This window comes from Oryzias latipes, chromosome 18 (genome assembly GCF_053564925.1).
Source record: "Oryzias latipes strain Hd-rR chromosome 18, Olatipes_Hd-rR_3.1".
Lineage (NCBI taxonomy): Eukaryota > Metazoa > Chordata > Actinopteri > Beloniformes > Adrianichthyidae > Oryzias > Oryzias latipes.
In genome coordinates, this window is record NC_136254.1 from 36940001 (window position 1) to 37382500 (window position 442500).

Genomic DNA, 442500 nt, shown 5'->3' on the forward strand with positions numbered 1-442500 from the left:
CTGGGGTTTTCCTCACATCGTGCAGCCCTGATCAGAACCAAACTCCTCGTGGTTCTGCAGCAGCCGGTACCAGAACACAGGCAGGAGGTGTGGTTCTCAGGGAGTCTTGGTTCTGAACCAGTTTCCAGGATGAAGGAGGAGCCCAGCAGGAACAGAGTGAAACCTTTATTGACACTACAATCTGGACAGGAACAGACGGACTGAGCGCGCTCAGTGCGTGGAGAACTTGGGCAGCTGGTCTCCCAGGATGACACGCCTCTCCACGCCGTCCTCAGAGATGGTGGCCAGCCGGACCACGCCCCCGCTCGACCCGTCCCTCTCCATGGCCAGAGTGAGCGCTGTGAGGCAGACAGACGGGTGAGACTGCAGCTGATGCACGTGGCCCGGTGGGCGGAGCCTGGCGTACCTTTGGTGGTGAGGTCCAGACACTGGTCCTTGCTCAGTCCAGGTTTGTAGTTGGAGTCCATGAAGCCGTAGATGTAGGAGCTGCCGCTGCCCCCCACTGACACGGGCTGCCTCACCAGCATGCCTCCTATGGGAACGCAGTACACCTACACAGGAGGGGGCGGAGTCAGTCACAGAAACAGCAGCAGCTCAAGTGAGGATCTGGATTCACCTGTCCCCCCTTCCTGCGGTCCCAGCCCGCCACCAGAATCCCGGCCATCAGCTCCTCCCGGTACCGGTAACAGCTGGCTCTGAACAGGTGAGCGGCCGTCTCCACCAGGGGGGGCTCGTCCAGCTCAATGCTGAAGGGGCGGAGCAACCGATGAGCCACAACAAACCACAGGAACAAAAGCTGTCAATCAAAGTCAGTTACCTGTGGAAGCCCAGCTGGTAGGAAACCACCTCAGCGATGGCCTGAGTGTCTGCAGCCGAGCCCGATCTGAACACACACAAAGACACACACACACACACAAACACACAGGTTGTGTTGTCAGAAAGAGACATGTGCAACATCTTGCTGTTGAACATGTCTGCTGTTGGGAACGTCTCCACCCAGTCCAGATATGCCCATGTGAACATCAAACAGACCCCTAACTGAACTCATTCAGCAATAGCCGTGTTTCCATGGGCAAAAGTAATCGGAAAGAACGCCTGATCGTAAAGAAAATGCGTCATGTAAACGCGCCGTTCGGAATACTCTGCCCCCATCAGACTCATTCGGATCAGAATTTCTTTCCGATGGAGATAGGTGGGTTATACCGATCGTTTATCCGATCGTGGAGCATGTAAACGGTCATTCCGATCGTGTGTCACTACTGCTCTGGTTTACGTCACGCATAGACGGTGTTTGGCTGAGAGAAAGCTCATACAGGACCGTCCAGCTCTGCGGACGCCCCGTGAAAAGCGCCGCTCCGCTCTCGCCCCGCTGGCTCTCCCCTCTCTTACACCCCTTACGAAGGGAATGCGGGGAAGGGGCGCTTCGTACCCCCCGACGCTCACTCGGTCCACTGGCACCCGAGTGAGCAGAGGAGCTGGATTAATAATTTTGTGTCCGAGGGGGGAGGATGCTTTTTTACGTGTGCGTTTTGTTATGTGTGGGAGAATCCAGACTGCGAGCCGCCCCGCCGCTCTGGGTTAGCGGCTGCAGGACTCAGGAGGAACCGTTTTGAAAAGAGCTCGGGCCGCTAGCTCACAGAGTGGCTTTGGGGCGGTCTGTGTGAACTTTTCAGAGCAGAAATAAATGTTGCGTGGTGTCACGTGGATTTGTGTTTCCAGTTGTGTCCCGACAAAATAAAGGCTGATGTTATTTCCATATATTTACGTGCAGCTAATATGCAGATTGCTGCGTTTCTCGCACGGTCCTGGATTTAGTGTCCATCAGGCTAATGTTGTTAGCCCGTGTTAGCCTGTCCTCAGCCTTTTCCAGCTCTGTTTCATTCATAAAACAGCACTGATCCCACGGATTAAATATAACGATGAGCGAACAGGCGCTTCATAATATTCATGACATTAATAAAAGCACGTTTGGAAGATCGTCTCGTATTATGGAGCTGCTGCTCATGCTGTCTGTCTGTGGCAGTGGTTTGTTTACAACGGGACCTAGTTCCTCATCCGGGTGATTTTACACTACTGAGCATGCCCAGATGATTCATTCTGAATGAGCGTGTGAGCCATGGGAACGTTTGTTCTAATCGGAAAAAGGTTTTCTGTGCCCATGTGCACGGGTGAATTTTAACCCGACCATTGATCCCATCAAGATATTCTGCACATGTAACCACGGCTAGTGTAACACCTGCATCTTTCTGGGTCTGATTCCACTCCAGCTCCAGAAACAAACACACAACTGGTATGGACTGATAATGAATTAAGAATCTATTTTATGTTGAATGCTGGTTATAAATATAATTTATGAGCATTTAGATGTGTTTGACATGTTAAATTGAAATTCTGAGTTAAGTCTTTAAGGTTTTTAACCCATCATGTTGATCTAATATCAGAGAGCTACCTGTCAAAAACACACTGGGGCAAAGCAAAGTCGATGTGACTGAGGTGATTCCATGGTCTATGGGGGGGACAGGAGCTGGGGGAGACCAAAGGACTCCACACTGGTCTCAGCAGAACTCACCTGCAGCAGTAGATCCGGTCGTGGATCCGGGTCAGTTTGTCCGTCACTCTGTTGGCAATGTACGCTCTGACACACAAACACACACAGGTGAGCAGACGGACAGGTCGGCGCTGAAGCCCCTCCCCCCCGAGGAGCCCTTACCCTGTGGTGGTGCGAGAGTCGGCTCCGACCACAACTCCTCCGTCGTACTCCACCGCCATGATGGTGGTCTGCAACACAGGAGACAGGTGAGGTCAGAGCGCAGTGGTTTTGATGGAACACCTGGCCAGGTGAGACTGCAGGTCAACCAAAGGTCAGACCACAGGAACGTCTGCCACCACCAGACGCCACGGATCCGTCTGGATGAAAGGCAAAGCTGATTCTGGGACTGGACTGAAACATGAATGGGAACCAAAATGGGAGCCTTACGGGAAATGTAAAGGAGAACGTTAGAATGTTAAAGGGAACATTCATGGGAATGTAAAAGGGAAACGTTAGGGGAACGTTTAGTGAATGTTAAGGGGAACGTCAAGGGAAATGTTAAGGGGAACGTTAAGGAGAACATTAAAAGATGTAAGGGGAATGTTAAGGGGAACATTAAGGAAATGTAAAAGAAAAGTAAAGGGGAACGTTAGAAGGAATGTTAAAGGGGACATTAATAGGATTGTGAAAGGGAATGAAAAGGGGGATGATAAGGGGAACTTTAAGGGATTGAAAGGGGAACGTCAAGGTAAATGTTAAGGGGAACGTTAAGGAGAACGTTCAAGGGATGTAAGGGGGACGTTAAGGGTAATGTTAAGGGAAACGTTAAGGGTAATGTAAAAGGGAATGTAAAAGGGAAACGTTAAGAGGAATGTAAAAGGGAAACGTTAAGGGGAATGTAAAAGGGAAACGTTAAGGGGAATGTAAAAGGGAAACGTTAAGGGGAATGTAAAAGGGAAACGTTAAGGGGAATGTAAAAGGGAAACGTTAAGGGGAATGTAAAAGGGAAACGTTAAGGGGAATGTAAAAGGGAAACGTTAAGAGGAATGTAAAAGGGAAACGTTAAGGGGAATGTAAAAGGGAAACGTTAAGGGGAATGTAAAAGGGAAACGTTAAGGGGAGTGTAAAAGGGAAACGTTAAGGGGAGTGTAAAAGGGAAACGTTAAGGGGAGTGTAAAAGGGAAACATTAAGGGGAATGTAAAAGGGAAACGTTAAGGGGAATGTAAAAGGGAAACGTTAAGGGGAATGTAAAAGGGAAACGTTAAGGGGAACGTTTAGTGAATTTAAAGGGGAACATTAGGGGGGACGTTAAGGGTAATGAAAAGGGGAATGTAAAGGGAAATGTTAAGGGGAATGTAAAGGGAAACATTAAGGGGAATGTAAAAGGGAAACGTTAAGGGGAATGTAAAAGGGAAACGTTAAGGGGAAAGGTTAAGGGGAATGTAAAAGGGAAACATTAAGGGGAATGTAAAAGGGAAACGTTAAGGGGAATGTAAAAGGGAAACGTTAAGGGGAATGTAAAAGGGAAACATTAAGGGGAATGTAAAAGGGAAACGTTAAGGGGAATGTAAAAGGGAAACGTTAAGGGGAATGTAAAAGGGAAACGTTAAGGGGAATGTAAAAGGGAAACGTTAAGGGGAATGTAAAAGGGAAACGTTAAGGGGAACGTTTAGTGAATTTAAAGGGGAACATTAGGGGGGACGTTAAGGGTAATGAAAAGGGGAATGTAAAGGGAAACGTTAAGGGGAATGTAAAGGGAAACGTTAAGGGGAATGTAAAAGGGAAACGTTAAAGGGAAAGGTTAAGGGGAATGTAAAAGGAAAACGTTCAGGGAAACGTTAAGGGGGAATGTAAAAGGGAAACGTTAAGGGGGAATGTAAAAAGGAAACGTTAAGGGGAATGTAAAAGGGAAACGTTAAGGGGAATGTAAAAGGGAAACGTTAAGGGGAATGTAAAAGGGAAACGTTAAAGGGAAACGTTAAGGGGAATGTAAAAGGGAAACGTTAAGGGGAATGTAAAAGGGAAACGTTAAGGGGAATGTAAAAGGGAAACGTTAAGGGGAATGTAAAAGGGAAACGTTAAGGGGAATGTAAAAGGGAAACGTTAAGGGGAATGTAAAAGGGAAACGTTAAAGGGAATGTAAAAGGGAAACGTTAAGGGGGAATGTAAAAGGGAAACGTTAAGGGGAATGTAAAAGGGAAACGTTAAGGGGAATGTAAAAGGGAAACGTTAAAGGGAAACGTTAAGGGGAATGTAAAAGGGAAACGTTAAGGGGAATGTAAAAGGGAAATGTTAAGGGGAATGCAAAAGGGAAACGTTAAGGGGAACGTTTAGTGAATTTAAAGGGGAACATTAGGGGGGACGTTAAGGGTAATGTTAAGGGTGATGAAAATGGGAATGTAAAGGGAAACGTTAAGGGGAATGTAAAAGGGAAACGTTAAGGGGAATGTAAAAGGGAAACGTTAAAGGGAATGTAAAAGGGAAACGTTAAGGGGGAATGTAAAAGGGAAACGTTAAGGGGAATGTAAAAGGGAAACGTTAAGGGGAATGTAAAAGGGAAACGTTAAAGGGAATGTAAAAGGGAAATGTTTAGTGAATTTAAAGGGGAACATTAGGGGAAACATTAAAGGGAATGTAAAGGGGAATGTAAAAGGGAAATGTTAAAGGGAAACGTTAAGGGGAATGTAAAGGGGAATGTAAAAGGGAAACGTTAAGGGGAATGTAAAAGGGAAACGTTAAGGGGAACGTTTAGTGAATTTAAAGGGGAACATTAGGGGAAACATTAAAGGGAATGTAAAGGGGAACGTAAAAAGGAAACGTTAAGGGGAATGTAAAGGGGAATGTAAAAGGGAAACGTTAAGGGTAATGTAAAAGGGAAACGTTAAAGGGAAAGGTTAAGGGGAATGTAAAGGGGAAACATTAAGGGGAACGTTTAGTGAATTTAAAGGGGAACATTAGGGGAAACATTAAAGGGAATGTAAAGGGGAATGTAAAAGGGAAACGTTAAAGGGAATCTAAAAGGGAAACGTTAGGGGAACGTTTAGTGAATTTAAAGGGGAACATTAGGGGAAACATTAAAGGGAATGTAAAGGTTAATGTTAAGGGGAATGTAAAGGGGAATGTTAAAGGGATGTAAGGGGGACGTTAAGGGGAATGTAAAGGGGAACGTTGAGGGGAATATAAAGTGGAATGTTAGGTGAATGTTAAGGGGGACATTAGAGGGGACACAAAGGTGAAAGTTAAGGGAAAACTAAAGGGGAACGCTAAGGGAAACTTAAAGAAGGGAACGTTAGAGGGAACATTAATGGGTAATGTAAAGGGGAATTTTAGGGGAACGTTAAGGGAATGTAAAGGGGAACATCAAGGGAAATGTTAGAGAGAACGTGAAGGACAACTTTAAGAGGAACTTTAAGGGACATAAAGGGGAACACTAAGGGGAAAATTAGAAATTAACGTTAAGAGTAATGTAAAGGGGAAAGTTAAGGGAAACGTTAGAGGGAACATTAAATGGAATGTTAAAGGGAATATTAAGGGGAATGTAAAAGGGAATGTTAGATGAACGTTAAGGGAAACCTAAAGGGGAACACTAAGGGAAACAGAAGGTAAGGTTAAAACAGAAAGAGGGAACATTAAAGGTAATGTAGGAGAGACTGTTAGGGGATCGTTAAGGGAACGTAAAGGGGAACGTTAAGGGCAACTTTAAGAGGAACTTTAAGGGGACATAAAGGTGAACGTTAAGGGAAACATAATGGGGAACACCAAGGGAAACCTTAGAAGGGTACATTAAGGGGAATTTTAGAGGGAAACGTTAAGGGAACGTTTATAGAGTGTAAAGGGGAACGTTAAGGGAACTTTTACGTCAAAAACAGCAGTTGATCAGAACCTGCAGCACAGAAACATCCAATGTTTTCCATAGAACTTCAGGATTGTTCTAAACTGTTTTTCTGATCTCCCGTAGAACAAGAAGTCTAACCCCTCAACACCGGATACGTCAGCGGTGACGGCTAAATACCAAAGGGTCTTTGACTGTTTGTCACTCTTCACCGTTAACTCAATCAACGTGAAGCAGTGGACCGTTAATATAACACACCTGTGGTAAAGTGTTGGACAACGACACAAAAGCACCGTCCTTCACAACACAATCAGCTGATTCACATCAGCTTTTTCTTTCTTCAGAACTCGTTGAATGTTCCTTCTGGGATGTTTCTGTGTTGTCGATTCCTCCTCACCTGCTGAATCAGACGCTACACAAACCAAACGAGACTGAAGACTTTGTTGAGCTAAAGTCAGCTGTGGAGGTAGAAGCCCCGCCCCTTTACACACCAATCATGAAAGCAGTGTATGGAGGACATGTGTGTCTGTGTGTGTGTGAGTAATATGTGTGAGTAATGTGCGTTTGTGTGTGGGTAATGTGTGTGTGTGTGATGTATGTGTGTCTGTGTAAATGTATGTATGTGTGTGTGAATGTTTGTGTGTAAATGCATGTGTGTGAGAATCCGTGTGTGTGAATGTGTGGGAGTAATGTGTGTGTGTGTGTGTGTGTGGAGGATGATGATGTGCTGCAGCTCATAATGACTGCCTCCTGCTGTGGGGTTTGTGTTTCCATGGTTACAGTTGGACCTGATTCCGTCAGTGTTCTGAGCTTCAGCCGGGTCGGCTGTGGGTTTCAAAGGTTTACATGAAAGAATCTCAGAGGAATAAGAATTTATTACGGAGGTCCAAATGAAGAGTTCTTTACAACAAACAGAACCAGCATTCATAAAAGAAACAATAAAACTGCAGAGAACAACAGAATAAAAATGCGTCCACACCAGAACCTCCAGACTGATGGTTGAAGGCTGAGCTTCACGCTGATGAGCTACAATTATTTCCTTCTCTGAGGCAGTGAGACTAGAAAACCATAAATAAAATGCCTGGAAGAGCCTGGAGAGTGAAAATAAGTAGCAGTAACACAGTACCAGCAGAAAACCAGACCACGGCTCGGAACTGGTTCCGAATCAGTTCAGAACCCACATGAAACAGAGGACGGGAATGTTTGAGTAAATTTTAGGCTAATGTTAGCCGCCATTAGCACCAGGAGAACTGCTGTCTCATTCAAGCGCGGACACCGTGATTAAACTACTCAAACCGGGACAAAACCAAAACCATTCCGAACCGATCCGAACACTCAGCGTCCGAACTTACTCCGGTGCTGACTTCCTGGCGGCTCCATTCCGGAACCAGATCACTATTGGAAGAAACGTTCTGGCTGAAAATCGGCATCATGGACGCTGCCGCCATGTCTCCTGTGTTTGGAGTCAGGACCCGCGCAGCTGCCCGATAATAAGCCTGCGTTTATTAATTTCAGATGAACCTTTGATGTCAAACCAAGTAAGTATTGTCTATTTTTTGGTTATTTTTCATGTATACTACGTGAAAACATTAAAAGCATCATAATTAAATTTCATAAAGTAAAAAAAAGACAAGAAAGATCTAACGGAACTGTTGACATAAATGTGGTATTATGCAGCTTTAATGCCAACCCAGAAATTCATTTACATCCGAAATCTATAACATAAAAGGCAAATATTAAAACGTTTTCGTACAGGAAAAATATTTTTTAAAATCCCTTCTGGTTTAAAAACTACGTCTGTTTTTTTAACCATTTTTATTCGGTGTCATTGAGTGTATGATTGGGTGTTTTCAGAGACGCTTTCAAGTAAAGTGTTTCAATATTCTCGTTTATTGTTTTTACTAATTTCGTGGAACATTTTTAAACAGGCAGGCCAACGGGCACCTAAGTAACAGGTCTTGTTGGAGACGGGAAGTGAAGGTAAACATGTCCGCGGTTCAAAGATTTGAAGGTTTATCTCTTTTTGTTTATTCTGACACCGAAAGCGCGCGTCAAACATAAAAATTAAGCTTTAAATTCAATGATTTTAAGGTTCGTGGACCACAGAAGAACATTCCTCCTGTCCGAGCTGAACCGCATTCATTTAAGTAAAACATCATTTGGCAAACATAACATTCTCGGCAAATTGAATGAACACAAACCGGAATTAGCTCGGTTTCAGTGCCGGTTAGCCGGTCTCCGGTTCGGCGCGCTCACTAACATCCTTTTCCTGTAATCTGCTGCAGATGACGGTTCATAACATCTACATTTTCGACCGAAACGGAAACTGCCTCTTTTATAATGAGTGGAACCGGAAGAAGCAGGCGGGGATCTCCAAGGAGGAGGTGGGGAGTCAACAAACAAACAAACAAACAAACAAACAAACAAACAAACAGGGGGGCTGCCTCTGACGTCAGCTGTGTGTTTGCAGGAGTTCAAGCTGATGTACGGGATGCTGTTCTCCATCCGCTCCTTCGTCAGCAAGATGTCTCCTCTGGACATGTATCCTTTCAGCACCTGTCCGTCCGTCCGTCCTCCTTGACCGTCTGTCCTCCTGAACCCTCTGTCTGTCTGTCTGCCTGTCCTCCTGTCTGTCTGTCCTCCTGAACCATCTGTCTGTCCTCCTTGACCGTCTGTCCTCAGGAAGGACGGCTTCCTGTCCTTCCAGACCAGCAAGTACCGCCTTCACTACCTGGAGACACCCAGCGGGCTGAAGCTGGTCTTGAACACGGACCTGTCAGTCAACAGCGCCAGAGAGACGCTGCAGCACATCTACAGCAACGTAAGAACCAGACTGCAGCCCAGAACCTCCACTGAGGAGGAGGAGGAAGAGGAGGAGGAGGAGGAGGAGACTCCCAGAATCCTCCTGGATCTGTAGAACGTTCATGCAGACTCCAGGGGCCTGTTTCAGAAAGGAGGTTCAACCAACTCTGAGGTTGAACTTGAACTTGAACTCTGAGTTGGTCAATCGGGAGATTAACAACTCTGAGTTTTCTGTTTCAGAGAAGCTGATCAGAGTTAGATCAATCAACTCTGAGTGGACTGATTCGGAGGTGAGCGTGCGCACCGCGACTATAAGAAGCCATTATCAATGGAGCGCAGATATCACGAGTCACCATGGCAACCGTGAAAAAAAGAGGTCTGCGTATTTTTCTCCAGCTGAACTTGACGTGCTGCTGCAGAGTTACAGTGAATATGAGCAGATATTCCGGAAGAAAAGCAACACCGCTGCATCTGCAAAACAGAGACAGTTAGCGTGGAAAACATAGCTGCTCAAGTTAATGCCTAAGTTTGCTTTTAAATCATTGTTATAAAATATTGGCTGTAATAACTTTCTAAATAGTGTAAGGTGTGAAATAAAAAATGGTGATATTTAGGTGTACTTTTGAAGTGTTATTCCTGGTGTAAATGCAGGAAATGCTGCATAGTGTACAGAACCAATCTGGGGGGAAATGCCTTTAACGTCTGTAATGTTTAGAGGACTTTTTTGTTAACCTTCCCCTCTTGCAAACGTTGGTCAGTTTAATATTAATACATGCAATTGTGTTTTTAAAAGTGAACTTTTGTCTACCATTGTATTGATCAAGTGGTATAGGTTTATATGGGATTAAGAAAGTAAGCAGTACTAGCAAATTGTGTTTCCTAAAAGTAATTGTTACATTAATCTAATTCAATGTCCCTGATTTCATTTTCATGTAGATGCAATCCTGCAGGAATTAAAAGAACATGGCAGCAGCTAAAAATGAAGTATAAAAACATAATTCAATCAGGTCAAATGTGAGCATGTCATGGATGTAGGCTTTGTTGACAATATTTGACATATGAAACATCTACATAGCAATACATATCTAATGTTGTTTTCATGGTATATATGTAATTAACTGCAACGACAAACGGTAACGCTCAAACAAAAACGTATGGGGAAATGACACAAAATCGAGTCTAGGTCTCAAAATCCTCGCACGACGTAAATGTAATTCTCTAGGAATTGATGCAGCCTCCTCGTCTATTGGGTCCTCCAGAAAAGGACAAGCCATTCTTGTCACTTGTCTCTGTGTGACGGAAATGTGGGCAATGAAGGTTAAAGCGAAATATACCGCTTCGTCTTTAAAAAGGGGAGGGGACCGGCAGAAACTTTGAGTTTGGAGAATAAAACCTGCTCCCGACCAGGTTAGGTTCACAGCATAAGTAACCATGGACACTGACTCCGAGTAGAAGTTACCTCTCTTTCAGAAACGGGTTTGACTTACTCTGCTTTCTCTGGTTTGACAAACCTCCCATTCTGAAACGGAAAACCCAGGGTTTCCCTGATTTCAGGGTTAACGCACTCAGAGTTTACACTTAACCTCCTTTCTGGAACAGGCCCCTGGCTGTCTCACCAGAGGAACTCGTGTTCATGTCCCTCAGAGAGGAAGATGAGCTGATCATCTTCATCACAGATTGGTGTTTTCCTCTTCTTGTTTCTCCTCCTTCACCTCCTCACTGTAACCATTACAGAGAAATGCTCCTCGGAGCTGCAGACTCAAGAGACTCTTATTTTGAAAGGGATTCCCACTTCCTGGTGTGAGTCTGCAGCTGTGAGGGAGGGGTCATGTTTCTGTTTTTGTAATTGTGTGTGCGTGTTTGTGTGTGTGTGTGCGTCTCAGCTGTACGTGGAGCTGGTGGTGAAGAACCCCGCCTGCTCGCTGGCGCCCCCCCTGGACAGCGAGCTGTTCTGCAGCCGTCTGGACGCCTTCGTCAGGTCTCTGGCCTTCTTCAGCCCCCGAGCCGCCTGATCAGCTGATCACAACCATGGATTTTGTTTTTGGACGTCTGAATAAACGATGAAGACTAGTCTGAGCCTCTTCTTTGACTGGATGATGAAGATGAGTCAGACAGCAGTGATGTAATCTGATTACCTCAGATTAATAATCCAGCAGTGGTTCTGTAGAACACGGGTTCTCTCTCCTTTCCTGCTCCCTCTAGGTGGGGGGCTACAGGGAATGAGCTCCATCTCACCTCCTCCTCCTCCTCCATCCACGGTCCTCCTCTTTGGTCTTTCCTGGTGTCTCCATCATCATCATCACCGTTCTTCCTCTCATCACTTCTGCTTCCAGAACCTCCATGAACTGATCCTCTGGACTCACGGATCCATTCTGGTTCCAAACAGAACCTCAGGAAGCCTCTCAGAGGTTCTGCTAAACTGTCCGGCGCCTCAGGAGGGGGGGGGGGGGGGTTCTCTGCTGGTCCTGTTTTTGGTGACGACGTGGAACTCTTGAGTTCTACTGGAGACTGTTGGGTGGAGGAGGACACGCTCACTCACGATGAAGCAGGGGGGGGGGGCTGTGGGTGGGGCTGTCCCCCCACCTGAGCTGAAGTCACTGAAGAGGTCCACCTGAGTACCTGAAGCAGTCTGGACTGGACCACTGGACTGGCAGACTGGGGGGGGGCTGGTTCCTGTTTTCAAGAGGGTGCTCCAACCAGTCTGAATCCCACTCCTCAGCCCCCCCTTGGTAAAGTCTATGCCACGGTTCTGGAGAGGAGAGTCCGTCTGATGTTAGAACCTCAGAACCAGGACCAACAGTTCCCGTCCTGGTCCTGGATCAGCTCTACAGCCTCTGTAGGGGACTGGGGGGTTGGGTCTGGTTTGGGGACCTCTGGATTTCCTCTCTGCTCTTTGCAGATGATGCTGTCCTGTTGGCTTCATCAGAGCACCCAGCATGCATTGGGGCAGTTTGTGACGGACAGCACCGCCAAGTCTGAGGTTCTGACCGACTAAGTCTGCCCTCTGGGTGGGGGGAGGGTTCCTGCCCCCGGTTTAGGTATCCAGGTATCCTAGGGTCCTGTTCATGAAAGATGAGGAAGATGCCCCCCCCCCACACACACACACAGCAGACACACACACACACAGCAGACACACACACACACAGCAGACACACACACAGCAGACAGACACACACACACAGCAGACACACACACAGCAGACACACACACAGCAGACAGACACACAGCAGACAGACACGCACACACACACACACAGCAGACACACACACACACAGCAGACAGACACGCACACACACACACACACAGCAGACACACACACACACAGCAGACACACACACACACAGCAGACACACACACAGCAGACAGACACGCACACACACACAGCAGACACACACACACACAGCAGACACACACACACACAGCAGACACACACACACACAGCAGACACACACACAGCAGACAGACACACACACACACACAGCAGACACACACACACACAGCAGACACACACACACACACAGCAGACACACACACACACAGCAGACACACACACAGCAGACAGACACACACACACACACAGCAGACACACACACACACAGCAGACACACACAGCAGACACACACACAGCAGACAGACACAGCAGACACACACACAGCAGACAGACATGCACACACACACACACAGCAGACACACACACACACAGCAGACACACACACAGCAGACAGACACGCACACACACACAGCAGACACACACACACACAGCAGACACACACACACACAGCAGACACACACACACACAGCAGACACACACACAGCAGACAGACACACACACACACACAGCAGACACACACACACACAGCAGACACGCACACACACACACACAGCAGACACACACACAGCAGACAGACATGCACACACACACACACAGCAGACACACACACACACACAGCAGACACACACACACACAGCAGACACACACACACACAGCAGACACACACACACAGCAGAGACACACACAGCAGAGACACACACAGCAGACACACACACACAGCAGAGACACACACAGCAGACACACACACACAGCAGACACACACAGACAGAGACGTGCCAACATCAGGTCTCAGATTATGCAGATAATCTCTGACATAATCCATCATAATCCTGGTAAACATTCTGCCAACACACCGCTGACCCGTGTTCACGGACGTTCTCTGCTCTCCGTCTTCCACCAGTCTCATGCCATCAAAGAGCAGCACCTTTACCTGGTTGTCACGGTAACAAACTGGCAGAAACTGTTTGGACTGGTTTGGTGGGTGAGCAGAACTTAGCAGAGCGTGCTGTGAGTCCGGGGTCACCGTGGCGTGACCAGCTGTTCCTGAACATCTGCCGCTGGAGTTTGGCGCCTAAATCCAGCCGTCTGTCGGTCACCGGCCCCCTGCGCTCTGATTGGTTGGATTAGACCAACAAGATTAGGGCGAGCACTGCTGCATACGGCAGAAGAAGGTGGACGGTCGCCGTGGACACCAGAAGTCAGACTAGACAGGTATGTGGGAGCTCCAGGTGAGGGGGCGGAGTCTGGGTCAGAGGTGACAGGTGCAGGAGGACCAGGTTCTCCTTTCAGGAGGGCCAGGTTCTCCTAGTCTGGATGGTTCTGAGCTACAGAGGACCTGAGGGAAAGGGACTGCAGGCTAAAGAGCGGAGGATCTGAAGGTCTGGTCCTGGACTGACACGGATTAGTCCAGATGGTCCAGATGGTCCATGTGGTCCAGATGGTCCAGGTGGTCAAGGTGGTCCAGGTGGTTCAGGTGGTTCAGGTGGTCCAGGTGGTCCAGGTGGTTCAGGTGGTTCAGGTGGTCCAGGTGGTTCAGGTGGTTCAGGTGGTCCAGTTGGTTCAGGTGGTTCAGGTGGTCCAGGTGGTTCAGGTGGTCCAGGTGGTCCAGGTGGTCCAGGTGGTCCAGGTGGTCCAGTTACTCTTTCATAAATGGAACAATCAGGACAGACCGTTGAGCAGAGACAATCTGACAGACAGAGACATCCTCAGGAAAAGCTGCCTTCAGGCGTGTCGTTAGACTGACATGGATCATAGGATCCACATCTGTACAGAAAGTCTTCCTGGTGGACCATCTGACCCCACTCAGTCCACCTCCCATCCTGGGCTGCAGTGACCTCAGACCCCCATCAGAGGGCGACAAGGGTCAGTCCATGCATCAATTTAAAAAATGTGGTTCAGGACAACACAGACATTTTCTGAAGCATGGGGAAACATCTGAACCTCCAATAATCTGAAGGTTTTCACAGACCTGCAGCCTCCCTCTCTAGAAGCCCCGCCCCTTTAGGGAGAGACAGGAAGTACAGAGTCGCTGGAAACAGAATGAATGATGGGAAAATGGTCATGGCCCACAGGTGAGGTCAGGGGTGAAGCTGCAGCTGGCAGCAGAAGGTGGGGCTTCAAGGACCATCAGCAGCTTCTCAGAACAGGTACAGGTGAGGCTGACGTGACTCCGCCCTCTCCGCTGTCTCCTCAGTGGGAGCCATGTTTGTAGGACGCGCCTCTGCAGCCGGAGCGGCCGGACCGTCAGCCGGACCTGCAGGAAAGAGCGGGAAGTTCAGCGTGGAGGAGCTCTATGGATTCACAAAGAAGCCCAAGGTGAACAGAGGGAATTCTGGGAAACCGGAGAAGAGGGACGGCAGGAAAGAGGCCAAGGAAAAAGAGGAGTCTGTGCTGGCCTCCCACATCCTGGACGCCGCCAGGAGGCTGATGGAGAGGAGGCGGCTGGAGATCTACCTGAAAGAGTGTGGCGTCACCATGGAGCAGAGAAGCATGACCTACAGGTGAGAGGCCGGCAGACAGGTGAGAGGTCGGCATACAGGTGAGAGGCCGGCATAAAGGTGAGAGGCCGGCAGACAGGTGAGAGGCCGGCAGATAGGGGAGAGATCGGCATAAAGGTGAGAGGCCGGCAGACAGGTGAGAGGCCGGCGGACAGGTGAGAGGCCAGCAGACAGGTGAGAGGCCGGCAGACAGGTGAGAGGCCGGGAGACCGGTGAGAGGCCGGGAGACAGGTGAGAGGACGGCAGACAGGTGAGAGGACGGCAGACAGGTGAGAGGTCGGCATAAAGGTGAGAGGCCGGCAGACAGGTGAGAGGTCGGCATAAAGCTGAGAGGCCGGCAGACAGGTGAGAGGCCGGGAGACAGGTGAGAGACCGGCAGACAGGTGAGAGGCCGGGAGACCAGTGAGAGGCCGGGAGACAGGTGAGAGGACGGCAGACAAGTGAGAGGACGGCAGACAGGTGAGAGGACGGCAGACAGGTGAGAGGACGGCAGATAGGTGAGAGGCCGGCAGACAGGTGAGAGGCCGGCAGACAGGTGAGAGGCCGGGAGACCGGTGAGAGGCCGGGAGACAGGTGAGAGGACGGCAGACAGGTGAGAGGACGGCAGACAGGTGAGACGACGGCAGACAGGTGAGAGGACGGCAGACAGGTGAGAGAACGGCAGACAAGTTAGAGGCCGGCAGACGGGTGAGAGGCCGGCAGACGGGTGAGAGGCCGGGAGACGGGTGAGAGGCCGGTAGACGGGTGAGAGGCCGGGAGACGGGTGAGAAGGCGGGAGACGGGTGAGAGGCCGGCAGACAGGTGAGAAGCCGGGATACCGGTGAGAGGCCGGGAGACAGGTGAGAGGCCGGCAGACAAGTGAGAGGCCGGCAGACAGGTGAGAGGCCGGCGGACAGGTGAGAGGCCGGCAGACAGGTGAGAGGCCGGCAGACTGGTGTGAGGCCGGCAGACAGGTGAGAAGCCGGGAGACAAGTGAGAGGCCGGCAGACAGGTGAGAGGCCGGGAGACAGGTGAGAAGCCGGGAGACAAGTGAGAGGCCGGCAGACAGGTGAGAGGCCGGCAGACAGGTGAGAGGCCGGGAGACAGGTGAGAAGCCGGGAGACAGGTGAGAGGCTGGGAAACAGGTGAGAGGCCGGCAGACAGGGAGAAGCCGGGAGACAAGTGAGAGGCCGGCAGACAGGTGAGAGGCCGGCAGACAGGTGAGAGGCCGGCAGACAGGTGTGAGGCCGGCAGACAGGTGAGAAGCCGGGAGACAAGTGAGAGGCCGGCAGACAGGTGAGAGGCCGGCAGACAGGTGAGAGGCCGGGAGACAGGTGAGAAGCCGGGAGACAGGTGAGAGGCTGGGAAACAGGTGAGAGGCCGGCAGACAGGGAGAAGCCGGGAGACAGGTGAGAAGCCGGGAGACAGGTGAGAGGCCAGCAGACAGGTGAGAGGCCGGGAGACAGGTGAGAAGCCGGGAGACAGGTGAGAGGCTGGGAAACAGGTGAGAGGCCGGCAGACAGGGAGAAGCCGGGAGACAGGTGAGAAGCCGGGAGACAGGTGAGAGGCCGACAGACAGGTGAGAGGCCGGGAGACAGGTGAGAAGCCGGGAGACAGGTGAGAGGCCGGCAGACAGGTGAGAGGCTGAATCCAGCCTGAGACGTTCCGTTCATTGATCTCCTCAGAACCACAGGTTCTGCTAGAGAACCTTTCAGAACGCTAAAACCATTTCTGTTTATGGAGGATGAAGAGTTTGGACCGCTGAGTCTTCATCAGTAGGTTCAGCATCATCATGTCACCATCAGCTGTGTGTGGTGGGCGTGGCCTGTCAGTGGTCCCAGTCAATCCCTCCCTCTGGAGGTGTGGCTGGATCCTAACCAAGAGAACAGGTCACATGATCAGCAGCCTGGTAGCGTGTGCTGTGGCGTGTAAACGGCGTGCAGCCAGACTAGCACACACAGCAGCAGCGTGCACGATGGCGTGCACAGTAGTGATAATGACAGCAGTTCCTGCTCCTCTTCAGACGCACTTTGAGCTCCTGGTCCCCCCCAGGGTCTCCTCTGAAAGGCCCCCTCCTCCCCCGCTCCTCTTCATCAGCCTGCAGGAGGAAGAGGAGGCTTCGTCCTGCAGCCGTGCATTAGTGCACAAAGCAGCTCTGCATCAGCGAGCACGGCTGTCACTATTTTTACCCGCCAGAACAATCGCTCAGCTCTGAGCTGCAGGTGAGGAGGCGGAGCTTATGAGGCACCATGCCATAACACAGAGAAAGGGGGGGGGGGGGTCAGCTCTGGAGCCTCAAGTTTCACTCATTAACTTTGCAGAAAGTCATTCATCACAGCTTGCACACCGCCCGGACGTGCACGCTCTCTGATGTTCACAGGGCTATGGTGAGCATGCTCCTATGACGTGCACGTCTCTCTGACGTGCACGTCAGAGAGACGTGCACACTCTTCATCAGAGAACCTCCTGCAGAGACCCAGAGGAGGATTCTAAAGTCAGCATGATCGGCTTCATTTTTGTCTCAAGTTACAGTTTCATCCAAAGTTATAGTTTTATTTAAAGTTACAGTAGCATTCAAAGTTCCAATTACATTCAAAGTTACAGTTACATTCATAGTTACAGTTACATTGGAAGTTACAATTACATTCAAAGCTACAATTACATTCAAAGTCCCAATTACATTCAAAGTTCCAATTACATTCAAAGTTCCAATTACATTCAAAGTTACAGTTACACTCAAATTTACAGTTACACTGGAAGTTCCAATTACATTTAAAGTTCCAATTACATTCAAAGTTCCAATTGCATTCAAAGTTACAGTTACATTCAAAGTTATAGTTACATTCAAAGTTACAGTTACACTGGAAGTTAGAATTACATTCAAAGTTCCAGTTACATTCAAAGTTACAGTTACACTCAAATTTACAGTTACACTGGAAGTTCCAATTACATTTAAAGTTCCAATTGCATTCAAAGTTACAGTTACATTCAAAGTTACAGTTACATTCAAAGTTACAGTTACACTCGAATTTACAGTTACACTGGAAGTTCCAATTACATTCAAAGTTCCAATTGCATTCAAAGTTACAGTTACATTCAAAGTTACAGTTACACTCGAATTTACAGTTACACTGGAAGTTCCAATTGCATTCAAAGTTACAGTTACATTCAAAGTGACAGTTACACTGGAAGTTACAGTTACATTCAAAGGGACAGTTACACTGGAAGTTACAGTCTCATCGTCTGCATCATGTGACGTGAAACATTCCTTCAGGAACAGGAAGTGGAAGCTGGCAGATGAGAGTCATGGAGGACCGTCTTCCTGGAACGTCATGTTCTCATTTCTGAAGAAGTGGGGGGTGGGGGGTGGAGTGAAGCCTTTGAAGCTTTGAGGCTTCGTTTAGAAGCAGAAGCTGTAGACCTGAATGCAGCGCCGTTCTCTGGATGGACTGGTTCCTCATCTGGATCTGTCCCACAAAGAGGAACGCGCTGCCGCCTTCAGCTGACTCTCCCTGGGTGGGGTGGGGGGGTGGGGGTGGGGGTTGCTCAGTGGCGTGCTCAGTGGCGTGCTCAGCGGCGTGGTCGCTGAGGCGTTTCAACCTCTGCCGCTTCTCTAATCCACATCAACCACTGGCCCGGGGCGACCCACCGACCCCCCCGCACTGAAGTGGCCCTGCATCAAGGAGGGCCTGCTGGGGGAGGGACGCCGAGGCGGGGGGAGGGGGGGTCATCATGTGATCAACCACATTTCTAAGAGAAAAAACACAAAAGCAACACAAAGCATCACATGACCGTAGGAAACCCCCCCCCCCCCCACTACAGGAATCACTGGGGGGGGGGGGGGGGGGGGCTGTAGAGTCAGGAAGTTCCTCTGCAGTTCCTCTGGTGGCCTCAGGCAGCACTGTTGAGCAGCTGCTTGTGGTTTGTTGTGTTGTTGTTTTGTGAGTCTGTGTGGAGGTTGTGGATCCTCTGACGTTCCTGAGCAGAAAAGATTTAGAACGTTTCCAGATCCTTTATGAACCAAAGTGGAGATTTAGAGTCTGTGGTGGTCTGGTTTGGATCCACTGACATGCTCTTCCTCTGAGGGTTACAGCGTGTGTGTCTTCGTGTGTCGTTGTGCACGTGGAGGTTGTTCGTTCTGTCAGGCTGCCCTCTCTCTACTCATTGTTGTGTGGCTCTGAATGGGAGGGGCTTGCTGGCCGTTCTGGTCTGTCAGCTGGAGGGGGAGGGGCTTGCAGCCGTCATGGTCTGTCAGCAGAGCGGTCCAGAGGAGCAGCGCTCTCCTCTCAGGGAGTTTGTCTGGCTCCTCTGACCTGGTGGGACGCTCTTCATCTCCTCCTCCTCCTCCTCCGGGATGGTGTGACCTGCAGGAGAGTGGACGCCTCAAACTTCTTCCACTCATGTCTTCTGTTGCCATGGTGAAGGGCGACCTTGGCGGCGGCGTGAGTCTCTGAGAGCAGACGTCCAGATTGACAGCGTGATCTTGTAGACGCCGACATGCAGGTGTCCATCGCATGTAACATGGGCGGGGGTGGCGGTGGAGGCGGGGCCAGTGAGCATCAGCTGAAGGAGCGGCGAGCAGCCAACAGCGCCACCTGCCAGGTGAAGGTAAGGGTGGAGCCGACAGCCAGGCACACCCTGCTTGGCCACGCCCACATGAAGGAGGCTCTTGGTCGTCATAGCAACATGAAGTACAGGTGAGGCAGTGAAATGCTGGGACAGGTAGACGTGGGATCAGAAGCTTTGATGCAGAGGGCTGCGGGGGGGGGGGGGGGGGGGGGGTTACCTGATCAGGTAACGCAGCGTGAAATATTGATGATGTAACCACAGCTACGGTCCAGCTGTTGATGCTGGTTCCTGAACGCCATACGCCGCCAACGCTCAGGATGTGGTCATCAGCATGAACACCTGATGATGATGAGGATGAAGGTCATGATGAAGATATTGCAGATGATGATGAAGATGGTCATGATGAAGTTGATGGTAGTGATGAAGATGGTCATGATGAAGCTGATGGTAGTGATGGTGATAATGTGGACCAATCAGGAAGTAGTCAATATTAACACGTGAGGTGATGATGATGATGATGAAGATGTGGTCTTGGTATCCCACCTGGATCTCAGTTTCAAGCATTAGCATTAGCATTTCTAGAAGTCTAGACAGACCTGATGACAACAACCAATCAGGAGGGGTCAGCTGTTTTATGGGTGGGGCCAGTTCTTTTATGGGTGGGGCCAGTTGTTGAGGGAGGGGCAGCTATTGTGGGAGGGGTCAGCTGTTTTCTGGGAGGGGCCAGTTTTTCTCTGGGGGGGGCAGTTGTTGTGGGAGGGGCCAGCTGTTTCCTGGGAGGGGCCAGTTGTTTTCTGGGAAGGGCCAGTTGTTGTGGGAGGGGCCAGCTGTTTTCTGGGAGGAGCTCATATCTGCCAATGTCTCATGAGGGGGAGGAATGGAGGATTGTTAGTTTCGACCCCCCCCCACCATGATGATTGATGATTGATGGGTGATTGATGGGTGTTGGCAGTTTTGTAAATGGTGTTTGCTTATTTAGCACTTCAAAGGCCCAGAGGGCTTTACAGTCCCAGTCCCATCTACTCACACTCACACACACAAACACACACACACACACACACACACACACTGCAACCCGTCCCAAATATCAACACTTTTCCTAAGAAGGAGCTGAGAAACCTGCAGACATATTGGGTGCCTGTGGTACAGTGGTCGACCTCTGATCGGAAGTTTGCTGTACGATTCCCGCCTTGCACGCCCGTGTGTCGAAGTGTCCTTGAGCAAGACGCTGAACCCCACCTTCCCTCTGGTGGGAGGTTGGCGCCAGTGATCAGCAGTGTGCGTCTGTGTGTGTGTGTATCTGCGTGTGTATGTGTTTGTGTAGGTGTGTGTATCTGCGTGTGTATGTGTTTGTGTAGGTGTGTGTGTCTGCGTGTGTATGTGTTTGTGTGTGTGTAGGTGTGTGTTTGTGTAGGTGTGTGTGTCTGTCAGGTTCTTGTGGGACAGACTCACTAAAGCTGTTCTGCATGCAGTCATCTGATGTTCTGCAGTTCTCTCTGAGTTCTCTGAGGTCCAAAAGTGTCACAGTGCTGAATCTGTGGATCATCACTGATGTTTGTGAGAAGCAGAAACTGTTTCCCTAAAATCTGTATGTTGGTTCTGGACCGGTCCACTCATGAAACCATCACTCGTTCACAGGAACCTGGGGAAATCTGGACTTAGAGTGTCCTGCTTAGGCCTCGGTGAGAACACGCCGTCACATCCAGACGTGTTCCACCTGCAGAACCACAATCACAATGTTCATGTGTTGACAGGAACCTGGGTGACCTTTGGCTCCCAGATGTCTGACGAGGTAACCACTGCACCTGTGTTTGTGTGTACGTGTCTATGTGTGTTTGTGTGTACGTGTCTGTGTGCATGTGTGTGTGTGTGCTTGTGTATGTGTGGTGATGTGTGTGTTAGTGTGCATGCGTGTTTGTGTTAGTTTACCTGTCCATGTGTGGTCCTGTCCCTCTAACCACAGATGAACGCTGCTGCACGCGCTCAGTGGGTCTGTCTGCTTGCAGATGGCGGAGAGCGTGATGACGCTGGCGTTTGACAGCGGCGTGAACCTGTTTGACACCGCTGAGGTGTACGCGGCGGGCAGGTACACACATGTGTGGTCTTTGTTGTGAGGAAAATGAAACGTTGGTCTCAAAGTTTTGAATCTTTCTGTCAAAATTCCTGGAAACATTTTTAAAGATATTTAGTTAATGTTTTAGGATTTAGAACATTTGTTACAGAGAACTCTCAGAATCTGCTTAATTAATTCAGTGTTCCATTGATGCTCTATTGATGTTCTATTGATGTTCCATTCATGTTCCATTGATGTTCTCTTGATGTTCCATTCATGTTCTAATGATGTTCTAGTGATGTTCCATTCATGTTCCATTGATGTTCTAATGATGTTCTAGTGATATTCTATTTATGTTCCATTGATGCTCTATTGATGTTCCATTGATGTTCTATTGATGTTCCATTCATGTTCCATTGATGTTCTAATGATGTTCTAGTGATGTTCTATTCATGTTCCATTGATGTTCTATTGATGTTCCATTCATGTTCCATTGATGTTCTAGTGATGTTCCATTAATGTTCTATTGATGTTCCATTGATGCTCTAATGATGCTCCATTAATGTTCCATTGATGTTCTATTGATGTTCCATTCATGTTCCATTGATGTTCTATTGATGTTCCATTGATGTTCTATTGATGTTCCATTCATGTTCCATTGATGTTCTAATGATGTTCTAGTGATATTCTATTGATGTTCCATTGAAGCTCTATTGATGTTCCATTGATGTTCTATTGATGTTCCATTCATGTTCCATTGATGTTCTAATGATGTTCTAGTGATGTTCTATTCATATTCCATTGATGTTCTATTGATGTTCCATTCATGTTCCATTGATGTTCTAGCGATGTTCCATTAATGTTCTATTGATGTTCTAGTGATGTTCTATTGATGTTCCATTGATGCTCTAATGATGTTCTATTGATGTTCCATTCATGTTCCATTGATGTTCTATTGATGTTCCATTCATGTTCCATTGATGTTCTATTGATGTTCTAGTGATGTTCTATTGATGTTCCATTGATGCTCTATTGATGTTCCATTAATGTTCTATTGATGTTCCATTCATGTTCCATTGATGTTCTATTGATGTTCCATTCATGTTCCATTGATGTTCTATTGATGTTCCATTGATGCTCTATTGATGTTCCATTAATGTTCTATTGATGTTCCATTCATGTTCCATTGATATTCTATTGATGTTCTATTGATGTTTTAGTGATGTTCTATTGATGTTTTAGTGATGCTCTATTGATGTTCCATTAATGTTCTATTGATGTTCCATTCATGTTCCATTGATGTTCTATTGATGTTCCATTCATGTTCCATTGATGTTCTATTGATGTTCCATTCATGTTCCATTGATGTTCTTTTGATGTTCCATTCATGTTCCATTGATGTTCTTTTGATGTTCTATTGATGTTCCATTGATGCTCTAATGATGTTCCATTAATGTTCCATTGATGTTCTATTGATATTCAATTGATGTTCTAGTGATGTTCTATTGATGTTCCATTGATGTTCCATTGATGTTCTATTGATGTTCTAGTGATGTTCTATTGATGTTCCATTGATGTTCCATTGACGTTCTATTGATGTTCCAGAAATGTTCCATTCATGTTCTATTGATGTTCCATTGATGCTCTAATGATGCTCCATTAATGTTCCATTGATGTTCTATTGATGTTCCATTCATGTTCCATTGATGTTCTATTGATGTTCCATTCATGTTCCATTGATGTTCCATTGATGCTCTATTTATGTTCCATTAATGTTCTATTGATGTTCCATTCATGTTCCATTGATGTTCTATTGATGTTCCATTCATGTTCCATTGATGTTCTATTGATGTTCCATTCATGTTCCATTGATGTTCTATTGATGTTCCATTGATGTTCCATTGATGTTCTATTGATGTTCCATTAATGTTCCATTAATGTTCCATTAATGTTCTATTGATGTTCTAGTGATGTTCTATTGATGTTCGATTGATGCTCTATTGATGTTCCATTAATGTTCTAATGATGTTCTATTGATGTTCCATTCATGTTCCATTGATGTTCTATTGATGTTCCATTCATGTTCCAATGATGTTCTCTTGATGTTCCATTCATGTTATAATGATGTTCTAGTGATGTGCGAATGATATTCTATTGATGTTCCATTGATGCTCTATTGATGTTCCATTGATGTTCTATTGATGTTCCATTAATGTTCCATTGATGTTCTATTGATGTTCTAGTGATGTTCTATTGATGTTCCATTGATGCTCTATTGATGTTCCATTAATGTTCTATTGATGTTCCATTCATGTTCCATTGGTGTTCTATTGATGTTTTAGTGATGTTCTATTGATGTTCCATTGATGCTCTATTGATGTTCCATTAATGTTCTATTGATGTTCCATTCATGTTCCATTGATGTTCTATTGATGTTCTAGTGATGTTCTATTGATGTTCCATTGATGCTCTATTGATGTTCCATTAATGTTCTATTGATGTTCCATTCATGTTCCATTGATGTTCTATTGATGTTCCATTCATGTTCCATTGATGTTCTATTGATGTTCCATTCATGTTCCATTGATGTTCTATTGATGTTCCATTCATGTTCCATTCATGTTCTATTGATGTTCCATCAATGTTCCATTGATGTTCTATTGATGTTCTAGTGATGTACTATTGATGTTCCATTTATGCTCTATTGATGTTCCATTAATGTTCTATTGATGTTCCATTCATGTTCCATTGATGTTCTATTGATGTTCCATTCATGTTCCATTGATGTTCTATTGATGTTCCATTCATGTTCCATTGATGTTCTTTTGATGTTCCATTCATGTTCCATTGATGTTCTTTTGATGTTCTATTGATGTTCCATTGATGCTCTAATGATGTTCCATTAATGTTCCATTGATGTTCTATTGATATTCAATTGATGTTCTAGTGATGTTCTATTGATGTTCCATTGATGTTCCATTGATGTTCTATTGATGTTCTAGTGATGTTCTATTGATGTTCCATTGATGTTCCATTGACGTTCTATTGATGTTCCAGAAATGTTCCATTCATGTTCTATTGATGTTCCATTGATGCTCTAATGATGCTCCATTAATGTTCCATTGATGTTCTATTGATGTTCCATTCATGTTCCATTGATGTTCTATTGATGTTCCATTCATGTTCCATTGATGTTCCATTGATGCTCTATTTAATTCAATTCAATTCAATTTTATTTGTATAGCCCAAAATCACAACAACAGTCGTCTCGATGGGCTTCGAAGTAAAACATGAAATCAAAAGGATCACGAATACAAAGAGTTCAATAGAAAAATACTAAAATGAACTAACAAACTGACTAAGCTATACTGGCATCCCTGCCCTTAGACCCCCCTTCGCGGTAAGGAAAAACTCCCAAAAAAACCGGATTCCGGAAAAAACGAAGAAACCTCAGGGGTGCCCACATGAAGGAGGGATCCTCCCCCAGGACGGACAGGCGATTTACCAGAACTCTTAGAGAAGAATTAACTTATCTAAATCTACAACTACATATATAAAGTCCAGCAGACGAGCTTCATCCAGCCGTGGTTATCGGGACAGTCAAAGGCGCGAGTCGAGCCGGAGACAGGAACCACAGCCAGGTGTAGGAGCAGGAGCAGAGGCGAGGTACTCGGTCAGGTACAGAGCAGAGACGAGCCAGAGATGAGCCAGAGGCAGGATCCACAGCCAGGTGTAGGAGCAGGAGCAAAGGAGAGGTAAACGGTCAGGAACTGGAGCACGGATGAGCCAACTGGAGTCTGGAAGCACTCCCACTCCCCAGGAGGGGAGAGGAAAAGAGGGACAATACATGAATCGCACTGCACCAAACAGAGGCATGGAGAACTAAATGATAAATAATGATCAAGAATAGAGGAGAGGAAGGGTAGAAGTAAAAAAGGAAAGAGGACAGAACCCCAGTGTACCATAGTTACCCCAGCTTCAACTTCTAGCAGCCTTTTAAAAGAAATAGTTATTATTAAGTTTAATTTAAACAAACTAACATTAAGTTAAATAATCTCTGAATACTAACTAGTCTGACAATAAGCCTGTCCAAAGAGGAATGTTTTCAGTCTAACTTTGAATGTAATTTATGTTCCATTAATGTTCTATTGATGTTCCATTCATGTTCCATTGATGTTCTATTGATGTTCCATTCATGTTCCATTGATGTTCTATTGATGTTCCATTCATGTTCCATTGATGTTCTATTGATGTTCCATTGATGTTCCATTGATGTTCTATTGATGTTCCATTAATGTTCCATTAATGTTCTATTGATGTTCTAGTGATGTTCTATTGATGTTCCATTGATGCTCTATTGATGTTCCATTAATGTTCTATTGATGTTCCATTCATGTTCTAATGATGTTCTATTGATGTTCCATTCATGTTCCATTGATGTTCTATTGATGTTCCATTCATGTTCCAATGATGTTCTCTTGATGTTCCATTCATGTTATAATGATGTTCTAGTGATGTGCGAATGATATTCTATTGATGTTCCATTGATGCTCTATTGATGTTCCATTGATGTTCTATTGATGTTCCATTAATGTTCCATTGATGTTCTATTGATGTTCTAGTGATGTTCTATTGATGTTCCATTGATGCTCTATTGATGTTCCATTAATGTTCTATTGATGTTCCATTCATGTTCCATTGGTGTTCTATTGATGTTCTAGTGATGTTCTATTGATGTTCCATTGATGCTCTATTGATGTTCCATTAATGTTCTATTGATGTTCCATTCATGTTCCATTGATGTTCTATTGATGTTCTAGTGATGTTCTATTGATGTTCCATTGATGCTCTATTGATGTTCCATTAATGTTCTATTGATGTTCCATTCATGTTCCATTGATGTTCTATTGATGTTCCATTCATGTTCCATTGATGTTCTATTGATGTTCCATTCATGTTCCATTGATGTTCTATTGATGTTCCATTCATGTTCCAATGATGTTCTCTTGATGTTCCATTCATGTTCTAATGATGTTCTAGTGATGTTCCATTCATGTTCCATTGATGTTCTAATGATGTTCTAGTGATATTCTATTTATATTCCATTGATGCTCTATTGATGTTCCATTGATGTTCTATTGATGTTCCATTCATGTTCCATTGATGTTCTAATGATGTTCTAGTGATGTTCTATTCATGTTCCATTGATGTTCTATTGATGTTCCATTCATGTTCCATTGATGTTCTAGTGATGTTCCATTAATGTTCTATTGATGTTCCATTGATGCTCTAATGATGCTCCATTAATGTTCCATTGATGTTCTATTGATGTTCCATTCATGTTCCATTGATGTTCTATTGATGTTCCATTGATGTTCTATTGATGTTCCATTCATGTTCCATTGATGTTCTAATGATGTTCTAGTGATATTCTATTGATGTTCCATTGAAGCTCTATTGATGTTCCATTGATGTTCTATTGATGTTCCATTCATGTTCCATTGATGTTCTAATGATGTTCTAGTGATGTTCTATTCATATTCCATTGATGTTCTATTGATGTTCCATTCATGTTCCATTGATGTTCTAGCGATGTTCCATTGATGTTCTAGTGATGTTCTATTGATGTTCCATTGATGCTCTAATGATGTTCTATTGATGTTCCATTCATGTTCCATTGATGTTCTATTGATGTTCCATTCATGTTCCATTGATGTTCTATCGATGTTCTAGTGATGTTTTATTGATGTTCCATTGATGCTCTATTGATGTTCCATTAATGTTCTATTGATGTTCCATTCATGTTCCATTGATGTTCTATTGATGTTCCATTCATGTTCCATTGATGTTCTATTGATGTTCCATTCATGTTCCATTCATGTTCTATTGATGTTCCATCAATGTTCCATTGATGTTCTATTGATGTTCTAGTGATGTACTATTGATGTTCCATTTATGCTCTATTGTTGTTCCATTAATGTTCTATTGATGTTCCATTGATGTTCCATTCATGTTCCATTGATGTTCTATTGATGTTCCATTAATGTTCCATTGATGTTCTATTGATGTTCTAGTGATGTTCTATTGATGTTCCATTGATGCTCTATTGATGTTCCATTAATGTTCTATTGATGTTCCATTCATGTTCCATTGATATTCTATTGATGTTCTATTGATGTTTTAGTGATGTTCTATTGATGTTCCATTGATGCTCTATTGATGTTCCATTAATGTTCTATTGATGTTCCATTCATGTTCCATTGATGTTCTATTGATGTTCTAGTGATGTTCTATTGATGTTCCATTGATGTTCTAGTGATGTTCTATTGATGTTCCATTGATGCTCTATTGATGTTCCATTAATGTTCTATTGATGTTCCATTCATGTTCTAATGATGTTCTATTGATGTTCCATTCATGTTCCATTGATGTTCTATTGATGTTCCATTCATGTTCCAATGATGTTCTCTTGATGTTCCATTCATGTTATAATGATGTTCTAGTGATGTTCGAATGATATTCTATTGATGTTCCATTGATGCTCTATTGATGTTCCATTGATGTTCTATTGATGTTCCATTCATGTTCCATTGATGTTCTCTTGATGTTCTAGGGATGTTTCATTGATGTTTTAATGATGTTCCATTAATGTTCCATTCATTTTCTTTTGATGTTCCATTAATGTTCCATTGATGTTCTATTGATATTCTATTGATGTTCCATTGATGTTTTAATGATGCTCCATTAATGTCCCATTGATGTTCTCTTGATGTTTTAGTGATGTTCCATTGATGTTTCATTAATGTTCCGTGTTTGTTCTCCGTGTTTGTTCCTCCCATCCTCTCTTGTTCCGTTACATTTGGAGATGAAGTTCACTCAAACATCTGCCAAGCTCAGTGTTCTTGTAGAGCCTTTAGATGAACAGTGGCATGTTCTGGATGGGTTCCTGCACAGACTTGAGCAGATAGAAATGTTCTCTGTCATGTTCTTGGTGAGGAACTCATGCACGTGCACCTCGGGCTGACGGCGGTTTGTGTTTCAGGGCGGAGACGACGCTGGGAAACATCCTGAGGAAGAAAGGTTGGAGGTAAGAACCAGCAGCCGTGATGCGTTCAGGTTCCAGGACGTTCTAGTTGTAGTGGATCTATGTTCTGATGGGACTGCAGTTTGCTTTCATCTTTTGGATTCAAACAAACATTTGATGAATAGTAATTATCATAAAATATGTAGGAGATCTCCACAGGAGAACTGTCATAGCAGCGCCCCCTGCAGGAGAGCAGGAGACACTACATTCTGTTTGACACAAACAATGATGATGATGATGATGTAGAGGAGTTATTTTTAGCAAAAATTTATCATTTAAATATTTTAGAAAATACTTTTGTAAATTGAACTCAATTTTCCAACAGTTCATCGGTTTCTAAGGTCTGCAGGTTCCCCGCCCTTCATCATCTCCTCTTCCTCTGTAGAGCCTCTCACTGCTGTGTGTCTATCTTCATCAGGAGGTCCAGTTACGTGGTGACCACCAAGATCTACTGGGGAGGACAGTGAGTGCTGCGTTCTGACGTTCTCTGTTCCTGTTCTGATGCCAGAATCCTGATTGACGCTCACACTCAGAAGAAACACTTCCATTAGGAAGTTCTTCTCTGCAGAGGTTCTGCTTCTGCTGGTTCCTCCAGAACCTCCTCTTAGAACCTTCAGTGTGTCTCAGGTTCTCTGTTAAACTGTCCTGATGGATGAAGTGGTTCTGCTGGTCATGGGATGAGGAGCAGATGGATGAAGGTAACTGTACTGACACCTGTGTGTTTGTGTTCCCACAGAGCAGAGACTGAGCGAGGGTTGTCACGGAAACACATCATTGAAGGTAAACAAACATGACTGGTATCTGCGCAGAAACCACACACCTGCAAAACACCTGTACAACACCTGCAAAACACCTGTACAACACCTGTACAACACCTGCAGAACACCTGCAAAACACCTGTACAACACCTGTAAAACACCTGTACAACACCTGTAAAACACCTGCAGAACACCTGCAAAACACCTGTACAACACCTGTAAAACACCTGCAGAACACCTGTACAACACCTGTAAAACACCTGTACAACACCTGCAAAACACCTGCAGAACACCTGCAAAACACCTGTACAACACCTGCAAAACACCTGTACAACACCTGTAAAACACCTGTACAACACCTGTAAAACACCTGCAGAACACCTGCAAAACACCTGTACAACACCTGCAAAACACCTGCAAAACACCTGTACAACACCTGTAAAACACCTGTACAACACCTGCAAAACACCTGCAGAACACCTGCAAAACACCTGTACAACACCTGCAAAACACCTGTACAACACCTGCAAAACACCTGTACAACACCTGTAAAACACCTGTACAACACCTGTAAAACACCTGCAGAACACCTGCAAAACACCTGTACAACACCTGCAAAACACCTGTACAACACCTGTAAAACACCTGTACAACACCTGCAAAACACCTGCAGAACACCTGCAAAACACCTGTACAACACCTGCAAAACACCTGTACAACACCTGTACAACACCTGCAGAACACCTGCAGAACACCTGCAAAACACCTGTACAACACCTGCAAAACACCTGCAAAACACCTGTACAACACCTGCAAAACACCTGTACAACAACTGTACAACACCTTCAAAACACCTGTACAACACCTGTACAACACCTGCAAAACACCTGTACAACACCTGCAAAACAACTGTACAACACCTGTACAACACCTGAAAAACACCTGTACAACACCTACAAAACACCTGTACAACACCTGCAAAACACCTGTACAACACCTGCAAAACAACTGTACAACACCTGCAAAAAACAAGCGCAAAACACCTGCAGAACACCTGCACAACAACAGCTAAACATTGTGAAACCACATGTACGCCTTTGCATTCCATCCATGCAGCAGCAGAGGGAGCCACCTTCTATTTTCAGCTGATGCAAACGTTTCTGCAGACGTTTTTCTCTGACCTAAAGGCCGTCAGCGTGACTTGGACCCCATAGCTGCTGTTTGTAAACAACAGGAGGAGGGGGCGGGGTCTGATACATGATGGTGGTTAGCAGCTGAACATCCAGACTTCCTTCTCTTCTTCTGATGGAGGGACATGTGAAGCAGAACTGCTGCTTTGCTGATGATCAGCTGGAAGTGCTCTTCATCGTCATCTGATTAACCATCATTCCTGCAGTTGGTGATGTGTAGAGATGAAGAGCATCCTGACGTCGTCTGCAGGGGGTCACAGCAGCTTTAGGAGGCTCAGTGGGAGTCAGTCAGGCTGGATTAGAACAAGCTGGTGTTCATCAATCATCGCCGCCTCACAGCTGCCGGCGGTTCTGGTGACTTAAACGGATCTAAATTTAACCTCCGTCAGGCCAGGACCACCGGACGCTGCAGACCAGCTGCTGTGACCGGACACCATCGTTGTAGCAGAGAGGGGGGATGATGTGTGTGAATGTGAGTGTGTGTGTGTGAATGTTTTTGTGTGTGTGTGTGTGTGTGAATGTGATTGATTGATTTTCTTTGATTTAGTGCTAGAGTCATATAACCCCACATGGGCTGATATGACACTGGAGAACAAGATACAGAAAAAAGAAAATAGAAACATCACAAAAATACAATAACAAACTCTACAAAGTGTCCATTCTTATTGTTCATGCCTTTAACACAAAAATTGCCAAACAAAAAATGTCATTTTCAAAAAGCCAACATAAAATGCTGTCTTCAGATAATCAAAACAACTTTCTTTTCTATCACCTCATACAAACAAAGTCTCTGTTTTTTGTACAAAGGACAATAAAACAGAGAATGAACCTCATCCTCCACCACTGGCAGCTCACAGTCTTTCCTCCTCAGGAACGCCTTAAAGCGCCCTACTTCCACCTGTAGGGGGAGCACTCCTGCTCTAAGTGGAGCACGTGAGGACCTTTGTCCTCTTTTTAAGTTATACATAACATATGGCTCAGAGGAAAATGTGTCCTTAATTTGCACATAAGTTCGTAATTTTTATCTATCTTATAGTTCAAACAATTAAAAAATAATGACTGTAGGTTCACAGAATGTTCAACAAATATCAGCTCTATCACAATCAAATATTTTAGGTGCAAGTCTCCCTGCAGGTAAAGTCACCAGCCGGTTCCATAATCTGAGAACTTCTGCTCTTTGTTTGATCACACAAGGTCCCCCCCATGCCCCCCCCCCCATGTCCCCCTCAATGGCGGCTTTAGTGGTGAACCTGTGTACACCCAGAAAATATCTCATTGCCCTGTTTTGAACCTTATCACACTTCTCACATCGTCCAATTTACTAAATGTGTCAAAACTCAACTCAGGACAGACCTTCATCTTATTTATCACTGCACTAAGCTCCTCCCAGCAGAATCTGATAACAGCTGCTTTCCTTCTGAGAACATCATATTTTTATGAAAAACAAAACCAAGATATTTATAGGTATCAGTAAACATGAGAGTAGTTTTACCAAAATAAAACAGAAAATTACTTTGAGGTACTAAAGGCTTTCTAAAATGAACCATTTGTGTTTTATCACTATTGATAGTGAGTCTCCATTTGTTACACCAGTCATTCATTGTATTTAACATTCCTTGTAATTGTATTTCCTCATCAGCAATCAAAATAATATCATCAGCATAAAGTAATATGCTCAAGTTCCAGTTATTGATATCAATACCTAAGTTAGTTTTCTTAATTTCTTGAGCTAAATCGTTGACATAGATAGAAAAAAGAGTTGGTGAAAGAACATCTCCTTATTTAACTCCAAATGGTAGAAAACCATCCTGTTTTTAGGTCATTCACCTGCACACAGGCTAATGGAGCCTTGTACAAAGCTTCAATTGCTTTATAAAATTGACCATTAATACCATACATAAGTAATTTATATTGAAGAAGATCTCTGTCTATCGAGTCAAATGCTTTTTTTAAATCCACAAAACAAACAAAGGTACTTTTACTTTCTTGCAGTCTAGCTCTCACCACCGAGGACAGAACATAAATATTGTCAATACACGCTCTATTTCTCCTGAATCCATTCTGCTCCTCTACAAGGACTTCGCTTGTTTCTAGGTATTCAGATAACCGATTATTTAAAATACTAGAAAACACTTTATACACGGTACTCAGGAGGCTAATGCCTCCATAGTTCAGAGGAACTCTTGGGTCTGCTTGAGGGGGTTTTGGAATCGGCTTGATGATCCATTTAGACCAAATAGATGGTATAAAGCCATCCTTAAAACAGAATCTAAAGAGACAATGTAGAGTATTTAACAATTTAGGACACCTAAGAACCTGGTTGGATAGTTCATCCACACCAGCAGCTTTATGAAGTTTAGTTTTCTGAAGGACTTTTAGAACTTCCTCAGTTGTAATATCCTGATTTATTTTGTCAGAGTAGTTCAGAGAAAGTTTTATACGACTGTCTCCAAGCAGTTTTTTGGATTTGGACATATTCAGAAAAAACTGGTCATCAACAGGTGGGAACAACTATTACAGGTAAACAAGTTTTCATGATCTGACTCTATCCTAGGCACTTTAACGTTGGGAGGTGGGTCATCTAGACCCACTAGACAGTGCTCTGAACCTTTTTTCTTCAATTATTTGTGATCTTCACTGGTGTCCATGGATTACATGAAATCTTTCCACCTTTATCCACCTTTGTCATGGTAGGGAGAACACCTCAATGGAAGGGGGGGGTCATCTAAGGGTTAACAGCTGCTCTGTTAGAAAGACAGATTCTCCAGAGTCTGTTAGAATCTCATGTGGAACCGTTCTTGTACTTTTAGGTCCAAGTTTATTGATTTCCTCCAAAATAGCTGTGACTTATTATTTTGCAAATGTAGTTGTAGCTGAAGAGCTTTACCCCTGAAACGTCTTTTAAATAATCTGAACTTTTCATCAAAACCACTCTGACAGTTTTTAGACACAGAAAGAAGCTCTCTCTCTTTTTTTCAGGACTATTTGTTTGAATTTTAAATCCTTTTTCTCTGTTAGACATCATTTTTCCCATAGACTCTACAGTTCATTGTTCCACTAAGGTTGTCTACTTTGACACATTCCTTCATTGCTTTTATAGTTTTGTTTTGCTCTATTTTTATCCATTTCTTTATATAAAACATTACTAAACCATTCATAACTGTGGTTCATGTGTCTGTCTACCTTCCCTCAGCTCCCTGTGAATGTGAATGTGAATGTGTATGTGTGTGTGTGAATGTGAATGTGTATGTGTGTGTGTGTGTGTGTTAGTGTGTGTGTGTGTATGTAAATGTGTGTGTGTGTGTTAGTGTGTGGGTGTGTGTGTGAATGTGTATGTGTGTGTGTGAATGTGTGTGTATGTAAATGTGTGTGGGTGTGTGTGTGTTAGTGTGTGTGTGTATGTAAATATGTGTGTGTTAGTGTGAGGGAACAGGTGTGTGCCTAGCTCAGGTGTGCAGTTGTGTGTTTTGGATCACATCTTCATGTCACTTTGATAACTTTGTGTTAAGTGAAGACAACAACACAAACTCACACTAGATCATCTGTTTCTGCCTTTAATGACTGAAAAGACTTTATGACTAAATCAGAATCCTCTGATGAAGACTAAGACCAAGGACCCGATTATCTCACCTGGATTGGCGTCATCGGGGCCCCACTCTGGAGCCAGGCCTGGGGTTGGGGCCCTTCCCAGGGGCCCCGGTCAGGCTCAGCCCAAAGAAGTGACGTAGGTCCACTCTCCCATGGGCCCACCACCCGTAGGAGACCTCCAAAGGGGCCGGTGCAATGTGGTTTGGGTGGCAGTCGAAGGCGGGTGCCTCGGCGGCCCAAACCTCGGTCATGGAACTTGGCTTTTGGGAAGTGGGACATTCTCTCTCTGGGAGGGAAAATGTGTTCATATGCACTGCAGCAGTGACTGGACCTCACCAAGATGGCGGTGCTCTGCTTACCATGAGGAACCACGTGATGTTTCCTCTAGCCATAGAACTCATTGGGTTTAGCTCCCGCCACGAGTGGGCGGAGCTACAGTCAAAGGTTTTTCTCGCCTCCTTATGACAGACAAAAGATGCTGAGAGATCCGGTGCTCTTATTTTGAAAAGCTCCTCCAAGCTTCGGCAAACTTCTCCTTGTTAAACCAGAACCTGTGTGAAGAACACAGAGCTGATGTTCTGGTGATTGTAGATGTTCTTATCACAGAACATTCAGGATTTACCGCAGAACAGCAGATGAAAACACGGATCTGGACTCCCTCACATCCGTCATGGTGGAGTCCTGACAGCTGCAGCGCTTCTCTTCCTGTCTTCTGTCCCTGAAGCTGAACTGGTTTTGATCATTGATGCAGTCATGGACCTGAGCAGGTTTCTGTGTGTGTGTGTGTGTGTGTGTGTGTTGCAGGTCTGCGCGGCTCCCTCTCCAGGCTGCAGCTGGATTACGTGGACATCGTCTTTGCTAACAGGAGTGACATCAATGCCCCCATGGAGGGTGAGAACACTGAGACCCCCCCAGACCTGTGCGGTAACAAGCGGTTTACCTGCTGACAGGTGTTGGGGTCGTCTGTAGCGGACAGGACGGCGCTTAGTGTCAGGCTTCTGACAGGTTGTGGGTCTGTTGTGTTGCAGAGATTGTGCGTGCGATGACCTTTGTGATCGATCAGGGTCTGGCCATGTACTGGGGAACGTCACGGTGGAACGTGGTGGAGATCATGGTAACACAAACGCACATCTGCAGCACAACGACAACACCAGGAGGACCTCACAGGCCTGCATGTCTCCTCTTCATGCCTCATCTGTGTGTCTCGTTTGCATCTCACCTGTACGCATCATCGTTGCGTCTACACCTGCCGGATGTGTCTCACCTGTGTCTCTCACCTGTGTCTCTCACCTCCCTCACCACCATCCATACCTTTCTCTCTGGTGTCTGTTTCCTCTGGATGCCTCAGCTGTGTGCATCACCTGTGCCCCCCCATCTCTCCTAATTATGTCTCACCTGTCCCACCTGTGTGTCCGTCAGGAGGCTTACTCCATTGCTCGGCAGTTCAACCTGATTCCCCCGGTGTGTGAGCAGGCGGAGTATCATTACTTCCAGAGGGAGAAGGTGGAGCTTCACCTGCCGGAACTCTACCACAAGATTGGTATTCATCACACCTGCATCACACCTGTATCACACCTGCACACACACCTGTACACACATGTATCACACCTGTCAACACACCTGTACACACATGTAACACACCTGTACACACACCTGTACACACACCTGTACACACATGTATCACACACACAGACCTTTTCAGTGCTGCTTCTTCCTTCACGAATGTGTTTTTTAGAATTTGCACCCAAAATGAAGTGCCCCTCTACCTCCTTCTCCTCCCACCTGTGCACAGGTGTTGGTGCCATGACCTGGTCTCCGTTGGCGTGCGGCCTGCTGACGGGAAAATACATTGATGGAGTTCCAGAGAGTTCCAGAGCAGCCATGAAGGTACGACTACCACTGACACTAAAGTGAGAAGTACACACTGAGAAGTACACACCTGGGTGTGTGAAGTGTGTTCTCTGCATTTGCCCCTCCCCCGGGGGGAGCTGCAGCCACGACCAGCCCCCCCCACCCAAACCCCTAATACTGAGTTTTTAGTTTGACTGTGCCGTGGATTTGAACTCATGACCTTCCAGTCTCAGACACTCCACCACAAGGCCGCTGAGCTGCATGTTATTGTGTGTTTTGTGTACCTGCAGGGCTACACCTGGCTGAAGGAGCGTCTCTATAGTGAGGAGGGCAGGAAGCAGCTGAGGAAAATCAAAGAGCTCCACCTTCTGGCCGACAGGCTGAACTGCACCGCCGCTCAGCTCGCCATAGGTACCATCATGGGGGGTGGGGGCCCCTGACGTCAGGTGACCTTTAGGTCTGATCATGGGGGGTGGGGGGCCCTGACGTCAGGTGACCTTTAGGTATGATCATTGGGGGTGGGGGGCCCTGAGGTCAGGTGACCTTTAGGTATGATCATTGGGGGTGGGGGGCCCTGAGGTCAGGTGACCTTTAGGTGTGATCATTGGGGGGTGGGGGGCCCTGACGTCAGGTGACCTTTAGGTATGATCATTGGGGGTGGGGGGCCCTGACGTCAGGTGACCTTTAGGTATGATCATGGGGGGGTGGGGGGCCCTGAGGTCAGGTGACCTTTAGGTGTGATCATTGGGGGGTGGGGGGCCCTGAGGTCAGGTGACCTTTAGGTGTGATCATTGGGGGTGGGGGGCCCTGAGGTCAGGTGACCTTTAGGTATGATCATGGGGGGGTGGGGGGCCCTGAGGTCAGGTGACCTTTAGGTATGATCATGGGGGGGTGGGGGGCCCTGAGGTCAGGTGACCTTTAGGTATGATCATTGGGGGTGGGGGGCCCTGAGGTCAGGTGACCTTTAGGTGTGATCATTGGGGGGTGGGGGGCCCTGACGTCAGGTGACCTTTAGGTATGATCATGGGGGGGTGGGGGGCCCTGAGGTCAGGTGACCTTTAGGTGTGATCATTGGGGGGTGGGGGGCCCTGAGGTCAGGTGACCTTTAGGTATGATCATTGGGGGTGGGGGGCCCTGAGGTCAGGTGACCTTTAGGTGTGATCATTGGGGGGTGGGGGGCCCTGAGGTCAGGTGACCTTTAGGTATGATAATTGGGGGTGGGGGGCCCTGAGGTCAGGTGACCTTTAGGTGTGATCATGGGGGGGTGGGGGGCCCTGAGGTCAGGTGACCTTTAGGTGTGATCATTGGGGGTGGGGGGCCCTGAGGTCAGGTGACCTTTAGGTGTGATCATTGGGGGTGGGGGGCCCTGAGGTCAGGTGACCTTTAGGTATGATCATGGGGGGGTGGGGGGCCCTGAGGTCAGGTGACCTTTAGGTGTGATCATGGGGGGGTGGGGGGCCCTGAGGTCAGGTGACCTTTAGGTATGATCATGGGGGGGTGGGGGGCCCTGAGGTCAGGTGACCTTTAGGTGTGATCATGGGGGGGTGGGGGGCCCTGAGGTCAGGTGACCTTTAGGTGTGATCATGGGGGGGTGGGGGGCCCTGAGGTCAGGTGACCTTTAGGTGTGATCATGGGGGGGTGGGGGGCCCTGAGGTCAGGTGACCTTTAGGTGTGATCATGGGGGGGTGGGGGGCCCTGAGGTCAGGTGACCTTTAGGTGTGATCATTGGGGGGTGGGGGGCCCTGAGGTCAGGTGACCTTTAGGTGTGATCATTGGGGGTGGGGGGCCCTGAGGTCAGGTGACCTTTAGGTATGATCATGGGGGGGTGGGGGGCCCTGAGGTCAGGTGACCTTTAGGTATGATCATGGGGGGGTGGGGGGCCCTGAGGTCAGGTGACCTTTAGGTATGATCATGGGGGGGTGGGGGGCCCTGAGGTCAGGTGACCTTTAGGTGTGATCATTGGGGGTGGGGGGCCCTGAGGTCAGGTGACCTTTAGGTGTGATCATTGGGGGGTGGGGGTCCCTGACGTCAGGTGACCTTTAGGTATGATCATGGGGGGTGGGGGGCCCTGAGGTCAGGTGACCTTTAGGTATGATCATGGGGGGTGGGGGCCCTGAGGTCAGGTGACCTTTAGGTGTGATCATTGGGGGTGGGGGGCCCTGAGGTCAGGTGACCTTTAGGTATGATCATGGGGGGTGGGGGGCCCTGAGGTCAGGTGACCTTTAGGTATGATCATGGGGGGGTGGGGGGCCCTGAGGTCAGGTGACCTTTAGGTATGATCATGGGGGGTGGGGGGCCCTGAGGTCAGGTGACCTTTAGGTATGATCATGGGGGGGTGGGGGCCCTGAGGTCAGGTGACCTTTAGGTATGATCATGGTATTGAAGGCGGAGCTGCAGTCCAGGAACAGTAACCGTAAGTGTTTAGTGTCCAGATGTTGCAGGGTGTATTGGGGGGGGGGTAGGGTCACCCTGTCTGCTGATCTGTTGGGGCAGGAGCCAAACTGATGGGGTTCATACGCGACCATATAGGGGTCACAGGTCGTTCATTGTTGTGATGTTTGAGGAGCACGATCACGGAGGACTGGAAGCCTCTGGAACAGTTTCCTGAGAGAGGAAGACGTTGAAGATGTTGAAGACGTCCGTGTCCACGTCTGCTGAAAGCAGAAGAACTCCAAATGCGAGACAGTCCTGGTGGTGGTGGAGAAGGAGAACGCTGGAGAGACACCGTCATGAGTTGAGGAGGAGCCAGAACCTCCACAGCAGCTGGAGGAGGAGCAAAGACAGAGATCCAGAGTCAGGAGAACCTGGAGTTCATCCACTGAACCACAGAGGAGACAGATCCACAGTCTGACAGCCAGAAAACACTGAACAGAGGACAGACTGGATCAGAACCAGGGACCGGAAACGGGTCACAGACCACAAAACCTGTGACCTGCTGGACCTGACCTGAGGAACCCTGAAGGGTCCAAGAAGGGAGGAACAGTCAGAGGAGAACCATCAGAACCCACTGGTGGAGAGGAACCAGGAGGAGAACATTACCAACACCACAGACATGACAGGTTCTCCGTTCGGGTTCTGCGTGTTGATGTGTGTGTTTGTGTGTTTTGCAGCCTGGTGTCTGCGCAGTGAGGGCGTCAGCTCGGTTCTGCTGGGGGTCTCCAACCCGGACCAGCTGCTGGAGAACCTGGGCGCTCTCAGAGTAACTGAAACTTCCAGCTCTGCTCTCTGATTGGTCCACTCTGGAGGGGGCGTTAACCATCCCACTCTCTTTCTCTAAGGTGCTGACACAGCTGACTCCGCCCCTCATCTCTGAGATGGATATGTTGCTAGGCAACAAACCACGAAGCACCAAGAAGGAAAGGAGTTGAAGAAAACTTTATTGAAACTGTCCAGTGAGACGACAGTCTGCTGTAGTCATGGAAACAGAGAAGCAGAGACATTCTCCTCAAATATTATGTTCATATTCCAACATGAAGCTTCATGAGTTTAATCAACAGTCATGAGCAAAACCAGGAAATAAATAATCAAACTAAAGTTTAATCCAAATGTTTGTTTTTATAATCGTGGATGAAATCTTCACTTTAGTAACAACAAACTTTTATTTTGAAGGTCTTTGAAGGTTTCCTGTTGAATTCACCCTCACTTATCCCACTTTCATCAATCTTTTCTATTTTAATCATTTATCCATCCCTCACTCGGGGTCATGGGGGCAGCAGTCTGAGCAGAGATGTCCAGACTTCCCTCACCCCGCCCACTTCCTTCAGCTCCTCTGGGGGGGTTGAGAGGTGTTCCCAGGCCAGCTGACAGAGCCTCCGCCCAGTGGGACATGAGGAACACCTCCCCAGGAGGCATCCAGACAAGATGCCCCAGCCACCTCAACTGGCTCCTCTGGATGTGGAGGAGCAGCGGTTCTACTCCGTGGTTGATTTAGCTCCTCCCCCTATCTCTAAGGGAGCGTCCAGCCCCCTATGGAGGAAGCTCATGTCAGCCGCTTGTATTCCTGGTTCTTTGGGTCATGACCCAGAGCTCATGACCATAGGTGAGTACTGGAACGTAGACCAACCGGTAAATTGAGAGCTTTGCTTTTTGGCTCAGCTCTCTCTTCACCACAACGGACCGATACACCGACCGTATAACTATGGACGCCGCTCTGATCCGCCTGTCAATCTCACGCTCCGGTCCTCCCTCACTCATGAACAAGACCCCCAGATATTTAAACTCGTCCACCTGGGGTAGGGAGACTCCACCCACCCAGAGATGGCAAACTACCTTTCTCTGGTCAAGAACCACGGCCTCAGATTTAGCGGTGCTGACCCATGATCATCCATCAGTCCGGTTCTCTGGGATTCTTGGTTCAGTCAGACAAGGCCGACCTGTAGTAAGGTCTATGACCGTCCTAGACCTGGTCCCAGACTGGTCCTAGACTGTCCTAGACCAAGTCCCAGACCTGTGACCTTCAGGATCCAGCATCAAACCGTCAACCTTCAGTCAGGGTTAAGGGTTAGAGCACCAACATTCCTCATGGATCAATAATCTTCCTGTAGAACTGTGACATCATCACCATGAGAGCTTCAACTGATTCATCAATCCTCTGATCAATGATCATAGCTGCAGTTCAACTAGAACCGTCACAGATTATTCAGGTTTGGTCAGAAGCGTTTCTGGGCCCAAACGTCATCAATCATTCAGACAAACGTTTGTTTACTCCACAAACGAGGATTGTGTTGTTGAAGATCTCACGTTCTAACAGAGGCCTTAAAGTAACCATCCCATAATATGTCCTGTTGTTTTCACTGCAGTGGTCTGTGGTCATTGTGAAACATGTTTACAGTCAGCTGGGGGCGGAGCCTCTTCACCACAGCTCCATCCATCTCTGTCAGACGAGTCGGTGGAAGGTCACCGTCCAAAAACCACATCGGACCACCGTCTACAGAACATTAGGGTGTTCAGGTCTGGACTCCAGACTGCCAGGACCAGAACCAGGATCAGGTCTGCTTTGATCTCACGCTCTGATAGGGATCTAGATCTGGTTCAGGATCTGCTACAGTTCTGGATCAGTTCTGGTCGTGTTTGAGTTTCCTTAACTGTTTACAGTCCGACAACAATGAGGCATAAATCAGAGCAGAACTGGTTCACTCAGTATGACTACACTGCTGTCACACACATGCACACGCACACACACACACGCGCACACACACACAGGTCAGCGTTCTTAGACCTGGACCCTAACCAGAACCACAGACGTGAGGTTCCGTCCCGTCAGAACATGTTCTGGTCTGTACCGGTTACTCTGGAACCATGAAGGTTCAAGGATCCTGATGAAGGAACACACACACACACACTAACCCACACGATGGTTTTGAGGGGCGGGTCATCTGTAGGAGGGGGGCGGGGCCAGAGGGAACCGTGGTGTCAGCCCCCTTCCTGTCAGAAACACAATAAGATCCACGGACGTTACCTCCAGACCTCCATCCCAGTCTGGACCAGGATGTGGACGTTCCTGATAATTGCAGGCCTGCTGGACCTGAGCCGGACCGCAGCTGTAAGATCAGAACCGAGATCAGTGGAGAGATGAGGGCTGTCTGTTTGTGAGTCCACATATGTGGGAATGTGTGTACCTGTGGGTGTGTTCCTGTGTGCGTGTACACAAGTGTATGTCTGTTTGTGTGTTCACATGTGTGGGAATGTGTGTACCTGTGGGTGTGTTCCTGTGTGCGTGTACACAAGTGTATGTCTGTTTGTGTGTTCACATGTGTGGGAATGTGTGTACCTGTGGGTGTGTTCCTGTGTGCGTGTACACAAGTGTATGTCTGTTTGTGTGTTCACATGTGTGGGAATGTGTGTACTTGTGTGTGTACATATGTGTGTGTACTTGTGTGTGTACATATGTGTGTGTACTTGTGTGTGTACATATGTGTGTGTGTGTACATATGTGTGTGTGTGTTATTGTGTGTGTGTACTTGTGTGTGTACATATGTGTGTGTACTTGTGTGTGTACATATGTGTGTGTACTTGTGTGTGTACATATGTGTGTGTGTGTTACTGTGTGTGTACATATGTGTGTGTACTCGTGTGTGTGTGTTATTGTGTATGTGTACATATGTGTGTGTTTGTTATTGTGTGTGTGTACATATGTGTGTGTACTTGTGTGTGTACATATGTGTGTGTACTTGTGTGTGTACATATGTGTGTGTGTGTACATATGTGTGTGTGTGTTATTGTGTGTGTGTGTTATTGTGTGTGTGTACTTGTGTGTGTACATATGTGTGTGTACTTGTGTGTGTACATATGTGTGTGTGTGTTACTGTGTGTGTACATATGTGTGTGTGTGTTATTGTGTGTGTGTACATATGTGTGTGTACTCGTGTGTGTGTGTTATTGTGTATGTGTACATATGTGTGTGTTTGTTATTGTGTGTGTGTACATATGTGTGTGTGTACTCGTGTGTGTACTTGTGTGTGTACATATGTGTGTGTGTGTGTACATATGTGTGTGTGTACTCGTGTGTGTGTGTGTGTGTGTACATATGTGTGTGTACTTGTGTGTGTACAGGTAACTGGCCGTCCCAGCAGCCCTCAGGTGTTCCTTCACCTGGACCAGGTGGATGCATCCACGGTGAGTCAGAGGATGATGTCCAATGATAACCTGCTCCATGAAGAGTGACGGGTCACTGAGGGGGCTGCCCCCGCCCACCCTGGCCCCACCCACCCTGGCCCCGCCCACCTCAGCAGTAGTCACAAAACCGTTTGACCCTTCTACCCACCTGTCCATCAATAAGACACGCCCCTAAACGTCTGCAGCGATTTCTACAGTCTGGTTCTTGGTGTTGGAACAGCAGCTGTTCTTCTGAAGAACCTGCAGCTTTGGCTCGGTTCCTTTTGGGTTCTGCAGGAACGTTCTGTGTTCCTGTGGTTCTGTCAGTTTACTTTGATCCTGATCTTTCTGGATCTTCAGTCCGGTTGATCCTCCTGGACCCTGAAGACCTGTTCTCTTGGTTCTGCAGGTCAGTCCTGCTCTTGACACGCCCCAGCAGATGGCATCCTCCTCTTCCTCATCCTCCTCCTCATCGTCAGAGTCCAGCCAAAGTTCAGAGGTCAGACAAAAACTCTTCATTTGTTTTCTAGACCAACACAGTCCACAGGTTCTGCTGAGGAACCATCTGGGTCAGAACACAGATGTTCTTCAGTGAACTGAACTCCTGGATCCGGGTTCTGGGTTCCTCTGAGAACTGCTGGTTCTGGACTGCAGGTCCTTCAGCTTCATAACTTTATCATTCTAGACCGTTTAGTTCTGACGGGTCCACATGGGTCCACATGGGTCCAGACAAGTCCTGACATGGAGATGATCTGACAGCAACCTCTAGTGGACTTTAAAGGAACTGCAGCTCTGACACAGACAGAAGTGTGTCCTAGTTGCGTGGTGTGTAGCGTCCAGCATCAGTGAGGATGCGCGGGTTCAAATCCAGGGGCTGGGTTCTGTCTGCATGTTCTCCTGGTTCATGTCTGGGGTTCAGAAACCCTGAAACATCCTTTAGGGGGCATGTGTGTGTGATCTATATGGGGTTCTGCAGATGCATGGAATGATGTCATCGCTGCATGTGACCAATGAGAGCAGAGCATCAAGTCTCACTGTTGACCTGATTTACAGGGATTTGAACCGCAGCAGCAGCTGGAGCCTCAGAACCCGGAGAACACGGTAGGACACACAGATCCTTGTGCACACACACGTGCATTGACGTGCACACACAGCCGTGCACACACGTGTCAGCAGTGGTGTCTCTGGACTGTCCTGATTATGATGGTTTCATCAGAACCTTTGAATCTGCAGATGGGAACAGATGCTAGAACCTCACTTAGAACCGCCCTCTGCTCCGTCACGTGACGCAGCGTTCACGCCGCCTCAGCAACGTGCGTTTCAGTGAGCCCCTTCAATAGGAGGTGTCCGTGAACACGCGAGTTTCAGCATGTTGTTCCACGTGGACACCTGCCTACATCTCAGAACAACCATCATGGACTGTGTGATCCTGTCATATGTTCTCCATCATTCTAGATCACATTCATATTTACTCATTCCTGACAAAACTCACATTTTTCAGGCCTTAGCCTTGACCTTTGACCTGTCGGAGGTTTGGTGGTGACGTCTGGACGGCCTTGTTTAATTCTCTGAAGAACGTCCGTTTAAAGACTGACCATGAAGCAGAAATGAATCCTCGCCGTTTGTGTCCGGCATGATTCTGACACCGAGTCTTTCTGGGAAAAGAGCTGAGAAAGAAAAACACTCACCAGATCCAAGCCAGGACGTTTCCAGGGGGGGGTTCAGCCACAGGAACACCACATACATGTAGCTCAGAGCGTCACTCATCCAGAACATGAGTCCGCTGATGACTGTGATGTCACTTCCTGCAGGCCCTGGAGCAGCTGGACTCGTCAGAGGAGGTGAGCGTCGTTTTAAATAAAGTTTTTCAGAGAATCTCACGGCTGCAGCAATGAAAACTCGTTTCTGCAGAGCTCAGAGCTCCGCCCACCCCCCAGTCTGAGGCACCACCAGCTGGTTTCCCTGGGAGAGGGAGGAGACACTGAAGGGGGCGGAGCTCAGAAGGTGACATCACACAACACGACTGACCTGTGACATCACAGTGGTCCTATTGACCTATTCTGACTCCTCCCCTTACCCTCATCAGCATCAGGAGAGCACGGAACTAGGAGGAGCCAACACATATGTGGGCGTGGAAAATGACCTGGGCGGAGTTGCAGCAGATGAGGGCGTGGCCTCTCAGGAGAAGCTGCTGGATGACAGTAGGGAGGATCACCTCCACCTGCATGACTACCACCATGAGGAGGCGGGGCTTGAGCTGGCGCTGTAGTCCATGCGGCGGTTCTCAAAGGACCGTCATGTAATTCTGCGTGTTGTTGCTTCTAGAAGTGTTTGTGTAACTGTGTGCAGAAACTTTAGTCTGTCCTGAAATAAAGGAACCTCATGACCGTAATGATGATGTCACTTCCTGGTTTTAGAGCCATGAGGAGGGGTCAGCAACCCAAAATGTTGAAAGAGCCAAATTGGACCAAAAAAACAAAAACAAACATGTCTGGAGCCGCAAAATATAAAAAGCCTTATTTAAGCCTTATAATGAAGGAAACACATGCAATGTGTATCCATATGCATCTATATTATCTATATTAGTTATATGTATCCATATTATCTATATTAGCCTGCTATCAAAATGACTAAGTTGCTACAAACACATAATCAGCATTAATGATTAAATGTTTATCTGCCCTGCAGTGCATTCTGGGAGAACGAGGCGTCACGTGACTGCTCTGTTGAAGTTTAACTTCATTATAATATCAATGAATTATGTTTCATTGCTTTGATAAAATCAAAGAATAAAGAAAGAAATCAGATTTTTGATGTCATTTTTTTTTTGAGGATTCGAACAGAAAACACTAAAATGGACGTGCGTGACGCTCCTCCCTCTGGGAACTAAACAGACAATAAAACACAGCCTGCTTTTATAAAAATAAAACAAGAGCTTTTTGAACAGGTAAAGTATAAAAAAATCAAATAAATATAGTTAAGTTTGATTTCCGTGCAAATGCCAAGCAGGTCAGTGAAGGGTTAAACAGCATCATCATCATCTTCTTCTCTTCTGACACCACAGCTGACCTCTGACCTGAGCATCATCACACAATGATGTCCCTAAGTGTCATTCCACATATATCCTGACAGGAATCAGACTCTAGAGAAGCAGCTCCTGTGTTCCTGAACATGACAGCGTTGTGTTGTTAGTCGTTCAGTGTGTCGTCTGTCTTCAGACATGACTGCTCAGCTTCTGTTGGATGCAGCTGTGGATGCAGGACTGCAGGCTGTCAGGCTCTGATGTGGTTCATGTTCAAACATCTGCTCTCACAGGTGAGTGGATCCACAGGTGGATCATCCCCCACATGCACCTGTCTCCAGGTTTCTCTGCTGTGGGGGGGCTTTCACCAAGCTGGTCTTTCTGGTGAGGGACGTCTTCAGGCTGGGCTGTCAGACGTTTGAATGTGGACCCGTCAATCTCTGTCAGCTGATCAGCCGTCAGCTCCACTCACTGCTGGAACTGTCTTCAGAGAGGGGGGGTTGATCTCAGGGGGGTGACAGGGACAGAGAGTCATTTTTGCGGGTAGTTCAGGTTTTTGCTTCCCAGGAATGTTTTCTCGTGTTCACAGACCACAAAGTGATGCTAAACCCCCCCAGACAGCCGTCAGACTTTGTGTAGCAGATCAGAACATCCCCTCTGGTTCAGTTCTGTGCAGTGATCGTGTTCACCATCTCAGTGACGAGCTGCATCACCGCCTCACCTCCATGGATGTTGGTGACACACTGACTCTGACGCAGTGGAACGTCCCAAACCCCCTTTTTGATGCTGGGCGCCCCATCTGTAGCCATGAAATCAGGGGTCACTGAAACACTGCAGCCCCCCCCCCCCCCCCCCCCCCCGTGTTTCAGTGGTATTACTAGGATCATTTCTTCTTACATTCCTGCATTACAGCTCAGTCTGTTGAATGTCGACCTCACCACAGGTAACTGAATGCTGGCGCTGAGTTCTTGTCCTTGATCTGCTGATGCTACCTGATGGTCCTTTCCTTCACCGTCTCAGCAGACAGGCACGTCTCTGATCTGCTGTGTTGTCTGACTTTAGTTTCTGAAGTAAATAGATGTTCTATGTTGATGAAAGAATCCATCTGTGACGCTTTTCCAGCCTTTCTTGTCTCCAGGTTGCAGCTAAATTTGCATCAGTGGAGTTTGGAGATGCATCCTCCTCTTCACTCTATTAGTGCGCTGCAGAGTAAAGCTCAGTTTCTCTCTTTCCCAGCTGGATGCAGGGCTGTGAATGCAGCACGTCTTCCTGCTAACGTCTGTCCTCATGACCCTTTAACCCCTTCTCTCTACCCAGCAAACATTCAGTCCTTCTGCTTTAGCCATGAATGCAAACATTCAGTCCAGAAACGCTGAACCCTCTGTTCTCCCCAGGTATTTTTATTTCCCCCCCATGGTCCCCCACACAGATGCTGTTTCTAAAAACAGCCAGCTGTGTAGCGGTCTGCCGCCCTGCTGGTAGAAACGTGTCTGAGGCGTCATGTTGAAATGTAATATTTATTCAACATTCTGACATGGAAACCTTCAGAATGTTTGTCCACAGAAACCGGGTTAAAACATCAAACACATATTTCTCTCCTCATCTTCTGACACTTTCAAACACTTCTGAAAATGCTCCAAGGAGCCGCAGGATGCCGGCCCCCGCCCTGAGGGACTGGACCTCCACAAACATGGGGGGCCGACCCTCTGAAGATGCTGCTCTGCTATGTGCAGGTGTTCCTGTGGATCAGCGTCTGACCTGCTTGGTTCAGCCAGCAGCTGTTCAAGCCCTGCAGACCACCTGGTTGAAGGTTCTGCAGTCAAGCAGGTTCAAATCCCGTTTGGGTCATTTATGTTCAGACCATGAGCCGCCTTGCCTCAGGTGTGGAGACCCTGTGACCTGTCCAGAGACCCCACCTCCACCCTGAAGGGATCCAGAGACGTCTGACTGCCCCGCGGATCAGAGGAAGGTTCTGGTTCAGTTCTGAAACTCTGGAAATGTTCTGTTTCACAGCTCCACCCCTTGACACTGAGAGGTTCTGACCCAGACGGGAGAAGGAGAGACGGCAAACACGGACCAGAACCGCCATCTTTATTCTGAGTGTGGTCACATGACCTGTCAGCTGATCGACCTGTGAACCAATGGCAGCAGAGCTGCACTGAGCACGCTCTCTGCAGTGATGTCATCAGACACACGCGTGGGCGTGGCCTCTGAGCTCATTTCCGCTGGGAAGGGCCTTTGTGGAACAGGTAGACGGGTCGCTTGTTATCTGGAACATCGAGAAGACAAATGACTGCAGGTGAATACAGGACCCTCAGTGCCCCGCCCTCCCCCTCAGTGCCCCGTCCTCCCCCTCACCTGTGTGCGTCAGCAGCCTGTAGGAGCTGAAGCCCACACTGTCCGTCAGGATGGAGGTGAAGTGTTCCGGTCTGACCCTCAGGCTCCTGAAGCGACGGAACGTGGCGTCCTGAAACACAGCGTGCACACTCGTGACGTGCACACTCGTGACGTGCACGGCTCACCTGGGGGCTGCAGGTAACCTTACCGTGACTCTTTTGCTGCGGCTGTAGCTGCTCCACGGCTGCGGCTCCAGGATCAACACTCCGCCCGGCGACAGGCTCTGATAGGTCCGTCTGAACAGCCTGACCACGCCCTCGTCACCTGAGTGCAGGTGCACCCACTTTGTGAGGCCCAGGCACATGATGACATCATACTGACCCCTCCCAGGCCACGCCTCCCGGCCTGCTATAAAGTCCCCCTGAGGGAGGAGTCACAGGTGGATGCAGCTGGAAACAACCAGATTCAGGGCGGAGCTTGTGGGGGCGGGACTCACCTGGATGAAGGTGACGTTGTGGGGAAACCTGGAGGAGGAGGATGAAGGCAGGAGGGAGGGGCCACAGATGGGCCCCCGACTCACCCTGAAGGAGAGCGGGAAGGGGGTGAGACCCTCCTCCTCTCCTGAGCGCTGGGCGACCACCGTGTCATGTGACAGGAAGTGTCTGATGTTTTGCTTGGCGGCGTGGACCAGATGTTGGTCTAGCTCCACCCCTAGGATGTGGGAGGGGTTAAACTTCCGTGCGACGGCCAGCGTGATGTGACCGGCGCCGCAGCCCACATCCAGCACAGTCTTATCTCTGAACCAATCAGCAGCCAGGAGGCGGAGACGAGGGTCCTCCTCCACACCCACACGTCCACAGCGGCCGCCGTAGAAACCGTAGTAACCATAGTAACGGCTGTGGTTGCCATACTGGTACCTGAACTTGTCCTTCACTGGTGGCTGGGCGGGGCGCTGGGCGGAGCCACACCTGAGGACCAGAGGTCACATGATCAGACAGTCACACCTTCTCTGACTCACCACGATGTGAGCCGTACCTGCCCGCTTTAGCTCCGTCCGCCAGCGGCGTCTGGAACTTGGTTATTGTGGTTGCCGTGGCGACATTTGGGTCTGAATGCACAGACGTGGTGCGGCGCCGTCTGCGCTGGCGGCTGTCTGCAGGGAGGCCCGGTTTGTGGGCGGAGCCTGGAGGAGGGTGGGTGTGTCTCCTGGAGGGTCTGGGTGATGGAGCCAGGTCTTCCCGGCAGGTGATGGCGGTGTTCAGCTCACAGGACAGGGGGGACGCGCACACACTGCCCCCCCTGGCGGTGGTCAGACCTGGTAGGTAACATGGGGGGGTCAAACTCTGAAAGGTCCCGCCGGGGTCGGACGCTGAACCGCCTGGAGCCTCACCTGATGCTGTGGGGGGGAACATGGCGCTCTTGTCAGCAGAAGCCCCGCCCCCTCCATGGTGTTTGTACCTGTGCTTCCTCTTGGACTTCGGGGGGGACAGCAGGACCCCCGCAGCCCCCCCCTCCTCACTCCCCCCCTTTAGGTTCAGGGGGTCTGTGATGTCTCTGGGGACCAGGATCTCCACGGGGTCCCGGCTCCGTGACGGCACCGGCGAGCACTTTGGAGTCTCCTGATTGGTCGCCCTGAGGAGAGAAGCATTTAAGGCATTTCCTTAAAATGTGCTGACAGCAGGGGGCGGAGCCAATGCTGGGTCACATGGTACCTGTTCACGTCTTCATTCAGCAGAGAGTTCAGGTTCAGCGGGTCGAAAATGTTCCCGCCCAGCAGGAAGTGACTTTGCAGCACAGGCTCCGCCTGGCTGTCGCTGTTGGCGCGCCGCCGTCGCTTGGCCACGCCCCTGAAACTGATGCCCATGGAGAAACGCCTCTTGGCGATCTGTTGAGTGGGGGGAGGAGGGATTGTGGCGGCTGCCTGAAGGCCATTTTTGGAGCAGACGGGGGGGCGGTTCTTTGTCAGCTGGGGGGGCTCTGGTAGGCTGGCGGGGGCGGGGCTTAGGTTCACTGGACCCTCAGGGCGTGGAACGGGTTCTTGGTCCAGAGACATTCTGACCCGCCTGACCGTCCAATCAGCAGTCTGCAGACAGAGGGGCGGGGCCATCAGCACCATGAAGCAGACAGACAGGTAGATCAGGTAAACCGTGGTGTCGCCGCCGGACGTAGCTCCACCCATTAGCGCCGTAGCTTTAGCTCAGGTGTTTACGTCAGTGACTACCGTGACTCTGAAACCGTTTGGGAACCTAACTGCAGCGGTTCTGAAGCAGAGGAAAGACATCACGTTACCGTGGTGACGCATGTACAGTCATGGTCAGACCGCAGACGCCGAGCGGAACGCCGTCAATAACGTCAACGGTTGAAGGGTTACGGTTGTGTGTAGTAGTGTGTGTGTTTTGGTGTTGCTGGTGAAATCACAGATGTTAAAGGGACCCTAACCAACTCTGGGGGCGGGGCAAACCACCAGTGTTTGTGGGACACGCCCACATCTGTCAAACTGGTTGTAGTTTTCTGGTTGTAATGTTTGTAACAGTGTTCAAATCTGTGAATAAAGCATGTGCAGTGCTTTACTGCAGGTGTGTTCCTGCAGAACGTTCCAAACATCTAAAGATCCGTTCTGATCTAAACGTGTTCCTGTGTTTGAATCTTCCAGCATTTTCCTCCTGATGGACGCCGTCTGTGGAGAAAATCCTGCTTTTCTGGGAGTTTCTCTGAGGCGTTTTGAATCAGCAGCAGATGAAAAACACAAAGCAGACAGTTCTTGTTGATGTGGGCAGGATAGTTGGTACTATGCAAGTCTGCCCCACTTCCCGTTATCCCCATGTTTACACTCTCCTGCTAGCTTACAGCCTCTCAAACCCCCAACATTAGCGGTGCAACAGCAATAGGACTGATATCAGATCTGTCCAGCCGTCCGGTTCTGATCCAGAATCCAGCTCAGATCAGGAAAACAGAGATGTTCATGGATCTGTTGGTCTGACAGTGGATCATCAGATAGGGGCGGAGCAGGAGGACTGATCTATTGCTATCAGATCTACGTCAAATCTTTTCAAACAGCATTTTTTCATCTGCTCTTGATTCACAACGATTGGAATAGAAATGTTCAGAAATCTTAATGTTCTCCTCCATCATGTGCAAATGCTGCAGGAACATCCAACAGTGTTAATCAGTCTGTAGAGCAGAGGTTTTGTTTGACACACGACCAACGTTCAGGTTCTACTGCAGCAGTGGAGAACATCAGTGGACCTGGACCTGTCCTTCAGGAGGCCTGAGGCTGCAGGTCCTCAACAGAACCCTGCTGGTTCTGACACCAGGAAGAACCACAAGGAAGGTACCAGAGGATGTGAAGACCATCCGGATCCATTTGACCTCAAACATCCATGATCCTTCAGGACGGATTCAGAAGGATCCACTTCATTTTTACTTTTTCTGTGTCAAAACTGTTGAATGTTTTAAAGTTCACACTAAAAATAATCATTTATCAGTTTATTTGGTTTACTGCTAAAATAACCACCATACTCATAACAATACTTACCGTATCCGCGCGCCAACAACGCAACGCACATCTTAGCTTCAAAATATTGTGCGTTAGCTCCGCCTCTTCCGGTCTCTCAGCCAATCCCAGGGAGAGGCTCCCTCAATAACTCTGCTCAGTAAAAAAAATACAAAAAAAAACAGCTAGCTCTTCAGCTAGCTTTCAGCAAACGCGAACATTTCAGGCGACCCAAACCCGCGGTAAACGCACCGTGCACGACCGTGAGCCCCCGGACGACTGTGCGTGAGCGTACCCCAGCGCGCACAGGTCAAAAGCTTGCGTGATGAATTCGCGTTCAGCTGCAGCTCATCGACACGACGGCTGCTAAATTCTAGCTCTTTAGCGAGCACTGCCCCGTTTTTGTAGGCCAGTCCAGACCACGTGACGGAAAACTCTACCGACCAACCGCTGTAGAGCAGGGCGGGGCTTCACAGCTCCTCTGACCAATCACAAGGGCAGAGTGACAACTGTTCCCGCTATTGGTTTTCAGCCAATGACGGCGGGGACTGACTGAGAGGACAGGTGGCCCAACATGTGCCTGACTAAAATCACGAGATTTAATCTCAGAATTCTGAGATTAAAGTCAGAATTCTGAGATTAAAGTCAGAATTCTGACTTTAAAGTCAGAATTGTGTATGACCTTTTTTTTTATTTCTCCATGGCCCTAATCCTCTTCCGTACAAACATATACACATAGCTACAAAAGAAAGGTAAAAAAGAGAATAACTTATAAATGAATAAATAAATAAAATAAAAAATAACATTAGAATTGTAGTTTACAATACTAGGGATTTGTCATACAGCATGTAATCTTCAATGAAAATAGACACTTTTATTGCATTTTTGTTTTTTATTAATTTCAAAGATTTAAAATATAAACTGATCTCTTTATGAAATGTATTGAATAATGGTTTGGTTTTAAAAAATCTGCTCTTATGAATGAAATATTTCCCAGATATGAATAAAGTCTTGAATGTCAAATCAAATAGATTATCACCAGAAACTCCTCCAAATAATATAATGTGCTTTTGTAAGTGAATAGAAATAGGGAAGGGAAACTTTGAGGAGCACCAAAAAAAGAAATCCTCCCAAAAACTGTAAACATACATACATTCAAGAACAGATGATCAAGTGTTTCTATATTTATATTACAAAAAGAACAGTTATTCTCTGGAAAACCTAAACGTATGTGTAACAGTTCTTTGCATGGATAGACTGCATTCATTATTTTAAAATGGATTTCTTTGTATTTTGGGAAAATTGGATATTTAATAAACTGAGATCTTAACTTGCTTTTTTCTTCTCTTGTGTAATGCTGTGACATAGAATGATTTTTGTCAGATGTTGGAAACAGTTCTCTAACAAATAAGGATCATATAAATGAGTTTGGAAGTTTTGAATTAAGCGGTCGACCATCAAACAACAGAGATGGAAGCTGGATTTGAACATTCTGAACCAGACTGGAGGACATTTGGACCAAAGTCTGAGGCTTTGACCACATTGTTGTATTATTTTCTATCATTCACTGGAAAAAGTTTCAGATGAGATGATGTTTCCATTGTCATTCATAATATGTAGTAATGACCAGATACCGTTATCATCCAATGTTTGTCAAATATGGATGTGTTCCTACATCAAATATCCCCACAGTTCCACATGGGAGTGTTGTGTGGACTACAGTTCAGTTTGAATAGGAGTTTCCATACAGGAACAGCAGCTGATGATAAGTAGCACGTTTAATAGGGAGTTTTCTGTCATCAAAATCACATTTTAGAAGCAACTCAATGCCCCCCAGATGAGAGAAGATGTTTGAGGGAATATGAAACCAAATATTTCTTTCATTTTGCAGAAAAGACCTAAGCCAATTCATTTTAAACATAGCATCCAAACGTTGAAAGTCTATGGCTTTAAGTCCACCTTCACTGTGATCCTGATTATTGATCATGAATGTGGGCGTGTCGTCTGCCAGCTGACTCATCAATAACTGTTCTCCAGGACATGGAGTTTACAGAAACCAGAGTTTTCTACAAGTATTGATAACATTTCTGTTGCTGTTATAAAAAGTAACGGTGAAAGTGGACAGCCTTGTTTAATTCCTTATTATTATTAGAAAATGCCATTTGGTGAAATAACTACACTGTTAGTATCATTATTATAGATTGTTTGAACAAAACTTATAAAATTAGGTCCAAATCCAAATAATTCTAAAGTCTGAAACATAAATTTGTGTTCAACCGTGTCAAAGGCTTTAAAGAAATCTGAAAATAAAATGAAGCCATCATCTTCAATTAACTGACTATAGTCAATCAGATCAATAACTACGCTGATATTATTGTGAATTGATCGTCTTTTAAAAACCCTGATTGTGTGTGAGATGATCTGATTCAGTCCTGTTTTTAATCTATGCAGAAATGTTTTATCATCTCTACTGAGGAGGGATGTTGGTCTGAAATGATCCCTCAGGATCAGGTTTAGGGATCAGGGTGATGACGTCCTGCTTCATGGTGGATGGAAGGATCATTTCCTTTATGACCAACAGAAACTGCTCTTCCTAAATGTCTGTAAAGGTTAACAGTAAGATTATGATGGTTTAGAAATGCTGAAGGAAATCTGTCAAGGTATTCATCTTCCACCGTATTAAAATCACCTCCAATGATGAGATTACTGCTAGGATATCTTTGGTTCTTTAACAGAGTTTGTAAAGTCTGAAAACAGGATTTGGTTTTGAAATCCTGGTTTGAAAATGATTCAGTAATATAGCGCCCCCTGCTGACCGGTTGGTGCCATGAGAAAAGAGGATTTGCTCTCCCCTGATTGGACCAAAACTTTCCATCATTCTCTTTGGAGTGAGTTTCTTCTAAACAACAACATTGAACTTTTTGGCTTTTGCAAAACAAAAAAAGTGATTTTCTTTTAACAGAATCCCTAATAGCCCTAGTATTTAGTGACATAAAAGACCACAAAGAACTTAAGGACATGAATAAAACACAAAAATTTAGGAAATTTAGGGGAAAAGAAGCTGGTGTCTTAAATTAAAGGTTAGCCACGCCCCCTAACTATTTACTAAATATGAAACTGAGAATTTTACCATTAGATGGTGATTTTCATGAAAATGTTTCACTGGAAAACAATAGAAATTGTTATGACTAATTATAGAAACATAGTGATTAAGACCTTTCACATCTTAGAAAAAATACTTTTTGTTAATAAAAAGGGTGAAATACTTAACTTAGATTTGCTCTATTATGTAAACAAAGTGACTTAAATGTTGAACCTGAGAACATGTCATGGCTACAGAACAATTTCGAACCCAGACGCTGGAACCCAGAAGAAACACAGAGGAGGACGAGCGTGACAGGTAAGTGGTTTAATCAACAGGCGACAGGAGGAACGGCAGAGGCTCGAGGTGTGTCCAGAGGAGAAGGCAGAATGCGGGTTTTGGGCTGAGGCTGATTCAGGCGACCACTTGTGGCTGTGGATTCCTGGGGGTGAGTAGAGAGAGATATTAGGCGCAGACTTGACGTAGCGAGAAAACATAGAACTAGGCGTGATGACCAAATATGCACCATCAGGGGCAACGGACTGGCGAAGAATACTGATCCTGGAGCTCCTTATGAAGGCAGGTGATGAGATGAGGTAAGTGGTCGCAGCTGGGCTGAATCAGGAACCAAGCGGAGAGGAGAGGGGGAGGAGACTGACAGAGGCACCATAACAGAATAATTAGAGTAAAAAAACAATTTCAATAAAGCACTATGAACTCATTAACACATAATAGGTATGTCACTTCCTTGTAAACATTTCCCTCCACAGTGACTCTAGTCCCGTTGATGGATCCCACATGGCCCCTGTAGTAGACGTTCCTCCCTTCTGCCCGGACCGGAAACGAGACCCGCCGTGGTGCGAAAGTGACAGAGAGTTACATCATGACGTTTCTGTTCTGAGACTGTTTTCCTGATGGAGCCTCAAGAAAACACAACTGTTTTATTAAAAAAACGTTATTTTGAACAATAGGTTAAAGAAAACACTATAATGTAACCTTTGGTCCATTCTTCTGCAACGCTGTTCAAACGGCATACTTCAATAGTAATGGTTCCATAAAACTCACCAGCAGAACTTCTAGATTCTTTCTAAAACGTGGGGTAAGGCAGGAATGTATCTGTTTCTTCTTTCAGTCCAACTCCTTAACCTACATAGCAAACTCACTCAGACCATTAAAAGGCTTAACTGTTGCAGACAGGGAAATATTCACAAGTCAATTAGCAGATACTGCTCTCTTTCTTCACACGTAGCTAAGGTAATCTACATTATCCAATCTTTTTCTAAAGCTTCTGGACTCTTAATCTAAACAAATGTGAAATTCTGCCTGTTAAAAACTGTTAACTTCTTTTCAAGGTATTCCTGTGAAAACGTCAGTAACATACCTTCAAATGACTAAAGATATGAAATCCAGATGTTCTGCAAATGTTTCTCCTTTAATAGATAAAAGATAAAACCTAGAAAACCCTAAACCAATGGCTGCAAAGAGATGGATCTCTGAAGGACAGAGTTCTGCTAAAAACAGGAGGGATTTCTGTTTGACCTCTGCAGCTCCATCTCTACAAGTTAATAACACAGTCTGCAATGCAATCTATAAAATATTGTCGTGCTGCGGTTTCCCGGTGATGGCGATTGCGCAACTCTTCAGGACGTGCGTGGGGAGGGAAATCACTGCACACGACAAGAACTCTTTGCTCGGAAACTTTTACTCGTCTTGAGCAGGTAAGTACAGATGATGATTTTCTTTACAGCAACAGGGTTGCAATATTTGCTCAGGCTCTTGCTCGGGCACAGAACAGCGGAGAGACCTGTCCATGCGATGAGCGTGAGCACCAACTGAAAACTCTTCACGTTACCCACAACTTAATCTTAACTCCAAGTATCGCGTTACTCCTTAACCAATAAGAATGGGCTGACAGGGGTTATCCTATGTTGAAGTAGCTGCCTTACACTACCCCCCCTTGGGAGTACTGAGTCCCTTCAGTACTAATGCCTAAAAATAATAAAATAATACAGAACTGAATTACCACTGGTCTGATGTAATCTGGAATTACTGAACACATCTCTGAATTGAACACGTTACTGAACACAACTTTTACATTCAAGGTTAACCAGACCCAAGACTTGAGTGGTTCCTGAACATCTACAACTTGTATCCTTTAATTATTCTCTAAATCTTTCTGGACGATTCACTATACGCCCCCTGGAGGTTTTGATAGTCCTCTCTTGGGTCTTCTGTTCCTCACGCAGAGTCTCTTTCTTCTCTTTATCCAACATGGCTTGTGGTTCCCCCTTTACTTGATCCTCTTCATAGTGTCCCGTTAGAAAATGCTCTGGTACCAGTGGCACCTCTTCTTCACTTATTTGTACTCCTGAATCTGTTTCACACTGCAGAACTTGACTCCGTCTACGCTTAACCCAGGCTGGAATGATGTCACCATTGTATGGTTTCAGACGATCGTGATGCATTATCTTGCTGCGCTTCAGCCCCTGAATCTCATAAAGAACAGGACCACGACATGCGGATACAATCATTGGTCCCTTCCATGGCGCTTGAAGCTTTGGGCTCAGACGTTTCTTTTTGGTGTCATCCTTTACATAAACCAGGTCTCCAACTTGGAATGCGTTTTCTCTTGCCCGAACATCATGCAGCTTCTTCTGACGTTCCTGTGCCATCCGGAGATGTTTTCTTGCAAGATTATGGGCATTTTTCATTCCTTCATCCAGGTGAGGAAGGAACTCCAGGGTTTCCATACGGTCAGATTTGAGTGCAGCGATGCCAGTTTGCGCATCTTGAGGCTGATGGACTTCTCTGCCAAGCATGAGTCTATTAGGTGTAAACCCAGTGGTAGCATGTTGAGAGCTACGATAGGCCGAAGTAAGCAGGGGTAAGTGCTCATCCCAGTTTTTCTGATTCTGGTCCACGTAACACCTTATCATCTGGAGCAGTGTTCGATTGAACCGTTCTACTTGGCCATTGGATGCGGGATGGTAAGGAGTTGTCCTCGTCTTGGTAATTTGCAGAAGTTTGCAAACATTCTGGAACAGCAAACTCTCAAATTTCCGGCCTTGATCTGTATGTAATTCCAGGGGTGCCCCAAAACGAGCAATGAAATCATACACCAGTTTCTTTGCTGTAGTTTCTGCACCTTGGTCTGGTACAGGAAACGCTTCAACCCACCGTGTGAATTGGTCAATAATGGTCAAAATGTACTTGTTTCCAGAGCTAGAGGCTGGAAATGGGCCAAGAATATCTAGATGCAGCCGATCGAGTGGGGCTCCTGCTTGATAATTTTGCAGTCTGGCCTTTATTGTGGAATGTGCTGACTTGCAGGCATTGCAATGCTGACATTTCTTCACAAATAGGTGGACATCTCCCCCCATTCCATACCAGTGATAGCTCTGGCGCACACGTTCCAGGGTTTTTGCCTCACCTAAGTGACCAGAATGAGGAGGGTTATGACAAGCCTGCAAAATGTCCCTCTGCATGGAAGCTGGGAGAAGTAACAGAAAGGTTGACTTCCCGGTTCCTGGTTTTTCCCAAACATAGTGCAGGACACCCTTGTACAACAGCACTTGAGGCCAACAGAGCCAAAACTTCCTCACGGCGGGGCTCTCCATCATCACTTCCTCCTTAGTAGGTAGTGTCTCTGACTCTTTCCACTTATGGAGGAGGGAGAGAACGGGATCGGCTTTTTGGAGTGCAGTGAGTTGTTCAGGTGTGACTGATTGTAACCAGTTAACTGCTGGAGTTTCCAACTCTGTACTGACCTGGTCTGTTGCAATTGGCTGTTCACAATTACTGCCATTAGACTCGACACACCTCACTGCTAAAGGTACAATGTCATCGACATCATCTTCAAACCTTTCCCACTGCTCCTGCAGTCTTTTGCAGTATTTACACCCATGACATGGCAAGTCGGACGCAGTCTTCCCAGCTTGATAACAGTTACATCGGTTGAAGTTCGTACTGACCTGTCTTGACATAGCATCGGCGTTTGAATGTCGAAAACCAGGCCTGTGTTCAATGTCAAAGTCATATTGGCTCATTTCCTCCAGCCAACGTGCCAGCTGGCCTTCAGGGTGCTTGAAGCGGAAAAGCCAGGCAAGGCTGCTGTGGTCTGTCCGCAGAAGGAACTTCTTGCCCAGTAGGTAGTGGCGAAACTGCCGTGTGTAGCGAACAATAGCAAGCAGCTCTCTTCTGGTGACACAGTATCTCTGTTGTGCTGGTGTGAGATGGTTGCTGGCACATGTCAAGACTCGCTCTTCTCCCCACTGGAGTTGTGATGGTACAGCTCCAATGCTATGATTTGATGCATCTGTATCAAGAATAAACTTGCCCTCAGCAATGGGGTAACAAAGCACTGGTGCAGTGGTCAGCTTCGCTTTTAACTGTGCAAATGCATCTTGATGCTTTTCTGTCCAAAGAAAGGGAACCCCCTTTTTTAAGAGGCAGTGACGGGGACTGGCTAACTCTGCAAAAGCTGGAACAAACTTTCGATAATAGTTACACAATCCAAGAAAAGCTTGTAGATCCTGTTGGTTCTGGGGTGGCTCCCAGAGCTGCACATCACTAACCAGCGCTGGGTTTGGCTGAACTCCTTGACCATTCACAATGTGGCCCAGGAAAAGCACCTCATCCTGAAGTAAATGGCACTTAGATGGTTTTAACTTGAGCCCATAGGTGTGTAGACATTTAAAAACTTGTACGAGCCTGTTCAGACTTTCATCTACCCCCCGACCGAGAACAATAATATCGTCCAGGTAGATCAGCAATGTTTCCCACTGGAGTCCACAGAGCACCAACTCCATTGCCCTCTGAAAAGTGCTTGGGGCATTACAGAGGCCAAATGGCATGCGTGTATATTCATATAGACCCCATCTAGTGATGAAAGCTGTCTTCTGACGATCTTTTCCATTCATGGCTATCTGCCAGTATCCGGACTGGAGATCAAGCGTTGAAAACACAGTGGCTCCTCCAAGCACATCCAGACACTCTTCAATCTTGGGTAAAGGATATGCATCTTTGGTGGTCAGGTTGTTGAGACGGCGGTAATCTACACACCATCGGACTCCTCCATCTTTTTTTCGTACCAAGACTACAGGGGAAGCCCATTCAGATGAAGATGGTGTTATGACTCCAGCTTTTAGCATAGCTTGAAGGTGTGCCTCCTCTTCACCTTGAAATCCAAGAGGTGTGCGCCTTACTGGTTGACGAACAGGCTTGGCAGATCCTGTATCAATCTTGTGTGTTACAGCAGACAGATAACCCAAGTCCGAGTCATTCTTGGCAAACAGAGATTGATATGTCAGCAGTAGTTGGATGAACTGTTGTTGTTGTTCCTCACTTAAGGTTTCACTGACAGCTGCTGCGAGGCCATGAAGATGTTCTGGGAGGTCGGAAGATGTGACTACCCTTCCCACAACAACTGATGAGCTCTTCCTTTCCATGTTTAGGTCAAGTTCTGCTTGATGCTCTCCTGCACATTCTAGCTCTGTATGATCAGCTTCAACCAGCAGTCCAAGACAAGCTCCTTTTGGTAGTGCTGATTTGCTAGTTGAAAAGTTGCAGAGCCTGACTGGCACTCTCTTTTTCATAGTTGTAAATACACCCCCTGAAGCTATAGCTTCAGTGATGCTCATTGGTTCCAATACTGCTGGTATTTCAGGTCTTGGGTCGTCAACTTCACCCCAAACTACACATTCAGATGATGGTGGTATGGTTGTAGTCTGACTCAGCATCACTCTGGTAACATAATAGTCTGTTCCATCCCCCCTCACTATTTTGGAGGGCACAAGCTCATTATCAATAAAGACTTTGCCACGTGCATGAATGACAACATCATGACACTTCATTAGATCCAGTCCTAGAAGAACAGAGTCCCGTATCGGGGCCACATGCACATCCCAGTCAATGGACTTGGATGCAATTTTGAAGTTAACATTTAGACCACGCTTTGCAACCATGCTGTCACCTACTCCTGCGGTTAGAAGGTTTGTTGTAGATAGTTTCTTCTCATTTTCTTTGGAAAAGTTCCTCAGAAATTATAGTTGTTTGAGCTCCTGTATCCACCACAGCTTGTGTTGGGATGCCATTCACTTTCACCGGAATCTGTAGGCTCTCCCCTTGGTTTTTGGTGCTGCCACCTGTAATCCATTTTGCTGTTGACTTGTGTCAGATGTCATTTCCAACCGTAAGCCTTTGTCAGAGTTTTTTTCACCCTGGTTATGTGAAGCAGGCGGGCTCTTTGACCTGATGCAGTCTCTTCTTAAGTGTCCTGACTCTCCACAGCTGAAACATGTGCCAGTGAGTCCACGTGTGGGACTGGGGGATTGGGACCGTATTCGACCAGGCTGCACTTGGTGGAGACTCAGTGATCTTTCAAACTGAACTTAGGAGTGAGTTGGTGATCTGGCTCTTTGATGTTCAGATTGAGTAGATTGGAGACGTTCAAGCTGTAACTGCAGGTTTCCTACAGTGTGAACCAAGTTCTTAACTTGATCTGTCAATGTTGCAAATTGAGCAGTAGTCACATATTGAGGGGACTGTACCCTGCGAGAAGTTGTTGGAAAGTCTTCACAGGTGTCTCCATCTTCAGCCCAAGAGACTCGCCTCGTTCGGTTCCTTATATCGGCCTCACGTCCAACAGTCGCTCGAAAATTATGCTCATGGGCCTCGACGCATTTTTGAGCTTCTGAAAGGGAGCAAGGGTCTCGATTCATTACTTCATAGGCCACCTTTTGGTTTCTCAGTCCTTTTAGAAAAGCATCAGTTGCCATCTGATCTTGAAGATCAAGGTCCACCCCTGGATAAGCCAAGGTGACCAAACGTCGGACCTCTTCTGCAAATTCAGCAGATGATTCTTTTCCTTGGCGAAGCTCTCCTAACTTTCTCCTCACTGTTGTGGGGGGGTCCTTTTTTCCAAAGCGCTGTGTAAGCTGTTCCACCAGGAGAATATAATCCTCTCTTGTTCTTTCAGGAAGGGAGCACACATAGCGTATTGCACTCCCTCTTAAACAGTCATGCAGCCAGTCCACCCTCTCAGCTGCACTCCATCCACATTTACGAGCTAGTCGCTCAAATGGGAGCAGAAACGAGTCCCAGTCATCATTCCCATCAAATGTGGCGAGCTTAGGTCTATACATTTCTTGTGAAGCATGATGACTGTTGTGGCTAGTGGTATTAAATCTTTGCTCATCACGGCTGGGTAATAAAGGATCAGCTCTATGCTCCAACTCCCTAGCATCTTGTCGTCTCATGTGATGCTCTTGCCTTGAGATTATTCTAGCAGGACCAGAACTGGAAGCACGTTGGTTAATAACATCCAGTTCTGCTGTAAAGGGACCACAGACTCGCTCTTTCTGTCTCACAGAGGGCTCTGGAGCCAAAGGTGCAACAACAGGTTCTGGTGGTTGCCTGCTTAAAGGGGGCAAACTTTCTCCATTTCTATTTGAAGTTGCAGGGGATGAAAAATCTTGCTGTGCATTAGGTATTCCCCCAGTAATGTGTGTTAAAACAGGTGCTAGCATCATCTGAAGGTGCTTTGTCTGCTGGTTTTGATTTTCTAACAATGCTTGTAACCATTTTGGTCTCAGACTCAGGTGTGCTTGCTGTAGCTCCTTGTAATTCCTCATCCATCTTGAAATACTTTTAATTCTTTGATGTTATTGTTTCTTTTTCATGAATGTGTTTAATTGGGAAACACTCCTCAATCGTCTATTCGATAATTCTGCAGCGTTTCCTCACAGACCACAAGGTTACCCAACTCCCAGAGCACTGACCTGATGTAATATGGCCTCTGGCCAAAAGGTGGCGCTAGTGACTGCGTTGCAGGCCGGACTCCGTGGTCAGTTTATAGCAGGTAAACTTTAGGCAGACTTTTCTCTTTCTTGTGAAGTTGGACCAGTCGGTTTTACTTTTAGGGCACAGAACAGCGGAGAGACCTGTCCATGCGATGAGCGTGAGCACCAACTGAAAACTCTTCACGTTACCCACAACTTAATCTTAACTCCAAGTATCGCCTTAACCAATAAGAATGGGCTGACAGGGGTTATCCTATGTTGAAGTAGCTGCCTTACAATATTATATAACTCTCTATGGAGAAATAAAACTCACTATATCAGAACATCTGTTAGTTTAAATACCTCTGATAAAGGCGGCTTAAATGGTATTGATTTTCATTCATTCATTCATCTTCTTGACCGTTTTTCCCTTTCGGGGTCACGGGGTTGCCGGAGCCTATCCCGGCCACTTGGGCGTAGGCAAGGGATACCCTGGACTGGTTGCCAGTCTGTCGCAGGGTAGTATTGATTTCACTGCAATAAATAATACACTCAAGGTAATCTGGATTATTTCAATAAACCCACATCTATCTGGAACTTTATTCCACATTCTGTATTTTCTAAATTCTGGAATAACTGTAATGTTTCTAAAAATAAAACTGTGTTTTAAGTCACTGGCTTAATAATGGTATCATTTTCCTCTGTCCACTATTCAAAGATTCTGGATTATTCTATAACTATGCAGTATAAAATACCAATAATCCAACGCCAACGCACTGGCAGTAGTGTTTGATGCCGATCCGTCTGGACTTTGCATGTTATTCAGGGGTTTCTACAGATCTCCTCTCCAGACAAGTGGTATCACTCCTGGAATCATCCAAGATCTAAGCACCCGACTCTGTTGGATGACATCATTACTAGGAAGTGTGATATGAAGGACTTTCGTAGCACCAGAGCTATGAGAGGAGCCGAGTGCTCTACTGATCATTTCATGAAAACCTAAAACCTCCACCTATGAAGAAGAAAGGATCAACCCCCCCAAGAAACTGAATGTAGTAAAGCTGAAGAAACAAAGTGAGAAGGACAACCTTGTAACTGTGATCACTGAAAATCCCTTAACACCACCAACTAGAAGAACAGTGGCACGCCTTTAAGAAAACAGCGTCAAGTGCGGCATCAGGCGGGCTTGGCAAACCAAGATAACATGCAGACTGGTTTGACGAATCCAACGAAGAAATTATGGAACTTATCAACAAGAAGAATATGCAGTTCCACAAGACACTAGCTCCTAGATGTACTAGAACAACAAAAAACAAATACAAGAGCGTAAAATCTGAGCTCCAAAAGAAACCGCGGCAAATGAAAAATGAATGATGGACCAAGAAAGCAGATGGAATCCAGAGCCTTGCAGACCGAAATGACTCCAAAGCCTTCTTTGCATCACTGAAGGAAGTTTATGGTCCGAAGGGTGCCAGCTTGGATCCAGTGAAGAGTATTGACGGCAGCGTGTTCCAGATAGACAAAAGCAAGATCATGGAGAGATGGAGAGAGCACTTCAGTCTTCTGCTGAATCCAGAGAACACCGCTGATGATGTTGCTGTCAGTAACATTCCACTACTACCGGTCAGGTATCACATGGATACACCACCAACCACAGAAGAGCTTGACAAGGCCTTTAAGAGAACAAAATGTGGGAAAGCTGCAGGACCAGATGGTATACCACCGGAGGTCTGGAAATATGGTGGACCAGCTTTGACAGAACATCTGTTGCAGTTATTCTGCAACATCTGGTCAACAACAGCAGAAGTCCTTCAAGATTTCAAGGATGCGACCATCGTGACTATCTGTAAAAGAAAAGGAGACCGTGCAGAATGTGGAAACCACAGGGGAATTTCACTTCTTTCAGTAGCGGGTAAGATACTTGCCCAAATTCTTCAATTTCAGTCAGTGTGGCTTCAGAGCCAACAGATCTACTCATGATATGATATTCACACTGCGACAACTGCAAGAAAAGTGTGCTGAACAACGCCAACCAGTAATTGTCACCTTTGTGGATTTCAGCAAGGCTTTTGACACGGTTCACAGAGAGACCCTATGGAAGCTAATGAGTCGTTACGGTTGCCCACAAACCTTTATTAGAGTGTTACGTAGTTTTCATGATGGTATGACTGCTAGCATTTGATGTGGTGATAGTTGTTCAGACGCATTCAGTGTGGGACATGGCGTGAAGCAAGGATGTGTTCCTGCACCAACTCTATTCACTATTTTCCTTACTGCAGTCCTACAAAGCATGCCAGAAGAACTTGGTGACTTCTTTATTAGAACCAGAAGCGATGGAGATCTTTTCAATCTTAGGCGCCTGAAAGCAAAGAACAAGACACGGGAACTACTGACACAGGAGTTGCTCTTTGCAGATGATTCAGCACTTGTAACTCAAAGTCTTCAGGCCATGCAAGAGCTACTGACAGCCTTTGCTGAAGCTTCCACAAGATTTGGACTAACAATCAACATCAAGAAAACAGAAGTCCTAATCCAAGACACCCATAATGCAAAGCTGAACCCATGAACAGTGCTCCTGAATGGTATTCCACTGGCTGAAGTAGACAAGTTGTCTTACCTGGGAAGTACTATCTCCAATAGTGGAAGTATAGTGTGAGGGCAGAACCCATTGCCCCACAGTTAAGTTCATTTGTTATATTTCTATGTTGAATAAATCATTTCTTTGTATTTCACACATTACAGGACAAAATTAAGTTAATGACTTCTGCACACATTTAGTTAATTTTGTTTTGAGTAATTCTATTCTTTTAAGTTCTGTCTGAGGCCTGATGCTGGGGCAAAGGCAGGAGCTGGGAACTACCTGATGATGTGGCAGTGGGAGGAGCTAAGGAAGTTCCTGATGACCTGGAAAGGGAGGAGCATGGACAACTCCTGAACACTTCCATGTGGAGAAGATGGAGGGGAAAGACAAAGTTTATTCTTTTGTAGGACTATTGTTTGCATTTATTGGAATATGTTAAGCTTGTTTTGAAGTACAAGTTTAGTTTCTTGGTTAAAGCGTTAAATTACTAGTAATTTACTACTTTAGTTAATATTTAGGTTTTAAATGTTTTGTATTTTTGAGAGTATTTAGAGATAGGGGGAGGAGCTCGGAGTAGAACCGCTTCTCCTCCACATTGAAAGTAGCCATTGAGGTGGCTCAGGCATCTAGTCCGGATGCCTCCTGGACGTCTCTCTGGAGAGGTGTTCAGCATGTCCCACTGGACGGAGGCCCCGGGGAAGACCCAGGACACTCTGGAGAGACCACATCTCTCGGCTGGCCTGGGAACGCCTCGGGGTACCCCCAGATTGGCTGGAGGAAGTGGCTGGGGCGAGGAAAGTCTGGGCATCTCTGCTTAGACTGCTTCCCCCGCGACCCAGACCTGGATAAGCGGAGGAAGATGGATGGATGGATGGATGGATGTATTTTTGATTCCCTCCCCATTGTGTCATTGGTCTGATCAGCCAGTATAAAATCTCCCTAATGTTTCCTGTTGGGGGGTCAGTTTTGGTTGAGTTGGTTTGAGCTTTTGTTATTGATTCTCTCAGATACATTTCTGTTAAGTTAACCTCATTTTAATCTGGGCCCATGTCATTTTTGTGTTGGGTAAAATAAAACCCCCTGATTTGAAGATCTTTTTTGTCCTGTGACTCAATCTCTGCCGAGCGGACCCTGACAATAGACACAGAAATATCAAAAAGAATTCAATCTGCAGCATCAGGCTTTGGAAAATTGAGAAGTCGTCTGTGGGACCAGAGAGGAATCCACCTGAAGATGAAAGTCTACAGAGCCATCATAATGCTGACACTTCTGTACAGCTCTGAAACTTGGACAGTCTACAAACGCCACATTAAGAGTCTTGATAAAGTACAGCAGAGACATCTCATGGAAAGATCATGTGTCAAACTTTGAGGTACTGGATAGGGCAGAAATGCAGAGAGTCACCACATGTCAACTAAGGTGGGCGGGGCATGTTACACGCATGGAAGACACCAGACTACCAAAGCTGTTTTCTTTGGAGAATTGAAAGAAGGATCAAGGAAAGTTTGAGCGCCGTGACTACGCTTTAAAGACGTATTCAAGAGACACCTGAAGAACATAAATGAATGTGACAACTGGAAGGAAAAGCTGAAGACGGTGTGACATGGAGGAGGGTGGTGACCGGCGCTGCTGCTGATGTCAGGGAACAAAATGTTCAGCTATCGTCAAAAAGAAGGCAGCGTAGACTAGAACCAGCACCTCCACCCGCTGAAGCCACCTACAGGTGTGACACCTGCAACAGGACAGTCAAGACAGCAATTGGGATGTCCTCCCACATACGCCATAGGCACAAGCTCCTCCCTGTGTCATTGACGTCATCGACAGACTGCTAAAGAAGAAGAAGAAGATCTGAGTTATTAAGTAATGACTTGTTCAGTTTCCAGTTACTGGGATTATTATGATCCTGAGAACAAACATTCAAAGTAACTAAGAATACGTTTATGATCCGTTTACATGGCTGCTTCTGTTTCTACATCTCTACAGGACTATCTATGGAGTTGCCATGGATACGATGACTCAGAGCGACTCGGACCAATCGCTGTCGACTGGTTACTTTATTTTTTTTCATGCTTTATTGACAAACAACACAATACAATAACAATGTGAATGTCTCAGGGGAAATTGCAATGTATAAATATTACAGAAAATATAAGAAATAAAACAAAAAGTATATAAATATATACACATACATATACAATATAAAACAAAAAGAATCATTACTTCAAAAATCTTTGTGGTTTAATAAATTTTAAATTTTTCAGAAATTAAATGAGTTGGAATTGCTTTTTGGTTTTGCAGATGTTTGATAATGGTACATTACTGATTGATTTCACTCAAAAACTGCTGGAAGTTAGGTTTGGAGTTTGACCATTTGGCTTTATGGATATGGAATTTTGCCAATAATAAAAACAATTGTGTAATGAAGATACAATCTTTGTCTACTTTGACATTAAGGTAACCCAGAACAATGTCTTTATCTAAAAATGTAACAGTTTGTTTAGTTATATTTCTAATATAGTTTCCCACTTCAATCCAAAACAGATTTGTATGTCTGCAGTCCACAAACAGATGATAAATAGTTTCCTTCTGAGTTCCACAGAATGAACAAGACAGGTCCATGTCCAACAAATCTACTCAAAGTTCTTTTGGTAGGATACATACAATGCAATATTTTGAAGGACACCTCTTTTATTTTGTTATTTAGACAGTATTTATTACTAATAGTCCAAGCATATGTCCAGTTTATGTCCACAAATTTGGACTCCCAATAAAACCTCCCAGCAGGTAAGGTTGTGGTATGTAAAAGATTTCTTATTTGTTTATTGGAAACTGAATTAACACAAATATCCACATCGTCCAAAAAAACTGTCTGGTGTTCTAAATCCCTTTAAACAGTTGAAGTAGACTGGTTGGAATGGCATCTAACACTATGGCATATCCTCTGGGTGGAACAGGAATACCCAATTTCTTCATACGTCAGAAGATGTCCATGAGGATTGAAAAGTTGTCTGATTAAAACAATATCATTATCATACCATCTAGGAAAAAAAGTGATTTATTCTTGTATTGTACATTACTGTTATTCCAAATAAAACAAGTTGTTGGAGAAAAATTATGCTTATAAAGGAGTTTCCAGGCCAGCAGGGCTTGTTTGTAAAAGTTTGAAAGTTTTGTGGGTCATTTTTCAATTTTATAATTACATTTTAGCAAGAATTTAAGGCCTCCCATTGTGTCAAATATATATTTGGGAAATGCATTCCAGATATTGTCTTCCTCTTTCAATAACTGACTTAACCACTTTATTTTAAAAGAGTTGTTTAAAGTTTCAAAGGTTAATACGTCCATGCCCCCATATTTTCTGGTTTTACATAAAACATTTTTCCTTAAGTAATGACATTTTTTCCTCCAAATCAAATCAAATAATGTTTTGTTTAATAGGTTACAGATGTGTTTTGGCATTTCTAAAGACAGAGACACACAGACAGATCTAGAGATTCGCTCAGCTTTAGAGAACAGAATTCTACCGTTCAGAGAAAGATCTCTCATTAACCACATGTTATATCTTTTGATCATTTGTTCAGTTATTGGCTTGAAATTAACTTCACTGCGATTTTTTTCATTTTTATCAATAATTCTACCAAGATATGTAAGCGAAGATTTAACTGGAACACCGTCTATTTCTGGTGAATCACAATCTTTTAGTGGAAACAGGACAGATTAGTTAAGGTTCATTTCTAATCCAGAGACTCCAGAAAAGTCCTTGATTCCTTTGATTGCATTTGTTATTTCATGTTTAGTGGCCAAAAACATTGTTGTGTCATCTGCTAGTTGAGAGAGTTTAGATTCTCTCCCCAAAGCTGTAATACCACCAAATGGACATTTTCAATATGAAGGGCCATAACCTGAGCAACTAGTAAAAGAGAAAAGGGCTGAGAGGACATCCCTGCAGGATTCCTCTGTTAATGTCACATCTGGGAGTTGGGCCATGTGCCAGTTTAATTCAGCTGTTGCATCCATTGTATAGAACCTCAATTGCTTTTAAAAATCTTTTTCCAAATCCAAATTCTTTAATAACTCGAATCATAAAACTGTGACTAATTGTGTGAAATGCATCGTTCATTTTGGTTTCCATCTCTCCAACCTTCTTCTCCAGCTCTTCACATTGCTGTTTCAGGCTCTCATTTAGTTTTTTCAAGTCCATGACCTCCTGATGGCAAACTCAAGCGACTTCTTCAAATTATCAATTTGGACAGTATTGTAATGCACAGCCTCGTCAGTTTTGTCTGCTCGTTCCTTAATTTTTTCGGTAACTGCTTTGATGATGGTGGACTGAAGCTCAGACAAAGTCGGCTCCGTTGCAGCGCTTTTCTCAGGATTATTTTACTTTTCTTCTCCTCTCACCTTCTTGGGGGGATGTTTCACAGGTGTATTTGGCATTGAAGAGCATTCTTCATCATCCTTCATGTGACAGGCATAGGAATGGTTCTCTCTGATGTGTCGTTTTTCCTCAGAAGCATCCACTTCCATATTTTCCAGAGAGCTGCTGCGGTTGAGAGAGCCGCGGATATCTTTTGATTTCTTCATCATTGTTAGTTTAGATTTTGAAATATTAATTTGAAAAAACTTCACGGAAAAACTTTTTGCTGTTGTTTCAAGGCAAAGGGTCGGCGAATAAAACAGTTTGTGCAGCGAATTCCAAGTTTTAAGAACTCAGAAGTTTCTTACATGCGGTCGCGGTCGCCATCTTCTGTCTTCTGGTTCCTAGGTGGCGGCGTTGGTATCAGGAAGCATCAGTGAGGATTTGGCCTGATTTTCTGCAGCTGGAGGTGAGGCGTTTTCTCTGGATGACGTCACATCATGATTGGTCTGGTGCTGGTACAGTCTACGGATCAGAATCCTGGTTTGCTTTGACACTCATGCCATGAAGGTGCTTGAGTTGACCTGAACCTGCATGCCTGTTTGCTCCTGAAGAAAACTTCAAACCATCATGTTTGTGTTCAAAGCTTTTCAGAGAAACAGACGGCTTCCAAAATCTGCTCCACCTTCAACCACAAAGAAAGGAAACATTAGGACATACAGTGGATAGAACTCCAAACCAGAACCCAGAACCCCGTTCCACATCTCCTCTAGCATTTTTTTAGTGAGGAAAAGGAGAAAATAGTACATGACAAACAATTCAAACACGTTGCTCCTGTGCACAGCATGGTTTCCTCCTGGAGGCTCATGTGTCACCAACCTCCCCCTCACCTGTATCCTGCCTGGCATCTAACAGTGATCAGACAGATGGCATCTATCTGCAGCCTGTCAGTCTGTCAATCATAAACTGCTGTCATGTCAGAGGCTCCAATGGTTTGGTTTCCATCTGTCAGACAGACAGTTGTAATGAACAGGAAAACCTCTGAATGGGTAACGGTAACATCTGGAGTACCCCAGGGCACTCTGCTAGCACCTTTACTGTTCTCAACGTTTATCAATGAGGTCATGACATCATCTGAATGTGTCATGTATGATGTGATGTCAGGTTGGACTGAACATCACCTCATCATTGGACTGGAAACATCATCCTGAAGTTTGCTGATGACACCGCTGTGATACGACGCATCACTGGTGGGGACGAAGCAGCCTACAGGAGGGGGGGCAGTCTGGTGACATGGTGTGAGGACAACAACCCCCCCCCCCCTCAACACAGACAAGATGAAGGAGATGATAGTGGACATGAGGAAGGGGAGGAGGAACCCTCATCAGCTGCTTCTTATCCAGGGTCTGGAAGTGGAGGGGGGGGGGGGGCAGCTTCAGATATCTGGGGGTCCACCTCAGCCAGGACCTCACCTGGACACTCAACACCTCACAGGTGAAGAAAGCTCATCAGCAGCTGTTCTTTCTGAGGAGGCTGAGGAGGTCCTGCATGTCCCCAAAGATCCTCAGCAGCTTCTCCAGCTGCATGGTTGAGTCCATCCTGACCAGCTGATCAGTGCGGTACGGCGGCTCTACCGCCACGGACCGCCAACGCCTGCAGAGAGCGGTGAAGAGATGATGGAAATGAAGCTAAATCCAGACATGTGAAATGGTTTCGTCACTCCTGACTGACAGAACAAGTGAAGCTCAATGGCACACTGTCTAAAGTGTTATGTTGTAACACGGGGATGCCACAGGGGGCAGTGAGGTCACCACTGCTCTTTACTTTTACACTAACAGTTACCAAAGCAGCCACAGCCAAAATAAAATGATAATGTTCTCTGATGACACAGTTATTATCAGTCTCCTTCCTGTTGCAGAGAACACTTCACTTTGATGAGGCCAAACGCTTCAATAAATGGTGTGAGGATCATAATTTACTTTTGAACACATCAAAACCAAAGAGATCACATTGATCCTAAATGTTACCTCACATAAACCTTTAGTAATTGGAAACAGTCAGACTGAAGCAGTAAAGTCCATCAAATGTTTGGGTGTCTGCATAGATAACCAGCTGAAATGGACCGTTCATGTAGATTATCTCAGTGGAAAACTGCCCCAAAGACTCTACTTTCTGAGAAGGCTGAGGCTGTTTGGTGTCATCACTAAGACACTCATCACCTTGTCCAATGCAGTACTGGAAAACCTAGTGAGACACGCAATGGCAGCATGGTTTGGGCACTAAGTGTTTATGATAAAAATAAACTTTACAAGCCACTCAATGTAGCCCCCATGATCTGTGGCTGTAGGGACCATCAGGTCACAGATGAGGAAACAACACTTAGGCTAGCAAGGAAAATAATAAAGGACCCCCCCGGTCACTTCCTGTTCCTGGAATTTGAGCTTTTACCTTCAGGCAGACGATTCAGAGCAGTTAAATACAAAACAATTGGATTCAGATCTCCATTCATTCCAGCAGCAGCTGAACAAGAACTGATCAGATGTCTCTGCAGAGGGAAATCTGTGTAGATCAGTTGTCTTAGAAATAACTGAATTGTTCTGTCACTTGTTAGGAGCTCATGTATTCATAATGTTGGGTTCTGGTCTCTAGTTTTAATAGTTGTGTATTTTTATGGAAATTTTTGTTTTGTAAATTGTTCATGGATTTTACAAAAAAGAACTTTTAGCGATGTGGTTTTAAGGGATCGAACAAAACATTTGACAATTTTTTACTCTTTTCTCTTCGTGTTCTCGACTGTGAGGGTCAGGCCTGGGGGGTGAATCTGTATACTCTGTTTTATTTATTTACTATTTTTTTTTTTTTTTTTTTTAACTTGTCCTGTCCAACAGCTGGGCAGACAGATGAGAGCTGAGGGCCTCTTGTGTTGGACATATTTTACTTTAACAAGAGGGGTTATTAATCTTCAGACAAACCAAAGGTATGTCTGAATAAACCCCTTTTGTAATTGAGGCCAAACTTTATTAATTTCAAACATGTTTGAAAATCTTTGGTGTTGGACCGGACGGAAAAGGAAAGAGGGGAAGAAGAGAGAGGGACATTAGAGAGAGGGGGGGTAGGGGGTGATAATAGGAGGGGAAGGGGGATAAGACCATGAAGCAGCATAGAGCAGACAGGTTTACTGGTTTTTAATCATTATGGTACGGTTCAAATGTAGTACAATAAGGGCGGAGCCTGTCCACACACACACTCAAGTGTTATAAACACCTGCTAGCTGCAAAAATGTCCACCTGTCGACATGTACACAAAACAGATAGTGTTCACACACGCATACTTATGCCTTAAAACCAACTAGTGTGAAATATTTCAGCCATTCAGTCATGCAAACTGTTAGTGCAAAGGTGAGCTAACACCTGTGCTCAGGTGAGTGTTTATGTTCTTCTAAAATGGATGGTGGAACGTGGAAAGAAGGAGGGAGAGTGCCCAGCCATCCCCACCCCAAAACCCCCACCGCAGCAGCAGCGGCAGCCGGAATCCCCCCAACGCCACACGGAAACCGGCAGGGAACAACCACCACCCGGGCGACCAAGCCCGACACCCAGGCCAGGGCCAGCAGGACCGCCGCAAGGCCCCCAGGGCCAGAGAGCAGGGAGGCACGGAGGGAAAGAGAGCGCCGCCCCAGCCCAACCAGGAGAACAGCCCCCCAGCCGCGCCGGGAGAACCCAACGCAGGGCCCCACTGGAGAAGGACGCCCACAGCCCCAGACGAGCACCCCACCACCACCCAGGAGTTCTGGGCATCCCCCCGCCCCAACCCCAGGTACGAGCCAGGACCCCCCAAGGGAGACCCGCTCCGCACTCCAGGCAGCCATCCACCCGGCCCACGGTTGGTCCAGGGAGGAGCAAGGCAGGGGCCCGCCGCCCCCGCCCAGGAGGGGGGAACCCCGGGGGAAAAAAAGAGGGCCCACAAGGGGTGTTGTAAATATGGCCCGACCAGGCTCGGCCACAGTTGGAAATTTGGCGGGGCCCAGCGCTCAGGAGCAAGGACCAGAACCCCCCCCCTGGGACACCAACAGCCCCGGCTCAGATGTAATGTGAACCCCCCCACCGCGCGGAGAGAGCACCGCCGGGCCCAGGGAGCCGGCACCCCGGGGACACGGCCGCCGTTGCATAGGGGCCCGTACCCCCCACCAGGGAAGAGGCAGGGGACAGATGGTCCTAGGTCCCACCTTCCTTGCAAAATGTGTGTGCGTGTATGTGTGTTTGAGAGGGTGTGTGTGTGCATGTGTGTGTGTTTATGTTGGGATGTATATATTGAGGGGGGAGGGGTGTGTGTACTAAGGGCGGTGCAGTTAAAATTGGCGGGTAGGGCACTAAGGGGACGCCTCCTGATTACTCACAGTGACGTCCCCTCACCCTCCCCACCAAGGGGCCCCTAAATGTCTAAGGTGTGGTTAAAATTGGCGGGTAGGGTGCTACAGGGACATCAGCTGCTTGCTGGCGGTGATGTCCAAGCACCCCCCCTACCAAGGGCCCTACATGTCTAAGGTGCAAATAAAACCGAAAGAGGGGGGGCCCACTCCATAAGGTAACCATAGGAGGGGGGCCACTGCCTAGTAAACCCCCCCCCCAAGGCTCATCGCAGGCTAAGCCCCCCACCCCCTCACCCTATTATGAGGTTATATGAGGAAGGGGGTAAGTTGGGGACAGCTGGTAGACTGTCACCCAGAGCGCCCGGGGGCCCCAAGAGGGTTGTCCCGTCCCGCCCCATAGCCAGGGAAGGGCTGATCCCAGCCCGAGGCGTAGATGGGAAGCCCATCCAGTGCCGCTGGGCCCCCCCCCGAGCAGCGCCCCCCGCCAACCCCACCCAGCACAGGCAAAGGGACCACCCCCCCAAGCCAAGCCAGACCACCACCCCACCCCCCCACCACGCGACCCCACAACGAAGCCCCAGAGGACCACGCAGCGCCCCAGCCCGCCCCACCCAGGCGCCGGACCCGACCCCCCGACCAACGGAGCCCCCACCACCCCCCGCCAGGCACCGGAGGCCCCGACCCCCACCCCGGCCCACGGCAGAAGGGCAAGGAGCAGCGACGACCAGCCCCCCCCATCCCCTAAGTCATGGAGTCAGCTATGGGAGACCAGAGAGACTGAATTCTTTCAAAGTTACTTGAACCTTGGGCTGACATTTTTTCCAAGCTGATATGATCAAACAGCAGATTTCTGTGTTGACTTATATTTATATTTTTCTTGCTTTTCCAATTTATTAAAATCGTTTTTTTAGCAATGCAATGAGTTATGAAAATGATAGAGCCTAATCCTCCTTCAACATCGATGGCACTCATGTCACCAAGCACACAAAGTGACGGTGAAGCTGTGATTGAAACCTTAAGCCAGACTGATAGATCGGCACATACCTGCTGCCAGAGAGCCTGGACAGGCGTGCAGGACCATAGTGCATGCATGTAATTGTCGGGTAGATTACTGTCACAGTGCTGACAAATGTCTGAGTTGCTGAGACCCATCTTGAACATCCTCTGTCCAGTGTAGTAAATTCTGTGAAGAGTTTTGAAATGTATTAGCTGCAGATTTGGACTTTTTGTCATTTTAAAGGTGTTTAGACAAAGTTCTGACCAAAAACTTTCATCTGTGCTGATGCTCAAATCCGCATCCCATGTTGTTGTTGGAAGGGCAATATTATTATCTAAATTACATAAAAGTTTGTATATTTTGGAGAGAGTTTTATTCATTGAGAAATTGATCAGAGTGGTAACTACATCTGGTAGCTTTAAATCGTTGTCTCTGTATTTAAACTTTTTAGTAATAATTGATTTAAGTTGCTGATATTCCAAGAAGTTATATATTCCATGTTTGTCTTGAAGTTCCTGGGGAGTTATGAATCTTCTATCAATAATTATGTGCTCTAGTTGTTTTATGCCCCCTGCTTGCCAAGCTGGGAAGTGGTTCATGTTTTTGTTTATGAGGATGTCTGGGTTGTTCCAGATGGGTGTCATTTTGCACGGTTGAATTGATGATTTCGATATTTTCAGAAATTCCCACCAGGCTGTTAAAGTGGCGTTTATATTAATACTTTTGAAACAATCCTGTTTTTTAACTATTTGGCTAATAAATGGTAGTTCTGACAGGTTGATCTTTCCACATAACGCCTGTTCCAAGTCTAACCATGAGTTGGTTTCTGGATTATCTTTTAACCATTTTACCATTTTAAGATGTATTGTAATCTATTTGCAAGAAAGTATTTGTGGAAATTAGGTAATTCTAATCCTCCACAGCTTTTTGCAGATTTTAAAGTTTTTAGACTAATTCTTGCAGGTTTATTGTTCCATAGAAAGCTTGATATGGATGAGTCTAATGTTTTGAACCATTTTAATGGCGGTTGTGTGGGAATCATTGAGAAGAGATAATTAACTTTGGGTAAGATTTTCATTTTTCCGTGGCTACCTTGCCCATAAGGGACAAAGGCAGGTTGGTCCAGCGTGTTAGATCGTCCTGTATGTTTTTCAGTAATGGGGTGTAGTTTAGCTGCACCAGTTCTGATAGTTTGGGGGAAAAATTGGTACTTAGATATTTGATATTTCCTGATTTGACTGGTATTGTGAGTCCTTGCTCCGCATTATTGTTCAGTGGTAATAAAACAGATTTATTCCAATTAATGGAATAGTCTGATATAGAAGAGAATTCATTAATGATTGTTGCCGTTTCATTTACAGAATGTAAATTACTTAAAAACAGTAATATGTCATCTGCATAGAGACTAATTTTATGATGGCTGTGTTTGGTTTTTATTCCTATAATGCTCTCATTCTGTCTTATTGCTGCAGCTAGAGGCCCAATAAATATAGCAAAAAGAGAAGGAGAGAGTGGGCAGCCCTGTCTGGTTCCTGTTCCAAGAAAAAACCTGTTTGAAGTCTGTTTATTAGTTCTAACTGATGCATTGGGGTTGTGATATAATATTTTGATCCAATTGATGAATGCTTCTCCAAAACCAAACTTATGGAGGGCAGCAATAAGGAACTTCCAGTTTACTCTATCAAAGGCTTTTTCAGCATCCAGCGTTAGTACCGTCATTTCCTGGTTTTCAATGGTGGCAAAGTCTATTATATTAACTAATCTACGGACATTATCATCCGAGTGTCTGCCTTTGATGAATCCAGTTTGGTCAAAGTCAATTATGTGAGGAGTGACTTTTTCTATTCTCTGTGCTAATGCTTTGCAGATAATTTTTACATCTGCATTGATTAGAGAAATGGGGCGATAGCTTGAAGGACTAGTGGGATCTTTGTCTGGTTTTAGAAGAAGGATTATGTTGGCTGAGTTCATGTTAGGTGGCATTGATTGGCTCTCATTAATAGATGTGACCGTTTTATAAAACGTTGGTGCCAGTTGTTCCCAGAATTCTTTATAAAACTCAGCAGGAAAGCCGTCAGGCCCTGGTGCTTTACCATTAGGCATAAGTAACAGAGCTTCATGAAGTTCAGACAACGAGAACGGAGAGTCTAAGTTTGTTATTTGATCCTCATTTAACCTGGGTAGGTTTACATTATTAAGAAATGAGTCAATACTTTGCTCTGACGGATTGATCTGTGGTGTGTACAAGTTTTTATAAAAGTTTTCAAATGCGTTATTAATCTTGACCGGGTCATGAGTGACATTTCCTGTTTGGTCCATAATAGAGGTGATTGATGATTTTTCTCTATTAATTTTAAGCTGATTAGCCAGAAATTTGCCAGATTTATTAGAGTTTTCAAATCTTTCAAGTCGTAGCCTTTGTATTTGAAATTGTGTTTGTTTATTAATGATGTCATTTAACTGCAGCTTTAAATTTTTCAGATCTCCCAGAATGTGTTCCTGTGCAGAAGCAGCATAAGCAGTCTCCAGGGTTTTGATTTTATTTTCTAATTCTAATAAATCTGCTTTCTCTTTGCGTTTTTTGTGCGTTGAATAAGAAATGATTTTCCCTCTCATGACTGCCTTTGCTGTTTCCCAAAGAAGGCACGGTGGGATGTCTGGAGTATTGTTGAATTCTAGGAAGGTTGCCCACTCTTTTTTAAAGAATTCAAGAAATTCCTGGTCTTTTAACAGAGACGTATTAAACCTCCAGGTTGTACCAGAGGGTGTCGATATTTCCCTAAAAATATTTACAGAAACTGGTGCATGATCACTGATAATAATCGGATGAATGTTGGAATCGGATGAATGTTTATTTATTTACTATGTAACCACTTTATGCTCTTTCATCACGTATGTGACGTGTGAATGAGGAAGGATGTTGTAACAGTTTACATCTCTGTGGCCCAGAACACATTTCTTCTTTGAGGACAAGAAAGTCTACCTTACCTTACCTCTGCAAGACCACCAGGACCCCTCTGGCCTCGCTGCAGAGCATCTACAGGATCCAGGAGAGCTGCCTCCATCATTCAGGACCCCACCCACCCACAACCAGGTCTGTTCACCCCCCCCCTCTGGACGGTGGTACAGGAGTGTGAAGTTCAGGACCACCAGACTCAGGAAGTCTTTCTGTCTCTCTGCCGTCAGACTCCGTATAACAGCAGACAGCCCTAACTGTTTCATTCCAGTTCCTGCTGGAGTTCAGGTTATCACATTCACACTTCAGACTTTGGTCTCTTCTCCTGGACGTCTCTACTGCTGACACTGAACGATGAAATCATGTCTATTATAAAATAAATAAATAAACATGAATAAACATGTATGACAATGACACAGACTCACAAGTTGACTCAAAATAATCATAAATACAAGTTTAAAGACCAGACTGCAGCCTGAGAACATGCTGGATGAGGATGATGAGGGTTAGAGGCCTTATTTCCAGATTATGACTGCATTTCCCAGCATGCACAGCAGGTTTGTGAAATCCCTAAAGAGGATTTATGTGGATCAGAGCCGACATGCCGCTGAAGAGGGAAGGTGAGACGCTGCTGTTGGTGACGCTGTCAACAACATGTTTGTTTGTGTGTCTACCTCTGTTTGTGTGTGTATGTGTGTTGGTGCCACTGTGCGTGTGTTTAAACACGCCTGTTTCTCTGTTTGGCTTGTTAAAGTGGTTGCATGCGGATCTGCTGGTTCTGGTGTATGTTGTGTGCTTTGTGAGGCTCACCTGTGCTCCTCCCCCTGGTTGATGGTTCTGATGACTCAGCAGAGCGGACCTCACTGACCCACAAACAGAACTTTAGCTTCTTTTGGTCGTAGAAGTGGGGGTTCTGCTGCCCCCTGCTGGAGGTTTCTGCACACGTTGGTCTTTGTTCTGATGGCAGAACCAGGAACATCAGAGCAGGAGAACAGCAGGTTCCTCCTGCAGCTCCTCACTGAGGGGGTGGGGGGAGGGGGGGGGACAAGACCTCCCATCTGCTGGTTAATCTGGTTAACGGAAACACTGGTTAACAGCGAGCTGCTGGTTATGAGCTGGTAACCCTTGTTCTATCCTAGGCACTTTAACGTTGGGAGTTGGGTCATCTAGACCCACTAGACAGAGCTCTGAACCTTTTTTCTTCAATGATTTGTGATCTTCACTGGTGTCCATGGATTACATGAAATCTTTCCACCTTTATCCACCTTTGTCATGGTAGGGGGAACACCTCAATGGAAGGGTGGGGGGGGGGGTCATAGGATAGCAGAAGGGTTACGAGGTTAGTGATGGTCTGGACCAGAACTCTGGTCCTACAGAATCAAGTGAGGAGGTTCTGTGGAACAGAACTTCTTCATGAAGACCTGATGTTCCAGTCCAGACTCTGTTCAGACATGCAGACTTTTGATGAAATAAGATTTAGAGTTTACAGCTAAAGCAGAGATTTAATGTGTAAAAAGCCGTTTTCTACCCGGCAACAATGACCAGTTTCATCTCACCTTTGACTGACAGCTTGTTCTGTGGTTCACCTCTCTAGACCCTTTGTAATAGCCTGTAGTAGTATTTAAATGCTCTGTAGTTCTCTCTGTAATTCTCTGTAGTACTTTGTGAAGTACTCTTTAAACCGCTTCATATTATGCTCTGTATTACATTGTGAAGCCCTCTAGTACACTGTGTAGTTCTCTGTAGTACTCTGTGAAGCCCTCTAGTACACTGTGTAGGTTTCTGTAGTACTCTGTGAAGCACTCTAGTACACTGTGTAGTTCTCTGTAGTACTCTGTGAAGCTCTCTAGTACACTGTGTAGTTCTCTGTAGTACTCTGTGAAGCCCTCTAGTACACAGTGTAGGTTTCTGTAGTACTCTGTGAAGCCCTCTAGTACACAGTGTAGGTTTCTGTAGTACTCTGTGAAGCCCTCTAGTACACTGTGTAGTTCTCTGTAGTACTCTGTGAAGCACTCTAGTACACTGTGTAGTTCTCTGTAGTACTCTGTGAAGCACTCTAGTACACTGTGTAGTTCTCTGTAGTACTCTGTGAAGCCCTCTAGTACACTGTGTAGTTCTCTGTGAAGCCTTCTAGTACACTGTGTAGTTCTCTGTAGTACTTTGGGAAGCCCTCTAGTACACTGTGTAGTTCTCTGTAGTACTCTGTGAAACCCTCTAGTACACTGTGTAGTTCTCTGTAGTACTCTGTGAAGCCCTCTAGTACACTGTGTAGTTCTCTGTGAAGCCTTCTAGTACACTGTGTAGTTCTCTGTAGTACTTTGGGAAGCCCTCTAGTACACTGTGTAGTTCTCTGTAGTACTCTGTGAAGCCCTCTAGTATACTGTGTAGTTCATTGTGGTACTCTGTGAAGCCCTCTAGTACACTGTGTAGTTCTCTGTAGTACTCTGTGAAGCCCTCTAGTACACTGTGTAGTGTTTGTAGTACTCTGTGAAGCCCTCTAGTACACTGTGTAGTTCTCTGTAGTACTCTGTGAAGCCCTCTAGTACACTGTGTAGTTCTCTGTAGTACTCTGTGAAGCCCTCTAGTATACTGTGTAGTTCTCTGTAGTACTCTGTGAAGCCCTCTAGTACACTGTGTAGTTCTCTGTAGTACTCTGTGAAGCCCTCTAGTATACTGTGTAGTTCATTGTGGTACTCTGTGAAGCCCTCTAGTACACTGTGTAGTTCTCTGTAGTACTCTGTGAAGCCCTCTAGTACACTGTGTAGTTCTCTGTAGTACACTGTGAAGCCCTCTAGTACACTGTGTAGTTCTCTGTAGTACTCTGGGAAGCCCTCTAGTACACTGTGTAGTTCTCTGTAGTACTCTGTGAAGCCCTCTAGTACACTGTGTAGTTCTCTGTAGTACTCTGTGAAGCCCTCTAGTATACTGTGTAGTTCATTGTGGTACTCTGTGAAGCCCTCTAGTACACTGTGTAGTTCTCTGTAGTACTCTGTGAAGCCCTCTAGTACACTGTGTAGTGTTTGTAGTACTCTGTGAAGCCCTCTAGTACACTGTGTAGTTCTCTGTAGTACTCTGTGAAGCCCTCTAGTATACTGTGTAGTTCTCTGTAGTACTCTGTGAAGCCCTCTAGTACACTGTGTAGTTCTCTGTAGTACTCTGTGAAGCCCTCTAGTATACTGTGTAGTTCATTGTGGTACTCTGTGAAGCCCTCTAGTACACAGTGTAGTTCTCTGTAGTACTCTGTGAAGCCCTCTAGTACACTGTGTAGTTCTCTGTAGTACTCTGTGAAGCCCTCTAGTACACTGTGTAGTTCTCTGTAGTACTCTGTGAAGCCCTCTAGTACACTGTGTAGTTCTCTGTAGTACTCTGTGAAGCCCTCTAGTATACTGTGTAGTTCTTTGTAGTACTCTGTGAAGCCCTCTAGTACACTGTGTAGGTTTCTGTAGTACTCTGTGAAGCACTCTAGTACACTGTGTAGTTCTCTGTAGTACTCTGTGAAGCTCTCTAGTACACTGTGTAGTTCTCTGTAGTACTCTGTGAAGCCCTCTAGTACACAGTGTAGGTTTCTGTAGTACTCTGTGAAGCCCTCTAGTACACAGTGTAGGTTTCTGTAGTACTCTGTGAAGCCCTCTAGTACACTGTGTAGTTCTCTGTAGTACTCTGTGAAGCACTCTAGTACACTGTGTAGTTCTCTGTAGTACTCTGTGAAGCACTCTAGTACACTGTGTAGTTCTCTGTAGTACTCTGTGAAGCCCTCTAGTACACTGTGTAGTTCTCTGTGAAGCTTTCTAGTACACTGTGTAGTTCTCTGTAGTACTTTGGGAAGCCCTCTAGTACACTGTGTAGTTCTCTGTAGTACTCTGTGAAACCCTCTAGTACACTGTGTAGTTCTCTGTAGTACTCTGTGAAGCCCTCTAGTACACTGTGTAGTTCTCTGTGAAGCCTTCTAGTACACTGTGTAGTTCTCTGTAGTACTCTGTGAAGCCCTCTAGTATACTGTGTAGTTCATTGTGGTACTCTGTGAAGCCCTCTAGTACACTGTGTAGTTCTCTGTAGTACTCTGTGAAGCCCTCTAGTACACTGTGTAGTGTTTGTAGTACTCTGTGAAGCCCTCTAGTACACTGTGTAGTTCTCTGTAGTACTCTGTGAAGCCCTCTAGTACACTGTGTAGTTCTCTGTAGTACTCTGTGAAGCCCTCTAGTATACTGTGTAGTTCTCTGTAGTACTCTGTGAAGCCCTCTAGTACACTGTGTAGTTCTCTGTAGTACTCTGTGAAGCCCTCTAGTATACTGTGTAGTTCATTGTGGTACTCTGTGAAGCCCTCTAGTACACAGTGTAGTTCTCTGTAGTACTCTGTGAAGCCCTCTAGTACACTGTGTAGTTCTCTGTAGTACTCTGTGAAGCCCTGTAGTACACTGTGTAGTTCTCTGTAGTACTCTGTGAAGCCCTCTAGTACACTGTGTAGTTCTCTGTAGTACTCTGTGAAGCCCTCTAGTATACTGTGTAGTTCTTTGTAGTACTCTGTGAAGCCCTCTAGTACACTGTGTAGGTTTCTGTAGTACTCTGTGAAGCACTCTAGTACACTGTGTAGTTCTCTGTAGTACTCTGTGAAGCTCTCTAGTACACTGTGTAGTTCTCTGTAGTACTCTGTGAAGCCCTCTAGTACACAGTGTAGGTTTCTGTAGTACTCTGTGAAGCCCTCTAGTACACAGTGTAGGTTTCTGTAGTACTCTGTGAAGCCCTCTAGTAAACTGTGTAGTTCTCTGTAGTACTCTGTGAAGCACTCTAGTACACTGTGTAGTTCTCTGTAGTACTCTGTGAAGCACTCTAGTACACTGTGTAGTTCTCTGTAGTACTCTGTGAAGCCCTCTAGTACACTGTGTAGTTCTCTGTGAAGCCTTCTAGTACACTGTGTAGTTCTCTGTAGTACTTTGGGAAGCCCTCTAGTACACTGTGTAGTTCTCTGTAGTACTCTGTGAAACCCTCTAGTACACTGTGTAGTTCTCTGTAGTACTCTGTGAAGCCCTCTAGTACACTGTGTAGTTCTCTGTGAAGCCTTCTAGTACACTGTGTAGTTCTCTGTAGTACTTTGGGAAGCCCTCTAGTACACTGTGTAGTTCTCTGTAGTACTCTGTGAAGCCCTCTAGTATACTGTGTAGTTCATTGTGGTACTCTGTGAAGCCCTCTAGTACACTGTGTAGTTCTCTGTAGTACTCTGTGAAGCCCTCTAGTACACTGTGTAGTGTTTGTAGTACTCTGTGAAGCCCTCTAGTACACTGTGTAGTTCTCTGTAGTACTCTGTGAAGCCCTCTAGTACACTGTGTAGTTCTCTGTAGTACTCTGTGAAGCCCTCTAGTATACTGTGTAGTTCTCTGTAGTACTCTGTGAAGCCCTCTAGTACACTGTGTAGTTCTCTGTAGTACTCTGTGAAGCCCTCTAGTATACTGTGTAGTTCATTGTGGTATTCTGTGAAGCCCTCTAGTACACTGTGTAGTTCTCTGTAGTACTCTGTGAAGCCCTCTAGTACACTGTGTAGTTCTCTGTAGTACTCTGTGAAGCCCTCTAGTACACTGTGTAGTTCTCTGTAGTACTCTGGGAAGCCCTCTAGTACACTGTGTAGTTCTCTGTAGTACTCTGTGAAGCCCTCTAGTACACTGTGTAGTTCTCTGTAGTACTCTGTGAAGCCCTCTAGTATACTGTGTAGTTCATTGTGGTACTCTGTGAAGCCCTCTAGTACACTGTGTAGTTCTCTGTAGTACTCTGTGAAGCCCTCTAGTACACTGTGTAGTGTTTGTAGTACTCTGTGAAGCCCTCTAGTACACTGTGTAGTTCTCTGTAGTACTCTGTGAAGCCCTCTAGTATACTGTGTAGTTCTCTGTAGTACTCTGTGAAGCCCTCTAGTACACTGTGTAGTTCTCTGTAGTACTCTGTGAAGCCCTCTAGTATACTGTGTAGTTCATTGTGGTATTCTGTGAAGCCCTCTAGTACACAGTGTAGTTCTCTGTAGTACTCTGTGAAGCCCTCTAGTACACTGTGTAGTTCTCTGTAGTACTCTGTGAAGCCCTCTAGTACACTGTGTAGTTCTCTGTAGTACTCTGTGAAGACCTCTAGTACACTGTGTAGTTCTCTGTAGTACTCTGTGAAGCCCTCTAGTATACTGTGTAGTTCTCTGTAGTACTCTGTGAAGCCCTCTAGTACACTGTGTAGTTCTTTGTAGTAGTACTCTGTGAAGCCCTCTAGTACACTGTGTAGTTCTTTGTAGTAGTACTCTGTGAAGCCCTCTAGTACACTGTGTAGTTCTTTGTAGTAGTACTCTGTGGAGCCCTCTAGTACACAGTGTAGTTCTCTGTAGTACTCTGTGAAGCCGTCTATTACACAGTGTAGTTCTCTGTAGTACTCTGTGAAGCCCCCTAGTACACTGTGTAGTTCTCTGTAGTACTCTGTGAAGCCCTCTAGTACACTTTGTAGTTCTCTGTAGTACTCTGGGAAGCCCTCTAGTACACTGTGTAGTTTTTGTAGTACTCTGTGAAGCCCTCTAGTACACTGTGTAGTTCTCTGTAGTACTCTGTGAAGCCCTCTAGTATACTGTGTAGTTCATTGTGGTACTCTGTGAAGCCCTCTAGTACACTGTGTAGTTCTCTGTAGTACTCTGTGAAGCCCTCTAGTATACTGTGTAGTTCTCTGTAGTACTCTGTGAAGCCCTCTAGTACACTGTGTAGTTCTCTGTAGTACTCTGTGAAGCCCTCTAGTATACTGTGTAGTTCATTGTGGTACTCTGTGAAGCCCTCTAGTACACTGTGTAGTTCTCTGTAGTACTCTGTGAAGCCCTCTAGTACACTGTGTAGTTCTTTGTAGTACTCTGTGAAGCCCTCTAGTATACTGTGTAGTTCTCTGTAGTACTCTGTGAAGCCCTCTAGTACACTGTGTAGTTCTTTGTAGTAGTACTCTGTGAAGCCCTCTAGTACACTGTGTAGTTCTTTATAGTAGTACTCTGTGAAGCCCTCTAGTACACTGTGTAGTTCTTTGTAGTAGTACTCTGTGAAGCCCTCTAGTACACTGTGTAGTTCTTTGTAGTAGTACTCTGTGAAGCCCTCTAGTATACTGTGTAGTTCTTTGTAGTAGTACTCTGTGAAGCCCTCTAGTACACTGTGTAGTTCTTTGTAGTAGTACTCTGTGAAGCCCTCTAGTACACTGTGTAGTCTTTTAAGTTCTCTTTAAACTGTGAAGTGCGTTAAACAGTGATAATGCACACTTTGAAGGCCATTAACCCGCTTATACCATGGTCATGGTCACTAAGAAATACATATTAACCAGTTTTTAGTCCTTAGTTCCTGTTTTTTTTCGATTTGGATCGCTTTTCTCATAAAAAGCGGACTATTTGTTGCGTGATGCTGCGCGACCACGCAACGTCGGACGGTTCAGGCTTGACTTTACTGAACCAACATGCCTAGTAAAAAAGCCCCAGGACCAGACAGCTACCCAAGAATTTTTTAGACAGTTCTGGCAAATTTTAGCTCTATTTTTCTCAGAAAGACAATAAAAATAAACCCTTGTTCTATCCTAGGTACTTTACCATTGGGAGTGGGGTCATCTAGACCCACTAGACAGTGCTCTGAACCGTTTTTCTTCAATGATTTGTGATCTTCACTGGTGTCCATGGGGGGGGGTTCATCTGTATGGGGGGGTTCATCTGTATGGGGGGGGGTCATCTGTAAGGGGGGGTCATTTGTAAGGGGCGGGTTCATCTACAGGGGGGGTTCATGGGGGCTGAGCCATGCTGGTTCAATGAAATCATAGTTTCAGTGTCTTCAGTGGCTAGAGAAGGACTCACTGCAAACACTCTGATGTCTGAGGAGAATCAGTCGTTCTGTCACAGTGAAAGAGCAGAAACACAAACATGTTGATCACATGACTTCTATGTTTCTGTTAAACTATTGTCATCCCTCATTCAAATATTACAACCAGGTTTTCCTCAGGTTCCCTGCTGGCATTCCTGATCTAGAACACTTGAACGTCGCTCACTGATTGGCTGATGGTTGTGGTTCCTCTGTTACAAACAAAAACACACAAACATCATCTGCAATGATGGATTCTCCTCAGAGGTCTTTAAAGTCCCACAGAAACTCTCCCATCAGCTGCTCATAGCAGACAAAGACTGACCTCACCAACCGCAGGAACCACAGGAACCACTGGAACCCCTAACACCTGTTCTGTCTCCTGCAGATACAGACCGTGCTCTGCAGGCCATGGAGGCCTGTCAGGCTGACGCCACTGAGGGGGTCAAAGGTTGCGCAGAGAAACTGCTCAACATCTTCCAGAGTGACCTGTTCCAGGCCCTGCTGGGTAACACACACACACCTGTAGACACCTGTACACACAGACACCTGCAGACACCTGTACACACACACACCTGTAGACACCTGTACAAACTCACAACTGTACACACCTGTACAGACACACACACCTGTACACACAAACACACACACACACACCTGTACACACACACACACCCACCTGTACACACACACACACACACACCTGTACACACACACACACATCTGTACACACCTGTACACACACACACGCCTGTAGACACCTGTACACACACACACCTGTACACACACACACACCTGTACACAAACACCCACCTGTACACACCTGTACAGCAGTCAGTGTTCTGACACGTTCCAGTTTTCCTGTGAAGACCTGCAGAACGTCTACAGGTCTACTGTGCATCCTAATCTGGTTTAACAGAGTCACCGGGGTGACACCACATGACTCTGCACAAAATCTCAGGATTACCGCCGTCATTTAGGCTATCTGCGCTCTGATTGGCTGGAAGCATCAGGTTCAGTGAGGTGAAGGTCCACCTGGATTTGAGGGGTCAGAGTCCGTCTCACTGAAACACCTGAAGGAGATATTCTAGTCTGGGAAACACCTCTGACATCAACGAGGCCTTTCCACCATCAGAACTGTTGGTGTGTGGATGTTCTGTCTGTGAACTCTAGAGATGGTTGTGGGTGCAAATCCCAGCAGATCAGCAGTTCCTGAATCCTCAGAGCAGCCGACTGGAACCAACAACCATCAAAGTCCCTTCAGTCAGCTTTGTTCTCCGTTCTGATGCTCTGCAGCAGATCCTCTGGGCCATGTAGACATGCTTTACGTTGCTGCCGTGTGATTGGCTGATTAGAGACCTGGGTTAACGAGCACCTGGACCACCTGGACAGGTGTTCCTGTCTAGACAGGTGACCAGTGAGGGTTTTCTACCGGCTGTGTTACACTCAGGTTTACTAAATGTTCTGTTCTCTGCTGCCTTTTCACACTGTCTGTGTTTTTGTTGTGTGCGTGTGTGTGTGTGCGTGTTTGTGTGCATATTTGTGTGCATGTGTGTTTGTGTGTGTGTGTGTGTTTGTATTTGTGTGTGTGTATGTTTGTGTGCATGTATGTGCATGTGTGTGTTTGTGGTTTGATGCATGTGTGTGTTTGTATGTGTGTTTGTATTGTGTGTGTGTATGTTTGTGTGCGTGTGTGCTTGTGTGTGTGTGTGTGCGTGTTTGTGTGCATATTTGTGTGCATGTGTGTTTGTGTGTGTGTGTTTGTATGTGTGTGTGTGTATGTTTGTGTGCATGTGTGTGTTTGTGGTTTGATGCATGTGTGTGTGTGTTTGTATGTGTGTGTGTTTGTATTTGTGTGTGTGTATGTTTGTGTGCATGTGTGCATGTGTGTTTGTGTGTGTGTTTGTGGGTGCATGCGTGTGTGTTTGTGGTTTGATGCATGTGTGTGTGTGTTTGTATTAGTGTGTGTTTGTATTTGTGTGTGTGTTTTTGTGTGTGCATGTATGTGCATGTGTGTGTTTGTGGTTTGATGCATGTGTGTGTGTGTTTGTATTAGTGTGTGTTTGTATTTGTGTGTGTGTGTGTGCATGTATGTGCATGTGTGTGTTTGTGGTTTGATGCTTGTGTGTGTGTGTGTGTGTGCAGACATCCAGGAGTTCTATGAGTTGGCGGTAAACGACCTCCAGCTGAGGAGCCGTCCTCACACACCTGGACAGGTAAGAACGCCCACGCTGCCGTCTTCCTCCCTCTCAGCTACAGCGCTCTGTTACTTAGCAACAGCTGCAGCAGCATCACCGGGGCAACAGCTGCATAACACCATAGCAACAAGAGCCCAACCCCCACCTCCTCCTGGCTCTCTCTCTCTCTCTTTGTCTCAGGGTCTCTCCACCTCATGCTTTCTCTATGTCTAGAGAATCAAGAGGGTGCCCCCCCCCCCCACGGAACCCACTAGTCTTATACTTCATCACTCATTCCCACCTCCACCCCCCCATCCTTCCGTCTGTGCAGACAGACAATGATGCACTAAAACTGGGGGAGCGGGCGTGCGAGGAAAGACAGACTGACTGCAGAGAGAGAGAGGGGTGATCGAGCATGTGGAAATGTGTGTGTGTGAGAGAGTGTGTGTGAGTGTGTGGGGGGGGATATGGACTGCCTCTGCATTGTCACCACCAAGGTAAGAGCAGCCAGTCTGCATGCATCCTCCACAACACACACACACACACACACCTCACCACAACACGTGTGTGTACAGGCATGTCCCTGATGGCATGTAGACCAGCATTTTCATGTCAGTGTGTGTGTGTGTGTGTGTTTTCATTCATCCCACCAGCTCAGTCTGTTCCCACACGTGCGTGTGTGTTAGCATGCGTGTTAGCATGGCTACCAGCAGCTCTGCAGCCATGTGCTAGCAGATGCTGATGGGGGGGGGGGGTCAGGTGTTGCTCTGTCACTCGTAGAGTCACCTGTCCTCACCTGTCCATCAGAGGTGGTTGCTGGTTGAGTGACCTGATTACAGACCTTGAGGATCTGAAGGTGATGTCAGCTCCGTTCTTCAGGTTCCTCAGGTCTGTAGATCAGTAGTTCTCTATGAAACGGAGGAGGCGGAGCTTGTTTGTGACCGTAGAGGGAGAAGCAGGTTGTTTACCTGTTGCTAATGCTAGCACCACACCTGTGGTGTTTTTCTGGAATGTTAGGATCAACCAAAGTCGTATCTGGACACGCAAATGCTCCTGAAACAGTAGAGCTGCCGGACCAAAGGCGGTTGACCTCAGTTGTGTAGCGACCTTTGGAGTCTGCAGCTGTGCAGGTTTCCTCCGTTAGATATCCTCTACTGTCACCGTCTGCTTTCTCAGCACCACAATCACTGTCAGTGATGGTGATAACACAATAACACAACTAAAACCCATCCTGGACAGTAAGTGTATTATCATGATGTGTTTGTGTGTGTGAGTGTGTATGTGGATGGATGGATGAATGGATGGATGGATGATGGATGGATGGATGGATGGATGGATGGATGATGGATGGATGGATGATGGATTATGGATGATGGATGATGGATGATGGATGGATGGATGATGGATGGATGGATGGATGGATGAATGGATGGATGGATGATGGATGGATGATGGATGCATGGATGGATGGATGGATGATGGATGGATGATGGATGCATGGATGGATGGATGGATGATGGATGGATGATGGATGCATGGATGGATGGATGGATGATGGATTATGGATGGATGGATTATGGATGGATGAATGGATGGATGAATGGATGGATGGATGATGGATGATGGATGGATGGATAGATGGATGATGGATGGATGGATGGATGATGGATGGATGGATGGATGATGGATGGATGGATGATGGATGGTGGATGGATGCATGGATGGATGGATGGATGATGGATTATGGATGGATGATGGATGGATGGATGGATGGATGATGGATGATGGATGGATCCATGGATATATGGATGGATGATGGATGGATGGGTGGATGGATAGATAATGGATTATGGATGGATGGATGGATGGATAATGGATGATGGATGAATGGATGAATGGATAATGGATGGATGGATGGATGGATGGATGGATAGATGGATGGATGCATGGATGGATGATGGATGGATAGATGGATGGATGGATGGATGGATAGATGGATGGATGGATCATGGATGTATAGATGGATGGATGCATGGATGGATGATGGATGGATAGATGGATGGATGGATGCATGGATGGATGATGGATGGATGATGGATGAATGGATGATGAATGGATGATGGATGGATGCATGGATGATGGATGGATGATGGATAATGGATGATGGATGGATGCATGGATATATGGATGGATGATGGATGGATAGATGGATGGATGGATGATGGATGGATGATGGATGAATGGATGATGGATGGATAATGGATGGATGATGGATGGATGGATGGATAGATGGATGATGGATGGATGGATGGATGGATAGATGGATGGATGGATGGATGATGGATGGATAGATGGATGGATGCATGGATGGATAGATGGATGGATGCATGGATGGATGATGGATGGATGGATGGATGATGGATGGATGATGGATGAATGGATGATGAATGGATGATGGATGGATGGATGGATGATGGATGTGATGGATGGATGGATGATGGATGGATGGATGGATGGATGGATGGATGGATGGATGGATGGATAGATGGATGATGGATGGATGGATGGATGGATGGATGGATGGATGGATAGATGTATGATGGATGGATGGATAGATGGATGGATGGATGGATGATGGATGGATAGATGGATGGATGCATGGATGAATGATGGATGGATGATGGATGGATGATGGATGAATGGATGATGAATGGATGATGGATGGATTATGGATGGATGGATTATGGATGGATGGATGGATGGATGGATGGATGGATGGATGGATGGATGGATGGATGGATAGATGGATGATGGATGGATGCATGGATGGATGGATGATGAATGGATGATGGATGGATTATGGATGGATGGATTATGGATGGATGGATGGATGGATAGATGGATGGATGGATGGATGGATGGATGGATGGATGGATCTTTACTGTCAACAACACTCATACCTAACTCATGATAGAAACTTATGACTAAAATTAATAAATAATACTTCATGTTACTAAGAAGTATTATTCTATTGTTATTCTGCTACTGAAAACAGGAAATAAAAATGAATTTGTTATCGAATAAAACAGCATGTGTCAGTAAAAAACCTGGAAACACGGTTGATAACTGTTAAAAAAGTTCAATCCAGAAATAATAATAAATCTGTAGAAATCGTCTCACAGGTCCATCAGTCTCAGAGAACATCCAGGTCTGTGTTGGTCACGTCTACATTGTTCAGTGCAGACGGTAAAAACTGGTCTGGGGTCTCTGTGGTCTAACCTTGGTTGAGCTGTAGCGTTTGCCTGAAGGTAACTGATCAAACAGGGCGAAGGGAGGGGCGTGTCTCTGATGTTCTTTGCTCTGTTGAGGCAGCGGGGGCTGTAGGGGTTTTCCAGGTTGGGGAGAGGGCGGCCAATAGTCTTCTGGCGGTGTTAAAAACCCACTGGAGAGCTTTGCTCTGAGCTGCTGTACGGCCGCTGACCAAAGTCTGTTAGAACAGTTTCTATAGCGGCAGGTTAGGGTCACTGAGGGGAATGGTCACCAGCATGTGGGGTCCAGTCCTGTGGGGGTCCAGTCCTGTGGAGGTCCAGTCCTGTGGGGTCCAGTACTGTGGGGGTCGAAACCTGTGGGGTTTAGTCCTGTGAGGTACCTGTCCTGTGTTGTCTAGATCTGTCAAGGTCCAGTCCTGTGGGGTCCAGTCCTTTGGGGGTCTAGACCTGTGGGGGACCAGTCCTGTGGGGTCTAGTCCAGTGGGGGTCTAGACCTGTGGGGGTCCAGTCCTGTGGAGGTCCAGTCCTGTGGGGTCCAGTCCTGTGGGGGTTTAGACCTGTAGGGGTCCAGTCCTTTGGAGGTACAGTCCTGTGGGGGTCTAGACCTGTGGGGGTCCAGTCCTGTGGGGTCCAGTCCTGTGGGGGTCCAGCCCTGTGGGGTCCAGAACTGTGGGGGTCTAAACCTGTGGGGTCTAGACCTGTGGGGGTCTAAACCTTTGGGGGTCCAGTCTTGTGGGGGTCTAGACCTGTGGGGGTCCAGTCCTGTGGGGGTCTAGACCTGTGGGGGCCTAGTCCCGTTGGGGTCCAGTACTGTGGGGGTCAAGATTTGTGGGGGTCCAGTCCTGTGGGGGTCTAGACCTGTGGGGGTCTTAACCTTTGGGGGTCCAGTCTTGTGGGGGTCTAGACCTGTGGGGGTCCAGTCCTAAGGGGGACCAGTCATGTGGGGTCCGGCCTGTGGGGGTCTAGACCTGTCTGGGTCCAGTCCTGTGGGGTCCAGTCCTTTGGGGGTCCAGTCATGTGGGATCCAGTCCTGTGGGGGTCTAAACCTGTGGGTTGCAGTCCTCTGGGGGCGTCTAGACCTTTGGGGGTCCAGTCCTGTGGGGGTCTAGACCTGTGGGGGTCCAGTGTAGGTGGGAGGGCCTCTGTTATGTAACCACAGACCAGCTTTTCAAAGCCGTCATGGCTGTTGGAGTGAGAGCCTCTGGTTTATAGTCCTCGCACGCATGAGTGTCCTTGGGAAAGACACTGAACCCCACCCTGCCTCTGGTGGTAGGCAGAACCATTGTGTGTGAATGTGTGTGTGACTGTGTGTGTGTGACTCTGTGTGTGAACATGTCTGTGACTGGAAAGCACTTGGGCCTTGTAGGTAGAAAAGCGCCATATAAAAAGCGCCATATAAGTATACGCCATTTACCATGTTACCATGGTAACTACCTCACTATTTCTCTTTTTTTCTCGTGTCATTCACCCCTCCTCTTCTTTTCTCTCTGCTGTTCGTCCCTCCATCCTTTTCCTCTACTCCTCTTCCCCGTACTCTCCTCCTTTCTTCGTTCTCTTCATGAGTCTCCAGGTTGCCTTGGTCTGCCTTCATCTTCATCTTCCTCTCTTCTCTTCATAAAGACAGATCTGGTTCCGTAGGACCTTTTCCTGGTCCTGAAAAAAGTTCTTGAGATGTTCTGGGTTCTTTAGTGGGTTCTATGTAGCAAAGAACAATCCTTTCATCGTCATGAAGGTCTATGGAGGAAGGCTGCAGGACCTCTGAGGAGGTTCTGGTCCAGAAGGTCTGTCTGTGATGGAGAACACACCTGACAGGTGACGTCTGCTCTCACCTGCAGAAGTACCGTTACCAAGACGATGAGACTCCGCCTGTGGATCCCAGCCCTGGTCACATGATCCAAGGACACGGCCCAGAGGACAGCCACGCCCACTTGGACGGATACACTCACCCTGCCGCACTCATGGTACGTGCACGCTCATGGTACATGCATACTCATGGCACGTGCACACTCCCAGTATGAGCACACTCATCGCAGGGTACCTGCACTCTGGTAGTACGCCAGAATCAGAAGCAGAAGTGCTTTAATGGTCCCACATGTGGGACATTTGTGCGTTACCATAGCAGTAAACATTAGAGAAAAAGGAATAATATAAAACCAAAAATGTAGCAGAAATGTAAACAAATAAGGCGGTATGGTTTAAAGACTATTTACAAACAGGTAACAATGTGCAAAATGTGCAAAAGTCATCTGCTACACTGTGAGGTATTGTAGAGTTGAATTGTGTTGGTAGGAAGGATTTCCGGTATCTGGCGGTTCTGGAGCGGAGCTGTCTGATCCTCCTGTGAAGGAGCTCTGCTGTTTGTCCAGAACCGGCTGGAGAGGATGCTCTGGTTTCCATGATGGATAAGATCTTCTTCAGTGACCTCCTCTCCATCACTGCTTCAAATGTTTGCAGCACAGACTGGTAGAAGATCCCCAGGATCTTGCTGCACACATTGAAAGACCTCAGCGTCCCGAGGAAGTACAGTCTGCTTTCTGTACACAGTAGTACTGCTGATCCTCCAGCTCAGTCTCTGTCCATAGTCCCTCCAGGTATTTATACTCCTCCACCTCCTCCACATCCCTGTCCAGGATGCAGAGGGGCTGCAGAACCGTCCCCTTCCTTCTGAAGTCCATCACCAAGGAAGGAAGGGGACGGTCCTGCAGCCTCTCTGCATCCTGGACAGTGTCCAGCCCCTCCTTTCAGGTTGTCACTGCGATTGTTTGTGTGAATGATGAATTTTGGGTTAAATCCAGTCGGTCAGGATCTGAATGAACCAGCTGGGATCTCCCAAAGTGTCGTTTAACGCCATCACGATGAAGACGTTCATCAGAAAACAAAGGTGTGAATTCAAGCTAGCGTTAGCTAGCAGGCTAACACGACAATCCAGTCTCAACAAATGTCTGTGACGGCGTCACACGCTCCACAGGAAGCTCGTGTGACGAGTCAGCAGTTATTTACCGTAACACAACAAGTTACATCACAGATGTTTTATAACAACAGAGACAATAAAGGCTTAGAGTCAGAGCAGGAACCCTGCTGTGGAACCTGGAACCATTTTCTATAAAGGTTATGCTGCATTCAGGCGCGGTGGGAGAAACGCACTGTTTAGCACAGTTTGTTATATAGGATTCTGAGGTTCTAGCAGATGATGGGGAGGTTCTAGTAGAAGATGCTGAGGTTCTAGCAGATGATATGGAGGTTCTAGTAGAAGATCCTGAGGTTCTAGCAGATGATATGGAGGTTCTAGTAAAAGATCCTGAGGTTCTAGCAGATGATGGGGAGATTCTAGTAGAAGATGCTGAGGTTCTAGCAGATGATATGGAGGTTCTAGTAGAGGAATCTGAGGTTCTAACAGATCATGGGGAGGTTCTAGTATAAAATGCTGAGGTTCTAGCAAATAATGGGGAGGTTCTAGTAGAAAATGCTGAGGTTCTAGCAGATAATGGGGAGGTTCTAGTAGAAAATGCTGAGGTTTTTAGCAGATGATACAGAGATTCTGGTAGAAGATTCTGAGGTTCTACGAGATGATGGGGAGGTTCTAGTAGAAAATGCTGAGGTTCTAGTAGATGATACAGAGATTCTAGTAGAAAATGCTGAGGTTCTAGCAGATGATGGGGAGGTTCTAGTAGAAGATTCTGAGGTTCTAGCAGATGATACAGAGATTCTAATAGAAAATGCTGAGGTTCTAGCAGATGATGGGGAGGTTCTAGTAGAAAATGCTGAGGTTCTAGCAGATGATACAGAGATTATAGTAGAAGAATCTGAGGTTCTAACAGATCATGGGGAGGTTCTAGTATAAAATGCTGAGGTTCTAGCAAATAATGGGGAGGTTCTAGTAGAAAATGCTGAGGTTCTAGCAGATGATACAGAGATTCTGGTAGAAGATTCTGAGGTTCTACGAGATGATGGGGAGGTTCTAGTAGAAAATTCTGAGGTTCTAGCAGATGATACATAGATTCTAGTAGAAGGTTCTGAGGTTCTAGCAGATGATACAGAGATTCCAGTAGAAGATTCTGAGGTTCAAACAGATGATGGGAAGTTCTAGTAGAAGATTCTGAGGTTCTAGCAAATTATGGGGCTGAGGTTCTAGCAGATGATACAGAGATTCCAGTAGAAGATTCTGAGGTTCAAACAGATGATGGGAAGTTCTAGTAGAAGATTCTGAGGTTCTAGCAAATTATGGGGCTGAGGTTCTAGCAGATGATACAGAGATTCTAGTAGAAGATTCTGAGGTTCTAGCAGATGATACAGAGATTCTGGTAGAAGATTCTGAGGTTCTACGAGATGATGGGGAGGTTCTAGTAGAAAATTCTGAGGTTCTAGGAGATGATACATAGGTTCTAGTAGAAGGTTCTGAGGTTCTAGCAGATGATACAGAGATTCCAGTAGAAGATTCTGAGGTTCAAACAGATGATGGGAAGTTCTAGTAGAAGATTCTGAGGTTCTAGCAAATTATGGGGCTGAGGTTCTAGTAGATGATACAGAGGTTCTAGTAGAAAATGCTGAGGTTGTAGCAGATGATTAGGAAGTTCTCATAGAAGATAAACCCTGCAGCTTCAGTTTTAATTACTCATTCACACCTTTATGTGCACGCAATCACAAGCACACGCTCACATGCACACACATATACATGCTCACACTCATACATGCACATGCTTACATGCAAACGCTCACGTGCACACTTGCAGGCGTGGGCTACTAGTGCCCACTCTGGATGCATCGCTCAGCCTTTTGCAGAGCTGTTGCCATGGTAACGGGTAAATGCAAGGAGGGGGAACTCAGGAGCAGCATGTGTGTGGGGAAGGGGGGGGGGGGGTTGCCATGGCGACAGTAAGAGCCTGAGTGTGTGTTTAGCTCTCTTACTGCATTTCTGCCTCGCTCGGTTGAGTGGATGACATCACAGGGGGGAGGGGATTCCTTCAGAGAGCGAGCGGTAGAGAGACACAGAGGCTGACAGGGAGAACGAGCAGTGCAGTGGAGCGTTCGAGGGGCGAGCGGGGGAGGATAAACAGCCTCTCTCTCCTCTCCGGCGTTCTGCTCTTCCTCCTCCTCTTCCTCGCTGAGCGAGAGCAGATGATGCTCGCTCGTCTTCCTTACCTGACCGTCTGAAGAGTCCTCCCCCCAAATTCCCATCGCCCCTCCATCTTTATGTAAGCGCCGCCGCAGACAGGAAGTGATGTTCGTGTCGGTGTGGTACGCCAAGAAGATGGGAAGAAGGTTCATCAACAACGTCCGCAGAGCCAAGAGACACCGGCAGAGAATGATGGTAGGACATGTCCAGACCGCTGATCACACCTGATTGGCTGTGGAGAGGAGGGGGCGGGGCCTCTGGGGTCAAGATGTTGCTGATCCGGCTGTGAAGATCTCTTGTTTGTCTGCTGGACTTCAGGATCCACATCTGTACCAGGAAAGGGTCCAGGTCTGAGACCATAACAGGTCTGAATGTCCAGGTCTGAGACCAGGACAGGTCTGAAAGTCCAGGTCTGGGACCTGCTATTGACCCGGTGTGGGTTCTAGATCCAGGTCTGGGACCAGCTACCGACCTGGTGTGGGTTCTAGATCCAGGTCTGGGACCTGCTACCGACCTGGTGTGGGTTCTAGATCCAGGTCTGGGACCAGCTACCGACCTGGTGTGGGTTCTAGATCCAGGTCTGGAACCTGCTACTGACCTGGTGTGGGTTCTAGATCCAGGTCTGGGACCTGCTTTCCATCCTGGTGAGGGTTCTAGATCCAGGTCTGGGACCTGCTACTGACCTGGTGTGGGTTCTAGATCCAGGTCTGGGACCTGCTTTCCATCCTGGTGAGGGTTCTAGATCCAGGTCTGGGACCTGCTACTGACCTGGTGTGGGTTCTAGATCCAGGTCTGGGACCTGCTTTCCATCCTGGTGAGGGTTCTAGATCCAGGTCTGGGACCTGCTACTGACCTGGTGTGGGTTCTAGATCTAGGTTTGGGACCTGCTATTGACCCGGTGTGGGTTCTAGATCCAGGTCTGGAACCTGCTACCGACCTGGTGTGGGTTCTAGATCCAGGTCTGGGACCAGCTATTGACCCGGTGTGGGTTCTAGATCCAGGTCTGGAACCTGCTACTGACCTGGTGTGGGTTCTAGATCCAGGTCTGGGACCTGCTTTCCATCCTGGTGAGGGTTCTAGATCCAGGTCTGGGACCTGCTACTGACCTGGTGTGGGTTCTAGATCTAGGTTTGGGACCAGCTTTCCATCCTGGTGTGGGTTCTAGATCCAGGTCTGGGACCTGCTATCGACCCGGTGTGGGTTCTAGATCCAGGTATCTGCCTTGGAGGTGGTGGTCAGGTGACAGCAGCTGAACATCTGCAGCGTGTTCATCTTCTACCTTCTTGGACACCACCATGTTCTTGAAGGTTCCTCCACCAGTCCCAGAACATCTGAGACTGAAAAGGTTTAGAAGAAGAACCGGGTTTCCAGAGGAACCGTGAAGGTCTGAATGGTTCCTTCTGCTGAAGATCAGATCCTCCAGAACTGAAGCTGCAGGATCTTCTTTGAGAACCTCAGGTTCTCCTCAGTGGTTCTGAACTCCTGGGTCACGGAAGGAGTGGATGTTTGATCTGATCAGTTCCTTCAGAATTTCTCTCAGAACCTCCAGGTTCCTCTGCAGATGTTTCACAGACGGAGAACATTCAGGTTCAGGTTTGTCTCTGAACCAGAAGAAACCAGTTCTGAGTTTGTAAAGGAGGATGAAGAGCGTCCTTCAGTCTGACAGGAGGTGATGAAGAGGCCTCTATGTGTTTGCTGGTGATGAAAATGAGTCTTCTTCAACAGCCTGAAGTCATTCTAAAAGTTGTTCTTATTTCAGAGAAGATGAGTTTCATCTTTCAGAAATATGCTTTTATTTTCTTAGGTTAGGCTCTTGTAGAACTTCCTCTTCCTGTCTCAAACTTCACTTCCTGTCTGAATGTAGATAGAATCAGATAGAATCTGGTTCTGGATAGAACAGTTCTGATGTGCAGCAGTCTGTGACTACTCTGGGCTGAGGAAGACGATGATGACGAAGATGAAGAGCAGCAGTAATGAATTCAGAGTGATCTCTCTCTCTCTCTCTCTCTCTCTTATGTAACAGAAGCTCTCTTTCCCACAAACACCAACAGCTGTCAGAGTTCTGGTCTGGGTTCTGATCTGGGTTAGGGTTTGGGTTCAGTTCTGAGTTCTGGTTGAGGTTACGGGTCTGGGTTGCGGTTCTGGATTCATCTGTAAATCACTGTGTAGTTTCCCCTCCTTAAGAACTGGTGGTTCTGGACTTGTGGTTCTGTATTCTGGTCATTTATCTGCATCAGTAGATTCAGAGAACATCTCTCTCTTGGTTCTCTCTCAGGGTTCTACAGTTCTACAGAACAAAGTTGGGGTCCGGTTCTGTACCTGCTCTCATTCTGGCTGTCAGAACTTTTCTGAGGAAATCAGAACAAATCCAAGTCCGTCCTGCTGAGAGTCAGAATCGAGAACGTCAGAGGACCCAAAGATAAAAACAGACACTGGGGGCAGAACCCAGAGTGTTTGAGATGATCCAAAGCTGAGAAAATTCAAACCCCCCCCCCTCCCCATGGACATGTGGGTTAGGATGGAAGAACAGACGATGAAGGAGTTTGCTAAAAGAACAAAACAGTCAGAACAGAGGAGAACACCGTGATGACATCACAGAATGATGGATGGATTCAAATGAGGTTCAAGGTTCCTCTGGAGGAACCCGCTGAGTAATCTGGAAGCAAGGAACCAGATCAGGAGACCTGATGGAGGAACGAAGGAGCCAGGAGGAGAGAGAGGACAGGAGTAGAGGAAGATGAGGTGTCAAAGGTCAAATAAAGGTCAGATGAGAACATTTATGGCAGGTGGACCACAGAGGTGGTAGAGGAGGCTCTTTCAGGTGAGTCAGAGGAACAGAGATGGAGGATGAGAAGCAGGTCAGGATGATGAAGAACAGAGATGGAAATGACGGAGATGGAAGGAGAACCTTGAAGATCTGAGGAAGGAGGAACATGTAAAGGAGGATAATGTGGAGCAGGAAGCAGCAACAATCAGTGAGGAAGAAGAGGATGAAGAGTGGAAAGGCAGGTGGTCCTGAGAACATTCCTGTCTGGAAGAGTTCAGGAGACGAGGAAGAAGAGTTTCTGACTGTTGAAGATGATGTTGGAGGAATGGAGGAGAAGAGTTCTGGTTCCATTTTGAAGAACGGTGACGTTCAGAGAAACTCCAGCAGGATGAAAATGAGGAGACGGTATGAGAGAGAGACGAGGAAGATGGAGGTCAGAGGAACTCCAGAGGAACTCCAGAGGAACGTGAGGTTCCAGGGAGCAGAGGTGGAGAAGCTGGAGGTTCCTAGGGTCTACAGTCCTCAGGTGGAGAGGTGGGTGAAACAGTCTGGAACGGGTGGAGGAAGGTTTCCTGTGTGACCAAAGGAACGGTGAGGAAGACTCTGGTGTCAGCAGCTCTGAAGCAGAGATGAAGATGAAGAGGTTCAACCACAGTCGAGTCTTTTCTTTCCGGGTATCTCCAGACCTCCTTCTTCAGAAGACGACCATCACTCCATCCTGGTGAAGTGATGAAGATGAGGTCCATGTTTGCAGCGATGAGTCCTGTTTCATCTCTTCATCCTCCCTGATGAAGTTCTGATGGTTCTGGAGGTTTCTCTCCTGGTGAAGGTTCTGTTCTCCAGATCTTTATGGAGTGGTGGCAGAAATATCACTCCATAGATCTTCATCCCAAAGTTTCATCTTTCGTTGTTCTCAGTAGTTCTGCTCCTCACTTCTTCACTTGATCCTCTCCAGAGTGGAGGATCAGGAAATGATTGACAGGGATCTGACCGCTGACATCATTTCCTGTTTGGGGGGGGGGGGGTCAGACATGACCCACCGTCTCTACAGGAAGTGATGTCATGACCACGATGATCTAAGAACAGAAATGGTTGCCATGGCTGCAACCAGTTACCCCGGTAACCGTTGTCTTCTCCTTGGGGCTCCAACAGCTGTTACCAAGGAGTTGTCATGGCAACGAGTGGAGAGATGCTGGAAGACGATTTGCTACTCAATGACCGAAAAACGTTTCTGTGTTTTTGTTCACAGATGAACGGATCAGAGGGAGAACTGGAATACGAGGAGATCACTCTGGAGAGGGTGAGGAAACACACACACACAGATACACATAGATAGACACACACTCACACATACATAGACACACATAGGTAGACACACATAGATAGGCACACACAAACACTGACACATGGATACACACACAAAGACACGCACACACACACTAACACATGGATACACACACACACACACACACACACTGACACATGGATACACACACACACACTAACACGTGGATACACACACAAAGACACACACACACTAACACATGGATACACACACAAAGACACACAAACCCATGGATACACACACACAGACACACACACTAACACGTTGGATACACACACACACACACACACTGACACATGAAAATATCATCATTTCATATCATCTTATTCATAGTTGATCTTAGTCAATATTGAATGATCTGATCATCTGACCTAAAGTGGATCCAGATCCTCTGACCTAAAGTGGATCCAGATCCTCTGTCCTAAAGTGGATCCAGATCCTCTGTCCTAAAGTGGATCCAGATCCTCTGACCAAAAGTGGATCCAGATCATCTGACCTAAAGTGGATCCAGATCCTCTGTCCTAAAGTGGATCCAGATCCTCTGTCCTAAAGTGGATCCAGATCCTCTGACCTAAAGTGGATCCAGATCCTCTGTCCTAAAGTGGATCCAGATCCTCTTCATCCAAACTTCCAGACAGAAATTCCTGCTACTGAACAGTTTTCCAGATTCTTGGATTTCTTCCAGATCATCAAGTTAAATGAAATCTGTGTCCAAACCAACCAGTAAACTAGAATCAATGTCAAATCCATTCACATGTTAGTTTCCTAAAGTTCACCACTGTTGTTTTTCCACATCCAAAGAATCCAAAGGGAACATTCTTAGAACATTCTAGACACTGGATGGTCACATGACTTTATTCACAGTCTGTCCACACATTGGACTGGAATGATGGAATATTTCTAGGACATAGTTTCAGCAGAGCGGCAGAAACATTAGCGGTGAATCACAAATAGTGATCAGTATCAGAACCATCCGTCATCCAGTTCTGATCCAGATTCCAGCTCAGACCAGGAAAACAAAGACCTTCATGGATCCATTGATCTGCAGGTGGATGATGGCATTTTCTTTTTTTTACTTTTTAATTTTACGTTTTGCACTTTTTAAAATACAAACAAATCAAGATAAGAAAAAACAATCAAGTAAAGAAATAAAATAGAATAAAATAAAATATACAAAAACAAAGCAATCAAGAAAATTTGAACAAGTGGGGTAAGACAAAAATTAGTTTTGAGCTTTAAGTTCTGAGGGGGGTGCATTCTGCTTCCATTTCCTCCATTGGAGTTAAAATTTATCAGCTTTCAAGCGTAAGTGAAATGTCATTTTTTCCATAGAACAGATCTCTTCCATAATGTCTGTCCATTGATCCAGTCTTGGTGGTTCACTTTTAAGCCAGTTTCTTGTTATGGCTTTTTTGCAGGCCATTATCATGACTTTCAAAAGGTACTCGTCCCCTGTTTGGATCACTCCTGTTGGTAACAGTCCTAGGTATAGTATCTGTGGGTCAGCGGGTATTTCATACCCTAGTATTTCCTGCAAAGCTTTAATGATGCTTTGCCAGAAGGGAACAGCTTTACTGCATGTCCAGAAGATGTGTGAGTGAATGGCGTTCACGCCTCCACAGAGCCTCCAGCATTGTTGTGGGGTCCTCAGCTGTTTGCTCTTTAAATGAGGACTGATAAAGAACCTTGTTATATTTTTCCACCCGAATTTTCTCCATTGTCTGGAACTTGTTGAGGTATGTTGTAGCTGACAGATGGAATACCTGTCATGAAAAGGCTTGACTTTCTCTGTGGGATCCCTCCTGGAGTCCCTCCTCCTCCATCCTGAGGTTCCCTGCGAGTGTCGCAGGTGTTTTGACTTTGTGTTAATTATGTTTGGGTCTACTTAAGCCATGTATGTTTTTGATTCTGTGCCGAAGCATCTTCTGTCTATACTCCAGTTTACACTTGTGGTTTTGGCATTAAAACCCTTCTCGTTTTGGAAACTGGTTCCGAGTCGTTCCTTCCTGCTATTGGGTTTTCCCCCTGGCTTCCCCCGTCACAATACCTGTAATTCTAACTCCCACTTCTGTTTTAAGTACAATGAATCAAAACCAGTACTTTTCATCAGACATTTATACAGTTTGGAAACCATTTTTGAAGGCAGTTTCTTATCAGCCCCAGACAGCATTTCTATCACATCACTGCCTTCCTGTGTAATTGAGCTTCATTGTGAAAGTTTCTTAGTTGAAAATACCTACATAAGTCTTTGTTTTCCAGTTCAAACTCTTCTTTGAGCTTTTCAAATGTTTTGAAACTGTTCCCTTCTGTTAATGTACATATTGCAGTCAATCCTCTAACTCTCCATTTCTTAAATGTATTGTCTAGCTGTCCGCCTTTGAATCCAGTAGAGTGTGAAGGCCATATAAGTAATTTGTGGTTGTTACCAACTTTGTATTTATTAACCACCTCCCACCAGGTTTTAATTACAAACTCCACTATGGGGTTCTGTTCTGTAGTTACTACTTGTATTTTTCCCCCCAGTCTTGCCTGGGGCGGGCAAGAACCATAGTCAAGCTCAATTTGTTTCCATTTAGAATAGTAATCTGCTGAACACCAATATATTATGCTTCTTAACTGGGTTGCCAGATAATATTCTTGGAGACTTGGTAACGCTAGTCCCCTCTTTGCTTTTTCCAACTGAAGTGTTTTCAGCCTTACCCTAGGTTTTTTCCCGTTCCAAATAAATCGAATTTATTGTTTGTTCCATTTAACAAATTGTTCATCTGGGATATGTACCGGTAATGCCAGACATACATAGAGCAGTCTGGGCAGCACATTCATTTTTACTACCTCTATTCTTGAGCTGAGATCCATGGTTAAGGTGGTCCATTTTGTTAGGTCCCTTCTTATTGTATCGCTGATTCTACTGTAATTAATGTCTTTCAATGTGTTTAGTTTTGTTGTCAAGTAAACTCCTAAGTATTTTATATTTTCTGAGTCCCATTGCAGTTTAAATTTCTGTCTGAGTGGTTCAGCTGGTTTGTAGTTTATGGGTAGTATTTGAGTCTTGGAGATAGTTAATTTATATCCTGATTTACCTCCGTAATCTTTTAGGATATCCATCAATAAATAAAGCAAATAGGGATGGGCTCAAACAGCATCCCTGTCTCGTTCCTCTTAACAGTTCAAAGCTATCAGTTAGGTTTCTACCCACTGGCTTATGGTACAGAGCTTGTAAATACATGATACATGTATTGTTAAAGCCCATTCTCCTCAGGACTGCAAAGAGGAAGTCCCAGCAGACCCTGTCGAAGGCTTTCCCAGCATCTAGGCTCATTAAAGCTGCTGGGATGTTGAGTTTATTGACCTCATTTATTACATGAATGATGTGTCGTATGTTGTCTTGTGTCTGTCTTCCCTTTATGAAACCAGTCTGGTCCTCGTCAATCAGGTCAGGGAGGAATTGTTCAAGTCTTTTACTAATTATTGATGTAAATATTTTATAATCAACATTTAAGATATAGATTGGGCGATAGCTCTCACAGTACTCCTTATTTTTCCCTTCTTTTGGTAGAACAGAGATGATTGCTTCTTTCCATGATGGGGGGGTTTGGCTTTTTTTCAGTGTCCAATTGAAGGATTCTAATAATATAGGAGCGAGTTCCTCTTTGAATGTTTTGTACCATTCATTTGGATAACCATCACCTCTGGGGCTTTTATTACTTTTCAGTTTCCCTATAGCTTTGTCGAGTTCTTCTCTGGTAATAGGTGAGGTTAAAGTTTTGTTTTGAATGGTTCCAATAGATGGTAGATCTAAGTTGGCCAGAAAGTCTGTGATTTCTTCTTCATTTACTGGTTCAGATTGGCTATACAGAGTTTTATAATAACCAAGAAATGTTTTTTGAATTTTGTCTGGTTCATAATGTATGACATTGGTGTATGAGTCTCTGATTTAGTGAATTTGATTTCTCATCTTCAGTGATTTTAGGCGTTTTGCTAGTATTTTGGTTGCCTTGGGGCCTGATTCATAGAAGGTTTGCTTTGTGAACCTTAATTTCTTTTCAATTTATCCTACTGTTAAGTCTGATCATTTATTTTTTATCTCTTTAATATTTTTGTCAGCTCTTCACTTTTGTCCCAATGTTGTTGCTTCTCGAGGCTCCTGAGTGTTCTAATTTAGTTTGTGTTAACCGTTTTTTTATTTAAATGGGACATCCTAGATATAATGTTCCCCCGCATAACAGCTTTAACGGTATCCCAAATTATTGTTGGTTCTATCTGGATATCCTTATTGATCAATATACACTCCTTAATTTATTTTTTTATCTCTTGCACTTCGTTTTCATTATTAAGGATGCCAACATTCATTTTCCACAGTGTTGTTCTTTGTTGGTTATCCAGATGCATAGTGAGGTAATGAAATTTTGGTCAGATATATCAGTTCAGGACTCTGTATCTGTCTATTTTATTCACTAGGAAGTAATCTATTCTTGAGTGTACTTTCTGAGCTGCTGAGTAGTGAGTGTAATCTTTCTCTGATGGGTGTAGTTCCCTCCACACGTCACACAGTCCGGTTTCTTTTATTAAAATGTTGAGATTTCTTGATTTAATGCTCTTGTGTTTCTTAAGGCTTGTTGTGTCCTTTGAATGGTCTAGAACTGTGTTCCAATCTCCTCCCCAAATCAAAGTTCCTTCACTTAGAGTAGTTACTTTGTCAAATAATAATTTAAAGAATTCCTGATTCCCTTCTGGGGGGGGCGTACACATTGACTAGTGTAACCAGGGTGTTGTTGATCTTTCCTTTAACAATGAAATATCTCCCGTCTTTGTCACTATCCTGTTGAACTTTTTGAAGTTGCCTGAATTTGATCTTAACGTGAGTACACCTCTCCTTCTGCTGTTTTTGTAGGAGCTGAAATAACAGTTTTCATACCCAAATTTACCAAATTTTTCATGCTCATTTTTTGTCAGATGTGTTTCTTGCATGAAGATCACCTGTGCTTTTTCCTTTTTCAGTTTTGTTAGCACTCTGCTTCTTTTTACAGGGTTGCCAAGGCCGTTCACATTTACTGAGACTATTCTATAGTTACCCAGTCCACTCGTTTATGTTGTTGAGAATATTTTTGAACCCCACAATAGAACAAAACAAGGTAACAAAGAAAAAAAAAGTTTTAGACTTAAGAACAAAGAACCTTCGAACGGTACCAACCCGGTACCCGTAACTTCCACACATTGGAGGGAGTGTCTTTCCCTCCTCGACCCCGCTGGGAGGTCCAGGGTTGTTCCTCCTTTGAGGAAGGGGCCCTGAAAAGGACTTGGAGAGCGACAAGTTCGTTCCCGTCCACATTGTCCAGCGTAGATGTCCTTACGTCTGCTTCCGGTGCCGCTCCTATATTCCAATGAATTGAAGAGGCCAGCCTTCTGATGATTCCGTGATGGATCAGTTTCCGTCGTTCCTTTAGAATTCCTTCAGCTTTTCCTTGGCTCTTTGTGACGTGGAGGGTCTGTTGTCCTGCTGGCGTTGACTCTGCTGCTGCCATCCCAAGATCTCCTGCAGGTGAAGCTCCGCCGTGTCCTCCTCCGTTGTCGTTCCCGATAGTTCCACTTCAATCCCTCGTTTGCGCAGCTCGAACCCAGCTGCACGTGCACTGCTGTAGGTTCAAACGCCATCCTGCCAATGAATCCGTATGCTGGTGTAGGGAGTTTGGAAGCGTATTCCTTTTCCCTTCAGAGCCTTCTTTATGGCTTGGTACTCCCTGCGCTTCATGGCAACCTCAGTGGCATAGTATAAATGATTTTGTCATTCAGCCTGATCCGCCCTTTTATCCACGCATCTTTCAATATTTGCTCTTTGGTTATGAATTCCTGGAAGTTAATGATTATAGGTCTTGGAGGTGCGTTGGGGCTTGACCTGGATGTGGGGGCTCGGTGGGCGCGCTGGATCTTAAAATCAAAGTCTGCTGGCAGGGAGAGCTCCTTTCTGAGGAGGTTTGTGATGAACTGGTGCATAGACTGCCCCTCTGCTCCCTCTTCCACTCCAAACAGTCTGATATTATTCCTTCTGGATCTAGATTCCAGATCCGTCAGGTTCTTTGTTGTTTGATGCAGTGAGTGAGCGCGTGGGTTAACTCCACCGCCATGTCCTTGACGTGCCCCACGGCGTCTCCGCCTCGTCAAGTCTCTCTGATATGCCGCACATTTCTTCGCTTAGACTGAGTTTGCTTCTCATCTCTTGACGTGAAGCATTAATGTCCTGTCGTATTCCTTCGTTGTCCTCTTTCATTTCAGTCTTAAGCGACTCGATGGTTTTCAATAAATCGCTCGGGGTTACGTTTGCTCCGGCGTTAGCTTGCTGCTCGGCGCTATTAGCTTTTGCCGTCCCGTTGTTTTTATCCTGTGATCTCAGCATTCTTTCGTTTTATCGGCCTCTTTTGTATTTATCCCCTCACTTATTTGTGCATTCGAGTTTATAAGTAATTGTTACTTACTAACTCTAAGTGAGTTTTGCAGAGCGGCTGCCGGACGCGTCCTGTCCCCTACGTCATCACACCGGAAGTCCGGATGTTTGGCATTTTAATCTTAATGTCCTTTCTAAACGTCCTCCATCATCAGAAACATGAGAACATGTTAAAAACACCAAAAGCACCGTTTTCATCAGAGGACGTCTCTAAATGTTCTGACGGCTCGTTTTGGAAGTGAACAGAGAGGATGTAGGGAACTCCTGTAATTATTCCCCCAAAGTTCTATACAGTAGTGAAATATGGTAATATTAAGGAGCAATACAATAAAAATCTACTGTTGTATGAATGAAAACTTTATTAATCCCAACAAGGAGAAACTCAGTTCCAGTACATCTCGATGAAGAAGGTCAGACAAACAGCAACACAGGATACACACACACATCTCGAGAGGTTACTGAGGTCAATGCAGCCGAGCGCCTTAGATGACCTGCGCCGGCGCACCTTTGTACAGCATGCAGATGAATCACGAAGAGGGCCGGGGGTTGGGTTTGGTGACAAAAAAAAGTCGTATCCCTACACTGCGTACAATGTGTTGATACAAGAAAAAAACTACACCGTTTAAACACAAATAGCACATATTCAGACAAGGACACAGTACATGAGGCTCGGGGGGGAAACGGTGGTGGACGGGAGTGGGGGGCCCCCATGAGTCTGTCCATCAGGTGCAGCTCCGTGAGCCAGGCACATCTTCCGGGCAGCTCACAGAGGAGGTAGGGAGGGGGTTGGGAAGCCGAGGACAAGCAGGGAGGGGGTGAGTTGCAGTTATCAACCCTCAAGAACAGCTGCTGTAGTCCACTCTGTAGAAGCGGCTTTGTTTTGGTGGAGCCAAGGACAGTTGTCCACAGCTCCTTCGGGGAGTCTGATTAGATAAAATACTTTTGGGCGCCAGCAGGTTGTTTGTACTGCCGGCAAAGTCCTTGACTGGCTCTTCGCTTTGTGTGAGGCAGAGATTGATCCGAATGAGAAGTGGGTGAATTTAGCCCAGTCTTCCCTCAAATCCGGGCAGAAACTTGCTCCAAGGTGGCATCCATCTTCCGCACAAGTTCAGGGGTCTCAAGCAATCTGCTTAAGTGGGCAAGACAAGCACAGAGCTTTTGATCCACTTGTGAAAGTTTCTCATTCTGAGTCTCTCCTCCCCGAAAAATCGTTCCCAGGAGCTTTGATTGATTGCCTCTCTCCATGTTCTGCTCCCAGACCGCCTGATAAATTAGAAATCCTCCGATCCCAATTAGGAGGAATCCAATTATCAGAAATCCAAATAGGTACACGTCCTCGACATCCTCCACAGACAGCTGGGCCGGGCACACCAGCCTCCACTTGCCCCATGGATCGATGGTGTATCCAGCCGCATGGGTGCCGTCCGGGCAGGAAGGGTCCGCTTTCCCGTTCCTTAGTGTGGTAAAAACTCTGTCGATCGAATTTAGAGACCAGCTGATCAGATCCATTTTCAGAGTGCAGAAAAGCAGCGACTTCAGAAGGGTGAAGAATGCAACTCTCGGGCAGACAGGACAAAAAAAAGCCTTGGGGAAGGGCTGACACAGGAGGAGCGAGAGGAAAACACGTCTGTCCTCGACGAGAGTCAGAAAGCACAGCCTTGTATCCTGATATAATATTTATTGATGATTGAAATACTTTTTGAGACTTTAGTTTGTATGTGTCTGATGTGAGGCTTCCAACTTAGTTTGTCATCCATAAAAACCCCTAAGAATTTGATTTCTGTAACACTTTCAATTAATACATTATTTATTTCAATTGAGAGCTCTTTATTTGTATTGTAGTTTCCAAAAAACATCACCTTGGTTTTATCTAAGTTCAAAGATAATTTGTTGTAATCCATCCATAATTTTATTTTATTTAACTCTGTTCACCACCTTTATAAGTTCCCTATGATTGTCTGTAGAATAGAATATGTTTGTGTCATCAGCAAATAATATGACTTTCATAAGCTTTGAAACATTGAATATATCATTTATGTAAATATTGAATAGCAGAGGGCCTAGAATTGATCCTTGTGGGACACCACAACTTATCTCTTTGGTTTCTGATGTATATTCATCAATCTTGACTTGTTTTCGTCCCGTCAAATAGCTTTTGACCCAAGTTAACGCTAGTCCTCGTATCCCAGACACTTCCAGATGTCCAGTAGGATGTCATGATTGAGAGTCAAATGCTTTTTTAAATTCCAGCTGCATATTTCTTTTTGTCCTCCACAGCATCAATGATAGCCAATGAGGTTGATCTGTTTTCTCTAAAACCAGATCGGTTTTCATTTATAATGTTATGTTTATCAATAAATGTAACTCATTTATCATTGAATATCTGTTCTAAATGTTTGGCCTGTAGTTTGTAAACAGGCGTTTGTCTCCGCCCGTAAATATGAATCACTTTTGTCATTGGGTTTGAGAAAGTTGTGTTTGTTTTAGTGTAACTTCTATTTCTGTTCAGTTCCTGGTGTTTGTTTCAGGAAATGTGTCTGGAGATGATTTGAATTGTTACCTGAATTTAATAAACCTGACGATACGCAGAGACATCTGGAACATCTGGATCATCGCTTCTTCAATTAACACATGGATGAATTCTTTTGTAACCCTTGTCCTTTTCTAGGGTCTTTAAATTTGGGAGTTGGGTCATCTAGACCCACTAGACCAGGGGTCGGGAACCTTTTTGGCCAAGAGAGCCATAAACGCCACATATTTTTAAATGTAATTTCGAAAGAGCCATACAATAATGTAGCGTCTCTTTCCCACACTGAGGCACGGAGACTTAACCTCTCTTAAGGTTCTTTATTCTGGTTACTGTAGACCACAACAAACGCCGTACAATTAATTCAGCAACTCCTGAATCTCTCGCGCTGAGACGAGAGAGAGAGCTTCTCCCAACTTTATATTCCCCTGCTCCCGCTCCAGCCCTCCCATTTCCCTTATTTGGCCCATAGCTGAACCCCATTGGTCCAAACTACCTAACAACAGGCTGAGCGACAGAACTGAGAGCCAATCAGATCTCTGCTTGATGCGTTCAATGAACTCCAGAACTTTTAAGGCGGCCCAACAGCCAAGTTAAACTCAGTCTGCGACAATATGTTTAAAACTAAATATACAAGTGAATGTGTGCATTTGATGTAATTTCAACATTTTTAAAGAACAATAAGTCTGTGGATTCTTTTTAATAACATTGTTATTCTGTTGCTAATAAATGATGAGTATTTCTCGTAGTAGTTTTGCTGATGGTCTAGTCTGGTTGATACGTGGTGAGTTTCTGCTTCATGCAGGCGTTGAGACTTTAAACGTCATCGTAGGTCTGAATGTTCTGTAGATGTGACAAAGACTGATCACATGCAGACGGGGAGCCAAACACACACTCACACGCTGCAGTGAGTGACAGGCAGCGGGTTTTACGTTTTTACAATCCCTGCAAGTTTCACCTGCTGCCGGTCCCCACAACCCCCACCCTCTGCTTTCTCCCTCACACATCCCGTCCCCGCAACTGCGCGCTCTTTCTCAGAGACGGGAGCGCGCAGTTTTAGCCACGGCAATTCACAGGTTTCCAGTTGGTACAAACTCTGTGAAATAATAGATAATAGTAAACTGAAAGTGCTTAGGGTAGAAGATGTTCATGATAGAGTGAGGTGGAAAAGGATGATTCGCTGTGGCGACCCCTGATGGGAAAAGCCGAAAGAGAAAGAAGAGTAAACTGAAAGTGCTGGCGCAGATTTCTCTCTCTAAGCACCGCTACTACTGCGGGCCTCTGGCATCGCATCGCGCCGAGGACTGGTCTAATGAAAAAAACAAAAAAAGTATAATTAAAGATTTGTCTGCGAGCCACATGTGACCATCAAAAGAGCCATATATGGCTCGCGAGCCATAGGTTCCCGACCCCTGCACTAGACAGAGCTCTGAACCTTTTTTCTTCAGTGATTTGTGATCTTGACTGGTGTCCATGGATGACATGAAATCTTTCCACCTTTATCCACCTTTGTCATGGTAGGGAGAACACCTCAATGGAAGGGGGGGGGTCATAGGATAGCACAAGGGTTAGCAGTAAACACAATAAAACACAACAAACACTGAAACATATAGAAAACTAAAGTCAAACACACACACACACACACACAGAGATGTGTGTTTTCCTAAAATAACTGATTCCATGATTAGAAAGTGCCCCCCCCCCGTAAACTTGAGTTATTTTTAGTTTTCTTCTTTTAGAATCTAAACAGCTGAAGCTTCACATGAGGAAGACTCTGGTCGCCTTCATCCTCACATCCTCATTTTCATGGGACACTGGTCCTCTCTGGGGGGGTTCTGAAGAGGGGGTCTCTGTGTCTCTGTGTCTTTCAGGGGAACTCTGGTCACTGATGGGGGGGTCTCTAATGGGGGCTCTCTGATGGGGGGGTCTCTGTGTCTTTCAGGGGAACTCTGGTCTCTGATGGGGGGCTCTCTGATGGGGGGGGTCTCTGTGTCTTTCAGGGGAACTCTGGTCTCTGATGGGGGGGGTCTCTAATGGGGGCTCTCTGATGGGGGGGTCTCTGTGTCTTTCAGGGGAACTCTGGTCTCTGATGGGGGGGGTCTCTAATGGGGGCTCTCTGATGGGGGGGGTCTCTGTGTCTTTCAGGGGAACTCTGGTCTCTGATGGGGGGGGTCTCTAATGGGGGCTCTCTGATGGGGGGGTCTCTGTGTCTTTCAGGGGAACTCTGGTCTCTGATGGGGGGGGTCTCTAATGGGGGCTCTCTGATGGGGGGGGTCTCTGTGTCTTTCAGGGGAACTCTGGTCTCTGATGGGGGGCTCTCTGATGGGGGGGGGGTCTCTGTGTCTTTCAGGGGAACTCTGGTCTGGGCTTTAGCATCGCAGGAGGAACCGATAACCCTCACATCGGCGATGACCCGTCCATCTTCATCACCAAGATCATCCCTGGAGGGGCGGCGGCTCAGGACGGCCGCCTCAGGTGAGCCCCGCCCAGCTGCTTCTGTTCTGAGGGGGGCGTGTCTGACTTTCTGCTCGTCTTCAGGGTGAACGACGGCATCGTGTTCGTCAACGACATGGACGTCCGTGAGGTCACGCACTCATTCGCCGTGGAGGCCCTGAAGGAGGCGGGGCCTGTGGTCAGGCTGTACGTCCTGAGGAGACGCTCGCCCAGTGAGCGCGTCACCCAGATCAAACTCATTAAGGGACCCAAAGGTACGGATGGAGAACAGGTTCCAGCAGCTCAGAGGTTTAGAGGTTTAGGAAAGGTTCTGACCGTCTTCTCTGGAAAATGAACGACCTTGGTGGCCTTTCAGGCAGACTACTCTAGCAGTGTTTTACTCGGTTACTCCCCTAAGTAATCAGTCAATCAACTCACCTGTTCAGCGTCCTATTTATGTCCAGGTGTGCAGTTTTTCCTTCTCTCCCTTTACGGCAGCGCTGTGTTTGTCCCCCCACCCTCCTCCCCGGCTTCCACCTGTGAGCTCCGTCAGGGGTAGTTATTACCCAAAAGTTTATGGAAATCTTGTCTCATGGAATTATACAGAGCTTTATGCCAAACTAAAAGAATGAGAAAATAAATATTTTACTGCATGAGTTGTCTGACTGAAATGTTGATGTTTGGTTAAAGATCAGAGGTCCAAACATCCTTATAGGACTGAAGAGAACTGGTTCTGGATCCTAATGATTCTTTTCCAATCAGAACAGGTCACTTAGATACTGAAGAACCAACACTGACCCGGTTCTGGTGGTTTTTGGACCTCTCCTAATACAGATGGAACCCACAGTCAAACCAGATCTGACTGAAAATCTCTTTCTCAGAGAGAAGATGCTGATCTCCTCTGGTTCTGTCATCAGAACCAGAACAGGGCTGTGTAAACTGGGCCTTGTCTTTGTTCTGGTCCAGGTCTGGGCTTCAGCATAGCAGGGGGTGTGGGGAACCAGCACGTTCCTGGAGACAACAGCATCTATGTCACCAAGATCATCGAGGGCGGAGCCGCGCACCGCGATGGACGCCTGCAGATCGGGGACAAAATCCTGGCGGTAGGTGGTGGTCGGTGCAAATCAGAACCGGGTCAGAACTGCAGACTCACTGAGCTCTGGACCTGCAGGTGAACCACATGTCTCTGGAGAACGTCCTGCATGAAGACGCAGTGTCAGCCCTGAAGAACACGGGGGAGGTGGTCTATCTGAAGGTGGCCACGCCCACCTCTCACTTCATCAACCAGGTGGAGCGGTACAGCCCCCCGGACCTGACCAGCTGTAGGTACCCTGAGGTTCCTGCCCTCTAGAACCATCTGTCAGAGAACTTTCACCCAGCTTCTGGTTCCTCAGCATACATGGAGCCAGACTACATGTGTGATTACCCACAAGTCCTGCCCCCTCCATCGCCACGCCGCTACTCCCCCATCTCCAGAGGCATGATGGGAGAGGACGACTACTCCCGGGAGCCCCGCAGAGTCTGCATCCAGCGCGGTTCCACCGGTCTGGGCTTCAACATCGTGGGGGGGGAGGACGGCGAGGGGATCTTCATCTCCTTCATCCTCGCTGGAGGACCTGCAGACCTGAGTGGAGACCTCCGCAAAGGAGACCAGATCCTGAGTGTGAGTACACCAGGCTCTGCAGGTTCTGCCTCTAGGACCAGGTTCCGCTGCAGCTCAGGTCTGTCAGAACAACGGTTCTGATCCAAGGGTTCCTAACCCAACGTGTTTTATCAACGACCAGCTTTGTCCAGAGTCATGGCAAAGGTGAGGCAAACACCAGATCCTGCAGGATGAAGGGGGGTCAATCACATCCAGAGACGATGGGTGGGTCCGTCAGATGGGCGGGTCCGTCAGATGGGCGGGTCCGTCAGATGGGCGGGTCTGCCAGATGGGCGGGTCCATCAGATGGGCGGGTCTGCCAGATGGGCGGGTCTGCCAGATGGGCGGGTCCGTCAGATGGGCGGGTCTGCCAGATGGGCGGGTCCATCACAAAGCCACAAAGATACGACATCATTGAACCATCAATCAAGCAGTGAAGAATGTTTGTGGACGTTCACACATCTATGAGGAGAACATATGAACCCCACACTCTTAAAGACAGGATGATGATGACGATGATGACGATGATGAAGATGAAGAAAGCTGCCTGATGAAGGGAACATTTTCTGCTATAAAGGAAGGAGGTGAAATCCAGAAACTGGTTCAGGTGGAGGTCATGAACGGTGACAGTTTTCCAGGAGGTTTATTCGGATGGAGGAAGACGACCACGATGAGTCAGGACCCAAGAAAAGTCCAGAGTCATCTGTAAGTTAAGACAGAATGAGTGGAGGTGGTTGCAGGTGTGTCAGGAGTTCCCACCTGTCACTCACCTGTAACGGGTGAGTGACAACCAGAAACAGCAGAGAAGACCTGCAGGCTGCATTAACATGATGTGACCAGCAGAGGGAGACAGAGGAACCAAACCAGGATTCTGGTTTTCCTGCAGATCCTCTGAGTCCACGAAGAAGCAGAACTACAGTCTGGTTGAGGGTTCAAAGACTCTGGGCCTGGGGGTGGGGGGCTGAGAGTCAGAGACACTTTACGTTGGTAAAATCTGCATCAAACTGATGATATCATCTCTGTGCCCTGAACCACAACCCCACCTGGTGTTTCACTGGTGTGGGTTCCAAGTAGAACATACTGCTGCTGAACGCATGTTTCTTCATCTCATCCTTCAGTCGGCCTCATCATCCTCATCATCTTCATCGTCTTCATCTTCATCGTCTTTATCTTCATCGTCTTCAGCCACGCCCTCCTGTCTTCTGTCATGTTGGAATGTGTTCTCCTGTTTTCTCCTTTTGATGGCCTTTAACCTCTGGACCATCACCTATGTTGTCATGGCAACTTCAGACATAAATAACCGTCTTATCTAGGACTCATAAACTTGTGTTCTTCTGAAGGATCAAAGGAACCTGAAGATGCTGGAACCTCCTCATCTTCAGGTTCTGTCAGGTCCAATGTCTTCTTTAGTTGTTCTCTTCCTGATTCTGGGTCATTCTGGATCCGGCAGGTCCTTCCAGACCTGCATGGTTCCTGGTTGGATCTGGTTTTTTGGATCACAGGGTGGTCTTAGATAGAAGTCTTTCTGGTCTAGGGACTGGTTTCAGGGCTGTCATTGGTAAAGATCTGGTCCTGGACTTTGAGGACCTGGCTCCACCATAGTTTTGGTTCCTGTAATGGTTCTGGCAGTCAGTTTGGGTTCAGGAAACTGACTTTGCTGGTCGTTGATGATGGTTCACCTTCCTCTGCAGGTGAACGGCGTGGACCTCAGGTACGCCACACACGAACAGGCCGCCGCCGCTCTGAAGAACGCCGGACAGACGGTGACCATCGTGTCTCAGTACAGACCTGAAGGTGAGACCAGCAGACCCCCCACCATGAGACCCTGACCGACTCCAGCTGCATCCATCAGTCATGTTACCATGACGACAGTGAGACTGACAGCCAGTGTTCAGCTGGTCTTTGGTCAGCTGGCCTTCAGACGATAACCACGGCGATCCCGCTTCCTGCAGAGTACAGCCGCTTTGAGGCCAAGATCCACGACCTGCGGGAGCAGATGATGAACAGCCAGTCCAGCAGCCTGAGGACCAGCAGGACCTTCTACATCAGGTAACCGAGGCCTTCAGCCGGCAGGTGGAGGACCCGCAGGTGTGGTTCCACCCTGACTGAGGCTCCGTGGCGGTCTGCAGGGCGCTCTTCGACTACGATAAGCAGTGGGACTGCGGCGTGCTGTCTCAGGCTCTGGACTTTAACTTCGGAGAGGTCCTGCACGTGATTGACAGCGGCGATGACGAGTGGTGGCAGGCCAGACGGGTCAACCAGCAGGGGGAGCTGGAGGAGCTCGGGTACATCCCGTCCAAACACAGGTCAGCGTCCCATGAGGTCTGGTCAGGTTGGAGGTTCAGCTGCTCTTCCTGTCAGTCTCAGGACCACCTTCTGTTTCAGAGTGGAGAGGAAGGAGTGGTCCCGCATGAAGAGCAAAGGTAAATGGAGGTGACGACCGCTGAACCACAGACCCGTCAGGATCTAAGTGAGTCACCTTCACTGTTTCTCCTTCAGGGCGAGAAGGTTTCGTGCACAGCTACGAGCTCGTCACGCAGATTGAAGGTCAGTCTCCTCTCACTGCTTTGGAACATTTGGAGGTTCTCCCCTTCAGCTTCAGTGGTTCCTCAGATGTTTGTGTCACCGTCAGACGTTCTAGAGCAGAGAATCTGTCCACTGTGTTCTCATCAAACAAATGTCTCCTCAGAATCAGAATCAGACCTGTTGTACGTACACCGTTGTAAATAAAGTTTTCTTTGTCTTCAGTGGACTACGCTCGGCCCGTCATCATCCTGGGACCGACCAAAGACCGTGTCAACGATGACCTGCTGTCCGACTTCCCAGACAAGTTCGGCTCCTGCGTTCCTCGTGAGTCTTCTCCCTCAGAGGTGGAAGAGAACGCCCCAAACAGGAAGTCATGTGTGTCTCCGCCCACAGACACCACCCGCCCCCGCAGGGACTACGAGATAGATGGGCGGGACTACCACTTTGTCTCCTCGCGGGAGCAGATGGAGCGTGACATCCAGTCGCACCGCTTCATTGAGGCGGGGCAGTACAACAACCACCTGTACGGGACGTCGGTGCAGAGCGTGCGGCAGGTGGCCGAGCAGGTGAGGAACCGGGGTTACCATGGAGACGGAGCCTACAGCATGGAAAACTCCTTTCTGTTCCTCGTTTACGGAACGGTTCACATGGAGACGTTGATCCTTCCAAGTCCAGGAAAAGGTCCAAACGTCTGCAGAGGACATCCGGTCTAAACGGTTCAGGGAGGGTTCTGTTTGGTCAAGAACATACATGAGTAAAAAAAAGAACATTTTTATAGCATAGATCTGAAAGGACCCTCCAACCCATCAGGCTGGGGGAGGGGCAGCTCCCAGCAGCACCATCATCCCTCCACATTTATCACAATTCCTGAGATACAACAAAACAACCATGGTGGAGGTCCAGGTCACTGAGCGGCTCTGGTGGACCTCCTTCACAATCAGACTGAGTTAGACTGAGGACGGGGGAGTCTCCTGACCTTCCTCACCAGAAGAACCATCAGTCTTGGAAGTGAACTCAGGCGGTGCTGCTACTGAGGAGAACAGAACCAAAAGACTGAAGGTTTGAAGGCCAGTCGTCCAGTCCAGCATTTCTCAGAGACAGATTTTAGTTTGTTCTGATGAAGATCTGGTTTTTCTATCCGTCCGTGTGGTTTGCTCAGAAGAACAGGACTGTATCATCTGCATAAAGTCATGTTTGACAGTACGGTCCAGGTTCTCCAGGACGGGTTTTCGTCTTACAGACTGTTAACCTGTCAGATCCAAACCCCCCGAGGTCATATGACCCGCTGATTTGACATAATCAAACTCATAATCAAAGGCACTATTCAAAAACATAAATAAACGATTATGAAATTCCTATTATCATGAACCATTTGGTTTTAAAGTAAAATACGGAGACTTCATGTTGGAACACGCCCCCTGGTGGTCAGTGTGGCGGTTTTCCATGTGAGTTTAAACCTGTTTGAGGGAGAAAATGAAAAAGGCCGTCCTCACATGTATCCTGGGACTAGAAGAGGCTCCAGAACTGATCCCAGAGGAACCCCTGAAGGAAGAGTTCCGACTCCTACCTGTGCTGTTCTCTGATGAAGCTGGTTTAGGTATGAAAAGCTGATCCCACAAACTCTGACATGTTTGGACGTCCTGCTCCTGAAGAGAGGCTGAACCTGTCCAGGTGAACTCACCTGATGACCTCACACCTGTGTCCACAGGGCAAACACTGCATCCTGGACGTGTCCGCCAACGCTGTGAGGAGGCTGCAGGCGTCTCTGCTCCACCCCATCTCCATCTTCATCCGCCCACGGTCTCTGGAGAACATCCTGTAAGTGCTTCATACCATCTCTGGAGCTCCGCCTCCTCCAGAGGAGGCTCCTCCTCCTCCAGAGGAGGCGGGGCCTGTCACTGACCAGAGGTTCTCTGCAGAGATCTGAACAAGCGTCTGTCCGAGGACCAGGCCAGGAAAGCTCTGGAGCGAGCCATCAAACTGGAACAGGACTTCCTGGAGTGCTTCACAGGTAAGACTCACCTGCTGCTGGAAAAGGGGTGGAGCTCCGTGCTGACTCTGCGTGTTTCCAGCCGTGGTTCAGGGCGACAGCTTCGATGAGATCTACCACCAGGTGAAGATGGTCATCGAGGAGCAGAGCGGGCCCTACATCTGGGTCCCCGCCCGCGAGCGACTCTGATCAGCTGACCAGCCCCGCCCCCTGCTGCCAGCGACATGACCACATGAAGATCAGACTTTGATCTTTGGTTTCAAACTTTCCACATGGATGCTGTAACCATGGAAACCAGGAGCAGTTTTCCAGACCGCTGAAGGACTTCCTGTGTTTTCAGGAAGTGGAACCTCAGAGGTCGTAGAGGTCAGCTGGTGGGAGGAGCCTGTTTATGTACCGATGGATCTATTTATTCAACCATTTATGACATCTGACCATGATGGTGTGTGTTAGTACATGAGAGGGTGTGTGTGTGTGTGTGTGTGCCTTAATGTGTTTGAGTGTGCCAGTGTGTATTCCTGGGTCTGTGTGAGTGGGTGTGTCTCTGTGTGCATAGTTGTGTCTGTTTGTGTGTGCGTGCGTGTGCATAGGTGTGTGTGTGTACATAGGTGTGTGTGTGCACAGACTTGTGTGGTTGTAAATACAATGATGGGGCTCAAACACACAGTCTGTTTAGGGCTCAAAGTCAAACTGGACTTCAGCTTCAATATGCTTTTTTACACTGCATTACCCACAATCCCTCATTTTTGATCACTTCTGTGATTACTATTCTTTTTCGCATCAACCTAAAGGAACATTTGGACTACGACTCCCATAATCCCCTTCTGTTGTTCCCGTCGGTGGGTCGGTCTCTACTCGATCCGTACCCCGCATGTGGGACACGCCTCACCTCTGCTGTGGCGTTTTTTTAAGTCCGTCTTTGGACGTTAATAAAAACCTCTGAAATGTTTGTAAACATTCTAATCAATGATAACAGGTCATGTGATCATCTGTTGTTTGAAGGCTCAGAGAAATGTGGGGAAATGTTAGCGGCTGCAGGAAGTGATGTCAGATTCACGCATGCGGGGAACTGATCTAGAATCTGACAGCAGGTTTTAATTTAACTTCAACTCCCACAATTCCCAGCTTCTAGTGAAAGAATAACATTTATGAAGTAAAGAAATGTACTTGAAGTGGAGCAACGACGACCCAAAACACACCTGGAGAGCAGGTGTGGGAGGGGCCTTCACTTCTATCAGATGACTCTTGTACCCACAATGCTTTGCTTCCTGTTCCTTTGAGGGCATCCAGATATCTCTCCTGGAAAAAAATACCGAAACGTTATTTTGACTCCAGAGATTATGGGGGACTCTCTCACACGTGCACTCTCACACGTGCACAGAATCACCTGACAGACACACTTCATCACCTATGAGTTGTGATATGTCTTTGACACATGCACACGCCTGTGACACGTGCACGCCTCTTTCTGAGGCCTGGCTGTGTACAAAGTAGTCAGATAGTTATGAATAATATAAAATTATTGATATATTGAATAAATTCTTTATAAAAGCTGCAGGTGTCTGTGTGGTTCTCTCTGTCGCCCTCTGCTGGACACACCTGTACCTACATGGTTCTGTCTGACAGATTCATCAAGTGAGCAGCTCAGATGTTCTGATCTTTTCTCCTGTGTGTTCTCATGAAAATATTATCCAGGTTTTCTCCATGTTTTTATAAACTGTCCTCTTCTCCTTCAGGGTCTCCACATCCAAAAGCTTCCTCCGTCTGTCTTCTTCATCAGTTGCCAAGAAATAGAAAAATGAAGTAATTAAAAATGAAGTGTCTTTCATGACGACAGAAAGAGTGAAACAGTAAAGCACATACATGATCACCTGCAGCTCAGTCAGAGTGCAGCACACCTGCTACTTTCTCATGTCTTTGAACTGGAAATTCATACATTTGATACTTTTTTTTAACCAAAGAAGTGTTAAAAATCCACACAGAAAAAAATAATCATAGAGTATTTGGACACTTAATAATTTTATTTTTAATTAAAAAAGTCTATTCATTTTCTTTCATGTATGCACTTTTAAGCTGTATTTTGGTACAGCTTCACCTGCCTCCACCAGCTGCACGTCACAGACTGAACCCCACGTTGCTCCTGGTGGTTCTGGTTGGCGCCAGTGTTCAACAGTGAAGCCGCCATCAGTGTGAATGAGACTGGAGGGAACTGGTAGTTCATAGAAGTATTTATACCATGGTCCAGGTGAAAACGTGATTCTGATTGGCTGCTGGGTGTGGATTCAAAAGTGATCATCCACAGTGATAATGCACGCCTAAAAAGTAGTTCCTGTCACGTAGCTTAAATGTTTTGTATCACTGCGCCGCCTTTAAAACAACCTTTATCTTCATCATCTGGACAGAAACAAGAGGAAGAGGAGAACTTTCCATGAAAAACCATCAAGACTGTCAGGGTTCTCTGACAAAAGAGAAGAACCACACAGGAGATGAGAGTTTCTGCAGAAGGAGGAACCATCTGTCACAGAGGACTTCTGCCTTCCAAGTGGATCCAGTCTGGTTTTATTTGTTTGCTGTATTTGATAACATGAAAGTGGGTCATTCAATCAGGGAGAACAGCATCATCATATTCTTGTATAATCAGCACCAAGTACGCCATTGTTTTCTCACTGAAGGCTCAGACAATCATATTATGGTGATAACAGCGTGTGAGCAGATGATAACTTAAACTCTATCAGTGATCATCAGCATAGATATCACTTTCCTTTGCCGCTGCAGTCGAGGTCAGTGGCGGCTCATTGCGTTGGTGTTATTGTAACGACGCGACACACCATGGAACAAACAGTCTGTTTGACAGACCAATAGTCTGCTTTTTATGAAAAAAGTCATCTAAACCGATAAGATAACAAAAACAAAGTACTAAAACCGGATTGAATATTTATTTTTTATGCAAACAAACACAATAAGTCATTCAGAAACACGGCGACGGATGAGAACAATACTTTGATTGACAGCAGATACATTAACATTTCTGCCACACCACTAGCGTTCATCATCATCTATCAAAGGAGATGTCGGCGTCTTCTTCAGACCGTGGAGCTGCGAGCTCCTTTCATGTGGGAGGGGCTACAGATGAAGCCATTTTGGGAATTGGTGGTTGGTAATTTTCCAGAGGAGCTGTGGATCCAACAATTCCACACGACACGCTTAACTTTTAATGAGCCGTGACACTGTGGGACCTCTGGTGGCGCTGCTGTACTGGAACCAAGACCGCCAGTTCCTCCCAAGAAGAGCATCGCCGTCCATATATGGTCACAAAAAATTGTTTCCATTGCAGTTTTATGAAATGTGTCCATTTGGATTTGCCTCAAAAACCACCTCATCTAAACGCAAACTTTATTTTTGATAAATGTGTTGTTTTTTACTCATTGTGTCCCAAATCCAGTTTGCTTAATGGAAACACAGCGAATGTGTAGTTGTGTGTGTTGTCCATCAGTGTGCCGTTGTGTATTGTTTATGGGTTTGTGCAGTTTTCTATTGTTTCTGGGTTTGTGTAGTTGTGTGTGTTGTTCATCAGTTTGCAGTTGTGTATTGTTTATGGGTTTGTGTAGTTGTGTGTGTTGTTTATCAGTGTGCAGTTGTGTATTGTTTATGGGTTTGTGCAGTTGTTTATCAGTGTGCCGTTGTGTATTGTTTATGGGTTTGTGCAGTTGTGTGTGTTGTTTATCAGTGTGCCGTTGTGTATTGTTTATGGGTTTGTGTAGTTGTGTGTATAGTTTATGGGTTTATGTAGTTGTGTGTTGTTTATCAGTGTGCAGTTGTGTATTGTTTATGGGTTTGTGTAGTTGTGTGTGTTGTTTATCAGTGTACCGTTGTGTATTGTTTATGGGTTTATGTAGTTGTGTGTTGTTCATCAGTTTGCAGTTGTGTATTGTTTATGGGTTTGTGTAGTTGTGTGTGTTGTTCATCAGTTTGCAGTTGTGTATTGTTTCTGGGTTTGTGTAGTTGTGTGTGTTGTTTATCAGTGTGCAGTTGTGTATTGTTTATGGGTTTGTGTAGTTGTGTGTGTTGTTTATCAGTGTGCCGTTGTGTATTGTTTATGGGTTGATGCAGTTGTGTGTTGTTCATCAGTTTGCAGTTGTGTATTGTTTATGGGTTTGTGTAGTTGTGTGTGTTGTTCATCAGTTTGCAGTTGTGTATTGTTTCTGGGTTTGTGTAGTTGTGTGTGTTGTTTATCAGTGTGCAGTTGTGTATTGTTTATGGGTTTGTGTAGTTGTGTGTGTTGTTTATCAGTGTGCCGTTGTGTATTTTTTATGGGTTTGTGTAGTTGTGTGTTGTTTATCAGTGTGCAGTTGTGTATTGTTTATGGTTTTGTGTAGTTGTGTGTGTTGTTCATCAGTTTGCAGTTGTGTATTGTTTATGGGTTTGTGTAGTTGTGTGTGTTGTTTATCAGTGTGCCGTTGTGTATTTTTTATGGGTTTGTGTAGTTGTGTGTTGTTTATCAGTGTGCAGTTGTGTATTGTTTATGGTTTTGTGTAGTTGTGTGTGTTGTTCATCAGTTTGCAGTTGTGTATTGTTTATGGGTTTGTGTAGTTGTGTGTATTGTTTATGGGTTTATGTAGTTGTGTGTTGTTTATCAGTGTGCAGTTGTGTATTGTTTATTGGTTTGTGTAGTTGTGTGTGTTGTTTATCAGTGTGCAGTTGTGTATTGTTTATGGGTTTGTGTAGTTGTGTGTGTTGTTCATCAGTTTGCAGTTGTGTATTCTTTCTGGGTTTGTGTAGTTGTGTGTGTTGTTTATCAGTGTGCAGTTGTGTATTGTTTATGGGTTTGTGTAGTTGTGTGTGTTGTTTATCAGTGTGCCGTTGTGTATTGTTTATGGGTTTGTGTAGTTGTGTGTGTTGTTTATCAGTGTGCAGTTGTGTATTGTTTATGGGTTTGTGTAGTTGTGTGTGTTGTTTATCAGTGTGCAGTTGTGTATTGTTTATGGGTTTGTGTAGTTGTGTGTATTGTTTATGGGTTTATGTAGTTGTGTGTGTTGTTTATCAGTGTGTAGTTGTGTGTTGTTTATGGGTTTGCGTAGTTGTGTGTGTTGTTTATCAGTGTGCAGTTGTGTATTGTTTATGGGTTTGTGTAGTTGTGTGTGTTGTTTATCAGTGTGCAGTTGTGTATTGTTTATGGGTTTGTGTAGTTGTGTGTGTTGTTCATCAGTTTGCAGTTGTGTATTGTTTATGGGTTTGTGTAGTTGTGTGTATTGTTTATGGGTTTATGTAGTTGTGTGTGTTGTTTATCAGTGTGCAGTTGTGTATTGTTTATGGGTTTGTGTAGTTGTGTGTGTTGTTTATCAGTGTGCAGTTGTGTATTGTTTATGGGTTTGTGTAGTTGTGTGTGTTGTTCATCAGTTTGCAGTTGTGTATTGTTTATGGGTTTGTGTAGTTGTGTGTATTGTTTATGGGTTTATGTAGTTGTGTGTGTTGTTTATCAGTGTGCAGTTGTGTATTGTTTATTAGATTTGTGTAGTTGTGTGTGTTGTTTATCAGTGTGCAGTTGTGTATTGTTTATGGGTTTGTGTAGTTGTGTGTGTTGTTCATCAGTTTGCAGTTGTGTATTGTTTATGGGTTTGTGTAGTTGTGTGTATTGTTTATGGGTTTATGTAGTTGTGTGTGTTGTTTATCAGTGTGCCGTTGTGTATTGTTTATGGGTTTGTGTAGTTGTGTGTGTTGTTTATCAGTGTGCCGTTGTGTATTGTTTATGGGTTTGTGTAGTTGTGTGTGTTGTTTATCAGTGTGCCGTTGTGTATTGTTTATGGGTTTGTGTAGTTGTGTGTATTGTTTATGGGTTTATGTCGTTATGTGTTGTTCATCAGTGTGCAGTTGTGTGTTGTTTATGGGTTTGCGTAGTTGTTGGTGTTGTGAATGGTCCACACGTTCCCCTTCAGGGCGTTGGCGGCGCCCTGCAGCGTCCAGGTGAACAGAGCTAGCTGGCGTCTGAAGCGGTTCTCGTCAAATCGTCCGGGGTCAGAGGTCAGCAGGGCCAAGTGCTCAGTGAGCGCGCTCAGAGTATGGTTTCCACGCCCATGGATCACATGACGGAATGGAGACTCCATTGTGGACACGTACTGAGACAGGAAGTGAGACTCCACCTGTGGACACAAAATGTTTCAAAACTACAAATTCATGAATTATACAGGCCCCGCCCCCCCCAACTGTATCTGACCCCCAAGAACTGAAGTCTAGAACCTTAAGGTTCCTCATGTTTTGGAGGCAGATCCAGTTACAGACTGGACCTCAGGATTTTCTTCCTGTTCATGTTTTCATTAAACTTTATTGAGGTGAACAGCTGACGACGTAAACTTTAGAAGACAGACGGAGGTTCTGCTTCATCAGGCTGTTCTGACCTAACAAAATAAAAGCATGAGTACTTCTTTGAAGAACTCTGGATTTTATCAGAAGTCAGAGGTCCTGCGTAGCAATCTGGGCTTCGGGCGTGGCCGTCCGGCAGTAGCATGATTTGCGCGGCTCGTTCAGAGTTTAAAAATCTGAAGAAAGACGACACGTCCTTCAACCAATCAGAGACTCAGATTTGGCATATTTTATGATCAATGTTAATGGGTGTTGCAGTACCATAGCCCACTGAACACACCCGCTTATCTAATATCTGAGCTTAGCAGGATCGGGCCTGGTTAGTACTTGGATGGGAGACAGCCTGGAAATACCAGGTACTGCAAAAACCTCTGCTGCCTTGTGGCTAAATTACTCCATCTAAAAAAAAGCTTCAGGAATAAACCTCATGGAAAAATCCAGAGGGTCCAGTGTTGTAATTCTTCTTTTACGAAGGATACGTATTATGAAGGTACTGTAGTACCTTCATAATACGTATCTTGCAGTACTTGTCCCTTCATATTGCAGGTGTTGCAATGCTTGTACCGTCATAATGCGAATGTTGTATTATTTTGACCTTCATATTGCAGGTGTTGCGGTACTTGTACCCTCATAATGCAGGTCGCTGTAGTACTTTTACCTTTATATTGCGGGTGTTGTAGTACTTATACCTTCATAATGCAGGTGTTGCAGTACTTGTACCATCATAATGCAGGTTTTGTAGTACTTGTACCTTCATTATGCGGTGTTGTTGTAGTTGCACCTTCATATTGCAGGTGTTGTAGTATTTGTACAGTCATAATGCAGGTGTTTTAGTAATTATACCTTGATAATGCGGGTGTTGTTGTAGTTGCACTTTCATATTGCAGGTGTTGTAGTATTTGTACCTTCATATTGCAGGTGTTGTAGTACTTATACAGTCATAATGCAGGTGTTGTAGTACTTGTACATTCCTTTTGCGTGCATTGCAGTACTTGTTCCTTCATAATGCAGTTGTTGTAGTATTTTTACCATCAAATGGCTTGTATTGCAGTACCTGTACCTTCATAATGTGGGATGTTGTAGTACCAGTACCTTCATAATGCGGGTTTTCTAGTACTTGTACCTTTAAATTGCAGGTGTTGTAGTACTTTTGCATTAGTTTTGCGTGTATTGCAGTATCTGTACCTTCAAAATGTGGGTGTTCTAGTACTTGTACAGTCATGATGCAGGTGTTGCAGTACCTGTACCTTCATAATGCGGGTGTTATAGTACCAGTAACTACATAATGCGGGTGTTGTAGTATTTGTTCCTTCATATTGAGTGTATTGCAGTACCTGTACCTTCATAATGTGGGAAGTTGTAGTACCAGTACCTTCATAATACGGGTGTTGAAGTACTTGTACCTTCACAATGTGGGTGTTGAAGTAATTGAACTTTCATAATGCGGGTGTTGTAATACTTGTACCTTCATAATGCGGTTGTTGTAGTTCTTGTACCTTCATAATGCGGTTGTTGTAGTAATTGTACCTTCATATTGCAGGTGTTGTAGTACTTTTGTATTCGTTTTGCGTGTATTGCAGTACCTGTACATTCATAATGTTGGTGTTCTAGTACTTGTACAGTCATGATGCAGGTGTTGTAATACCTGTACCTGCATAATTCAGGTGTTGTAGTACCAGTACCTTCATAATGTGGGTGTTGTAGTACCAGTACCTTCATAATGTGGGTGTTGTAGTACTTGTACCTTCATAATGCGGGTGTTGTAGTACTTGTACCTTCATAATGCGGGGGTTGTAGTATTTGTACCTTCATATTTCAGGTGTTGTAGTACTTGTACAGTCATAATGCAGGTGTTGTAGTAATTGTACCTTGATAATGCGGGTGTTGTAGTATTTGTACCTTCATATTGCAGGTGTTGTAGTACTTGTACAGTCATAATGCAGGTGTTGTGGTATTTGTACCTTCATATTGTGTGTATTGCAGTACCTGTACGTTCATAATGTGGGTGTTGTGGTATTTGTACCTTCATATTGTGTGTATTGCAGTACCAGTACCTTCATAATGCGGGTGTTGTAGAAGCGTGCTGTGGTAGGGTCATGCAGGTCGCTGTAGTCAATGGCCCTTTGCAGCGTCTCTGCGGCTCGACTGTAGTCTCCTCGAGCGCTGAACAGCCACTGGGGGGACACGCCCCTGGCCTGAACAGGTGACAGTCATGACATCAGAGGAGGGTAACAGGTGGAAGGATCCATCTGTACAGGTGAGCTACCTGCAGTTCAGCTGAGTGTTTGTTGAGCTGTGCACTGAACTGCAGCACTGCCTGTGCGTAGGAAGTGATGTGTAATGGCAGGATGTGGTCATGGGCCAACCTCAGCACCATCTCCCCCACCAACTCCCCCAAGACCCTCCCAGTGACCCCGAGACGACCCCCCAGCACTTCTTGCAGGCGGGAAACGTTATCCAGAGGTGTGTTGACAAAAGGGTACGCCCTCTCCTGGACACAAAGACAACAGCAGCTGTGAAGCTGTGACAGGACTCAGTCGCAAGACTCAGTCTCAGACAAATTTTATTATTTGAGAAGAATTCTTGTTTCACTGCAGTAAAAATGGAGCTGCTAAAATATTGTGAAAATCTACGTATAAAACATCAGATTTGAGAAAGAAGACAGTGGGGGAGAGGGGGGCAAAGATGGTTGATGTTGGGAAGATGAAGGGAGGCAGACATGGAGATGATATTACTTACAATACTTACAATAACTAACAATTTGAATGATTTGCTGTTATGAAATGTATTATTGTTAATGTTATGTTGCTCTGTGTTTTGATATGCTGGTACAAAAATGAAATTGTTTTAACTTATTTTATCATGTGAAGCTTTTAAGGTAAATATGATGAATTGGTCACTGTATTTTGTGAAATCAGTTTTGGTTTTTGTGAAATTGGTAAAATGTATGTATTTTTTGCGTATGGACCCCAGGAAGACTAGCGACCACTTTGTGGAAGCTAATGGGGCTCCGAATAAATAAATAAATAAATAAATAAATATTAATATGTAAACACAATAAAGTTTGCTGTTAATGACGACACACACTCTTAAGATGAAGAGATGGAGAAACTGCTGAAAATGACAAAAATGTGAAGGAATTTAGCAAGAATGAACTGAGAGCAAAAAGATTTGAACCAAAGTGTCTGAAGGGTGAAATCAATAATTCAATAATGAATAATCAATAATTCAATAGTATTTCTATAGCCCAATATTACAACACAGTTGTCTCAACGGGCTTCACATCAGCAATTATACAATCAGTTATAAAATACAACAGCTGACTGCTAAACTAAACTGAATTAAACTGGTATCTCTGCCCTTAGACCCCCCTTCTCTGTGAGGAAAAACTCCTAAAAAACGAGGAAACCTCAGGGGGGGCCACATGAAGGAGGGATCCTCCCCCAGGACGGACAGGCGATTTACCAGAACTCTTAGAGAAGAATTAACTTATCTAAATCTACAACTACATATATAAAGTCCAGCAGACGAGCTTCATCCAGGTGGAGCTGGGGGGGCCGCTAGGGGGCCCGGAGTCGAGCCATAGACAGGAACCACATCCAGGTGTAGGAGCAGGAGCAGAGACGAGGTAGACGGTCAGGAACAGGAGCACGGATGAAACAACTGCAATCTGGAATCAGGAGAAAGGACACATGAATCCCACTGCACTAAACATAAATGATAAATAAATGATGAAGAACAGAGGAGAGGAATGATACTCAGCAGCTGAATGTACTTTATTTTTTAAGGGATGAACTTGATGAGAAAGGTGTCACTCGCATAGCTCCAAGAACATAACATACATCAGTGAAAGTTAACAGGAACATGCATCTCATGGATGTGACTCCCTATTGTTACTGCATGTATGTTCAAGTGACTGTTAATTTACAACTTCCATTATTCTGGCAGAGCAGTCTGTTGCTATGTTGTTCCATTCCCTCTGTAATGCCTAAAGGAAATGTTGAGAAACCTTAGTTTTACACATTTGTTGAGTTCTTGACTTTTTGACTAATCCTAGTGACAATTCACAGGTAATTATTATTCCCAGGTTTGTCATGACGGATCCTGACACTGTCGTAAAAATCGACTTTGTTTATCTGTTGTTTATCTAGCATTAACCCTTGTTCTATCCTAGACATGTTAACATTGGGAGTGGGGTCATCTAGACCCACTAGACAGTGCTCTGAACCTTTTTTCTTCAATGATTTGTGATCTTCACTGGTGTCCATGGATTACAGGAAATCTTTCCACCTTTATCCACCTTTGTCATGGTAGGGAGAACACCTCAATGGAAGGGGGGGGGGGGTCATCAAAGATAGCACAAGGGCTACACTAGCACTGCCAGCACAGGAGAGCATTGTTTACAATGAATGGTGATAGGTTTTCATGCAACGTCTTACTTTCTAACATCCATTTACACTAGCAGCTGCTGTGGAGCTCCTCATCTGACTGTGCTGGCGTCCTCCGGTTACATAGAGTACCACGTTTGATAGTTTTCTAATACAATAAAAGATTTGAACAACTTACCTCCGTTACTGTTGTCAGAAGTCAGAACTCTGTCTCCCCCTCTGGTCCCCAGCGGGAAACCATCTCCAGAGCTCTGGACACATCTCCCAGCAACCCCAGCGTGTCCGTCCTGGATGTCTGACTCTGCACTGAGCCTCACTCAGTGTGAAGTATTGTTTATGCCACTCAGCCTTCATTACAGAGAATTCTATCTGCCCACAATGTGTTGAATAAAACATCAGATCAGAGAGAAAGTTCTCCTCTTACCGCTTGTTTTTGTCTAGATAAGATAGACGCCGGCACAGTGATGCAAAACATTTAAGCTATGTGACCGGAACATAGTTTTTAGCCGTGCATTATCACTTTTAAATTCACACCCAGCAGCCAATCAGAATCAAGTATTCACCCACGGGGCTGGGGGTCCAGGGCGCGTTTGCTGGGGGGGGCTGGGGGACGGCTGTTTGACCACCGGGGCACAGTCTACCAGCTGTCCCCAACTTACCCCCTTCCTAATATAATCTCATATTAGGGTGAGTGGTGGGGGGTTTAGCCTGCGTTGCGCCTTGGGGGGGGAGTTACCTGGCAGTGGTCCCCCTCCCATGGTTGCCGTATGGAATGGCCCCCCCTCTTTCGGTTTTATTTGCACCTTAGACATGTAGGGCCCTTGGTAGGGGGGGGTGCTTGGACGTCACTGCCAGCAAGCAGCAGATGTCCTCCTAGCACCCTACCCGCCAATTTTAACCGCACCTTAGACATTTAGGGCCCCTTGGTGGGGAGGGTGAGGGGACGTCACTGTGAGTAATCAGGAGATGTCCCCTCAGTGCCCTACCCGCCAATTTTAACTGCACCCCCCTTAGTACACACACCCCTCCCCCCTCAAAATAAACATTCCAACATAAACACACACACATGCACACACACACCCTCACTAACACACACACACACACACCCTCATTTCGCAAGGAAGGTGGGACGTAGGACCATCTGTCCCCTACCCCATCCCTGGTGGGGCGTGCGGGGCCCTTGGCAACGGCGGCCGTGTCCCCCGGGTGCCGGCTTCCTGGGCCCGGCGGAGCTCTCTCCAAGCAGGGGGCTCTGGTCCTTGCCGCCGGGTGCTGGGCCTCGCCAATTTCCATCTGTGGCCGAGCCTGGTTGGGCCATGTCTACAACAACCTTTGTGGGCCCCCTTCTCCCTGGGGTGCCCCCCTCCTGGGCAGGGGCGGCTGGCCCCTGCCTTGCACCTTTCTGGACCAACCGTGGGTCTGGTGGGTGGCCGCCTGAGCAGCAGTGGAAAGCACGCCCCCACATGCTCTAACCCCCCCTTCCAGAGAGGAGGGAGGGGATTCATGAAACATTATTTTCTTGCTTTTATTTATTTCTGCCAGTCCTGAATCAAAATGTTCTGTTTTGTGTAGAACATCTTTAGTTTTAAACTTCATTAATAAATGAATCTGTCAAGACTTAAAGAGTGATGTCAGTAGAGAATTATTTATGTTTGTGTGGATCATGAACATGAGTCTGATATCACAGACTGATTCAAACAGACTGAGTGTGCATGTGAGCATGCATGTGAGCGTGCACGTGTCCTCAGTAGATCTCACCTCAGAGAACCTGAGTTCCATGGCTGGAACTCCAGCGAAGGCGGTGAAGCTGTAAGCTCCACTGTTCAGGAAGAGAGGCTTCATTCTGAGGAAACAGATGCAGCACCTGAACATCTGGATGGTCTACAGAACCTGAACATGCGGATGGTCTACGGAACCTGAACATCTGGATGGTTTGTATAACCTGAAGATTCTAAAGATATGAGGTTCAACTCACATCCTCCAGCTGCCTCCTTCCTTTTCTGCATGACTGTAGATACTCTGTCCGACATGTCTGGGATGCTCCACCTACGACACGCACGCACACACACGCACACACGCACGCATCAATATTATGTGTTGAATCCATGACGAAAAGGTGAGTTTTGAGGTGTTTGGAAAACTGTGAGTGGGTCCATATTTTGTAGATCAGAGGGGGGGAGTTCCAGGGTTGTGGGGCAGAGCTGCTGAATGCTCTACCCCCCATGGTAATTAGTCGTGTTCGTGGAACAGACAGTCGAAGGGACGAAGAGGATCTGAGGGAGCGAGTGGGGGTAGCAACTGTTAGGAGCTCTGAGAGATACGGAGGGGCGAGGTTGTGGAGGGCTTTAAAGGTGAGGATGAGGATTTTGAAGGTGATCCAGTGAGGTTCTGGTAACCAATGAAGCTGCTGTAAGACAGGTGTTTCGTGGTGAATGGAGGGGGTTTGGGTTATTATTCCAGCAGAATAACAAGAAAACTCTTGGTTTCTTATAAAGAACAACAGGAAATTCAGTCTTATTGCAATTTAATCTAAGGAAATTTGCGGTGTACCAGGATTTGACTTCAGAAAGACAATTGGAGAAGGAAGAAGGTGGAAAAGTGGAGCCAGGTTTGGAGATGTAGAGCTGGGTGTCGTCCGCATATCAGTGAAAATGTATGTTGTTTTTCTGAAAAATGTGACTGAGGGGGAGGAGGTAGACGATGAAGAGCAGGGGCCCCAGGACACAGCCCTGGGGCACACCTGTGGTGATTGGAGTCACGGGAGAGGTGAATGATTGTAACCGGATGAACTGGGTGCGACCTGAGAGACATGAATGCAACAGCTTAGGGGTGGGTTGGTGATGCCAATGTTGGAAAGTCTGTCCAGAAGGCCGGGGTGGGAGATGGGGTCAAACGCTGCACAGTTCTGTGGGGGGGACGGAAACCAGACTGGAGCTGTTCAGATAGATTATTGCTGGAGAGATGAGCATGGAGTTGAGCAGCTACAGTTTTTTCAAGGATTTTTGAGATGAATGGGACGTTTGATATTGGGTTAAGTTGTTGAGGTTGGAGGGGTCTGAACCAGGTGTTTTTAGTCTGGGGGGACTACTGCTGATTTGAGAGCAGTGGGGACTGTTCCGGTCCTAAGGGAGGCGTGAATGATGCTGATGTATGTGTGTCTATGTGTATGTGTGTGTGTGTTTGTCAGTGTGTGACAGTGTGTGTGTATTTGTGTGTGTGTGTTGGTAAACATTTGTGTGTGTAATTGTGTACAGGTACCTGTCTGATGGCGGCGTCCAGCAGGTCGACCAGTAGGGGGCTGGTGTACGCCGACAGAACGTCATCACCTGCTCAGAGACAGACAGGTGAACCTTCATCCCTCTCTGTGATTGGTTAGAAAGCTGGATTCTGATTGGCTGAGAGCTCCAGGTTACCCATGATGGCCTGGTCCAGACTGAAGTAGGCGACGGCCTTCAGGTGCAGCATGGACAGGTAACCCTGTTCAGCGGGGTCACAGTCAGAACCGTTCTAACCTTTGAACCTTCATTCTGACCAACCTCCAGCCACTCGGTCGCTCCGACGCTCCCAAAGTCTCCTGCATCCCAGCTGACGAAGAGGAGGCTGCGTCTGGGACTGAAGCCTGAAAAACAGGGCGTTACCGACAGGCCTGCTGTCACTCACAACCTCACCTGTCCAGGTGATCCTACCCGTCTTTGTCATGGCTGAGAAGGTTCTGGCCATCTGCAGGAGGATGGCGGTTCCTACCCCGGACTTGACGGCTCCTGGTCCCAGAGAGTCCCTCTGAGCCCCCAGGATGATGTACTGGTCTGTGGGGAAGGGGGGGGTTACCTGTGCTGCAGACGAACCACCCCTCACCTGTCCATACCTGTCCAACCGTACCTGGCTCAACCCGCCCCTCCAGAGAGGAGAAGATGTTGTTCAGCAGGACGGGTCTCATGACGCCGTGGACCGAGACCCGGACCTGGCGCCCCAAACTGAAGTCAGGACCGAGCACACAGCCCACGTATGGTAACCGACCCCGCCAGGAGGGGGGGCAGGACCGGCCCACCAGCTGGCTGAAGCACACAGGTCTGTGAGGTCATAGCAACACCTGAGCGGTACCTGAGGAGGCGGAGCTTCACCTCAGCAGTCTGGCAGCCACAGCGGCGGTGATGGGGAGGGCCGGGATGAGGGGCAGGCCCGAGGACGGAATGGGGGGGAACTTGGTGTGATTTAGGGAGGGGAAGCCGGGGGTGAAGGGGTCACCTGAGCCCAGGTGCACCTGCAGAGAAGCTGTGATTGGTCAACAGCTCCGGGTCAGATGTCAAGCGTGCGTGTGCACGTACGTGCTCGGACACGGCCGTTTGGGAGTTCAGACCGAGACGGCGGGGGTCCTGGGGCAGGTCGGCTGGGTCAGGGTAGATCAAAGCCCCGCCTCCCCCGTTCCTCTGAGCCAACCAGACCTTTTCAGCAAAGCTGACTCCACCCCCGACACGCATCACCACCACACAGCCGGCGGCAGACACGCCCACACTCCTCAGCCACGCAAAGTCCTCCGGGCGTCCGTAGTTAGCGTAAACCAGCCCCCCCTTCAGAGACACAGATATGAGCCGGAGGGGGTCACCATGGAAACAGACTCCTGCTCAGGCTCCACCCACCGTGAAGTTCCCCGTGGCGCTGTAGGGACAGTAGTCCAGAGGGTTCAGAGGAAGTGGTTCTGAGACCAGACCAGCAGAGTCCAGCAGCTGCAGAGAACTCCTGTGAGACCTGCAAACACACAGGAGAGGGAGTCCACAGCGCCCCCCAGAGGTCAAGGGTCACACAGATGATCCTGCTTCAGACGAGCCCACAGCGCCCCCCAGAGGTCAGGGGTCACACAGATGATCCTGCTTCAGACGAGCCCACAGCGCCCCCCAGAGGTCAGGGGTCACACAGATGATCCTGCTTCAGACGAGCCCACAGCGCCCCCCAGAGGTCAGGGGTCACACAGATGACCCTGCTTCAGACGAGCCCACAGCGCCCCCCAGAGGTCAAGGGTCACACAGATGATCCTGCTTCAGACGAGCCCACAGCGCCCCCCAGAGGTCAGGGGTCACACAGATGACCCTGCTTCAGACGAGTCCACAGCGCCCCCCAGAGGTCAGGGGTCACACAGATGATCCTGCTTCAGACGAGTCCACAGCGCCCCCCAGAGGTCAGGGGTCACACAGATGATCCTGCTTCAGACGAGTCCACAGCGCCCCCCAGAGGTCAGGGGTCACACAGATGATCCTGCTTCAGACGAGTCCACAGCGCCCCCCAGAGGTCAGGGGTCACACAGATGATCCTGCTTCAGACGAGTCCACAGCGCCCCCCAGAGGTCAGGGGTCACACAGATGATCCTGCTTCAGACGAGTCCACAGCGCCCCCCAGAGGTCGGGGGTCACACAGATGATCCTGCTTCAGCAGAGCTCCAGGTACCTGTCTGAAGGCTGACCTACTTCCTCAGAGCCAGAACCTCTGTGGGTCGGGTCTCTCAGACCCTGTTCTGTCTGAACTGATGAAGACCTGATGAGACTGGTTCCTGATGATGGCAGACGTTCAGCCGGTTCCACACAGACCTGCAGTGGTCTCTGGAACCTCAACACGCGGATCATCTGAACCAGGATTTGACCTGACCGGGTCTGCAGGTGTGCACAGGTGAGCGTGTTCCTGTTCTCTGTTCTGAGTTACTTACAGGTGGAACTGAAGGCGGGGCTAATGGAACCCCTGTAATGCTCCTGGTCATGTGACACAGGTGTCTCCTGTGAAGGGGCGGGGCTCTCACCTGTCGGGGAACTGCAGCGTGGCGTACAGAGACTCGGTCCAGGTGTGGTCCATGTCCAGCTGCCTGAAGCTCTTCAGGATCTCAGAGGCCAGCAGGGTTCCTTCAGAGGAACCTGGAGGATGAGGCGCCGCGCTGACCCGACTGAGAACAAACACACCTGTGTCTGACTCAGCCAATGAGAGCTCAGAGTCTGAAGTTTCAGAGTAAAAGCTCGGGTAAAGGAAGGTTTTTATGTTGACAGGGCTTAGGAGGAAAAGACTGATGGAGAGATGAAAGGAGAAGTTTGGAGAACCGATGAACGAGGAACAAGTTAGAGAACACAGAGAAGAAGAGGAGGATGATGAGGAGCAGGAAGCAGCAACAACCAGTGAGGAAGATGAGGATGAAGAGTGGAATGACTACTGGTCCTGAGAACATACCTGTGGAGTTTCTGAGAAGAGGAAGAAGAGTCTAAAAATTAGTTCTTCATCAGTTAACTTTGTTTAATAAATGACGTGTCATCATTTTTAGGATTGTTTTCATTCCAGAACTCACATTTTTCTTTTTATTGTAAATATTCTAATTGCTGCTGACAGAAATCGGGTTCTGAGGTTCAAATGTAGCCATAATTCATTTTAGATACTAACATCTATGGCTCAGTTGACATTATTGAGACATAATTGCATCACTGCAACGTTTGTTTATAATGTTTATGTCTGAACAATTTTCAATAATAATGATAATAATGATCTCATTCTTTTATTTTGGTTTCTGGAGTCTTATTTAACCTATAGAAACATATATTTTTGTGAACATGTTACTCTGTTTGTTCAGCTTTGTTGTCACTAAAAGTAAATGGGATGTTAGAGATTTACTAACTCTAATTATTAGTTTCCTAAAATAATCCATCACTTTATTTATGTAAATGTTTAATGAATCCATCATGCAGACGAAGCTTTCAGTGTGTTTGTATTCTGATCAGAGGAGAGACGCTTCCTGCAGCAGAACTTCTACAGAAACCTTCAGTGATCTGGAACTAATCCTTGCTTTTATTTTGAAAATGGTTTCCATCCATTTCCTGTCCATTTCACACTAAAAGTCTAAATAAATAAAACAGATGAGAGAAAATAAAGCTTTAATATTTCTGCTGACTGGTGTAGTTTTGCTAGAGTCTGTCCTCTAACCAGACTGGTGAACTGGTTAACCTGGTTAAACTGGTTACCATGGTAACCCTGGTTAACTGACAACAGGAACATACCTGACAGTCTTGTGGATATCTTCATCTCTCAGAAACCTCCTCATCATTTCTCTCAGCTCACCGAGGTAAAGCCCCCCCCCTCCTTCTGGGGATGTGTTAGCTCCGCCCTCTTGGTCCCCCTCCCCTAGTCCCCCCACCTTAGAGCAGCGAAACCCCCCAGTGAGGATGGAGAAGGCCAGCAGGAACGCTGAGGGGGAGTCCTGAGGTCATGTGACTGAACTGGTCCAATCTTAGTGTGTTAGTGCACGTGTGTGTGCACGTGTGTGCATTTACCTGCAGTAAAGATAATGACTCCGCCCACACTCAGCAGTAAGCAGCCTCTCCTGTAACCATGGCGATAACTCAGCTGGAGACCTGACCCCTCCCCTTCCTCAAGAGTTTCAAATCTAAGCTCCTCCGTCAACGCCAACCCCTCTTCCTCCTCTTCCTCAGACGGTTCCTCAGAGCGCTGCAGAGACATCACAGAGAAAGTAACCATGCTAACTGCCCCCCAAGGGGCAGGGCTTGTCTCAGTTGTTACCCACCTGTGTGAGGTGAAAGGTCAGAGAGTCCATGCTGCTCTGCTGATTTTAGATCCTGTAAGGATTCTGATGAAGATGAAGAAGATTACTGTCAAAATTTGAAACGTTTTATTTGATAACTAGCCAGAGATGTTTTCTATGTTCCAGTAAAGAATGGATAAATGTGAAGAATAGTTAGAAACTGCCTTTAACTTTTATTACACTAATGGTTTAAACTTAATTCACTGAGCATGTATTGTCATCTCAAAATTATATTACATTTGAAGAAAGCACAGCCAAACTATTGTTCTAACAGTTTCTTCCCATACTCCCTCTTTTCTGTGCATGTTTTCTGCTGAGGAGGCCTCATACTTATCTTCACTTTAGCCTTGGAGCTCCTCTCCAGCAGTAACCTGTGGGCGTGATTTTCACACGAGGTCCATCGGACGATATTCTGAATATGCAAATGCAGGGTTTTTATACCAAAGCCCATCCCTGAGCTCGTTGGTTCGGACTTTGAATGTACCATGTTCATGTCTGTCCCCTTCGTGTTTGGACGAAGTAAAACCTCCACAAAAGATAAGTAACTGTCTCTGAGTCGTTATTCATTATTTCTGTGTGTAAGAAACTGACGGGGTACGAACTAAAATTGAATACAGTCCTTTCTAGAAAATCCAGGTTCTTCACAATAAAATAATAATAATAATGGATGGATCTGCTTTTCCAGACACTAACGTTCTTCCAGTGTGTCCATCATTCATTCATTCATTCATTCTTGCTGATGGTCTCTACTGATGGACCACAGCTGCCCTGGAGCAGACTGACAGAGGCGTGGCCGCCCCTCTAACCGTCACCGGGACATTCACACATAGTGGAGACACGCTGGAGGCAGTGGGGGGGGGGGGGGGGGGGGTGTGTCTTGCCCAAGGGCACAACGACAGTTGACTGGGGGGATCGAACCAGCGATCAGTGGTCGTCCTGCTCAACCACCTGAGCCACTGCCTCCCACAATAGAGGAGGAAGAAAAGTGGAACTTTTATTTTCCACAGTACTTTCATGAGTCATATTACAACAAGGCTTCACTGAAAGTAAAAAAAAAATACTTAATTGAAGAGAAAAAGCAATCATCAAAAATGGAAACACAGCTTGTAAACCAGTAATCAATCAAAACTGAAACACACTGTTGTTATCATCCCAGTCATACACAGAACTCCCTCCAGAGTCCACATGCTGTCAGACTTTTGAAGGTCACGATCAACTTTAAACAGTCAACATCCACACGACTCTTCAGAAGAGAAAAACATAAAGGAACGTCCGCACATCCATCAGAAGGAAGATTCTTCCTCGTTAACCAAATTGTAAGTTTAGCCGTTGCAAAACTTAAACTGAGAAAGGTGTGCATGTTCCCCATGGACCGTATACTTGGGACCAAAAACGAAAAACATTGGAAAGGAAAACCCCTCCCCGAGCCTGAGACACCAGGGGGGGGTATTCCAGGAAGCATGTTTAAACTAGCTTGACTTTAACCCTGAACTCTGGCTGAAATCCTCCTGAACTTGTTTACTCTGGGTATGTCGGTTCCAGAAGACCGGATATGAGTTGGCGTAATTACGCTCCTCTTGGTAACCCTGGGTTAATGCACGTGCACAGCAGGTACATAAAGACATTCTCAATAGATCACCGATTTACGGAGTCACCATGGAAACGCATGGAGAAAAAAAAAGAGAGCTATACTTCAGTGAGACGGAGTCTGAGATTAATGACAGCGTATGAAGGTTATACGTCCATCAAAAAAGTAAAACGGCTGCAAAAGAAAGAGTTTCTGCTTGGAGAAAAAGAACAGACAAAGTATTTATATCTTCATTGTAAGGCATATATATATAAAATGCCCCCCTCCCCCTTCCGTGGGTGGTTTCTCCTCCAAGCTGGGGTCCTCTACCAGAGGCCTGGGAGCTTGAGGGTCCTGCAGTATCTCAGCTGTTCCTGTTCTTTTCTGGACTGAGAGGTCTGAGGTCTTTCCAGGTATCTGTTGTAGCCACTCCTCCAGCTTGGGGGTTACTGCTTACACGCTCACTAGTCCTCGGCCTCCTTCCTTGCGGCTCAGGGTGCTGGATTTGGGATGGAACCCTCCATGCATGGTGAGGAGCTTTTGTGTTTCCGGCTGCATTTCTCGAGCCCGAATGACTTCCCAATGTCAGAACTGTATATCCTGGTGGTGTGGATCCAGGAGTCAATTGTGCAAGTGGCTTCCCATTGGCTTCAAGGGTGGTTTTCCACAGCTTCATTGAGTTTCCTATGAAGGCTCTTAGAGTCCTGTTGATGTTGTACAGCTCCAAGCATTCAGTGATCCATGTGTGTGGCATTGAGTCATAGGCCTTCTTGTAATCAATCCAGGCTGTGCACAGGTTGGTGTGTCGTGACCTGTAGTCTTGAGCGACTGTTCTGTCGACCAGGAGTTGGTGTTTGGTTCCTTTGGAGTCTCTACCAATGCCCTTCTGTGTGTTACTCATGTATTGATCCATGTGCCTATTTATCTTGGTTGCAATGATGCCTGACATGAGCTTCCATGTTGTGGAAGACAGATTATTGGTCGGTAGTTGGATGGGACTGCACCCTTTCAGGGATCCTTCTGGATCAGGATTGTTCGCCCTTCTGTTAGCCATTCGGGGTGAGTCCCATCTCTTAGCAGCTGGTTCATTTGTGCTGCCAGGCGCTCGTGGAGTGCGGTAAGCTTCTTCAGCCAGTAGGCATGTATCATGTCAGGGCCCGGTGCGGTCCAGTTCTTCATACCTGAGACTCTTTCTTGGATGTCTGCCACTGTGATGGTTACTGGATTCTGTTCAGGGAGGTTGCTATGTTCTTTTCTCAGAGAGACCAGCCACTGGGCATTGCTGTTATGTGCTGTCTCTTTCTCCCATATACTTTTCTAGTACTGTTCAGTTTCTAGCCTAGGGGGTCTGCTCAGCTGTTTTGACCCTGCCACTGAGCGTACACTTTTACTGAGCGTACACTTTTGCAGGTTGAGCTGCGAATAGCCTGTTTATTCGTCTGGCTTCATTTTCTCTTGTGTTTAGGCGGCTGCTCAAGGCTAAGAGCCTTTGTTTTTCAGTTTCCAGTGCTTCAGGTATGGGCATCTGGCTGTATCTCTTAGGTACTTGCTTTCTCATTGTACCTCTTTGAGCCTCTGTCAGTTTACTCACATTCTTCCGAGTTGCCTTGATTTTGGCCTCTAACCGTTGCTTCCATGGTGGGTACTGTTTTCTTCCATGGTTGCTCTTATAGCCAAGCATCTCAAGGATCACTGCTGCTGAAGTGTAAACCAGTTCATTGGTTTCTGTGATGGTTGTGGTAGGAATTTATGGAGTTATTTCAGTCTCAATAATCAGAAATGCACACAACTGGTTTTACAAATACACACTCTCCGATTCACAAATGTCATTTTATGCAAACGTGAAAAATAAATTCGGAAATACACACCCTGTGTTTCACAAACACACACATTGTGTTTCACAAATGCACACTAAATGTTTTACAAATGCACAATAAGTGTTTCTCACAAATGTGCACACTGTTTTTCTCAAAAACATCTTAGAAATTCACAATAAATGTATCAGAAATGCACAGTAAGTGCTTCACAAACGTGATTTTTAGTTACACATGTGATGTGAACTCACAGATCATTCGAATTGCAGACTGTGCATTCAAAATCCCGTTCTCGTTTGTGAATCTCCCCGTGTGTGTGACAGATTTTTCTACGGTGAATATTGAGACTCCTCTGACGGAGCGGGTCGACTAATGTCACCATTGGCTAGTGAATCTGTCAATCAAACTCATTGCAAAGCAGGCGGGTTCGCTTTTAGCCAATCAAATGGCCCCTTACACTCCTCACTTTCAAAGTGACGAGGGAGGGAGCTGTTCTGCACAGCAGTTGGGAGGACGCGGGCGGCAAACATGGCGGAGAGGTCTTCTGAACGGGATCAGTCTCAGCCCGTAAGTAATGCACTTATTTGATTATTATTCCCTCGTTGTACGTCCTGTAATGTTATTGAATACTAAGTTAGCCAAGTGACATGTGTGAATGCTTTATGAACACTTCAGCCGAGTCGTTTGCAGAGTACCCCCACCGCATATTAGCTTAGCTTAGCCTGTGCGGTCATATTTTTTATGAAAGCGGGGGAGGACTTATGATGGTTTTGTCAAGTTTTATACTTGGCATACCAGCTCTTCACACAACACGAGTAACTACAACCAACCAGGGGCCTCGAAACTAGCCGGCTTTCGACTCAAGTTGTGTCTGCCTGTGTGAGTGAAGTTCAAGCCGGTGTCGGTACAAGCTAGCGTCTGTAGCCAATGATCTGTAGGTTCTTAACATGATTCAGATAGAACTAAGGGGAAAAGCGTGCCGGATTTACAGCAGCAATGAAAGTTTAATAAAAAGTATTGTTTTGGAGACGGGGATGTTGTTAAACACTGATGCTATGCTAACTAGTAAGTTAGCTGTTCCGTGTGCTGCCTTTATGTAAACGCGATCCGGGTTAAAGTTAGACACAGCATTTTCACAACCCAGACTTTAAGACGGGGTGGATTGTGCAACAAAGTTAATTCATATGACATTCATGAAAACGGCATTTTTTATATATAACAGACGTGAATCCACTGTTGAATGAGAAGCCTCATTTAAGTTTCTAACGTTAGAACCCGTATTGTGATGACCAGCCCTGTGAGATTGTGTCAGATCAGAGTGACAGCAACACCAGAGCCGGGGGTGTTCGTGTCCCTGGGGGGTGGGTCCTGGTCCTTGCCCCTGAGCGCTGGGCCCCGCCAAACTTCCAACATGGCCGAGCCTGGTCGGGCCATATTTATAACATCCCTTGTGGGCCGCCCTTTTTTCCCCGGGGTTCCCCCCTCCTGGGCGGGGGCGGCGGGCCCCTGCCTTGCTCCTACCTGGACCAACCGTGGGCCGGGTGGGTGGCTGCCTGGAGTGCGGAGCGGGTCTCCCTTGGGGGGTCCTGGCTCGTACCTGGGGTCGGGGCGGGGGGATGCCCGGAACTCCTGGGTGGTGGTGGGGTGCTCGTCTGGGGCTGTGGGCGTCCCTCTCCGGTGGGGCCCTGCGTTGGGCTCTTCCGGCGCGGCGGGGGGCTGCTTTCCTGGCTGGGCTGGGGCGGCGCTCTCTTTCCCTCTGCGCCTCCCTGCTCTCTGGCTCTGGGGGCCTCGCGGCGGTCCTGCTGGCCCTGGCCTGGGTGGCGGTCTTGGTCGCCCGGGCGTCGGTTGTTCCCTGCCTGTTCCCGTGTGGCGTTGGGGGAATTCCGGCTGCCGCTGCTGCTGCGGCGGGGGTCTGGGTGTGGGGGTGGCTGGGCGCTCCTCCTCCTTCTTTTCACATTCCACCATCCATTTTAGAAGAATATAAACACTCACCTGAGCACAGGTGTTAGCTCACCTTTGCACTAATAGTTTGCATGATTGAATGAATGAAAGATTTCACACTAGTTGGTTTAAAGGCATAGGTATGCGTTCGTGAACACTATCTGTTTTGTGTGCATGTTGACATGTGGACATTTTTGCGGCTAGCAGGTGTGTTGATAATATTTTAGTGTGTGTGTGGACAGGCTCCGCCCTTTTTGTACTACATTTGAACCTTACCATAATGATTAACAACCAGTAAACTTGTTGCTGTATGCTGCTTCATGGTCTTACCCCCCTTCCCCTCCTATTATCACCCCCCTACCCCCCCTCTCTCTAACGTCCCTCTCTCTTCTTCCCCTCTTTCCTTTTCCGTCCGGTCCAACACCAAAGATCTTCAAACATGATTGAAATTAATAAAGTTTGGCCTCAATTACAAAAGGGGTTTATTCAGACATACCTTTGGTTTGTCTGAAGATGAATAACCCCTCTTGTTAAAGTAAAATATGTCCAACACAAGAGGCCCTCAGCTCTCATCTGTTTGCCTAGCTGTTGGACAGGACAAGTTAAAAAAAAAAAAAAAAAAAAGATCAGAGTGACAGCCACTAAAATCCCCCTATCTTTACTTCCAATGACGTAATGACAAGAATCCCAAACATTATGTTTTTAGGCTGTTTTGTAGTCGATAAGTAGTCACAGAAAGGGTGGATGGGAGAAATCAGCTGTCAACAGTGATTTGAGTAGACGTTACTGTAAATATTACACACAGGCTTCCTGTGATCAGTGTCTAGTCTCTGATTTTTTTTTTAACGCTGTTCTTTACTACAAGCTCAAGTTATCATAGCAAGAGTGTTTTAAAAAAATTCCCCTTTCTAATATTTGAAAATTATGTAATTTAATCTCAGACAGCTAAATGATCTAATCCATGTTTGTCATGTTTTTATTTATTCTCTAGGAATTACTGAAGCGTGACAGCGTGACAATCTTTTGTTCCTCAGGCAATACAACTCTCTGGCAGGGCATCTTACAAGTAATTTCTTTTAATTTTACCCACTGATTTTCCAATTATTTACCTTTTTTATCAATCTTTTTATTTTGTGATATTTCTATTTGTAATGCATGTGTGTTTATGTGTTTTTTTAAGATGGCCATTTTTAAAAAATTTCCTCAGGGATTATTAAATACCCTTCTATTTCATATTTTATCATCCTATTGTATTACTGTTTTATCAATTGGGAATTTAGCATTTTTGCCCCTGTAAATATCTGTCAGTTGAAAGTATTTGTACTTGTATTCCATAGATCTTGCACCTGAAGATGGCAGACAACAACTGTGCAGACACCCACTTGGCCTTCTTCAGTGACGCTGTGAACGTGTATGGCTTTCCTCTGAGGTATTCATGTTATTCATAAAGAAATCTTTTATTCACATATCAGGCAGGATAAGTACTTGGTTATTTGTACAAAAATAAAATAACTTTTTTTAGACTCCTCTCTGAAAACAAAGGCAACTCTAAAACTCTTTCCCGTCATGAATAACATTTTACCCCCCCCCCCCTCAGTCTCTCACCTCAATTTTTTCCCCAGTGATACATGTAACCCACTCCTGCAATTTATCTAACCTAGAAATTCTACTTATTGGCATCATACATAAGAACATTACATTTTAAATTGATGTGTACCGTATTGCCGATGCATTTGTAATTATGTGTTTGAGACATGATTTTCATGTTATTGTCAGGGTGAGAGGAGATCATGGAGGAGAACATGCGGGCATAGCCGAGTAAATGCTCACAGTACGTAGAACTGACACAAACAGCTTCATTGAAGCACACACAATCAACGGTGAGTTGAACCTAGTTTTAGACGCTTTAATATATAAATAAAAGTGAATGATGTATTAAAAATAAATCTGACAATATAATATTTCTTTTTGCTTTTTTCCAAATACAGGATTGAGCTCCTCTGGTGTGATGTCTTCGTGAGTGTTACTGGTTTATATTACAACATCCTGCACTCTCCTGAGGACCAAGACTTGCTCAATATCGGTAACATCACGTATTCTGCTGCCACTATATTTTCCTACCACGCATTCAGGCCAGTTTGGATGTCTTTAGTGACGCGTGGGACAGCCATCCAATCAGGACGGAGCAAAGCATGACACCAAATCAGCTGTGGCAGTTGGGCTTGACCCAGAACCCTGTTTCTGATCCCCGGGTAAATGCTTTATTTAATCTCACTGTACTGGACAACTGATTTGTGTGCAGTTTGACTAAAGTGGAAAGTATCAAGAAGAGTATCATGAAATCATAATGACTACAGTGAATTTTCATCGAAAATGAATGAAAAGGATTATTGTTGTGTGGTGCAAACAATTTCCCTAAATTGTTTGTTTGTAGGAAGAATAGCACATCTGCAAGTTCAAAATGCATCACAATGCATGGCCTTATGAGCCATCAGATGTACTAATGTCACTACTTTGTTAAGGTTCACTTATTTGCAAATTATAAACAGTTATGGAGACATGAGGTCTGCCTGCAAGCAACAATATAAGTTATTATTAGTCGGTCACTGTTCCTACATAATCTAAAACATTAAAAAAAACAGTGCTGTTCATAAACAGTATCGTTATTTTTATTTTTTGTCAGAGTATGCTGGTTCCAGAGATTGAATGGGAGGAGAGTGGATCCATGACTGAGCCTCATCCTGGGATCAATGTCCCGGTATGGGACAGTCCTCTTTTGGGTCCACAAATGTTGGAACTGCAAGACGACATCAATCCATTGTGGAATTCAGACCGTTTGGGAGTGGACCTACATCTTTACTGTCCAGTGTGTTTAGAACTTAATTTAGGCGACATAATTACATACAGAAGAAGAGAGACTGAGGGGAGGAAGACAAAGTTCAAATCAATACTGCTGTATTGTTCAAGGGACTTCATTGTATGTAAGGAAGTTATGAAAATTAGTTCCAGTTTAAATAAAATTCAAATCAGTAGAGATCCCACATTTGCTTAAATTTTGATGTTTTAATCTGTCCATGTTTTCTCTGAATTTTACTCTGCAATAAAGGGTGAATGTTTGCACTTTGTTGTTCTATGACCATCTTTTGTTGTGTAGTATTTAACCAGCTATAAAACCCAGAGAGATGAGGATCTTTTTTACAAGGGTGACCTGGCCAAGAGGTGTATATGTATATGGTTACAATATAAAATCAATGACATTTGAGTTATTAAAAAAATAAAATTAAGGTCCAGCAAAGTGACTTCGGGCTGAGCAGGTGTATTGGGTATCTGTGATTGACAGTGAGATGAACTTGAGGAAATGTAGTCCCACTGCGTGGTACGGAGCAAAGTGATGCCAGTTTCTCCACAGAACCTACTGTGGAAGTTAAAGATTTTTCTCCTCCACCTTCAGATGATCAAGACCGAAGGGAACCGTGTCTGAGTGTTGAAATGATGCTAGCATGAAAGCTAAGAGAAGGATAACGTACAAACAATCCCGAGTGAAACATTCATTTTAAATCTCATGACCAGTACAGAGTTCGATGGATTCAATGTCAACTGCATTCAACCACTGTTGCCTTGCTCCCAGGTCCACTGAAAAGTTGCACAAGCCAGTAAATTTTGACAACCGAAGGCAAATAAACCGACAAGCCATGCTAAGGCTAACACGCTAACGACCGACTGGTACAGAATCAAACATGGGCGGGGCTTTTGCCACCTGCAGAAAGCGTAGAGAAAGTGTAAGGGGCCATTCGATTGGCTAAAAGCGAACCCGCCTGCTTTGCCGATGAGTTTGATTGACAGATTCACTAGCCAATGGTGACATTAGTTGACCCGCTCCGTCAGATGAGTCTCAATATTCACCGTAGAAAAATCTGTCACACACACGGGGAGATTCACAAACGAGAACGGGATTTTGAATGCACAGTCTGCAATTCGAATGATCTGTGAGTTCACACCACATGTGTAACTAAAAATCATGTTTGTGAAGCACCTACTGTGTATTTCTGATACATTTATTGTGAATTTCTAAAATGTTTTTGTGAAAAACAGTGTGCACATTTGTGAGAAACACTTATTGTGCATTTGTAAAACATTTAGTGTGCATTTGTGAAACACAATGTGTGTGTTTGTGAAACACAGGGTGTGTATTTCCGAATTTATTTTTCACGTTTGCATAAAATGACATTTGTGAATCGGAGCGTGTGTATTTGTAAAACCGGTTGTGTGCATTTCTGATTATTGAGACTGAATTAACTCCATAGAAATCTCTCTCTAGCTTCCACAGTATCACTTTTGTGCTTTAAAAAATACACAAACACTGCACTGGAGTAGTCATCGGAAAAGGAAAGTGCATACCTATAACCTTCTCTGGACTCTGGGTTAATGGGCCCTGCCAAGTCAGTATGTACCAACTCTAATGCCAACTTTGCCCTTACATCAGACTTCCTGTTCCTACTTTGAATGAATTTACCTTGAACACACACTTCACATTGCATAGATTTAGGTACTTTACCCTTAATTGACATGCCATCAACAATACATTCCAACTTCTGAACATCATTATAATTGCAATGTCCAAAAATCTCATGCCACGTCTGAATGTCATGGCAACTCATAAATTGATCACAGTTATTGTTCTCAGGAACCGTAGGCAAATAGAACAGTCTATTGTCTTCATGAATAAGAAAACATGTACCGTCTTTGTACTTCAGGACGTCTTCTCCCTCCTTGAAGATTACTGTTGCTCCGTTGGAAGTTGCACCTCTCATGGAGAAGATGCCTTGGGGATAGGAGGGGATATATAGCGCCTCCTTCAGTGTGGCACAAATATGACCTCCCCCACTGTCAACCAGCCACGCCGCTGCTTCTCCTCTGCGCTCCGCAACCCCCTTGCACCTTGTCCCATCAGACAGTTCTACACAGTGCATTTCAGCCTGGAATTGATCGTCAAAGCTCTTAAACCTAGCAAGATCTGTAATGATATGCGATGTTGCACCAGTGTCCACCATTAACCCTTTTCTGGTGATGTCGCTCCCCGGCTGATAATCAGTTGTCACCAAGAAGGCAAAGGTGTTATCCGTCTCCTCGGATACTCCGCGTGCGTTGTCCTGTCGCTGCTGCTTCCGACCTCCTCGCCGTGTGTTGCTCTTGCCTTGCCTCTACCACTGCTGACCACGCTGACACTGTCTTGCCTTGTGTCCTCTCTGACCACAACGGAAACACTCAATGTCTCTGTTCTCTACATTTCGCATCCTTGCACCCGACAGGGCACTAGTTTTCCGTGCCTGGGCACCCATGACATTGTCCTTGGTCACAGCTGTACGCATGCTTTCAGTGTTCTCATAACTGCGCAATTTGATCTTAAAATCTGCAAAAGAGAGGGTCTCATCGCTTTGAGTGACAAAAATTGAAAAAGGCTTGAATGATTCTGGCAACCCCTTTAAGACCATTGCAACCAGTAGTCCATCACTCAAAACTTCTCTGGCGTTCCTCAGCGCTGTGATTGAAGTCTTAGCACGTATGACGTAATCAGTCACACTTTCACCACTTAACTTTTGCAGGGAAGTTAATTCAGTGTAGAGACTCACAATTCTGGGCTTCCCCTTGCCAGCATAATAGTCTTGCAATATCTTGAGAGCGCCACGGCCATCATCAGCGGCCTCTCGCATGACCAGAGACAAACTTTTGTCATCAAGGAATTGAATAAGTTCAGCATATGCTTCAGCATTTTTCGCTGCATCCTCAGCCAGTGTGTCTTCATCCCCATCTGTGGCAGGTTCATTTAGAATTGCATCCTTCAGTTCCTGTAACCGCAGATGTCCCAAAAACTTTGTCTCCCAGAGTTCATAATTCTTTTCATCTCCATCAAACACAAGACGAGACCAACGTGACCTTTCACTCAACCTTTCCTCATGGTGCTGGCACTCCAAAAGTTTGAAATGATAGCTCATCAAACTGTTTTGCTACTCACACCATGTCTGGGCATATATCAGCACATCTGGGCCCATAACCTGTTAAACGTGGCTTTCCAAAGGGGAGCAAAAGCACACACTGGGACACAGTCTGCAGTCAGAACATACAATCAATTGTTTATTGGTGTTTGTTTAAATAGGCAGGGACATGGCATGACCACAGGGAAAACACCTGAGAAGAATTCTCAATAATTGGGAGCACACCCATTGGACAATCAACCTGTTAACAACGGGAAAAAATGTGCGGCGTGCATAACTTATTAAAAAGAATTTATCATCATTGTCATCACAGGAGTAATTTGGTAGTGGTGCTATATAAACTCATCATCCTCTCCCTACCTCTCACTCATGGTGCAGAGACTAGAGCATAGTAGGACAAATAACTCGGCAAAACACAGTAAAACAGCTAAACAACTAAACACATTTGGTCAAAAACCCACACTTAAGCCCAAATCCGTCCAGACAGGCAAAGGGAATGATATCCCACAATCCCTTGCGGTGCCGCTCTAACAGCAGCACCAAAGTTACACCTACTTAATTGAATTAATTTAAATGAAAGTAAAATAATTGTCTGATAACTACGTGTTATTTTTAAACTGACTTAACAAAAAATAATTTATCTAAACTGAAGCAAATAACTGAGTTAGATCAAAGTAAAAGTTTCTCTTTCCAACATCCATATGTGGTCTTATCACCCTCTCATGGTGGAAAAAGTATTATCTGAGCTTCTTCATCCACTAAATCATCTTCAAATGGACACGCCATGCTGCTTCACCTCTCTGTAAACAAACTAACCTTCAACTAAACCTGCTCCAGACCAGGTTATGTTCAGAGCATGAGTTGCTATGGCAACCTGACCTACCCTGAAACATACCTCCATTTCTGGAACTGAAAGCTGAGATTATCAACTTCCTTAGCCTCAAACTTACTGTGGGAGCTAGCAGAACCTGCTTTCTGGAATACCCCCCTGGAGCTGTGCTGGGAGGACGCGCAAAAGAGGAGTTCTTCTTCTTCTTCTTGTGATTTATTGGTGGGAGGCACCAGCGTGAAGGTACATTACCGCCACCTACAAAAAAAAGAAGGTCAAGTCTTCACAGCCTTTAAATACTCCAGTCAGACAATTGGGCAGGCGCCATCTACAGAAGCCTCCAAGGGGAAAAAACCAATGGACTTATTTAAAGTTTAGTTGTTTTGCTGGTGTTGGTTATTATAAATTTTATTCTACTATTGATGATTTTCTTTACCACTAAGAGACGAACTTTTGTGTTTAGTCTTGTCTTTATAGTCTTTGTTAAAGGTTTGTGTAGTCATGTTAGTTTCCCCCCATGTTTCTCAGGTGGTCTGATCAGCCACTATATATGTTCCCTTGTTGTGTCTTTGGTTAGGTCAGTTTGTTTCTGTTACTTGGTCTGTTCAGTTGGTTAAGTTAAAGTTAAGTTTGTTGTCTGAGTTCATTATGTTTCTGTTGACCTCTTTTAAGGGCCCAGTTTGTAAATCTTTTTACATTTTATGAGAAAATTAAAACTTTCATTTTTGATAAACTTCTGTTGTCCTCTTTGGCCGCTCGATCCATCACATGTGGTGTCAGAAGTGGGATCAGCAATTGAGGACACAGAATTTTTTTTCTCCCCTTTTTTGACACCTGCAGTTTATTGTGGAGTATACCATGCATCGTGGAGGAAGAGTAGTGAGACCAGAGAACAAGGACATGAATAGGGGACTTGAGACCGTGAAGAGGAGGAACGTGGAGCTACAGGGGTTGCACCAGGTACTGACGGGTGAAGACACACATGAGCCAATATTGAGAAATCTGACTGATATTCTCCAGGCTTTCATGGGAAAACAGTAAGCCAGAGACCTGCAACTTCAGGAGGAAGCTAAACGGCAAGAACATCGTCTCAAAGCTCTGCAGCACCAGTTTCAGCTTCTTCAGATGGAGGTGCAGGCCCGTACTTCTCCTATCCCAGAACTCATGTAACCCCAGTAATAATAGAGCATTTTACAATGATATAAAAAGGTCAATAAATATTAATAAACAACATGATAAAAACAGCTAAAGGTTCTGAGGATAAAAATATAAATAGTATTCACATTAATAATTTATAGGTTTTATTACTATTTTTGTTTAAAAAGAGAAATTGTTTTTGTTGTCGATAAAGTTTAAAGTTTTTCAAGAGCCCCCCCAACCTGTGCGGTGCGTAGCGGAGAGAGAGGCCTGTTTAGGGCAGAGACAGCAAGCACGCGCAGCAGAGTAGCCATTAGCTGAAAAACTACGGTGAAAAACTAAAATAACGGTGCAAACCTGTTGTCTAGCCAGACCGGAAGAGGGGTGTGAGCCAAATAAGATTTTATACCATTACGAGACGAGTTTTGGTGAGTTTTGTTTTGTATTTTGCCTACTTTTTTGGCGACGACGCTGAAGTTGGCTTCCGATTCACAGCTTCCGATTCGCGAGGGCACTAAAGAAACATTCCGCTGCAGTTTTCGCACTAAGACCACCCTAAAACCGGGTCCTGTTCAAAAACCGCTGGACCTGGACTGCTCAAACCTGGATTAAATTATAATTTAGATACTAAAGAACACATTAAACACAGTTTCTGATTTGTGAAACCTTCTTCTGATTTGTGAAAATGTGAAATAGGTAGATTTTTATCCCATTTTACACACTTAGTCCACTTCAGACCAGGTCCTGTTCCAAAACCGCAGGACCTGGACTGCTCAAACCTGGATTAAATTATAATTTAGATAGTAAAGAACACGTTAAACCCAGTTGCTGATTTGTGAAACCTTCCTCTGATTTGTGAAAATGTGAAATAGATTGATTTTTATAGCATTTTACGCACGGAGTCTCAAAATCTGAACATACAAAAGAAACTGGGAAACAGATGTCAGATTGGACAAATAGTTATGGTCATGGTTAGCATGTACCCCTGACTTAAGTTTTGTTTTTTTGTTCAATATTTCTTGGTCTGTTTTCTGATTTACTTTAAAGTTCCTGTTATGGTGTTTTCCTTAAAGTTGTCCTTCCCTTGTCCCCATTATCCTTAAATTGCATAAAATTCGATGAAATGATACTTTTTCCCACAGTGGTGTTTGAACAGGACCCGTCCTGAAGTGGACTCAGTGCGTAAAATGCGATTAAAAATCAACCTATTTCACATTTTCACAAATCAGAGGAAGGTTTCACAAATCAGCAACTGGGTTTAACGTGTTCTTTACTATCTAAATTATAATTTAATCCAGGTTTGAGCAGTCCAGGTCCTGCGGTTTTGGAACAGGACCTGGTCTGAAGTGAACTAAGTGTGTAAAATGGGATAAAAATCAACCTATTTCACATTTTCACAAATCAGAGGAAGGTTTCACAAATCAGAAACTGTGTTTAATGTGTTCTTTACTATCTAAATTATAATTTAATCCAGGTTTGAGCAGTCCAGGTCCTGCGGTTTTGGAACAGGACCTGGTCTGAAGTGAACTAAGTGTGTAAAATGGGATAAAAATCAACCTATTTCACATTTTCACAAATCAGAGGAAGGTTTCACAAATCAGAAACTGTGTTTAATGTGTTCTTTACTATCTAAATTATAATTTAATCCAGGTTTGAGCAGTCCAGGTCCTGCGGTTTTTGAACAGGACCTGGTCTAAGGTGGACTCAGTGCGTAAAATGCGATAAAAAGCAATCTATTTCAGATTTTCACAAATCAGAGGAAGGTTTCACAAATCAGAAACTGTATTTAATGTATTCTTTAGTATCTAATGTATAATTTAATCCAGGTTTGAGCAGTCCAGGTCCAGTGGTTTTTGAACAGGACCTGGTCTAAGGTGGACTCAGTGCGTAAAATGCGATAAAAAGCAATCTATTTCAGATTTTCACAAATCAGAGGAAGGTTTCACAAATCAGAAACTGTATTTAATGTATTCTTTAGTATCTAATGTATAATTTAATCCAGGTTTGAGCAGTCCAGGTCCAGTGGTTTTTGAACAGGACCTGGTCTGAAGTGGACTCAGTGCGTAAAATGCGATAAAAAAAATCAACCTATTTCACATTTTCACAAATCAGAGGAAGGTTTCACAAATCAGAAACTGTATTTAATGTGTTCTTTAGTATCTAATGTATAATTTAATCCAGGTTTGAGCAGTCCAGGTCCAGTGGTTTTTGAACAGGACCCGGTTTTGGGTGATCTTAATGCGAAAAATGCAGCGGAATGTTTCTTTAGTGCCTTCGCGAATCGGAAGCTGTGAATCGGAAGCCAACTTCAGCGTCGTTTTGTGGCGTGGGTTTTGCCGTGATGAGGCGAGCCCAGTTGAGACCAATTTAAGTTGTGAAAAGACGACAAAACAGTACTTTTGAGTTATTTATAACTTTCTTTGACACTTCGAAACATGAATGTATTTTATTTGATGTATTTTGGGTATATTTTGTGTGAAAAGAAGCTAATTCTGCAAGTAGAGTTGGATGTATGAAAAAGAAAAAAGAGCAGCCGCCATTTTAAGTTTCTAAAGAGTCACGTAGCCTTCTAGTGCGGCTCCGCTTTCATTTTGGAGTGGTTTTTATTTTGCATATGGACTAAAATTATTTTTATGGCCTGTCCTGCAGGCCAGGTTTTTGAGTCCCCCCGAGAGTAATTGGGAGACTGTTCCGGACCGGATCGTTCTGGACTTCTCCTGATCCATGGATGGCGAGCCTACCCAAGGAGCACGATAATCCGGACTGCCTGTAGAGCATCACGTGGTCCTTTACTTTAACTCACTACTACAAAATCTCTGCCAAGGTCGCGGTAGGAGATTGAACACTAACTGTGGATCCAATACACTTTAAAGGAGCACTACCAAAAACTGGATACATCTGCTAACAAACTTTAAAGGATTTACTAAGCAATTGGACATTTAGAAAAACAGTTCTTTGTTTGCTTTGCATATTGAATTGTCTTTTGTTTGATATCTGATATTTTGTAACTTTAAAGGATACTTTTGGTGTAAATTTAAAGTGACAAAACTGATTTACAAAAAAGTGAAAAGGGTAAATATAGTGAACTCAAAAGAAAGCTTAAACTAAATTTAAGTTAAACAAATTTAGTTCTGTGACTAAAATCCCTTTAAACCAAATGACCGGTCATCTTTAAGTAAAATAGATTGAAACTGAAATTAACTTGAACAAAACCTTTTATTTGAACTTTAACAGAAAAAGTAAAGGAAAAAACAACATAAAGGGTGTTTAAGAGGTGTCTTAACATAACTTAAGAACCAAATTTGTATATTTATTGTTGTTTATCAATTGTTCAGTAAACTGCCGGCTTTTTCCATGCTACCTTTATATTGACTCTTGGCTCTTTTATTCAATACACACCACTCCGTGCGAACCTATATCTGCTCCAGTAGCCTGACTACCTCTGCCTAATAGCATAGGTGCTACACTCACTTCATCAGCACCTGATCCTCCAGATGTGTCAAACTTTGACAATCAACCTTCACCACCAACATCTGCCCCAGAATGTGAACCACCAGCACCTAGTCAGCCTCATTTTTCTAGAGAGCAATGGTTGGAAAAACTCTCAGAAAATGATGATGTTGAACATTTCCTCGTAACTTTTGAAAGAATGGCTACAGCTTGCAAGTGGTCCAGATCTGATTGGGCTTTCCGCCTTATTCCATTGGTCACTGGTAAGGCTAGGAGTGCTTATGTTGGCATGGATTTTGATGACTCAAAGTATTATGACAAAGTGAAAACTGCCAGTCTTACAGGCAACGGTTTTGCTCCTTGGAAGTTGGACCTGAGGAGACTCCCAAAGAGCTGTATGCCAGACTGAAAGAGCTGTATGACAAGTGGATTCAGCCTAAAAGTAAAAAAACAAAAGAAATGGCTGAAATAATAATCATGGAACAATATTTAAGAATGGTGTCACCTGAGCCTCAGATTTGGATAAAGGAACATGGTCCTAACTCGGCAGCTGAAGTGGCCTCCCTGGCAGAGGGAGAAAGAAAAAGCTTCCATGGAGCAACATTGCATGGCAGGCCTTCAAAGACTCTCGAAGGTCAGCAAACCATCAATACCACCAGAGGTCTGCCCCAGGTACGAATAGAACTCCTTTGGGGGAAGATAAACAGACCAGACCAGCAAAGCCTTCCAGTAAAACACAGATTTGTTATTTGTGTGGGCAGGAAGGACACATTAAACCATTATGTCCAAAAAATCCAGTGAAGCTCACTCAAATGTGCCTTGTTCCATACCAAAGGCTTCCACCAGAAACCCAAGAAGGTGAATCTATGTCATTGACCACAGTAAGAATTAATGGGAAGAGTCATAAGGCTCTTGTGGACACTGGCAGCACACACTCTCGTGCAGAGACGGCATGTACCAGCTAATATTATTTGTACCCGTGAGACCATCTCAATCTGCTGTGTGCATGGGAATAGGAAAATATACCCCACTGCTGAACTTTATATTGAAGTCCAAGGCCAGACATTTGTTAAATGTTGGTGTTGTGGATGATCTGCCTTTTCCAGCGGTCCTAGGTCATGACCTTCCTGTTCTTTTTGACTTGTTGGACACAAAAGGAAATAGCAATGTTGCAGTTACAAGGGCGCAGACTCAAGTTGAGGAGGAGCAATCCCAACTCCTCAGTGCTTTGCCGTTCTATGATGCTGAGCTAGAGACAAACCCGGGAAAGTCTCGCAAGCCACGTAGTCAACGGAGGCAAGAGAAATTTAAGCACACAGCTGTGAAGCCAACAACTGAAACAACTCCAGACAGTGCTTTGGGTTTTGAGTTGCCGAGTGACATCAGTAAAATGCAGCAGGATGATCCAACACTGTTGTTCTGTTTTCTGAAAGCTAAAGAATTGACTGAGTCTAAGAAAAGGAGGGAGTTTTTTCCGCATGATGGTGTTCTATATCATCAGCGTGGTCAAACAAAGCAGCTAGTGGTCCCTCAGAGTGTCCGAGATGTAATTCTCAACTTGGGCCACTCTATTCCCTGGGCTGGCCACTTGGGGAAGCACAAGACTACTGCTCGCATTGTTAAACACTTTTACTGGCCTGGTTTGCATGCAGACATTGACAAAAACTGTAAGAGTTGCCCTCAGTGCCAGAAGACATCCGTGAAAAGTTCAGCCTCTTCCAATTATTGGGACAACCTTTGAACGTTTGGGCATGGATATGGTTGAACCTGAGGAAAGAAGCAGAGCTGGAAATCCTTACACGCTGGTCATTACCAATTATGCTACAAAATACCCAGAAGTCTTTGCTTTGAAATGTGTCAAGGCAAAAGCTGTTGCATTCTCTCTGGTGCAGTTTTTCTCAAGAGTGGGTTTCCCTAAAGAAATCTTAACAGACCGGGGGACTAACTTTATGTCTACACTGCTTAAACAGGTTTACCAGCTCCTGGGCATAAAGAGTATTCCAACAACCCCCTGTCATCCACAGACGGACGGACTGACTGATCGGTTTAACCAAACACTCAAGCAGATGCTCCGTAAGTTTGTTAATGATACTGGTTCTGACTGGGATCAGTGGCTTCCCTACCTCCTTTTTGCCTACAGGGAGGTTCCTCAGGCCTCAACTGGGTTTTCCCCATTTGAACTTCTATATGGTTTTGAAGTAAGGGGACCTCTGACCTTGCTGAGGGAGACCTGGGGCAAAGATCAGGGGAGGGAGGGACCTGTTAATGTAGTTTCCTATGTCCTACAGATGAGAGGAAAACTGCAGAAGATGAGTGAGCTGGCTCAAGACCACATGGCTGATGCTCAGCGGTACCAGAAGACCTGGTATGACAGGAAAGCACGACACAAAAGCTTCCTCCCAGGTCAGAAGGTTCTTGTGATGCTCCCAACAAGCGACAGTAAACTGCTGGCCAAATGGCAAGGTCCTTTTGTGGTGCACAAAAAACTTGGAGCCACGACTTACCAGGTGTCTACTCCAGATCATGCACGTTCCAGCAGAGTGCTTCATGTGGATCTTTTAAAGGAATGGTTCCCAAGAGCTGAGGAGGAGGCCAAGGTAACAAGATGGCAGCACGCCGCTCACCAAGAGATTCTGGCGATCACGGCACTCAAGAAGGCCAAAAAGTCTCCCGATCTAACGCCACCGACAACCCGAATGCTGCAGGACGCTTCTCTGCAGAGACGCGCAGGGACAGCTGTTAGCCGAAAAAGGAGGGGCAGACGCGAGGAGACGGACGCCCCCACACCAGAATCAGAAAAATATCATAAGGTTAGGCTGGCTGCTTCGCCTATCGGACTTAGCTCTTAGCTCCTAGCATCACACCCGGATGTCAGCAATATCCCAAGATGCATTTCGACGCGGCAGAAGTAGCACAGCAAGATGGACGGAGAGCGTACCAGGATGTGAATGAAGGTTTTTTTTTATTTGAACTTTAAACAAACGCATACACATAGTGACAGCACAAAGAAGAGAGAAAAAACAAATAAAGGAAAAATAACATTAGAATTGTAGTTTACAATACTAGGGATTTGTCATACAGCATGTGATCTTCAATGAAAATAGACACTTTTATTGCATTTTTGTTTTTTATAAATTTCAGAGATTTAAAATATAAACTGATCTCTTTATGAAATGTATTGAATAATGGTTTGGTTTTTAAAATCTGCTCTTGTGAATGAAATATTTCCCAGATATGAATAAAGTATTGAATGTCAAATCAAATAGATTATCACCATAAACTATCCAAATAATATAATGTGCTTTTGTCACTGGAAAAAGTTTTAGATGAGATAATGTTTCCATTATCATTCATTATATGTAGTAATGACCAGATACCGTTATCATCCAATGTTTGTCAAATATGGATGTGTTCCTACATCAAATATCCCCACAGTTCCACATGGAGTGTTGTGTGGACTACAGTTCAGTTTGAATAGGAGTTTCCATACAGGAACAGCAGCTGATGATGAGTAGAAAGTTTAATAGGAAGTTTTCTGTCATCAAAATCTCATTTTAGGAGCAACTCAATGCCCCCCAGATGAGATAAGATGTTTGAGGGAATATGAAACCAAATATTTCTTTCATTTTGCAGAAAAGACCTAAGCCAATTCATTTGAATCATAGCATCCAAACGTTGAAAGTCTATGGCTTTAAGTCCACCTTCACTGTGATCCTGATTATTGATCATGAATGTGGGCGTGTCGTCTGCCAGCTGACTCATCAATAACTGTTCTCCAGGACATGGAGTTTACAGAAACCAGAGTTTTCTACAAGTATTGATAACATTTCTGTTGCTGTTATAAAAAGTAACGGTGAAAGTGGACAACCTTGTTTAATTCCTTTGTTGATTATTATAAAAATGCCATTTGGTAAAATAACTACACTGTTACTATCATTATCATAGATTGTTTGAACAAAACTTATGAAATTAGGTCCAAATCCAAATAATTCTAAAGTCTGAAACATAAATTTGTGTTCAACCGTGTCAAAGGCTTTAAAGAAATCTGAAAATAAAATGAAGCCATCATCTTCAATTAACTGACTAGTCTATCAGATCAATAACTAAGCTATTATTGTGAATTGATCGTCTTTTAAAAACCCTGATTGTGTGTGTGAGATGATCTGATTCAGTCCTGTTTTTAATCGGCCGTGGTGCAGCGGTAGGGCGGTCGTCCCATGATCGTAAGGTTGCAGGTTCGATTCCCGCCTTGCACGCCCATGAGTCGAAGTGTCCTTGGGCAAGACACTGAACCCCACCTTGCCTCTGGTGGTAGGCGGGCGCCTGTGTTTGGCAGCGGAGCGACCACCAGTGTGAGACTGTGTGTGTGAATGGGTCTGTGACTGTAAAGCGCTTTGTCCTTGTAGGAAGAAAGGCGCTATATAAGTATACGCCATTTAATCTAGATGCAGAAATGTTTTATCATCTCTACTGAGGAGGGATGTTGGTCTGAAATGATCCCTCAGGATCAGGTTTAGGGATCAGGGTGATGACGTCCTGCTTCATGGTGGATGGAAGGATCCTTTCCTTTATGACCAACAGAAACTGCTCTTCCTAAATGTCTGTAAAGGTTAACAGTAAGATTATAAGGATGGTTTAGAAATGCTGAAGGAAATCTGTCGAGGTATTCATCTTCCACCATGTTAAAATCACCTCCAATGATGAGATTACTGCTAGGATATCTTTGGTTCTTTAACAGAGTTTGTAAAGTCTGAAAACAGGATTTGGTTTTGTGCTGCAGAGTTATATTCATATACATTTCCCAGAATAACACATTTATCAAAGTAACCAGTGACCAGAACCATCTCGGTTTGTAACTAAAATGATTCAGTAATATAGCGCCCCCTGCTGACCGGTTGGTGCCATGAGAAAAGAGGATTTGATCTCCCCTGATTGGACCAAAACTTTCCATCATTCTCATTGGAGTGACTTTCTTCTTTTTTTTTTTTTTTTTTTTTTTCAACTTGTCCTGTCCAACAACTGGGCAGTCAGATGAGAGCTGAGGGCCTCTTGGGTTGGACATATTTTACTTTAACAAGAGGAGTTATTAATCTTCAGACAAACCAAAGGTATGCCTGAATAAACCCCTTTTGTAATTGAGGCCAACCTTTATTAATTTCAAACATGTCTGAAAATCTTTGGTGTTGGACCGGACGGAAAAGGAAAGAGGGGAAGAAGAGAGAGGGACGTTAGAGAGGGGGGGTGATAGAGAGAGGGGGGGTAGGGGGTGATAATAGGAGGGGAAGGGGGGTAAGACCATGAAGCAGCATAAAGCAACAAGTTTACTGGTTGTTAATCATTACGGTAAGGTTCAAATGTAGTACAAAAAGGGCGGAGCCTGTCCACACACACACTCAAATGTTATAAACACACCTGTTAGTTGCAAAAATCTCCACCTGTCAACATGTACACAAAACAGAAAGTGTTCACACACGCATACTTATGCCTTAAATCCAACTAATGTGAAATATTTCAGTCATTCAGTCATGCAAACTGTTAGTGCAAAGGTGAGCTAACACCTGTGCCCAGGTGAGTGTTTATGTTCTTCTAAAATGGATGGTGGAACGTGAAAAGAAGGAGGGAGAGTGCCCAGCCACCCCCACACCCAGACCCCCACCGCACCAGCAGCGGCAGCCGGAATCCCCCCAACGCCACACGGGAACCGACAGGGAACAACCGCCGCCCGGGCGACCAAGCCCGCCACCCAGGCCAGGGCCAGCAGGGCCGCCGCAAGGCCCCCAGAGCCAGAGAGCAGGGAGGCACGGAGGGAAAGAGAGCGCCGCCCCAGCCCGACCAGGAGAGCAGCCCCCCCGCCGCGCCGGGAGAACCCAACGCAGGGCCCCACCGGAGAAGGACGCCCACAGCCCCAGACGAGCACCCCACCACCACCCAGGAGTTCCGGGCATCCCCCCGCCCCAACCCCAGGTACGAGCCAGGACCCCCCAAGGGAGACCCGCTCCGCACTCCAGGCAGCCATCCGCCCGGCCCACGGTTGGTCCAGGGAAGAGCGAGGCAGGGGCCCGCCGCCCCCGCCCAGGAGGGGGGAACCCCGGGGAAAAAAGAGGGCCCACAAGGGGTGTTGTAAATATGGCCCGACCAGGCTCGGCCACAGTTGGAAATTTGGCGGGGCCCAGCACTCAGGAGCAAGGACCAGAACCCACCCCCCAGGGACCAGACACCCCCGGCTCAGATGTAATGTGAACCCCCCCACCGCGCGGAGAGAGCACCGCCGGGCCCAGGAAGCCGGCACCCCGGGGACACGGCCGCCGTTGCAAAGGGGCCCGTACCCCCCACCAGGGAAGAGGCAGGGGACAGATGGTCCTAGGTCCCACCTTCCTTGCAAAATGTGTGTGCGTGTATGTGTGTTTGAGAGAGTGTGTGTGTGCATGAGTGTGTTTATGTTGGGATGTATATATTGAGGGGGGGGGGTGTATGTACTAAGGGGGGTGCAGTTAAAATTGGCGGGTAGGGCACTAAGGGGACATCTCCTGATTACTCACAGTGACGTCCCCTCACCCAGCCCACCAAGGGGCCCTAAATGTCTAAGGTGCGGTTAAAATTGGCGGGTACGGTGCTAGGAGGACATCTGCTGCTTGCTGGCAGTGATGTCCAAGCACCCCCCCTACCAAGGGCCCTACATGTTTAAAGTGCAAATAAAACCGAAAGAGGGGGCCCACTCCATACGGCAACCATAGGAGGGGGGCCACTGCCTAGTAACCCCCCCCCCCAGGCTCATCGCAGGCTAAGCCCCCCACCCCCTCACCCTGTTATGAGGTTATATGAGGAAGGGGGTAAGTTGGGGACAGCTGATAGACTGTCCCCCGGTGGTCAAACAGCTGTCCCCCGCCCCCCCCCCAACAAGGGGGCCAGGCCCACCCAGCCCAGGGGCCCCACCCCCGGAGGCGCCGACACCCCAGGCCCAGCACCACCCCCCCCACACAGAGAGAGAGGAGCCAGAAAGCGTTGCCCCCCCCCCGGAGCAAGCCCAGGCCCCCACCCCCAAACGCCGGCCCTAGAAGAGCTCTGGTCAGGCCTCGACGGGACCGAGGCAGCCAACCGGCCGGGGAAACCGCCGATGGCCTCAGCGGAGACCCCGACCCGTCAACCCCCCCTGCCCCGTACCAATAGTGCCCCCCCCCCTCCCCCAGAATGCCCCCCCACAGGACAGGGCCGGCAAGACCCCCCACCCCACCCCCCAGACCCGGCAGCCGAAGCGGATGACACCCAGAGCGACCGGGGGCCCCGAGAGGGTTGTCCCGTCCCGCCCCAGAGCCAGGGAAGGGCCGATCCCAGCCCCAGGTGTAGATGGGGAGCCCATCCAGCGCCGCTGGGCCCCCCCCCCCCCCCCGAGCAGCGCCCCCCGCCAACCCCCCCCAGCACAGGCAAAGGGACCACCCCCCCAAGCCAAGCCAGAACAACACCCCACCCCCCCACCACGCACCCCCACACCCAAGCCCAGAGGACCACGCAGCGCCCCAGCCCGCCCCACCCAGGCGCCGGACCCGACCCCCCCGACCAACGGAGCCCCCACCACCCCCCGCCAGGCCCCGGAAGCCCCGACCCCCACCCCGGCCTACGGCAGAAGGGCAAGGAGCAGCGACGACCAGGCCCCCCCCACCCCCTAAGTCACGGAGTTAGCTATGGGAGACCAGAGAAACCAAATTCTTTCGAAGTTACTTGAACCTTGGGCTGACATTTTTTCCAAGCTGATATGATCAAGCAGCAGATTTCTGTGTTGAGTTATATTTATATTTTTCTTGCTTTTCCAATTTATTAAAATAGTTTTTTTAGCAATGCAAAGAGTTATGAAAATGATAGAGCCTAATCCTCCTTCTACATCGATGGCACTCATGTCACCAAGCACACAAAGTGACGGTGAAGCTGTGATTGAAACCTTAAGCCAGACTGATAGATCGGCACATACCTGCTGCCAGAGAGCCTGGACAGGCGTGCAGAACCACAGTGCATGCATGTAATTATCGGGTAGATTACTGTCACAGTGCTGACAAATGTCTGAGTTACTGAGACCCATCTTGAACATCCTCTGTCCAGTGTAGTAAATTCTGTGAAGAGTTTTGAAATGGATTAGCTGCAGATTTGGACTTTTTGTCATTTTAAAGGTGTTTAGACAAAGTTCTGACCAGAAGCTTTCATCTGTGCTGATGCTCAAATCTGCATCCCATTTTGTTGTCGGAAGTGAAATATTGTTATCTAAATTGCATAAAAGTTTGTATATTTTGGAGAGTTTTATTCATTGAGAAATTGATCAGAGTGGTAACTACATCTGGTAGCTTTAAATCGTTGTCTCTGTATTTAAACTTTTTAGTAATAATTGATTTAAGTTGCTGATATTCCAAGAAGTTATATATTCCATGTTTGTCTTGAAGTTCCTGGGGAGTTATGAATCTTCTATCAATAATTATGTGCTCTAGTTGTTTTATGCCCCCTGCTTGCCAAGCTGGGAAGTGGATAATTTTTTTGTTTATGAGGATGTCTGGGTTGTTCCAGATGGGTGTCATTTTGCACGGTTGAATTGATGATTTCGATATTTTCAGAAATTCCCACCAGGCTGTTAAAGTAGCATTTATATTAATACTTTTGAAACAATCCTGTTTTTTAACTATTTGGCTAATAAATGGAAGATCTGACAGGTTGATCTTTCCACATAACGCCTGTTCCAAGTCTAACCATGAGTTGGTTTCTGGATTATTTTTTAACCATTTTAAGATGTATTGTAATCTATTTGCAAGAAAGTAATTGTGGAAGTTAGGTAATTCTAATCCTCCACAGCTTTTTGCAGATTTTAAAGTTTTTAGACTAATTCTTGCAGGTTTATTGTTCCATAGAAAGCTTGATATGGATGAGTCTAATGTTTTGAACCATTTTAATGGCGGTTGTGTGGGAATCATTGAGAAGAGATAATTAACTTTGGGTAAGATTTTCATTTTTACCGTGGCTACCTTGCCCATAAGGGACAAAGGCAGGTTGGTCCAGCGTGTTAGATCGTCCTGTATGTTTTTCAGTAATGGGGTGTAGTTTAGCTGCACCAGTTCTGATATTTTGGGGGAAAAATAAATACCTAGATATTTTATATTGCCTGATTTGACTGGTATTGTGAGTCCTTGCTCCGCATTACTGTTCAGTGGTAATAAAACAGATTTATTCCAATTAATGGAATAGTCTGATATAGAAGAGAATTCATTAATGATTGTTGCCGTTTCATTTACAGAATGTATATTACTTAAAAACAGTAATATGTCATCTGCATATAGACTAATTTTATGATGGCTGTGTTTGGTTTTAATTCCTTTAATGCTCTCATTCTGTCTTATTGCTGCAGCTAGAGGCTCGATAAATATTGCAAAAAGAGAGGGGGAGAGTGGGCAACCCTGTCTAGTTCCTCTTCCAAGAAAAAACCTATTGGAAGTCTGTTTATTAGTTCTAACTGATGCATTGGGGTTGTGATATAATATTTTGATCCAATTGATGAATGATTCTCCAAACCCAAACTTATGGAGGGCAGCAATGAGGAACTTCCAATTTACTCTATCAAAGGCTTTTTCAGCATCCAGTGATAGTATAGTCATTTCCTGGTTTTTGATGGTGGCAAAGTCTATTATGTTAACGAGTCTGCGGACATTGTCATCCGAGTGTCTGCCTTTGATGAATCCAGTTTGATCAAAGTCAATTATGTGAGGAGTGGCTTTGTCATGATGCGGACGTGAGTTCAGAATGACCCAGATGCTGGAACCCGGAAGGAGGCTAGGACTCAATGGTAAGTTTCAAGTGGTTTAATCTGAAATAGGTCTTGACAGGTTTATCTCTAGTCAAAGAGCTAAGGCTAGCTGGAGAAATCTTGAGGAGGAATTTCCTTGAGGGAGTTCTGCGGCGTGGGCGAGGCTTGAACCATGGCGAGGAGAGGCGGCTGGCTGGAGGTTTCTTGAGGCGGATAGACAGCAGCGTAGGAGGACAGCGACCAGGTGAGGATCCAATAGGTTTAAGTCCTGAGGCAGAGCGAGAAAAAACACTATGAGCGTGAGGCAATGAGACGTGAGACATAAACATGAGCTGACCAGACTATGCACCATAGGAGGAACAACGAACTGGCACCGGCTGATGATCCAGGAGGAGCTTATGAAGGAAGGTGTAGATGAGGTGAGTGAATCCAGCTGGTCGCGTCCAACACAGGAAGGAGGGGGGAGGAGGGAGTAGCTGCCAGGCCATGACAGTACCCCCCCCTCAACGACCGCCACCAGGCGGTCCAGGGCGACGATCAGGATGGGCAGCATAGAAGTCGTCGATGAGGGTACGGTCCAGGACGAGCGAACGCGAGATCCACGAACGTTCCTCTGGACCATACCCCTCCCAATCCACCAAGAACTGGACCCCGCGACCCCGACGCCGAACGTCCAAGATCTTGGAGACAGTGAAGGCGGGGGCCCCATCGATGGTACGGGCGGGTGGCGGGGAAGCGGCCGGCGGGCACAAAGGGCTCTCGGAAACAGGCTTGATCTGTGACACATGGAATGTGGGGTGTATCTGCAGAGCCGCCGGCAGACGAAGTCGAACACAGGTCGGATTAATGACCCGGTCGATCGTATAAGGCCCAATGAACTTGGGCGACAGCTTGCGAGAGGACCCCTGGAGAGGGACATTACGGGAGGACAGCCACACCCTTTGACCTGGTTGGTATTCGGGACTCACCCCCCTGTGACGGTTGGCAATCTGGCGGTTATTCTCAGCGGTGCGGACGAGAGCGGCCTTGGTCTGCAGCCAGATCTCCTGACAGCGCTGCAGATGGAGCTGGATAGAGGGAACCGCCAGATCCAATTCCTGGGAAGGAAACAAGGGGGGTGAGTAGCCCAGCGAGGCTTCAAAAGGTGACCGTCCCGTGGCTGTAGAGGTGTGGGAATTATGGGCATATTCTGCCCAAATCAGATACTTGGACCAGTCAGCATGGTTCTGAGCTGCCAAGCATCTGAGGGCGGCCTCTAGCTCTTGGTTCGCCCGCTCCGCTTGACCGTTAGCCTGAGGATGGTACCCTGAAGTCAAACTGACCGTGGCCCCCAGGGCGGAGCAGAATGCTTTCCAAACTTGGGATGTAAACTGGGGGCCACGATCTGACACGATGTCACAAGGGATCCCATGATGTCGGAATACGTGGTTGACGAGGGCGTCGGCGGTCTCAGTGGCCGTGGGAAGTTGAGGGAGTGGAACAAACTGGGCGGCTTTGGAGAATCGGTCTATGACGGTTAGTATGACCGTATGGCCCTGTGAAGGTGGGAGTCCTGTGACAAAGTCCACAGCAATGTGGGACCAGGGACGGCTAGGGATGGGCAGCGGCAGCAGGAGACCAGAAGGAGGTCGGTTAGACGTCTTGGAGCGAGCGCAAGTACTACAAGCAGCTATGTACTCCTTGACGTCACGTTCCAAGGTGGGCCAGAAAAAGCGACGCTTAAGGAGTCGAATAGTCCGAAAAACCCCTCCGTGGCAGGCGAGACGTGAGGTGAGGACCTCGGACCTGAGGGAGTCTGGAACATAGAGGGTGCCAGGAGGGTTTGTGATACCGGCAGGGATCTCGCTCTGGGCCTGCTGGACCCTGTTCTCAATCTCCCACGTGAGATTGCCTATAAAACAGGACGTTGGTAGAATGGTGGAGACAGAGTTGTCGTCAGACCTGGAGTATTTGCGTGAGAGGGCGTCTGGCTTGACATTACGGCTGCCTGGACGATATGTGATGGCGAAGTCGAATCGATCAAAAAATAAGCACCACCTGGCTTGACGGGAGTTGAGCCGTTTTGCACTGCGTAAATATGCCAAGTTCTTGTGGTCTGTCCAAACTATAAATTGTTGTTCCGCCCCCTCCAGCCAGTGACGCCATTCTTCCAACGCGAGCTTGATGGCTAGCAACTCACGATTGCCCACATCTTAGTTCCGCTCAGCCGGACTTAGTTTGCGGGAAAAGAACGCACAGGGCTTAAGTTTCCCCGTGCCGTCCTCGCATTGGGACAAAACAGCGCCCACCCCCGAGTCAGAGGCGTCGACTTCCACAATGAATTGCTTAGCCACGTCGGGTTGGATGAGGATAGGTGCGGAAACAAACAGGGACTTTAAACGTTTGAAAGCGGCATCAGCGGCAGAGTTCCAGACAAAAGGGCGATTGATGGAGGTGAGTTGCGTGAGAGGGGCTGCAATACTGCTGTAATCACGAATGAAACGGCGATAGAAGTTGGAAAACCCCAGGAATTGTTGGAGCTTCTTGCGGGTTTGTGGAGTCTCCCACTGAGCGACAGCCTCGATCTTAGCGGGGTCAGGACGGATATTGCCAGCTTCGATAATATAACCCAAGAACGGGACGGAGGACACATGAAACGCACACTTCTCAGCCTTGACATACAACTGATTGGCGAGAAGCCGTTCTAGGACAAGACGGACATGATGTTCGTGTTGTGTTTCATTGGAGGAAAAAACAAGAATATCGTCAAGATACACGAAGACAAAACGATCAAGAAAGTCCCTGAGGACATCATTTACCAAACGCTGGAACACTGCGGGGGCGTTGGTAAGCCCAAACGGCATCACAAGGTACTCGAAATGGCCCAACGGGGTGTTGAAAGCCGTCTTCCACTCGTCACCTTCGCGCATGCGTACAAGGTGGTAAGCGTTCCTGAGATCAAGTTTCGAGAAGATTTTAGCATGTTGGACAGAGTCGAAAACAGATTCTAATAATGGTAGGGTGTATTTATCCTTGACCGTGATCTGATTCAACTCTCGAAAATCGATGCATGGTCGCAACGTCTTATCCTTCTTCTCCACAAAAAAAAACCCGGCAGCGACTGGGGAAGAGGAAGGACGTATGTGACCCAGGGAAAGAGCCTCCTGAATATAGGCCTCCATGGAGCTCTTTTCAGGACCGGAAAGATTGTACAATTTACTCTTTGGAAGAGGAGCTCCATTTAGCAATTCGATAGCGCAGTCGTATGGTCGATGTGGCGGTAAAGCACTAGCCCTAGATTTACTGAATACGGAACGTAGGTCATGATAACAGGAGGGTATGTTAGACAGATCTATTTCTTTATCGGGTCCTGAGTCAGGTAACTTGGTGAGGGGAACAGCAGACTGCAGGCAGTTTGCCATACAGAAAGTGCTCCAGTTGGAAATGCGAGACGAACTCCAGTCAATACTGGGATTGTGCTTCTGAAGCCAAGAAAACCCGAGAATTAACGGCGTCTGCGGACATTGAGTGATAAAGAAATTATGGTATTCCCTGTGGTTACCGGAGGTAATAACGAGAACCGGACCGGTGCGTTTGGTAATGCGTGAAAGTTGTTTTCCCCCCAGACCCGCAGCATTAACAGCGTTATCGAGGACTTCAACCGGGAGAGAGAGTTCATGAACGAGACTTTGATCCATTAAACTATGTTCGGCCCCAGAGTCAACAAGAGCTTTAAATTCAAAAACTTGGTTCTTATTGCAAATCTTGACAGGAACAAGTAAAAACTTGGAAACGTGAGAAGGTTCAGGGTCACCCCCCCGTGGCCCGTCCCTAAACGAGGGGCTTCTGGAGTCCAAACGAGCGGTGCATTGAGAGACCTGATGGCCCGCCTGACCACAGTAAAAACATAACCCCCCATCACGACGCTTCTTTCTCTCCTCTAGAGAGAGCTTGGAGTGGCCTATTTGCATGGGTTCATCAGTTTTGACGGGGGGCGAAGCTAGGCTCGCTGGAGCCGCCAGGGGTAAGTCGCGAACGGGATAGTCAAGGGATGGAGGTGGCTTACATTTCTGCTCAGCGAGGCGTTCCCGGAGGCGGATGTCCGACCTCAGGGCGGCCGTGACAAGTTCTTCGAAAGTGCCTGCTTCGGGCTGGGTGCAAAGATGATCCTTAATGCGCTCATTCAGTGACTGGTAAAAAATCCCCTTGAGTGCGGGATCTGGCCATCCAGCCTCGACAGCAAAAATCCGGAAGTCAATGAGATGTTCACTCACCGGACGGTTACCCTGCCTGAGACCTAGCAACCGTCGGGTGGCTTCCTCCTGCTTTCGAGGCCGGTCGAAGACGAGGCGGAACTCTCCCAGGAAGTGTTCGAAAGGGAGATGCGAGATAGGATGGGAGGCCAGGAAAGCTTGAGCCCATTGCAGCGCCTTACTACGGAGAGAGTTCATGATTAGTGAGATACGAGTGTGATCGGCTTGATAATACCTGGGGGCTTGTTGGAAAATCAGTTCACATTGCAGAAGGAACCCTCCGCAGGCAGAAACATCCCCGAAAAAAGGTTCCGGCTGTAGTCGAACATTTTCCGGGATGAGGGTGGAAGCGGATGTAGCGTTGTTGCCGGAAATAGGAGGCGGAGCAGAGACTGTGGGCCTTGAAGTTTGACCAGAAAATTCATTAAGAGTCCGAGTGATACCGTTTATGCGAGAAACCAGATCCTCTTGTACAGACGTAATACGAGTGAGTAAGTTAGACTGAAGTCCCAGAAAAATACCTTGTTGGGTAACTGCATGGCGGAGCCCTTCCGGGTCAGCTGGGTCAGAGGTTTGGCCAGTTCGTTCTGTCATGATGCGGACGTGAGTTCAGAATGACCCAGATGCTGGAACCCGGAAGGAGGCTAGGACTCAATGGTAAGTTTCAAGTGGTTTAATCTGAAATAGGTCTTGACAGGTTTATCTCTAGTCAAAGAGCTAAGGCTAGCTGGAGAAATCTTGAGGAGGAATTTCCTTGAGGGAGTTCTGCGGCGTGGGCGAGGCTTGAACCATGGCGAGGAGAGGCGGCTGGCTGGAGGTTTCTTGAGGCGGATAGACAGCAGCGTAGGAGGACAGCGACCAGGTGAGGATCCAATAGGTTTAAGTCCTGAGGCAGAGCGAGAAAAAACACTATGAGCGTGAGGCAATGAGACGTGAGACATAAACATGAGCTGACCAGACTATGCACCATAGGAGGAACAACGAACTGGCACCGGCTGATGATCCAGGAGGAGCTTATGAAGGAAGGTGTAGATGAGGTGAGTGAATCCAGCTGGTCGCGTCCAACACAGGAAGGAGGGGGGAGGAGGGAGTAGCTGCCAGGCCATGACAGGCTTTTTCTATTCTCTGTGCTTTGCAGATAATTTTTACATCTGCATTAATTAAAGAAATGGGGCGATAGCTTGAAGGACTCGTGGGGTCTTTGTCTGGTTTTAGAAGAAGGATAATGTTGGCAGAGTTCATGTTAGGTGGTAGAGATTGGCTTTCATTGATAAATTTTACCGTTTTATTAAACGTTGGTGCCAGTTGTTCCCAGAATTCTTTATAAAACTCTGCAGGAAAGCCGTCAGGCCCTGGTGCTTTACCATTAGGCATAAGTGACAGAGCTTCATGAAGCTCAGACAGCGAGAGCGGAGAGTCTAAATTTGTGATTTGATCTTCGTTTAACTTGGGCAGGTTTATATTGTTGAGAAATGAGTTGATGCTTTGTTCTGATGGATTGATCTGTGGAGTGTATAAGTTTTGATAAAAGTCTTTAAACGCATTATTAATTTTTACCGGGTCATGGGTGAAATTCCCTGTTTGGTCCATAATAGAAGTGATTGTTGATTTTTCTTTATTAATTTTAAGCTGATTAGCTAGAAATTTGCCAGATTTATTTGAGTTTTCATATCTTTCCAGTCGAAGCCTTTGTATCTGGAATTGTGTTTGTTTATTGATGATGTCATTTAACTGCAGCTTTAAATTTTTCAGGTCGCCCAGTATGTGTTCCTGTGCAGAAGCAGCATAAGCAGTCTCCAGAGTTTTTATTTTATTTTCTAATTCTAATAAATCTGCTTTCTCTTTGCGTTTTTATGCGTTGAATAAGAAATGATTTTCCCTCTCATGACTGCTTTTGCTGCTTCCCAAAGAATACTTGGTGATATTTCAGAAGTATTGTTGAATTCTAAGAAGGTTGCCCACTCTTTTTTAAAGAATTCAATAAATTCCTGGTCTTTTAACAGAGATCTATTAAACCTCCAGGTTGAACCCGAGGGTCTGGGTACTTCCCTTGAAATAGTAACAGAAACTGGTGCATGGTCACTGATAATAATTGGATGAATGTTGGAACTTTTAATTTCTTTCAAAAGGGAGTTACTGACTAATAAATAATCTAAACGAGAGTGTGAATGGTGAACTGGAGAAAAAAAGGTGAACCCCTTAGTGCTTGGATGACATGAGCGCCAAGCGTCGCAGAGACCCAGATCATTCATGTACTGCTTTAGAATACTTGCAGACTGCCATGTACGCTGGTTTGCTGCTGTGCTGAGTCTGTCAAGTTCAGGGTCCAAAACAAGGTTGACGTCTCCTCCTATAATGATTGTGGAGTCAGAGTGAGCTGAGAGTGAGGTGAAGAATCTGTGAAAGAAGGAAGAGTCGTCAACATTAGGACCATAGATACTGGCGATGCAAAAGTCCTTATTCTGAATGGATATATTAATAACTAGAAGGAGCTGCATTTCCAAAAGAAAATGCAGGGTTGAATGCTGTATTGCTGAATGAAAGCAGAAATATGATGAAAAAGCTGAACATTGTAAAAGTAGAATGTCTAAAATAGGTCAAACATTGTAGAAGGAGTTAAGCATGAAAGCTAAAAAATTGTTGAAAAAATGGCTGAAATGTCCTGGAAAATCCTGGAATATTTTGAAAAATTAAAGGACCAAAAGTCAAAGGTGAACATTGTAAAAGTAGATTGACCAAAACAGGTCAAAATTTGTAGATGGAGTTAAGCATGAAAGCTGAAATTGTTGAAAAAATGGATGTACTGTTGAAAATTTGAAGATGATGCTAAAATGGCTAAAAGTGCTAGCATCAGCATCATCAACTGACTCAAAAAACCACATTGTTTAAGAGTATCATATTGGTAAAAGCTACATGTTCTAAGTTGACAGAAAATCCACTTTTTTCAAAATGGCGGCTTTTCTATTAATTTTATCTCCATAGCAACCATTTTACGTGTGGGTCGCCTGGGGATGACGAACAAATCGACGTTAGTTTCAGACAAATCGGAAAAAGTAAACCTTTGGACGTCCTTAGCAACGAAGTTTGTTTGCTAACCACGCCCACATTCCTTATATGTCCAGATCCAGTGAATTTCAATATGTTCAGTTCCAGGCATGGATGACGTTTATTGCAATATTTTCTTCAGATTTTGTCAAAAAATGCCCACCAAACAGTAGGTTGTGTTGCCATCCCATAATAATTTCAAAACGTATGTTGAAGTCCAAAGCCTTGTGAGCATTTCAATGTTTGAACGGTGCCTCTAGCTGAAAGCTTGTTAAAGTTATAATGCTTGAAAGCAACAAAGGTTTTCAAGGATTCTCCATGTATTTAAATGAAGCAAAAATCTTGGAAAATCCTGGAAAATCTTGGAATATCTTGAAAAGTTCAAAGATTTGAAAGACTAAAAGTCGTAGCTGAAAGGAATAAGCTGAAAGGGTTGAACATTGTAATAGTAGAAGGATTAAGATACGTGAAAGTTTGAAGAAGTTTAAAATTGCCTCACATTTTGGCACAAAATGGCCGCCAAACTGTAGGTGGTGTTGCCATCCCATAATAATTTTGAGCCTTATGTTGAAGTCCAAAACCTTGTGAACATTTCAATATTTGAACGGTGTCTCTAGCCAAAAGAATGTTAAAGTTACAATTGTTTAAAGAAGCAAAGGTGTGGCCAATGGAGCAAAAAGATTGGAAAATCTGGGAATATCCGGGAATATCTGGAAAAGTTCAAAGATTTGAAGGACCAAAAGTCATAGCTGAAAGGAATAAGATGAAAGGGTTGAACATTGTAATAGTAGAATGGTAAAAATAGGTGAAAGTTTGAAGAAGTTTAAAATTGCCTCACATTTTGGCACAAAATGGCCGCCAAACTGTAGGTGGTGTTGCCATCCCATAATAATTTTTAAACCTTATGTTGAAGTCCAAAACCTTGTGAACATTTCAATATTTGAACGGTGTCTCTAGCCAAAAGAATGTTAAAGTTACAATTGTTTAAAGAAGCAGAGGTGTGGCCAATGGAGCAAAAAGATTGGAAAATTCAGGAATATCCGGGAATAAATGGAAAAGTTCAGGGATTTGAAGAACCAAAATGTCATAGCTAGAATAAGATGAAAGAGCTGAACATTTTCATAGTCGAACGGTTAAAATAGGTGAAAAATTGTAGAAGGAGTTTAACTGTGAACTTCTGAACGAAAAATTCTCCATGTATTTCAATGGAGCAAAAATTCCCGGAAAACCTGGAATATCTTAAAAAGTAAAAGGATTTGAAAAACCAAAAGTCATAGCACAAATAAGCAGAAAGAGCTGAACATTTTAAAAGTTGAATGGTTACAATCGGTTAGAAATTGTAGAAGGAGTTAAGCGGCGAAAAACGGCGGAAGATAGGTGTAAAGAATAACTAGAAGGAGCTGCATTTCCAGAAGAAAATGCAGGGTTGAATGCTGTACTGCTGAATGAAAGCTGAATTAGCTGAAGAAATGGCTGAACTGTACTGGAAGAACCATGAAAAGTTAAAGGTGCAAAAGTCCTAGCAGGAATAAGCTGAAAAAGTTGAACATTGTAATAGTAGAATGGCTGAAATAGGTCAAAATTTGTAGGACTTAAGCATGAAAGCTGAAATTGTTGAAAAAATGGCTTAATTGTTAAAAATTTGAAGATGTTGCTAAAATGGCTAAAAGTACTAGCATTGGAATCAGCATCATCAACTGACTCCAAAAAACACGTTGTTTGAGAGTATTATATTGGTAAAAGCTACATGTTCTAAGTTGATAGAAAATCCACTCTTTTCAAAATGGCGGCTTTTCTATTGATTTTATCTCCATAGCAACCATTTTATGTTTGGGTCGCCTGGAGATGAGGAACAAATCAACGTCGGTTTCAGATGAATCGGAAAAAGTAAATTTTTGGACGTCCTTAGCAACGAGCTTTGTTTGCTAACCACGCCCACATTCCTTATATGTCCAGATCCAGTGAATTTCAATATGTTCAGTTCCAGCCATGGATGAAGTTTATTGCAACATTTGCTTCAGATTTTGTCAAAAAATGCCCACCAAACAGTAGGTTGTGTTGCCATCCCATAATAATTTCAAAACGTATGTTGAAGTCCAAAGCCTTGTGAGCATTTCAATGTTTGAACGGTGCCTCTAGCTGAAAGCATGTTAAAGTTATAATGCTTGAAAGCAACAAAGGTTTTCAAGGATTCTCCATGTATTTAAATGAAGCAAAAATCTTGGAAAATCCTGGAAAATCTTGGAATATCTTGAAAAGTTCAAAGATTTGAAAGACTAAAAGTCGTAGCTGAAAGGAATAAGCTGAAAGGGTTGAACATTGTAATAGTAGAAGGATTAAAATACGTGAAAGTTTGAAGAAGTTTAAAATTGCCTCACATTTTGGCACAAAATGGCCGCCAAACTGTAGGTGGTGTTGCCATCCCATAATAATTTTTAAACCTTATGTTGAAGTCCAAAACCTTGTGAAAATTTCAATATTTGAACGGTGTCTCTAGCCAAAAGAATGTTAAAGTTACAATTGTTTAAAAAAGCAAAGGTGTGGCCAATGGAGCAAAAACATTGGAAAATCTGGGAATATCCGGGAATATCTGGAAAAGTTCTAAGATTTGAAGGACCAAAAGTCATAGCTGAAAGGAATAAGATGAAAGGGTTGAACATTGTAATAGTAGAATGGTAAAAATAGGTGAAAGTTTGAAGAAGTTTAAAATTGCCTCACATTTTGGCACAAAATGGCCGCCAAACTGTAGGTGGTGTTGCCATCCCATAATAATTTTTAAACCTTATGTTGAAGTCCAAAACCTTGTGAAAATTTCAATATTTGAACGGTGTCTCTAGCCAAAAGAATGTTAAAGTTACAATTGTTTAAAGAAGCAAAGGTGTGGCCAATGGAGCAAAAACATTGGAAAATCTGGGAATATCCGGGAATATCTGGAAAAGTTCTAAGATTTGAAGGACCAAAATGTCATAACTAGAATAAGATGAAAGAGCTGAACATTTTCATAGTCGAACAGTTAAAATAGGTGAAAAATTGTAGAAGGAGTTTAACTGTGAACTTCTGAACGAAAAATTCTCCATGTATTTCAATGGAGCAAAAATTCCCGGAAAACCTGGAATATCTTAAAAAGTAAAAGGATTTGAAAAACCAAAAGTCATAGCACAAGTAAGCAAAAAGAGCTGAACATTTTAAAAGTTGAATGGTTACAATCGGTTAAAAATTGTAGAAGGAGTTAAGCGGCGAAAAACGGCGGAAGATAGGCGTAAAGAATAACTAGAAGGAGCTGCATTTCCAGAAGAAAATGCAGGGTTGAATGCTGTATTGCTGAATGAAAGCAGAATTTGCTAAAGAAATGGCTGAACAGAGCTGGAAGAGCTCAACATTTTAAACGTAGAATGGTCAAAGTGGGTAAAAAACTGTATAAGAAGTTAAGCTATAAGATTTCCCATGTATTTTAATGAAGCAAAAATCCTCGAATATATTTAAAAGTTCAAAGATTTGAGAAAAAAAGTCATAGCAGGAATAAGCTAAAAAAGTTGAACATTGTAATAGTAGAATGGCTAAAATAGGTCAAAGTTTGTAGAAGGAGTTAAGCATGAAAGCTGAAATTGTTGAAAAAATGGCTGAACTTTTGAAAATTTGAAGATGTTGCTAAAATGGCCAAAAGTGCTAGCATTGGAATCAGCATCATCAACTGACTCCAAAAAACACATTGTTTGAGAGTATCATATTGGTCAAAGCTACATGTTCTAAGTTGATAGAAAATCCAGTCTTTTCAAAATGGCAGCTTTTCTATTGATTTTATCTCCATAGCAACCATTTTATGTTTGGGTCGCCTGGAGATGAGGAACAAATCAACGTCGGTTTCATATGAATCGGAAAAAGTAAACTTTTGGACGTCCTTAGCAACGAACTTTGTTTGCTAACCACGCCCACATTCCTTATATGTCCAGATCCAGTGAATTTCAATATGTTCAGTTCCAGCCATGGATGAAGTTTATTGCAATATTTTCTTCAGATTTTGTCAAAAAATGCCCACCAAACAGTAGGTAGTGTTGCCATCCCATAATAATTTCAAAACGTATGTTGAAGTCCAAAGCCTTGTGAGCATTTCAATGTTTGAACGGTGCCTCTAGCTGAAAGCATGTTAAAGTTATAATGCTTGAAAGCAACAAAGGTTTTCAAGGATTCTCCATGTATTTAAATGAAGCAAAAATCTTGGAAAATCCTGGAAAATCTTGGAATATCTTGAAAAGTTCAAAGATTTGAAAGACTAAAAGCCGTAGCTGAATGGAATAAGCTGAAAGGGTTGAACATTGTAATAGTAGAATGGTAAAAATAGGTGAAAGTTTGAAGAAGTTTAAAATTGCCTCACATTTTGGCACAAAATGGCCGCCAAACTGTAGGTGGTGTTGCCATCCCATAATAATTTTGAGCCTTATGTTGAAGTCCAAAGCCTTGTGAATATTTCAATATTTGAACGGTGTCTCTAGCCAAAAGAATGTTAAAGTTACAATTGTTTAAAAAAGCAAAGGTGTGGTCAATGGAGCAAAATAATTGGAAAATCCGGGAATATCCGGGAATATCTGGAAAAGTCCAAGGATTTGAAGAACAAAATGTCATAGCTAGAATAAGATGAAAGAGCTGAACATTTCCATAGTCGAACGGTTAAAATAGGTGAAAAATTGTAGAAGGAGTTTAACTGTGAACTTCTGCACGAAAAATTCTCCATGTATTTCAATGGAGCAAAAATTCCCGGAAAACCGGGAATATCTTAAAAAGTAAAAGGATTTGAAAAACCAAAAGTCATAGCACAAATAAGCAGAAAGAGCTGAACATTTTAAAAGTTGAATGGTTACAATCGGTTAAAAATTGTAGAAGGAGTTAAGCGGCGAAAAACGGCGGAAGATAGGCGTAAAGAATAATAAATAAAGAGAAACAGGAAAACAAAGGGTTGAATGCTTTACAGCATTCAACCAACTAGAAGGAGCTGCATTTCCAGAAGAAATGCAGGGTTGAATGCTGTACTGCTGAATGAAAGCTGAATTAGCTGAAGAAATGGCTGAACTGTACTGGAAGAACCATGAAAAGTTAAAGGTGCAAAAGTCCTAGCAGGAATAAGCTGAAAAAGTTGAACATTGTAATAGTAGAATGGTTGAAATAGGTCAAAATTTGTAGGACTTAAGCATGAAAGCTGAAATTGTTGAAAAAATGGCTGAATTGTTGAAAATTTGAAGATGTTGCTAAAATGGCTAAAAGTACTAGCATTGGAATCGGCATCATCAACTGACTCCAAAAAACACGTTGTTTGAGAGTATTATATTGGTAAAAGCTACATGTTATAAGTTGACAGAAAATCCACTTTTTTCAAAATGGCGGCTTTTCTATTGATTTTATCTCCATAGCAACCATTTTATGTTTGGGTCGCCTGGAGATGAGGAACAAATCAACGTCGGTTTCAGATGAATCGGAAAAAGTAAATTTTTGGACGTCCTTAGCAACGAGCTTTGTTTGCTAACCACGCCCACATTCCTTATATGTCCAGATCCAGTGAATTTCAATATGTTCAGTTCCAGCCATGGATGAAGTTTATTGCAACATTTGCTTCAGATTTTGTCAAAAAATGCCCAACAAACAGTAGGTTGTGTTGCCATCCCATAATAATTTCAAAACGTATGTTGAAGTCCAAAGCCTTGTGAGCATTTCAATGTTTGAACGGTGCCTCTAGCTGAAAGCTTGTTAAAGTTATAATGCTTGAAAGCAACAAAGGTTTTCAAGGATTCTCCATGTATTTAAATGAAGCAAAAATCTTGGAAAATCCTGGAAAATCTTGGAATATCTTGAAAAGTTCAAAGATTTGAAAGACTAAAAGTCGTAGCTGAAAGGAATAAGCTGAAAGGGTTGAACATCGTAATAGTAGAAGGATTAAAATACGTGAAAGTTTGAAGAAGTTTAAAATTGCCTCACATTTTGGCACAAAATGGCCGCCAAACTGTAGGTGGTGTTGCCATCCCATAATAATTTTGAACTTTATGTTGAAGTCCAAAACCTTGTGAACATTTCAATATTTGAACGGTGTCTCTATCCAAAAGAATGTTAAAGTTACAATTGTTTAAAGAAGCAAAGGTGTGGCCAATGGAGCAAAAACATTGGAAAATCTGGGAATATCCGGGAATATCTGGAAAAGTTCAAAGATTTGAAGGACCAAAAGTCATAGCTGAAAGGAATAAGCTGAAAGGGTTGAACATTGTAATAGGTGAAAGTTTGAAGAAGTTTAAAATTGCCTCACATTTTGGCACAAAATGGCCGCCAAACTGTAGGTGGTGTTGCCATCCCATAATAATTTTGAACCTTATGTTGAAGTCCAAAACCTTGTGAACATTTCAATATTTGAACGGTGTCTCTAGCCAAAAGAATGTTAAAGTTACAATTGTTTAAAGAAGCAAAGGTGTGGCCAATGGAGCAAAAAGATTGGAAAATCTGGGAATATCCAGGAATATCTGGAAAAGTTCAAGGATTTGAAGGACCAAAAGTCATAGCTGAAAGGAATAAGCTGAAAAGGTTGAACATTGTAATAGTAGAATGGTAAAAATAGGTGAAAGTTTGAAGAAGTTTAAAATTGCCTCACATTTTGGCACAAAATGGCCGCCAAACTGTAGGTGGTGTTGCCATCCCATAATAATTTTGAACCTTATGTTGAAGTCCAAAACCTTGTGAACATTTCAATATTTGAACTGTGTCTCTAGCCAAAAGAATGTTAAAGTTACAATTGTTTAAAGAAGCAAAGGTGTGGCCAATGGAGCAAAAAGATTGGAAAATCTGGGAATATCCGGGAATATCTGGAAAAGTTCAAAGATTTGAAGGACCAAAATGTCATAGCTAGAATAATATGAAAGAGCTGAACATTTTCATAGTGGAACGGTTAAAATAGGTGAAAAATTGTAGAAGGAGTTTAACTGTGAACTTCTGAACGAAAAATTCTCCATGTATTTCAATGGAGCAAAAATTCCCGGAAAACCTGGAATATCTTAAAAAGTAAAAGGATTTGAAAAACCAAAAGTCATAGCAGAAATAAGATGAAAGAGATGAACATTTTAATAGTAGAATGGTTAAAATAGGTTAAAAATTGTAGAAGTAGTTAAACGCCAAAAAACGGCGGAAGATACTATAAGAACTAGAAGGAGCTGCATTTCCAGAAGAAAATGCAGGGTTGAATGCTGTACTGCTGAATGAAAGCTGAATTAGCTGAAGAAATGGCTCAACTGTACTGGAAGAACCATGAAAAGTTAAAGGTGCAAAAGTCCTAGCAGGAATAAGCTGAAAAAGTTGAACATTGTAATAGTAGAATGGCTGAAATAGGTCAAAATTTGTAGGTCTTAAGCATGAAAGCTGAAATTGTTGAAAAAATGGCTGAATTGTTGAAAATTTGAAGATGTTGCTAAAATGGCTAAAAGTACTAGCATTGGAATCAGCATCATCAACTGACTCCAAAAAACACGTTGTTTGAGAGTATTATATTGGTAAAAGCTACATGTTCTAAGTTGATAGAAAATCCACTCTTTTCAAAATGGCGGCTTTTCTATTGATTTTATCTCCATAGCAACCATTTTATGTTTGGGTCGCCTGGAGATGAGGAACAAATCAACGTCGGTTTCAGATGAATCGGAAAAAGTAAATTTTTGGACGTCCTTAGCAACGAGCTTTGTTTGCTAACCACGCCCACATTCCTTATATGTCCAGATCCAGTGAATTTCAATATGTTCAGTTCCAGCCATGGATGAAGTTTATTGCAACATTTGCTTCAGATTTTGTCAAAAAATGCCCACCAAACAGTAGGTTGTGTTGCCATCCCATAATAATTTCAAAACGTATGTTGAAGTCCAAAGCCTTGTGAGCATTTCAATGTTTGAACGGTGCCTCTAGCTGAAAGCATGTTAAAGTTATAATGCTTGAAAGCAACAAAGGTTTTCAAGGATTCTCCATGTATTTAAATGAAGCAAAAATCTTGGAAAATCCTGTAAAATCTTGGAATATCTTGAAAAGTTCAAAGATTTGAAAGACTAAAAGTTGTAGCTGAAAGGAATAAGCTGAAAGGGTTGAACATTGTAATAGTAGAAGGATTAAAATACGTGAAAGTTTGAAGAAGTTTAAAATTGCCTCACATTTTGGCACAAAATGGCCGCCAAACTGTAGGTGGTGTTGCCATCCCATAATAATTTTGAACCTTATGTTGAAGTCCAAAACCTTGTGAACATTTCAATATTTGAACGGTGTCTCTAGCCAAAAGAATGTTAAAGTTACAATTGTTTAAAGAAGCAAAGGTGTGGCCAATGGAGCAAAAAGATTGGAAAATCTGGGAATATCCAGGAATATCTGGAAAAGTTCAAGGATTTGAAGGACCAAAAGTCATAGCTGAAAGGAATAAGATGAAAAGGTTGAACATTGTAATAGTATAATGGTAAAAATAGGTGAAAGTTTGAAGAAGTTTAAAATTGCCTCACATTTTGGCACAAAATGGCCGCCAAACTGTAGGTGGTGTTGCCATCCCATAATAATTTTGAACCTTATGTTGAAGTCCAAAACCTTGTGAACATTTAAATATTTGAACGGTGTCTCTAGCCAAAAGAATGTTAAAGTTACAATTGTTTAAAGAAGCAAAGGTGTGGCCAATGGAGCAAAAAGATTGGAAAATCCAGGAATATCCGGGAATAAATGGAAAAGTTCAGGGATTTGAAGGACCAAAATGTCATAGCTAGAATAAGATGAAAGAGCTGAACATTTTCATAGTCGAACGGTTAAAATAGGTGAAAAATTGTAGAAGGAGTTTAACTGTGAACTTCTGAACGAAAAATTCTCCATGTATTTCAATGGAGCAAAAATTCCCGGAAAACCTGGAATATCTTAAAAAGTAAAAGGATTTGAAAAACCAAAAGTCATAGCAGAAAAAAGGTAAAAGAGCTGAAAATTTTAAAAGTAGAATGGTTAAAATAGGTTAAAAATTGTAGAAGGAGTTAAACGCCAAAAAACGGCGGAAGATACTATAATAATAATAATAAATAAAGAGAAACAGGAAAACAAAGGGTTGAATGCTTTACAGCATTCAACCAACTAGAAGAGGCTGCATTTCCAGAAGAAAATGCAGGGTTGAATGCTGTATTGCTGAATGAAAGCTGAATTTGCTAAAGAAATGGCTGAACAAAGCTGGAAGAGCTCAACATTTTAAACGTAGAATGGTCAAAGTGGGTAAAAAACTGTATAAGAAGTTAAGCTATAAGATTTCCCATGTATTTTATTGAAGCAAAAATCCTCGAATATCTTTAAAAGTTCAAAGATTTGAGAAAAAAAGTCATAGCGGGAATAAGCTAAAAAAGTTGAACATTGTAATAGTAGAATGGCTAAAATAGGTCAAAATTTGTTGAAGGAGTTAAGCATGAAAGCTGAAATTGTTGAAAAAATGGCTGAACTTTTGAAAATTTGAAGATGTTGCTAAAATGGCTAAATGTGCTAGCATTGGAATCAGCATCATTAACTGACTCCAAAAAACACATTGTTTGAGAGTATCATATTGGTAAAAGCTACATGTTCTAAGTTGATAGAAAATCCAGTCTTTTCAAAATGGCGGCTTTTCTATTGATTTTATCTCCATAGCAACCATTTTATGTTTGGGTCGCCTGGAGATGAGGAAAAAATCAACGTCGGTTTCAGATGAATCGGAAAAAGTAAACTTTTGGAAGTCCTTAGCAACGAACTTTGTTTGCTAACCACGCCCACATTCCTTATATGTCCAGATCCAGTGAATTTCAATATGTTCAGTTCCAGCCATGGATGACGTTTTGTGCAATATTTTCTTCAGATTTTGTAAAAAAATGCCCACCAAACAGTAGGTTGTGTTGCCATCCCATAATAATTTCAAAACGTATGTTGAAGTCCAAAGTCTTGTGAGCATTTCAATGTTTGAACGGTGCCTCTAGCTGAAAGCTTGTTAAAGTTATAATGCTTGAAAGCAACAAAGGTTTTCAAGGATTCTCCATGTATTTAAATGAAGCAAAAATCTTGGAAAATCCTGGAAAATCTTGGAATATCTTGAAAAGTTCAAAGATTTGAAAGACTAAAAGTCGTAGCTGAAAGGAATAAGCTGAAAGGGTTGAACATTGTAATAGTAGAATGATTAAAATACGTGAAAGTTTGAAGAAGTTTAAAATTGCCTCACATTTTGGCACAAAATGGCCGCCAAACTGTAGGTGGTGTTGCCATCCCATAATAATTTTGAACTTTATGTTGAAGTCCAAAACCTTGTGAACATTTCAATATTTGAACGGTGTCTCTAGCCAAAAGAATGTGAAAGTTACAATTGTTTAAAGAAGCAAAGGTGTGGCCAATGGAGCAAAAACATTGGAAAATCTGGGAATATCCGGGAATATCTGGAAAAGTTCAAAGATTTGAAGGACCAAAAGTCGTAGCTGAAAGGAATAAGATGAAAGGGTTGAACATTGTAATAGTAGAATGGTAAAAATAGGTGAAAGTTTGAAGAAGTTTAAAATTGCCTCACATTTTGGCACAAAATGGCCGCCAAACTGTAGGTGGTGTTGCCATCCCATAATAATTTTGAACCTTATGTTGAAGTCCAAAACCTTGTGAACATTTCAATATTTGAACGGTGTCTCTAGCCAAAAGAATGTTAAAGTTACAATTGTTTAAAGAAGCAAAGGTGTGGCCAATGGAGCAAAAAGATTGGAAAATCTGGGAATATCCGGGAATATCTGGAAAAGTTCAAAGATTTGAAGGACCAAAATGTCATAGCTAGAATAAGATGAAAGAGCTGAACATTTTCATAGTCGAACGGTTAAAATAGGTGAAAAATTGTAGAAGGAGTTTAACTGTGAACTTCTGTACGAAAAATTCTCCATGTATTTCAATGGAGCAAAAATTCCTGGAAAACCTGGAATATCTTAAAAAGTAAAAGGATTTGAAAAACCAAAAGTCATAGCAGAAATAAGATGAAAGAGATGAACATTTTAAAAGTTGAATGGTTACAATCGGTTAAAAATTGTAGAAGGAGTTAAGCGGCGAAAAACGGCGGAAGATAGGCGTAAAGAATAACTAGAAGGAGCTGCATTTCCAGAAGAAAATGCAGGGTTGAATGCTGTATTGCTGAATGAAAGCAGAAATATTATGAAAAAGCTGAACATTGTAAAAGTAGAATGTCTAAAATAGGTCAAACATTGTAGAAGGAGTTAAGCATGAAAGCTAAAATTGTTGAAAAAATGGCTGAAATGTCCTGGAAAATCCTGGAATATTTTGAAAACTTAAGGGCCAAAAGTCAAAGGTGAACATTGTAAAAGTAGAATGACCAAAACGGGTCAAAATTTGTAGACGGTTTGTAGTTTGTAGAAGGAGTTAAGCATGAAAGTTGAAATTGTTGAAAAAATGGATGTACTGTTGAAAATTTGAAGATGATGCTAAAATGGCTAAAAGTGCTAGCATCAGCCTCATCAACTGACTCAAAAAATCACATTGTTTAAGAGTATAATGTTGGTAAAAGCTACATGTTCTAAGTTCACAGAAAATCCACTTTTTTCAAAATGGCGGCTTTTCTATTGATTTTATCTCCATAGCAACCATTTTATGTTTGGGTCGCCTGGGGATAACAAACAAATTGACGTCAGTTTCAGACAAATCGGAAAAAGTAAACCTCTGGACGTCCTTAGCAACGAAGTTTGTTTGCTAACCACGCCCACATTCCATAGATGTCCAGATCCAGTGAATTTCAATATGTTCAGTTCCAGCCATGGATGAAGTTTATTGCAATATTTGCTTCAGATTTTGTCATAAAATGGCCACCAAACAGTAAGTTGTGTCAACATCCCATAATGATTTCTAAACGTATTTTATAGTCCAAAGCCTTGTGATCATTTTAATGTTTGAACGGTGTCTCTAGCTACAAGTATGTTGAAGTTATAATGGTTGAAAGAAACAAAGGTTTGCAAGGATGTTTTTCAATGTATTTCAATGAAGCAAAAAATTCTGAAATATCCTAAAATATCTTAAAAAGTACAAGGATTTGAAAAACCAAAAGTCATAGCAGTAATAAGATGAAAGAGCTGAACATTTTAAAAGTTGAACGGTTAAAATAGGTTAAAAATTGTAGGAGGAGTTAAGTGCCGAAAAACGGCGGAAGATAGCATAAGAAGAAAAACAAATGTAACACTAGAAGGAGCTGCATTTCCAGAAGAAAATGCAGGGTTGAATGCTGTACTGCTGAATGAAAGCTGAATTTGCTGAAGAAATGGCTTAACTTTGCTTGAAAATCTTGAAAAACTAAAGGATCAAAAGTCATAGAAAGAATAAGCTGAAAAAGTTGAACATTGTAATAGTAGAATGGCTAAAATAGGTCAAAAATGTAGAAGGAGTTAAGCATGAAAGCTTAAGTTGATGAATAAATGGCTGAACTGTTGAAATTTTAAAGATGTTGCTAAAATGGCTAAAAGTGCTAGGATTGGAATCAGCATCATCAACTGACTCAAAAAACACATTGTTTGATAGTATCATATTGGTAAACGCTACATGTTCTAGGTTGATAAAAAATCCACTTTTTTCAAAATGGCGGCTTCTCTATTAATTTTATCTCCATAGCAACCATTTTATTTTTGGGTCATCGGGGGATGACAAACCAATCGATGTCAGTTTCAGACAAATCGGAAAAAGTAAACCTTTGGACGTCCTTAGCAACGAAGTTTGTTTGCTAACCACGCCCACATTCCTTATATGTCCAGATCCAGTGAATTTCAATATGTTCAGTTCCAGCCATGGATGAAGTTAACTGCAATATTTGCTTCAGATTGTGTCATAAAATGGCCACCAACAATAGGTTGTGTCGACATCCCATAATGATTACTAAACGTATTCTATAGTCCAAAGCCTTGTGATCATTTTAATGTTTGAACGGTGTCTGAAGCTACAAGTATGTTGAAGTTATATTTGTTTAAAGAAACAAAGGCTTCAGATTTGAAAAACACAAAATGGCTGACAAACAGTCTCCATCCCATAATGACTTCAAACCATGATGTTGTACTACAAAGCACAGATCATTTGACAGAAAAAGTGGAGTCACCTCCTCCAGTAAGGGGCATCCTGGCAAATGCTGAGCTTCAAAAGCTTCAATTCTGTCAACTATGCAAGTGCCATCGATGTCAGCACACTCATCCATATACAATGGAGAGATATATGGACAGTCAGCTTACTAGCTGAATGACACAGCATTATTTTTGTCATTTAATCACTAACGTGTATGGTAAAACAACATGATACTCACTTCTCGTAACAGCCACCTAACTCATGGTGTGGGAATCAACACTTCCCATGAGCCTTAGCGGCCGTGGGCGGGGCTAGGATTTTCAATGTGTTTCAATGAAGCAAAAAATCCTGAAATATCCTAAAATATCTTAAAAAGTACAAGGATTTGAAAATCCAAAAGTCATAGCAGTAATAATATGAAAGAGCTGAACATTTTAAAATTTGAACGGTTAAAATAGGTTAAGAATTGTAGAAGGAGTTAAGTGCCGAAAAACGGCGGAAGATAGCATAAGAGGAAAACAAATGTAACACTAGAAGGAGCTGCATTTCCAGAAGAAAATGCAGGGTTGAATGCTGTACTGCTGAATGAAAGCTGAATTAGCTGAAGAAATGGCTCAACTGTACTGGAAGAACCATGAAAAGTTAAAGGTGCAAAAGTCCTAGCAGGAATAAGCTGAAAAAGTTGAACATTGTAATAGTAGAATGGCTGAAATAGGTCAAAATTTGTAGGTCTTAAGCATGAAAGCTGAAATTGTTGAAAAAATGGCTGAATTGTTGAAAATTTGAAGATGTTGCTAAAATGGCTAAAAGTACTAGCATTGGAATCAGCATCATCAACTGACTCCAAAAAACACGTTGTTTGAGAGTATTATATTGGTAAAAGCTACATGTTCTAAGTTGATAGAATATCCACTCTTTTCAAAATGGCGGCTTTTCTATTGATTTTATCTCCATAGCAACCATTTTATGTTTGGGTCGCCTGGAGATGAGGAACAAATCAACGTCGGTTTCAAATGAATCGGAAAAAGTAAACTTTTGGACGTCCTTAGCAACAAGCTTTGTTTGCTAACCACGCCCACATTCCTTATATGTCCAGATCCCGTGAATTTCAATATGTTCAGTTCCAGCCATGGATGAAGTTTATTGCAACATTTGCTTCAGATTTTGTCAAAAAATGCCCACCAAACAGTAGGTTGTGTTGCCATCCCATAATAATTTCAAAACGTATGTTGAAGTCCAAAGCCTTGTGAGCATTTCAATGTTTGAACGGTGCCTCTAGCTGAAAGCATGTTAAAGTTATAATGCTTGAAAGCAACAAAGGTTTTCAAGGATTCTCCATGTATTTAAATGAAGCAAAAATCTTGGAAAATCCTGGAAAATCTTGGAATATCTTGAAAAGTTCAAAGATTTGAAAGACTAAAAGTTGTAGCTGAAAGGAATAAGCTGAAAGGGTTGAACATTGTAATAGTAGAAGGATTAAAATACGTGAAAGTTTGAAGAAGTTTAAAATTGCCTCACATTTTGGCACAAAATGGCCGCCAAACTGTAGGTGGTGTTGCCATCCCATAATAATTTTGAACCTTATGTTGAAGTCCAAAACCTTGTGAACATTTCAATATTTGAACGGTGTCTGTAGCCAAAAGAATGTTAAAGTTACAATTGTTTAAAGAAGAAAAGGTGTGGCCAATGGAGCAAAAACATTGGAAAATCTGGGAATATCCAGGAATATCTGGAAAAGTTCAAGGATTTGAAGGACCAAAAGTCATAGCTGAAAGGAATAAGCTGAAAGGGTTGAACATTGTAATAGTAGAATGGTAAAAATAGGTGAAAGTTTGAAGAAGTTTAAAATTGCCTCACATTTTGGCACAAAATGGCCGCCAAACTGTAGGTGGTGTTGCCATCCCATAATAATTTTGAACCTTATGTTGAAGTCCAAAACCTTGTGAACATTTCAATATTTGAACGGTGTCTCTAGCCAAAAGAATGTTAAAGTTACAATTGTTTAAAGTAGCAAAGGTGTGGCCAATGGAGCAAAAAGATTGGAAAATCTGGGAATATCCGGGAATATCTGGAAAAGTTCAAGGATTTGAAGGACCAAAAGTCATAGCTGAAAGGAATAAGCTGAAAGGGTTGAACATTGTAATAGTAGAATGGTAAAAATAGGTGAAAGTTTGAAGAAGTTTAAAATTGCCTCACATTTTGGCACAAAATGGCCGCCAAACTGTAGGTGGTGTTGCCATCCCATAATAATTTTGAGCCTTATGTTGAAGTCCAAAGCCTTGTGAACATTTCAATGTTTGAACGGTGTCTCTAGCCAAAAGAATGTTAAAGTTACAATTGTTTAAAGAAGCAAAGGTGTGGTCAATGGAGCAAAAACATTGGAAAATCCGGGAATATCTGGGAATATCTGGAAAAGTTCACGGATTTGAAGGACAAAATGTCATAGCTAGAATAAGATGAAAGAGCTGAACATTTTCATAGTCAAACGGTTAAAATAGGTGAAAAATTGTAGAAGGAGTTTAACTGTGAACTTCTGAACGAAAAATTCTCCATGTATTTCAATGGAGCAAAAATTCCCGGAAAACCTGGAATATCTTAAAAAGTAAAAGGATTTGAAAAACCAAAAGTCATAGCAGAAATAAGATGAAAGAGATGAACATTTTAAAAGTTGAATGGTTACAATCGGTTAAAAATTGTAGAAGGAGTTAAGCGGCGAAAAACGGCGGAAGATAGGCGTAAAGAATAATAAATAAAGAGAAACAGGAAAACAAAGGGTTGAATGCTTTACAGCATTCAACCAATAAATAAAGAGAAACAGGAAAACAAAGGGTTGAATGCTTTACAGCATTCAACCAATAAATAAAGAGAAACAGGAAAACAAAGGGTTGAATGCTTTACAGCATTCAACCAACTAGAAGGAGCTGCATTTCCAGAAGAAAATGCAGGGTTGAATGCTGTACTGCTGAATGAAAGCTGAATTAGCTGAAGAAATGGCTCAACTGTACTGGAAGAACCATGAAAAGTTAAAGGTGCAAAAGTCCTAGCAGGAATAAGCTGAAAAAGTTGAACATTGTAATAGTAGAATGGATAAAATAGGTCAAAATTTGTAGGACTTAAGCATGAAAGCAGAAATTGTTGAAAAAATGGCTGAATTGTTGAAAATTTGAAGATGTTGCTAAAATGGCTAAAAGTACTAGCATTGGAATCAGCATCATCAACTGACTCCAAAAAACACGTTGTTTGAGAGTATTATATTGGTAAAAGCTACATGTTCTAAGTTGATAGAAATTCCACTCTTTTCAAAATGGCGGCTTTTCTATTGATTTTATCTCCATAGCAACCAGTTTATGTTTGGGTCGCCTGGAGATGAGGAACAAATCAACGTCGGTTTCAGATGAATCGGAAAAAGTAAACTTTTGGACGTCCTTAGCAACGAGCTTTGTTTGCTAACCACTCCCACATTCCTTATATGTCCAGATCCAGTGAATTTCAATATGTTCAGTTCCAGCCATGGATGAAGTTTATTGCAACATTTGCTTCAGATTTTGTCAAAAAATGCCCACCAAACAGTAGGTTGTGTTGCCATCCCATAATAATTTCAAAACATATGTTGAAGTCCAAAGCCTTGTGAGCATTTCAATGTTTGAACGGTGCCTCTAGCTGAAAGCTTGTTAAAGTTATAATGCTTGAAAGCAACAAAGGTTTTCAAGGATTCTCCATGTATTTAAATGAAGCAAAAATCTTGGAAAATCCTGGAAAATCTTGGAATATCTTGAAAAGTTCAAAGATTTGAAAGACTAAAAGTCGTAGCTGAAAGGAATAAGCTGAAAGGGTTGAACATTGTAATAGTAGAAGGATTAAAATACGTGAAAGTTTGAAGAAGTTTAAAATTGCCTCACATTTTGGCACAAAATGGCTGCCAAACTGTAGGTGGTGTTGCCATCCCATAATAATTTTGAATTTTATGTTGAAGTCCAAAACCTTGTGAACATTTCAATATTTGAACGGTGTCTCTAGCCAAAAGAATGTTAAAGTTACAATTGTTTAAAGAAGCAAAGGTGTGGCCAATGGAGCAAAAAGATTGGAAAATCTGGGAATAACCGGGAATATGTGGAAAAGTTCAGGGATTTGAAGAACCAAAATGTCATAGCTAAAATAACATGAAAGAGCTGAACATTTTCATAGTCAAACGGTTAAAATAGGTGAAAAATTGTAGAAGGAGTTTAACTGTGAACTTCTGAACGAAAAATTCTCCATGTATTTCAATGGAGCAAAAATTCCCGGAAAACCTGGAATATCTTAAAAAGTAAAAGGATTTGAAAAACCAAAAGTCATAGCACAAATAAGCAGAAAGAGCTGAACATTTTAAAAGTTGAATGGTTACAATCGGTTAAAAATTGTAGAAGGAGTTAAGCGGCGAAAAACGGCGGAAGATAGGTGTAAAGAATAACTAGAAGGAGCTGCATTTCCAGAAGAAAATGCAGGGTTGAATGCTGTACTGCTGAATGAAAGCTGAATTAGCTGAAGAAATGACTGAACTGTACTGGAAGAACCATGAAAAGTTAAAGGTGCAAAAGTCCTAGCAGGAATAAGCTGAAAAAGTTGAACATTGTAAAAGTAGAATGGCTGAAATAGGTCAAAATTTGTAGGACTTAAGCATGAAAGCTGAAATTGTTGAAAAAATGGCTGAATTGTTGAAAATTTGAAGATGTTGCTAAAATGGCTAAAAGTACTAGCATTGGAATCAGCATCATCAACTGAATCCAAAAAACACGTTGTTTGAGAGTATTATATTGGTAAAAGCTACATGTTCTAAGTTGATAGAAAATCCACTCTTTTCAAAATGGCGGCTTTTCTATTGATTTTATCTCCATAGCAACCATTTTATGTTTCGGTCGCCTGGAGATGAGGAACAAATCAACGTCGGTTTCAGATGAATCGGAAAAAGTAAACTTTTGGACGTCCTTAGCAACGAGCTTTGTTTGCTAACCACGCCCACATTCCTTATATGTCCAGATCCAGTGAATTTCAATATGTTCAGTTCCAGCCATGGATGAAGTTTATTGCAACATTTGCTTCAGATTTTGTCAAAAAATGCCCACCAAACAGTAGGTTGTGTTGCCATCCCATAATAATTTCAAAACGTATGTTGAAGTCCAAAGCCTTGTGAGCATTTCAATGTTTGAACGGTGCCTCTAGCTGAAAGCTTGTTAAAGTTATAATGCTTGAAAGCAACAAAGGTTTTCAAGGATTCTCCATGTATTTAAATGAAGCAAAAATCTTGGAAAATCCTGGAAAATCTTGGAATATCTTGAAAAGTTCAAAGATTTGAAAGACTAAAAGTCGTAGCTGAAAGGAATAAGCTGAAAGGGTTGAACATTGTAATAGTAGAAGGATTAAAATACGTGAAAGTTTGAAGAAGTTTAAAATTGCCTCACATTTTGGCACAAAATGGCCGCCAAACTGTAGGTGGTGTTGCCATCCCATAATAATTTTGAACTTTATGTTGAAGTCCAAAACCTTGTGAACATTTCAATATTTGAACGGTGTCTCTAGCCAAAAGAATGTTAAAGTTACAATTGTTTAAAGAAGCAAAGATGTGGCCAATGGAGCAAAAAGATTGGAAAATCTGGGAATATCCGGGACTATCTGGAAAAGTTCAAAATTTTGAAGGACCAAAAGTCATAGCTGAAAGGAATAAGCTGAAAGGGTTGAACATTGTAATAGTAGAATGGTAAAAATAGGTGAAAGTTTGAAGAAGTTTAAAATTGCCTCACATTTTGGCACAAAATGGCCGCCAAACTGTAGGTGGTGTTGCCATCCCATAATAATTTTGAGCCTTATGTTGAAGTCCAAAACCTTGTGAACATTTCAATATTTGAACGGTGTCTCTAGCCAAAAGAATGTTAAAGTTACAATTGTTTAAAGAAGCAAAGGTGTGGCCAATGGAGCAAAAAGATTGGAAAATCTGGGAATATCCGGGAATATCTGGAAAAGTTCAAAGATTTGAAGGACCAAAATGTCATAGCTAGAATAAGATGAAAGAGCTGAACATTTTCATAGTCGAACGGTTAAAATAGGTGAAAAATTGTAGAAGGAGTTTAACTGTGAACTTCTGAACGAAAAATTCTCCATGTATTTCAATGGAGCAAAAATTCCCGGAAAACCTGGAATATCTTAAAAAGTAAAAGGATTTGAAAAACCAAAAGTCATAGCAGAAATAAGATGAAAGAGATGAACATTTTAAAAGTAGAATGGTTAAAATAGGTTAAAAATTGTAGAAGTAGTTAAACGCCAAAAAACGGCGGAAGATACTATAATAATAATAATAATAACTAGAAGGAGCTGCATTTCCAGAAGAAAATGCAGGGTTGAATGCTGTACTGCTGAATGAAAGCTAAATTTGCTGAAGAAATGTCTGAACTGTACTGGAAAAACCTTGAAAAGTTAAATGATCAAAAGTCCTAGTAGGAATAAGCTGAAAAAGGTGAACATTGTAATAGTAGAATGTCTAAAATAGGTCAAAATTTGTAGAAGGAGTTAAGCATTAAAGCTGAAATTGTTGAAAAAATGGCTGAACTGTTGAAAATTTGAAGATGTTGCTAAAATGGCTAAAAGTGCTAGCATTGAAATCAGCATCATCAACCGACTCAAAAAAACACATTGCTTGAGAGTATCATATTGGTAAAAGCTACATGTCTAAGTTGATAGAAAATCCACTTTTTTCAAAATGGCGGCTTTTCTATTAATTCTATCTCCATAGCAACCATTTTATGTTTGGGTCGCCTGGGGATGACGAACCAATCGACGTCAGTTTCAGACAAATCAGAAAAAGTAAACCTTTGGACGTCCATAGCAACGAAGTTTGTTTGCTAACCACGCCCACATTCCTTATATGTCCAGATCCAGTGAATTTCAATATGTTCAGTTCCAGCCATGGATGAAGTTAAATGCAATATTTGCTTCAGATTTGGTCAAAAAATGGCCACCAAACAGTAGGTTGTGTCGACATCCCATAATGATTTCTAAACCTATTTTATAGTCCAAAGCCTTGTGATCAATTTAACGTTCGAACGGTATCTCTAGCTAAAGGCATGTTGAAGTTACAAGGGTTGAAAGAACCAAAGGTTTTCAAGGATTCTCAATGTATTTAAATGGAGCGAAAATCTTGGAAAATCCTGGAAAATCTTGGAATATCTTGAAAAGTTCAAAGATTTGAAGGACCAAAAGTCATAGCTGAAAGGAATAAGCTGAAGGAGTTGAACATTGAAATAGTAGAATGATTGAAATAGGTGAAAGTTTGAAGAAGTTTAAAATTGCCTCACATTTTGGCAAAAAATGGCCGCCAAACTGTAGGTGGTGTTGCCATCCCATAATAATTTTGAGCCTTATATTGAAGTCCAAAACCTTGTGAACATTTCAATGTTTGAACGGTGTCTCTAGCCAAAAGAATGTTAAAGTTACAATTGTTTAAAGAAGCAAAGGTGTGGCCAATGGAGCAAAAAGATTGGAAAATGCGGGAATAACCGGGACTATCTGGAAAAGTTCAAAGATTTGAAGGACAAAATGTCATAGCTGGAATAAGATGAAAGAGCTGAACATTTTAATAGTTGAATGGTTAAAATAGGTGAAAAATTGTAGAAGAAGTTTAACTGTGAACTTCTGCACGAAAAATTCTCCATGTATTTCAATGGAGAAAAAATCATGGAAAATCCTGGAATATCTTAAAAAGTTCAAGGATTTGAAAAACCAAAAGTCATAGCAGTAATAAGCTGAAAGAGCTGAACAGTTTAATAGTTGAATGGTTAAAATAGGTTGAAAATTGTAGAAGGAGTTAAGTGCCGAAAAACAGCGGAAGATAGCGTAAGAGGAAAACAAAGGGTTGAATGCTATACAGCATTCAACCAATAAACTAGAAGGAGCTGCATTTCCAGAAGAAAATGCAGGGTTGAATGCTGTACTGCTGAATGAAAGCTGAATTAGCTGAAGAAATGGCTGAACTGTACTGGAAGAACCATGAAAAGTTAAAGGTGCAAAAGTCCTAGCAGGAATAAGATGAAAAAGTTGAACATTGTAATAGTAGAATGGCTGAAATAGGTCAAAATTTGTAGGACTTAAGCATTAAAGCTGAAATTGTTGAAAAAATGGCTGAATTGTTGAAAATTTGAAGATGTTGCTAAAATGGCTAAAAGTACTAGCATTGGAATCAGCATCATCAACTGACTCCAAAAAACACGTTGTTTGAGAGTATTATATTGGTAAAAGCTACATGTTCTAAGTTGATAGAAAATCCACTCTTTTCAAAATGGCGGCTTTTCTATTGATTTTATCTCCATAGCAACCATTTTATGTTTGGGTCGCCTGTAGATGAGGAACAAATCAACGTCGGTTTCAGATGAATCGGAAAAAGTAAACTTTTGGACGTCCTTAGCAACGAGCTTTGTTTGCTAACCACGCCCACATTCCTTATATGTCCAGATCCAGTGAATTTCAATATGTTCAGTTCCAGCCATGGATGAAGTTTATTGCAACATTTGCTTCAGATTTTGTCAAAAAATGCCCACCAAACAGTAGGTTGTGTTGCCATCCCATAATAATTTCAAAACGTATGTTGAAGTCCAAAGCCTTGTGAGCATTTCAATGTTTGAACGGTGCCTCTAGCTGAAAGCTTGTTAAAGTTATAATGCTTGAAAGCAACAAAGGTTTTCAAGGATTCTCCATGTATTTAAATGAAGCAAAAGTCTTGGAAAATCCTGGAAAATCTTGGAATATCTTGAAAAGTTCAAAGATTTGAAAGACTAAAAGTCGTAGCTGAAAGGAATAAGCTGAAAGGGTTGAACATTGTAATAGTAGAATGGTAAAAATAGGTGAAAGTTTGAAGAAGTTTAAAATTGCCTCACATTTTGGCACAAAATGGCCGCCAAACTGTAGGTGGTGTTGCCATCCCATAATAATTTTGAACTTTATGTTGAAGTCCAAAACCTTGTGAACATTTCAATATTTGAACGGTGTCTCTAGCCAAAAGAATGTTAAAGTTACAATTGTTTAAAGAAGCAAAGGTGTGGCCAATGGAGCAAAAACATTGGAAAATCTGGGAATATCCGGGAATATCTGGAAAAGTTCAAAGATTTGAAGGACCAAAAGTCATAGCTGAAAGGAATAAGATGAAAGGGTTGAACATTGTAATAGTAGAATGGTAAAAATAGGTGAAAGTTTGAAGTTTAAAATTGCCTCACATTTTGGCACAAAATGGCCGCCAAACTGTAGGTGGTGTTGCCATCCCATAATAATTTTGAACCTTATGTTGAAGTCCAAAACTTTGTGAACATTTCAATATTTGAACGGTGTCTCTAGCCAAAAGAATGTTAAAGTTACAATTGTTTAAAGAAGCAAAGGTGTGGCCAATGGAGCAAAAACATTGGAAAATCTGGGAATATCCGGGAATATCTGGAAAAGTTCAAAGATTTGAAGGACCAAAAGTCATAGCTGAAAGGAATAAGATGAAAGGGTTGAACATTGTAATAGTAGAATGGTAAAAATAGGTGAAAGTTTGAAGAAGTTTAAAATTGCCTCACATTTTGGCACAAAATGGCCGCCAAACTGTAGGTGGTGTTGCCATCCCATAATAATTTTTAAACCTTATGTTGAAGTCCAAAGCCTTTTGAACATTTAAATGTTTGAACGGTGTCTCTACCTGAAAGCATGTTGACGTTACAATGGTTTAAAGAAGCAAAGGTGTGGTCAATGGAGCAAAATAATTGGAAAATCCGGGAATATCCGGGAATATCTGGAAAAGTTCAAGGATTTGAAGAACAAAATGCCATAGCTAGAATAAGATGAAAGAGCTGAACATTTTCATAGTCGAACGGTTAAAATAGGTGAAAAATTGTAGAAGGAGTTTAACTGTGAACTTCTGCACGAAAAATTCTCCATGTATTTCAATGGAGCAAAAATTCCCGGAAAACCGGGAATATCTTAAAAAGTAAAAGGATTTGAAAAACCAAAAGTCATAGCACAAATAAGCAGAAAGAGCTGAACATTTTAAAAGTTGAATGGTTACAATCGGTTAAAAATTGTAGAAGGAGTTAAGCGGCGAAAAACGGCGGAAGATAGGCGTAAAGAATAATAAATAAAGAGAAACAGGAAAACAAAGGGTTGAATGCTTTACAGCATTCAACCAACTAGAAGGAGCTGCATTTCCAGAAGAAAATGCAGGGTTGAATGCTGTATTGCTGAATGAAAGCTTAATTTGTAAAAGAAATGGCTGAACTGAGCTGAAAGAGCTCAACATTTTAAAAGTAAAATGGTTAAAAAAGGTGAAAACCTGTAAAAAAGGTTAAGCACAAGAATTCCCTATGTATTTTAATGGAGCAAAAATCCTGCAAAATCTTGGAATATCTTAAAAATTTTAATGATTTGAATGACCAAAAGTAATATCTGTAATAAGTTGAAAGAGTTGAACATTTAAAAAGGTGAATGGTATAAAAATTTCAAGTGTCCGAACCGGGTGTCGATCCGGGAACCTCTTGCACCATAACTTTCCAATGCATTTTAATAGGGCAAAAATTCCCGGAAAAACTGGAATATCTTAAAAAGTACAAGGATTAGAAGTACCAAAAGTCATAGCAATAATAAGCTGAAAGAGATGAACATTTTAAAAGTTGAATGGTAAAAATAGGTTAAAAATTGTAGAAGTAGTTAAGTGTCAAAAAACGGCGGAAGATAGTATAAATAATAATAATAATAAACTAGAAGGAGCTGCATTTCCAGAAGAAAATGCAGGGTTGAATGCTGTATTGCTGAATGAAAGCAGAAATATGATGAAAAAGCGGAACATTGTAAAAGTAGAATGTCTAAAATAGGTCAAACATTGTAGAAGGAGTTAAGCATGAAAGCTAAAATTGTTGAAAAAATGGCTGAAATGTCTTGGAAAATCCTGGAATATTTTGAAAAGTTAAAGGACCAAAAGTCAAAGGGGAACATTGTAAAGGTAGAATGACCAAAATAGGTCAAAATTTGTAGACGGAGTTAAGCAGGAAAACTGAAATTGTGGAAAAAATGGATGTACTGTTGAAAATGATGAAGATGATGCTAAAATGGCTAAAAGTGCTAGCATCAGCATCATCAACTGACTCAAAAAAACACATTGTTTGAGAGTATCATATTGGTAAAAGTTACATGTTCTTAGTTGACAGAAAATCCACTTTTTTCAAAATGGCGGCTTTTCTATTAATTTTATCTCCATAGCAACCATTTTACTTGTGGGTCGCCTGGGGATGACGAACAGATTGACGTCAGTTTCAGACAAATCAGAAAAAGTAAACCTTTGGACGTCCTTAGCAACAAAGTTTTTCTTTGCTGACCACGCCCACATTCCTTATATGTCCAGATCCAGTGAATTTCAATATGTTCAGTTCCAGGCATGGATGAAGTTTATTGCAATATTTACTTCAGATTTTGACATAAAAAGGCCACCAACAGTAGTTTGTGTCGACATCCCATAATTATTTCTAAACGTATGTTGAAGTCCAAAGCCTTGTGAGCATTTCAATGTTTGAACGGTGCATGGTTAAAACAGGTGAAAGTTTGAAGAAGTTTAAAATTGCCTCACATTTTGGCACAAAATGGCCGCCAAACTGTAGGTGGTGTTGCCATCCCATAATAATTTTGAACTTTATGTTGAAGTCCAAAACCTTGTGAACATTTCAATATTTGAACGGTGTCTCTAGCCAAAAGAATGTTAAAGTTACAATTGTTTAAAGAAGCAAAGGTGTGGCCAATGGAGCAAAAAGATTGGAAAATCTGGGAATATCCGGGAATATCTGGAAAAAATCAAAGATTTGAAGGACAAAAGTCATAGCTGAAAGGAATAAGATGAAAGGGTTGAACATTGTAATAGTAGAATGGTAAAAATAGGTGAAAGTTTGAAGAAGTTTAAAATTGCCTCACATTTTGGCACAAAATGGCCGCCAAACTGTAGGTGGTGTTGCCATCCCATAATAATTTTTAAACCTTATGTTGAAGTCCAAAACCTTGTGAACATTTCAATATTTGAACAGTGTCTCTAGCCAAAAGAATGTTAAAGTTACAATTGTTTAAAGAAGCAAAGGTGTGGCCAATGGAGCAAAAAGATTGAAAAATCTGAGAATATCCGGGAATATCTGGAAAAGTTCAAGGATTTGAAGGACCAAAAGTCATAGCTGAAAGGAATAAGCTGAAAAGGTTGAACATTGTAATAGTAGAATGGTAAAAATAGGTGAAAGTTTGAAGAAGTTTAAAATTGCCTCACATTTTGGCACAAAATGGCCGCCAAACTGTAGGTGGTGTTGCCATCCCATAATAATTTTGAACCTTATGTTGAAGTCCAAAACCTTGTGAACATTTCAATATTTGAACGGTGTCTCTAGCCAAAAGAATGTTAAAGTTACAATTGTTTAAAGAAGCAAAGGTGTGACCAATGGAGCAAAAAGATTGGAAAATCTGGGAATATCTGGGAATATCTGGAAAAGTTCAAGGATTTGAAGGACCAAAAGTCATAGCTGAAAGGAATAAGATGAAAGGGTTGAACATTGTAATAGTAGAATGGTAAAAATACGTGAAAGTTTGAAGAAGTTTAAAATTGCCTCACATTTTGGCACAAAATGGCCGCCAAACTGTAGGTGGTGTTGCCATCCCATAATAATTTTGAGCCTTATGTTGAAGTCCAAAGCCTTGTGAACATTTAAATGTTTGAACGGTGTCTCTAGCCAAAAGAATGTTAAAGTTACAATTGTTTAAAGAAGCAAAGGTGTGGTCAATGGAGCAAAATAATTGGAAAATCCGGGAATATCCGGGAATATCTGGAAAAGTTCACGGATTTGAAGGACAAAATGTCATAGCTGGAATAAGATGAAAGAGCTGAACATTTTCATAGTCAAACGGTTAAAATAGGTGAAAAATTGTAGAAGGAGTTTAGCTGTGAACTTCTGAACGAAAAATTCTCCATGTATTTCAATGGAGCAAAAATTCCCGGAAAACCGGGAATATCTTAAAAAGTAAAAGGATTTGAAAAACCAAAAGTCATAGCACAAATAAGCAGAAAGAGCTGAACATTTTAAAAGTTGAATGGTTACAATCGGTTAAAAATTGTAGAAGGAGTTAAGCGGCGAAAAACGGCGGAAGATAGGCGTAAAGAATAATAAATAAAGAGAAACAGGAAAACAAAGGGTTGAATGCTTTACAGCATTCAACCAATAAAGAGAAACAGGAAAACAAAGGGTTGAATGCTTTACAGCATTCAACCAACTAGAAGGAGCTGCATTTCCAGAAGAAAATGCAGGGTTGAATGCTGTATTGCTGAATGAAAGCAGAAATATGATGAAAAAGCTGAACATTGTAAAAGTAGAATGTCTAAAATAGGTCAAACATTGTAGAAGGAGTTAAGCATGAAAGCTAAAAAATTGTTGAAAAAATGGCTGAAATGTCCTGGAAAATCCTGGAATATTTTGAAAAATTAAAGGACCAAAAATCAAAGGTAAACATTGTAAAAGTAGAATGACCAAAACAGGTCAAAATTTGTAGACGGAGTTAAGCATGAAAGCTGAAATTGTTGAAAAAATGGATGTACTGTTGAAAATTTGAAGATGATGCTAAAATGGCTAAAAGTGCTAGCATCAGCATCATCAACTGACTCAAAAAAACACATTGTTTAAGAGTGTCATGTTGGTAAAAGCTACATGTTCTAAGTGGACAGAAAATCCACTTTTTTCAAAATGGCGGCTTTTCTATTGATTTTATCTCCATAGCAACCATTTTATGTTTGGGTCGCCTGGGGATGACGAACAGATTGACGTCAGTTTCAGATGAATCGGAAAAACTAAACCTTTGGACGTCCTTAGCAACGAAGTTTGTTTGCTAACCACGCCCACATTCCATATATGTCCAGATCCAGTGAATTTCAATATGTTCAGTTCCAGCCATGGATGAAGTTTATTGCAATATTTGCTTCAGATTTTGTCATAAAATGGCCACCAAACAGTAGTTTGTGTCGACATCCCATAATGATTTCTAAGTGTATTTTATAGTCCAAAGCCTTGTGAGCATTTCAATGTTTGAACGGTGCCTCTAGCTGAAAGCATGTTAAAGTTATAATGCTTGAAAGCAACAAAGGTTTTCAAGGATTCTCCATGTATTTCAATGAAACAAAAATCTTGGAAAATCCTGGAAAATCTTGGAATATCTTGAAAAGTTCAAAGATTTGAAAGACTAAAAGTCGTAGCTGAATGGAATAAGCTGAAAGGGTTGAACATTGTAATAGTAGAAGGATTAAGATACGTGAAAGTTTGAAGAAGTTTAAAATTGCCTCACATTTTGGCACAAAATGGCCGCCAAACTGTAGGTGGTGTTGCCATCCCATAATAATTTTGAACCTTATGTTGAAGTCCAAAACCTTGTGAACATTTTATTATTTGAACGGTGTCTCTAGCCAAAAGAATGTTAAAGTTACAATTGTTTAAAGAAGCAAAGGTGTGGCCAATGGAGCAAAAAGATTGGAAAATCTGTGAATATCCGGGAATATCTAGAAAAGTTCAAAGATTTGAAGGACCAAAAGTCATAGCTGAAAGGAATAAGATGAAAGGGTTGAACATTGTAATAGTAGAATGGTAAAAATACGTGAAAGTTTGAAGAAGTTTAAAATTGCCTCACATTTTGGCACAAAATGGCCGCCAAACTGTAGGTGGTGTTGCCATCCCATAATAATTTTGAACCTTATGTTGAAGTCCAAAACCTTGTGAACATTTCAATATTTGAACGGTGTCTCTAGCCAAAAGAATGTTAAAGTTACAATTATTTAAAGAAGCAAAGGTGTGGCCAATGGAGCAAAAAGATTGGAAAATCTGGGAATATCCGGGAATATCTGGAAAAGTTCAAGGATTTGAAGGACCAAATGTCATAGCTGAAAGGAATAAGCTGAAAGAGTTGAACATTGTAATAGTAGAATGGTAAAAATAGGTGAAAGTTTGAAGAAGTATAAAATTGCCTCACATTTTGGCACAAAATGGCCGCCAAACTGTAGGTGGTGTTGCCATCCCATAATAATTTTGAGCCTTATGTTGAAGTCCAAAGCCTTTTGAACATTTAAATGTTTGAACGGTGTCTCTACCTGAAAGCATGTTGACGTTACAATGGTTTAAAGAAGCAAAGGTGTGGTCAATGGAGCAAAATAATTGGAAAATCCGGGAATATCCGGGAATATCTGGAAAAGTTCAAGGATTTGAAGAACAAAATGCCATAGCTAGAATAAGATGAAAGAGCTGAACATTTTCATAGTCGAACGGTTAAAATAGGTGAAAAATTGTAGAAGGAGTTTAACTGTGAACTTCTGCACGAAAAATTCTCCATGTATTTCAATGGAGCAAAAATTCCCGGAAAACCTGGAATATCTTAAAAAGTAAAAGGATTTGAAAAACCAAAAGTCATAGCACAAATAAGCACAGAGAGCTGAACATTTTAAAAGTTGAATGGTTACAATCGGTTAAAAATTGTAGAAGGAGTTAAGCGGCGAAAAACGGCGGAAGATAGGCGTAAAGAATAATAAACTAGAAGGAGCTGCATTTCCAAAAGAAAATGCAGGGTTGAATGCTGTATTGCTGAATGAAAGCAGAAATATGATGAAAAAGCTGAACATTGTAAAAGTAGAATGTCTAAAATAGGTCAAACATTGTAGAAGGAGTTAAGCATGAAAGCTAAAAAATTGTTGAAAAAATGGCTGAAATGTCCTGGAAAATCCTGGAATATTTTGAAAAATTAAAGGACCAAAAGTCAAAGGTGAACATTGTAAAAGTAGATTGACCAAAACAGGTCAAAATTTGTAGATGGAGTTAAGCATGAAAGCTGAAATTGTTGAAAAAATGGATGTACTGTTGAAAATTTGAAGATGCTAAAATGGCTAAAAGTGCTAGCATCAGCATCATCAACTGACTCAAAAAACCACATTGTTTAAGAGTATCATATTGGTAAAAGCTACATGTTCTAAGTTGACAGAAAATCCACTTTTTTCAAAATGGCGGCTTTCCTATTGATTTTATCTCCATAGCAACCATTTTATGTTTCGGTCGCCTGGGGATGTCAAAAAATGCCCACCAAACAGTAGGTTGTGTTGCCATCCCATAATAATTTCAAAATGTATGTTGAAGTCCAAAGCCTTGTGAGCATTTCAATGTTTGAACGGTGCCTCTAGCTGAAAGCATGTTAAAGTTATAATGCTTGAAAGCAACAAAGGTTTTCAAGGATTCTCCATGTATTTAAATGAAGCAAAAATCTTGGAAAATCCTGGAAAATCTTGGAATATCTTGAAAAGTTCAAAGATTTGAAAGACTAAAAGTCGTAGCTGAAAGGAATAAGCTGAAAGGGTTGAACATTGTAATAGTAGAAGGATTAAAATACGTGAAAGTTTGAAGAAGTTTAAAATTGCTTCACATTTTGGCACAAAATGGCCGCCAAACTGTAGGCGGTGTTGCCATCCCATAATAATTTTGAACCTTATGTTGAAGTCCAAAACCTTGTGAACATTTCAATATTTGAACGGTGTCTCTAGCCAAAAGAATGTTAAAGTTACAATTGTTTAAAGAAGCAAAGGTGTGGCCAATGGAGCAAAAACATTGGAAAATCTGGGAATATCCGGGAATATCTTGAAAAGTTCAAAGATTTGAAGGACCAAAAGTCATAGCTGAAAGGAATAAGATGAAAGGGTTGAACATTGTAATAGTAGAATGGTAAAAATAGGTGAAAGTTTGAAGAAGTTTAAAATTGCCTCACATTTTGGCACAAAATGGCCGCCAAACTGTAGGTGGTGTTGCCATCCCATAATAATTTTGAACCTTATGTTGAAGTCCAAAACCTTGTGAACATTTCAATATTTGAACGGTGTCTCTAGCCAAAAGAATGTTAAAGTTACAATTGTTTAAAGAAGCAAAGGTGTGGCCAATGGAGCAAAAACATTGGAAAATCTGGGAATATCCGGGAATATCTGGAAAAGTTCAAGGATTTGAAGGACCAAATGTCATAGCTGAAAGGAATAAGCTGAAAGAGTTGAACATTGTAATAGTAGAATGGTAAAAATAGGTGAAAGTTTGAAGAAGTATAAAATTGCCTCACATTTTGGCACAAAATGGCCGCCAAACTGTAGGTGGTGTTGCCATCCCATAATAATTTTGAGCCTTATGTTGAAGTCCAAAGCCTTTTGAACATTTAAATGTTTGAACGGTGTCTCTACCTGAAAGCATGTTGACGTTACAATGGTTTAAAGAAGCAAAGGTGTGGTCAATGGAGCAAAATAATTGGAAAATCCGGGAATATCCGGGAATATCTGGAAAAGTTCAAGGATTTGAAGAACAAAATGCCATAGCTAGAATAAGATGAAAGAGCTGAACATTTTCATAGTCGAACGGTTAAAATAGGTGAAAAATTGTAGAAGGAGTTTAACTGTGAACTTCTGCACGAAAAATTCTCCATGTATTTCAATGGAGCAAAAATTCCCGGAAAACCTGGAATATCTTAAAAAGTAAAAGGATTTGAAAAACCAAAAGTCATAGCACAAATAAGCACAAAGAGCTGAACATTTTAAAAGTTGAATGGTTACAATCGGTTAAAAATTGTAGAAGGAGTTAAGCGGCGAAAAACGGCGGAAGATAGGCGTAAAAAATAATAAATAAAGAGAAACAGGAAAACAAAGGGTTGAATGCTTTACAGCATTCAACCAATAAAGAGAAACAGGAAAACAAAGGGTTGAATGCTTTACAGCATTCAACCAACTAGAAGGAGCTGCATTTCCAGAAGAAAATGCAGGGTTGAATGCTGTAGTGCTGAATGAAAGCTGAATTAGCTGAAGAAATGGCTGAACTGTACTGGAAAAACCTTGAAAAGGTAAAGGTACAAAAGTCCTAGCAGGAATAAGCTGAAAAAGTTGAACATTGTAATAGTAGAATGGCTAAAATAGGTCAAAGTTTGTAGAAGGAGTTAAGCATTAAAGCTGAAATTGTTGAAAAAATGGATGTACTGTTGAAAATTTGAAGATGATGCTAATATGGCTAAAATTGCTAGCATCAGCATCATCAACTGACTCAAAAAACCAAATTGTTTAAGAGTATCATATTGGTAAAAGCTACATGTTCTAAGTTGACAGAAAATCCACTTTTTTCAAAATGGCGGCTTTTCTATTAATTTTATCTCCATAGCAACCATTTTAGGTTTGGGTCGGCATGGGATGACGAACAAATCGACGTCAGTTTCAGACAAATTGGAAAAAGTAAACCTTTGGACGTCCTTAGCAACGAAGTTTGTTGGCTAACCACGCCCACATTCCTTATATGTCCAGATCCAGTGAATTTCAATCTGTTCAGTTTCAGCCATGGATTAAGTTTATTGCAATATTTGCTTCAGATTTTGTCATAAAAAGGCCACCAACATTAGGTTGTGTCGACATCCCATAATGATTTCTAAACGTATTTTTTTGTCCAAAGCCTTGTGATCATTTTAATGTTTGAATGGTGTCTCTAGCTACAAGTATATTAAAGTTATATTCTTTTAAAGAAAGAAAAGCTTCAGATTTGACAAACACAATATGGCTGCCAATCATTCTCCATCCCACAATGACTTCAAACCTTGATGTTATAATCCAAAGCACCAATCATTTGATAGTTAAAGTAGAGTCACGTCCTGCAGAAGAAGACATTCTGGCAAATGCTGAGCCTCAAGATCAATTCTCTCAACTATGCATGCACCATTAGTCTTTGCACACACATCCATGTATAATGGAGAGATATATTGATCATTAGCTAGCTAGCTGAATGATACAGCATTATATTTTCATTAAACCACTAACTTATGTGGTGCAAAAACATGATAGTCACTTCTCGTAACAGCCACCTAACTCATGGTTTGGGAGTCAAGACTTTCCCATGAGCCTTCACTTTTGAAAAGTCGCAGGATTTGAAGGACCAAAGTGGTGGTAAAAAAAATTTTGGAGGTAAAAAAATTGTAAAAGCAGTTAAACAAGGCATGAAATTATTAAAAAATGGCTGAATTAATGAAAATTTGAAGATTTGAAGGAAAGGAATGAGCTGAACTGTTTCATACAATGGTTAAAGTAAGTAAAAACCTATAAAAGAAGTTTAGCACAAGGATTCTCTATGTATTTTAATGGAGCAAAAAATCCTGGAAAATCCTGGAATATCTTAAAAAGTTCAATGATTTGAATGACCAAAAGTAATATCTGTAATAAGTTGAAAGAGTTGAACATTTAAAAAGGTGAATGGTAGAAAGATTTCAAGTGTCCGAACTGGGTGTCGATCCGGGAACCTCTTGCACCATAACTTTCCAATGCATTTTAATAGGGCAAAAATTCCCGGAAAAACTGGAATATCTTAAAAAGTACAAGGATTAGAAGTACCAAAAGTCATAGCAAGAATAAGTTGAAAGAGTTGAACATTTAAAAAGGTGAATGGTATAAAAATTTCAAGTGTCCGAACTGGGTGTCGATCCGGGAACCTCTTGCACCATAACTTTCCAATGCATTTTAATAGGGCAAAAATTCCCGGAAAAACTGGAATATCTTAAAAAGTACAAGGATTAGAAGTACCAAAAGTCATAGCAAGAATAAGCTGAAAGAGCTGAACATTTCAAAAGTTGAATGGTAAAAATAGGTTAAAAAATGTAGAAGTAGTTAAGTGTCAAAAAACGGCGGAAGATAGTATAAATAATAATAATAATAAACTAGAAGGAGCTGCATTTCCAGAAGAAAATGCAGGGTTGAATGCTGTATTTCTGAATGAAAGTAGAAATATTATGAAAAAGCTGAACATTGTAAAAGTAGAATGTCTAAAATAGGTCAAACATTGTAGAAGGAGTTAAGCATTAAAGCTAAAATTGTTGAAAAAATGCCTGAAATGTCCTGGAAAATCCTGGAATATTTTGAAAACTTAAGGGCCAAAAGTCAAAGGTGAACATTGTAAAAGTAGAATGACCAAAACGGATCAAAATTTGTAGACGGAGTTAAGCATGAAAGTTGAAATTGTTGAAAAAATGGATGTACGGTTGAAAATTTGAAGATGATGCTAAAATGGCTAAAAGTGCTAGCATCAGCATCATCAACTGACTCAAAAAATCACATTGTTTAAGAGTGTCATGTTGGTAAAAGCTACATGTTCTAAGTTGACAGAAAATCCACTTTTTTCAAAATGGCGGCTTTTCTATTGATTTTATCTCCATAGCAACCATTTTATGTTTGGGTCGCCTGGAGATGAGGAACAAATCAACGTCGGTTTCAGATGAATCGGAAAAAGTAAACTTTTGGACGTCCTTAGCAACGAGCTTTGTTTGCTAACCACGCCCACATTCCTTATATGTCCAGATCCAGTGAATTTCAATATGTTCAGTTCCAGCCATGGATGAAGTTTATTGCAACATTTGCTTCAGATTTTGTCAAAAAATGGCCACCAAACAGTAGGTTGTGTTGCCATCCCATAATAATTTCAAAACGTATGTTGAAGTCCAAAGCCTTGTGAGCATTTCAATGTTTGAACGGTGCCTCTAGCTGAAAGCTTGTTAAAGTTATAATGCTTGAAAGCAACAAAGGTTTTCAAGGATTCTCCATGTATTTAAATGAAGCAAAAATTTTGGAAAATCCTGGAAAATCTTGGAATATCTTGAAAAATTCAAAGATTTGAAAGACTAAAAGTCATAGCTGAAAGGAATAAGCTGAAAGGGTTGAACATTGTAATAGTAGAAGGATTAAAATACGTGAAAGTTTGAAGAAGTTTAAAATTGCCTCACATTTTGGCACAAAATGGCCGCCAAACTGTAGGTGGTGTTGCCATCCCATAATAATTTTGAACCTTATGTTGAAGTCCAAAACCTTGTGAACATTTCAATATTTGAACGGTGTCTCTAGCCAAAAGAATGTTAAAGTTACAATTGTTTAAAGAAGCAAAGGTGTGGCCAATGGAGCAAAAACATTGGAAAATCTGGGAATATCCGGGAATATCTGGAAAAGTTCAAAGATTTGAAGGACAAAAAGTCATAGCTGAAAGGAATAAGATGAAAGGGTTGAACATTGTAATAGTAGAATGGTAAAAATAGGTGAAAGTTTGAAGAAGTTTAAAATTGCCTCACATTTTGGCACAAAATGGCCGCCAAACTGTAGGTGGTGTTGCCATCCCATAATAATTTTGAGCCTTATGTTGAAGTCCAAAACCTTGTGAACATTTCAATATTTGAACGGTGTCTCTAGCCAAAAGAATGTTAAAGTTACAATTGTTTAAAGAAGCAAAGGTGTGGCCAATGGAGCAAAAAGATTGGAAAATCCAGGAATATCCGGGAATAAATGGAAAAGTTCAGGGATTTGAAGGACCAAAATGTCATAGCTAGAATAAGATGAAAGAGCTGAACATTTTCATAGTCAAACGGTTAAAATAGGTGAAAAATTGTAGAAGGAGTTTAACTGTGAACTTCTGAACGAAAAATTCTCCATGTATTTCAATGGAGAAAAAAATTCCCGGAAAACCTGGAATATCTTAAAAAGTAAAAGGATTTGAAAAACCAAAAGTCATAGCAGGAATGAGCTGAAAGAGCTGAACATTTTAAAAGTTGAATGGTTACAATCGGTTAAAAATTGTAGAAGGAGTTAAGTGCCGAAAAACGGCGGAAGATAGGCGTAAAGAATAATAAATAAAGAGAAACAGGAAAACAAAGGGTTGAATGCTTTACAGCATTCAACCAACTAGAAGGAGCTGCATTTCCAGAAGAAAATGCAGGGTTGAATGCTGTAGTGCTGAATGAAAGCTGAATTAGCTGAAGAAATGGCTGAACTGTACTGGAAAAACCTTGAAAAGGTAAAGGTACAAAAGTCCTAGCAGGAATAAGCTGAAAAAGTTGAACATTGTAATAGTAGAATGGCTAAAATAGGTCAAAGTTTGTAGAAGGAGTTAAGCATTAAAGCTGAAATTGTTGAAAAAATGGATGTACTGTTGAAAATTTGAAGATGATGCTAATATGGCTAAAATTGCTAGCATCAGCATCATCAACTGACTCAAAAAACCAAATTGTTTAAGAGTATCATATTGGTAAAAGCTACATGTTCTAAGTTGACAGAAAATCCACTTTTTTCAAAATGGCGGCTTTTCTATTAATTTTATCTCCATAGCAACCATTTTAGGTTTGGGTCGGCATGGGATGACGAACAAATCGACGTCAGTTTCAGACAAATTGGAAAAAGTAAACCTTTGGACGTCCTTAGCAACGAAGTTTGTTGGCTAACCACGCCCACATTCCTTATATGTCCAGATCCAGTGAATTTCAATCTGTTCAGTTTCAGCCATGGATTAAGTTTATTGCAATATTTGCTTCAGATTTTGTCATAAAAAGGCCACCAACATTAGGTTGTGTCGACATCCCATAATGATTTCTAAACGTATTTTTTTGTCCAAAGCCTTGTGATCATTTTAATGTTTGAATGGTGTCTCTAGCTACAAGTATATTAAAGTTATATTCTTTTAAAGAAAGAAAAGCTTCAGATTTGACAAACACAATATGGCTGCCAATCATTCTCCATCCCACAATGACTTCAAACCTTGATGTTATAATCCAAAGCACCAATCATTTGATAGTTAAAGTAGAGTCACGTCCTGCAGAAGAAGACATTCTGGCAAATGCTGAGCCTCAAGATCAATTCTCTCAACTATGCATGCACCATTAGTCTTTGCACACACATCCATGTATAATGGAGAGATATATTGATCATTAGCTAGCTAGCTGAATGATACAGCATTATATTTTCATTAAACCACTAACTTATGTGGTGCAAAAACATGATAGTCACTTCTCGTAACAGCCACCTAACTCATGGTTTGGGAGTCAAGACTTTCCCATGAGCCTTCACTTTTGAAAAGTCGCAGGATTTGAAGGACCAAAGTGGTGGTAAAAAAAATTTTGGAGGTAAAAAAATTGTAAAAGCAGTTAAACAAGGCATGAAATTATTAAAAAATGGCTGAATTAATGAAAATTTGAAGATTTGAAGGAAAGGAATGAGCTGAACTGTTTCATACAATGGTTAAAGTAAGTAAAAACCTATAAAAGAAGTTTAGCACAAGGATTCTCTATGTATTTTAATGGAGCAAAAAATCCTGGAAAATCCTGGAATATCTTAAAAAGTTCAATGATTTGAATGACCAAAAGTAATATCTGTAATAAGTTGAAAGAGTTGAACATTTAAAAAGGTGAATGGTAGAAAGATTTCAAGTGTCCGAACTGGGTGTCGATCCGGGAACCTCTTGCACCATAACTTTCCAATGCATTTTAATAGGGCAAAAATTCCCGGAAAAACTGGAATATCTTAAAAAGTACAAGGATTAGAAGTACCAAAAGTCATAGCAAGAATAAGTTGAAAGAGTTGAACATTTAAAAAGGTGAATGGTATAAAAATTTCAAGTGTCCGAACTGGGTGTCGATCCGGGAACCTCTTGCACCATAACTTTCCAATGCATTTTAATAGGGCAAAAATTCCCGGAAAAACTGGAATATCTTAAAAAGTACAAGGATTAGAAGTACCAAAAGTCATAGCAAGAATAAGCTGAAAGAGCTGAACATTTCAAAAGTTGAATGGTAAAAATAGGTTAAAAAATGTAGAAGTAGTTAAGTGTCAAAAAACGGCGGAAGATAGTATAAATAATAATAATAATAAACTAGAAGGAGCTGCATTTCCAGAAGAAAATGCAGGGTTGAATGCTGTATTTCTGAATGAAAGTAGAAATATTATGAAAAAGCTGAACATTGTAAAAGTAGAATGTCTAAAATAGGTCAAACATTGTAGAAGGAGTTAAGCATTAAAGCTAAAATTGTTGAAAAAATGCCTGAAATGTCCTGGAAAATCCTGGAATATTTTGAAAACTTAAGGGCCAAAAGTCAAAGGTGAACATTGTAAAAGTAGAATGACCAAAACGGATCAAAATTTGTAGACGGAGTTAAGCATGAAAGTTGAAATTGTTGAAAAAATGGATGTACGGTTGAAAATTTGAAGATGATGCTAAAATGGCTAAAAGTGCTAGCATCAGCATCATCAACTGACTCAAAAAATCACATTGTTTAAGAGTGTCATGTTGGTAAAAGCTACATGTTCTAAGTTGACAGAAAATCCACTTTTTTCAAAATGGCGGCTTTTCTATTGATTTTATCTCCATAGCAACCATTTTATGTTTGGGTCGCCTGGAGATGAGGAACAAATCAACGTCGGTTTCAGATGAATCGGAAAAAGTAAACTTTTGGACGTCCTTAGCAACGAGCTTTGTTTGCTAACCACGCCCACATTCCTTATATGTCCAGATCCAGTGAATTTCAATATGTTCAGTTCCAGCCATGGATGAAGTTTATTGCAACATTTGCTTCAGATTTTGTCAAAAAATGGCCACCAAACAGTAGGTTGTGTTGCCATCCCATAATAATTTCAAAACGTATGTTGAAGTCCAAAGCCTTGTGAGCATTTCAATGTTTGAACGGTGCCTCTAGCTGAAAGCTTGTTAAAGTTATAATGCTTGAAAGCAACAAAGGTTTTCAAGGATTCTCCATGTATTTAAATGAAGCAAAAATTTTGGAAAATCCTGGAAAATCTTGGAATATCTTGAAAAATTCAAAGATTTGAAAGACTAAAAGTCATAGCTGAAAGGAATAAGCTGAAAGGGTTGAACATTGTAATAGTAGAAGGATTAAAATACGTGAAAGTTTGAAGAAGTTTAAAATTGCCTCACATTTTGGCACAAAATGGCCGCCAAACTGTAGGTGGTGTTGCCATCCCATAATAATTTTGAACCTTATGTTGAAGTCCAAAACCTTGTGAACATTTCAATATTTGAACGGTGTCTCTAGCCAAAAGAATGTTAAAGTTACAATTGTTTAAAGAAGCAAAGGTGTGGCCAATGGAGCAAAAACATTGGAAAATCTGGGAATATCCGGGAATATCTGGAAAAGTTCAAAGATTTGAAGGACAAAAAGTCATAGCTGAAAGGAATAAGATGAAAGGGTTGAACATTGTAATAGTAGAATGGTAAAAATAGGTGAAAGTTTGAAGAAGTTTAAAATTGCCTCACATTTTGGCACAAAATGGCCGCCAAACTGTAGGTGGTGTTGCCATCCCATAATAATTTTGAACCTTATGTTGAAGTCCAAAACCTTGTGAACATTTCAATATTTGAACGGTGTCTCTAGCCAAAAGAATGTTAAAGTTACAATTGTTTAAAGAAGCAAAGGTGTGGCCAATGGAGCAAAAAGATTGGAAAATCCAGGAATATCCGGGAATAAATGGAAAAGTTCAGGGATTTGAAGGACCAAAATGTCATAGCTAGAATAAGATGAAAGAGCTGAACATTTTCATAGTCGAACGGTTAAAATAGGTGAAAAATTGTAGAAGGAGTTTAACTGTGAACTTCTGAACGAAAAATTCTCCATGTATTTCAATGGAGCAAAAATTCCTGGAAAACCTGGAATATCTTAAAAAGTAAAAGGATTTGAAAAACCAAAAGTCATAGCAGGAATGAGCTGAAAGAGCTGAACATTTTAAAAGTTGAATGGTTACAATCGGTTAAAAATTGTAGAAGGAGTTAAGTGCCGAAAAACGGCGGAAGATAGCAGAAGAGGAAAACAAAGGGTTGAATGCTTTACAGCATTCAACCAATAAAGAGAAACAGGAAAACAAAGGGTTGAATGCTTTACAGCATTCAACCAATTACAAATCTGCCTTCTGGGTCAGTAACTGTATCCTTATGAGTAAATGTAACATTTTTATTAATCAAAACTGCAACCCCTCTTTGTTTGGAGTTGAAACTGGCAGAATACATAGCTGGATACTGGGAACAGCACAGGAGATGACCAGCTGATAAAGATAAATGGGTCTCCTGCAGCAGAGCTATATCTGCTTTAAGATCATTCAGGTGATTTAACACTTTGGCCCAGAACCAAGTCCACGCACATTCCAGCTAACGATGTTAAGACTGTTCATAGCTGTTCTAACCGGGAGAGTGCAAGGCTAAATAGTGCGTGTGCCCGTCCGTGTGCGCGTGCACGCTGTGCGTACCTGCTACACTGACAAGCGCTGTGCGTTGTGGGTGAACGTGTCTTAGCTGTGAGCTGCATGTTGCGTGCGTCCTGTGTGAGCCTAAGTGAGGTTTTTGCAGTTTATCAACGTGTGTGTGCGGGATCGCGTGTGCATGCTCTTATGCGCGCTAGTATGCGCGCGCGCCCGTTCCGTGCATAAATAAATACTCACCGTGGTTGCGTTGACTTTACCTGATTCACATATGAGGAGATGGGAAGGGGGGGGACAAGAGAAAAGAGAGAGGGAAAGAGAAAGAACAAAAAACAAAAACAACGAAACAACAACAGAAACATGAATGTGAGAGAAAGAAAAAACACTTTTCCTGAGAGGTGTGGATTATTGATGATCCGATTATTTCCTAGTTAAATAAGTTTGCGGGTTTCTTCTGGGCGGCGCAGGTGTCAGTGCGCCTCTGAAAGCCTTCAGCACAGCCAGGGTGTTACCTCTGGGTCCCGGAACAGCTTGCCGTTCACAAAAAGTTTATCAACGGCAACCACTGCACGGGCTCCAGCAGACAGGTGCTTCCTCCTCAGCGGGAAGAGGATTTTCCGCCGGCGGAGGATCTCGCCTGAAAACTGATCATTCACACTGTAATGTGTGTCTTTCAGCTCTCGCCCTCTGCTTTTTACCTGCTCCTTTTGTTTATAATGTTCAAATTTAGCAACAATAGGACGGGGACGCTGATTGTCCGGCCTCTTTCCTCCGAGCCGGTGAACCCTGTGGAAGGAGATCTTCTGGACCTCTTCCTTGGGGAGCTTCAGGTGGACCTCTATAAAGGACTTAACAATGTTCTCCGGGACTTCTCCTGCCTCTTCTGGAATCCCTGCGAACACTAGATTGTCCCTCATGCTCCTCGCCTGAAGATCCAGGAGGGTTTCCTTGATGGATCGGTTTTCCTCAGAGAGACGGGTGGTGTCGTTGTCCAGGATCTTGACGGTCTCTCTGAGGGCCTGGTTCTCCGCTGCGAGCTCCTGCACCTGCTGTTGGCTGAACTCCAGAGACTCTCGCAGACCTTGGAATTCCTTATGGAGGATCTCCAGCAGATTTAAACGGCAATCAAGGCTGGAGAGCTTTTTATCAATCGAATCCAGGATATCACTCATGTTGCTGCCTGGGGAGGAGGCAGCCCCCGGGGAGTCTTCGGGACGGTTGCGTTTGGTGGACGGAGTGGCGGTGTTGGATTTCCTCATGACGCAGGTATTGAAACACTTGTCGATGTAATTCTCCAGATCCTCCAGGTCATCCAGGCTGGCAAATGCTTGACAAACTTTTTCAGATTTTTATTTTTTAACTTTCTGGATTATTTAGATATGGCGGTGTAATGAGATAAATCAAAAATGTTTGTTCACAACTTACGCGCCGCCAAGTAAACTCACCACACTCCTCTCGTCGGCTCTCGCGATACTACAGCATCACGTGCCCAGGACTCCCAGTGGAGTGTGGAGTGAGTTTCTTCTAAACAACAACATTGAACTTTTTGGCTTTTGCAAAACAAAAAAGTGATTTTCTTTTAACAGAATCCCTAATAGCCCTAGTATTTAGTGACATAAAAGACCACACAGAACTTAAAGACAGAAATAAAAAAGAGAAAATTTAGGAGAAAAGAAGCTGGTGTCTTAAATTAAAGGTTAGCCACGCCCCCTAACTATTTACTAAATATGAAACTAAGAATTTGAACATTAGATGGTGATTTTCACTAAAATGTTTCACTGGAAAACAATAGAAATTGTTATTACTAATTATAAAAACATAGTGATTAAGACCTTTCACATCTTAGAAAAAATACTTTTTGTTAATAAAAAGGGAGAAATACTTAACTTAGATTTGCTCTAATTTGTAAACAACGTGACTTAAATGTTAAACCTTAGAATAACTAAAGTGAAAAAAACAAGTATGTCACCTCCTTGTAAACATTTCCCTCCACAGTGACTCTAGTCCCGTTGATGGATCCCACATGGCCCCTGTAATAGACGTTCCTCCCTTCTGCTCGGGCCCGCTCCATCTTGGGCCAGACGGCCGCTCGAGCTTCTCGGTCTGCTTTACTGAAGTCCTCCTTGAAGCGGATCCCCAGGTCTTTGCAGGTCTGCAGTTCTTGGTGATCTTCCAACCACATGTTCTCTGATGTTCTCGTCATCTTTTTCTTTCAGTCCATGAATTTTCAAGTTCCATCTTCGTTTGTATTTTTCCACATCTGCAACTTTTTCCTTCATTTCTAGGTTCTCTTTCACTATCCTTGGGATTTCTCTTTCCATGGTTGTGATCTTTGTCTTGCAGTCTTTTATTTCAGCCGCGTTCATCTCAACGAGCCGGGAGATGTTTGCCACCATTACAGTGTTTTCATGCAGCTGACTTCCAAAGTCTTCTATTTTGAACGTCAGTCTTTCAATTGCAGCCAAAACAGCATCATCAGATCTGGAAGTTGACTCCTGTCCCGCTTTCACCTTCAAAGGTGGTCCCGTAGATTTTGTGGGAGTAGTTATCTTTTAACACTATAAGCGACGTCCATCTGAGAATAGTCATGTTCGCACATCATGGCCGACGGCTGCATTGTTGTTTGCTTCGGACTTGTTTTCTTCATCGCCATTAGAGCAAAAAGATAAAATCACCAAGATGTTTCTTCCAAACAAAGACACAGTCAACACGTAACTGTTCTCCAGTCAAACCGTTCTCTCCCAGTTTTCAAATTCTGACATTTACCGTTCAAATCGGGTCAAAAGGTGAGAGACGTCCGCTCAGTCCGCAGGAACCCGGATGTGAATGAACCTGATTCCTGATGCTTTTGTGCTTTTTAAAAAAAATCTGATACCTCCTCCATGTCCTCAGAGACACACACAGACACACAGAGACACACACACGCACACAGACACACACACGCACACAGAGACACACACCCACACAGACACACACACGCACACAGACACACACACGCACACACACCCACACAAACACACACAGAGACACACACACCCACACAAACACACACAGACACACACAGAGACACACACACGCACACAAACACACACACGCACACAGACACACACACGCACACAGAGACACACACCCACACAGACACACACACGCACACAGACACACACACGCACACACACCCACACAAACACACACAGAGACACACACACCCACACAAACACACACAGACACACACAGAGACACACACACGCACACAGACACACACACGCACACAGACACACACACGCACACACACCCACACAAACACACACAGAGACACACACACAGACACACACACGCACACACACACACACACACACGCACACACCCACACAAACACACACCGACACACACACACACAGACACACACACACAGACACACACACAGACAGACACAGACACACACAGACACACACAGACACACACCGACAGAAATGTGAAGGTATCTGCTGTAGATCTACGACGTGAATTAATAACAGGATAAATGATCGGCTAGTTAGCATGTAGCCTGCTAGCCTTCTGATGTAAAGCCACTGCTAAAGAGTATGTTAATAAAAGACAAGTCCTGAATATTCTTTTTCCTATTTGACCCTAAACTACAATATCAGCTGTCTGTCTGTGTACCGACCAACCAGCTACCTGAATGCTGGCATGTCAAGCAAACAGCTCTGCGGCGGATCTAGTAGCTGTGTGTCCAGAGAATCGTATGACAAAGCAGCAGCCTAGGTGTCATAAATCTAATGATATTTTTCTTACATTCGCTGAGAAAAGAGCGGCTGGGTAGCTCGGTTGGTAAGGTGGGAAGCTACCATGCAGGAAACCAGGGTTCGATTCCCGGAGGGGAATGAGCAATGGCACTGGGGGCAATCACCATATCAATGGCGAGCAGTTAACATCACCCAGTGAGGGTCCTTAGGCAAGACCCTTAACACTACTGCCTCCCGAGCGCGGTTTCGGCTGCAGCTCACCGCTCCCCAAGGGGATGGGTCAAATGCGGAGAAAGAATTTCCCTTCATGGGATAAAATACAGTGTATAAAAAAATAAATAATAATAAATGGGTCATTCTTGTTTTTCCTTTTCCTTTCTTGAACAAATGTGGGTCACAGAGACACAGAAGTTACGGCTGAAAGCGGCTTTTTCAGCCGGATGGAGAGCATATCCGTATGAATGACGTGAATAATTATTGCGTTCAAACAAATTCATTATTTGGAGGGAACAATATACTATTTCACCAGCCCTGCTCTACATGATGGAACGAAGGAGCAGCTGGAAGGTCTCAAACACAGACCTGTGTCACATAGAACAGATCTGCTGAAAGTTCACAGGAACTTCACGCTCTTATTGTGAAAAACTGCAGCTCTTCAGAGTAAAGGAAGAAAAACCAGAAGATTGAAAGAAACTGAAAGTTTCTGGAAGGATTTCAAATATTTTTCAGTTTTCTGCTTTGATCTTCATGAAGTTCTCACCTGCAGGTCCAGTCCAGCACACCCAGAACCACAGAACCGTCCGGTACTCCTCCCTCTGCTGTGATTGGCTGATCAAAGTTCTGTTTGATCTGGTGACAAGTCAACACGCTGCCACCTTAACAGACTTTTTAAGGTGGAACCACAGTGTTTCCATGGATATGAGAAGTGCTGTGGACCAGGTTCTGGTTCTGACCCGGTTTGTGGGTGAAATTAGGCTCTAATAGAAAAAAAAAGAGTTTTTAAGGATAAAATGGAAATAAAAACATGATTTCAGTGAAAAACTGTAAATATTCAAAGTGTTTTTCAACCGTTGTGCCGCGGTGCAGTAGTAGTGTGTCGTCAGAGATGGTCAGGATTACCGTAGAAATGAATCATTTTCACTGCTGTAAAAAACATTTACCATCCAGGTTATCAGCTCTGTGTTCATCCAAACACTGAGTAGTTAAGAATATGAAAGATTCATTTATGTATTTGTTCCTTTCATTAAAATTATTGATATCCAAAATGTTTACATGTTTGTCTCACATATTGAACATTTTCATGATTGGAAAGGAGCAGAATTGAAGATTATAATTCTTGTAATTATCTGCTTCCTTTAAAACATTCATCTTATTTACATTTCTCACATCATCACCTGTGTTCAGATTTCACCAAACACAGTTAAAATACACAGTAAATACATTCCATTCATTTAATACATTCCAAACATTTCATTCAACAGTCAATTTTGTACGAACTAATTTGTTTAACTTTATACATCCGTTTAAATTGAATCATATTTTGACAACTTTTTAACTGATTCTTCTGAATTCCACATTTTTACCTCTGCTATAGACAAACACTTTAGCTTTAATGTTGTTAGAACAATCTGTTGTTTGAAATCAAATTTTCTCCTATGATTTTCATCTACTGTGGTAAAAATCACTCCCCGTCACTCCCTTTCCGCAGCGGCGCCGCGTTTTTCACCGGTTGTCCATGCTCGCTGTTCTCTGTCTGCGCTATGATGCTCTTCCCCCGTTCTTTTCGGATTGTGGGATCTCCGCTTTGTTGGATCTTGCGGGGGCGTCCATTTCCCCGCGTCTGCCTCTCCTTTTTCGGCTGCCGGCCCCGGTGCGTATTTGGAGCCGCGGTTCTCGCGTCTCCCGGCGCGTGTCTGCGGAGAGCGGCTTGCGGCGTTTGGGTCGTCAGTGAATATCGTTCGGGTGATGTATCAGCCTTATTGGGTGTTATGGTCACTGACATGTTTGGTGTGCGGCGTGTTTTTTTTTTTAGGTTTTTTATTCCAAACTTTATTGAATGTAAAAATGCAATACAAAACAATGTTGAACAGTGAACAACAACAACAAAGGAACAAGCCAGGGGGTTTATACATGTTATGCATATATATTGTAACGATCCAGCCAGACCGTCAGTTTAGTGGGCAAGCAGAAGCCAGACTGCTATTTAGATGGCTTCATTGGAGAGCTGTCCGTGTCCCATACACCGCACGACCCCGGACAGTCTCAGGTAGAAATAAGCAGGAAGAAAGGCAATGTTCCCTTTTGAGCATCAAACCCATTTATTCAAGCACACATACAGCTCAAACAGCATGGAGGGTCACTTCAGCTTCCAGCCCTCTGACTCAAGATTTCACCCTAAGCTCCCCATTTCCCATGAGCCTTAGGGGCTGAAGGCGGGGCTAACCCCCAGGTCGCTACAATATTGAAACTAATACACAGATCTAATGTTTTGATGGCGTTCTTATTATCAGAGTTTCTTATTGTCTTAATGTATTGTTTGAACTCATTAATAAAGATTGAGAAATGAGGGGTATGATTTGTTACTTTTGATTTATGAATGTGCCATTTGCATAAAAACAACAAAAGGTTAATGAGGTACAACTGTTCTTTTTTATGAGATGGACAGTGGGTGATGCCAAACATAATATTTTCTAAGTACAGGCGGAAGTCAGGGTCAATGTGGGCAGAAATGAAATGACAAACTTTAGACCAGAGAGTGGTGGAAAAGGGATATGACCAAAATAAATGTACAGCATCTTCAGGGTGTTCTTGACAAAAAGAGCAAGTAACATCAATAACTTCCTTGAACCTTTGTAGATATAGTTTGGTTGGATAGAATTTATGGATTAGTTTGAATGAGATTTCTTTCACTTTATTGGTTAAAAAGTATTTTGCTGGTAAATTCCAAATCTTTTTCCATTCTAAATGATAAACTAAGTTATTCCAAAAAGAAACTACGTAAGGAATGGAGACAACATCCTTCTGGGAGAGTGAGCGTTTACGGCGATTTGTGTTACGTGAAGAAGAAAAACAAATTCGTCCTATTTCTATTTTAGTCGGATCAATTGGCAATAAAGTTGGACTTTGCAAAGATGAACTTTTGAATAATGTAATAATACATTTAGGAATTGCTTTCAAAACAAAGTTAAATTCAGTTTTTGGTATTTTGATGGAGTATTTGAAGCAGAATTCTTCATGTGACATTAAATGTCGTTTGAATTAAACAGCTGATGAACCAAAAGGATGTTTTGATTAAACCATGATGGATAAAATAAAGATTTATGTCTATAAGTAATGTCTTTATTGTTCCATATGTAGTATCTGTGAGGAGAAAAATTGTGTTTGTAGATGAGTGACCAGGAAAGTAACATTTGTTTATGGAAGGAAGAAAGTGTGGGGCGTGTTGTTGTCTTCTGTGCTTCTGTGCTGTGTTTTCTTCCGGGTTGGTTTCCTACTCAGCGCGGTCATCGGTGACGTCACGCCCCATGGACCCTGGGACTTGCAGTTCTTTATCAAGTTACGGTGCGTTTCTTCAATCCCTGGTCAGGTTTCTGTTGTGTGGGCCATCATTCAGTGCTGGCTTTGTCGTGGTGGCTCTTTGTTTTGCTTCTTTTTTGTTGAAGCTGTGTGCGTTTGTTAGTTTAACCTGCATTTGGATTGGTCGGTTTATGGACATGTCTCTTCTGTGAGAGAGCCGGAAACGAGAAGAGCGTTCCCCTGGCGTTCTGGGAACTAAATTCTGCCCTGTTGTCTATGCGTGTGTGTCAGCTTGTGCGTGGCCCTGTCTTCTCAAACTCCCCGATGTTTTGCTGTGTTTTCTCTGGTTGTTTTAGGGATTTATCGTTTGTTTGTGGGGGTTCGTGATGGGCTCTTCCCAGTACCCCATTTTTTCTGTTTTGAGTAGGCCCTAAGTGGCCACTCGGACGTTCAGGTTTGACGCGATTGTGTGGGAACTGTCGGCGCTCGGTTCCTCCATTTTTAATTTTGCAGCAGCAGTCTTTTCCTTGTGGTCCTTCTGGTTTTCGTTTGCACTGACGTGCCTCTATATGCCTCCCAGTGGTGTCTATTGGCGTTCAGCTGGCGCGAAGTGTTTGTCGGTCTACCTCTCAGCTGTCGTGGCTGTCCTTATGATTCGACTGTTTATATGAAGTCCTGTGCTGGATTTGGTGTGGGATATGGGATCCCCCTCATTTTTGCGTGTTATTGATGATTTCTCGGTGGTCAATTTTCCTCTGTATCCTTGGTCTTTTGCATCTCTGTGGCTAAAATTCATTTTCGAATCTGGGTTTCCACGTTGTCTATGATGTATGGTCTTCCACCCGTCCGGATTTATTTCTTCCCAGATCTGGACGGTTTGTTGATGCATGCCGCTCCCCATTATGTCATCTCTCGCTCTGTGCAGCGTGTCGTTTATTCATTCTTGGGTTGAATGACTGTGTTTTATCAATGATTGGGCTACCTGAAATTTGCTGTGGCCTTGGTCCCACGGTCATCCGTTCATCTTGTGTTCTGTTCCGGGTAGTTCGATCCTGGGCCCCAGGTTCCTGTTCTGGATATTCATGTCTTGCGTTTGGTTTCCTTCTCGATGCTTGGCGTGTTTTTGTTATGATGTTGACTGTCGTGTCTTCAGTCATCCTCCACTTGTTCTTCTGAGGCTGCGCCCTCTGGTGTTGGGGGGAAATATTTATGAAGAGTGGTTTGTGTTTGTCCGGCCGCCAGAATCCACAGCTCTAATGGTTTTAAGGGAATGTGTGGTTATGAGAGAATTCAGCCATGGAGATTATTATACGGCTGTTTAAATAGTGTGATAGTCTTATGTGTCGTCTGTTGACTTGGTTGGTGTTTAAATATCACCATGAGCAATTTTAACCCTGACTGTACAAACTATTCACTTACGCTCTCAAGATTAGTTTAAGAGTTAAATCTTGTGTCAACAAGCCAGTCTTCTATCTGCCCAGCTTAAGCAGATGACATTCGGCTAGATGCTTCTCCATTTAGAGACGTGTTGTACTCCGCCTCTAAATGCTTACGGTTCAGTCTAGCTTAAATACTTTCAAAACCTACGGTCCCTCGTGGATCTCAAGTTCTTCTTTCACAGTCTCCAGACGCCCTTGGCTAATTAAAATTTCAGCTGTCTGTGCTTTGTTGTCCACCTATTTGAGAACCACTAATTTCGAATACAAGAATCAAATCCAGCCGAGCTGCAATCCATTGCTACGTGGGATGTGACCTTCCTCATCCACAAATCTCCTTGGTTACCCTTCCCATCGCCTGCTCCTCGATGACCTTCTGAAGGTGCGTCCCTCTGGAACTGTCAAAGGTTACTCTCTTACCATTGGTGTATACAAAATTGGTGTTAAGATTTCGTGCAGATCTATAATTCACTATCAATTCACCGTTGGAATTTGTGATTCTGGTGGTTTCTACAGTGTGATGAATCTACAATGGAGTTTTCCTTAACTATCTACTAAATTTCACTTCTCAGATTTGTTCTTTAAAAGCACTGTTATTCCATTTATCTCAAGCATGTTGAAACTGATCAGTTTCTAGATCATTGCCGAGACTAATACAGCTTTTTCGTCATCTATGCATCGCATCCTGAGCCTGCGAACCCCTACTCCTCGGTCTGCTTCTCCGTTTTCTGGCAAATGAGGTCACCCCTGCATTCCTTGATCTGGTGCTGCAACGATGACTGCTCGACGTTCCTATTGCTGCACTGAAAGTGACGGGGCGGTGGGCTTCCTGTGTTCCAATGACACTTCTTGACTTGAATCAATCAATATGTCAGCAGCAGAATGAATGTAATTAGTGGATTGTGGATGTTAAAAGAAAAAGAAAGTATTTGCCAGGTGGAAGCCTCAAAATTAGGATGTTCTAAGTTTGTATTATAGTATGAGATGGAGATCGTAATTGGCTTCTTAGCCCATTTATGTATGTAGTATTCCAATGAGGCATAGTAATTATGGCCTTGAACTCGTTCTTAATATTTAGTTGGAACTTCGACTAAATGAATGTTTCTTGAGCGCATATAATTGGTATGCAAAATGGAAGAAAACTTCATGGCCGTAAAGCTGCACTGTAAACCCGGATAGTCCAATGAGATCAAAAGTTTTATAATCACTGAACTCAAAAGTAACAAACAAGTTGAGTCAGCTTAAAACCTATAAGCCGATTCAACTTTTGCCACAGTTATATCTTTACTGGACTAAAACATTTTGAGTAAATGAAACCTTGGAGTCAAAACTTATGAGTAATGAGACGTGATGACGTCATAACGTACGCCCATGAACGTGAACTCAGCCACAGAATCTTCAAGATGGCAGAGGTCTGATGCGAGTGTCAGCTGGCCCAAGTTGATAACGCACATACGTCTAGGTAAGTCGTATTATTTTATTTTTTATCATATTTTATGACTTTCGCCTCTGTATTATATATTTGTTGTTTCTTTTGATGTTCCTTCTTATATATCCTTTGTATTCATGACGTGCTCCACGAGTTTGTATGTATCTTCGAATAATATTTGTTCTGAATTAAACAATTATGTATGTTTTGCAGTATCATGTCATCAGAGAATTATTGCTTGTGGTTAAAAGAAGTTGTTGGGGCAAAGTTACAAGTTTTACGTTTACCGAGTTGGTTGGCGCACATTTTAAATGATCTAACCGTTACTAGCTAACCGTTAGTACTAGCTAACCGCTAGCTCTGGCAGAGCGGCTGCCACAGCCACATATGATATACGAGTCAGTGGGAATTGCCTTTTTTTTCTACTACTTTTTACCACAGGCTCTGTGATTTGGTAATCGTTATGTTTTTGTGTAACTTGTATTTCACGTAGTAACCTAATAAATGCAAATGTGGGCTAAGCTAGCTGCCTTACGCTAACATGTTCTCGTATCTTCTTTAGTGAACCGGCAGTGCGATTGAAATAAGAGTGGAGGTAAGTTTTGATTGTAAATAACATGGCTGCAATATTTAAGACACGAGCAGCTCCCAGTCCCACGAATCCTCCGGCTATGGAGAACATTTGACCTTATTGACAAATTAAATTAATTATACATAAGTAAAAATGTCCAAGCTACCTTAATGTTATGTAGCAGTTATAACTTTGTCCTGAATTGGGCTCGAGTTAAAATACTAAATGTATCATATAGTTTGCTTAAGACTCAAAAAACGGTTTTTTGGCCCATGGTTGGGTTGTGATTTGTGTTTCACAATGTCAAATATTTTAATATAACTGTTTTGTCTCTTCCTAAAACATCCTCTGAAATATGTCATTCTAGCTAATGCACAAATATTAAAAAAATATTAATATGCATCCTAGATTACATATTGTGGACAGAGTATTGAGGCTATTGTAAAATGCAGCAGTTTTTCCAAGCTACCAGTAGCTTGAAAAAGCTTTAAATTGTGTTTAACATTTTAATTTTTTTTTTTTTGTAGATGTGAGCTGAGTTTCATTGCATCAAAAATGTCAACCTGCGAAAACAGTTTTATTTTGACCTGGACAGACAGACGCCACGGATGCTGATCTTTTTGAGACAGAAGGCAGCACGAACCGGAAGGCTCTGTGCGACATTCTGCACCTCTATGATAAACAGGTGAGGTGTAACTGCATGGCATGATCAACATTATGCATTAGTATAGCTAAAAGAAGGGGCTGACTTGGATCGGTTCATATTAAAACCCTCCGGTCGTGTTCGCATTCAGCCCCCTACTTTAGTGTTCCCGGTCAAAATTGACCGGTCTGTTTTAACTGGTCTTAAATTAGCACACAAAAAAAATTTCACCACCAATTTTTTTATTAAACATTCTTTAGTTGAGAACAACATTTAAAAGTAGTGTCTAACGACAATTTGTAGATGTAAACATTAAATAACATCAGTGAAAATACAATTGGGCACTGAAAATGAACTACAAAATGAACATATAATACAAAAAATAAATGGAAAACCAAACACCAAACTCAACAGGGTGTGTGTGGGTATGTGTGTGTGTGTGTGTGTGTGTTTGTGTGTGTATACATGCACATGAGTGGCATGTGACACTCAGGTCAGAGTGGGCCTTGCAAACATAAGCATTACATTTGCAGCATGTCAGGCTCGTTTTGATGTCTCTAGGGGCACAGAGGCCACAACGCTTCCTTTTCTGGCAACACTCCAGCTAAAATCAACAGACCTATGTAGGCTTGGAGGTCTACCAGGTCGATTTCTCTCCAGGTGTCCCCAAACACACGCTTCCCCTCCAGATTTGTCATCTCAAGTATAATTCCCTCAATGGACTCTGGTAAAAAGAGTTGGAAGCTGGACTTGATGTCATCCACACGAGATGCTGCATAACGCGTTGGTCCTGGTGTCATCTTTATGATGTTTTCCACTCTCGCTCTACCTCCTCGGTCCTGGGGGGATGATGACCAGAGCAAGTGTCCACTTTTGGACTGAAATGTTTCCTCAGGTGCCTGTTCTTCAGGTGCCTTTCCCTCTCCATCTGTTGACTGGTCAGTCTCCTCAGAGTCTGGTTCAAAATCTGTGATGTCTTCCAATTCCGAGACATCCTCCTCTATCTCTGGTTCAATTTCAGTGCCCTCTTCATCATGCCCAAGAACCTGGACCAGAACCTCTTCCACAGAAAAACGCTTCAGTCGTCTACTCATTGTGCTCAGAGTAAAAGGAATGCAAGGCAAACATCGAGCTATATATAGTATGGGGTTGTGTAAAAATGATACATTGATTAGTCTGGAAGGTGTGGTTCACGTGTGATAGGTACAGAAACGTGGGAAAGAAATGGGTTCACATAAAAGACACCTGTCTAGTCTGTGTAAACATATGATACATTGTATCATTAGGAAGTTGGTTCACGTGAGAGGATCGGCACATAAGCAGAAAGACATGTGTACCCACAAAAGAAATTGTGTGTGTGTGTGTGTGTGGGGGGGGGTGGGTGTGTGTGTGTGTGTGAGAGTGTGTGTGTGTGTGTGTGTGTGTGTGTGTGTGTGTGTGAGAGAGTGTGTGAGTGAGCTGGGGCAGTGTGTATGGGGATGTTTTCTGTATGTTGAATGAATTTACTCTGGATACCCATTCATTTCCTATGACGGTCACTTTTGACCGGGAACACCACAGGTGTAACAAGGTTGATTAAAACACTCAAAATTGAATGAAATAGGTGATCATCACTTTTATATGTTCAAGTACACAGTGTGAAGGATATCATAAGGTCTTGAGGTAATCAGATGTAAAACATAATATTTATGAGTATTATAAGTTGTAAAACGGTCAGATTTGACCCGAACACGACAGGAGGGGACTGAGCGTCTCTAATTCAGTGAATGACTGTAAATGTTTACTTCACTGGAGTTAAAAATATCAACGTTGATCCCAATGCATTTGTAAATATGAATGTAATGTCACCTTATGTTTTGTGTATTTTTTGAAATAACTGTACAATTTTAAGATTATTAAAAAGACTAAATGAACTGATCTGAGCCAGACCAAAGGGTGCAGTCATTTGAAATATGTTTGCCATATTAATTTGTATTTGTCTCTGTGCAGCAAGAGCAGACTGCTGATGTCAAACGTATTCCTGTCCTGTACTGGCTTCCCATGTACAAACGTGAGGAGGACCCACAGTTCTTCAAAGTTTGGAATGTAAGTACTTTATGATGGATAATGTTTTATTCACTAAATAGTACCAGTGACAGTGTGCTGGTTAATACTCCAGCTGTGTGGGTAATACAACTTAATCAGAAAGTCATGCCAAAGCAATGTTATGTGGCAAAGCACATGGTCTCCTAAAATATTGTACTTCAGCTCATCTGTGCTCCTGTACCTGACCGTGGACCTCGCCTCTGGCTCGTCTCTGGCCCACAGGCGTCCTCTATTTCATCTGGATGACGCCAATCTGCTGGACTTTAAAAATGCAGTTGTTGAACTAGAAAATGTAATTCTTCTCTAAGAGTTCTGGTACATCGCCTGTCCGTCCTGGGGGAGGAGTCTTTGTTTTATTTTTTATAAAGGAGTTTTCCTTACTGTGTAAGAGGGTCTAATGGCAGGGATGCCCAGTTTAGTTTAGTCTGTTTAGTTTAGTTTAGTTTAGCCAATACCTAATGTAGTATGATTTCATGTTCTTGTACAATTGCCGGTATGAAGCCCATGGAGACGACTTTTGTTGTGACATAGGACTATATAAACTAAATTGAACTGAATCTTTGCTCTTAAGTTGCATTGGCAAGAAGGTGACATTCTTTCCAGCAGGTTGTGTCATTGTTATGGAGATGTTCTGTGCTGTAGTTGAAAAACTGCCCCATAACAAAGACACAACCTGGTGGAGAGTAACGAGTGCTAACTGAGAGCATGACATCAGGAAAGAGTTCCAGAGGGTGAATGCTAGGTAAGCAGCTGGGTCGGATGGAATTCCTGGACGTGTCCTGAAAGGTACTGACCATCCCGCACAAGCTGAGAGTTATGTTGGTGAAACTGGTTAGGTGGAGGGAGGGGTGGGGTTTGGGTGAATAAATGTGATCCTGTTTTCAGATTGTCATGTGACAAAAGCTTTTGTTTATTTTTTTGTGTACAGTGGCTTATGGAATCATGAGGACTCTTACAGTAGTCTTATTTTGATTTCATTTGATTTTGTATTATTTTGATTTCATTTGATTTCGTATTATATAAGCCCTGTTCTTCCAGATCCTTTTCAAGCAATAAATCAAGCTCTACATGACTTTAGTTAAAGATCACTGTATTGAATTAAGCAAATGTGATTTAAGTGACGTTTTTGTTTTATTTTCTGTCTTTTTAATCTATACATTTCATCATTTCTGTAAGGAGTTTCATAAATATGTGTAAATTATTTATTGCTTTGAAATCATTCATTTAAATCAACTTTAATAATTTTCTTGATGTGTCATTTCTGACCTTCTCTTAAAATGTAATTTTCAGGTTGTATTTCTTGCGTAAAGTTTTCTTCCCTCAAATGATCAATTCTTTCTTTAATACTACACTGTTTTTTTTCCTTTGCAGATTAAAGAGTCACCAGAGCCAGACATCAGCAGCACCTCTGTTGGGACTCTGACCGTCAGCAACAACAATACAGTTCAGTGCATTTCTGTCCGCTCAGTACTGCAGTTGTAGTGGAAGATGAGCTTGTGGTAGGTGACATTCCCAAATGGGTATTTTTTTGAGCGCTAATGTTTGTAGGGAAAGGGCAGCCTAAGAAAATACAGTTTTATGTGGGAAAAGTGTAAAAAAAAAAAAAAAAGGCTGATAAACAATTTTTGCTTTTCTTGAAATGTAAGAATGTTCTTTTTTATAAAGTTGTATAAGGAAATGGTGTAAAAAAGATTAGTGCTCATTTTTTGCTTTTCTTGAAGACTGATTTTGTTTTTTGTTTTTTATGGCTTGTGCACTTTTTCTTAACACAAATTGTGCAGTGTTTTACATTTTCTAGTACCACAAGTTGTTCAAATGTACTTGTGTAAGGTGGTTTAAAAATAAACTTGCATTTACAATTCTGCCTCAGTTTTTCTTTTGTAAGAATGGCCCTGACTAAGAAGGATAAAAAAGACTAGTTTAGACTTCAAATGATTAATTTTGAGTTGAGCTATATTAAAGTTTTTTAGCTAATTAACTAATGTACTAAGGTTCAATAAAAACAAAATATTCTAGTTCAGTAAAGTAAGAATCTTTAAGTTAGTTAAATAAAAAGTTATAGTTTAATTTTGGTTAAATTGTTTTATTTTATTCATCTCAAAGATTTTAAGTTCAAATAACTTATACTTTTTAAGTAAGTCAACTTAAACATTATGTTATCTGTTTCCTCAAAAATTTTGAGTTCACTGAACTTATTCGGGTTTACAGTGTGGTCGTAGCACTGTCGTTGGAAGCTCCGAAATAATGGATGTTACTAAGCTCGTATAAATAGCATGCCAAATGGAAAGCTATGGCATTGAGCCCGTCATAGTTTTGATGGAAACTTCGAATACTGGATGTTACTTAAGCATGTCATAGGATGCCATCGGTAGCATGGGATTGGATGTTAAGTCAGTGTCATCATACGGGTTGGTCATGGTGGTTCAAATTAGTTCCTTACAGCGTTTTGTGGACGTGGGCTCTACGTTCTAAAAAAAATCAAGTGTGAGTAATTCTTATGTTGGCTCCCCTTCATTCTTCCCTCTCTTTTTCAGATAGTATGCTCCCCCGGTGAATGGGAGTGGCCCAACGGTCAATGATACCCGGTAAACACATAGCAGATACACTAGATAGCATGTTCCCTTCGTGGAGCGGTTCTCGAACAGGAGCGGCTCCCTGAGTTCAGCAGCGCAGGTCTGCCGTGGACACACCATATCGGGACCTGCTGACTTCCTGGGCCGGAGCTTCCTCAGCTCCCCCCTCACTTGGTCAGCTGTGAAACAGGGGAAAGGCTGTGAGGAGGGTAGATGGGTTGGGGGGCTGTTCAGCTCCCGTGGAGGAGAAGGTGCAGGTTGGGGGGTGTAGTGCAGGAGAGGTGAGAGTGGGAGGGTGTGGAGAAGTGGTTGCTGCGGCAGCTGGTGGGGAGAAAACAAGAGGCCTGCGATCATTAGAAGATTGGTGAACAGAAGTGTTGGGGCCCCTGCTGTCATCTCTGTGGACCGACTCTATGTGAACAGCTCCACTGCGACCCAAACGTCACTCCCTGGCTCTTCTAAACCAGATACGTATCCACACCCTTTACACTCTCTGCACAGGTGTTAGTTTATGCTTATATGTGACACACTGGGCAGAACTCACAGGGCATGAAGGTTTCCACTTTAGGTAAAATCACCACCAGTCTCCTCAGCAGCTTCAAGCCTGTTTATGATAGGTTTGTTCTGTTTCTACCCTCCCTGTTTCCTTATTTATCCCCCCCTCTGCACTCCTTTCCCTTTTTTCTTTTTTCACACACTATTCCCTCCCCCTCACCTAAGCTGCCACATAACTCAGCCACTTTACAATAGGGTTAGGGTTAGAGTCCCCTCTTACTAAAGAAGAGCTACATAAAGCATTAACCAACATGCCTAGTAAAAAAGCCCCAGGACCAAACGGCTTCCCAGCAGAATTTATAAAGAGTTTTGGCAAATCTTAGCTCCCATTTTTCTCAGAATGACAATAGAAATTAAGGACAATTATCTACCTACAAATATGAATATAGCTGGAGGTCCAGTACCGGATTCTGGAGGGTTCTGAACGATCTGAACGTTTCCCACAGTTCCATGCTCTTCTCATGGCTGATCACCTGGATCTGGCCTCTCAGCCAATCAGAACAAAGGATGTTTGGAGGCCCCGCCCCTCTCTCCAGGTGCCACAGTTAAGTTTCATAAAGCAGCTGTGGATGCTTTTATTCTGGCGGGGTTTGATAAACTGAAGAGACCAAACAGGAAGTAGATGTGAAAAACGACCAACGATGAAGGAGAGAAATCTGGAAAAGACCTTCATCAGATCACTCCTTCATCTTCATCTGTTCTTCCAGATGTTTCTGTCAATTCAATTCAACTTTATTTGTAGCCCAAATTCACAACAGTCGTCTCACTGCCCTTTGACCCCCCCCCCCTTCTGTGTGAAAACCCCTAAAAAAACGGATTCTGGAAAAAACAAAGCTGTGAAGCTCAGCACTTCCTTCATCATCATCTTCAGACACGTGAACTGTTTTTGTTTTAATAAAGTTTATTTGAATAACTTTCCAGATTAACCCTTCTGCCATCCTAGGTACTTTAACATTGGGAGTTGGGTCATCTAGACCCACTAGACAGAGCTCTGAACCTTTTTTCTTCAATGATTTGTGATCTTCACTGGTGTCCATGGATTACATGAAATCTTTCCACCTTTATCCACCTTTGTCATGGTAGGGAGAACACCTCAATGGAAGGGGGGGGTCATCTGGACCCCATAGGATAGCACAAGGGTTAAAGATATGAAGAACAGCAGAGAATCATCCAGACCACAACACCTGATTAAAGAAAATAATGACAGACTGGATCCAGAACCACAGTCCTCCCACAGAACCCAGAAAGAAGTGAGATGTTCTGGATCAGGTTCTACTGGGTCCACAAGTGGACCCATCTGTCTGCAGGAACAGAAGAACCTCAGCTGCTGGGAACCAGAATACGACCTGAAACCAGAACCACAGACACTCAGGAACCCACTATGGACAGAACCAGACTGGACCGGTTTGAACTGGACCCACCTCTGGCCTTCCTCTTGTAGTAGATGAATCCAGCCAGAGACAAGACCAGACCCAGAATCAGCCCAGAAGCCCCGATGGCCACTTTGTTCCTCTCTGACTCTGGCATGGACGGGTCTGAGGACAGACAGGTAAGAGAGACAGGTGATACAGACAAACAAGACAGGTGAGACAGAGACAGACAGGTGAGACACACAGACAGGTGAGACAGGTATTCACCCCACTCTGTGACCAGAGGATCCTTCAGGCTGGCGTGTTCCACCTTACAGGAGATTTTCTCTCCAGACCTGCAGACAGACATCAGACTGGATCAGAACCTCCTCTAGAACCGTTAGAACCATAGATCCTGATCCATTCTAGTGTTTTGATTAAACCCTTTTTTGTCTCACACTGAGGACCAGAACTGCAATGAAAGGTTCTGACCCTAAAGGTTCTGGGTCCTGAAGGACATGTTTACACAGGAAGTGAACCTGCAGTCAGAGGACGGCCGCTCTACCTCAGCTCCACTACAGTCTCTGGAATCCCTGACTCTCTAACGATCCTCCAGAGTCCAGTTCTGGACTCACTTCCTGGTTCTGGTTGTGGACTGACCTGGGCGTGTACTCCAGGTGGGAGTGGATCTGGTAGTACCAGTCCCCATCCTCCATCTCAGCGGTGGAGGTGACGTCAGAGGAGACCTCCTCCTTGCCTCGGAGCCAGCTGACCCTGATGGTCTTGGGGTAGAAGTCGTAGACGCTGCAGACCAGCATGGCGGGATGGTGACCACCAGAGGGCGCCAGAGACTGGACTCTGACTCTGGGTTGGACTGAAACAAGGAGGGTTTTAGGACCATGATTCCAGACTGTTTCAGTAAATCATCCTGTAATGTCACAGATTCACCAGCAGAGGGAGCTGCTGATCCACCTGTTCCTCACAGGAACCTGAACAGAAACTGATTTCTGGCAGAACTTCTGCTCCAGAAAATCTCCAGTCTGAACAGAACCGTTCTAGTTCCATGATGGACGCTACACGCGTGACACATGCATGTGGAGCTGCATGGATGTGACACACGTGTGTCAGACACTTTAGAACCAGAATCAAAGGATTCAGTTTCTGTTCACATAAAAAGAACTAAAGTTTTATTCAAATCTTTAAACTTTATTGACATCCAGAGAACAGAAACGAGCCATTTGTGTCTGATCTCTTTACAGATCTGAGTCTAGTAGATCTGTTCTCCTGTGAGAACATCACAGGTGGAACATGAATGATGGAGAACAAACTGAAGAACCTGATAAGGAGTTTGAAATTTTCAGAGGAAAAACAAGTTGAAGCAGAAAATCTTCATGTTTTTCATCAGAAACAGATTTTTATCACATCACAAGTTTTTTTAAAAAATTAGATTAATGTTTTATTTTTGTTTCTTTAAATCTTTAAAACGTTTGTAGTCAAATCATCAAACACCTGTAGTTTATTTGTATTTTTCATTTTGAACAGAAATAAACAAAGTTGTTCAGTAAAACTTCCTGAAAGCAGACAGACCATAATATGCAAAGCTGTTTCCATAGAAACCGAAAGTTCCCTTTGATGTTTTAGTTTGAAGTGAAACAGAAACATTCAGTTTATTAAATCCTGAAAATGTAAAACTGTGACTCACCGGATTTAGACAGCATGTTTTTGTACCAGTTATCAATGTTGTGTTTGCAGTAGGTTTCCTTCTGAGCTTTCCTGGCGCTCAGTTCTGAAGTATCTTTGTTCGCGCGTTCTGCTGTCTTCACTCCATACTCCGTGTATCCAACATATTTCCCCAAACTGCTGCTGAACCTGGTGAACTCTTTTTTGTTGTAATACATGGAGTAAATGTACTCGATGTCTTTCAGATCAGTGGAGTTAAAGACACAACGATCCACGTCGTACCGTAAAAATGCATCTGAGGAAGAAACAGAAACAACCATCAGAGGATAATTGATTATTGATCATCAATCACAGTATTGATCATCACTGACGTTACCTGCAGAGCACATTGTGAGGAAGAGGAGGCAGAGAGATGAAGAGTCCATGTCTGTGTTTGCTGTCAGACTGACGACTCGGACGGAGAACTGGCTATAAACTCCACGGGTCACGTGACCGCCCTGTCAGCTGTTACCAGGCAGACTTCACAGGAACAGGATCGGATCTCATGGAAACTCAGCAGAACTCTTCCTCACAGGTTCTGGTTCTTCCTCAGACGGTTCTTCTCGTCCAGAACCTCACAGCTTTTCTCCTGAACAGTAGAACTTTCATTCATGAGAACGTTGCTGCAGCTCCTCCTACAACGAGCAGAAAACCTTCATCCAGACCTTTAGGCTCCACATGGACCTGTGGTCAGCTGTGCACGTACGTGTGCACGTGTGTTCCTGTCCTCCGTCCTCACTAATGGGGAACAAGACGTCAGCTGAAGGTTGGAGGAGGAAGTTCTCAGAACACACAGAATCTGATCCTCACCGAGCCTCATGAAGCTTCATGAAGCTTCATGACTAAACTCTCTCACTGTCAGGACTGCATTCCCTCTGGTTTCAGGTCTAACCTGCTTTTTTAGTTCTGGTTCTGATCTTCTGGTTCTCCTTTGGTTCAGTTTTACAGTTCTGGTTACTTTAGAGCAGAAGATCCTTTTGGGTCCAGATCCATCATTTAATGAACCAGAACCACTTGGAGAAGAACCTGGACTCTGTTTTGTTGTTTTGTTAGAAAATCCGGTTCCAAGCAGAGAAGTCCAGAAGTTCTGTCTGATCAGATGATTGATCCAGAATGATGAAGATTCTGACCTCCCATGATGTCCTGCAGCATTATGGGATGTTCCTGGAAGAAGAAGATTCTAGAAACTGGACTCACAAGAGATCTAGTCTTCTTCTAGACGACCCAAAGGTTCCTCTAAGCAGAACCAAAGTTCTCCAGTTCCCTGACTGCTGTGAGGAAACCAAAACCTTTCAGAATAAAATACTTGGATCTGTTCCTGTGAAACCGGACCTGTTCCAGAACCTGCAGGGAAATGTTCTGATCCGGTTTGTTCTATGAGTTTGTTTCACTGCCATCACAGGAACTTAACAGTTTCAGTGAACAGTCTCTGAGAGAGAATGATAGAAAACGTTTGATTTATTGTCAAAATGTTTTATCACTACAATAAATTAAACTCATGTTCTTAACCAGACAGTTAACTGAACCAGAACCATCTGGTTTCTGCCCAAAGGCAATGTTCTTAAAGTAGAACCAGAAATAAGTCATCAGGATTTGATTTGATCCTGGATGTCTTTAACCCTTGTGCTATCCTGTGGGGTCCAGATGACCCCCACCCTTCCATTGAGGTGTTCTCCCTACCATGACAAAGGTGGATAAAGGTGGAAAGATTTCATGGAATCCATGGACACCAGTGAAGATCACAAATCATTGAAGAAAAAAGGTTCAGAGCTCTGTCTAGTGGGTCTAGATGACCCCACTCCCAATGGTAAAGTGCCTAGGATAGACCAAGTGTTAATCAAATCCATTTATGTACTGAGACTGAATTAACTCCATTTAGAACTCACAGAATTCCTGTAGAATTATTCATTTGAAAGTAATTTGTGTCATCAATATAAATACAACAGGGTTGTAATCTGATTACAAATATTCACAAGTTGCATTTAATACATGATTTTCCTATCATTTATTTTTCTAAACAGTGAAGTGAGATAGATGGTCAGTAAAAAACTGGACATTTTTGGCTCTTTGGGGGTCAAAGGTCACAGGCCTCTGGTCCAACAGAACCACAGGAATCTGCAGCCATGAGGAGAACCCTGAGACCTCCAGGTCCAGACTGAACCTCCTCAAAGAGACGACCAGAACCTGATTTCACATTAAGTGTTTGGACCAGAACCAGAACCAGAGATGAACCAGGACAGAAGTGGGTTTTAAATAGAGATTTAATTACAGGAACATCATCGGTTTATGGAGGAAATCAACAGAACAGACTTTCAAAATAAAACAGGAAGTCAGAAAATCAGAGAACCTTTATTACAGAAACAGTTGTTGGTTCAAATCCCCGCTATCACCCCCCCCCCCATCTCCAGCCACGATGACATCATCAGCATCCTCCAATCAGCTGCACTCGTTTCCTTTGATGAGGAAGAAGGTTCCTGCAGCCACGCCCAGCAGGCCCACCGCCAGACCCACTCCACAGAAGACGGCGGGTCCCACGCCGGGCTGGGTCTTCTCCACATCTGCAGAGAGGAAGAGGAAGATGAGGGCGGAGCCTAAAGCTGCAGCTGCCGCTCTGAAGCTCTCCTCACCCCAGATCTTGGTTTGGACCTCCGTCAGAGCCGGATGTTCCACCGAGCAGCTGTAGATGTCCCCCAGCTGAGGAACGAAGGGCAGCCTGGAGATCTGGGTGAAGGTCCCGTCACTGCTGGGGAAGGGGATGTTGATGCTGCCCGACACCCTCTCACCGTTCTTGGTCCAGGACACGTTCACCGGAGCCGGGTAGAACCCAGAGACGTGGCAGATCAGGGTGTTCTGCTCCCCCAGCTCCACCTCGTCTCTGCTGTAGACCACCACGTTGGAGGGGGGGTCTGAGGAGAAAGAGGAGGTCCCACTGAGACCAGGAGGATGGAAACAAGGTTCTCCTTCATGACAGGAGGAACCTCTAAAGTCTGCTGAGGAACCTCCTGCAGGTCTGGACCTCAGAGGTCAAAGGTCAAACATGCTGGAACCACAGAGGTTCTCCTGAACCGTCTGAGCATCAAAACAGAAGAAGATTCTTCTGATGAGGGTCATGTTCTGCAGGTTCTGATCCAGCAGAAGCAGAACTGAAGCAGGTTCTGTCTGCTGCTGTTCTGCTGGTTCCTGAAGTTCTGACAGAAACAGACGCTGGTTCCTCAGAGTTCTACTGCTTTTCCATGATGATGATGATGATGATGATGCAGGAAGGATGAAGAACTGACCCATCAGAACATTTAGGTCAGAACCGTGGAGAACTTGAATTCTGGATCAGAACTCTGACAGAAACATGAACTTCATGATCATCTTTGATCCTCTGATCAATAACCTGATCAGTGATCAATAACAGTGATTGATCATTGATGAAGGTTGAAGAACTTTGAAGGAAAGGTTCTGGGTTTACCTCGTTCCAGTGGAAGATCCTTCATGGCGATGCGACTAATCTTCAGGTTTGATCTGCAGATCTGTTGATTGGCCACAGCTTGTTCATATCCTCCTGGGTAACTGACATGATCCACAAATGGAGGCTGAGGCTCGACTCCCGTCTGCTTCTTGAAGTCTGCGTACCAAACCTCTTCTCCATCCAGAGCGTACATGTCCTCTCCATCAGAGTCTGAACAGCCGGTGATGGCTAAGTCCTCATGAAAAACTGAGAACAGAAGAACCTGATCAGCCTCTGTGTGTGTGTGAGTACACAGGTGTGTGTCAGTGTTGGGTAGTTTTTTGTAGCTGTTGTGCAGCAGTTGTGTGTCAGTGTTGTGCAGCAGCTGTGCTGTAGTTGTGTAGCAGTTGTGTAGTAGTTGTGCTGTAGTTGTGTAGTATTTGTGAAGTAGTTGTTGTGTAGCAGTTGTGCTGTAGTAGTCGTGTAGCAGTTGTGTAGTTGTCGTGTAGCAGTTGTGTAATAGTTGTGTAGCAGTTGTGTAGTAGTTGTGAAGCAGTTGTGTAGCAGTTGTGTAGTAGTCGTGTAGCAGTTGTGTAGTTGTCGTGTAGCAGTTGTGTAGTTGTCGTGTAGCAGTTGTGTAGTTGTCGTGCAGCAGTTGTGTAGTTGTCGTGAAGTACTTGTGTAGTTGTCGTGTAGCAGTTGTGTAGTTGTCGTGTAGCAGTTGTGTAGTTGTCGTGTAGCAGTTGTGTAGTTGTCGTGTAGCAGTTGTATATTCGTCGTGTAGCAGTTGTGTAGTTGTCGTGTAGCAGTTGTGTAGTTGTCGTGCAGCAGTTGTGTAGTTGTCGTGAAGTACTTGTGTAGTTGTCGTGTAGCAGTTGTGTAGTTGTCGTGTAGCAGTTGTGTAGTTGTCGTGTAGCAGTTGTGTAGTTGTTCTGACCTGCCGCCGTCCCGCTGAGGATCCCGCAGACGAAGAGCAGCAGCTTCATCTTCATCTCCTCTCAGACTCAGACTGAAGGGAACTTCTGCAGATCTCACCTCTAGCTCTGACTGCAGCCAATCACAGAGCAGAGCTGCAGTGACATCATCAGTATCCAGGAAGAGTCAGAGGCTGCAGAACAGAAAGTCTGAAGAGATTCCAGTTTGATCAGAGAAACTTTGAGGTTCTGGAAGGTTCTGGTCACAAAAAGTTCTTCACACAAACGGACTGAACGAGTACACTGAGTAATCAGAGTACTTTGATTACTCAGTGTCTTCTCAGATTGTTGAAGAACCCAGCTTGAATAAAAGTTTTTAAACGTAGAACTTGAAATTTTTATAAAAGAAAATTCACTTTTTCTGTCCATTTGCTGCTTTTTCCATCATTACCACATGTGTCTGTGTGTATTTGTGTGTGTGTGTATCTGTGTGTGTATCTGTGTGTTCTGCAGTATAAATATCCTGTTCTAAAGTCCAGTTTAACCAAAGTTGGTGTCGGTTCTGTTCGGGTTCTGAATCCAGACGTCATCAGATCAGCAGCTGTCAATCAGTACGGAGTCACGTTTGGGACAAAATCTGTGAGGATCAAACTGGTTTCAAAGTAATCCATTACTAGAGAAACAGTTACTTATGTGTCAGGATTACAAATATGAAATGTTCTTCAGTTTCTAATCATGAATTCTTTTTATTCAGAACATTTTCTGTTTTCCTTTTTCCATCAGAAGTTTCTGTTTCCAGCGTCAAAGGTTTGATTCTCTTTTTCTCAGGTCGTCCACTCACTCTTTTGCAAATCTGACACCTTTCTCACAGGTGGGAGGGGCTTCTGCAGGGCTTGTTATCATTGGCTGTTGGATTTTTTAGTTACAGTTTGTGAGCAAACAACTTAGAGCTGAAGGCCTCTTGTGTTGGACATATTTTACTCTAACAACAGGGGTGATGAATCTTCTGACACACCAACTGTCTGTCTGTGGCGTTCAGAAACGAGGAGGCTGCATCGCCCCCTGCTGGACGCCCCCTGCAGTGCTTTCTGTACCGAAACAGACCAGAATTTCCTGAACTCTGATGTTCTCTGTACCACCAGCTGCTGGAACCTTGGAGGAGAACCGCTGTTCTCTGAACAGTAGAGACTGTTGTTCCTCTAAAGGAAACGAGTGAAACTTAAATCTAGAACCACATTTCTGGATCAGGACAGACGGGTCGTTCTATGATAAAGAACAAGAACAAGTTCTGGTTCCTGAACCTTTATTCACTACCTCAGTTCTAGATCACCACAAACCTGTTTCTATGTTTAAAGTTCTGCAGAACCTGATCCAGATCATCTGTTCTGTGGACCAAAGGTCACATGACCCACTCAGGAGGAACAAACTGCTCTGCTGGTTTGGGGTCATGTGACCTTCAGCTGATCTCTGGAAAGTCCCAACTTTACGTCCAACAGCCAATCACAGAGCAGTTCCTGATGTATCATCAGTTACCAGGTAAGACAGCAGCAGTTCACTGGAAAGTACTCCGATTACTTTAGAGTCAGTAAAGTAACTGATTGCACAGGTTGATGAGCAACAGTGGAGCACCACATGGAACTGTACTTTCACCTTGTGTCGTCACACTCTACACTGCTGATGATGATGCATCTGCAGCTTGTCGTGTCCAGACGTGTCACTGCGTGGGTGAAGGGAGGGGATGAGAGCGAGAACAGGGAGCTGAACACCTCAAAGACCAAGGAGATGATCATTGACTTTAGTAGGAAGTCCTCCCACCAACCCGTGATCATCGATGGAGGAATTCAAATTCAACTTTATTTATACAGGGCTTTTCATGCTACACAGCATCTCAAAGTGCTTCCCAGAGAAAGAATAAGATAAAAAATATAGTAGTTAAAATAATAAACACAGTAAAAATAATACAAATTAAAAAAAAGAATTAATAAAAAACACCTAAAAACCCAACACATACACATCCCACCATTAAAATCTAAACAATTCAAATGAGTTAATAAAAACATGTGGAAAAGTAAAACTCTTTCAAAGCTTTACTAAAAAGATGTGTCTTAAGTTTTTTCTTAAAAACCTCCACAGTGGCTGAAGCCTCACGTCCTCAGGCTGTTCCACGGCGAGGCCCACGGCGCTGAAAGGAGGCCTCGCCGTGGCGTTTAGTTCTGACCTTTGGGACCACCAGCAGACCTGTGGACCTGAGGGCTCTGGGGGGGTCATAGACTAAAAGTAAATCAGATAAAAATGAGGGTCCTGTTCCATGTAGACTTTTATAAACTAATAAAAACCTTAAAATGGATCCTAAAGCTGACAAGGAGCCAGTGCAAAGACTTCAGAATTGGAGTCATGTGCTCCTTCTTTCTGGTTCTGGTTAAAAGGCGTTCAGCTGAGTTTGAACAAGCTGCAGCCGGTTTACAGTATTTCTCTTAGCACCAGAAAGAAGAGCGTTACAATAGTCTATCCTAGATGTTATAAAAGCATGGATTAATATTTCAGCACTGGCTTTGGAGAGGAAGGGGACCTCCATCATAGAAACACAGGAGAACATCTGGGACTGCACCAAAACATCAGAACCTGTGGATGTTCTAATCCAGTTCAGATTATTTCAGTAATCCAGATTATAACACAGTCTATGTGAATGACCTGTAGGATTATACAGGAGTTTTGGTGACATTTTAGAGGCAACAAACAGGAACATCTGAGTCTGGATGGAGAACAGGAGGAACCTCCATCAGTGAGATCTTCTCTGTGGTTCCTGAAGATCCAGAGTCTTTGATTTTACCAGTTAGTTCCTGTAAAGCCAAGATCGTCCTCTGATCCTCAAACATCTGCAGGTTCTTCTCTGGATCCAGATCCTCCAGCATCCAGAAGAACCCATGATGCTGCAGGTGATGGTCCAGCGTTAAACACTGATGGTTCCTCACTGCTCTGATCAGAACTTTCTGCACGTCCCAGACAATCTGGAGACGTCAGAAAAGAAGAACGTCTGAACATCAGAGATCCTCAGATGTTCCTCCTGATGGACATCGTGACTAAAGTGGTGAAAGTGTTATGAACATTTAAAACCAACGAGGAAAAATGGTTCAGAAAATGTCCAGATCAGAGTTCTGGTGGAACGGATGTTCAGATGGATGGAGAACCCTGCAGCTCCTCCAATCTCCTGTGGTTCTTCTGATCTCCTGTGGTTCCTCTGATCTCCTGTGGTTCCTCTGATCTCCTGTGGTTCCTCTGATCTCCTGTGGTTCCTCTGATCTCCTGTGGTTCCTCTGATCTCCTGTGGTTCCTTTGATCTCCTGTGGTTCCTCTGATCTCCTGTGGTTCCTTTGATCTCCTGTGGTTCCTCTGATCTCCTGTGGTTCCTCTGATCTCCTGTGGTTCCTCTGATCTCCTGTGGTTCCTCTGATCTCCTGTGGTTCCTTTGATCTCCTGTGGTTCCTCTGATCTCCTGTGGTTCCTTTGATCTCCTGTGGTTCCTCTGATCTCCTGTGGTTCCTCTGATCTCTTGTGGTTCCTTTGATCTCCTGTGGTTCCTCTGATCTCCTGTGGTTCCTTTGATCTCCTGTGGTTCCTTTGATCTCCTGTGGTTCCTCTGATCTCCTGTGGTTCCTTTGATCTCCTGTGGTTCCTCTGATCTCCTGTGGTTCCTCTGATCTCCTGTGGTTCCTCTGATCTCCTGTGGTTCCTTTGATCTCCTGTGGTTCCTCTGATCTCCTGTGGTTCCTCTGATCTCCTGTGGTTCCTTTGATCTCCTGTGGTTCCTCTGACCTCCTGCAGGTTCAGATCTGAGATCATCATGAAGATCTAAGATGCTGTCAGAAGAACCAATCAGAGAGCAGCTTTCATGACAGAGGAACAGATTTATTGACTGTAGGAGCAGTGATCTTCATCTTCATTGGGAGGAGCAGGTAATCACGGAGGTTCAGGTGGAGTGCAGGTGTAGACAGGTGAGCTGAAGGGGAGGAGTCAGTCTGGTGATGAAGTCTCTGTCTGCTCGACTGAAACGCCTTTGATCTGAGGAAGAACAGAGAACCAAGAAGATCCTGAAGATCAACCAACCCTCACTGGTGTCTGTTAGTGTGTGTGTGTGTGTGTTAGTGTGTGTGTGTGTGTGTTACCCTTTGTTCTTGTGGGGGCGTGTCTCCTGCAGGTCAGACAAACTGGTCGTCTCACAGCCTCACTGCTGCACATGCTCAGTAGGAAGAGGAGGAGGGGCTCCTCAGAGTGAGACACCTGACAGACACAAACACCTGAGTGAGGTCATCAAGCAGATCTCAGTCCAGAGCAGACTCTTGATCCCACACCATCACACTCCCACCTCCGTGTCTGACTCTAATGTCTCATTAAAGTTATTCTGGAGGCTTTTCTGAGTTTTTCTGATGATCAGGTTCAGTTTGGGCTGTAGAGCTACAGTGCTCAGCGGTGGAGCCATCAGTGTGTTTATGGGTGAAGTGTACTGTGACTAAAGACTTTGGGCCTCTAGAAGCTCGTAAACTATACAAGTTTACTCCATTTTTACAGCGTTTGTCTGCCGCCTACAGATGGAACAGGTTTGTTATAAAATGTCAAAAAGATGAAATTCTTTGTTCTTCAGTGAAACTCATGGATCACGTTGTGTCTCTTGTTGTTATTAGTTTAAAATGGTTTAATTATTTGTCTTATTTGGGACAGTAAGAACTAGGGATGGGAATAGAAGCCCCATGAAGCCTCATAGGGTTCATGTAATTGTGCGGGAAAAATGAACCACCCATTCAGGGCTTTGAAACCACACAGAAGAGCGACATCTGGTGGTGGACTGGATGTACATCCTTCAACTGAGCTCCTCGTAACACTTCAATGTCTGTTTACTTCAGAAACCAGCCGTCACAATTGTACATAAAGCCGGATATCTTGATCATAAAAACTATTTATTTCATCAATCTAGACTTTTGAATCTGTCTGACCTTGTTGGTTTTTACACGAACAGCTTCTATACAGAGTCAGTGGGAAATCGTTACCATCTAACATCCAAAAACAGTTCTTAGAAAATGAAGGAGGCTACAGACTGAGGGGATGTAGGAACTTCAAGATCAAACTGATCAGAACCACTAAGAAAAGTTTCTGTGTGTCGGTGTGTGGCACTAAACTCTGGAACGGTTTAAGAAATGAGCTAAAGAAATGTTCAAATATTCAAGAAAATGTATAAAGAAACTCTGATTCCAGGACATGAAGATAAGAGGATTTAAGGATCAACAGGTGTTTGAATAATTCCAAATCCATGTGTGAACTTGACTGTGGTGAAATAATCAAAGATCTTTTAATTACAACCACTGAATATTACATTGTAATGTGCAATAATGATTACTGAAATGTTTAAATTACAATCAATAACTATTGATTTTATTTACTTGATCTGCAATGTGTAGCAATAATTACTGGTTTATCGTGATCATGTGTTCTAATGATCAATGATTATGGTAAATGGCGTGTACTTAAAAAGTGTTTTTCCACCTCCTTCAAGGCCCAAAGTGCTTTACAGTCACACACACATTCATTCGCACATTCAACATTACAAAAACTGTAAAACTATCAAATGAATGAACTCAGTGGGGGGGGGGGGGGGGGTATATAAGTTCACTTCTTCCCGCTCCTTTTCAAGCAATAAATCAAACTTACTTGACTTTAGTTAATGATCACTGTATTTAATTAAGCAAATGTGGTTTAATTGACGTTTTTGTTTTATTTTCTGTCTTTAAACTATGCATTTCATTATTTCTGTACTGAGTTTGATAAATATGTGTAAATTCTTTATTGCTTTGACTACAATGCTTGAAATCAATCAAATCAAATCAAATGTGGAAATGATGATGAAAAAACATAAAACAACACAAATGATGTTTTCTGTGAGAAGTGCTTGACACAGCAAAACACACATCACATGAAAAAAGAAACACAAATTGTAAAGTGCTGGTTTCTAACCCAGGTTTCCAGGATTCAGACGCTGTGATTATTCCACTGATTCCACCTATCTCTACTAATACAATCACCCCTTACCATCATTAGTATTTTCCTCAGAAACAATGTTCATAATGTGTTGTTTTATTAGGAGAAACCGAGTTGAAATGATCCTGAGCCACAGTTCGTTTTTTACAAAGAGTCATGGTAAAATGCAATGAACTGACGCTGACTCCAAAACAGGGGAAGCTATGGAACTGGTCTGGAAACGTTCAGGATTCATTTGTGTTTCTAGAAAATAGCGCCCCCAACTGTTCAAACACAAGTGACATCTGAAACGTGGTTCCACCAAACGAAGCATTTGGCGCGTCATACGTCATCCACCACCTGATCTGGGCTAGCTGACACAGGTGTTGTAGAATGACTATGTGTGTGTGTGTGTGTGTGTGTCAGTGCGCTGCATGTGTAGGAGGGAGGAGCAAACACACACATGTGTGTTGGGGGTGTGTGTTGATTCTTCTGCTTTCCAGCTGCACGCAGGTTTCACCTGTGCTCTCTGGTACAGACATCTTCTCAGAATATTCTATATTGTCCAGTAATAAACAGACTGCAGACACTTTGTCACCTTTCTGTAGCCGTGAGGCCTGACACCCATGAAGAACGCGGGGCAGGAGGCTCCGCCTTTGTGTATACAGACACGTAACATTACGCTGCAAAAAATAGTTCCCAGACAAAACATGTAGTGATTTTCATGGAAATCTAACAGTTCATGTTTGGTGTTACGGAGTGAAGGAGAACAGTAATACCCCCCCCCCCACACACACACACACACACAAAATCCTCCAGCGGGCAGGCGGCCGTGTCGCGCACTTAAGAACGCACACAGCTTGTAAAGGAAATGAATACAATGGAAATAATTAGAACGCAGTAAATTTGTTGTATTTCTTCACGAGACGGAAACTTCTGTTGCAGCATCAATGAGGATGTGTGTGTGCTGCTGAACCACACATGTAAGTAGAGGGAGAGAGAGGCGGGGGCCGGGGAGAGAAGGAGAACAGTAATGAAAGGTTTCCCCAGAAACCCTTGAAGTCTGAACACAGGACTAGAAAAAGTAAATTATCAGTAAAGATAAATGTGTTTAATGTGTTTATTATAGTTCTAATCACAAACCAAATGCAGAACAGAAAAACAAACATGCGGTGATGCGGTTATCGTCACACCCCTAGATGGCCACCATGTCCCAACAAGGCTGTGACGTCAGCAAGGAGGTGGGGGCGTCATGGTTTGGGCTGCAGCTGCTCAGCCCTTTTATGTTCCCTAAAGGTGTAAAGATGACCTCTGAAGAAAGTAGGCGGAGCTTCTAACAAACGACCTTCTCCCGTTGTACAAACAAGAAGAACCGTGCTTTAACCAAATCATCTTCATGCATGAATATGCTCCATCCTATGAGGCAGGAACACTTCTGCATCATTGGCCGCTCTGGCAGAAGAGGAGATCAACTGATGGTGAACCTTTGGAGGGTCCTCAAGACAAAAATATCTGAGGGTGGAGGGCAGTTCACATCCAATCAGAAGCTCTGGGAGGCTATTCTGACTTCCTGTAGAGAAATCCCAGCAGAAACTCTCCAAAGACTCACAACTTCAACACACCAATTGGCTTAAGTGGACACTCAGTGGGCTGGCTCACTATGCAGCCAGCTGCCCTGTGGCTAACTGGCTATCGGCGGAGCGACCGGGCGATGCTAGCCGCTGCTCAGTGGACAGCACTGAAGGCCCAAATGGGCAGTAACAGGTGGGGCCACCAGGGAAGCTGTGGACAAACCCATTTGGGGGCCACATTTTCTGCCTGCTTTTAAACCACATGGGGCCCACTTGACCTTGGAGGCTGGGTTAAAGGTGACCTTCTTTAAAGGTAGATTCCCAACACTGGTCTGGACTAAACTTCACCTGTTGGAAGGAGGTACAGGTGAGCAGGTGTGTGTTAGCCCCTAACTCTGAATAAAATCCAAATCCTAGTTCTGATGGCTTCCAGGTGAAGACGTTCAAACACGAACTTGTCATCTTCACCTGCTAAGCTAAGGTACTCACCAGGCTCCGCCCCCGAGGGAGAACTCTCAGGTGACCTCTGACCTTCAGGCACCTTTGGAGCCCCTCCCACAGGAAATCAGCCAATCCCAGCAGAGTCTGAACCACGACACCAGAGAACCAAACGTGAGCCTCTCCGGTACCGTCGTCAATCACCACCCTGATCAATAAAAAGAGAAACAATCAAACCAAATCAATCCAAACAGACCTGATCAATCGATGAATGAATGTGTTTAATAGGGACAGACATAAACACAGACACACAGATAAGCAGTCGTCCCGAACATAAACATAATGCTTATAAAGGAAGTTAATTAGCAACATTTGTCCCTAGATGGACTTTTAGGACATAAGAACTATAATGAAATGAATTTAAGAGAATGACAGTTTAAACATGGAGACACACCAGACGGACAGAAATCAGAACCATTTAACCCAATCAAACCTGTTCAGTTCTGCTGCTACAACCAGGTTTGTTTTAATAAAAAGGCTCAAACTGGACAAACGTCTGATCAGCAGGAAGTGAATCCAGAGTCCAGTTCCTTATAGGTAGAGCAGATGGAGGTGGGAAACTAAAGTCCTTAAAGGTTTAGCTGCCAGTTCATTAAGACACTTTAAAATCATTTAAAAAGCTCAAATGACTAGAATTGTAGAATATCTGTATTTGAATCAAATGTGGCAGAGATGGAATTAAACTGGTCAAATTTAAACTCTTTAGAGCTCGATTAGAAAGACTACAAAGACTCTCCAGAGGTAAAGAGCAGTTTTCTGAGTTTGTGATAGACAGTAGCTCCAGAAATCAACGGAGAAAAGATCATTTAGAAACATCTAATCACACTCAAAGGTCAGGATTGTTAGCTTAAAGCAGCTCATGTCTGACCATTTTACACGTTTAGTTTTAAAGCTTACATTGGAATCCAAAGTTATTTTCTTCTGGAACTTGATCTGATTGTCATTTACAGAAACACAGAGTTGGTAGTGGACGTTGTGATGGAGAAGGACATGAACTTTGTTTGTGCTTAGAGTCAAACACCAGCCTTCCAGCCAAGTGGATGTTTGTTAAGCTGCTGGTTAGCTTTTCACTGACTGTGCAGCTGTTTTTACCAGAAACATAGACACCTGAGTCATCAGCATACATCTGTAAATGATGTCACCACACAATTCTGGAAGATTATCGATGTACAGACTGAAAAGAACCAGGGATGGACCCCAGTCTGAACTTTATGGAAGTATTGTTTAAAGTTATTAATAATAACACATTGTTCACGATTCTGTAGAAAAAGCCTTGAGATGAGGATCCGATGATTCACACCATCAAATGTGGTTTTTTAGGTTGAGGAAATAATCATCTACAACGTCTCCTCCATCAAGTGATTATTTTATCTGCTCCAGCAGCAAATATGCAGCTGTTTCCATTCAGTGGTTAACCTGAAGCCCCATTGAAGACGATGTAGCAGATTTTTAGTTTCCAGATGGTTTAAAAACTGATCAGAGATTATTTTCTCTAAAACTTTAGACATTACAGGTAAAACACTAACTGGTCTGTCGTTGGAGATTTCTTTTGCATCCATCCATATATTAAAAACCAAAAAACAAATACGCCCCCCCCCCCCTTCCGTGGGGGGTTTCTCCTCCAAGCTGGGGTCCTCTACCAGAGGCCTGGGAGCTTGAGGGTCCTGCAGTATCTTAGCTGTTCCTGTTCTTTTCTGGACTGAGAGGTCTGAGGTCTTTCCAGGTATCTGTGGTAGCCACTCCTCCAGCTTGGGGGTTACTGCCCCCAGTGCTCCAAATACCATATACACCTTGGGTCTTGTCTGGTGTGGTAGATCTACACCTTGGGTCTTGTCTGGTGTGGTAGATCTACACCTTGGGTCTTGTCTGGTGTGGTATATCTACACCTTGGGTCTTGTCTGGTGTGGTAGATCTACACCTTGGGTCTTGTCTGGTGTGGTAGATCTACACCTTGGGTCTCGTCTGGTGTGGTAGATCTACACCTTGGGTCTCGTCTGGTGTGGTAGATCTACACCTTGGGTCTCGTCTGGTGTGGTAGATCTACACCTTGGGTCTCGTCTGGTGTGGTAGATCTGAGCCTTGGGTCTCGTCTGGTGTGGTAGATCTACACCTTGGGTCTTGTCTGGTGTGGTAGATCTACACCTTGGGTCTTGTCTGGTGTGGTAGATCTGAGCCTTGGGTCTTGTCTGGTGTGGTAGATCTGAGCCTTGGGTCTTGTCTGGTGTGGTAGATCTACACCTTGGGTCTTGTCTGGTGTGGTAGATCTGAGCCTTGGGTCTTGTCTGGTGTGGTAGATCTGAGCCTTGGGTCTTGTCTGGTGTGGTAGATCTACACCTTGGGTCTTGTCTGGTGTGGTAGATCTACACCTTGGGTCTTGTCTGGTGTGGTAGATCTACACCTTGGGTCTTGTCTGGTGTGGTAGATCTACACCTTGGGTCTTGTCTGGTGTGGTAGATCTACACCTTGGGTCTTGTCTGGTGTGGTAGATCTACACCTTGGGTCTTGTCTGGTGTGGTAGATCTACACCTTGGGTCTTGTCTGGTGTGGTAGATCTGAGCCTTGGGTCTTGTCTGGTGTGGTAGATCTGAGCCTTGGGTCTTGTCTGGTGTGGTAGATCTACACCTTGGGTCTTGTCTGGTGTGGTAGATCTACACCTTGGGTCTTGTCTGGTGTGGTAGATCTACACCTTGGGTCTTGTCTTGTGTGGTGGATCTACACCTTGGGTCTTGTCTGGTGTGGTAGATCTGAGCCTTGGGTCTTGTCTGGTGTGGTAGATCTACACCTTGGGTCTTGTCTGGTGTGGTAGATCTACACCTTGGGTCTTGTCTGGTGTGGTAGATCTACACCTTGGGTCTTGTCTGGTGTGGTAGATCTGAGCCTTGGGTCTTGTCTGGTGTGGTGGATCTACACCTTGGGTCTTGTCTGGTGTGGTGGATCTACACCTTGGGTCTTGTCTGGTGTGGTAGATCTGAGCCTTGGGTCTTGTCTGGTGTGGTAGATCTGCACCTTGGGTCTCGTCTGGTGTGGTAGATCTGAGCCTTGGGTCTTGTCTGGTGTGGTAGATCTACACCTTGGGTCTTGTCTGGTGTGGTAGATCTACACCTTGGGTCTTGTCTGGTGTGGTAGATCTACACCTTGGGTCTTGTCTGGTGTGGTGGATCTACACCTTGGGTCTTGTCTGGTGTGGTAGATCTGAGCCTTGGGTCTTGTCTGGTGTGGTAGATCTACACCTTGGGTCTTGTCTGGTGTGGTAGATCTACACCTTGGGTCTTGTCTGGTGTGGTAGATCTACACCTTGGGTCTTGTCTGGTGTGGTAGATCTGAGCATTGGGTCTTGTCTGGTGTGGTAGATCTACACCTTGGGTCTTGTCTGGTGTGGTAGATCTACACCTTGGGTCTTGTCTGGTGTGGTATATCTGAGCCTTGGGTCTTGTCTGGTGTGGTAGATGTACACCTTGGGTCTTGTCTGGTGTGGTGGATCTACACCTTGGGTCTTGTCTGGTGTGGTGGATCTACACCTTGGGTCTTGTCTGGTGTGGTAGATCTACACCTTGGGTCTTGTCTGGTGTGGTAGATCTACACCTTGGGTCTTGTCTGGTGTGGTAGATCTACACCTTGGGTCTTGTCTGGTGTGGTAGATCTGAGCCTTGGGTCTTGTCTGGTGTGGTAGATCTACACCTTGGGTCTTGTCTGGTGTGGTGGATCTACACCTTGGGTCTTGTCTGGTGTGGTGGATCTACACCTTGGGTCTTGTCTGGTGTGGTGGATCTACACCTTGGGTCTTGTCTGGTGTGGTAGATCTACACCTTGGGTCTTGTCTGGTGTGGTAGATCTACACCTTGGGTCTTGTCTGGTGTGGTAGATCTACACCTTGGGTCTTGTCTGGTGTGGTAGATCTGAGCCTTGGGTCTTGTCTGGTGTGGTAGATCTACACCTTGGGTCTTGTCTGGTGTGGTAGATCTACACCTTGGGTCTTGTCTTGTGTGGTGGATCTACACCTTGGGTCTTGTCTGGTGTGGTAGATCTGAGCCTTGGGTCTTGTCTGGTGTGGTAGATCTACACCTTGGGTCTTGTCTGGTGTGGTAGATCTACACCTTGGGTCTTGTCTGGTGTGGTAGATCTACACCTTGGGTCTTGTCTGGTGTGGTAGATCTACACCTTGGGTTTTGTCTGGTGTGGTAGATCTACACCTTGGGTCTTGTCTGGTGTGGTAGATCTGAGCCTTGGGTCTTGTCTGGTGTGGTAGATCTGAGCCTTGGGTCTTGTCTGGTGTGGTAGATCTGAGCCTTGGGTCTTGTCTGGTGTGGTAGATCTACACCTTGGGTCTTGTCTGGTGTGGTAGATCTAAACCTTGGGTATTGTCTTGTGTGGTGGATCTACACCTTGGGTCTTGTCTGGTGTGGTAGATCTGAGCCTTGGGTCTTGTCTGGTGTGGTAGATCTACACCTTGGGTCTTGTCTGGTGTGGTAGATCTACACCTTGGGTCTTGTCTGGTGTGGTAGATCTGAGCCTTGGGTCTTGTCTGGTGTGGTAGATCTACACCTTGGGTCTTGTCTGGTGTGGTAGATCTACACCTTGGGTCTTGTCTGGTGTGGTGGATCTACACCTTGGGTCTTGTCTGGTGTGGTAGATCTACACCTTGGGTCTTGTCTGGTGTGGTGGATCTACACCTTGGGTCTTGTCTGGTGTGGTAGATCTGAGCCTTGGGTCTTGTCTGGTGTGGTAGATCTACACCTTGGGTCTTGTCTGGTGTGGTAGATCTACACCTTGGGTCTTGTCTGGTGTGGTAGATCTACACCTTGGGTCTTGTCTGGTGTGGTAGATCTGAGCCTTGGGTCTTGTCTGGTGTGGTAGATCTACACCTTGGGTCTTGTCTGGTGTGGTAGATCTACACCTTGGGTCTTGTCTGGTGTGGTATATCTGAGCCTTGGGTCTTGTCTGGTGTGGTAGATGTACACCTTGGGTCTTGTCTGGTGTGGTGGATCTACACCTTGGGTCTTGTCTGGTGTGGTAGATCTGAGCCTTGGGTCTTGTCTGGTGTGGTAGATCTACACCTTGGGTCTTGTCTGGTGTGGTAGATCTACACCTTGGGTTTTGTCTGGTGTGGTATATCTGAGCCTTGGGTCTTGTCTGGTGTGGTAGATCTACACCTTGGGTATTGTCTGGTGTGGTAGATCTACACCTTGGGTCTTGTCTGGTGTGGTAGATGTACACCTTGGGTCTTGTCTGGTGTGGTAGATCTGAGCCTTGGGTCTTGTCTGGTGTGGTAGATCTACACCTTGGGTCTTGTCTGGTGTGGTGGATCTACACCTTGGGTCTTGTCTGGTGTGGTGGATCTACACCTTGGGTCTTGTCTGGTGTGGTAGATCTACACCTTGGGTCTTGTCTGGTGTGGTAGATCTACACCTTGGGTCTTGTCTGGTGTGGTAGATCTACACCTTGGGTCTTGTCTGGTGTGGTAGATCTACACCTTGGGTCTTGTCTGGTGTGGTAGATCTGAGCCTTGGGTCTTGTCTGGTGTGGTAGATCTGAGCCTTGGGTCTTGTCTGGTGTGGTAGATCTGAGCCTTGGGTCTTGTCTGGTGTGGTAGATCTACACCTTGGGTCTTGTCTGGTGTGGTAGATCTACACCTTGGGTCTTGTCTTGTGTGGTGGATCTACACCTTGGGTCTTGTCTGGTGTGGTAGATCTGAGCCTTGGGTCTTGTCTGGTGTGGTAGATCTACACCTTGGGTCTTGTCTGGTGTGGTAGATCTACACCTTGGGTCTTGTCTGGTGTGGTATATCTACACCTTGGGTCTTGTCTGGTGTGGTAGATCTGAGCCTTGGGTCTTGTCTGGTGTGGTGGATCTACACCTTGGGTCTTGTCTGGTGTGGTGGATCTACACCTTGGGTCTTGTCTGGTGTGGTAGATCTGAGCCTTGGGTCTTGTCTGGTGTGGTAGATCTGCACCTTGGGTCTCGTCTGGTGTGGTAGATCTGAGCCTTGGGTCTTGTCTGGTGTGGTAGATCTACACCTTGGGTCTTGTCTGGTGTGGTAGATCTACACCTTGGGTCTTGTCTGGTGTGGTAGATCTACACCTTGGGTCTTGTCTGGTGTGGTAGATCTGAGCCTTGGGTCTTGTCTGGTGTGGTAGATCTACACCTTGGGTCTTGTCTGGTGTGGTGGATCTACACCTTGGGTCTTGTCTGGTGTGGTAGATCTACACCTTGGGTCTTGTCTGGTGTGGTGGATCTACACCTTGGGTCTTGTCTGGTGTGGTAGATCTGAGCCTTGGGTCTTGTCTGGTGTGGTAGATCTACACCTTGGGTCTTGTCTGGTGTGGTAGATCTACACCTTGGGTCTTGTCTGGTGTGGTAGATCTGAGCCTTGGGTCTTGTCTGGTGTGGTAGATCTACACCTTGGGTCTTGTCTGGTGTGGTAGATCTGAGCCTTGGGTCTTGTCTGGTGTGGTAGATCTACACCTTGGGTCTTGTCTGGTGTGGTAGATCTACACCTTGGGTCTTGTCTGGTGTGGTAGATCTGAGCCTTGGGTCTTGTCTGGTGTGGTAGATCTACACCTTGGGTCTTGTCTGGTGTGGTGGATCTACACCCTGGGTCTTGTCTGGTGTGGTAGATCTGAGCCTTGGGTCTTGTCTGGTGTGGTAGATCTACACCTTGGGTCTTGTCTGGTGTGGTAGATCTACACCTTGGGTCTTGTCTGGTGTGGTGAATCTACACCTTGGGTCTTGTCTGGTGTGGTAGATCTACACCTTGGGTCTTGTCTGGTGTGGTGGATCTACACCTTGGGTCTTGTCTGGTGTGGTGGATCTACACCTTGGGTCTTGTCTGGTGTGGTAGATCTGAGCCTTGGGTCTTGTCTGGTGTGGTAGATCTGAGCCTTGGGTCTTGTCTGGTATGGTAGATCTGAGCCTTGGGTCTTGTCTGGTGTGGTAGATCTACACCTTGGGTCTTGTCTGGTGTGGTAGATCTGAGCCTTGGGTCTCGTCTGGTGTGGTAGATCTGAGCCTTGGGTCTTGTCTGGTGTGGTAGATCTGAGCCTTGGGTCTTGTCTGGTGTGGTAGATCTACACCTTGGGTCTTGTCTGGTGTTGTGGATCTACACCTTGGGTCTTGTCTGGTGTGGTAGATCTGAGCCTTGGGTCTTGTCTGGTGTGGTAGATCTGAGCCTTGGGTCTTGTCTGGTGTGGTAGATCTGAGCCTTGGGTCTTGTCTGGTGTGGTAGATCTACACCTTGGGTCTTGTCTGGTGTGGTGGATCTACACCTTGGGTCTTGTCTGGTGTGGTAGATCTGAGCCTTGGGTCTTGTCTGGTGTGGTAGATCTCAGCCTTGGGTCTTGTCTGGTGTGGTAGATCTACACCTTGGGTCTTGTCTGGTGTGGTAGATCTGAGCCTTGGGTCTCGTCTGGTGTGGTAGATCTGAGCCTTGGGTCTTGTCTGGTGTGGTAGATCTACACCTTGGGTCTTGTCTGGTGTGGTAGATCTACACCTTGGGTCTTGTCTGTTGTGGTAGATCTGAGCCTTGGGTCTTGTCTGGTGTGGTAGATTTACATCTTGGGTCTTGTCTGGTGTGGTAGATCTACACCTTGGGTCTTGTCTGTTGTGGTAGATCTGAGCCTTGGGTCTTGTCTGGTGTTGTAGATCTGAGCCTTGGGTCTTGTCTGGTGTGGTAGATCTGAGCTTTGGGTCTTGTCTGGTGTGGTAGATCTACACCTTGGGTCTTGTCTGGTGTGGTAGATCTACACCTTGGGTCTTGTCTGTTGTGGTAGATCTGAGCATTGGGTCTTGTCTGGTGTTGTAGATCTACATCTTGGGTCTTGTCTGGTGTGGTAGATCTACACCTTGGGTCTTGTCTGGTGTGGTGGATCTACACCTTGGGTCTTGTCTGGTATGGTAGATCTGAGCCTTGGGTCTCGTCTGGTGTGGTAGATCTGAGCCTTGGGTCTTGTCTGGTGTGGTGGATCTACACCTTGGGTCTTGTCTGGTATGGTAGATCTGAGTCTTGGGTCTTGTCTGGTGTGGTGGATCTACACCTTAGGTCTTGTCTGGTGTGGTGGATCTACACCTTGGGTCTTGTCTGGTATGGTAGATCTGAGCCTTGGGTCTCGTCTGGTGTGGTAGATCTGAGCCTTGGGTCTTGTCTGGTGTGGTGGATCTACACCTTGGGTCTTGTCTGGTATGGTAGATCTGAGTCTTGGGTCTTGTCTGGTGTGGTGGATCTACACCTTGGGTCTTGTCTGGTGTGGTGGATCTACACCTTGGGTCTTGTCTGGTATGGTAGATCTGAGCCTTGGGTCTCGTCTGGTGTGGTAGATCTGAGCCTTGGGTCTTGTCTGGTGTGGTAGATCTGAGCCTTGGGTCTTGTCTGGTGTGGTGGATCTACACCTTGGGTCTTGTCTGGTATGGTAGATCTGAGTCTTGGGTCTTGTCTGGTGTGGTGGATCTACACCTTGGGTCTTGTCTGGTGTGGTGGATCTACACCTTGGGTCTTGTCTGGTATGGTAGATCTGAGTCTTGGGTCTTGTCTGGTGTGGTGGATCTACACCTTGGGTCTTGTCTGGTGTGGTGGATCTACACCTTGGGTCTTGTCTGGTATGGTAGATCTGAGCCTTGGGTCTCGTCTGGTGTGGTAGATCTGAGCCTTGGGTCTTGTCTGGTGTGGTAGATCTGAGCCTTGGGTCTTGTCTGGTGTGGTGGATCTGAGTCTTGGGTCTTGTCTGGTGTGGTGGATCTACACCTTGGGTCTTGTCTGGTGTGGTGGATCTACACCTTGGGTCTTGTCTGGTGTGGTGGATCTACACCTTGGGTCTTGTCTGGTGTGGTAGATCTGAGCCTTGGGTCTTGTCTGGTGTGGTAGATCTACACCTTGGGTCTTGTCTGGTGTGGTGGATCTACACCTTGGGTCTTGTCTGGTGTGGTGGAGAAGAAGGAAGAAGAAGGAAAGTGGAATGATGGTCGTTTAGAATGTTTCAAAAGCTTCAACTTGTTCATAAAGGAGACGATTTGTGTCAGATCAGGAAGTTTTTCATTTTCCCGGCGATACGTTTTGTTCTTTTTTGCCATGAACTATTTTACTGCTTCCAAAAGCTCAGAATAATAAATACAGTGACTTTCATTCCGTTCAGGAAAGGAAGAATCTTCCTGTTCTTCGCAGCTCCCATGTTGACTTATTTTTTCCGGCATTGGGCGTAACCCTCGCAAATGTTTGGCGGTCACATATGTGTCTGGAGCAGCATCAAACACACACACTGCCAAATTACTTTTATTAGTATTTATTTTTAATACCCTCTGATGGTTTGAGTGTAGTTTAAGAGGGAAAAAACTATGAAATGAGGCACTGAATATAGAAAATATGATGAGACTCAAAGAGCCGCACGCTCATTGGCCACGCATGCGGCTCTCGAGTAGCGTAGCGTGTTCGCCACCCCTGATATATATATTTTTTATTTTATTTTAATTTTCCACAATGTGTCAAAGCAACAAATCACCTCACAGTACAGAATGTGGAAAAAATGGCCATCCCCAAAGCAGCTGCTTATTATTAGGGGTCCAGCATTTTATACAAGCATAAAAGTAGAAGATGAGTGGCGGAAGGAAAAGAAAAGGAAATAATTACATAAATAAAATACAATAATAGTATGGGAAAATGATGGTAGTTGGTGGAAAGTGTTGGACAATAGGGACAATGAATTTGAAGAACATAAGCTCAGGCGTGTGGCCATATAAGTGTCAACAGAGAGAAATCACACACGCTAATAGGTGGCTTTGGTCGGAGCAGCATTTGTACATTATGTTGAAAGTAATAGCACTTTCAGTTTCCTTTTAAACATGTATATTGTGGCGGGGGGCGCTAGCGAGCAGGCAATGGAGTAGGTCGCATGTTTAGCGTGCTCTGCATAAATTAGCAAAAAAGAGCCATAATACTCTAAAAAGTGCCAAGAAAACTCGTGCATCTTAGCAACCTATCTTCTTTCCTCATCGCCTGGATTTTATTCTGTAAACTGAGATGGCAAGTAGTCTCCGCAAATATAAATATACGAGCAAAGCTGCCGCGGCTGCCTCTGCTAGCAAAACGTGCTCAGACTCAGCTAGCTCCACACTTAGCACACCACCTGAAGAGCTAGGAGCACCAATGGAGCCGTGTGAACTGTCTGAGACGGGACTTCTAGATCTGAAGAGCGACATACTGGCCTCGATCAAATCAGAAATCACCCAGCTCTTCCAGACAGAGCTCGCAAAAGTGATAGCGAAGGAGTTCGGGGAGGTGAAAATGGAGATGCAAGCGGTCCGAACAGAGTTGGCCAACAACACCGCCACAGTGAGGTCAGAGTTGAAAGCAATTCAATCTATTGTGTCAGAGATGGAGCGAGGACTTTCAGGGTGTTCAGATGACATAACAACTCTACAAAAATCTGTCCAGCAGCTGGAAAAAAACGTGTCGATCCTCCAAGAAAAGTGTGTGGATATGGAAGGACGCATGCGGAGATCAAACATTTGCATATTAAATGTACCCGAGGAAGTTCCGACCACACCCGATTCAATCTCCAAACTACTCAAAGAGGTGTTGAAGATCGATAAAGAAGTGCTGATTGACAGATGCCACCGCGCTCTACAGACGAGACAAGCAGATGGGAAAGCCAGAGCGATCATCGCCAAGATGCACTACGATCAGGATTACACTGAGATCTTCCGCCGTGCCCGAGCTGCGGGTCCTCTCCTCTACAAAGGTGCCACCGTCCTCATTTTTCCCGATTATCCACCGAGTGTAGCCAGCGCCAGGGCGGCCTTCAATGAGGTAAAAAAGCTTCTGCGTGGACGGGAAAACGTGCGTTGTGGGCTGCTTCACCCGGCACAGCTGCGGATTACACACAATGGAATTGAAAAACGATTTAAGGATGCAGCACAAGCCATGACGTATGTGAAGGGAAATATTCTTTGAGGAGTGATTATTTTTTACTATTTTCTCTTCTTTTTTTTCTCTCAATTTTTTACTCATCTACGTTATTCCTGTGGGGGTTTTTTTTGTCACACCGGGAGACTGACGGAAATGCTCATCTGTCACACACAAATCATACTTCCACTCTATATGACCACTAAAAGGATGGTAATCTGAATAAATAGGTAAACTATGATCGGAATGAGCCATTCCTTTTCCTCCCTTTTTTATTATTTAATTTTTTAATTTAATATTTTTATTTTTGTGTGTGACCTCTTCACCTGCACCATTTACATGGACATTTAATCTGAGTGTCAGATGTTAAAAGGCTTTTTGGTATTTCTACTCTTAAATATTTTTGCAGAGCAAACTGGACGCTAGAGTTCTAACAAGCACATAATGTGTGGATTTTGTTGTCAGAGGGTTGTTTATGATCACCATGTTCTTGTTGGTGATGGGTGGGGTGGGTTACCTGTTGCACCTAAAGTTATTTTATTTTCATCTGTTGCATCTATTTCTGTTCAAGTGATGAGATCTCATGTCTAACAGGTTGTATTTACTTGCCCAGATTAATGCCTTAAAAATACTGTTTTTCATAGCCAATGGCTAGTCAGTTATTCAATAATCAGTATGGCTGTTGCCCAGTTAATTTTGTTAGCTGGAATGTCAAATCACTAAATCATCCATTAAAACGTAGGAAGGTGCTCTCACATTTGGAGCAGTTGAATACTGACATTGCCTTCCTCCAAGAAACTCATCTTAACACCTTTGATCACTCCAGACTTAGAGGGGGATGGGTGGGACATATTTTTCATTCTACCTTTCATTTTAAATCCAGAGGTACAGCCATTCTTATTAAAAAATCAATTTCTTTTAACATGACAAAAGTAGAAGCTGACCCTTCTGGAAGATATATAATAGTAGTGGGAAGATTGAATAATACTCCTGTTATACTGGCAAACATATATGCTCCTAATTGGGACAATGGTGTTTTTTTTACTGAAATTTTTTCCCGAATACCAAACATAGATTCGCACCATCTCATCCTCGGAGGTGATATAAATTGTGTACTAACTCCTTCCCTTGACCGTAAGATATGGAATGTTTGATGTCTGGAGATTCCGGAATCCCAATAGCAGAAATTACTCTTTCTACTCACCAGTACATAAAACCTTCTCACGAATTGATTATTTTTCCTTGATAGCAACCTACTTTCTCTAGTCAATAAGTGTGAATATCAAGCAATAGTTATATCTGACCATGCACCATTGTTAATGACATTGAAAATGCCAAGTCCAGGTAATAAATATCGACCATGGAGATTTAATACTCTACTGCTTTCAGATAGAGAGTTTGTTAAATTTATTTCAAAGGAAATAAAGGAATATATCACACGTAATAGCACCCCTGGAATGTCCTCTAGCTTAATTTGGGAATCATTAAAAGCATACCTTAGAGGCCAAATTCTATCTTATAGTGCTAGAACGAAAATACTTCTAACTGAAAAGATTAAGAGGATTGAAAATGATATTCTCCGGCACCACCCACCCCACCGTGTGGGGTGGGTGGTGCCGGGCCTGGGGTGTCGGCGCCTCCGGGGGTGGGGCCCCTGGGCTGGGTGGCCCTGGCCCCTTTGCTGGGGGGGGGGGGGGGGGCTGGGGGACGGCTGTTTGACCACCGGGGGACAGTCTACCAGCTGTCCCCAACTTACCCCCTTCCTCATATAACCTCATATTAGGGTGAAGGGGTGGGGGGTCTAGCCTGCGATGCGCCTTGGGAGGGGGGCTACTTGGCAGAAGCCCCCCTCCTATGATTGACGTATGGAGTGGGCCCCCCCTCTTTCGGTTTTATTTGCACCTTAGACATGTAGGGTCCTTGGTAGGGGGGGTGCTTGGACATCACTGCAAGCAAGCAGCAGATGTCCTCCTGGCACCCTACCCGCCAATTTTAACCGCACCTTAGACATTTATGGCCCCTTGGTGGGGAGGGTGAGGGGACATCACTGTGAGTAATCAGGAGGCGTCCCCTTAGTGCCCTACTCGCCAATTTTAACTGCACCCCCCTTAGTACACACACCCCTCCCCCCTCAATATATACATTCCAACATAAACACACACACATGCACACAAACACCCTCTCAACACATATACACACACACACATTTTACAAGGAAGGTGGGACCTAGGTCCATCTGTCCCCTACCCCTTCCCTGGTGGGGGGTGCGGGCCCCTTGGCGATGGCGGCCGTGTCCCTTGGGTGCCGGCTCCCTGGGCCTGGCGGCGCTCTCTCCGCACGGTGGGGGGGTTCATATTACACCTGAGCCGGGGGTGTTCGTGTCCCTGGGGGGTGGGTCCTGGTCCTTGCCCCTGAGCGCTGGGCCCCGCCAAACTTCCAACATGGCCGAGCCTGGTCGGGCCATATTTATAACATCCCTTGTGGGCCGCCCTTTTTTCCCCGGGGTTCCCCCCTCCTGGGCGGGGGCGGCGGGCCCCTGCCTTGCTCCTACCTGGACCAACCGTGGGCCGGGTGGGTGGCTGCCTGGAGTGCGGAGCGGGTCTCCCTTGGGGGGTCCTGGCTCGTACCTGGGGTTGGGGCGGGGGGATGCCCGGAACTCCTGGGTGGTGGTGGGGTGCTCATCTGGGGCTGTGGGTGTCCTTCTCCGGTGGGGCCCTGCGTTGGGCTCTTCCGGCGCGGCAGGGGGGCTGCTTTCCTGGCTGGGCTGGGGCGGCGCTCTCTTTCCCTCCGCGCCTCCCTGCTCTCTGGCTCTGGGGGCCTTGCGGCGGTCCTGCTGGCCCTGGCCTGGGTGTCGGGCTTGGTCGCCCGGGCGGCGGTTGTTCCCTGCCTGTTCCCGTGTGGCGTTGGGGGGATTCCAGCTGCCGCTGCGGCGGGGGTCTGGGTGTGGCTGGGCGCTCCTCCTCCTTCTTTTCACATTCCACCATCCATTTTAGAAGAACATAAACACTCACCTGAGCACAGGTGTTAGCTCACCTTTGCACTAATAGTTTGCATGATTGAATGAATGAAAGATTTCACACTAGTTGGTTTAAAGGCATAGGTATGCGTTCGTGAACACTATCTGTTTTGTGTACATGTCGACAGGTGGACATTTTTGCAGCTAGCAGGTGTGTTGATAACATTGGAATGTGTGTGGACAGGCTCCGCCCTTTTTGTACTACATTTGTACCGTACCGTAAACCTGTCTGCTCTATGCTGCTTCATGGTCTTACCCCCCCTCTCACTATCACCCCCCCCCCCCCCCCGACATCCCTCCCTCTTCTTCCCTTTTCCGTCCGGTCCAACACCAAAGATTTTCAATCATGGTTGAAATTAAAAAAGTTTGGCCTCAATTCCAAAAGGGGTTTATTCAGACATACCTTTGGTTTGTCTGAAGATTAATAACCCCTCTTGTTAAAGTAAAATATGTCCAACACAAGAGGCCCTCAGCTCTCATCTGCCTGCCTAGCTGTTGGACAGGACAAGTTAAAAAAAAGAAAAAAAAAAAAAAAAAGAAAATGATATTCTCCAATTAGATGATATGCTAGCTAACTCCCCTTCATCTGACCTGTTCAAAAAGCGCCTAGCTCTTCAGACCGAATATAATCTGTCGACTACACGGCAGATTGAAAATCTTTGAAATAAATGTCAATATAAATCATATGAACATGGGGAAAAGATAGGTAAAACACTCGCCCATCAGCTTCGTCATCAGCAAGTGGCTCAGGCTATTATAGCCATCAACACTGAACAGAATGTGAAGTTAACTGACCCTTTAGAGATCAATCAAAGGTTTCATACATATTATACACAGTTATACACCTCAGAATCTAAAAAGGTTCAAGTACTTTTTGACAAGTTTTTTAGCAAGCTTAATCTGCCAAGAGTAGATGAGGAAGTATCTCAAAATCTGGAGAGACCTTTGAAAACAGAAGATATTCAGAAGTCCATAAATTCTATGCAAAGCGGGAAATCACCAGGGGCCTCATTTCTAAAACTTTGCGTAGGATTTGCGTCAGAAGTGGCGTACGGATGAAACATAGGACGTGCGTACGCACAGAAATATTGGGATTTATAAAACCGTGCTCACGCACATCCTACGCATCTTTCCCTTAATAAATCACAACCAATTCTAAATGCAGCGCAGCTTTTGCGGCCTCATGACACGCCCATTATTGCCCATAAATAGTCCGTGAAACGCCCACAAATGAATATTCATTGATTGGGAAACCATGGCAAACACAGAGAGGAAATCAAAAAAACGTAACTTCACTCAATGTGAAGTAGAAGTTATCGTTGGCGAGGTGGAAAAGAGGAGAAAAGTGTTGTTTGGAGGTCACAGTGAGCGGCAAACGGTGGCAGACGCCGTAAATGCTGCAGCCTCACATCCTCGGACCGTGGCCGAAATAAAAAAGAAATGAAAGAAACGGTCGGACATCAAAGTCGAGGCAAAAAGACGTCTAGCGCCACATCGCCAGAGTGTGTCTGCCACGGGTGGGGGACAGGGGACACCGGAGCTGACCCCTCTTGATGAGAGACTGGCGACTATTATTTGGGGAATCCCTTTAGTGGAGTGATGACCGAGGCGGAGGGGGACAGACGTGCCAGACGCACCGGCTGACACGGGTAAAAGAAATAATTCAAATGAATGCAGTCAAGTCACATGTATGCAGTCCACACAATTACAGTTTATTAATATAGAACAATTTTATTTTAGCTGCTGGGTTTTCCAGCGGGGCCAGTGGATGCTGCAGCTGAGCAGCCGTCTGGACCCAGCGTCTCCACGGCAACGGCTCTCAACCTCCAGCAGTGGACGTGTCCTCACCGATGCAGTCCTTTAAATGCAGAGGGAAGTCAGTAGTTCAATCAGAGAGGTGGCCAAGGAGTTGGGCGAAATCAAGACTGACTGAAATGAACTGCACGATGAGGGAATTCTTGAATAAATAATATTTTCCACACCTCTTGTTGTTCTTTACAAGCGATGCATCACTTCCAAACGCTGGCGCACAGCAGCAGCGTTTGGCTCAAATGCGTGGGGATGAGGTTCAGGGTGGGGGCCAACACAGCAATAAGCGTCCAGGGGGTAGAGGCACGTTTTTAAGCTGTGCCACATTGTGTAGCACAGCACATGCCAGCACGATTTGGCACACACTGTCACTTTCACGTGTTTCTTCCATCTGCTGACGGTGTCGCCGTTTCTCATTTCACCCGTTTTTGTGCGTACGCCTGGGTCATAAATCTCAACTACTGCGTAGAGAGTGGCGTACGCCTTCTTTTGTGCATACGCAACCTTTATAAATGAGGCCCCAGGACCAGATGGCTTCCCAAGTGAATTTTTCAAAACCTTTGCAAAAGATTTGTCCCCTATATTACTTTCAGTCTATGATGACTCCTCCCTCTCAGGTTCTCTCCCAGAGACTATGAGACAGGCTGTTATCTCTTTGATACATAAAAAAGGTAAAAGTCACTTAGAGTGCAGTTCTTACCGGCCTATCTCGTTATTAAATGTAGATAGTAAAATCTTTGCTAAGATACTAGCACATCGCTTGGAATCTGTTTTGCCCTCTATCGTATCTGATGATCAAACAGGGTTTATCAAAGATCGTCATTCTTTTCATAATGTTCGAAGACTCTTAAATATTCTTCATCATCCCTCTCCACCAGATACATCAGAAATAGTTCTCTCGCTTGATGCTGAGAAAGCGTTCGACCGTGTGGAGTGGGACTACCTTTTTTATACACTTAAAAAATTTGGCTTTGGCCCAAGGTTTATCTCATGGATATGTGTTCTCTACTCTTCCCCAGTCGCAGCAATTCGTACCAATAATAATCTTTCACCTTTTTTTAAGCTGGGACGTGGAACAAGGCAAGGATGGTCTTTATCACCTTTATTATTTGCTTTGATCATTGAACCTCTAGCAATTACTCTTCGAGGTGATGATTCTATTAAAGGTGTTCAGAGAGGAGATTCTGAACACAAAGTGTCTCTGTACGCGGATGACACATTACTATATATATCTGATCCCCTATACAGCCTTCCTCATTTACTCACACTTTTGCATGAGTTTGGAAAAATATCAGGTTATAAAATAAATATGCACAAAAGTGAACTGATGCCCATAAATCCTGTTGCACTAAAAGATGTGTCAAATTCCATACCATTTAAATTAAGCCAGCATAAATTCAAGTATCTAGGGATTTGGATCACAAGCAATTATAAACATATGTACAACACAAACTTTATTCCATTGTTAGATAGTTTAAAACAAGACCTGCAACGCTGGCAATCTTCTCCAATATATTTAGGAGGCAGAATTAATGTTGTTAAAATGAACATCCTACCTACGTTTCTATATCTTTTTTCAGTCTATACCTTTATTTTTAACAAAAACATTCTTTTCTAACCTAGACAAACTGATTTCATCATATATATGGAATGGGAAGACTGCCCGCATTCGCAAAAATATTTTACAATACCACAAAGATTATGGGGGAATGTCACTTCCCAATTTCCAATACTATTACTGGGCTGCTAATATCCGCACATTGCTTTATTGGCTAGAGATATCGATTCATAAGGATCTTAAATGGTTAAATTTTGAACGAATGTCATGTCAATCTGCCTCTTTACACTCTCTACTTTGTTCAACAATACCACTGTCACAAACTCTCGACAAAATTTCACAGAACCCAGTAGTTAAACGTTCACTTAAAATCTGGGCACAATTTAGGAGAAGCCTGCACCTTAAAAATATGTCAATTTATGCCCCAGTTATGAAAAATATTATGTTTCTCCCTTCCATAACTGATAACTCTTTTACATATTGGTCCGCAAATGGTCTGAGAACCCTGAAGGATCTGTTCATCGAAGGTCAATTTGTTTCATTTCAGAGACTAAAAAGTGAATTTAGAATTCCTGATGTTCACTTCTTCAGATACCTTCAACTTAGAAGTTTTCTATCTACCACATTCACCCATTTCCCCTCGCGACCACCAGACTCACTTCTTGAAAACATCTTGACCTTTAATCCACAGTCAAAAGGAATCATCAGCAAAATATACACAGCAATCAACTCATCAAACACAGATCCACTGACTCATACCAAAAGAAAGTGGGAAGAAGATTTGGCTACGGACCTATCAGAGGATGTATGGCAGACTGCTCTTCAGAATATATTTTCATCCTCAATATGCTTAAGACAAAGGGTTATACAATTCAAGGTGGTTCACAGACTGCATTGGTCCAAAGTAAAGTTAGCTAGAATCAAACCAGACCGTGATGCTAATTGTGATCGTTGTGATAGGGAACCAGGTACACTTTCGCATATGATTGGTTTTGTCCGACACTAAGGGCCTTCTGGCACAACATTTTTCAACTTCTCTCTGACGCATTGGGGACACACATGGCTCCTGAGGCCTCAATTGCGATATTTGGTGTATCAGAGTTCTGTCTGCGGCTTCCAAGTAAATCCAAAAGTGTAATTGCTTTCACTACACTTCTGGCCAGAAGGCTAATCCTCCTACACTGGAAAAACAAACAACCCCCTACTTGTAGGAAATATCTTGTTGATCTTATGTGCCATCTTACAGTAGAAAAAATCAGATATTCAATGAAGGGTTGAACTGCAGGGTTTTTTAATGTCTGGCAGCCAGTTCTGAGCAAGATCAAAGATATTGATCCATCGCTCTTTCTGAGGGGTAACACTGTTACTCCATTCAGCAAAATCCTTTTTTATTGTATTTAATTCTTTTTCTTTTAGGGTGCAACATGGTGGGTTTGTTTGTTTGTTTGTTTGGGGTATTAAGGAACAAAAAAAAGTTTGAATGTCTTTTACACTGTATATGTTGCTGAATACTCAAATAAAAAGAAACTTTGTTTAAAAAAAACATGTATATTGTAGCAGACTGTTTAACATCATTGTCTAAAATATTCCACGTTTGTGGACCTCTAGTACAGACAGAGAAGCTTGTGCATTGTAACTTTCTGTTTTTGCCCTTTAGCATATGCTTTCCCCTGGTGTCATGGTGATAAGAGGGCGAGGAAAGTGGTATGAGGTCACACAAATGACTATTTAGTTTATGAACAACACTGTACATTGTGCATGCGTTATGATACGTGTTGAGTTCCGGTAACTTAAGGAGGCTGTATCTGTGAAAGAGTGGATCTGTAGGAGAATTTGGCGTTGACCCGGTTATTGCTCTTATTGCTGTTTTTTGTGTAATCAGGAGTTTTGTCGTGTAGGTAGCGTATGTGTTATTCCATATGATGTTACAGTTTCAAACAGGGATCTGTACAATGTTAGCAATGCATCTGATGGGATGCATCCAAATAGTCCAAAATGGACTTGCTTTTTTCCGTAACTCTGGCATACTTATTAATTTTTGGGAAAAATGATGAGGAGAAAAGAGTAGTAATAAAGTCATTGTTAGTTTTATTGTCCTTGGATAAATCTATATTTAAGTCACCCATAATAAGACAATTTATATTCCTTAGGTTTATGTGGAGAAGAATGTTTTCAAGTTTGTCTCTAAATGTGTCATAATCTGAGTCTGGTGGGCGATATATTACTCCAATAACAATCCTTGTGGCATTGTTATGTTTTAGTTCTAGAAAGATTGAGTCAGAAAAACCATCATCCAGTATAATGTCTGTTCGTTCCCTTACTGAATATGAGGAGCTCACATATAGACAAACTCCTCCTCCAGGTTTACCAGCTCTATTTTTGCAAAACAGTGTATATCCATCTAGGTTGTAAAGATCTAAATATGCATCTTCATTGATCCAGGTTTCACTGCAGCCTACTATGTCAAAATTGTGGCCTATTGATGCCAGCAGTGAAACTAGGTCATCATGATGTTTTTTGATACTACGTATGTTTAGATGCAAGGAGGAAAAGGTAAAGCTACTTTTGGTTTTTATTAAATCCTCTGGATTATAATATTAACAGTGTAAGTTTCTCAGTTTTGCACCCAGATAGTTCTGTTCAAAATGGTCTTCTTCAAGACTACAATCTACTTCTATCAACCCCATACAGTTTGAGAAGAACATGATGTCCAGATTGCAGGTAGAAGACTCTGTAGAGACACTTTCCCAAGTTCCAGCACCAAAAAAAAACATAATAAACAAAAAATAAGTAAAAACATAAGAAACATAGACATTACCATAGTCATTTAAGTAAACTCAAGTCAAATTTCTGTCTCCAGAAGAGTGCAAATCATTCCATACCCATAACGAACATTAGTCATTGATGACTGCGATGTTTACTCACCAGATCATTATTGAGGTTGGAGTAGGAGTACAGTACCTCATTTATGGGCAATTTTTAGAAATAGTTCAGCCTCTTTCGAGTCTCTGAAAGTCTTTTTAGTTCCGTTGATTGTGAAGGACAGTGTTGCTGGATAAGCCATCTGGAAGCGTATATTCCTCTGGATGAGGTTCGCGCGGAGTTGAATGCTCTTCTGGCGATACGAACGCTTTGTGGAATATCGGGAACAATCTTAAGGTACGAATCCTCTTACGGTATTTTCCCCCGTCGTTTTGCCTCAGTCAGAATCATCCTGACGTCTCTCGTGTGCTGAAGTCTGATGAACACCTGGCGCGGGCGTCCATCTGCAGGCGTTCCAAAGCGGTCGATAGCAACAGAGTTTACCTGCAATTTCAGGAGTTTAGGAATAAACTCCTCAAAAAACAGAGTCGGGTCACTTCCTTCAGTGGACTTTTTGAGTTTTAACAGTCTGACGTTGTCACGTCTTGACCGGCCTTCTAGGTCCATCACTTTGCTGGTCAGCTCCTTGTTTGTTTTTTAAAGCTCATCCAGCTTCCTTTTTATCGGAGCGATGTCGTCCTCCAGCCCAGAGATCCGTGTCTCTGACTCGGTCTGGCGAGCTTTGAGCGAGTCAGTTGTAGCCACAACATCATCAAGGCGTTTAATTATGTTGTCCAGCTTGGCATCCAGAATGGATTCGAACTTGTCGAATGACTCTTTGACGGACATTAGAGTGCGCTGTCCTTCCTCTGCAACAGCTGTGGAGATCATTTTTAGCAGAGCCTCCGGGGAAAACTCCAAACTTGCAGGGGAGTCGAGCTTTGTCAAAGCAGCTAGCATTAGCTCTTGTTTCATGGGACATGCTAGATGTTGTTGAAGCTGTGCCATCTTCACGGTCAGCTCGAGGTTGTTTTGCTGGTTTAGGCATTTCAGCGACTCCTTTTATTCTTTTAACCTTTAGTTCTGTAACGCAGTTTGAGAGTGGGTCTCTGTTCAAAATAGACTTCAGGGGGAGACAGTTTGACGTGACCTACTCCTCCGTCACCATCTTCAACCTTTTTACAGGAACATGTGTGCAGAATATGAACTGTAAACCCCAAGGTCAAAATGGGAAACACCTCTGAAGGTGATAGAGAATGAGAGGGCAAAGATCCTGTGGGACTTCCAGATCCAGACTGATAGGATGGTAATGGAGAACCAACCAGACATTGTAGTGGTGGATAAAGAACAGAGGAAAGCCGTTGTGGTGGATGTGGCAGTGCCAAGCGATGGGAACATCAGGAAGAAGGAACATGAGAAACTGGAGAAATACCAGGGACTCAGAGAAGAACTGGAGAAAGCCTGGAAAGTGAAGGTGACAGTGGTGCAGTGGCGTACAGACAGAGGCTCTGAATGATTGACAGTTCTTACTTTGCTCTGGACTGGAACACGGCAGAAGAGGATCCACACCGAGAACTGCAGGACTGAAACAAAGACAGATTTATGGATCCTGAACGCAACATTTAATATTTACATGAGAGACCTGAAGGGGGCGCTGCAGGAAAACAAACATACAGCTTTATAAACATTTAAACACGTCTGACCTTCACTTGAGACACCCCCACATTGAAATAAACGAATGAAAGGTGCTAAGAAAAAAAAATAAAATAAAAAAAATAAAATAAAAATGGTCAAGTGCTCTGGGGAAGTGCAAAGTGTAAAGAAGGAGAAAGTGACTTTTGATTGATTGACATGGCAATGGGGAGGGGACCAAAAGGTCTGAAAGGAGCTGGACGGGAGGAGCAGAGGGGAGAAAGGAATGCCGGCGTCAGACGCTGAAAGTCTGCTGCAGCATCAGACATTGATACCTCTTCATCACCTGCCTACTTTGGAAGGACAGTGGGACAGACTTTGCTTTGTTCCTCGTCCTGTCAGAACGGTTTTGGGAGGATCGGATTTCCTGGAGGTTGTTCTGGACGCGAGGAGCGCACCTAAGAACGCCATCGTTGTATGACGCCTGGAAGCGGTTAGAACGACCCTTATTGTTTTTGATGTGTACATATTTTCAAGTCATGGTACCTTGTGAAGATTGGAACTTCATTTTTTTGATGGATTGATTTTTGAACGGATTATCCTAATATATTTTTGTCTACTTCAGCTCAGGAGCAGACTGTGAAAGATTGTCTCTGGGACTTTTCAATTGGATTTTGGGAAAACGGGAATTTCCCGAAGTAATTGACAGACTGCTTTGTATTCTGTTTTCTTCTTTGTTTAGTTGACAAAAGTCTATCAAAGAGAATTTTCATTTTTTTGAATAATAATAGGAGCATTATGGTTCACTTGCAGGTATTGTCGTTTTTTTTGTTGGTTGTCTTGACATAGTGAGTAACCTCCTTGGTAATGTAACCATCCACATGAACTGTTTATGTTCTTGAGCGTTAAACACTGACATTTGTTATCATAAACCATTTTGTGGTCACACAAAAATGGGTAGTTCCTCTAGGTTACTACCTGTATGCAGTCACCTGTATGGAGTCACCTGTATGGAGTCACCTGTATGGAGTCACCTGTATGCAGTCACGTGTATGGAGTCACCTGTGTGGAGTCACCTGTGTGGTGTCACCTGTATGGAGTCACCTGTATGGAGTCACCTGTGTGGAGTCACCTGTATGGTGTCACCTGTATGGAGTCACCTGTATGGAGTCACCTGTGTGGAGTCACCTGTATGGAGTCACCTGTGTGGAGTCACCTGTGTGGAGTCACCTGTATGGAGTCACCTGTGTGCAGTGACCTGTGTGCAGTCACCTGTGTGCAGTCACCTGTATGCAATCACCTGTGTGCAGTCACCTGTGTGCAGTCACCTGTATGCAGTCACCTGTGTGCAGTCACCAGTGTGCAGTCACCTGTGTGCAGTCACCTGTGTGCAGTCACCTGTATGCAGTCACCTGTATGCAGTCACGTGTATGCAGTCACCTGTATGCAGTCACCTGTGTGCAGTCACCTGTATGGAGTCACCTGTGTGGAGTCACCTGTGTGGAGTCACCTGTATGGAGTCACCTGTGTGGAGTCACCTGTGTGGAGTCACCTGTATGGAGTCACCTGTGTGCAGTCACCTGTGTGGAGTCACCTGTATGGAGTCACCTGTGTGGAGTCACCTGTGTGGAGTCACCTGTGTGGAGTCACCTGTGTGGAGTCACCTGTGTGGAGTCACCTGTATGGAGTCACCTGTATGGAGTCACCTGTGTGGAGTCACCTGTGTGGAGTCACCTGTATGGAGTCACCTGTGTGCAGTCACCTGTATGCAGTCACCTGTGTGCAGTCACCTGTGTGGAGTCACCTGTGTGGAGTCACCTGTATGGAGTCACCTGTGTGCAGTCACCTGTGTGCAGTCACCTGTGTGGAGTCACCTGTATGGAGTCACCTGTGTGGAGTCACCTGTGTGGAGTCACCTGTATGGAGTCACCTGTATGGAGTCACCTGTATAGAGTCACCTTTATGGAGTCACCTGTATGGAGTCACCTGTGTGGAGTCACCTGTATGGAGTCACCTGTATGGAGTCACCTGTGTGGAGTCACCTGTATGGAGTCACCTGTGTGCAGTCACCTGTGTGGAGTCACCTGTATGGAGTCACCTGTATGGAGTCACCTGTGTGGAGTCACCTGTGTGCAGTCAACTGTATGCAGTCACCTGTATGCAGTCACGTGTATGCAGTCACCTGTATAGAGTCACCTGTATGCAGTCACCTGTGTGCAGTCACCTGTGTGCAGTCACCTGTGTGCAGTCACCTGCATGGAGTCACCTGCATGGAGTCACCTGCATACAGTCACCTGCGTGGAGTCACCTGTGTGCAGTCACCTGTATGCAGTCACCTGTGTGCAGTCACCTGTGTGCTATCACCTGTGTGCAGTCACCTGTATGGAGTCACCTGTGTGCAGTCACCTGTGTGCAGTCACCTGTGTGCAGTCACCTGTATGCAGTCACCTGTGTATGGAGTCCCCTGTATGCAGTCACCTGTATGGAGTCACCTGTGTGGAGTCACCTGTATGGTGTCACCTGTATGGAGTCACCTGTGTGGAGTCACCTGTGTGGAGTCACCTGTATGGTGTCACCTGTATGGAGTCACCTGTATGGAGTCACCTGTGTGGAGTCACCTGTATGGAGTCACCTGTGTGGAGTCACCTGTGTGGAGTCACCTGTATGGAGTCACCTGTGTGCAGTGACCTGTGTGCAGTCACCTGTGTGCAGTCACCTGTGTGCAATCACCTGTGTGCAGTCACCTGTGTGCAGTCACCTGTATGGAGTCACCTGTATGGAGTCACCTGTATGGAGTCACCTGTATGCAGTCACCTGTATGCAGTCACCTGTGTGCAGTCACCTGTATGGAGTCACCTGTGTGGAGTCACCTGTGTGGAGTCACCTGTGTGGAGTCACCTGTGTGGAGTCACCTGTGTGGAGTCACCTGTATGGAGTCACCTGTGTGCAGTCACCTGTATGGAGTCACCTGTATGGAGTCACCTGTATGGAGTCACCTGTGTGGGGTCACCTGTGTGGAGTCACCTGTATGGAGTCACCTGTATGGAGTCACCTGTGTGGAGTCACCTGTATGGAGTCACCTGTGTGCAGTCACCTGTGTGCAGTCACCTGTATGCAGTCACCTGTGTGCAGTCACCTGTGTGGAGTCACCTGTGTGGAGTCACCTGTATGGAGTCACCTGTGTGCAGTCACCTGTGTGCAGTCACCTGTGTGGAGTCACCAGTGTGCAGTCACCTGTATGCAGTCACCTGTATGCAGTCACGTGTATGGAGTCACCTGTGTGGAGTCACCTGTATGGAGTCACCTGTGTGGAGTCACCTGTGTGGAGTCACCTGTATGGAGTCACCTGTATGGAGTCACCTGTATGGAGTCACCTGTGTGGAGTCACCTGTATGGAGTCACCTGTGTGGAGTCACCTGTATGGAGTCACCTGTGTGCAATCACCTGTGTGGAGTCACCTGTATGGAGTCACCTGTATGGAGTCACCTGTGTGGAGTCACCTGTGTGCAGTCAACTGTATGCAGTCACCTGTATGGAGTCACCTGTATGCAGTCACCTGTATGCAGTCACCTTTATGGAGTCACCTGTATGGAGTCACCTTTGTGGAGTCACCAGTGTGCAGTCACCTGTATGGAGTCACATGTATGGAGTCACCTGTATGCAGTCACCTGTATGCAGTCACCTGTATGCAGTCACCTGTATGCAGTCACCTGTATGGAGTCACCTGTATGCAGTCACCTGTGTGCAGTCACCTGTATGGAGTCACCTGTGTGCAGTCACCTGTATGGAGTCACCTGTGTGGAGTCACCTGTGTGCAGTCACCTGTATGGAGTCACCTGTGTGCAGTCACCTGTATGCAGTCACCTGTGTGCAGTCACCTGTATGCAGTCACCTGTGTATGGAGTCCCCTGTATGCAGTCACCTGTATGGAGTCACCTGTATGCAGTCACCTGTATGGAGTCACCTGTATGCAGTCACCTGTATGCAGTCACCTTTATGGAGTCACCTGTATGGAGTCACCTTTGTGGAGTCACCAGTGTGCAGTCACCTGTATGGAGTCACATGTATGGAGTCACCTGTATGCAGTCACCTGTATGCAGTCACCTGTATGGAGTCACCTGTATGCAGTCACCTGTGTGCAGTCACCTGTATGGAGTCACCTGTGTGCAGTCACCTGTATGGAGTCACCTGTGTGGAGTCACCTGTGTGGAGTCACCTGTATGGAGTCACCTGTGTGCAGTCACCTGTATGCAGTCACCTGTATGGAGTCACCTGTATGCAGTCACCTGTGTGCAGTCACCTGTATGCAGTCACCTGTATGCAGTCACCTGTGTGCAGTCACCTGTATGCAGTCACCTGTATGGAGTCACCTGTATGCAGTCACCTGTGTGCAGTCACCTGTATGGAGTCACCTGTGTGCAGTCACCTGTATGGAGTCACCTGTGTGGAGTCACCTGTGTGGAGTCACCTGTATGGAGTCACCTGTGTGCAGTCACCTGTGTGCAGTCACCTGTGTGCAGTCACCAGTGTGCAGTCACCAGTGTGCAGTCACCTGTATGCAGTCACCTGTATGCAGTCACCTGTATGCAGTCACGTGTATGGAGTCACCTGTATGCAGTCACCTGTATGGAGTCACCTGTATGCAGTCACCTGTTTGGAGTCACCTGTTTGGAGTCACCTGTATGGAGTCACCTGTATGGAGTCACCTGTATGGAGTCACCTGTGTGGAGTCACCTGTATGGAGTCACCTGTGTGGAGTCACCTGTATGGAGTCACCTGTGTGCAGTCACCTGTATGGAGTCACCTGTATGCAGTCACCTGTATGCAGTCACCTTTATGGAGTCACCTGTATGGAGTCACCTGTATGGAGTCACCTGTGTGGAGTCACCTGTATGGAGTCACCTGTATGCAGTCACCTGTATGGAGTCACCTGTATGCAGTCACCTGTGTGCAGTCACCTGTATGCAGTCACGTGTATGGAGTCACCTGTGTGGAGTCACCTGTATGCAGTCACCTGTGTGCAGTCACCTGTATGCAGTCACGTGTATGGAGTCACCTGTGTGGAGTCACCTGTATGGTGTCACCTGTATGGAGTCACCTGTATGGAGTCACCTGTGTGGAGTCACCTGTGTGGAGTCACCTGTATGGTGTCACCTGTATGGAGTCACCTGTATGGAGTCACCTGTGTGGAGTCACCTGTGTGGAGTCACCTGTATGGTGTCACCTGTATGGAGTCACCTGTATGGAGTCACCTGTGTGGAGTCATCTGTGTGGAGTCACCTGTATGGAGTCACCTGTGTGCAGTCACCTGTGTGCAGTCACCTGTGTGCAATCACCTGTGTGCAGTCACCTGTGTGCAGTCACCTGTGTGCAGTCACCTGTGTGCAATCACCTGTGTGCAGTCACCTGTATGGAGTCACCTGTATGGAGTCACCTGTATGCAGTCACCTGTATGCAGTCACCTGTATGCAGTCACCTGTGTGCAGTCACCAGTGTGCAGTCACCTGTGTGCAGTCACCTGTGTGCAGTCACCTGTGTGCAGTCACCTGTATGCAGTCACCTGTATGCAGTCACGTGTATGCAGTCACCTGTATGGAGTCACCTGTATGGAGTCACCTGTATGCAGTCACCTGTATGCAGTCACCTGTATGCAGTCACCTGTGTGCAGTCACCAGTGTGCAGTCACCTGTGTGCAGTCACCTGTGTGCAGTCACCTGTGTGCAGTCACCTGTATGCAGTCACCTGTATGCAGTCACCTGTATGCAGTCACGTGTATGCAGTCACCTGTATGGAGTCACCTGTATGCAGTCACCTGTGTGCAGTCACCTGTATGGAGTCACCTGTGTGGAGTCACCTGTGTGGAGTCACCTGTATGGAGTCACCTGTGTGCAGTCACCTGTGTGGAGTCACCTGTGTGCAGTCACCTGTATGCAGTCACCTGTGTGCAGTCACCTGTGTGCTATCATCTGTGTGCAGTCACCTGTATGGAGTCACCTGTGTGCAGTCACCTGTATGCAGTCACCTGTGTGCAGTCACCTGTATGCAGTCACCTGTGTATGGAGTCCCCTGTATGCAGTCACCTGTATGGAGTCCCCTGTATGCAGTCACCTGTATGGAGTCACCTGTATGCAGTCACCTGTATGGAGTCACCTGTATGCAGTCACCTGTATGCAGTCACCTTTATGGAGTCACCTGTATGGAGTCACCTTTGTGGAGTCACCAGTGTGCAGTGACCTGTATGGAGTCACCTGTATGGAGTCACCTGTATGCAGTCACCTGTATGCAGTCACCTGTATGCAGTCACCTGTATGCAGTCACCTGTATGGAGTCACCTGTATGCAGTCACCTGTGTGCAGTCACCTGTATGGAGTCACCTGTGTGCAGTCACCTGTATGGAGTCACCTGTGTGGAGTCACCTGTGTGGAGTCACCTGTGTGGAGTCACCTGTGTGCAGTCACGTGTGTGCAGTCACCTGTATGCAGTCACCTGTATGGAGTCACCTGTATGCAGTCACCTGTATGCAGTCACCTGTGTGCAGTCACCTGTATGCAGTCACCTGTATGCAGTCACCTGTGTGCAGTCACCTGTATGCAGTCACCTGTATGGAGTCACCTGTATGCAGTCACCTGTATGGAGTCACCTGTATGCAGTCACCTGTTTGGAGTCACCTGTATGGAGTCACCTGTGTATGGAGTCCCCTGTATGCAGTAACCTGTATAGAGTCACCTGTATGCAGTCACCTGTATGCAGTCACCTGTGTGAAGTCACCTGTTTGGAGTCACCTGTGTGCAGTCACCTGTGTGCAGTCACCTGCATGGAGTCACCTGCATACAGTCACCTGCATACAGTCACCTGTGTGGAGTCACCTGTGTGCAGTCACCTGTGTGCAGTCACCTGTATGCAGTCACCTGTATGCAGTCACCTGTATGCAGTCACCTGTATGGAGTCACCTGTATGCAGTCACCTGTATGGAGTCACCTGTATGGAGTCACCTGTATGGAGTCACCTGTGTGCAGTCACCTGTGTGCAGTCACCTGTGTGCAGTCACCTGTGTGGAGTCACCTGTGTGGAGTCACCTGTATGGAGTCACCTGTGTGCAGTCACCTGTGTGGAGTCACCTGTGTGGAGTCACCTGTATGGAGTCACCTGTGTGCAGTCACCTGTGTGCAGTCACCTGTATGCAGTCACCTGTATGCAGTCACGTGTATGGAGTCACCTGTATGCAGTCACCTGTATGGAGTCACCTGTATGCAGTCACCTGTATGCAGTCACCTGTATGCAGTCACGTGTATGGAGTCACCTGTATGCAGTCACCTGTATGGAGTCACCTGTATGGAGTCACCTGTATGGAGTCACCTGTATGCAGTCACCTGTTTGGAGTCACCTGTTTGGAGTCACCTGTATGGAGTCACCTGTATGGAGTCACCTGTATGGAGTCACCTGTGTGGAGTCACCTGTATGGAGTCACCTGTGTGCAGTCACCTGTATGGAGTCACCTGTATGCAGTCACCTGTATGCAGTCACCTTTATGGAGTCACCTGTATGGAGTCACCTGTGTGGAGTCACCTGTGTGGAGTCACCTGTATGGAGTCACCTGTATGCAGTCACCTGTATGGAGTCACCTGTATGCAGTCACCTGTGTGCAGTCACCTGTATGCAGTCACGTGTATGGAGTCACCTGTTTGGAGTCACCTGTATGGAGTCACCTGTATGGAGTCACCTGTGTGCAGTCACCTGTATGGAGTCACCTGTATGCAGTCACCTGTATGCAGTCACCTTTATGGAGTCACCTGTATGGAGTCACCTGTGTGGAGTCACCTGTGTGGAGTCACCTGTATGGAGTCACCTGTATGCAGTCACCTGTATGGAGTCACCTGTATGCAGTCACCTGTGTGCAGTCACCTGTATGCAGTCACGTGTATGGAGTCACCTGTGTGGAGTCACCTGTATGGTGTCACCTGTATGGAGTCACCTGTATGGAGTCACCTGTATGGAGTCACCTGTGTGGAGTCACCTGTATGGTGTCACCTGTATGGAGTCACCTGTATGGAGTCACCTGTATGAAGTCACCTGTGTGGAGTCACCTGTATGGAGTCACCTGTGTGGAGTCATCTGTGTGGAGTCACCTGTATGGAGTCACCTGTGTGCAGTGACCTGTGTGCAGTCACCTGTGTGCAGTCACCTGTATGCAATCACCTGTGTGCAGTCACCTGTGTGCAGTCACCTGTGTGCAGTCACCTGTGTGCAGTCACCTGTATGCAATCACCTGTGTGCAGTCACCTGTGTGCAGTCACCTGTATGGAGTCACCTGTATGGAGTCACCTGTATGGAGTCACCTGTATGCAGTCACGTGTATGGAGTCACCTGTGTGGAGTCACCTGTATGGTGTCACCTGTATGGAGTCACCTGTATGGAGTCACCTGTGTGGAGTCACCTGTATGGTGTCACCTGTATGGAGTCACCTGTATGGAGTCACCTGTGTGGAGTCACCTGTATGGAGTCACCTGTGTGGAGTCACCTGTGTGGAGTCACCTGTATGGAGTCACCTGTGTGCAGTGACCTGTGTGCAGTCACCTGTGTGCAGTCACCTGTATGCAATCACCTGTGTGCAGTCACCTGTGTGCAGTCACCTGTATGCAGTCACCTGTGTGCAGTCACCAGTGTGCAGTCACCTGTGTGCAGTCACCTGTGTGCAGTCACCTGTATGCAGTCACCTGTATGCAGTCACGTGTATGCAGTCACGTGTATGCAGTCACCTGTGTGCAGTCACCTGTATGGAGTCACCTGTGTGGAGTCACCTGTGTGGAGTCACTTGTATGGAGTCACCTGTGTGGAGTCACCTGTGTGGAGTCACCTGTATGGAGTCACCTGTGTGCAGTCACCTGTGTGGAGTCACCTGTGTGGAGTCACCTGTGTGGAGTCACCTGTGTGGAGTCACCTGTGTGGAGTCACCTGTGTGGAGTCACCTGTATGGAGTCACCTGTATGGAGTCACCTGTGTGGAGTCACCTATATGGAGTCACCTGTGTGCAGTCACCTGTATGCAGTCACCTGTGTGCAGTCACCTGTGTGGAGTCACCTGTGTGGAGTCACCTGTATGGAGTCACCTGTGTGCAGTCACCTGTGTGCAGTCACCTGTGTGGAGTCACCTGTATGGAGTCACCTGTGTGGAGTCACCTGTGTGGAGTCACCTGTATGGAGTCACCTGTATGGAGTCACCTGTATAGAGTCACCTTTATGGAGTCACCTGTATGGAGTCACCTGTGTGGAGTCACCTGTATGGAGTCACCTGTATGGAGTCACCTGTGTGGAGTCACCTGTATGGAGTCACCTGTGTGCAGTCACCTGTGTGGAGTCACCTGTATGGAGTCACCTGTATGGAGTCACCTGTGTGGAGTCACCTGTGTGCAGTCAACTGTATGCAGTCACCTGTATGCAGTCACGTGTATGCAGTCACCTGTATAGAGTCACCTGTATGCAGTCACCTGTGTGCAGTCACCTGTGTGCAGTCACCTGTGTGCAGTCACCTGCATGGAGTCACCTGCATGGAGTCACCTGCATACAGTCACCTGCGTGGAGTCACCTGTGTGCAGTCACCTGTATGCAGTCACCTGTGTGCAGTCACCTGTGTGCTATCACCTGTGTGCAGTCACCTGTATGGAGTCACCTGTGTGCAGTCACCTGTATGCAGTCACCTGTGTGCAGTCACCTGTATGCAGTCACCTGTGTATGGAGTCCCCTGTATGCAGTCACCTGTATGGAGTCACCTGTGTGGAGTCACCTGTGTGGAGTCACCTGTATGGTGTCACCTGTATGGAGTCACCTGTATGGAGTCACCTGTGTGGAGTCACCTGTATGGTGTCACCTGTATGGAGTCACCTGTATGGAGTCACCTGTGTGGAGTCACCTGTATGGAGTCACCTGTGTGGAGTCACCTGTGTGGAGTCACCTGTATGGAGTCACCTGTGTGCAATGACCTGTGTGCAGTCACCTGTGTGCAGTCACCTGTATGCAATCACCTGTGTGCAGTCACCTGTGTGCAGTCACCTGTATGCAATCACCTGTGTGCAGTCACCTGTGTGCAGTCACCTGTATGGAGTCACCTGTATGGAGTCACCTGTATGGAGTCACCTGTATGCAGTCACCTGTATGCAGTCACCTGTGTGCAGTCACCAGTGTGCAGTCACCTGTGTGCAGTCACCTGTGTGCAGTCACCTGTATGCAGTCACCTGTATGCAGTCACCTGTATGCAGTCACCTGTGTGCAGTCACCTGTATGGAGTCACCTGTGTGGAGTCACCTGTGTGGAGTCACCTGTATGGAGTCACCTGTGTGGAGTCACCTGTGTGGAGTCACCTGTATGGAGTCACCTGTGTGCAGTCACCTGTATGGAGTCACCTGTATGGAGTCACCTGTATGGAGTCACCTGTGTGGGGTCACCTGTGTGGAGTCACCTGTATGGAGTCACCTGTGTGCAGTCACCTGTGTGGAGTCACCTGTGTGGAGTCACCTGTATGGAGTCACCTGTATGGAGTCACCTGTGTGGAGTCACCTGTATGGAGTCACCTGTGTGCAGTCACCTGTGTGCAGTCACCTGTATGCAGTCACCTGTGTGCAGTCACCTGTGTGGAGTCACCTGTGTGGAGTCACCTGTATGGAGTCACCTGTGTGCAGTCACCTGTGTGCAGTCACCTGTGTGGAGTCACCAGTGTGCAGTCACCTGTATGCAGTCACCTGTATGCAGTCACGTGTATGGAGTCACCTGTGTGGAGTCACCTGTATGGAGTCACCTGTGTGGAGTCACCTGTGTGGAGTCACCTGTATGGAGTCACCTGTATGGAGTCACCTGTATGGAGTCACCTGTGTGGAGTCACCTGTATGGAGTCACCTGTGTGGAGTCACCTGTATGGAGTCACCTGTGTGCAATCACCTGTGTGGAGTCACCTGTATGGAGTCACCTGTGTGGAGTCACCTGTGTGCAGTCAACTGTATGCAGTCACCTGTATGCAGTCACGTGTATGCAGTCACCTGTATAGAGTCACCTGTATGCAGTCACCTGTGTGCAGTCACCTGTGTGCAGTCACCTGTGTGCAGTCACCTGCATGGAGTCACCTGCATGGAGTCACCTGTATGCAGTCACCTGTGTATGGAGTCCCCTGTATGCAGTCACCTGTATGGAGTCACCTGTATGCAGTCACCTGTATGCAGTCACCTGTATGCAGTCACCTGTATGCAGTCACCTTTATGGAGTCACCTGTATGGAGTCACCTTTGTGGAGTCACCAGTGTGCAGTCACCTGTATGGAGTCACATGTATGGAGTCACCTGTATGCAGTCACCTGTATGCAGTCACCTGTATGGAGTCACCTGTATGCAGTCACCTGTGTGCAGTCACCTGTATGCAGTCACCTGTGTGCAGTCACCTGTGTGCAGTCACCTGTATGCAGTCACCTGTATGCAGTCACCTGTGTGCAGTCACCTGTATGGAGTCACCTGTGTGGAGTCACCTGTGTGGAGTCACCTGTATGGAGTCACCTGTGTGCAGTCACCTGTGTGCAGTCACCTGTGTGCAGTCACCAGTGTGCAGTCACCAGTGTGCAGTCACCTGTATGCAGTCACCTGTATGCAGTCACCTGTATGCAGTCACGTGTATGGAGTCACCTGTATGCAGTCACCTGTATGGAGTCACCTGTATGGAGTCACCTGTATGCAGTCACCTGTTTGGAGTCACCTGTTTGGAGTCACCTGTATGGAGTCACCTGTATGGAGTCACCTGTATGGAGTCACCTGTGTGGAGTCACCTGTATGGAGTCACCTATGTGCAGTCACCTGTATGGAGTCACCTGTATGCAGTCACCTGTATGCAGTCACCTTTATGGAGTCACCTGTATGGAGTCACCTGTATGGAGTCACCTGTGTGGAGTCACCTGTGTGGAGTCACCTGTATGGAGTCACCTGTATGCAGTCACCTGTATGGAGTCACCTGTATGCAGTCACCTGTGTGCAGTCACCTGTATGCAGTCACGTGTATGGAGTCACCTGTGTGGAGTCACCTGTATGGTGTCACCTGTATGGAGTCACCTGTATGGAGTCACCTGTATGGAGTCACCTGTGTGGAGTCACCTGTATGGTGTCACCTGTATGGAGTCACCTGTATGGAGTCACCTGTATGAAGTCACCTGTGTGGAGTCACCTGTATGGAGTCACCTGTGTGGAGTCATCTGTGTGGAGTCACCTGTATGGAGTCACCTGTGTGCAGTGACCTGTGTGCAGTCACCTGTGTGCAGTCACCTGTATGCAATCACCTGTGTGCAGTCACCTGTGTGCAGTCACCTGTGTGCAGTCACCTGTGTGCAGTCACCTGTATGCAATCACCTGTGTTCAGTCACCTGTGTGCAGTCACCTGTATGGAGTCACCTGTATGGAGTCACCTGTATGCAGTCACCTGTATGCAGTCACCTGTATGCAGTCACCTGTGTGCAGTCACCAGTGTGCAGTCACCTGTGTGCAGTCACCTGTGTGCAGTCACCTGTATGCAGTCACCTGTATGCAGTCACCTGTATGCAGTCACGTGTATGCAGTCACCTGTATGGAGTCACCTGTATGCAGTCACCTGTGTGCAGTCACCTGTATGGAGTCACCTGTGTGGAGTCACCTGTGTGGAGTCACCTGTATGGAGTCACCTGTGTGCAGTCACCTGTGTGCAGTCACCTGTATGCAGTCACCAGTGTGCAGTCACCTGTATGCAGTCACCTGTATGCAGTCACGTGCATACAGTCACCTGTGTGGAGTCACCTGTGTGCAGTCACCTGTATGCAGTCACCTGTGTGCAGTCACCTGTGTGCTATCACCTGTGTGCAGTCACCTGTATGGAGTCACCTGTGTGCAGTCACCTGTATGCAGTCACCTGTGTGCAGTCACCTGTATGCAGTCACCTGTGTATGGAGTCCCCTGTATGCAGTCACCTGTATGGAGTCACCTGTATGCAGTCACCTGTATGGAGTCACCTGTATGCAGTCACCTGTATGCAGTCACCTTTATGGAGTCACCTGTATGGAGTCACCTTTGTGGAGTCACCAGTGTGCAGTCACCTGTATGGAGTCACCTGTATGGAGTCACCTGTATGCAGTCACCTGTATGCAGTCACCTGTATGCAGTCACCTGTATGGAGTCACCTGTATGCAGTCACCTGTGTGCAGTCACCTGTATGGAGTCACCTGTGTGCAGTCACCTGTGTGGAGTCACCTGTGTGGAGTCACATGTGTGGAGTCACCTGTATGGAGTCACCTGTGTGCAGTCACCTGTATGCAGTCACCTGTATGGAGTCACCTGTGTGCAGTCACCTGTGTGCAGTCACCTGTACGGAGTCACCTGTATGCAGTCACCTGTATGCAGTCACCTTTATGGAGTCACCTGTGTGGAGTCACCTGTGTGGAGTCACCTGTATGGAGTCACCTGTATGCAGTCACCTGTATGCAGTCACCTGTATGCAGTCACCTGTATGCAGTCACCTGTGTGCAGTCACCTGTATGGAGTCACCTGTATGCAGTCACGTGTATGGAGTCACCTGTGTGGAGTCACCTGTATGGTGTCACCTGTATGGAGTCACCTGTATGGAATCACCTGTATGGAGTCACCTGTGTGGAGTCACCTGTATGGTGTCACCTGTATGGAGTCACCTGTATGGAGTCACCTGTATGGAGTCACCTGTGTGGAGTCACCTGTATGGAGTCACCTGTGTGGAGTCACCTGTGTGGAGTCACCTGTATGGAGTCACCTGTATGGAGTCACCTGTGTGCAGTCACCTGTATGCAGTCACCTGTATGGAGTCACCTGTATGCAGTCACCTGTGTGCAGTCACCTGTATGCAGTCACCTGTGTGCAGTCACCTGTATGGAGTCACCTGTGTGGAGTCACCTGTGTGGAGTCACCTGTATGGAGTCACCTGTGTGCAGTCACCTGTGTGCAGTCACCTGTATGCAGTCACCAGTGTGCAGTCACCTGTATGCAGTCACCTGTATGCAGTCACGTGCATACAGTCACCTGTGTGGAGTCACCTGTGTGCAGTCACCTGTATGCAGTCACCTGTGTGCAGTCACCTGTGTGCTATCACCTGTGTGCAGTCACCTGTATGGAGTCACCTGTGTGCAGTCACCTGTATGCAGTCACCTGTGTGCAGTCACCTGTATGCAGTCACCTGTGTATGGAGTCCCCTGTATGCAGTCACCTGTATGGAGTCACCTGTATGCAGTCACCTGTATGGAGTCACCTGTATGCAGTCACCTGTATGCAGTCACCTTTATGGAGTCACCTGTGTGGAGTCACCTGTGTGGAGTCACCTGTATGGAGTCACCTGTGTGGAGTCACCTGTATGGAGTCACCTGTGTGCAGTCACCTGTATGGAGTCACCTGTATGGAGTCACCTGTATGGAGTCACCTGTGTGGAGTCACCTGTGTGGAGTCACCTGTATGGAGTCACCTGTGTGGAGTCACCTGTGTGGAGTCACCTGTGTGGAGTCACCTGTATGGAGTCACCTGTATGGAGTCACCTGTGTGGAGTCACCTGTATGGAGTCACCTGTGTGCAGTCACCTGTATGCAGTCACCTGTGTGCAGTCACCTGTGTGGAGTCACCTGTGTGGAGTCACCTGTATGGAGTCACCTGTGTGCAGTCACCTGTGTGCAGTCACCTGTGTGGAGTCACCAGTGTGCAGTCACCTGTATGCAGTCACCTGTATGCAGTCACGTGTATGGAGTCACCTGTGTGGAGTCACCTGTATGGAGTCACCTGTGTGGAGTCACCTGTGTGGAGTCACCTGTATGGAGTCACCTGTATGGAGTCACCTGTATGGAGTCACCTGTGTGGAGTCACCTGTATGGAGTCACCTGTGTGGAGTCACCTGTATGGAGTCACCTGTGTGCAATCACCTGTGTGGAGTCACCTGTATGGAGTCACCTGTATGGAGTCACCTGTGTGGAGTCACCTGTGTGCAGTCAACTGTATGCAGTCACCTGTATGCAGTCACGTGTATGCAGTCACCTGTATAGAGTCACCTGTATGCAGTCACCTGTGTGCAGTCACCTGTGTGCAGTCACCTGTGTGCAGTCACCTGCATGGAGTCACCTGCATGGAGTCACCTGTATGCAGTCACCTGTGTATGGAGTCCCCTGTATGCAGTCACCTGTATGGAGTCACCTGTATGGAGTCACCTGTATGCAGTCACCTGTATGCAGTCACCTGTATGCAGTCACCTGTATGCAGTCACCTTTATGGAGTCACCTGTATGGAGTCACCTTTGTGGAGTCACCAGTGTGCAGTCACCTGTATGGAGTCACATGTAGGGAGTCACCTGTATGCAGTCACCTGTATGCAGTCACCTGTATGGAGTCACCTGTATGCAGTCACCTGTGTGCAGTCACCTGTATGCAGTCACCTGTGTGCAGTCACCTGTATGCAGTCACCTGTATGCAGTCACCTGTATGCAGTCACCTGTGTGCAGTCACCTGTATGGAGTCACCTGTGTGGAGTCACCTGTGTGGAGTCACCTGTATGGAGTCACCTGTGTGCAGTCACCTGTGTGCAGTCACCTGTGTGCAGTCACCAGTGTGCAGTCACCAGTGTGCAGTCACGTGTATGGAGTCACCTGTATGCAGTCACCTGTATGGAGTCACCTGTATGGAGTCACCTGTATGCAGTCACCTGTTTGGAGTCACCTGTTTGGAGTCACCTGTATGGAGTCACCTGTATGGAGTCACCTGTATGGAGTCACCTGTGTGGAGTCACCTGTATGGAGTCACCTGTGTGCAGTCACCTGTATGGAGTCACCTGTATGCAGTCACCTGTATGCAGTCACCTTTATGGAGTCACCTGTATGGAGTCACCTGTATGGAGTCACCTGTGTGGAGTCACCTGTGTGGAGTCACCTGTATGGAGTCACCTGTATGCAGTCACCTGTATGGAGTCACCTGTATGCAGTCACCTGTATGCAGTCACGTGTATGGAGTCACCTGTGTGGAGTCACCTGTATGGTGTCACCTGTATGGAGTCACCTGTATGGAGTCACCTGTATGGAGTCACCTGTGTGGAGTCACCTGTATGGTGTCACCTGTATGGAGTCACCTGTATGGAGTCACCTGTATGGAGTCACCTGTGTGGAGTCACCTGTATGGAGTCACCTGTGTGGAGTCATCTGTGTGGAGTCACCTGTATGGAGTCACCTGTGTGCAGTGACCTGTGTGCAGTCACCTGTGTGCAGTCACCTGTATGCAATCACCTGTGTGCAGTCACCTGTGTGCAGTCACCTGTGTGCAGTCACCTGTGTGCAGTCACCTGTATGCAATCACCTGTGTGCAGTCACCTGTGTGCAGTCACCTGTATGGAGTCACCTGTATGGAGTCACCTGTATGCAGTCACCTGTATGCAGTCACCTGTATGCAGTCACCTGTGTGCAGTCACCAGTGTGCAGTCACCTGTGTGCAGTCACCTGTGTGCAGTCACCTGTATGCAGTCACCTGTATGCAGTCACCTGTATGCAGTCACGTGTATGCAGTCACCTGTATGGAGTCACCTGTATGCAGTCACCTGTGTGCAGTCACCTGTATGGAGTCACCTGTGTGGAGTCACCTGTGTGGAGTCACCTGTATGGAGTCACCTGTGTGCAGTCACCTGTGTGCAGTCACCTGTATGCAGTCACCAGTGTGACGTCACCTGTATGCAGTCACCTGTATGCAGTCACGTGCATACAGTCACCTGTGTGGAGTCACCTGTGTGCAGTCACCTGTATGCAGTCACCTGTGTGCAGTCACCTGTGTGCTATCACCTGTGTGCAGTCACCTGTATGGAGTCACCTGTGTGCAGTCACCTGTATGCAGTCACCTGTGTGCAGTCACCTGTATGCAGTCACCTGTGTATGGAGTCCCCTGTATGCAGTCACCTGTATGGAGTCACCTGTATGCAGTCACCTGTATGCAGTCACCTTTATGGAGTCACCTGTATGGAGTAACCTTTGTGGAGTCACCAGTGTGCAGTCACCTGTATGGAGTCACCTGTATGGAGTCACCTGTATGCAGTCACCTGTATGCAGTCACCTGTATGCAGTCACCTGTATGGAGTCACCTGTATGCAGTCACCTGTGTGCAGTCACCTGTATGGAGTCACCTGTGTGCAGTCACCTGTGTGGAGTCACCTGTGTGGAGTCACATATGTGGAGTCACCTGTATGGAGTCACCTGTGTGCAGTCACCTGTATGCAGTCACCTGTATGGAGTCACCTGTGTGCAGTCACCTGTGTGCAGTCACCTGTGTGCAGTCACCTGTATGCAGTCACCTTTATGGAGTCACCTGTGTGGAGTCACCTGTGTGGAGTCACCTGTATGGAGTCACCTGTATGCAGTCACCTGTATGCAGTCACCTGTATGCAGTCACCTGTATGCAGTCACCTGTGTGCAGTCACCTGTATGGAGTCACCTGTATGCAGTCACGTGTATGGAGTCACCTGTGTGGAGTCACCTGTATGGTGTCACCTGTATGGAGTCACCTGTATGGAATCACCTGTATGGAGTCACCTGTGTGGAGTCACCTGTATGGTGTCACCTGTATGGAGTCACCTGTATGGAGTCACCTGTATGGAGTCACCTGTGTGGAGTCACCTGTATGGAGTCACCTGTGTGGAGTCACCTGTGTGGAGTCACCTGTATGGAGTCACCTGTATGGAGTCACCTGTGTGCAGTCACCTGTATGCAGTCACCTGTATGGAGTCACCTGTATGCAGTCACCTGTGTGCAGTCACCTGTATGCAGTCACCTGTGTGCAGTCACCTGTGTGCAGTCACCTGTATGCAGTCACCTGTATGCAGTCACCTGTGTGCAGTCACCTGTATGGAGTCACCTGTGTGCAGTCACCTGTGTGCAGTCACCTGTGTGCAGTCACCAGTGTGCAGTCACCAGTGTGCAGTCACCTGTATGCAGTCACCTGTATGCAGTCACCTGTATGCAGTCACGTGTATGGAGTCACCTGTATGCAGTCACCTGTATGGAGTCACCTGTATGCAGTCACCTGTTTGGAGTCACCTGTTTGGAGTCACCTGTATGGAGTCACCTGTATGGAGTCACCTGTATGGAGTCACCTGTGTGGAGTCACCTGTATGGAGTCACCTGTGTGCAGTCACCTGTATGGAGTCACCTGTGTGCAGTCACCTGTATGGAGTCACCTGTATGCAGTCACCTGTATGGAGTCACCTGTATGGAGTCACCTGTATGGAGTCACCTGTGTGGAGTCACCTGTATGGAGTCACCTGTATGCAGTCACCTGTATGGAGTCACCTGTATGCAGTCACCTGTGTGCAGTCACCTGTATGCAGTCACGTGTATGGAGTCACCTGTGTGGAGTCACCTGTATGGTGTCACCTGTATGGAGTCACCTGTATGGAGTCACCTGTATGGAGTCACCTGTGTGGAGTCACCTGTATGGTGTCACCTGTATGGAGTCACCTGTATGGAGTCACCTGTGTGGAGTCACCTGTATGGAGTCACCTGTGTGGAGTCATCTGTGTGGAGTCACCTGTATGGAGTCACCTGTGTGCAGTGACCTGTGTGCAGTGACCTGTGTGCAGTCACCTGTATGCAATCACCTGTGTGCAGTCACCTGTGTGCAGTCACCTGTATGCAGTCACCTGCATACAGTCACCTGTGTGGAGTCACCTGTGTGCAGTCACCTGTATGCAGTCACCTGTGTGCAGTCACCTGTGTGCTATCACCTGTGTGCAGTCACCTGTATGGAGTCACCTGTGTTCAGTCACCTGTATGCAGTCACCTGTGTGCAGTCACCTGTATGCAGTCACCTGTGTATGGAGTCCCCTGTATGCAGTCCCCTGTATGCAGTCACCTGTATGGAGTCACCTGTATGCAGTCACCTGTATGGAGTCACCTGTATGCAGTCACCTGTATGCAGTCACCTTTATGGAGTCACCTGTATGGAGTCACCTTTGTGGAGTCACCAGTGTGCAGTCACCTGTATGGAGTCACCTGTATGGAGTCACCTGTATGCAGTCACCTGTATGCAGTCACCTGTATGCAGTCACCTGTATGGAGTCACCTGTATGCAGTCACCTGTGTGCAGTCACCTGTATGCAGTCACCTGTGTGCAGTCACCAGTGTGCAGTCACCTGTGTGCAGTCACCTGTGTGCAGTCACCTGTATGCAGTCACCTGTATGCAGTCACGTGTATGCATTCACCTGTATGGAGTCACCTGTATGCAGTCACCTGTGTGCAGTCACCTGTATGGAGTCACCTGTGTGGAGTCACCTGTGTGGAGTCACCTGTATGGAGTCACCTGTGTGCAGTCACCTGTGTGCAGTCACCTGTGTGCAGTCACCTGTTTGCAGTCACCAGTGTGCAGTCACCTGTATGCAGTCACCTGTATGGAGTCACCTGTATGCAGTCACCTGTATGCAGTCACCTGTATGGAGTCACCTGTATGCAGTCACGTGTATGGAGTCACCTGTGTGGAGTCACCTGTATGGTGTCACCTGTATGGAGTCACCTGTATGGAGTCACCTGTGTGGAGTCACCTGTATGGTGTCACCTGTATGGAGTCACCTGTATGGTGTCACCTGTATGGAGTCACCTGTATGGAGTCACCTGTATGGAGTCACCTGTGTGGAGTCACCTGTGTGGAGTCACCTGTGTGGAGTCACCTGTGTGGAGTCACCTGTATGGAGTCACCTGTGTGCAGTGACCTGTGTGCAGTCACCTGTGTGCAGTCACCTGTATGCAATCACCTGTGTGCAGTCACCTGTGTGCAGTCACCTGTGTGCAGTCACCTGTATGCAATCACCTGTGTGCAGTCACCTGTGTGCAGTCACCTGTATGGAGTCACCTGTATGGAGTCACCTGTATGCAGTCACCTGTATGCAGTCACCTGTATGCAGTCACCTGTGTGCAGTCACCAGTGTGCAGTCACCTGTGTGCAGTCACCTGTGTGCAGTCACCTGTGTGCAGTCACCTGTATGCAGTCACCTGTATGCAGTCACCTGTATGCAGTCACGTGTATGCAGTCACCTGTATGGAGTCACCTGTATGGAGTCACCTGTGTGGAGTCACCTGTGTGGAGTCACCTGTATGGAGTCACCTGTGTGCAGTCACCTGTGTGCAGTCACCTGTGTGCAGTCACCTGTATGCAGTCACCAGTGTGCAGTCACCTGTATGCAGTCACCTGTATGCAGTCACCTGCATACAGTCACCTGTGTGGAGTCACCTGTGTGCAGTCACCTGTATGCAGTCACCTGTATGCAGTCACCTGTATGCAGTCACGTGTATGCATTCACCTGTATGGAGTCACCTGTATGCAGTCACCTGTGTGCAGTCACCTGTATGGAGTCACCTGTGTGGAGTCACCTGTGTGGAGTCACCTGTATGGAGTCACCTGTGTGCAGTCACCTGTGTGCAGTCACCTGTGTGCAGTCACCTGTATGCAGTCACCAGTGTGCAGTCACCTGTATGCAGTCACCTGTATGGAGTCACCTGTATGCAGTCACCTGTATGCAGTCACCTGTATGCAGTCACCTGTGTGCAGTCACCTGTATGGAGTCACCTGTATGCAGTCACGTGTATGGAGTCACCTGTGTGGAGTCACCTGTATGGTGTCACCTGTATGGAGTCACCTGTATGGAGTCACCTGTGTGGAGTCACCTGTATGGTGTCACCTGTATGGAGTCACCTGTATGGTGTCACCTGTATGGAGTCACCTGTATGGAGTCACCTGTATGGAGTCACCTGTGTGGAGTCACCTGTGTGGAGTCACCTGTGTGGAGTCACCTGTGTGGAGTCACCTGTATGGAGTCACCTGTGTGCAGTGACCTGTGTGCAGTCACCTGTGTGCAGTCACCTGTATGCAATCACCTGTGTGCAGTCACCTGTGTGCAGTCACCTGTGTGCAGTCACCTGTATGCAATCACCTGTGTGCAGTCACCTGTGTGCAGTCACCTGTATGGAGTCACCTGTATGGAGTCACCTGTATGCAGTCACCTGTATGCAGTCACCTGTATGCAGTCACCTGTGTGCAGTCACCAGTGTGCAGTCACCTGTGTGCAGTCACCTGTGTGCAGTCACCTGTGTGCAGTCACCTGTATGCAGTCACCTGTATGCAGTCACCTGTATGCAGTCACGTGTATGCAGTCACCTGTATGGAGTCACCTGTATGGAGTCACCTGTGTGGAGTCACCTGTGTGGAGTCACCTGTATGGAGTCACCTGTGTGCAGTCACCTGTGTGCAGTCACCTGTGTGCAGTCACCTGTATGCAGTCACCAGTGTGCAGTCACCTGTATGCAGTCACCTGTATGCAGTCACCTGCATACAGTCACCTGTGTGGAGTCACCTGTGTGCAGTCACCTGTATGCAGTCACCTGTGTGCAGTCACCTGTGTGCAGTCACCTTTGTGCTATCACCTGTGTGCAGTCACCTGTATGGAGTCACCTGTGTGCAGTCACCTGTATGCAGTCACCTGTGTGCAGTCACCTGTATGCAGTCACCTGTGTATGGAGTCCCCTGTATGCAGTCACCTGTATGGAGTCACCTGTGTATGGAGTCCCCTGTATGCAGTCCCCTGTATGCAGTCACCTGTATGGAGTCACCTGTATGCAGTCACCTGTATGGAGTCACCTGTATGCAGTCACCTGTATGCAGTCACCTTTATGGAGTCACCTGTATGGAGTCACCTTTGTGGAGTCACCAGTGTGCAGTCACCTGTATGGAGTCACCTGTATGGAGTCACCTGTATGCAGTCACCTGTATGCAGTCACCTGTATGCAGTCACCTGTATGGAGTCACCTGTGTGCAGTCACCAGTGTGCAGTCACCTGTGTGCAGTCACCTGTATGCAGTCACCTGTGTGCAGTCACCAGTGTGCAGTCACCTGTGTGCAGTCACCTGTGTGCAGTCACCTGTATGCAGTCACCTGTATGCAGTCACCTGTATGCAGTCACGTGTATGCATTCACCTGTATGGAGTCACCTGTATGCAGTCACCTGTGTGCAGTCACCTGTATGGAGTCACCTGTGTGGAGTCACCTGTGTGGAGTCACCTGTATGGAGTCACCTGTGTGCAGTCACCTGTGTGCAGTCACCTGTGTGCAGTCACCTGTATGCAGTCACCAGTGTGCAGTCACCTGTATGCAGTCACCTGTATGCAGTCACCTGTATGCAGTCACCTGCATACAGTCACCTGTGTGGAGTCACCTGTGTGCAGTCACCTGTGTGCAGTCACCTGTGTGCAGTCACCTGTGTGCTATCACCTGTGTGCAGTCACCTGTATGGAGTCACCTGTGTGCAGTCACCTGTATGCAGTCACCTGTGTGCAGTCACCTGTATGCAGTCACCTGTGTATGGAGTCCCCTGTATGCAGTCACCTGTATGGAGTCACCTGTATGCAGTCACCTGTATGGAGTCACCTGTATGCAGTCACCTGTATGCAGTCACCTTTATGGAGTCACCTGTATGGAGTCACCTTTGTGGAGTCACCAGTGTGCAGTCACCTGTATGGAGTCACCTGTATGGAGTCACCTGTATGCAGTCACCTGTATGCAGTCACCTGTATGCAGTCACCTGTATGCAGTCACCTGTATGGAGTCACCTGTATGCAGTCACCTGTGTGCAGTCACCTGTATGGAGTCACCTGTATGGAGTCACCTGTGTGGAGTCACCTGTGTGGAGTCACCTGTATGGAGTCACCTGTGTGCAGTCACCTGTATGCAGTCACCTGTATGGAGTCACCTGTATGCAGTCACCTGTGTGCAGTCACCTGTATGCAGTCACCTGTATGCAGTCACCTGTGTGCAGTCACCTGTATGCAGTCACCTGTATGCAGTCACCTGTATGGAGTCACCTGTATGCAGTCACCTGTGTGCAGTCACCTGTATGGAGTCACCTGTGTGGAGTCACCTGTGTGGAGTCACCTGTATGGAGTCACCTGTGTGCAGTCACCTGTGTGCAGTCACCTGTGTGCAGTCACCAGTGTGCAGTCACCAGTGTGCAGTCACCTGTATGCAGTCACCTGTATGCAGTCACCTGTATGCAGTCACGTGTATGGAGTCACCTTTATGGAGTCACCTGTATGGAGTCACCTGTGTGGAGTCACCTGTATGGAGTCACCTGTATGCAGTCACCTGTATGCAGTCACCTGTATGCAGTCACCTGTGTGCAGTCACCTGTATGGAGTCACCTGTATGCAGTCACGTGTATGGAGTCACCTGTGTGGAGTCACCTGTATGGTGTCACCTGTATGGAGTCACCTGTATGGAGTCACCTGTGTGGAGTCACCTGTATGGTGTCACCTGTATGGAGTCACCTGTATGGTGTCACCTGTATGGAGTCACCTGTATGGAGTCACCTGTATGGAGTCACCTGTGTGGAGTCACCTGTGTGGAGTCACCTGTGTGGAGTCACCTGTGTGGAGTCACCTGTATGGAGTCACCTGTGTGCAGTGACCTGTGTGCAGTCACCTGTGTGCAGTCACCTGTATGCAATCACCTGTGTGCAGTCACCTGTGTGCAGTCACCTGTGTGCAGTCACCTGTATGCAATCACCTGTGTGCAGTCACCTGTGTGCAGTCACCTGTATGGAGTCACCTGTATGGAGTCACCTGTATGCAGTCACCTGTATGCAGTCACCTGTATGCAGTCACCTGTCTGCAGTCACCAGTGTGCAGTCACCTGTGTGCAGTCACCTGTGTGCAGTCACCTGTGTGCAGTCACCTGTATGCAGTCACCTGTATGCAGTCACGTGTATGCAGTCACCTGTATGGAGTCACCTGTATGGAGTCACCTGTGTGGAGTCACCTGTGTGGAGTCACCTGTATGGAGTCACCTGTGTGCAGTCACCTGTGTGCAGTCACCTGTGTGCAGTCACCTGTATGCAGTCACCAGTGTGCAGTCACCTGTATGCAGTCACCTGTATGCAGTCACCTGCATACAGTCACCTGTGTGGAGTCACCTGTGTGCAGTCACCTGTATGCAGTCACCTGTGTGCAGTCACCTGTGTGCAGTCACCTGTGTGCAGTCACCTTTGTGCTATCACCTGTGTGCAGTCACCTGTATGGAGTCACCTGTGTGCAGTCACCTGTATGCAGTCACCTGTGTGCAGTCACCTGTATGCAGTCACCTGTGTATGGAGTCCCCTGTATGCAGTCACCTGTATGGAGTCACCTGTATGCAGTCACCTGTATGCAGTCACCTGTATGCAGTCACCTTTATGGAGTCACCTGTATGGAGTCACCTGTATGGAGTCACCTTTGTGGAGTCACCAGTGTGCAGTCACCTGTATGGAGTCACCTGTATGGAGTCACCTGTATGAAGTCACCTGTATGCAGTCACCTGTATGCAGTCACCTGTATGGAGTCACCTGTATGCAGTCACCTGTGTGCAGTCACCTGTATGGAGTCACCTGTATGGAGTCACCTGTGTGGAGTCACCTGTGTGGAGTCACCTGTATGGAGTCACCTGTGTGCAGTCACCTGTATGCAGTCACCTGTATGGAGTCACCTGTATGCAGTCACCTGTGTGCAGTCACCTGTATGCAGTCACCTGTATGCAGTCACCTGTGTGCAGTCACCTGTATGCAGTCACCTGTATGCAGTCACCTGTATGCAGTCACCTGTATGCAGTCACGTGTATGGAGTCACCTGTATGCAGTCACCTGTATGGAGTCACCTGTATGGAGTCACCTGTATGGAGTCACCTGTATGGAGTCACCTGTGTGGAGTCACCTGTATGGAGTCACCTGTGTGCAGTCACCTGTATGGAGTCACCTGTATGCAGTCACCTGTATGCAGTCACCTTTATGGAATCACCTGTATGGAGTCACCTGTGTGGAGTCACTTGTATGGAGTCACCTGTATGCAGTCACCTGTATGCAGTCACCTGTATGCAGACACCTGTGTGCAGTCACCTGTATGGAGTCACCTGTATGCAGTCACGTGTATGGAGTCACCTGTGTGGAGTCACCTGTATGGTGTCACCTGTATGGAGTCACCTGTATGGAGTCACCTGTGTGGAGTCACCTGTATGGTGTCACCTGTGTGGAGTCACCTGTATGGAGTCACCTGTATGGAGTCACCTGTGTGGAGTCACCTGTATGGAGTCACCTGTGTGGAGTCACCTGTGTGGAGTCACCTGTATGGAGTCACCTGTGTGCAGTCACCTGTATGGAGTCACCTGTATGGAGTCACCTGTATGCAGTCACCTGTATGCAGTCACCTGTATGCAGTCACCTGTGTGCAGTCACCAGTGTGCAGTCACCTGTGTGCAGTCACCTGTGTGCAGTCACCTGTATGCAGTCACCTGTATGCAGTCACCTGTATGCAGTCACCTGTATGCAGTCACGTGTATGCAGTCACCTGTATGGAGTCACCTGTATGCAGTCACCTGTGTGCAGTCACCTGTATGGAGTCACCTGTGTGGAGTCACCTGTGTGGAGTCACCTGTGTGGAGTCACCTGTGTGCAGTCACCTGTGTGCAGTCACCTGTGTGCAGTCACCTGTATGCAGTCACCTGTGTGCAGTCACCTGTGTGCTATCACCTGTGTGCAGTCACCTGTATGGAGTCACCTGTGTGCAGTCACCTGTGTGCAGTCACCTGTGTGCAGTCACCTGTATGCAGTCACCTGTGTATGGAGTCCCCTGTATGCAGTCACCTGTATGGAGTCACCTGTATGCAGTCACCTGTATGGAGTCACCTGTATGCAGTCACCTGTATGCAGTCACCTTTATGGAGTCACCTGTATGGAGTCACCTTTGTGGAGTCACCAGTGTGCAGTCACCTGTATGGAGTCACATGTATGGAGTCACCTGTATGCAGTCACCTGTATGCAGTCACCTGTATGCAGTCACCTGTATGCAGTCACCTGTATGGAGTCACCTGTATGCAGTCACCTGTGTGCAGTCACCTGTATGGAGTCACCTGTGTGCAGTCACCTGTATGGAGTCACCTGTGTGGAGTCACCTGTGTGCAGTCACCTGTATGGAGTCACCTGTGTGCAGTCACCTGTATGCAGTCACCTGTGTGCAGTCACCTGTATGCAGTCACCTGTGTATGGAGTCCCCTGTATGCAGTCACCTGTATGGAGTCACCTGTATGCAGTCACCTGTATGGAGTCACCTGTATGCAGTCACCTGTATGCAGTCACCTTTATGGAGTCACCTGTATGGAGTCACCTTTGTGGAGTCACCAGTGTGCAGTCACCTGTATGGAGTCACATGTATGGAGTCACCTGTATGCAGTCACCTGTATGCAGTCACCTGTATGGAGTCACCTGTATGCAGTCACCTGTGTGCAGTCACCTGTATGGAGTCACCTGTGTGCAGTCACCTGTATGGAGTCACCTGTGTGGAGTCACCTGTGTGGAGTCACCTGTATGGAGTCACCTGTGTGCAGTCACCTGTATGCAGTCACCTGTATGGAGTCACCTGTATGCAGTCACCTGTGTGCAGTCACCTGTATGCAGTCACCTGTATGCAGTCACCTGTGTGCAGTCACCTGTATGCAGTCACCTGTATGGAGTCACCTGTATGCAGTCACCTGTGTGCAGTCACCTGTATGGAGTCACCTGTGTGCAGTCACCTGTATGGAGTCACCTGTGTGGAGTCACCTGTGTGGAGTCACCTGTATGGAGTCACCTGTGTGCAGTCACCTGTGTGCAGTCACCTGTGTGCAGTCACCAGTGTGCAGTCACCAGTGTGCAGTCACCTGTATGCAGTCACCTGTATGCAGTCACCTGTATGCAGTCACGTGTATGGAGTCACCTGTATGCAGTCACCTGTATGGAGTCACCTGTATGCAGTCACCTGTTTGGAGTCACCTGTTTGGAGTCACCTGTATGGAGTCACCTGTATGGAGTCACCTGTATGGAGTCACCTGTGTGGAGTCACCTGTATGGAGTCACCTGTGTGGAGTCACCTGTATGGAGTCACCTGTGTGCAGTCACCTGTATGGAGTCACCTGTATGCAGTCACCTGTATGCAGTCACCTTTATGGAGTCACCTGTATGGAGTCACCTGTATGGAGTCACCTGTGTGGAGTCACCTGTATGGAGTCACCTGTATGCAGTCACCTGTATGGAGTCACCTGTATGCAGTCACCTGTGTGCAGTCACCTGTATGCAGTCACGTGTATGGAGTCACCTGTGTGGAGTCACCTGTATGCAGTCACCTGTGTGCAGTCACCTGTATGCAGTCACGTGTATGGAGTCACCTGTGTGGAGTCACCTGTATGGTGTCACCTGTATGGAGTCACCTGTATGGAGTCACCTGTGTGGAGTCACCTGTGTGGAGTCACCTGTATGGTGTCACCTGTATGGAGTCACCTGTATGGAGTCACCTGTGTGGAGTCACCTGTGTGGAGTCACCTGTATGGTGTCACCTGTATGGAGTCACCTGTATGGAGTCACCTGTGTGGAGTCATCTGTGTGGAGTCACCTGTATGGAGTCACCTGTGTGCAGTCACCTGTGTGCAGTCACCTGTGTGCAATCACCTGTGTGCAGTCACCTGTGTGCAGTCACCTGTGTGCAGTCACCTGTGTGCAATCACCTGTGTGCAGTCACCTGTATGGAGTCACCTGTATGGAGTCACCTGTATGCAGTCACCTGTATGCAGTCACCTGTATGCAGTCACCTGTGTGCAGTCACCAGTGTGCAGTCACCTGTGTGCAGTCACCTGTGTGCAGTCACCTGTGTGCAGTCACCTGTATGCAGTCACCTGTATGCAGTCACGTGTATGCAGTCACCTGTATGGAGTCACCTGTATGGAGTCACCTGTATGCAGTCACCTGTATGCAGTCACCTGTATGCAGTCACCTGTGTGCAGTCACCAGTGTGCAGTCACCTGTGTGCAGTCACCTGTGTGCAGTCACCTGTGTGCAGTCACCTGTATGCAGTCACCTGTATGCAGTCACCTGTATGCAGTCACGTGTATGCAGTCACCTGTATGGAGTCACCTGTATGCAGTCACCTGTGTGCAGTCACCTGTATGGAGTCACCTGTGTGGAGTCACCTGTGTGGAGTCACCTGTATGGAGTCACCTGTGTGCAGTCACCTGTGTGGAGTCACCTGTGTGCAGTCACCTGTATGCAGTCACCTGTGTGCAGTCACCTGTGTGCTATCATCTGTGTGCAGTCACCTGTATGGAGTCACCTGTGTGCAGTCACCTGTATGCAGTCACCTGTGTGCAGTCACCTGTATGCAGTCACCTGTGTATGGAGTCCCCTGTATGCAGTCACCTGTATGGAGTCACCTGTATGCAGTCACCTGTATGGAGTCACCTGTATGCAGTCACCTGTATGCAGTCACCTTTATGGAGTCACCTGTATGGAGTCACCTTTGTGGAGTCACCAGTGTGCAGTGACCTGTATGGAGTCACCTGTATGGAGTCACCTGTATGCAGTCACCTGTATGCAGTCACCTGTATGCAGTCACCTGTATGCAGTCACCTGTATGGAGTCACCTGTATGCAGTCACCTGTGTGCAGTCACCTGTATGGAGTCACCTGTGTGCAGTCACCTGTATGGAGTCACCTGTGTGGAGTCACCTGTGTGGAGTCACCTGTGTGGAGTCACCTGTGTGCAGTCACGTGTGTGCAGTCACCTGTATGCAGTCACCTGTATGGAGTCACCTGTATGCAGTCACCTGTATGCAGTCACCTGTGTGCAGTCACCTGTATGCAGTCACCTGTATGCAGTCACCTGTGTGCAGTCACCTGTATGCAGTCACCTGTATGGAGTCACCTGTATGCAGTCACCTGTATGGAGTCACCTGTATGCAGTCACCTGTTTGGAGTCACCTGTATGGAGTCACCTGTGTATGGAGTCCCCTGTATGCAGTAACCTGTATAGAGTCACCTGTATGCAGTCACCTGTATGCAGTCACCTGTGTGAAGTCACCTGTTTGGAGTCACCTGTGTGCAGTCACCTGTGTGCAGTCACCTGCATGGAGTCACCTGCATACAGTCACCTGCATACAGTCACCTGTGTGGAGTCACCTGTGTGCAGTCACCTGTGTGCAGTCACCTGTATGCAGTCACCTGTATGCAGTCACCTGTATGCAGTCACCTGTATGGAGTCACCTGTATGCAGTCACCTGTATGGAGTCACCTGTATGGAGTCACCTGTGTGCAGTCACCTGTGTGCAGTCACCTGTGTGCAGTCACCTGTGTGGAGTCACCTGTGTGGAGTCACCTGTGTGGAGTCACCTGTATGGAGTCACCTGTGTGCAGTCACCTGTGTGGAGTCACCTGTGTGGAGTCACCTGTATGGAGTCACCTGTGTGCAGTCACCTGTGTGCAGTCACCTGTATGCAGTCACCTGTATGCAGTCACGTGTATGGAGTCACCTGTATGCAGTCACCTGTATGGAGTCACCTGTATGCAGTCACCTGTATGGAGTCACCTGTATGCAGTCACCTGTGTGCAGTCACCTGTATGGAGTCACCTGTATGGAGTCACCTGTATGCAGTCACCTGTGTGCAGTCACCTGTATGGAGTCACCTGTGTGCAGTCACCTGTATGGAGTCACGTGTGTGCAGTCCCCTGTATGCAGTCACCTGTATGGATTCACCTGTATGCAGTCACCTGTGTGCAGTCACCTGTGTGCAGTAACCTGTCTGGAGTCACCTGTGTGCAGTCACCTGTATGCAGTCACCTGTATGCAGTCACCTGTATGCAGTCACCTGTATAGAGTCACCTGTATGCAGTCACCTGTGTGCAGTCACCTGTGTGGAGTCACCTGTGTGCAGTCACCTGTGTGCAGTCACCTGCATGGAGTCACCTGCATGGAGTCACCTGTGTGCAGTCACCTGTGTGGAGTCACCTGTGTGCAGTCACCTGTGTGCAGTCACCTGCATGGAGTCACCTGCATGGAGTCACCTGTGTGGAGTCACCTGTGTGGAGTCACCTGTATGGAGTCACCTGTGTGCAGTCACCTGTGTGCAGTCACCTGTGTGGAGTCACCTGTGTGGAGTCACCTGTGTGCAGTCACCTGTATGGAGTCACCTTTGTATGGAGTCCCCTCTATGCAATCACCTTTGTGCAGTCACCTGTATGCAGTCACCTGTATGGAGTCACCTGTATGGAGTCACCTGTATGCAGTCACCTGTATGCAGTCACCTGTATGGAGTCACCTGTATGGAGTCACCTGTATGCAGTCACCTGTGTGCAGTCACCTGTGTGCAGTCCCCTGTGTGGAGTCACCTGTGTGGAGTCACCCATATGGAGTCACCTGTGTGGAGTCACCTGTATGGAGTCACCTGTGTGCAGTCACCTGTGTGGAGTCACCTGTGTGGAGTCACCTGTATGGAGTCACCTGTGTGCAGTCACCTGTGTGCAGTCACCTGTATGCAGTCACCTGTATGCAGTCACGTGTATGGAGTCACCTGTATGCAGTCACCTGTATGGAGTCACCTGTATGCAGTCACCTGTATGGAGTCACCTGTATGCAGTCACCTGTGTGCAGTCACCTGTATGGAGTCACCTGTATGGAGTCACCTGTATGCAGTCACCTGTGTGCAGTCACCTGTATGGAGTCACCTGTGTGCAGTCACCTGTATGGAGTCACGTGTGTGCAGTCCCCTGTATGCAGTCACCTGTATGGATTCACCTGTATGCAGTCACCTGTGTGCAGTCACCTGTGTGCAGTAACCTGTCTGGAGTCACCTGTGTGCAGTCACCTGTATGGAGTCACGTGTGTGCAGTCCCCTGTATGCATTCACCTGTATGCATTCACCTGTATGCAGTCACCTGTGTGCAGTCACCTGTGTGCAGTAACCTGTATGCAGTCACCTGTGTGCAGTCACCTGTGTGCAGTCACCTGTGTGGAGTCACCAGTGTGCAGTCACCTGTATGCAGTCACCTGTATGCAGTCACCTGTATGCAGTCACCTGTATAGAGTCACCTGTATGCAGTCACCTGTGTGCAGTCACCTGTGTGGAGTCACCTGTGTGCAGTCACCTGTGTGCAGTCACCTGCATGGAGTCACCTGCATGGAGTCACCTGTGTGCAGTCACCTGTGTGGAGTCACCTGTGTGCAGTCACCTGTGTGCAGTCACCTGCATGGAGTCACCTGCATGGAGTCACCTGTGTGGAGTCACCTGTGTGGAGTCACCTGTATGGAGTCACCTGTGTGCAGTCACCTGTGTGCAGTCACCTGTGTGGAGTCACCTGTGTGGAGTCACCTGTGTGCAGTCACCTGTATGGAGTCACCTTTGTATGGAGTCCCCTCTATGCAATCACCTTTGTGCAGTCACCTGTATGCAGTCACCTGTATGGAGTCACCTGTATGGAGTCACCTGTATGCAGTCACCTGTATGCAGTCACCTGTATGGAGTCACCTGTATGGAGTCACCTGTATGCAGTCACCTGTGTGCAGTCACCTGTGTGCAGTCCCCTGTGTGGAGTCACCTGTGTGGAGTCACCCATATGGAGTCACCTGTGTGCAGTCACCTGTGTGGAGTCACCTGTATGCAGTCACCTGTATGGAGTCACCTGTGTGCAGTCACCTGTGTGGAGTCACCTGTGTGGAGTCACCTGTATGGAGTCACCTGTGTGCAGTCACCTGTGTGCAGTCACCTGTGTGGAGTCACCTGTATGGAGTCACCTGTGTGCAGTCACCTGTATGGAGTCAACTGTATGGAGTCACCTGTGTGCAGTCACCTGTATGGAGTCACCTGTGTGCAGTCACGTGTATGGAGTCACCTGTATGCAGTCACCTGTATGGAGTCACATGTATGGAGTCACCTGTGTGCAGTCACCTGTATGCAATCACCTGTATGCAGTCACGTGTATGGAGTCACCTGTATGCAGTCACCTGTATGGAGTCACCGGTGTGCAGTCACCTGTGTGCAGTCACCTGTATGGAGTCACGTGTGTGCAGTCCCCTGTATGCAGTCACCTGTATGCATTCACCTGTATGCAGTCACCTGTATGCAGTCACCTGTGTGCAGTCACCTGTGTGCAGTCACCTGTGTGGAGTCACCTGTGTGCAGTCACCTGTATGGAGTCACGTGTGTGCAGTCCCCTGTATGCAGTCACCTGTATGCATTCACCTGTATGCAGTCACCTGTGTGCAGTCACCTGTGTGCAGTCACCTGTATGCAGTCACCTGTGTGCAGTCACCTGTGTGCAGTCACCTGTGTGGAGTCACCAGTGTGCAGTCACCTGTGTGGAGTCACCTGTGTGCAGTCACCTGTGTGCAGTCACCTGCATGGAGTCACCTGCATGGAGTCACCTGCATGGAGTCACCTGCATACAGTCACCTGTGTGGAGTCACCTGTGTGCAGTCACCTGTATGGAGTCACCTGTGTATGGAGTCCCCTGTATGCAGTCACCTTTGTGCAGTCACCTGTATGGAGTCACCTGTATGCAGTCACCTGTATGGAGTCACCTGTATGCAGTCACCTGTATGCAGTCACCTTTATGGAGTCACCTGTATGGAGTCACCTGTGTGGAGTCACCTGTATGGAGTCACCTGTGTGCAGTCACCTGTGTGGAGTCACCTGTGTGGAGTCACCTGTATGGAGTCACCTGTGTGCAGTCACCTGTGTGCAGTCACCTGTGTGGAGTCACCTGTATGCAGTCACCTGTATGGAGTCACCTGTATGCAGTCACCTGTGTGCAGTCACCTGTATGGAGTCACCTGTGTGCAGTCACCTGTATGCAGTCACCTGTATGCAGTCACGTGTATGGAGTCACCTGTGTGCAGTCACCTGTGTGGAGTCACCTGTGTGGAGTCACCTGTATGGAGTCACCTGTGTGCAGTCACCTGTGTGCAGTCACCTGTGTGCAGTCCCCTGTATGCAGTCACCTGTATGCATTCACCTGTATGCAGTCACATGTGTGCAGTCACCTGTGTGCAGTAACCTGTATGGAGTCACCTTTGTGCAGTCACCTGTATGGAGTCACGTGTGTGCAGTCCCCTGTATGCAGTCACCTGTGTGCAGTCACCTGTGTGCAGTCACCTGTGTGCAGTCCCCTGTGTGCAGTAACCTGTATGGAGTCACCTGTGTGCAGTCACCTGTATGGAGTCACGTGTGTGCAGTCCCCTGTATGCAGTCACCTGTATGCAGTCACCTGTATGCAGTCACCTGTATGCAGTCACCTGTGTGCAGTCCCCTGTATGCAGTCCCCTGTGTGCAGTCCCCTGTGTGCAGTCCCCTGTATGCAGTCACCTGTGTGCAGTCACCTGTGTGCAGTCACCTGTATGCAGTCACCTGTATGCAGTCACCTGTGTGCAGTCACCTGTGTGCAGTCACCTGTGTGCAGTCACCTGTATGCAGTCACCTGTATGCAGTCCCCTGTGTGCAGTCACCTGTGTGCAGTCACCTGTGCATAGAAACTGCTGCATGTTGAGCAGCTCCACCACAGCTGCAGGAACAGGAAACACACCACGTGACCTCTGACGAGGCCCATTACATTCTCCTTCTGACCCTTTAGTCCCCACTGGCCCAGATGCATTATGGGAGGAGGCAAAGCAAGGCTGCAGGTAAACACAGAAATGCACATGTTAAAAAAGAACAGCTGATTTCCAGAGCAACTTGTCCTGAACTTGTCCTGTCCAACAGCTGGGCAGACAGACGAGAGCTGAGGGCCTCTTGTGTTGGACATATTTTACTTTAACAAGAGGGGTTATTAATCTTCAGACAAACCAGAGGTATGTCTGAATAAACCCCTTTTGTAATTGAGGCCAAACTTTATTAATTTCAATCATGTTTGAAAATTTTTGGTGTTGGACCGGACGGAAAAAGAAGGAGGGGAAGAAGAGAGAGGGACGTTAGAGAGAGGGGGGGTTGGAGGGTGATAGTAGGAGGGGGCGGTAAGACCATGAAGCAGCATAGAGCAACAAGTTTACAGTAAACCCTTGTTTTTCGCGGGTGTTACGTTCCAAAAAGAACCCGTGATAGGCAAAATCCGTGAAGTAGAAACTAAGAAACCTCTATTTTTTTTTACAATTATTATACAATTAAATCCTCTATTATACACATTGAAAAGAAAGAACAAACCATTTTACAGGCTCATTCATTTGTTTCACAAAAAAAGTACTTTAGAAACGTTTTTTTCAACAAATACCTTCTGTACTGTCAAAAATAATTTTAATCATCAATGTGAACAGAAGGCTTCGAATCGCGGAGATTAGCCCCGCCCACCGTGACCCGAGTAATTGGATGAAACGGGAGAAAATTTAAAATGATTATGAAAAAAATACAAAGTACAGTGGGACAAATAGTGACTCAGGTGTATTTCACTGCTCTTCAGACTGAGCCGCTGCATCCTGACTCCGCTCTGCAGTGTTTTCTTCTTTTGAAGCCCACGGTGCAGCTGTGTTTGTTCGGGAGAAGAACATAGTCAAAGTGATAGGCAGTTGTTGTCGCTCTTTTTTCTATGGGTTTTAGAGAAACTCAAAATTGCAAGAGAATTTGCACGTACATAATGTTAGTTTGGCAAGCTGTTTTACGTACGTGTACACATTAAACTGCAATGTTATTGATGCACAGGTAGAGAAGAAGCAGTGACTTTTTAGCCAATCAGAATGCAGAACACAATGCACGATGCAAATCCGTGAAGTAGCGAAACCGTGAAAAGTAAACCGCGTTATTGCGAGGGATCACTGTACTGGTTGTTTATCTTTACGGTAAGGTTCAAGTGTAGTACAAAAAGGGCGGGGCCTGTCCACACACACACTCAAATGTTAACAACGCTAGCTGCAAAAATGTCCACATGTTAACATGTACACAAAACAGATAGTGTTCACACACGCATACTTATGCCTTAAAACCAACTAGTGTGAAATCTTTCATTCATTCAATCATGCAAACTATTAGTGCAAAGGTGAGCTAACACCTGTGCTCAGGTGAGTGTTTATGTTCTTCTAAAATGAATGGTGGAATGTGAAAAGAAAGAGGGAGAGTGACCAGCCGTCCCAACACCCAGACCCCCGCCGCAGCAGCAGCGGCAACCGGAACCCCCCAACGCCACACGGCAGCAGGCAGGGAACAACCGCCCCCCCCGGGCGACCACATCCGCCACCCAGGCCAGGACCAGCAGGACTGCCGCGAGGCCCCCAGAGCCAGAGAGCAGGGAGGCATGGGGGGAAAGAGAGCGCCGCCCCAGCCCAACCAGGAGAGCAGCCCCCCCGCCGCGGCGGGAGAGCACAACGCAGGGCCCCACCCGAGAAGGGTGCCCACAGCCCCAGACAAGCACCCCATCACCACCCAGGAGTTCTGGGCATCCCCCCGCCCCAACCCCAGGTACGAGCCAGGACCCCCCAAGGGAGACCCGTTCCGCACTCCAGGCAGCCACCCACCCGGCCCACGGTTGGTCCAAGGAGGAGCAAGGGAGGGGCCAGCCGCCCCCGCCCAGGAGGGGAGCACCCCGGGGAAAAGGGGGGGCCCACAAGGGGTTCTGTAAATATGGCCCGACCAGGCTCGGCCACAGTTGGAAATTTGGCGGTGCCCAGCGCTCAGGGGCAAGGACCAGAACCCACCCCCCAGGGACACAGACACCCCCGGCTCAGGTGTAATGTGAAATCTCCCCCCCCCCCCGCGCGGAGAGAGCACTGCTGGGCCCAGGAAACTGGCACCCAGGGGACACGGCCGCCGTTGCCAAGGGCCCAGTACCCCCCACCAGGGAAAAGGCAGGGGACAGATGGTCCTAGGTCCCACCTTCCTTGCAAAATGTGTGTGCGTGTATGTGTGTTTGAGAGGGTATGTGTGTGTGTTTATGTTTGTATGTATATTTTGAGGGGGGGGGTGTACTAAGGGGGGTGCAGTTAAAATTGGCGGGCAGGGCACTGAGTGGACATCTCCTGATTACTCACAGTGATGTCCCCTCACCCTCCCCACCAAGGGGCCCTAAATGTCTAAGGTGCGGTTAAAATTGGCGGGTAGGGTGCTAGGAGGACATCTGCTGCTTGCTGGCAGTGACGTCCAAGCACCCCACCTACCAAGGGCCCTACATGTCTAAGGTGCAAATAAAACCGAAAGAGGGGGGGCCCACTCCATACGGCAACCATGGGAGGGGGACCACTGCCACCTGCCTACCTCTCTCCTTTCAGTGACATCACCGTCATGGAGCTCACAGGAAAGCTAGTGAAGTACACACTCCCTGACCTGAAACACACAGGTGTACAGGTTTACAGCTAAGCAGCAGACTCACCTGTGAGGAAGACTTCATGGAAACATCTGTGTGGACCCGATACCTGGACAGTTTCCTCTGGAAGTCTGACAGCAGCACAGTGCTGCCAGGTAACAGTCCAGTTGGATAGGGGGCGTGGCTGAGGTCCAGGTAGACTCGGAGACTCCTCCCAGTTGGGTCACACAGAGTTAGTCGCACACCTGAAAACACAGACAGTTATTTTTAAAGGTGCACTCTGGGTCAGATCTGGACGGGTTTGAGTTCTCCATGATTTCATAAAGACGTCCTTCATTTCTGGAGTTCCACAGGGTTCTGTTCTGGAGCTTTAACCTCTTCACCTGCTGCCTCTTAGACAGATTTTAATTCAAACCTGATGTAGTCAGGATTTGGCTTCATGCTGATTAACTTCTGGTTCAGCTTGCTGCCATCCAATAATTTATAGCTGCACTGGAGTGTTTCCATCAGATGCTGACATCATTGTGTACCTGTGTGTGTCTGGGGTCATTATTAAAACACAACAGTACATATGGTTGTAGATCAAATCCAATCTGGTTTATAACTAAAGTTAAGAACCTAGAATGTCTCCAAGTGGAGGCGTGGAGCAGGTAAATATAAGGAAGTGTTGTGAGCACATGAGGGACTGTAGATCAATACAGACTATGAGTTTCTCCTTTTTTTTAAGCATTTTTTGGTGCTGGTGTGTCGCAGGATTTTTGTCAAGGTTAAAGTGTGCCGTGGCTCCAAAAAGGTTGAAAAACACTGACCTAGACAAGAAGGAATTTACCCAGAGTAAAGCTATTCATCCTAGAACCGGCCTCAGCAGTGTGTCAGCGTTTTTCCCACGAAAACAAACAATGTCCAAACTTTATCAAAGATGGATGTTCATATTGTTCATTTATAATCAGTGTGTGTCAATTTTTTCAAGGCCCCCCTAGAAAAAAAAGAAAATGTTTCACGCCCCACACCATAGAAGAAGATAATATGAGTTCCATTGTAAACAAACAGCTACGACAATTAGCCAAACAGAGAAAGTGCGAGTGTGTGTTAGCCTAGGGGCGGGGCTGGCAGTGCAGACACTTCCTGAAAGTGTACCTGCTTGAGTGTGTATCTGTGTGGGAGTGTACATGTGTGAGTGTGTACCTTTGTGTGTGTGTACAGTGTGTCTCTGTGTGAGTGTGTACATGTGTGAGTATGTACATATATGTGTGTGTGTGTACCTGTGTGAGCGTGTATCTGTGTGTGAGTGTGTTCATATGTGTGAGTGTGTACCTGTGTGTGAGTGTGTTCATATGTGTGAGTGTGTACCTGTGTGTGAGTGTGTTCATATGTGTGAGCGTATACCTGTGTGTGAGTGTGTTCATATGTGTGAGTGTGTACCTGTGTGTGAGTGTGTTCATATGTGTGAGTGTGTACCTGTGTGTGAGTGTGTTCATATGTGTGAGCGTATACCTGTGTGAGTGTGTTCATATGTGTGAGTGTGTACCTGTGTGTGAGTGTGTTCATATGTGTGAGCGTATACCTGTGTGTGAGTGTGTTCATATGTGTGAGTGTGTACCTGTGTGTGAGTGTGTTCATATGTGTGAGCGTATACCTGTGTGTGAGTGTGTTCATATGTGTGAGCGTATACCTGTGTGTGAGTGTGTTCATATGTGTGAGCGTATACCTGTGTGTGAGTGTGTTCATATGTGTGAGTGTGTACCTGTGTGTGAGTGTGTACATGTGTGTGAGTGTGTACATGTGTGTGAGTGTGTTCATATGTGTGAGTGTGTACCTGTGTGTGAGTGTGTACATGTGTGTGAGTGTGTACATGTGTGTGAGTGTGTTCATATGTGTGAGTGTGTACCTGTGTGTGAGTGTGTTCATATGTGTGAGTGTGTACCTGTGTGTGAGTGTGTACCTGTGTGTGAGCGTATACCTGTGTGAGTGTGTACGTGTGTGAGTGTGTACCTGTGTGAGTGTGTACATGTGTGTGAGTGTGTACATGTGTGTGAGTGTGTACATGTGTGTGAGTGTGTTCATATATGTGAGTGTGTACCTGTGTGTGAGTGTGTACATGTGTGAGTGTGTACATATGTGTGAGTGTGTACCTGTGTGTGAGTGTGTACATATGTGTGAGTGTGTACCTGTGTGTGAGTGTGTTCATATGTGTGAGTGTGTACCTGTGTGTGAGTGTGTTCATATGTGTGAGTGTGTACCTGTGTGTGAGTGTGTTCATATGTGTGAGCGTATACCTGTGTGTGAGTGTGTTCATATGTGTGAGTGTGTACCTGTGTGTGAGTGTGTTCATATGTGTGAGTGTGTACCTGTGTGTGAGTGTGTTCATATGTGTGAGCGTATACCTGTGTGAGTGTGTTCATATGTGTGAGTGTGTACATGTGTGTGAGTGTGTTCATATGTGTGAGCGTATACCTGTGTGTGAGTGTGTTCATATGTGTGAGTGTGTACCTGTGTGTGAGTGTGTTCATATGTGTGAGCGTATACCTGTGTGTGAGTGTGTTCATATGTGTGAGTGTATACCTGTGTGTGAGTGTGTTCATATGTGTGAGTGTGTACCTGTGTGTGAGTGTGTTCATATGTGTGAGCGTATACCTGTGTGTGAGTGTGTTCATATGTGTGAGTGTGTACCTGTGTGTGAGTGTGTTCATATGTGTGAGCGTATACCTGTGTGTGAGTGTGTTCATATGTGTGAGTGTGTACCTGTGTGTGAGTGTGTACATGTGTGTGAGTGTGTACATGTGTGTGAGTGTGTTCATATGTGTGAGTGTGTACCTGTGTGTGAGTGTGTACATGTGTGTGAGTGTGTACATGTGTGTGAGTGTGTTCATATGTGTGAGTGTGTACCTGTGTGTGAGTGTGTTCATATGTGTGAGTGTGTACCTGTGTGTGAGTGTGTACCTGTGTGTGAGCGTATACCTGTGTGAGTGTGTACGTGTGTGAGTGTGTACCTGTGTGAGTGTGTACATGTGTGTGAGTGTGTACATGTGTGTGAGTGTGTACATGTGTGTGAGTGTGTTCATATATGTGAGTGTGTACCTGTGTGTGAGTGTGTACATGTGTGAGTGTGTACATATGTGTGAGTGTGTACCTGTGTGTGAGTGTGTTCATATGTGTGAGTGTGTACCTGTGTGTGAGTGTGTTCATATGTGTGAGCGTATACCTGTGTGTGAGTGTGTTCATATGTGTGAGTGTGTACCTGTGTGTGAGTGTGTACATGTGTGTGAGTGTGTACATATGTGTGAGTGTGTTCATATGTGTGAGTGTGTACCTGTGTGTGAGTGTGTACATGTGTGTGAGTGTGTACATGTGTGTGAGTGTGTTCATATATGTGAGTGTGTACCTGTGTGTGAGTGTGTACATGTGTGAGTGTGTACATATGTGTGAGTGTGTACCTGTGTGTGAGTGTGTACATATGTGTGAGTGTGTACCTTTGTTTCCAGGCTGTGTTCTTCCATCATCCACACTGATCCGTTCAGAGATCTGACCTTGAAAACAAACCAGCTCTGAACTGAAACACACACACATTAGTTCCTCAATAACCGTTCTTGGCCACTGGGGGGGCAATAATAAACATGCATTCAAAGGTCTATGTCAAAATTAACTTTTTGAGTTTTTAATTGCTTTATAATGATCATTCCTCACAATAACAAGCCCAGAGTGGTATTTAGATCCATTCAAGCATTTCTGAGTCTTCCTCTAAAAACCTGAACTCTGAGTACCAGCCCCTCCCAATCCATGAAAACGAGTGGGTTTCCCCATTGTGATGTCACAAAGGGAGGACCGCCCCTTTCAGGAAGAGTCTGTGCTACCAGCCCCGCCTGTAGGCAAACACAGGCTGTGTCTGAATTACCGCCCTAACCCCTAACTACTAAAACCCTATATAGTGCGGCACTATATAGTTCTCTATATAGTTCTCTGAATTTTCAAAGCAATTCGGACACCCGTGCTCACTAGTTTTCTCTTTCGGGTGTTTTCAAATGGCGCTTAGCACGGAAACAAAGTGGCGCATTACCGCCACCACCTGGTCTGGAGGGGAACTACTTCTATTTAACGCGGAGAATGACACCCATTTGTCAAATTAAAAATATAATAAATATGAACATTTTATGAAGACTATTTATGAATCTGCTGTGTTCTGATCATGGAAAATGTGGCTGATTTATAAATAATAAAATTATAAACACATTGGTGTAGCTTTTATGTATTAGTTGATAAATAAACCCTCATGTTATTACTCCATGGCAATATTTATTTTTGTGCCGCTGAACGATTTACGGGCTCTTGCGAGGAGGCATTTTTTCCTGTAGTTTTTTCTTCTACCTTACTGAAAATAGCTTTATATATGAATCTGTCCGTGTTCCTGGCAATAATTCAACCGTTTTTCATGGGATCAAACCAAAAACGAGCAGATATGCAGCATCACAGGGCGGCAAGGAGAAGCAGACGTCTCAGATTTACTCTGGATGACCTGGCCAGACATGAACAACCTGTGAGTTAAACTTAAAGTTTTTTATTAGTTCAATTTAAGCATTTGTTACTAATTGTGCTCAAGGTTACACAGTCTGCTGGGTAAGACTTAACATTATTTTTCAACACTGGATTATGAACTGTATAGTCTAACTACATGAAACACTTGTGAGATCAAAGTTTAGTATTTTTTATTCAGAGTCAAACCATATCACTTGTTTTAAACAAAAATACTTTAATTTTTAAATATTTATATAAAAATCCAAAAACCCAGCCAAAAAAACCACGAGATTTTCCAGCATTTATAAATACGTCATAAACTAAAATGTAAGACATCAGAATAAAATGAAACATTCAAAAAAATCAGATTTAATTTTCTCAATGAAATAATTATTTTTCTATTTTACAGGGTCTTCCACGTCTCTACTGCTTTGCCAACATAAAGGTGTCTGTCGTGGCCCTTCACGCTGACGGTCAGTCCGACACAAGACCAGACCGGCAGACCCGCAGATCGGTTGACCCGCAGGACCATTGAGCATCTGGTGGAGCAGCTTCGGGTTCCTCACACTCTGGGGGGGGCACAGGAGACTGAGGTCCTGCTTCTTTTCTGGCTGGCATGTGGCACATCATACAGTGTGGTAACCAGAGCCTTTGACATGCCACGGTCCACTGTAAGTGACGTTGTCCACAGGACGGCAGACCGCATCCTCCAGCTGATGAGCAGGGTCACCCAGCATCCAGTGGGAATGAACTGTCATTAGTCACCTCTGGTTTTATAGCAGCTCGCTTGGTCTTCCACCTTCCAAAAGGTCGTGGGGAGCATTGATGGCTGCCACATAAGAATAAAGGCCCTAAAAGAAAATGCAGCTTGTTATTTTAACAGGAAGCTTTTTTTATTCCATTCAACTGCAGGCTGTATGTGACTCTAAGCCAAATTTAGAGATATTTTTGTTGGGAATCAAGGATCAGTCCACAGTTCACAGGTTCTACGTAAAAGCCCAATTTATGTAAATAAAACATTACCCACCTGAATGATCCTTTTGGGTGATGGTGGGTATCCCTGCATTGCACATCCCATCATGCTGCTGACACCCTACAGGGAACCCATGAGGAATGCGGTTCAGGCCCGTTACAACCAGCACCACGCCAAGGCATGCTCTGTGGTGGAGAGAGAGCATTTGGCAAATGAGGAGGAGAGCAATATTTCTGGGGACACTGGAAGTAAAACCAACCTTTGCGATGAAAATCACTGCCTGCAGTTCAGTTCTGCACAATCTGTGCATCAGAGAAGGGGACTGCTGGGAGCCACAGATGTTGAGCCACAGCAGGAACCAGTAGGACGGGTAAAGTGGCGTCCGTCTGCGAGGACAGATCTCTGCTTTCCTTTCAGCTCCAACTGTGACACACATGACTCTAGAAGACCAGGAGTATTGTTAACATATATAAAAATAAATGTTAACATATAAAACGAAAATGTAAATATGTACATTTGATATTTATATGAAAATCCTTTTGAGATTGTTAAAAATGGCTCAGATTTAAATAATACATGTAAATAATTCATTTTTGTTCATGCATTTATTAAACAAATTGCAAAAACAACGATGACGTTACATTTTGTGAACAATATTTAAACTCAGGTAAGCTTAACAGACTCTCCTGTCACTCTTTGTCCCTTCTTGCTCTCTCCTCCTCTCCTCTTTCAACAACAACCTTTACCCCAACATGACAACGATTACAGTTTAATGATAAATAAATACAAATCTGATCAAGTGTCTCTTTACTCCCATCCGGCACGAGCTTGCCTGATAACAAACAGGCTATCTTTCTCCATCCACAGATGGATCAGATTTTCCTCATCCTCGTCAGTCCCTACATATATAAACACATTTTAAAAATGTGTTAATAACTTATTACTACGGTTAGAACTCACTGCTTTTTGATGTACTATCAACAGCGTTTGTTTTTAGCCTTCAATGCTAATTCGCGCTAGCGTTAGCTTTAGCATTACCGAAATTGATGAGCTTCCAAACAATGTAGATAGTCGATTGAGGAATATAACATATTAAACAAGTCATCTTACGTATTTACAAATATATTTTACAACATATACAAGATACTTTTAAATATACTTACATTTTTAAGTCCTCTTTCTAGCGCAACCGTCCGCCATCTTTGAATAATTCAAACGCAGTGTATTGTGGGTCACACGCAATGCATTCTGGTATGAACGCAGTGCATTCTGGGCAATATTCGCCGATCGAGTGAGCATCGATCCACACTGGTTTTTCGTAGAGAATTCTGGGAAATTTCTAGTGCACATGATTTTTAAACTGTAGATTCGGACAGCACTACAAAATGGCGACCGCACTATATAGTGCACTATATAGGGTTTAGGGCGGTAATTCGGACACAGCCACACACTCACTTTCACTGTCTCACTCATTATCTTCTTCTATGGTAGTACCAGAATTTGTCCGGACTAATCACTATCCTACACGACATCAGACCAAAGTACAGCCAATCAAATACTGTGACGTCATCATTAGTCGCAGGCCCTTATTGCAGGCAGAACAGTTTTGGTACCTACACCCACTCTAGGATGACTTGGTTGACTCTAGTTCGGGGGGTCAAACTCATTTTCACTGAGGGCCACATCAGCATAGTGTCTGTCCTCAAAGGGCCAGATGTAACTTATAAATGTAACTAAATGTAATAAAAAATAAATGTAACTACTCCTTAATGTTAAATAACTCATTATTTATTTATTATAATTTTTTAAAGTGACAATTCCAGTTGCATAGAAACATATGTTTGTTTGTTACTTTAGCATAAATCCTTCCACATTTGATTCTGTCAGGTTAGGTTATGGACAGTGTTTAAGTCCTCATGTGTAGCTGCCCAGTCCCATATTTCCAGTCCAAATCCCCCTAGATGTGAATACACACCAATTTTTATTTTAAGAAATTAAAAACTGTTAAGCTCCCGCGGGTAGAGCTGTGATGTGTCTGATTTATCACCACCATGATGAACCACCAGGGGGCGCGGTCCACTGCAGCCCCCCCCCCCCCAAAATCCCTGCATCAGTTATATAAATACAATTACAACATAGTATTCTTTATTAAAAAATAACAGTAACAACCAACTACTATCTATCTAACTAAGTACATGGTACTTTTTCTGCGCCTGCGCGAGGCTGCACATCCGTTGCTCTGTGTGTGAATGTTTGTAGGTTTTAGACTTTCGATCTACTAATGCAGGCCAGCATTAGTAGAAATGTTTATCTTAGGAATGAACTATTGATGCTCAGGAAACATAAAAACCCCGGAATCCGTCATGTTATTCCATCGGAGCTTAGGCGGAAATACCGGGGATGCCGAGCTGGTCGTAAACACAAGGCGAAGCTGAAGGCTAAAGCGGCCAACCGGCGGCGTTTCAAACCATTCATCCCCTCCGTCATTATGGGAAACGTTAACGCCCTGTCCAACAAGACGGACGAGCTCACTGGACTGATCAGGACACAACGCTGCTACACGGAGAGCAGCCACCTCCTCTTCACCGAGACATGGCTAATCAGCTATGTGCCGGATTTTAACGTGGATCTGCCCGGCTTTACCACCATAAGAGCAGACCGTGACCCAGATCCAATGTGAAGAGTAAGGGGTGTAGTCTCATCCTGTACGCCAACAGACGATGGTGTCACCCGAATCATCTGACCGTCAAAAAGGTGATCTGTGACCGTAATCTGGAGCTGCTAGCGGTGGCCATCAGACCCTATTACATCCCACGTGGGTTTTCCCACGTCATCGCGCTCTGTGTTTACATTCTGACGAGAGCGGAAGCACAGGCGGCTCTGGAGACAATACACAACACAACCACAGAACTGCAGTCCAAGCACCCAGGGGCGTTCATCATTATTTCTGGGGATTTTAACCACGTATCCCTGGAAACCACTCTGCCCACCTTTCACCAATATGTCGTCTGCCCCACTCGAAATAGCAGAACTGTTGATCTTCTGTATGCAAACACTCTGGACGCATACTCAGCTGCCCCTGACCACAACCTCATACACCTGCAGCCTAGCTACACCCCTCTTGTGAAGAGGCAGGCAGCCACCACCAGACAGGTCAGGAGATGGTCTGCTGGAGCTGAGGAGGCCCGCAGAGACTGCTTTGAGTGCACGGACTGGAGTGAACTGATTGGGTCTCATGGAGATGACATTGAAGGAGCTGTGGGCTGCATGACGGACTATATGAACTGCTGTGTGGACTTGGTGGTGCCTGTCAGAACTGTCAGGAGCTTCTCAAACAACAAACCCTGGGTTACCAGGGAAGTTTAGGCAGTCTGAACAGGAAGAAGAGGGCTTTCAGGAGCAAAGATCAGGAGGAGATGAGAAAGGTTAAACAGGAACTAAAAGTCTGCATGAAGGAGGCCAAAGAAGCGCACGGGAGGAAGCCAGAGCAGAAGTTGAAGGACAACAACCTGCGTGAGGTCTGGAACACCATGAAGACCATGACTGGATGAAGCAGAAAAGAGGGCGGTGTGACAGGTGGGAGTCAGGAGAGAGCAGATGAACCAAATGTTTTTTTCAACCGGTTCAGCTCCCCCCAGGCTACCCCCATGCTGCCTGCTCCCCGGTGCTGCAGTGCCCCACCGATCTCCCCAACCATCTTGCTTCTGCTCCCCCTCCTGCTGCCCCCCCCCCCCCTGCCCCATCTCAGTCATCAAATCCAGATGATCACCCCTTTTCCATCACTGCTGATCAGGTGAGCAGGGAGCTGAGACGGCTCCACCCCAGGAAGGCAGCCCAGACCGAGTGAGTCCACGGCTCCTTAAGGCCTGTGCTGCAGAGCTAGGAGAACCCCTACAGCAGGTTTATAATCTGAGCCTGCAGCTGGGGAGGGTCCCATCACTGTGGAAAACATCATGCATCGTTCCTGTGCCCAAGAAGAGTCGCCCCAGTGAGCTGAACGACTACAGGCCGGTCGCCCTCACCTCTCATGTCATGAAGACGCTGGAGCGGCTGGTCTTGCAGCTCCTGAGACCCCAGGTGCGGGGGGATGAGGACCCTCTCCAGTTCGCCTACCAACCTAAAGTAGGAGTTGATCTCCTACATCGGGCCCTCTCCTACCTGGACACAGGGGGCTGTGCTGTGAGAATGCTCTTTTTTGACGTCTCCAGCGCTTTTAACACAATCCAGCCCCTCCTTCTCCAGCAGAAGCTCCTCTCCTTTGGTGTGAACTTCCAACTGGTGTCATGGATAACAGACTATCTGACAAACAGGCTACAATTTGTCAGAATGGGGAGTTGCAGTTCCTCCATACTGACTGGCAGCACGGGGGCTCCACAGGGCACAGTGCTCTCACCTCTCCTCTTTACCTTCTTTCCCCCCCCGACTTCCACTACAACTCTGATGCATGCCACATGCAAAAGTTCTCAGATGACACAGCAATTGTGGCCTGTATCAAAGAGGATGAGGAGGGGGAGGACAGACAGCTGGTGGAGGACTTCGTGCACACGAAACACCACCAAGACAAAGGAGATGGAGGTGGACTTCTGTCAAACACCTGCTGAGGTTCAGCCCATCCTCATTGGTGGAGCAGAGGTGGAGGTAGTGGATAACTACAGATATCTTGGAGTCCTCCTGGACAGGAAGCTGAAGTGGTCGGTAAACATGGACTCCATATATAGGAAGGGGCAGAGCAGGTTGTACTTTGTTAAAAGACTCGCCTCTGTTAATGTCTGCTCAGATCTCCTTTTTATGTTTCATCAGTCTGTTGTTTTCAGTGCCCTGTCTTATGCAGTGATGTGTTGGAGGGGTGCTTGAACAAAAAGGACATAAAGAAACTGAATCCAGGAGGGCAGGCTGTGTGGTGGGGCGGAGCCTGGAGAAAGTGGAGGATGCTGTCCAAACTGGACACCAATGAAGAACACTGGTCACCCCCTACATGGACTCTTTAGTGACCAGAGGAGCGTATTCAGCGACCGCCTTCCCTCTCTGCCATGCTCCACAGAAAGACTCAGGAAGTCCTTTGCACCGAGTGCAATTAGACTGTTCAATGCCCCTGGGAAGGAAGGGAGGGGGCATGAGGAGGACTCACTAAACGGGCATCTACTGTTTCCCACTTTAAGGGTTTTGTTTTTACTTCTTTTATTTTATTTTTATTGCTCTTATATTTTTATTCATTTTATTCTGTTTTTTGTGGGTGTAACTATTTTATGATTTTATGACTATTTATTACTCAACTACTTTAAATTTCTATTGAATGTCTGTGTATTTGAGCAGCATCGGATGGATATGCAAGTTCCCTCGGGATTAATAAAGTACTCCATCTATCTATCTATCTATCTATCTATCTAACTAATGAACTAACTATGTGGGTGTTGTAGATTAACTGTGACTGTGTGAGCGCGCTGCGTCGTGTGTAGGACTAGGAGGAAGGAGCGCACACGCGTGTGTTGGGGGTCCGTGTTGTTTCTTCTGCAGTGGACCGCTCTCTAGCTGTACGTGAGGTTTCACCTGTGCTCTCTGCTACAGACATCTTCTCAGAATATTCTATATTTCCCTGTAATAAACTGACTGCAGAAGAACGCGGGGCAGGAGGCTCCGCCTTTGTGTATACAGACACGTAACATTACGCTGCACAAAATAGTTCCCAAACAAAACATGTAGTGAGATTCATGGAAATGAATACACTGGAAATTAATAATTAGAACGCAGTAAATTTGTCGGATTTCCTCACAAGCTTAAAAATTCTGTTGTTGAATGAGGATGTGTGCTTCTGAAAGCGAGCGCCTGTGTGTGTAAAGTGAGTCGCGTGTCACATGCAGCAGAGAGTGAGAGAGCGAGCGCCGACGAGAGAGTGAGAGGCGGGGTGGGAGAGAAGGAGAGAACAGTCTGAAAGAAAGGAGGAAAGTCTGAACACAGGACTAGCAGAAAAAGGAAATTATCAGCAAAGATTAATGTGTTTAATGTGTTTATTATAGCTCCAATCACGCGCCACATGCTGAACTTTCAACAAAAAAAAACGGTGTGATGCGGTCATCGTCACAGCCCTACTCGCGGGCCACATAGAATAACATAAAATAACATGGCGGGCCACATTTCGCCGGCGGGCCTTGAGTTTGACACATGTGCTCTAGGTGGTCTCCTTGTTGTCTCGGTTAACAACAAGGAGGCGGGGCCTCAGACATCAAGTCATCTTACTTCTGTGTAGGAAGATGAGCTACAAAAATAACTCTGATTTTATAAAAGATGTGTTCTTTAATGTTTCAAAGTTAATATCTGTTCATGTAAAAAGTATTCAGTCAGTGACCTACTGTGGAAGTTCTCCCACTGAAATAGATAAGAGAGGACTGTAAATGTCATCTTAGGTAAACCTCAACTATTAACCAAAACAGCACATTAGCACTATGACATCACACCAAGACGCTACCAACATCATAAATGTCACCTCTTTCTTTCAAATGTCAATCATTCAAAGGTGGTCTGGGATCTTAGTGTTAAACCTAAAAGGGTTCTGGAGGACACTTGAATATTACTGATTATTAAGTGACATGATAGGATTTCAACCTCAGTAATTGATGTTCATGGATAGAAATGCTTTAGGAAAGACGGGGCATCAGGAAGAGGTGGAGGAGTTTTGATTTACATACATCGTATCAGTTAAAGTGCTAAATGTCTGTCTGTCTCCACCTATAACTTTAATATTTTAGTCATATAAGACCCTCCTTCTGACAACACCTCCAACTGTTGTTGGGGCTTGGAGGTTCTGTTTAAATGCTTCAGAGACAACATGAGGTGATGATCTGATTGATGATCACAGTAGAAAACCACTTAAAACTGTACAGGAAGATTTGACTGACACCAACTGATGAAGACTCTGCCTAATCAGAAGCACCAAAACACGAATTGACATCATACTTACTAATAAACTACAGTGAATCATAAAGTCATATAATATCTTTACGCTATCAGATCCTAGTTTGACTCTGATTAGTAGAAAACTGACCGGAAATCGTTTTTAAAGGACTAAAAACAATAAAAATGAGGTTAAATTGATAATTCCTCACAAGGAAAGGCTAAACGTGGAAAGAGAGCTGAAAAGACCTATAGAGGAAGAAGTTCCAACTCATAACCAGACTATTGATTGTTGCAATGTTTTCCTATCCAAAACCAAACGTGGTTGACAGGTTTATCAAGAAAAAAAGAATGAAGAAAACCAAAGCTTCCATGGATTTCTGCTCACATCCACCAGTTAGAGACAAACTTAGACTTTGCTCTAAAAACATTTTTGAAAAGAAAAACTTAAAAACTGACTTGTTGATCTTCAAAAAAGTGAGAAATCTAGTTGTCAAAGTGTATTAAAATCTAGATACTACAAAAATGTTTTATCTGAGGCTAAAGGAAATGGAAAAGCCATCTGGAAACGGCTACATAACCCCATAAATCCCAATGATATGAACTCTCAGTCCAAGGAAACACCATTTCTGATCCTGATCAAGTTGCTTTGGTGTTCAACGATTTTTTTATTATAGCTGTTAAGGAATATGTCTCACAGTTTTCAGAGGTAAAGTCAGATCCAAACCCCGTATCAGGAACAACAGAGGATCTGTTTGAGATAAAGGACGGTGATACTGTCACTGTTCTAAAGACTCAACATTTCTTAGGGACCGATCCTGTTTACGCTTTATATGCTACCCCTAGGAAACATAATCAGGAAACACAGCATTAATTTTCATTGTTATGCCGACGATACGCAGTTGTATTTATCCATGAAGCCTGACCAGAATGACCAGATAGAGAAACTGAACGCCTGCATCAGTGACATCAAGACCTGGATGACAATTAATGACCTCCTCTTGAACCCAGAATAAGCTGAGGTCATTATACTTGGTCCTAAAAACCTCAGAGATGCTCTGTCTGCTCAGATAGTCTCCCTGGATGGTATAAGTATAGCCCCCAATTCCACAGTTAGAAACCTTGGGGTTTTATTTGACCAGGATTTATCATTTAAGCCTCACATATCTCAGGCGTGTAGAACTGCCTTTTTTCACCTGCGGAATATTGCTAAGATCAGAAATATACTTTCTAAGAGTGATGCTGAAAAACTCATCCATGCATTTGTTACGTGGAGGCTGGATTACTGTAACTCCTTGTTAGCAGCGTGTCCTAAGAGTTCCTTAAGAAGTCTCCAGCTTGTTCAGAACGCAGCAGCTAGATTGTTAGCAGGAACTACCAGAAGAGATCACATCACTCCTGTGTTAGTTTCACTCCATTGGCTCCCAGTTGATTCTAGAATCAAGTTCAAGATCCTCCTGTTAACCTATCACCGCTGTAGAGGAGATCCGCATGGAGGAATGGACCAAAATACCAGCAACAGTTTGTGAAAACCTTGTGAAGACTTACAGAAAAGAATTGACTGCTGTCATGGCCAACAAAGGCTATAGAACAAAGTATTGAGTTGGTTTAGCTTTGATGAAAATGACAGGCCTCTCATCTTTTTAAGGAGGAGAACTAGCACACTTGGTGGCTGACTGAATACTTTTTGCTCCAATGTATGGATAAAGTTTACTCTGGAAGGCTCAGACTATCATCACATAGAGCCTCTAAGTCAGTGTTTGTCAACCTTTGTTGAGCTGAGGTACACTTGACAAAAATCCTGCAGCACATCAGCATCCCAAAGTGTCAAAAAGGGAAAGTCTGTGGTCTGTGTGGATTACAGTCCCTCCACCATCTCACATGCAAATGCAGTTCAGTGTGACGTCACAAAAACCAAAGTAAATGACATTCTTTCTAAAAGGTCATTTCATTTTCAAACAGGTTATTTTATTTGTGCTACAGCGACTGTAATGTTTGAAAAAATAGGCTTATAATCAGTAAATAGTTGATAGATTTCAGACAAAAACCACCAACATTTTGTTTATACGTTTAATTTTAACCACACAAAAACATGAACACGCCAACGTTTTATTCAATTTTCTTTTGTCTAAATCAGAAATGTGACTTTAACAAAAATGTTATTTTTTGGTGATTAAATTGTTTCACTTCAATGTGTCTGTTGGCCACTTTACCTTAATGTTTCTTTTACTTTTGCTTTATTGAAACTTACCTTCAGGTTTTTCAAAGGTGATTAAAGTTTGAAACTGAATTGTCCTTTAACAGACATTATTAGAAAACAGCTGTTTTTATAAAGACGACTTAGACCAGAATGTGGAATCTGTGACTGTTACTGACTCCTGTGTTCAAACTAAACTGTTCCTGCTTTTATCCAGATTCACAAACTGTTAGAACAGATGTTTGTGTTTGCTGACCTTCATGACGGTTAACAGCAGCGCAGTAGGAGAAGCCGTCACATTAACCAATGCATCATGGGAGTTGAAGAGAAAAGCAGTGGTGCTGATGACAGACAGACTCATCTCTCTGAGCTTCATTATTTTATTCACTTGTTAGATTGTCTGACACCCCATCCCGCTGGAAGCTACGAGAGGTGCACGGCTGACCCGTATAGATCACGGATGATCCATGCGGGTCACAGGCCCCGGTTCTGGACAGACGTGTGTCGTGGATTACCCCCCCTTCCCTCCACGCACTCCATTTAAATCAATTGTCTGCTGGTCGTTTCTCCAAAAGTGTGTTTAGAAACCTGACCCTCCCACCGCGTGTGGGAGGAGCTACCATCAAACGTTTTTCTCCTCATAACAGACGAAGATGTTGGGAGATCCAGAGTATTTATTCTGAAGATCTCCCCAAAGCTTTCAGCATGAACCTGAGCCTTTCTGGATGAACAGAGCTGATATTCTGCTGAAGGCCAACGTTCTAGATCAGAGAACATCTGACCATCTGTCACAACACATAACAGTTGTAGAAGAACACTGCAGCTCACCTGCTCTCCAGAACCTGAGACACAGACAGCACAGGGGGCGGGACCTGAAATGACCAACAGGTGAAGAGAGATGAGAGATGGTTTAACCTGATCCAAGGTAACGTTGGGGGAGGAGTCATCTGTGACCCACTAGAACCTCACTGATCTGGTTCATAATTATTTCTGATTCTCACTAGTGTCCTTGCAGACATCCTGTCCACCTTTGTCATGGGAGGGGTCACATCTATGTAAGGATGGGGTCATCTGGACCCCACAATGACAAAGACAGCTGTCATCCTAAACACAGACCCCCCCCCCCCCCCCCTTCTGAGAAGAGCTTCAGACTAAAGGACCAAAGGATTACTGATCATCTGTGACTCTGCTACCACTGAAAACATCTGCAGAAAGCTGAGACGACAGCCAGACTCCGGTTTCACCTGTATGAAGGAGGGCAGCAGCAGGGGGCGTGGCAGAGTGTGGAACCTCCAATCAGATCCAACCTGGAGGGTGGAGTCTGACAGAAGCTCCACCCCTTTATCCCCTGAGGCTCCATGGGAACTGAGATCAAAGGGAACCTGTCAGACAGCAGAGAACCAATCAGCTTCAGAGTTTTTAAAGGCTGCACACCTGGAAAGGTGAGGGTCACACCTGGAAAGGTGAGGGTCACACCTGCAGGTTTACATTTTTTGTTTAGTGTAACTATACAAACTATAACTATCAAAATACAGGTGTCCAACCGTTAAAAAGGTAAAGATGAAGCTGAGCTGCAGGTTAGCCCCGCCCATAGTGAGCGGGTCACAGGTGTTTTACCTGACTCATCACCACTCTGTAAAGAGGTCCAGGCTGGAGGACAGGAAACCATCGAGAACACACACCTGAGAACAGCAGCTGCACCTGCACACACACGTGTACCCACACACACATACACAAAGGCACACACATGCACACATGTACACACAGTTAGTCAGGTGCATCATGGGATCTCTTCATTACACCATCACTAACTTTCTGCTCTTTGCCTGGCTCCGCCTCCTCTTCCGTCAACGCCGTGTTCTTTGGGTCCCGCCTCCAGCTGACCACTGGGCCAATCACAGCAGCTCTGAGTGAGAAGCAGAGCTGAAGCCCCTCCCTCTTCTCTGTGTTCTTCCAGACCACACCCCCTTTGTGTTCCACTCTGATGACCATGGAAATCCAGGACTGTGAGGCTCCACCCACAGAGTCTGCTGTCATGACATCAGAGGAGTCTGAAGAATCTTCTTCTTCCTCCCTCCTCTTCCTCTTCCATCCCTGCTCCCCCTTTTCATGGTTTTCATGCTGATCTGGGACATCATCTCCTGACTCCTCCCCCTTGTGCCTCAGGTATGTGGTCATGGTCACAGATGGGCTGAGGATGATCAGGTGGTCCAAAGAGAACTGCAGGTAAACCCTGTCACACACACACACAAAGGAACACACACATTTACTACACAAAGACACACAAACATGATTAGAACCTGAGAACCTGACAGAACCGGGATTGTTCTGTAAAGTTCTGCAACTTCAGACACTGTTGGACCACCGTTCTGGAATGAACTTTACTCAGGCTTGGTGAAGGTTCTCACGTCTATCTATCTATCCATCCATCCATCATCCATCCAATTCAATTCAATTCAATTCAATTCAATTTTATTTGTATAGCCCAGGGGTCGGCAACCTTTTTTACTCAAAGAGCCATTTGGGACCGCCCCTAATGAAAAAAAAAGCACCCGGAGCCACAACCTGTTTTGACATCATTATATATATTATGCATGTATATATTATTCAAGGGTGCTCATTACGTCGATCGCGATTGATCTTCAAGGACATGAGTGTAGATCGCGGGCCAGAAAAGATAAAAAAAAAGTACTTCTTTTTCCATCGTCATGTTTATTAGTTACATGTTTATGAACAGTATTGTTTATGTACTGATGATTAAAAACTACACAGTGAGTTTACATAAAGATACTTTTGTATTAACAGATGAAGCATTTTATTACAAAAACAGAAAGCAGCGACCATCGTATTCATGCTCTGCTGTAACGGTGCAATGCGGGGAGCGTGGCATATTGTGAGGCATTTGGCTGCTTGTCTGCTGGCTCCGTACGAAGCGCTTGCCTTGCAGCTTCCTTGATGAGCTCGGATTTATCTGGGGAGAACTGCAGAGCTGATAGCAGGAGGAGACACGCGGGGTGGCTTCAATAAAGACTCCGGTTGCTGGTCTTCTACTGGGGACATGATGTGCCGCGGGGCAGAAAAAGCCGCTCTGATGACAGAGAGTTTGCGCTGAGTGAATTTAAACTCGCGTCTGCAGTGACGTATGTGTCAGAGGATGTCCGATTGGCCATTCTGCATGTCAATCAAGTCCCGTACTTTTCGGTGAGGATTTTGATTGGCTGGTGGATTTTTGAGAAGTACTTTTTTTTTTATGTTCTCTGTCCCGCGATCTACACTCATGTCCTTGAAGAAACATACATCAATGCACATGCGTGTTTAAAAACACGAAGCGCAAATTCTCCGTCATCAGAGAGTTGCTCTCTGCCCTGTGGCACGTCAAGTTCCCGGCAGAAAACCACTCCAGACCCGGAGTGGAAACCCGGATTCTGGAAAAAATGAAGAAACCTCAGGGGTGTCCACATAAAGGAGCCATCCATCCACCCATCATCCATCCATCCATCCACCAATTCATCCATTGATCCATCCATCCATACATCCTTCCGTCCATCCATCCAATTATCCATCATCCATCCATCTATACATCCATCCATCCACCCATTCAACCATCCATACATATATCCATCCTTCCGTCCATCCATCCAATTATCCATCATCCATCCATCCATCCAACACTCTCCCATCACACAGACATGTGTTTTATGGGACCAGATCCCGGTCTTTACATTAGGTCTGACTGCAGGTGAGGTGGGTGGAGTTAACTCTGGTCCAAAGCCCAAAAAGGACTGAGAGTTCTGTTGTTCTGCTCAGACCCTCCAGGTGTTCTCAGAGATGATCCAGCGCTTGTACCTGCAGTCTCTGTGGGAGATGAAGTTCTCCTGATCCAGGTGATGAACTGAAGGGAACTCTGACTGCAGGAACCTCTCTATGACCATGGAGAACTGCAGGACACACACCAGACAACCTGCACACACACACACACACACACACAGTCACAGACACAACAGGTGGGTCTCACAGACCCAACACACAGGTGAACCTGCAGGTGACAGAAGCGCCTTTCATAGAAACGTCTTTTCTTCTATTGAAGATTTGTATGCCTCCTTGTTCTCTGTTAATGTGTCGATTCTCCAGAGGAGAAACGAAGGAGGAGCAGGTAACGTCTATCTTCTGCTGCAGGAATCATTCTGAAATCTGTAAGATTTTTTCTACATTTCTTTGTCTTTCAGCTGCTCCCTCAGGAGACGCAACAGAGAATAATCTGCCTTATCTAACCTCCTTCTCTGCATGCTCCTCCCTCATGTCCTCCTTCATCCATGAACCTCCTCTTTCCTGTAGCTCAGCATCCTTTCACCATCATCATCATCACTACATCCTCTTCTGCCTCCAGAACATCCATGATCTGTCCTCTCCAAACAGAACCTTTATCTTCATCTCTGCATCAGAGTCTCAGTCTAACTTCTTCTCTGCATGAAACCAAACTGTTCTTCACAGATGTTCCTCTGACCTCAGTCCATCTTCCTCGACTCTCTTTCTCATACCATCTCATCATCTTCATCCCTCTGGAGTTTCTCTGAACATCTCTGTTCTCCTGCAACATCATCTTCAGCAGTCAGAAACTCTTCTTCCTCGTCTCCTAAAGTCTTCCAGATCTCTACAGGAATGTTCTCAGGACCACCTGCCTTTCCACTCTTCATCCTCCTCTTCCTCACTGATTGCTGCTGCTTCCTGCTCCACAGCATCCTCCTCTTCTTCTCTGTGTTCTCTAACATGTTCCTCCTTCCTCAGATCTTCAAAGTGCTCCTTCCATCCCTCCACCAGTCATTTCCACCTCTGTTCTTCATCCCAACCTGCTGCTCATCCTCTGACTCACCTGTTCAGATCCTCCTGTCCCACCTTTGTGACACACCTGTCTTACGAGTCTTCATCTGACCTTTGTTTGCCAACACTACCTCCACCTTCTGCTCCAGAGAAATTATAAAAAATGATCCATAAAGTTTCCTTCTGTGCAGCATGAAGACATGGGATCAATCTGACCCGGTTTCAGAGTTTGTTTCCAGTTTCTTCTGACCTTCATGACTCCACACTCAGATCTGCTCACCTGTTAGCCATCCTCTCTACTGACGCCAATGGGTCAAAAATTACCCGTTAGATTTTTTAATACGACCCCTCAAACTTGTCTGAAAAAAAATTTGACTGTTCCTTTGATCTTTCCCTGCAATGTCCACATTTCCCCAATAGATGGCGCACTGACCAGTGGTTCGGATGGGGGGATTGCTTGGAGCACAAGGCGGGTTCTCTGGTTCTTTTTTTTTTCTACACTGTATTTATCCCACGAAGGGAAATTCGTCTCCGCATTTGACCCATCCCCTGGGGGAGCGGTGAGCTGCAGCTGAACCGCGCTCGGGAGGCAGCAACGTTAAGGGTCTAGCCTAAGGACCCTCACTGGGTGATGTTAACTGCTTGCCATTGATATGGTAATCGCCCCCCAGTACCATTGCTCATTCCCCCTCCGGGAATCGAACCCTGGTTTCCTGCATGGTATCTTCCCACCTTACCAACCGAGCTACCCAGCCGCCTGAATCATTGTTCAGGTTCATGCCTGGGCTCAGAACTCCTGGGGCTGGGGGGGCTTTCTCAGGGCAGGGTCCAGCTCTGGGCCCCCAGGTGTGGTGGTGGTGGGTGGGGGGAGCTTGCACTGTCTGTGCCTCCCTGCTCTCTGGCATTGGGGGCCGTGGGGCGCTCCTACTTACCCTGGCATGGGTATCTGGCCGACGTGTGTGTGTGTGTACATGTGTGTACATGTGAGTTTGTGCGTCTTTGGACCGATCCATCCCACCTATCCAGGCTGTGTTGAAACAGGCCGTCTGTGCCCCTCCCTCCTCCTGGCTGGTTTCCGTAACGACACAGCTCACAGTTCCTGTAGCATCTCTGAGCTGCAGAGTCAGACTGACCTCTGAGGACTGAGGGGGGAGCTCCAACACCCCCACCAGCAGCAGGGGGCGGGGCCTGGAAGAGAGAACAGCTGAGCATCCTTCCAGGGTAAAGGGGCGGAGCATGACTGTCAGTCATGTAGTCCAGGTAAAGATGATGAAAACAGCTTTAGGTTTACCTGAGACTGTCCCCCTTCCGCGGGTCAGAGACCAGAGTCCTGAAGGACCAGGACAGGGCTGATCTGATCTCAGACCTGCTCAGACTGTTGCCACCAGGGGGCAGCAGAGACCTCAGAGACAGAGAGGACCAGCAGAGGGACTGCAGAGACTGAAGCAGGTCCACCAGGCTCAGGTTCTGGTGGACTCCAGGATCCACCGTGTACTGAAGACAGAAGAACATCAACAGAGTCCTGAAGGTCTGAAAACCCAGACTGAGGATTCACAGGAGAACATCTGAGGAGGAACATTGTTATGGATCTTTGAAGGTTCTAGAGATTCATTCAAACGATTTGATAGAGAAATTAATAAAGAAAAAGTATTTGTTTGAAACGGCTTTCAGGAAACTCACAGGGTTAGGGTTAGGGGTTAGCCAAGAGACAAAGTCTCTCCAGCGTGTCCTGGGTCTTCCCCAGGGCTTCAGAACACCTCTCCAGGGAGGCGTCCAGGGGGCATCCGGACTAGATGCCTGAGCCACATCAGCTGGCTCCTATGGATGTGGAGGAGAAGCGGTTCTACTCCGAGCTCTTCGAGGGTGACCGAGTTTCTCCCCCTTTCTCTAAGGGAGCGTCCAGCCCCCCTACGGAGGAAGCTCATTTCAGCCGGTTGTATTCGGGACCTGGTTCTTTGGGTCATGACCCAGGGTTAGTCTAACTCATGACCATGAGCTCACCAATGTGAATATTGAAACAAAGATCAACCGGTAAATTGAGAGCTTTGCTTTTTGGCTCAGCTCTCTCTTAACCACAATGGACCGATACAGCGACCACATAACTACGGACGCCGCTCTGATCCGCCTGTCAATCTCACGCTCCGGTCCTCCCTCACTCGTGAACAAGACCCCAAGGTATTTAAACTCCTCCACCTGGGGCAGGGACACCCCACCCACCCAGAGATGGCTAACTACCTTTCTCCGGTCAAGAACCATGGCCTCAGATTTAGCGGTGCTGACCCCCATCCCAGCCGCTTCACACTCGGCTGCAAACCGCCCCAATGCACGCTGGAGGTCCCGGCTCGATGAAGCCAACAGGACAACATCATCTGCAAAGAGCAGAGAGGAAATCCTGTGGTCCCCAAACCATATCCCATCCGGCCCCTGGCTGCGCCTAGAAATTCTGTCCATAAAATCTATGAACAGAACCGGTGATAAAGGACAGCCCTGCTGGAGTCCAACGTGGACCGGAAACAGGTCTGACTTACTGCTGGCTATGCGAACCAAGTCTGGTGCTCCTGTCATACAGAGACCGGACAGCCCTCAGTAAGGCTCCCTGGACCCCATACTCCCAGAGCACCCTCCACAGGACACCACGGGGGACGCGGTGGAACGCCTTCTCCAAATCACATATGGACTGGATGAGCGAACTCCCACGAACCCTCCATCACCCTAAAGAGGGTGTAGTGCTGGTCCACTGTTCTGCAACCGGAACGGAAACCACAGTGTTGGTTCCTGGATCTGAGGTTCGACTATCAGACAGACTTTCCTCTCCAGTACCCTGGGATAGGGTGAGGAGTGTGATTCCCTGCTAGGGAACACACCCTCTGGTCCCCCTTCCTAAAAAGGGGAACCACCCCTCCTGTCTGCCAGTCCAGTGGTACAGATCTTGAAAACATCCTAAAATACAATCTAAGTGCAAACAAACAGCAAATTACACCATGTAAAGGTTTTAAACATGCAAGTTGGTCTATCCAAGGCCTTTGACTCTGGTGATCATCATGTAGTCCTAAGTGACATTGGTGTGGATCAGGGGTCCCCAAACTACGGCCTGCGGGTCGGTTCCGGCCCACTTCCACATTTGGCCCGGCCCCCAGAACAATATCAGAGACGCATGTTTGTTTTGTTTTCAGTCAGGTCACACGATGGAGACCCTTCTGCAGCCTGTGTCCCGATCCGACACAGTCTGCTACTATTGATTGTGTTTTAATGAATATTTTTGTGAATTTGCTGACCTTTTTTGTGCAATGTCCTTGAGTTCCTTGACAGGATTTTCAATAAAATAGATTATTATTATTATTATAAACAAAATGGATAGTTAATTGCCAAGTGCTAAGTTTCATCCATATGCAGATGATACTATCATCTACACAACTCCCTCTTCCACTAATCATGCTGTCAATCATCTCCTGAGTGCTTTCCAGCAGTTTCAGCTTTCTCCCAATCAGCTAAATCTGGTCATTAATGTTTGTAAATGTTTGACCTTCTCTAGAACCCATTCATAAAATGTATTATACGATGGTATTAAAACTCTGGAAGGAGTGGAAATTGAAAAAGTATCTTCCTATAGATATCTGGGTGTGGATAGATGATCCTTCATTGAACATCTGAAACCCTGAAGGCTCTGCTGGGCTTTTATTAAAGAAACAAAGTCAGAACACGGCTGTCAGAGACTTGTTCAGACCTCTTTCCTCCAGGTTCTGGATTATGGGGATGTTCTGTTCAGCTCTCCCCCGCCTGGACTCCGTTTATCACAGAGATCTCCGGTCCATACTCTCTGCTTTCAAGGCTTCACTCAGCCTCAGGCGACAAAGACATCGGCTAGATTTAATCTACAGAGCTATTCTGGGAAAACTGCCTTTTCCTTTGCTGCTCGTCTCTCAGGGAATAGCGCTCAGAACTCTGTGGCTGCAGGAACATGTCAAGTTGGGTTAAAACTGAGCTTTCTGCGTGTGTGACCAAAGAATGTACATGTTATGCTCAAGCTGATAGTAATTTTTTTTATTTTCATGTTTCTATGTTTGTTGGAGTTCCTGGTAGAATAAAGGTTAAATGAATAAATACATACATCAATGTTCTGGATATCAGAGGATAGACAGACCCAAAGTTCTCCTGTCTGTGGTGCTGAAGAGGGCAGATGGTAGTGAAGGAGGATCTTCAGTGGAAATCCGGAGGGGTAAGATGTAGGGGATGGTATTTGTGACACGTTGTGGAAAACTAAACTAAAGGTCATCTTTAGAGGCGAGAAGGATTTTTGTATGGTTTTGGTTAAGGCGGGGCAGTAAAAAAATGATAGACTTATTTTGAAGGGCCCAAATCAACAATTGCAGCATTTTCTCTTCTTTGGAGGGTAAAGTTACAGGTTCTGTCACCACATGGCGAATAAGCGCCTGCCTAAACGTAGTCATGTCAATTAGCTCTCCTTTAGGTGAATTTCTTTTGTCTCCTCCTCCATCGTCTGAATACAAGTGCAACAGGTGCAACAGGTGCATGTGAGACACACCTGCGGTCTCTTCACCTGTGTAGTGTTTCTACCAGGATCCAGTCAGACCTGGAGGATAAAGCTGCTTCAGTCACAGCAGCAACAGACAGATGGATAAAACTGTTGATGTGGACACAGCCCTGTTGTCAGATGCTAATGATGCTATGCTAACGAGCTGTTCCATCTGACACCTAAATGTGAACACAGACCGGTTTAATGTAGAACAGTATTTTCACGGATCAGCCTTGTGGCAGATAAATACAAAAAGATGAATTCATCAGAGATGAATAAAACCCGTCTGTGTAGCATTAAGGAGGCGGGTTTTACACACAAACCTGCACCCTGTCAGATGTTGAATCCTTCAGCCCCCCCCCTCCCTCATGAGAGCTGCAGCTTTAATTTCAATGATATGTAATAACAATTATTTAATTCAATTTTATTTCTATAGCCCAAAATCCCAACTACAGTCGTCTGAATGGGCTTCATACTGGTGATTGTAAAGTAGACATAAAATCAAAAGGATCATGAATACATAGAATTCAATAGGAAAATACTAAACTGAACTAAACCTCCCTGCCCTTAGACCCATTTGACTGTTTTAACTGTGTTTGTAATGGTTCTAAGATCACCTAAAGGCAGAATTAGGACATCTATCTTTAATCTTTCCTTGTTTTCTCTGCATGTTTGAATCTAGGTTTACAGTTAGACGACAATAAAGACGTTTTTTTACCATTTCTAAAGTACTTTTATGGATATTCATTTTCTTCAGTATCAGAAGGTATTTTTGTTTAAAATACTGTCATAATTTGATTGGTAGATTTTTTTTAATCGACAGCTCCACTTGTCTGGTGACTCAAAAATGATATTTCAAGCCCCTGGTGGGGGGTTCCAGTTCATTAAAATCTGACCAGACAGTAACCTGAACATGAAATGGTGCAGAAGGCATGTTCCTTCTAAAACTGCACCAACCTTTTATCAGCTGAAGCACCAAACATGTTCAAGAAACCAGGATTCTCCAGCTAAAACAGCAAAGTCAGACCTGCACAGCAGCAACACACTACACAGAGAATTGGATTTTAGTTCCTAGATTATTCACAGGATGTAAATGAAAATGTTTGTCAGTTTTAGGTTCATTCTGTACAAAGAACATTAGGAGGTGTTGGTAAAATTAATGAATTGTTTTTAAATGGAACTGATCAGTTTAGTGTTCTGTTTTATTTATGTTCCCTTTTCAAACTGCAAAGTTTTTCCTTTAGTCGTGTTCCTTCAGTTCATCCGTTACGTTTATAGGATGATAGGAAATAAATATTTGAATCTAAACAATCTGCTGATGGTTTCGTATTTCTCTTATGAGCAACAGCAACCATTCACTCCGCATTGACATCCGGTATCGTTCCCTCACTCCTCAAGACCACTGCTGCCAAACGCATAATAAAAAAATTCCTTTCACAATCTCCGTCCTATTTCTAACCTCCCCTTCATCTCCAAAATTCTCTAAAAAAGTGTCGCCTCTCAACTTCACCATCATCTCAATCAAGATGATCTCTTTGAATCCTTTAAATCTGGTTTTCGTTCCCTTCATAGCACTGAAACTGTCCTAATAAAATCACTAATGACCTTCTCCTAGCAGCTGATTCTGGACTCATCTCCATCCTCATCATCCTTGAGTTGAGCAGTATCTGACACCATATCTCACTCCATCCTCCTCCACAGACTTTTAGCTCTCTGTATCGAGTCCACCCCCCTCCACTGGTTTCACTCATATTTCACAAGCTGCATTCAGTTTATCCAACTGAATTCTTTTAAATCTCAACCCTCTCTCATTTTCTCTGGTGTTCCTCAAGGTTCTGTTCTCGGTCCCTCCTCTTCATTCCTACTACCCCTTGGGAATATATTCCCCAAATTCAACATTGATATTTATTGTTCTGTTGATGACACGCCGCTCTGTCCAGTAAACCCAACTCTTCTCTTCTTCAAACTTCCTCAAACTGAACTGCGATAAATCTGAATTACTCCGTGTAGGTTCCAAAAGTTTCCAATTTAACCCTTTCCATTGATCCAGTTCTTCTTCTCTACACATTCAGAGTCCTCCATAACCTGCTCCTCCTTATCCTTCTATTCTCCTTCTTATCAACACTCCCTCGTTCTCTTCGGTCTTCTTCTTCCCTCCAGCTTTCTGTCCCTTCGGCCCGGATGGTCACCATGGGGAGCCGTGCCTTCAGCCGCTCGGCCCCCCAACTCTGGAACTCTCTCCCCCCAGATCTCCGTAACATTAGAGACTCCTTTTCACTTTTTAAATCTAGAATCCAAACCTGTTTAAATTTGCTTTTCCAGATCACAATTTTTCATTTTCTATCTGATTTTAATAATGATGTTATTTATTGTTTTTAACATGTTGTGATTTTATTGTGTTTCTTTTGAATCTGTACAGTGTTGGGTTTTCTGAAAGGCCCTTTTAACATCAAATGCATTATTATAATTAAACATAATTATTTGATTTATATCGTGATATATATCGTTATTACCTGATGTGACAAAATCAATATCATGGTATAAAACCTTCTATGTCCATCCACCATCTGAACGGCTGAGTTCTGCCAGGTTTGGTTTGTTTCAGTCCTTTTCTGTCAGAGACAGCAGCTGAACCAGATCAGGTGGGGGAGGGGTTCATTTATCAGCCTCCCAGCATCACTATCCAGACTACAGTATGATGACCTCACTGTCACCATTGACTGAATCTGAGACCTGGCTGCCTTCAGTTTTATGGACCTGGCCTGTGGAACCACTTCCCAGCATGCCTCAGGGCTGCAGACACTGATAATGTTTTTAAAGGAAGGCTTCAGGGGGGTATTCCAGAAAGCAGGTTATGCTAGCTCCCACGATAAGTTTGAGGCTAAGGAAGTGGATAACCTCAGCTTTCTGTTCCAGAAATGGAGGTATGTTTCAGGGTAGGTCAAGTTGCCATAGCAACTCATGCTCTGAACATAACCTGGTGTGGAGCAGGTTTAGTTGAAGGTTAGTTTTATTTTCAGAGAGGGGAAGCAGCATGGCGTGTCCATTTGAAGATGATTTAGTGGATGAAGAAGTTCAGATAATACTTTTTCCACCGTGAGAGGCTGATAAGACCACATATGGATGTTGGAAAGAGAAACTTTATACTTTGATCTAACTTCATTATTTGATTCAGTTAAGAGAAATCATTTTTTTTAAATCATTTAGTCAGCTTAAAAATAACACATAGTTTTCAGACAATTATTTTACCTTGATTCAAATTAATTCAATTAAGTAGGTGTAACTTTGGTGCTGCTGTTAGATCGGCACCGCAAAGGATTGTGGGATACCATTCCCTTTGCCTGTCTGGACGGATTTGGATTTAAGTGTGGCTTTTTGACCAAATGTGTTTAGTTGTTTAGCTGTTTTACCGTGTTTTGTCGAGTTATTTTGTCCTACTATACGTAATTCTCTGCACCGGAGCCAGTTTAGCTCGTGCTGGTTTGCGGCGCCTTCCGTCCGTGAAACCCGGGTTCGACTCCGGGCTGCTCCCTGTTCCCTTCTCTACCTCTGCCGGTTCCAAGCCCGGTTTGAGAAGGTTGCATCAGGAAGGGCATCCGGCGTAAAACATTGCCAAGTTTACCATGCGACTCGTTCGCTGTGGCGACCCCTGATGGGAGAAGCCGAAAGTGGAAGAAGAAGATACGTAATTCTCTGCACCATGAGTGAGAGGCGGGGAGAAGTGGAACGTAATTACACTAACTCATATCCGGTCTTTTGGAACCGACATACCCAGAGTAAGCAAGTTCAGGAGGATTTCAGCCAGAGTTCAGGGTTAAAGTCAGGCTAGTTTAAACATGCTTCCTGGAATACCCCCCTGAACTTTTTCATCTGCTGTTAGCTGAAATGTAGGAACTTATTTGGTATTTAATTGTTTTATGTTCTCTTTTTACCAGCTTGATATATGTGTATGTATGGACATTTATTTATAGTTTACTTATTTTTTAATCACATTTACCATTTTGTATGTCTATTAAGGTTTATTTATGTACTAATTTGCTTTGAATCTATGTTAATGTTTATTTTATTCCATTTTATTTGTAACTCCAGTGTTTTCCTCACAGGGATCCTCCTCATCAGAGACTGACTCTTCTCAGAAAACGGGGTCACTGCAGTGGGGTCTCCCAGGTCTGACTCTTTGTCTGATCTGGGGGGGTCCTGTGGTAGTGCATTCCATAAACTAGAGTGGGGGGGGGGGGGGGGGTCACTGATGTGGACATGTCCCCAATATTTTGTTTCCCCACTTCAATACAATACAAAGCCAGGTTCCTACAATCTGCGTGGGGCGGGGCGGGGGGGGGGGATTGTCACTCATTGTCCGAGTTTTAAACAAAATATTGTTCAACAGAAAAGATTAAAGCTAGTGTTAAAAAATACATTATTACTTTAAAGTTTGTTCATGTTTTAAATGTCATCCATAAAAAATCAAGCAGTAAATTCTAATATCTGGAGGGTTTTATATTATTGTGTGTCAGATCAGTGTGTTGTAGTTGTGAGTCTTTAGCTGAGTTCAACATGAATCACACCGCCTCTCCTCCACCGCGAGGCGAGTTCTGTGGTCGCCACGCGTCCTGACCATGACGCCCTGGCTGCTTGTGGGCGGAGCTTCCAGCTAATGTTTTCCTCCTGTTGGCTGCATGGAGGGGTGTGTGTGTGTGTATGTGTGTCATGACAATGGAAGACATGGATGATGTGTAGAGATCTGGTTTATTCATTCTGAAGAGCTCTAAACCATCAGTGATCACGTCTCCACGTCTGAGTCATGACATTCAGAGGTTCTCCCGGTACGGAGAACTTCCACTGATGTCTGACAGACGGACGCTTCCGCCGTGTTTCTGTCTCTATGACAGAGTTTGAAGGCTCACTGCCCCGCCTTAGCGTGAGAGAAAAAAACAAGAAGGAAATCAGAGGACCTTTTTTATTACTGTCTCAATGAAAATAACTAAAGTATCCTAACCCCCCCCTGTTGCCTTGCAGGTCTTTAGTTTTCCAATAGCATATTTCATTTCTTCGGTCTTAATTTCTGATTGTAATACTTTGTTTTGAACTTCTCCTATTGATGGTAAATCAAGTGAGTTAAGAAAGCTAGTTACACTGTCTACACTTGCTAGTGGGGGCTTTGAATATTAATCCTTGTAGAAATTCTCAGAAATGTCCAGTACTTCCTCTGGATCATCTGTTAATTTGTCTGTTCTGGGATTTCTGATACTAGTTATTGTGTTATTAGATTGTTGTTTTCTTAATCGTCTTGCTAGCAATTTCATTGCCTTTGGGCCTGAATCATGACACATTTGCTAAACAAACCTTGTTTTCTTTTCTATTCCTTCACTCAAAATATCATTTATTTCTGTCCTTACTGTTTTCATTTGTTGTAGGATAGCTTGGGACTGACTTTGCTTGTGCTGTTTCTCTAGGTTGTTTAAGATTGCCACTTTCTGGTTGTATTTATCCTTTTTTTCCTTATTTCTGGCTGATGCAATGGTTATTAAAGTCCCTCTCAAAACTGCTTTTAACGTATCCCACAGAATATTGGGGTTTACCTCTCCACTGTCGTTTTCTTCAATGAATCTTTTAATAGTAGTTTTTATTTGTTCCTTCACAGTTCCCTTATTTAACATTCCTGTTTAATCTTCACAACATATTTCGTTTTCTGTTGTCTATATTAATTGTTAAAAAACAGGACTAGGGTCAGAGACATTCATTGTACCAATTTTGCAGGCTTTCACTCTATATCTATCACATGTGTTGATCAAGAAATAATCAATTCTAGAATAAACCAAATGTGACCCAGAATAGTAAGTCTAGTTTTTTTTCTAATGGATGTATTTCTCTCCAAACGTCAATAACTCCCATTTCTTCTAAAGTTGTGTTAATAAATTCTGACAAAGGTTTATGCTGGTTCCTAACATCCAGGCTTTTTAGAGTTACATTAAGGTCTCCCCCGCATATCAATATGCCTTCAGCCTCAAGTGCGATCAAATCAAATAAAGATCTGTAGAATGTTTTTTTCTTCAAGGGGGGGCTTATACATTTATCATTGTAATTGGTTCATTTTGCAGTCTTCCTTTAACTAGTATATATCTTCCACCTTTATCTTTTATCTCTTTGCTACATTCAAACTGTAAGGAATTGGATACAAGGATAGCCGCCCCTCTTTTCTTGTTTGGTTCATTAGAGCTATAAAAAGTGTTTCTATGTCCCATTTATTTAAATCTGTTGTGTTCTTGATCGTCTAGCTTTGTCTCTTGTAAAAATAATACCTGCGCATTTTCTTCCTTTAACATTGAAATAACTTTTTTTCTTTTAATGGGATTATTTAGACCATTTACATTAAGTGTAACGTTTTTATATCACGACCCATTATTTAATTTCTTCCAGAACTCAGATTGTACAGCCCAAAAACCATTGAACATAAAGGCCAGAACGTGTGGCGCCAAGCAGAACAGAAACAAAATGATTGGCTTCCAGAAGTGGAATGAACATTTTCCATTCCTTTCCCCTGTTGGTGGGAGAGGGGGAATCCTCCCGTTTAGGGGGGGCCCTAAATAGTGGTGAGAGAGAGCCTTTCACCTGAACCTACTAGTCCAACATCCATCGTATGCGTAAAGGTTCCCAACAGCAAAATTATCCCGATGAGGAACTCTATATATGTAGAAAGAAAGGGACTTAACTTAATAGTCATTTGTAACGTTCAAGGCGAAACTCGTCCAAATTCTCCTTTGCTCGCCAGGCTGCTCCATTTCCGCTTTTTTCGCTGGGCCGTTGCCATGGAAATCCATGAAGCAGCCGCTCCTGTATGACGTCATCCTCCGTGTTGCCTGATGTCGGAAGCTCCACCGAAAATCCTCTTCTTCTTAACCCCTCTGCCGCTTCCCCGCGGATTCATAGACTTTCACTCCAGCGTCCCAATGGATTCTCAGCTTGGTGAAATGTCAGTGTGAGCAAATGCTAGAAATGACCAGCAGATCTGAATGCAGCAGTAGTGAGCTCTGAATGAAAGCACATAAGTGGAAATTCCATGCAGCCCCTGAATGCACCTCATCCAGCAGCCTACATGACTATAGAGTCTGTGCAACAAGGTAAATAAATAAACCTGTGTATTTACCAGACGTAAACAATGCTGCTGTCACTGCATGTATGAATGATGGAGTGTTGTCATGACAACCGCTTCTGCTGGAGCTTGTCAGAGGACATTTGTGACAGGTGTACCTGAGTCAGAGGACAGGTGTGACAGGTGTGCCTGAGTCAGAGGACAGGTGCGCTCAGGTGTACCTGAGTCAGAGGACAGGTGAACCTGAGTTACAGGACAGGTGTGCCAATGTGTACCTGAGTCAGAGGACAGGTGTGACAGGTGTACCTGCGTCAGAGGACAGGTGTGCTCAGGTGTACCTGAGTCAGAGGACAGGTGTGCCTGAGTTACAGGACAGGTGTGCCAATGTGTGCTTGAGTCAGAGGACAGGTGTGCTCAGGTGTATCTGAGTCAGAGGACAGGTGTGCCTGAGTTACAGGACAGGTGTGCCTGAGTTACAGGAAAGGTGTACCTGAGTCAGAGGACAGGTGTGCGGCTGGTCCAGCATCTCAGAGTAGATGTCTCTGCGCGCGGGCGCTCTTCGTCCTCTCAGAGTCTTCATCAGCTTCCAGGACAGCAGACACACACACTGCTGCTTCATCACTGCAGGAACCAGACTGATGGACACGCCCACTCACAGGCTGCAGCCAATCAGGAGACTACGACGTTACAGAGAGCAGACTCACCTGGCAGAGAGCTGGGACGACAGGTGACACGCCCACAGGTACTCGGACACGCCCCTGCATTTCTGCAGCAGTAACCGTGACAACACTCCATCTCCAGGACAGCGAGGGGCGGGCTCAGACCCGCCCACTCTGCTATATGAGGTCACTGTGATGGATGAGCGCAGACAGGTGCAAAGCATGCTGGGAGGGCCGTCAGGGCAGGGCCGGTACAGGAAGTGGACGTGGTGCAGCTGCAGGAGATCAATAATCTATATTTATGGACCAAGCAGAACGTCCAATCAGAGCGCAGCGCTCACCTCCACGCCGTCACCCGCCCTCAGCCTCCTCCGGGCCGGCGGCTGATAGGCCACACAGAGACCCAGGTTCCTGTCCAGGACATACAGCCCCGCCCCCTCACTCACCACCTCTGTCACCGTGCCCTGTCAGAGGAGAGGGCGGGGCTTAGCTGCAGGTAAACAGCAACTAGCTGACAACCAATCAAAAGCTTTCTACCTGGTAGCTGATGATCCTGGACTGCTTCACCCTCACTCCTGATTGGCTGAAGTCAGGCTCCTCCTCCTCACAGTCCTGTGACATCAGGAAGGGTGTGTCTGTTTGTGTGTTAGGAGTGTGTGTGTGTTGGTGTGTTGGTGTGTGTGTGTGTATTACTGTGTGTGTGTGTTGGTTTGTGTGTGTTGGTGTGTGTGCGTGTTGGTGTGTGTGTGTTGGTGTTTGTTGGTGTGTGTGTGTTGTTGTTTGTGCGCGTTGGTGTGTGTGTGTTGGTGTTTGTGCGTGTTGGTGTGTTTGTGTTGGTGTGTTTGGGTGTTGATGTGGGTGTGTTGGTGTGTGTGTATGTTGGTGTGTGTGTATTGGTGTGTAGTCGGTGTGCAGCTGTGACTGCTCCGTCACGCACAGGATGTTGTTTCCTCTCCAGCCCCGCAGGACACACGTGCGCAGTGCCGTCACGCACACGCTCCGGCCCGTGCGCATGCATGCACGCCACCACAGACGGCCAGGACCCTGCACAAACACACCATCATCCTCCTCATCGTCACAGACCAGCAGTGCTCCTCGCGGTCTGACCTGAACCAGAACAGGAAGTGAGCGCTCGCCGTCCGTCAGCGTGAAACAGAAGAAGGGGGTTCCCGACACGTCCAGCGGGGGGCACACGGAGCACAGCTGGCCGTGCACGGACACGCGCTGACCTCTGACCCTGTAACACAGACAGATCAGTCATGTGACTCCCCTGTGGACGTGGCCTAAAGGCCTTCAGCAGCTCTTGGATGATTGGATGGATGAAGATCAGCTGCAGGAAACATTCAGGGGCCTGAGACACTCTGCCAAAGGGCCGGTGGTTCAAATCCCAAACAATGTGAGGTCCTTAGGGTTCCACTGTAACCAACCAGTCTGTTTACATCAGTTCATCTGAGAATATTAAATATGCCAACAGATACAGACGTAGAACTGCAGGAATGACTGAAACTGATGAAGAGCCTGATGACAGATGAAGAAACGCTGCTCCGTCTGACACGGGGGGGGGGGGGGGGGGCACTTGTTCAGAATGCTTAAAAGGTAACAAGAAACAAAAATAAAAACTTATTTGGAAAGTTTCTTCTAGGAGAATCAGAGAGAAAACGGATTAGTCTTTGACTTCAAAGACAAATAAATCTGCTGTTTCCAGGAAAACCAGGACTTTTCCCTCCAAATGCAGATTTATTCAGACTGATTCTCACGGACCAGAAGATGCTCTGATGATGCACAGCCACTGATTCTGGAATGTTTCACACATGCAGATAGTTATGGAAGCATTTGTGGAGCAGAACTAAAAAGAAAAGTCAAACCATAAATGCTTTTTCATTTTCACAATGTAACTGCATCAAATCAATCCTCCAAAATGAGTTTTTTCATTTTCTTCTCATCCTGTGACATCATTAAAGAGAAAATGCAAACAGGACAGCATTCTCATTTTCACCTCCACCCACACATAAATAAATCATTTCCAGGAGGGAGGAGGGGCGACCAACCAACCTGACTGCTCGGTCGCCCCTCTGTCCCTCATGGGAGAGATAGCCACAGTAAAAATGAAACTGAGCCTGAAGTGAACGATCAGTTCTCCATGAACTCCACACAACCCCCACTAAAGTGGTTCAGGTCTGCTACCGTGCAGGTGTGGGGGGGCCCTGAATACCGCTTCGGCGGGGTCTTGGTGTGGGGACGGCCGGGCACTCTCTCTCTTTTTACATCCCATCATCCACCACAGGAGAACATAAACACTCACCTGAGCACAGGTGTAGCTCACCAACAGAATGGAATGCTTAACATGTGTGTTTGTGTGCATGAACTGTAGTTGTGTTGAGTCACTGCTGACATGATTGTATGTGAAGATTTCTGGAGCCAACAGGTATCTTTGTATCACCTGAGTGTGTGTGTGTGGATAGGCTCCGCCCCCTTTGACTAACATGTACACCAGACAGTGATGATGATGATCCTCCAGCATATTGTTGCTTAATGATTGACACCCCCCCCCACCTCCTCCTCCTCCTCTGTAGTCCTCCTCCAAATCTCCCCAATTCCCTTTTCCCCATTTCCTCTGTGTGCTTACCCCCCCCCCCCCCCCCCAAGACCCCTCCCTTCTTTCCTCTTCTTTTCCACCCGGTCAAACAAAAAAAGAGACAAATGTGATGTTTGCCTGAATTAAAAAATAATCAATATGAATAAAGTTTAGTATAAATTACTAAAGGGGTTTATTTAAATATACACCTAGTGTATCAGAAGATCCACAACCCTGTTGAAGCAATAAAATATGTCCAACTCAAGAGGTCTGGACAGGAATATAAAAACTGTTTCTACCTGTGAACATCTGGTTCCTCCCCTAAGCTCACCTGTTCTGCAGGAACACTGTAGCTTCACTGACAGCCACTGCTTTAAGCTCCGCCCCATCTACTGCTGTAGCCAATCCATGCTCAGCTTCAGGACACAAGAAGACAGGAGAACCGTTGAGCTCTAGGTGTTGTCTGTCCACATCCTGCCCAGAGGCATCATGGGGGATGTAGTTCCAGTGAGGGACGAGGACAGGACGGTTCAGCCACAGAGGAGAAGGAGACAGGACCTGCAGACACACAGGTGAGTCAGCAGATCCCCCATGTGAGTCAGCAGATCCCCCAGGTGAGTCAGCAGATTCCCAGGTGAGTCAACGGATCCCCCAGGTGAGTCAACGGATCCCCCAGGTGAGTCAGCAGATCCCCAGGTGAGTCAACGGATCCCCCAGGTGAGTCAGCAGATCCACCAGGTGAGTCAGCTGATCCACCAGGTGAGTCAGCAGATCCACCAGCTGAGTCAGCAGATCTAACAGGTGACTCAGCAGATCCACCAGCTGAGTCAGCAGATCTAACAGGTGACTCAGCAGATCCCCCAGGTGAGTCAGCAGATCCACCATGTGAGTCAGCAGATCCCCCAGGTGAGTCAGCAGATCCACCAGGTGAGTCAGCAGATCCACCAGGTGAGTCAGCAGATGCCCCAGGTGAGTCAGCAGATCCCCCAGGTGAGTCAGCAGATCCACCAGGTGAGTCAGCAGATCCACCAGGTAAGGCGGTCTGCTTGAGTCCTCCAGACTCACCTCACACCGGACACTCCCACTGCTGTCCATCAGCCTCCATTCTCCGCCCCGCCCATCTGTCAGACAGCCAATCAGCAGCATGTTGACCCGCGGCAGCGCCCGCTGTCCTGGCAAAGAAAGCTCCACCTCCTTAGCCCAGGCTCTGTGCTGATTGGTGGTCCAGGAGAAATTGCTGACACAGGCCAGTTTCTGCTGGGAGACCAGCTCAGAGATGGACAGAATCCTGAAGAGTAGGAGGACAGCAGTGAGTCACATGACCAGTGACGGGTGAGGTTTGCAGGTGTGGCCTTACCTGTAGCTGACAGGTAGACAGTGAGTCACACTGGACCTCTGCTGGATCTCCTGAACCACACGGATGCTGAGCTGCTCCACACCTGAAACGCAGCAGCAGCTGAAACATGGTATCACCTGGAGGACAGGTGAGAGCTGGAGACAGCATTCAGAGACCATGAGTAATCTGAGATGATGTAATCTGTAACTGTAAACGTAGTTATTTTGCTGTAAACTCAGTCAGTCTCCGATCATCTGATTTGTTTTCAAAGGTTCCCAGTCGTTTTTCATGATGACGTTGTTTTGATCCAAAATATACAAACCGGTGTTGTTTTCTAGGACATAGTTTCTACAGAGTTGTGGGCGGGACCGTTGTCGTAAAATAGTTAATAATCCTGTCAGTTCTTCCCATCATTCCTTTCTTTCCACTCTCTCCTGCCAGTTTACCGCCCCTCACACCCCCACCCTTACATTAGCAGTGCATCACAAAAAGTGATCAGTTTCAGATCCATCCATCTGTCCAGTTCTGATCCAGATTCCAGCTCAGACTAGGGAAACAGTCCCTGGTCGCTCTGGTCCCGTCGAGGCCTGACCAGAGCTCTTCTAGGGCCGGCGTCTGGGGGTGGGGGCCTGGGCTTGCTCCGGGGGGGGGCGACGCTTTCTGGCTCCTCTCTCTCTGTGTGGGGTGGGTGGTGCCGGGCCTAGGGTGTCGGCGCCTCCGGGGGTGGGCCCCTGGGCTGGGTGGCCCTGGACCCTTTGCTGGGGCTGGGCTGGGGGACGGCTGTTTGACCACCGGGGGACAGTCTACCAGCTGTCCCAAACTTACCCCCTTCCTTATATAACCTCATATTAGGGTGAGGGGGTGGGGGGTCTAGCCTGCGATGCGCCTTGGGGGGGGGGGCGACTTGGGAGTGGCCCCCCTCCTATGGTTGCCGTATGGAGTGGGCCCCCCCTCTTTCGGTTTTATTTGCACCTTAGACATGTAGGGTCCTTGGTAGGGGGGGTGCTTGGACATCACTGCAAGCAAGCAGCAGATGTCCTCCTGGCACCCTACCCGCCAATTTTAACCGCACCTTAGACATTAAGGGCCCCTTGGTGGGGAGGGTGAGGGGACATCACTGTGAGTAATCAGGAGATGTCCCCTTAGTGCCCTACTCGCCAATTTTAACTGCACCCCCCTTAGTACACACACCCCTCCCCCTTCAATATATACATTCAAACATAAACACACACACATGCACACAAACACCCTCTCAAGCACCCATACACGCACACACATTTTACAAGGAAGGTGGGACCTGGGTCCATCTGTCCCCTACCCCTTCCCTGGTGGGGGGTGTGGGCCCCTTGGGGATGGCGGCCGTGTCCCTTGGGTGCCGGCTCCCTGGGCCCGGCGGTGCTCTCTCCGCGCGGTGGGGGGGTTCATATTACACCTGAGCCGGGGGTGTTCGTGTCCCTGGGGGGTGGGTCCTGGTCCTTGCCCCTGGGCGCTGGGCCCCGCCAAACTTCCAACATGGCCGAGCCTGGTCGGGCCATATTTATAACACCCCTTGTGGGCCGCCCTTTTTTCCCCGGGGTTCCCCCCTCCTGGGCGGGGGCGGCGGGCCCCTGCCTTGCTCCTACCTGGACCAACCGTGGGCCGGGTGGGTGGTTGCCTGGAGTGCGGAGCGGGTCTCCCTTGGGGGGTCCTGGCTCGTACCTGGGGTCGGGGCGGGGGGATGCCCGGAACTCCTGGGTGGTGGTGGGGTGCTCGTCTGGGGCTGTGGGCGTCCCTCTCCGGTGGGGCCCTGCGTTGGGCTCTTCCGGCGCGGCGGGGGGCTGCTTTCCTGGTTGGGCTGGGGCGGCGCTCTCTTTCCCTCTGCGCCTCCCTGCTCTCTGGCTCTGGGGGCCTCGGGGCGGTCCTGCTGGCCCTGGCCTGGGTGGCGGTCTTGGTCGCCCGGGGGGCGGTTGTTCCCTGCCTGTTCCCGTGTGGCGTTGGGGGAATTCCGGCTGCCGCTGCTGCTGCGGCGGTGGTATGGGTGTGGGGGTGGCTGGGCGCTCCTCCTCCTTCTTTTCACATTCCACCATCCATTTTAGAAGAACATAAACACTCACCTGAGCACAGGTGTTAGCTCACCTTTGCACTAATAGTTTGCATGATTGAATGAATGAAAGATTTCACACTAGTTGGTTTAAAGGCATAGGTATGCGTTCGTGAACACTATCTGTTTTGTGTGCATGTTGACATGTGGACATTTTTGCGGCTAGCAGGTGTGTTGATAATATTTGAGTGTGTGTGAACAGGCCCCGCCCTTTTTGTACTACATTTGAACCGTACCGTAACGATAAACAACCAGTAAGCCTGTCTGCTGTATGCTGCTTCATGATCTTACCCCCCTTCCCCTCCGATTATCACCCTCCTACCCCCCCCTCTCTCTAACGTCCCTCTCTCTTCTTCCCCTCTTTCCTTTTCCGTCCGGTCCAACACCAAAGATTTTCAAACATGATTGAAATTAATAAAGTTCGGCCTCAATTACAAAAGGGGTTTATTCAGACATACCTTTGGTTTGTCTGAAGATGAATAACCCCTCTTGTTAAAGTAAAATATGTCCAACACAAGAGGCCCTCAGCTCTCATCTGTTTGCCTAGCTGTTGGACAGGACAAGTTAAAAAAAAAAAAAAAAAAAAAGACCAGGGAAACAAAGACGTTCATGGATCCATTTGTCTGCAGGTGGATGATCAGAACTTTGACCCGTCCAGTTCAGTTTTACGTCTTTTTGAAACTGTATTTTTTCATCTGCTCCTGATTCACAATGACCTGAATAAAGAAATACTCAGGGATTTTAATTTTCTGTGTCTATATCCTCCATCAGTGACAGGAGAACATGCTAAACACTGGTTTTCATGGGATTGGGTCTATAAACGCGTTTGGATAAAAGTGGAACTGGTTCAGGCTGACCTCATGACCAAAGTTCCCTCATGTTGTTTGTCTGAGCAAACACAAACTCACTGAGTGCTTCTTCCACCACGGTGAGCAACACTGGGGGGTCACGGCTAATGCTAATGCTAACGCTAACGCTCGGTCAATCTAAACATACGTTGATGACTACATGAACAGATTTATAGACTCACCAACAGGAATTTTACAAACAAATATTTTTTTAAAGTAACCATTTGTAGTCTGGCTGGATTGCCGGTGGACATTTGTGCTCTAGTCTTCTGAAATAAAGGCTAACGTTATAGCGCCAGCTCCACCTGGTGGTCAAACTGAAGCACTTGTTTTTTTATGATCGTAAATTTTTGTGGAGCATGACAGACTGTATGATGTTACATTTGTCTCATTGGTTTATTATTGCGCTCATAGATTTTACAGCACTTGAACTGTATCAGATTAATATGAATATCTTCTGTAGGAGCCCTATTGAGAAACCTGTCCAGTGGGCAGGGCTCCAGACTGCGACCAATTGGTCGCATTTTGCGACCAAAATTTGAGAGTGTGCGACTGAATTTTACATCCAGTCGCACATGTGCTACCAGTAAATTTGCCTCCCCCACCCTTCGTATTTTTTATACATTAAACGTGGAAGGGGCACATCAATGATCAATGAAATAATCAATGAGACGCAAGCCCACACGGACGCAGGCAGACACACACACTTGCGCACATACTCATGAAACGCCAGCACACACTCGCGTGATGCCTGTGTGTGAGGCGGCCAATGCGTGTGAGAAGAATAGGGAAAGCCACTGTGAGTGGCTAAAATGCGTGTAGGGGGAGGGGCCTAGAGATAATCGAGTGCGCGTAAACATCTGTGGGAAGGAAACGGAGAGACAAATATCATCACAACCTGATATGTACGTCTGAGCTATGAGTAAGTGAACTATTGATTCATTCTTCCGACCTGCGGCTGGTGTACCAGTGCCAGAGTGTACAGCAGGGGTCTCAAACTCGCGGCCCGCAGGGTATTTGTGGCCCCCAAGATGATATTTTGCGGTCCCCGCCTTAATATGAAAGTTCAATCTTAATGAGGCCCGCCAGTTTGTATGAATGACACTTTACATTGTCGTGCGCGGAGATGACCAACCAATCACAGTGGGGTTTATGACTCTTGGGGGGCAGGACAATGACAGGGTTTGAAAGCAGGACACCTGACAGCCCCCTCCCTCCCCGGACCACATTAAGGAGTTCCTTACTTTCCTTTAGAACGTATTAATTCACTCATAATTTTCTAAATACATGCAGTCCGTGCTCAACTTTTCTCTGGGTCACACAGACCCGGAGGAAGGTTTAGGTTTTGGTTACGGTTACGGCGGCGCATCAAACGGTTATGCACGGCTGTTACGGCAGCTCACCGCTCCCGTCCCGCGGGAGTCGGGTCTGCTGAGGAGAATAAATGTCCCACACCTACATGCGTGACAGCTAACGGGGCTTGAACTTTAAACACGTGCGGGCAAAAACAACATTAGTTTTAGACACACTGAAAATACGTTGGGGAAAATGCAACGACAGACGTGTTTAAGATGATCCAGCGCCGCGCCTGGATCGTTGGGGTGACCAGGCATGGGGGGGGGTGAAGGCGAGTGAAGGACAACAGGAAATTCAATTTAGTTTTAATATTCCTCTCCCCCTCAGTATGATCTGTGTTATTATATATTTTATACTTATTTGAATGTTTTGTAATGTATGTAGCCTTTTTTTAATGAATTGGTATTTTAAATTATTTTGATTGATCACTCCACTACAAAAACCATCAGGACACATGTCCCATAATGCATTGTTTTGTAGTCATAGGGCAGCTTTCAGTCAGTGCAGAACTAAATTTCCAGCTGTGTTCGCTCAGGTTGGGGTCTTGCTGCTCCCACCCCTTTCTCTGATATTTTTGTTTTGATTGACAGGTGATGTTAGAGCAAAAACAAAAATACATCACCAGGTGATGTGTGCAGCGTTGAGTTCACCTGGGTGATCTCAAACATGCTTATTGTGGGTCTTGGCTGCACCTATTTGGTGTCACCAACATAAATTTCCATCCGTTTTCTTTACTATCTGTACTGTCATGACAGTGATGCTGCTGTCAGTTTACTTGTTGTTTCATCTTCAAAAGTGCAGAATAAAATGTGACACTGAATTTGAAACAACACATTGTAATTTCTGCATCTATTATTAAAGTATTTATTAGTAATACAGTGGAAATTAGTAGATTTTGTTAGCATGTTGATTTACGGTATGCACCCCTAAATTTTCTAGTTGTGCCCCTAAAATTTTCAGTTGGGGGCCACTGTGCTCCTAGTGAAAATAGTTAGTCTGGAGCCCTGCCAGTGGGTGTCGCTGTTTTCATATTTTGCTGTCAATTATAAATTGGTTGATGACCTGACCACACAGGTGTGCACGAGCCAGATGGTGAAATAGTTTTCAGTAATATAAATAATAAAAAAAAACAAAGTAATGCAAAGTTGATCGGAGTGTAAGACTCATTTTCTTCGTCGTATAAGGAAACGACAGCCCGCTTGGCGCGTCAGTCCAGTCTGGCGTCGCACATCAGTGTGTATCAAAGGGGCTAGAACTTAGCTGAACAGTTTCTAGGCCCTTAGCTCCTACACTTATTAGTCAAAAACTCCTTTCTTTGGATGGATTGATGGAAATCTCGGGATTCGGAAGCCAGTTCGGAGCATCGGTGGATTGTTTTGAGTGAGCGAATCAGCTGGACCCAGTGCTGACAGCGAGAAGATCCCCAAGACCCAGGGCAGCCTACAATTCTGTTGGAATCCGATCGGAATATTGGAGCAGACATTTGGAATAATTTGTGGATTTGGACAAGGAAGAGCCGACAACTGAAGCGGCCCGTGAGGTTCAGCTCTGCTTTCGGCGCCAAACACTTCTAAAACCCAGAGGTATGAGTAGCGCTACACCTTCAATGGACATTTAAAAAGTGTGCACACATAACTGAACATAAAATCCAATGCATTGGTTGACTGATCGACGAGACTGCTCAAGAAGCGCTTTAAAAGTTGTTGAATAAAAGAGGGCGTTGGCATGGAGACGCGCGACGCAACGTCAGACGTTAACAGTGGGAACTGCAGCGTGCACCACGAGCAGAACTAATAGTTTGACTGGCAGCCTGAAAGCGAGTGGTTAGACTGACTGCAAAAGCTCTGGCTGATAAACTGGACAGGGTACAAAATAACAGAAAACTGACATTAATTTAATTAGGAAATCACTGCAAAGTTTAATGGTTAAAGGTGATAAAACAAAGGTTCAAATAGCTCTTAACAAACCTGTAATGATGCCACATGTATGCATGAATCTTTGTTGGGTTTATTTCCATCCGATGAATGTGAAAAACATGAAACATGGTTTAAAGCCAGAATGTTGTTCAATAATGAATGTATTTCTGAGGGTAAAACATGGATTTCTGTGAATGAGGAGAATGTGTTTAAAAATGAGAATGCTGAAGATGACATTGGTCCAAATGACAGTATTTCTAATGTTGAAAGTAAACCTAGTCTGAGAAGTAAATCCAGCGGAACATCATCTTCAAGAATTAAAGCTCAAGCAGACATAGCTGCATTGATTCCTCGTATGGCTGCACTAAAACAAAGACGCTCTGGAGGAACAAGGACTGCAAATCAAGAGGAAAAAGGAAGAACTGGACCTGGAGGCTGAACTAGCAGCTTCCACAGCTAAGCTTGCTGTACTGCGAGCTGCAGATGAAGAGTATGTCAATGAAGCCGATGGAATGAATTCTTACTTTGAGAAGCAAAGGTATCAAATGGAGACTAAAACCCTCTTAAATCCCTCAGCGGAGGAATACAAACCAGAAACATGGAAATTACTTCAAAGGGACAACAACCGACTCTGCCTATGGATGCAATACCAAAGGAAACCAAACAAATGGAGTCCGCTGTCAAGCATCAACACAGCATCAGTCTACAACCGGAGCACAACAAGCAGAGAACGGTTCAACAAACTCAATCTCATTCATCAGTTCTAGTTTTAAGTGATCACACAAGGCAATTGACTAACTACCATCATTGCAGCAATAACCAATAAGAACAGACTGGGAACTCACCAAATGAAGGCATAATTAACAAAATGGAGAAGCAGAATGAAATAACATCACACTTGTGCAACAGCAGCTTTCAACATCTCTACCACTACCACGGACTATTCCCATATTCCAAGGGGATCCTCTGGAATATAGAAGTTTTATCAAGGCTTTTGAGTGTAGCCCCATCACTCAGCAATACTTTAACAAAATGGTAACCTACGGAGTCGTGATGGGGGGGATTGGGTTCGTTGAGCTATGGTAGCTCCCAATCGGGTTACCTATTTAAATCTAAAGAGTTACAACGTCACAGAACTCACAGTAGACAAGTACGTCTTCCTAAAAAGTATGACACCAGACAACCATTTAAACTGAACACAGTTTCAGGTTTAATAAAATAAAGAGTTGACCCTCAAAACAAACAAAAATATTGGTCAATATATCTGGTTTTTATACTCTTCCTCTTAAACGGGAAAAAAAAAATATGAACCTTGAGTAAATGTAAATTTCACAACTTAACTGAACATTCATAAACTGGTTTTAAAAGTTCGTTTCAAAAGTTTGTTTCAAACACAGATATTGCAATACTTCACCACGTCATGAAAAATAACAAACTGGGCCCATACTCACTCACTCATTCACACAGTCAGTTATTACCCCCGGGGGAAAAAACTTCGTTGCAGGCCTGAAAAAAAAATCACCGACTTCCTTAGCCTTCCGTGCAAAGCCTTCCTGCGTTCTCCGTGCAGCTTTAGCCGTTGCTCCGCCCTTCCACAGCACCTGTCGTCCGTCGCGGGGAAAATCCAACGTCCTCCGTGGACTCCGGTTCACGCTCAAGTGAGAAACTCCAAAACGGGAAACTTTCCGTCACCTTTTCTGTCACGGGAAACCACTCTCAAGTTTTCCTCCTGACTTTGGCCTGCAGAAAGTTTATTTTTTTCCCGTCTTCTTCTCCACCTCCCCGCGTGCTTCCACGTCCAGACCTTTTTTTCTCTCTCCTTTTTTCTTCGATCCTCTCCTCAGCCAATCAGCTTAGTCCAATCAAAACCAAAGAACACTCCACAGAACACTCCGCATTTCTTCAAAATAAGATATAGTCCTGTGAACTGACGCTGATGAGGTTACATAATCCAAAACAAATCAATAAACAAGAATAACATTGTTATTTACAGTAAACCCATAATCAACATCATTCAATAAACAACAATAACCTTGTTATTTACACTTAACCCATTTCCTTCTGGTTAAATCTGTGTCATCTTCTAGACTTATTCAAACATATTCCTTTTAGTAACTTTGTAATATCAATATTAATAATAATATTGATCATTTATGGGATTAATTTGTTTAATCCTCCTCTTTTTTCTTCTCGGGGCTACATGAGCAAGGAGTGGAAGCAAAAACAGGAAAAGCCGATTGCTTATACTACTTGGAACAGTTCACAAGGGGACAACCACAAGAACTGGTGCGTAGCTGTCAACACATGACTCCTGCACATGGCTATGCAGTGGCCAAGGATCTTCTTCAGTGCCACTTTGGAAATCCTTATAGAATAGCAACAGCTTACAATGAAAAGGCGTTGGCTTGGCAAACAATAAAAGCTGAAGATGTTAAAGCTCTAAAAGCATATTTTTTATTCCTGCGTTCCTGTTGTAATGTTATGACGGAGCTTCAGCACATCCAAGGACTTGACATGCCTGCAAACATGACAGCTATAATCTCAAAGTTGCCATACAAAATGAGAGAACATTGGAGAGTCACGGCACATGACGTTATGGAAAGAACCAGCAACAGAGCTCATTTCACTGATCTTGTTGCTTTCATTGAACGACATGTAAAAATTCTTTCTGATCATCTATTTGGCAACATACAAGATCCTTTATCAAACATAACTCATGCAAAATCCTTTATAAGACCAAAGGCACTTCCTAAGTTTGGATTTAAAGGAAACACTGTGGCCACTGCAGCAGTGTTTTTCAACCAGTGTGCCGCGGCACAGTAGTGAGCCGCATGAGGTGGTCAGGTGTGCTGTGGGAGATGGTCAAGTGTGCCGTGGGCGATGGTCAGGTGTGCCGTGGGAGATGGTCAGGTGTGCCGTGGGAGATGGTCAGGTGTGCCGTGGGAGATGGTCAGGTGTGCCGTGGGAGATGGTCAGGTGTGCCGTGGGAGATGGTCAGGTGTGCCGTGGGAGATGGTCAAGTGTGCTGTGGGAGATGGTCAGGTGTGCCGTGGGAGATGGTCAGGTGTGCCGTGGGAGATGGTCAGGTGTGCCGTGGGAGATGGTCAGGTGTGCCGTGGGAGATGGTCAGGTGTGCCGTGGGAGATGGTCAGGTGTGCCGTGGGAGATGGTCAGGTGTGCCGTGGGAGATGGTCAGGTGTGCCGTGGGAGATGGCACCTACTGTGCTCCACATGAAGACGGCCCCTTGCTGCAGAGCAGTCCAAGCAGTCCAAGCAGTCCATAGAGAATAAACCAGCCTTACAGACAACATGTGGACATACAGGGGATTACTGTGCCCTATCTATACTTCCTGTGAAGATAAAGGCAAAAAAGGGAAATTGTGTCATCGAAACACATGCATTTTTGGACCCTGGGAGTTCAGCCACTTTTTGCTCAGAACATCTTATGCAAAAGCTGAATGTTAGTGGTAGAAGAACTTCATTTCTCCTACAATGGGACAGGAGACTGTTGTTCCAGCCTACTCTTTGATTGGTCTAGAAGTGTCTGGTGTAGAAGACCATCATTTTTATCCTCTGCCAGAAGTATTAACACAAGGGAAAATGCCAGTTTCAACTGAGAGCATGGCAACATCTGAAGAAACATCCTCACTTGTCTAAAATTCACATGCCAAAAATAAATGCAGAAGTGGACCTATTAATAGGTACCAACGCCCCCCAGCTACTGGAGCCTTGGGAAGTTCTTAACAGCAATGGAAATGGACCATATGCCGTTAAGACGGTGTTGGGATGGGTCGTCAATGGTCCAGTGAATGGAAACAGTGGTGTTTTGGAGGAGAGCCCCCACTCTGCTACAGTGAACAGGATCTCTGTGAATAAACTTGAGGAATAGCTGTCCAGTCAGTACAGCTATGAGTTTAATGAAAAGGTTTCAAAAGAGAAACAGATGTCAAGAGAAGATGTAAAGTTTCTAAATACATTGGAAAATTCAGTAACGTTGATTGGCGGACAGTACTGCATGAATTTACCCTTTAGAAATCCTGAGGTTCATTTTCCTAACAACTACAGTGTGGCTAAGCAAAGACATAAGAGAGTCATTCATGATAAAGCTTGGCAAGAGGAGTATTCAAGATACATGAATGAAATCTTATGCTGAAAGGCTCCCTAAACAGGAGATAAAGGGCAGGAAAGGAAAGGTCTGGTACATCCCTCATCATGGTGTTCAACATCCAAGGAAAAAATCCCTATGAGTTGTTATCGATTGTGGAGCCACCTTCAAAGGAGTGTCATTAAATGGAGAGCTCATGCAAGGCCCCAACCTAACCAGTTCATTGCTGGGAGTTCTTACAAGATCCAGACAGGAACCTGTGGCTTTCATGGGTGATATCCAGGCAATGTTCCACCAAGTGAAGGTAATGGAAGAACATAGAGACTTTCTGCCATTTCTATGGTGGCCAGGTGGAGATTTTGCTAAAGAGCCTGAGGAGTACAGGATGACTGTGCATCTGTTTGGTGCCGTTTCATCACCAAGCTGTGCAAGCTTCGCTCTCCAGAAAACAGCAGATGAAAACAAATCTGAATTCAAATCAGAGGTCATCGACTTCTATGTTGATGACTGCTTGAAGAGCTCGCCCACGGAGGAGACGGCAGTAAAAATGATGAAAGATCTCCTTTTTATGTGCGCCAAGGGGGGGTTCATTTTGGAGAAGTGGATCTGTAACAGTCGAGCCGTTTTGGAAGCTATCACTTCTAGTCAAGGACCTGAAGAAGATTGTGATGAACTTCCAGTAGAAAGGGCTTTGGAACTGCAATGGTGTGCAGAGACTGATGTGTTTATGTTTAAAATGGAGAGAAAAAGAAAAGCCCCTCACCAGACGTGGCGTTTGGTCAGTCACCTGCTCCATCTACGACCCCTTAGGTTTTCTTGCAGCAGTCACATTGTGTGCCAAGATGATTCAACAGGAGTTATGCAGAAGAAAATGTGGATGGGACGACACTTTACCACAAGACCTTCGGTCCCAGTGGAAAAAATGGCTCCAAGAATTAGCTCTACTGTCCACATTTGAAGTGAGAAGGTGCATCAAGCCAGTGGGATTTGGAAAAATCAAATGTGCACAATTGCACCATTTTGCAGATGCCAGTGAATGTGGATATGGGACAGTAACCTACATCAGACTGGTAAACCAGAATGATCACATTCACGTAGCCATTTTGCTTGGCAAAGCCAGAGTAACACCTTTAAAACCTATAACAATTCCCAGATTAGAACTGACAGCAGCTGTTCTTGCTGTTAGACTGGATGCAACGCTAAGAACAGAACTAGAGATCTCACTGGAAAGTTCTGTATTTTAGACTGACAGTACTTCCCTGTTGAAGTACATCAACAATGAAAACAAGCGCTTTCACACGTTCATAGCCAACAGAATCTCTGCTATAAGAGAAGCATCTGAACCCTCACAATGGAGACACGATTGCTCCAAAGATAATCCAGCTGACAAAGCCTCAGGAATGAAGGCTTCAAGCTTCCTACAGGACAGCGTATGGCTGAAAGGACCTGAATTTCTTTGGACACATGAATGTGAAGAGCCAACATCATTCATGGAGTTTTCAGTTGATCCTGATGACAAAGAGAAACTGTAAATGCAATCAGTGGCTGTGATGCTTCTAACCCTACAGAGAAGTTGATTACATATTTCTCAGACTGGAGCAAGTTAACGACTGCGGTCGCCTGGATCCTTAGACTGAAATCCATACTGTTGGAAAAGGGTCGACAGAGAAAGCAGTTGAAAACTGTACAGGATGAAACCACAAGGACAAAGCGGAAAACTGTCACACCACACTTCCAAGGTTGACTCTTTAACACTGAGTGACGTGAAGGAAGCTGAATTAGCATCATACGCTATTGTCAGCAGCAGCGATTCATGATAGAAATTCATGCATTGATGTCACACTCAAATGTGACTAAACAAAGTTCTATCTACAAATTAGATCCCATCATGGATGATGGACTTCTGAGAGTAGGTGGAAGACTGTGCAAAGGAGCAATGTCCGAAGAAAGCAAGCATCCTCTTCTCCTTTCTAAGGACCAGCATATGTCTTTGCTCATTCTGAAACACATACATCAACGTCTTGGTCATGGCGGTTGGGCTTATACACTCTCCAAAGGAAGACAAAGATTTTGGATAACAAATGCCAACTCTGCGGTGAGGCGAGTCATTTCAGTGTCTATTTTGTCGACGGTTTCATGGGAGACCAGTAACATAGAAAATCTTCCAAAAGAACGAATCCTTCCTGATCTGCCTCCATTCACCAACACAGGGGTTGATCACTTTGGTCCAGTGGAAGTGAAGAGAGGAAGAGGAACCTGTAAACGCTATGGGGTCATCTTCACTCGTATGGCTAGCCGAGCCGTGCATTTGGAGGTTGCAACGTCTCTGGATACAGATGCATGCATTAATGCTTTACGTCGCTTCATCAGCAGAGGAGGACAAGTGAAGCATCTAGGATTGGGTAATGGCACAAATTTCATTGGTGCCAATATAGAACTAAAAAGAGCGTGTCTGCATTTAACCAAGACAAGACCTGCAAGAGTTATGACACAAGCTGGAATACAGAGGAGTTCTAACCCACCAGGAGCTTCACATTTTGGAGGCGTTTAATCCGCCTGATTCCTAAGGTTCTTTGTTCAGTTCTACATCAGCAGCAACTGGATGATGATGGACTGTCTAGTACTCTGTAATTCTAAATGATCGTCCAATCACAAAGATGTCTGATGATCCGAATGACACCAAACCATCTTCTTCTTCTCATGAGGAAACCCCCTGGAATGTTTGATAGTATTTAAGATCGTTGAATCAGTGGACGGGGACTAGTTAGACCAGAACTCACAGGTCCTAGTCCATTGACCATCACGTCTTCAGGTCTCTGTGGAGCAGTACTTTCTCTCTCTCTCTGAGACCACCTTCGATGTGAACTTTGCATACTGGACCCTCGTCTTCATCGGCACCTGTTTGGGTCACCGGTCACTCACTGGATTATTGGTAAAGGCGCAGAACACATCGTTGATGTGATCATTTATTTAAAGTTTAGAATAAATTCAGGACAGATCTGCTGTGTGCAGCTTAGAGGGACCGGTGTTCAAGAACCACTACAACCCCCACAAACCGGACCCTCTTTTAGTCTGAACTTTCCCCACTAACGGCAGATCCATCAGAACCAGCAGAGACCGTTCAGCAGGTTCTGATGCTGCAGATCTTCAGAGTTCTACAGATCCGGTTCTGCTCCATTCAGACCAGCTTCAGAGAAGGAACGACCCGCACTGCCTCACCTGAAGCAGCTGATTGGACCTCTCACCTGTGAGCGAATCTTCAGCATTGGAGGGGGCGGGGTCCCTGAAACACGGACTCAGGTATCGACCAATGAAGAGGAAGAGGTTCTTTAGCCACGCCCTCTCCTGTAAAAGACAGCAGGTCAGAGGTTTTCAGAACTGGAACCAGACACATGAGAAAGTTCTGCTCCTGACACCGGGCCGGCCTGAGATCTATGAGTATTTTACTGGATGACATTTGTCAGAAATTCTGGAGAATAACCGTTAAACAGGGGCGTGGTCAGACAGTGTTTTAGGGAGTGGTGTCCATAGTTGTGTCTGAATTCCCGCCCTAACCCCTAACTACTAAAAAACTATCTAGTGCACTATATAGGGGTTAGGGTGGTAATTTGGACATAGGGCATGTTGACAAGCCACAAAGCTTCTGGGAAAATGATGAGACCAAACTGGAGCTTTTTGGTAATAAACATCAGCTCTATGTTGGTAGACTCTCCAACCAAAAGAACACTGTCCCTACTGTGAAACATGGAGGACCCTCAGTTCTGTTTTGGGGCTGCTTTGCTGCATCTGCCACAGGGGGTCTGGAAGTTGTGCAAAGTAAAATGAAATTTCTGGATTATCAAGGCATTCTGGGTAGAAATGTGCTGCCTATTGTCAGAGTCTCAGTGTCAGGTCATGGGTCTTCCAACAGGACAACCATCCAAAACACACAGCCAGAAACCCCCAAGAATGGCTGAGAGAAAAGCGTTGGACTATTCTGAAGTGGATTCTATGAGCCCAGGGGCCTCATTTCTAAAACTTTGCGTAGGATTTGCGTCAGAAGTGGCGTACGGATGAAACATAGGACGTGCGTACGCACAGAAATATTCGGATTTCTAAAACCGTGCGCACGCACATCCTACGCATCTTTCCCTTAATAAATCACAACCGATTCTAAATGCTGCGCAGCTTTTTGCGGCTTCATGACACGCCCATAGTTGCCCATAAATAGTCCGTGAAACGCCCACAAATGAATATTTATGGATTGGGAAATCATGGCAAACACAGAGAGGAAATGAAAAAAACGTAACTTCACTCAATGTGAAGTAGAAGTTATCGTTGGCGAGGTGGAAAAGAGGAGAAAAGTGTTGTTTGGAGGGCACAGTGTGGGCATTACTAATGCCAAAAAGGCACGCGAGTGGCAGACGGTGGCAGACGCCGTAAATGCTGTAGCCTCACAACCTCAGACCGTGGACGAAATAAAAAAGAAATGAAAGAAATGATCGGACATCAAAGTCGAGGCAAAAAAACGTCTAGCGCTGCATCGGCAGAGTGTGTCCGCCACGTGGGGGGGGGGACCGGAGCTGACCCCTCTTGATGAGAAACTGGCCGCTATTATTGGGGAATCCCTATTAAGTCCCCCTTATCGGCGTCCTCCTCCGCCTCAGTCACCTGACTGAGACGGAGGGGACGCCGACGCACCGGGTGACACAGGTAAGAGAAATAATTCAAATGAATGCAGTCAAGTCACATGTATGCAGGCTACACAATTACAGATTATTAATATAGAACAATTTTATTTTAGCTGCTGGGTTTTCCAGCGGGGCCAGTGGTTACGATGCTGCAGCTGAGCAGCCGTCTGGCCCCAGCGTCTCCACGGCACGCGGCTCTCAACCCTCCAGCAGTGGACGTTTCCTCACCGATGCAGTCCTTGAATGCAGAGGGAAGTCAGTAGTTCAATCAGAGAGGTGGCCAAGGAGTTGGGCGAAATCAAGACTGACTGAAATAAACTGCACGATGAGGGAATTCTTGAATAAATAATATTTTCCACACCTCTTTTTCTTTACAAGCGACGCATCACTTCCAAACGCTGGCGCACAGCAGCAGCAAATGGCTCAAATGCGTGGGGATGGGGTTCAGGGTGGGGGCCAACACAGCAATAAGCGTCCAGGGGGTAGAGGCACGTTTTTAAGCTGTGCCACATTGTGTAGCACAGCACATGCCAGCACGATTTGGCACACACTGTCACTTTCACGTGTTTCTTCCATCTGCCGACGGTGTCGCCGTTTCTCATTTCACCCGTTTTTGTGCGTACGCCTGGGTCAGAGCGTGGAGGACCGCACATTTTCCCGTCAAGTTTGCTTTTTATAAATCTCAACTATTGCGTAGAGAGTGGCGTACGCCTTCTTTTGTGCGTACGCAACCTTTAGAAATGAGGCCCCAGATCTGAATCCCATTGAACATCAGTGGAAGGAGCTGAAACATGCCATTTGGAGAAACCAACGTCAAACCTGAGACAAGTGGAGCAGTTTGCCCATGAGGAGGGGGCCAGAATACCTGTGGACAGGTGCAGAAGGCTCATTGACAGAAACTGTTTCATTGCAGTGATTGCCTCAAAAGGTTGAGCAAAAAAGTATTAAGTTCTGAAGGAACCATCATTGTTGTCCAGCCCTATTTCATTAGTTTGTTTTTAAATAATTCTGTTAATCAACAACTCTAAAGTAATGTCTGATTTTGATGATTTAATGTTCAATAAATGTTAATTTATTGTTACTTTTGAACGTTTGAAGTCATTTCGGTGAACATTGTGGACTTTCTGTCTTTAACTGAGGGGTACCAACTATTTTCAAGAAAAGAAATCCTCCAAATGAACCAAAGTGACTTTCTGACATAATCTCTGTTCCAGTCGCTCAGTAACTTCATGGTCAGTTAAAGTTTGGTAAAAAGCAGCTTAAACATCATTTTTGACCACATATGATTCATTATTGTGTATAGAAATTCCTAAAATGAAAGTGAATTTGTGACTGAATGTTTGTCGTAGCAGAAACGTCAGACGGCGTTTAGCCATGGAAGAACTTTTATATTTTCAGAGCTTTTTGGTATCTTGACCTTCTCCCAGAATGTTAATTGTACATTTAATATAAGGTGAGGAGTCTTCATGAGCAGCTCATAGAAATGTAGACATTCGTTTTTAAGGAGATTATTGATTTTTACAGAGCTGCCTTAAATTTCTCAGAGATGCACTTTGCAGACGGTCCCTCAGCAGCGTCTCAGTTTCTCCTTAAAGGAACAGAAACCATCTTTTTCTGTGGAACTGTGTTTGTGGTCCATAGTGATGAAACGAGCAGCACCGGTGCATCAGAACTGTGTCGACCCCACAAGAGTGAAACCTGTGTTGATGTGTGTGTCGCTTTAAGGAAAGGTCATGTGACACAGGACGGTGTTGTTTGGATGAGCTGCACCACATTGTGTCTACATGTAGCTCAGAGTTGTGTGTTTGTAGAATGCAGATGAAACTGAACGTCTTCATGGATCGGTCCGGTCAGAATTTTTCCCATTTGGATCTTCTGACTGGAAATAAAGGTAAAAGTTTTTCTGCTTTGGAAGTTTTTTCTTCTAGTTTTTGACTTAATATGCGTCTGTTTGTTGTTGTTTGTCTGTTCTTCCCTGAGAATCTTCTATTGTTTTCAGATAAATGAATTTTATTCTATTGTAAGTAGAGAGTTTACTCCACAGCTCCATCATACATCAATGCTGAGGCATTATACAGCTCAACACGGCGATGAAGAATATGCAAAGGCTCATGGGAGTTTCTCACAGAAATGCGACGTGAGCTGTGTGGGTCCCGTCCCCGGGGACGCTCCTGATCCGGGGTCCCCCCCCCTCTCCTGGTCTGGCTGGGGAGGATCTGGTTCCCCTTATGAACACACGGTTCACTTTGGCAGCGTGCATGTAGCTCCACCCCCACGTGCACGTGCACACTGCTCCCTGTCTGCTTCACCCCCCCTCCCCCCCAACCCACAGAGTATTGATGGACAGATGTCTTCCGGTTATCTTAGTGTCAGAATTTCACGTTTGGATGTGATATTTATCTTTCTGCAGATCTAGTATAAATGTCTCACAGCTTAAAATAACTTATCAATGTAGTTACTCTGCACGTGTCTCCCCTCACTGCCCCCCCTTTATGTCCTTTTGTCCTGCAGCTGATTGCAGCTTCATAACTTTCCACCCAGAGAATGAGTGGAGTCTGCTATTCTGTATAGATGTGTCTTAATGTCACTGTCCATTGGACAATGACAATGTTAAGACAACAATGTTATGATGACATTGACTTCTTAATGTTAGAAATGTGGATCATTTAGCAGAAATTCCTCTGAGCATCTACACAAACACACCAGGGGTTGACATAGCCCAGAAATTTGCACTGGCCCACAGGGCCAGTAGTTTTTGAAACTTACTGGCCCTGCCTGAAAGTTACTGGCCCGACACCGCGCATAGCGGGACCCGCCGCTCCGCAGGTGCTTGCAACTTTAGGGGGGTCTGTGGGCATGCCCCCCCGGAAACTTTTAATATGGTGCAATTTGGTGCATTCTGGTGACATCACTTATTTCTACACTTTTCAATGACTGAAAATAGACCATATCAAACTTAAATCTGCTCTAGTCTGTTTCAGATGTTTTGAAGAGAGCACTGCAGTGTAGTAGGTAACACTAGTTCAGAAGTTTTCATGGTGCTTCTAACGGCAAATATCGCAATAAATCATAAACCTTAAATGTGTTAAAAAAAATCTAATGGCAGCTTGAACCATTTAACGAATCAAATAAATCCCTTAATGCATTTGACCAATCGGATGGACGCCTTCACATTGTTGACCAATCAGATGGAGCCCTGTTATGATAGATGTTTGTAACCTATGTCAACGGGGGTCATTTGGAGTATAATTTTTAAACTGGGAATGGTTATTTGGTTATTTTGCTGTTTGTTTATATACCGCAAATTATATCGTTATCGCAATTTTAATCTCTGATATCGCATATCGCGAGTTTTCCTCATATTGTGCAGGTCTAACTGAGATCATTCAGCTAACTAGAAATACTTACTGCTCACAGTGTTGTAAAGAAAAACAAAATTAAGTAGTTTAACATTCTACTGCATTTGAGTCTGAGATTCAGGTATTTGGAGTTGCCTTTGATTCTTTGACATTCAGCTTAAAGCTTAGTGGATACAGTTTCATCTTCAATGCATTCATTAAATATCTTGCTGTCCATACTACTAATTATACCCATTACTCCGTCTAACATATTCCTATCTATTCCTGCCATGTCTTCCACATCTCTGACATGCTTCAGTCTCTCTTCAGTGACTGTGTCGGATTTATAATCAAATGTAATAATAACCCACTGGCTTGTTCCTTCGTTGTTGCTGTTTAACATTGTTTTGTATTGAATTGTTACATTCAATAAAGTTTGAAAAAAAAAGTAGTGAGCGCGTGCCGCGTGGTGCTCGGCAGTGAAAGCCGCGCGCGCGCAGGCGGGAGAGAAGGAGAAGTGATGAAAGGTTTCCCATAGAAACCCTTGAAGTCTGAACACAGGACTAGCAGAAAAACTCATTTATGAAGACGAGGTAAATCTACACGTTTTCGCAAAATTTACTTTATTGAAAAAGGTGAAGAATATATAAACCGTTAGATATTTTAGTGGCCCGAGCGGACAAGTGAAAAGTAAAGTCTTGTGGTCCGCACTGCTCGAAAAACAGGACCGGGCCAGCGGACAAATGGCTATGTCGAGCCCTGCACACTTTCAGCACATTAAAAACTCTTTTCATGACCGACAAACTGCAGAGATGATCTAGGAACTGACAGCAGTGATGAAGGTGAACGTGCTGCTTTATGGCTCCACTCCAATCCTCTTCTGATGTACGTTCAAATCGTCTTTTCAGTATCATGATGTCATTTTTAGCTCAAATTTTAAAATTCTGTTTTCAAGGACATAGTTGCTGCAGAGAGGCAGGACTTCATCATACATTCACCTGTTGTGGCGGGACTGTTGGAGCAGAGTGAGCTAGCCTTTATTTCCCATCATCCCATTGTTTCCACTCTCTCCCTCCAGCTTTCAGCCCCCCCAACACTAGCAGTGCATCATAGTGATCAGTATCAGATCCATCCATCCATCCGTCCGGTTCTGATCCAGATTCCAGCTCAGACCAGGAAAACACGGACGTTCATGGATCTGTTGGTCTGCAGGTGGATGACCAGAAAGGGGCGGAGCTTGGAGACTTTGGTCTGTTGTGGTTTCTGTGTCTGAACTACAACTTTTTGGAACAGCATTTTTTTGTTGATGTTGATGAGTCAGGACGACCTCCGTTGTTTGAACAGACTTTAATTCTACCACAGCCCCCCCCCCATTCACCTTGTACTTCAGCCACATGTACAACTCCGCCCCCTAGTGTGTATCTCACGACAAACAACTCACATACGTCACATCCCCTTTTTAACAATAATGAAACCAATAAAACATTTGTATTATACTAAAAAAATATAACATCCCATCCCATAATAACATTTCCTATAATGCTAAGTAAGTGAGACTTCCTCTCTGTATGTAGCAGGTAATCTGACTGGTCTGCCAGATGTGGTCTAGAACCGATAGATTGGTTAGGAGTCTCTTTGTCATGAGCATCAACAGTCTGGTCGTTGACTCTCATCATCGTTCTTGTCGTCTTCATCCATACTCTGTCCCTCTGCTGGTGGAAAGGTTTCCTCCTCCGTTCTCCTCAGGTGTTTCCTGTTTCTTCTGTAAAGTCTTCCGTCAGGTGTACGAACCACAAATGAACGTGGTTGCTCATGCTTGTGGAGAACCACTGCAGGCTGCCATGTTGTTCCTCTCTGCATCCTTACATTCTCACCCGAATGCAAGTCTGGAAGATTTCTTGTCTGTCTGTTGAAGTAAAGCTTTTCCTTCTCCTGTCTTCCTCTTAGGTGTTTCTGTGCTTCTGATCCCTTCGGAGTGAGTAGAGAAGTTGAAGTTGGTAACTTTCCTTTGAGTCTTCGTCCCATTAGCAACTGCGCCGGGGATAAGCCTACACTTTCCAGTGGTGTATTGGGAAACTCCAGGAGTGAAATCTAGGGATCTCCTTTTCCATTTTCTGATTTCTTAAGCAGATTTTGATTGTTTGTACTGTTCGTTCTGCCTGACCGTTGGACTGGGCATGTGTGGGACTAGATGTGACATGCCTGAATTCCCAGCTTTCAGCAAAGTCCTTGAACTCAGCACTGTCAGACTGAGGTCCATCAGGTATCCCATTCCTGGCAAACATGGATGTCACTGTGACTGGTGGAGTCTTTCAGTTTCATGATCTCTGGACATTTGGACAGTAGTCCACACACAACACAAACTCTGCTCCTTTGTAGTGAAATAAGTCTGTGCCTACTTTGTCCCATGGTCTGTCTGGTACTGGGTGTGACAGTAATGGTTCTCCTGGATTACTGTTCTTGTTCTCATTACAGACTGCACACTTTGTCTCTTCAATGTGTTTGGCCAATATAAAATGTCTCTGGCTCTTTCTTTGCTCTTGACCATTCCCAAGTGTGATTCGGGAATTTTTTCAAGCATTTCCTGTCTCAACCTTTGTGGTACTATGAGCTTTGATCCCTTGAACATCAATCCAGCTGTGTATGTGATCTCTTCCTTGAATGTCCAATATGGCTGAATGTCTTTGTGAACAGCATGTCAGTCATTAGGCCGTCCTCTCTGAACTCTCTTTTAGATGTTGTAGTTCTGGATCTTCTGCTGTAGCTTTCTTAAACTTATTCAGCTTCTCCTCTGACATTGGCAGTTGAGGTGTAATCATGTTTACCTCCAGCTCTTTTCCCATCATTCCCTTTTTATAGATGCTCTCCAGTGGCTTCTGATCACTGTCAACCTGAATGTCTTTTCCATAAACGTACTGGTGAAACTTCTCACAGCCATACACAATTGCTAGCAGCTCTTTTTCTATCTGAGCATATCTTTGCTGACAATCTGTTCGTGCTCGTGACCCGTAGGCTACAGGTAGTCCATCTGCTCCCATGTGAACTTGCATCCACCGAGAGAGTCACTGGCTTGTTGACATCATAAAACTTCAGAGTTGGAGCCTTGGTGACGAGCTGTTTAAGATTTTCAAAGCTCGTTTTCTGTGCTTCTTCCCAGTGCCACTCTATGTCTCCGTCAAGCAGCTGTCTCAATGGTGCTCTGATGTCTGACAGGATTGGTATGAATTTGGCCAAGTATTGGACCATTCCTAAAACCTCTGTAGTTCTTGTTTGTCCTGAGGTGGGGGTAGCTGCATCACTGCTCTTACTTTTTCTTCATCTGGTTTCAGTCCTTTATCTGTGAGTGTGTGTCCAATAGATTTGATTCCTTTAGTTCTGATGAAACATTTGCTTCTGTTCAGTTTCAGGTTGTATTGTCTTGCTCTGTCCAGCAGCTTTCTCAGTCTGTCATCGTGTTCCTCTTTCGAGTCGCCCCATACTAGCAAATCGTCTATGATGTTTACAACGCCATCCAGATCCTCAATCATTTGTGCTACCGCTCTCTGGAACACTTCAGGTGCTGATGAGATCAGAAAGGTAGCCGTAGAAAACTGTAACGACCAATGGGTGTGTTAAGTGTCCAGAGCCTTGAGCTTTCATCATCCAGCTTGATCTGCCAAAATCCTTGGTTAGTGTCCAACACAGAAGTGTTTGGCATACGAGACACAACTTCATCCACAGTGAGCAATGGATAATGTTCTGGTTTTATTGCTCTGTTCAAGTCTTTTGGATCCATGCATGTGTGAATTTTCTTGGGTTTAACCACAGTCACCATGCTGTTAACCCACTCTGTTGCCTCTGTCTGTCTGATAATAACTCCCATGTTTTCCATTCTCTGTAGTTCTTTAACTACTCTGTCTCTCAGAGGTACAGGAATCCTTCTGGGTACGACTGGTGAGACTGAGGGGTCTATTTGGATGTGATGCTGACCTGGCAAACAACCAAGACTGTCAAACAGATCCTGATAGTCTTTGAGAATGTCTTGTTCTCTTCCAACTGCATAAACTCTCTGAACTAAGCCTATTTTTTAGCATGTAGCTCCTCCAACTATAGTGCTCACATCTTCCTGAGTGAGTTTTTATTCCTGAGTGATTTTTTATTCATCATTTAGTTCTCCATGCCTCTGTTTGGTGCAGTGATTCATGTATTGTCCCTCTTTCCCCTCCTGGGGAGTGGGAGTGCTTCCAGACTCCAGTTGGCTCATCCGTGCTCCAGTTCCTGACCGAGTACCTCGCCTCTGCTCCTGCTCCTACACCTGGCTGTGGATCCTGTCTCCGGCTCGACTCGCGCCCCTGACTGTCCCCCCACAACCACGGCTGGATGAAGCTCGTCTGCTGGACTTTAAATGTGTAGTTGTAGATTTAGATAAGTTAATTCTTCTCTAAGAGTTCTGGTAAATCGCCTGTCCGTCCTGGGGGAGGATCCCTCCTTCATGTGGGCACCCCTGAGGTTTCTTCGTTTTTTCCGGAATCCGTTTTTTTGGGGAGTTTTTCCTCACAGAGAAGGGGGGTCTAAGGGCAGGGATGCCAGTATAGCTTAGTCAGTTTGTTAGTTCATTTTAGTATTTTTCTATTGAACTCTTTGTATTCGTGATCCTTTTGATTTCATGTTTTACTTCGAAGCCCATCGAGACGACTGTTGTTGTGATTTTGGGCTATACAAATATAATTGAATTGAATTGAATTTCAAACTCAATCCTATTCCTTTGTACTCACAGATCAGCTGTTTCTTGCCTATTGCTGCCACCTTGAGGCCAAAACAGGGAACTAGTTTTGTTTTACCTGTTTTCAATGAACCTGCAGCTTCCAGTGCAGTGAGTTTTCACAGACATAACGTTACAATCAGCTCCTGTGTCCAGCTGACACGTCACCTGTTTTTTGTTGATCTTGATGTTTTCTGTCCAAATCTCAGTCTTTGTATCTCCAGAATCCGTCACAGAAATGACTTTTTCCTCTGTGAGCTCATATTTAGTATTTCAGTTGCTCCTTTTAACGCAGGTTTTCTTAGAAAGCCTCAGCCAAGGCACTCTTCCTCCAACACTGAATCAAGGAGTGATCACTCTCCTCCCAAAACACAAAAAAGACACTCTCAACATTGATCATTGGCACCCGATCAGTTTATTGAATAATGATTATAAAATTATTGCCTCTGTATTTGCTCACAGACTGAAATCAGCCTTGGACTCTGTAATTGGAGAAACCCAGTCAGGATTTATGCACAGAAGACATATTTCTAATAACATCCGGCTTGTACTTGATATTTTAGATTATTCACATTTAATAACAGATGAAAGTTACATTATTTTTTTGGACTTCTATAAAGCTTTTGATTCAATTAATCACACGTTTATTTTTAGCTGCCTTCACAAATTCGGTCTTGGCTCTTATTTTTGCGATGCAATAAAACTGTTACACAGTAATGCTAACTGCTCAGTAAAACTAAAATATGGTACTTCTCCCCGTTTTAATGTTAAAAGAGGAATATGACAGGGTTGGCCCATCTCTATTTGTATTAGCCACTCAAACTCTGGCAGATTACATAACAATAAATAATCTGAAAGGCATCTCCGTCTTTGGGAAAGAGATTCTTATTAGCCAATTAGCTGATGATACCACCCTTTTTTCGAAAGATAGTCAACTTCCTCGAGCCCTAAATCTAATAAAAGCTTTTCTAATGTCTCTGGACTTCATCTTAACATTAAAAAATGTGAATTAATATCTATCAAAAATGATCAAACAGGATCCATATGTGAAATTACCATCAAAGGAAGTGTAACATATCTAGGGATTACCATCACCAAAAACGATCTAGAGAGAAGTTCTTTAAATTTTAGTCCCATAATAGAGAAAACCAGAAAACGTTTGAACTTAAGGCTTCAGAGAGACCTGAGCCTAAAAGGCAGAGTCCTGCTGTCAAAGGCAGAGGGAATCTCTCGACTCACTTACTCTGCTTTATCTCTGTACGTAGACAATCAAACATTAAAATCTGTTGACCAGATTTTATTTAACTTTATCTGGAAAAACTGTATACATTATTTAAAAAATCTGTTTTAATGAATGACAATGGAGGACTAAACTTTCTGGATTTTACGACCTTAAATAACACATTTATAACAAACTGGATCAAATCTTACCTAAAAAACCCTACTTCAATTTGGAACATATTTCCAAATTTTATATTTTCATATTTAGGCAGCCTTCATTTTCTTCTCCTTTGTCATTATGTTGATAAAATACCAGCTAAACTATCAGCATCCCACAAACAAACTCTTCTATACAAACACAGTTTCTCTGCTCATAATTTCTTTATTTGGAACAACTAATATTTATTATACAAGAATAAATCTTTGTTTTTTCCACACTGGTTTAAGAAAATAATTCTACTGTTGGGTCAACATTTTGACACGAACGGTCATTTATTAGTTTTACTGAATTCAACAGTAAATATAATCTGGCTGTGACTCCTAAAGAATAAACCATCGTGTTTGATGCTGTTTCCAAAGAATTATGTCAAATGTTTAAAACGACTGTTAGGAATGAGGCAAAGCCCTCTATGGATACGACTGACACCCCCACAGGAGGAATCAGCTTTACCCCCACCCACAAGAACAACAACAGAAAAGTATGTGTGTCGTTTCAAAGGGACGTCATTTCTGTACTAAAACCACTGCAGACGGTTTGTTCCAACAGTATCTGTGACCCAAAAATTTATGATAAATAATAAAATGAAAGAAGTTTCTTTGAAAATAATTCACTAAATTTACCCACCAAGCCATTCATGCTAAGATCCATTAAAACTATTGATCCTAATTGCACTTTTTGCAGATAATATCCAGAAACAATTAACCATCTTTAGAATTACACTGAAATTAGACTTTTTTGGAAAAAGTGTTTACAATTTATTAGAAATCATTCACCCCAACTTTACTTTGAAGTATGAATAGATAATTTTTGGCTTTCATAATAAAAACTTGGACTCGAATAAAAAAACTCATAATTAATCTTATTATTATTATTGGCTAATTTCATATTCATAAATTTAAATGAAATCTTCTATTTTCCCCCGTGTTAATAAAAACAAATATAAATGTATATCAGTAACATCTCCAAGAGTCTTAATCAGAAAACTGTATGTTTTTATGAAAGTTGTAGAAACCTGAATGTTTTTATGTTAAAAGCATATTTGTCTGCTCCTCTGGCATATCTGAAGTTTATTTGGTAAAATTGTGTTTAGTATTGTACTTCCGTTTTATGCAATAGCGTTTATTTAAATAAAGAAAACCTCAAAGGCAGTTTAATGTTTGTTCCCATCCTCCCTGATGATCAATGCTCCATGAACTCACTATAATAACCCATAAACACAGTTCTGTTGACGTGAGGCTTCAACAGCTTTAGCTTCATTCTCATTTTCTTTACCTGCATTCAGAATGACTGCAGAGATCACTATAGACGGAGAAACAGTCAACAACACCTCATCGACGCATGCGCCGGTTACACTCATCCTCACTACCACACAGAACCAACACCGAACCAACACCGAACTTACCGCCTTGCTTCTGGGTCCGAACCACTCCAGGAACCTCTGGTCCGAGTCCATGTTCTCTGGTTCTGGATCTGCCCTGAACCGGGTTCCTGAAGACTGAAAGGAGAAAAACTGCCGCTTAAACCTGAACTGCTTCCGGTTCCGGGTCTTCTTCTGTGCTTCCTGCCGCGCATGCGCAGTACAGCGCCCCCAAGTGCAGTTAGGTCTGTAAACATTACAGTCATGTTTTTGTTTGTTTTCTTTTTTTTAATAGATTGATCCAGGCGTTTTTTCTTTTTTCTTTTTTTTTAATGGGAATATAATCATTACAAAACTCTCGCAGACACAACTACACAAAGAAGCAAGGCACAGCTCTTCTCAAAAACTTCTTTCTCTTTGGGCTTTTCCCATCAGGGGTCTCCACAGCGAATCATCCTTTTCCACCTCACTCTATCATGGACATCTTCTACCCTAACATTAGCCAACTTCATGTCCTCTGTTAAGACATCCAGATATCTCCTCTTTGGCCGTCCTCTTGCCCTCCTGCCAGGCAGCTCCATCTCCAACATCCTTCTACCAATATATCCACTATCCCTCCTCTGAACATGTCCAAACCATCTCAGTCTGGCTTCTCTGACTTTGTCGCTAACACAGGCAACATGAGCCGTCCCTCTGATGTACTCGTTCCTTATCCTGTCTAACCTGGTCACTCCTAAGGAGAACCTCAACATCTTCATCTCTGCTACCTCCATCTCAGCCTCTTGTCTCTGTCTCACTGCTACCGTCTCTAACCCATAGAGCAGAGCTGGTCTCACCACTGTCTTGTACACCTTTCCTTTGAGTCTTGCTGACACTCTTCTGTCACACAACACTCCTGACACTTTCCTCCACCCGCTCCAACCTGCCTGCACTCGCCTCTTCACCTCTTTTCCACACTCCCCATCACACTGAACTGTTGACCCCAAGTACTTAAACTCCTGCACCTTCTCCACCTCAGCCCCCTGTAACCTAACGCTTCTACCTTGATCCCTCTCGTTCAGACACATGTATTCTGTCTTACTACGACTGACCTTCATGCCTCTTCTTTCCAGAGCAAACCTCCACCTCTCTAGCTGTTCCTCCACCTGCTCTCTAGTCTCACTGCAAATTACAATGTCATCCGCAAACATCATTGTCCAGGGAGAGTCCTGTCCCTCCAGATTCCTTTCCTTCACACCAAACCTGCCCATCACCTCCTCATCACCTCTGTTGCCCTCACCAACATGCCCATTAAAGTCTGGTCCAATAACAACTCTCTCTCCTCTGGGGATACTCTCTATGACCTCATCCAACTCACTCCAGAATCTCTCCTTCACTTCTAACTCACAGCCAACCTGTGATGCATACCCACTGACTACATTCACCATCACCCCTTCAATTTCTAACTTTAGGCTCATCATCCTGTCTGAGACTCTTTTCACCTCTAAAACACTGTTCACAAACTCCCCCTTCAGAATCACTCCTACCCCATTTCTCTTCCTATCAACAGTTCTTCTCAAAAACATCCATCCATCCATCTTCCTCCGCTTATCCGGGACCGGGTCGCGGGGGCAGCAGTCTAAACAGAGATGCCCAGACATCCCTCACCCCAGCCAATTCCTCCAGCTCCTCTGGGGGGACCCCGAGGCGTTCCCAGGCCAGCCGAGAGATGTGGTCTCTCCAGCGTGTCCTGGGTCTTCCCCGGGGCCTCCGCCCAGTGGGATACGCCCGGAACACCTCTCCAGGGAGGCGTCCAGGGGGCATCCGGACTAGATGCCCGAGCCACCTCAACTGGCTCCTTTAGATGTGGAAGAGAAGCGGTTCTACTCCGAGCTCCCCGCGGGTGCGAGCTTCTCACCCTACCTCTAAGGGAGCGCCCCCCCACCCTACGGAGGAAGCTCATTTCAGCCGCTTGTATTCGGGACCTCGTTCTTTCGGTCATGACCCATAGCTCATGACCATAAGTGAGTACTGGAACGTAGATCGACCGGTAAATTGAGAGCTTTGCTTTTCGGCTCAGCTCTCTCTTCACCACGACGGACCGATAGAGCGACCGCATAACTACGGACGCTGCTCCGATCCGCCTGCCAATCTCAAGCTCCGATCTTCCCTCACTCGTGAACAAGACCCCAAGGTATTTAAACTCCTCCACCTGGGGCAAGGACACTCCACCCACCGAGAGATGGCAAACTACCTTTCTCCGGTCAAGGACCATGGCCTCAGATTTAGCGGTGCTGACCCTCATCCCAGCCGCTTCACACTCGGCCGCAAACCGGCCCAATGCACGCTGGAGGTCCCGGTTCGATGAAGGCAACAGGACAACATCATCTGCAAAAAGCAGAGAGGAAATCCTGTGGTCCCCAAACCAGATCCCTTCCGGCCCCTGGCTGTGCCTAGAAATTCTGTCCATAAAAACTATGAACAGAACCGGTGATAAAGGGCAGCCCTGCCGGAGTCCAACGTGGACCGGGAACAGGTCTGACTTACTGCCGGCTTTGCGAACCAAGTTCTTGTTCCGGTCATGCAGAGACCGAACAGCCCTCAGTAAGGCTCCCCGGACCCCATACTCCCAGAGCATCCCCCACAGGATGCTACGGGGGACGCGGTCGAACGCCTTCTCCAAATCCACAAAACACATATGGACTGGATGAGCGAACTCCCACAATCCCTCCAGCACCCTAGATAGGGTGTAGAGCTGGTCCACTGTTCCACAACCAGGACGGAAACCGCACTGTTGTTCCTGAATCCGAGGTTCGACTATCGGACGGACTCTCCTGTCCAGTACCCTGGCATAGACTTTCCCAGGGAGGCTGAGGAGTGTAATTCCCCTATGGTTGGTTCTCAAAAACAAAGATAAAAATAAAAAAAACAACAACAATGTATACATATATAAAAAATATTTAAAAAAATTCTGCATGAATTAAAATACAAGGCAAACAGCAATCTGGACCCTACATTTGTAAGCATTCTGTAGCAGATTTAGAAATGTCATCAATGAAAGGATTTGAGTTGTGAATACATTTCAATGAGGATAAAGACAATCTGACTTCATTTTTAAAACACAGGAAATACGGCCGATCTTTTTTCCACTTTTTCTTATGAATATGATTATTTTTCCAAAAGAAGGAGGATGTTCACTAAGTTTGTTGTCTCTTTTGGTAACTTACTGTTATAAAACAAAATATCTTTTTCTGTGAATTGTATGAAGTTCATTCTTTGACTAAGCCAGTTATGAAAATCTTTCCAGAATCTTTGGATCACTGGACATGAAAAAACAGCTGTCTGCTTGTTTCTGGGGCTGTATGACAGAAATCACACGGATCAACCTCAAAGCCAAATCTACTTCTCAGTGTCTCTGCTGAAGGGTTGTTGTTTGTTGTTTCTCTTTTGGCTTTTCCCATCAGGGGTCGCCACAGCGAACGAGTCGCATGGTAAACTTGGCAATGTTTTACGCCGGATGCCCTTCCTGGCGCAACCCTCTCAGAGGAACCGGGCTTGGGACCAGCACAGAAGTAGAGAAGGGAACAGGGAGCAGCCCGGAGTTGAACCTGGGTTACACGGACGGAAGGTGCCGCAAACCAGCACGAGCTAAACCAGCTCCCTGTCTCAGCTGAAGGGTAGTAATTGTTTATAATTTTAACTGCATTTCTTTCATTTTGGGGACTACCGGCCATTTCCTGAATTCCCATAGTTGAGCACCTGATGTGACTGACAGGTGTCTCAGTTATTTTATATTTCACTTTGTGAAAAAAAAAAAATGTGCAAAATTTGTACCTTTAGAGGTACAATGGCTTGTCACTGGGGCAGTACCCTCAAGGGTACAAATGTTGTACCCTTTCATATAGGTGCATATCTGTACCCTTTCATTATGTACCTTTCAAAGGCAAATATGTACCTCTGTGGACTAAATTGTACCTTATAGTGCTATGGTACCATAATGTACCTTTAAAAAAGGTACAAATTTGTTCTTTTAAGGGTACTGCCCCAGTGACAAGCCTTTTGTACCCTTTGATGGCAAATTTGTACCAGATACAGCACATTAAAAGACCAGTATACTGTTTATCACATTTATTAAACATTCAAAACAATTACAATTCTGACATTTCACAGTATGAATGTTTTAAGCTCCACAGTGTCACAACAGGATGCATATATTTACAATTATTAGCAATTTTACAATAATGAAAAATCTATATTTTTCCTTCAGTTCACATTGCATCCATTGTAACTATAACCTTAACATTTGATCAATTGTAAACAGCACAAAGCACTTCAGTTACCACTTTTAAACCATGAAATAAAACTTGTGACATTAACAAAAGAAGCACTAGACCTCATTTTAAGTACATCTTTCTACTGCATTCTACATTTTCTAAAAATAAATGAAAAAGTAAACTCAGAACCAAGTTTAAATGCATAATTTAAATAATAAAATGCATAAATGTGAGAAGATAATATTGATACGAATTCAAAAAGAAGAACTATAAAACACACTAAAGATTACCAAGGATTACGTTTATGTCAATACCTAGTAGATCCTCTGCAAGCATCTCTTCTCTTGATTCTTTGGAGACTTTGGCTAATGGAGCTTTTCTTTGAACAAGCTCAAGCACCTTTGGCACAATACTGGTAAACGCCGTCTTTGAAGCGCTGGCTTAAACTGACAGGTGATGGATGCATTCGGTCAACATCATCAAACAACTGAAAATTGAAAAAAATTAGAAAATTAATCATTCACTTTAACTAAAACAAACAAAAGACATAAAACAGTCTAATATTCTTTGTTGCCTCTTTCATTGCCATTTCCCTTTAGTGATATCATTGTATAAATATTACTTGGCTTGAATGACTATATATTTATATATAAGTTTAGAAAATTACGATGTTTTTACAATTGAGTTAAAGCTGTTAATGATCATTTTAGCAGATGTCTCAGCTTATATTGACATTCAAAATGTATTTTAAGCTGAGAACTGATTTAAAATGTCACTGACCCCTGGGGTTGTCTTCAAGAAAGGGTACTTCTTTAGTATATCCTCTCGCACCTTGGTGTACTGGATATGCAGGACATTCACATGACCTTCAACGGATGATGCATCCTCACCAATGACAGCAACCACCTATTGGATCAAATTTAAAAGTCCATATTAATAAAAAATACAACTGCAAGCACTGATTACTGGGGTTAAAGCACTTTGAGATGATGTTTAAAGACAGTTTGTGCAGAGTGGTTTGGAGTTGATGAGAAATTAACTTCTGAGTTGTAGGCGGGGCTATTGGCACAGTAGTTAAGGCCCGTACACACCGGGACGAATATTCGCCAGGCGTTATTCGCCAGCGTTTTTCGCCACGTCTTTTGTGTTCACACCCAGGCGATTTTCGCTGACGATGAGCCGAGCGAACATGCAATTTCATTCCCTGACATTAGATGGCGCTTAATGTAAACAGAAATACTCCTGTACACAAGGTGGCGCTGCGCAACTTTACGTTTCTTAAAGTCGCTTTTCACTCAGAAGAAGAGAGCAAGTATTTACGCGCTTGTCAGAATCATACAAAGAAAACATGAATATTTCAAGCATCAGTAGCTCCAACTGGTGCTTTGTTCGGGGATATTTAAGAATGTCCGTCATTATTGCTTCGCTGCTGTGTAGACGCTACTCGGCGTCTATCTTCTTCGCTGGTATGTGTGCTCAGCAAGGCAGTTTTGTGTTTGAGCGCCCCCAAGTTGTGTTTTACTGTAACTTCAGAAGCTCCAGACACGTGTGCAAAAGCGCCATTCTCATTGGTCGAGTAGATTTCGACGCGATGCGTCGAAAAAAAAAAACGAACCCGAGGCGGTTTTTTTTTTTGACGATTCGACGCGTGGCGTTTTTTCGCGTTGGTGTGCACACTCACATTGGTGCCCTTTGTTTAGTCACGAGGCGTTAAATTCGTCCCGGTGTGAACAGGCCTTAACCCTCTGCTGATGTCCGATCATCCCTTTGTTTACGCCCTCTCCCTCTAGCTTACAGTCCTTCCAACCTAAAACTAACATTAGTGGTGAAACCAAAATGGTGAGCAATATTGAAGCTTTCCGGCCATAGTTTAGATCAAGCTCAGACAAGTATGATGAAGATGTTAATGGATCTGTTTGTCTGCAAGTGGACGCATCAGAATAGAGCAGAGCAGAGGGACTCTGACCCACTTCATTTCATGTGGTGCGTCACAATAGAGAGCTTCCTCAAACTGCATTTATTTTGTCTGTTCCTGATTCATCCCAATCTGAGTGAATACTCAGATGTGCAGTTTTAAACGTGCCCATCATGAGAAAAATAATGCGACCTGTTAAAAATGGGGGACCCACTCCAATGAAAGTTATTTTTTAAAATGTAGCCTTTTTATGAAGACATATTGTTATAAGATTTAAGAATAAAACTGTGTTTCTGAATATTTATTTTCTCAAATTGGGATGAATCAGGAGCAGATGAAAAGATGTCATTTGAGAAAGCTTGTAGTTGTTACGTACAAGCTACATTTGGCAGGCCACAAGCTCCCTGCTCCGCTTGTCTTCATTCTCCTCGTCTGAGTTGGCATCTGGCTCACATCTATAAGGCTGGATAGCTCCAATATTGCACGCCAATTCTGTTGCTTGGGGGTTGTGAGGGACTGTAAGGTAACGGGAGCGTAAACAATGGCATGATGGGAAATTAAGGCCGGTTAACTCTGCAAAACAGTCCTGTCGAGAACTTGAAGGTGAATTCCAATTGAACTGCAGAAACCATGTCCCAGAAAACATTTTCCCCCCTCAAAAACTGCATAATCAATGTCTGTCTTTGTATAATAATAATAATGGATAGGATTTATCTGCGCTTTTCCAGACACTCAAAGCGCTTACATTGTGTCCATTATTCATTCACTCCTCATTCATACTTGGTGATGGTAGCTATGGTTGTAGCCACAGCTGCCCTGGGGCAGACTGACAGAGGCGTGGCTGCCAGTTGGCGCCTACGGCCCCTCTGACCATCACCGGGAACATTCATGCACATTCACACACCAGTGGAGCCACACTGGAGGCAAGGAGGGTGAAGTGTCTTGCCCAAGGACACAACGACATTTGGCTGGTGGGAGCGGGGATCAAACTGCCAACCCTTCAGTCATTGGACGACCCGCTCAACCACCTGAGCCACTGTCGCCCGTATGGTCAATATCTTGTTAATTATGCAGAGCTTTGTTGAAGGAAATACAGAAGAATTATATGTTTGTATGATGAGGACAGTATTCCAGAATGTATTCAATGTGTTGTGACTTAATCGGTGCAATCTGCTGTTTCCCTAGAAAACTTTAAACTAGTTTGGATGATCTGCCTTACTGCACTGTTTGACAACTAAACTGAATTGGAAAGACAGCCTGACTTTGAATGCTTGAAATGACTTTGTGAAAAGATTATTTACTTACTTTGGCCAGAGAGGTGTCTTCAACTCTTCGTCTTGTTGTAGGACTGTGTTGTAATATTATGGTGTCATCTGAGTCCACTTGAACTGGTATTGCAGCTCTTTGCAGGACAACTCGGCTGATCTGTCAAAGTATTAAAGCTTTCAGTTACTGTAATATTTAAATTAGTATGATAGCAAAAACAAAAAAAGTAAAAACAAAGATTTTTAAATACTGACCAATTTAACAGTTTAGCAGATTTATTATCTTGTCTAAGACAGCAATAGGATAAAAAACTCATACTTATTTGCCCGTGTTTTGTTCCCCACACTATCCTGTCAAATAAATCATTAACCCTCAGACTCCTATTGATGCAAATACATAATCAAAACTCTTCAGCTCAAAAATGTTCGTAATTTAGCATGTACTTGAAAGGAAAAACTCAGATTATTTCCCTTGGAAATAAATTCAGGCATCAAAGGGGAATTTACCCAAAACCATTCAAAACAAAATAGATAAATTACAATTTAAAAGAAAAACTTCACCTTCTGGATTTGTATCTTCAGCCAGACAAATTTCCAACACACCAAGGTTTGGGTTTTCAACAGGAGATCAAAAACCTCCTCAACTTCTGTCTTTGAGTCATCAAAAACTTTTAAGTCCAAGGTTGGGATGTTGAACTTTTTGGCAGCTGTGAACACAGCAAAATTATGTTTAGAATACAGCACAGAAATTATCTTTAAATTAAAAAGCAATTTAAAAAATCTGTTTGCATCACAGCTGACAGTTTATCCACAAAGTTGACTGATTCCTGTAAAGAAAAATGCTGGAAATTGTGATGTTTCCACTCACCGCATTCCCAAAAGGATTTGTAGGTCAGCTGAACTTCAAAACATTTTTTTTTTGGCGTTCGACATGTTCACGCACAGCTTGCATCTTTCCTGGTGGGAAAAAAATAATATATTACAAAAAAGAAAAAACATTACAACACCAAAAGGTACCAACACAGCATTTATTCAGATCTAAGCCCTGTTCCAAATAAATTAATACATTTTAAAATAGTAATGGCAAATATAAAGTTCACACTAGCTGCCACAGCAATGTTGCTACATTTGCAGAACTGCTAAAAAAAAAACACCGACGACAATGCACTGGCTTCTAGGGGCCTGCAGATTTATTTCTTGGAAGTTCATTTAAAAAAATATTTTTTTCCTGGTTTATAGATGAGTTTTTGATATGGGAAATCGTGACGAGTATCTGGAATCACGGACCTCCATCTAAAAAAAAAAAAATCTGCAGGAGAATGTTCAAAAGCACAGTGTAAACTTCGCTTGACCAACAATGAGCGACCATGACAACCTAAACAGTCTCTGTCACTGTCTTGCATTCGAGAAATGGTGGCTGCGCGCGCACAGCAGCTAAGGCAGGCTGACATATAAATGGGAAGGACCGCCATACTGCGGTGTAAAAAAAAACGTTTTTGGATTCCTACACATTACAGATTAAAATGATTAACGCATTGAATTCGACGGACCAGATAAATATCAGTAGGAATTATGGAGCTGGTCGTAGTTCGGTAAAGTAAGAAAGATATTCACAGATTCGGACTTCCGGCCTCAATAACTCTTCCGATAAACGTTCAAATGTGCCAGCAAGTATCTAATTCCTTTTGTATTAACCCAGAGAGTGAACTACAATTTCACTTCAAAAGAAAAAAGATCGTTTTTTCACCTTTTGATCAAAATTGTTCTCTTCGAGGTGTAAATGCAGACAGGCAGCGAGCCGGCAGCCAAGGGACCGTCAACAAAGTGCAACCTCTGTGAAACACCATTCTGTAAAAATCAATACTCTTTTGAAAAGTGAATACATCTCTACATTTATATGAACTGGTAATGAATATCTGTCAGCATATTCATGCTAAAATGAAGATTTTGTGTGTCTATCTTTATTATATTTTATTCCACATATTTTTCACATTTATTAGAGACAAGAATCATAATTAAAGTGATCAATAGCTTTTAAAAATACTGAAGCTTCAGTCACCAAACTTACTGTACTGATTAATCATGACTTTATCTTCCTACTCTTTTGTTCTCTAAATATAATTTTATCCAATCTGTCTTATTGTTACCTTTTTGCTGAGAAAACTTTTTAAAAACATGTAATTTGTTGGTTTCAAATTTCCTTAATTTCAAATTATTTAAAAATTGATTAACATTTTGCAGGAGCTGGTTTAACTTCTTTATTTTGAAGACTGTTTCAGGTTCTTGTGTGTGTCGGTTTCACTCGTCTTTTTCTTTTTTTTTTTTTTTTTTTTTCTCTTTTCTTTTAACTTGTTCTGTCCAACAGCTGAGCAAACAGATTAGAGCTGAAGGCTTTTTGTGTTGGACAGGTTTTACTATCACAAAAAGAGGTTATATAGCTTCAAGAAACTAGAGTGTAGATTTGTATAAACCCCTTTGTCGTATTATTTTTTATTTATTTGTTACATTTAGTGTGTGTGGGGAGGGAGAGGGGAAGAATGTGAGGGGAGGGTGGAAGAGAGTAAAAGGAAGAAAGGTGAAAAGGTGGGGGATACAAGCACTGATTTGACTAAGTTATTAATTTAAGCTGTAACAATTATACCAGATCTGCTGGAAAGACGAATGTTACATCAAAGGTGAAAATCTGACACTAAGATGAGCGAAAAAAAAACTGTCCATCAATACACTGTAGGTATGGAGGAGGGATGAAGCAGACAGGGAGCAGTGTGGAGTGTGCACGTGCACGTGGGGGTGGTGATACATGCATGCTGCCGACGTGAACCGTGCGTTCATAAAGGGAGCCAGATCCTACCCAGCCAGACCAGGAGAGGGGAGGAGAGCCCCCCAGGCCAGAAGCCCCCCCAGCATCCGGACCCAGGCAGCCCGGGAGGGGAGGAGGAGGGGACCGCCCACCCCACCAGCCAGGCACAGAGAGGGCCCCCCTACAGGGGCCCCCCCAATGCCCAGAGGCACAAGCGAACCCAGTGTCCGGCCCCCAGGCCACAAGACAGGAGCGCTTAGCCGTACCAGGCGGCAGCCATGGGGGCCACCGGGCGCCGGACACCGAGACAAAGGCCAGGGACGAAGCCAGGGCCCCCGGAACCCAAGAGCCGGCCACCACCCGACCGGCGCCCCGTCCCCGCAAGCCAGCCCAGGCCCGCGACCTTAGCAACCCAGGGATCGCCACGCACCCACAGCCACAGCCACCCCCCTAAAACCCTACGCACTACCACCCCCCCCGCCATAATATCTGACCCCCCCTCCCCAACCCTCTCAGTGCCCTCCCCTCTCTGTGATGGGGAGGGAAAGCCCCAGAGGGTCCCAGCGAGCCAGCCCCCAGGTCGGTCCTACCCATGCACTCACACACACATACTCACAATCATCTGGTTACCCTCCCTACCCCCGCCGCCAAGCAGTAACCCCCCCCCCCCAGCCGGCCGACCCCCAGCGCCGCATGCCCGACCCCTCCCGCAGCCGACAGGACACCCATAAGCCCGGCCGCCCTGAGAGGACCAGGCGGGTGAAGACCGGCCGCCCCCCCCCGACCCCACCCATGTATGGAGGTGTGGGAGTGCTGTGTGTGTGCTGCAGGTAAAATAGGAGGTCACCAGTGTGGGGGGATCCACCGCTGCCAAGCCGCAAAGCCCCCCACTCTGGAGTCCCTCTGTGAGTGGTGTGTATTTGCTGTGTGTGTGCTGCTAGCATGCAGTGTGTGTGTCTACAGAGGAAGTTAAAATTGTGGGGGGGCCAGCGAAAGGTGAGCACGGATGTTTCACCGTGCCCCCCTCCACCAGACCCTCTCCACAAGGCCCTAGATGAATCAGAGTGTCTAATATGCAAGTAAAAAGCGGGGAAGAGGGCGGGTGCCAACGAGAACCCAGAGAGGGGCATCCCCAGTGAGCCCCGCCAGCATACCCCTCCCATCCAGATCCCGGGGCCCTAGGTGCCTGTGTGCAATATTTGTTTGGGTGAGAGCGGGGAGGAGCGGGCGGATGGGCACAACCGGGGGAGAAGGCTCCCCCGAGCGACCGGCCCCCCAGCCGGCCGCGGTAGGCGCCCCCCCTCCCAGAGCGGCCGGGCAGCCAGAAACGCCAAGCCAGCCGCAGTTGGAGGCCAGACCCTCGCGGCGCCGAGAGACAGCCAGCAAGGAAGGGTCCCGGCGCCAGAACGGGGGGGCAGGGGGTCCAGCCCCACCATTCATACCCTGGCCCCCCTAAGGACTAGCACACTGCCCCCCCAGGCCCCCCCCCCCAAAATAAATAAGTAATAATAATAATTAATAATAATAATAATAATAAAATAATTAATATAATAATAATAATAATAATAATAATAATAATAAAATTAATAATAATAATAATAATAATAATAATAATAATAATGAAATAAACCCACCCAAGTGAACCCATTAACCCCTGCTGTGACTGCGGCGCCGACCCCCGGGGGGCCAGGCCACGCGCCAACTACCGGCCACGGGCGAAACACCGGCCACGGGCAGACGACCCCAGGCCCCAGAGCCCCAAGCCCCCCCCCCCAGCCCCCGCCACGGCGACCAGCCACCCAGCACGGCACCCGGCCGCCGTTCCCGGTCAGCCACACTGCCTACCCTGCGCCCAGCAGGCACCCGCCCAGGAACCCCTGCCAAGTTGCCGGCAGAGTGTGCGCCCCCATCACCACCCCACCCAGGCAACCAGAGCCCCGAGCCGGGAGAACGACAGGCCCGGCAGAGCCCACCCCCCCAAACCCACCCCGGCCCACCCAACCAGCCAGGACCCGGCTCAACCTATCACCATCCCACCCCCACTAGGTGATGTGACTAACCAGCTGGAGCCAGGGAGAGTCTGAAGCCGACAGGTTTTTTGTGGAGGACATTATCTCTGAACTAATATGCTCTGACATGAGGTTTCTGTAGTGGTTGATGCTAAGATTATTTTTAGATTTCCAGTTTAGGAGGATAGTTTTCTTTGCGATACATACAGCGGTGAGAACCATATAAGCCTTGTTAGATTCCATGTTGATGTTATTCAGGTCACCTAATAAGCAGAATTTGGGGCAAGCAGGAATCTTATGATTAAACCAGATTGATAAATCCTCACAAACCTTATGCCAGAATGATTGGACAGGTGGACAGACCCACAGGGCATGCAAATAGTCGTCTATGTTGTTACCTATGCACTGTGTGCATATAGCAGACTGATTGAGACCCATTTTAAATAACCTCTGTCCGGTGTAGTGAGTTCTGTGGAGAATCTTGTATTGAATAAGTTGCAGATTAGGGCTTTTGGTCATATTAAAGGCATTCAAACAGATCTGTAGCCAAAATTGATCACTAAAATTCAATGATAGCTCAGACTCCCATTTTGTCATGGGTAAGTAAATGGTTTCATCTATGTCTGATAACATCTTATAAATTTTGGAGGTGAGTTTGGGATTTTTAAGGTCCATGAAATGTGTTACTGTAAGGGGAGGGTCTAGGTCTATTTGGGTCAGGCAGTATTTAGTGCTTATAGCTGATTTAAGCTGCTGATATTCTAGAAATTTGTTTATATTAATTCCATAGGTTGAGGATAACGTTGAGAGGGACATAAATTTTCTATTCTGAATTATATGCTGGAACTGCTCGATTCCTTTGTTCTTCCATGAAGCAAAATGAATCATGTTTTTGTTAATCAAAATGTCAGGGTTATTCCAAATGGGGGTAAGTTTACATGGAAATAATGTGAGGTTGTTTTTTTTAAGAAAATCCCACCAGGCTGTTAAGGATGAGCTGATGTTTAAACTTCTGAAGCATTTGTGTTGTTTAATTTTAGAACTGAAGAAAGGTAAATTAGAAATATCTAGGTTATCACAGAGATTTTGTTCAATGTCTAGCCAGGATTCATCCAGCACACCAGGATTCAGCCATTTTTGTACATAACACAATCTGTTCGCGGAGTAGTAGTCCTGGAAGTCTGGAAGGCCTAGTCCTCCTCTATCTTTAGGTTTTTTAATAGTTTTTAAACTAATCCGTGGGGGTTTACCTTCCCAGAGGTATTGGGAAATGAATGAGTCTAATGATTTGAACCAAGTAGTTGGAGGTTTGGAAGGAATCATTGAAAATAGGTAGTTAATTTTTGGGAGAATCATCATTTTTATGGCTGCAACTCTCCCGATTAGAGAAATGGGTAGAGTTTAGGATTTCACTCGTCTTTTTCTGCAGATGCAAGGTCAAATTAAAGCCGCAAGCGGCGTTGTATGGCCCGCAGACGCAACTCGCCTTCCACGCCCAACTCTACGCACCACCACCCTCACCGCCCACTTTTGATAATGGCTAGTCAAAACTGCATATGCTAATTATGCTAACTATGCTAGCTATGCTAATGTGGCTAAAAGTGCTAGCATAGCGATCAGCATAATTAACTGACTCAGAAAAACACATTACCGAAAATGCTAATTATGCTAACTATGCTAATGTGGCTAAAAGTGCTAGCATAGCGATCAGCATCATCAACTGACTCAGAAAAACACATTACCTAAAATGCTAACTATGCTAGCTATGCTAATGTGGCTAAAAGTGCTAGCATAGCGAGCAGCATCATTAACTGACTCAGAAAAACACATTCCTCCATTGGTGAAAGCTATATGTCATAAGTTAGTAAAAAAAAAACACTTTTTTCAAAATGGCGGCTTTTCTGTTGATTTTATCTCCATAGCAACCATTTTATGTCTTGGTTCCCTCAGGAGGACGAACAGATTGACGTCAGTTTCGGACAAATCGGTTAAAGTAAACTTTTTGTCGTCCTTAGCAACAGTGGTTTTATGCTAACCACGCCCACATTCCTTATATGTCCATATCCAGTGTTTTTCCATGTATTCAGATTAAGGAATGAATGGATGCATTCAATTTTCAGTGTACTGTATTGAAATGCATCGGAGTTATAACAGTGCGCCACTTTGCTAGCTTGCCACGCGCACGCAATTCAAAAACTATAACTTCTAATTCCAACATTTTTTCCACAGTAGCTTGCCATTGATGCCCAAAAGGTTTCGAGACGATCGATAAAAATTCCAACGACGAGTTTTCGTTTGTATCTGGTGCTAGGGTGCTTTTTTGAGAAAATTCCAGATGGCGGCCTTTTCCCAAGGTCAAAGGTCAACGACACTTCTGGGGTGTTTGTAGACTGGAGCTGGCAGCAAGTGTGTGCAATTGCGTGAAAATCGTTCAAACAAAAGTGTCTTTTCCCCATATTGTGGGAAAACACGAAAATCGCCAATTCTCAGAGTTCGCCACAAAATGGCCGCCAAGCCGTAGGTCGTGCGGCCGTCCCATAATGATTTCAAAACTTCTTTGGGATATCCCCGACACGTGTGTCTTGGTTTCGCGGCTGTATTTTGAAGTACATTTTGTTCGGCCCCATACGCGATTTTCGGCCCATTCATTTTTTTGACGGGATCGCTGGCCGTGATGTCATCGTCTTTGGGGGGGTGACGTTGACTTTGTGGAAAATTCATTTGCAATTTATCCCAGGTGTGTGCACGTTTTGGTGACTTTTCGAGCATACGGCGGGGGACACATCTCGCTGAAAGGCGGCGAAGTCGTCGTTCCAACTGCGAAAACAATATGGTCCTTGCAGTCAGTGACTGCTGCTGCGGGCCATAATAATGGAATAACGTGTGTGATCATGATGTACAAAATTACAGAAAAAAGTCATTGGAGGAAATGAGAGCCCATCAGCACTTCATCTCATACGTCATTTTACTTTTTCTCTCCATACATTGAGGGCTTAAAGAGTTTTTTATGTCTTAGAGTGCCTGATGTCAACAGATATCTGTGTCTTTGTTAGTATAGCCCATTAGAAATTATGAACCCAATGCGCCATTATTGTACTTTTGGATGGTTTTTGTAAAATAAATATTAACATGTTTTGAAGTCAGCACCTCTCCTGTCTCTCATTCTCATAGAAACTAAAGTCTAAGAAAAAAAGTAGGCAACAGTAGAAAAACCTTGAGCACTTCAATATTCCCTCAATTGCAGGTTTTTATTTCAGGTTCCATAAATGAAGCTATGGTGTTTCCTCCTCTCCCCATGGCCAGTTTTTCCCTTCATAAGTTTATCTAAACATCTTCACCTATTAAGTTAAATTCCTGAAATGAAATAACTTTTAAATTATTACAGATTTTCTACATAAAAAGAAGTAGCTTTAGCAACTTTGTAATGTTTTTATAATAAGGTTAACAATTGTATAACAACAGCCAATATTCATACTGAGAAAGCAGGTGGAGACCATATACTTTTTCTTCCCGTCCAGACTTCACTTTGTAGCTAACAAGGGTGTGCTTGTCCCGAGAAAAAATTACTGTGAGATATGAGGGACTTTGATCTAGATGGACTTATCCTCCACAATTACAAAGTCGTTACAGAGTGATTTCTTACTTTCAAATTTACTTTGATTTTCCTTGAAACTAGTAGGTGACACTTTTCATCACCTCTTCTGTCTGTGTGAAAAATTCTGTGTGGCTACTGATTGGCCATCAACAAGGCCAAGTATTCACAAGGAGAAAAAAAATGATTTAAGTTCCTTTCCCGTGTCTGATGTCCATTGAAACTTAAATGAATATGAAAAAAAAAACCATAATGTTTCTACTTGAAATTAACAGCCAAAATTAGATGCTGGTCCAGACTTCCAAGCACAGGAGGACCAACATATGTAGAAGAATGTAGTTAATGTAGTTTATAAAGAAACATAGGCTACATCTAATGGCTCAGACACAGTGCAGTTAGAAAAATACACCTGGAGTTAAATCTGCATTTTCTTTCTACCTTTTAAAAAAAAGTGCCAATCTTGTAGATACAAAAAAATATAACCTTTTGCACAGAGAAACGTGTGCATGCATCCAGCAAGTATACACAGAGATTAACATCACTTCTCTCAACAGAAGTAGAGGAAAATAAAGCATGTTGTCTGAGATGCTGTCAATTGAACCAACTCTTTGATGAGGAACAACTGCTCTACTTACATGCCACAGACTCTTCCATGTTCCTATTTATGGGTTAAAAGAAAAATACTTTCAGTTTTTGGGGTTTATGGAAGGGCATTTATATACTTGAATGTAAATATCGCCTTTTTTGTCATTGATTTTTGAAAGTTCAGCCGCTGGATCCTGTCAAAGTTGATATCTATTTTACATTGGGGTTTTCTTTCAAACACATGACACCTGTTAAGAGCTGTCACCTGCTAGTATCAAGGACAATCAAAGTCTTCAAATGTTGTCACTCTGTAACGACTCTGTCGTTACAGAGTGACAATGAACAGATTTCTGTGTTTAGTTGAAAGCCCCTTACTTCTTACAGTTGTTTTTTTTCCCGGGACAACCTGACCAATAGGTGAAATCCTGGAGAAGTTCAAAGTTTGTACACTGTAAGACTCCCTCAGAATCAGGTAGTGAGCTGCATCGGTAAGTCTTCTGTATTTATCCTCTTATATCCTCTCATACCATAGTTAAATTTGTAGACATGCCATAATTTTTATCAACAGATCTAGGGTAGAGTTATTTTGACAATTGTCATTTTGTTAGCATTTTTTCCTATTTTAACTTATTTTAAAGGGCCTAATGTGTAATTACATAGAACCCTTTCTAAAGTATTAAAAATGGCTTTTTTTGTATTTATTCAACTGTTTTCAACATTGAAATATTTACAAAAGTAAAAATTTATGGGCACCATTTCAACAATTTTAAGCATTACTTTTTGTGTTTCTTTTATTTTTACATTCTTCAAGTTCATGATACCAATTAAAATATTTTTTTTCAGAGATATGTTATCCTTTTATTACTAAAGAGAGTTGAAAAAAGAATTCTTCCCATATCTCAAATCTTTTTTGTAGATTTTTGGTAATCCTGTTTTTTTTGTTATCATGACCTGAAAGACCTAAATTGTTGAAAAAAATTGTAAGGCTTGAAAGTGCTCTACTTGTGGTCACTTTATGTATATTTTTTTAGGTATTAACTTTTGTAATGTAAATGGATTTTGCAAATTTTTGTGTGTGAACTGCAAATTGGGTTTTAGGTTTAAACTAAAGAGTGATGTTTTTTTAGTTAAATCAGTTGATTGGATGCAGGCCTGCACAATAAATCATAAATGTATTAAAAAATAAAATAGCAATAAGTGGTAATTGTAGAGGGCTGCACGGTGGCATAGTAGTTAGTGCTCTTGCCTCACAGCAATAAGGCCCCTGGTTCAAGTCCTGTCTGGGGGACTTGAAACTGAATCACCAATGTATCCCCGCTTTCCCGCATGCATTGGTTTTCTCCAGGGACTCCGGCTTCCTCCCACATCCAAAAACATTGGTTACTCTAAATCGTCCCTAGGTTTGTGTGATTGTGGCCCTGCAACAGACTAGCGACCTGTCCTGGATGTTCTCTGCCTTTGCCCACAAATAGCAAGGAAAGGCTCTGGCTAATCTTGATCATAATTTACAGCGAAAGGGACAAAGCGGGTTTAGAAGATTACTGAATGAATGTCAGTTGTAAATGTGCTTGAAGTATTTTACGAAGTAATTAAATCCCTTTATGCATTTGACCTATCAGATTGATCCCTTCACGTCGTTGACCAATCGAATGGAACCCTATCATGTTAAATGCTCGCCTCCTATGTAGGCAATTACGTTTTTAGTTGGTTTGCTATTTGTTTATGTATCACAAGTTATGTCGTCATCGCAATATTGATCACTTATATCACAAATTGCGAGTTTTCCACAGACCGTGCAGCCCTATTTGGGTGGTTTAGAGAATGGCACTTAGTGTTTTAGCAATTGGAAAAAGCTGTAACATATACAATTTAGCTATCCTTTGTTAAAAAAATAAGTGAATTGCATATTAGGAGAAATATGAGTAACACCAATTTAAAATTTATTTTAAAGGATCGCAAGAGCAAAATGGGAAAAATCAAGATGGGAAAAAAGAAAAGAAGGCAAAACATGGTAGAGAGGGCAGGTGGCATTACAGCTTTATTGAAAGCCTTCAAGAGTGCTAAAGATGCCATGACACAGGCCACATATTCTTCACAAGTGTGGTCAGAACTTTCCATCTCACTTTTTGGTGAAGACAATAAGAAGAATCGACATTGGCTTTGGGTTTTGTGGACCAAAAATCGTTGTGGTTTAAAAAATGCAATTCAAGAAATGGGATCAAAGCGTTTTGGATCTGTCACTGAATCTTGTGTAGAAGATCTTCATTTCGACTCTGAAGTAATATGTCAAAAATCTAATAGCAACTTAAATTTTTGCACATTATCATGTGAAGATAAACTGCAAACTGAACAATTCATAGAAACTAATGGAAAGAGGAAAAGGCAAGACTATCTAGAGCCAGCATTTTCAGACGACACAAATGGACACAACTCTTCAGATGCTGAAACTCTGATGTCAAACAGCCAAAAATCTGCAGAAAGTGCCAACTTCCAAGAATCTGAGAGGGAATCTTTAAAATATGAAAATCCAAAAGAACCCCAAAATGAAGAACTGCATGAAAAAAATTTGAGAAACTTACCTGCTGTGCATAAACGCTTTGTTATCACTATCAAAGCAAAAGAATGGAAAAAAATGTATCCAAGTGCTGGTGCTAACAAACTGAGATCACCCTGGACAAACATTTTTTACAAACGATTTCGAAAACAAAATCCATGCTGCACACGTGCCTTCAAGAGCCATCATATCAGACAAAAATCCAGTAGAAAAATAAACAGTCCTTACCTAAACATTACAGCTGTTTGCACATTCCCCTCATGCAGAGCAAGATACAATTTCAACAGGAAGAAGGAACCTCAAAGAGGTACTTCAGTTAAAATATCAGTTATTCAAAATGGCCAAATTTCACACAAAACAACAGAAAGAAAATTCAGGCCAGCTACTAAAACCAAAAGAGGAAAAATCGCAAGAGCTCTTCACATTGGTGTGAGCAACTACTTTTACAAAAAAATGAACAAAACACCTATGGCTGAACTCATTTCAGGTAATGTGACACGAAGTCTCAACAAAAATGTTCTAAAAGTTATTAGTTCGGAGTTTGCCCGAAAAGAACGAATGCATGAGGACATATTTTTAGAACTGTACCTCACTCAAAACATAATTAAAGAATGTGACACAAAGTACAAAAACTTCCCTGGATATGCAAGAACGAGAGACACAAATTGCCATGTTGAAAGATGGTTTGGCATTACTAAAAATGTGATTCTAATGAGAAAATTAAAACTCAGACCAGCCGCATTTATCCGAAAAATGCATGTAAGCCTTCAAGGAAGGTACAAGGAACACATCATCAACAACAACTTCTCGGAAAAACTTCTGATTGCCAACCAAAATTCAAAAAAGATCATGCAGTCACAGGAAGGGTGGGCAAAAAGTGAAGATAGGCTAAGTGTAAAAAAAAAATCAAAGTACTTCAATCCCCCAAAGATAATGCCACAACCAAAAGAAAAAACGAAAAGGACAAAAGGACAACCCGATTTGGTTCAAACCAGCACACAACTAGATCCTGCCAGTACTCCTGTCCAAGAATTAAAAGAAAACCCTCAAGTGAGTAAATTATGATCAGAGAATGTTATGTAATTGTTTTTTTTTTAAATATTAGAGATGTATTATTAATTGAAAAAACATTGTCTCATTATTATGTATCATGTGTTTTGGTCTTTCCAAAGATTATCCCACAACCAAAAGTAACATGGAAAACACCAGCCCATGATGTGGGTCAAACCAGGGTCCAACAACGGGATCATGCCAGCATCCATGAGGAAAAATCACCAGTAAATCCGGAGGTGAGTACATTAAAGTTTGAAAAGTGTAATGTAAATGTTATAAAAGAACAGACTGAGATGTTTAATTACATGAAAAGTAGCACTTCATCCCATCACTTTATTTTGCTGTCCCAAAGCATGAAAAGCATGAAAAAGTTGCATTAGTCAAAGTTATTCAGTGTTGTAATAAAACTAAATCCTAATTTTTAAAGCAAATATTTTTATTTTATTATTTGGATGTTTACATTTCACAGGTAGAACAACTTTGGGAATGTGAAGAAACAGAGGTTGTTGTTGCAGTCCTCAGAAACACGAATCAAAAACAGAGTTTCACCTTGAGACACAGAGAATTTTTGAGTTTGAGACCCGAAGAACTTTTGATTGGAGAGGTGAGTGTTTTCAAAAAAGACTTTGTTTACTACACTTAATTGCAGATGGCACATCATTTTGCATGACTTTAATTAATATCTTTAATAATTATTTAGTCTTATTACAGTATAAATAAATAATTCACTGAATGCTACTTCAGCCATGTTCTTTAATAGTGTCTGTCATGTTTTTCAATTGAAGGTCATAGAATGCTACATTGGGGCAACTCTAAACGAGCAAGATGTAAATGGAAAAATTTATCAAATGAATCACTACGCCGTGGGAGTGATTTTACATGGGACAAGAGAGGAGGTGGCCAGACAAGGGCTAAAAAATGTAACAAATAACTGATTTTGTCTACATGATTGTTGTGTTTTTTTTACTTTTTTTAATTTGGGATTGTAGGCTTGTCATTATCTACCTTATTTTCATTTCACTCAACTATTTCAATATGACAGGTCACATTTGACAACTACAATGGAGTTGTTGGCTTTGTCAACATAGGAAATGCACACTGGAAGTTTGTGGTAGGAATGTTTCTATAATATATTAGTCATAAGACAAAACATTTCACTGTTTACAATATTTTAAAGATGTAATTTTTCGTTGATTATGTACTTTCATTTTAACAGTTTCTCCATGCGCTGTCTCAAAAAATATTTGTGTTGGATTCCTTGCATGGCTCAAATGAGGAGGAGGACTCAAAGAAAGCTGCCAAAAGATTCATGTAAATTAAAAAAGAAATGTACATGTTTAATTTGTGGTCATATTTGTGTTGCGTAGTTATGTAAGATAATATGTTTTACAGAAATTATTTTTTTATTCCGCAGTGAGTACTTCAAAATGAGGAGAAATCGCCTGGGAAAGGATGACTGGGTCAATATGAAATGGCAGCCTGGAGTTGTAACTCACACCTACCAGCAGGACTCCACCAGTTGTGGGGTGTTTGTGATGCTGGTAAGACTTATGTCCCAGTAAGATAAGTCTTAAATATAGCAATAGTTAATATTTCGTGCTATTTTTCCTACAGATGGCAAAGATTTTCATCTCATCTTTCCCAGAAGTCCCACTGACATTGGACATTGAATCTTCAAATAAATCCATGAAAAGGTTTAGAAGAGACATTGCTGAGGACATCATGAAGGGATCAGGTGATACTGGAAACAACAACAAAAATACCGGTATATTGTAAATACTTTTTTTGTAATTTCAAATTAATGACATCCTCTCTGTCATTCTATTAAAAGTGTCACGGGACGAATACTGCTCCTTTTGTGGACTGAAAGATCTCCCAAAAAGGGATAAGAGATTAGTTTGGGTAAGTGCCTTTACTGTATTATTAATAATCTTAAAATATAAACATTGCAATCCAAAAAAATGTGTTAATGACATTTTCAGACTTCTCTTAATTAGTCTGACAAAAACCTTTTACATTTTCATATAATGTAGTCCGAAAATGTAAAAAGGTTTTTGTCAGATTAAGTAAGAGAAGTCTGAAAATAACATTATCAACATATATATATATATATATCTCCGGAATCTCCGGCTTCCTCCCACCATCCAAAAACATGCTTCATAGGTTAATTGGCAACTCTAAATTGTCCATAGGTATGAGTGTGAGAATGAATAGGTGTGTGATTGTGGACATTCTACCCTGCAACAGACTGGCGACCTGTCCAGGGCCCCCTGTCTTCACCCACAAGTGGCCGGGATAGGCTCCAGCAGTCCCGTGACCCCGAAAGGGACAAAACGGAATAAAGAATGAATTTAAAAAAAAATGAATGAATGAATAATGTCGTCCATGTTGTTAGGAATTTTAAAAGTAGCAAATAACTGTTTAAGTCATAAACTGTTCATATTTGCTCCAAAAAAATCAAAATATAGTCTACAAAGTAATATATTATTACAGAGTAATATATTTTTTATAATTGCAGAACAACTGAGTCACTTTTGCCTGCCATTGATTGTATTTGATTTTTAACTTGCAGATCCAGTGTGGCGCTTGTGGAAGGTGGTACCACATCGACTGCCTGTCTTGGGAAACATGTGACATCCCTGCCGAGACAGAATCCTGGTATTGTCCATTGTGTAAAACGTAATAGCACCATTAACTCATTTGGACATTCAGAAAAAGAATTTGCAACCTTTTTTGAGCAAAGTCATTTTGTAAAATGACTTTTGTAAATTATTATTTTTGTTCAAAACATGATTGTTTTAATTCACTGAAAATGTTTTGTTCAAGTCTGTTTGTTTGAATACCAGTATATCTAAGGACAGGTTTTTTTTTTTTTATTTATTGGGTCTACATTGCATTAAAATCTTTCCTAATAAAACATTTATAAAAGCTATTGAAAGTTATTTTCTTTCAACATTTTCTTTAGTGGTATGTTCTAAATGAATGTGGAAGAGTTGTCATTGTACAGAGTTTGTTTACTGTGGTTTAACTATAAGCAGAACTAATTTAATGTCAGGGGCCAATGGCGATCAATATTCGAATAATTGAGATACCATAAAAAATAAAGAAACAAACCAACAGGTTGTGGTAGTAAGATTGTATAGTAAAAATTAGTAAAAGGTTGAAGACTGCATTAATTGTATTTTATGAGCAAAAGAGTGCAATTGACAAATTATTTTTCATCCTTAAAAAAGAACAAAGAAAAATTCTGACCAAATCTCTGTTGTAGTAGGACAATAGGGACATGATTATTGTGTACAAAAAGTTTGGGGACTGTAGCTTTAGTATTTGCAGAGCTATTAAACATTTTAGACCAAACATGATCCATATTTCAATATGAAAACATCAAAACATAATCAAAGTTCATTTCTGACCAAGTCTTTGTTGTAGTCGGACAATAAGTTCATAATTAATCAGTACAGAAAGTTTGGTGACTGAAGCTTCAGTATTTTTAAAAGCTATTGATCACTTTAATTATGATTCTTGTCTCTAATAAATGTGAAAAATATGTGCAATAAAATATAATAAAGATAGACACACAAAATATTCATTTTAGCATGAATATGCTGACAGATATTCATTACCAGTTCATATAAATGTAGAGATGTATTCACTTTTCAAAAGAGTATTGATTTTTACAGAATGGTGTTTCACAGAGGTTGCACTTTGTTGACGGTCCCTTGGCTGCCGGCTCGCTGCGTGTCTGCATTTACACCTCGAAGAGAACAATTTTGATCAAAAGGTGAAAAAACGATCTTTTTTTCTTTTGAAGTGAAATTGTAGTTCACTCTCTGGGTTAATACAAAAGGAATTATATACTTGCTGGCACATTTGAACGTTTATCGGAAGAGTTATTGAGGCCGGAAGTCCGAATCTGTGAATATCTTTCTAACTTTACCGAACTGCTGGTCGTTTCAAAAGTAGCTGGCTTCCTTACTAAGAAAGACAGAAACACAGAAAGAAAAAAAAAGGGGGGGGGGGGGGTAGGCAACAACAACCGGTGCATCAACGCCAGCGTACATCGGTAAAACGGCGACAGAATTATCTAGTGAAAAAATGTATGTATTTCAATGTATTTAACGGAACGCGGTACAACACCAATAAAAACAACAGCTTAATTTATTTAATGGCTGCATTTAGCTGAACTTCAAACGGCTGAGGCTAACCGTTAGCAAACTCCCGCTCGTAGTTTTCAATCTCCTCACAGGCACATACACGGTGGAATAGCAGCATTCCACTACACAAAAGTTATTCCTTACAGATAAAATAACCGAACCCGCTTAAAACAAGTTTCCAACTTATTTTTAAGGAATTAGCAGACTTACCTCAGTCACAGCCTCTGTCTTCCTCCGGCCGCTGCGGGATAACAAAATGGCGGAAGAAACGAAACTTAAGAAAGTAGAGTGGGCGTGGTCTCGCTGGTTTACTCCAACATATTTCCTCTACGTTTTTATACCTACTTAAATAAAAATTACTGATGGTAACTCCGAAAAAAGTACTTTCTCATTTTTCCTGTGTAGGTAGAAAAGCTAAAAGTTACTAATATGTACACATAATCTAACGTAGTAACAGAGAAATTTACTTTTTTATGAGAATGTATGATTAGAAAAAAAATAACTTAAATTAACAGCTCAAAGACTAGAAATTTAAATTGAACTTAGGCCAAGTTAAAGTACACCATATAAGGTTAAAAACATCAAATAATTTTGTCTACATTGTGCTTTTGCTCTAAATTAAAGGCAAAACTTAAAACAGCTCTCATATAAGTAAAAAAAACAAAACAGGCTCACACTAATACATGTTTAAAAGTTATTATCTTGATGCTCTGCACAATCAATAAAATATAATGTGCTTGTGTACTGTTCAGAACTAGTCATAAAAGATGTGTGGTCTCTTAAATACATTTGGTTATTTTGTGCATCTTTTCCAAATAACCAACAACGTATTAAATGAATTTGGGTGACGTTTCATACACTTTGAATTATTACTTTTGTCACACAAGTGATTGTACCTTTGTTTGTGGAATAAAGGGTCCAAATATGGGCCCTCTGATGGTTGGAAACATATTTGTACCTTTTTTATCCTTAAATGGTAGATATGAGTACCAGTAGGTGTAATTATGACTCACTTAGTCATAATTACACCTACTTAGGGTACAAATTCACCATTTGTACCCTAAGTGTTCACAAACGTACCCCAACCGTACCCTTTTTTCTGACAGTGCATGTGTCAGCAGGGTGAAGAGCAGCGGACTAAGCACACAGCCTTGGGGTGCCCCGGTGTTGAGAATGATTGTGTTTGAGGTGTTGTTGCCGGCACGTTCTGTTTGTGGTCTCTGGCTGAAGAAGTCCAGTAGCCAGTTGCAGATGGGGGTGTTAACACCCAGCTTGTCCAGTTTGCAAATGAGTTGTGGTGGTATTATTGTGTTAAATGCGGAGCTGAAGTCTATGAACAGCATTCTCACATATGCGTCCTTTTTGTCTAAATGGGTGAGAGCTGGATGGAGAGCAGAACAGATGGCGTCCTCTGTCGAACGTTTGGGTCGGTATGCAAACTAAAAGGGGTCCAGGGTGGGGTGAAGGGTGGACTTGATGTGTGACATGACTAGCCGTTCAAAGCACTTCATGATGATGGGCGTTACTGCTATGGGGCGGTAGTCATTGAAGCAGGATGGTGATGGTTTCTTTGGCACAGGGATGATGGTGGTAGCGTTGAAGCATGATGGGACGATGGCTTGCTCCAAGGAGATGTTAAAGATGGCTGTGAAGACGTCCTTTAGCTCTTCTGTGCATTCCTTCAGCACACGGCCTGGGATATTGTCTGGACCTGCTGCTTTCCGTGGGTTGATGGTGGAGAGTGTCCTCTTCACGCTGGTAGTTGTCAGGTGCAGAGTTTGATCCTGGGGGGAGGGGGGCGTTTTCTGTGGGTGTGTGCTGTTTAGTCCTTCAAAGCGTGAAAAGAAGCTGTTCAGGTTGTTGAGAAGGGGGGTGTTGTTCTCACAGCTCTGTGGTGCAGACTTGTAGTCTGTGATGGCCTGGATGCCCCGCCACAGGCTCCGTGCATCTCTGCTGTCGTTGAAGTGAGAAGATACTTTATGCATATAGTCCTTTTTTGCTTTCCTGATGCCCCGGGACAGGTTGGCTCTTGCTGTTCTTAGGCCAGCTTCATCCCCTGCTCTGAAGGCATTGTCTCTGGCTCTCAACAGCCCTTTGACATCCCCTGTCAGCCATGGCTTCTGGTTGGCTCGAATGATGATGCTTTGTGTGTGTCACATCATCTATGCACTTTGTGATGTAGGAGGTTACTGTGTTTGTGTACTCCTCGATGTCTGTCAGGTTGTTGTAGGTGGCAGTTTGTTTAAACACGTCCCAGTCTGTTGTTTCAAAGCAGTCCCGAAGGGCAGAAGATGTTATCAACCTTGAAATTACCACATTCTAAAGCTCAACAAAAAACAGACCTTTAAACTCTGTCTCTGGTCGTCATGGCATCACTTTCCTCCCTTCATCAGCGCATACCCCTCCTTTTTTTTTTTCTTGAGGTACCGCTCGAGTGGCAGCCTGTTGCGGCAGCTCCCGGTTACGCTGTAACCATTTATCTATTTATCTATTCTTATCTATTCTTTATCTATTTTTCAAGAGCGTACAATTGTGTTTTGCACTATGGAGACCAAACTCGTAGAGTATGTTCTGTTCCTTTTATTTTTTCCTCACTTTTCGATCTCAGGTCTGGGAACTCTGCACGTAACCACGGTGACGGTCCCATTGTTTACACCAGAGATCAGCTGTTAGCATTCTGCGACGCGCTGATGCTACATCGAGAAAGGCCTGAGGTTCCTCGAGAGTTAAGACGGAGAAGACGGGGAACCCGAGCTGGAGCTCTGTGTCGGGCTAAAAGGAGACGGTACCGACCCACCGTGCCATCCATCATCATGGGGAATGTAAGATCGCTCCCTAACAAGATGGACGAGCTAACCGCTCTCACCCGGCATAAGAGGGAATTCCGGCAAGCTAGCATCATGGTGTTTACGGAGACCTGGCTAACAGCGCTAACACCGGACTCGGTGGTGACTGTGGACGGATTTCAGCTGATGCGAGCGGACAGGACAAAGGAGAGCGGTAAGAGAAAGGGAGGAGGACTGGCGGTATTTGTGAACAACAGATGGTGTAAATCCACTCACATCACTGTTAAGGAGCAGATCTGTAGCAAGGACATTGAACTGCTAGCCGTTGGCATGAGGACATTCTACCTGCCGAGGGAGTTTTCACATGTCATTGTGATCGCTACGTACATCCCCCCCTCTGCTAATGGCGACGATGCATGTGATGTCCTGCACTCTGTGGTGAATAGACTTCTAACCCAGAGTCCTAATGCCCTTCTCCTCATCTCTGGAGATTTCAACCATGCCCCTCCATCATCCACACTACCAACACTCACCCAATACGTCTCATGTCCCACCAGAGACAACAGAACATTGGACTTACTGTATGCCAACTCCAAGGAGGCATACACTTCAACTGCACTGCCCCCCCTAGGAAGATCTGACCACAACCTGGTTCATCTCCTGCCTGTGTACAAACCCTGTGTATGCAGGCAACCAGCTGTCTACCGCACTGTGAGGACATGGACTGATGAGACCGAGGAGGCTCTGAAGGACTGTTTTGACACTACAGTGTGGGAGGAACTGTGTGGTCCACATGGGGAGGACATTGACTGTCTAACAGAATGCATAACGGACTATATCAACTTCTGCGTGGAGAACACCGTACCCACCAGGAAAGTACGCTGCTTCTCCAACAATAAACCATGGATTACTCCTGAGATAAAGGCTCTCCTGAAGGAGAAGAAGAGGGCCTTTAAATCAGGCAACAAAGAGGAGCTGAGGGCTGTTCAGAAGGAGCTGAGACGCAACATCAGACAGGGAAAGATGAGCTACAAGAGGAAGTTGGAGGAGAAGCTGCAGCAGAACAACCTTAGCGGGGTGTGGCGAGGGCTGAGGACTATCACTGGATACAATGAGCCCGGCACTCAGGCTGAGGGGGACCAGACGTGGGTCAACGACCTGAATCTGTTTTTCAATAGATTCGACCAGTTGCCCACCCCCACCCTGTCGTCTCCACCACTGCTGCATTCAACGACCCCTACACCCATTGTGCTTCATCCAGACACCCCTGACGACTCAGCACGCAGCCCCTTCCCCTCACCAACCCCCACACTGCCACTCACTAAAGCCCAGGTGAGATGGCAGCTCAGAAAAACAAAGGCAAGGAAGGCATTGGGCCCAGATGGCATCAGCCCCAGGCTCCTCAGGACATGTGCAGATGAACTATGCAGCGTTATGCTGGACATGTTCAGTCTGAGCCTGAAGCTGGGGAAGGTGCCACAGCTGTGGAAGACATCCTGCGTGGTCCCGGTTCCAAAGACATCCCGGCCGACTGACTTCAAGGACTACAGACCGGTGGCGCTGACTTCTCATCTGATGAAGACGATGGAGAGGCTGGTGCTCACACATCTTCGTCCCATGGTCAGCCAGTCGATGGACCCGCTGCAGTTCGCCTACCAGCCCGGCATTGGAGTTCAGGATGCTTTCATCTTCCTCCTGGACAGAGCCCTGTCACACCTGGACCAGACTGGGAGCTCGGTGAGAGTCATGTTTTTCGACTTCTCCAGCGCTTTTAACACCATTCAACCGCTGCTGCTGAGGGACAAGTTGGTGCACATGGGCGTGGACCAGCATCTGTCTGAATGGATGCTGGACTACCTCTCAAACCGACTGCAGTATGTGAGGTCTCGCCACTGTGAGTCTGACATGATTGTCTGTAACACAGGAGCACCGCAGGGAACAGTTCTGGCTCCGTTCCTGTTCACTGTCTACACCGCAGACTTCATGTCCAGCTCAGCATCTTGTCACCTGCAGAAGTTCTCGGATGACTCTGCCGTTTCGGACTAATCACAGATGATAATGACAGAGAGTATAGAGAACTGATTCAGAACTTTGAGGACTGGTGCCAGCAGAACTACCTCCAGATTATGCAGGGAAAACCAAGGAGCTGGTGGTGGACATTCGCAGGCACACTCACTCTACATTAGCACCGGTGAACATCCAAGGAAGGGACATTAAGAGAGTGGATTCATACAAGTACTTGGGTGTTCACCTCAACAATAAACTGGACTGGTCACACAATACAGAAGCACTGTACAAAAAAGGACAGAGCAGGCTTTATCTGCTGAGGAGACTGAGGTCTTTTGGGGTGCAGGGATCACTCTTAAAGACTTTTTATGACTCTGTGGTGGCATCAGCCATCTTTTATGGAGCGGTCTGCTGTGTAGCAGCATCTCGGCTGGAGAAAGGAAGCGGCTGGAGAAGCTTGTGAAGAAGGCCAGCTCCGTTCTGGGGCTGCCTTTGGACTCAATGCAGGAGGAGGGAGAGAGGAGGATGGTAGCTAAGCTATCATCCTTGATGGAGACCGATGCCCACCCCATGTATGAGTCTGTGTCCTCACTGTGCAGCTCCTTCAGCGTCAGACTGAGACATCCTGAGTATCTGAAGGAGCGACACCGCAGGTCGTTTCTACCTGTTGCTGTTAGACGGTACAACCTAAGCTGCTCCCAGTGAACCACGTTAACCAAAATCATCCGCTCTGTCTTATTTATCTTACCTTGTGCAATAACTGATCCTATGGTCATCCTGTGCAATATTTTGAAATGTATGTGTGTATATTGTGTATATATGTGTTTATACTGACTCTATTGTTTTGTTTCTTTTATATATTGCTCTCTGTTCCTGTACTGCTGCTGCAATAAGGAAATTTCCCTATCGTGGGACTAATAAAGGAATATCTTATCTTATCTTCAGAAAGGCTCGCTTCCCGCTCCGTCTGGCTTGTTCCACCATCGGCCAGAGTTTGGTTCTTTCTTCCCGATCTTCTTTGGAAAAGTCCTCCCTGAAGTAGATCTTCATCTCTTTGCAGACTCTGTCTTCCTTGGATTTTCTCCACACTTCGTCTCTCACCGTGCGCATTGCAAACTGGGTGATTATGGCTCTTGGCATGTTGTTATTGACTCCGCCTCTTTTTCCCAGCCGATGAACGGTGTCGACGGTGTCCCGGAGCTTCTCCACAGACATCGGAACCACACGGGTGAGGATGCTGAGGACGACCTCTCTGGTGTTTTCCTTGTCTTTCTCTGGCCCCCCCATCAGCAGCAGGTCCCATCTCCTCTGGTATCTCTCACTCTCCAGACATTTCTCTCTCAACTCTTTGTTTTCTAATGAGAGATGCTCCACACGTTCTTGCAGCTTCACAATGTTTTCTTTGTTCTCTTTTGTAGATTTTCCAATCCCATCCATCCGACTCTCTATGCCTTCCAATTTCTTTTCCAAGTCGTCAAATCTTTTCAGAGCTGTTTGGATTTCATCCATACGGGAATCAAGGCCGTCAAATCTGGTTAGAATGGCCTGCATGGCGTGAGTGAGGCTAGCACTACTAGCGCCATCTTGTTTTTTAGTGGCTCCTCGTTTCTTCATTCTTTTTGGGTTTGGGCTGTTTAAGCAGATCGGGTCATTCACCTCCTCAGCAACTGCTTGCTCCATTTGCACTGTTTCTTCTTCCTCACAACTGTTTTCAAGAGCCCGGAGGTCATAATCATGGTCGCTAACGTTAGCTTGCCTTGGGTTAGCCATTCTTCAAGCAGTAGAGAAAAAACGTGAAAAATATATCTCGAAGAGCGGTGTTGCCGAATGGAGTAGACGTGTGTCCGAGCTCCCCACCTTTATCGAATTCTACCACGCCACCGCATTAATTAGTTAAAAAATTGCCCTATAACTACTAAGTCGACGACTCAACTAAGTGACCATGTCCAAAAAAGGCAGGAAGGATGAGCAGGAGAGGGCAGAAGCGGCTGGTATTAGCGCATTTACTGCTGTGCTGACTGCTAAGCTAGCAGAAACTAAATCCGAGCTGCTTGCTGAAATAAAGGACACCTACGCAAGGTACGAGGCCAGACTGAGCACTGTTCAAGCCACAGTTGATGACCATACAGAGCGCATCCAGACTCTACCAGCATCGAGGTGACAGAGATGAAGACCGCGCTTTCAGCCATTGCGGCAGACAACGCTAAGCTAAAGGCTAAGCTAACTGATCTCGAAGGCCGGAGCCGCCGCAACAACATTCGAATCTTTGGATTACCCGAAAATATTGAAGGGTCTACACCAACAGCTTTTTTTCGCAGCCGCTTTTTGAAGTGCTTGGCGCTGACGTTCTCTCATCTCCTCCGGAATTAGACCGTGCACACCGCTCACTAGCTGCTAAGCCAGGGCCCGCCGGTAAGCCGCGGCACGTCGTGATATGCTTTCACCGCTTTCAGACTTGTGAGCTGGTCGTGCGGACGGCTCGCAGACTTCGGGGCAATCTCTCCTACAAGGGCTCTCCTATCCATATCGTGGAGGATTACTGCCCGGAGGTTTTGGAGCAGCGCAGCCAGTATCGAGACGTAATGAGGAAGCTTTACCAGCTGGGCCACAAGCCTGCTCTGAGGTATCCAGCTAAGCTGTTTGACGTGATGGAGGAAGGCTCCGGGAAACATCTTCCCTCGGTGAAAGATGCCACCGATTTTGCCTCTCGTCGCTGCCGAGATGATGGTGACCGGTCCCTTCCTAAATCCAACTAATAACATATGTGACCTGTCAAGAAGGCTGTTGCTACTGTTTAAATGACTGCCACCTCAGGACCTAAGCTAGGTTTTCTTTTTCTTTTTTATTATATATATATATTTTTTACTTTTAAGTGTTTATTTACTTTTCTCTTTTTAAGTCGCTACAATTATTCCAGTTACACTTTTCTAAGGGTAATTTTGACTACTGTTATTGGGGCAATTATAATCTGCCTTTAAACTCGGGGATTTGGAGATTTTGGACGAAAGAGGGAAGTCCCGTGGTTAGGTGTTGACACCGTTGTGCAATGGACACTTGTTTTTTGTTTTCATGTATGTTTGGGGATGTTCAGGCCAAGATTATTATTATTATTTCTTTTTTTTTTTTTTTTTCCCATTTTACTCAGATTTCCTCACAGAGACCAGCCGTGCTCTTCCGACCTACCATGTCCGCGCCCATCACTTTAATTAAAGATCATGTTTGAGGTATGTCTTCTATAAACATAAATAACAGCTTCAGACTTATTTCTTGGAATGTGAAGGGTCTGGGGAATGCTACAAAACTGACCCATGGAGGCATAAATTCCCAGGGGGAAAATCTTTTTCATTCTTCTCTCATGTTCATCGCACCTTTTCTCGTATTGACTTTTTTTTTTTAGATGCACGACTTCTGTCTAATCTGGTTTCTGTCGACTATCACGGTATAGCCATATCCGACCATTCTCTGGTTTCTCTTGACCTGGCCATACTCTCCCGGCCTCGCATGTTGAACCAGTGGAAATTCAATGCTGTCCTCCTAGCAGAGGAATCCTATAAAGAGTTTATACAATCACAACTAACTCTATTCTTTGAACTTAATGACCTGCCAGAAACAAATAGAAGCAATCTCTGGGAGGCCTCTAAGGTGTACATTAGAGGTCAACTAATTTCTTTTATTTCTAATAAGAGGAAAGTGGAGTCTGCTCTTACAAATCTACTTTTGAACGACATTAAGAACACAGACCACTTATTAGCTGCTAGTTTCGATCCAGACCTGTATGAGAAACGACTCGCACTACAGACAGAGCTTGATCTTATCTCTACCACGGAGGTCAGAACGCTGCTACTTAAATCCAGACAACGTTTCTATGAATCAGGTGACAAGGCGGGAAAGCTTCTTTCATACCAGGCAAGGGCTGAGGCATCTTCTAGGCTTATTTCAGCAATATTATCTCTAGCGGGTGTGACGATCACAGACCCAGTTAGTGTAAACGAGGCATTTGCGAAGTTCTACTCGACTCTTTATACATCTGAGTGTCCACACTCTCCAGATCTTGCGCTTGATAAAATCACTTTTCCACGTGTCACTGATGCGGATGCTGAAATTCTAGGTAAACCCATCACTACAGCAGAAGTCTCTGAAGCCATCAAATCACTCCAAAGTGGTAAGGCACCTAGTCCTGACGCTTTTACCACTGAATACTAAAATAACTTTTTCCTCCTTGCTTAGCCCCTTTTTAAAAGATATGTATAATGAAGCCCTTCACTCCGGCTGCCTTCCAAACACTCTCTCAGAAGCCACAATATCTCTTCTCCTTAAGAAAGACAAAGACCCTCTACTTTGCAGCAGTTACAGACCTATTTCCCTTCTCAATGTTGACTTTAAAATTCTGTCTAAAATTCTGGCTTCCCGTCTACAATGCGTTTTGTCTACCATCATAAATTTGGACCAGACAGGTTTCATGCCGGGCAGATTATCGTCGTGTAATACTAGACGCCTTTTTAACATAATTTCTTCGCCTTGCTCTCTAATGCCTGAGGTCATTCTCTCTCTTGACGCAGAAAAAGCCTTCGATCGGTTCGAGTGGAGCTTTCTATTTAACATTCTATCCCGATTTGGACTGGGGGGAGGGTTTGTCGACTGGGTTAAACTACTTTACTCTTCCCCCAAAGCTTCAGTTCGCACTAACAATACGTTTTCTCCTTCCTTTTCTTTACATCGTGGCACAAGGCAGGGCTGTCCTCTTTCTCCTTTGTTCTTTCTCATGGCTATTGAACCATTGGCCATCTGGTTACGCTCAGAAACAGCCTTTGTTGGCATCAGGCGTCTAGGCACAGTTCATAAGGTCTCACTATATGCGGATGACCTTTTGCTTTATGTATCAACTCTGTTCCCATCATCCTTAATATTCTACAAGAATATAGCAATATATCTGGCTACAAACTTAATTACCAGAAAAGCGAACTTTTGCCCATCAATGACCTAGCCCGAATGATCACTCCCTCTACTTTTCTGTTTCGGTGGTCACCTGGTAGTTTCAGATATCTAGGCATCCAGGTCACCCCATTATTGTCTGGGCTCTATCGTATAAACTTTACCCCCCTGATTGACAGGATAGAGAGGGATTTTTTACGTTGGTCAGCTCTGCCGATCTCGCTTGCAGGTCGGGTTAGTCTGGTCAAAATGGCCGTCCTTCCCAGGTTTCTTTACCTATTCCAACATCTTCCAATCTTCCTAGGCAAATCATTTTTTGACAAGCTAGATAGGACCATTTCATCATTCTATGGTCGGGCAGGCCGACTCGTTTGCGAAAATCAGTCCTACAAGCCCCGAAGGATGAGGGGGGCTTGCCCTGCCTGTCCTCAGATTTTACTATTGGGCAGCAAATATCCAAAAACTTCTTTTCTGGATGAACGATGACAATGATACCATTTCAAGCTGGATTCAGCTGGAAGGGAGATCTTCAGAATTTTGTCTGCGCTCAATACTATGTTAACAGCTTCCCCTTCCCAGTGTCCATACCTGCCCAGTGGTGTCCACTTCTTTGAAAATCTGGAGTCAATTCAGAAAACAGTTCGGCCTTATGAATCCTACAGTCCTCACATCAGTCTACAAAAACTGCAGATTCAATCCGTCCAAAACCGATCTGTCATTTAAACTATGGCACAGGAATGGGATTAAGTCAATCTCTGACTTGTACACAAACAATGTATTTTCCTCATTTGAACAACTGTCAAAGAAATATGACCTCCTGAATCAGCATTTTTTCCGTTTCCTCATTTTCCAAATCGCCCCCCAGAAACTCTACTAGATGTTCTTCTCTCCAAAGACCCTTTTGTTAATGGCTGCGTTTCAGGCCTCTACAAGTCAATTTGGACAGCATCCTCAAAGCCATCCAATACTGTCAAAGCTGTGTGGGAAGACAGTCTTAACCTTGACATGACGGAAAAACAATGGAGGTCGGCATTGTCTCTTGTCCATTTGTCCTCTATTTGCGCCCGCCATAGATTGATTCAGTGCAAGATTGTTTACAGGGTCCATTACACCAATGCCAGACTGGCCAAAATCTATCCTTCTATTAGTGATGCCTGCAGCAGATGCCATCTCTCTCCTGCCAATCATGCCCATATGTTTTGGTCATGCCCAGTGCTCGCAGCACTTTGGACAGATGCATTTGATACATTATCGAGAGCTTTAAGATATTCCGTCACACCAAATCCCATGTCGGCAATATTTGGTCTCCCCCCAACTTCAGACACGCCGAGTGCGCTGAAACGGGCCATTGCATTTACCACCCTATTAGCACGCAGGCTGGTCCTGCTGAACTGGAAGCTCCCCTACCCCCCTTCGCATGTCCGCTGGGTCCGCGAGGTGCTTTACAATCTTAAACTTGAGAGGCTTAGATACTCACTTCAAGGCTCACTCAGGGTGTTTCATGAGACCTGGAGCCCTTTCCTACAATATATGGACTCCTTGACATTTCCTCACAATCTGGAGGCTGACTGAGCACCAGTGCAACAAACAGCCACTACTCGGGTTTTCTCACTTATTACTAACTTATTTAATTACCCTTTTTATTAATTTTTTTTTTTAATTAATATTTTTATTTATTTATTTATTTTTCTTCTTCTTTTTAACATATTTCCTTTTTTTAAATGCCCAAGTGTTTTATTTATTTATTTATTTATTTATTTATTTATTTATTTATGTGTTTGTTTGTTTTTTCTGTGTTTGAATAGGCCTATTAGGGGTTGTTGAAGGGGGTGGGTGGGTGGGACGGGTTGACATTCGAGTGTTTATTTTTTACACATTGCCTTTTTTTGACATTTCATTATACACTCTAACAAAGTTATAAAAAAAAAGAAAAATAATAACTTATGGACAAAAAAAAACAAAAAAAAATCTCGAAGATATCCGTTTTTTTTCTTCTTTTTTCTTAATATTGATTTTCTGACACTTCTGGGGATGGTTGGTCTCACCACAATTCCTAATTGGACACAAGATTTGGTTTCTCTTTCAGACCCTGCCTCAAACAACGCCACTCACTCCGCCATCTTCCGGACCCCCGATTGATCCAGGTGTAGGTACCATAACTGTTCGGCCTTCGTTTTTTTTTTTAAACTAAACTTTATTGCACATTATGCCATTTTACAAGGATGTACTTTTAGGTATGCAATAAAAACACAACTGCAAATCTACACATCTGTAACAAACAGAAGAACCAGAATAGAGATAGAAATAAGCCAGGGGTTAACGCTACGAGAAAATACTGAAACTATCACATACAGCGACAGTGGCTCAGGTGGTTGAGCGGGTCGTCCAATGATCGAAGGGTTGGCCGTTCGATCCCCGCTCCCCCCAGCCAAATGTCGTTGTGTCCTTGGGCAAGACACTTCACCCTCCTTGCCTCCAGTGTGGCTCCACTGGTGTGTGAATGTGCATGAATGATCCCGGTGATGGTCAGAGGGGCTGTAGGCGCGAACTGGCAGCCAGGCCTCTGTCAGTCTGGCCCAGGGCAGCTGTGGCTACAACCATAGCTACCATCACCAAGTATGAATGAGGAGTGAATGAATAATGGACACAATGTAAGAACTTTGAGTGTCTGGAAAAGCGCAGATAAATCCAATCCATTATTATTATTATTATTATTATACAGACAATGTTCTGATTGCTTTTTACTTCTCTGAATCTCGAATACTGTTGATATACTGATTTAATTCAGAAAGGAATACAGTGAAACAGGGTTTTCTACCAGAAAATTTACATTTATGAACATGGAATTTAGCCAAAATGAGTAAAAGATTTAAAAGTAAAGCAGAGTCCTTTGGCATATTTTTTTATATTAGACCCAACAAGACATCTTTCCAAAATAAGACAAAACAAGAATCATTTTTTTTTTATTTGAAATGGTTTATTTCAAGCAATCAAATAGAAATTATACACAACAGCAATATAATCATCAGTTATACATTCATTCAGTAACTAATCAAACTTAGGATAATTAGACATTAATAAATATTGCTTGAAAGGGAATGGAAGGAAGTAAACTTATATAATCCCACCCCGTTATACTATAACCATTTTATTACATGATTTATCAATATCCGATTCATAACTTTTATTAGACAGAATTAAAAATCATAAGATATCGATAAAGCACATGACAAAGATGAATTACTTAAGTATTACGTCAAAAATAACTATTTTAGAAATCAACATGGCAAATGCAGATCAGTCATCTGAAATATATGCAGATTATGTTACTTATAAAAGCCATTCATATGAATAAAACATAATACTATATCAGTAAAGTAGACACAACACTGTTTCAGGAATTTTCATAGCAAAATTTCATCAAGTATCAAAAGTTAAAAACATGTGCAAAATTATGCTACATTAGGAAAGATTTTTGAATCAATTTGAAACACATGACAAAGATGAATTACTTAAATTATTTTGTAAAAAAATAACTTTTAGAAATCAGCATGTCAATGAAGAATCAATTTTATAATTAATAAAATCACATATCTTCTGCCAAAACACCTTAACTTTGGGACAATACCAGAAAAGATGGATAACTGTTTCAGGTGAATTACAACCAAAACTACAAAATGCCTCAATGTTTAACTTAAATCTGTTTTGAATAAAAATTTTAGCTGGATAAATTCTATGGATAATCTTAAAAGAAACTTCTTTAACCTTATTAGTGATTAAAAATGTATTGGGTGTTTGCCAAACCTCCTTCCATGCAATGTCTTCAACAAACATTTTACAATAAAAAATGCTACGAGGAAATGGAACAATGTTCATTTGAAATAATGTTCTTATGGCTTTGTTGTTTTTCCTGGGATAACCGGTCAGACATATTTTCCCCACAGGAGTATTAATGGGAGAGAGTACAAAAGGCTCCTCAATATTAACTCTGTGTTGGAATTTAAACAGCATACAGACACCAGAAGGAATAGCTCCAAACACTAGCATATTCTAAAGAGGGAACAGGGAAGTTAAATTTAGATAGAAACTCCTCATAGGTTAAAAGTAAGCCCTGTTTGTTAAATAATTGATACACAAAAATAATCCTCTTTCGATTCCAATGTTCTATGAAGAGTGATTTACGTTTATATAAAATGTCCCTGTTATTCCAGATAGAATATTTGTGAGGTGGAAAGTTGTGTTTGTAACCACATTTTTGGAGACAATGCAAAATGAATTTATGTCCTACGGTATCAAATGCTTTGTAAAAATCCAAAAATAAAATAAAACCGTTATCATTTATAATGTCTGGATGATCAAGAATGTCCAAAACTAGCCTGATATTATTCATTATATGTCTTCCTGACATAAAGCCAGACTGGGTCTCATCAATCACTGAGTCCAGTGTCAATTTTAGTCTCTTAGCCAAGATTGTTGCGAAGATCTTATAATCATTGTTTAGTAGCGATATTGGACTTCAGTCATCTAAGAATGACGTGTCTTTTCCAGATTTCAGATTAAATGTCATCAAGCCTTGAGTCAATGTCGTATGAAGTTCTTTATCTATTCTTTCTAAAAACATTTGATGTAAAAAGGGAGACAGATCCTCAGCAAAACATTTATAAAACTCTGAAGTCAGCCCATCTGTCCCTGGTGATTTATTAGATTTAAGTTGTTCTATGGCCTTTTGCACTTCCTCAAGTGTTATCATGCTTTCACATTGCTCCTTTTCACTTTCAGTGATGGTCTTAACTGTTAACGAATCTATGAAGGCATCTGTTGAAACTTGACTAAATTTAGAGCTATAGAGTTTCTGGTAAAAATCACAACAATAGTTAGAAATGACTTCACGGTCTTCTGAAATAGTTCCATCCATATTAATTCTGTGAATGCTACTACCTTTAGAATGGTGTCTCTCCAGATTAAAGTTGTAATGTGAATTTTGTTCACCGTTTTCAAGCCATCTTGATCGAGATCTCACAAAAGCTCCTTTGGCTTTTTGAAGATATAAATGATCCAATTCAGTTTGAAGGTTAGAGAGTTGAAGTTTATCTTCATCTGATAGTGTGTCAGCTGTATTTTGACACAAGTTAGTGATTTTTTAAATGAAATTTGCTTCATGTGCTCTTCTACTTTTAGCTTTATCACTACTTACTTTTCTGAGATATTTGCTTATTTCAAATTTAAAAAGCTCCCAGTATACACCATATTTCTTGTCTATGTTAGCTTTAGACCAAAAATGTGCCATTTGTCTTTTGATTTGTTTTTTAACAGAGTCATCCAGTAAAATAGAGCTATTAAGTTTCCAATAAGCTGAATGAGTGGCATAAGACTTAGAGATGGTAAACCTTTTCTTAATAACTATGGCTTTGTGGTCTGTAAGAGGGGTGGGGCTAATGTTTACATCAATCTGATCTATAGCAACACTTTTTGAGACCAACCAAAAGTCAATTCTGGACTGACTTGTACCCGTTTTTTTTCCTTCATGTGAAGCATTTGACATCAGGGTTTTTCTTTCTCCATATATCATGGAGGTCAAATTTCTCCATAAAATTCTTTAGCTTGGTGTTGCTTCCATCCGGCCCACGAGGAGGACACCTATCTGCATTATTATCTGGGACATTATTGAAGTCCCCCCCCAACAATATGATAGCATTTGGAAAATTTTCTAACCATTTTAACAATAAGTTTTCTACATAGAAAAGAATGTTGATAATTTTTCTTAGACAGTGTTGTTGTCATGGCTACAGAACAATAGAGACTCAGATGCTGAAACCCAGAAGAAGACACAGGGAAGCACAGGCGTAGATATCGAATGGATTTAATAATGATGTAGCAATGAAGGCAGCAGGCTCCGGGGCGTCCACAACATGGAGAAGGGATTCTGTGGCGTCACTGGTGGAGAAGTCCGGGGAGCGAAGGAGAAGGTGAGGAGAGGCGGCAGAGGCTCGCAGCGTGACCAGGGAAGGAGACTGAGAGAGGCTTCCAGAATGCACCAGGACAGGCGACCACTCGTGACTGAGAGAACCTGGAGACAGGTAAGAGACGAGTAAGGTTCTGACTTGAGATTCAGAGAGCTTAACATAAACAAAGCGTGAAGACCAAATATGCACCATCAGGGGCAACGGACTGGTGATGAATACTGGTCCAGGAGCTCCTTAAATAGGCAGCTGGTGAAGATAAGTTGAGTGGTAGCAGCTGGGCTGAATCAGAGAACCAAGCGGAGAGGAGAGGGGGAGGAGTCTGACAGAGGCACCATGACAGTTGTATCCATAAATATTGGCTGAAATAACAATATTATCATCACATTGCAGTATTTGGCAAATATAATGACTTGATGGATCACTTTCAGTAAGTAAAATGTCCCCACTAAACCTATTTTTTAGAGTTGTTACCCCGGCTGATGGCTCTGTACCGTGTGAAAACCATAAGGAATTACCCCACTGACACTTCCAGAATTTGGCATCATCAGATATTGAATGAGACTCTTTTAAAAACAGAGATCTGAATGAAACTGCTTGGCAAAAAGAAATAAAGCTTTGCGTTTAACATTGTTGCGTAGCCCACTGGCGTTAAAAGGAAGTAAAAATAGAGTAAACAGATGAACTAGAACAATAAACAACACACAGAAAAAAGGTTTTGTTTTATAAAAACTATAAAGCTATTAAACAAATAGTGCAATATTGAGAACAGCACCAAAATACATTTTAGCAGCTTTAGCTTGAAAAAGAAAAAATGTTAAACTTTTTTCTTTTCACTGGGAGTGAAGGAAATTCCTCCTCCGAAGTCACGGGAATGTTCATGCTGCTGCCGGAGTAGTCGTGCTCGTCGGCTAACAACAAGCTAGCGGAGCTTTGTTTTTCTTTTCAAGATCCGCTTCTTTTAGGAGGTTTTGGCATTTTTTTTTTTTTTTTTTTTTTAACTTGTCCTGTCCAACAACTGGGCAGGCAGATGAGAGCTGAGGGCCTCTTGGGTTGGACATATTTTATTTTAACAAGAGGGGTTATTAATCTTCAGACAAACCAAAGGTATGTCTGAATAAACCCCTTTTGTAATTGAGGCCAAACTTTATTAATTTCAAACATGTCTGAAAATCTTTGGTGTTGGACCGGACGGAAAAGGAAAGAGGGGAAGAAGAGAGAGGGACGTTAGAGAGAGGGGGGGTAGGGGGTGATAATAGGAGGGGAAGGGGGGTAAGACCATGAAGCAGCATAAAGCAACAAGTTTACTGGTTGTTAATCATTACGGTAAGGTTCAAATGCAGTACAAAAAGGGCGGAGCCTGTCCACACACACACTCAAATGTTATCAACACACCTGTTAGTTGCAAAAATGTACACCTGTCGACATGTACACAAAACAGATAGTGTTCACACGCATACTTATGCCTTAAAACCAACTAGTGTGAAATATTTCAGTCATTCAGTCATGCAAACTGTTAGTACAAAGGTGAGCTAACACCTGTGCCCAGGTGAGTGTTTATGTTCTTCTAAAATGGATGGTGGAACGTGAAAAGAAGGAGGGAGAGTGCCCAGCCATCCCCACCCCAAGACCCCCACCGCAGCAGCAGCGGCAGCCGGAATCCCCCCAACGCCACACGGGAACCGACAGGGAACAACCGCCGCCCGGGCGACCAAGCCCGCCACCCAGGCCAGGGCCAGCAGGGCCGCCGCAAGGCCCCCAGAGCCAGAGAGCAGGGAGGCACGGAGGGAAAGAGAGCGCCGCCCCAGCCCGACCAGGAGAGCAGCCCCCCCGCCGCGCCGGGAGAACCCAACGCAGGGCCCCACCGGAGAAGGACGCCCACAGCCCCAGACGAGCACCCCACCACCACCCAGGAGTTCCGGGCATCCCCCCGCCCCAACCCCAGGTACGAGCCAGGACCCCCCCAAGGGAGACCCGCTCCGCACTCCAGGCAGCCATCGCCCGGCCCACGGTTGGTCCAGGGAAGAGCGAGGCAGGGGCCCGCCGCCCCCGCCCAGGAGGGGGGAACCCCGGGGAAAAAAGAGGGCCCACAAGGGGTGTTGTAAATATGGCCCGACCAGGCTCGGCCACAGTTGGAAATTTGGCGGGGCCCAGCACTCAGGAGCAAGGACCAGAACCCACCCCCCAGGGACACGAACACCTCCGGCTCAGATGTAATGTGAACCCCCCCACCGCGCGGAGAGAGCACCGCCGGGCCCAGGAAGCCGGCACCCCGGGGACACGGCCGCCGTTGCAAAGGGGCCCGTACCCCCCACCAGGGAAGAGGCAGGGGACAGATGGTCCTAGGTCCCACCTTCCTTGCAAAATGTGTGTGCGTGTATGTGTGTTTGAGAGAGTGTGTGTGTGCATGAGTGTGTTTATGTTGGGATGTATATATTGAGGGGGGAGGGGTGTATGTACTAAGGGGGGTGCAGTTAAAATTGGCGGGTAGGGCACTAAGGGGACATCTCCTGATTACTCACAGTGACGTCCCCTCACCCTCCCCACCAAGGGGCCCTAAATGTCTAAGGTGCGGTTAAAATTGGCGGGTAGGGTGCTAGGAGGACATCTGCTGCTTGCTTGCAGTGATGTCCAAGCACCCCCCCTACCAAGGGCCCTACATGTCTAAGGTGCAAATAAAACCGAAAGAGGGGGGGCCCACTTTGGCATTTTGAATGGTGGGAATTTGTCAAAAGTATCCATAAACTACAATCCAGAACGTTCCCCGGTCGTTTTAAAGAAAAAGCAAAATCTTGCTGCTTCAAATAAGCTCAATAAAAAGTTAGGTGCTCGGAGCGCGATATAAACAAAGCGGCCACGCCGCCATCTTGCCGGCTCCCCTTTACGTTTCAAGAGTCACGTTTCTACCAGAGTTTGGTGGTAATATTCTGGATTATGTGTGTTCATGTTTGTGTCTTTGTGTAACTGTAGTTAGATGGTTTGCGGTTCTGGACTCGTTCCATCTGAAATGATTTTGTCTTTTTTCTTTGAAATGAAGAAAAGTAAAGTTATGGAGCAGAAATAATTTAAATCAAAGGAGACTAAAGGAAACAGATGTTCTTTAAATCATTTCCAGGTTTTTATGTACTTTAGATTTTCTGATGATTAAACTTTATTTAACAGATGCAGAAATGTTTCAACATTAGCTTATTTACATCTAATATCTGGATCAAATAACATTTTTACTCCTAATATTAAACGTGTTCTGGTTGTTCTGGAACAAAGACAGTCTGGATTACTCTGCAGAAAAACTCCTGTCTGTTTATGATTGAATGGGATCTAAAAATGGAACCAGAGGACGATCCTGTTAGCAGAACCTCGGCACCAGAAGGCAGAACTTTCATGTTATTCAGAAACAGATTCAGTCTGAACTATGAGGTTACAATCAGGTTTAAATGACTCACTGGAGTTTGATTCAAATCATTTTTAATAAAACTCCTCATGTTTTCTGGAACGTTCTTGTTCCTCAGCATCTATGTGGAGAGAAACCTACAGAGAACCCAGCACCAGGACATTTGGTCATTTATGAGGATTTTAGGAGAAACCTGACTGCAGACGACAGGACAGTCAAAAGAGATTCAGATCATTTTATTTTGAAAGTTCTTCTCCTTTCAGCTCTTCCTTCCTTCCAGGCGTCACTCAAAGTCAAACCGTTCAGCTGAAGTGACTGAAACAGATAATTTGATGAACTTTCCTTTCATGAACTAAATCAGCAGATTTCAGTCGGTTCCTTTGGATCAGGGGTTCTCAAAGTGCGGCCCGGGGGCCAATGGGGGCCCGGGGGAAGATTTTTGGTGGCCCTCAATAAAAGAGAGCCAGAGCAGCTTCCTGTGAGGAAAAACGTTGTGTTGGCGAGGAGAAAAGGCGCTTTCAAGCTGAGTGACCAAATGCTAACTTTGTTGTCCCTCATGGATAAAGTCCTGAGCATTGTTGGTCAGCAGGTGAATGCAACACTCAAAGAATTCAATAGAAATCGTCACTATGTTACAAATCATAAAAATCATGACAAATTTACTCAACAACAACAACAACAGCTAGGAGGCGATGCTGCACAGCAGATGTTTCCAAAAATGGCTACATCCACTGAAGCTGTGACTGAGGCTGGTAGCTACGGTGTGACTTTGGAAACGGACGAACAGTGAGTTAGTAAAAGAATAAAAGCTGAAAGTAGCTGACACTGTTTAGAGCAAAAGAAAAGGTACGAAGAAATAAATCTATCAAATTAAACAATTACTAGACGAGTAGAAGATCTAGACAGAAACCTCCAACCACAACTGGAAAACATCTGGAGGTCCTGGTGAACTGGAATCATTTAAGTGACTAAAGACAACTTTTTCTGTTTATCCATTTTTTTCACTAAAATTGGCCCCCAGTCTGATGTGGAGTTCCTAATTTGGCCCTCAGCTACAAACACTTTGAGAACTTTAAAGGTTCTGTTTTCTCCATAAACAGATGGAACAGCAGATCTGGACGTCAGGATTCTACCTCCTAAGAACACATCTATGTTCTCTGGATCTGAGAAAGTGATCATGAGTTCAATCCTGTTAATGAATGAACTGACAGGATTTTATTTTGAAAGGATCAATCTGTTTGTCCTCAGGACTGTCAGCTGGATAAAAATGTGATGAGTAGAGATTAAACCCTAGAAGATGACTGATCCTCTGGATCTCATGAAAGATTCTGTTCAGGAACCACCAGAGAAAACCTTTTCAGAATAAATCAATGAGGTCAAAGCATCAGAGAGAGATTTACATCAAACAGATTTCATCTTATGTCTCAGTCTGGACTGAAGGTAAAGATGTTTGGACGTCTGTGGAGTTCAGAGAAAACATGAGCAAAACCAGGAAGAACTTTGATCTAGATGTGATCAGTGGTTCTGATCCGGTCTGAAGATGATGGGAGATCTTCATCTGCAGCATATTCCTCACATGGATTGTTGTCATTTCATAACACAGGTTGTCGTGTTTGTCGTCATTTTTTGGTGTGACGTTTGTAATTATTATGGTTTCAAATCATTTTCTGATCTGTTACGGGGAGAGGATGAGGGAGTACCCAGGCGCAGAGAGGAGAGGAGGCAAGAGGTTGCAGGGAAACAGGAGCTTTAATAACTTAAACTAAGGAAACCAAAAACCACTGCAAAAGCAGGCAAACCACAACTCGAAACTCGAAACACGCAAAACTGGGGAAGAGTAGAATATGGACCAGCACAGGAGGAAGGGAAAGACAGGACTTAAATACATACAAGGCAACAAGACACAGGTGGAAACACTCAGGACTGAATGGGTCAAGGTAAAACTCAAAACAACAACAAAACAGGAAATACTACAAAATAAAACAGGAAATCCAGCAACAAAACACAAATGAACTGAAACCGTTACATGATCAAGTTGTTCCAACCGGTCTCCTGATCTGAACTATGAATGAATGAATTCATTTGGAATGCTTTTATTTTGAAACTGCATGACGTCATCACACCTGCTCCAGTTGGTCCTTCCAAAATAAAATCCACAGTGAAGAGGAACCAGAAACTCTGAATTTATTTTCTTTTTCTTTATTATTCAAAACCAATAGAACAAATATGCATGAGAAGAACAATAATCATAACAATAAGAACGCCAGAAGACAGTAGATTTATTACAAAATAAATATTACAGAAACAGATTAGTATACACTAACTCCTGCCATGTTGATTAAAGATTCTAATTCTTTAATTATTACAGGAAAAATAGTTGTGATGAAGAAAATTTTGACTTGTGAATATGAAACTGACTAAATATTATAATTAGATTAATTGCCAATTTTTCGTTTGATTTAATCTTATTTTCATGCAGGCCAAATAGGATTTGTTCACATTTCATCTGAAATTGTGAGTCTAATTTGTGATTTATAAAACGTGCACATTCTTTCCAAAACAGGTGACTGATTGTTTCTGGGTGTTCTTTAAAAAAGGTACAGTTGGGGTCAATAATCTTCCTCTATCTGAGCATGTATTGATTATGGGATGGAGTTTGTAGCAGACGTCTCTCATCTTGTTATTAATGAGTCATTTCTGATGCAGGGTCCAAACATTTTCCCAGGACAAGTCAGGAATAAACTTTCTCCAATAGACGACAGCAGAGGAACAGAAATAACATTTAGCTGGAACACGTATGATCTATTATTCTTTAGATGAAACAGGATTTTCCATCATCAGTGTCACTGAGAGGGATAAGGAGATGTTTTCATCAAGTCCAGTATTTTAAAGAGTTGACAGATTTCAGCAGCAACAGCATCAGAAACAATGGCGTACTTTTTAGGAGCAACAGCAGATTATATTTAGGGTTAAATTCTTTATATCTTTAACCCTTGTGCTATCTTAGATGACCCCCCCCCCCCCCCCTTCCATTGAGGTGTTCCCCCTACCATGACAAAGGTGGATAAAGGTGGAAAGATTTCATGGAATCCATGGACACCAGTGAAGATCACAAATCATTGAAGAAAAAAGGTTCAGAGCACTGTCTAGTGGGTCTAGATGACCCCACTCCCAATGTTAAAGGGCCTAGGATAGAACAAGGGTTACATCATAGTTCCGAATACAAGCGGCTGAAAAGAGCTTCCTCCATGGGGGGGCTGGGCACTCCCTCAGAGATAGAGGGAGGAGCTCAGTCACCCGCGGAGTAGAACCACTGCTCCTCCACATCCAGAGGAGCCAGTTGAGGTGGCTAAGGCATCTAGTCAGGATGCCTCCTGGACGCCTCCCTGGAGAGGTGTTCAGCATGTCCCACTGGGGGGAGGACCCGGGGAAGACCCAGGACACGCTGGAGAGACTTTCTGTCAGCTGGCCTTGGAACCAGAGGAACTGGAGGAAGTGGACGGGGTTAGAGAAGTCTGGACATCTCTGGTTAGAGTGCTGCCCCCACGACCTGGTCCAGGATAAGTGGATGATGGATGGATGGATGGATGATGGATGGATGGATGGATGATGGATGGATGATGGATGGATGGATGGATGGATGATGGATGGATGGATGGATGGATGATGGATGGATGGATGGATGGATGGATGGATGATGGATGGATGATGGATGGATGGATGGATGGATGGATGGATGGATGGATGGATGGATGATGGATGGATGATGGATGGATGATGGAGCGATTTCCTGTGGTTTCCTGTGACGTCACTTCCGGGTGAGCCTTTTCCAGTGCTAGTTGTGTTTGACTGCTCTTCTCTTGTTTGTCTTGTTTGGTATTGCTTACTCTAAGGGTTATCTGGGTTAATATTCACATCTAGCACCTTTTAGTAGCGATTACACTCCTGTTAAACCGCTTGCTGTTCACTTTCTCATTTTGCTAAATAAATCACTTCTCTTTACCTAAACACCGCTAGCCTTAGCTTAGAACCTAGTATGGCCACCACCACTCCTTCCGCCTCTCCTCCTCTCTCCTGCCCCATGTGCCATATGTTTAGTGATGATCCTGCCACCTTTAGTGAAGATAGCGGTAGGTGTGTTAAGTGTAGTCTTGTGTTAGACTTGGAGGCCAGGCTGGAGCAGTTAGAAGCGCGGCTCAGCACAGTGGCGATCTGACAGTTTGCATATCGCCCTGATAAAAATCACCTGTGCAGGTCAGAGAGGAGAGGCGTGTCCTCTAGACAGAGTGCCATCAGCTGTGGAAAAAGGGGACATAAAAAGACAGACGCAGAGGATCTGGGAGGTGAGGAGTCAGAGAGAGGAGGAAGCTGAAAGATGTTCTAACGCTCAACCCTGCATGCTTCCACAACCTGAAAGACTGACATCTTCTCAAAACCTGATCAAATGCAGCAGAACTTTTTCCAGACAGTTTACTGCACAAGGCCTCATCCTGCACTATCATTATCCACAAGACATCTGCTTAAAACTTGGAATAAGGTTGGAACACAACAAAACTGGACCAAGAAACCACAATTCTTCAAAGAAAACATGGAACTGCTCTTGTCAAACAAAGACGGTTGGAAAACCTAGACCGGATCCCCTCCACAAAGGACTGGATACAGGAAACAACTTCCCAGGAACCCGGAACGGATTTCTAAGGAGTACTGGACTGAACAGGAAAACAAGAGGTACTCTGAAGAACTAGGCCGTGTGGCCTTGCTTTCTAACTGCATTTCAGCAATAACCTCCTACAGTAACAGAGACAATAAAAGACTTTAAACGAACTTTGGACTTTTGTGTGTGTAAAGAGCAGAGGGGGTGGATAACATCCTTTGTGACAGTGGATTTCTTTTTTTTGTATCTTATATGTCAGGAGAGAGACCTGACTGGCACCTCAGAGAAAAGTCATCCACAAACTGTCACAGCACAGTGGAAGCTGATCCTTTTAGGAGCAACCTGACCTCTTTGGTCATCCAGGGTTTTTGGTTGGGAAATTCCCGGATGCGCTTCACTTCCGTGACAGTCCCCATGCAGAAGGTGATGTATTCCAGCACGGCCTCTGTGAATACGGTCAGGTCCTGGTGTTCAAAAATACTCCAGTCAGTGTGTTCAAAGCAGTCCTGGAGCTGGAGGAGGGCATCCTCAGGCCAAGTTGTGATGGTCTTGATGAGTGAGGTTGAGCTCCTTCTCAGAGGTGTGTAGGCAGGGGTTAAGAGCAGAGAGAGGTGATCTGACTGGCCTAGGTGTGGAAGCTGAGATTCAAGATTCAAAGATTTTTATTGTCAGTGTATTTCTACAGCGAAATTCCGTTGGCACTCAGTCAAAAAAAAAAGTAAACATCAAGAATAAATAAAAGAAAATAGAATATAGAAATCTGTAAAAAAACGTTAGGAAGCTTAAATAAAAATGTCATGATAAATTAAACAGTTTTACAGTTTTGCACATATAGTAGTGTGTTGTACTGAGGGGTGTCTGTGATGGATAAGATTCAAGTCACTGGGAGATGGTAGGCGGGGGGGTGATGGAGACTACAGCTCTGGGGAAGAAGCTGCGTCTCAGTCTGTTTGTCCTTGTTTTTACCTTTTGCCCGATTGCAGCAGCACAAACAGGGAATGTCCAGGGTGGCTACTGTCTGTGCTGATGGCCCGTGCTCTTCTCTATAAACGCTCTTTATAGATAATGTCCAGGTCTGGGAGCTTGGCTTCACCACCCGGGACAGGTCTCTCCTCTCCTCTGCTGTACCACACTGTACAGCCCTGGTAGAGGAGGCTCTCCACGGTGCTCCTGTAGAACTTCCTGAGAAGTCCTGGAGCCAGACCCGCTTTCCTCAGCTTCCTCAGGAAGAACAGCCTCTGATGGGCCCTTTTCACCAGTTTGGAGGTGTTCAGTGTCCATGTGAGGTTCTTGGAGATGTGCATGCCAAGAAACCTGACGGAGTCTGTCTGTTCCACCTCCTCACCTCTGATGTGGAGAGGGGGTTGAGTTGTTCTCCTGAAGTCTATAATGACCTCCTTGGTTTTGGTGGGATTGAGGACCAGATCTTTGGCTGAACACCACTCCTCCAAGTGTTGGATCTCCTGCCTGTACCAGGTCTCGTTATTGTCAGTAATGAGGCTCACCACTGTGGTGTCATCTGCAAATTTCACTGTTGGAGGAGTGGATGGGAGAACAGTCCTGAGTGAAGAGGGCTGGACTGAGCACACAGCCCTGTGGTGTGCCTGTGCTCAGGATTATGGAGTCAGACGTCAGGCTCCCCATCCTGACATTCTGGGGCCTGTTGGTCAGGAAGTCCATGATCCATGAACAAAGCGGGGATGAGAGTCCGAGATTGAAGAGTTTGTGTACCAGTTTGTGGGGGATCACAGTATTGAATGCGCTGCTGAAGTCCAGGATGAAGAGCATCCTGACGTAGGTGTTTGGCTGCTCCAGGTGGGTCAGGGCTGTGTGGTGGAAATGGCGTCTTCTGCAGATCTATTTGCCCGGTAAGCAAACTGATGTTTGTCAAGGTTTGCGGGGATGTTATCTTTGATGTGTTGTAAGACAATCCTCTCAAAACATTTCATTATCACCGGGGTGAGGGCAACTGGACGGTAGTCATTAAGTGTTGTGACAGCAGATACTTTGGGCACAGGGACAATGGTTGTGGATTTTAAGCAGGTGGGGACTGTGGACAGCTGTAAGGAGGGGTTGAAAATATTTTTAAAGACGCCAGCCAGCTGGTCAGCGCAGGACTTCAATAGACGGCCTGTCACCCCATCCGGTCCAGCTGCTTTTGCAGCGTTGATCCTTTTCAGGGTGGATCTCACCTGGTGTTGCTCAATCATGAGTGCTGGCTCCCCCTACAGGCTGCTTCCTGCCAGCAGGCTGGGGTCTTCCCTGCTGCTTGTCAAAGCGGGCAAAGAAGAGGTTCAGTGTGTCTGGGAGATCCCTGTCCTGACTGACCTGTGTGGTGGTTCTGTTGTAGTCAGTCAGAGTCCTGATTCCCCTCCACATGGGGTCGTTGTTCCTGCAGTGTCCCTCTATTCATTGTCTGTAGTTGTCTTTGGCTTCTTTGATCCCCTTTGTCAGAGTCTTCCGAGCTGTGCTGTATTCTAGTTGGTTTCCTGACCTGTAGGCGGTGTTCCTTGCCTTTAGCAGTGCCCAAACGGTTCCATTGAACCAGGGCTTCTGATTTGGGAATGTTCTGATGGTTTTTTTGGGTACCGCTTCCTCTGCACAGAACTGGATATAATCAAGCACAGCAGCTGTGTAGTCCTCCAGGTCAGATCCCTCAGCAAACACATCCCAGTCCGTGACTTCAAAACAGTGTTGGAGAGATGCGGTGGCCTCCTCACTCCACACCTGTACAGTGTTTATGGTGGGTCTGCTTCTGCACCCCACTGGTCTGTAGGATGGGGTCATTAGTACAGAGATGTGGTCTGATAGACCTAGGTGGGGGGCTGCTACAGCTTTGTAGGCTCCCTTGATGTTTGTGTACACCTGGTCCAGAATATTGCCGTCTCTTGTGGGGAAGTCGATATATTTATGCAGCTTTGGCAGTGCAGTTTTGAGCTCTACATGATTAAAGTCTCCTGCCACAATCACTACTCCCTCTGGATGGGCATTTAGCTTGCTGCTCACAAGGCCGTGCAGCTCCTCTAGCGCTAGCTTAGCGTTAGCCTGTGGTGGGATGTAAACAGCAATGATCTGGACGACTGAAAACTCCCTCGGCAGGTAAAGTGGTCTGCATTTCACTGCCAGATATTTCAGGTCTGGTGAGCAGTAAGTCCCGTTTATATCCACAGCTGTGCACCAGTTTTTGTTTATGTAAACACACACGCCTCCGCCTTTCTTCTTACCGGAGCAAGCCGTCCTGTCGGCCCGGTAAACAGTGCAGCTGGCAATCCCGATAGTCTCGTCAGGAACGTTGTTGTCCAGCCAAGTCTCCGTGAACACCGACACACACCTGCAAGTCTTGTCGGAGAATATCCTCAGTCTTATTTTGTCGATCTTATTGACGAGTGACCGACAGTTGGACAGGAACAGACTTGGGAGCGCTGGTCGATGTGGGTTAGCTCTTAGCCTAGCTGTAGGCTGCCTCTCTTGCCTGTGTTCCCTAAGCAGAGCAGTTCATCTCGACTGTACTCAATGTGAGCATCCACAGTAATAACGCAAAACAAAAAGACAAACGGAAAAACACGATCAAAAATTCAAGAAAAGATGACGAGTGCCGAGCCGCTGCGTGTGCACGCGCCGCCGCCATGGCTCTGTATGCATGTTTAATGTTTGTGTAAACATGATCTAAGGTATTTTTCCCTCTGGTTGGACACTTAACGTGTTGGTAAAGGTTAGGCAGGACAGACTTCAGGTTTGCCTGATTAAAGTTGCCAGCTATTACATGAAAACTGTCAGGGTGAATCCTCTGTAGTCTGTGTATTGTGTCTGTTAGCAGTGAGAGAGCTATGCTAGCGTTAGCATCGGGTGGTATGTAAACAGCTGTGATTAGCACGGCTGTTAGCTCTCTCGGTAGGTAGAATGGACGGCATTTAACAGAAAAGGACTCTAAGTCCGGCGAACAGTGCTTCTGGATTATTTGGCTGTCTTTTGACCAGTTATTGTGTATGTACATGCACAGGCCTCCCCCTAAGCTCTTACCCGAGCCTACTTTGTTCCGGTCGCTGCGCTGAACAGCGCGGCTAGTTAGCTGGATAGCCGTGTCGGGAATCTGCGTGTGAAGCCAGGATTCTGATATAACCAGCACGCAGCAGTCACGGACATAGCGGTTCCCATCCATGAGTAGTTCCAGCTCGTCCATTTTGTTGATGAGTAGGCCTATGGGGGTTTTTCCTTAGCCTTTCCTGCAGGCCTGAGCGGCAGCCCCACTTCTGCTTCCTGTCTCTCCTCCGTCTTCGTCTCCTGCCGGAGCCGAAAACAATCCAGGGAGCACCCGCTGGTCTCGCTATCTCCGTGGGAAAGCCGTGTGCGCGGCGAAACTCTATGGAGTTATTTCAGTCTCAATAATCAGAAATGCACACAACCGGTTTTACAAATACACACGCTCCGATTCACAAATGTCATTTTATGCAAACGTGAAAAATAAATTCGGAAATACACACCCTGTGTTTCACAAACACACAGATTGTGTTTCACACATGCACACTAAATGTTTTACAAATGCACAATAAGTGTTTCTCACAAATGTGCACACTGTTTTTCACAAAAACATTTTAGAAATTCACAATAAATGTATCAGAAATGCACAGTAGGTGCTTCACAAACATGATTTTTAGTTACACATGTGATGTGAACTCACAGATCATTCGAACTGCAGACTGTGCATTCAAAATCCCGTTCTCGTTTGTGAATCTCCCCGTGTGTGTGAGAGATTTTTCTACGGTGAATATTGAGACTCATCTGACGGAGCGGGTCGACTAATCTCACCATTGGCTAGTGAATCTGTCAATCAAACTCATCGGCAAAGCAGGCGGGTTCGCTTTTAGCCAATCGTATGGCCCCTTACACTCCTCACTTTCAAAGTGACGAGGGAGGGAGCTGTTCAGCACAGCAGTTGTGAGGACGCGGGCGGCAAACATGGCGGAGAGGTCTTCTGAACGGGATCAGTCTCAGCCCGTAAGTAATGCATTTATTTGATCATTCCCTCGTTGTACGTCCTGTAATGTTATTGAATACTAAGTTGAAGCGATCTCCTTAGCCAAGTGACATGTGTGAATGCTTTATGAACACTTCAGACGAGTCGTTTGCAGAGTACCCCCACCGCAAATTAGCTTAGCTTAGCCTGTGCGGTCATATTTTTTATGAAAGCGGGGGAGGACTTATGATGGTTTTGTCAAGTTTTATACTTGGCATACCAGCTCTTCACACAACACGAGTAACTACAACCAACCAGGGGCCTCGAAACTAGCCGGCTTTCGACTCAAATTGTGTCTGCCTGCCCTGTGAGTGTGAGGGAAGTTTAAGCTAGCGCGTCGGTTCAAGGCAAGGCAAGGCAAGTTTATTTGTATAGCACAATTCGTACACAAAGTAATTCAAGGTGCTTCACAAAACAGAAAAATGCATTAAAATCACAATACATCATAGAAATAATCAACATAAAATTTACTTTAAAAGAAAAGAAGAAAAAAAAAGATTTAAAAAGAAAGGAAGGAAAGAAAAGTGCAGATAGGACCTTTCAGTCATATACACGGCTAAACAGAAATGTTTTAAGTCTAGATTTGAACATGAACACAGAAGAGGCCTGTCTTACGACTTCAGGGAGGCTGTTCCAGATTTTAGCTGCAGAATATTGAAACGCTGATTCCCCTTGTTTAGTTCTGACTCTGGGTATCAACAGGAGGCCGGCCCCTGAGGTCCTCAGAGTACGAGATGGTTCATATGGCACTAACATGTCAGAGATGTACTTTGGTGCTCGGCCATGGAGAGACTTGTACACAAGCAGAGCTGCTTTGAAGTCTATTCTTTGAGGTACAGGGAGCCAGTGCAAAGACCTGAGCACAGGACTAATGTGATCATACTTCCTGGTTCTGGTCAGGACTCGAGCAGCAGCATTCTGGATGTACTGAAGCTGTTTTACAGCTCGTTTGGAGAGGCCGGTGAGCAGGCCGTTACAGTAGTCTAACCTACTGGAGACAAATGCATGGATAAGTATCTCCAGGTCTCGCTTTGAGATTATGTTTTTGATTTTGGCAATGTTTTTCAGATGGTAAAATGCCGCTGATGTTACTGACTTGATATGACTGTTAAAGTTCAGGTCAGAGTCCATGATTAACCCTAGATTTCTGACTTGATTTGAGGGTTTAAGAGACAGAGAATGAAGGTAGCTGCTGACAATTTCTCTTTGTTTCTGTGGGCCAAAAATAATAACTTCGGTCTTGTCTGAGTTTAGCTGGAGAAAGTTGTTCTGCATCCACGCACTGATCTGTTGGAGGCAGTGGCTGAGTGAATCCACCGGCCCATATTCACCTGTTGTCAGTGACACATAGATCTGAGTATCATCTGCATAGTTGTGATAAGATATGTTATTACTGCGTATTAACTGCCCTAGTGGCAGCATGTAGAGGTTGAACAGAAGGGGTCCCAGGATCGATCCCTGGGGCACACCACAAGTCAAGGCCATGTAGTCTGAGACACAACTCCCAATTTCAACAAAATATTTCCTGTCTTCCAGATAAGACTTGAGCCAACTTAGGGCAGATCCAGAGATGCCAACCCAGTCTTGGAGTCTGTGCAAAAGGATCCCATGATCAACAGTATCAAAGGCAGCGCTCAGGTCTAGCAGGATTAAGACAGAGACTTTTCCATCATCAGTGTTCAGGCGGATGTCATTGGTTACCTTGATAAGAGCAGTTTCTGTGCTATGATGGGGTCTAAAACCTGACTGGAAAACATCAAATGAATTGTTTAATAAGAGAAAATCAGTGAGCTGTTGGTAGACAACTTTTTCAAGGACTTTTCCTAAAAATGGCAGATTAGAGATAGGTCTGTAATTATTCAGTACAGCGGGATCAAGACCGCTTTTCTTCAGGAGAGGTTCAATGACTGCAGTTTTTAAGGCCTCTGGAAATATTCCAGATTGAAGAGACATGTTAACTATTTGAGTAATTGATGGCAACACACTGTTCAAGACAGACTTTAGAAATCTAGTGGGTAACACATCAAGGCAGCATGTAGACGAGCTCAGACGGGTGATGGTCTTTTGGACAATTTGGTCAGTGACAGGTACAAAGTGAGTCAGCTTAGAGTGAGTAGGTGGCCGTTGGATCGTTATATGTGTTGTGGAGTTGATGGCTTTTTTAATGCCCTGAACCTTGTCATTAAAAAATACAGCAAACTCATTACATTTAGGTGTACAAACCAGTTCTATTGGTAGCTGGGTTGGAGGGTTAGTTAATCTGTTTACTGTTCTGAACAGGATACGAGAGTTGCTGCTGCAACTTCCAATGATTTCAGAGAAGTACCTTTCCCTTGTTCTGCATAAGATCTGGTTGTAAGCGTACAACTCCCCCTTATACATTTCATAATGAACCTGGAGTTTTGACTTGCGCCACTTTCGCTCAGCTCTGCGGCACTGTTGTTTCTGTGCCCTGACTAGATCATCGTTCCTCCAGGGAGCTTTCTGTCTATGTTTTCTCAATTTAACCTTCATAGGGGCAATGGCATCCAGAACATTCAAGATGCTAGAAGTAACAGAATTCAGCATTTCATCAACATTGGCACCAGAGGCGTTTTCAGGGTTTATCATTTCTACAAACTGTGCCCTAGTGCTCTCATTTATTTGTCTTCTTTGGACAACTGCAGGGCCAGGCGGTGGTTTGGGAGCAACAGACAGGTCAAAGAATACACAGAAATGATCAGAGAGGGCGACATCAACCACACTGACATTGTAAATAGTAACCCCCCTTGTGATGAGCAGGTCCAGAGTGTGCCCTCTGCTGTGGGTGGGGCAACTCACATGCTGAATTAGATCAAAGGTTTCAAGGACAGCATTGAGCTCTTTTGCATTTCTGTCATTGACATTATCAACATGAACATTAAAATCACCTGTAATGACTAGACCATCAAAGTCTGTGCACACAACTGAGAGCATTTCAGTGAAATCATCAATGAAACTTTGGCTGTGCTGAGGAGGTTTGTACATGACTATGCAGAGTAAGGGAGGAGTTTGTTTTAACTCAATCTTAAAGGACACATACTCAAATGATGAAAACACACCAAATGATAGTCTGCGGGTTGCAATATTATCTCTAAACAGTGCAGAAACGCCTCCACCCTTTTTATTTTCTCGTATTTCCGATTCATGTTTGTAGTTGGGGGGAGTTGATTCGACTAGAACTATGTTTCCTGTGTTTTTGTCAAGCCATGTTTCAGTTAAAAACATAAAATCAAGATTAAAAGAAGAGATAAGATTATTGATTAAAAATGATTTGTTGCATAAAGATCTGACATTGAGTGCAGCAGTTTGAGATTAGTTTCCTTGGGACTGGTCAAAACCTTCTTGCAAGGGATGTGAACTAGATTTCTTTGATTGGACAGTCTAACTGCCCTTTTTTGCATTCTACGTGGTGCAACTACAGGTATAGCACCAGAAGGAAGCTGTTCATCACAGGGCCCCAGTTTGACATAACCTTTCCTAGGACACTGGGGGCCCGTTTCATCCTAGCTCTGGTGAATAGCACGTCTAGAGGCGCGCAGGAGAGGTCGAGTTGAGGGTAGTTTGGGTGATGGACCAGGAGGAGTGGGTGCTGGACGGGATTTGGGTGAACGACGGAGGGGGCGTGTTGGAGGGGGTTTGGATGAAGGCCGTGTTGGAGGGACTTTGGGTGAAGGATAAGGAGGGAGTGCTGGAGGGGTAGGAGAGCTCCTGTGTGGTGTGAGGCTCACAGGTGTTAGGGGAGCCATCTTAATTCCTGACTTAATGAGGCTATCAAAATGGCTAGGTAGGGCCATGGGTGAAAGTGGGGGGGACGAAAAGGAAAGTGATTCTTCACTGGGAGTAGATGTAGCAGGGGGCGCCCACAGCTGGTCAGATGGTGGAATTTCTGGGGCCAAATCTGGTGGTTGTTGTTGTGGTTCTGCAGCTGGGTCCTTAGCTGGCGGTAGTTGTTGTGGTGCTGGTGCAGCTGAGTCCTTAGATGGAGGTGGTTGCTGTAATGCTGGTGGAGCTGAGTCCTTAGATGGAGGTGGTTGTGGTGCTGGTGCTGCCGGATCCAAGTCTTTGACCGGTGTTGGTGGAGGTAGTTGTTGTTGCCGTTGTGCTGTGGTTCCTGGGACACTGGCTCGGTCCTTCCTTACTGCCTTTTCAGGGCCTTGGCCTCTATGCCCCAGAGAGTGGAGGAGGTTCTTCACTAACTCTCTTGCTCCACCTCTGTTCAGGTGTGGGCCTCTTCCCATGAAAAGGTCCTTTCGTTTCCAGAATGTATTGAAGTTCTCAATGTAATGGAATCCTCTGGAAGCACACTCTCTGGAGAGCCAATTGTTCAGCTGAAACAGACGGCTGAACTTGAGTGACACCCCATCGATGTTAGGAAGAGGTCCACTGATGAAGGCTTCAACCTCTACTTTGTCAATCTCTTCAAATAACTTGATGAAGTCTTTTTTCAGACGTTCGGACTGTTCTTTTTTGATATCGACAACACCTACATGGATGATTACTCGTTTGACTCCTTGGTACAAGACTTTAGATAAGAGTCCTGTAATCACTGGAACAGTAGAACTTGGGCAACATAAAGTTTGCATTCTTCTGTGGCTGACTCCACTGATAGCGCCATCTCCAAGCAGCAGCGTATCTCTGACCTTGACGTTTGGCACAGATTTTCTTTCTGCCTGTGCTTTGTTGCCAACATTATGACTCCTTCTCTGTGGTCCAATTTCACTGTGTTCTTCAATATTGCATTGTGTTAGGGGTAAAAATCTGTTTGTGAGCTTTATTTCGGATGTTCTGTCATCTTTACGCTTTGGCTTAACACAGAGTTCCTCCGCACAAAGTTTCGGAAAAGACACAACATCACTCAGGTCTATGTCACTGTTATTCTTCTCGTTTGTGGTAAGAGCAGGCTTCTTACCACCCGATGTTACTGGAAGGGTCTTGTGAAGTCCATTTTCAGTTTCCAAAGTAAATATCCTTGTGTGTAGCTCTTTTATTTCTTGTTGGTAGATCCGACAGCGTTCACAGTGGGAGTTTGTTTTTCTTCCTCTTCCTGACATGTCGCTGGCTTGTCAAAAATATTGATTTATATAGGTGGAAGTCACAAAAAAGGATGACCAGTCTGATATTCCAGGATGTGTGGAAGAAGTAAAATGATTAGAAATGATTAATTAAATGATTAAAAAGCAAATAAAGCAGGAAGCAGCAGGAGCAGGGAAAAAAGCGTCTGCACTCTTTTGCAGGGGGAGGAGCAAAAAAAAAATAAAAAAAAAAAAAAAAAGCTAGATATACAGCCAATCTGTAGGTTCTTAACATGATTCATAAGGAACTAAGGGGAAAGCATGCCGGATTTACAGCAGCACAGAAAGTTTAATAAAAAGTATTGATTTGGAGACGGCGATTTGTTTAAACACTGATGCTATGCTAACTAGCTAGTAAATTAGCTGTTCCGTGTGCTGCCTTTATGTAAACGCGATCCGGGTTAAAGTTAGACACAGTCTTTTCACAACCCAGACTTTAAGACGGGGTGGATATGTGCAACAAAGTTAATTCATATGACAATCATGAAAACGGCATATTTGAAATATAACAGACGTGAATCCACTGTTGAATGAAAGAAGCCTCGTTACGTTTCTAACGTTAGAACCCGTATTGTGCTGAAAAGCCCTGTGAGATTGTGTCAGAGTGACAGCCACTAAATTCCCTGTATCTTTACTTCCAATGACGTAATGACAAGAATCCCAAACATTATGTTTTTAGGCTTTTTTGTAGTCGATAAGTAGTCACAGAAAGGGCGGATGGGAGAAATCTGCTGTCAACAGTGATTAGAGTAGAAGTTACTGTAAGTATTACACACAGGCTTCCTGTGATCAGTGTCGTCTCTGATTTTTTTAAAGCTGTTCTTTACTACAAGCTCAAGTTATCATAGCAAGAGTGTTTTAAAAAATTCCCCTTTCTAATATTTGAAAATTATGTAATTTATGTAATTTAGGCGCAGGAGGAATCAGGTGGGAGGTGGACACGTGATGCTGAGAGACACGTGATGCTGTAGTATCGCGTGAGCCGACGAGAGGAGTGTGGTGAGTTTACTTGGCGGCGTGTAAGTTGTGAACAAACATTTTTGATTTATCTCATTACACCGCCATATTTAAATAATCAAGAAAGTTAAAAAATAAAAATCTGAAAAAGTTTGTCAAGCATTTGCCAGCCTGGAGGACCTGGAGGATCTGGAGGACCTGGAGGATCTGGAGAATTACATCGACAAGTGTTTCAATACCTGCGTCATGAGGAAATCCAACACCGCCACTCCGTCCACCAAACGCAACCGTCCCGAAGACTCCCCGGGGGCTGCCTCCTCCCCAGGCAGCAACATGAGTGATATCCTGGATTCGATTGATAAAAAGCTCTCCAGCCTTGATTGCCGTTTAAATCTGCTGGAGATCCTCCATAAGGAATTCCAAGGTCTGCGAGAGTCTCTGGAGTTCAGCCAACAGCAGGTGCAGGAGCTCGCAGCGGAGAACCAGGCCCTCAGAGAGACCGTCAAGATCCTGGACAACGACACCGCCCGTCTTTCTGAGGAAAACCGATCCATCAAGGAAACCCTCCTGGATCTTCAGGCGAGGAGCATGAGGGACAATCTAGTGTTCGCAGGGATTCCAGAAGAGGCAGGAGAAGTCCCGGAGAACATTGTTAAGTCCTTCATAGAGGTCCACCTGAAGCTCCCCAAGGAAGAGGTCCAGAAGATCTCCTTCCACAGGGTTCACCGGCTCGGAGGAAAGAGGCCGGACAATCAGCGTCCCCGTCCTATTGTTGCTAAATTTGAACATTATAAACAAAAGATGCAGGTAAAAAGCAGAGGGCGAGAGCTGAAAGACACACATTATAGCGTGAATGATCAGTTTCCAGGCGAGATCCTCCGCCGGCGGAAAATCCTCTTCCCGCTGAGGAGGAAGCACCTGTCTGCTGGAGCCCGTGCGGTGGTTGCCGTTGATAAACTTTTTGTGAATGGCAAGCTGTTCCGGGACCCAGAGGTAACACCCTGGCTGTGCTGAAGGCTTTCAGAGGCGCACTGACACCTGCGCCGCCCAGAAGAAACCCGCAAACTTATTTAATTGAATAGGAAATAATCGGATCATCAATAATCCACACCTCTCAGGAAAAGTGTTTTTTCTTTCTCTCACATTCATGTTTCTGTTGTTGTTTCGCTGTTTTTGTTTTTTGTTCTTTCTCTTTCCCTCTCTCTTTTCTCTTGTCCCCCCCCCCCTTCCCATCTCCTCATATGTGAAACAGGTAAAGTCAACGCAACCACGGTGAGTATTTATTTATGCACGGAACGGGCGCGCGCGCATACTAGCGCGCATAAGAGCATGCACACGCGATCCCGCACACACACGTTGATAAACTGCAAAAACCTCACTTAGGCTCACACAGGACGCACGCAACATGCAGCTCACAGCTAAGACACGTTCACCCACAACGCACAGCGCTTGTCAGTGTAGCAGGTACGCACAGCGTGCACGCGCACACGGACGGGCACACGCACTATTTAGCCTTGCACTCTCCCGGTTAGAACAGCTATGAACAGTCTTAACATCGTTAGCTGGAATGTGCGTGGACTTGGTTCTGGGCCAAAGAGATTGAAAGTGTTAAATCACCTGGATGATCTTAAAGCAGATATAGCTCTGCTGCAGGAGACCCATTTATCTTTATCAGCTGGTCATCTCCTGTGCTGTTCCCAGTATCCAGCTATGTATTCTGCCAGTTTCAACTCCAAACAAAGAGGGGTTGCAGTTTTGATTAATAAAAATGTTACATTTACTCATAAGGATACAGTTACTGACCCAGAAGGCAGATTTGTAATCATTAATATATCCATTCAGAATAAGGACTTTTGCATAGCAAGCATCTATGGTCCTAATTTTGACGACTCTTCCTTCTTTCACAGATTCTTCACCTCACTCTCAGCTCACTCTGACTCCACAATCATTATAGGAGGAGACGTCAACCTGGTTTTGGACCCTGAACTTGACAGACTCAGCACAGCAGCAAACCAGCGTACATGGCAGTCTGCAAGTATTCTAAAGCAGTACATGAATGATCTGGGTCTCTGCGACGCTTGGCGCTCATGTCATCCAAGCACTAAGGGGTTCACCTTTTTTTTTCCAGTTCACCATTCACACTCTCGTTTAGATTATTTATTAGTCAGTAACTCCCTTTTGAAAGAAATTAAAAGTTCCAACATTCATCCAATTATTATCAGTGACCATGCACCAGTCTCTGTAAACATTTCTAGGGAAAAATCCACACCCTCGGGTTCAACCTGGAGGTTTAATACGTCTCTGTTAAAGGACCAGGAATTTATTGAATTCTTTAAAAAGAGTGGGCAACCTTCTTAGACTTCAACAATACTTCTGAAATATCACCAAGTATTCTTTGGGAAGCAGCAAAAGCAGTCATGAGAGGGAAAATCATTTCTTATTCAACGCATAAAAAACGCAAAGAGAAAGCAGATTTATTAGAATTAGAAAATAAAATAAAAACTCTGGAGACTGCTTATGCTGCTTCTGCACAGGAACACATTCTGGGAGATCTGAAAAATTTAAAGCTGCAGTTAAATGACATCATCAATAAACAAACACAATTTCAAATACAAAGGCTTCGACTGGAAAGATATGAAAACTCAAATAAATCTGGCAAATTTCTAGCTAATCAGCTTAAAATCAATAAAGAAAAATCAACAATCACTTCGATTATGGACCAAACAGGGAATGTCACCCATGACCCGGTAAAAATGAATAATGCGTTTAAAGACTTTTATCAAAACTTATACACTCCACAGATCAATCCATCAGAACAAAGCATCAACTCATTTCTCAACAATATAAACCTGCCCAGGTTAAACGAAGATCAAATCACAAATTTAGACTCTCCGCTCTCGTTGTCTGAGCTTCATGAAGCTCTGTTACTTATGCCTAATGGTAAAGCACCAGGGCCTGACGGCTTTCCTGCAGAGTTTTATAAGGAATTCTGGGAACAACTGGCACCAACGTTTTATAAAACGGTAAAATTTATCAATGAAAGCCAATCTCTACCACCTAACATGAACTCTGCCAACATTATCCTTCTTCTAAAACCAGACAAAGATCCCACTAGTCCTTCAAGCTATCGCCCCATTTCTTTAATTAATGCAGATGTAAAAATTATCTGCAAAGCACTAGCACAGAGAATAGAAAAAGTCACTCCTCACATAATTGACCTTGATCAAACTGGATTCATCAAAGGCAGACACTCGGATGATAATGTCCGCAGACTCGTTAACATAATAGACTTTGCCACCATCAAAAACCAGGAAATGACTATACTATCACTGGATGCTGAAAAAGCCTTTGATAGAGTAAACTGGAAGTTCCTCATTGCTGCCCTCCATAAGTTTGGTTTTGGAGAAGCATTCATCAATTGGATCAAAATATTATATCACAACCCCAATGCATCAGTTAGAACTAATAAACAGACTTCAAACAGGTTTTTTCTCTGAAGAAGAACTAGACAGGGTTGCCCACTCTCCCCCTCTCTTTTTGCAATATTTATCGAGCCTCTAGCTGCAGCAATAAGACAGAATGAGAGTATTAAAGGAATTAAAACCAAACACAGCCATCATAAAATTAGTCTCTATGCAGATGACATATTACTGTTTTTAAGTAATATACATTCTGTAAATGAAACGGCAACAATCATTAATGAATTCTCTTCTATATCAGACTATTCCATTAATTGGAATAAATCTGTTTTATTACCACTGAACAGTAATGCGGATCAAGGACTCACAATACCAGTCAAATCAGGCAATATAAAATATCTAGGTATTTATTTTTCCCCCAAAATTTCAGAACTGGTGCAGCTAAACTACACCCCATTACTGAAAAACATCCAGGACGATCTAACACGCTGGACCAACCTGCCTTTGTCCCTTATGGGCAAGGTAGCCACGGTTAAAATGAAAATCTTACCCAAAGTTAATTATCTCTTCTCAATGATTCCCACACAACCGCCATTAAAATGGTTCAAAACATTAGACTCATCCATATCAAGCTTTCTATGGAACAATAAACCTGCAAGAATTAGTCTAAAAACTTTAAAATCTGCAAAAAGCTGTGGAGGATTAGAATTACCTAACTTCCACAATTACTTTCTTGCAAATAGATTACAATACATCTTAAAATGGTTAAAAAATAATCCAGAAACTAACTCATGGTTAGACTTGGAACAGGCGTTATGTGGAAAGATCAACCTGTCAGAACTACCATTTATTAGCCAAATAGTTAAAAAACAGGATTGTTTCAAAAGTATTAATATAAATGCCACTTTAACAGCCTGGTGGGAATTTCTCAAAATATCAAAATCATCAATTCAACCGTGCAAAATGACACCCATCTGGAACAACCCAGACATCCTCATAAACAAAAAATTATCCACTTCCCAGCTTGGCAAGCAGGGGGCATAAAACAACTAGAGCACATAATTATTGATAGAAGATTCATAACTCCCCAGGAACTTCAAGACAAACATGGAATATATAACTTCTTGGAATATCAGCAACTTAAATCAATTACTACTAAAAAATTTAAATACAGAGACAACGATTTAAAGCTACCAGATGTAGTTACCACTCTGATCAATTTCTCAATGAATAGAACTCTCTCCAAAATATACAAACTTTTATGTATTTTAGATAACAATATTTCACTTCCAATAACAAAATGGGATGCGGATTTGAACATCAGCACAGATGAAAGCTTTTGGTCAGAACTTTGTCTAAACACCTTTAAAATGACAAAAAGTCCAAATCTGCAGCTAATCCATTTCAAAACTCCTCACAGAATTTACTACACTGGACAGAGGATGTTCAAGATGGGTCTCAGTAACTCAGACATTTGTCAGCACTGTGACAGTAATCTACCCGACAATTACATGCATGCACTATGGTTCTGCACGCCTGTCCAGGCTCTCTGGCAGCAGGTATGTGCCGATCTATCAGTCTGGCTTAAGGTTTCAATCACAGCTTCACCGTCACTTTGTGTGCTTGGTGACATGAGTGCCATCGATGTTGAAGGAGGATTAGGCTCTATCATTTTCATAACTCTTTGCATTGCTAAAAAAACTATTTTAATAAATTGGAAAAGCAAAAAATATATAAATATAAGTCAACACAGAAATCTGCTGCTTGATCATATCAGCTTGGAAAAAATGTCAGCCCAAAGTTCAAGTAACTTTGAAAGAATTCAGTCTCTCTGGTCTCCCATAGCTAACTCCGTGACTTAGGGGGTGGGGGGGGCCTGGTCGTCGCTGCTCCTTGCCCTTCTGCCGTGGGCTGGGGTGGGGGTCGGGGCCTCCGATGCCTGGCGTGGGGTGGTGGGGGCTCCGTTGGTCGGGGGGTTGGGTCCGGCGCCTGGGTGGGGCGGGCTGGGGCGCTGCGTGGTCCTCTGGGCTTGGGTGTGGGGGTGCGTGGTGGGGGGGTGGGATGGTGGTTTGGCTTGGCTTGGGGGGGTGGTCCCTTTGCCTGTGCTGGGGGGGGTTGGCGGGGGGCGCTGCTCGGGGGGGGGGCCCAGCGGCGCTGGATGGGCTTCCCATCTACACCTGGGGCTGGGATCGACCCTTCCCTGGCTCTGGGACGGGACGGGACAACCCTCTTGGGGCCCCCGGTCGCTCTGGGTGTCATCCGCTTCGGCGTCTGGGGTGGGGGTGGGGTGGGGGGTCTTGTCGGCCCTGTCCTGTGGGGGGGAATTCTGGGGGAGGGGGGGGGGGCACTATTGGTACGGGGCAGGGGGGGTTGACGGGTCGGGGTCTCCGCTGAGGCCATCGGCGGTTTCCCCGGCCGGTTGGCTGCCTCGGCCCCGTCAAGGCCTGACCAGAGCTCTTCTAGGGCCGGCGTTTGGGGGTGGGGGCCTGGGCTTGCTCCGGGGGGGGCCAGCGCTTTCTGGCTCCTCTCTCTCTGTGTGGGGGGGGTGGTGCTGGGCCTGGGGTGTCGGCGCCTCCGGGGGTGGGGCCCCTGGGCTGGGTGGGCCTGGCCCCCTTGCTGGGTGGGGGGGGGGGGGGGGGGGGACAGCTGATTGACCACCAGGGGACAGTCTATCAGCTGTCCCCAACTTACCCCCTTCCTCAGATAACCTCAAAATAGGGTGAGGGGGTGGGGGGCTTAGCCTGCGATGAGCCTTGGGGGGGGGGGTTTACTAGGCAGTGGCCCCCCTCCTATGGTTGCCGTATGGAGTGGGCCCCCCCTCTTTCGGTTTTATTTGCACCTTAGACATGTAGGGCCCTTGGTAGGGGGGGTGCTTGGACATCACTGCCAGCAAGCAGCGGATGTCCTCCTAGCACCCTACCCGCCAATTTTAACCGCACCTTAGACATTTAGGGCCCCTTGGTGGGGAGGGTGAGGGGACGTCACTGTGAGTAATCAGGAGATGTCCCCTTAGTGACCTACCCGCCAATTTTAACTGCACCCCCCTTAGTACACACACCCCTCCCCCCTCAATATATATATCCCAACATAAACACACACACATGCACACACACACCCTCTCAAACACACATACACGCACACACATTTTGCAAGGAAGGTGGGACCTGGGTCCATCTGTCCCCTGCCTCTTCCCTGGTGGGGGGTACGGGCCCCTTTGCAACGGCGGCCGTGTCCCCGGGGTGCCGGCTTCCTGGGCCCGGCGGTGCTCTCTCCGCGCGGTGGGGGGGTTCACATTACATCTGAGCCGGGGGTGTCTGGTCCCTGGGGGGTGGGTTCTCGTCCTTGCTCCTGAGTGCTGGGCCCCGCCAAATTTCCAACTGTGGCCGAGCCTGGTCGGGCCATATTTACAGCACCCCTTGTGGGCCCTCTTTTTTTCCCCGGGGTTCCCCCCTCCTGGGCGGGGGCGGCGGGCCCCCTGCCTCGCTCCTCCCTGGACCAACCGTGGGCCGGGCGGATGGCTGCCTGGAGTGCGGAGCGGGTCTCCCTTGGGGGGTCCTGGCTCGTACCTGGGGTTGGGGCGGGGGGATGCCCGGAACTCCTGGGTGGTGGTGGGGTGCTCGTTTGGGGCTGTGGACGTCCTTCTCCGGTGGAGCCCTGCGTTGGGTTCTCCCGGCGCGGCGGGGGGGCTGCTTTCCTGGCTGGGCTGGGGCGGCGCTCTCTTTCCCTCCGTGCCTCCCTGGCCTCTGGCTCTGGGGGCCTTGCGGCGGCCCTGCTGGCCCTGGCCTGGGTGGCGGGCTTGGTCGCCCGGGCGGCGGTTGTTCCCTGTCGGTTCCCGTGTGGCGTTGGGGGGATTCCGGCTGCCGCTGCTGGTGCGGTGGGGGTTTTGGGGTGGGGATGGCTGGGCACTCTCCCTCCTTCTTTTCACGTTCCACCATCCATTTTAGAAGAACATAAACACTCACCTGAGCACTGGTGTTAGCTCACCTTTGCACTAACAGTTTGCATGACTGAATGAATGAAATATTTCACACTAGTTGGTTTTAAGGCATAGGTATGTGTGTGAACACTATCTGTTTTGTGTACATGTCGACAGGTGGACATTTTTGCAGCTAGCAGGCGTGTTTATAACATTTGAGTGTGTGTGTGGACAGGCCCCGCCCTTTTTGTACTACATTTGAACTTTACCGTAATGATTAACAACCAGTAAACTTGTTTCTGTATGCTGCTTCATGGTCTTACCCCCCTTCCCCTCCTATTATCACCCCCTACCCCCCCTCTCTCTAGCGTCCCTCTGTCTTCTTCCCCTCTTTCCTTTTCCGTCCGGTCCAACACCAAAGATTTTCAGACACGATTGAAATTAATAAAGTTTGGCCTCAATTACAAAAGGGGTTTATTCAGACATACCTTTGGTTTGTCTGAAGATGAATAACCCCTCTTGTTAAAGTAAAATATGTCCAACACAAGAGGCCCTCAGCTCTCATCTGGCTGCCCAGGTGTTGGACAGGACAAGTTAAAAAAAAAAAAAAAAAAAATTATGTAATTTAATCTCAGACAGCTAAATGATCTAATCCATGTTTGTCGTGTTTTTATTTATTCTCTAGGAATTGCTGAAGCGTGATATCCTAAATGCCTTTCTATTCTATTCTATTTCATATTTTATCATCCTATTGTATTACTGTTTAATCAATTGGGAATTTAGCATTTTTGCCCCTGTAAATATCTGTCAGTTGAAAGTATTTGTACTTGTATTCCATAGATCTTGTACCTGAAGATAGCAGACAACAACTGTGCAGAAACCCACTTGGCCTTCTTCAGTGACGCTGTGAACGTGTATGGCTTTCCTCTGAGGTATTCATGTTATTCATAAAGAAATCTTTTATTCACATATCAGGCAGGATAAGCACTTGGTTATTTGTACAAAAATAAAATAACTTTTTTTAGACTCCTCTGAAAACAAAGGCAACTCTAAAACTCTTTCCCGTCATGAATAACATTTTACCCCCCCCCCCTCAGTCTCTCACCTCAATTTTTTCCCCAGTGATACATGTAACCCACTCCTGCAATTTATCTAACCTAGAAATTCTACTTATTGGCATCATACATAAGAACATTACATTTTAAATTGATGTGTACCGTATTGCCGATGCATTTGTAATTATGTGTTTGAGACATGATTTTCATGTTATTGTCAGGGTGAGAGGAGATCATGGAGGAGAACATGCGGGCATAGCCGAGTAAATGCTCACAGTACGTAGAACTGACACAAACAGCTTCATTGAAGCACACACAATCAACGGTGAGTTGAACCTAGTTTTAGACGCTTTAATATATACATAAAAGTGAATGATGTATTAAAAATAAATCTGACAATAAAGTTTTTCTTTTTGCTTTTTTCCAAATACAGGATTGAGCCCCTCTGGTGTGATGTCTTCGTGAGTGTTACTGGTTTATATTACAACATCCTGCACTCTCCTGAGGACCAAGACTTGCTCAATATCAGTCACATCACGTATTCTGCTGCCACTATATTTTCCTACCACGCATTCAGGCCAGTTTGGATGTCTTTAGTGACGCGTGGGACAGCCATCCAATCAGGACGGAGCAAAGCATGACACCAAATCAGCTGTGGCAGTTGGGCTTGACCCAGAACCCTGTTTCTGATCCCCGGGTAAATGCTTTATTTCAGTGTTTTTCAACCTTTGTTCACTTGTTCCACGGTCTGACACCGGAATCTGTGGAAAGTTACACCGCTAAAGACGAGCTTTAGCTGGTATTTTTGTTAGAACTGAGCGACTTTACCAGCAGAATTAAGAACAAGGAAGTGAAGACTTTAACCACTTCTCATTGGTCAGACTGATGGCATGTGATCAAGCCTTCAAGAATGATTGGCGGAGACAGTTAAAGGGGCGGGACTTTTCCTTACACAGTTGTAGCTGCAGCTAAATCGTGGTACCGTCAACCTTATCAAAATGTATTTTATAGAATTAAATAAACACAAAGAAAAAGTAATTTTAAGATCTTTCATATTCCTAACTACTCAGTGTTTTATCAGGGCCTGTTTGGATGAACAAAGAGCTGATTTCCTGGAGATGGGAAATGTTTTTAGATCAGTGAAGTAGGGCAATTCCCCACGGCACACTTGACCATCTCCCACGGCACACTATTGTGCCGCGGCACACACACTGGTTGAAAAACCCTGCTTTATTTAATCTCACTGTACTGGACAACTGATTTGTGTGCAGTTTGACTAATGTGGAAAGTATCAAGAAGAGTATCATGAAATCATAATGACTACAAGGAATTTTCATCAAAAATGAATGAAAAGTATTATTGTTGTGTGGTGCAAACTATTTCCCTAAATTCTTTGGTTTTTTAAATCAAGTAGGAAGAATAGCACATCTGCAAGTTCAAAATGCATCACAATGCATGGCATTATGAGCCATCATATGTACTAATCTCACTACTTTGTTAAGAGTCACTTATTTGCAAATTATAAACAGTTATGGAGATATGAGGTCTGCCTGCTAGAAACAATATAAGTCATTATTAGTGGGTCACTGTGCCTACATAATCTAAAACATAAAAAAAAACAGTGCTGTTCATAAACAGTATCTTTTTTTTTTTTTTGTCAGGGTATGCTGGTTCCAGAGATTGAATGGGAGGAGAGTGGATCCATGGCTGAACCTCATCCTGGGATTAATGTCTCGGTATGGGACAGTCCTCTTTTGGGTCCACAAATGTTGGAACTGCAAGACGACATCAATCCATTGTGGAATTCAGACCGTTTGGGAGTGGACCTACATCTTTACTGTCCCGTTTGTTTAGAACTTAATTTAGGCGACATAATTACATACAGAAGAAGAGAGACTGAGGGGAGTAAGACAGAGTTCAAATCAATACTGCTGTATTGTTCAAGGGACTTCATTGTATGTAAGGAAGTTATGAAAATTAGTTCCAGTTTAAATAAAATTCAAATCAGTAGAGATCCCACATTTGCTTAAATTTTGATGTTTTAATCTGTCCATGTTTTCTCTGAATTTTACTCTGCAATAAAGGGTGAATGTTTGCACTTTGTTGTTCTATGACCATCTTTTGTTGTGTAGTATTTAACCAGCTATAAAACCCAGAGAGATGAGGATCTTTTTTGCAAGGGTGACCTGGCCAAGAGGTGTATATGTATATTACAATATAAAATCAATGACATTTGAGTTATTAAAAAAATAAAATTAAGGTCTGGCAAACTGACTTCGGGCTGAGCAGGTGTATTGGGTATCTGTGATTGACAGTGAGATGAACTTGAGGAAATGTAGTCCCACTGCGTGGTACGGAGCAAAGTGATGCCAGTTTCTCCACAGAACCTACTGTGGAAGTTAAAGATTTTTCTCCTCCACCTTCAGATGATCAAGACCGAAGGGAACCGTGTCTGAGTGTTGAAATGATGCTAGCATGAAAGCTAAGAGAATAACATACAAACGATCCCGAGTGAAACATTCATTTTAAATCTCATGACCAGTACAAAGTTCGATGGATTCTATGTCAACTGCATTCAACCACTGTTGCCTTGCTTCCAGGTCCACTGAAAAGTTGCGCAAGCCAGTAAATTTTGACAACCGAAGGCAAATAAACCGACAAGCCATGCTAAAGCTAACACGCTAACGACCGACTGGTCCAGAATCAAACATGGGCGGGGCTTTTGCCACCTGCAGAAAGCGTAGAGAAAGTGTAAGGGGCCATTCGATTGGCTAAAAGCGAACCCGCCTGCTTTGCCGATGAGTTTGATTGACAGATTCACTAGCAAATGGTGACATTAGTCGACCCGCTCCGTCAGATGAGTCTCAATATTCACCGTAGAAAATTCTCTCACACACACGGGGAGATTCACAAACGAGAACGGGATTTTGAATGCACATTCTGCAATTCGAATGATCTGTGAGTTCACACCACATGTGTAACTAAAAATCACGTTTGTGAAGCACCTACTGTGCATTTCTGATACATTTATTGTGAATTTCTAAAATGTTTTTGTGAAAAACAGTGTGCACATTTGTGAGAAACACTTATTGTGCATTTGTAAAACATTTAGTGTGCATTTGTGAAACCCAATGTGTGTGTTTGTGAAACACAGGGTGTGTATTTCTGAATTTATTTTTCACGTTTGCATAAAATGACATTTGTGAATCGGAGAGTGTGTATTTGTAAAACCAGTTGTGTGCATTTCTGATTATTGAGACTGAAATAACTCCATAAAACTCTTCCGTTACGGTTAGGTGCAATGTAGGACCGATGTCCAAAAGCTTCTGACGACTAAAGTGGTAGTTTACGTGTGCAGAGGAGCACAAAAAGCAGCACAAGAAACACAAAAAACGCAAAAGTAACTCGACAATCCAAGAGCTGTGAGCCGCTGCGTCCGTACGCGCCGCCGCCATCTCCAGTGGTTTGGCAGTAATATCACAGGTTAGTAACCTTGTTACCCAAGGTTTGTAACTGTGGAATTGGGGGCTATACTTATACCATCCAGGGAGACTATCTGAGCAGACAGAGCATCTCTGAGGTTTTTAGGACCTAGTATAATGACCTCAGTTTTTTCTGGGTTCAAGAGGAGGTAATTAATTGTCATCCAGGTCTTGATGTCTCTGATGCAGGCGTTCAGTTTCTCTATCTGGTCATTCTGGTCAGGCTTCATGGATAAATACAACTGCGTATCGTCGGCATAACAATGAAAATTGATGCTGTGTTTCCTGATTATGTTTCCTAGGGGTAGCATATAAAGCGTAAACAGGATCGGTCCTAAGACTGAGCCCTGTGGGACTCCATAGTTGACTCGAGTGCACTGAGAGGAATGGCCATTTACATTAACGAACTGATACCTATCAGACAGATAGGATTTAAACCACTGGAGAGCAGATCCTCTGATCCCTATGTCCTGCTCTAATCTATGGAGTAAAATACCGTGGTCGATAGTGTCAAAGGCTGCACTGAGGTCCAACAGGGCCAGAATAGAAAGTAGTCCCTTTTCTGAGGCCAATAACAAGTCATTAGAGACTCTAACTAGTGCAGTTTCCGTACTGTGGTGGGGTCTAAACCCCGACTGAAAGTCTTCAAAGTGGCTGTTGTCCTGTAGGTGGCAGTAAAGCTGCTTAACTACAACTCTTTCTAGGATTTTAGAAATAAAGGGCAGGTTTGATATCGGTCTATAGTTGGCCAAGATGCTAGGATCCAAACTGGGCTTTTTCAGAAGAGGTTTAACAACGGCATATTTAAAAGACTGTGGCACGTAACCCGTTTCCAGAGAGGCATTTATCATTGTTAATATGGGATCATTAATTAGGGGAAAAGTTTCTTTAAAAAGTCTGGTGGGAATTGGGTCTAACAGACACGTTGAGGATTTGGAGGACGTAATAACTGATGTTATTTCCGCTTGATCCACAGCAGTGAAGCAGTCTAATGTTACAGAGGTTTCTATGGATGCCTCCATTTCTACCACTTCAGCCTGTTCTGGGCTGATAATAGGAATAACTTGATTTAACTTATGTCTAATATTTGAGATTTTACTATCGAAAAATGTAAGAAAATCATCAGAGCTGAGAGAAACAGGAACATGTGGTTCTACTGAGCTCTGACTGCGAGTTAATCTAGCAATAGTGCTAAAAAGAAATCTTGGATTGTTTCCATTCTCTGATATTAAGGTTGAATAGTACTGGCTTCTAGCTCTACGCAGAGCTTTTTTATAATTTAATAGGCTATGTTTCCAGATATCCAGAGACTGCTCTGAACCGGAGCGGCGCCATTCTCTTTCCAACTTACGGGTTTCTCGTTTAAGAGAACGAGTTTCAGCGTTAAACCACGGTGCTACTCGGTTTTGTCAGACGAACTTAGGTTTCAAGGGGGCAACAACATCGAGTGTACTCCTGAGGGCTTGTAAGGCATCATTAACAAAGTGGTCATTTATACTAGGACTGATACTATGGGAGCTGGTCTCAGAGTATTTTCTCAGAATATCACTAAGTACTGGCTGAACTGTGTGTTTAAACTCAGACACAGAACGGTCAGTTAAGATTCTTCTAAGCTGTTTCTTATTCACTGGGGCAGAAGGATGTTCCAGTGTAAGCTGGAAGGTAATCAGAAAGTGATCAGAAATGATGGGGTTAAGAGGAAGGACACTCAGCTGGCTGATCTCTATCCCATGGGTTAGAACAAGGTCCAGGGTGTGCTTATGACAGTGAGTGGGTTCATTCACACTTTGGGTGAAACCAACATCATCTAATAAAGCTGCAAAAGCCTTTCCTAGGCAGTCACTGGGGTCATCAACATGAATATTAAAATCCCCTAATACTATAATTTGATCAGAATCTAAAACAATAGTCGATAGGAAGTCGGAAAACTCAGTTAAAAATTCTGAATATGGGCCGGGGGGGCGATAAATAATTATGAGTAAAACAGGTTTTGGAGTTTTCCTGTTTGGGTGACTTAAAGACAATATGATGCTTTCAAATGAATTATAAGCATTTTTCACTTTAGGGCTGAGAAGTAAGCTAGACTGTGATATTACTGCCAAACCCCCTCCTTTCCCTGAAATCCTGGATTTCTGATAGTTAGTATAAGTGGGGGGGGTTGCTTCATTCAATCTAACATAGTCATCCTGATGGAGCCAAGTTTCTGTTAAGGCTAAAAGACTGAGGTTTTTATCAGTAATTAACTCGTTGACTAAGAGGGACTTGGAGGAAATGGATCGAATGTTTAATAAACCGCATTTAATGACATCATAATTCTGCTTGTGAGAACTGCTGTCTGTCACATTAAGGTTTCTATGACGCGCTCCTTTCATTTGTCTTTCAGCACATAAGCTAAAGCTAGGACCTGCTTGACTTTCCCTGCATGGGTTTTGCACCGGCACTAACCCTAAGGGAGGCTCAGAGGAGCGTTTTACACTGCTGTTCTGCGCCCGGGTCTCGTCTCTGGATTGTCAGGTTAACAGACTAAGGCTAGCAGAAATGTTTCTAGAAAGAAGAGCGGCACCGTCCCGAGTGGGATGGACGCCGTCTCTCCGCATGAGACCGGGCTTCCCCCAAAACGCGCTCCAGTTATCCACAAAACCAACGCCGTTTTCTGGGCACCATCTAGAAAGCCAGCGGTTAAATGATGAAAAGCGGCTGTACATTTCATCATTGACTAAGTTCGGCAGGGGACCAGAGAAAATTACAGTGTCGGACATCGTCTTAGCCAGTTTACACACCGAAGTTACGTTTAACTTAACCACCTCTGACTGTCTCCGTCGGGCATCATTACCGCCTGCGTGAATCACGACTCGACGGAACCTGGACTTACTCTGAGCTAACATCCTAAGGTTCCCCTCGATGTCACCAACTCTGGCCCCCGGATAACACCTGACAGTAGCCGCTGGGAGCTCCACGTTTCTAACTTCAGAAGAGCCTATAACCAGAGTTGAGTGTTCAGCGGGTGTGTCGCTGAGGGGGGAGAACCTATTACTAACGTGGAGTCTCGGGTGCTCTAAGTTTTTGCGTTTAGCACTATGTTTCCTCCCAACCGGTACAAACCCCTGTGTGTTTCCCGGCTGCTGTAAAGGCTCTGGGGTGCTAACTGGGTTAGCCCTGGCAGCGCGGCCCGCACTACGAGTAACAACCTGGCTAGCCGGCTTAGCTTCCACTGTGTGGAGCCGCACTTCTAACTGCTCCAGCCCGGCCTCCAAGTCTAACACAAGACTACACTTAACACACCTACCGCTATCTTCACTAAAGGAGGCAGGATCCTCACTAAACATATGGCACATGGAGCAGGAGAAAGGGGGAAAGGCAGAAGGAGTGTTGGCCATGCTAGCTTCTAAGCTGAGGCTAGCGGTGTTTAGCTAAAGAGAAGTGGTCTATTTAGCAAAATGAGAAAGTGAACAGCAAGCGGTTTAACAGTGGTGAATTCGCTAATAAAAGGTACTAGATGTGAATATTAACCCAGATAACCCTTAGAGTAAGCAATAGTAGTAAGGCTAATGCCAAACAAGAGGACAGCAGTCACACACGACTAGCACTGGGAATAGCTCACCCGGAAATGACGTCACAGGATGGATGGATGGATTAAGGATGGATGGATGATAGGTGGATGAATGGATGGATGATGGATGGATGGATAGATGATGGGTGGATGATGGATGGATGGATGGATGGATAGATGATGGGTGGATGGATGAATGGATGATGGAGAGATGGATGGATGATGGATGGATGATGGATGGATGGATGGATGGATGGATGGATGGATGGATGGATGGATGGATGGATGATGGATGGATGGATGGATGGATGATGGGTGGATGGATGAATGGATGATGGATGGATGATGGGTAGATGATGGGTGGATGGATGATGGATAGATGGATGGCTGGATGAATGATTGATGGATGGATAGTGTAATGTCCGTAATGCTTCAAAGAAAAAGAACCGGACAACGGACTGCAACCAAGTATCGGCTTTATTTCCGAACACGCCTCGTTACATCCCTCTAGAACCGTCTCCCGGTGTTTTACACCTGTTTGAGTATATATCTCTTTTTGCCACTAGATGGGGTAGTTTCACACCAAACATGTCACACAAATGTGAACACCACATTGCTCTTTTTTTTTTTTTTTTTTTTTTTAACATGTGTGACCTTAAACATGTGTGCATTCTAGTCAACAAACAATTTTGAACCGACAAATGAAAGAAATTATGTTCCTAAATATATAACCATGCAGCCAGTGATTAAAATAAAAAGAAACTGAATTAAGTCAGGAATGAACAACATTCTGATTTCTGTTCGTCTTCATTCGATGTTACTACACCACACAAATGTATTTGTGTGCTAAGTATAGTCCTGTAAGTAAGTAGGAGGATGTCTGTTGCTCCTTTTAGGGTAGCGTGGTGATGAGGTGATGGAAGGGTTCTCACCGGGCTCTGGGGCATCATCATCAGGATGAAGTGGCATCTCCAGAAGCCGTGGGGTAATCCGTTTGAAGAACGAAGAGTTCCTTGTCACAGAGTGTCCATTTCTGGTGGCTGTGATCATGGATCCTTTGATGTCCTTCACTTTGTATGGTCTGGTATTATATGGTGTAGTAAGCTTGCAATGCTTGGTTTGCTTGTGCAGCACAACGTCACCAGGAGCAAGAGCATGTGGTGTAGCATGACGCCGCACATCTGCATAAGATTTCATCTTAGCTTTAGCCGCACTATCTCTTGCTCTCACTCTACAGTCCGAATTATTTCCTGTGGAAGAAGGAAGTGAAGGTATCTTCGTGCGCATCTGGCGTTGAAACAAGAGCTCGGCAGGAGAGCTCTGAGTTGTGCTGTGAGGTGTAGCTCTATATTCTCGTAGATAGATGTTTAGCTGTTGTTTCCAGGGAATTCCTTGTGAGTTTGCCACTCTTATGGCTTTTCCTAGCGTGCGCATGAATCTTTCAGCTGCAGCATTGGCTTGGGGCCAAAGTGGCGTTGTACGATGATGATGAAACCCGAGATAGGTTGCAAACTGGGAGAACTGATCACCATTAAATGGTGGGCCGTTATCAGTTTTCACAACTGCAGGAATCCCGAACAACGAGAACACTTTGTCCATGACAGGAATGACTGTGTTAGCTGAGGTTGACCTCACAATTTCAACGACTGGGTAACGTGTATACTCATCTATAATAACAAGTAAATATTCCCCAGTGGGAAATGGTCCACAAAAATCTGCACTCACGCGGTGCCACGGAGTTTCAGGAAGAGGCGACATTCTTAACGGTTCATTATTGGTAACTGGTGTAGCAGCTTGACATGCAATGCAATCACGTACGGCAGTCTCTGCCTTCTGATCTATATTTGGAAACCAGACTTTGGATCTGAGCAGTGCTTTGGTCTTAACTACTCCTTGATGTCCCTCATGAGCGAGCTGAATCACTCTATCTTGTAGAGCAGCCGGAATCACTAATCTGGTACCACGTAGAATGATGTCCGATGAGGGCGATGTTGTCAGTTCTTCACTCACTCGTTTGAAGCGGTCCAGCATATCTGCATGCAGGGACTTGTGGCTTTGATGCCAATTGTTGTCTCTGATGAACGTGGAAACCTCTTGAAGCACCGGATCCTTCAGTGTTTCGGCCTTTATCTCTGTGAGTGTCATAGCTTTAGGTGTTGAATGAGTTGCGGCAAAATTCACGTACTCCTCAGCCACCTTAGTAGCACGTGTGCTCTCACATGATGGAGAAAGCATGGGGTGTCGAGACATGTAGTCAGCCGGATTTTCAGCTCCCTTTCTGTACTCCACCCTGAAGTTATAGGGCTGAAGCCTCAGGCCCCATCTTTCAATTCTGGCAGGTGGTTTTGACTTGGGATTGTTCCATATGGCTTCCAAAGCTTTATGATCAGTGACAAGTGTGAATGGATGACCATAGAGGTAAAGGTGAAAATGCTCACAGCTCCAAACAATAGCCAGTGCTTCTTTCTCTGTCTGAGAATATCTGGTCTCAACGTCACTGAGAGCTCTACTTGCATAGGCTATGACATGTCTTTCTGCTGTTTCATCTCGCTGGCAGAGGATGGCACCCAGGCCAACCGGGCTAGCATCCACCAGTAATTCTGTCTCTCTGCCTGGATAGAAGTAGGACAAAACCGTGTCACTAGTAAGACCGTCTTTCAGTTTTTGCAGTGCAATCTGCTGGTCCGGGCCCCACGCCCAAGTTGCATCTTTTCTTGTGAGTTTGCGTGGTGGCTCAGTGATGGACGAGAAGTCCTTGATGAACCTGGAACAGTAATTGGCCATGCCAAGGAGACTTTTGATGTCACTGGGAGTCTTGGGGTCAGAGGCCTGGTGAACAGCAGCGACTTTTTTGGGTCTGTGGACACACCATCAGCAGAGAAAATGAAACCAAAGAACTCCAGTTTGGATTTGTTAAATTCACATTTTTCTTTGTTAAGAGTGAGGCCACTTTCCTTTAGCCTATGGAACAGAGCTCTAAGGTTGTCATCATGTTCAGCCTGTGAGGCACCAAAAACTATGATGTCATCACTGAAATTCTTCACACCAGACAGACCTTGAAGAGTCTGACAGATGGCGTTTTGAAATACCTCAGCAGCAGATGATATTCCAAAACTGAGTCGTTTGTAGCGCTTGAGTCCTCGGTGGGTGGTGAATGTGGTGATGTATCGACTGTCAGGGTGTAGCTCCAACTGATGATATCCAGCTCTCAGATCTAGTTTCGAAAAAACTGTAGCTCCATTTAACTCATGAACTATGTCATCCATGGTAGGGGTGATGTGGCGTTCTCTCTCAATAGCCACGTTTGCTTGACGCATGTCGACACAGATCCTAACTTTATTGGGGTCCTTGGGCTTTGGTGGTGTGACAATAGGTGAGACCCATGGTGTTGGTCCAGTAACATCCTCAATGATGTCATCTGCCTCAAGTTTGTAAAGCTCTTCGTCCACTTTCTTTCGAATATGAAAGGGTACACGTCGATGTGGTTGTATTGTGGGTCTGATGTCAGGATTTATGTGAAGCTTCACCTGAAAGTTTTTCAGTTTCCCGATGCCTTTGAACAGTTCTGGGTGACTAGCCACAAGTGCATCTGCAACCGAACCACCTGGTCCTGAAGTTGAAACTGCAGTGACCACACTGATTAGTCCAAGCGCTGTGGATGTCTTGTAACTGAGAATATTACATCCTTCACCTTTAATCACAAAGAACGTGCACATAATCTTTTTGCTTCGCTTTGCCACACAGCACTTAAATACACCACTGACAGGTAAGGAAACAGTGGAACGGAAAGGATAGATTTTTGTTTCAGTGGGGCAAAGTTGTGGGCGTGGTTTCAGTTGCTCAAAACATGTTTGACTGAGACAGTTTGCTGAGGCTCCTGAATCTATCAGAACGGATATAGTAAATCCATTCAGTTTGATCCGAGTTTGTGGCAAGTCTGAAAGTTTCTCAGCATCAACTGCAAAAACGTATGCATCATCACTGCTGGAAGAATTATCCGGGTCTTTACTTGTTGCAGCCGCTTGTGTGAAGTGAATGTTCCTGGAGTTTTGACCATTTCTGCCTCGTGGTGCTTTTGAGGTGGTATATGTCTGCTTAGAGCGGCACTGTCTTGCAAAATGGTTTAATTTGCCACAGGCTCTGCATTGTTTGCTCTTGGCGGGACACTCTCCTGTGTGAGGATAATTACCTCCACAATTCCTGCAGCGGTTGTTGGACTGTTGTTTTGCTGACCACTTGCTTTTACTAGCATGCGTGGCTGATGTTTTAGAAGACACCTTGTTGACTACTTCTTCTGTTTTTGTTTCCATGCCTGTAGCTTGCATTTCAGACAGTTCGAGTGCTCTTCCATAATCAAGGAGGTCATTTAAGCTTAATTTAGGCTCCCTTAGGGCTTTCCTGCGCAACCTCGATGATGTGCAGCTTTGTATAATTTGTGTTTTAATCTCTGCTGTTAAGTCCGTAAATTCACAATTTTTTGCCAGTATTCTCAGTCTTGTATGATAACTGTCCAGATTTTCTCCTGGTTCTTGTGTGGCTTTTCGGAACATGAACACTTGATATTGAATATTTTTCTTTGGGGAAAAATAAGTTGTCAACTTTTGTTTTGTGTCTGCATATTTATCATCTTCTGCTGCGACTGTGTCGTAAATATCATGGACTCTTTCTCCTGCCACATGCAACAATAATGCTTTCAGCCTGGCATCTCCTGTTATGTTCATAGCAGTAGTATAGTTTTCAATCCTTTGCACCCACTTGGTCCAACGAGGTCCAACAGTGCCTGGATCCGTTTCTGTGTCAAAAGGAAGGAGAGTCGCCATGTTTCCTGCCATCGTCGATGCACCTTTTTTGTCTTTCTTCTGCTTTTTTTTTTAATGCTGCAGTTCTTGCTCTCTTGAGAGAAAAAAAAAAGTATTTAGAGTTCACTCCTCGTCGCCAATGTAATGTCCGTAATGCTTCAAAGAAAAAGAACCGGACAACAGACTGCAACCAAGTATCGGCTTTATTTCCGAACACGCCTCATTACATCCCTCTAGAACCGTCTCCCGGTGTTTTACACCTGTTTGAGTATATATCTCTTTTTGCCACTAGATGGGGTAGTTTCACACCAAACATGTCACACAAATGTGAACACCACAGATAGATGATGGGTGGATGGATGGATGGATGATGGATGGATGATGGATGGATGGAGAGATGGATGGATGATGGATGATGGATGGATGATGGATGGATGGAGAGATGGATGGATGATGGATGGATGATGGATGGATGGATGGATGGATGGATGATGGATGGATGGATGGATGGATGATGGATGGATGATGGATGGATGGAGGATGGATGGATGGATGATGGATGGATGGATGATGGATGGATGGATGATGGATGGATGATGGATGGATGGATGCGTGGATGGATGAAGGATGGATGGATGATGGATGGATGGATGGATGGATGGATGATGGATAGATGATGGGTGGATGATGGATGGATGGATGGATGGATGGATGATGGATGGATGATGGATGGATGGATGGATGGATAGATGGATGATGGATGGATGGATGGATATATGGATGATGGATGGATGATAGGTGGATGGATGGATGGATGGATGGATGATGGAGGGATGATGGATGGATGGATAGATGATGGGTGGATGGATAGATGATGGGTGGATGGATGATGGATAGATGGATGGATGGATGGATGATGGATGGATGGATGCGTGGATGGATGAAGGATGGATGGATGATGGATGGATGGATGGATGGATGGATGATGGATAGATGATGGGTGGATGATGGATGGATGGATGGATGGATGGATGGATGATGGATGGATGATGGATGGATGGATGGATGGATAGATGGATGGATGGATGGATGATGGATGGATGATGGATGGATGGATGGATGATGGATGGATGGATGGATATATGGATGATGGATGGATGATAGGTGGATGGATGGATGGATGGATGGATGGATGATGGAGGGATGATGGATGGATGGATAGATGATGGGTGGATGGATAGATGATGGGTGGATGGATGAATGGATGATGGAGAGATGGATGGATGATGGATGGATGGATGGATGGATGGATGATGGATGGATGATGGGTAGATGATGGGTGGATGGATGATGGATAGATGGATGGATGGATGGATGATGGATGGATGGATGCGTGGATGGATGAAGGATGGATGGATGATGGATGGATGGATGGATGATGGGTGGATGGATGGATGGATGGATGAACGGATGGATGGATGGATGCGTGGATGGATGAAGGATGGATGATGGATGGATGGATGGATGATGGGTGGATGGATGGATGGATGATGGATGTATGGATGGATGATGGCTGGATGGATGGATGGATGCGTGGATGGATGAAGGATGGATGATGGATGGATGGATGGATGATGGGTGGATGGATGGATGGATGGATGATGGATGGATGGGTGGATGATGGATGTATGGATAGATGGATGGATGATGGATGTATGGATGGATGATGGATGGATGGATGATGGATGGATGGATGCGTGGATGGATGAAGGATGGATGGATGATGGATGGATGGATGGATGATGGGTGGATGGATGGATGGATGGATGAACGGATGGATGAACGGATGGATGGATGGATGCGTGGATGAATGAAGGATGGATGGATGATGGATGATGGATGGATGGATGGACGAATGGGTGGATGGATGGACAAATGGATGGATGGATGGATGAACGGATGGATGGATGGATGCGTGGATGAATGAAGGATGGATGGATGATGGATGATGGATGATGGATGGATGAACGGATGGATGGGTGGATGGATGATGGATGGATGGCTGAATGGATGATGGATGTATAGATGGATGGATGGATGAATGGATGAATGTATAGATGGATGGATGGGTGGATGGATGGATGAATGGATTAAGGATGGATGGATGTATATATAGATGGATGGATGAATGCATTAAGGATTGATAGATGGATGGATTGATGATGGATGGATAGATGGATGGATGAATAGATGGATGGATGTATAGATGGATTGATGGATGGATGAATAGATGGATGGATGAATGGATTAAGGATGGATGTATAGATGGATGGATGGATGGATGGATGATGGATGGCTGAATGGATGATGGATGTATAGATGGATGGATGGATGGATGGATGGATGTATAGATGGATGGATGGATGGATCTTCATATCTGAGGAATTGACCATTGTGGTTACAGAGCTGACCCACCATAGGATATTATTATCAAACCAATGACTGTTAAATAAAGGTTCTTGTAAAGGATAGATCTGTTATTGCAAATAAAACACTTATGGGGGGAAAAGTTGTGTTTATAAATAAGAAAGAAAAAATCTGTCTGTGAAAGAAACTCCGAATTCACATCTGCTTAGACACGTGACTGACGTCACGGTCACGTCAGCCGTCTTCATGTCTCACTCACGCGTACAACTCGCGCGCACGCACCGACGATGTGCTGAGGCGGGGTTCCAGGGAGAGCGGATGTGTCATTGGTGGAGCTTAATGTGACGTCACGGGGCTTTACCGCGGTCTCTGCGACCTTCATCATATCCTCACCATCGTCTTCATCGTTCGACCGATTGATCCGCGCAGGAGGCAGCTCGCGCGCCCCGAGAGCACGCTCATATTCATCACCTCCTCATCATCGTCATCATGTCCGGATCAAAGGAGGAACGCAAAGGCTCAGGGGAATGGCACGACTTCTTCTGGAACCCGCGCACGCGCGAACTGCTCGGCCGCACGGCCACGAGCTGGGGTAAGTCCGTGCGCGTGCATGTGAGTACTGATGCATTCAGGATCAGAGTAAAAGTGATGAACTTAAAATGCTCCTGAAACTCCAGAC

At 44.7% G+C, this 442500-nt stretch overlaps 13 protein-coding genes and 8 long non-coding RNA genes across 68 annotated transcripts in view; 11 read left to right on the top strand and 10 right to left on the bottom strand.

Moving 5' to 3' along the window:
• Nucleotides 1–150: 150 nt before the first annotated feature.
• psmb6 (proteasome 20S subunit beta 6) lies at nt 151–8658 on the bottom strand. 2 transcript variants are annotated; one of them, XM_078936880.1, is made up of 7 exons: nt 8565–8658; nt 2711–2778; nt 2570–2635; nt 818–883; nt 617–746; nt 407–551; nt 151–338 (listed from the first exon to the last, which is right to left on the bottom strand). In XM_078936880.1, exons 2-7 carry the CDS (start codon nt 2767–2769, stop codon nt 211–213), a joined length of 594 nt encoding a protein of 197 aa, XP_078793006.1. In that variant the 5' UTR covers nt 2770–2778; nt 8565–8658; the 3' UTR covers nt 151–210. The 2 variants fall into 2 exon arrangements, with proteins under 2 accessions (XP_078793006.1, XP_078793005.1); XM_078936879.1 differs by lacking the exon at nt 8565–8658 and adding an exon at nt 7716–7871.
• Nucleotides 8279–11235, top strand: trappc1 (trafficking protein particle complex subunit 1). 5 transcript variants are annotated; one of them, XM_078936885.1, is made up of 6 exons: nt 8279–8343; nt 8455–8510; nt 8649–8747; nt 8834–8904; nt 9046–9184; nt 11049–11235. In XM_078936885.1, the coding sequence occupies exons 3-6, from the start codon at nt 8649–8651 to the stop codon at nt 11175–11177; spliced, it is 438 nt and encodes a 145-aa protein (XP_078793011.1). In that variant the 5' UTR covers nt 8279–8343; nt 8455–8510; the 3' UTR covers nt 11178–11235. The 5 variants fall into 5 exon arrangements, with proteins under 5 accessions (XP_078793011.1, XP_078793010.1, XP_078793012.1 ...); XM_078936886.1 differs by having other exon boundaries at nt 8323–8374; XM_078936884.1 differs by lacking the exon at nt 8455–8510 and having other exon boundaries at nt 8285–8343.
• A 2384-nt stretch (nt 11236–13619) lies between these two features.
• On the top strand, nt 13620–39606 carry LOC144987450 (voltage-gated potassium channel subunit beta-3-like). 3 transcript variants are annotated; one of them, XM_078936876.1, is made up of 15 exons: nt 13620–13708; nt 14691–14997; nt 21181–21224; nt 21297–21334; nt 21549–21628; nt 28638–28682; nt 29098–29142; nt 29416–29459; nt 35020–35106; nt 35244–35329; nt 35635–35755; nt 36008–36102; nt 36357–36477; nt 39177–39265; nt 39345–39606. In XM_078936876.1, the coding sequence occupies exons 2-15, from the start codon at nt 14699–14701 to the stop codon at nt 39432–39434; spliced, it is 1284 nt and encodes a 427-aa protein (XP_078793002.1). In that variant the 5' UTR covers nt 13620–13708; nt 14691–14698; the 3' UTR covers nt 39435–39606. The 3 variants fall into 3 exon arrangements, with proteins under 3 accessions (XP_078793002.1, XP_078793004.1, XP_078793003.1); XM_078936878.1 differs by lacking the exon at nt 14691–14997 and having other exon boundaries at nt 13658–13708; XM_078936877.1 differs by lacking the exons at nt 13620–13708; nt 14691–14997 and adding an exon at nt 19264–19670.
• Nucleotides 39607–41293: 1687 nt separating this feature from the next.
• Nucleotides 41294–45048, top strand: LOC144987453 (uncharacterized). Its single transcript, XM_078936882.1, has 7 exons — nt 41294–41608; nt 42619–42681; nt 43070–43159; nt 43714–43761; nt 44472–44501; nt 44572–44664; nt 44747–45048. The coding sequence occupies exons 1-7, from the start codon at nt 41420–41422 to the stop codon at nt 44927–44929; spliced, it is 696 nt and encodes a 231-aa protein (XP_078793008.1). The 5' UTR covers nt 41294–41419; the 3' UTR covers nt 44930–45048.
• A 2137-nt stretch (nt 45049–47185) lies between these two features.
• mepceb (methylphosphate capping enzyme b) lies at nt 47186–51935 on the bottom strand. 2 transcript variants are annotated; one of them, XM_078936888.1, is made up of 9 exons: nt 51765–51935; nt 51555–51665; nt 49732–50102; nt 49410–49651; nt 49055–49334; nt 48516–48987; nt 48228–48440; nt 48041–48149; nt 47186–47951 (listed from the first exon to the last, which is right to left on the bottom strand). In XM_078936888.1, the coding sequence occupies exons 3-9, from the start codon at nt 50070–50072 to the stop codon at nt 47899–47901; spliced, it is 1710 nt and encodes a 569-aa protein (XP_078793014.1). In that variant the 5' UTR covers nt 50073–50102; nt 51555–51665; nt 51765–51935; the 3' UTR covers nt 47186–47898. The 2 variants fall into 2 exon arrangements, with proteins under 2 accessions (XP_078793014.1, XP_078793015.1); XM_078936889.1 differs by lacking the exon at nt 51555–51665 and having other exon boundaries at nt 51765–51902.
• A 15041-nt stretch (nt 51936–66976) lies between these two features.
• Nucleotides 66977–78702, bottom strand: LOC144987458 (uncharacterized). The gene is made up of 3 exons (XR_013651339.1): nt 78443–78702; nt 70783–70963; nt 66977–69995 (listed from the first exon to the last, which is right to left on the bottom strand). It is a non-coding gene; the product is annotated as an uncharacterized LOC144987458 (long non-coding RNA).
• dlg4b (discs, large homolog 4b (Drosophila)) lies at nt 78226–119248 on the top strand. Of its 3 annotated transcripts, XM_078936891.1 has the most exons (20): nt 78226–78252; nt 85856–85975; nt 87613–87683; nt 92749–92874; nt 100043–100093; nt 111455–111579; nt 111643–111812; nt 112504–112640; nt 112709–112859; nt 112932–113200; nt 114871–114973; nt 115132–115228; nt 115309–115485; nt 115565–115602; nt 115679–115726; nt 115928–116029; nt 116099–116271; nt 117414–117523; nt 117625–117716; nt 117778–119248. In XM_078936891.1, exons 1-20 carry the CDS (start codon nt 78234–78236, stop codon nt 117882–117884), a joined length of 2286 nt encoding a protein of 761 aa, XP_078793017.1. In that variant the 5' UTR covers nt 78226–78233; the 3' UTR covers nt 117885–119248. The 3 variants fall into 3 exon arrangements, with proteins under 3 accessions (XP_078793017.1, XP_078793018.1, XP_078793019.1); XM_078936892.1 differs by lacking the exons at nt 78226–78252; nt 85856–85975; nt 87613–87683 and adding an exon at nt 87877–88141; XM_078936893.1 differs by lacking the exons at nt 78226–78252; nt 85856–85975; nt 87613–87683; nt 92749–92874 and adding an exon at nt 95908–96221.
• Nucleotides 119249–120612: 1364 nt separating this feature from the next.
• tfr2 (transferrin receptor 2) lies at nt 120613–213548 on the bottom strand. 6 transcript variants are annotated; one of them, XM_078936894.1, is made up of 19 exons: nt 213412–213548; nt 148270–148406; nt 135987–136049; nt 135736–135910; nt 135463–135649; nt 134226–134366; nt 133078–133186; nt 132766–133008; nt 132562–132701; nt 132320–132495; nt 132127–132246; nt 131977–132059; nt 131854–131917; nt 131699–131766; nt 130416–130486; nt 130199–130283; nt 126319–126543; nt 126107–126247; nt 120613–123832 (listed from the first exon to the last, which is right to left on the bottom strand). In XM_078936894.1, the coding sequence occupies exons 3-19, from the start codon at nt 136014–136016 to the stop codon at nt 123575–123577; spliced, it is 2316 nt and encodes a 771-aa protein (XP_078793020.1). In that variant the 5' UTR covers nt 136017–136049; nt 148270–148406; nt 213412–213548; the 3' UTR covers nt 120613–123574. The 6 variants fall into 6 exon arrangements, with proteins under 6 accessions (XP_078793020.1, XP_078793022.1, XP_078793021.1 ...); XM_078936896.1 differs by lacking the exon at nt 213412–213548 and adding an exon at nt 153078–154673; XM_078936895.1 differs by lacking the exon at nt 213412–213548 and adding an exon at nt 149741–149856.
• LOC144987460 (uncharacterized) lies at nt 139834–144446 on the top strand. 4 transcript variants are annotated; one of them, XR_013651340.1, is made up of 5 exons: nt 139834–139952; nt 142318–142392; nt 142664–142755; nt 143103–143206; nt 143315–143901. It is a non-coding gene; the product is annotated as an uncharacterized LOC144987460 (long non-coding RNA). The 4 variants fall into 4 exon arrangements; XR_013651341.1 differs by having other exon boundaries at nt 142679–142755; XR_013651343.1 differs by lacking the exon at nt 142318–142392 and adding an exon at nt 144010–144446 and having other exon boundaries at nt 139842–139952; nt 143315–143578.
• Nucleotides 149434–152651, top strand: LOC144987461 (uncharacterized). The gene is made up of 2 exons (XR_013651344.1): nt 149434–149713; nt 151935–152651. It is a non-coding gene; the product is annotated as an uncharacterized LOC144987461 (long non-coding RNA).
• Nucleotides 213549–215962: 2414 nt separating the features above from the next.
• On the top strand, nt 215963–224214 carry LOC144987467 (uncharacterized). Its single transcript, XR_013651358.1, has 5 exons — nt 215963–219065; nt 219595–219627; nt 220131–220288; nt 222236–222331; nt 223703–224214. It is a non-coding gene; the product is annotated as an uncharacterized LOC144987467 (long non-coding RNA).
• Nucleotides 224215–226340: 2126 nt separating this feature from the next.
• LOC144987462 (H-2 class II histocompatibility antigen, E-S beta chain-like) lies at nt 226341–229208 on the bottom strand. The gene is made up of 6 exons (XM_078936918.1): nt 228865–229208; nt 228511–228783; nt 227469–227682; nt 227097–227164; nt 226881–226994; nt 226341–226805 (listed from the first exon to the last, which is right to left on the bottom strand). The coding sequence occupies exons 1-6, from the start codon at nt 228911–228913 to the stop codon at nt 226780–226782; spliced, it is 744 nt and encodes a 247-aa protein (XP_078793044.1). The 5' UTR covers nt 228914–229208; the 3' UTR covers nt 226341–226779.
• A 1562-nt stretch (nt 229209–230770) lies between these two features.
• On the bottom strand, nt 230771–233055 carry LOC144987464 (mamu class II histocompatibility antigen, DR alpha chain-like). The gene is made up of 4 exons (XM_078936919.1): nt 232901–233055; nt 231985–232230; nt 231155–231433; nt 230771–231085 (listed from the first exon to the last, which is right to left on the bottom strand). Exons 1-4 carry the CDS (start codon nt 232953–232955, stop codon nt 230964–230966), a joined length of 702 nt encoding a protein of 233 aa, XP_078793045.1. The 5' UTR covers nt 232956–233055; the 3' UTR covers nt 230771–230963.
• A 1611-nt stretch (nt 233056–234666) lies between these two features.
• Nucleotides 234667–360377, bottom strand: ctc1 (CTS telomere maintenance complex component 1). 21 transcript variants are annotated; one of them, XR_013651347.1, is made up of 26 exons: nt 360245–360377; nt 347898–347997; nt 334369–334450; nt 334077–334299; nt 333343–333569; nt 331544–331673; nt 330974–331480; nt 330778–330900; nt 330482–330711; nt 330268–330412; nt 319834–319971; nt 319445–319647; nt 319172–319341; nt 317182–317296; nt 315148–315568; nt 314953–315036; nt 314580–314717; nt 314164–314207; nt 302239–302318; nt 298878–299013; nt 298720–298788; nt 295992–296159; nt 262556–262608; nt 240944–241100; nt 237041–237155; nt 234667–236936 (listed from the first exon to the last, which is right to left on the bottom strand). XR_013651347.1 is itself a non-coding variant. In XM_078936901.1 (26 exons), exons 1-26 carry the CDS (start codon nt 360293–360295, stop codon nt 236845–236847), a joined length of 3987 nt encoding a protein of 1328 aa, XP_078793027.1. In that variant the 5' UTR covers nt 360296–360377; the 3' UTR covers nt 234667–236844. The 21 variants fall into 21 exon arrangements, 16 of the variants coding, with proteins under 16 accessions (XP_078793027.1, XP_078793033.1, XP_078793028.1 ...); XM_078936901.1 differs by having other exon boundaries at nt 296006–296159; XR_013651349.1 differs by lacking the exon at nt 295992–296159.
• Nucleotides 303444–307966, bottom strand: LOC144987466 (uncharacterized). Of its 4 annotated transcripts, XR_013651357.1 has the most exons (5): nt 305414–307966; nt 305062–305149; nt 304510–304690; nt 304305–304435; nt 303444–304128 (listed from the first exon to the last, which is right to left on the bottom strand). It is a non-coding gene; the product is annotated as an uncharacterized LOC144987466 (long non-coding RNA). The 4 variants fall into 4 exon arrangements; XR_013651356.1 differs by lacking the exon at nt 305062–305149; XR_013651355.1 differs by having other exon boundaries at nt 304510–305149.
• A 3914-nt stretch (nt 360378–364291) lies between the features above and the next one.
• On the bottom strand, nt 364292–385016 carry LOC144987465 (uncharacterized). 4 transcript variants are annotated; one of them, XR_013651353.1, is made up of 6 exons: nt 384590–385016; nt 368501–368589; nt 368194–368339; nt 366195–367792; nt 365233–365358; nt 364292–364939 (listed from the first exon to the last, which is right to left on the bottom strand). It is a non-coding gene; the product is annotated as an uncharacterized LOC144987465 (long non-coding RNA). The 4 variants fall into 4 exon arrangements; XR_013651352.1 differs by having other exon boundaries at nt 366195–367983; XR_013651351.1 differs by having other exon boundaries at nt 367673–368339.
• Nucleotides 381640–382931, top strand: LOC144987468 (uncharacterized). 2 transcript variants are annotated; one of them, XR_013651360.1, is made up of 4 exons: nt 381640–381766; nt 381840–381960; nt 382057–382127; nt 382798–382931. It is a non-coding gene; the product is annotated as an uncharacterized LOC144987468 (long non-coding RNA). The 2 variants fall into 2 exon arrangements; XR_013651359.1 differs by having other exon boundaries at nt 381840–382127.
• A 14889-nt stretch (nt 385017–399905) lies between the features above and the next one.
• Nucleotides 399906–415084, bottom strand: LOC144987470 (uncharacterized). Of its 2 annotated transcripts, XM_078936922.1 has the most exons (3): nt 412130–415036; nt 400257–400346; nt 399906–400171 (listed from the first exon to the last, which is right to left on the bottom strand). In XM_078936922.1, the coding sequence occupies exons 1-3, from the start codon at nt 412287–412289 to the stop codon at nt 399906–399908; spliced, it is 516 nt and encodes a 171-aa protein (XP_078793048.1). In that variant the 5' UTR covers nt 412290–415036. The 2 variants fall into 2 exon arrangements, 1 of the variants encoding a protein (XP_078793048.1); XR_013651361.1 differs by lacking the exon at nt 400257–400346 and having other exon boundaries at nt 399949–400171; nt 412130–415084.
• LOC144987469 (uncharacterized) lies at nt 406500–421853 on the top strand. Its single transcript, XM_078936921.1, has 2 exons — nt 406500–408532; nt 419128–421853. Exon 2 carries the CDS (start codon nt 419420–419422, stop codon nt 420185–420187), a length of 768 nt encoding a protein of 255 aa, XP_078793047.1. The 5' UTR covers nt 406500–408532; nt 419128–419419; the 3' UTR covers nt 420188–421853.
• Nucleotides 421854–426241: 4388 nt separating this feature from the next.
• On the top strand, nt 426242–429661 carry LOC144987471 (uncharacterized). The gene is made up of 4 exons (XR_013651362.1): nt 426242–427440; nt 427785–427888; nt 427997–428260; nt 429225–429661. It is a non-coding gene; the product is annotated as an uncharacterized LOC144987471 (long non-coding RNA).
• Nucleotides 429662–442089: 12428 nt separating this feature from the next.
• Nucleotides 442090–442500, top strand: part of atp1b2a (ATPase Na+/K+ transporting subunit beta 2a) — a 25102-nt gene continuing 24691 nt past the window's right edge. For both annotated transcript variants that reach the window (XM_078936923.1, XM_078936924.1), the window contains exon 1: nt 442090–442413. In XM_078936923.1, the coding sequence (XP_078793049.1) occupies nt 442311–442413 (103 nt within the window). In that variant the 5' untranslated portion in view covers nt 442090–442310. The remainder of the gene's footprint in view (nt 442414–442500) is intronic.

Coding starts and splice junctions, on each gene's coding strand:
- psmb6 (XM_078936879.1), bottom strand. CDS start 7,811: ATGGCGGCAGCGTCCATGATGCCGATTTTCAGCCAGAACGTTTCTTCC. Junction 2,636..2,710: donor GACTCTCGCACCACCACAGG/GTAAGGGCTCCT, acceptor TTTGTGTGTCAG/AGCGTACATTGCCAACAGAG. Junction 552..616: donor ACCGCAGGAAGGGGGGACAG/GTGAATCCAGAT, acceptor CCTCCTGTGTAG/GTGTACTGCGTTCCCATAGG.
- trappc1 (XM_078936885.1), top strand. CDS start 8,649: ATGACGGTTCATAACATCTACATTTTCGACCGAAACGGAAACTGCCTC. Junction 8,748..8,833: donor CGGGGATCTCCAAGGAGGAG/GTGGGGAGTCAA, acceptor GTGTGTTTGCAG/GAGTTCAAGCTGATGTACGG. Junction 8,905..9,045: donor AAGATGTCTCCTCTGGACAT/GTATCCTTTCAG, acceptor GTCTGTCCTCAG/GAAGGACGGCTTCCTGTCCT.
- LOC144987450 (XM_078936876.1), top strand. CDS start 14,699: ATGTTTGTAGGACGCGCCTCTGCAGCCGGAGCGGCCGGACCGTCAGCC. Junction 29,143..29,415: donor AAGATCTACTGGGGAGGACA/GTGAGTGCTGCG, acceptor GTGTTCCCACAG/AGCAGAGACTGAGCGAGGGT. Junction 36,478..39,176: donor CGCCGCTCAGCTCGCCATAG/GTACCATCATGG, acceptor TGTGTTTTGCAG/CCTGGTGTCTGCGCAGTGAG.
- LOC144987453 (XM_078936882.1), top strand. CDS start 41,420: ATGGTTTTGAGGGGCGGGTCATCTGTAGGAGGGGGGCGGGGCCAGAGG. Junction 41,609..42,618: donor ACCTGAGCCGGACCGCAGCT/GTAAGATCAGAA, acceptor GTGTGTGTACAG/GTAACTGGCCGTCCCAGCAG. Junction 43,160..43,713: donor AGTCCAGCCAAAGTTCAGAG/GTCAGACAAAAA, acceptor CCTGATTTACAG/GGATTTGAACCGCAGCAGCA.
- mepceb (XM_078936888.1), bottom strand. CDS start 50,072: ATGTCTCTGGACCAAGAACCCGTTCCACGCCCTGAGGGTCCAGTGAAC. Junction 48,988..49,054: donor GACGGAGCTAAAGCGGGCAG/GTACGGCTCACA, acceptor TCTGGTCCTCAG/GTGTGGCTCCGCCCAGCGCC. Junction 47,952..48,040: donor CAGGCTGCTGACGCACACAG/GTGAGGGGGAGG, acceptor TCGATGTTCCAG/ATAACAAGCGACCCGTCTAC.
- dlg4b (XM_078936891.1), top strand. Junction 92,875..100,042: donor CTCACCCTGCCGCACTCATG/GTACGTGCACGC, acceptor TTTTGTTCACAG/ATGAACGGATCAGAGGGAGA. Junction 117,717..117,777: donor CTTCCTGGAGTGCTTCACAG/GTAAGACTCACC, acceptor GCGTGTTTCCAG/CCGTGGTTCAGGGCGACAGC.
- tfr2 (XM_078936897.1), bottom strand. CDS start 136,016: ATGGACTCTCTGACCTTTCACCTCACACAG. Junction 135,650..135,735: donor AGTCATTATCTTTACTGCAG/GTAAATGCACAC, acceptor ACTCCCCCTCAG/CGTTCCTGCTGGCCTTCTCC. Junction 132,060..132,126: donor CTCAGCCATGACAAAGACGG/GTAGGATCACCT, acceptor CCTGTTTTTCAG/GCTTCAGTCCCAGACGCAGC.
- LOC144987462 (XM_078936918.1), bottom strand. CDS start 228,913: ATGGACTCTTCATCTCTCTGCCTCCTCTTCCTCACAATGTGCTCTGCA. Junction 227,683..228,510: donor AAACATGCTGTCTAAATCCG/GTGAGTCACAGT, acceptor TCCTTGTTTCAG/TCCAACCCAGAGTCAGAGTC. Junction 226,806..226,880: donor CTACAAGAGGAAGGCCAGAG/GTGGGTCCAGTT, acceptor TTCTGGTTTCAG/GTCGTATTCTGGTTCCCAGC.
- LOC144987464 (XM_078936919.1), bottom strand. CDS start 232,955: ATGAAGATGAAGCTGCTGCTCTTCGTCTGCGGGATCCTCAGCGGGACG. Junction 231,434..231,984: donor GGATCTTCCACTGGAACGAG/GTAAACCCAGAA, acceptor CTTTCTCCTCAG/ACCCCCCCTCCAACGTGGTG. Junction 231,086..231,154: donor GGTCCAAACCAAGATCTGGG/GTGAGGAGAGCT, acceptor TCCTCTCTGCAG/ATGTGGAGAAGACCCAGCCC.
- ctc1 (XM_078936901.1), bottom strand. CDS start 360,295: ATGGACTCGGACCAGAGGTTCCTGGAGTGGTTCGGACCCAGAAGCAAG. Junction 314,208..314,579: donor TGCTGCCCTCCTTCATACAG/GTGAAACCGGAG, acceptor TGGTCATTTCAG/GTCCCGCCCCCTGTGCTGTC. Junction 298,789..298,877: donor TTCCAGAGGAAACTGTCCAG/GTATCGGGTCCA, acceptor TGTGTGTTTCAG/GTCAGGGAGTGTGTACTTCA.
- LOC144987470 (XM_078936922.1), bottom strand. CDS start 412,289: ATGGACGAGCTGGAACTACTCATGGATGGGAACCGCTATGTCCGTGAC. Junction 400,347..412,129: donor CCGGAACAAAGTAGGCTCGG/GTAAGAGCTTAG, acceptor TCTCTGATTCAG/CCCAGCTGCTACCACTCAAC. Junction 400,172..400,256: donor CCAGTCCGTTGCCCCTGATG/GTGCATATTTGG, acceptor ACCTGTCTCCAG/GTTCTCTCAGTCACGAGTGG.
- LOC144987469 (XM_078936921.1), top strand. CDS start 419,420: ATGAGGAAATCCAACACCGCCACTCCGTCCACCAAACGCAACCGTCCC.